At 41.8% G+C, this 576,716-nt stretch overlaps 10 protein-coding genes and 1 long non-coding RNA gene across 24 annotated transcripts in view; 6 read left to right on the top strand and 5 right to left on the bottom strand.

Annotated features, from left to right (window-relative positions):
* The window catches only part of LOC309389717 (aurora kinase B-B-like), a 17,440-nt gene extending 13,115 nt beyond the window's left edge, over window positions 1–4,325 (top strand). For 3 of the 4 annotated variants that reach the window (XM_081948398.1, XM_081948399.1, XM_081948400.1), the window contains exons 7-8: window positions 617–791; window positions 2,293–3,036. In XM_081948398.1, coding sequence (XP_081804524.1) covers window positions 617–791; window positions 2,293–2,466 — 349 coding nt within the window. In that variant the 3' untranslated portion in view covers window positions 2,467–3,036. Of the gene's footprint in view, window positions 1–616; window positions 792–2,292; window positions 3,037–4,199 lie in introns of those variants that run through there. The other variant, XM_081948401.1, reaches the window with a different exon arrangement.
* Window positions 4,326–9,222: 4,897 nt separating this feature from the next.
* Window positions 9,223–20,508, top strand: PRELID3B (PRELI domain containing 3B). Its single transcript, XM_081948404.1, has 6 exons — window positions 9,223–9,382; window positions 12,035–12,203; window positions 13,140–13,229; window positions 14,490–14,560; window positions 16,243–16,345; window positions 18,935–20,508. Exons 1-6 carry the CDS (start codon window positions 9,351–9,353, stop codon window positions 19,052–19,054), a joined length of 585 nt encoding a protein of 194 aa, XP_081804530.1. The 5' UTR covers window positions 9,223–9,350; the 3' UTR covers window positions 19,055–20,508.
* A 3,359-nt stretch (window positions 20,509–23,867) lies between these two features.
* Window positions 23,868–28,217, top strand: ATP5F1E (ATP synthase F1 subunit epsilon). The gene is made up of 3 exons (XM_081948405.1): window positions 23,868–24,025; window positions 26,281–26,409; window positions 28,088–28,217. Exons 1-2 carry the CDS (start codon window positions 23,997–23,999, stop codon window positions 26,402–26,404), a joined length of 153 nt encoding a protein of 50 aa, XP_081804531.1. The 5' UTR covers window positions 23,868–23,996; the 3' UTR covers window positions 26,405–26,409; window positions 28,088–28,217.
* Window positions 28,218–30,731: 2,514 nt separating this feature from the next.
* Window positions 30,732–47,617, bottom strand: TUBB1 (tubulin beta 1 class VI). 2 transcript variants are annotated; one of them, XM_081948386.1, is made up of 4 exons: window positions 47,228–47,617; window positions 41,368–41,476; window positions 37,809–37,919; window positions 30,732–34,016 (listed from the first exon to the last, which is right to left on the bottom strand). In XM_081948386.1, the coding sequence occupies exons 1-4, from the start codon at window positions 47,258–47,260 to the stop codon at window positions 32,941–32,943; spliced, it is 1,329 nt and encodes a 442-aa protein (XP_081804512.1). In that variant the 5' UTR covers window positions 47,261–47,617; the 3' UTR covers window positions 30,732–32,940. The 2 variants fall into 2 exon arrangements, with proteins under 2 accessions (XP_081804512.1, XP_081804511.1); XM_081948385.1 differs by lacking the exon at window positions 47,228–47,617 and adding an exon at window positions 45,915–46,775.
* An 8,394-nt stretch (window positions 47,618–56,011) lies between these two features.
* CTSZ (cathepsin Z) lies at window positions 56,012–94,618 on the top strand. 3 transcript variants are annotated; one of them, XM_081948395.1, is made up of 6 exons: window positions 56,012–56,280; window positions 63,259–63,422; window positions 68,304–68,483; window positions 70,422–70,572; window positions 73,005–73,167; window positions 74,081–74,374. In XM_081948395.1, the coding sequence occupies exons 1-6, from the start codon at window positions 56,111–56,113 to the stop codon at window positions 74,192–74,194; spliced, it is 942 nt and encodes a 313-aa protein (XP_081804521.1). In that variant the 5' UTR covers window positions 56,012–56,110; the 3' UTR covers window positions 74,195–74,374. The 3 variants fall into 3 exon arrangements, with proteins under 3 accessions (XP_081804521.1, XP_081804523.1, XP_081804522.1); XM_081948397.1 differs by lacking the exons at window positions 63,259–63,422; window positions 68,304–68,483; window positions 70,422–70,572; window positions 73,005–73,167; window positions 74,081–74,374 and adding exons at window positions 87,911–88,074; window positions 90,013–90,192; window positions 91,172–91,322; window positions 93,105–93,267; window positions 94,316–94,618 and having other exon boundaries at window positions 56,069–56,280; XM_081948396.1 differs by lacking the exons at window positions 56,012–56,280; window positions 63,259–63,422; window positions 68,304–68,483; ... (1 more) ...; window positions 73,005–73,167; window positions 74,081–74,374 and adding exons at window positions 84,875–85,218; window positions 87,911–88,074; window positions 90,013–90,192; ... (1 more) ...; window positions 93,105–93,267; window positions 94,316–94,618.
* Window positions 94,619–97,559: 2,941 nt separating this feature from the next.
* On the bottom strand, window positions 97,560–128,675 carry NELFCD (negative elongation factor complex member C/D). Of its 3 annotated transcripts, none has more exons than XM_081948378.1 (15): window positions 126,134–126,235; window positions 124,669–124,778; window positions 124,294–124,403; window positions 122,809–122,918; window positions 115,520–115,627; window positions 114,304–114,456; window positions 113,223–113,353; window positions 110,457–110,622; window positions 108,523–108,657; window positions 107,448–107,587; window positions 104,714–104,828; window positions 103,139–103,234; window positions 101,330–101,470; window positions 99,868–99,997; window positions 97,560–98,827 (listed from the first exon to the last, which is right to left on the bottom strand). In XM_081948378.1, exons 1-15 carry the CDS (start codon window positions 126,218–126,220, stop codon window positions 98,793–98,795), a joined length of 1,767 nt encoding a protein of 588 aa, XP_081804504.1. In that variant the 5' UTR covers window positions 126,221–126,235; the 3' UTR covers window positions 97,560–98,792. The 3 variants fall into 3 exon arrangements, with proteins under 3 accessions (XP_081804504.1, XP_081804505.1, XP_081804506.1); XM_081948379.1 differs by lacking the exon at window positions 126,134–126,235 and adding an exon at window positions 127,122–127,250 and having other exon boundaries at window positions 97,562–98,827; XM_081948380.1 differs by lacking the exon at window positions 126,134–126,235 and adding an exon at window positions 128,568–128,675 and having other exon boundaries at window positions 97,563–98,827.
* Window positions 128,676–139,064: 10,389 nt separating this feature from the next.
* GNAS (GNAS complex locus) lies at window positions 139,065–380,840 on the bottom strand. 4 transcript variants are annotated; one of them, XM_081948387.1, is made up of 13 exons: window positions 380,361–380,840; window positions 267,267–267,339; window positions 229,387–229,441; window positions 229,180–229,299; window positions 228,806–228,886; window positions 189,674–189,771; window positions 150,465–150,519; window positions 149,299–149,372; window positions 147,969–148,027; window positions 146,927–147,047; window positions 146,492–146,622; window positions 144,556–144,623; window positions 139,065–142,602 (listed from the first exon to the last, which is right to left on the bottom strand). In XM_081948387.1, the coding sequence occupies exons 1-13, from the start codon at window positions 380,569–380,571 to the stop codon at window positions 142,456–142,458; spliced, it is 1,293 nt and encodes a 430-aa protein (XP_081804513.1). In that variant the 5' UTR covers window positions 380,572–380,840; the 3' UTR covers window positions 139,065–142,455. The 4 variants fall into 4 exon arrangements, with proteins under 4 accessions (XP_081804513.1, XP_081804514.1, XP_081804515.1 ...); XM_081948388.1 differs by lacking the exon at window positions 380,361–380,840 and adding an exon at window positions 270,889–272,451; XM_081948389.1 differs by lacking the exon at window positions 228,806–228,886 and having other exon boundaries at window positions 380,361–380,838.
* A 47,678-nt stretch (window positions 380,841–428,518) lies between these two features.
* Window positions 428,519–462,391, top strand: LOC309389599 (piezo-type mechanosensitive ion channel component 2-like; the record flags this gene model as incomplete). Its single annotated transcript, XM_081948151.1, has 29 exons — window positions 428,519–428,602; window positions 429,066–429,242; window positions 429,722–429,865; window positions 430,344–430,544; window positions 431,342–431,546; window positions 431,725–431,826; window positions 433,456–433,621; window positions 434,152–434,395; window positions 435,247–435,343; window positions 438,634–438,705; window positions 439,274–439,389; window positions 440,219–440,348; window positions 440,608–440,679; window positions 441,880–442,046; window positions 442,651–442,817; window positions 445,966–446,086; window positions 447,009–447,165; window positions 448,251–448,377; window positions 449,432–449,579; window positions 451,151–451,362; window positions 452,925–453,083; window positions 453,466–453,613; window positions 454,266–454,451; window positions 455,570–455,662; window positions 458,211–458,380; window positions 458,973–459,089; window positions 459,464–459,543; window positions 460,432–460,660; window positions 461,938–462,391. 29 exons carry the CDS (start codon window positions 428,519–428,521, stop codon window positions 462,191–462,193), a joined length of 4,347 nt encoding a protein of 1,448 aa, XP_081804277.1. The 3' UTR covers window positions 462,194–462,391.
* Window positions 435,838–438,001, top strand: LOC309389084. Its single transcript, XR_014174893.1, has 3 exons — window positions 435,838–435,976; window positions 437,033–437,122; window positions 437,910–438,001. It is a non-coding gene; the product is annotated as an uncharacterized lncRNA (long non-coding RNA).
* Window positions 462,392–463,264: 873 nt separating the features above from the next.
* NPEPL1 (aminopeptidase like 1) lies at window positions 463,265–489,742 on the bottom strand. Its single transcript, XM_081947047.1, has 12 exons — window positions 489,512–489,742; window positions 486,435–486,620; window positions 484,042–484,212; window positions 481,322–481,411; window positions 479,416–479,497; window positions 478,639–478,781; window positions 477,219–477,296; window positions 471,587–471,687; window positions 470,710–470,833; window positions 468,875–469,051; window positions 467,973–468,083; window positions 463,265–464,623 (listed from the first exon to the last, which is right to left on the bottom strand). Exons 1-12 carry the CDS (start codon window positions 489,659–489,661, stop codon window positions 464,465–464,467), a joined length of 1,572 nt encoding a protein of 523 aa, XP_081803173.1. The 5' UTR covers window positions 489,662–489,742; the 3' UTR covers window positions 463,265–464,464.
* A 1,269-nt stretch (window positions 489,743–491,011) lies between these two features.
* Window positions 491,012–519,729, bottom strand: STX16 (syntaxin 16). 3 transcript variants are annotated; one of them, XM_081948391.1, is made up of 8 exons: window positions 519,341–519,729; window positions 511,126–511,233; window positions 502,285–502,425; window positions 499,108–499,270; window positions 498,923–499,014; window positions 498,011–498,154; window positions 496,431–496,511; window positions 491,012–494,992 (listed from the first exon to the last, which is right to left on the bottom strand). In XM_081948391.1, the coding sequence occupies exons 1-8, from the start codon at window positions 519,473–519,475 to the stop codon at window positions 494,888–494,890; spliced, it is 969 nt and encodes a 322-aa protein (XP_081804517.1). In that variant the 5' UTR covers window positions 519,476–519,729; the 3' UTR covers window positions 491,012–494,887. The 3 variants fall into 3 exon arrangements, with proteins under 3 accessions (XP_081804517.1, XP_081804518.1, XP_081804519.1); XM_081948392.1 differs by having other exon boundaries at window positions 519,395–519,729; XM_081948393.1 differs by lacking the exon at window positions 519,341–519,729 and adding an exon at window positions 514,694–514,846.
* Window positions 519,730–576,716: the final 56,987 nt, after the last annotated feature.

Raw genomic sequence — 576,716 nt, 5'->3', positions numbered from 1 at the left:
TTTTGAACTCCACTCTATCTGGCCTTAATCATTCTGCCTTTAAGGGAACAGACTCTGTGGGTGGAAAATAGTTAATTGATTTGTTCAAGCTGCTTGGCTCTGGTTCGCGGTGCCGTGCTATTTCGGTAGCATGCGGTATTAAAATGCCGTTAACCGGCCTGTAGGATAAAATGATTTTATTAATTAAAATGTTCTTGTCCAAATAGCTCCCCAGTCATGGCAAGGCTTCTAGAGCAGAGTTTCCAGAGATCAAGTGGCATTTATATGTGCAAAATACCTGTGCTACAGCAGTGTTTTTCAACCTTGACAACTTGAAGATGTCTGGACTTCAACTCCCAGAATTCCCCAGCCAGCATTCGCTGGCTGGGGAATTCTGGGACTTGAAGTCCAGATATCTTCAAGTTGCCAAGGTTGAAAAACACTGTGCTACAGTATTGCTAAACTTTGGCCTTTTCTGTGGGTAAAGAAATGACCAGTTATCTGGAATTTTTTCTTCAGGCTTCACCCAATCTCTGATTTCAATTGGATCTTACTAAATAGTGACTGAAAAGAAATCACAAATGTGGTTGTTTGAGCACTGTATTTTCCCCCCTTGTTTCTCTTTTTTTTTAAATAGGAGGACAACTCTATGCGGGACCCCAGATTACCTTGCTCCAGAAATGATAGAGGGGTGTCCCCATGATGAAAATGTTGATGTGTGGTGTGTTGGCATTCTTTGTTATGAGTGTCTTGCAGGATATGCACCTTTTGGAGCAACCACCCACAAGGAGACCTTCAGACGAATAAAGGAGGTGCGTTTTTTTCCAAACCAAAGGCCGGTAAGCGAGATAGTGCTTCCAACAGTAACTGGAAACATTTCATGGCCAGATGTTAGGTCTATGCAAGAATGTATGCCAAATTCAGACGATTGCATAGGAGAGGCCAGGAGGAATTCATACATACTTTGTTCTAGTCATATGACAAAAATCCCAGAAAGAATTTAAGAAACTTTACAAATAAGATGTTTTCACGACTAAATTAAATAACATCATCAGTGCTAGCGCTCAAAATGTTACCTCGTTTGGTCATGAAATGCCTGCAAGAAATAAGATGTTTTCACGACTAAATTAAAGAACACCATCAGTGCTAGCACTGAAAATGTTACCTCATTTGGTCATTAAACGCCTGCAAGAAATAAGATGTTTTCACGACTAAATTAAAGAACACCATCAGTGCTAGCACTCAAAATGTTACCTCGTTTAGTCATGAAACGCCTGCAAGAAATAAGATGTTTTCACGACTAAATTAAAGAACACCATCAGTGCTAGCACTCAAAATCTTACCTCGTTTGGTCATGAAACGCCTGCAAGAAAGTTACCAAACTCAGAGAGCACCAAGGGCCCCACTGTTCAACCCTGAGCTAAAAACATTCTCTTCTATTGGTTTACAATAATAGTGCCAAAAAATATTATCTAAAAAAGTTACACGTGGCTTGGTGCAATATCCCTTTTGTGGTCTTCAGCGAAGGTTGGATCAAAAATATAGACCCCCTTTTGCATTGATCAAGGCTGGTGGATTTAACAGGAAATGTGGCGATTATCTTACCCTATGAAACTTGCAAATGTGCCCTGGTTGAACTTAGAATAACTTTATTGCCACTTTGAAATAATATGCATACATTAACATGAAATGTTGTTGCATACAGCTCTCAAAGGGTCTCCAGCTCTAATATACTCTACATAAACATGACTAAATAAATAAATGCTAAATTATGCATTTATTCACATATATTATATGACACAGAGAAAAAACACAGTCTACTTTGGATGTATACATGTACATGGCGAGAGCAACAAATCTTGTGAGTTTACCAGACAGATGCCATAGGGAACAAAGCTGTTATAGAATCTGGTAGTTCTGCTAGAAATACTTCGAAACCTCCTCCCAACGGGGAGCAACTGAAACAGACCGTGAAGTGGGTGTGTGGAGTCTCTTAACAATGATTTGAGCTCTAAGCACATCGGACTTATAAGCAGTATCCTGGATGATAGGAAGCGAGCATCCACCAGTAGAGTGGCTATCAACATGCCACATAAAGCCTCATGTAGTCCTTAAACTGGTGGTTATTACACACTTTTGCCATACAATAAGCAGAAAAGGCTTGTACCAGGAGAAGCAACAAGTTTGTGCCAGTCAAGCAGAAAAAAAATAGATTAGTTGGAGAAGCAGGTAAATTGAGCTTGTGATCGAGTTAAACTGCACAATATAATTGCTTTCATAACAAAATCTAACTTTTTAAAAAATTACTTTAAGGTGAATTTCAAATTTCCTCTTTGGATATCAGAGGGAGCCAAGGATCTAATTGCTAAAGTCCTTAACCGTACACCTTCTATGAGACTTTCTCTGAAAGGAATAATGGAGCATCCGTGGGTTAAGACAAAGTCAAGAAGAATTTTCCCACCTATCTACAATGAAGTAGAAAAGTAAATGTTTATGATATCTCCCAAAGGCTCTTAGCTCATTTTCTTTGCAAATCTCTCTTGTATCCCTTTAGATGACTTGCTGCTTGTCGTAATAGACAGCTGTTGAATCACTATTGTAAATGTCTTTCTCACATTCTTATTTAAATGACTTCTTGCCACTAATGGTAATAGTATTGCGTGTTAACTAGATTTGTAAAGTGAGGGTACTAGTCATTAATATAATAAGGAAAACAAATGTATTCTGTTAAAAATAAAACTTGACTCACAAGGCCATAGCAATTGGTACAGATGGTATAGATATAGAAGTTATATTGCTCAGTTCATACATCTTTGAATAAGAGAACTGTTATTGACTGTTATCCCTTTGAAAATATAGGTAGTAGTAATATTCTGAAAAGTGTGAAGTAAACAGCAAGAAGAAACTACTAATCTTCGCAGGAAAAATATCTTTTTCTTTTGGATAGCCTTCTGCATCTGTCAGATCTGTGTAGGGATTAGAGCTTACCTTAAAAATAAAAGTGGTAAAATATCAAAGGCAATAATATTTATTATAATAAAAATAGTATTATATTTATTTGTTGGCTTCTCAAACTGAATTTATTTTTTTCCTCCATATTTTGAGGATGCTCAAATTATAAATACACCACATACTGTTTGACTTGAAAACTACATAATCAAGGAAAAATCTCTTAAACCACTATAGTTTCTACTTGGTATCTAATTCTGATTAATTATGGTTTACCAAATGTATTAAATCAAGCCATTATGTACCTTGTTTATTTGTAGTTACTTTGCTCAGGAAGCTCAGACTTTAATATTTATATGCATCACAATTTATGGTTTAGTATATTAACAGAATAACAGTGTTGGAAGAGACTTTGAAGGTCTTCTACTCCAACCCTCTGCTCAAGCACAATGGTTGTCAATGCTCTTCTTAAAAATATCTAGTATTAGAGCGTTCACACCTTCCGGAGACAAGTTGTTCCACCTGAAGATAATTGTTCTACCTGTCAGGAAATGTCTCCTTAGTTTTAGGTTGCTTCTCTCCTTCATGAGTTTCCACCCATTGCTTCTTGCCCTGTCTTCAGGTGGTTTGGAGAACAGCTTGACTCCCTCTTTTTTGTGGCCCCTGAGATATTGTAACAATGCTATCACTACAATACTTTACCCTGTTATTGTGTAAACCCAACTAGTTATAGCTTGTTAAATAAGGTACTGGTAAGCAAACCATTAATATTTCACAAATAAAAGCAAAACCTGTAACTAAAGCAGTTATAAGGAGTTTGGGATATATGTGAACATGGTTGGGGGGAAATGATGAGCATAGCTTCTAGAGTGCTTTCCCACCCTTTTACCAGCAGTGGGTAAATAGGAGGCACCTATATTAGTTTATTCTTCTATTGTTGTGTTTCTGCTTTCCCTTCTATTTGTGTCTTTTGCCTATGTGCACTGGGAAATATGAAGTAGGTTGAACATGCTCTATTCTGCAGCTGTGATCATTAAAAAAAGGGGGATGAGGTCCAGAATTTAGGAAATGTGTTAATGGGAACATTTCAAGTCTCTTCTCAATGGCATAGACTGCAGAATTCTTTTCAAGAATGTTTTTTTTTTCCTGCCTCCCCTGGCTTGTTCAGGGCCATTTTTTAAAATTTCAGCTGTCTTTTTATTGCCTTTCTTTTCACACAAGATTTGGTCCAATTTTGCTGTTTTTAAGAGACTTATTCTGCTTTTGGACAGATAAAGTCTCAGGTCCCTAGAGGCAATCTATTTCCAACATTCCGTTTGCTTGGAAAAAAACAAGTCTGATGTTCATGGGACCGAAACCCCTCAACAGAAGAACCTTACCTGACAAGCAAATATTTTGGCAAGGTATACAATTACAATACAAGGTATGGCGCCATGGTGGTGCAGTGGTTAGAGCGCAGTACTGCAGGCTACTTCTGCTGATCACCAACTGCCATCAGTTTGGCAGATCGAATCTCACCAGGCTCAAGGTTGACTCAGCCTTCCGTCCTTCCAAGGTGGGTAAAATGAGGACCCCAGATTGTTGGGGGGCAAGATGCTGACTCTCTAAACCGCTGTAAAGCACTTTGAAGTGGTATATAAATCTTAAGTGCTATTGCTGGTAGTAGTGCTCATCTACAGATTAGGATGGATAAGGCTTGGGGCATTTGGGACTCCTAAACCATCTCTTTGTGATGTGGACCCCATATCTCACAAAGCAAAAGGTTGGCAACCATGGGTTGTCATAGGTCAGGGGTGTCCAAACTTGGCAACTTTAAGACTTGTGGACTTCAACTCCCAGAATTCCCCAGCCAGCTGGGGAATTCTGGGAGTTGAAGTCCACTAGTCTTAAAGTTGCCAAGTTTGGACACCCCTGTCATAGGTCAATCCAGCTTCTTTCCCTTCTCACCCCTTTTCTCTAAAACAGTTATCTTGAGTTAATCTGCCATTACTTTCAGTTCTTCAAAATGTACCTTCCTTGAATAATTGGATCAAAATTTTGTTGAGCTGTATAATTTAGGTCTTACCGAAGAAGAATTAATTGCTCTGCTTCTGAAAAATTGGGTGTGCAAAGAAAGTTCCTCATTGATTTGCTTTAGCAGAGAACCTCTCCCAGAGACACAATAGTTCCTTTATCAAATCAGTCTTTATCATGTATAAACATCCCATTCCTTTGTGGGGGGAAAGCCAGGCTAAGATGATCCTATTAAAGTATGTTCTCTTGTACACCAAACTGATGTTGAAGAATATGTGAGTTAACTACTCTGTGAATAACACTGATACCAAATAGTTTACTCACAGAGAGAATAACTATTGTCCATCCAAAGTTCAAATCCAAGCAAAGGAATTACACAAAATATCAGCAGGTATAGAACATTTTATAAAAGGTAAAGGTTCCCCCTTGCACATACGTGCTAGTCGTTCCTGACTCTAGACGGCGGTGCTCATCTCCATTTCAAAGCCGAAGAGCCAGCTCTGTCCAAAGACGTCTCCGTGGTCATGTGGCCGGCATGACTAAGCACCCAAGGTGCACGGAACACTATTACCTTCCTATCAAAAGTAATCCCTATTTTTCTACTTGCATTTTTACATGCTTTCAAACCAGTGACGTGCAGTGAGGTTTATGGCTGGTGAGGCTGGTGACGTCATCAGGAAGGCAGGGAATGGGACCACGTGTGCTGGAGACTGAGGCTGCCTCAGCCTCCAGCACACATGATCCCATTCCCCGCCTTCCTGAGCGCGCTCCGCCAGCTCGTGCTCCGCGATCCCCAACAGCAGCTGCTTTTCAGTGCTTTTCTGAGCGTCTGGTGTTTAGGACATCCGGCTATCTACCTAAACGCCAGACGCACAGAAAAGCACTGAAAAGCACTTCGCCTCCAAGCCACTTTGTCTTGATGACGTCGCCGACGTCGCTGCTGGGCGCGGCCGGACGGAGGTAACCAGAGTGGCGTCGAGGGGTCCGGGCGGACGAAAGAGCGAGCGAGCAAGCGAGCGATGGAGGATCAGGCAGCCTGATCCTCAGTCGCTCGTCTGCCGGACTGCCTTGGCGCCACTCTGGCTACCTCCGTCCGTCCGCGCATGGCAGCTGCGACAACGTCCCCTGCTTCCCCTGACCGCACGTCCCTGTTTCAAACTGCTAGGTTGGCAGAAGCTGGAACAAGTAACAGGAGCTCACTCTGTTACGTGGCGTTAGGGAACCTCCGAACTGTCGACCTTTCTCATCGACAAGCTCAGTGTCTTAGCCACTGAGCCACCTTAGAACATCTCATGGCACATAAGAAATGTGACTTAACAGCAAAATTTAGATTTTGAATCTTTAGTTTCCTCGGATGCAATTGCATTAGTCTGCTTTAGTCAGATTGTGTTTCCTTTAAGAAGCAAGGTGAGCACATGTTTCTGAATAGTGATTGTAGCAACTCCTTAGTATTGCTCACAATGAAAAAAATACCTTCCTCCTAGGTGAGAAAAATATTCTGCTGTCTTTGGATATTCTGTTTCATTACTCAGCCTTGAAATTTGTTCACATGATTCCAGCATGCACAAGGTCTATATTTCTTTGGGATTGCTACTGCCTTGAGGCAGCAGAGATATTCTGTCATTATGCCAAGACGCAGCCCCATTTCCCCAATTTACAAGGCTCAAGTGATACCTTGGGTCAGGAAAAAAAAGCAAGCTTAATTGAAAAGAATGCTTTTGCGGCCCAATTTCGCTATGAGAACTCTCTGAGGAATGGTGCTCTATAAATCAAAACATTCAGAGGAAACCCAATTCCTCTGGGCAATTCCTCCAGAAACATTCCTCATCTCTAATCATCCCTAAAGCCATTAGCCTGCTACAACAAAAATATAAAACATGCGTATCAATGCATGCATATAATGTGTATATAAATGTGTGTACAATGTATGTATAAAAATGATCACAAATATATTAAAAATCAATGCTAAAAATTAAATATTATTAAAATGAAAATATATCAGCCTCAGGCATGGAGAGAGAGAGTATATCCACCTCAGGAATGCAGTCATCTGAATGTATGTCCAGTTTCCTGGGACCCCTAGGCATGATGATATTACCAGGTCTTGAGGATTTCCAGAACATTAGCAGAGATCACATAACTTTGAGTAGGGGAAGAATGTTCCATAAACCAGGTGCCTGAGTTTTGAGACAACACCGGGACTTGCCAAAATACATCTAGCAGATGTACTAGATAATATCACTTTTAAAAATGTTAATGGAGTCATGAAGCCTGAAATTCCTGGCCAGCACCTTGAATTGGACCAGGAAGCAAAGCAGCAAGCAACGTAGCTCAAAAAGCAGAAAGCTGAACTAAATCCTTGTGTCCTTTCCAATGCCACAATCTGACTGAGATTATTAAGGGAGTTACAGCCAACCCAGTTGGGATGCACCTAATTTGGAAAACCTGAAGAACTTTCCTGGAATTTTAGCCTTTATTATTAGCATTTTTAACATGGCAATCTGGACCTCTTTACTAATTTAAGTGAAACATTTTTTTCCTTCTTAGCCATTTCTTTTTAATATGCAAGAACTTGTTTTTTTAGCACTAAACAACAGAGACCATATTCTGAAAGTCCTTGAATATACTTGCAAGTTTTAAGAACCATGCATACCCAGCTAGAAAAGAGTAATGTAACTTGTGAATTTGCCACTTGTGGAATGTTATCTAGAACCAATGTTTTCTATTGTTCAAGCTTCAAATATAATCAGTGTGTTTTTATTATCTGAATCTTTGCTTTCTGATTATCACATGTACCAAAGGTACGTATCATTTGTTTCTGTATCCTTTGAGAAGTCTTCACTGCCTTCTACCCTAATAAATGCTTTTTGCTTTGCCCAAATTAATTGGCAATTCATATTTTCAGGTGAGTAAAAAAAGCCCTTTTGCAAAGGTAAAAGTGTCTCTCTAATTCAGGGACCATATTTATACAAGCCAAAGTCAAAGTTTGTGAGTTTTGAGGCAACAGATGCACCCAAGTTGGGAAAATCTGAAGAGTTTTACAGCTTTGCTCTAGGTTGCATGTTCAGGATAACCTTTTAAAAACAAAGCCAAATCCCATCCAACCTGCAAGTTAAAAAAAGCCGCCTTGGGATTCCAAACTATTTATTTGCCTTTAATTCATGTATATCACAGCATTATTGTGTCTGATTGATTTTAGTATATGGCATTTTGTGAGGTACTTGCTGCTCTCTGAGCTTGGTTTTCTTGCAGACGTTTCATTACCAAACTAGGCAACATCATCAACCCTAAGCTACAAATATTCTCTTCTATCAATACAGGTAGTTGTCAACTTATGACCACTATCGAACCCATCATTTATGTTGTTAAATGAGAATTAAGTGAGTGTTGCCCCATTTTAGGATCTATCTTGCTACTGTTATGCAAATCACTGCAGTTGTTAAGTTAGTAACAAGATTAAGTGAATCTGGTTTTCCCATTGGCGTTGTCAGAAACTTGCAAAAGTGATCAGACAAGCCCAGGACACTGCAACGGTAATAAATATGAACATTACCAAGTGTGTCTGAATTTTGATGACCATGGAGATACAGCAATAGTCCCAAATGTGAAAAACGATCATAAGTCTTTTTTTCCTCCGGTTCCATCATAACTCCAGTCACTAAACGAATGGTTGTGGCATTTTTATTTTGGGCTGCTGAAACAGTCGTCTTCTACAATTATTTAACCTGTACTTGAGATGCAATATAAAGTATGTATGTTTCTTGTCACCTCACCGAGGCTTTCAAGGCCACAAATGATGGAGATGTATTAATGGAACCGATGGGGAGGAAGTCCCAAAGGCGTTTTTTTTTCAAGAGGCAACTGGACTTTCTGATTTTTCTTTGAAGACGTTTCGCTTCTCATCCAAGAAGCTTCTTCAGCTCTGACAGCGTCTTCAAAGAAAAAACAGAAAGTCCAGTTGCCTCTTGAAAAAAGCACCTTTGGGATAACCATGAACTGGACGACTGAGAATCTCTATAGACGGGGAGGAAAGGACGCTGCGCATCTTCTCTCCCCACAACCCCAGGAGGCTCTCCCAAAGCATAAGCCAAGACTGTTATCTTTTCGCGCAGGCACAGCCGGGCGCCCCTCCCCAGAGGGCCGGGTGAAAAGAAAAAAAAGAAAAATGTTGATTTCAGTTCTGACGTCACCGGCCCTCAATAGCCAGCCGCCCTATCCGAGAGCTCCCTGAGCCTTTGGCCCCACCCACTCTCTTGCGGCCGCTCCTCGCGCCAACCGCGCAGGCGCCTTTGGGTTTCCGCCTGGCCCGGCTTCTTCGGCGACGCTTCCTCGCCGCGAGTTCCTAGTCGGTGTCGGCGGGCTGGCGAAGGCGGCGTCTTCCCAGAGGGTTGGGAGGAAGCATCGCCACGATGAAGATCTGGACCTCGGAGCACACCTTCGAGTGAGTGGACGAGGCCTCTGAGGAGCGGCGGTTGCTGGAGGGGGAGGACCGTCACCAGGGTAACGGAGGCTCCCATTCCCTCCCGGCGGGGGAAAGGGGAAGGCTCCGACGGTCCTTCGACCCCCGGGACGAGCCTCCTCCGTCTCCTGCGGCCGTCAGCCTCGGCAGCCCAATCATTCATCCATGTGTCTCTCGGCGCGGGAAAATCCTCCAGGGCTGACCTTGGCGGAGAAAGTGCGGGCGCCCCAACTCCTCCAGGCCGAGAGACTACAAGGCCCATCATCCTCCCAGGCCGAGTGACGGGGGTTCGCGGGTATCAAATGCCACCTGCATTGGCTTGGAGCCGTGCAGCTCTCGGCTCCTTTTCTTTCTCGAGGTCTCCCCTTGGGGATTTCGAAGAAAGGGGGGGAGGGGAAACACCGCACCTGTCTTTGGGGAGGCCGGGAAGGGCAACACCCCCCCCCGCCCCGCCTGAGCAAAACCTTCCCTGCGTCTCTTTCCCAAAGGTTGCTCCTTTTGGAGAGAGCAGTGCAAGGTAGTCCTCGACTTATGGCCGCAATTTCTGAGCCCAACATTTCTGTTGGCTAAGCTATATAAGCGATTCTGTTACTCTTGGTTAAGCGAATTTTTGCCCCACTTTATGACCTTCCTTGCTGCAGGGGTTGAAGTGAATCACGGTCGTTGCTAAGTGAGTAACACGGGTTAAGTGAACCTGGGTTCTTCCCCCCCCCCCATTACTTTGTCAGAAGGACTGCCAAAGGGGATCACATGATCTTTGGAACACTGCAACAGTCATAAATATGAGCCAAGCATCCGAATTTGGATCACGTGACTGTGGGGTTGCTGCAGTGGTTGTAAGTGTAAAAAAATGGTCATAAGCAGAGATATTCAACAGGTTCTGACCAGTTCTGGAGAACGGATAGCAGAAATTTTGAGTAGTTCAGAGAACCGGTAAATACCACCTCTGACTGGCCCCATCCCTATCCTCTGTCTCCCGAGTCTCAGGTGAAAGGGAGGAAATGGAGATTTTACAGTATCCTTCCCCTGCCACGCCCGCCAAGCCATGCCCACAGAACCAGTAGTAAAAAAAAAATGACTCCCACCACTGGTCATAAGGCACTTTTTCAGTGCCATTGTAACTTTGAACAATCACTAAATGAACTGTGGTAAGGACTATCTGTAGTTTCTCTTTCTTTCCCCCTGTCCTGGCCTTAAGGACAAATGGTAAAAGGAACAGTATGCTTGATTATAAATGCTGTGATTGGTAAAGGGAGGGGGGGAAGGAAAGGAGCAAAAGCAGAAGAGATGAGCTTGGCTGTTTTTCAGAAGCAGGAATTATATAGTACAAAGCCAGGATTTAGGTTTCAATTGTGTGTTTGTTTACAGCGTGATTGTGACAAAGCACTTATCCTGGGAAATTACAGTATTACCTTTTGTGTCTTGTGTGTGTGTAGGTAGGTGTAAAGGTTTGAAAGAATTCCTTTAGGCCATGCTAAAACTAACCCCTTGCCAGTGCTAGAATCCAAATTAAAGCATCTTGGCAAATGGCTCTGCTTGAGCATAACCTGCCATCCTCAGCAGGTGTCAAATTGTTCTTATGCAGCTTTTTCTAAACTTTCAACCAAAAACTTTCTTCCACTGTTAAGATCTTCATTCCCTGGCCAGCTATCTGGAGTAGTAAAGGACAGTCCTTAACTGTGGAACCCTTCAGGTATTTGAAAAGAGCTGTCGTTTTCCCAAAGTCTTTTCTTAAGATTAAACATTAATGCTTAATGTTTTACTCTTCCCCGTACCTTTTCCAGAAATTATATTGTTAAATTTACCAGCAACCCTTGGGCATTTACAATTGTTAAAAACATTTAAAAACAAAAATTACAAAACCCCTCATAAAAATGGCATAAGACAAAAGAACAATAATGGCAAAGAAAAAAAGCCCAGAAAGGAACAAGAAGAAAGGAGCATCTGTCAACCCCTGGGGAAAAAGCTAGGTCTTTAAGGCCCTTTAAAATACCAGTAGGTTGGGAATTGTTCAAATTTTGGCGAACCTCGTGTATATCTGGAAAACATGTACCTTGAGATCACGGTTGTCCAATTTTTTGGCGATCCTGGGCCACACTGAATAAAGAAGAATTGTTTTAGGCTGCTTATAAAACATATAGTTAATGTATGTGAATAAGAAACCTTTATTTTTAATATGTTTCATTATCTTGTGGGGCTGCATTACTAGCTCCCCAGGGCTGCACATGGCCCACAAATTGGACACGGTACTTTAGATCTGTCACTCTCTTAGTCCATAATCTACAGCAGACGTGTCAAAACACATGGCCTGAGCTAGGCTGCAGAATTGGCCCACGGGGCTGTCCCGGAGATGGTGAGGGACCGGCCCCTGCTGCCCTGGGCCTGGCCACACCCATCCAGTCGGCCACGACAACCAGGCCATGCCCACCCTGGCTCCCCCAAGGGCAAACAAACTCCTGATACAGCCCACAACAGTCTACAGCTTGTTGGCAGACTATCCTGGGGAGGGTTGATTGTTTTTTTAAAAATTGACCAATGAGGAACCCAAAACATACTAGTCGCTGGTTGCCCATCCATGCATCATGTAGCCTAATGAAAAGTTGCCATCCTTGTGTTTTTGTGTTTGCTTTATAGTCACCCATGGAAGACTGTTACTACAGCTGCTATGCAGAAATACCCCAATCCCATGAATACCAGCGTAGTTGGAGTTGATGTTTTGGACCGGCATGTAGATACTAATGGAAAATTACATAGCCACCGGCTGCTGAGTACAGAATGGGGAATGCCATCCATTGTAAAATCAGTAAGTGCCATACCAAGAATTAGGGCTTTCAACAATATTCTTTGAATGTATGTCATGTGACTTTGGTTTTACAAAATATAACATATAGTCCACAATTGTAGCATATTGCATTACATTTTCTTTAGAATTTCTGTTATTTAAGATAGGTTATGGAAATATCCACAAAAGGTAGATATTTCCATAACTGAGTGGTGTTCAGAATTTGAATAGGCCAAATTCTCACAGAAAGTTACTATTGCATATTCATTTAGGTTTTTTTTTATAATAAAGGTGACTAGTGCATTGGATTGTGCAACAGCTCCTTATAGCTGATGAATGAATCCATTATGCCTGTTACATCATAAACAACCGCATGTTACAGCAAGTTGAATTGTTTTATTGTTTCTTTTTTCCCTCAGATAACATCCCTTATTCTGTTTCGGATGGCATGAAAATTAGTTGGTCAAGTAATTTCAATTTTAGCAACACACTAAATATAAGGACAGTTTTTATACAAATGTCAATTTAAATGCAGAAAAGTTTTATAAATTGAGAAAGAAATGTTAGTTTGTAGATATTTTTTATTTTATATTTTTTATGCATTTATATCTATACTAGACAACTCACGACCCATTGAATCTTCCTTTCAGAAATTCTTCCATTGTGGGTACATACATATCTAGAGCATATCATAGTTGTAAATAGATGATTGAATTTTGTACAAGTATTAAGGGTTTGATTCACATACTTGGCTTGAAAGAGGTTCAATTAAGTCAGGGTAGAGAAGCAGGAAAATCCAATTTATATTTTAAAACAACCTTTATAGAAGGTGAACTCGGTGCAAAAATTCTGGATTGTTTCTTCTTTTATTTCATGCCCCTGAAAGAGCATAATGTAATTCAGTTTTTGTTGCTATGCTTATGTCACAATGCAGCTAATGCTATATTTATCTTCTAGCTTATTGGTGCTTGTAGAATGAGAACCTATGTTCAAGAGCACTCTGTAGTTGACCCAGTTGAGAAAATAATGGAGCTCAAGTCTATTAATGTAAGTATTACACAGATGAACTTAAACATTTCTAGTAGACTTACCGTATATACTTGAATATAAGCCGAATTTTTCAGCCCACTTTTTGGGCTGAAAAATCCACTTCGGCTTATACTCCAGTGAACCAAAAAAAAAAAATGTGGCTCTTTAAACATTTTAATGCGGCTCTTCTGTGTGCCGGGCGCCCGCTTCCCTCCCTCCTCTCGGGCTTCGGAGGGAAGCTTCTGCATAACCCCGGCGAGTGGCAAATCTCCCAGGCTGTAATTTGCCGAGCTGTACGCGCGCGCCTGTTTTCCACGGCGTGGAGCAGCGGCGAGATTCTGCGCGGCGAGCGATGATTCTGGGGGCCATCAGTGGGGGGGCAGGGTCTCCTCTCGCGTTCCTCATCTTCCCGGATGGCCCCTGGAATCATCGCTTGCCGCGCAGAATCTCGCCGCTGCTCCACGCCGTGGAAAACAGGCGCGTGCGCACAGCTCGGCAAATTAAAGCCTGGGAGACTTGTTGTCACTCGCCTTTGCAGAAGCTTCCCTCCGAAGCGTTCCGAGGGAGGGCTGTAAACTTCCCTCCGAAGTCTTGGGATGTTCTGAGGAGCCCCCCAAGGCAAAACGCCGCTGCCAGGTAGTTAAAAGTACGTCTCTGATTCGTCTCTGTCAGTCTCTCTCTGATTCCCTCTCTCTCTCCCTCTCTCTGTTCCTCTGTCTGTCTGTCTCACTCACACACACACACACACTTTTAGCAATTTTATTGTTATCTACCTGTATTTTTACTTTTGAAATTTACCGTGAGCTGCTGCATTTCCCAGCCTCGGCTTATACTCGAGTCAATAACTTTTTCCAGTTTTTTGGGGTAAAATTAGGGGTCTCGGCTTATACTCGAGTCGGCTTATACTCAAGTATATACGGTAATTCCTGTATGTCGTACTTCCAAGTATCTCTTCAGAGGTGGCAGAATACTAGAAAGATACTGTGTGCTTCTCCTTCTAAAAGCCTTAGAATTTCAGATTTTTCTCAGGAAGCATCTGTTTTGTATTTTATAAAATTGACCGTCTTTTCTAAAATGGTATCCTCCCAAGTTAAATGGATTACTTTATTTTCTATAGCTATAGATCATAATGCATTTGTGTATCATGTGGTCTTATGAGAAAGTACAATGAAATCTGTATCTGATGAAGCCAGTGTAATCTATGCTTATTGTGCTCTCACAACTTAATTGTGTTCACTGAATTTTTTAATGCTGAAGCTTACATTACATTTCTTGTAGATTTCATTTACCAATCTGGTGTCAGTAGATGAGAGACTAATTTATAAGCCACATCCTCAAGAGCCTGAAAAGTAAGTAATGTATTTTCAGAATTTTACTCTATTTTATTGTATGAAATATTTAGCAAATCACAGTAGATTGTTTAAAAATAATCAAAATACTGCTCAACATACTTGGGCCAATAATAAAAAATAATAAAAAACTAAATTCAACAGATATAATATGTGGAATTTAATTCAAACTTAAACAAATGTGAAATGCCACTTTACAACAGTAATAACCTATATGATATTTGTGAATACTGGAAAGGAATTTTGCCCCCAAATATGATTTTCACTGATACAAATAGTCCTTGACTTACAACTACAGTTGGGACCAGAATTTTGATCATAAGTCAAGGCATCCACTTGACTGCTTTGTTCACTAAGCAGAGTAGACGGATCATCAGAGGGTGAGGGAGATCCTGGCAGGCCATGCATTAGCTGGGGGTGTGCTACCGGCTGGTGCAAAGCTGCAACCATCCCAGCCCAACTATATATAACATTCTACTTAAATATGGTTAATTATGATTAATTTCCATATGTTTAATTTTTTTTCTTTTATGGTCGTATTAAAAACTATACATTTAGTTCATTTTGAGGGCCCCATGAACCTAAATAATGCTTTGAGGATTTATCTACGATCCTGAGACTTAGGTTGTATGCTTCTGTTGGGCTGGATATTTTGTGACTGAGGCCACATTTAACATTTGTGCAGATTGGGTCAGACACATTTCCAGAATTCAAAATAAGCAAGGATGCGTTTGGAGGATCGCTTGGTATTTCCCTTTCTTTTCCAATTGTGGCATGCCTAGCATATATATTGAGACAAATCCAGACATATAGTTGACTTAAGACCACAGTTAAGCCCACCCTTTCAGTTGTTAAGTGCGTTTTGCCCAATTTTACAACTTTTCCACAGTTGTTAAGTGATTCATTGCACCTGTTAAGTTAGTATCGCGGTTATTAAGTAAATCTTGCTTCCCTATTGATTGCTTTTCAAAAGATCGCAACAGGAGGTCACATGACCCCAGAATACTGCAACCATCGTAAGTTGCACCTGAATTTTGATTACATGACCATGTGGATGTTGCAATGGTTGTAGCAATAGCACTTAGACTTATATACTGCTTCATAGTGCTTTACAGCCCTCTCAACGGTTTACAGTCAACACATTGCCTCCAACAATCTTGGTCCTCATTTTACCACCCACAGAACGATGGAAGGCCAAGTCAACCTTGAGCTGGTCAGAATCAAACTCCTGGAAGTTGGCAGAATTAGCCTGCAATATTGCATTCTAACCACTGTGCCACCATGATTCTTGTAAGTTTGAAAAAGTCATAAATCACTTTTCAGTGCCATTGTGACTTCAAACAGTCATTAAACGAATGGTTATAAGTCAAGCACTACCTGTACTATATATTATTATGGCAGAAAACAGTACTCTTTTCAGTAATCTTTGTCAGAAGGAATTCCAAGATCCATCCACACAAATACAGAAATGCATACCCACATCTTATGGTTTAAAGCAATTCTGAGATTATTGATTGCCCACTCCCTACTAGCTTAGGGTATCTGTGACCACTCTATCCCTGTGAAAATTGATTGGTAGTTGTAATATGTAGAATTCTTTATACACATAGGAAAAACAAAAGTAGCTCCTGATTACTTTTTGAGAAATAAATTGATAAACTATTGTTATTTTTTCCCCACAGAACTATTTTGACTCAAGAAGCAATCATCTGTGTAAAAGGAGTTAGTCTCAGCAGTTACTTAGAAGGAGTAATGGAAAACACAATTTCTTCTAATGCCAAAAAAGTATGTATTGCCAACTTATTTTGACAAGACATGAGAGAAGAGTAGATACCGTATTTTTCGGAGTATAAGATGCACCTTTTTCCTTCAAAAAAGAGGGTGAAATTCTGGGTGTATCTTATACACTGTACACCATTTTTGGCCTCCCGAAACCCCGCCCCCTTTGCAAAAATGGCCATGCATAGCCTTTAGGAGGCTTCCAGAGTGCTCCTGGGGGCTAGGGAAGGCAAAAATGAGCAAAAACAGGCTGTTTTTGCTCATTTTTGCCCCCCAGCCCCCAGGAGCACTATACAAACCTCCTAAAGGCTATGCGTGCCCCTTTTTTGACAAAAAACAGACCGTTTTGGGGAGGTCTGCAGAGTGCAAAAACTTTTTTTTAAATTTGCCTCTTCAAAATCTTGGTGCATCTTACACTCCGGTATGTCTTATACTCTGAAAAATACGGTAAATTGGGATGGAATGAAAATATGAGATTATTAATGGCTGTGTTATATTTTATGAATATTACTTGCTTCAAGCTTAAGAATATCCTGAATGATTTCTTTGCTCTTCCATTTGTTAGTAGGGAAAATAAATAAAAGTAATTCACTTGTGGGATTAACACAGAATGTTTTCTCAAATGAAAGTAAACATACATGACTCTGGATAATCTTGCAGGACAATCTAGGTCAGTCATCGGGACCAGAGGTTTAATCTTTGAGCTTTTGGACTCGTGCTGGAGCTTATCCTCAGAGAACGTCTCTTTACCAGAATGTGATGAGACGGAAGTTCGAATGAGAGAGAAGTTCCCTGAGGATGGGCACAAGTCTGAAAGCTTGGAAGATTACACCTCTGATCCTGATGGCCAACACAGATTGGATCCTGCAACATATTTTTTTTTACTGTGAATCTGTTTCAATAATACATCACTTTTAGCCATTTAATCAATGTGGTTAAATGTGGATCTGGCTGGAAGGAGTGCCTTGGAAATGAAGGAACGGCCCGCAGTGCCTCTTCCAGCAAAAACGGAGCTTGGGGGTGGGCTGTGTGCGGCATTCCCCAGCTCCATTTTCGCTGGCAGAGGGTTGCAGCAGGCCACCTCAGCCGAAACGGAGCTTGGGAGCCCATTTTCGCTGATAGAGTGCTCTGGCCACCACAGGCACCCCCGATACAAGTGACGTTGAGCTGGCCATGCCCACCCTGGCCCGCCAAGGTCAAACACAACCCTGAGGCAGCCCTCAATGAAATCACGTTTGATACCCCTGATATAGATGATAAGCATATAACATGAGTATTATGAAAAATTACATTTAACCCCAATCATCTTAAGAAGTGTTGAGGTAGAAAACTGGATCTTTTCTTAATTCAAGCATTACAATCAAAATTAACAATGTCAGGGCAGAAACATTCTTGCAAAAGTAACAGAGATTCATCCGTACAGAATGTCAAGACATATAATAAACTTCCTAAATAATATTTTAGTAAATGAATGATGTTGAAAAGTGTGTTACTGAATTTTTAACCCAAATATTTACACTGTAAGAGCAGTCCTGGGCATTTTACAGCTTGTGGGCTACATCCAACCCATGAGTGGTCCCTGTCTGGACCACAGTGGTGGGTGCAGGCAGGGCGGCTACAACATGGATTGGGCAGTGGCAGCAGAGGACGGAGCAGAAGCCCTCCACAATCCCACTTTCTCATGTGGCTCTCTGGGAAAATTCCTTGCCCACTCTGTATAAGAGGCAACAGAACCTGAGAAGCTTTGGTGGCCTTATGGAATTTTTCACAACTTAGATTCTTCCTATTATATTATATATTTAAGCTACCTCTATTAAGTTTGAACAGCTAGATAGTCACATGTGATATCTTTCTTTTATTTTTGTCAGTTTTCCCAATCACCTTTAAAATTTACAAAGGGTAGCTTTTCCTTTGGGTTGATCTGTTTTTCCATAACTATGTGTTACTCTTTCATTTCTTTCTTCTGAGTCAAGGTATTCATGGTATTCACACCATGATTAAAATGTATCATGATAAAAACAAAAGGTAGCTGTCAATAGACAATATTAAATGCTTCCAAAAGGCTGAGCAAACAGAGCACTTTTTTTTAAAAAAATGCCCATCACAATTTATTCTGAATTCAACAGAGACTTTATACCAGCGGTGTCAAACTCTCATTAAGGGCCGCATCAAGGTTGTGTTTGACCTGGGGCGGGGAGACAGGGCCAGCTTAAAGACACTTGTATTGGGGTGCCCGTGGAGGCCCAAGCGTTCTGCCAGCATGTGGCCTTCCTGAGCTCCATTTTCATTGGCAGAGGGTTGCAGGAGGCTGTGGCATCCGAAAACGGAGTTCTGGAGCCTGTTTTTGCTGGTAGAAGTACCGCGAGCCAGTTCTTCACTGTTTCCAGGGCAGCCCCACAGACCAGATTTAAGTACCCCACGGGCCAAATCCAGCCCCACGGGCCTTGAGTTTGACCCCCTACTTTACACCCTTTAACCTAGCGGTTTTAAAATGTTAAAGTAATACCAATATATATGATCAGTCTCACTTCTGCAAATTACTTTGATCTCTGAGATACTTGGACTTGTTTCAATAAAGAATCTGTGTTTTCACAGGGACGTGAAGCATTGGAATGGGTAATCAGCAAACTTAATGCTGAAATAGAAGAATTCACTTCTTCAGCAAGAGGAAATATGAGATCTCCAATGGCAGCGGCATCCTTTGTGGATGAATAGTATAGAAGCTATACCAAGTTGTTAGGCCTGACAATTGGAAAGGAACACTTTCAAGCTTCCTCGAAGCTGGAAATATTTATTCTTATACCTATTTAAAAATAGATCTGTAGTTTAGATTTTTAAATTAAAATTTTGGAGAGAACGTGCCTAAATCTGTACATGAAGGTAACACGCATGGCTTTCTGTTGAATTGTACATTCCTTAAACTGGAATGCAGGCATTCAAGACAGTTCATGTGTTTGCAGAATATATTCTGAGCATAAATCTGTACATGAAGGTAACACGCATGGCTTTCTGTTGAATTGTACATTCCTTAAACTGGAATGCAGGCATTCAAGACAGTTCATATGTTTGCAGAATATATTCTGGGCACAAGATTTTGAGCAGATTGTTACAGGATTTGGCTTTGAAGAACAAATGCTATTACTTGAAATAGGATCTAAAGTGCTTTTTTATAGGCTGTTTTCATGAAAGGTACCATTTGCTAACCTGATAAGTTTGATATTTAACATTCATGTTTACAGAAGTTCCACCATTTAGAGAGTTTACAGAAAACTCTTCTGAATGTGGCAGAAATTGCATGCTATATAATTAGATATGAACTAAAAGTGCTTACAATTTCAGTTTTTCAACGTCTATTTTGGTAAGATGGTTAAATTGTTGAACAGTGCAACTTGTTGAACTTAATAATTTTGGTCCCACATTTTCTAAGAATCAGAAATTGTTTAATAACTACATTTATAGATAGAAATCACTCCTCCCTTTTAAAATGCATAATCATGATTTATGTACTCCGGACAACCGAAGTCTCTTAAATTGTACTTTGTTGTTTCTCTTTACACACACACACACACTATTTTATTCCTTGCTACCTATCCATACTGCCCTACCTACTATCTACAGAAGTCTAGGTACTTCAGAACAAATACATTTAAATTACGTAAGTAAAAGAATAGTTCCCTTCCAATATCAAAATATAGTCCTTTCTGCACAGGGGAGTATTTATATGAATTCAAAAACTGGAAAGCTCAAAAAGCTTTTATGTCTGTAATACAGGTACAATGTAAAATGTAAGTATATTTGATGAGCAGGACAGTAGTAGAACTCTGGTATCTGTCATAAATGACAAGATCTAATGAGTTCTAGACATATCTTAATCTCTGAATTCTGATTCCTTTAATACTTTCATCTGTGGTGTTTAGCATGGAATATTAATTTCTTAAGAATATCTGTAAATACTATAATATGGACCTGAAGCTAATTTTAAAAGTTAACATTTCAGTAGAAGGTACTGGTTCTACTGTGAGGTGAGGTGTGATTACAAACATTTACCGGTGCATTTAAATGTTAAATATTTTTCTATTGGGTTATGTTTTGTCTTTTTCATTTTTAAAAACTGCAAAAACATTTTATAGAGACAATGTTATTAAAAAGGTTAATGTTTGATACTCTAATCTCTGTTTTAATTCAGTAAGTCAAATACTCGTCCTTGAGTGATGAATGGCAGCAGCTCAGGTTGACCATGGTAAATGGGGAGAAGGTCTCATTGAGACAACAGAAACAAGCTGACTCCAAAGGGCGGGGGGAGATCTGTCTTGGCCAGAAGTCCTAATACATTTAAGAAAATCAGCAGCAGCCTTGGCCACTCTTTGCCGAAATTCTACATATATTCAGTGTCCTTTTTATTTTGAACTAGCTGATGACCTGACGTTGCCCAGGTTTGTATGTATCCCAATCCTGTAGAGCCCCCTTGTAGAGTACTGCAAAGCCGTTACCATGGCAACTCCACTGCTGTACTGTAGAAGCCATTTTAAGGCACAACAGGCTGTATCTTAACTACCTGAATCCAAAATGCACACTATCACTATCACTGTCAAAAGTACTGTGACTTGTCACTATAGATATAATTCAGTCCTTTTCATTTCAGCGGCCTAGGTGTTCCGGAGTTATGCTGGAACACACACAGACACATCCCGAGGGGTGTTAGGGATGTCTTACCACCACAGCATTTGTTTCCAGGGAGTAAGTAATCTGCGTACCACGTTTGGTTGAAATTGCTCGAGGCATTGCAGAGTTATGCTGGAACATATACACAGAGCCATTTATATATATATAGATTATGTATGTATGACTATTGCTTTTGTTTTTTCCCAATCAGCCCTTTTCTATTTTTTCCCCTAATCCACTGGCAGTATTAGGGACATTAAATGATAGGTCCACAACTGGCTGTCTACTCACATTCTGAGAATCTATATTAATGGCTCTGCATTGAGCATTCATTCATTTACTCATTCACTCTTTAAGTTTATATAGTCCCTCATCTCAGGTTTATGCCTCTGGGCAATTAACAATAGTTAAAAGCAACATAAACACACTAACCTCTAACAAATTAATAGTCGCACATTCTAATCCCTAGGCCTATTGATTAATTGGATTTATAGACCAATTTCATTTTGTGCAACCCAGGGCAGTATGCATAATGCTCCCTCCTGTTTACACCATCACAGTATCCCTGTAAGGCACTTTCATCTAAGAGAATGACAGAAATTTCAGTCTCAACTTAGATTACAGGTCTATAGCTATCTATAAAACTCCTAGTCCCCCAGTTTCTAGTCGACCACCTTAACCAAACTGGCTCTTAATTTGGAATTTGAAAAGGAATTTAATTTCAGTGTGAAGAAAATTGAGGGAAGAGGTGTATCAGTGTGCTATAGAGAAAATATTACCACAGAAACTAACACCAGAAATAATGAATATGAGTTCCAGGTACCTACATTTTATTTAAATAGGTAAAAATATTCTTACAGTAAGATCTGGACAATAGTGGAACAGTTTACCTATAATTGTGCATTTTCTACATCTGGAGTGACTGGATGTCCCGCCTTTTTGTTAATTTAATTTTCCTGAATCCTGCAGAGGTTTTCTGGTTCCATCCAGCTTTATAATTCAACAAGTGTATGATTTTCTTAAATCTGGAGGATACAGTAACTTTGGAGAAGTATCTTCTGCTACACAGAGAGGAGGTTTGACAGAATACCTTGTCAATCTAAATCAATGCTTCCCAAGTTTTTTTACTATCCAAAACCAATTATCAGAAAGCTTTTTTTACACAATGTAGGCAAAACACTTTTATTATTTAAATGGCAATTTTAAAAAGTCAGTTTTCCCATTATGAGTGGATAATGGGCTCCTGTACTGTTTTCCAAAGGGGGGAAAAACACTTTTACCCAATTTTGGATAATTTACCCAGGTTTGGGAAACACTCATAAGTCAAACAGAATGTTCAGGTATGGATATATCTACTAGGATCCCATATAATTATTCTATTGTCATGGGAAAAAAGGCAGCTCCACTGAAATGAAAAGCAGTGGAGATTGGAGATTGTTGTTTTTTTTTTAAAAAAAATGTAGGGATCACTGGTCTCCATCAAAACAAGCTGAGGGCCCTCGGTTTAGGTCAGTGAGAATTAGAGATAGTCCTCAACCTACGACCACAATTGACCCCAAAATTTATGTTGCTAAGTGAGAAATTTGTTGAGCGAGTTTTGCCCCATTGTGACTTTTCTTGCCAGTTATTAAGTGAATCACTGCAGTTGTTAAATTTGTAACACAGTTGTTAAGTGAATGTCCCTGGACACTGCAACCATCATAAATATGAACCAGTTACCAAGCATTCAAATCTAAATCACATGACCGTGGGGATGCTGCGATGGTCGTGTGAAAAATGATCATGTCAATTTTCAATGCCGTTGTAACTTTGAACGGTCACTAAACGAACTGTTGTAAGTGGAGGACTACTTGCATACAGAAACAGGAGAAATGTGCGAATCAGCACTGCACAATTAGTTACATAATGCAGTCCCAATTTTCCTGTCATCAGTGAGGAAAATACTACAATGGAACCCAATCTTGGGTTTGGCTGGGTAGCTGGGCCAGTCACTTCGGCTAACATTAGTTGGTTAAGGAAACATCTGCATGCAAACCAAGCCACCACAGGCACCAAGGACAATCTCATCCCAATTTCCCCACAGTGCTGGTGCTGCGAAAGAAATAGAAGAATGGAGGAATATTAGGACACATTCGCCATCCTTTATTTTTAAAAATAATTTTATTTTTTATTATTATTGATTAAAAAGCAATAAAGGCTAGATAGAAAAACTAAAAAAAAAAACCTCGCATTTTTCGAAAGGTGTTTTAAGAATATATGGGCATTTAATGATGCCCTCCCTTCTCTAGTGGTCCAACTCTCCTAGTAGAGCGTCAAGATCTGGTTCTGCCAGTTAGCATACGGCTCCTAAAGTAGTACGCAAAACCTGGGGGTGATTGGTGGGTTGAAGGCGCTTCCTCCGCCTCTTAAACTTTTTAACTTCGCTTTTAATCGCTTTTTAATTCTGTTTTCTACATCATCGAGGGATGCTTTTTTATTTCTAAACCGCCCAGCATCACTCAGATAAAGATGGGTGGTGTAGAAATTTGATTTGATTTTAATTAATTTGATTAATTAAAGATCTAAAACGTAAGAAAAATCATTACGACCCCAACAATAAGAAACGAAGCCGCCACCCCGACTACTCAGAATCTCCAAAAAATGCGGCGCAGCGTGTTACACCACGTGGGTGACATTCTTGCGATTCCTCCAGACTCAGGACAGGTTTCACGCTCATCAAACCACACAACCAATGATAATAGCTGTATCGTAGAAGGCCGAGCTTTGATTGGTTATCTCCGACGGATTAACTCCACCCCTAAGTAGAACGAGATGGATGGGAAATAAGCCCGTTCGTCGTACGGGGCATCGATAGGACGTGAGTTTTGATTGGTCAATTTGGTTTTCATTTCCGGGTCTTTCACCGCTTCCGGGTTAGACTCCGGCGAAGCAGCCTTCCGCTATTTGACTGGACGACCTTGCGGCGGGCGATTTCCTCGAGCAAGCAGCCGTCGCCATGTCTTACTGGAGGCAAGCTGGCCTCAGGTAGGTGGGTGGGCTGCTGAGGAGGGCAGCCCCGACCTCTGCACCCCCAGAATGCCACACCCCGCCCCAGGGTGGTCTTGTGAAGCCGCCGGTCTGCTGGTGTTCGGGCGCCTCAGATGAAGCTTCCCTAGTTCCTCTCCATCTTGCAAATTAAATCCTTTTACTGCAGAAAAGGAAGGGGGGGGGAACAATAAAATCTCATTCCCAAGCGAAGATTATTTGTCATCTCTCAAGGATGAGGACCCAGATTGTTGGGAGCAATAGGCTGACTCTGTAAACCGCTTAGGAAGGGCTGTAAAGCACTGTAAAGCGGTATATAAGTGCTATTGCTATCATCATCTCAGCCGTTGTCTATCCACCGCAGGATGAAGACCTCTTCCTCATGTTCCCAACCCATATGATCCTGAGCTTTCTTTTGCCAATTGGGCCGGCAATACTTGCTGATCTCATTTATCCATCTTGTTTTTGCCTCTCTTTCATGGATGCTTTTAATCAAGTGGGATCCATTCTAGACTGCCTTGGTTTAGTTTAGTTTATTGTCATTGCACCTCGTACAACGAAATTAAATGCCATCTTCAGTGTACGTCATATGTAAGAAAACTATATAAAAAAATAAAACAAAAGCACATCCTTCACATTCTATACAATTGTATTGAAAACCCCTGATACTGCATTATTACACTATATAGTTAGGATTCAATATAATTACTGCTCTGGGATAGAAGCTGTTTTTCAGGCTATTTGTCCTTGATTTTATTACCTTTGCCGTCTGCCAGATGGTAATAGTTCCAAAAAAGGGCGCCCAGGATGAGATGGATCTTTAAGAATGTTTTAAACTTTCTTAAGGCAGGGGGAGCTATAGAGCTCTTCCAAAGCAGGGAGAGGGCAACCAATGAGCCTCTGGGTAATGACTTTAACCTTCTGGAGCACCGTCTCATCTGCCACTGTGCCACTGGCAAAGCATAACACAGGTGCAGTAAGTTAAAATACTCTCTATAGTGTATCAGTAGAAGGTCTCCAGCAGTGTTTCATTCAGTTGTTTCCTGAAAAGTCTCAGGTAGTATAATCTCTGCTGGGTTCTTTTGACCAGTGCTGCAATGTGGTCCCCCTGTCAACAGTGCTTCTTGCTATTTCGATTTCATTCCTTTTGCTCTCTTGATGATATCATATACTTTTCGTTTGTTCTTTAATCCATGCGCAGGTCTTTCTGTCTTGTTTTGTAATGCCCATCATGTATCTTTCCATGGCTCTTTGCACCAATCATAGCTTTTACATCAATTGTGAACTTAGTGTTCGAGTGGAATAGGGTAGAATAGGTAGCATGCACTGATTGAAAACTTCTCCCTACAAGAATAGGGGGAGGGTGTTCTTGAAAATTATGCTTAGCTTGTTGAATGTCTACCAACCACATTTAACACACCATTCAATTTCAGAAGGTGTCTTTGTAGCTCTTCTGGGTCTTGTGAGAAGAGAACAACATCATTTGCAAATCTTAAGTGATTTAAATAGGCGCCATTGATTTTTATTCCATCTTTTGCCCATCTAGTTTGCGAAATACTTTTTCAAGGCAGGCTGAGAAAAAGAAAGCTGAGGTTGTATCAAGGGTATGAAAAATGGAAAATAACCCATGATTACCTGTAGACAGTTGTGAGGATAATCAGTAACATCTGAAGATGTGAAGGCCGCCAATTTAGAGGGCTTTAATGGGGTTGACATTTAGAGTACATATAGTTGTCAATGGCCACTTTTCAGTTTAAAATATCACCTTCAGATTGTGCCTCTGAATAAATTTGAAGTTACAACAGTGCTCAACAGGAAGACTTATGGCTGCTCCTTGAAGTTGTGGCAGTCGCAGCCTCCCCACAGTCACAGGATCATGATTGGAGCACTTGGCAACCTGCACACAGTTACAATGATTACAGCTTCCCACATTCACATCATCACCACTTGTGATCTTCACTGCCAGCTTCCAATAAGTCAAGTCAATGAGGAAACCAGCCACCACCTGATGTTGTGCTTAATGACTGCACATGATTCCTTAACCACAACCTGAACTGTCATTGTACACTGAAGGTCACATTTAATTTCGTTGTACAAGGTGCAATGACAATAAAGTAAACTAAACTAAATGTCTGAGCCACTATGGCCCAGCTTCCATTTTATTAGAGGCCCTGGTCTTTATAATGACTGTTCCAGGATGCTTTTCTAATTTTCCACAGTTGTTCACTTTTGATCCATATTTATTTTTCTTTCAGCTACATCCGCTACTCTCAGATCTGTGCAAAAGCAGTAAGAGAAGCCCTGAAACCTCAGTTTAAAGCAGAGGCAGAGAAAACAGCTGGAAGTCATGTAAAAATTACAAAACCCAAAAAGGAATGACACAAGTAAGTAAAGAGGTTTTAGAAATTTCTGTTTCCCTCAGAGCTACAATTTTACAGCATTAAACTGTATCATGTCTTATGTAATGCTGATTATCTATGCAGCCATAAAAATTGTGATTTAATTGACTATTGCTAATCATTTTTTGCTGAATCAAGAGACCATTCAAAGTTCTAGCAATAAATGTATTAGTATAATAGTTTAGGATTGCCTATATTTAACCTTGCGAGCTGTCTTTGTCCCATTACATTGCACCCAGGCAGGTAAAGAATTCCGACTGGTGGGGTATAGGAAGAGAGCCTTCTCTACTGTTGCCCCTGTCCTTTGGAACATTCTGCCCCCATTCCTGCTGGAGATGAGAGAGATTCCCACTTTCCCATCCTTTTGAAAATATTTATAGGCCTGACTGTGCTATCTGGCTTGGTGCTTACAGAGTGGCACATAACTGTGGGGCTGGGTAGTATTCTGAAGGCTGTCGCCCCCTGCCCAACTTTTACTTAACTTTTAATGTTAAACTTTAAACTAGTCTTGCCTTGATTTTATATTTTATATTCAATTTTTTATGTTTTGAACATTTTATTTGTACTCCACTCTCTGTGAGGGAGAAGGATGGTTTCTAAATGCAACAGATAGATGGATATGAGAGAGAGAGAGAGTATTGAGTGGATATGGTTGTAAGGAACAGAACTGTATGTAGAAACCGTTTTACTGGTTCTGCTGTTAGGATATTCCAGTGGATTTTGCCATCTCCGACAATGGCTAGGAGGATTGTGCTTTTCTTGTTCTGTATGCAACTGAAGTAGAAATTCCAGCATTCGAAATAGATGGCATGCTAAGATAGAGAGAAGCTGTATGCAGTTCTGCCTTATCCAACAGCTTTCCCCAATTCCTCATCCTAGATCTGTTTCTTTATTCAGCTTCATTATAGCAGTAGTTCCCCAGTGCAGAAAACAATGGGCATTTAAAGTGACTTCTGTGGTCAAAATTGCTACAGCAAAGACCACAAAGAAAGGTGCAGATTCATGGGCGTGTTTCAAAGATGTGGAAACAATTTCAGTGATTTTAGGTTCTAGCCCAGCGATGGCGAACCTTTTTTGGCTTGCGTGCCACAAGTGGGGGGCGCGCAGGGGGGGCATGTGTGGGCGTGCCGCACCCATAATGCAATGTGCTACCTCCCCAGTGCGTATGCGTTCACAATGCGCAACCCCCCCTTTTTTTTTACATGCTTTTTTCACCCTTCCCAGGCTCCAGAGGCTTTATAGGAGCCTGGGGAGGGCGAAAAGAGCCTCCCCCGCCCCCCCGGAGGCCCTTCAGAGGCTTCAGGGACTGTCCGGAGGCTTCCCTGAAGCCTTCGGAACACTTAAAACGACCCTCTGAGCAAACCGGAAGTGGTCGATTTAAGCGCTCTGAAGGCTTCAGGGAACCTTCCAGACGGTCCCTGAAGCCTTCGGAACGCTTAAAACGACCCTCTGAATGAACCGGAAGTCACGCGTGCCATAGGTTCGTCATCACTGTTCTAACCTTTTGCATATCAGCTCATTGATGCAATGGAATAATTTAATTGGATAATACTTAAAAAAATAGAGGGACTGGTACGGTGATATTAGTTTTCAAGCTGTCAATTTTAATCCACACTCTGTGCTGCTTTAAATTCTTACTGAATATTTTTACCTGTCTTTACAGAACCCATTTTCTGAAAGGAAAAATGACAACTCGTTGGTATGCTTATGGACAGCCGCTTCCCATTTTGTGAAACCACCATGTATATATATATAAATGAACCATGCCAATAAATGAAACTTAATGCAAATTATTTTAGTGGTTGTGTTTTATCAAGCAATAATGAAATTACTTTTCAAGGAATTAAGTTTTATTGGATTGTAGCTTATTAAAAAGTTGCTTTCAGTTTAATGCCTGTTTTGAATAACTGAACAAGGTCACTAGTTACAGAAGATGTTTGAGTCCTTTGTGGTAGAAAAAATATTATTGAAAATCAGCAGGAAATATTTGGTGAAAGGAAGATTCAGTGATCGCATAAAGGATCATGCTTGCTTGGAATTAAATTCCATTGATTAATTTATTACCAGGTATGTAGACAAAGGTGTGCAATCACATTTATTTAGGTAGCTTTAAAATTTGAAAAGCTGTACTTTAGCTTGGAAATAATAGTGATACTTAAAACAATTTAAGGATACAATGAGATCTTTATAAAAGAAAATGTATTGGTAATTTGACGTCATAAATAAGGTCTAAATGATGCTTTTTATGAGTGGATATGAACACATTGCAATCCTAACTAAATGTTTCAAAATTCCACTTTTTAGTAGGAAAGTGGCAGTATTAAAATTGATTGTGATGTAAGAAATGAGGTTTAAAATGGCTTAACATTAGCTGAGTGTTATTAGTATTTATCACATTGTTTTTCCCCATATTTTGTTTCCTGCAGAGCTTTGCAATAATGTCGATGTTGCCAAGAAAACTGCATTTAAGATAAAAACCATTTTAACTTATAACAACAAGTAGTTTTTCTATATTAACAGATCAGCTAACTTCCAAAGCTGTATTCAATGAGTTCATAATCCTTCACAAAGTTACTGCATCTTTGAGATGAGCGGCATAAAAATTAATAAATGAAAAATTTGGTAGAAAGCTAGTTTTAAATATTTTAAATATTCAGTTAGCATTGAAGCTTACTACATAGCCACTCTAAATATTCCACTGTGGTCAAATTGTATGTTTCAATGAATTCTCAAGAGAAGAGAAGTTGCCACCACTGTTACATGGCACAGAATTAAAATGCCCCCCCCCCTAAATTTTAATGCACGGTTCTTTTTTGCATGCAGTTTATAAATTCAATAGGTTAGTTGCACCATGGATCACCAACAGTAATCTGTGTGGGAGAGAAATCTGGTTTCCTTCCCAAATTCTGCAACTAGCCCAGGATTTACTTTTTGCAAAAGAAAATGTTGATAAATTTGAAACCTTTTGGAAAGAAATGGCTTGGATTGATGAAACAAAAAATGAACTCTTCAACACAACCACACAAGGAGCATTTGAAGAAAATAACACTATGCCAGTCATTAAGGTGATGATTCCTTAATATTTTATAGATTGGTTGAGGACTTAAAAAGAAGGAAAATTGGGAATGTTTGCACTTCTATAGTGATAACCTTTTCTGAGACCTTTGAAGAAATGGTGGAAAGATTTAATTTGTACAAACAAACATTGTAAACCACAAGGCACATTTTAATTCATAGAAATGGATACAAATTCTGTTTAATATCATTTTATTGGATTGTGTATAATACTTGCATTGCAACAGTAGCTTAAATAAAACCAAAATGATGCGAGTAAAATAAATGGCAGCTAAGAGAAGTATTTCTCCATTTTTCTGCTAGCAAAATCAGTTTGATACTATAGGAAAATAAATATTTTGTACGTTTATGGAGATTCTCATATTTTGTATAAACATTCAACAGAAATCTGCACAACACACTATCAGCAAACGTGCAAGATAAAAAGAAATGTATATTATGCTGGCAACATCTGATTTGTCTGGTAGAGGGGAGCTGGTTTAGTGCAATGTTTTTTTTAAAGCAGGGGTGTCAAACTCACATCATGGAGGCATCATGTAACGTGTCAGCCTTTTTTCCTCTGTGAAACGGTGTGGCCAGTGTGTAATGCATCTGGTCCGCGGGCCGGGAATTTGACAACCCTGGTTTGAAGTAATTATTGGATGCTACATGGGAAAAATATCTAAACCAGATGACCTCTATGATCTGGTCTCCAGGTTTTTGTTTCTATAATTTCTTGAGTCTCTAGCTTACCATAATTGGTACCTTTTTGAGATGTGTTAATTTCCAACGTCTTGCTGCCAGCATGTCATTTAGAACATATTAACATCAAGTTGATAAATGCAAACTTATTTCTACAAGGAATTACAAGAAAGTTCCCTTGAAAAATCTTTGGTAAAAAAAACTAGTAGAGTCCTATAGCAATTTCAAAGACCAATGGATTTATTATATAATATATTTCCTGTCCTAAAAATGAAATTTTGTTGTGTTAATTTCTCTTATCCTATTTTGTTATTTTTATATAACTCAATGCGGTGAACATACACTCCTTCTTCCTATTTTCCCCAAAGCAACAACAACCCTGTGAAGTGGGTTGGGCTAAGACAGGGGTGTCCAAACTTGGGAACTTTAAGACTTGTGGACTTCAACTCCCAGAATTCCCCAGCCAGCCATGCTGGCTGGGGAATTCTGGGAGTTGAAGTCCACAAGTCTTAAAGTTCCCAAGTTTGGACACCCCTGGCTAAGATAAAGCGACTAGCTCAAAGTCACCCAGCCTGCTTTTATGCCTAAAGTGGAACTAGAGTTCACATTTTCTAGCCTTTTTATTGATTTTCCTATATACAAATTCTATAGCTAATAATCTTGTAAATACATTTTTATAAGGAAAATATATACATATTATCATTTCAGGGCTTTTGCTCAAACCACTAAAACTCATTTTTACCCATACATAGTACACACCAACATGTGTATATACATATATACTAATATGAAGCATTCCATATATACTCATGCATACTTTACATAGAATATGTTCTGATACATTAAGTAGTACTTCCTCTTTTCCAGAATGTATGTATTCTTCTAAATGGCTGTATTTAATCTTTTAACTATGACTGAATTCTTAAAGCAAGTTTGGTTTAATGAATTTTGCAAGTGAATTAGTATAAAATAGGTAATTTAAAGTATCAACGCTGGCCCTGCTCTCCCACTGAACCTCTTAGCAATGGCATTGGTAGTGTTAGGTAGTTATCTTAATGCCATGTTGATATTTGGGAGTTAGTTACAACGAACTATAACTTACAGTACATTCAAAACACAAAAAGTATTCACATAATACATACAGATAGTCTGCATTTACAACCACAGTTGTCATTTGAACTTCCATAAATGAGATAGTTGGTAAGTGAGTGGTACTGAATTTTACAACCTTTTTGCTGCCATTAAGCAAATCACCAAGGTTGATAAGTGAATCCACCATTGATCACATGAGTGGAGGGAACTATAACAATCATAAGTGTGAGAACCAGTCATGTCATTTTTTTCAATGCTGCTGTAACTTTAGTCACTAAATGAATAGTTGTAAGTTGAGAACTACCTGTAATATGTTACATTAAAAAAGATAAAAATATAAAGGAGTCCCTGCGGATTTTACTCTGCTAGTCATTGCCAACTATTGGGAGGCGACGTTCATCTCCGTTTCAAGGCCATTGAGCCAGTGCTGTCCAAAGACATTTCCGTGGTCAGGTGGCCAGCATGATGTCACACTTACCTTCCCCCCAAAGTGGTACCTAATGGTCCACTCGCATTTGCATGCTTTCGAATTGCTAAGTTGGCAGGAGCTGGAGTGAGGATGGGTGCTCACCCCATCGCATGGAGCTCAGCTCTTGAACCTGGCCTGCCAGCTTTCCAACTGACAAGCCCAGCGTCTTAACCACTGAGCCACCGTGCCGCCTGATGTGTTACATTAATTGATTCAAAATGAAAATCCATCATTTTTAGACTCCTTAAATGACTGGGTAAATTAATAAGAACAGGATCTATCAATAGCTTTTAGCTATCATGGTTAAATAAAATCTCTTGTGTTCAAAGGCAAGTGATATGTTTGTAGATACGGGTAAGGGCTGTTGAACCCTTTGCGGAAGGTTGAGCTGGTGGGACTTTGGGCCATTCAAATTCATCCTGCAGCATCATTCTCATTTTCTTGTCTTATGTGGGAGAACTGATCCAGTGAAAGGAACGTCTGTCCCATTAACAGGTTCAAAAGTCCACATAAAAAGTAGGTCAGCTAAATGATTTTAAGGGGTAATAATTATTAATCTCTTGTTAACAGCTTAAGTTAGAGCTTATATTCATTAGGCTGCTCATCTTAAATCTGCAAAATCTCAAATATACTAGAAACACCAATGGGAACCGTAGTGGTCCTTCCCCATCATAAACTAAAGAAGCTGGCTGGTACATTCAAGTACAAGGTTCTTCAGTCAGTGTAGCTCTCTACCTTGGCAACTTTAAGTTGTGTGCATTGGCTGGGGAATTCTGGGAGCTTGAAGTCCACATATCGTAAAGTTGCCAAAGTTAAGACCTGTTGTTCTAGAGACATACATCAAAACCTATAAGTTGACCGATTACATTTTCTGCACTATCAATTTAGCATGTCATATGCTTAGCTTGGCTTCTTTGTTTGAAATACTACAGTGAAGGCACTGATTCAGAGGAAATACTTATTGCCTAAGGTGAAGCTCTTAAATCAAACACTAAGTCATTGGGTTAGTTCTGCAATGCATTTAAATTTTTAAGAAGTTAGCTAGAACTTAGCTTAATGCATAGCAATGGTTGTTCCTGCATTTGATTTCCGTTCCTTTCTAGAGAGAGTCCAGTCACCTTAAGTGGTAACAATCGGCATATTATATTAATAAAGTGTTGTTATTTTTGAAGACCGAACGTCAGTCATTGCCTTCCCATTTAAGCTGTTTCCTTTTCTTCCTCCCTGACTTCCTCCTCCACTTCCTCATATTCTTCTATATCAGCTTTCGCATCCTGATACTGCTGGTATTCAGCAACCAAGTCATTGGTGTTGCCTTCTGCCTCAGAAAATTCCATTTCATCCATCCCTTCACCCGTGTACCAGTGGAGAAATGCTTTTCTTTTGAACATGGCTGAGAATTGATCAGAGATGCGACTGAAGAGCTCCTGAATGGCCGTGTTATTGCCTATGAAGGTGGCAGACATTTTTAGCCCACGAGGAGGAATGTCACAAACAGCCACTTTAACGTTGTTGGGGATCCATTCCACAAAGTAACTGCTATTTTTAGTCTGCACAGCCAACAGCTCTTCATCCACCTCCTTTGTAGACATCTGGCCTCGGAAGATGCAGGCCACCGTCAAATACCGCCCGTGACGTGGGTCGCAAGCTGCCATCATATTCCGAGCGTCGAACATCTGTTGTGTAAGTTCTGGAACTGACAAAGCTCTGTATTGTTGACTGCCCCGGGCTGTTAATGGAGCAAAACCTGGCATAAAGAAGTGAAGTCTGGGGAAAGGCACCATGTTGACTGCCAACTTTCTCAAATCTGCATTGAGTTGGCCGGGGAAGCGAAATGAGGTCGTGACTCCACTCATGGTGAGGGACACCAAGTGGTTTAGATCTCCATAGCTTGGTGAGGGGAGCTTCAGCGTTCTGAAGCAGATGTCATACAGAGCTTCATTGTCAATGCAGAAGGTTTCGTCTGTGTTCTCTATCAGCTGGTGGATCGATAAAATGGCATTGTACGGTTCAACGACGGTGTCCGAAACTTTGGGTGAAGGCACTACGCTGAAAGTGTTCATGATCCTATCGGGATATTCTTCCTTGATCTTGTTAATCAGAAGTGTGCCCATTCCAGAGCCTGTCCCACCTCCGAGAGAATGGACAAGCTGGAAGCCCTGGAGGCAATCACAGCCTTCAGATTCATTCCTCACGATGTCCATCACATTTTCAATCAATTCGGCCCCTTCGGTATAATGACCCTTTGCCCAATTATTACCAGCACCTGAATTTCCTGTAAATATATAGTTATAAAGAAAGCTGGCTAAATGTCAATTGAATAATTAGCAGTTAATTTGAAAAGTTAATTATTCTACCCAAATTTTTTTAAAAAACACACCTTATCTCTAAAACAAGGCAGGACCTCAGCCAGTCTTCCTAAATGCTAGTAAGTTATTAACAGGTTGATGAAATACCCCTTGATATTTAGCAATAGCAATAGCACTTAGACTTACAGGTGAAACTCAAAAAATTAGAATATCGTGCAAAAGTTCATTTATTTCAGTAATGCAACTTAAAAGGTGAAACTAATATATGAGATAAGACTCATTACATGCAAAGCAAGATAGTTCAAGCCATGATTTGTCATAATTGTGATGATTATGGCTTACAGCTCATGAAAACCCCAAATCCACAATCTCAAAAAATTAGAATAGGACATGCAATCAATAAAACAAGGATTGTACGTAGAACAATATCGGACCTCTGAAAAGTAGAAGCATGCATATGTAAATACTTGGTTTGGGCCCCTTTTGCAGCAATTACTGCCTCAATGCGGCGTGGCATGGAAGCTATCAGCCTGTGGCACTGCTGAGATGTTATGAAAGACCAGGATGCTTCAATAGCGGCCTTCAGTTCTTCTGCATTGTTCTCATGTCTCTCATTTTTCTCTTGGCAATGCCCCATAGATTCTCTATGGAGTTCAGGTCAGGCAAGTTTGCTGGCCAATCAAGCACAGTAATCCCACAGTCATTGAACCAGGTTTTGGTGCTTTTGGCAGTCTGGGCAGTTGGAAAATGAAGTCAGCATCCCCATAAATCTCGTCTGCAGAAGGAAGCATGAAGTGCTCCAAAATCTCCTGGTAGACGGTTGCGTTGACCCTGGTCTTAATGAAGCAGAGTGGTCCAAAGTCCTGTTGCTCAGTAGTCCAAAGTCCTCTTTTCTGATGAGAGCAACTTTTGCCAAAAGCACCGAAAACTGGTTCAATGACCGTGGGATTACTGTGCTTGATTGGCCTCTCCATTCTTCCTCCATACTCTGGGTCCTTGGTTTCCAAATGAGATGCAAAAGTTGCTCTCATCGGAAAAGGACTTTGGACCACTGAGCAACAGGACTTTGGGCCACTGTGCTTCATTTAGACCAGGGTCAATGCAGCCGTCTACCAGGAGATTTTGGAGCACTTCATGCTTCCTTCTGCAGACGAGCTTTATGGGGATGCTGACTTCATTTTCCAGCTACTGAGTACATATGCATGCTTCTACTTTTCAGAGGTCCAATATTGAAGAGGGAGTCAAGCTATTCTCCAAGACACCTGAGGACAGAACACGAAGCAATGGGTGGAAACTAATCAAGGAGAGAAGCAACTTAGAACTGAGGAGAAACTTCCTGACAGTTAGAACAATTAATCCGTGGAACAGGAGTTGCCTCCAGAAGTTGTGAATGCCCCAACACTGGAAGTCTTTAAGAAGGTGTTGGATAGCCATTTGTCTGGAACGGTATAGGGTTTCCTGCCTAGGCAGGGGGTTGGACTAGAAGACCTCCAAGGTCCCTTCCAACTCTACTATTGTATTGTATTGTATTGTATTGTATTGTATTGTATTGTATTGTATTGTATTGTATTGTTCTACGTACAATCCTTGTTTTATTGATTGCATGTAATATTCTAATTTTCTGAGATGGTGGATTTGGGGTTTTCATGAGCTGTACGCCATAATCATCACAATTATGACAAATCAGGTCTTGAACTATCTTGCTTTGCATGTAACGAGTCTTATCTCATATCTTAGTTTCACCTTTTAAGTTGCATTACTGAAATAAATGAACTTTTGCACGATATTATAATTTTTCAAGTTTCACCTGTATATGCTGCTTCACAGTGCTTTACAGCCCTCTCTAAGTGGTTTACAGAGTCAGCATATTACCTCCAACAATCTGGGTTGTCATTTTACCCACCTTGGAAGGGTAGAAAGCTGAGTCAACCTTGAGCCAGTGAGACTCGAACTGTCGAACTGCTGGCAATCTGCAGTCAGCAAAAGTAGCCTGCAGTACTGCATTCTAACCACCGCTCATATTTAGGGAAGAAAATTTTATATCAAAACTGATATTTCTTATATATATATGAATATATATATATATGAAAAATAGCCGATGTTGGTTCGACTTAAACATTTTAAGCAGATTGGTAACTGCTATACGTATGAGGGTTTTGTTTTGTTTTGTAGAACTACCAGTTTCATATCTAAGGATTTTTTTAAAACAACTGTCATCTTTAATTATTTGCTTACAAATACCTGTAAAATTTTCAACCCCCCAGCTAACATAAAATTGTAAATTAATTAGAGAATGACTGAGGCAGCTATCTCCATGTAGGAGCAGTTGATTCTAAAATGTCAGCACTTTGCTTTGGCTCTTAAGGCACAGGGATTCTGAGAACCCCCAAATCCCACTCCTGGCTGGCCTCGCCCACCCCACCCCTCCCAGGAGTCCCCCACGTGGCTTGTTTTGGATGCAGGTAAGTGCAGGGCATACGCAGAGGCTCGGGGAGGGCGAAAAATGGGCCTATTGGAAGTTCTGGAAGGCCAGAAAAGGGCCCGTTTCCAGCCTCCAGAGGGCTTCCAGAGCCTGGGGAGGCCGTTTTCGCCCTCCCGGAGGCTCGAAAAAACCCTCCGGAGCCCGGGGAGGGCAGAAACTCCCCCTCTACCATGGTGCAGGAGGCTGACTAGGCCACGCCCACCCAGTAACCGGGAGAGAACTCCTTGCTAAAAATTTTGAAGCCCATCCCAGTCTCAAGATTGTTGAGGTTTGGGAGTTGAAAGTCCCATCCGATACGAATAATTCTTAGGGAATTGTGACAAGAAAGTGGAATTGTACTACCAATCTCTTATATGACCGTCAGTCTAATTGGGATTGCTGATATTTAGCAAAAGAGGAACTACTAATAAAGCTCTTCTGGAAAGTGTGCATGGTTTCAGGCTGCTTCAGTTGAAGTGTGTCAGCCGCAGAAGCGTCGGTGGATTTGCACAGAGGGTGTGAGATTCGCTGCAATTTCTGAAAGCGCTCGGCATTTTGGGGGGCAGAGATAGCAGGGAGCAGCAGCCTTTGCAGCCTTCCGTCGCCAAGTGACTTCTGAGAAGGAGACAGTGTGATCGAAAGAGGAAACAAGGCAAAGTTGAAGGGCTAACAACCAGGCCAAAGGCTAATCCGTATGGAGTGTCGCGACCGTCTATTTTGTTTGCTAATGTGCCCCTTAGAGCCTAAAATGGATTACGCAGAGCTAGATTTAATAACAAACCGGCAGGTGAGAAACTTCTGTGTCATCATCATTGCAACGGAAAATTGGTTAAAAACATTCTGTCCTAGATAGTGCTGTTGGCTTGGATGGACTTTAAACATTTCGGCTTATTTTCTTTTGAGAGCGGGGCATCAGAATTTCTTTTTCTTTTTTTTAAATGTGTGCCAGCTTGTTCACAGAAAAAAAAAAGCCGACAATAAAAGTTATCTTGCCTTGTAACAAGTGTTACAAAGGCAGGGAAAAAAGACTTGAGGAAACACTCCTCTTAAGATTAATGATCTGCTTTCATCTTTGAACATTTTACATAAGTCTCCTGTGATCTGTTTAAGCTTTCACTCTGTAAAGCATAAAGAACAGAATTAAGTTTCCCCTCATAAAAATTAGACAGTTAAGTGTTCTGAAGCTATGATTAAAGATACTGATATCTTAGTGAATCAAAAGGATGAATGTCAGCGAAGTTGCTTCTGCGAATATCAATTTCTTAACTCAGCCTTAGAAGTAACATCACATACATACCATGAACGTAGTTATCAGGCCGGAAGAGGGGACCTATTTTGCTTGACCGCACACTGTCCATTGTTCCAGGCTCCAAGTCTACCAGGATTGCACGAGGAACATACCTATGAGCTGCAGCACAAGAGATATGATAAATAATCACCTGTAGGCCTCACCTGAACATTTCCTAAGCCTGCAGAAGTCGTTTAAAACACTTCAGAAATGTTTTAAACCCTTGTAGGAAGTTAAAACCCACCCTTCTCCAAGAAAAATGAAATATCCTGGGAAATATTGAAAAGGCAGAATATTATAGTTCCCTGGATAAGAAATGGAGAATACATGTTTTAGGCAGGAAACGGACTCTTAATAGCCCCCACTTTTGTCAATGGGCCATTAAAAGGCCTGAGCCAGTCTATTCTACATAACAAAGATCTCCCCCTTCAGGCCCAGGGTGATGGGATTAAGGCATGATAGTATTAGCCCTTTACCCATCTCACCTGGGAAGAAGCAATGCTCAAGCAAACTTGGACTCAAAGCACAACCTAAAGTAGTTGTTTTCAACCTTCCCAATGTCGCGACCCTTTAATACAGTTCCTCATGTTGTGGTGACCCCCAACCATAAAATTGGTGTCTCGGTTCCTAAGACCATCGAAAATATGTGTTTTCCGATGATCTTATGCATCCCCTGTGAAAGGGTCGTTCGACCCCCAAAGGGGTCCCGACCCACAGGTTGAGAACCACTGACCTAAAGAGTTGCCCCTGCATGGCCCCATGGGAGTCTGACAACCAATCAGAATACAAGATCAAGAACGAAGGCCAGAGAGGGCATAAAGCCAGGAAGTTTCAGCATCTCCCTCTCTTTTTCTTCTTCACCCAACATCTGGAAGCATGTGATCTCGCTTTTCTGTTCAGGAGCTCAAGTCATGTGATCCTGTCTGCCATTAAACCATCTTTACAAGCAGCCTCCATGTTTCCAGTGTCTTTTCCTTTCGCTAAACCAGGCATGGACACATCCGGCCCGCAGGCTGCAAGTTTGACACCCCTTGGCTAGAGCACGGGTCATTTTGGAGGTTTCTCAGAATCTATGGGGACTCCAAGATGATTGTTAGCCAGAGACAATCAGTTCAAAATGGGGTTAGCCAGTAAACCCCCCAATATACCAGATCTATCTTAGGGTTACTCATCTGACGACCTTCCTAAAGAGGCCCAAGAATGGGCAGGGAATTAGAAATAGGCTAGTAATTAGAAATAGGCTTAGGAAAACTGTTGAAACACTGTCCACAATCTTCCTATCTATTACCAGTAAACAAATAAAAAGTGGAAGATAAAAAGAAAGTTAAAATATGCCGGTAAAGTCCTGGCATTGGGCAATAGTACAGGTAATCCACAACTTAGAACAGTTCATTTAAGGACCTAAAGTTACGATGACACTGAAAAAAGTGTCTTATGACTGTCTTCCACACTTACAACCATTGCAGCATCCCTACGGTCACATGATCAAAATTCAGATGCTTGGCAACTGATTCATATTTATGACGGCTGCATTGTCCCAGGGGTTATGTGATCCCCTTTTGCAATTTTCTGACAAGCAAAATCAATGGGGAAGCCAGATTCACTTAATAGCTGTGTTTGCTAGCTTAACAACCGCAGTGATTCGCTTAACAAGTATGGAAAGAAAGGTTGTAAAATGGGGCAACATTCCGTTAACAAATGTCTTGCTTAACAACAGAAATTTTGGTCATAAGTCAAGGACTCCTTGTACAGTGGTATCAAATGCCTATGCAATTTCCTGTACGTCCGCTAGATGGCAATATAATGAAAGCTATGAACACCTGAAAAATGTATAGGTTAAGTTGCTGAAATACATATAGGGCTTTTAAGGAAATCAACGCACACACCCCACACACAATCTGGCCGTAGAAGTCTATTCTGGAAGACAATATCAACTATCTTCAATGAGATTGATGATTTTAAAATGCTGCAGACTTTGCAATCATATCTTCTCCACCGTACAGGAAAGAAAAGAATTTGAACTCCAAAATGATTCATCTAATGCAGTGGTTCTCAACCTGTGGGTCGGGACCCCCTTGGGGGTCGAATGACCCTTTCACAGGGGTCGCCTAAGACCATCGGAAAACACATATTTTTGATGGCCTTAGGAACCGAGACACCAATTTTATGGTTGGGGGTCACCACAACATGAGGAACTATATTAAAGGGTCCCGGCATTGGGAAGGTTGAGAACCACCGATCTAATGTCTCTTGAGATAATATATTCAGCTGTGAAGTATCAAATGCACTACAATCCTAGAGCCCTGTTTCTCAACCTTGGTACCTTAAGAAGTGTGGACTTCAACTCCCAGATTTCTCCAGCCAGTAAAGTTGAACTGAGTTGAAGTTCACACTTCTTAAAGCTGCCAGGGCTGAGAATCACTGGGGGTTTCGTGGTTTCACTCAAAGGTAACAGGATAACAAAGCTGGAAGTGACCTTGGAAGTCTTCTACACTGACCTCCTGCTCAAGTAGCAGACCCTTTTCAGTACCGAGTGCCCAAACCGGAACATGCGTGCACCCTGGTGCGCCAGAAACCCGAAGACTAGCTGGCTGGTATGCATGTGGGCGCCGGCCAGCTAGTCTTCAGGTTTCCGGCCTGTGCATGCGCGCTGGCCATCTGATCTTCTCACGCACCGGAAACCCAAATACCAGCTAGCCAGAACGCACATGCCTGGGTTTCGGCTGCTTTGGGCTGTTTTTTGTGCTGTTTTCAAGCTGTTTTTGGAGGCGTTCTCAGTCGCTCTGGCACCCGCAAAGGCCAATTGAGCAGTACACATGTGCATGCAGAAAACCAGAAGAGCAGCTAGCAATGGCACACTTGCCAACAGATAGGGCTCTGCGTGCCACCTCTGGCACATGTGCCATAGGTTCGCCATCACGGCCTATATCATTCCAGACAAATGGCTGTCGAGTCTCTTCTTAAAAACCTCCAGGGATGAAGCATCCACAAACAGTTCTCACTGATAGGAAATTTCTCCTTAATTCTAGGTCGGATCTCTTTTAAATAAGCTTTCACCCATTGCTTCTTGCCTTGCCTTCTGGTAGTTGGAGAATAGGTTGACCTTTTCTCCTCTGCCTCAAATATTGGAAGCAATTAATAAAGGATAATAGGATGGTCACTCTTGCCTGAGTCGCAAATGATCTCTACAGCAGTGTTTTTCAAACTTGGCAAATTTTAAAATTTGTGGACTTCAACTCCCAGAATTCTCTGGCCAGTGGACCAGATTCGGCACATACTGTAGCTTGTGGTTTGCTAACCCCAGTGTGAGTGCAAATTAAGAATTTTTGACACTGCAGTTCTAATGCACAAAGCAGTTTCTACACAGGGAAAGTCCCATTTGACAGTTCTTAAAAGAAGTGGATTTCATGGCAGTGAAAGATGACAAAGCATTTTATTATTGTGTTATAATAATCCTGTTAAGACACCCTGGCGTAGAAATGATAGCAATAAGTAAGTGATAAACATGTTGTATTTTTAACCTCTGTAAATGCCTGCGTGAGGAAATTTTGTTTGTCCAGTTACTTACAGTAAGCTTCATTGAAATACACATTAAGTCTTTCCTGCTGCAATGGTGAATCACCGTGATAATTTCCCATGGTGTCAATCCCATGCTCTTCACTGATGACTTCCCAGAACTGAAAGAGGACAAAAAGACTCAAACAATAACAAGCATTTCACCTGGTTATTTATTTCTGTATTTATTGGCCTGGGGAAGTCATGAGAGGTTTGGATCACTGGCATTCTTGCAGGGGGTAGCACGTATGGAATTTGAATGAGCTATCTTCTTTCCTTGACTTCATACACACATGCATTAATTCCCCTCCCCCTCATCTTTAGTAGGAAATCAAGCTGATAAAAAAAACATCAGTTAAAAATAGTAATGTGAGTCAGATCAGGAAACAACAGCTCCCTCTGTCTGTAATCCTGAAACTGAAAATTGGTTATTTGCCATAAGTTAGTAGAGCGATTCTCTTGCCCTGTCAGGTGGATTTGGATTGGTTTGAGAAGTTGTGAACCTTTAAGATGTCTTCCAGCAGATCTCCATAGACTTCTAGATTCTCATTCATCCTAGTTTCTCTCCCCAATCTTCCCAAAGATTGTTTTTTTTTTCAAAAGGCAACTGGACCTTCTTTGTTTTTCCTTGAAGACATTTTGCTTCTCATTCAAGAAGTTTCTTCAGTTCTGACTGAATGGTGAAGAATGGAAGGATTTCTATTCCTTGGAGTCCACCTGTTTACCATACAGACCTTTCAGCTGTTTCAAGAGGATTCCACACCCATTTGCACAATTTTGGTGACCCTGAGGGCACAGATAAATCTCCAAGTGGCTTCAAGGACTCTCAGAAAGAGTGCTAATGACCAGATGACTGAAAGGAATATAAATCCTTCCATCTTTCACCATTCGGTCGGAACTGTACAAGTTTCTCCGATGAGCAGTGAAACATCTTCAAAGGAAAATAAAGGAAGTCCACTTACCTCTTGAAAAAGCACCTTTGGCACAACCAATCAATTCCTCCCACTGCAATCTTGTCACAGGTTATATGTAGGCAAAAACAGGGGGGGAGAGAGAGAAAAAGGAAGAAAGTAGATTTCATGGCATCCAGAACTGCCAGCGCAGGACAGAATAAGACCAAATCTGGCAAAAGAAAGGTCCAATTTTAAAATGGGCCAGATTTGGCCGAAGGCTGCAAACTCCAGAAAAATCCCCCACTGTTTTGGTCACGTGAACAGAGCATTTGCAGCCCACCCTGTGCCCCCATGTAGACAGACACAACTGCAGCATGATGGAAGAGCAGAAATTCACCTAAACCCAGAGATATAAAATTATTTCAAAGACAAAAAGAGAGGCGTGTCCTCCGTTCATGACGGAACGTTGGAAAGTACATTCCCAAAGCTGTGCTATGCACATTTTACCACCTTGCTTAATTTTCCTCCCTATTGCTGAACTCAATTTTTTGAACATCTTTCATGATCTTTGAATTGCACTGTATGCTATTCACTGATTACTATGTATTACTAATTCTTCACCCATTCTTTTCAACAAGGCTTGTAGTAAAAATCAAAAGCACAGTGACAACAATGAGGCAGACTTTTTACTAATCCAACATTGACTTGGAATAGACGTAGGGGTGGGCTGCTGGGGGTTCCCAGGGGTTCGGGAGAACCTCTAGTTAAGATTCTGTGCAGTTCGGAGAACCCCCCCCCCACCCAAATCCCACTCCTGGCTGGCCCTGCCCACCCTGCTCCTCCCCTCCCAGGAATCCCCACACAGTCCGTTTTGGATGCGAGGTGAATGCAGGACAAGCACAGAGGCTTGGGGAGGGCAAAAAACAGACCTACCGGAAGTTTGGGAAGACTGGAAATGGGCCCATTTCTGGCCTCCAGAGCCCGGGGAGGGCAGAAACACCCCTCCTTCATGGTGCAGGAGGCCGGCTAGGCCATGCCCACCATGCCACACCCACCCATCCACCGGTCAGACTCTGTGGCTTTGCAATTCTGGGAGTTGAAGTCCACAAGTCTAAAAAAATTTGAAACCCACCACTGGGTCAGTGCCTCACCAGCCATAAACCTCACTGCACGTCACTGGGTCAGAGAACCCCTTGCTAAAATTTTTGAAGCTCACCCATGAATAGAAGGCAATGTGTAGCATTGGATTCTCACCCCCACAACGTCTATCTTTGTCTCCCCTTTGAAATTCAGCCCCGCTTAGGCTTTATCTGGGACTGGAAGGGTGTAAATGCAAGAACGCCCACATTTTGGAACTGCAGGTTTTCCACACAGCTCTCGTCTTTAGTTTTGTAATAAAAAGAATACTTCAACAATTACAAATAGTCTCCAATTCAAAAAACTGTGTACATAAGTGTCATGCTGAATCAGACTATATTCTTCCACAGTCATTAGCAGACGCCTCCAAAGGAAAGCAGCGTGATAATTCGTTCCCCTTCTGAGTGGCTGGAATGTGCAATTCAAGAGTCATTTTATTTCCAGACGTTTTGCTCAGTTCTTATAAGCAGCTGTTTCCATCATCACTAAGGATACAGGTAGTCCTTCGCTTACAATAGTTCATTTAGTTCAAAGTTACAACAACATTGAAAAAAGTAAGTTATGACTACAACCCTTGCAGCAATCCCATGATCGTGTGATCAAAATTCAGATGCTGGGCAATTGGTTCATACTTATGACCGTTGCTGCGTCCCAAGGTCATTGAAAGTCAATGGGGAAGCCCAATTCACTTAACAACTGGGTTACTAGCTTATCAACCACAGTGATTCACTTAACAACTGTGGCAAGAAAGGTCATAAAATGTGCCCAAACTCACTTAAACGTCTCACTTCACAACAGAAAGTTGGGCTCAATTGTGGTTGTAAGTCGAGGACTACCTGTATTTATAACTGACGCATCAAGAAATAGTTACTATTGTCTATCAATTATGGTTAGAACAAAATTCTTCAGGATATGATCTACAGTATATCAGGCCTAGTTTTTGGCCAATTATTTTGGCAACTTCCTCGTTTCCAGGGTGCCTTACAGCAACCAAACGTATTTGCAAGTAAACAAAATATAGAACTTCTTTTGAACTTTCTTTCTTAACAATAAGAAAGGAATTCCATAATATTAATTTTAAAATACAATTTACTACCGTAACAAAGGAGTAATAACAATTTAAAAAGTGAGATTTACTGCTGAGTAAATGTTCACAGGACATTTTCCCTGCCTGGAGACTCCAAATGTCCAACTATAATAATTTCTTGGCAGGAAATGACCGGATCTAAAATCCAGACCATCATTTTAGTGGCTGATTAATGCTGTAATGCTATTCTTCTAATCTGAATTTATCCAGCCACATCTTTATGAGAACAGATTGGTAATGATTCCTTTGAAAAACTTAAGCACCACCAGAGCATTTTGTTCAAAGAATTTATTTTATTTAGCATATGACGTATGGTTCATCCAAAGAATGAACAAGCCTTTTAGAAGGTGAGGGAATATATCAGCATGATGGGAATTATGATATAGAATAGAATAGAATAGAACAGAACAGAACAGAATAGAATAGGAGAGTTGGAAGGAACCTTGGAGGTCTTCTAGTCCAACCCCCTGCCTGGGCAGGAAATCTTACATCACTTCAGACAAATGGATATCCAACATCTTCTTAAAAATTTCCAGTGTTAGAGTATTCACAACTTCTGGAGGCAAGTTGTTCCACTGATTAATTGTTCTAACTGTCAGGAAATTTCTCCTTGGTTCTAAGTTGCTTCTCTCCTTGCTTAATTTCCACCCATTGCTTCTTGTCCTGCCCTCAGGTGCTTTGGAGAATAGCTTGACTCCCTCTTCTTTGCGGCAACCCCTGGGATATTGGAACACTGCTGTCATGCCTCCTCTAGTCATTTAAAAAAAAATTAAACTAGACATAACCAGTTCCTGCAACCGTTCTTCAAATGTTTTAGTCTCCAGTCCCCTAATCATCTTGGTTGCTCTTCTCTGCACTCTTCCTAGAGTCTCCACATCTTTTTTATGTCGTGGCGACCAGAACTGAATGCAGTATCCCAACTGTGGCCTTACCAAGGCATTATAAAGTGGTATTAATGCTTCTAATGATCATTAAACTTACTTAGTCTTTGCCATTTTTATTAAATACACTACATTCTCACCGTGTTTGTATTAAGATGATTCTTTCACGCCAGCATTCATTTTCTTCTCTACTTGCACCACAATAGGTCTTTAAAGAAGGATTCAACAAATGAATGGGGTAAAAATAAAACCAATTGTCATGTTTATGTGCTACTCCTGTTTTCCAGAGGAAGTATGTTGCTGGAAGAAGTGACCTCCTTTTAAGTTGTGCAGGTTTCCTTGAGACATCTGGTATGAAACAGGATGTTGGTCTAAATGAATCATTATTTAACCTCACATTACCATCTCTTCTGACCGGTTGAAAACTTACCCTTTAGATTTTGCCTGTTGGCCAAATATAACAGCGTTTTCACCCGAAGTTGTTCAAACTTCCATCACACTCTGTGTGGTATAAACTTATACCTCATTAACTTTTGGTAGCAAAATGAAAGCAATGTCCTACCTTAGCACCGATCTGATTCCCGCACTGACCAATCTGGACATGCACAATTTCACGCATCTTGCCTAGATCCAGCAAGGTGGAGGTGAATTCCTCTTTTCCAGATGTTCTTTCTAAAGGGCTCACTCAGCCCCTGTAGCGTCAGCTATAACTACTCTTATCATCTGCCAAATGCGACTTCTAGAGCAAATGCAAGCAACAGCATCAACCCGGGAACATCTGGCACCTCCCACCGCTGACTACAAGAGCTCTTCTGATATGACACTTTCAAGAAAGCCCCAAAGAAGGAAAACTTCCCAATAATTCAGTGTCCCTTAATGAATGCACCTCCTATCCATGGAATCTTATGCCCAAGGACTCGGCCAGAGGTGGGTTCCTACCGGTTTGCACTGGTTCGGGCTAACCACTGATGGTAATTTGGCCTGGGTCGCAGAACCGGCAGTGACCCAGGCTGGCCACACCCATGAACTGGCTCCCCGGTCTCCACTGTCATTGCCGGCATGTTTTTTATTAGCATTTCATGGTTTTTGTGCATGTGCAGAACTATTTGCAGTGAACTGCACCCGTGCATGCAGCACGCATCATGGGGTGCACGTGTGAAGCGAACTGGTACCAATGCAGGTAGGAACCCACCCCTGGACTCAGTCCATCCAGCCCAAGGATTTGCATTGTCTTCTTGACCTCTGAAACATATATAGTATTTTGATATTTCTCTTTTTGTGAAATTCTGGCATTATGGCATGGTTCCTGGATAATCTCTAGCCTGGATTTACTGTTTTCTTCAGATTGACTATTTGAGAGTCTCCTTAACTCATAATTCTATCTTATTTCTCTTTTCTAAGTCAACTGGCCAAGGGAAGGCAAAGGTATAAAGATATAGATTAACAGAGTTGGAAGGGACCTTGTAAGTCATCTAGTCCAATTCTCCACCCAAGCAGGAGACCCTAAACCATTTCTGACAAATGGCAGTCCCGTCTCTTCCTGAAAGCTTCCAATGATAAAGTTCCCACAACTTCCAAAGGCAATTTATGTTCCATTGGTTGATTGTTCTCACTGTCAGGAAAATGCTCCTTACTTCTACCTACGTTGAATCCAGGAGTGGGTTCTGGCTGGCTTTACTGCCGGTTCGCTCATGCGCACGCAGGATGCATAGTTCAACTAAAATTGTTCTGTGCATGCGCAGAACTCAAAAACAAGATGGCGACTGTGACGACCAGGGAACTGGTTTCGGGGGGTGGCAGGCCTGGGTCGCTGCTGGTTCCAGTGACCCAGGCCGCCATACCACTACTGGTTCGGCCAAATCGGTAGGAACCCACCTCTGGTTGAATCTTTCCTTGTTCAGCTTCCATCCATTATTCCTTGTCTGGCCTTGAGGTGCCTTGGAATTCTTCCCATTTTGGATGTCCAATGATTTGTAGGCAAATCCATGAAGTTTTAGATTTGGGGAATCCTTGTAGTTTTCTCTTCTTCTGTTCTTGGATATGCATCAAATAGAGGCAAACTTTACTAGGGGAACTGTGAACTTCTTTGAAATTTTGGATACGTGTCTTGGAGGTTGTCACAAAATACCTGCCATGAAAGGACAGCTTGCCCACTCCCCAAGTGGCTGCCACCTTGATTGTGGCTAATCCTGAAGTAATCCTTCCCCAGGAATAAAATTTGTCTTGGCCACAAATTCCCTCATCTTCCCCTGATAGCTTATCTCTGTCTTCTTTTTCATGGCCTCCATAACAGTCTGTGCCTTTGCTGAGACCACATCATTCTGAAAACAAAAGCATTCTGTTCCCGGAGAAGCCATAGCAAAGCATGTTCCCCTATGATAGGGAGAGTTCTATTTATCTGTGAGCACCAGGCTTCCCAGCAGCGTGGGCCAAAGGCTGCAGTGATGCTGTGAGTGTGTTATCCTTCCTCAGCTGCAGAACGGGACCGTATTTGTTTAGGCTACAGCTTCATTAGAGGAAGGACTGCAAAATTCATTTTTAATTGTGCCACCGGAACTCCGGACAAATTCTGATAAGACAAATATAGAAATTATGAGCCCAGGGCTCATAACTTCTGAAGGAAAGATGTTCCATTGGTTGATTGCTCTCACTCAGAAAATTTATCCTTATTTCCACTGAATCTTTCCTGTTTAGTTTCCATCCATTATTCCTTGTCTGGCCTTCAGGTGCTTTGGAAAATAGAGGAGGCTTGACCCCTTCCTCTCTGTGACAACTGCTCAAATATTGAAAGACTGCTATTATGTCTCCCCTGATCCTTCTCTTTGCTAGACTAGCCACGCCCGGCTCCAGCAACCGTTCATCGTATGTTTTAGCCACCAGTTTCCTAATCATCTCGGTTGCTCTTCTCTGCACTCTTTCTAAAGTCTCAACGTATTTTAATAGTGTGGTGGTCAAAACTGGATGCATTATTCTAGATACGGTCTTACTAAGGCTTTCTAGAGTGGTATTAGTACCCCCCTTGATCTTGATTATACCTCCTAAATGAGTTACATTTACAATAATACAATAGTAGAGTTGGAAGGGACCTTGGAGGTCTTCTAGTCCAACCCCCTGCCTAGGCAGGAAACCCTATACCATTTCAGACAAATAGCTATCCAACATCTTCTTAAAGACTTCCAGTGTTGAGGCATTCACAACTTCTGGAGGCAATTTCTGTTCCACTGATTAATTGTTCTAACTGTCAGGAAGTTTCTCCTCAGTTCTAAGTTGCTTCTCTCCTTGATTAGTTTCCACCCATTACTTCTTGTTCTGCCCTCAGGTGCCTTGGAGAATAGTTTGACTCCCTCTTCTTTGTGGCAACCCCTGAGATATTGGAACACTGCTATCATGTCTCCCCTAGTCCTTCTTTCTCTTAAGATAAACATACCCAGTTCCTGCAACCGTTCCTCATATGTTTTAGTCTCCAGTCCCCTAATCATCTTTGTTGCTCTTCTCTGCACTCTTTCTAGAGTCTCCACATCTTTTTTACATCGTGGCGACCAAAACTGAATGCAGGATTTGAGGTTCTGAAGTTGGTTCTCTTGCATTGGTTGAGTGCGGTAGTTTAAAAACTGCCCATGTCGTAACTGCTCTCCTATCTCATCTATGCTGCATGCCCGATAACAATCACCCAGATCTTTGTTGGAAAATCCATGTAGGCAACAGCCCTCTGCTTCTTGTTCTAATCAATAGTTGCTCAGTGTAATATGATGCTCCGTCTGATGATGAAAGCTCCAATCATATTCAAACGAGAAAGACAGAGGTTAAGTATTTCCAGTAATGCCATTTGGGTAATCATAACTACCTTCTTCAGGTCAATTTGGTGCAGAGCCTAAAAAAGACAGTCATCTGTTTGTATTGTACAGGCAACTCTCAATTTATAAGGATTATCATTGGACTGACGTGGAATTTCAGTCCCTAAGCAATGCGATCATTAAACACGTCATACCATGACTGATTTCTGAATGTATTGCCAGGGTTGTTAACTGAATCACATAATCATTAAGTGAATCCCATGATCTTTCAACGAATCCATCTCCCTCGGTTGACTTTGCTTGTTGGGTGTTGGCTGGGAAGGCCACAGATTGTGCTGCTGCAATCATCATAAAACATGAGCTGCTTGCCAAGCACCTGAATCGCAATCACGTGGTCAGGATGGTAGTACAATGGACATAACTTTGAGGCTAGGGCATAAGTCACTTTTCTCAAGGCTGTCATAACTGGGTATGTTTAGCTTAAGAGAAAGAAGGACTAGGGGAGACATGATAGCAGTGTTCCAATATCTCAGGGGTTGCCACAAAGAAGAGGGAGTCAAGCTATTCCCCAAGCACCTGAGTCCAGAACAAGAAGCAATGGGTGGAAACTAATCAAGGAGAGAAGTAACTTAGAACTAAAGAGAAATTTCCTGACAGTTAGAACAATTAATCAGTGGAACAGCTTGCCTCCAGAAGTTGTGAATGCCCCAACACTGGAAGTCTTTAAGAAGATGTTGGATAGCCATTTGTCTGAAATGGTATAGGGTTTCCTGCCTAGGCAGGGGGTTGGACTAGAAGACCTCCAAGGTCCCTTCCAACTCTACTATTGTATTGTATTATAATTTTGAGCCACCATTAAGCAAGGACTGTCTGTATTGCTGCCTCTATGCTCTACTGTAATCATCAGCAGCAGCAGAGATGGGCGTGGTACAATCAAAACGATCGTGCAGGTGGTCCTTGATGTACGACCATAATTGAGCCCAAATTTTTGGTGCTAAGAGAAACATTTGTTAAGCGAATTTTGCCCTATTTTATGACCTCTCGTGCCAGAGCGGTTAAGTGAATCACTGCAGCTGTTACATTAGTAACACAGCTGTTAAGGGAAACGGGCTTCCCCATTGATTTTGCTTGTCAGAAGGTCACAAAAGGTGGATCACATGACCCCCGGGATATTGGAACCGTCATAAATATGAGTCAGTTGCCAAGCATCTGAATTTCGATCACGTGACTATGGGGATACTGCAAAGGCGTGAAAAAGGGCCATAAGTCCCTTTTTGTCAGTGGTGTTGTAACTTTGAACTGTTGTAAGTCGAGGATTACTTGTACATCAAAATTCTGCCCATTTTGATGTGTGTCACATAACACTCCCCCTATAACTTTGAACCCTCTTTTCCCAAAACCAGAAACCACCACTCCTAGTTCTTCAAGGAGAGGGAGGGGGGAGGGAAGGAGGAAGAGGGAAGGGGAGAGGGAGGGAGGGAGAGAGTGTTGGGGAGGGAGAGAGTGGGAGAGGGAGGGAGAGGAAGGGAGTGGGAGGGAGGGGAGAGAGAGATTTCTGGTGTCAAAGATATCTTCCTTCCTAACTTGCACATCAACTGTTCATAGTGGGTTGGTCCATTTTTTTTGCATACCTTCCAACACATTGTCCTTCTTATGTCTAGCAAGCAGTTATGGCAGTATTAAAAAGTTTGTTATATTGGTTAGCACCAAAACTGCCACTGGCTCATTTAATATACTGTATATTTAATAAACGGAAAACTTCCACTTCTACTACAACCAGCCCAGTCTTTCTCCTCATCTCCCTCCCCCATCCTATTTTTTTTTCTAAACTTGTTTATAAGGGAGCCTCTGCATACATGACACGTTCCTTTTAAAGAAGACTATTTTAGTCAAATCAGCTCTTCAGCTGTATCCAGAAACACACTACAGCTGGAACTCAAGTGAACTGCCCTTGGCCTTATCAACTGGCACCAGAGGGGCCAAGTCAAAAGACGAACATTAGCTCAACAGAAGAGATCTTGGGGTGGGGGGTGGGGTGGCGGCAGATTTAGAACTGTACTTTTTTTCAGAATTTCTGGCCCTTTCCAGAACGCAAAGCTAAATTCTGCTTTCAAAATCTATCTGGCCTGGGAAGAAAAAGGGAGTCATTTGGTAACAACTCCTACAAGCAAAGGAATTACAAATATTAGGAAACATTGTCTTTTTCTATGGATGATGTCCACAGGTGAGGAAAGTAGAGATAGGAAATGGTGAAAACCCCTCTCCTTTCTCACTCGCATTGCAATATCACACATATAACCAGAAGGCACAGAAAATGTAACATGGTGTACAGAGGTGGGTTCTTATCAGCCGAACTGGTAGTAACTTGGTGGCCTGGGTCGCTGGAACTAGCAGTGACCCAGGCCTGCCACTCCCCTGAACCGGTTCTCCTACGGCGGCGCCATCTTGATTTTCGGGTCTGCGCATGCGCAGAACAATTTTCATTGCAGAAATGTAATCCCCCCCTTTTTTTCAACATTTTGCGCATGCACAGACCTTTTTAGGTGTAAATGCACATGTGTGTGGAGCAAAGCGAGCGTGCAAGTGCAAAAAAAAATGTGCCCTTAACCGGTAGTAATGTCGTCAGGAACCCACCCCTGATGGTGTAACATGTAACATGAAATAGCTTTCATCTTTGTGACAAAAGCAGTGTGACCTTGTGGATGTTTTTTGCCCAAATTTCCCAGTTCATAACAGAATAGATTAGTTCAGGTTATGTTCTCACAATCACACCTCCAAGGAGCCCTGTTTACTACTGAATACACTAAGAGAGTAAAAGGATGGAAATGGAAATGGGCTGATCCCATAGCAAGAAGGAACTGATGGCAGGTGGACTAAGGCAGTGATAGAATGGATCCCACTTGATAAAAGCGTCCATGAAAAAGACCTAAAGCAAGGTGGATTCACAACATCAGCAAGTACCGGTGGGCCCAATTGGCAAAAGACAGCTCATGATGGTATGGGTTGGAATCATACGGAAGAGGCCTTCATCCGGCAGTGGACAGACAATGGCTAAAATGATGGTGTACGAAGAGTGTCTCCTTTAGATCATAGTCAACTCCTGACATGACCAGGCTCACATAGTTTTCTTCCCAGTGATATCAAAAATTCTTTCAAGACATTTCAATTTTCCTATCAAGGAAATAGCAATAGTACCAGGGCTGGTATTCACTTACCTTCCCTACTGGTTTGCAAATGTGAATGTGGACATACCACCTCCACACATGCGCAAAGCCTTCCACGCCTATGCTTTTGGCAAAAAAAATATATGGCTAAATGGGATGCCGTAGAGCCGGGGCAGGTGGGTGGGGCCACCCACAATTTCCGCTACTGATTCGAGCGAACTGGTCCAAATCGGTAGAATACCACCTCTGAATAGCACTTAGACTTATATACCGCTTTACAGTTCTCTCTAAGCACTTTAGAGTCAGCCTATGGCCCCCAACAACTTGGGCCCTCATTTTACCCACCTCAGAAGGATGGAAGGCGGAGTCAACCTTGAGCCTGGTGGGATTTGAACTGCCAAATTGCAGGCAGCCGGCGGGCAGCAGAAGTAGCCTGCAGTACTGCACTCTTAACAATGCACCACCAGGCAGTGACCTATTCAACCCTGCTTTACTTTAAATATTAGCCCAATCAGCTGTATACTGCAATCGCCCCCCCCCCCACACACACACTGAATAGATGGGATCCTAACTGGTAACCAGTACTGCTTCCAAAGTAATGGCATTGCTCAGGCCAATCAGGATAGCCCCTTCAATAATAAGTTCCTAAAATTCATCCAGAGCCGCTTTGGATAGAACTCAGAATGTGGCAACATTAAACAACAGGTTAGCATTAGCACTGGAAGAGGATTCTCACTCCAGGAAGCCCATTGGTTAAAAAAAAATGTAGTTTTCTCCAGCGTCTCCCCCCCCCCCCAGGCAGGATTAATTACATCCCACTTTGATCAACCAGCTGGAGGCTAAGGAGTTTCACAAAAAAACAGAACAAAGAGAATTTCTGGTGCAAAAAGTTATTCCGAAACTAGAGGGACTTGATTGATGCCTGAATGTGAGGAGGAGGAGATGAAAGAAGAAAGCAGTCTATGGCTTCCAATCTGTCCTGCGTAGGTTTCTAGTTCTCAGTGTACATGCTGGAAAAGAGTGTGCACGTGTCCTATGATCAATGTGGAAGATTCCCCTGTCAATCATTTTGCACATTAGGAGGCGGCTCTTCTTATCCTTTCTCTCAGATGGCAAACGCCTGGACCAGCCCCGTATCTGTCTAGTCTTCCGCTTTCAGCTGAGCCTCCAAAGTCCCTTCCAACTCTGTTACTCCGATTAGGGGCTGGAGAGACATATCCTACTAGCCAGCCCCTCCCTCCCTCCCTCCCTCCCTCCCTTTGCAGCAAGGGCCTGTCTCTGCCACAAAACCCAATGTTGCTAATCTCTTTTGCACCACAGAGGAACTTACAAAGGAGATCCTACAAGGTTCTGTGTAGCTCAGGGTAGAACTGTAAAGTCCTGGATGCTACCTGAGCTTTGTTGTTTACTTGAAGATATGTCATTAGCCAACTAGATACTGATGATGTTATCTAGTTGGGTAATGAAACTCTGCAGGCAAACAACCATCAGGAAACATGAAGGACTAAATGGGTGTTCTGACCTTGCCAAGAGCAGGAAGCAAACTCCTGGTCCCGACAAAAACCCTTTTTATTAATTTACTGTGAATTCTGCTCATTCGCATCCCGCAAAGTCTTTCAGGGGAGGATTTACAGTCACAGACCTTATCTGGATTGGAGAGCTGACAATCCGAGATCTGCAAAACCTGGCAAGGAGTCTCGGAGATTCACAAACAAATTAAGCAAACTAATTGTCTCCTGCAAACTCCACTCCCCTTTCGCTCCTCTTTTATTTCCTCTGGGAGGGGCCATTCATCATCTGGCCGTACTCCCAAGTTGACCCTTGTTCTTTAGCTGTTCCCTTCATCTGGCAACTCTGCGCATGAGCACACTGGGAACAAGCTCCAGCTGTTTGTCTGCCTCACTGATGTCTGACTCTGAAGGCAGCTGATAACTGGCATGGCTCTGACTCAGAGGTGGCATTCAGCAGGTTCTGACCAGTTCTGGAGAACCAGTAGCAGAAATTTTGAATAGTTGGGAGAACTGGCAAATCCCACTTCTGACTGGCCCTGCCCCCATCTATTCTCTGCCTCCCGAGTCCCAGCTGATCAGGAGGAAATGGGGATTTCGCAGTAACCTTCCCCTGCCACGCCCACCAAGCCACGCCCACCAAGCCATGCCCACACCTACCAAGCCACGCCCACAGGACCAGTAGTAAAAAAAATTGAATCCCACCACTGCCCGGGATATTGGAATTGTCATAAATGTGAGCCAGTTGCCAGCTGTCTGAATTTTAATCACAAGACTATGGGGATGCCGCAAGGGTCACAAGTGTGAGAAATGGTCCCAAATCACTTTTTTTCACCGCCGTTATAACTTTGAACAGTCACTAAATGAACTGTTGTAAGTCGAGAACCACCTACTAAGGATTTTGAAGGTTCTCGTGTTCCTCCAAAGATCCAGGCAATAAATATCACCTGAAAGATCAACTGCTGGGCAGAATCAGGGGAAAGAGGCAACGAGGCGTCTTCTTGTCTGCATCTGGGGATCACCTACAGCAGGGGTGTCCAAACTTGGGAACTTTAAGACTTGTGGACTTCAACTCCCAGAATTCTGGGAGTTGAAGTCCACAAGCCTTAAAGTTCCCAAGTTTGGACACCCCTGACCTACAGGAAAATGGTTGGGGATCCCTCGGCTCGCAGCAATCATGCTGAGTCAGAGAAGCTCTGTCCTGATCCTGTTTGGGTTATTTTCTGTTCTTTCCTAAAGAGCCAACAGATCCCCTTTCTCCAACCATTTCTCTGATCTTCTAGATCAGAAAGTGCCCAGCTGAGCCTCCCCAAGGGCTCTTCTGAATTTTTTAAATTTTATTTTAGTACAAATAAACAGTACATCTTCCATTAAGTACATTTTCCATTAAGCAGTGTGTCATCTGGGTACAAATGTTTGTGCAATAAGAGTTAACATTTAAAAATCATATTCATTATTTAATCTATTATTTAACCTATTCTTAGCTTAATACCAATATATTAAATATCTGATAATTTACATCCTCTTTTTAGATTGTTTAACTCTGTTATTTTCTATATTAATGGATAATAATTGAAGTACTAAAGAGATGTATAAATAATATAATGAGGATGATATAAACTTGATAAATGTGATAGCGATTATTAACAAGGTTAGTGTAATCTGGATCAATATAAAAGAAACTTAGTTAAATTTGTTCATATATCATAGAGAAATGTTTAGATAGAACAAGAAAGATATAGATGAAGGTAGAGATAAAAGAGGAGTTAGGCTTTTTTTAATATATATGTTTGAACAATATAATCAGGATTACTTAAATTTGAAAAATGTGATACTAATATTGTCACTTGTGTATTGGATTAATATGAATAATACCTAGAACCAACTCTGTTCACACACAATATAAATGTATAATTTGTGTGTGGGTGTATACATGTATGTATGTATATGTATATATGTACATGTATACATACATACATATATACACACACACATATACACACACACACCACTATTTTCTATATTTAGTCCTCCGCAAGGACTTTTCTGGAACGACACAGATCCCTCCCCACCCGGGACGCTGGGATCCCTTCCCGAGGCTCTGCTTTTCCGCGGTGCAAGTGAGCCGCGCGTGGGGAGGAAATCCAGCAAGTAGCCGCGCGTGGGTGAGCTGATGACTGCGTGCGCGCGTGCCGCTACTGTCATCCCCGCCCGGTCCCCGGTCTTCCCTTATAAGCAGCGGGCGGGCGGCTGTGGGAAATCGGCCTGGCTGAAACATCGCCAAAGGCCACCATGCCGACGCCTTGCCTGCCGCTAGCCGTCGCCCAGTGGCGGCTGCTGCAGCTTTTGCTGCTGCTGGGCGCCTGCGCCTCTCTCCCCGCCGCCGCCGCCGCCGCCGCTCTCCACTTCCAGGAAGGGCAGAGCTGTCATAAGCCTTTGCCGCGCAAGCTCCCCGGCCTCCGGTAAGGCAGCCCAGTCGCGATCCCGTCGTCCCAGCCCGGTTCGCTGTCGATTGCAATAGCGCGATGCCGGGGGCGCTGCAGCTGTGGGCGTCCCCGGGATGCAGCCGTTGGCGGGAACGCGGCGATGTTTGGGCACTCGGTTCTGGTCGATTCGGGCAAAAGGGCGCAAATGGGACGGGGCGCGCGGAGAGGAGGAGTAGCCCTCTCCTACAGGGAGGATGCTGGAGGGTTTGGATTAAGAGGTAGTCTCTCTGGTCCCGGAGGAACCACCCGTGTCCGAAACGGCATGGAGGTACTGCCGCTCCCGGGCTGACCATATAGGCATCTCGCTATTTCCCCCAGCTTTCCGGCTGCAATTTTATTTTGTTTTATTTATTATTTTATTTATTTTTATTTATTTTGTTTTGTTTATTTTATTTTGCTTATTTTGTTTATTTTATTTTATTATTTATTTTATTTTATTGTTTATTTATTTATTTTATTTTATTATTTATTTTATTATTTATTTGGTTTGTCAAACATGTACAAGATAACAGGGATAAGTCTAAACATGGACATGAACAAAGGAAATGAGTCCAAGTAAATGGGGACAGTAGGACAGGGATGGTAGGCATGCTGGGGCATTTATGCACGCCCCCTTACAAATGATGGAGCTGAGATTGAGATCTCCAAGGCGATCCCTTGTAATCCCCCCCCCCCTTAACCAGGTTAAGCGATGCAGTCACACATGACACTAAGCTCAGTTGCATGGGGGCTAGGTGGGTAGGTGTTTAACATGCTGGATGAACTCCGCCATTGTTTGCATCCGGGTGCTTCGTTTTGCGCAAGCGCGGAAACCCGAATCAAGCCTCTTGAGGGTGAATTCAGCTTTTGGGTCCAATAATCGTGGTTATTTGTAAGCAGAGGTGTGTTAAGAAACCTGTAGAAGGGGAAAACTGTTTGAGGGCAGCTGTGGAACGAATTTGAAAGCAGTTTGGCTCAGCTGGTTGAATGTAGATGCCAGAGTAAAGCAAGAGGCGTTGTGGAATTTGGTCTCCTCCAGGGTCCAATCAATCCAGCAGCATTTAGGATTTCAACCCAACCTTGGAAGGCTGCTGAATTTTTACTCAAGGGGAGCCAAGGAGGCTTCTTGAAAGACATGGGTGCTACATGAGCCTGGAAAACATGAAAGGCTGCTGGGGATGGGGAAAATACACTGAGGAAGAGGAGATTTGTAAATGAGGCTGGTTAAAAGTAAAGCAAAATAAAAAGATTAAAAATACTGGACTACGTTCGCAGGACTATAGGGTTTTTGTGGCACCTTAGAAACACTTTCCCATTCTGTTCTTGCAAGATGCCTTACAAATAATCTTCCTAGTTCAGAAATTCCTCGTTTAGCTATTGTCTCATTTAGTGACTGGTTGCAGTGATGAAAAAGTCATTTGGCAACCAATCCTCACATTTTGCCACTTTCAAGAGTCTGTACACCAGGGGTGTCCAAACTTGGCAACTTTAAGACTTGTGGACTTCAACTCCCAGAATTCTCCAGCCAGCTTGGACACCCCTGCTGTACACCAAAGGAAAGCGGAAGTCAGACCATAAGCACAATTGTGGTTTCACTTGGCAACTACTTCCCTTAACAACCTAGTTGTTGGCCCCAACTGTGGTTAGTAGAGCCCTGAGTCCTGGAATTTCCTCATGCAGCTACTTCTGTTGTCCTGCTGCTTCCCTGATGGGAAGGATTAAATGAAGACTAGTTATTTAGTTCCTTAGATATGATGTCCACACCTAATGATCAGCATCATTAAATACATTCAGAGGACAGTGTGGGTGTTTATGCTTGGGTTCATAAATTAATTTTGTGTGTCTCAGCATATCAGAACGAGTCCTTCTATAGGATATGTGTGAAATATCAAGGGATCCAACATAATGCATGTTCCCAAATACTTAACATTTGTCCCCTTTCATCATTGATTTCATCATTGAAAAATGATGGCTCATTGACACGGTGGCTCAGTGGCTAAGACACTGAGCTTGTTGATCAGAAAAGTCGGCAGTTCGGCGGTTCGAATCCCTAGTGGCGCATAACAGAGTGAGCTCCCATTACGTGTCCGAGTTTCTGCCAATCTAGCAGTTCGAAAGCATGTAAAAAACGCAAGTAAAAAAATAGGGACCACTTTTGGTGGGAAGGTAACAGTGTTCTGTGCGCCTTTGGCATTTAGTCCTGCCGGCCACATGATCATGGAGATGTCTTTGGACAGCACTGGCTCTTTGGCTAATTTTTATTATTATTAATGTGATGTATACTTAATTATTACCTCCTCCGTGTATGTATATGTATGTATATGTGTGTATCTGTATGTTTATATGTATGTATGTTTTTATTGTACGCCGCCCCGAGTCCTTTGCGGAGAGGGAGTGGCTAACAAATTAAATTATTATTATTATTATTATTATTATTATTATTATTATTATTATTATTATTATTATTATTATTATTACTACTACTACTACTACTACTACTACTACTATACGATTGTATCACAGCGGCCAGTTGATTCGCCGGATTTGGCATTGATTACTAGTCGGGCCCCACCCAGGGGCCTAGGACGTCGTAACGTATTTTCGTAATATACGTGCAGATCCAAGCAGTGCAGCTTTTTGCATTTGACTGATGGTGATTTTGTCAAGTTTTAACTGTTTTAAATATAATTCCAGTGCTTTTGGAATAGCACCCAGTGTGCCGATTACCACTGGAATTACCACTGCTGGTTTGTGCCATAATCGTTGGATTTCAATTTTTAAGTCCTGGTATTTCGCGACTTTTTCATGTTCCTTCTCCTCAACCCTGCTATCACCTGGTATTGCGATGTCTATGATTGTAACCTTCTTTTTCTCAACCAGTGTGATGTCTGGTGTGTTATGCGCTAGTACTTTGTCTGTTTGTATACGAAAATCCCACAGGATCTTGACTATCTGATTTTCGGTGACTTTTTCAGGCTTATGTTCCCACCAGTGTGTTGTTGTTTTAATATTATAATTTTTGCACAAATTCCAATGGATCATTTGTGCTACTGAATTGTGCCGCAATTTATAATCAGTCTGCGCGATTTTTTTACAGCAGCTGAGTATGTGGTCAACAGTTTCATCAACTTCTTTGCAGAGTCTGCATTTGGCATCATCAGAGGATTTTTCGATTTTGACCTTAATGGCATTTGTTCGGATAGCTTGTTCTTGCGCAGCCAGGATTAGTGACTCTGTTTCTTTCTTTAATGTACCTGTTGTTAACCATAACCAAGTTTTTTCACTGTCCACTTTATCTTTTATTTTTTCCAGAAATTGACCATGTAAGGCTTTGTTCTGCCAACTCTCCATTCTTGATTTTATCACATCTTTTCTGTATTCTTGTTTCGTCTGTTGGGCCTTCAGTAGATTTTTGTTCTTTACTTCGATTAATAGATGTTCTTGACTTTCTTTTAAATAATCAGCTAGTGCATGTTTTTCTTCTTCAACTATTTGCTTCACTTGTAATAATCCTCTGCCACCTGATTTTCGGGGCAGGTATAGTCTATCAGTGTCACCACGTGGATGTAAACTGTAGTGCATTGTCATTAGTTTCCTGGTTTTTCGGTCCAAAATGTCCAAATCAGCTTGTGTCCAGTTAACTATACCAGCTGTGTATCTTATAACTGGTATTGCCCAGGTATTTATGGCCTTGATTGTATTTCCACCATTTAATTTAGATTTCAAAATTTTCCTAACTCTGTTGGTGTACTCTCTCCTGACAATATTTTTTACTTGTCCATGTTTGATGTTATCCCACTGCAAAATGCCTAAGTATTTGTAGGCTTCATTTTCGTTGCATTTAATTAGTTGGCCATTGGGCATTTCAATTCCCTCACATGTAGTGATTTTGCCCCTTTTTATGGATACAGTGGCACATTTTTCCATGCCAAACTGCATTGAAATATCGGTGCTGAATACTCGGACTGTGTTTGTCAGTGATTGGATTTCTATTTCTGACTTTCCATAGAGTTTCAAATCATCCATATATAATAAATGTGAAATTTTTTCAGCTTCTTTGGCTGTTTGGTAGCCTAATTTCATTTTTTTTAAGATTACTGATAGTGGGATCATCGCGATGATGAAGAGAAGAGGTGAAAGTGAATCACCCTGGAAAATTCCTCGCTTGATATTAACCATTCCATAGTTCTCATTCCCTACTGCCAACTCAGTTCTCCATTGTTTCATCGCCTTTTCAGTGAAGGATGTAATATTTTTACTAATGCCAGTTGTTTCTAAGCATTTTATGATCCAACTATGTGGCAATGAGTCGAATGCTTTTTTATAATCAATCCAGACCATATTCAAGTTCGTTTTTCTTTTCTTACAATTTTCTAATATCATTTTATCAATTAGGAGCTGATCTTTTGTGCCCCTACTCCTTCTTTTGTTGCCTTTTTGCTCTACTGGCAAGATGTTGTTTGTTTCCAAATAATCCATAATGTTATCTGCAATAATGCCTGTGAGTAATTTAAAGGTTGTTGGCAAGCATGTTATTGGTCTGTAGTTTTCAGGTATTGTTCCTTTAGTTGCATCTTTCTGAATCAAGTATGTTTTTCCAGTTGTCAACCATTCATCAATTTGACCATTTTGTAAAATTTCATTCAGTTGCCTGGCCAACATTGCATGTAAACTGGTCAGATATTTGAGCCAGAAACCATGTAATTGGTCATTTCCAGGTGATGTCCAATTCTTTACTTTTTTTACTCGATTTTTGACCATCTCAGTTGTTATTTCTAATACTTGCATTTGTTTGTTACCAATGCTTTCCTCTAAGTCATGTATCCACTTTGCTTCCTTATTGTAGTCCTTTGCATTTCCCCACAATTCTTTCCAGAATTCAGCTGTGGCCTGCTTTTCTGGTTTTTGACTTTTGGTGCCACCATTCACATTAAGACTTTGATAAAAACGCCGTTGGTCTGATCGAAATTGTTTATTTTGTTTATACTGGATGATTCGTGCCTCATATCTTTCAATTTTTCTAGCTGTTGCTGTTATCTGCTGTTTTACAATCTCTACAGCTTCATTAATGTTTCTTGTATCCAATCTATATCTTCTCATTAGCTGATCTATGATTTTTCTGTTTTTAAGCCGTTGCTCATGCATGTTCTTTAAGTTGCTAGCATCTGCCCTTAATTTTTTGACTTTTTGTTCTAATCGGATTTTCCACTTTGGCTTTGATGCTTTTTCCATTGTGTGATTAGATACTTTGATTTTAATGCCTAGTTCATTAGTGACTATTACAGCTGCACTGTACATTAACTGATTTGTTTCCAAGATGGATCCCGATTCAATTGTTGAAAGCACTGCATTAACCATTTTCATGATAGGACCCAAAATTTTCTTAGGGACAGTTTTTAATGATGGTAAACGTTGCCTTTCCTCCCTAGCCAGAAAATGCTCCATGATCTTGTCCTTCAGTTCATTTTGTTTTTGAGTTGGTTCATCAGTTGGTTCAATGGTAACTAGTTCTGGTGGTAGTGTTTTTATTTCCTCTCCGGCAGCTTCCTCTGAGAGTTCTCCTATGATTTCTTTAGTTGTGTCATGAGTATCACTTATTTCCTCTTGTGATGATGTTGTTGTTTTTTTGCAATTTGCCTGAATTTCCTCAAGTTCAACTTCGCTAAACACTTTATTTCGTATAATAAATCGCCTTTGATCTGCTAGTCGTTGTCCACTAACATTTGAATCTGGATATTGTTGTTTCCATAAATCATACATTCGCTTTAAATAGCCTCTTTTTTTTGGCTCTGAGTTGTAATAACAGGCCATTATGGCACGATTTTCATCTGCACTATATTTCTGTCGTTTTGTTGGCTGGTCCACTTGTAGCCCACTTGTTGACGGATGCCCAGGGACCTCAACATCTGCCGCGGCCCTTGTTAACCCGCGCGACGACCGATGCGGTATAGAATTTTTATTCGTTTCTTTCACCATGTTGTATGGGTTGGCAAGTTTTTTTATGGGGCCAGGTTGCCAACCTGACCCCAACCCTCCTCCTTTCTCATCCGGGCTTGGGACCGGCAATGGCGGAGTTGTTGTTGTTGTTGTTGTTGTTGTTGTTGTTGTTGTTGTTGTTGTTATTATTATTATTATTATTATTATTATTATTATTATTATTATTATTATTATTATTTGGCTTTGAAACAGAGATGAGCACCGTCCCCTAGAGTCAGGAACGACTCTTGGGCAACCAGGGAATCTTCCACCAGGATTAAATAGCCTGCCTGATCTTGTTAAATCAAAGTGCCCTACGGACAAGTTCTATGGGGCTGCTTCCAGCTGGTGGATCACAGAGAAGAAGCAGACGCATTTGCTTAGAGCATAAACATTGGGGAGATCCTGGACCTTATGCTGAAGTTCTCAGAAGAAGCTGGCCACAAACTAAATTATCATTTAGATCACTTATCATACCTGGTCCTGGTAAAGATCCTGGTTGATGCCAGAAGATTCTGGCTTTCGAAAGGTCTAAAAAAGAATTGTTCACCCTGTGCCTGAAGGTTGAGGTGTCCTCACCATCACCACTGGCATAGGTGCAATCATAAGATGATGATAAAGTGTAATTTCATTATTGATAGTACATGGGGTGACCAGAGTTTCCTGTCTGTGCCTGCTGGCCCTATTTGACTCACATCGTTTCCTTTTTGATTTTTCACAAAACGCACACTTTTTGTTTGTGTCACATCTTGGTCTTTGATGCTTTTCTCTTTTGAGTAACTTCCCCATACATATTGTAACTTTTGGTTATTGGTTTGCATGTCTGGAAGAAAACAGAATCACGAGAAGCTTAGACACAATTGCCAGCTAAATGGAAAAATGAGTAAAATCTTCCAGCAACGGTAGAATGCGTTATTCACCTTTGCCACCACCACCCCTTCGGAAAAAAAGTATTAGTAGGTTCTCCCTTCTGACATTCTCAATCTTTCCTCTTAACAGAACCTATCCTCGTCCTCATGAATATTTGGATGTCTCAAATCTGCCCAAGAGTTGGGACTGGAGAAATAGAGATGGAGTCAATTATGCGAGCCCCACTCGAAACCAGCACATTCCCCAATACTGTGGATCCTGCTGGGCTCACGGCAGCACCAGTGCTCTGTCAGGTAAGGTGGTTGTTCTATGCTCTCCTTGTCTCCTCCTTTAAAAAGATACACCGTGCCTGAATATGGAGGCTCCCTTCCTGCCTTTTATAGTTTAACCTTAGTCAATAGTGCTTTTCTCTATGGGTTGGCTCTCAGGTTGACTTTTGTCAGGGTTTTCAAAGATCAAAACCACACGTGAAGTTCCAATTAAACTAATTTATCACTCAACATGCCTATGCACAAGAATCTACTCAACTAATAGCACTATGTTGGTGTAAGACAGTGCTTCTCAATTATTTTCTGTCATGCCCCCCCCCCAGGAAGAAGAAAACATTTCGCGCCCCCCGCACGACTGTAAATAGTATTTTCGCGCCCCCCCGCGCTCTAAGCTTTGGAAACTCTCGCCTTTCCTTACCACGGAGCCTTGGAAACTCTCCAGACAGAGACGCATCCTTGAAGCCCGGGTTTCGCTTCTCTCCGCCGGGGCCCCGCCTTACTCCCCACCCATTTAGCCGGCACTAGATCCGGTTCCTGTACGGCTCCAGTGGCCGATAAAGGTTCCAGGTCGGAGGCCTGATAAATGGGCGCCGCCGCTGGCCGCGGGAGGAGCAGTCGCCTTGTTGTGGCTGCCCGAGATGGATAGGCTTGAGTCGCAACTGTGAGAGACGCGGGCGGGCTCAGCGATCCTGACGGGCAAACGAGCCCCCCTTTACGGAGCCTTGCATCCCCCCTGGGGGGCGCGCCCCACTATTTGAGAAACACTGGTGTAAGATAAAGGTCAACGAAGTTGAAGAGAGGTTGGACTTAGTCTGTTAAATGATTATGTAGAGATTCTAATAGAGTTGCGGTGGCTCAGTGGCCAAGACGCTGAGCTTGTCGATCAGAAAGGTTGGCAGTTCGGTGGTTTGAATCCCTAGTGTTGCGTAACGGAGTGAGCTCCTGTTACTTGTCCCAGCTTCTGCCAACCTAGCAGTTCGAAAGCATGTAAAAAATGCAAGTAGAAAAATAGGAACCACCTTTGATGGGAAGGTAACAGCGTTCCGTGCACCTTCGGCATTTAGTCATGCCGGCCACATGATCACGGAGACGTCTTCGGGCAGCGCTGGCTCTTTGGCTTTGAAACAGAGATGAGCACCATCCCCTAGAATTGGGAACGACTAGCTCATATGTGCAAGGGCAACCTTTACCTTTTAGAGATTCTAAGGTGATTCCTCTTTCCACTCCCTTTTCTGCCATTCCTTCTCCAACATCTTTCTGTTCCATTAAGCCGCCCCCAATTTCTACCAGTTCTCCCGTTTCTATAACTTTTCCCCAAGCCTAGTCTGAAGAGCTGAAATTCTGTTTGATTCAAAGGTAACTAATGTAATCCGGGATAGGATTTATCAGTGCCTGTTACAAAGTAGGAACAGAGATATGAGCCTCAGTGGCGCAGTGGCGTGTAGTACTGCAGGCTACTTCTGCTGACTGCTGGCTGCCTGCAATTTGGCAGTTCAAATCCCACCAGGCTCAATGTTGACTCAGCCTTCCATCCTTCCAAGGTAGGTACTGTAAAAGGAGGACCCAAAATTGTTGGGGGTAATAGGCTTACTCTGTAAACTGCTTAGAGAAAGCTGTAAAGCACTGTAAAGCGGTATATAAGGCTGCTATATGCAGCATTTGGTCTATGGCCAGTTCCCACGATAACCACATACAGTTCCTTGTCCCACAGGGCTCCCCTTGTTTTCCAAGATGCTTTAAATTCCATGTTAAAGAAAAATTGGCCTACTGCAAAGCAACTTTCCTCCACTAGGGTGCCCTCCCAATGACTGGACTTCAAGAATTTGGAGAAACTCTGTTGATGCTGTGAAATTGTGCAAAGTGAACTCTGTACCTCTGTCGTCCCCCTGCCCAGAATGGGGCAACGGACCCGTGCCCCTCCTGGCTGGTACTGGCAGCCTGGGAGGTGACACGAGGCTGGCTCCTGGGCCTGGTGAACGCCTCATTGGGTGAGGGATACTTACCTACCGCCTTGAAAGAGGCGGTGGTGAGACCCTTGCTCAAGAGACCTTCGCTCGACCCAATGGAGCTAGCTAATTATCGTCCAGTCTCCAACCTCCCCTTCTTGGCGAAGGTTGTTGAGAATGTGGTGGCGCAGCAATTTCCACGACACCTAGACGAATCCGACTATCTAGACCCACGCCAGTCCGGCTTCCGACCCGGGCACAGCACTGAGACAGCCTTGGTCGCGTTGGTTGATGATCTCTGGAGGGCCAGAGATAGGGGTTGTTCCTCTATCCTGGTCCTATTAGACCTCTCGGCGGCTTTTGATACCATCGACCATGGTATCCTATTGCGCCGGTTGGAGGGGATGGGAGTCGGAGGCACCGTTTTGCGGTGGTTCGGCTCCTACCTCTCCGACCAGAAGCAATGTGTGTTGACAGGGGGGCAGAGGTCGTCCCTGAGGCCACTCACTTGTGGGGTGCCACAGGGGTCGGTCCTCTCGCCTCTCCTGTTCAACGCATATGTGAAGCCGCTGGGCGAGATCATCCGTGGTTTTGGGGTTGAGTACCATCTTTACGCTGATGATACTCAGCTGTATATTTCAACCCCAAACCACCCCAACGAGGCTGTCGAAGTGATGTCCCGGTGTTTGGAAGCCGTCGGGGTCTGGATGGGGGACAACAGACTCAAACTCAACCCCTCCAAGACTGAGTGGCTGTGGGTACCGGCGCCTCGGTTCAGCCAGCTGACCCCATCGCTGGCCATAGGGGGCGAACAGCTGTTCCCTGTGGAGCGGGCGCGCAATTTGGGCGTCCTCCTCGATGCCCGGCTGTCAATGGAGGACCATGTGGCAGCCGTGGCAAGGGGGGCGTTCCACCAGGTTCGCCTGGTGCGCCAATTGCACCCCCTACTGGACCGGAGTGCCCTGCGCACGGTCACTCATGCGCTGGTGACGTCTCGCCTGGACTACTGCAATGCTCTCTACATGGGGCTTCCCTTGGGACACATCCGGAGACTGCAGCTAGTTCAGAACGCAGCCGCGCGGGTTATTATGGGAAGTACTCGTTACTCCCACGTAACACCTCTCCTGCGCGAGCTGCACTGGCTACCTGTGGCCTTTCGGGTGCGTTTCAAGGTACTGATTACCATCTTTAAAGCGCTCCATGGCATAGGACCTAGGTATCTGCAGGATCGCATCCTACCACACACGTCCCTGCGACCTATCCGCTCACACAGAGAGGGGCTCCTCCTGGTGCCGTCTGCTAGGCAATGCCAGCGGGCGACACCTAGGAGTAGATCCTTCTCTGTGATGGGCCCAACCCTCTGGAATGACCTCCCCCCAGACATTCGAACTACCACCGACCTCCGTTCCTTCCGGCAAAAGCTAAAGACTCACCTATTTCAATCAGCTGGCCTGGCACTTTCTTAGTTTTACCTCCCGGGGATTTATTCATTTTAATTGGGTTTGGGGTTTTAATAAGCTTTTAATGTACTATATTTATTATTCTATATACAGTCTTGCAACCTCCTCCACCTACGTATTTAATTATTTAATTGTTTTATGTATGTATTTTATAACGCATTTTAGTGACTGTACACCGCCCCGAGTCCCTTTCGGGAGAAGGGGCGGTCTATAAATACGAATAATAAATAAATAAATAAATAAATAAATAAATAAATAAGGGTGCTCAAGATACAAGTAGTCCTCAACTTAAGTCATAATCGAGACCGGAATTATGGTTGTAACCCATGCCAGTTGGCAAGCGGTCATCAGTGACATTCTCAGTCATCCGGGTCACGGTTGTCCCAAAGGTGCTTTTTCAGGAGGCAACTGGACTTTCTTGTTTTTTTCTTTTGAAGACGTTTCACTTCTCATCCGAGAAGCTTCTTCAGCTCTGACAGGATAGTGGGGAAGGGAAGGATTTATATTCCTTGCAGACAGCTGGTAATTAGAGCAGGGGTGTCATACTCACACCATCACATTGTTGACACATGACATATCGCGACTTTTCCCCCTTCGCTAAAGTGGAGGTGGCCATGGCCAGCATGTGACTCATCTGGCCCCTGGGCCGCAAGGTTGACGAATTTGGTTGCAAGTGTGTGATTGAAGCCCTACCTCCTGTAAAAAAAATAAAAAATAAGGAGGGGGGGCTTCAATCAGGCAGGTGAATATTTGGTCCCTTCCTAGGCTTGTTATCATGGGAGTGGTCCCACAAAGGCCCCAACATTGTTCTCAGAAAGGAAAAGTACCCCAGGGGAGGAGGTCACTGGGATGATTATCTTTTAAGCCCACCTGGACATACCGTATTTTTCAGAGTATAAGACGCACCATTTCCCTCAAAAAAGAGGCTGAAATACAGCAGTTTTTGCTTCCCGAAACTCCGCTCCCTTCACCAAAATGGCCATGGATAGCTTTTAGGAGGCTTTCAAAGAGCTCCTGGGGGCTGGGGAGGGCAGAAATGAGCGAAAAACAGCCCATTTTTGCCCCCCTAGCAGCACTCTATAAGCTTCCTAAAGGCTATCCATGCCGTTTTTTGGACAAAAAACAGGCCCATTTTCATGGAAAACGGGCCATTTTTTGCTCGTTTGGGAGGGGGGCTCCCCCAAGAAGCACTCTATAAGTCTCCTGAAGGCTATTCATGCCCCTTTTTTGAAAAAGAAAATTGGGCCAATTTTCATGAAAAATGGACTGCTTTTGGGAGGTTTGCAGAGTGCAAAAACTATTTTTAAAAATTTTCCTCTTAAAAATCTTGGTGCATCTTATACTCTGAAAAATATGGTAGTTTCAAAGTCAAAATGGGCCCCTTATCCCCCAAAGGCTGGCTGCTCCCTTTTTCCCCAGAAGAAAGAACCCCACAAAGTCCAGAATGCTGAAGACCCCAAGTCATGCCGTACACCAAACATCTGCTTCTTTCCTCTCAGATCGCATCAACATCAAGAAGAAAGGCGCCTGGCCTTCTGCTTACCTCTCAATTCAGAACGTCATTGACTGCGCCCAGGCAGGGACCTGTCATGGTGGAGACCACATAGGTGTATGGGCGTATGCTCACCAGCATGGCATCCCTGATGAGACCTGCAACAACTACCAGGCAAAAGATCAAAGTGAGAGAATGGGGCAGCCCTGATCCTAACTCATTCCCACTGCAACTTGAAAATATGTTCACCTCTGCATCTCCATCCTTGGATTTCCATGTGTTAATGTGAAGTTCTGCAGATATGAATCGGCTCCAAGGGGGCCTTCATCTCCATCCCAGCCATAGAAGCTCTGGTGTAGCCTTCCTTTGCAAGGTGGTTAGAAAGAACAAGGGAGGCTTACATGATACCAAAGGTCTCCACGTTTTTAGATCTATCATAGCTACCAAGCTCTCTGACTCATGCCACTCTTGGAAGTATCTGTGGAATAGCTTTCTCCCACCCGTTTGATGTAGAGATTAAGGTGCTAGATTCGAAACCAGGACACCCTGAGTGCTAGACTTTCCTTAGGCCCGGAAATAGCTGGGTGACTTTAGGCCAGTCACTCTCAGCCCAACGCATCTAATGGGGTGGCTGTTGTTGGGAATATAGGAGGTAGGAGTATTGGGTATGCCTGGTGCCTCGGGATGCACAAAACAGGATATACATCTAACAAAAAGAAAAGGACTCAGGAAAACGATTAGAAATTTTAAGCAAATTTCCAGCCTAGGACATCTTGGGAGTCAAAAACAACTGGTGAAGATATATAGAGACCATTTCCATAGAGTGTTTAAGAAGATTATATTTTATTGTTTTCTTCAGATAGGACTCTCATCGCTATATATATTGAAATATATGTTTAAAGAAAACAAATATCTGCTGTGAACTCCATATAGGTGTCAGGAAGGGCATCTGGCCAGGAAATGTTCAGCTCAATTTGGTCACCCTGACTCCATACAAAATAAAGGGGATAAAAGGGTCATTAAAAGATATATACCGTATGTTTTGAAGCACAGGACGCATTCCCCCCTCCTCCTAAAAGTGGGTGAAAATCGTGGTGTATCTTAAACACTGAATTTTCCCGCCTACCCGCCAGCCTCTTTGGCCGTTTTTGGCCTCCGCGTGTCATGTTTTTGGCCTCCGTATGCTCCATTTTAGACCTGTTGTAGGCTGCAGGGATCACCATACCATATCGCAGCCAATCGCCACCTCCATGCATCACATTTTCGGCCTCCACGCATCACATTTTTGGCCTCCGCACACCCCATTTTTGGCTCCCAGTATCGCATTTTTGGCTGGTTCCAGGTGGTGGAGATGACCGCTGCCTAGAACCGGCCGAAAATGTGACACCTGGAGGCCAAAAATGCAACATACGGAGGCGGCGATTGGCAGTGATGTGCTTTAGACCCAGCAGCCTGGGTCTAAAATCAACCAATCAGCTGTTTGTGCTAAATCAGCCTGGGATAACGTGCTGAAGCTGACCAGGCTGTTTGCTATTTGCTGTGAGGATGCTAGCCAGATGAATATCGATGGATGCTGATAGGCAGAATTTTTTTTTCTTGTTTTCCTCCCCAAAAAAGATAGGTGCACCTTATAGTTCGGAGTGTCTTATACTCCAAAAAATATAGTGTGTGTGTGTGTGGTGTGTGTGTGTGTGTGTAGGTAGGTAGGTAGATAGATAGATATAGATAGATAGATGATAGATTTATTGATAGATAGATAGACAGACAGACAGACAGACAGATTGTATTCTTCCTAAGGCCAAGAGAGGTGACACCCAGCTGACTTTGTGCCTAAAGCAGGACTAGAACTCAAGATCTCCCACATTCTAGTCTAATGCCTTAACCCCGGCACCAAACGGGCCCTCGTCAGTTTTTCGCTTTTTACCTGAAACTATTTATTTGCTATATTTATATTTGCCACTTTAAATGTGGGAGGGCTGATTCCTTTTGAAGCCAAGTAGGAGGTGATTCCTGGATGAAAAAATCACTACCTCAGATACAACAAGCAGGACAGCATTTCATTGTTCTCGTCTTTGGGGGGGTGGAGGCAATTTTCTGGTGCCAAAGTTCTTTTTGGTTTTCACAGAGTGCAAGAAATTTAACCAATGTGGAACGTGTACCACCTTTGGGGAATGCCAGGTGATAAAAAATTACACCCTCTGGAAAGTGGGAGATTATGGAACTCTCAGCGGCCGAGAGAAAATGATGGCGGAAATCTATGCAAATGGACCCATCAGGTAACACAATGAAAGCTAAACTTCAAGGGCAGCGTTTCTCACGCCTTGACAAGTTTAAGATAAGATGGCTGAGGAATTCCGGGAGTTGAACTCCACACATCTTAAAGTTCAAGGTTGAAAAACAATGGTCTAGGACAGGGGTGTCCAGACTTGGGAAGCTTAAGACTTGTGGACTTCAACTCCCAGGATTCCCCAGCCAGCTGGCTGGGGAATCCTGGGAGTTGAAGTCCACAAGTCTTAAGCTTCCCAAGTCTGGACACCCCTGGTCTAGGACCTAGGTGATATGCAGAAGCCTGCGCATAATTGATTATTTCAGTTGATCTGATATAATTTTTTGTGTGGGATGCTTTTGGATAAGTGTTGATTGCTGGAGACTGCCTGGAATAGTCCCTACAGATTTCAGAAGTGGTTTGCCATCGCCTGCTCTCTGGGGCTGAGAGAGAGGGGCTGGCCCAAGGTCGCCCAGATGGCTTTCTGCCTAAGGTGAGTCACACGGAATATGGTCCTGTTTTGGTCAGTTTTTCAAGCGTTATCCTGCTAATAGAGGGAATCTTTTTATGTGTTTTCTTTCAAATATCCCAACAAGTTGGAAAGAATAAAACTATTGTAGAAGAAACCTTTTCTATGTTGTTGTCAAGAAAACTAAGGAGAGGTCCATATTGTTCTCCGGTGACAAACCCAACTTTTTCCCCTCTTCTTGCAAAAGATCCAGAATCCAGACTTCCCATGGCTAAGGATGGACTTAGTCAGTCTGATACCTTAGTTCAGTGATAGCTAATCTTTTCATCGCTGTGTGCTGAAAGTGCATGCATGCGCACACGACAGCATGCATGTGCACAGTGCACACCCATAATTCAATGCACCCACGCCCCCCACGCTTGACCCCTCCCCACGAATGCATGTGCGACCACCGTGTGGGTGCTTCATGCATGCACCTGCAACCCCCTGCATGCACCCTTCCCTGTGCATGCGTGTGTGCACTGCCCCTATGCGCCCCATGCATGTGCAGGTGACCCCCCACTCCCCTGCGCATGTACATACATCTCCCGCATGCACCCTGCCCCTCACGAATGCATAACAGAGACCCAAAAGCCAGCTGGTGTGCGCACATGCGTGGTGGAGCTGAGCTGGGGTGACGTGCCTGCAGAGAGGGCTCTGCGTGCCATAGGTTGGCCATCACAGCCTTAGTTGCTGCACTACACCTGCTCTCACTAAATCTGACCAAAATCAGTGTCAGCCTCTGTTTCGCTGTTTGCTTTCGGCTGCCATTAAAAGGGGCGGGGGGCTGGTATTTGGGAGGGGAAGTTTAAGTACAGGAGAGATTGTAAAAAGGGAGTTTTGGTCTCACCGTCTACTTCGCATGCTGGAGATTAGCGCTTGGTGTCGGTCAAGGCCAACCGTCCTGCATACCAACCTGATGATGGTCCTTGCAGATGGAACTCACATGACACCTAAGGGATTTGCAGATTGGACACTGGAATAAGGCTTACCGGGGGAGGGGGTTGGTCACACATTGATATTGGGGCTCCATTGACATTGGGGCTCCCCTTGAGGTGCACCCGGAGACTGCAGTTGGTCCAGAATGCAGCCGCGCGGGTAATTATGGGGAGATCGAGGTTCTCCCATATAACACTGCTCCTGCGCGAGCTGCACTGGCTTCCTGTGGCCTACCGGGTGCGCTTCAAGGTGTTAGTTACCATCTTCAAAGCGCTCCATGGCATAGGGCCTAGTTACCTGCGGGATCGTGTCCTGCCCCATACATCCCTGCGACCCATTCGCTCACACAGAGAGGGTCTCCTCCGGGTGCCGTCCTCTAGAGATTGTCAGAGGGCGGTGCCCAGGAGTAGGTCCTTCTCTGTGGCGGGCCCTACCCTTTGGAACGACCTCCCCCCAGACATTAGAACAACAACCGATCTCCGCTCCTTCCGCAGTAAACTGAAGACCCACCTGTTTCGGCTAGCCGGCCTGGCATAATTCGACAACTTTTCCACCCCTAGGTCATTTTTAATTGTCAATTTTAGTTTTTAAACTATTAATGTTATTTATTGTAATTATTTTTTTTTTTACCTCCTCTGTATGACACTGTGCTAACTGTTGCTTGTGTACGTCGCCCCGAGTCCCTGTGGGGAGAGGGGGCGACTAATAAGTTCAAATAAATAAATAAAATAAATAAATAAATATGTATGATTTCGCGCGCTTTTGCCTCAGATCTTGCTTTGCTTAGCTGCTGTCTTTTCATAACCAGTAAAAGTACTCTTAATTCTGCAAAACGGAGTTAAGTGGTTTCTTTCTTGGTTGCTGAGGGAGGCCGGCTCGACAATCAGGCTTTGTGGCTGGATAATGTTCTTGGTCTTCATGATGAGGTCTAAAGCTGCTCGTTTCGGTAGTTTCCATCCTGAAGGTTTCATTCTTGCCTTTTGGTTTTTATGCAGTTGTGGGATCATGGCCACTTCCAAACTGGATGCTTACACTGGAGGCCTGTATGAAGAATTCAGTATCTTGCCTATAATAAACCATATCGTCTCTGTTGCTGGTTGGGGGATAGAAAATGGAACAGAGTATTGGATTGTCCGGAACTCTTGGGGAGATCCCTGGGTAAGGAAGACATGACACATCAATCTATATTATTACTTTTTAAGGATTTAGCTGGGTGGATAAAGTTCCCTGTTTGGTACGGCAGGCTACGAGCGTTCCAGCTGTGAAACGTACCAACGTTATGTAGGGGTAGGGGTTTAGTTAAATCTTTATAGATAGTCCTCGATTTGCAACTATACATTTGGTGACCATTCAAAGTTACAATGGCAATAAAATTACGATCAATTTTCACACTTGTGGCCATCACAACATCCCCCGTGGTTGTGTGACGGACATTTGGGTGCTTGGCAAACATCATTTATTTACAATGGTTGCAGTTCACGTGATCATGTGACCTTCCCAGATAACGTCTGGCAAGCAGGGTCAATAGGAGAAACTGGATTCCCTTAATGACTGCATGATTCACTTAACAACTGCAGTGACTGGCTTATCGTAATAGATTTGTGGCGAAAAGGTTGTAGAATCAGAGTGACTCACTTAACAACAAATTCTGGTCCCAATTGCGGTTATAAGTCATGTTATTTCATTATTGTGGTTTAGGAAAAATTACTTCTTGATTAGATGTAATTTATATCTTGTACTCAACTGATCAGTGGTGCAGTGGTTAGAACGCAGTATTGCAAGCTACTTCTGCTGACTGCCGGCTGCTTGCAATTTGGCAGTTCAAATCTCACCAGGCTCAAGGTTGACTCAGCCTTCCATCCTTCCCAGGTGGGTAAAATGAGGACCCAGATTATTGAGGGAAATATGCTGACTCTGTAAACGCTTAGATAGGGCTGTAAAAGCTAAATGCTATTGCTATTGCTCTATTTTATGTTACACACAGCTCATGATTCAAAATATTTTTGGGGTGCTACCTTAGCACAAGAACTTAATGTTCTTACATGAATATGTGCGACTTTATGTCTTTCAGGGAGAACGTGGCTGGCTTCGGATTGTGACCAGCGCATATAAAGATGGAAAAGGAAAATATTACAACTTGGCTTTGGAAGAGGAATGTGCTTATGGAGACCCAATACTCCTTTGAATTTGCTTCTGCACTTTCTTTGACTGGGGCTTTTGGAGACTTTGATATAAAAGAAACTATCCTGCAAAATGAGCTCTTCTTAAGAAAGAAGCAGTGCTATTGAGTAGCATTTGCTGATGGAATATCACCACAATTCAAATTTTCTTTTCATTGATAAATAAAGGCTTCTCCTGTCCAGTTGTGTCAGATTCTAGGAAGAAGTGCTTGTCTCTGTTTCGGCTGTGGGTACCAGTGTTATCCAGAGACATTTTCTGTGGTCATGTGGCCAGAATGGCTATACACGAACGCGCACGGAGTGGTATTTTCCACTGAAGTGGTACCTATTTATCTACTCGCATTTCCATGCTTTCGAATTGCTAGGAGGGTAGGAGTTGGACCAAGTAACGGAAGCTCATCCCATCATGCAGTGCTTAGGTCTTGAACTGCCAACCTTCTGATTGACAAGCTTAGCATCTTAACTGCTAGGCTACCAATATCCACTCCGAAATGGACATCTGTTCATTGGGAGCACAGAAAATAAATGCCAGAAAATTTGCTTTCTTCTTGAAAGTATTTATGAGTCGTCATCTATGCTTTGGCAAAATGAGATTACATTTGATTCTGGGTCGAGTGTTTTATAAACTCAAAACAGCTGAATCACCTTTAAATTGATGCCTCTAAAATCTAGGGGATGGAGTTGGCAAATTAAAGAGTGGAGCCAAAAGGATGGGATTTATATTGACTTTCTCTTAATGGATGTTTTCCCCCTCTTTTCTATTACATAATTAGGGTTCTAGCGCCTACCTTTATATTATTTCTCAATAGAGGTAGAGATAGCATCCATGCATGGGTTGACATTGTCTGCCTTCGAATTGGACTGAGTCTGATTAAAATTAGTTAAGCCACGCCCTTGCTACTAGCCTTACCCAGCTTTTCGACTCAGTCCAGTTCGAAAAGAGGACAGTGTCATCGTTAGCTCCTTGTCTAATTAATATTACTAAACTAAATTGGAGATCAAATTCCACTTTTTTGACTCTCTTCGGCTGCCTGGATTGATAGGAAGTAAGCCAAATATTCCTGGGGCTGTCAGGTGGGCTGGAGCTGAAGGGCCTGTGCCCGTTGTTTGCCTGGTGGAAGCTCTGCTGCCCATTGATATCTGACAAGGTGGGAGCGAGCTTAGCGCTCTTTGTCTGGGCCTCCAAGAAAGGCTAGAGATAGATCCCCACTTCTCTCCAGGTCAGCTGAACTTGCGCCCTGTTTTAAAATGTCCCTGCAAGCTGCGGAGTTTTCTAACAGAATTGAGAAATGGAGTTGTATTTAGGAGAGCTGCTGTAAATTGAAGTTAACATTAGAGCACTATTTCTCAACCTTGGCAACTTTAAGATGTGTGGATTTCAACTCCCAGAATTCCATAGCCGGCATGCCAAGGTTGAGAAACATTGCTATGCAGTGGAAAGAAGAAAGGATTACATGAAAACAGAGATATCTCCTTCATCACTAGATTTCCAATCTAAGATTTAATCCCATATTCTGAAAACATTTCAGGAGTTGGATTTGTGCAACACTCTAATATAAATATGAGTTTGGAGTTGAACAGGGCGTCCCGCTGCATTCTGCTTTGACTGGGCCCCATTTGAAAAGTGCAACCAAATCCTGAGCACTGTTCTGACCTAGGCTTTCTTAAAAAGCATGAAGCAAAGTCTTGGTCCTGGCAAAACCTCGGTAAATAAAACCTCATTTTATTTACATGACTGTGGTTTCCTTTCATTCACAGTTAGCAAGGCTTGGCAAACAGTCTTTCAGAGGAATATTTATCAACACGAACCTTATCTCGCTTGGCGAGCTGCCAGATAACTAGTTTCCAAACACAGGGCAAGGCAACACTTGGCACAGAGTCTCTTATGGTCACAAACAGAACTTTCCACTCTTGAAACGACCGAAAGAACGAATTGTTTCCTGAAAAAGCCCACTCCCCATTTGCTCTTCTTTTGTTTCCTATGGAAGGGGCCAATCACCTCCAAAGTGTGGCTTTACTCCCAAGTCGACCCTGCTTTCTTAGTCATTTTTGTCTTCTGGAGCTCTGTGCATGCGCACACTGGGAACAGGTTCCAACTGTTCCTCTACTTCACTGCTATCTAGCCTCCGACACAGAGCCCTTGTCTGAGCTTTCCTCAGCCCCCAGGACTGGCCCATGTTCCTCCCCAAACTCCTCACTGTCCAACTCTCCTGCCAGCTCCACTGGCCTCCGGGACTATCAAGCTGGGATAGGCCTGAGTATTGAATTTTATGAGGGACACTAAGTGCAGAAGAAAAGACTAATGAAAAATATGCTGGCACTCTTCAGACATCTGAAGGGTTGACATATAGACGAACAAGGGGACTTATTCTCCAGTACTTGGACAGGAGTACCAGGACAGATAAGTTGAAAATACAGGGGAGTCAATTCATGTTTGATTGGTCAGTCACTTGTCCAGAATGGCACAGGTGGCACACAGCCATTTGTCATGGCATGCGAGGCGCTGCCCTGTCAGCTGGCCAGCGCACATGCACGCACTGGCCAGCTGATTTCTGCCTTTTTTAAAGCCATTTTTTGCCCTCCCCAGGCTCCAGAGGCTTTATAGGAGCCAGGGGAGGGCGAAAACAGCCTTTCCCACCCCTCCTGGAGGCCCTCCGGAGGCTTCAGGAGCTTCCCTGAAGCCTCCGGAGTGCAAAAAACTGGCCCTATGGGCAAACCGGAAGTTTGGGGAAATGACTTCTGGTTTGCTCGTAGGGTCGTTTTTCATCCTCCAGAGGCTTAACCCGGCCCTACGAGCAAACCAGAAGTCCATTCCTAAACTTCTGGTTTGCCCATAGGGCCGTTTTTTTGCACTCTGGAGGCTTCAGGGAAGCTCCTGAAGCCTCCAGAGGGCCTCGGGGGGGGGAGGCTGTTTTCACCCTCCCCAGAATCCTATAAAGCCTCTGGAGCCTGGGGAGGGTGAAAAAAGCATGCAAAAAATGGGGGAGAGCACCTGTCATGCGCGCATGTGCACTGGGGGGGGTCGCACATTGCACTATGGGTGCGGCGCACCCGCGCACGCCCCCCTGCGCTCCCCCCGCTCATGGCACACAAGCCAAAAAAGGTTCGCCATCGCTGGTATAGAGTCTCCTGCTTGAGCAGGATACAATACAATAGTAGAGTTGGAAGGGACCTTGGAGGTCTTCTAGTCCAACCCCCTGCCTAGGCAGGAAACCCTATACCGTTTCAGACAAATAGCTATCCAACATCTTCTTAAAGACTTCCAGTGTTTTAAAGAGTTGAGGTCCCATCCAACTCTGTTCTTAGGAGGAACTTTCTGATAGTGAGAGCTGACAATTAATGGAGCAGGAGAGCCCAGGAATTGTTCTGTTCCTCCTCACTGAAGTTCTCCAGATACCATTTCTTTTACACCAAGTTAAAGTTTAGGATGATACGCAACTCGGTACAGTACACAGAACAGTAGAATACCAAAGTAGACTATGGAACAGTCTCCTCTCCAAAATCCGGTGGGTTTTAATCCTCTTGGATTGGAAGTAGTGAATATATGGCTTTCCCCCAGAGGCCCTTGCCAGGATATTAGATGAATCCAGTACTGTCTTGGTATGGTTTGGGTCCTAGACCCCAAGGTTGTAAGTCATGACGGTAATAAAGCAGGGCAGCCACACGACTGATCCAATTTGATAACCCTTTTTTTGCAGCAGGCATTGTTCACGACATGTTTAGCCAAAACCCAAACGTATATGATGGTTTTTGGCAAACATGTCGTAAAATGCAGTCATATTTGTGGGATGCTAGTTGCTGACTACCCAAAATACAGTCACATGACTGTGGAGGCCAGCGGCCATCAAAAATTTATCCCTAGAGAAGTCCGTTGTAACTTCAAATAATTGCTAAGTGACCAGATGTGAGTTGAAGATTACCTGCCTGATTATTCCAATTCTTTTTTTAATATAGTTTTTAAAAAAGTATTATTTGTTGTTAGCCAGCCACAGTTCATATGTAAGATGGGTGGCCAAATAATATATACATATGAGAGATGCCCTACATCCGGGATGGCGAACCTATGGCACACATGCCACAGGTAGCACGCGGAGCCATTTGTCAGGGCACGCGAGGCCTTTTTTAAAGCCATTTATTGCCCTCCCCAGGCTCCAGAGGCTTTATAGGAGCCTGGGGAGCGTGAAAACAGCCTCCCCCGCCCCTCCGGGAAGCCTTCCGGAGGCTTCAGGAAAGCCCCTGAAGCCTCCGGAGTGCAAAAAACCGGCCCTATGGGCAAACCAGAAATTTGGGAACGGATTTACGGTTTGCTCGTAGGGTCAGTTTAAGCCCTCCGGAGCCTTCAGTAGGGGCCTATGGGGGGGCTGTTTTCACTCTCCTCAGGCTCCTATAAAGCCTCTGGACCCTGGGGAGGGTGAAAAAAGCATGCAAAAAATGGGGGGGGAGCACCTGTCATGCGCGCATGCACACGGTGTGTGTGTGTCTCGTGTTGCATTATGGGTGCAGCACGCCCGCACACAAACCCCCTGCGCTCCCCCCGCTAATGGCACACGAGCCAAAAAAGGTTCGGCATCGCTCCTCTACATTATACATTCTATGCCAGGGGTGTCAAACTCAAGGCCTGGGGGGGGGGGGCTGGATCTGGCCCATGGGACTGCCCTGGAAAGAGTGAAGGACTGGCCCATGGTGCTTATGCCAGTGAAAACAGAATTCGGGGGGGGGGGCGCATGATCCTCCCACCCCAAGTTCCATTTTCACTGACAGAGGATTGCAGGAGGCCGTCACAGCTGGAAACAGAGCTCACTATGACCGCGCACGGCCCACAAGCTCCGTTTTCTCTGGCAGAGGGTTGTAGGAGGCCGTCGTAGGCAGAAACTGAACTCAGGAGCCTGTTTTTGCTGGCAGAATGCTCGGGCCACCACTGACACCCATGATACGAGTGACATCAAGCTGGCCGCACCCAAACTGCCCATGACCCCCCCCTCCTGAGGTCAAACACAACCTGATGCGGCCCTCAATGAAATCGAGTTTGACACCCCTGGTCTATGCAAAATGTCATGGCATGAAGTTAAGACAGGTACATAGCAGCATATTATGCAGAACCTTGGAAGCCTCAGGCGCTTGTCAATTACTGTTCTCATCAACTCTCATGAACCTGACAGGAATGGGCTTTGTGCCTCGGAGACTGGAAACCTCTTGTAGAGTCACTTCACTCAGCACCTACAAGGATCTGCAGACTTATTTCATTCAACACTTGGCATGTTAGTTGTTTCTAAACTAAGGGCTATTACTATATTACTGGCTGCTTTAGCAAAGTCACGAGAATACTGCTTATTCAAGAGAAACAAGAGCTGATTATCTCCTAAAGCCAGGGTTGTTTTCTGTTCCTGTTTCTTTTGTTTTTTCCCCCCTGCCAGTATCTGAGAATGCAAATCCATTTAATGCAAATATTTCGCCAAGTTAAGAAAACTGTTACACAAGGAATAAGAAAGGAACAGTTTGGCTTTCTTTCAAGCTCAGACGTAGCACAGTAGGTACGATACAAGGATCCTATATCTTACTATCCTCAATAAAGGTTTTTAAAACTCCTTTCCTGCAACATCTGGATTGATGGTCTTTCAAAGTTTCTGCTGCTTTGAATTCCTGCCGCCTTCTCGTGTATTTTTTGGGCCAGGTGATTCATTTTTCATTCATTTTCATTTCACTTTTATTGTCTATTTATGGAAACACAATTTTCAAAGAAGTCATAAGGCCACTTCGTTTTGAATCTCAGCTGCTGTGGGCATTGGAAATCCCCATCAAATCACAGTTGGTATCTGCAAAGGCTATGATTAAAAAGAGGAAATCAAGCAAAACCAGTGATTTTTTTTAACTTCCTCATTTAAAAGTAAAAGCCAGACTGTAATATTACGAGGAACATATTTTTGCCAAAATAACACAGCTGCTAGAAATCATAAATCATACGCCCTGGTCATGAATTACTTCCTAGAAACCATAGTTTCAACCAGCTGGAGCCTGAAATAGAAGGAAACGGCTGCCTTGTGACTCATGAATCATATCTGAAAACAATCCGAAATCTATCTTTGTCAGGTAACAGTTGAGCCCAACTATTGCACTACAAAATAATGGGCACGATATGTTATGTTGCTCCATGCTGTCAAACTCTAAGTTCCGGACAAAACACTTGCAGGATTTAAGCAATTTTTAAAAGTCAGTATAAATCAGAGGTGGCATTCAGCTGGTTCGGACCAGTTCAGCCAAACTGGTAGTAGAAATCGCGGGTCCACCCCTCCACCCCTCCTCTATGCCATCCTATTTAGGCATGTTTTCAAGCTGCGTGCATGCATGTAAGCCCCACACACGAACAAAAGCGCATGTGTGAATGGCCGTGCGCATGCGTTGACGGGGCACGCATGCTCACATTTGCGAACCGGTAGGGAAAGTAAGTGAATACCACCCCTGGTTCAGATAGTCCCCAAATTACAACCATTTGTTTAGTGACCAAAGTTACGAAGGATCTGAAAAAAGTGACTTTAAACGCAAGACCATCATAACCCCTCCATAGTCCTATGATCAAATTTTGGACATTTGGCCACTGGCATGTATTTATAATAGTTGCAGCATCCTGGGGTTAGGTTGGGATTGCTATTTGTGACTTTCCCAGCCAGCACCCAACAAGCAAAGACAATGTGGAAAGTCAGATTCCTTTAATGACAGCATGATTCACTTAACAACAGCAGTGATTTGCTTAACAACCTTGGCAACTCGCTTACCAACAACCTTGTTTCGCAACGTTAATTCTGCTCCCAATTTTCGTAAGTCAAGGACTATGTTATGAACAGGCTAAACTTATTTATGCAGAGCAGATTTTGTCAAATATTTTGTGGCAGTTCAGCTGTAGCTCTCACATGCAGCGGAGGGGAAGACTATTTGTTTGAAATTTCTACATAGGTAGTCCTTGATTTACAACCATTCGTGTAGTGAATGTTGGAAGTTATAGCAGCACTGACTTATGACTGTTTTTTTTACATTTACAACCATTGCAGCACTCCTTGTGCTCATCATCAAAATTCAGATGCTTGGCAACTAGCTCATATTTATGGCGGTCACCGTATCCTGGAGCCACGTTTCCCCTTTGCGACCTTCTGACAAACAAAGTGAATGGAGAAATCAGATTCACTTAACAACTGAGTTATTAACAATTACAGTGATTCACTTAACAACTGTGGGAAGAAAGATAATAAAACGGGGAAAACTCACTTAACTTTCTCAGCCACAGCAATTTTGGTCTCAATTGTGGTCATAATTCAAGGACTACCCGTATACTGTAATGTGCCTATTAATAGTTTCTACCAAAGAATCTCCGGCCTTCAATTTTGCATATACCAGAGCTTCCTTGACTTTTTCCTCCATTATCCAAAACTGCTGATAAGAAAGCCTTATCAAACTTGGGAGACTCAAGATAAAGTCAAGTCCCTTCCTTTAGCACCTCAAAATTTTGCTAAACAAAATGGTCACAACTTGAGGGCGATCTGTATTAGAACATCACTGAAAGATTCTTAACAGGTAAAGGTTCCCTCACAGGTGCATGCTAGTAGTGCCCGACTCTAGGGGGCGGTGCTCATCTCTGTTTTGAGGCCGAAGAGCCAGCGCTGTCCAAAAACATCTCCGTGGTCATGTGACCGGCATGACTAAATGCTGAAGGCGCACAAAACGCTGTTACCTTCCCACCAAAGGTGATCCTTATTTTTCTACTTGCATTTATGTGCTTTCGAACTGCTAAGTTGTCAGAATCTGGGACAAGTAACAGGAGCTCACTCCATTACACGGCGCTAGGGATTCGAACTGCCAAACTGCCAACCTTTCTGATCGATGAGCTCCGTGTCTTAGCTACTGAGCCATTGCATCCCCGAAAGATCTTTATGTCATGTCAATAAATTTCCACTGGTAATTTCTTCAATTTTTGCTTTAATAAAAGTACTTCAGGAGATTTTTAATGTATTTTCCCACACAAGAAAATCTTCAGTCAGTCGGTCGGTTATTTAGAATATGGAAATTTTAAAAAAAGTTTTAATATTTTTTTAAATGTCCCTGTTATGATAGGTGAAAGGTTTGTGCATCCGTCCCTAAAGAAAAAACCACTTTTACACAATTTTGGATTATTTACCCAGGTTTGCAAACCACTGGCCTATTCTGTAGCCCGGGGGTCTCCAACCTTGGCAACTTTTAAGACTTGTGGACTTCAACTCCCAGAATTCCTCAGCGAGCAGCTGGCTGAGGAACTCTGGGAGTTGAAGTCCACAAGTCTTAAAGTTGCCAAGGTTGGAAACCCCTGTTGTGGCCTACAGGAGGCTAATCAAAAATTCCAGCCTGGGGTCACCACTATATCGATCTGCTTCAGCACTTCCGGTCACCTTCCCCAAGCCAGGTGGAGCGTTCCAAGTAAATGCCAGCAGCGCTCTGAAATAGAGCAACAAAGATGATTAGGGGACTGGAGACTAAAACATATGAAGAACAGTTGCAGGAACTGGGTATGTCTAGTTTAATAGAAAGAAGGACTAGGGGAGACATGATAGCATTGTTGCAATATCTCAGGGGTTGCCACAAAGAAGAGGGAGTCAAACTATTCTCCAAGGCACCTGAGTCCAGAAGAAAGAAGCAATGGGTGGAAACTAATCAAGGAGAGAAGCAACTTAGAACTGAGGAGAAATTTCCTGACAGTGAGAACAATTAATCAGTGGAACAGCTTGCCTCCAGAAGTTGTAAATGCTCCAACACTGGAAGTCTTTAAGAAGATGTTGGACAAACATTTGTCTGAAACGGTATAGGGTTTCCTGCCTAGGCAGGGGGTTGGACTAGAAGACCTCCAAGGTCCCTTCCAACTCTACTATTGTATTATTATTGTATTATATAGCTAGTCCTCAACTTGTGACCACAACTGAGCCCAGGATTTATGTTGCTAAGTGTGAAATCTGTAACACCCCTAACGAAAGAAGACTCCAAGGCTTGAGTTTCCTCAAAATTCCATTTTATTAGAGATGTCATATCAGCCCATCTGGGAAAACTGAAAGTTTCCGGGTTTTCCCCACCCAAATGAAAGTTGAGGTCCCTGCCCAGCACCCACATGTCCATCACATGGTCCAATCAGGCACCATCCAAAACTGGAGATGCCTCCCAGTCACACCATGGCAGCCGCAGGGCAAGATGTCCTTGACTCTCTTGAGAAAAGAATGTTATTTTGACTATATCTCATCCATACTCCATATAATCCTCCCTCCCATTTTCCCACGGCAGAAAATGTGGCAGGCCTGAAGGCCCAATGTAAAAGATGGCACAGGTTTTGCCCCATTTTACGACTTTTCTCCCCACATCTGTTAAGTGAATCACGGCAGTTGTTCAATGACTCTGGCTTCCCTGTGGACTTTGCTCCTCTCAATGTTGCCAAAGATGGTCATATACGACCCGGGGACATTGCAACGGTCATAAATAGGAGCCAGTTGCTGAGCGTCTAAATTTTGATCACATGACCAGATGCTTACCAAGCATCCAAATGTAAAACAGGTGGTTGTGGGGATGCTGCAACGATCGTAAGCGTGAGAAATGGTCCCAAGCAGGGGTGAAATTCAGCAGGTTCTGGAGAACCGATAGTGGATAACTTGAGTAGTTTGGAGAACCAGCAAATACCACCTCTGGCTGGCCCCAGAGTGGAGAGGGCAGTGCCGTACAGTCAGGGGAGGCAGAGCCTCACCGCTCTCATCATGAAAAGAAAAAAAATGCTCCCCTTTTCTCTTTCATCTCTTTCTTGCGCGTGCAAGCAAAATACCCCAGGATCACGGTGGAGGGGACAGCAACTCCTTCTGCTGCGCTGCGGAGAAGAGCGACAGGAAGGAGGGGAATGGGACCACGTATGCAGGAGGCTCCTCAGCGCCAGCCTCAGATCAGTGCAGCCGCGGTGCCCTTCATGTTGGCTCAGGAAGGAGGGGAATGGGACCATGTGTGCAGGGGAAGGGGACGGCGGCTCGCGCTGATCTGACGCTGGCGCTGAGGAGCCTCCTGCACACGTGGTCCCATTCCCCTCCTTCCTGAGCCAACAGGAAGGGGACGGCGGCTCGCGCTGATCTGAGGCTGGCGCTGAGGAGCACAGCGTGGCTCTTCTCCGCAGCACAGCAGAAGGAGTTGCTGTCCCCGCCACCGTGATCCTGGGGTATTTTGCTTGCACGCTTGCAAAGATCAAAGTTGTCACAGTCCTCCCTTCATGATGATCATTTGATGACGTCACCAGCCATAAACCTCACCGCACGTCACTGGGAGAGAGAACGGAGATTTTACAGTATCCTTCCCCTGCCAGGCCCACCAAGCCATGCCCACCAAATCGGTAGTAAAGAAAAAAATTGAATTTCACCACTGGTCCCAAGTTCTTTTTTGTTTCAGCGGCTTGTAACCTCGAACGGTCACTAAACGAACCGTTGTAAGTCGAGGACTGCCTGTACAGCAGAGCCGAAAGTATGCCCCCGGGGGGGGGACCGTTCCTCCCAGCTCCCTCCCTCTTGGCTGGGATCCGCGGCTGCCCAGTGGCCGCCGGCTCGTTCCAGCCTCCGAGTCACGAGGAGCCTCCTGATTGTTTCCTCTTTCGCAACCGCTTCCCGCTCTCGCAATGCCGGGCAAACCCGTCAGCCTGCCTACCTGCAGCGAGCCAAGGCGGGGCGGCTGCTCCCTTCTTCGTCCCGTCCCCCCACCCCCATGACGTCGCCGCCTCCAAGGGCCTTTGGCCACGACCTCGCCCCCTCTCTCTGCGCTAGCGCTCCAGCTCTAGGAGGACCCAAGTCCCGGCCGGCTCTGCGCGCTCCTTTCCCGGCGACCGTCTCCAGAGGCTGCGGCGGCCAACTGAGCCTCTGATCGCCATGGCTGGGCGCGACCTCTCCCCGCTCGCCCTCTGGCTCCTGCTGGTGGGCTGCCTGGACGCCGCCGGCCTCTACTTCCAAGCAGGGCAGAGCTGCTACAAGCCGCTGCCGCGCAACCTCCCCGGCGTCCGGTAAAAGCGGCGGCGGCGGCGCGCCATCCAATTCGCTCCAGTCCGGGATGCGTCGACGGGATAAGGCGGGCAGAGATTGGGTGCCCCGCGGTGGGGGGGGGGGGGGTTGAAGCTCGGCTGAGCTGATCGGAAGGGCTTTTTTTCTTGGATTGTCACTCGTGGTCCCAGAAGGGCCGCGAGAGCTGGGAAACAGCCTTCCCTCAATCAGAGCAAATGAATGCAGATTGGATTTAGAACTACAAAACTCAGCGTTCCCAGCCGGCCAGGCGTTGGGACGGGGATCTGGCACGGCTGGAGATTTGGGGGCAAGGGGAGGCAGGGTGAAACAGAATACCAGAGTTGGGAAAGGGACCTTGGAGGTCTTCTAGTCCAACCCCCTGCTTAGGCAGGAAACCCTACAGCACTTCAGACAAATGGCTATCCAACATCTTCTTAAAGACTTCCAGTGTTGGGGCATTCACAACTTCTGGAGGCAACTTCTGTTCCACTGATTAATTGTTCTAACTGTCAGGAAGTTTCTCCTTAGTTCTAAGTTGCTTCTCTCCTTGATGAGTTTCCACCCATTGCTTCTTGTCCTGCCCTCAGGGGCTTTGGAGAATAGCTTGATTCCCTCTTCTTTGTGGCAGGCCCTGGGTCAGAGTTGGATGAATCCATAACAGAAAGCAGCTTCTTATAAGTTGAAGTATAAAATAGCAGTTAAAAGTTTTATAGCTGTTAAGTTTACTAAGGGCATCTCTCCACCTCCAGTTTACAGTTCTCTCAACCGATCCTTGCTGTCAGCAAAACAAAAAACTATCCAGTTTGAAATCGGTTGTCTTGCCCCCTTGTTCCAGGTCAGTGCCCTCCAACTGATGGGGAACAACTGTATATATCTTGAGGCTGAGCCCTTGGCTGATGGCTAAATATGGAAGGAAACACTACTTCAATAGCTGTGCAGCCAAGGCTGACTCTCATTTGTGGTCTGGAAACTGCTGAAGTCAGCCTAATGGAGATACCCCAGAAAAAAGGTGTTAGCAGGGTCCATCTGTCTCTTGGGTAAGGACAGGGGGGCAATCAGCCTAAGCAGGATATAGAAAAGACCCTGAGATTTTAGACTAGCATCTGATCTTCAGGCATGGAGTATGTAACCTGGTTGCATTGTTTTGTCATTTGTTGATGATGAGCCCAAATTTTCTGCTGGAAAATTAAGTGAGTTTTGCCACGTTTCATGATCTTTCTTGGCACAGTTGCTAGGTCAACTGTTATTGTAAATCGAGTTGTTAAGTTTGTGAAGTGAATCTGGCTTTCCCATTGCTTGTTGGAAGGTCACAACAGGGGCTCACATGAGCCCAGGACCCTTCCACCATCATAAATATGAACCAGTTGCCAAGCATCTGACCATGAGGATGCTGCAATGGACATAATGTGAATGCCCCAACTCTGGAAGTCTTTAAGAAGATGTTGGATAGCCATTTGTCTGAAACGGTGTAGGGTTTCCTGTCTAGGCAGGGGGGTTGGACTAGAAGACCTCCAAGGTCCCTTCCAACTCTGCTACTGTATTATTGTATAAGTGTGAAAAGTCATGTTTTTCAGGGCCGGTGTAACTTCAGTCACTAAATGAATAAGTCGAGGACTCTCTAATAATTCATGAGAACAGAAATATAGAAGAGGGATTCCTAAGAAACTGCTAATTCATGGGAATCGTCAGAATGCAAACCAGCCACACCCTAGAATTCTCTATATGCTGGGTATTATGGGTCATATAATTCGAAACAGGGAGTGGGCCGGTTGGGAAGGTGACCCCTCTCGTTTCTATCCTTTTGCAAAGGTTGATAAGTTAAAATTTTGCTGTCCCGAGATGTTCCCCTCCCCCTTCTGGAGTTTTGCAAAACAGGCAGGAGAACAAAGTTCATCTGAGAACTTTAGAAAGTGGTTGAGGTCATCAGAATTCTGAGCAAGAAAGGCATCTCGTGATAAAGTCACTGCCTAAGTTATTTCACAAACAGTCAATGAATCAAATGAAGCGGGGAATTATATATGCTGTTCAGACTAGGATAGACTTGAATGACTTTTATGCAGAATTTGTTCAGCATAAAAATAACATATTTAAATATTGAACAAGATAATAATGAAAGATTATAATTTAACAAAAACATGTAGTCTTATTAGAATTATATAACCTCAAAAGTAAATGTGATGAATATTATTTTATTAGTATTAAAATGTGATTAGAAAGGGGATATTTTTAAAAATATAACAGTGGCATAACTAAGAATTAGAAAGGGGATAAACAATGGAAGATTATAATGCAATATAAATTTGTGTATTACTATTAGAACTATATAAGTCTGTTAAACACAACTAATATGATTATTAATATTTTGTTCGTAGTAAACGGTGTGATCGAATAATCAAAGAATGAAAGATAATGTGTATTATTACTAAAATTCTATAAGATTGTAATAAATATGAAGAATATTGTTTTATTTGTACTAAAATGTAAGACACTCTAGTGCCACACTGTTCACACAACGATATGTTTGTAAACATTTTTTTAAAAAAAGTCTAGAGCAGACTTGGTTAGAAATCAGAGCAAGCACTGAGAAATAAACCTCTTACTTTTGCTCACAGAAAGTTAACTTTCCTTATTAACCCCCCCCCCCAAAATGGAGTTGGTTCTCCCTTCTGACATTTTCATGTTTCCTCTTAACAGAACCTATCCTCGCCCGCATGAATATTTGGATATCTCTAAGCTGCCCAAGAGCTGGGACTGGAGAAGCAGAGATGGAGTCAATTATGCAAGCACCACTCGGAACCAGCACATTCCCCAATACTGTGGATCCTGCTGGGCTCACGGCAGCACCAGTGCCTTTGCAGGTAGGGAATGCCTACTGGTGATTCCTTCCTCCGAGAATGGAGAATCACAAGTCTTAAGGGAGAAAATGCATAGATTTTTTTTTTAAAAAAAAATCTTAGTCACTACACCTCACACCACAATCTGCCTTTCAAATCAAATTCGGTGTTTCCATTTGAAAGCGTGGTGTGCCTTTTGAGGTTGGGCAATACTGAGAGAGAGGTGGAGGATGATCTCATTGGTGTTATCTTTAAGTTAGTTGTGTAGTTTTCTGCCTCCTGACTGAAGGCAAAGTCTCTTTCAAGATGAGTTCAACTCCTGGTAATTTCACATTGTCTTCTTAGATAGCGCTGTGGTGGCGCTGTGGTTAAAATGCAGTATTGCAGTCTAATTCTGCTGACTGTCAGAAGTTCGATCCTGACTCAAGGTTGACTTAAGCCTTGCATCCTTTCAAGGTCAGCAAAATGAGGGCCCAGATTTTTGGGAGCAATGTGCTGATTCTGTTAATCATTTACAGAGGACTGTAAAGCATTGTGAAACGGTATAGAAGTCTAAGTGTTATTGCTATTGCTTTCTTGGTGGTGGCATGGAAGCCATTTGTTACTGTCATCCTTTGGGGATTTTTTTTTCAACCCTGCTTTAGCCTAAAGTCTTCTTCCGGATCTTAACTAAGTTGAACCTAACCAGGTCCAACACCGCTCAGTTTCTCGGCCCATGTTTTGCCCTATTAAAAGACAATGGACCATGGGAAATGGTTGCGGTAAAGACTGAATTGGCCAGAATGGTATTATTGAAGAGAAAAATGAAAGAACATTTGGGATTTAAAAGGGAAGGGATTTACATGGTCATTTTATGGAGAAAAAAAGCAGGTTTCTAGAATCCATTTTCAGATTTTTTTTATTGGAATGTAAGATCTGGTACAAAATATTGAGTGGCAGGTAGGGAAAAGGAAACAGATGATCATTTGTCTTCTGTATCACATAAATCAGATCTGGACAATATGCACTTCATGATTAGGTTTGAATTAAGTCATGGCTTGCTGTATTGTAGATTGCAAATAAATCACAATAAAAGTGGTTTAGGTTGGCCTGACATGGGAAACCACAAACTGCGGCTGAATTCAGAGAACACACCAAGCCACAGTCCAATCAAAGAAAAATATACAACGATGATGTTACCTAGTTGGCTAATAATAAAATGTTTGCAAGAAAACAGCCAAGCTGAGAGACCACTAAGGACCTCAAAGAAAAATATTTTACCTGAGCACATTGAACTCAGTCTGTGACTGAGAAGGGTTGTAGTTTCTGTTACTGTTGTGGCCCACCAGCAGAGATGATAGTGAAGAGGTTGGGGAGGAACATGGGTCAGTCCTGGAGGCTGAGGAAGCCTCGGACAAGGGCTCTGCATCAGAGGCAGAAGTGGGGCCAAGGCCGTCTGACAGTTCTCAGCTGCCTTCGGAGCTAGACAGCAGTGAGGCAGAGAAACAGCTGGAGCCTGTTCCCAGTGTGCGCATGCGCAGAGTTGCCAGAATAAAAGAACAGCTGAGCAATCAGGGTCAACTTGGGAGTAAAGCCACAGGTGGACAGTGAATGGCCCCTCCCATAGGAAATAAAAGAGAAGCGAAAGGGGAGTGGGCTTTTGCAGGAAACAATTTGTTCGTTTATTCGTTAGTTCGTTTCAGGAGTGTGTAGGTCTGTCCGTGAATCTCAGAGACTCTGTGCCAAGTCTTTCCTTGCACAGCACTGCGTTTGGAAAATATTTACATGGCAGCTTTCCAAACCAGATAAGGTCTGTGGTCATAAATTCCCCTTTGAAAGAGTGTTTTCCAGGCTTCTGCTGAATGTGAATGAGAGGAATTGACATCCGTTTAATAAAAGGGGTTTTGTTGGGAATCTGCTTCGTGCTTTTTGGGGAAGCCTAGGTTAGAATAGTTATTTTCAAGACTTATTTCTCCCTCTTAGATCGCATAAATATCAAGAAGAAAGGTGCCTGGCCCTCAGCGTATCTCTCTGTTCAAAACGTGATCGACTGTGCCAGTGCTGGATCTTGTGAAGGTGGGGACGACAGTGGCGTGTGGCAATATGCTCATGAACATGGCATCCCGGATGAAACATGCAACAATTATCAAGCTAAAGACCAAGGTGTGTATGATCAGAGTGCCAAAGTGTGTTTGAGGTGGGCTCCAAAAAAAGGGAAGGGGATTTCAAGCATCCACCATTTGTCTCGGCCTTGCAATGGATGCAAACGTTTACTAGCCTACACGCCTCATTTACCAACATGAACCTGTGATTGTAACTTCTAAGGAATGGTAATAATGACCACCCCAATTTGGCAAAAGTTGTAAATTTCACAATGTCTTCTCCAATGAGATATTCTGTCCTCCCTACCCACCCAACACATTAATGCAGCAGCGGTCTTAAAAGGCATTTGGGGGGAGAAAAACTATATTATTGATGTTGGAAAATGAAATTGATCAGCTGTGGTAACACATCCACAAAGGTTCAGCCCCACAGGCTGTTAGCTCCCAAATGCCCATGTTATTTAAATAAACCCCTTTCGGATTGCTTGGAGCTAGTTTGCATCCATCAAAGGTAGCCAGGCTGATGACAAAATTGGCCTTCAAGCGCATAAAACATTGAACTTACATTGAGCTGCTTCATAATGAGTTTAGAATGAATTCAGTTGCTTTTGCTCCCACTGCTCGTTTGACTGTCCCTCGTCATTGCGTTTCTCTCTTTAGGTAAGGAAACATCTCTGAAATGACAACCCAATGGGTCACGGATTGTCTAGTTACATCTAAACCTTTTTACGTCATAAAAAACTTATAATTGCTTTTATAAATTTGTTACTTCTCGAAATGACAGATATTTGACCAATGACCTTTTGTGATCCTTTGACAAGCGACGTCAATGCTAGATTGACTTAATTGGGTTACAAACTCAACAACCGCAGTGATTCACTTTGACAACTGTGGCAAGAACGGTCGTAAAATGGGACAAAATTCACTTAACAGCTGTCATCCTTAGCCGTCGAAATTTTGGCCTCTATTGTGGTCCTGTAATAGGCTACCTGGGAAAATTAACTGCTCTTTCCATTTATCTTGTGCAATTATTTTTGAAGACTGCAAGAAATTTAACCAATGTGGAACATGTACCACCTTCGGGGAATGCCACGTGATAAAAAATTACACCCTCTGGAAAGTGGGAGATTATGGATCTGTGAGCGGCCGAGAGAAAATGATGGCAGAAATCTATGCAAATGGACCCATCAGGTACAGGAGGAAGCACAAGTTTTAATGGCTCAGAACGATTCATGTGGCAAAGTTGAAGTGATGTGACTGAAGTAGATGTGGATAGCAGTGACGTGCGGTGAGGTTTATGGCTGGTGAGGCAGCAATTTTTTTAGACTTGTGGACTTCAACTCCCAGAATTCCACAGCCAGGCATGCTCAGTTCTGGTTTAAAGCGACAGCATTTGTTTTCCTTCTTTCTTTTTCTTTTTCTTCTCCCTTTCCCTCCTTCCTCCCTCTCTCCCTCCCTCCCCCCTCTCTCAAACACACACACGCGTACACACGCACACAGATGGGGCGACGGGAGCTGTGAGGGAGCGCCGTGCTTGGCGGAAGGGCTCCCGGGGCTCTGAGCGTCCACCTACTGCCACCCGCCTTTCGCTCTGCAGAGAAGACCGTGCCCTCGGCACCCGAGCCCTCCGGTCGGGGTCAACCAAGGCCGGTCCGGCTCAGGGGAGGCCGGCCACCACATGAAGTGTCCAGCCCGGCCTCCCTGCCGCCCTCCGCCCTGGGATTTGGCCACAGCACCGCCCGCCAGAGCTGAGCAGCATCCGGGGCGCGCTTGTCGGGCGAGGGCAGCACAGGTGGGGCATGGACGGAGCGGAAGAAGCATCTCCCCCCCCTGCCCGAAAGAACAAAGGGCAGTTCTGCTGCCGCCCAGGCAACCTGGCCGGCCTCTCTCGCGGCAGCTCTCCAGCGCCGAACCTGGGAGTCCCTGGAGGAGCTGGCGTGGGCTGCAAGCGCCGCAGGCTGGACTGGAGCCGGAGGTGACGCCCCTCCGGCCAGGTAAGAGGGGCTGCCCTCCCTGCCTCTCCTACCCCCTTCTCTCTCTCACTCAAACAAACTCTCTCTCAAACAAACACACACATACACAAACAAAGCTTCTCTGAAGAAGCCCCGCCCAAACAAGCGCCCTCTACTAGGAGGCAGGAGAAGGTGGAGTCTGGTAGTGCTGTCTGGAATTAATGTTTAGTGGGGGCTTAGATGGGATGGAATTTGTCCTATTTTGTCCTCTCCCCAAAAAACAGCATTAGGACTTTGAGGGAGTTCATGGACCATTATGTGAATGGCTGAGTGGTCTCTTGGGATGGGCTGAGGTAGAGCTTGTACCTCAACAGAAACGTACAAGTTCAAGTTCTCTCCTTATTAGTTGCGCAATTGTGTCCGACCCATCACGACCCCATAGACAACATTCCTCCAGGCCTTCCTGTCCTCTAGTATTCTCCGGAGTCCATTCAAGCTCACACCTACTGCTTCAGTGACTCCATCCAGCCACCTCATTCTCTGTCGTCCCCTTCTTCTTTTGCCCTCCATCTTTCCCAGCATGAGGCTCTTCTCCAGTGAGTCCTTCCTTCTCATTAGGTGGCCAAAGTACTTGAGTTTCATCTTCAGGTCTCTGGCCTTCTAAAGAGCAGTCAGGGTTGATCTCCTCTAAGACTGACTGGTTTGATTGCCTTGCAGTCCAAGGAGGAGTCTTCTCCAGCACCATAGTTCAAAGGCCTCAATTCTTTGACGCTCAGCCTTTTTTATGGTCCAACTTTCCCAGCCATACATTGCAACTGGGACAACCATAGCCTTGACTATACTCACAGCTAGGTGTATTCAAATCCATAATTGGTTCGCAGCAAGTGTCTCTGCACATCTGTTACTTGAGGCCACCTAGCTAATTTGGATACTAGTTGGGAATTTGTCACTTTTGTGATAACTGAACACATTTCAGCCTTGTTTATTTTGCTAACCTTCTAATTTCATGTAATTTAAACAGTTGTGGGATCATGGCTACCCCAGGCCTGGACAAATATACCGGAGGAATTTATAATGAATATAACTCTTCACCTTTCATTAACCACATTATCTCTGTTGCTGGTTGGGGTGTGGAAGACGGAATTGAATACTGGATTGTCCGCAATTCATGGGGCGAGCCGTGGGTAAGCAGAACCAAGATCTTTCTTTTAAGGAAAAAAAAACAACCTTTGAGGATTGTTAGAGTGGTATTTTTCACATCAGGGCAGAGGTGGTTTTCAATCTTTATAAACTGTACCATGCACCTGGTTGCCACCTATGGAGACCTGCAAACCTTTTCAGCAAATAGTAATTCTGAATGTGACAAAAGAGGGAAATGCTTAAATACATGCCAAGAAAGTCAAGGTACAGCAAATTAAAATGAAATTAAATCAGTATTTGATCTGGTCTCCATCCGGGCATGTTGGGGTGGGATCTCAGCACATCACTAAAACTCCAGCTTTTGACTCCTGAATGAAAAATGGCATAGAAACCAGCAGTGGGATTATAGATCGGTGCAGAAGTGGGTTGCTCCCGGTTTGGCCCGGATCGGGCGAACTGTTAGTAGTGGCGGCAGGAGGCTCCGCCCACCTGCCTGGACGCTTCTGCGCATACGCAGTAGTGTCACATGTGCACACGAGCGAACCAGTAGTAAAAAAAATGGAAACCCACCACTGGATAGGTGAGGAACAGGGTGTCTCCACAAGCAGGTGAGAGAGAGTGAGTGAGTGTGGGTGCATGCGTGTTATGGTTGTGCAAAAACTGAAGATGGCAGTTGTGACCACAAAACCCTTCCGTCGGAGCTGCTTTGATTAATTCCCAGGGCTGCCCATGAAACCAGAGAGATGAATCCTGCAGGACTCTTCTCCATGTTAGTTGCATTAAATGATTCCTTAAGAAACAAAGACGTTCTTCTGAATCTCACAAATGCCTTTTGATGGAAAATATCACATCAGGAACTGGGATTACTGGGCTGGGCTGGAATATAGGAACTTTTGTAGAGCCAGAGGATGGATCTGTTTAGGCCAATATTACCTCCTGAGTGGCAACCAATTCTCAGGACTCCTCTTTACTATGTTAAGCACTGAAACAAGCCCCATGAGAGATGGCAAGACCTTCTGTAAGATGAGAACGGGGGGGGGGGGGGGGTTGGGCCACAATGCTTTTGTGATGCGCCTACGTTTGTCATTCCAGGGTGAAAGAGGATGGCTGCGCATTGTGACGAGTGCATATAAAGGCGGGAGAGGAGCAGACTATAATCTGGCAGTTGAAGAACGGTGCACATACGGAGACCCCATCGTGCCATGAATTCTTTTGCGAGAACTTTTTCAGCTGTTTTTTTGTTTGTTTTTAAACTTTTGAAAAGGAAAATTGCCTTCTGCAGGAATTGGCTGGCCACATACGGACTGGTAATTAAACTGAGTTTCTTTTTTCTTTCATTAAAGATTTTGCACAAATTATCAAAATGGATTTAATGAATCTGCTGAGAAAACCTTGCACTGTTCGTTTTTTTCCAAATGGAAATGAGCTGCGATTTAACCAGGGTTCGGCCGGGATATGGGAGTAAGACTGTATCTATGTGCTCTTAGATGACCTCTGCTGGGAGTGAGATAGGGGCAGCATTCCATTCCCAAGGCATAGAAACAAAATCGTTTCTCGGCACCCTTCAATACCATCGATTATGGCATCCTTCTGGACTGGGGAGTGGCACTGTATTGGTCTCCACCTTCCTCTGGGGTCAATTCCAGTTGATTTGGGGGGAGGGGGAAGACGTAGCCTATGACCAGTGGTGGGTTATGACCGGTGCCTGCCGGGAGCACCGGGTATAGTTCCGGTACGGTGCTTTGGAGGATCCACCCATCCGCCCTCCTTACCGGTATTTGAGGTTTTCGGGGCTTCCGCGCACCTGTACGGCGCCTGCGTGATGGTCCGCTGAGCAGCTGGAGGGTCACGGGTGGTAAGTACACATGCACGTGCGGTGCACATTCATGTGGTGGACGCCCAGCCCCATTGCACAGTACCGGTTGCATTGGGATCCGGAACCCACCACTGCCCGTGACCCTTACTTTGTGAGTGCCCCAGGGCTCAGTTCTTTCCTCTCCTCAACGCATACATGAGGCTGCAGGATGAGTTTGTGGTTAGGTATCAAAATACAAGCTTTCTGTCTCCATTCTGGGCCCACCTGAACGATGCCATGGAGTTCTTGTCTTGGTGCTTGGAGGGTGTAAGCATCTGTATGGGGCACAATGGGCCAAATAAGACAAGAGTGGCTTCGATGACAAGGTTTTCCCACTAGTCCTGAATATGGCGCACTTGGGCTCATGGCTTCTGCTAGAAAAGCAGGTGGCAGCCATGGCCAGGAGGGCCTTTGCACACCGTAGGGTGATGTGCCTGTTGAGCCCGTGTCTGGATTGGGGGGCTTGGCTCGCAGTCACTGATGCCCTCATGACTTCTCTTCTGGACTACCACAATAAGCTCTACATGGGGCTGCCCTTGAAGAGCATTCTGAAGCTCCAGCTGGTAGAGAATGCAGCTGCATGGGGGGTAAAGGGTGTCAGATATTCAACACATGCAACACCACTGCTTTGCAAGTAACATTGGTTACTAATAAGTTTCCAAGCGCAATTCAAGGTACTGGTTATGACCTTTGAAGCCCTACATGGTTTGGGGCTGGGTTACCTTCGGGACCATCTTCTCCCAATCATTTCTACCCATCCAACTCAGTCAGGCAGGTTGGACATGTTGCAAGTCCCATTAGCCAAGGAATGTCACCTGGCAGAAAACCATGATAAGTGCCTTCTCTGCCCGCCAGAAGATTCTCCTTTCAGGTATCAGCATAACCCCCCCCCCCCCACAACCCTGTTGGCCTTTCACAACAGTTGGCCTTCACACAACTCTGAAATTGTGTGTCCAGGCTTGGAGACCAAGTGTGTAAAGGACCCCATTTCCTAGCTGTGTTAACATCCATCGTGGCAGTTTTACTTGGTGCAATATGTATTTTGTACTTTTAAATTATTTTAATGTTTTATGATGTATGCTACCCAGGCTTATATGATTAATCATATTAATTTTGTTCTAATCTAAACAAAGACTTCCAGTCACCCTTTTGTAAACTACTGAGCAGTCTTAATAAATCTATATAACCCAATATATCTGATATTTCAAGATTATAACAAAATATCTCATGACCATCATGGACATATATCAAATACAGCAGTTTCTATAGAGGCCAAGTGCTAAAGGCTGGATATTATACAAATAATCCTTGGCTTACCACCAACCTGAAAAAGTGGACTTACAGTATAACCTAGATCCAAAGTTCCAGAACATTTATGGCCATTTGCAGAGTCCCATGTTCATATGTCTGTGTTTTACAACAATTTTGCCAAAAAACCAGGAGCTTTCTTCCAATTTTCAGCAACACCACACCAATGGTGAACAATTGGTTTGCTTAATGACTGCTACAAAAATAAAAACCATTGTAAAATTGGGTCAGTCACATGACCAACTCATTTTACAATTATTACAACTTAGATCTGTAGTAGGCAGGCTTTATTATTGTTGTAACTTGAGGACTATATCGATAAATGCAATCCAGTTCTGGCCAAATATTTCCATGAACAATATAACACCCAAGGAGCATGGAGCACATGCTTCTCTCACCAAGGTACACTAGAGACGTCCCTAAAAGCTGGGTACTCTACTCAAAGGGTAGGGGCAGGACAAGAAGCAATGGATGGAAACTAATTAAGGAGAGAAGCAACCTAGAACTAAGGGGAAAAAATCCTGGCAGTCAGAACAATTAACCAAGATGCATTCCTGAGCATTCTCCATGGCTCAGTTAAATACCAAGGGTGCTTCAGAAGAAAGCTCCATGAATTATATTTCAATTTAATTTGCTGGTCATGCCCATCTTTATGTAGTGTTTAAAGAGCCCCAGTCCAAAATTGTAAGGTGTCAGAAGGGAGAAACCACTCTTTGTTCTGTTATTTACTTCATTTTTCCAGGTTGTGATATTTTTCTGATAGAAAACTAACAGACTTTTTTGAATAATTGAAATAATTAATCAGTGGAATAACTTGCCTCCAGAAGTTGTGAATGCTCCCACACTAGAAGGACAGCCATTTGTCTGAAATGGTATAGGATTTCCTGCCTGAGCAGGGGGTTGGACTAGAAGACCTCCAAGGTCCTTTGCAACTCTGTTATTCTATTCTGTTGTTTTATTTCTATTTTATTATTTCTATTTCTATTTCTATTTCTATTCTATTTCTTCTATTCTATTCCTCTACTCTACTCTGGAGGCGTTTGTTATGTGCATTTCCTCTTCTTCCTAAAGCTGAAAGGGACAGGCAGTTATCCAGCCAGCTTCTATGCCTAAAGCGGGACTAATGACCAATCCTTCCATCCCCAGCCCCCACCACCCAGCCAAATTGATGAAATTTCTTGGATGAAAAGTGAAGCATCTTCTTCAACGAAAAGAAGAAAAAATACAGTCCAGTTGCCTTTTGGAAAAAGCACCTTTGAGACAACGATGACCTGGACAACTAAGAATTTCCATTTGGTTAGGTTCATAAGACCCAGTAAATTTAGTAACATTATAGTTCAACATTTTTTCAGCCAATGTATGAAGAAAACATGTCCATTTCTTTATCCACTTCTTAAAAACTAGACAATCTTTTCAGTGTCATTGTTCTGCAAATTGAAGACTACATTCCACAGGCAAAACAATTATTACCCAAAAGAAAATTTATTAAAAATTACAGGCTGTCATACTTTTCACTCATCTGATATGTAGCAAGAAAACAGATCTGAAAAGTTATACATTACTGTATATGCTTTGCATTTAGAGAAACACAACAAATATATGTATTTCTGTCAAAGTAATGAAACTTACTGATAATGGTTAATATTTTAATATTTTCTCCTAAAAGAACAATACCTGTATTTCTTTGCTAGAATTCACAAACATCATTTCTGATGCACAAATGTTTTTTTTTAAAAAAGTTCAGAACTCAAATGCAACAGATGCTAAGCATAGGTCTGTTTCTCAACAATCATCCATGATGGTTGATTTATAAGCTACAATGTAATAAAGACATTGTAAGGAGGTTGATCCAGCCTAGGGATTCACCAAAGGATGGGATCTGTAGACCCAACATATATAAGGGTGCCCAGGTTGGAGAAGGCTTGTGAAAGGGCATTTTCAGATGGGGCATATCTGATAAATATTTTCACCAGATGTTTATAGGATTGTCAAGAATGAGAGCAAGTCTGAGAGATTAATACACTGCTTTTCCAATCTGCAAAACTGACTGGAAAACAGTCAGAGTAGAGAGAAATTATAAAACGATGTCAGCTCTACTTACGAGAAGAAACCAGTCATATACTAAACAATGAATTTCTTAAAAGAATATCATGGCTACCAAACTTCACTAGGTCATATATGTGGAGCAGGGAAACGACACCATCTTTTCAGTTCTTCTTCAAGAAGATCAAGGTTTGAAGTATTGATGCAATCTTTGCCGGTCATTGCTTTCTACACAAGTAAAATTGTCCAGTGTGAGTTCCTACTTAAACTGAAAACTATCAGCAAACCATTTGAATTTTCTTTATGCGAAACGAAATGGGCCCAGTCACCAGTGGCTTCTGGATGTGGAGTTTCTCCCTTACTTCAGCTGACCATGATGAAATTCGATTTGCAGTGAGCTTTAAAAAGAAGACAAACAAGACAGGTTGACTCGGAGTAGAATTTATGTGCCTACGTCTTTTGATTCAAATGGAAAGCAGGGTCTGATTGCATGCGTTCTTCAACACTTTAATCCATTCCTGTAAAATATTCCCCATTTGTCCAGAGTCACATAAAGTATAATATATCCCAATGTCTGTTAGAGTGGGCAGCTATAAATAAATTTGCCGCAAAGCTAAAATGGACGCGTTCACGGTTGCTATTGTATCTCACAAAAGTTTGATGAGATTTAAGTATTGTAGGCTGGCAAGTGATTTTGATTTCCAGGATTCCTGAGAGAGTCTTGGGGGATCCCCGGGGTGGTAGGACCACACTGTAAAAAAATTGTATCTTAGACCATAGACCAGGGGTCAGCAACCTTAAACACTCAAAGAACCACAAAGGTCTTAACCATAAGGCCCTCATTCAATTCTGGAGCTGACCGGAAGTCCGGTTCCCTCACCATAGAGTCCCCTCCTAGCACGGCGTCCTTTTTCCTCTACCTGTCCTAACCAAAAGCGCTATCAATTGTGGAGCCGACCGGAGACAGGGAGCCCCAGCAGAGGGATGAAAGGGCCACATGCGGCTCCAGAGCCGCATGTTTCTGACCCCTGCCATAGACTAAGACAGTTCTCCTACCACCTCAGCCTTGATTCAAGATCTTTACATGTCTTCAGGGGTCTCCACAATCAAAAGTCAAGATGGAAGCCACAAAAGTGTGATTGAAACTCCTTCCCTTTTTAATATGCATTGCATGCAGAGTTTAATTGCAGCATCACGGCCTCCGTCTTGGACTTTTCTTTTTTTTTCTTTTTACTGTGGAAAGGTGTTTTGTGCAGGTTTTCCTGCAGTCCAAATACCCTGAAAAAAGTGAGATTCATAGAAACGCCTGGCCTTTTCAGTGCTGAAAAAGCATTCTGCTCAGAGGTTCCTGAGGTAAATTCCTTGAGAGATGTGTCTGTTCATGAATGTAAACAGGTTGGAAAACTTGAAATAAAAATGCAGTGCTGGAAAGATTTACCTATAAACTCTGTCACTGGATCGTGTTCACCTTCTGTCTTAATGGTTCCTGCAATGCTGTCGTTTTCCAAAATGGGAAGAAAAAGCTGCACAAAGTCAGAGGTGTAGGGAGGAGCAATCACATCCAGTACCTATGAAATCAGGCAGCACAAAAGACTGTGAGCTTCATTGTGATTGTTGTTGCTTTGGGGGGGGGGGGAGTAATTTTATTTTAAAACATTTAGAAAATAAATTGCTACACCAAAGAAAACAAGATAATAATAATGATAAAAAAGAATAGTGAAGGGAGAACAAAATAGTAAATAAAATTTACAACGTTGCATTTCTTAAGTTTCGTAACACTGTGTTTTCTTGGTTTTTGGAGCCTGTCCTCAATCTTGCCAAACTCATTTTATTTATTTATTTGGAGAACTTATATGACTGCCTGCTCACTCTCACAATAAAATAAAAACTCACAATAAAATACAACCCCCCCCCCTCCTTCCCCAACTTGGGGTGGATTTAAAAATTGCAACAGACGCACAAAGGATCCCAATTACATCACAAGCAGCTTGTTGCCGGTATTGTTAAAATACCAAAACCCAAGAAAGGTAGTCTGAAATTCTTTTAAGACAGTGATGTCCAATCTTGGCAATTTTAAGACCTATGGACTTCTACTCCCAGAATTCCCCAGCAAGCATGATTGAACCTCTGGGAGTTGAAGGAACTCTGGGAGTTGAAGTTCACAAGTCTTAACATTGCCACGGTTGGACACCTCTGTTCTTTGGCAGTTTTCCTTTATTGTTCTCGTTTATAAACAGAAATCTTGCCAAACTAAAGCAACTGCTTGAATCATTGAAGATATACTCCAAAAGCCTTCCAACCAAACTATCTAAACCAGGGGTGTCCAAACTTGGGAACTTTAAGACTTGGGGAATTCTGGGAGTTGAAGTCCACAAGTCTTAAAGTTCCCAAGTTTGGACACCCTTGATCTAAACTTTGCTGCCTCTTGGTCCTCTTGAATGTAGCCCCTCCCTCCTGGGAATCTGGATTACATTTCACCACACCAGCGCAAATTACCATATTTCCCGGACTATCAGACGCACCGATGTATAAGACGAACCAAGATTTCAAAGAGGTAAGTAAGAAAAGAAAAGTTTTGCCTTCCCTGAGCCCATAGCAGCACTCTGCAGGCTTCAGCAGGGCTGGGGCAAGGCAAAAACGGGGGCATTTTTGCCTTGCCCCAGTCTTGCTGAAGCCTGCAGAGTGCTACTGGGGGCTGAGAAAAGGCCCGTTTTTCACAAAAATGGGATGCAGGGGTGGGGCTTTGGGAGGCCAAAAATGGCTGTATTCAGTGTATAAGACGCACCAACATTTCCACGCTGTTTTAGGGGGGGTAAAGATGCATCTTATAATCCGGAAAATACGGTAACCCATCTGAACAGCATTTTAAAAGTCTTTAAACTATCCAAATATTTACTGACCTCGGTCACAAAGTATCTGATCAGAGATATATCCGTGTCCAACTTCTCCAGGCATTTCCGGATATAGCTCACCACTGGCAGAACGTAGCCCCGACTCAACAAGTGAACCATTCTGTCCAGAAGAGTCTTCTTAAGTTCCAGCTGAGAAAGGAGAAAGTCCGTGAAAACGTATAGCGGTTTTTCTATTGTTACTGGAGAAAATATTATTCTCGTGCAATTTCTAGCATGCTTACATTAAGCAGAGGTGAAAAAATAAAACCTAGAATCTTATTCAGGAGAATTACCTCCTGGGATTTATTTTCTTGGCTCCATAACGAAATAGTTTTCTCCTCTGTTTAAGTGGAAACCAATACACTGCGACCAGGGACCAAAATGTTTGTAAAGTTTTTTTTGAGGATTATTTTAATAGAGTGATTTTGGAGTTTTAAGGGATAACGTAAGCCTTGCAGAGCCATTGCAAGCCCTTTAACTATCACACCCATTCTTTCCATCGGGAGGTTGATTGAGGGATGACTTTTGGATATTGAAACCAACCAAGTGAATTCATATCATATCGTCGTCATTATTACGAACATGTTTACTTCTCTTTTGTCATGTTTTCATCATAAGCTAAATAAATCATCATCATCATCATCATCATCATCACCACCACTACCACTAGGTATTTTGGCTCAACCTATCCTGGTGACTTTCTTCCCAAATTTAAAACAATATATGTGTTTTTTTATTTGATCAGAAGCAGGAGCAAAACAAGGTCTGTGTCACAGTGCCCTCTACTGATAAAGAAAATAGCTGCAGGGTTTGTTTTGCTAGTAAGGTTTGAAACCCAAAACACACAAGAGGAATAACAGAGTTGGAAGGGACCTTGGAGGTCTTCTAATCCAACCCACTGCTCAGGCAGGAAACCCTACACCACTTCAGACAAATGGTTGTCCAATCTCTTCTTAAAAACCTCCAGTGTTGGAGCACCCAGAACTTCTGGAGCCAAATTGTTGCGCTGATTAATTGTTTTAATTATTCAAAAAAGTATTATAGTTTTCTATTAGGAAAATATCACAACATGGAAAAATGAAGTAAGTAACAGAACAAAGAGTGGTTTCTCCCTTCTGACTCGCTACAATTTTGGACTGGAGCTCTTTAAACACTACATAAAGAAGGGCATGATCAGCAAATTCAATTGAAATATAATTTATGGAGCTTTCTTCTGAAGCACCCTTGGTATTTAACTGAGCCATGGAGAATGCTCAGGAATGCATCTTTCTTTATCAATATATAAGAACAAAGAAGCTTTTTAATGCATGATGATTTCCCTAGCCAATTCCACTAATTATAGACTTTCAAGTAAGATTGGAATTCACTTTTTTACATTGAATAAAAATAATTCTGAATTCTTTCTACAGATCCATTCAGTTATGGATCTTTCAAGAGTATGAACCCAAAGATTCCCTAATTTTTTCTCTCCTTGGGAATGATAATTTTACAAGCAGGCAAGCTACTTCAATTTAATAAAATAGTAGCAGTAGCTGTTGGACTTACATACCACTTCAGAGTGCTTTACAGCCCTCTCTAAGAGCCAGCCTATTGGCCCCAACAATCCAGGTTCTCATTTTACCAACTTCAGAAAGATGAGTAAATCTTGAGCCGGTTAGAATCGAACTGCCGAACTGCTGGCAGTCAGTAGTCAGCATAATTAGCCTGCAATATTGCATTCTAACCACTGCGCCAACCTGGCTCTTCAGCTAATCAGCTTCAGGATGCCCCATCAAAAGTCTCAACAGTCAAGAAGCCCATATTTTTTATTGTCATCACCTGTTCCATGACATCAAGCTGAGAATGCTCAGTCTCAAAAAGTTTGACCAGAAGTTGCAAGACTAGGGGATGAAGCAGTTGGTGGCAGGTGCTGATCTGCAGAGCAAAAAGCAAAACGTTAAGATCTGCATTTCTACTAATGTACAACCTTGATTATGAGACAACTATGACGAGGCCACAAGCCTTAAAATAGAGAATTCAGGTAGTGCTCGACTTACAACCAGATGTTTAGTGACCGTCTGAAGTTACAAAGGCATTGAAAAACGACTTGCGATCGTTTTTCATACTTATGACCACAGCATCCACGAGGTCATGTGATCAAAATTCGGACTCTTGACACGTGGCTCCTATTGGTGGCGGTTGCAATGTTCTGGGATCATGTGATCACCTTTTGTGACCTTCTGACAAGCAAAGTCAATGAGGAAGCCAGATTCACTTAGCAACAGTCACTAACTTAACAATTGCAGATATTCATTTAATAACTGTGACAAGAAAGGTTGTAAAATAGGGCAACGTTCACTTAAGAACTGCCTTGCTTAGCTACATTTTGGGTTCAATTCTTGCTGTAAGTTGAGGACTACCTGTACTCATTAAGAACTCTTGAATTCTTAAAATATAGAATACATACGATTGCCAGAGAACTCAAATTTAGAAATGTTATCAATCCAACTGGATGACCACTAAGGATTTATGCCCTCTGGCAAATACAAAAAATTGATCTTTAATCAGATGTATGTCACAGGATCAGACTGTGAAATATATTAGTATATTCAGTATATTAGTATAGTCAGAAAAATCTTTTGCAGACTGTATGAAAACAATTATGTCAATTAAAAAGACAGAGTAAAAGAGAATAACTTCTATATCATTTTTTTTTTCAAAATACAGTGAAACCTGATTGCTATTAAGTTTTTAAAAAAGAACCTTTCAAAGGTATGAATAAAGCTCTTGCAGTTGGATGTATTTTTCCTCCAAGAACAGCCTTGCAAACTGAAACCCTTGATGCAATAAAAATGGAACTTATTACTTAACAGATAGGGAATATTAAGCTACTTCCACTTGTTGCGTTTTTCCCCACCTATTTTTAGAACTGTGGCCTGAAAAATGTTTCGCTTCTCTTCAACAGGAAATAGTGATCACGTGACCCAGGGACGCTGCAACCGCTGAAACTGCATGCCAGTTGCCAAATGCCCAAATTTTGATCACATGGGTGTTGTGAAGCTGTGACAGTTCTAAGTGTCACTTTTCTCAGTCACCTTTGCAACCTTGAACAGTTGCTAAATGAATGGTTGCAACTCAGCTGATCCAAAATATTAGTAATGATAATAGTACAGCATACACCAGGGTCAGTAAACAGCAAAATAAACCAACAGTTAGTGAATTAACCTCCCAAGCTTCATTGGGGAAACAACCATTTCTTCAAAGTCTTACAAAATTTCCCAAAGGATTAGGGCCATCCAGGTCCCTGAGAGGAAACACTGTTCCAAAGGACTGCAAGGAGGTATTATCATGGCAAACATATCTGAAAGATAAAGCCAGGCTGATTGGTCACTCAGCAGAACTCAAAGACCTCACCTCATCCAACAGTGCCAAATGTACTGGAGTGTGATCTGTCTGAAGCTGGAAATATCGGGGTTCTGATACCGTCCAGTCAACCCATTTCAATACCCCCATGGCTACAACTGGAAACCTAAGGAGAATGGAAAGCAGAGCAAGACATGCCAAATTGAGGCAAATACTGTTAGAGTATTCATGACTGGGAGAGACATGGTAACAAGATCAGCCAATGAATAGGCATAGCAACTAAGTCAGCCAATGGGAGCTTAAACAGATCTGAGTCTGTGCTGAGAATCACAACTGAAACTGCTCTGAACTGTAAATTCCTCTCTGCTGTACTGCTGCTTGTAACATTTGGGGGACTAGTTCTCTTCCTTCCCCAGCCTTTTCAATAATTATTCCAGTCGCACACTCAATTTTCTTCTACAAAACTTGAGGATAAGAAACCTGCTCCCTTTATTATTGTCCCTGATTGCAAACCCAGATCAATGAGATTCTGAAAGAGTTACCCAGACGACCCTGCAGATTTCTCAGGCTTGCTCTCCACAAACACAGATTTCAAATCAGTTTAACTTTAAGCAGAAATTGCACACTTGTTTTGTTTGTTTTGTTTTGTTGGATTTATATGCCACCCTTCTCCCAAAGGACTCAGGGCGGCGTACAGCATTAAAAAACACATATTACAAAAGTTAAAGGAAAATTAGAAACAATCCAAAAAACAAACCCAATTAATGTAACACTAACATTTAAAAAATTAGATAAAATTAACAGACCAGGCCGGCTTGCTGGAAAAGCCAACTTTTTAGGGCGCGTCGGAAGGACCGGAGGTCGGGGATTATGCGAAGCTCTGGGGGCAGCTCATTCCAGAGGGAAGGCACTCCCACAGAGAAGGCTCTCCCCCTGGGGGTCGCTAGCCGAGACTGTTGGGCCGACGGCACCCTGAGGAAGCCAACTCTGTGGGATCGCACTGGACGGTGGGAGGCTACTGGTGGCAGTAGGTGGTCTCGCAGGTACCCTGGGCCTAAGCCATGGAGTGCTTTAAAGGTGATAATTAGTACCTTGAATCGCACCCGAAAAACAACCGGCAACCAGTGCAGGCCGCCTAAAAGGGGTGTAACATGGGAGCACCTAGGTACCCGCATGATAACCCGCGCGGCCGCATTCTGGACCAGCTGAAGCCTCCGGGTGTTCTTCAAGGGCAGCCCCATGTAGAGAGCGTTGCAGTAGTCCAGGCGAGAAAGGACGAGGGCATGAGTGACTGTGCATAGAGCATCCCGATCCAGGAAGGGGCGCAACTGATGTACCAGGCGAACCTGGTAAAAGGCCCCCCTGGTCACGTCCGTCAGGTGTTCTTCTAAACTAAGTCGCGTGTCCAGGACGACTCCCAGATTGCGGGCCCTCTCTGAGGGGGCTAAAATTTCTCCCCCTATCATCAAAGATGGAACAAGAATCACAAATCGGGATGACGGAAACCACAGCCACTCAGTCTTGGAGGGATTGAGCTTGAGCCTGTTCCTCCCCATCCAGATCCGCACAGCCTCCAGGCATCGGGACATCACGTGGAGGGCATCGTTTGGGTGGTTTGGGGTAGAGATGAAAAGTTGGGTATCATCAGCATATTGATGATACCGTACCCCAAAACCACGGATGATCTCGCCCAGCGGTGTCATATATATGTTGAACAGAAGGGGTGAGAGAACCGACCCCTGGGGCACCCCACAAGTGGCGCACCTCGGGGTTGATTCCTGCCCTCCAGTCAACACGAACTGCGACTGATCTGACAGGTAGGAGAACCACCGTAAAACGGTGCCCCCCACTCCCAACCCCCCGAGTCGTCGCAGTAGTATACCATGGTAGATGGTATCGAAAGTCGCCAAGAGGTCTAATAGGACCAGGACAGAGGAGCAGCCCCTGTCCCGGGCCCGCCAGAGATCAGCGACCAACGCAACCAATGCCGTCTCCGTGCTGTACCCGGGCCGGAAACCCGACTGAAACGGATCCAGGTAGACAGCTTCATTCAGGTACTGGGGAAGCTGACGTGCTACCACACTCTCACCAATCTTTGCTACAAAGCGAAGGTTTGAGACCGGACGATAGTTGGCTAAAGAAGCTGGGTGCAGGGAAGACTTCTTAAGGAGGGGCCTCACCACTGCCTCCTTCAAGGCGGTGGGAAAGAACCCCTCTCTCAATGAAGCATTGGTAATCGCCTGGAGCCAGCCTCGTGTCACCTCCTGGGAAGCCGAAACTAACCAAACGGGACACGGGTCCAGCACACAAGTGGCAGCACTGAGTCTCCCCATAATCCTGTCCATGCCCTCGGGGGTCCCAGGGTCAAACTCATTCCAGATTGTCTCCACAAGTTTCATTCCCGTTGACTCGCCCGAATCTACCCAGTCACAGTCCAAGCCTGTCCGGATCTGAGCGATTTTATCCTGCAGATACTGAACAAATTCTTCAGCCCTACCCTGCAAGGAGTCTTTCCCAGTTCCTTGGTTAAGTAAGGAACGGGTCACCCTAAACAGGGCGGCTGGGCAGTTATCTGCGGACGCGCTAAGAGCGGAAAATGTTGCCGTTTTGCTGCTTTTATCGCCACTAAGTAGGATTTAATATGAATTCTTACTAGTGTTTGATCAGATTCGGACCGGCTGACCCTCCAACCACTCTCTAGGCATCACTTCCTTAATATTCTGTGTAACGCAAACAGAATTTTGCATTTTTAACCAAAGAAACCATGTTCTAAGGCGAGGCTTACCTGATACACTGATAAAGGGTACTCAGCTCCGCAACAAGCTCCGAAGCACCTTTATTCTCATTGCAGCAAAGATTGTGAACTGTTTCAACTGCTTTTGAAGTTGACTTGAGCTCATCTTTATTGATGCTAACCCTCTTGTTCTAAGAAATGTTGAAATAAGGTGTAGGAGACAAAAGGACATTCCTGTTGAAACCTGAATTGTCACAGAACCGTTTAATATTTTTTTCTTAAAAGTATGTATTTTTCTGAGTTTACGACCACAATTGGGACATAATTTCTGTTGCTAAACAAAGCAGTTGTTAAGTAAGCCATACTAATTTTATGACCTTTCTGCCAGCATTGTTAAAGTGAATCACAAGGTTGATAAGTGAATCTGATTTCTCCCATGTGCTTTGCTTGTTTAAAATTGTTAAACATAGTCATCTATTTATTGGACTACCTATGATCTAGCTCAAAAACCTAGATTTCATTTCAATTTAAGGAAAACTTTTCCGATTGTAGAATTTGTGGAACAGTCTGACTATAGAAATTGTGGATTCTCCATCAAAAGGTTTGTAAGAAGAGGGTGGATAGCCAGCTCTCCTGGATGGTTTTCCTGGACATTGCAAAATGTTGGGCTATATGACCCTTAAGGTCCCTTCCAATGACATAATTCTATAAAATCCCTTGTATACAATACACCTATAAACAAGAATGCAGAATCTGTAGCATAAGTACGCCTTCCAATAGTCCTAGTGGTGAAAATGATGGGAATTGTAGTTTAGGAAAACAAGGAAAGGGAAATCAGAGTTTCTATTGTAATTCTTGCTAAAGTCCCAAACATCTATCATTATCACCCAACTTTCAGCTTGTTTGCATTTGTAGAAAAAGTGCAAGAAGAAGAAGAAAAGAATTAACACTACTTGAGTCAAACACCTCTTTTCAGTTAAAGAACATGAAAGCTATTTCTGTAAATTTGGAAGCCAAGCATACAGTTTTATTCTAAACAATGCAAGCACGTAAAGGAATCTAGTTATTATCCTGTTCCAAACCACCAATTTATTTCTAAACCATCATTCAGCCATCCCAAGTCTACCTTCTTCCATGTTTCCACCACGCTAGCTGCATAGGCCAAAATGTGGATATATTTGTGCTTATGGTCCTGATTGATTTTTGCTCCTGGCTTGAACAGCGACAGCATAAAGAGATCTAAAAAAGCGGGAACTCTAATCTGTAGGGAAATGAAACAAGAAACATATCAATGGCTTACGGAAAACCAGATTTTAAACTGATTACATCTCAAAATACTTTCATTTCCAAGAAGCTGAATTTTGGAACTAAGATAAAGTGTTACGTTTCCATTATGACTCTGGATACTTAAAAGACTATTCCTTCATTAAAAACATATAAAGTCAAATCAAATCAACTGACTGCCTTCAAAAGAAAAGAAAACCCCAAACTACTGAAACCTAAAAGTTTGTGTAGGCCAAGATACAGGTAGTTCTCGACTTATCATCACAACTGGGATTGGAATTCCTGTCACTAAGCAATATGGTTGCAAAGTGTGATGTCATATGACCATATCACTTAATACAGGTAGTCCTCAACTGATGACTTCAATTGAGCCCAACATTACTGTTGCTAAGGGAGATGTTTGTTAAATGAATTTTGCTGTTTTACGACCCAGCTGTGAAGTGGCTTTTCCCACTGAGTTTGCTTGTCAGAAAGTTGCAAAAGGTGATCACATGACCCCCCAGACACTGCAAACCATCATAACTGTGAGAAATTATGCAACAGCTGCCCAAATCATCCAAAAGAGGAATAAGGTGTCTACAGAAGTTGGTAACATTATCCGGTTACAAAACAAGATGACGATATATGTTGGTCCCCCTTAGCAGTAGCAATAGCACTTAAGACTTACGTATATACCGCTTTACAGTGCTTTACAGCCCTCTCTAAGCGGTTTACAGAGTCAGCACATTTCCCCCAACAATCTGGGTCCTTATTTTACCGACCTCGGAAGGATATAAGGCTGAGTCAACCTTGAGCCTGGTGAGACTCAAACTGCCAAACTGCTGGCAGCCGGCAGTCAGCAGAAGTAGCCTTGCAGTACTGCGTTTTAACCACTGTGCCACCACAGCTCTATGGCAATCACATGATCTTGGGATGCTGCAACCATTATGAATATATGCTGATTGCCAAGCACTTGCATTTTGGCAACAAAGGCTCATAAAGCTCTTCAGGAATGATGTCTTATGAAGAGCACATCCCATAAAATAAGTGCCAATAGATAAGTGGGGGATCACATTTTTCGGTACCTACAACACAGGAAGGAAGGTAAAATCTGCTAAAATCCAATAGGTGGAGGCTGCCTTTGTATGCACAAATGTTACAGGCACGTATGCCCTAACAGGGTGTCAATATATGAAAGGAAAAGGCCAAAGGATGCGTAAAAAAACTGGATGACTAAGGCCCTCCGGTAGCCAGAGACCCTTTGAAGCAATGGGTTGGACCAAGGAAAGAAAAATCACCTTGTCTGCTCTGGCCCAACAGGGCAGTATTGCACTCCTGACTTGAAAATTAGAGAGTGGAATACATCTGCAGATTTCATTTTGCATCTTGGATGGTTTGGGCATCTGAAATAAGGACGACCCATACATCTCCTTTGATTCTAATTCAAATTGCAATGACAATGACCATTCCTCAGACCAGCATTTCTCAACACTGACAACCGTTAAGAGTTAGATGCACTCCAACTCTCAGAATCCCCCCGTCTGCATAGTATACCAGAGTTGGCTGGGGAATTCTTGGGAGTTATAAAGTCCATCTATCTTAAAAATTGCTAAGACTGAGAAGATATTTCTCCCTGCTACCCAGCAGAAAAAAATAACTAACCTCAGAAATAAACATTTATACTCTGAGAGACTTTGAAACTGCTGCCGAACCGTATCTAAACTGCTTCTTAACTGAGAGTGAGAATGGGGAGCTTTGAAGAAGTCTATTTTTCCTCCAAGGGAGGTTGCTACTAACCAGTTCTACAGGAGGAGGATCCATGCTTGTGAACATCTTGAAGAGGACTGTGATGTCTGCTGGATTCAGAGCTCCTTTCGACAGCATGGCACCAAGGGCTTGGCAGGCACGGGGATAGGAAGCGGCAGTGCCCAATGCTAGAGTGATCTGACTGGCATCATGCCCTCTAAAGGAGATCAAGTAAGTACAAGAGACAAGCTTGCTTTAGGAAAGCTTCAGAAGAAGTTGTAACTGGTCACCAATAACAGTGGAGACCACCTAATGAGCAGTGTTTGGCATTTTATTAAGAAACAAACAGAATCAATTATGCTGTGTGGACAAAATGCAGAGGAGGTTCAATTGCTCACATGACCTCCCAACTATTATCATTAAATAGACCAGATTTATGCAGCATGTAACCTGTGTTCATCCGTCCATCCATCCATCCATCCATCCATCCATCCATCCATCCATCCATCCATCCATATACATTGCCCCAATATAAGAGACTGGATAATTTGACATTTAAATTTTGCAGAAACAAATAGATGATTGCCTACAATTTCCAAGCCAAAAGCCTGCTAAAACTGCAGTATTTTCAGTGTTCTTCGAAAAGTCCTAAGGAAAGGAGATAGGTAAACCTTTCAAGGCTGTGGGTTTTATAATCGGGGAGACGGGGAATTGCTATTAAAGTTTGCCTTCTGGTCCACACCATCTTACCTCCCATACACCTTAAGCAGATTCTCTCTAGATCAGTTTCTACGTCTTGGCAACTTTAAGATGTGTGGACTTCCAATTCCCAGAATTCTCCAGCCAACATACTAGATGGGGTGTTCTCTGAGTTGAATAAACATCTTAAGGTTGCCATAGATCAGTGGTTCTCAAATAGTGGGGCGCGCCCCCCAGGGGGGGCGCGAGGCTCCATAAAGGGGGGCGCGAAGGCTCCCTTTCCATCTGGGTGCAACGGCGGCGGCGAAGGCGGCAACGGCGGCAGCGAAGGCGGCAACGGCGGCAGCGAAGGCGGCAACGGCGGCAGCGAAGGCGGCAACGGCGGCGGTGGCAACGGCGGACTGGAGTTTCCCGCCAAGGTTGCCTGTCCGACCAGCCCCCGCTGGCTCCTGGCTGAGGGAGGAGCTGCCGCTCTGCCTTCTCCGAGCGGGATCCACGCCCTGCAATTGGCCGCGAGGGGAAGCGGAAGCAAAAGCTTTTGCTATCAAGTCTTTTGAAAATCTCCAGGAAGCACAAAAAATGGGTGAAAATGGCAGGTTTTGGCCAAAAAACGGGCCATTTTTGCCCATTAGTTGCCAGTAGAATTCTTCTGGGGGTGGGGGAGGTGAAAAATGGGATGCACAGATGCCCCAGGAGGCACAAAAAATGGGCCCCTTTTCACCCCCCCACCTTCAGAAGATGATAGAGAAAGAGAGAGCTAGTGAGAGGGAGGGAGGGAGAAGTGAGACAGAAAGATAGACAGAGAGAGAGACAGAGAGAGACAGAAGGAGAAAGAGGGACAGAAAGAGAGAGAGAGGAGAGAGAGACCGAGAAAGACAGAGAGACAGAGAAAGACAGAGAGAGAGAAGAGAGAGACAGAAAGAGAGAGTGAGACACAGAGAAAGAGACTGAGAGAGAGGAGACAGAGAGAGACAGAAAGAGACAGAGAGAGTGAGAGAGAGACAGAGAAAGAGAGAGAGAGAGAAAGAGAGAGGGAGACAGAAAGACAGACAGAAATAGAAGGAGAGACAGAAAGAGAAAGGCAGAGAGAGAGAGAGAGAGAGGGAGAGAGACAGAGGGAGAGACCATTTGGACTGTCTTTGCATCTGGGATGCATGGGTCTTTCCCACTGAGATGAGCAGGTGTTGTTTCTAGAAATCACTGCGTGCAGGAAATATATGTGTGTGTTTGTGTGTGTATACATGTGTCATTTCTTCAGTGTTATCACAGAAGTGAGTACACCACTTAACATTTTGTAAATATTTAAGTATACTTCAATATTTACAAAATGTTAAGGGGTGTACTCACTTCTGTGATACTCTATATATAAATATATGTATGTATATGTTCTAGCTGTGCTCCTTTATATCTTTTCTGCTACAGTTAATAAAGCTATTCTTTGTTGTAAATTGATCCACATTTCTTTCTTTTTTTATTCTCTTATACGTTAATAAGGATACAGTGTTATGCAGAGGTGTACTTATAACAATTTTATAGACAAATGATACTATTTACAGTCGCGCGGGGGGCGCGAAATGTTTTCTTCTTCCTAGGGGGGGCATGACAGAAAATAATTGAGAAGCACTGCCATAGATTAAGAAAGACTGTTCTAAATATCTGGACAACATGGGCAGAACCTCAATTAGAAAAGACAATTTAGAACAAGCAGGTCTTATAGTAAAGTTTTAGATGCTACTGCACCTAAGAGATGTGGAAGTATGGAAGAACTCGGAAAAAGCTCTATAAATTTGTATTTGTAAATTACCAATTCTAATGTAAATTGTACACTTAATAATATGCCAGGCATGGGTGCATACATAGGGGCACAAGCGATGTCATCTTGAAAGTACACAATCTGTGATATTTGCCATATTGATCTTATGGTGCACCTGATGTTGTTCTGATGACTTGTGTGCTTGCATAACATCTTGATATGATTTTCATACACTATTTAATTTTGGGATCATGCTTAGAATTGAATCAGGCATCCTTTTTTATAGACTAGAATTATCCTGAGAGAGACATGCAACCGAGAAGCGCCATAAATTAAACTGGAAAAGAAATGAAGCAAGATCTTACTTCTCATGAGCAAATCGCTGGACCTCTTGAGCGATTCTACGCACTGCAGATCCCCCTTGTTCTTCTTGTGCTAACATGGACATTATAGCTTGAGCAAAAAGATACGTGTGCTCACCATGGCACACCATTTTCTGCAAATACATTGTCACAGAACATTCAGAAACATGAAGGTGTCTAATATTATGGGGTAGCTATATTTTTCATTCTATAGAAGAACACATAAACACTACAAAACAGCTCAGAATTTTGTTTAAACCATATTTCATTTAAACATCTGCCAGTTTGAACTGAGGTAACAGAATGTGAGAAAACTGCCAGTTGGAATATAGTTCTTTGCAGGTTGGGAGGGGGAGTAGAACTCCTTAGCATCACAGCATGTTAATTACTGTATAAGAAATACTAATGATCTGTTGGTCATTTCAAAAAATTCTTTCTTAGTGAGCATGTAGAAGCCAAAGGAACATATGTGCCAAATTTCAAGTTTGTAGGCTTTACGGTTCTGGAGATTTCGTCATGAGTTAATGGCATTTGACATATATATATATTTGTATGTATGTATGTATGTATGTATGTATGTATGTATGTATGTATGTATGTATGTTGTATTTGTGCTGATAAATAAATAAAGGGAGACTATATAGATCTATTTCAAGCTATTTAGCTCTCATCAGCTAGCCATACCCTTACTGGGATTTGGCTAGCTGATGAGAGCTAAATAGCTTGAAATAGATCTATACTAGTCTCCCTTTATTTATCAGCACAAATACAACACATATAAGAAAGGCAACATTAAAAATATGGTTTTCTGCCTGGATGGTCCCCTGGAGTTGAGCCGAAAGACAGAAAGGGGAAGCAGTGAGCTCCCTCCCATATTTGGGCATACCAGGGGTTGTAACACTACATATATTTTATATATATAAAATAAGTTAGTAGTAGCTATGACATCATAGAACACTGACCTAGCCACAGGCCTGGAATGTTACCATTCCCTTGCACTTTTTCCACAGCAAGCATTTTTAAGAACTGGACATTTCCTAAAAAACCAACAACCACACAAAAAGAGATAAGGCTGCAAACTCACAGCAAACTCTGGTAGATTCTTCTCCAGATTTTCTTCTCCACCATCTAAGATAGTAGCTAGAGATGTCCGCAATACTCGAGAAAAAACTTCCAATTGCTGGCAAGCTGTTGATACACTGGTGATCTCCCCTTGGTATCCAGCATCAGAGATAAGCTGCAACCAAGCAAAAGGATTTCCAATTGAGACGGTAGCCGTTTTGCAATCCAAGAGGATTTCTTCATCACTATCACAAATACCATTAAGTATGTAGACTAGAACTGAAGGGGAAATGGCACCACTTCAGCACCTAGGGCATGAAAATCAAGAAATAAACACTGGAAAATATTATTTCTTCCTGGTTCAGCAGGAGGGGCAGGATTATAAGAATTAGAATTAGTAAAATAAGAGGGAGGAGGAGGAGGAGGAGGAGGAAATAAAGACACACTCAAATTGAATATAAGTCAGTCTACACAATTTTCTTGGCGGTATTGCAGAAGTGATTTGCCACTGTGTTTCTTTGGGGATTTTTTTTTTAAATCTGGAAATCCCAGATCTCTCAGCCGTGAACTAAGCAGATCCAATTCTGTATTAGAGCCATGGTTGGCTAGATCCTGCCACCAACTGCACGGAGGTCATATTTCAGAGCAAATATTATCTATTGGAAGCTAGAAATAGTTTGGCTCCTAAGAATTTCTCCAATCGTTAGATACATACATGAATGTACGCAGAAATTCTTGCAATACGACAACAGAGAAGCTCACGTTCCCCGTGGCAATCTTGTGTGCATCTTATTCTTTACTTTACTTTACTTTACTTCAAACTTTTATACCGCCCCCTCTCCCAAAAGGGACTCGGGGCGGTGTACAGTCAGATTAAAACACATAAATACATGGGAATAAATACAAACATAAATAAATACTAAATACTTAAAAGAGGAGGCTGTAAAAACTGTACCTAAAGTAAAGCAATTAAAACAATGTTTAAAATAACCCTTAAAAATACCCAATTAAAAATATCTGCCAGGAGGTAAGATAAGACTATAAATGGGCCAAGCCGGCTAAACGAAACAGGTGAGTCTTCAGTATTCAACTAAAAGCATGACAATATAATGCCCAAAAGACCAACTATGCAACTGTCTTCCTAACATGTTAGCCTCCCCGATCTACTTACAAATTTGCATGAAAAAACAGGAGAGAGCTGACAAGCTTTGCTAGTTGAATGAAAGAACTGTATTTACCTTGACAGTGAAGTTCAGCATGAGACAATCTGGATGAGCTTCAGCCAGCTTGTAAAAGAGGTCTCGCCATGTTGTGTGTGCTATCATTTGCTCAAGCCAGGCTGGAGTCTGTCAAAACCAAGAACAACAGACCAAGATGGGTCGGGCAGTCAGGAAAATCAACCCGTGCTTTTAGGATAGCTTTAAAAGTATCCAAAGAAAAACGCAAAATTGAAACAATAGCACTTAAGACTTACATACTGCTTCAGTGTTTCACAGCCCTCTCTAAGCTGTTTACAGAATCAGCCTATTGCCTCCAACAACCTGGGTCCTCATTTTACCCACCTCGGAAGGATGGAAGGCTGAGTCAACCTTGAACCGGGTGAGATTTGAACTGCCAAATTGCAGGCAGCTGGCAGACAGCAGAAGTAGCCTGCAATACTGGATTCTAACCACTGCGCCACCACAGCTCTATGGCGATCACATGATCTTGGGATGCTGCAACCATTATAAATATAAGCTGATTGCCAAGCAGCTCTTTACTCTCTCGAGAACTCTTTACTACTCAGTTTACAGAGTATTTACAAGCCAGCTAAGGGTAAGCCAGGTGACACACAGTCATGTCTTGGTCAAAGCAGATACAGTCACACAGTTTACTAAGGTTGGTGAATTTTAAACCTGGTTACTTTTTGGATGGCTTAGGTACATAGGATGTCACTTGCCCTCCCAAGGACACCTGTGACTCAGCAAAACTCAACCCACTTGGTGAGTACGTGCTTCAAAATACCGTGCGAAGCCCAAACATGGATTATTTCAGAGAGCAGATTAAAGCATGTGGTCAGAAGATAACTGGCGTGTAAGAAAAAAGAAGTAGATAAGGTGCAAATGGCAGTGTGTATCTCTTTTCTTTTAAGGACTAGACTAGTAAGGTACTGAATGCAACAGCTTCCAAGGTTTGCCAGCCCACGAAAGAGGCAGATGCATTTATATTCAATTGTATGCAAAAGCACAACTGATGTCAACATGGGAAAGTCTGAAAAAGCTGATCACACGTTATTCTTTTTTTTTTTTTTTGAGGGAAGGGGGGGCTGCTTGTCTTGAAAGAGATTGACCATTGTCTTACCTGAAGGGTCCTTTTCAGGGCGCTGCAACGGAGAGTCCAAAGAAGGGGTTAAACACAGCCAATCTGCCCAGAACTGAATTGAAACTTTAAGCCACGCCTCTGGTGCCGACTCTCCCCAGATTTATTCAATGAAGACGTGGAACAGTTGTGCGCTGAAACTTCAACTGGAAGTCTAATATGGAACAAGTCAAAAATAGTCCAACAACAATAACAGAAACAACAAACAACACTGTGACTTCACAAACACCAGCGGAGAATAGACCCCAGGGCGGGGTGGACTCTCCGTTGCAGCGCCCTGAAAAGGACCCTTCAGGTAAGACAATGGTCATTTTCCAGGGCGCTGCTCTGGAGAGTCCAAAGAAGGGACATGCCCAAGCTAACTGTCACTAGGGCGGGAAGGCTCAGCCATCAGGGTCGCTCCGCTGGTATGGATGCCCTGAAGAACACGCCTCCCAAAGGCCCCTTCCGCCGATGCAAAACTGTCCAGTTTGTAATTTCGGACAAATGGAGACAGAGAAGTCCAGGTGGCCGCCTTGCAGATCTCTTCAATCGGTGCCTGTGTAGACCAGGCAGCTGTGGTGGCGGTGCTTCTAGTCGAATGTGCTGTGATATTGCGAGGCACAGGAACGGACTGTAAAACGTGGGCAAGCGCAATGCAGGCTCGCAGCCATCCGCCGATGGTAGATGAAGAGACCTTCTTGCCTTGAGAAGCTGGTTGAAAGGAGACGAATAGAGATTCGGATTTCCGAAAACTGGCCGTGCGCTTGATGTATCTGCGAATAGTCCTGCGCACATCCAGCATGTGCCAGCGCTTTTCCCTCGGGTGCCGAGGATGCGGACAAAAATCCGGAAGGACCACCTCCTGCGCCCGATGAAACCAGGAATTGACCTTCGGAATGAAGGAAGGGTCCAGCCTCAGGATTACTCTGTCGTTACGAATGAGACACAAGTCCTCTCTGACTGACAAGGCAGCCAGTTCCGATATGCGACGAGCAGACGTGATAGCGACCAGAAAAACCGTCTTGAATGTGAGGTGTCTGAGACTGGCCGTCTTAATGGGCTCAAACGGGGGCCCGATGAGGGACCGCAACACTACACTGAGATCCCAAGATGGGTATCTGTGGACCACTGGGGGTCTCAGGTTGGTCGCTCCCCTGAGGAAACTGCGGATGGTCGGATTCCGGCCAAGAGATGCGTAGCCCTCAACTGAGAGGATGGTTGACAGGGCTGCTGCCTGGCGCCTCAGGGTGTTAGGTGCCAGGCCCTTGTCCAAACCTTCCTGCAGGAAGTCCAGGATGACAGGAACCGAAGCAAGGGGCGCAGGCGTACCATGAGCCGTGCACCAGCTGGCGAAGGATTTCCAAGTGGCGTCGTAGATGCGCGTCGTGGACTGCCGTCGTGACGCTTGGATGGTGCCAATCACCTTGTCTGACAACTTGCCTCTGCTTAGGAGATCCCTCTCAAGTGCCAGACGGCCAGCTGCAGCCACTGGGGTTCTGGATGTTGAAGGGCCCCCTGGCTGAGAGAGATGTCCTGTGGAGGAATCTGCCACGGTGGTGTGATCGAAAGACTCACCAAGTCTGCAAACCAGGTTCTCCTGGGCCAGTACGGTGCTACCAGCAGCACCTCCGCCTCCTCTGCTAGGATCTTCCTGATGACTCTGGGAAGAAGAGGTAGCGGGGGAAAAGCGTAAAGCAGACCTTTCGGCCACGGGCCGTGCAGCACGTTGACTCCTTCCGCCCTCGGGTCGTGGAACCTTGTGAAGAACCGCGGAAGATGCGCGTTGGCCACGGTGGCGAACAGGTCCACCAGCGGGAGGCCGAACCTCTGGGACAGTTGCTGGAACAGCATCGGATGTAGACGCCACTCCGAGTGGTCGACTGTGGATCTGCTCAGCCAGTCCGCCTGGGTGTTGCTCGTGCCCGAGATGTGCTCCGCCTGAAGAGAAAGGAGATACCTCTCCGCCCATCGACCCAAGAGCTCCGCCTCCTTCATCAGGGATCTGGAGCGCGTTCCCCCCTGTCGATTGATGTGCGCCTTGGTGGCGACATTGTCTGTCATGATGCGCACGTGGTGGCCCTGAACGGTGCTCTGGAAGCGCTTCAGCGCAAGCCTGACTGCCCTCAGCTCCAGCCAGTTGATGCTGTGAGCGGCTTCGGAAGGGGACCACCTGCCCTGTGCGAGCTGGTTGTGGCAGTGGGCCCCCCAACCGAACAGGCTGGCATCCGTTGTGATGGTGAGCCTGACTGGCTCCTTGAATGGCGACCCCTTTAACAGGGCCGGAGACAACCACCACTTAGAGAGCGACGTACCTCTGCTGGAACTGGAATCAGTCTTGTTGAGCTGCTTTCGTTTGTTCTTTGATATGGGAGCAGGAGCCACTGAAGGGGACGGGAGTGAAGTCTCGCCCAAGGCACGATTGACAGGCACGAGATCATCTTGCCGAGGAGCTGTGAGAGCTGAACCACCTTGACTAGACGTGACTGCTGCACCTGAACGACCATCTCCCGAAGGCTGGCCACCCTTTCCGGGGACAGGGATACCGTGCACGAGGTGGTGTCGATGACGGCCCCTAGATGCTTCAGTCTGGTCGTGGGAACGAGATGACTTTTTTCCAGGTTGATGGTGAACCCGTGGTCCTGGAGGTAATGGAGGCCCGCGTAAGAGAACCTCAGGAACTTGCGGTGGGCTTTGCGGATAGGGATGTGGAGGTAGGCCTCTTTGAGGTCTATGGACGTTAGTATATCGCCTGGCCTGATGCCCCCAAGATGGACTGGAGGGACTGCATCTTGAACCTGCGATATGTCACGTGGTGATTGAACCTCTTTAGATCTAATATCCCCCTCCACCCTCCTGAGTTTTTGGGGACCAGAAACAGGATGGAGTGAAACCCTCTTCCTTCCTGGCCTGCTGGGACAGGTTCTATGGCCCTGATCTCCTTGAGGTGTCTTATCTCCTGTTCCATGAGGGATCTTTTGACTAACCCTGAGGGAACTGGACACCGGATGAAGTGGCGGGGAGGGGGGGACCAGAATTCTAAAGTGAGACCCATGCGGACCGTTTGAAGAACCCACTGGTCCGGCGTGGTCTGCTCCCATTTGGCGTGGAACAACTGCAACCGCCCTCCTATGGGAGCTGACCTGTGATGGTCATTTATACCTCCTAAAGGGTCGGGAGCCGGAGCCCCCCCGAAATGGCCGCTTGGAGAAGGGCTGCTGGCGACCTCTGTCTCGAAAGGACTGACGGTCCTGAGACCGCTCACCCTGCTGGGGATACGCCCGATGATAGGGGGTGGAGCTGGTGGAGGGCTCATTGTTCCGAAAGGCCTGCCTCCTGTAAGAGCCAGGACCTTTACGATCAGGCTTTTTGGTGACTGATGGCATCACTTTCTTTTTGTCCTTGTTTTCCACAAGGACTGGATCAAGGACCTCACCAAACAGCTTGTCCCCTTTAAAGGGGGCAGTAACAAGCTTCCATTTGGAGCGCATATCCACATTCCAGTGCCTAAGCCACAGGAGGCGTCTGGAAGTAACATTAGACGCTAGGGCACGCGAGGCAAACTTAGCAGCATTCAGAGTGGCATCAGCAGCGTACTCTGTGGCTGCCATGATTTTATTGATATCCTGCCTGACTTTAACGTCCTTGGCAGGTATCTTCCTCAACAACTGCCTCAGCCACAGGAGAGCCGCCCTGGAGAAAAAGGAGGCTGAAGCGGAGGACTTAATGGTCCATGCAGCTGCCTGATGGGTCTTGTGACAAGCAGTTTCGGTTCTCTTGTTCTCAGCCTTGAGCCCCTCCAACAGGTCAGGAGGGAGCACAGAAGAGGAGGTAAGAGCCGCTACAGGGGGATCGATAGGAGGGAGCTTGAGCAGCTCCTCCAGGCTGGCATCCACCGTATATAGCTTCTTGTCATGGCTGCTGGGGGTAGCCATGGTAGCTGGCTGCGCCCACTGTCTTTGAACTAAATTGAGGAACATCTTGGGTACAGGAACTATTTCCTGGACCGAAATGGGTTCCTCAAAGAGATCCCCAGATAGATCATCAGGGTCTACAACCACCTGAGCTGGGGGGGGGGGACCCCATGTGAGTTGAGATCTTAGCCTTATCTAAAATGGTTTTGAAATTATCCAAATTAAATAAGCCTGAAAAGGCCGGCTTTTTGGCGGGGCTTGCCTCATCCCCAGAGAATTCAGCTTCCTGCCTAGGAAGAAATTCCTCTTCTTCCTCCCAGTCTGACTCATCAGAGGCCACTGAAGAATGCAGGGACGGAGGTGGAAGGCTAGGAGTCATCTCTCTGGAATCCTCCTGGGGTTGCAAATGGTGGGTCTTGCGAGTGCGCTTGCCACCTTTTCGCATGCCTGCCTCAATGCCCTGGGAAATGGCCCTGTTAATTATTTCCTGCATTTCAGTGGATAGGTTAGGCCCTTGGTCCTCAATGGGGCGAACCCTTTGAGTGGGCCCGGGGATCGGCTGTTGAGGGGCTAAGGGCCCCATTGGAGCTGGTCCCTCCTCCATATCAGAGGGACAGGCAAAGAGATCAGCCTGATCAGCCATGGAATGGCCTGGAGAAGTTGCCATGGCCAAGGAATCCCCTTCTTCTTCACTATCAGAAATGGGGCCTCCCTGGGCTGGAGGAATTTCCCTGGAGGGCTCCCCAGGAGACACCGAAAGGGAAGATTGGGCCTGCTGTTGGGCTTTGGAAAACTGTTTTTCTAAGGCCTTCTGTTGCCTTAATGCATCTTTGTCTAGGCCTGAGCCCTGCTTGGGGCCATGCCTGGAGTAAGGCTTATTCCCTCTAATGGCCTCCCTGGCAGCTTTCCCGGCCTGTCTTACAGGGGCTCTGGAAGAGACACCCTCAGAAGTCTCAGGGGCCTGATCTGCCATGGTAACAATCACTGGTTGGGGCAGTAGGGGGATGGGAAAACCACACTCACCACCTCCAGAAAGCCCACCGCAGCACGATGCTCCTGAGGAGACAGAGAAACTGCAAGGCCTGAAGTAGCTTGGAATCTTTTAGGCGCGAGCAGAATTCGCTCCCAGCGCCTGCAGGAGAGTAAGGGAGGCGACCCAGCAGGCCACGATCCCACGCCGCTATCACTTGCTTGGATTGGGGCCCAGGTCGCCGGTCACACCGGCCAAGTCTGACTCCACGCGGCTCCTGCAAAGAGCCAGGCACCAGGCAGCTGCGGCAAAAAACTTTTAAAAGTAAAGCCGGAAGATTGCGCAATCCAAAATGGCGGCCGGAACTCACCGGAGCTTTTGCGCGCCAAATTTAAAGAGGGAAGAAGCCAAAATGGCTGCCCTGGAAGCCCACGCAGCAATTTGACTTGCTAGAAGCACAAATTGCAACGGAGGGCTTCCAGTGGGAATCGGCCCCCAGTAGGGGTGCCCCAACAGCGCTGGCGTCGGCACTCCGACCCACACGCTTCCCCCAACAGCTGCCTGTGGCTTCTAGGAGCCAGAGCAAAGCCCCGGACTCCAGGAGAGCCGAAAGGGTGAGAAAAACCCAATTAAAAAGGGAAAAAAACAAACTTAAATTTAAACTCACCAGCCTGCTCTAAAAATCCTTAAATATGCTGTTTTAAAAAATTATTCTTCCTCTGGAGAGTCCAAGGAATCAATCTTAGAACTGGAGAAAATCTTAAAGCGTCTACTGGGCTAGCTGAATTGAAAAAATCTGGGGAGAGTCGGCACCGGAGGCGTGGCTTAAAGTTTCAATTCAGTTCTGGGCAGATTGGCTGTGTTTAACCCCTTCTTTGGACTCTCCAGAGCAGCGCCCTGGAAAAGGTGCTGTACAGGATCACTGTCAGTTTTACCCCATGGACAGGAATGAATCACTTTGAACAGCTCAGAAAACACCCAGGAACCAGAACTCGGTATATTTAATCTTATTTCTGCTGTCTTACTTTTTGCTACTTAAACCTCATCACATTTGCTTATTGGTATTTTTAGCTGCTATTTTTAATTTAAATTTAAATGTGAAATGTTTTTGCCAGCCGTCCTGGAAAAAAACCTCTGATTTGAAAAGTAAAACAACAGTTAAACAAATGAGAAATCTGTGTGTTTTGAGAACAAGTCTCCTCTCAAAACACAGCAAAAGTTTCTGAGTTATGTTCTTCTCTGAACTTGAGAGAGAGAAGGAAACTGTGCTGTTACCCCACTTGGCTGAATAAAGTTTTTAAGTTACCTCTCCCTCCTCTGTGAAAATGGAATCCGCTTTGCGTGGATCAAAGTGTTTAATCAGCAAACTTTTTAAGTGGTTTTCCACGGTTTCCTGGACGTGAATGGGTTCAGCGCCTGCAATAAGAGATACTCACTGTAGATTTCACATAGCAAAATCTTCAGAATTCTCACAATATTCTTTTGCGCAAAAGAGCATAGTCCAGGGGTGTCCAAACTTGGGAACTTTAAGACTTGTGGACTTCAACTCCCAGAATTCCCCAGCCAGCTGGCTGGGGAATTCTGGGAGTTGAAGTCCACAAGTCTTAAAGTTCCCAAGTTTGGACACCCCTGGCGTAGTCCTTTCATGCAATTCAACTTAATGCAATGAGCTTTAGAATATGCTGATTCTGAAAATAATTTGACTCAGCACCACTATTTCTAACATGATGTTTATAGAACATATTCAAATATTAGGTACAGATAGCCCTCGACATATGACCACAATTGAGCCCAACATTAATGTTGTTGAGCAATGCAGTTGTTAAGTGAGTCATACCTCATTTTACAACTTTTTTGTTGCCAGGGTTGTTAAGCACATCACTGAAGTTGTTAAGTTATTCCTGTGATCATTATGTGAATCGGGCTTCCCTCATTGATTTGCTTTGCCGACTGGGGTTGTCACAAATGCTGATCACATGACCCTGGGACAGTGCAACTGTCAGAAGTACATGCCTGTTGCCAAGCACCTGAATTTTGATCACGTGACCGAAGGGATGGGTAAGTGTGAGAAATGGCTATAAGCCCCCTTTTTGGTGCCGTTGTAACTTTGAACAGTCACTAAATGAATGACTGTAAGTCAAGGACTACCTGTGCTCATTTATATACAGACAATTTTGAATCATTGAGATGTGTAGTTGCTGCACCAAACACAGCTGAAAAAGACAGACAAATATAGATGGCGAACCTATGGCACGCGTGCCACAAGTGGCACGCAGAGTCATTTGTCAGGGCACGCGAGGCGCTGCCCTGTCAGCTGGCCAGTACGCATGCGTACTGGCCAGCTGATTTCACCCTTTTTAAAAGCCATTTTTCGCCCTCCCCAGGCTCCAGAGGCTTTATAGGAGCCTGGGGAGGGCGAAAAATGGCTTTTGGCTCGTCGCCCTCCCCAGGCTCCTATAAAGCCTCTGGAGCCTGGGGAGGGCGGAAAAAGCATGTAAAAATGGGGGGGGGGGGGAATCGCGCGTTGTGCCCGCATGCGCACTGGGGGTCGCACGTTGCATTATGAGTGCGGCACGCCCGCTCACGACCCCCCTGCACTTCCCCCCACTTGTGGCACGCGAGCCAAAAAAGGTTCGCCATCGCTGTTCTAGAGTGTCTGATACGAAGCTAAAACTGTAAACAGACAATCTCATGTTTTATCATTTGTGACATCCTATAACTGACTGGTTTGTATTTTTCAGCTGTGGGGGTCTTAGTGGGGAAAAAAAGCTGCAGCCCCAAAGTCAATTACCTGTTTGAATAAGCCATTCAGCCAAAAGATTCACTGTCTGAGCCACAGCAGTGTAATTCTCTGATAAGAGCTGAATCACATTCTCTGGAGAACCACCTGCTTGGAAGTACCTGTGAAAGGATGCACGATTCTCATTTAAGAAATTCTTAAGAGTTGCATTTCTCAATCCTGGCAGCTTTAAAATTTGTGGACTTCAACTCCCAGAATTCCCCAACCAGCAACCTGGGAATTGGTCTGCTCATTTTAAAGCTTCAGAGATGAAACACGGTCCCAGAAAATCAGATATTAGATCTCAAGGCAGTTGAGACCCTCAGCCAGTTATTGTACCCACAATCCCCCTTTCCAACCACAATGCCTGAATTAATATACACTTACCGTTTTAAAGTATTAAAAATGGAGGGCTCCATGATGTAATCTCGGGTGGAAAATTTGTGAAGGCATTCCTGCTGGACCTCAGCATCATCTTCCCCTCCATATTCATCATCCTGGTGGTTGTAAGAGTTAAAATTGTCAATATTATTTTCACTACCACTCTGGGTTTCTTTGGTGTGGCAACAGACAGCAACATTAGCCTAAGCATGGAGCTACATCATAATTGGGGTTCTGGAGTCTTAAAGAAAGATGCTAATGGCAGCCAGATTTATGTATCTTAAGATGCCTCAAGTTATGGTAGATGAGAGCAACTTGTAGTCTCAAGTTTTAGTTTTGGGATTTCCAGCTGAAATCATTGGGGAGGAACTGAAATGCCCAAGCTTCTCAACCATGGAACATCTTCCACTCATGTGAATCTGCAGACTTAAGAGGGCTCAGAAGAAAACACAATAGGAAGTCTGATCAACCAATCAGCATGCAGGACGCTCATTTCAGCACAACATGTGGTTGAGATTTGGGAGGTGTGCGCATCGGCCAATCTGCAACCACCTGCAACATAAAACCATCAACTCCTTCGCTGCGTAGATATGCATCAACGCCTCCATGCAGTTGTGGACAAGTTTAAATCAAGCTTTAGTTAACAGCTTACCAAAGACTGCTAACACACTAATCCACACACTATGGTGAGATTGTGAGAAGTCAAAGTGGCCGAAACAGTTGAGTTGACTCACAACCACAGTGGAGCTTGTGTCATGATAAAACGAGTCACCGTTGTGACTAATCCAATTTTATGACCTTTTTTTTTTTTGGGGTGGAATGCCATCGTCATTATGTGAACCAATTGTTGCTATGAGATGGCTTTGACAAAAAAAAACCAAAGTAAAATTTGTCACACAAACTTTTGGCAAAAATGTCCTACAATGTGGTCATGCGGCCATCCAAATAGAAACTCGTACCCTATTTATTGTTTGCTTAGGACGGTCCCTTCTGCAACTCTGAGTGGGATTCGGGTTTAAGTGAATTTACACAGGACCAAAATTTGAAATGAATTCATTTTTTTTTTTAAAAATGCCACACTTGGTGTAGCTGTTTCCACACAATTTCAGAGGACAACAGCCTGGCCAAAATAAGGCCCACCCAAGGCGATTCAATGCCCCCACCCACCCCCCACCAAGGCAGGAATTGTTGTAGGAAGTCTGGAGTGTTTTTAAAATATTTTTCCTTGGGTTAAAAAGAAAGCCAACTCGGGTGATTAATGTGGTCACTGGGAAATAGTTTTCTTTATCAACAAAAGGGGTTTGCTATTGTTTTAATTTCCCAGTCCAAACAATATTGCTGGAATTTTCTAGTTGTCTCTCATTTGCTCAGATTTGGCCTGTTTCCTTCTCCCCCCTCCCTTAAAAAAAAAAAAGATCAACCAACTTTATCTTCATGCTGCCACTTTCTGAGACACTCTCAGAAGACAAACCTTAAGGACCTTCTTGGGGAGTTGATTTTGGACAACCACCTCAGTTTGGGTTCTTCTGCTATAATTATAATTCCTAAAGGACCCCATGAGAAGACTCTTCTTTTGGCTTCAGTGAAAAAGGGGCGGCTTTGTATGAGAAAAGCAGCCTTATCATCACACTGCTGATTGCCCTTGACTTACCAGCACTACTAGGACCAGAGTTTCGGTTGCTAAAACAAGGTGGCTATTAAGTGAGCCATGCCCAAGTTTACGACTTTTCAGGCTACGGCCGTGAAGCAAATCTATTCTCCGCAATTAAATGCATTCCCACGATTGTTAAGCAAATCCAGCTTCCCCCCCTTGGTTTCGCTGCTGGAAAATCCATTGCTGCAAAAATACACACACACACAAACACACAAACGCGCGCGCGCCTAAGTACCGAAATACAAACGCGTGTTTGCAAGCGAACGTGCGCACAATATGCAAAACGTATAGTGTACGTGTGCATGTGTATACACTTACATACATACATACCTGCATGCATGCAAAATATATTCCGATGCGCACAATATGCCAAACGTATAGTATACGTGTGTGTGTATACAATCTCAACCTTACACGGGAAAAGACCCGAATACAACAAAACCAGCATACACACATACATACATACATACATACATATCTGCATGCATGCAAAGTATATTCCGATGCTACACTTGCAAGGGAGCGCGAGAAACATCGCAAAAGCACGTTTTGTTGCACCGGTTTCTTGCAACAAAAATGTCATTTTTCTGTACATTGCATCGGTGGCTACTAGATACCACAGCGGGGGGGGGGCGCTTGCCGGGGGTCTCTGGTAAAATCTGCCGGGGGGGGGGGTGAGAGGACCCGCTTCTCCTGCCCATCCCGCAGCCCGGCAAGAACGACCCCCGCGGCGGTTCCCGGGAGTGGGGGGACGGGACGGGACGCGGAGCCCTGAGGCGTTTCCGTTCGGCCACGTGTAGCTCACCGCTCCTCCGTCGGTGTCGTCGCCCCACTCCGCCGTGCCGGCCGCGAAAAACTCGGGCTCCTCCATGGGCTCCGCTGGCCTCCCGCTCAGGCAGCGGCACGGCCGCAGAGATGCGAAAAGGGTAGAGGTGTTCCTCTGTCGCGCGGCGTTGTTAAATGGGCGCTGCCAGGTGAAGCTTTTCCTGGGCGCCCCCCGTGGGGAAGGCGGTCCACCAGCGAGCTAAGCCGCCCCCGGAGAGGGGAGCAAAGGCCCTCGCCCCAAATGCGAATTGCTTCGCCCCAGTGTCTGTCTTCTCCTCCCTGATTCTGCGTGCTGAAGTATTCTGACCCTTTTGCTGGAAAGCTTTTCAATGCCAATTTTGCATTTCACCCCCAACTCCATCATAGCTGCTTGTAAGGCAGGGTTTCCCAATATTATTCCCGCAAGATGTTATGGACTTCAACTTCCAGAATCCCCCAGCCAGCCTGAGAAAGACTGCTTTAAATATATAGGGAGAAAGTGGTCATTTAGCCACATGAAACAAAAAAAAAACCCAAAACACCTTGTCTATTGGAGTGGTATATAAGTGCTATTGGTGGCATTTCAGAGTATAGTAACTGAAAGCCCAGCATATCCGCATGGAAGCAATGAAAACATTAAGTGTCTTGGACACCAGTTTTGTTCTTGGAGAGAGAATGATTCATAAAATTCATTATAGAATAATAGAGTTGGAAGGGACCTTGGAGGTCTTCTAGTCCAACCCCCTGCCTAGGCAGGAAACCCTATACCGTTTCAGACAGATGGCTATCCAACATCTTCTTAAAGACTTCCAGTGTTGGGGCATTCACAACTTCTGGAGGCAACTTCTGTTCCACTGATTAATTGTTCTCACTGTCAGGAAGTTTCTCCTCAGTTCTAAGTTGCTTCTCTCCTTGATTAGTTTCCACCCATTGCTATATATAGCAAGTTGAGAGTTGGCTCAAGACTGAAGCAGCTTCCCCAAATTTGTACTTTCTAAAAGTTCTGAAGTCAGATATAAGGATAAACATTTATACACAATATTTCACAGGAAATAAGACCAGAATTAGAAACAGCAAGAGCATCTCTCCAGATTACTAGCTATGTGGCTTCATAATCTTTACAAAAAGCTTTTATAAAAAAGCATAATCTTTTATAAAGCTTTATAATAAGCTTTATAAAAACCTGAATTTCTTTATTCAATTCGAAGTTGCTCCTAAAAATGCTTCTCTGTAGGAATCTGAAAAGCCTTAGCATTCTCAGAGAAAAGAGGAAGTCTTCTCTTAACTTATCTATCTCTATGAGAGCTAGTAGCCACCGCGGAGATTTCTGGGTAAAAGCGGTTCTCGACTGTTAGGCGGCTCAAAGCAAAGAGAGCGCTTCCGTTTATTCTAACCATATTTCCGGCACCAAAGACCCCGCTTCCGAATTGGTTGTGTTGATACATACGGGTATTCTCTTAGAGTTCGGCAGAGGTTAGCGACTCATTCACGCAGCCAAACTCACGATGTACAAAGGCAACCCATTTGAAACCCGAAGTTCATAAAACTTAGCCTTTCTGTGTCTCTTCGATACTTACGTGCTGCAAGCGGTGATTGGTGGACCGAAGAGAATGGGGCTGCTTCCACAAGGGACGGAATGACAAAGAAAGGACGTTTTTAAAGGAGCAGTGTGCCCGTTCCGTATTGCTGCAAAGGGGGTTAGCTGCGTGTAGATCTCCCACAGTACTTTGTCCGATCTGATGCTGGTAACCTGCAGCCAGCATATCATTCGTTGGGGAAGACGAATTAACATTGTAATGCTTCCATTCACTATGTCACAAGGACGCGCCTGGCCATGTGCAGAGTTCCAGTGACTTGGAACTGGGTGTTGTATTTGAGGAGGCTGTCTTAGTATTTTCAAAGCAGGCCTTAATTTTTATATTGCCTGATCAGAAAAATCCTTTATTTTATTTTTTAAAAAATACAATTATCAATTTTGGGATAAAATTATCAAAACCATATAATCCTGAAGCGCTTACATAAATGAGCTGCTATGCAGCCTTTGCTTAGGAAATGTTTCCTAACTGATACACAATGGTAGAGAGGTGCTGATGCAACCCAATCTCATGGTCACAGTCCAGCATGAGAGAGCTGAAATGCAACACACCTGGATTGTTTTAGGTTAGGGCAGGGGTTTCCAAACCTGGCAACTTTAAGACTTGTGGACTTCAACTCCCAGAATTCTGGGAGTTGAAGTCCACAAGTCTTAAAGTTGCCAAGTTTGGACACCCGTGGGTTAGGGGAAGCTACTTCAGTGTTTCAGGATGGGATAAAATGGTTCAGCCTGCTTGCTTAACATCTTTTGGCAATTCTGCATCCCTTCAATACTATTACAGTGAACTTCAGGAGGATGTCTCTGAAACAAAAGCCCTAAATCAGTGTTATCAACACAGCAACTTAAAAATGCATGGATTTCTGAATGCTTTCCTGCCCTTTTGTGTTAGCAGGAGTTAACACAAAAAGAGTCCTGGTAGATGAGGTGCCTAATCTAGCAGGGGTCCCAGCTAGTTCCATTTGGGAAGCAAGCACCGAGGGAAAGGAGGATCTTCAGCAGTTATTCTTGTCTTCCTTCAGTAACTGGCATTTCAAGGATAGAACTAGAGATTCTGGAGCTCAGCATTTCTATTCTTACATACTGGTACATTTCTTCAGTTCCATTGTAAAACCATCTAAATTACTGGCTATCACCGCATATGTTGGCCACAAGTATTTATGTATTTATTAATTTCAATTATGAGGCCACCCAACTCCATAGCACTGGGGCTGCTAATAATTTGCAGAAAAGCCATCACTGACACTTCCCTATCTCACAAAGTTTTAATGTGTTGGAAGAAATGTCGTTCTGGGTTCGGCTCCAAGTGGGGAAAAAGACACTGGAGACATGGAGGCTGCTTGGAAAGGTGGCTTATTGGTGGACAGGATCACATGGGTTGAGCTCCTGAACAGAAAAGTGAGATCACATGCTTCCAGATGTTGGGTGAAGAAGAAAAAGAAAGTGAGATGATGAAAATTCCTGGCTTTATGCCCTCTCTGGCCTTTGATCTTGAGCTTGTATTCTGATCGGTTGTCAGACTCCCATGGAGCCATGCAGGGGCAACTTTCTAGGCTGTGTTTTGAATCCAGGTTTGGTTGAGTTCTCAGATGCCATGTGGTGAGTTGGATAAAGGGCCAATATTATCATGCCTTAATCCCATCCCACTGGAGCTGAAGGGGAGAACTCTTTATTATGTAAAGGCAGCGGTTCTCAAATAGTGGGGCGTGCCCCCCTGGGGGGGCGCAAGGCTCTGTAAAGGGGGGCGCGAAGGCTCCCTTTCCATCTGGGTGCAACGGCGGCGAAGGCGTGGGCGAGGCATAATATATCCCGCCTGGAAGTGGCAGCACTTCGGACTGGATTTTCATTGGAGCCGCGGGCTGGAGCTGTGCAAGAAGCCTGCTCGGGCGGGGGTGGGAGGGAGGGAAGCAAGGGACCGCCCGTCTTCGCCACCGCGTAGCTCGCCTCCCCGCCAGCAGCTCCACTGCCAGCATTCCATCTGGAAGCGGAAGCGCAACAGCCGCTGTTGGGGAAGGGACAAAGGGGCGGTGGTCGCCCGATCTTGCCACCGCCACCCCTTCGCCCCTGGTAACGGCGACTGTTGTGCTGCTGCTTCCAGCTGGGATGCTGGAGGAGCTGCTGGCAGGGAGGGAGAGAAGAAGGGCAGAAGGGAGGTGGAAGGAAGGAAAGAAAAGCAGACACGCCGGAGGGAAAGAGGAAAGAAGGCAAGCAGGCAGGAAGGAGGCAGAAGGAAGGAGGGAAGAATGGAACTGGAAGGGAGGCAGGGAAGGAGGGAGGGAGAAAGGAAGGATAGGAGGATAGGGAAAGAGGAAAGAAGGCAGGCAGGCAGAAGGGAGGGAGGTGCAAGGAAGGAAGAAAGCATAGATAAGCAGGAGGGAAAGAAGGCAGGCAGGCAGGAGGAAAGAGGAAGGAGGGAACTGGAAGGGAGGCAGGGAAGGAGGGAGGGAGAAAGGAAGGATAGGAGGATAGGGAAAGAGGAAAGAAGGCAGGCAGGCAGAAGGGAGGGAGGTGCAAGGAAGGAAGAAAGCATAGATAAGCAGGAGGGAAAGAAGGCAGGCAGGCAGGAGGAAAGAGGAAGGAGGGAACTGGAAGGGAGGCAGGGAAGGAGGGAGGGAGAAAGGAAGGATAGGAGGATAGGGAAAGAGGAAAGAAGGCAGGCAGGCAGAAGGGAGGGAGGTGCAAGGAAGGAAGGAAGCATAGATAAGCAGGAGGGAAAGAAGGCAGGCAGGCAGGAGGAAAGAGGAAGGAGGGAACTGGAAGGGAGGCAGGGAAGGAAGGGAAGGAGGAAGGGAGGGTGGAAGGAAGGATAGACAAGTAAGAGGGAAAGAGGAAAGAAAGCATGTGACTACGGTGGGAGACGAGGAAAGACCGGTGTGCTATGTTATGCAGAGGTGTACTTATAACAATTTTATAGACAAATGATACTATTTACAGTCGCGCGGGGGGGGGGGCGCGAAATGTTTTCTTCTTCCTAGGGGGGGCATGACAGAAAATAATTGAGAAGCACTGTGTAAAGGGACTGACTTGGTCTTCTTAATGGCCCATTGACAAAGTGGGTGGGGGAAGGAAGCTACAGGGAGCTACTCTCAATTTAAAATATGTTTCTTCCTTTTCACATCCAGGAAAATATAATATTCTGCCTTTTCAATATTTCCTAGGATATTTCATTTTTCTGGGAGAGGGCTGGATGATGCCTTCCTACAAATGGATGGGACCTGGCATATGGTCACTCTAACTGACCTCACTGGATGGGCAGAAACATACAGAGACAGATGGTCCTTCAAGTAGGCAGACTCTAGGGCCATGATGGCATACCAATGGCACATATGCCCGAAGTAGCATGCAGAGCCATGTCGCCTGGCATGTGTGGCGTTGCCCATTCCTCTTCCGGGTTTCTGGCGTGCATGCACACGCGACAATCAGCTGGCCTTTTGTGTGTGGCAGTGCCAGAAACCGGAAGAGCTGGTCTTCCGTTTTCCAGTGAGAGCATGCATGCCTGCCAGCTGATCCTCACACATGCATGCGCGCCAGTAACCGGAAGACTAGCTGGCACGTCGGAAACCAGCAGCTCATTTTCCGGGCATGTGCATGCCCCCTGAGCAGCTCTTCTTCCGAGTTGTGTCCCAGATGAGCACGCGAAGCGCACATGCCTGTACGTGATCTCTTTTTGGCACTCAGTGCCAAAAAAGTTCGCCATCACTGCTTTAGGGCTTTGTAAATGATAATCAGCTTCTTGAATTGCCTTCAGAAGCCAACTGGCCTTCTGTGCTATTCACAAAACACCAGGCATATATGTCCATACTGTGACATGCTCATTACTGACACTCCACTGCCTTTCAGACCAGTAGTAGCTTCCAAATGGTCTTCAAAAGCAGCCCCATAAATAGATTTTCATAATACAACGATATTTTATATACTACAACAATACAATACAATACAATACAATAGTAGAGTTGGAAGGGACCTTGGAGGTCTTCTAGTCCAACCCCCTGCCTAGGCAGGAAACCCTATACCGTTTCAGACAAATAGCTATCCAACATCTTCTTAAAGACTTCCAGTGTTGGGGCATTCACAACTTCTGGAGGCAAGCTGTTCCACTGATTAATTGTTCTCACTGTCAGGAAATTTCTCCTCAGTTCTAAGTTGCTTCTCTCCTTGATTAGTTTCCACCCATTGCTTCTTGTTCTACCCTCAGGTGCTTTGGAGAATAGTTTGACTCCCTCTTCTTTGTGGCAACCTCTGAGATATTGGAATAATGCTATCATGTCTCCCCTAGTCCTTCTTTCTCTTAAGCTAAACATACCCAGTTCCTGCAACCGTTCTTCATATGTTTTAGTCTCCAGTCCCCTAATCATCTTTGTTGCTCTTCTCTGCACTCTTTCTAGAGTCTCCACATCTTTTTTACATATACAGCTATATATAACAGATTATATATAGCCTTTTCAAGTTTGAAAACATATTTGGAATTTTTAGAAAACACCGCCCAAGTTTAAAAATAGTATGAGATAGCTTTATTTAGAATGCAATGTATTTTTAAGGTAGCATTAATCTTATGAAAGTTTCTGAGCCATCTTTTTCATTAAATAAATGCTAATTGTGTTATTGTGCTAACTTGAAGAGCCAAAATACCAACGATAAAATAATGTCCATAATCATTCTATTACCCAAGTAAATAATTCCTGTTGCCTACAATTGGCTATAAAAGCAAATAAATAATAACAGGGATTGTGAAGCTTATCTTCAGTAAATCTAGTTATAAGCTAATCATATTTTGGGAAAATATTATTTCATTTAATGTTATTTTATTTAATATGCATGTTTGAACTTACTCTGCTCAGGATGTCCAATTGGACAAGTAATGTCCAATTTCACACAATTATTGATACTTTTTGTTGTAATGCATTGGCTTTTGCTTATTTCATTATGTTTCTTAATTTGATGTTACTAACTTCTATACGTGTTTTTTAAATTCTTTAAACACCTTTTTAAAGTAAAAAATGCAGTTTTTTTTAAAAAAATTCAGTCTGAAGAGCAACATGTTACGAGAATTGCTGTACAACACTCTGTAGAAGTGACAACTTGAGTACTGAAAAAGCATCAGTCAATATAATGGAGGATGCTTCGATGCTAACTGAGGGCTAATGTGTAAGCCAATACTTGAACTATGGAATTAAAATATTGGATTATCCAACTAGTATCCAGTGTAGTAATACATCCAAATTACAAATGTTTTGTTAAAGTTCCAATTTTTGACATCTAAATAATTGCTTACTCAATAACACATTCATTGCTAAGTCCTTCCTTGCATCTTCTTGGCAGTAGAGGATATATAGTTGAGCATATGGGAGATCTGTTTACTCTTGGAATACAGAGGGAGGAAGGGAGGGAGGGGAAGAGAGAGAGAGATTTCATTTGATCCTGTCCAACAGTAAAAGCCATCTTTTCAAGCAGTCTCCATGTTTCCAGTGTCTTTCTCCACACTTGGAACTGAACCCAGAAGGACACTTCTTCCAATATAGCTTTATGTGTTGAAATAGGCTAGTCTACTTAATGTCAAATTGGGGCTGCAGATTCTACCAGCGTCCATTAGTTGGTCTTAAGGTGGCCCAATAAGCCAAACATTCTAAGATGAGTAGTGACAAGAACCAACTAGAATTTAATCCTTTCAAGAGGGACAACTCAAACTGATAAGTCCTTTTTCTGTTCAAAAGGTTGCAAGATTCATAGGTATAATAAGCATAAGTGATATCAACCATCTTCAGTTTATCTTAATAGGTGAGATTTTAAAAAAACTTGGAATCTTCCTGCTGGAGACTTGAATATATTTATTAAGTGACACTGCCTGGAATTCAGCACAGTAAAAGAATGCTAGGAAATAAAGACTAATATCAAGGTAAAGGTTCCCCTTGCACATATGTGCTATTTATTCCCAACTCTAGGGGGCGGTGCTCATCTCCGTTTCAAAGTCGAAGAGCCAGCGCTTCCTGGTCATTTGGCCAGCAGGACTAAATGGTGAAGGCGCATGGAACGCTGTTACCTTCCTACCAAAGTGGTCCTTATTTTTCTACTTGCACTTTAAAGTGCTTTAGAACTGCTAGTTTGGCAGAAGCTGGGACAAGTCATGGGAGCTCACTCCGTTATGCAGCGCTAGGGGTTCGAACCACTGAACTGCCAACTTTTCTGATCGACAAGCTCAGTGTCTTAGCCACTGAGCCACCATATCTCTAATAAATACTAATAAAGTCCCTAATAAAGACTGCTAAATTCCACATAAACTCCACAGAATTTGTGGAGAACCCCAACTAAAGGTATGTTCAACCAATCGCAACTATCACTATTCAAAAAAAAAAAATCCTTTAAATTTTAAACAGGTCAAACCATCCAGAGCCTGTTAATGTTGCCCTGAATTACTTGCAATACACTTTCTGGAACTTGGTACATTTACAAGAAATCTAGGAGTTGATTGTATAAAAATCATCTCTGAATGTAAGCACAGCAATCTGAAGACAATAAAGCCACATCTACCACGCTAGGGTCACTGCCTACATTTGTTGGCATCACACAGGGTTAAATCCTGCCCTTTATACTGCAGAGGAAAGGTAGCTGTGCTTTTCTTGGGGTTATCTCTAACAGCTACTCTAGGTGTTTATAACGGACTTAATTTTTTCTCTGTATCTAACCTCAATCCTGATAGAAATTATGAAGCACCATTTTGCATGCATGTGTTTGCATATGTGTGTATGCCTATGAGTCAGTCTGTCTCCTGATGACTGCCTGGACAAATCTCTAGTTTTCTTGGCTGCGTTATTCAGACGTGGATTGCCATTGCCTCCTTCCTGGGGCTGAGAGAAAGTCACTGGCTTAAGGTCTCCCAGCTCGGCACAAACTGGCTCTTATTTTGAACATTACTTGTTGTATTATTTGATAAAATGCTTCAATCAACATCTGTTCAGTTCCTTCAGTTAAAGTCTTTGCTAATTGCTTCAAACATTTTTTGTAGGGCGAAGTTCAAGGTTTGTTGCATAGGTAATTTTTTTGGGGGGACAGGGTAGTAAACAGCAGAATTCAAGCCAAAGGCTGTAGATAGATATGCAAGTATAGGGACACAGATTGTTCTTTTAACGGAAGCCACCTTAAAATATTAGTCTAAATTTCTGAACATTAATAATAGAGCTTATTTCTCGGCTAAGTATGCTTTTCACTGTGTAATTGTGACTTGTACATTTAGCCAACAAAGTCTATTGCTGAATTCTCAATATCAGAATTATGCTGGAGTTATTGCTAGGCCTTTGTTCTGACCGAGGCTTCCCAAGAGTATGAAGCAAACCCCTTGTCCCAACAAAAAACCCTTTTATTAATTTACTGTGAATTCTGCTCAGTCACATCCATCTAAGTCTTTCAAGGGAGGATTTACAGTCAGAGACCTTATCTGGCTTGGAGAAATGCCAGGCCGACATCTGCAAAACTTGGCAAGGAGTCTCGGAGAGTCACAAACCAATTAAGTGAACTAATTCTCTCCTGCAAACTCCACTCCCCTTTTGCTCCTCTTTTTATTTCCTCTGGGAGGAACCATTTATCATCTACCTGTAGCCTTACTCCCAAGCCAACCCCAGTTCTTTAGCTGTTCTCTTCATCTGGGAACTCTGTGCATGCGGACACTGGGAACAGTCTCCAGCTGTTTGTCTGCCTCACTGATGTCTACCTCTGAAGGCAGCCGATAACTGGCACATGGTCCTGGCCTCCTCTCTGCCTCCGACACAGAGCCCTCATCAGAGGCTTCCTCAGACTCCAGGACTAGCCCATGTTCCTCCCCAACCTCCTCACTGTCCGAATCTGCTGCCAGCTCTGCTGGCGATCTACAACAGCGTAGCAGAGACCATCATTATTCAAATAGAAAGCAATGTGGCACCAACTATCTGGTTCTAGTATTTAGCTCATAAAAACACCAAAATATAATGTAATCTGCTTTTTACAAGGTCCTAACTGGCATGGATTCTAACAAATGAAGTGTGTGGTCAATGTATGCATGAGTTTGGCAAGAATCTAGAGAATGGGAATCTCACATGTTTTTCAAAAACAAAAGTTACCTTGGGAGGAAAAGTCAACATAGCATTGTTCTATTTCAGTGTTTCTCAACCTTGGCAGCTTGAAGATGGGTGAGCTTCAACTCTCATGCTGGCCGGGGAATTCTGGGAGTTGATGTCCACCCATTTCCAAGCTGCCAAGGTAGAGAAACTCTGCTCTATTCAATGATGATATCCCATTAGCAAACTGGTTGTCTAAAGAGATTTGTGAGACACCAACTTTGGGATCCTTTTAGTATCGGACTAATAATCTTTCTGGTGGAAGGCTATTAACCAAATTAATTGCTTCATTGTTTTTCCCCCGATTATTATTTTTTAAATTCTTTTGAACCACCAAGGAACAGAAAGGTATGTTATAATACATAGTGAGAATCCAATTTTTGTTCTTCGTTTACAATACGAGTTGTCTAAAAAACCAGACAACCTAAAATCGTCAGAAACGGCATTATATTTATACAGTTCTTGCAAGAAACCATAGATCGTACATTATCTACTTGAGACTGGCAAGGGACATGTTTTCGAAGCCATATATGTCAGGTTCAGAGAGTTCACGCAGATACATAGAATTGCTTTGATGGTATCAAAGCAATTGTATGTATTGATCATACAATTGAGCAATAACTCAATTGATTATCTTTGAAACAATAATCAAGGTTCTATCCAGTCTGTTTCTTTCTTCATTCACCCTGTGCATTTTTACAGCAAACAGAACAAGACCTAATCCATGCTGGTCTAAGGAACTATTCCCATCTTTACTGAACTCTCAAGAAAACATTTTTGTTGATTGAAAATAGTCAGGGGAATTTTTTGTAATAACACGACTGCTTATTTAATTGGTGGGATAATGCAAATTTTTTGATGTATTCAACTGCATTATAAACATCAATAAGTTTTGCACAATATGGGTATTAAATAATTTTAAGACTTCATTAAGGATTGTGTTGTGATAGGTTTTCCATAGTTAATTGGGTACAATAATATGAAAGAGGCAGAATAATTGAGTAGGTAGTGTCTTTGGAACTGATCCGGAGAGAACAGTGAGTTCTAATGAATCTTGGAGGTAGGAGCCGCTTCTCCACAATCTGGTCTTAAGCCATTCCAAAATACATGAGAATTTATTCTAGTGAGACAGAAAATATGTTGGAGGCGAGAAGGAGAATTAAAAAGGGTTATTATCGAGTATAAATAGTCCTTGATTTATGGAGCCCAAAATTTCTGTTGCTAAGTCAAACATTTGCTGAGTTTTGCCCCATTTTACAATTTTCCTTGCCACAGTTGTTAAGTGGCTCATTGCAGTTGTTATGTTTAAGATAATATGGTTGTAAAGTGAACCTGGCTTCCTCCTTGACTTTGCTTGTCATGTGGTTACACTTCAACCATCATAAATAGGAGTTGGTTGCCAGGAGTCTGAATTTTGATCACACGGCCATGGGGATGCGGCAACTATTGTGTGAAAAACGGTCATAGTTCACTTTTTTTCAGTGCCATTGTAATTTGAACAGTCACTAAACAAACTGTTACAAGTTGAGGACTACCTATATGACTCTTGCTTATTATGAACTGGGTGGCTTCTACAAAGTTTTGCATTCAACCTTTGTTTCATTCCTGGGATATTTATCTTAGTATAAAAAAGAACTTGAGAAATAGTACATTCCACTCTTGGAGGTGTGCAGTATTTTAACATCCATTTGTTACAAAGATCCGTTTTGAAAATATCTCTACAATTTATTATTATTTTTGTACAAAATATGTCAAATAGTCAGTCAATGTTGTAGGGGACTAGCATGGCATGTTATGTTTTAAATTCACTTGATTTACACACTTGCAAAACATGAAACAGCAGCAGCCTAAGTTCATCCAAAGAGCTCGGGGTGGGGGGAATCCTACCTATGTTGGAATCATTGCAGTAATGTAGCTGGGAAGAAATATTTTCATAATAGCACTGTTATTGATAATAAAGTCACACCCTGATACTTATATGCACGTAACCCTAAAAACCCACTTCAATTTTACTAGATTGTGGTATGGGGCATTGTGCATTTTAGGATGGGGACAAATACTTAGAAAATACCTTGGCTGTTAAAAACCAGAAATTCCTCGACCTGTGAAAACCAGTTTTCTCCCCAGTCATGGTAATTTACCTGAACCAAAAGTTCAAATAAATAAATAGGAAATTGAAATTGAAGGAAAAGATGAAGATTAGATGGAAATAGTTCAACTAACTCCAAAGTTAAGGCAATTAAATTAGAGACAGAAGAAAACACAGAACTAAATAGCAAGCACTGAAGCTTTATGGGATTTTTGTATTGAAAAGAAAAACAAAACAAGAAAAATGTTAAAAATAAGACTTGCGGTTACCAGGCCACCAAATTGCACAAACTCAGAGACGTGCTAACAGAGGCAGAAAGACACACACACACACACACACACACACACGCTTTCTTTCTAGACATGTGCAAACCAAACTGCTCCCTCCCACCCAACTTTTTTTTTAATCTGTCAAATGTTTCCACTCATATAAAGCTCCATAGGAAGTATATTTTAATGGGATTTGTGTAAGTGTGCATATGCACACACGCAGATATACTTTATTACATAAAACTTTTATCTATTCACCCAAAGTGTCCTTACTTTTAAAACATGAGGCAACATTTTGTTTTTCCTAGATCACACATTACATTCCTTGTAAATACTTCATTTAATTATTATTCATCTTCTTCTTCCCTTCCCTAGGATTTAGAGATTAATAAAATAATTTTGGCACTAAACTTAACAAGTTTTGGCTTTTGTTTAAAAAAAAATTAAGGCTCACATTTCATAGTCTGTGTATATGTGTCTAAGAGTGCATTTATAATACATATACATGTGTATACATACCAGCATTTCTCAACTTTGGCAATCTTTAAACTGTGCCGACTTCAACTTCCAGAATTCCTCAGCCAACTGGCTGAAGAATTCTGGGATTTGAAGTCCGCACAGCTTAAAGGTTGCCAAAGTTGAGAAACACTGATGTATCACCAAATAAAAATAAATTTGTAGGTCCGTCTTTGCCAGATTCCAAATGCTTGCAAGGCAGTACCTCTTCAAAATGTTTTACAATTACAATCTGATCTTTTAAATCCACTTAATAGCCGACACAGGCTGAGGTGCAAAGGCCCTGTGGCAGATACGCAGTCAACTGTTGCCAACTGTTCAACAGCTTCAGCTCCTACATCTGAGGAGACAAACACTGTGTCTTAAAATCTGACGTGGCTCATTGATCTTAGATTCTTGCAGTAGCAGAAACCAAAGAGGAAAACTCGGAAGCGATGTGCTCCTTCCTTTTGATTGCCCCCGTTACCCCAAATTTATGCATGGAGAGCCAATACCAAGAAGGATTCTGTAAAAGACATTGCAATTGTTCCTATCCTACCAGGGAGAAATATATCCTTGTATTGGCTAATGGCGCCAATCAACTAAAAACTGAATGATCACCACCATTTTATGTCTATTAAAAGTGAAAATCGATAAGGGAAATGCGTTTTCTCAATTTTCTCCAATGTGAAAAACCTGGAATATGTAGAGTCCTTGGATATCACAAAGACTCCTGCCACCAGCAGAAATTTGGGACACTAGACAGGTTCTGAAAGGGATGCCTTCCTAACAGGGAAGCTTAAGTGATGCCCTGCCAAAATAGAAGCACGTGTGTTAAAAGGCAAATTTAAAAAATAATCGCTGTATTAAGACCCCTGTTCCCCTACTTCAGGGGACAAGAAGTGGGCTTGAGGAAAGTAGGCTAACACTGTTCTAGACGTGTTATTATAGCTGTAATTTTAGACTTTGTACAAATTTGTACAGGTAGGTTTAGACACATGAAAAAAGTAATATGCTCACAAAGACATGAAACACCTAAGTATAAAATATAAAGCAGTGTAATAGTTACTAAAATTACATGCTGTCTTATTGCTACAGTGATTTTTGCTTTTTTTTAACTGTACCACATGTTGTCCTAAGCATATAATTTGCATAAATTATTCAAGTTTAAGAAAAAAAAATTCCACACGTCTCCACTTTAAGCTACTTATATAGTTAATATATAAAACAATGTTTTAAGTTATCTCTTTATTAAAAGAGAAGTAAAATGTCATTTGAAACTGAAATTCAGTGACCAGATTGAGGGGCAAGGTACATTTTTATCATTATGCCTGTTAAGAGGAGTTAGCGTTGGGTGGAAAATTCTTAGACCCAGCATGAAGACGGCCTCTAGGCCTGTGCAGTGCCTATAATATTTTAAGATTTTTTTTGTTCTGTTTTTATCTTTTTGCACAAAAAAATACTATGAATGACAAAGACTAACATTGATAATTTGTAGCAAAATTTGGTTTATGTAGAAACAAGCCATGTTTTGCATTTGGATAGAGATTTAAATGAATTAAAGCTAAAAATTAAAAAGCATGATGCTAAAACATCTGCTCGCTTGTTGTAGAACTCACTTTTAAAGTGGTTACGTTTGCACGATTTGTACTTTTTTTTAATATACTAAACAGTATTTTTTTTCCTCCTTTTATAAACCAGAAAAAAAAAAACCCTAAACTACAGATAAATTTTTCCCTACCTTGAGCGAATGCTGCTGAAAGGTTTGACAAAGCTGTACAGCGCAATCAAACATACTTACATCTTAGCTCATTGCACAGGTACAGCCATAATCAAGGCACAAAGATCTTCTACAAGTTATTTTTTTTTCAATAAAGTTGTACAAAATAATACATTTTACAGTCTGTACAAGAATAATAATCCAGCAGTAAAATAAAAACTAGGGGAGGTGGGAAAAAAAAAGAAGGCATGGAAGGAGGAGGAGAAGAGGAAATAGAAGATGGGGAAAGACAGGGAAACATATATATATATATATATATATATATTTAAAAAGAAAGGATCAACAGTGGACAAACTGAAAACAGTGTGTGGTTAAATCTTTCTGCAATCACAGGCTATAATGCAGTTCATTTTGCAACGTCCCTGATAGTCAGGACCACCATGGTTCAGCAACACTTTTCTGAAGGTAGCAGTTGGTTTTCTACTGTCTAGGTTTGCCGTAGAAATGTCAGTATTTCCACTCAAAGTCACATTCAGAGGCAAAAAAACCCCAAACCGAAGCGGCTGCCCTTAGAACTTGACACCTTCCTTACTTGAACGCAGTGAATGGATAGAGAGTTGAAATCATGGGATAAATTGATCATGCCCACAACAGAAATGATTATCTAAAGTTCTCCCTCCTCTTTTTGTGTGTGTGTGTGTGTGTGTTTGTTTGTTTTTTTTGTCTGCTTTTAAATGTTTAATTGAAATCCCAAATCCTCTCAGGTGCTTCACCCTTCGGCATTAATTCTTTTGTTTTGCATTGTTTGGGTTTTTGTTTTGTTAAGGGCCGTGTTAAAGAGGAAAACCTCACCCTGACCGCAGAAATAGCCTTTTTTTTTTCCGGGGACTATTTCCGACCATTCCAAGGGAGTGAAACGAGACAGAAAGGCTGCTCTTTGTCCAGCAAGGAAAAAAGACTGAGGGATGCAAATCAGAGAGAGAGAGAGAGAGACTGCAGCAGTTCTCTTCCACCTTATGCGGGCCAGGTTTTTTTTTCTTTTTAGTAAGGAACAAGGAGTCCAAAACAGAGGAAAAAGTGCGCTCCATCACAACAACTCATATTGGCGAAGATGCATCCTTTGAATAATGTCCCGACAGTCATTGAAAACCCTCCGAATGTTTTCCGTATCTACGGCGCAGGTGAAGTGAGGGTAGCAGTAATGCCGTCCATCTCCACTGGCTGTGCTGATTCTCTGGAAGAGCAGCAGACAGAAAAATCATGTCAGTTTTTCTAGCATATCATCCATTCCTCCTCCCCGCCGCACCTTCTCTAGACTCTTTTTCCCTAAGCTCTAAGAATCTGATATGCCTGGACAAATACAGATTGAATACAAATCCTCTGGAAAAACCGGCCAGCAAATTGGATGGAGAATTCGGTTTAAAAATATGTGGTTTTGTGGGCTAAATGCTGCTAACTAAAGGTAAAGGTAAAGGTTCCCTTCGTACATATGTGCTAGTCGTTCCCGACTCTAGGGGGCGGTGCTCATCTCTGTTACAAAGCTGAAGAGCCAGCGCTGTCCAAATATGTCGCCGTGGTCATGTGGTTAGCATGATTGAATGCCAAAGGTGCACGGAACGCTGTTACCTTCCTATCAAAGGTGGTCCCTGTTTTTCTACTTGCATTTTTCACATGCTTTTGAACAGCTAGGTTGGCAGAAGCTGAGACAAGTAACGGGAGCTCACTCCGTTACGTGGCACTAGGGATTTGAACCACTGAACTGCCGACCTTTCTAATTGACAAGCTCAGTAAGGTCAGCGTTTCAAATGCTAACTAGGCAGATACAAATCTAACTAGGTAGATACAAAAAAAGCGGTTCAGCTGCTAACTAGTTAGATACAAACTACACTTGTTCAAATCTATACTCTTCTGAATCTGAATGATTTAAAAAAAAACAATTAAAAACAGTATTGTTAAGGTGGTGGTTCAATGCTAATGAAGTACTACTAAATTCCATGAACGACTAAAGTCAAAAGGCTGTACAGGAAGTCCTCCACTTACAACAGTGTGTTTAGTGACCATTTGAAGTTACAACAGCACTGGGGAAAAAAAGTGACATAATTTTTCAGGCTTATGACTGTTGCAGCATCCCCATAGTCACATGATCAAAATTCAGACGCTTGGCAACTGACTCATATTTATGACCGCTGCAGTGTCCCAGGATCATGTGATCCCCCTTTGTGACCTTCTGACAAGCAAAGCAAATGGGAAGACCAATTCACCTTACAACCGTGTTACTAACCTAACAACCACAGTAATTCATTTAACAATTGTGACCGGAAAAGTCGTAAAATGGGGAAAATCTCACTGAACAGTTGTCTTGCTTAACTAAAGAAAATTTGGGCTCAATTGTGGTGTCCTTGCTTACCAACTGCCTTGTTTAGCAACTGTTTCAAGTCACAGTGGTTGGAAAACAAACAGCGCTGTGACCAGTCCTCAAATTTATGGCCATTGCAGCATCCCATGATCATGTGATCGCCATTTGCAAGTTTCACAACTGGCCTCCAACAAGCAGAATCAAGGGAGAATGCTGATGTTTTTATGAAGAGATTGGAACCATTTGTCTGAAATGGTATATAGTTTTTCTTGCCTGAACAACACATTTGTTCTGTATTCTCTAAATCAGGGATGTCAACCTTGCAGCCTGCGGGCCAAATGCACCACGGGCTGGCTCCGCCCCGCCCGGTTCAGCAAAGGGGAAAAAAGTCCCGATGTCACGTGACACTGCCGTGACCCCGCGAGTTTGACACCCCTGCTCTAAATGAAATCACAAGTTGTAGTCACACAATGCCTCACTTCATAAATGCAGGGATTCACTTAATGATGGAAGCAGTGATGTCATACGTTTGGCACTGTCACATGATTTTTGGGGGATTTTGTTTAACAATCACAATATTTAGCCTGGGAGTTGTTGCTCCCAATGGTGGTTGTCAAGTGAGGACTACCTTTAATGCCCCAAGTTAAAAGACTTGGTCACTCAAATCACATCTCAGAAATGTCCATCAAATGGCAATTCTGCTTTGCGCAGATACGGAGACGCTTCTCAAACAAAAAAAGTTAAATAGCACTAAATGTAGCTGACTGTAAAAGCAAGCAGAAGCAAGGTCATGTCTGATAAAAACAGGAACAGTAAAGAGATCCTACTTACAAGAAATTCATCTCTAATAAAATACTTGGCCCTTGTAACTCTAGGATCCTCGCCAAGTTCTGGTGCTGCTGCTCATTTAAAAAAAAGAAGTAAAGAACAAAAAAAAAGGTTATCTTGCAATAGGAATTACTTTTATTTTGATTCAAAGGAGGGATTAAAATAATAATAATAATAATAATAATAATAATAATAATAATAATAATAATAATAATCTTTTATTTCTAGACCGCACCCTTTCCTAAGCAGGACTCGGGGCGGTGTACAGTCATTATTAAAACCATATACAAATACATAGACATAGACGTAGACGGAGGAGGTAGAAAATATACTGTACAATATTTAGTTAAAATATAAATAAAATTAAAATTCCCTTAAAAAATTCCCAATAAAATGTTTGCCAGGAGGTGGAAGATGGAGCTATAAATCGGCTAAGCCAGCTAATTGGAACAGGTGGGTCTTGAGCTTCTGAAATATTTTAGTGCCAAAAAGCATAAGCATTGCAAAATACCTCTTTAAATATAGACTCATGTTGCATGAAGGGCTGCCTATTAGAAGAGTGGATCAGCTGGAATCTGCATTTTCATTATTATTATTATTATTATTGCACTCAAATGGCTTTAACAAAACACTAACAAGCATAAAGGGTAGGAGGTTATTGTTTTTACTCTTTGCATATTGGGATTTTATTTTTTGGAAGCCACCGAGTGTCACTATATATTCTTTAAATAAAAACAAATAAATCTCACTGAGACTCATTCATTTAAAATTAATGAAAATGTTTCAGATAAATAAGTGAAATTCAAACAACACATATATTATTTTACACTATTTTCTCCTATTTATTTTTTGATCTTAAGGAGATGTAAGGTGAACCATTGTTTGGGACAAGCCTGTTGAAAATTAGTAGATGCCTTAACTCAGGGGTCACCATTCCCCCGGGCTGTGGCCCACTACTGGGCACAGAGTTGTTCGAAACCAGGCCGCAGAAGTGGTGGGCGAGTGGATGCGTCCCCACTTGTGGGAGTAGCAGGCAGGCACATGCATGCTCCATTTGCGTGAGCGGCGGATGCGCATGTCTGGTGCTCATGGAAATAGAGCTGTGCATGCTTGCCTGCCACTCACAATGAAACCATCCCCTCTCCCCCCACTCCCGCCAATCTGCAAAGCCAGAAGGGTTGGAAACCTCTGCTGTAACTGTTTTGTCACTTAATTTTGGACCTGTGATCTGGGATATTCTGGAACCACAATTTAAGTGTTGGGGACTGTGTGTGACCTGCTTGCAGAGATCTCCGGTCTTCTGTTATAGAAAGAGAGATATAGTGAATAATCACTTCAGAAAGTGAACCAGTCTAGAAACTATAAAGGATCATAAAATGTTACTTTAAAAAATACAAAAAGAAAAGGATCTCATTGAATCAGAGACTTTTTTTTTTTTGCTCATACAAAGGATTTAGAAGTTTTCTGTTAACAGAAGGAATCCTCTTGGTTAAAATATTCTGCTCTGTTCTCAGAGAGGAAAAATATCCAGGTTTTGAAGCTACAGTACTTTGATTGGAAGGGTCTTCATTGTTTACCCTGAAAATTATGGACTGAATAATTTTTAACAGAAGCCTGTCACTGACAGTACTCCATCCTTGGATCAAACATTTGTCTGATTTATACTGCAAGCAGTTTGAGAGAAAGAGAACTGCATCAAACATAATATAATAACAATTAGTGATCACAAAAAAAGAGTAAAAAAATCATAAACAATTGTTCATTGTTTATAACAATTGTATATAACATTTATATATTGTTTATCACAATTTTTATACACAATTGTTATCACATAAAGATTAGGGCAGGAAAAACCAATCCCTTCTTTCTTTTCTCTCACTTTTTTCTTTTATAGTAACAGAGAAAAACATTTTTCAAATTGTACTATCAATTTTCTTACCATCTTCTGGGGTCGTGTAACGAGCAAATTCTGGAAAGTAATCTTCAATTTTCGATTTCTCTGCCATAACTTTAGCTGCTAGCAAATCTTGTTTGTTCAGGAAAAGAATAACTGAAATGGTCCGTAGCCACCTAGAGAAACAGACCCATATACCGTTAAAATGGCAATAAAACAATCAAGGTACAAAGGAACATAAAGCAATTTTTTAAAGACATTATATTAATTATTCAGAGCCGCTTGATAGTGAGAAGGGTGGCATCTAAATTTAATAAATATATGAATAATTTTTAACAAAAAAACCATACTTCACTGAAATAATGTGCATTCTCTTAGAATTTATATTAGCACAGGTTCGGTGTCTTACACAATACAGATAGAAATAAACATAAGCTAGCATTACGAATGACATGATTGGTCAAAACTAAAGAGACGGACCTGTTGTTCCAGATACTTTTGAAGAGGTTTAATGCTTCTTGAAGCCGGTTGGTCTGATTGTCTTCTCGTATAACCATGTTATAGCTACTGCTGGCTACCACAAATATTATAGCAGTTACATCTAAAAAACAAAAGCAAAGGAAAACATCCTTAATCAACACTCTTTGCCTTTGAATGCATTTTTTTTAATTCGGCTCCATAAAGAAAAATAGAAAATGGAAAAGCTTAGGGAAAAGGCGTTCAAATGTGAATAAATCACTTAGAGAAGAACAAGTTCAAAATAAGAAAAATAAGTAAGATAATGAGTGAGTGAGTAAAAATCAGCTAAAATGTAGCTCTAATGTGATTGAAGGGAAAAAAAAGATATTTTATAGGATACATACTGTAGGTCCAAAAATAAGTGAATAAAACATGCAGTTCTGTGTGTGTATGTGTGAGAGAGAGACAGACAGACAGAGAGAGGGAAGCAGTGGTGGGTTACGACCGGTACACCCCAGTATGGGCGTACCGGTGCCTGCCAGGAGCACCAGGTACCGTTCCGGTATGGTGCTCCGGAGGGCCCACCCGCCTGCCCGCACTCCTTACCAGCATTTGAGGTTTCCGCGCATATGTGCAGAGTGTATAGCACCTGCGCAACACTCTGCCAAGCAACTGGAGTGCCACAGGCGGCAAGTATGCATGCGCACGCTGTGCGCGTTCATGTGGTGGATGCCCGGTCCCGTTGCACCATACCGGTTGCACCGGGATCCAACACCCACCACTGGAGGGAAGGGTGTGTGTGAATATCCATTCCTCTTTTGTAATTTAATCACAAGTGATGGAACCTAAACAAAATTTATAAAGAAAGCTACATGCTGAAAAGAAGCATGTAGTGAGTTAAAGTGCTGAGCTGGTATGAAGACAACCTCAAAATGCCATATAGTATATATTTGGTATTCAGGTAATTGGAAAGCTGGACTTCCACATTAATATAATATACAGTTTATATTACATGGAAAACATTCATAGTCTATCACAGGTCTAACAGATTCCTAAATATTACCATTGAAACACTGGATCCATTTTCGACGTTCATCTCTTTGCCCACCAACATCAAACATACTGAAAAGAAAAAAAAGGGAGGGATTCAGAACCAGGGAAACAAGATTATTAAAGACAACCCCCCCCCCCCCCAAGCTGCAGGCTGCAAAAAAAATGCTATTAGAATTATGGAAAACAAGCACTGGCATTATTCAAATATATATTCCAAATGTCTTTCCAGCTTGCTCACTGAAGGTGTTCCCTCCAATAACTAATATTGTAAGCTAAAAATTGAAGTACATTATTTGGGTGAAATGTTTATTAGTTGCTGTTGTTATGAATTTGTATTATTTGAAAATTTGATACTTCCCAAAAAGCTAAAACTAATGTTCATCTTCTTCTTTTTAATTGTGTCTGATTTTCGGAGACTGCCGGGAAAAGTCTCCGCAGATTTTTGGGCAAGATTTTTTCAGAAGTGGTTTGCCATTGCCTCATTTCTAGGACTGAAAGAAAGTGACTGGCCCAAGGTCATCCAGTAGCTTTGTACCCAAGACAGGACTAGAACTCACAGTCTCCTGATTTCTAGCCTGAAACCTTAACCACTATATGAAACTGGCCCTCAAATCTAATTTAGGTAAAGGTTCCCTCGCACATATGTGCTAGTCGTTCCCGACTCTAGGGGGTGGTGCTCATCTCTGTTTCAAAGCCAGAGCCAGCGGTGTCCAAAGACGTTTCCGTGGTCATCTGGCTGGCATGACTCAATGCCAATGGCGCATGGAACACTGTTATCTTTCCATCAAAGGTGGTTCCTATTTTTTTACTTGCATTTTTATGTGCTTTCCAACTACTAGGTTGGCAGAAGCTGGGACAAGTAATGGGAGCTCACTCCGTTATACGGCGCTAGGGATTAGACCTTTGTGAACGACAAGCTCTGCGTCTTAGCCATTGAGCTATCGCGTCCCTTTTCAAAACTAACTTAGATGTCTATAAAAATAAAACAGGACAAAACTTTTAATTACCACAACATGGATATAGTTATATTAATTTTTCATGGACATGTTATTGGAACATTTTGTTTTCCTCCAAAATAGGTCAATATAAGCACAGAGGATGGGGGTAGGACTGAGTGTTAATTTATTTCTCAAATTAGACTGTCTGGATGCTGAAGTGCTTTATGTTATTCCAAATGTTGTCTGGCCATAAACCATTCCAGAAATATCGGAAAAACTCTGCCTGAATTGGCTTTTTCTCAAGTTGGATCACTATATTATGGAATATTTTGTACATTTCTACTATCACTGTTAGTGTAATGCCCAGTCTCAATTTAAGCACCTGCTATTAGTGACACTTACTGGAAATTTACTTTGTCGACTTGAAACTTGGTTTCAAATATTCCTGATGTCAGAACTCTGCATCTAAGAAGGTCCTAAAAAAAAAGAATAGTAAAAGTTTTTTCCCCTTAAAACAACATTCTATTTTTAAAGAAATACAAGCATTAGGGAATAATGGGTCAATGAAATAACAACTTTAGGTTCTTTGTAAAAAGTGTACGGTAATATAAAATTTATACCTCAGGTTTTTAATCTCATATTTTTTCTTCCCTTTCCTCCAATCCTACCTAGCAACACAAAGCCGCTTACCATAATAAATAAAATTTGTAAAGTTAAGAAACTGTTTAAAATATACTAACATCTTGGAAACAAAACAAAACAGCAACCCATAAGCTCAGAAAACCATGACACAAAGGAAAATGTGAAACCATGGAAAACAGACACATTTCTAAAACCTTCTCTCATTTTGATGTGGATTATAATTAGAGATAAAAACTTCTGAAAATTGTGGAGGAAAAGAAAAAGAAGTTCTGGAAAAATGAAATATAGGTAGTAGTTTATTTTTAATATCCTCTATGTTAAAAAAATATCTTTATTGTTTATAAAAGTTAATTGTATGTGTTTATAACAGTATGGTCCCATCGCCCCAATAAAATAAAAAAAGTATTTTTGAATAATGGTTATTCATTTATGGATTGGATTTTAATTTTTCACTCCCAAATAGACTCAAATGTAGCCTAATTTGAAAAAAAAGAAGCTTTTCTTCATTTTTTGCTTATTTAGAAGACATCACTGCACTCTGCTTTTAGTCCACCAACAACTTGAAAAGAGGTGACAACACTATGACTTGAGATATCTATTACATAAATATGGCGTTCTACCGGTAGGCATGACAACAATTTCTTCTGATTCTTCATCATATAGTCATATTCATGGACTTCTGAAAACTAAAAATTTTCCAGTACAGCACTGGGCTAAATGTCTATGCCCATGATGGTGAACCTATGGCACGCGTGCCACAAGTGGCATGCAGAGCCCTCTCTGCGGCCATGCGAGCCGTCGCCCCAGCTCAGCTCTACTCAGACTACTAACACGATGCTACTTTCAGGTTTTGAACTGAAGAAATCTACAGACAAAAATATTTTGAAGAAACGTAACTTCATTTTCTCAAACGACATTGTACTTACCTGGTCAGATGGTGTATATTCATTTTGCTTGACTATGTCAATCTTGTCTAGGAAACTAGAGGAAGAAAATATTTTCACTGATAAATTTACACAAGAACATAACTTTTTGTAATTTTAGAAAGAGTCCATATTGAAAAGCCCATGGCAGGACTACAACTCACAGTCCTCCAGTTTCTAGGTTATTGTAAAGAAGTAATTACATTTACTTTTGTAACCACGTCAATATAGCATAGCACAAAATGCAACGAAAACATAGCCCTGTGCTCTTAATCACTACAGGTAGTCCTCAACTTTTGACATAACTGAGACCAGAATTTCCACTGCTAAGCAAGCTGTGAATTGTGCTTGATTTTAAAAACTTTTTTTTGCCATGATTCTTAAATGAGTTACTGCAGTTAAGTGAATCATGCAGACATTAAGTGAATCTCGTCTCCTCCCACATTGACTTTGCTTGTCAGAAGCACAGACTGAGAATATCTCAAATGACTATCACATGACCCCGGAATGCTGCAACCATCATAAATACATGCACATTGCCAAGCACCCAAATGTCACCAGTTGTAAGTCACTTTGTTCGGTGCCATTGTAAATTTGAACTGTTGGTAAACAAGTGGTTGTAAGTCAACGACTACATCTACGTTGATCTGGCTCTCATTCTGATTACTGGAAGCCTGAAAAAACTGTTTATTCAGACTAATCTCTCTATATAAAAACAGCTCTCTGTGTGTGTCTATGTTCCAGCATAACTCTGGAACTCCTGGAGCAATTTCAACCAAACTTGGTACACAGTTGACTTACTCTCTGGGAAAAAAAATATTTTGGCAGTAAGACACCCTTAAAACCCCTCGGGGTGTGTGTTCTGTTAAGATACAGCCTGTTGTGCCTTAAAATGGCTTCTACTGTATTGTCATAAAATGGCTTCTACTGCACAGCACAGTGGAGTTGCCATGGTAACAGCTTCACAGTACTTCACAAGGGGGCTCCCTCTGTTAAGGGGGAAAATCCAACATTAGAAAGTACGTTTAGTCTGGACATTTTCCCCTTATAAATAAATACCCAGGCATCACCGGGTTATCAGCTAGTTCAAAATAACATTCAAGGATACTGCAAACCAAGCAGTACAAGGATGGTGCTCCTGGTTCATTCTATCAATTGATTCCATATTGAGTCACTCCAGAAGAAGATATTTTATCAAGAGCTGGGACCATTGTCCCAAATCTCATGGTTTTTTTAAACGATTTTTGAACTTTGAGCTTAAAGTGGTGATATTTGCATAAGAATACAGAGTAGGAAAAATGCAGGACAACAACAAATAAATCACCATTATTTATGCCAATTATTAGGTGTCTGCAATCCAGGTATCCATGTGTCTGCTTTGTCACCTGGCGTCTACTGTAATGACTGAAGAGATGCTTACAATTTTACACAGAGAGAATAAGTAATCTAATGGGCAAGATGCAGGACTTACACCATGAGCAATTTGAAGCAAAAAAAAGTAATATTTTGGTCATAGGGCATCCAATTATAAACAAATATCCTGTCAGCTCTTCATTAATCATGTTAATTTTTTTTCAGCTGCAGATTGCCTCAAAATACCGTAAATTTATTGCCCAGATTTGCTTTCTTGCGCGCTCTGGAGGTAGCAACTTCCTATCTATTAATACCAATGTAAATTAAAAGGAAGCTAATGGGGGTCTGTCCACCAACGGCATCCCCACCCCCCATTGAACTCTAGAGGAAATACACTGTTTTAGATTCCTCTTATGCATTTTGAAGTTCCATGCCATATTCGGTTTGGCTCCAGCATATCAGACTCAATGTGTAGCCAGAAGACATGAGTAATGAGTGAATTTTTAGTTTATGTGCAGTTCTCGGGGGCTACAAATCCTCCCTGAACTTTCAGGCACCGATGAAAGACAGCTGAACATAGTAGCTTCAGAAACAGGGAGGGAGAAAGGGAGGGAGGGAGGGAGAGAGAGAGAGAAAGAGAAAGATAGAGAGAGAGATCGGCATATGTATAAGAGGAATCTATGGAAAAATGAAGTTTCCAGAGTAGCTTCTTGGAACTGTACACAGCCTGAATAATATCTAGACTGTGTCACAACAGATACAGCAATTGTCTGAGTATAGAAATAGCACATTGGGGTTGGCAACAATTCATATATAGGTAGTCCTCTACTTATAACCGTTCTTTTAGTAATGTATGAAGTTACAACAGCACTGAAAAAAGTGACTCATGACAGATTTTCACCACTGCAACATCCCCATGTCACATGATCAATATTCAGACACTTGGCAACTGGCATGTATTTATGACGGTTGCAGTGTCCCAGAGTCATGTGATCACCTTTTGCAAACTTCTGACAACAAAGTCAACGGGGAAGGCAAGATTCACTTAACCAGCCTGTTACTAACTTAACAAGTGCAGCAATTCACTTAACAATTGTGGTAAGAAAAGTTGTAAAATGTGGCAAAACTCACTTAACAACTGTATTGCTTAGCAACGGAAATGTTGGGCTCAATTGTGGTCGCAGGTCGAGGACTACCAATAGAAAGACGGTGTCTCCCAGCCAAAAAAAAAAAAAGTTAAATGGCCAGCAACTCTCAAGATCGTTAAATTTTTAATCCTGGAAGATGCTGATACATGGATCATAGTGCAAAAAACAAGGTGCCTGCTGATTCTTTAGTTTTATGAGGTATCGTTGTTTTCTTCCTTTAATTTTTATCATATTTATACATAAAGGTATGAACCTAATAAATCTCACATTTGTCTTTCTATCCATCTATCCGGACATAAACAGTAAAAGAAGAAAAATAGAGATTTGTTGATCTATAAAACTTAACAATATATATATTTTTGTTAAAGTATTAAAAATGTAACAATGCAATAACAAATAATTGACTTCAATTATAATACTATAGGAACCATATGAGGCTTATTTTTAAAATTTCAGATTGAAATTGCAAGTGACTTCCGGTTTGCTCATAGGGTTAGTTTTTAGTACTCCGGAGGCTTCAGGGAAGGTCCCTGAAGCCTCCGGAGGGCCTCGGGAGGGGGGGGGCGAGGGAGGCTGTTTTCGCCCTCCCCAAGCTCCTATAAAGCCTTTGGAGCCTGGGGAGAGTGAAAAAAGCATGCAAAAAATCGGGGGGGGGGAGCGCCTCTCATGCACACATGTGGGTCCCGCATTGCATTATGGGTGCGGCACCCCCGCGCATGACCCCTCTGCACTCCCCCCCTTATGGCACGTGAGCCAAAAAAGGTTCGCCATCGCTGCCCTAGGGAATTCAGCAAAACCTCTTCTCATATGTCAGCCTGTAGAATGTTGCTACCTTAGCTTCAAAACAATACTTTGAATTTCTGGAATTTCTAAATGACTGTTCCTTCATAGTTACAAGCCCATCAGTTAACCAGCAAGATTTTTTTTTATCACCAGCATCTTGTACCAACAACGCCTTTATTCCTGAAATTCCTGATTTGAATGTCCTAGAAATCATGCCAAATTTGGGGGAACAAAGAGACTATATCTTGTTAGGATTCTCCAATAGGTTTCAATTCACTTGTTAATTTACAGTGAGGGGGGGGGAGGGAGGGAAAGAGAGGAAGAGAGGGAGGGAGATGGGAGAGAGAGAGAGAGAGAGAAGTTTAGATGTAACAGCAGGTGGCAGCACCTAGCCAACTTTTGCTGATGTCGAAAAATCAGAGCAGGGTTGGACTTGGATAGTGCATGGATGAGAGGACATCAAAAAATGCCAGAGGTGAACTCTATGCTTGGATGTAATAGAACTCATGAAGAGGGCAATAGAAGAAAGCCAGCCAGTTCCACGTTGCTTCAGGTGCTCGTACAATCAACCAGACTCACACCTGATCAAGGGCAAATTTGCTTCATAGAAACAGGATTTCTATGGGTGATTCCAAATTAAAACTACTCCTCAAATGTCATGATGTGACTTATACCTACAAAGATCAGAATAGTGCAAACCAGGGTATTTTCTATGACACTTAATGAAAGTTAAAGTTGGGCTTTGAAGAAGCAGAATAGGAAGAGCCCGGGCACTTTCTGAATGTTAGGGTTGGACAAGACACGCCGTGGATCAAACGAATCAACCCAGAATTCTCACTTGATCAGGTTCAAATCATTGTACATTACATGAAGGCTCTTGGAAAAGGCTCCAACGCTGGGAAAGGTGGAAGGAAAGAGAAGGGGAGGGGGGCAATATGCTGACTCTGTAAGCCGCTTAGAGAAAGCTGTAAAGCATCGTGAACCAGTATATAAGTTTAAGTGCTATTGCTATCAGCAGCAAGGTAGATAGACACAGTACAGTACCAGGGATGGGATCCTACCAGTTTAACAACTGGTTCACTGCCCGTGCAGTTTAGAGTAGACTTACCTTCCTGAATACTGCTTGGAAAGGAAAACAGCTGAGATGCGGCAATGCACTCTTCGCGCGACTCAGCTGAGAAGATAAAGGTAGGAAAAGTGCAGAGGTGGGCGGGCTGGCCCACTTGCTAGTGGGAGCAAACCAGTTCACTCCCAGCTGATCTTCGGAGCTATCGGTTCGTCTGAACCGGTCCAATCCCACCCGTTAGCAGTACTGATAAATGTCCCATTGGAAGACCAGGTTAGGATAGTTTGTCAAGGAGAAAATCAATCTATGCGGTTGCTAGAAGCCGAAAATGACTTGATGTCATAGTCAACCAATCAATCATTTAATCCAAGGGTGGGGAACGATGGGCTTTTATGGCTTGTGGACTTCAACTCCCAGAATTCCCCTGTCAGCCATGCTATCTAAGAGCGGGGGGAGGGGGGAACTATGGCCTTTTTATGATCTGTGGACTTCAACTTCTGGGAGTTAAAGTCCACAAGTCATAAAGGGGCCATTGTTTCCCACCTCTGATTCAATCAATCACTCAATCAATCAATCAAATCAATTGACAAATATTTCTAGGGAAGCTAAGTGGATAATTTTTAAGTAGAGAAGCAAAACTGGCAAACAGCAATGAACTCTGCTAAAATATGTCAAATATTACGGGCTTTGAACGGCTATGCTTGACTCATGCAATTTCAGCTTTGCTAAATTCAAACATAACAATCATTATTGGTCTGCTTTCTCACAAGACTGCATACTCAATATTTATTTCTAGCAATTGCCTAGAAATATTGGGGTTTTTTTGGGTTTTTTTTTTTTTGCTACTCATGCCAATGGGTTCGGATACACTGGCACAGTTAAGAGGACGTACAAGAAATTTCCAAATAGCGAAGTAGGAAAAAAAAAAAAGAGAGGCAAAACTGTTCTGCAGTTGTTTATGCAGACTATTTTTAGGCTTGTGATTTCCTTGAAAAACACCAGCTACTCAGGCCAGGCAGCAGAGCACGCCGTTGAATGTGGTCTCTTCCATGGCTACATGCACGCTAGGTAAAACAAGTCAGAATGCCATAAATATGCCTTCTTTCCCCCCCAAAAAACAAGCCCTGGCATTTCAACCTTTCTGCATTTAAAACTAAAACTTTCAGAGAGAAAAAAAACTTGTCCTTGTGAATAGTTACCAAGGAAGACCATTATTTGGCAAACAACACTGTATTTTCTTTTTAGAAAGATCTGGGGGAGAAGGAAGTGCAGGCTGTAAATATCAAACCATGCTTAAACAATAGAAACTGAATTTGGGGAGAGGGGGGAAATGGCGGGATAAAAAAAGAACAACCCCAGAAAAGGGCAAAAGAGAACGGAAGATTTCCAAGAACATCTATCCAGGTGCAATCTAGGGTGCTGAAGTGCAACTCTCAAATTGCAGAAAGTGTGTGTGCGTGTGCGCGCATACACACATCTGTGTCCCACTTAAAAAAATCCTTTTAAAGCATTATCAGAATCAGTTTCTAAGACGATTAGGGCCTCTCAATACTATCAAATCATCTTGGGGAAAATGTAAGGAAAAATGTTAATGTGTACCTTGATTATACAGGGTTAAAAAAAATCCTTTATATATACTTTTCTCTTTGCATATAATGCTGAAGGAGAGTTAGATCAGCACAATGCATCTTTTGTTTATTAGATAAACTGCTTTGATGTCAGTAAAGTTTTACATGTCATGTTACAATAGCCAGGAATTAAATCAGCTTGTAAATTTCATTTCACATTTTTCAACCACATTATCACCTGAAGTCAATTTTGTGGCCTATTATATTTCAGGGGCTTGTTTTCTCCAATTTCAAAGACCACCTTTTCTTATTGGATGGAAAAAAGCCAAAGAAGTATAAGTTTAGAAGAAACCTAGAAATATTTTAAATATGTTCAATTTAGAGTATAGAACTACTGTATACTTCTTTACCAAATTCCAGCTTTGAAACAATAAAAGACCTACTGGTTTTCTTCAGCAATAAGAGTTCTTATTTATAGGTTGTTATTTTTGAATCCTAACAACAATATATTATACTAGAAATTTTTTTAAATAGAATATTAATATTTGGATATTAGGAAGATTCACCAACATCCAATGAGAAAGGGTTTAAATAAACATTAAAGGAGAAGCTTCAAAAACGTTTAACTCTCTTGCCATCACCAACCTATATTTTTCCCAATGCTGGAAATATGAGGAAAAACAGAAGCCCAATTTTAACATGAATGTACTTTCATGTTAAGAAAAAAGAACAACCAACCAATTTGACAATCCTTTCAACAAAGTCATTTCAATGTTTAATATTTGTGCCGTAGCAAAACAGTAACAGACTCATAACATTTCTCAATACTTGTATGAAATTCTAGAAGATTATAAGTGTTGTATCTTATCAGATAACGGTGATTAGGGAGAAAAAAACTAGTTTGATTTCTGCTGATATTTGTCCTATGAATACAAACAAAATTATAAATCCTGGAATCCAAAGATGGAAGTCCAACTGCTGATTAGTCAGAAAGTAAAACTAAAATCCTTTGGAAACAAGAAATTCAGCTTTTACTTGACTCCTCCAGGGAAGTGCTACCAACTGTTTGAGGACACTGGTTCTCCTGTTAAATTGCTCTGTTGGGAAAGCTTTTTTTCTCCCCTAAAAACAAAATGCTGTTTTGCTAAAATTTAAAGTCATTTTACAATTCCTGCATTCTGGGATTATAGAGAACAATTCTTCAAATTACATCTCTTTTCTGAATTTGAAGAATGCTATCCAATCTCTCCATCTTCTTTTCTCAAGGTTAAGTATATTTAGTGCCCACTATTTGATCGTACCGTATTTTTTCCCCTACGTTACCCCTTTTTGAACTTACTCCAGTTGATTTGCAGATCCTGAACAATATGCTATTTTCTGTGGCTAATTGTTGTAGTAAATACTCTTTGTTTTTCCCCTCCAACGGGCAATTTTGAAGATGAGGGTCAGCACACCAAAGGGGAGGCAAAACTTGCCATTTCAGCTAAGAAGTGTGTATAGGTGTCATCAAGTCCACAAAAACATAACATTTAACATTTCTTCTCAAGTTTCTTATTTTCAAATCCCAATATCTAGACATACTGATTTTTAACTGTCGCAGAATATGCGGGAACGAAGTTTAGTCTGGGCCCCTCAGCTCACCTCACAAGGTTGCAAACAGGTGAGGCAAATAGGAAAGGAGGAAAAAGTATACTACTTTCGCCACCTTGAGTTATTCATAAGAAACAGTGAAGGTGGGTTTTTTCTTTTTTTTAAAAAAAGTTAAAAATAAAAATAAATAACAAGACAAAGGAGCTAACTTTAAAAGCACAAGGCAACTAACCTCTCTAAAAACCTTAGTCGAAATGTACTTAAAATAAGCTTGCTTTGCCTCAGTAAAGAAGGAAAAGCCGTGAAGAGATTAAAAGATTTTAAAATGTAAATTGGATGTAGCACGAACGCAACATGCATACATCCAAAAGCATTTGCCTCGACCGTAGCAAATCTCAAATCCTTAAAATGAAACCAAATGACTACGAATCAACTGGCTGCAGCTTTGCTTTTTGACCTCCTGTTCCAAACACATAATCTATTATCTCAACAACCCATGCACAGCCCTGTGAGGTAAGGGTACGCATTTATTTTATATTGCCATGTGCCGGCAGGCAGGAAAGCTAACGCTGAGTGCAGAATGATCAGCCGCATATTTTGAGCTGGAGGTGATTATTTGAACAGGAGATTTCCCGACTCAGTGTCCTAGACACACCCGCACTCTCACAAAATAGTCAACACAGTTTAAAATATTTAGAAAGATGGGAATACACTGTTAAACTGAAATAGCTGCCCAACTCTTTAAAAAAACCACAAATGAAGTTTATAGTAAATCATTGTAACTAGCTAAAATTATCCTCTATATTTAGAGTTCGGAGATGAATCACCTTCTGGTTCTTAATAAACTGGCACATGTAAGGAGAACATCACACACCAATTCTCAAACTCACTGGGGCCGCATTAAAGTATTTTTCGATTAAAAATCTAGCTGTTTTATATTTTATTTTAAAAACGGATTTACATGCAGCTTGGGAGTAAAAATCTAAAGCGCATTCTGAACGCTGTCTAAAAATGCAGTTGATGAAAAGTGAAACATTACGTGGGACTTGCAGGAATAAGGGGGAAAGTGGGTGCAATTTTTTTTAAAAAAAAAGCAGCTTTCACAAAGAAATTGGCTTTAATTACAGGGTCACAGGATAGCATTCCAACCACTTGGAGGCAGAGAGGCACTACTGCTCAAAATTTCGAGCAAATAGCAAGGCAACAGTGAAGTATGATTTTTCTATTTATTGGAAACCAATTTTTCTTCATTGTTTTGCAGTTCCTTAGGGAATGCATCAACTACATATTAGAAAGAGAGAGAGAAAAAACCAAGCTACTGAATGTGATGTTGGCCCTCTTATCGTAAAATGTAGGGTTAGGGATCAAGGTCAGGAGACGGGGAGGAAAGAATAAGACTGGGGGTGCGGAAGGAATCCTTCAACAAGAACACCAGGTTTTGCATAATTATGCTTTTCTTAAAAATTCAAAATTCAATGGGAGCGCTGGGAAAACAATTCAACCTGCTCTTTTAAATACATTTGGGGTGCAAACCAGAAAAAGCAAAGCAAGCAGCAGGCAGAAGAAAAAGAGGGCAACAAGAGAAAAAGAAAGTCTATTTAAAGACATGAGAAATGTCTTTCTTTTTTCTCTTCCAGCCTGTCTAAAGTTAGTCTGGCTTAGAAGATGCACCAACTTTCCCAATCAGTTTTACATTACAGCACAAGTCCAGAAATAGCTCCCAGCCGCCTTGGCCTCTAGCACGGTTGCCATGACAATGGAACCACAGTTCTATAAATAGATCATCAGCACCAAATCTTGTGAGGCACATCTGGAAAGGGGCCAGGCGAGTCCCAGCTTGACAAATAAAAATAGGCTCCGGCAGTTGGAAAGGTACAATGCATCTCTCCACTCCTAGACAAAGATAATCAGAGCTGGACGGAGAAAGAAACCCTGATTGCTTTTTAATGCAGGATCGGGTTTATAGTAGGGTTATAAAAACACGAAGGCTCCATTATTCACATAAAAGCTGCAGTTAGGCGTTTACATTCTTTGCTTTAAAGATTCCCCCCCCCACCTCTTTCCTTCCCTTCCCCCTCTTGCAGTCTGTGGCAAACCGTGTCATTTCGAGACTCGGAACAGTGCAATTTCTTCCCTATGGGGGAGGGTGTATGAACACACACACACACACACACACACAAAACCCGAGTTCCTCTTCTAGGTTTCAGTGACAGGTTTGCATTTCTGCAATCGAACGACTCCTTCCACGGAGAACCCGTTTTACAGAAAAAAAAACCTGTCATTTTTGCATAGAAAAAAACAAAGTTATTTATGATGTTAAAGTTATGATGTGGAATTCTTAAAAAAGGATATTAGTTTTACATTGTCCCTGCATATCCTACCAGCAAATTCAAACAACTTTAATACCTGATTTGACACACACACACACACACACACCCTCCCCCCAGGTGCTTTTTTCAAGAGGCAACTGGACTTTCTGGTTTTTCTTTGAAGACGTTTTGCTTCTCATCCAAGAAGGTTCTTTAGCCCTGGCTCTCCCATCTCTGCCTTTCTCTTGTTTCAATTAAAACCAGGACACCAATTAACTGCAACAAACCAGTTTCTAACCATGGTTTGTAAATCTGTCATGTTTCAATGAACCACTGTTAACAATGATGATAATTTAGGGTTCAGTCATCATTCTGGACTGTGATCATTCAAAAAGCAGAAACAGAAGGATTTTTTAAATCTCCTGTGGTCATCAGAGCACAGGAAAACAGGAAGTGCATGAAAGCAACATTTGCTAGTATAGCTCTTAAAATGTTTGATGTGTCACACATCACAGAAGCTCATTTTCATAATTGAATGCTAGACTCAAAAGTTCAATTCATTCATAATATTGGAGAAACATTCTACTCTTTAATCCAAGTTTTCTTTGGTCAACCAATTAAAAAAATACAATTTAGAAATCACTTTCAAATGCATCTATATCTATCATCTATCTATCTATCTATCTATCTATCATCTATCTATCTATCATCTATCTATCTATCTATCTATCTATCTATCTATCTATCTATCTATCTATCTATCATCTACCTACCTACCTACCTATCTATCTATCATTTAACCACTATACCCATTAATACTAAAACTAAATTGGTATAATTTTCAAGTTGGTCATCCTAAATAATCTCAACTCAACGTGGCTACACCCTGTTTCCCTGGAAATAAGCCCTCTCTGGATACTAATCCCAATCAGGCTTTTGAGTTAATGTGCTAAAATAAGCCCTCCCCTGAAAATAAGCCCTCCCTGAAAATATTGCAACACAGCAGCAGCCATGAGGTGACCACGCTCGCCGCCTCCTGCACCTCAAACATAATAAGACCTCCCCGAAAATAAGGCCAAGCGCTTATTTCGGGGGTCAAAAGAAAATAAGACCCTGCCTTATTTTTGCGGAAATACAGTAACTAAACCATTATACAAACTGATTTAATAGCCCAGGTTCAGTTATCTTTACAATTGAAATAGCCATAAAATTAGGTTCATAGTTCTATATACTGGTATGTTCTTCCAGCTACAGCAGTGAAATGATAACCTGAAAGAAAACAATAACTTTAAAAAATGAGGTAAACATAATTAGGACTGCAGATGAAATGAAACTAGAGGAAGGAAAGAAAGAAGGAAAGAAAGAAGGAAGGAAGGAAGGAAGGAAGGAAGGAAGGAAGGAAGGAAGGAAGGAAGGAAGGAAGGAAGGAAGGAAGGCTCCTTGAAAACACCAGAAAGGAATGAATGCAGGTGTTCTATACAAATCTCTCTATCAGCCTATAGGAATCCTGTAGATCCTTACATGGATATTTTCATTTCTAAAAATTGTAGATTTAAGTTTCCTTCAGTCAAACTTACATGAGAGTCTTCATAAGTTCTCACTCCCAACTACGTACAATTTTGGCAAAGGAACAATATATATTTCAACTTGCATATAATATCTTGAAAATTTTTACATTGTAACATACTGGTTATATATGCATTCAAAATTCCCATTTGTTTGTGCTGAAAAGAGCCTAACATATCCTTCGAAGGCTTTAAGGCCCTAAAATTGCTGCCAAGTTCCATTTAGAAAAAGAAGTATACAATCAGAAGCAACTTTTCAGTTAAAAACCTCTAGAGAAATCCCTATCCTACAAATAGATTCCTTAGTAGAATATATGCAAATGAAAAAGTATGCAAAAAACCCACCAACCTCTCAGCCTGTTCAGTGCTCATTGTCCAATCTAAATGACGCTTAAATTTAACCCTACGATAGCTATTATTTATGCACAGAACAAAACCTTCTGCTCCTCATGTCTAAATTATTCTTTTTTATCACCTTTCTACGATGAGCCTAATACTATTATGCATTTTAACAGCCTTACTTCTTCAACATTAGGTTTTTGCAATCTGTTCAAGCAACCACGTATTAACATAATAACCAACAAAAATATTTCACTAATTGCATCAGGAAAATGAGACAATACTGCATTAATACCAATAGTTGAATTCTGAAAAAAACTTTCCTAATGAAGAGACTAGCATCCCCCCCCCCCCCCCCACTAAATGCGGCATTCATAACTTTCTGAAAACTGGAGTCTTCAAAAGCAATTTGCCATATCCTGTTTCCAAAAGCAGGAAAGAAAACTTTTAGCCTATTAAAACCCAGCTAAGTGTACTTCTCTGAATTGAGGCTGCAGACAGCAAGAGGTGAAGAACTTTAGCAATTCCATTTTCTTTTGCAAAACAGCTTGACAGAACAAATGGAAAACCTTCTTCCAAGCTGACTTCAACAAAGGGAATATACAAGGTGCAAAGTGCCATTGAATTAACAGAAGCAGCTCCAAGAAAGCATTATACATGTACCTTATGTTATCTCTCTCTCTTCCCCCACCTTGTCTGCCAGTCGCTTACCTGTTGCCTAATGTAACCTGAATGCTGATCTTAAAATTTATCTCTCACATTTTCAGCAGGTTTCTTACTGTAAACGCTGCAATGCTCAATCCACCTAGGTGAGAATCTATCTCTGAAGCAATTGAGTAAGTAGTTTCATTGCTTTCTTAAGACTGTTTAGATTTCAGTAGCCTTGTTTCAATACTGTAACTATAATGGTTTCCATGTTCCATTAATTAAGGAGTTTGCTCAACAAAGGATTTTGAAAAGGAAAAATCAAAGATGCACTCCTTGAAAAAAAATGGTAAAAAATGCTACAACGACTAACTGAACCAGGTATATTGGATTTTGACAGCAAATAAAAAGATTCAAACAGGTCCCAGTTTTTAATTAAGGGGAGAAAGTGTTGAGGTTGTAAATTACAGATAAACTCAATACTCACACACAGTCTTGCATTTATCACTATGTGAATATAAAGAACTAATTTTTTTTAACAAAAAGATCAACTTGGAAAAAAGAGGAAACTATCTAACTCCAAGGTATATATTGATAATATTCTAAATCTATAAGGAATGTCATGTGTATTTTTACTCATAATTAGCCAGCATAGTAATAATATAAAATTGAAGATTAATCTTATGGGAGGTATTGCAAGGTTCAACTTCCCCATCTTAATCTGGAGACTCCTGGTTTCTGTGGACTTTACCATATAAAATGCTGGCTCTCTAAAAGTATTATTTACTCTATAACCTGGATGTATCCTACAAATAGATCATAACTGTCTAAATAAATAACATAAAATAAAATAACCTGTTTGCCAATTAAATCATTTTTAAACTGTACTAATATGTAAGAAAGCGCCAGTTCAGAAAATGTCATATTTGATTTATGAAAAATGAACCGACTCCTGAAGATTTATCATGATTTTTTTTACAGATATATTGTTGTCAGTATATTTATTAAGACATTGAAAAACTGCGAAGAATTGCTCAAGTCTGATCCTTTTGATGCAGTTTTTTCTTCAATTTAACAATCATATCAAAAAAACAAATTACAACTTAAATTCCAGGTGTTGAGCTACATTTCAAGTCAAAGCAAAATTCAACAAAGACAAATCCTTCATGACAAGATTTCTAATCCTTATCTGAGGTAACTGTTGTTTTATGTTGCTGGGATCAGAACGTTGGAAAGTTTGAAATATTATAAAATGCATTTATTTCTGCTCTCCTCAGAGATATGCCCTTGCTTTTTGTTTAAGAAATTGAAGAGTTTAATTTCTGCAACTAAAGTGTTCGCAAATAAATTTGTGTAATATGCTATATGATCTCAAACATAAAGTTAGTTTTCATTGAGCAAGTATGTCGGTGAAACAATTTAACTTCATGGAAACCCGAAACCAAATTCATGAATAACTGGAACTGGAACACAGTATATATATATAAATATTTTGGAAAATCAAATGGCGGTACATAATTTCATTTAGTTTTTATGATCCTTTTAGGGAACATTGTTTCACATACAATGAGAATCCTTCTATGTAAGTTCAAACATCTACAGAAGTCCTGGCCAGAAAACTTTCTATACTATCCAAAACAGATGTTATCTCAAGATACAGATTTGGCTCATAAATAGCTCTTCAGCAATCTTTCCTGAATAGCATTGGACCATTAATAGATGATTTAATCACAATTAATTTAATTAATTGTGAAGAATTTAGAGATAGCAATTTGCTTGGTAGCAAGGTACTAGCTTTCGTACCTAGCGACAGAACATATGATAAGGCTAGTAATCCATGGTAGGAGTTTGCAAGGAGAGGAGTCAGCAGCGTGTAATTACTGTTTAGAATGGAGGCAGCCATTTTAGAAAATATGTCCCAATAAAACTGCTGCAAGCCAGGATTAGTTCAGAGATATAGAAGGTCAAAATATGTCAGGACATAACATGGACTAACCCTCAATGATGTGTCACAAGAGGTAAAGATTCGTGGCTCACTTATTGTTAAATATTGCTGTAACTAGTTTCTAATGCACAGTGCATGTCACAGTGCGACCACAATTTGAAGATTTCCCTTTGTTTTGCACTACTATAATTAGAGGTGGCGGATTTTCCGGACTTAAATTCTAAAGAGCAACAGAGAGTCTGGTGTGAGAAGGGAATCAGCCAGTACGCAAACAATAAAATAACTGAGTGGAGAATAAAAGAGGCCAGTACAACATCTCTGTACTGTCATGTTTAACATGCAGACACGGTAGCAAGATACTACATTCTCCGCAATATCAGCATTTCAGTATTCATGATTGTATATGCATCACAATCTGACACAAAGAATTAAGACAAGCACTGAAGTCTGTACATTGAGCTGAAAAGGTTGGCAAGGCTTAGAGAGAAGTATGTACAGCCTGAATGCTTACTTCTGTCGGTAAGTGCATTTAAGCTTTTGGAATTGTGTTAACAAGTTCAACTGCTACTTCTCATTTTCATTGATGGCAGATGCCTTGGGTGATATTAAAAAGGCCAGGTAATGGAGATGCTTGCATACATTTTGGAATGTCACATGTTCCAGGGAAAAGTTCTATGCATCTCCAGATCTAATTCTCCATAAGAAGAAACTAAATGGAGATGCAAGCTTCTTCAACAGCCTGACCATTGTCGTGGCTTTTTTCTTTACTATGGAAGGGATGAATCAATATATCAAAATCTTTCCTGAGACAAACTGATTCAATTTTGTCAGGAGGTCTACTACCAATCTATGAAGAGAACCCTGAGGTAGGATGATATACAATAATGTCTATCTGTAAAACACAATAGCCCAATTGTTCTTGATATTTTTTAGATGTATGTAGGGCAGGGCCAAGTAGTAACATGTACATTGTGATACTGCCCATTCTGAGGATACAAGTTATGTCTTTGTCAGTCGCAAACCCTAATTTTTATAATGATGTAATGATGATTAATGACGCCTGCGGCTTCTACTGAATATTATGATTTTGCCCAAGGTAAATTCTCTCTTCTCTTTACTTCATGTTTGCACAAGAAGTTATACTGTGATATAGTCTACTATGTCATCCAACCCTGGAAACAAAAGGCAAAGTGGTTGGTCTCCACCAACAATCATCAGAATTTGTTCTGGATTCAGCATTACTATCGATAACCTATTATACTATCCAAATTCATGTATTTCCTGCAGAAAACAGTATGTAGGAGAACTGTGCAATAGAACTATTGCTGCCTTTGCTACATTAGTTTTGTTTTACATCATTGTGGGGGATTCTTTTCGGTTTCCCCTCTTCTGTGTATTGTTGTGTATTGTGTATCTTCTGTGTAATTGCTTCAATGGTGAGTAAGATATAATAAATATTTTTTCTGCTGCCTGTTTCTAGAACAAGCACTTACCTATCAACCATCAAAAACTTTCAATTGACTTCCTTCCTTCCCTCCTTCGAATTGGCAATAATACATATGGCTTACAACTGCTTTCATCCATTTATTTTCTAGTCAACTTTAGAACACCATCCAGTGCTTAGCCAGCTCTGACTCTGTGATCATTGGATATCAGAACCAGCACTCAATGTTACTTGAAGGTGTTTCGTTTCTCATCCAAGAAGCTTCTTCAATTCAGTCAGAACTGAAGAAGCTTCTTGGATGAGAAGTGAAATGCCTTCAGGGAAAAAACAAAGTCCAGTTGCCTTTTGAAAAAGCACCTTTTGGACTTGGAAGAATAAACCTTTGGTCTTGGTGACTGACTCAGATTGGACCCTATTAACATTGTACAGAAAATGCAACATGGATTCCCTATGTTTGCCTTCATGAACATTATCACAGGCGTCCACGGAATCCAGTGGTTTCATCAAATGACAAAACAAGCATTGTGAAGTTGCAACCTCAGCTCCATCTCTTACCTGTGTGACATACCATGATGCCTCTGTAAAAGGAAAGATGTTACGTGGAATTGGAATGTTCTTTCATCTTTTGCCTGCTCCTATGCTCATGCTCCATACCTGATATTAGGTATTTTTAACTGTAATTTTTTGTTCTTAGTTTTTGTCTAGCATGGTTGAAGGATCCACTTACCATATTTTTTGGAGTATAAGATGCATCTTAGTTTTTGGGGAAGAAAATAATAAGAAGAAAAAATCTGCCTCTACCTACCAGCATCTATGGTATTCAGCTGGCTAGCTTCCTGACTTGGAACACATGTTAACAAGATCAGTCAAAGAATGGGCATAGCAACTAAGTCAGCCAATGAGGGCTATTTGGACTCTGAAACTGTATTTGCCATATGAGCAACAAGGAGACAGGAAGGAGGCTGGCATAGCTGAGAACTGAAAGTGAAACTGCTTGTGTTTTACTTGTATTTACTGCTACCTTGGAAAATCTGTTTTTGATATTGTATTGTATGTTATTATTATTATTATTTTGAATCCTGTTGAATCAGTTACTTGTGTGTGCTTTCTGAATGTGATTGCTGCTGCAAACTCTGACCAGCCAGGTCAGCTTCAGCACTTATTGCAGCACTGATTTAGCACAGCTGATTGGCAGGTGGATGGACTGCCCGAATATCCCCAATCAGCTATTCCATGCTGCAGGGATTGCCACAGACCATCACTGCCTCTATGCCTCGCGTTTTTGGCCTCTGGTGGGGGTGGCTGGGGCTACATTCGGTGTATAAGAAACACCCACATTTTCACCCTCTTTTTTTGGGGGGGAAAAGGTGCATCTTATACTCCAAAAAATATGGTATTTCTGCACAATGCTCACCTTTGTCTTATATAACAGCTATTTGCTTTCTTGATCAGCCTTATTGCACCGCCTGAAGCTAACTGGGTTGAGCGAGCCCCTCAGACAGGACGTTAGGAATCTTGCTCCAAGTCCAACATCATAATTACTACACCACACTGGCTCTCTTTTCACTACTGTATGTAATTTTTTTCTATGGTTTTGTCAGCGATAATCTCTTTGTATTTTTGAGGAACAAAGAGGTTAGGCCCTGGGTGAGAGACCACCAGGAAATGCCAACCTGAAAGAATGCCATCCAGAAAAGCCTGAAACCTCTGTGCCAATCAGGTTAGTCACACATTTTTCTCGAGCAATCATAACAGCTGGAAACTTGCTTATACAATGTAAAATGAGCCAACTACAAAGGAATTTGTCAAATTGCTAAAGGCCAAAAACATTTCCAAGCAATCACCGGGAGCTGAGATCAATTCAAAAGAGCCCTTTTCGCATCAGTCATACTTTTACATTTTTCAAGTTATGTATGGACAACCAGCAGAAACTGGGAGTTTTGCTTATAAAGTAAGTGAGCAACTTAAAAAAAAATTTTTTTTCCCCAAGCCTCTGATATAAGCCTGGTCTCCTGTAATGAGATGTAGTATTTGGGGATCAACATCAAAACTATAGAAACTGACCCAAAATGCAGCAACAGATTTGCTGAATAGTGTCCCTCCTTACCTAGTCCTCTAGATAAGAACTACTAACTAGCTGGCATTGCTCCATCAGAAGCAACAGCGTACAGAAAGAGCCTCAAATTATTAGTATCTGGACAACACCCTGTCTATGGCCTACAACCAACTCAGCACAGACTAAAATCCAGGAAAAGCTTATTTAGGTCAATGGAAGAATTTGAAAGCGAATGGAAAGCTACCCAGAACCAACACTGGATGGAACCAATGGAGGAGCAGGCACCTGGGTTTGACGAAAGCTGATAAGTATGGAAATTGTTGAATAGACTGCACAGGAGTACAAAAAGATATAGAGATCCTCTGAACAAATGGGGCTATTTGGTGGCTTCCGTTCTTTGCGATTGTGGTGACCTGCAGACGACAACATGTATGTATGCCTGCCCTTTGTGTCCTGATCAATGAACACTCAAGGCCCTTGTGGCAGCACAACAGAACGTAATCAATATTGATAATTTCTGGGCAAGATCTGTTTAATTTGTACGTTTTTTAATCTTGCATTTTATATTTTAGTTTTTATGTCGTATACTACGCCCTATTTTTTCATTGTAATACTTCTGACACGAAGCATTATCCCTAATAATGCTTCGTGTCAGAATAATAATGATAATAAAATAATAAAAGATAATAAACTATATTATCCCTCAGGCTCATTTTAAGAAGTTCACAATGGTTTTTTTTTAAAGCCTGCCCATTCCATTTTCATTTGTGCCTTACTTATAGATCATCAACTGTTTTACATGTTTTCACCATGGAGAGATTTGCCATCAAGTCAATTTGTGTTCTTCCAGGCAAAACCACTATTATGGGATGGACTAAAGCTGAAACCACCCTCTCATCTCTCCCACCAATGTTAGGAGGGGTTTCAGAACATATTTATCTTCCCAGGTCAGCTAATGCTATTTTGATTTCATATTTATGTCTACTACCCTTTTGTGTTTAAACCTTTGTGAGTTCAAAATAGCTTTTTCACCTCCAAAACAGGCCAGTTTGAGCATTTCGGAAGTGTTATGGGGACTCTGCAAGCCACCTAAACCCATGAAAGCAGTGATTGGCAGATAAAATTTCTAAGTAAACCAAACAAGCTTTGGGAATTTTTAATTAAAGATGTAACTTGTTTGTTTATCCAAATTTGGAGAGGAGGGCAAGGGCAGGGAGAGATCTCATCATTATAAATTGCAACAACTACTACAGCAAATGTTTTTATCACCCAAATATTGCCTTTGAACCGTAGGGTTCACTGCTTTAAGAAAAGCAAGAAAGTTATTTAAGAACTAGTTAATTTCAGCTAATGTAAATTAACAGAACTTCTTCAAACCATTAAGACGCTTAAAGTATGAAATGGAAATATGCCTCCAGTTGCTAGAGTAACATACATAGAGTGCACTAGGGATGTTAAGTCTATTTTTGGTCTTTTTCTTTTACAAAGAAAACGGAAGCCTGACGAAAAATACATTTTAGCAGCAAATGTAATAGTCTGCATATTAAACTACTAAATATAGCAACTGTTTAGTCATCTTCAAAAATGGGAAGTGTAGTTAATGCAATTCTGAATATACTGCATACAGCACGTATTAGTTGCAGGAGATCTTTTCTCAGAATGTAATCAATCAATGGTGCTTATCAAAAAGCAGGTTGCAAGTCACTGAAGGAATTTTGCTTAATTTGCATGAAGACCATGATAAAATCCTGAGCAGCTGAGGACAAGGACACCTGCCAGAGTGTTTTCCCTACTGCAGGGATCATCAGAAACTAATGCCACCATTTGTATACTGTCATTTTGCAGACATTTGCAAATACAATAGTCCTCTGTTTTGTGGCACCCAGTCTCTGCAATGATCCTCCCCTCCTTCCCACAATCTATTTTGGTGCCTTCCCAGGTGTTGTGGAGCCCTGTCAGCTTTTTGCCTATCTTCCCTGTTATTTTGTTTACATTTTTATTTCTTTATATGTTATTTTAAATTCGCTGACTCTAGAAAGAGTGCAGAGAAGAGCAACAAAGATGATTAGGGGACTGGAGGCTAAAACATATAAAGAATGGTTGCAGGAACTGGGTAGGTCTAGTTTGATGAAAGGACTAGGGGTGACAGTGTTCCAATACCTAAGGCACAGGTGTCAAACTTCATTTCATTGACGGCCACATTAGGGTTGTGTTTGACCTTGGGGGATGACGGTGGGCGTGGCCAGCTCGACATCACTCGTGTCGGGGACACCTGTGGAGCCCAGAGCACTATGCTAGCGAAAACATTTTCACTCCATTTTGGCTGCGATAGCCTATTGCAACCCTCTGTCAGCACAAACAGAGCTCAGGGGGCCTGCCTGCGACCCTCCTGAACTCTGCTTTCGCTGATAGAGGTACCATAGGCCAGTCCTTCGCTGTTTCCAGGGCAGCCCCTTGGGCCACATTTAAGCGGGCCAGATGTGGCCCGCGGGCCTTGAGTTTAACACCCCTGATCTAAGGGGTTGCCACAAAGAAGGAGTCAACTTATTTCCCAAAGCACCTGAAGGCAGGACAAGAAGCAATGGATGAAACTAATCAAGGAGAGAAGCAACCTAAAGAGAAATTTCCTGACAATTAAGGCAATTAGTCAATGGAACAACTTGCCTCCTTAAGTTGTGGGTGCTCCAAAAGTGGGGTTTTTAAAGAAGAGATTGGACAACTCTTTGTCTCAAATTGTATAGGGGTTTCCTGCCTGAGCAGGGGGTTGGACTAGAAGACGTCCAAGGTCCCTTCCATCTCTGTTGTTCTGTTTGTCTTGTAATTTTGTCTTAATGCTTTGAAATATTTATGAAGGAATGTGATATAAATTCACATATAAAAGACAAGATTCAAACAGGCTAGGCTCTATTTTACATAAAGATGTTTTTATGAGTGTACAGGCAGGTAACAAAGACTACGCTAGATTTCTCTCTCTCCAACTGGTGCTTTCCACCTGTATAGGGACTTTTCTTAGCCAAGAAGGCAACAGAGGAGAAGCTGGCCAATGGAACACTGAAAAAACAGCTGGAACATTCTGTTCCAAAATATGCATTCCAAATTCCAGAGGGGTAGCTGTGTTTCTTCCTGCTACAAAACAAACTAAAAATATTTTCAAATCTTTAGCCAAGTTATTGCGGCACTTTTTTAATTGATTAGGTCAAGTTAGCTTTAGACTCCCCAACTTTGATTTCATAATATCTTTGCTAATCCTTAAGATATCATAGTGCTAAGTGAGTGTATAGAGTACTGTGATATATTACATAGGCAACATTTTTTAGAGGGTGAACTAGTCAGTTGTGACTCCCGCAAACCAATGTTCGGTTAATATTGCAGACAGCTACTTGTTCATAATTAAGGAGATGAAATGGAACATTTGATGGCGTTTTGCAATCCCATGCAAGAAATATAATTTGGATCATATTACACTGAAGAAGGAGGACAGATTTTTTTAAAAAACCAATCTCAGTAAGTAGTAAAGTAAAATTCACGAGTGTGTGCTTTTGTTTTTGTTATAGATGGAAAGATGTATGTTAACAAAATTGCCAACTACAGCTTCCCATTAACAACTGGGTACAATAGAGGTCTTATTCACCGCTAAACTGGCAAGAGTAACACAAATCTTCTTTACACAGGGTGGGGAATGCTCTATGTCTGAGGCTCTTTTGTGCAACTGGCAGACACTTAGAATTCTGAGAATTTAATCAGCTTTTTTTAAAAAAAAATCTTAATAAATTCAACTCTATTTTTAAAAAAGACTTCTGTTTTGCAATGAATGCGATACCATTCCACAATAAATAATAACAACTGGCCAACCTACTTTCACGAGTTTCTATTTATTATCACAAATATTGTTTCACAAGAAGTGAAAAACTCAATGGATATTATTGGATGACTGACTGGAACCAAATAGGGTTATGCAAAGGAAGTTCCTGCAAAATGCCTGCTACTCAATTGCTAAAAAGAAACGGCTTTTGCATCTTGCAGTCATATATCCTCACTGTTTCTACTATACACGTTGTCTTCGACTTACGCTCACAATTGAGCCCAACATTTCACAGTCATTTTTTAAAGTGGGTTTGAATAACTGCACAGTTGTTAAGTTAGTAAGACTAAGTCAGTGATGGGTTCTGGATCTCGTTCCAACCGGTACGGATGGAATGAGTCCGGTGGCATCCACATGGACGCGCGCAGCACGCGTGCACATGCGTCTTAGCGCCTCTGGGACGCTCCAGCTGTTCAGTGGAATGTCGCACAGGCGCTGTATGTGCCGTGCATGGAAGCGCCAAAGACTTAAAAGACCAGTAAGGAGCTCGGTTGGGCCCTCCGGAGCACCGTACCGAAACAGTATCCGGTGCTCCGGGCAGGCTCCAGTATGCCCGTATTGGGGCGTACCGCCTGCAACCCACCACTGGACTAAGTGAATCTGGCTTTGCCATTGTCAGAAAGTCACAAAAGGTCACTGACTCCAGGACACTGCAACTATCATAAATATGAGTTGTTTGCCAAGCATCCCAATTTTGATCCTCTCTGGCCACTGATGATGTTACCTAGTAACGAAACGTCTGCAAGAAAGCAAGGAAGCTCAGACAGTACCAAGGACCCCTCATTTCAACCCTGAGCTACCAATATTCTCCTTTATTGGCAAATGTTGATCGCGTGACCATGGGGATGCTGCAATGGTCCCAAGCGTGAAAAAACGTCATAAGTCACTTTTTTCAGTGCCACTGTAACTTTGAATGGTTACTCAATGAACTGTGGTAAAGCGAGGACTACCTCTACAGAGCAACACGGTCAATCAATTCAGTTCTTACGTAGGGATTTAAATTTGTATTTCAGAAAACAAACCTGTTTTAAGCAGATATTTTAATGCCGGTCCAAAAAGACCTAGCTTTGGAATTACATTCAAAATTTATGGGGCATAGGAGTTACACTCCCTAAGTCTTCCCGTCCTCTTTTTTCCCCTTAAAACAAGTCCTCTACATGACCCAGAAATGGTGCCTCTTTTTACTTTTTCTCCACACAACTATTGCCGCCTTACTAAAAATAGCCCTTGGTTGGCTTGCTGCTCGTTTACATAAGTAGTTTCAGGGCAGGGGGGCTTTTGCAATGGATACCAGGCCTTCAGAGGCCAAGAGAAACAAAATGCATTCATTGACAAGCACCTTCCAGATCCACATGCCAAAAAAAAGAGGCCTCAGTCATTCAGACCTCACAGTAGATTTTTGTGCCTTTTTTCCAGGGATCTGGGGCTAACTGAGAATTATGGCGTGTGCCCTTCTCTGCCTCAGTCTCTACAGCAACTCAGTAGAACAAAACTCCAGAAACTCACACGGAAGTCTCATGAGAGCTGAAATTCCTCAAAATAACTTCTGGAATTAATGGTGGCATTATACAAGTAGTCCTCGACTTACGTCCGTTCGTTTGGTGATTGTTGGAAGTCACGACAGCAATGGGGGAAAAAGTGACTCATAACCAGTTTTCACACTTGGCACCATCGCCAAGGTCACATGATCAAAACCTGGGCACCTGGCAAATGGCATGCGCTTATGACCAGTTGCGCTGACCCTGCAAAGTCCGTAGGAGAAGCCAGATTTGCTTAAGAACCACACGACTCACATAGCAAGCGCAATGATTTGCTTAACAACGGTGGCCAAAAGGTTGTAAAATGGGGCAAAATGTACTTAACAACTCCTTGGTTAGCACAGAGGTTTTGGGCTTAATTGTGGTCGTAACCTGAGGGCTACCTATATTAAAATATATGATATGACATGATATACAGTTTAAGTTAGACAAGATGGTACATTTTTGCAATCCTAGGTGGGAAGGACTCACTTTGCTTATGCTTAGTCACATGACATGCAATCTTGAAACTTTAGTCAAACATATTACACAATTGTTTTAAATGGTATACTTTACGCACAGAGTAGGTTTAAAACTCTTTGTGAAAAAAGTATTAGCTTGAGATCAGAGAAGTCCAGATTCAAGGTCTCTCTTGGCCATGGAGTTCACCGGGCGACTTGGGGGTCAGTCATTCTCTTACAACCCAACCAGGGGTGGGATTCAAATGGTTTTACTACCGGTTCTGTGGGCATGGCTTGATTGGTGCGGCAGGGAAAAGATATTGCAAAAATCGCTATTCCCTCCCCACCCTACTAACCTGCTTTCCAGCTCCGTCCTCCTGTGCAGGGCAACAGAAGAAGACTCAGCCGATCAGTGGGACTCCGATTAGCTGGGAATCGGAAGGCAGCAAATAGATGGGGTCAGAACCAACTAGAGGTGGTATTTGCCGGTCTCCGAACTATTCAAAATTTCCGCTACCGTTTCTCCAGAACTGGCTGAATACCTCTGAACCCAACCCTCACCATAGCAATATACTGTTAGTAAAAATTACACAACATTAGACTTCTTGTAAGGCGGGATATTACTCTATATAAATGCAGGTAGTCCTTGACTTATAAAAGTTCATTTGACGTTACAACGGGACTGAAAAAGTAAATTATTACCATTTTTCACACTTACGACCATTGCAGCATCTCTATGAACATGGGATCAAAATTCAGATGCCTGGCAACTGACTCATATTTATGAAGATTGCAGTGTCCTTGATTTACGTGATCACCTTTTGTGACCTTCTGACAAGCAAAGTCAATGGGGAAGTCACACTTACTTAACAACTAGGTTACTAACTCAATGACTACAATCATTCACTTAACAACTGTGGCAAGAAAGGTTGTAACATGGGACAAAATACACTTAACAAATGTCTCACTTAGCAACAAACGTTTTTGGGCTCACTTGTGATCGTAAGTCGAGAAAGACTGCAGGGCAATGGAGTTTGATAAAACATATTCCATGCCTGTTGTATAACTCAAGACTGGCTCAGAAGAATTGGGACAGGCACAGGGCAATTATGGAGAAGGAACTATAAACTGAGACCTGATGGAATATAACCTATAATCTGAAGGAAGAGCAGACTGAGGATATGACAGGACTTTTCAAGAACCCGAAGGAGTGTTACACAAGGCCTGAAGTAGTTGAGACTTGTTCTCTTTCATCTCAAAATGTAGAACACAGAATAACAAGCATGAGGTACGTAATGGTAAATGTTACTGTTACTGAAATGCCGTCGATATAATTTACTTGGACTTCAGCAAGGCATTTAACAAAGTAGACCATAACCTACTACTAGATAAAGTAGAAGAATGTGGGTTAGACAGCATCACCACCAGATGGATTTGTAACTGGCTGACCAACCGCACTCAACGTATAGTCCTCAATGGAACTGCATCTGCATAAATGGGATAAATAGGATAAATGGGAACTCATCAAATTTGAAGATGACACCAAGCTGGCAGGAATAGCCAACACTCCAGAAGATAGGCTTAAGATACAGAAGGATCTTGACAAACGTGAACATTGGGCACTATCTAACAAAATGAAATTCAATGGTGAAAAAAGTAAGGTTCTACATTTAGGCAAGAAAAACAGAATGTACAGTATAGGTCCGTGATGGCAAACCTATGGCACACGTGCCCCAGGTGGCACGCAGAGCCATTTGTCAGGGCACACGAGGCTTTGCCCTGTCAGCTGGCCAGCACATATGCGCGCACTGGCCAGCTAACTTCAGCCTTTTATTGAGGCCGTTTTTCGCCCACCGGAGGCTTCAGGGAAACTCTTGAGGCCTCGGGGGTCGGGGGGGAGGTTGTTTTCACTCTCCCCAGGCTGCTAGAAAGCCTCTAGAACCTGGGGAACGCGAAAAAACCGTGGCAAAAGCGGGGGGAGGGGGTTGCTGATTGTGTGCACGCACTGGGGGGTCGCATGCATAGCATAATGGGTGTTGCACACTGGCGCACAACCCCCCCCCCCTGTGCTCCCCCCGCTTTTGGCACGGCAACCAAAAAATGTTTGCCATCACTGGTATAGGTGGTACCTTGCTCAATAGTAGTAACTGTGAGAGGGATCTTGGAATCCTAGTGGACAACCATTTAAACATGAGCCAGCAGTGTGCAGCAGCTGCCAAAAAAGCCTACACAGTTCTAGGCTGCATAAACAGAGGGATAGAATCAAGATCACGTGAAGTGTTAATACCACTTTATAAGGCCTTGGTAAGGCCACACTTGGAATACTGCATTCAGTTTTGATCACCACGATGTAGAAAAGATGTGGAGACTCTAGAAAGAGTGCAGAGAAGAGCAACAAAGATGATTAGGAGACTGGAGACTAAAACATATGAAGAACAGTTGCAGGAACTGGGTATGTCTAGTTTAATGAAAAGAAGGACTAGGGGAGACATGATAGCAGTGTTCCAATATCTCAGGGGTTGCTACAAAGAAGAGGGAGTCAAGCAATTCTCCAAGGCAGCTGAGGGTAGAACAAGAATCAATGGGTGGAAACTAATCAAGGAGAGAAGCAACTTAGAACTGAGGAGAAATTTCCTGACAGTTAGAACAATTAATCAGTGGAACAGCTTGCCTCCAGAAGTTGTGAATGCCCCAACACGAAGTTTTTAAGAAGATGTTGGACAGCCATTTGTCTGAAATGGTATAGGGTTTCCTGCCTAGGCAGGGACTAGAAGACCTCCAAGGTACCTTCCAACTCTGCTATTGTATTGTATTGAAATTTCAGTAGAGGGCTAATACTCTAGAGCAGTGATGGCGAACCTTTTTTGGCTTGTGTGCCATAACTGGGGGGAGCGCAAGGGGGTAATGTGCAGGCGTGCCGCACCCATAATGCAATGCACGACCCCCCAGTGTGCATGCGCACACGACAGGTACTCCCCCCATTTTTTGCATGCTTTTTTTGCCCTCCCCAGGCTCCAGAGGCTTTATAGGAGTTTGGGGAGGGCGAAAACAGCCTCCCCCGCCACCCCCGGAAGCCCTCTGGAGGCTTGAGCGACCTTCAGGACGTTTCACTGAAGCCTCCGGAGCAGCAAAACGAACCTCCGAGCAAACCGGAAGTGACTCCGGTTTGCTCGGAGGGTCATTTTGACTGCTCCGAAGGCTTGAGAGACCTTTAGGACACTTCCCTGAAGCCTCCGGAGCAGTCAAAATGACCCTCCGAGCAAACCGGAAGTCCGTTCCCCAACCTCCGGTTTCCCCGTAGGGCCAGTTTTTTGCACTCCGGAGGCTTCAAGGAAGCTCATGAAGCCTCCGGAGGGCGAGGCTCTTTTCGCCCTCCCCAGGCTCCTATAAAGGCTCTGGAGCCTGGGGAGCTCGAAAAATGGCTTTAAAAAGGGGTGAACTCACGTTCACGTGCCCCTCGCGTGCCCTGACAAATGGCTGTGTGCCATAGGTTCCCCATCACTGCGCTAGGGAGAAAATGGCCTTTATTTTACAAAGGTAACGGCTGAATAGGTATTTTAATTTGGGATAGTGGCAAATATCTGTAGGTCGGGTATAGGATGAGGGTAGAGGTTCATTCTCCGAGCTTCTGGGTTGTTTTCTAAACGTTTTGTTCCCAGGCTAGGTAACATCTACAGCAGAGTTTAGAGTTAGACCCTCACCTGACGTGACCTCCCATTTCAAGACCTACTGACCACATGAAGCCCTTATAAGCAGAATAGACACTGACACTTCCTAAACTCTGCTGAAGATGTTTTCTAGCCTGTTTCCTAACAAAACGTTAGGAAACCAAGCCAGAAGCCCAGAGAACGAACCTCCACCCTCATTTTAATTTGGATTATGATACCACTCTCATCCACCTGTGTGTGTGTGTGTGTGTGTGTGTGTGTGTGTGTGTGTGGAATGGTGGACAAGGCAGCAAGTGACAAAATATGCATTAACAATATCACAATGCAAACTTCATCCTTTGCAAAATGTAAAGCCATGTAAATTCCTTCCTAGTTAAAATATTGATTTCTCATATACATAGCCATTTGTTTATTGACCATTCAAAGTTACAATGGCACTGAATAAGTGACATATTACCAGTCCTCATACTTACGATTGTAGCTGCATCCCCATGGTCATGTGGTCAAAATTTGGGTGCTTGGCAACCAGCGTGCATTTACAGTGGTTGCAATGTCCCAGAGTCATGTCATCGCCATTTGCAACCTTCCCAACTGGTTTTTGACAAGCAAAGTAAATTGAGGAAGCCTCATTCATTTAACAACTGTGAGATTCACTTACCAACTACAGTGATTTGCTTGGTAATTATAGCAAAAAAAAGCTTGTAAAATTGGGTGTGATTCACTTAACAGCAGCCTTGCTTAGCAATGGTAATCCTGGTCCCAATTGTGGTTGAAAATTAAGGGCCACCTTTATGAGTTTCCTGAATGGCTAATAAGTCTATCACCCATTTTGTATCCACAATAGCCAAACATTGTGCAAACTCTCTCACTGTTTAGTTGTTTCCCATGGTTATCAGCTTGGGAAGGGATTCCAAGTGTTATCCACTTACGGTATATAATCTGGTCTAAATCTGCCATCCACATTGCACGCAGCTTTGGACTGCTCATTCTTAGTGATGAATGAAAAACCGCAATTAAATTTTTATTTCAGTTATTCTGGTTCAGACTTTGAAGGATAATGTCTCCTTTTAATCATATGACTCATATCATGTACTGGAAGCCAAATAACTGGAGGGAAAATGGATGAGGCAGGTAAGCATTTCCATTAATAAGGACTTGGTAATTGAAGCATGGCATTTACATGGTGTCTGTCTGTCTGACTGTCTTCAGGAGTCAGGGTTGACTTCTGCACGGACAATTCCTTGCAGTTTTCTTGGCAAGGTTTTGAAAGTAGTTGGCCATTGTCTCTCTCCTAGGGCTGTGAGTGAATGACTGGCCTAAAGTCACCCAGATCCCTTCAAGCCTTAGGTGGGACTGGAATTCAAGAGTCTCTCAGTTTCAAGCCACTAAGCCAAACTGATAGAGCTTTAGCCAACCCTATTATGAATGATGATGTCCATCAGGATCAACCCAATCAGATCTCCTACATAGCAACAGGATAAAGAATAAGGCTGCTGGATAAAATTTTATATTTATAATTGTTTTACCCAAACATGCATTACCTAATTTTATATCATTTTTAACTTACTGCACTTGTGTATCAATGGTGAATTCCTACCAATTTGGACCTGTTCGGCCAAACCGGTAGTGGTTTGGAGGCCTGGGTTGCTGGAACCGGCAACGACCCAGGCCTGCCACACCCCCAAACCAGTTCCCCAGATGGCGCCGGCACTGCCGGCATCTTGTTTTTCAGATCTGCGCATGTGCAGAACAATTTTAATTGTACCGCATATGCGCATGCACATGAGCGAACCAGCAGTAGTAGAACCCACCCCTGCTATGTATGGTTTTGCCAACTGCACAGTGGCAGATAGGACAGTGCTCCAGAGGATTAACGTCATTGCCCAGAAAATCATGGATTGCCCTCTCCCCTCTTTGGAAGAGCTTTATAGCTCCTCCTGTCTTTAAAAAGTTTAAAACATTCTTAAAGATTCATCTCATCCTGGGCACCCTCTTTTGAACTATTACCATCTGGCAGACGGTACAGGATAATAAAAACAAGGACAAATAGCCTGAAAAACAGCTTCTATCCCAGAGCAGTAACTATACTGAATTCTACTGTACAGTGCAATATTAATTCAATATCAGGGGTTTTCAATTCAATTGTATAGAAAGTGAAGGATGTGTTTTTTGTGATTTTTTTTTAATGTGTAATGTGCACTGAAGATGGCATTTAATTTAGTTGTACGAGGTGCAATGACAATAAAGTAAACTACCGTGTTTCCCCCAAAATAAGAAAGCGTCTTATTTTCTTTTGACCCCCCAAATAAGCATTTGGCCTTATTTTCAGGGAGGTCTTATTATTTTTGAAGTGCAGGAGGTGGCCAGCGCGGTCATCTCATGGCTGCTGCTGTGTTGCAATATTTTCGGGGAGGGTTTATTTTCGGGGAAGGGTTTATTTCAGCGCATGCGTTCAAAAGTCCGATTAGGGTTATTATCCAAAGAGATCTTATTTTCGGGGAAACAGCGTAAAAAATTTTTTTGGACTGTTATCACAAAATGGCATATTTCAAAAATGTTAGGGATTGTAGTTTGAAATTAATAAATTGTCAGATTTGTAATCTTTAGGTTATCGGACTTTTGCAGATTATAAAATCAGTTTGAGCATACAGAATCACTTTTTTACACTACTGTTTTGAAGGAGTGGGAACAAAAATGAATAAACCCTCCACTGATGTACAACTTGGGTAAACCTCAGGTTTAAGATGGTTTGAATAAGGAAATTACTTGTATAAATCCATTAGCATTTGATTAAATTTAAGTGCCATTATTGTAAAGTTAAATCTCCTCTTCCAGTTGAGGGTCAGGGCAGATGACTTCATGAACACAAAAGGACAGGTTTTTTTTTTGCAACCATATCTAAGAATATAATACAATTTTTTCCCAGAGTATCTTACAATTCCCCAGTCTAGCATACAAGCCAAGAGTTTATGTGATGGCAGTTATATTCATAAAATTTTAGCAATCTACCTTATACTATTGGAGTACCTTTTTACAAGAAAACTAATATCTGAGAAATGAAAAAAGATTAAAAACAGTCAAATGCTCAGTCATAGGACTTGATCCAGTAATCAGTAATAAATCCTATCAGATGTATAAACTGAATGTTGTCACTAGACACACAAGGGCAGGGGGGTGGAGTGGAGGCACACTTTCAAGTGAATTACACAGGGTATTATTTGAAGAGCAAATCTGAAAGATCAAGATGTAGCCACTTGAATTTCACACCAGAAAGGTAGACGCTGACCAATCAAAATGAATACCTTAATGCCATAAAGTTATTTTCCCCACTTGATTAATCCTTTTACTCAGTATCTTGGCAAAGCTAATCAACTATCTGAACATGTCACACACTCACTTAGTCAAAACAGAGAATGTTGAAAATCTCCCTTAACTTACTATTTATAATTACAACATTCAATATTCTTCCAGTAAATAGAAAATAGTCCAAGAAGTATCTAACTTGTCGAGATTATTTGGAACTATCAACAACACATAGTCTCTCATTAATTTTAATCTATAAAAACATGAATAGGAAACAAAACAAAGAAGCCGCGCTTGCTGAAAGGAGAGTCAAATTTGTTCAACTAGGTTCCCCCCCACTCCCCATAAACCTAAAAAAGAAGCAGCACAATATGGTAGAGATGAAAAGAGCAAGTCAATGTAGTTCGTACTAGAGCTGAAATTTAATTTAACTGTTTTACACAAACTTGGGATTTTCAAACTTCCAACAATCCACATTTTTAAAAACATACTTTCTATTTCAGCGTATTTTAATATCCTGGTGGCAGTTGGCAGAGAGAATATTGGAACATGACCCTGATATTGCCTGTTAACTGAATTCTTCAGTAGAGGTAATCAGTGGCGCAATTCAGCCAGTTGTATCTGGTTTGGGTGAACTGGTGGCGGTGGGAGGCTCCGCCCACCCACCCAGACGTCATCACGTCCCATTTTTTATGCTCTGCGCGTGCGTGCTCACATTTGCGAACCAGTAGCGAATGTAAGTTCATTTCACCCCTGGAGGTAATCCTCGAGTTATAACAGGTAATTTAGTAGCTGTTCGAAGTTACAGCACCGAAAAAAGTGACCTAGGACCAGTTTTCAACATGGTCACATGATCAAAATTCGGACACTTGGCAACTGGCATGTATGTGTGACGGTTGCAGTGTCCCGGGATCATGTGATCACCTTTTGTGAGTTTCTGACAAGCAAAGTCAATGGGAAGCTAGATTCACTTAGGAACTTAACTTCAGATCTGCAGTGATTCACTTAACAACTATGACAAGAAAAGTGATAAAATGGGTCAAAACCACCTTAACAAATGTCTCACTTTTTGGGCTCAATTGTGGTTGAGGAATACTTGTACAAACAAAAGCAGAAAAGTACATTGAAACTCCATAATACATTTTGTCCATTACATTATGATACGGAGTGATATATCAATTTCCACTGTGTAATTCTACTTAAAAGGAAATAATACATGTACAATTCTAAATGTAAATTATTCAAAAGCAATGGGTAACAAATGCATACAGATAATCTTCACTTAATAATCACAACTGGGACCAACAATTCAGTTGTTGAGCAAAACTGTTTTTGAATGAAACCATGACTCTGTTTTTGGTTTTATTCCAGCTGTTCTTTGCTTTATAGACTTGCGAAGGTCAGAAATATGATGGTTGGTTGTAAAAAGTTACTTTTTCACCACTGGTGTAACTGTGAACAATTGCTAAATGAGGTAGTCACTAAATGAGGACTATCATTATTATATTAATCCAGATTAAACTGTCAACTTTTATACTGAATTGCAATACATTATAGCTCAATTAAAATAAATCAGAATTATTTTATTAAATCGAGCTCATTTTTTTCAATAGGTTTCTCATCTATCCTAGCATTAATTTTGATTCCAAAAATCTTAGCACCCTGGACTCAAACAAACATGATATTCTACATTATTTTATAAGGCCATCCATCTATAATAGGAAGCCAATAACGTACCAGAGTGTCTGTATCCTATTACAGTAAGTCTGCATCTTTTCCACTGGCCCAAAAAGAGGAAGCAGAAATGGCAATTGATCCTGATTACTTACACATTTTGTTTTTTTCAAATCACCTGGTTAAATATTTTTCAAATCATGATCAAAACAAACTAAATGCAACAAAGAGGAAAAAAATAAACCAGCAACCACAAAACGTGGGAGATGATTCATATAATATCCTATGATTGGTAATGGTGAACTTAATTCAATTGAGACAAAAAAGAAACATAGTGCTTCACAATTCTCATTTTTACAACACATGACTTTTCAAGAGCAGAGAAGCCGACTCATTTTTCGAATCCATTCCTCACTATCAGGAAGATAACTTGCCTTCCATTTATGTAAAATTATCCTCCTGACCCATGCCCAGACATGTTAGAGGCAAAGGTTATGAGGTGACATGCCCCGTGTTTTAGGACAGTAGTTCTCAATCTATTCTTCACCATGGACCCCCTTTAAATACTTTTTGTGACCATGGACCGTGGCCACAGATCACCGAGACTTAACTCAAGATTTACCTTATTTTTCAGACTGTAAGATGTTCATAAATATAAGCACCAAGATTTTTGGGAGCAAAACAAGAAAAAAAATCTGCCTCTGCCTTCCAGCATCCATCCGGTATTCATCTGGCCCGTTCACCACAGCCCATTTGCCGCCGCCGCCACTTGTTCGCTGTGGCTGCCGCAGCCAATTCTAAAACAGCCGCACCAACCCCCTCCCCACACCGCAATAGTCGTTGTATAAGATGCACAAACTTTTCCACCCATGTTTTGGGGGTGGGGTGGGAAGTGCGTCTTATACTCTGAAAAATACGGTAAATCATAATATTTCTTCAAGCCTTCACGACCCCCCCTCCCCGTGAGATCACAGTTCCCCAGAGGTCCGTGGACCACAAGTCGTGAATCACTGTTTTAGGAAGACATTAGGATCTGTAACTATAATATTTTCTTCCACAATTGTGATACAGATGACTTGAAGCCATCTGAATTAGAGCCTTCAAATTTTTAAAAATACCGCATGAAAAAAATCTAATGTCCAAACATTTTGAGATCCAAGAAACATGACTAATATTTTCTGATTAATTTCATTCTGAAATCATGAGAAATATGCTTAACAGTTCATTAGACATGTATCCACTGATTCTGTAAAATTGGATATTTCATTTCTTAATTTCATTCAGGGATATCGTGAATACAATCCTTACAAAACTGAATTGTTCTTTCCAAGCACTGTATCTATTAAGGATTCTAACATTATAAATGCTTTGGAAGCAACTAGATCAGGAATTGGTAACCATTTCCTGTATAGGAGAATCATGAAACTGCCTAAAAGAACCACCAAAATTTTCACGAACCAAAGAGACAAAGGATATCCTTGATGGACATTAAGGTATAAATTGATAGGTTGAGACAAATACATCTATAATAGTTCTAGTTGTTGGGTGAAAATAGCAAATTGAAATCGAGTGAACAAAAAAAATTCCTTTTTTCTTAGCATATACTTTCAATTTGAAGAGCTTTTCAATGTCCAATGAAATTAGAACAGTTAATTCCAATTTATCTGTTGCCACATCCCAAATATCAAGACAATTATTGCAGAAAGCTTGCTGGGTTTTTTTTTTTTAATAAATCAATTCTGAGATGGGTGGTTTATAGATGATATTACTTTTTGTAGCTTCCTGGCTAGCATTGCAGTTAGTATTTTTCTGTCCACATCAGTGAAAGTATTCGTCTATAACTTGCACTTTTAGTAGAATCCTTCTGTGCTGCGATATCATTGTACTGAAATAATTACAAAGGAAATACAGAGATTAAGTGGTTGATTATAGATCTCTAACAATCTATCTCTGTGCTTTACTTTAAAAATAAATTTACTTTTGCATCCCAGTTTCTTTTAAATTTCCCTGCATGATCAGTAAACCTGCGTGTGATTTGGAAGATTCTTAGTTTTTATTCTAGAGTGCATGCCTAACGTCGACAGATATAAAATGAATATACTTCTGGAAATTTAGTGCGCTCTATAGAAAGAAATATTGAAAGTGGCAAGGAAATTGCCTTTCAAGGAATTTTGCTTGCCATTTCTGATCTTCACAATAAGATTCGAAATGCTAAGTGGTGAGGTTGGCTTGTGGTTCAGTGGTTAAAGACTACTACATCACCTAAAGGACCACTTTTTCATTGAATAGGTTAGGTTAATATCTCTGGGTGTATCAGAAAGTAGCAACTCACCATGTGCCTTCATTGTGGGCAGGAGTAATAGCGGGAAACAATCAAACAACAAAAATCAATGCAAAGTTACAGGAAAAAAAACCCATTCAGAACATCTATCATGAAAACACTGTTGAAGGGGATAGGATTGAATATTTGCTTAAAAAAAACCCGTGTGTATTTATTACAAGGGTCATTTAAAGGAGATAATTACACAAGAACCAGTTTGGGACAATTAGGTGTCAATGGGTGCGAACATTTATGGACTGCAGAGGAGTCATGCAAATAACAGGCAACACAAAGGACACAATAATGTTGGTGTATCTCTGCCACCTCCTGTGATTCTCTACTATTTGCTGTCTTCAGCTCTCTTCTAATGACAACACAAAACCAACTATTTTACAAATATGTGATTTCTAGAGTTCTCAATGGCTGCCCGGCCCCTTCTAAAGCTAAGCAAGGATTTTTTGTAACTATGAAGTGCAGGCAATCTAACCTGACTCTCTGCTTTCCTCCTAAACTCTTCCTTTGAAATGGCAGACAGCAAGAAAACACGTAGAGGCATTCTTGCAGGAAACACCATGAACAGAAACTCTCTCACGCTACTTCCAGCCCTTCCTGAAGTCGAAGGGGTGTGAAACAGCTTGCGAAAGGCTTCCCTCGCCCTATTTCCTTTTCCACCCTGGTAAAAGTCCAGGAGGAAATGTTAACTGGAGGATACATAGAGCAAATCTTTAGCGGAATGAGGGCACGAGCAAACGTGCGTATGCACATGTGTGTGTGCGTGCACACGCACACACACACGTACACACAAGCCCTTCCACCTTGATTTTGTGGAGGAAGATGGAAGAGCTTGTATTACTGTAATAAAACTGTCATGTTGAATGCTTGGTTTTTTTATTTAAGATTGCTCTGCCTTCTTATGCATATTAGAGCGGTAGAAAATATACGACCCAGCTACTGTAATTAGGCCAAAATAATAGATATAATGATAATAGAAAAATAATGTGAAGAATAATATAAAGTAAAACAAGTTCTAAATCAAAATCACAGAATATGTTTATCCTGTACCCTTTTAGGAGAGATTTGGATATTTGAAAAGTAACTACTAATAATGGCATGATGAAGCTACCTTACTTCTTCCAACTGACTTTCAATACATCAAGGAAACATTTGCCAGATGGTATACATTTCAAGCAAATATTTTGCAGTGATATGCTGTTAGAAGAGGTGTTTCTTTAACTTTATTTTTCCATTATGCCCCTTTGCCAGAATCTCATTCACACTGATAAGAATCTCACTTCCCAAGTATTACCATTACAATAAAATCATTTTCTATTTAATACTAAATATGGAGAAATTACTTGGTATAAAACGAAAAGTCAATTATTCTGATTCTAGATGGTAATAGTGAGACCACACGTTTACTTTTTTCCTTTCCTTTTTATAGAATCACCTGAAAATCTGTTGAGAGACAAAACACATTGACACTTCCCTCCTAGCTTTCATTAATCTTGCAAAGTAAAATGCACTGGGACATCTCTGGCTCAGGATCACAGGTATTTTTTTTTCCTTCCAGCTCCAGTGAAAGTAACCAGTTTGGTAACCTTAGTTAAGGGAAGGGAAATTGCTTTTTTCCCCCTCCCCTCGAGCTGTTCACTTCTGCATAAGTAAGCAGGAAGTACAGGATCAAGCAATCGTTCTTCTAAAAAGGGGGTGGTGATGAACTAAATTTCCCAGAAGCAGAAAAGTTCAGCAGTATTTTGAAAGTGACCGGTTTTCTATTCTAACAGACTAGACAGATTGAGAAAAAAAAATCTAATGAAAACAAGTATAAATTCATGTGAGATGGAAGACAGGCAGTCTTTGCCTTAAAAAGTCCAATATTACAAATGGAGAATTCATAAAAAGAGCTAAAAGAAGATAGTATGGATATTAAAGTAGCGAGGTTATGCCCAATAATTTCTTGCTAATGAAATTCTTTTTTCGTTCTTTCACAGTTTGAAAAGTAGGTACTTTATCATACACTACGTTGTATGATATAACCCACTCTACTGTTCATGGAGAAAAGGAAACTGCATAGCAATAGCACTTAGACTTGTATACTGCTTCATAGTGTTTTACGTCCCTCTTTAAGCAGTTTACAACGGCAGCATATTGCCCCTAACAATCTCGGTTCCCATTTTACCACCTTGGAAGGATGGAAGCCTCAGTCAACCTTGAGCCGGTCAGGATCGAACTGCTGGCAGTCAGCAAAATTAGCCTGCAATACTGTATTCTAATCACTGCGCCACCACAGCTCTAAATCACTGTATCTTTTATCTGCTGTGAGATCAACATCAACAAAATTGACTTCAATCAGGAATTCCAGCAAAGAACTTTGGAATAAAGATGGAAGTCACACCATGGATCCTATTATTAAGTAGGATGGAAATGTATTCTGAGATCCTTTCCTGAAATTCTTGAGTTAGTCAGCCGATCACCCCGTAGCAAAGTAATCTGTAGGCTTCAAAGAAAGAGCCAGCAGAGGATACTCTCTACGATTTTAACCAAGCATTATTATACCATGGGAGTGTACAAAGGTTATACAAGCACATTCTCAACTTGATCTACTTATTTTAAAGTTTCTAAAACTATCTGCTAATTCATAAGGGACTCCAGGCAATAACAAACAAACAGTATTGCAACAATGAAAATAAAACCACCAACATAAAACTGAGAAGCACGGCTGTTTAACTAGTAATCAATGCATATAATTTAACTGTCCAAGGTGATAAAAACACTTTAGCCTAGCAAATATAGATTTATTGCTGGTCATACATTCTTCAAAAAGTCATCTGAGGATACATCCACACTGCAATCATGGATACATATACAAAATATTGTAGTATTTTAAGTTGCACATATAAAGAGATGCAGAGCTTGGGTGAGAAATTTCTAAAATAACAATCAATGAAATAATGCTCCCTGTAAAATAGTAATTCTCATCAACATGTTTTAATACATTGTGGAGAGATCTTGCTCTTTTATTATTATTTTTATTTTATAAAGAGGACTAAGCTGCTGTATAAAGTAATTTACTTTTTCTAAAGCCTTTGCAACAACAAGAGTGACAAATCGGCACAATCCAATTATGACCTCTTGGCTGGCCAGAAGATGGCAACTGAGAGCAAACTACACAGTAACTGTTCACTTGCTGTATTCTTCCAATGTATTTTTTAGAATATTTTTTAACATCTCGCCTTTATTATTATTTATAAATAACTGAAGGCACTGAACATGCCAAAACTTCTTCCTCTCCCTATTTTCTCCACAACAATCTTGTGAGGTGGGTTGAGCTGAGTAAGAATGCCTGGCCCAAAGTCACCCAGCTGGCTTTCGTGGGCAGACTGTAACTCAGTTTCCTGGTTTCTAGTCTGATACCTTCACCACTGGATCAAAATTGATCTCTACCAATCTCTAAGGGTTTTAATCTTGTAGACCAATCTAGAAAAGCTTTATTTGGTAAGATACCTTTTTAAAAAGTTATCTTACCAAATAAATACAGCCTGATTTAGCTGCAAAACAATTCCCTGTGTATCAACGTCACAGATACGGCTGAGAAAGCAAGTAGACTTTTTCTTCTATTTAGACGTTTTACAGCTAATCAAGCTATAAGTTACATATAGCAAAGCCTTGTAATGGCTCTGTTTGAAAATGATAGGGTGTTGTGGCAGGAGTAGGTTGCTACTGACATTACTGCCGGTTCAGTGCAAAAAAACACTTTGCTCCGCGTGCGTGCGCGTTTACACCAAAAAAGTTATGTGCATGCGCAGATCATTAGAAAAGGGAAAACAAATGACGTTTCTGCAATGGAGATTGTTCTGCGCATGTGCAGAACCAAAAACCAAGATGGCGCCACCGACAATAGAACCGGTTCGGGTGTGTGGGCGGCCAAGTTACTACCTATTCGGCCGAACCGGTAGGAACCCACCTCTGCATTGTGGATTAATTTTCAAAGGTAATCCAAGAAGAAACAAAAGAAGAGAGGTAGGAATACTAGCACATATCATTTGAGCCTGTTCCAACAAATGAAGGCTGTGCTAATTTGTAATAAGATATATAACGTGATTCACATTTGCACATAATATTTAACTTATTTTGGTGGCAGAGTTAATGGCAGATTTATGTTAATTAAAAGGACTCATTAGTTTGTGATTTTCTCCTAGACTAGTCCAACCTTAGCGGTGCTATAAAGTAGACTTTTCTTATATATCAACACAATGAATGTTTTCTCTAACACTGCAATTATACATTTGAAATTGTTGATTTTCTGTGAAGTTCCCACTGCATATTATCCTCAAAATGTCAAAAATATTCGAATTAAATGCTGCAGTATAAAGTTACAACAATATCAGATTAACTCAGCAAACTTACTATTTATGAGTATGTGGCTCAAGTTTAACTATTTAGATTAGGGATGGGGAAACTATGGCCCCCTTATGATCTGTGGACTTCAACTCCCAGAATTCCTGAGCTATTATATCAGCAGTAACACAGAATCTTTCCACTGTTTTCTTCTTCTAATATATCAGTAAAATTAATTGTAAGAAAAGCTGTACTTACTACTGAGCACAGTCAATCAATTGATATTCATTAGATCTTTCATAGCATGCTTTCACACCTTCATCTTGCCAAAGTGTTTTTGTATGTTCATAGAATTCCTGAAAGCAAAAGAAGAAGAAAAGGAACACATAAAATGCAATATGCAACCACCGATAAAATAAAATACTAAATGGCAAAGTTTCAAGTTATTTTCAAATGGGTTTCTACATTAACCAAATGTATCGCCATTGATTTAGCTGATAGTTGATAAATAGTAATAAATATTTATGAAATATGTTTTAAAAGCTCCTTTTACTTAGGCAAAATTTCTATATTCTAATTCAATATTTGAACTAAGTCACTTTTGGCAATTACGGTATGCTGTATTTGTTCAACTTTAGCAATTTACTTTGTGCCTTCATATAAGCTTCCTACAAGATACAATGCAAAGTAAAACTTAGAGTAATCGGACATAGAAGAGAAGCATTATTTGTTTTTCTGTCATTCCATGCTCAATGACTTGTGATATTAAAGTGTTGGGATTTCAAGAATTTTCAAATAAATTTCAAAAATGTAGAAATCTTCATTTCCTTTTTTTAAAAGTATGAATACTAGAACCTTAAATAATGTTCACTGAAGCTATTACATTAGTCTTTCTCCCTATACTCATAGATTAATAAATTTATTTTCCTCACTCAGAGGAAATAACAACCCCACTCATGAGGACACAGCAAGCTGCTAACTCAGAACCAAATATGTATTTTTTCAAATTATTAAGTCTATTGTATGTTTAACAGATCTTTTTTAAAAATACTTTTTAAAAGTATGTTGCAACTATCAAAGTAGTTAAGAAAGTTCCAAAGAGCATTTCTTAAACACCGTTCACTTGTATTGACTTGTTTTGGAATCTATTTTAAATTACTGAAGTAAAGTACTGGAAATTCAGGTTCAACACACACACGCACAAACACACACACAACTAAACAAAGCCCAGAGTTCTCTGGCAAAGACTACAATAATAAAATACAGTGAAGTTATGTGAACTTTCTAACACCTTCAACCCAATATTCATACAACAAAGAATTCAAGAAAGAAAATGTTATCTGTGCCAAATCAGGCAATTCCCCATTACCAGCACTTCCTATATTCTCATGATGCCTTAGTGCAGTTTTTTAAAAAACTTTAAGATGTGTGAACTTCAACTCCCAGAATTCCCCAGCCAGTAGGAGTTGAAGTCCACACATCTTAAAATTGCTGAGTTTGAAAAACATTGCAGTCACATGAGATGTGCAAACAGTGGTAAATGAGGGGCTGTTTGCCGAGGGCTCAGAATGTAATCATGCAACCGCAGGGGGAGATGGACATAGGAATTTTGAATCTGGGTCATTTTGGGGGATCTATCCTAATTTTGAACAATTCTGCTCCTTCTATGGGACATGACTTCTCTTCAGATATATGAAGGCAGAGATCATGTTTCTTTACCTTTTTCCTTTCTGCACGCCGAACACACCAAATATTTCCAATTATTCCCCCTAAGGTTTTCTTTCCAGTTTTTTTATCTTGGTTCTTCTCCTCTGATTCTACTCCACGTTAATATATTTTTGAAAATGCAATGGCCAAAACTAGGTGCAATGTTCTAGGTTGGTCTGATCAATGGAGAACAGGGAATTGTTTCTTTTGATCTTGGAGCTGTTATTGCTGGTGATGAAGTCTAGTTTCCTTTTGGTGAAGCTGCATTAACACTATTGGTTGATGTTCAACAGTTGATCCAACCAAACATCCCAGATTCTTTCTGCATTTACTGCTCCCTAATATTCCCCCCCTATAATTATGCCTTTTGGTTTTTTAAAATCAATTGCATTTATCTTTCCACTTATCTCTAATGCATATTCATCTTGCCCATTGCCCCGGCCCACTTTTTTATCACCCTTTTTACTATGATCTCATGGGAGATGGTGTTGAAAGCTTTTCTGAAATCGCAGTATACAATGCCCACTATATTCCATAGTTAACTGAATTGGTCACTCTATCAGAAAAACGAATCAGGATGCTTTGGCAGATCTTCTTTCCAATAAACCCATGCCGGCCTCTGCCAAGCAATGCATTCTTTCCCAAATGCTTACAAATTGACTATTTTATAATCTGTTTTTGCCTGGTACTGATACCAAGACAATCAGTGTAGAAGTTGGCCAGGACCCTTTTGAAGATAAGAGATGTTTGCCCTTTTCTAATTCTATGGCAGTGCACTTGTCCTTCTGGATTTCTCAACCATTACTGAAGGGGCTCCGAGATGACATCCACAATGTAGCAGCAATCAATTCATGAAAATATAGTTAGGGTAACCTAAGTATATTACATGAAATGATTGCTGTTGCATCGAAGACCCTTGAAGGATCAGTATAGAGTTTAATATTGCTGCAAAGGATGCGTTTCACAAAATACTTATTTATTGATATCCCTCAAACAAACAACTCAAGGCGGTGAATATATCCAGCACATGTTCTTCCTCCTATTATCCTTACAACAACAACCACCTTGTGAGGTGGATTGGGCTGAAAGAGAGTGAATTGGCCCCAAGTCACCCACCTGGCTTTCATGGCTAAGGTGGGACTTGAACTCACGGTCTCCTTCTTTTTAGCCCAGTGCCTTAACCACTAGACCAGGGGCCAGCAACCTGGAGCTCCATGTGGCTCTTTCATCCCTCTGCGGCGGCTCCCTGTTGCTCAAAATACGTGTCACAACCACCAATGTGCAACATTCACCAGCACACAATTTACTGAGCTTTTCGACCCCCAGTAGGCCAACCATGGATAAATCCAAGAAAAGAAAAGTTTCAGAGGAAAACAGAATGTTTAATTCAAATACATGTGTTAGTTTTGTGGCCACTCAGGAAATTGTCAGGCACTGGAAGGATTTTGAAGCTCCCGGTGTTTTCTTTTCTGTGGGAAATGGGTCCAAATGGCTCTTTGAGTGTTTAAGGTTGCCGACTCCTGCACTAGACCAAGCTGGCTCTCCTAATAGCTCTCTCAAGAGAGCTAATGACAGATGACTGCAAAGAATATAAATCCTTACATTCTCCACCAGTCAGTTAGAAATGAAGAAGCTTCTTGGATGAGAAGCGAAATGTTTTCAAAGGAAAAGTCAAAGAAGTCCATTTGCCTTTTGGAAAAGCAGTTTTAGGACATTGTTGTCTTCATATTCTTACCTTTTGTCTTTTGCACCCTTTGGTAACCTGAGTTCATTCAGTGTGATCCTAGATTATCCCTAAATTGACTAACTTTTCTCTTTTTAATTCTGACATCTATCCTTTCTGTTTTCAGATATTCACTAAGTTTCTGGTGCGGTAATATTGCTTTTTCCTCCTTCTGTTTTTTCTTTTATCTGTGAATTATACAATTATTTCTAATACGTTTTTAGTATCTTTTAGAAATGCTCACCTATTTTGAGCTCCTTTTCCCGTTTGTGTCTTGATAAAGAATTTTATGCATCATTGCTTTGAATAAATTAAAATCCACTTCCTCTATATTGAACTATTTTCGATTTTAGTTTCCCTTAAAATCAAGATTTCCAGTATTTCACTGTCACCTTGTTGTTTCTTCCATTTATTAACCAAGTCCCCTTACTAATTGCTACCATCTGAAGGAGACAATTACCAGAAGCAAAACTCAGGAAATTTCTGGATGGATTGTGTTTAGCTTTTTATCTCCTATCAGATATTGGGATAATTAATATCCTGATAGCAGCATCTCTTTGGAGCATCCAGAAACAATTTGCTTCTGGAAAAATATCTCTCTTCTATTTCCTTGATTGGGGAAGTAGCAGTAGATTCAAACAGGGGATTTAATGCATTTGAGTTTGATGTGCTATTGATGTGTAATGTGGTTTCACGCAATGCTTTCTCCTTTGTTACTCAATTCCAAGTAATTAAAGCACAAAAACAAAACAAAAATGAAACTGTTTGAATGCTCCACAGGAGGAATCTTTCCTTGATGACATTTTATTGGGAATCAATTACTTAACTGACTAAGCAGAAATCAGAAGTTTGAAATCAGAACCATAGCCAAAATACTTGATCAATGACAATACCATTTTGCTTGATGTTGTTAATCTGAACTATAACCCAGCAACTGTTATGCTATCTTTTTAATGTGGTTATTAACTTTCCACGTGGGATGGAAAAAGAAACTAAGTCCACTCTTTGAACTTATTGACTGAGATTTCAAAACAAGGACCTACAATCAATACTAACGTTTACTGGATTATAGACAAGTGCCTAACAAATGAACCACATGAGTTAGCCGTCCATTCTGCAGTCTTTCACTCCAAATTAAAATCCAATGCAAATCAATTTAAACATAGTTTGGGCATTACTTATCCTGATATATGTTATGGTTTAACCTTAAGTGACAAATTAGATAAGGTGTATCTAATTTTCTTGGTAGGAATTGGCTTTTATTCCATGAAAGTACAATTTAAATAAATGTCCCAGTAGCATGAGATGATTGCTTGTATATTGCCACAAAAGAGGAAATCCACCCCAAAGGAACAAGAAAAAAACAAACAATTTGTATCAAATGTATGGTATGTGAATGTAGGCATATAGAATAACACATAACAATATCTACTTTTAATTAAACAGAAATAAACCTCATTATGTGATCTATGTGCCGGCTTAATTGTCTATCAATTAACTGCTAATAAGGTAAAGGTTCCCCTTGCACATACGTGCTTGTCGTTCCTGATTCTAGGGGGCGGTGCTCATCTCCGTTTTAAAGCCGAAGAGCCAGCGCTGTCTAAAAACGTCTCCGTGTTCATGTGGGCGGCATGACTAAACACCAAAGGTGCACGGAATGCTGTTACCTTCCTACCAAAGTGGTCTTTATTTTTCGACTTGCATTTTTTACATGCTTTCGAACTGCTAGGTTAGAAGAAGCTGGGACAAGTAATGGGAGCTCACTCCGTTACACAGCACTAGGGATTCGAACTGCCGACCTTTCTGATTGACAAGCTCAGTGTCTTAGCCACTGAGCCACTGCGCCCCTTTAACTGCTAATAGACAACTACAAAACCTCCATCTCACTTTGAGCAGGCCTTGAAGAAAGACCATCTTTGGTCAGAGAACAGACCTCAGAGAATGGGCGATGCTCTCAAAATTGTTCCACTTCTTTCAAGCAAAGAGAATACAGGTTAGTCTTCAACTTTTGACCATTCATTTAGCGACTATTATAGTGGCACTGAAAAAGTGACACAATGAGTCCTCACATTTATGGGCATCGCAGCATCCCCATGGTCATGCGATCAAACTTTGGCTGTTTGGCAACTGACCCGTACTTACAAGGTTGGCATCATTCCCCGGGTCAGATGATCACCATCTGGGACTGACTAGCGAAGTCAGTGGGGGAAAGCCAAATTTGCTTAACCGCCACATAATTCACCTAACAACTGCACTGATTTGCTTAATGAGCATGGCAGAAAAGGTCGTAAAAATGGGGGTGACTTACTTAACAGCCACCTTGCTTAGAAGTTCTGGTTGCAATTGTAATCGTTAAGTTGAGGACTTCCTGTATGCTGCCATGCTATGATGAGATATATTACATGAGGCTCCTCACCCAAATGCACATGGTTTCTCGTTTAGATCCTCACCTAAAACTTCGTTCCCTACCCCACAGCAAACAGAAAATATTGTACACTTGTACGAACGTGGCGCAGCAAGATGAGGAGAATTCAAGACAGTGGTGGGATATGACTGGTACAGGCATACTGGTGCCTGTTGTGAGCACCAGGTACCGTTCCGACACGGTGCTCCGGAGGGCCCACCCGCCCTACCTCTATTTGAGCCGATCGGGCCATTTGCGGACAGGCATGGGCCAGATCCAGCCCCCGGACCTTGAGTTTGACACCCCTGCTCTAATGTTTACAATTCAGCAAAAAAGGATCTGAAGTCAAATTTCTGGATTTCATTTTGACTGAGGACCAGTTAGGGAACAGGTGAACAGAAACTTCTGTGTATAACATCGTTTATGGAAAGCTGAAGCAACATTTCTGATACACCCAGCTCTGCCAGTAGTTCATAGTTCTTACAGGCTTCCAAGCTCTTCAGCAAAATAATGAGGAAGTTGTAGAAACTTCCTTGTTCCTCCTGTATGCTGAAAAAAAAGGCAAAATTGCTTAGGGATATGAGGAAAGCAGCAACAGCAACCGAGAGGCCTAGAACGAGAGTCTCTAGCAAATTGTTGCAACATGCCCCGTCCAGAGGTATCACCTCTTCAAGAAGCACTTCATAGATATTTATGACAGCTATGCAGCCGTAATTCTACTTTTATCTCTGCAAAAATATACTGTGGGGTGGTATGAAAATTAACAGCAGCTTATATTTGACAGTGTCTACAAACGTCTTGGAAAGAAAAATATGGTTTATGCGCCTCTGAGGGAAGAAATTTATTTTTGCAACATGGCATTCATGAAATGGACCTTTTGGGGCGATAATGCCAAAGACAAGATGCTGGACTGTTCTTCAAAGTGTCCTTACAGACAAACCTCTAAGGCAGGAGTGTCAAACTCAAGACCTTGGGGTTGGATTCGGCCCACAAGGTGCTTAGATCTGGCCCACGGGGCTGCCCTGGAAGCAGCCAACGACCGCCCCGTGTTGCTTCTGCCAGCAAAAATGGAACTCACTGGGCTGCCCACGGCCCTCTCGAGCTCCATTTTCACTGGCAGAGGGTTGCAGGAGGCCATCACAGCAGGAAACAGAGATCGTGAGAGCTGCACACAGCCTCCTGAGCTCCATTTTTGCTGGCTGGCAGAGGGTAGCAGGAGGGCGTTTTCACTGGCAGAGCGCTCGTCCGCCCACAGGCGCCTCCGGCACAAATGATGTTGAACTGGCCACACCCACCCAAGCTCTCCAAAGTCAAACCCAACCCTGATGCGGCCCTCAATGAAATCGAATTTGACACCCCTGCTCTATGGAGTTTCAAATATAAATTGAAAATGCTGATGGCAAATCAAAAAGAAATTGAAAGGGTTTGGAAGGAGCTTTCTTCAAGGCCACTGGTCTTGTCAAATACTCCTATAAACTCCAGAACAGCATTTCTAACTCTTTCCAGCTTCTGGGTATGCGAACGTCAATTCCCAGAATTCTTATCAACAGCTCTGTTAGCTATGGAATTCTGGGGTTTGACGTCCACAAAGTTGGGAAACAATGCTCTAGAAAATCTAAATGAGCCTAATACATTACATTGGCACAATCCTTGAATGTGGAATCTGAAACCATGATGAAGAACAAGCTGTTCTAATAAACCATGAGAAATCAATTAGAAGTCAAAAAAATAATAAAACAAAACAAAAACGGCAAGATTAGACAAAACTCAGGATATAACTAAATTTTCAGCCAGTGACCAAAGGGGGAAAAACATGAGACGGTTAAATAGATTTCAGAGGGCAAGAAAAACCATGTTCTGGGACCTATAAATTAAAAGTAGACAACTTTTCCCCCTGGTTCTAAACCGCCAGAAGTTTAAAAACAGTGATTGGCCATGCAAAACGCTTCTGCATATTTCAATACGCTGAATTTAAAACTGTCTAATCCAGAGAAGTACAGGTAATCCTTGATTTATGACCATAATTGAACCCAACATTTCCGCTGCTAAGCAAGACAGTTAAGTGAGTTTTGCCCCATTTTATGACTTTTCTTGCCACAGTTGATAAGTGAATAACTGAATCAGGTTTCCCCACTGACTTTGCTTGTCAGAAGGTTGCAAAAGGGGATCACATGACTCCAGGACACTGCAGCCGTCATAAATACATGCCAGTTGCCAATTGTCCAAATTTTGACCACGTAACCACAGGGAGTCTACAACGGCCGTAAATATGAAAAAGGGTTGTAAGTCGCTTCCCCCCCCCCAGTGCTGTTGTAATTTTAAACAGTCACTGAATGAATAGGTGTAAGTTGAGGGCTACCTATCTTGAAGGGGCCTAAAGATGCTTATTTTCCTTGTTTCCACTTTCTAACTCCCCATTTAGATGATCAAGCAGTCATTCTCAGTAACAGAAATAAATATGAGTGTCTCATGAGTTTTGTAAAATGATGAATTCAGTAAAAAAAGAAAGAAACTCAAATAGATTTTTCAGTTTTAAGGAAGCAACACATTCCACCTTGGAGATAAATGACAGATCTTGTACAGAATTAGGTAAAGCATCAGATGCCTTTCCTTATCAAAGCACTTGTCACATTAAAAACAAGTATTCCTAAAATCTATGACACAAAGCACAATGTAGAAAACACTGAATACTATAGTAACATGTTTCAAAATGTGTGTATTTTGGAAGAAAAAGCCTTAAAATGGATACTTTCTGAGCAGATATAATAATGGCTGCTTGGGGTTGTCTACACACAACGCAATGACTTTTCTAATCTGATGATTCTCTGCAATGCTGTTCAAGAACAACTCTCTGACAAAACCTTTTGTTGCTCAAGGCACACAATAGCAGCCTTAAAGATCCAGCTCACCCTGATTTCAGGACACTTGCTAAAATGAATGCCAGAAAAGGAAGAACCATCTTCCTGTTAATTGCTGCCTTATATATTACTAGCCACGCCAACACCCAAGTGGCAGTTGGAACAGAATTCTTTTCAGATGGGGAGGGGGAGTAGAACGTCTAACTTCTTAGCATCAGATCGTGTTAATAATATTAAAAATACTAATGATCTGATGGTCATTTTGAAAAATCCCTTCTTAGAGAGCACCTAGAAGCCAAGAGGAACAGAGGCATGCAGAGGGTTTGGGAGGCCTGTAGAATGCTCCTGGGGGCTAGGAAGGGCAAAAATAAGCAAAAATGGTCCTTTTCCCATGAAAATGGGCCCATTTTATGCAAAAAGCGAGGCATGTAGAGAGTTTGGAAGGCCTGTAGAGTGCTCCTGAGGGCTAGGGAGGGCAAAAACGAGCAAAAAAGCCCCCCCTTTTGCAAATATAGGGTGTACAGAGAGTTTGGAAGGCCTGCACAATGTTCCTGGGGGCTTGGGAAGGCAAAAATACCCCATTTTGTGCAAAACAGGCCCATTTTCACTCGTTTTTGCCCTGCCCAGTCCTCAGGAGCACTCTACAGGCCTCCCAAACCCTCTCCACACCCCATATTTACAAAACACAGGTCCATTTTTCACTCGTTTTTGCCCTCTCCAGCCCCCAGGAGCATTTTGCAGGCCTCCCAAGCCTCTGCGCATCCATTTTTGCAAAAAATGGAATGCGCGGGGGCGGGGTCTCGGGCAGCCAAAAATGCTGTATTCAGTGTATAAGATACACCCAGATTTTCAACCTCTTTTTTGGGGGGAAAAGTTGCATCTTGTACTCCAAAAAATATGGTATATAGATTAATTGCCATTACATCGTTTTCCACTCCTATTTGACCACACCGACAGATGTTCTCCATGGTATCCATTCTTAAACTCATTGGATTGAATTGAGCAGAATGATTATGACTTTGCACTGGAAATATATACACTAACACATCTTGCATCTCATGACTAGAGTCCCAATTTAGGCAACTGGGTACCTAGTTCAGGTTTGGGTACTGAATATATGAAGAAAAGAGTGAAAACCCCAAGGGCCTTAATATTTATTTTGGTTTAGGATTTAAGCCATAATTTAGAACAGCTTCATTTCAGCAATGTTGTTATTTCATCTACTTTTAGAACATGCCCTGAACATTTTTCTTGTGCATTCAAAATTTTATAGACTTCAAATTGCCTTGATTCAATAATCTTTCTAGCCTAGCAGATGTAGGTTTATAGTAAACCAAAGATAACGTTTTCTGGGAATCTGTGATGCTTGCAATATTTCAAACTTGACTCTAAATAACTTTTAAGGGCATTACCCCAGTATACTTCTATTATTCCGGCAAACAATTCTGCATAGGATTGCAACTGAGAAAATCTTATTCATATATAGGCATATTTTAAATTATTTGGTTTGGGGAAAAGAAAAAAAGATGTTTTAAGTGCTAACCCAATCCTTCCCCAAGTTATTATTGATCCATTGGACAATACGTCTCCTTTATTACTGTTCCTTTCTTGTATAGATGGTATCAAAACAACTTAAAACATTTTAAATTAATTATTCTGGTACTAAAGGTGCTTTTTCAAGAGGCAACTGAATTTTCTCGTTTTTCTTTGAAGAAGTTTCACTTCTCATCCAAGAAGCTTCTTCAGCTGTGAAGAAGCTTCTTGGATGAGAAGCAAAACTTCTTCAGAGAAAAATCAGAAAGTCCCGTCAGGAATTCTCCACTATCCTGTCAGAGCGGAGGAAGCTTCTTGGATGGAAAGTGAAATGTCTTCAAAAGAAAAAACAAGGAAGTCAAGTTGCCTCCTGAAAAAGCACTTTTAAGACAATCATGACTGGATGACTGAGACGTTTAGCTAAGCAAAGGAAAACTGAACTATAACAGCAGATCTTACTTTATTAGGTTATAGTTCTAAACCTCACATTGATCAAAATAACTCAACATAATCACTCAATGAATAAGGAAGAAATGATGAACACTTGTTATAGAAAGTAACTGGACAGCTTAAGGATTTCTTTGGTTAACCTTAGTCAAGTTTCATTGTATATATTCTTACTTAGGGTTCTCCAGGCTTAGGAAGATCAATATTGAATTTAAAATCAAATTTGGGGAGATATTTTACTTCACATTCCAGTGAGGTTTCCATAGCTCAACAGTTCAGAAATTGGAATTACTCTGCAGTATCTGTAGTCTTTATAGTCTTCCTGGTATTCAAATCAACACACTGATGGAAGTAAATAGTTCTAGGCTGCATCAACAGAGGGATAGAATCAAGATCACGTGAAGTGTTAATACCACTTTATAATGCCTTGGTAAGGCCCCACTTGGAATACTGCATTCAGTTCTGGTCGCCACAATGTAAAAAAGATGTGGAGACTCTAGAAAGAGTGCAGAGAAGAGCAACAAAGATGATTAGGGGACTGGAGACTAAAACATATGAAGAACGGTTGCAGGAACTAGGTATGTCTAGCTTAAGAGAAAGAAGGACCAGGGGAGACATGATAGCAGCGTTCCAATATCTCAGGGGCTGCCACAAAGAAGAGGGAGTCAAACTATTCTCCAAGGCACCTGAGGGTAGAACAAGAAGCAATGGGTGGAAACTAATCAAGGAGAGAAGCAACTTAGAACTGAGGAGAAATTTCCTGACAGTTAGAACAATTAATCAGTGGAACAGCTTGCCTCCAGAAGTTGTGAATGCCCCAACACTGGAAGTCTTTAAGAAGATGTTGGATAGCTATTTGTCTGAAACGGTATAGGGTTTCCTGCCTAGGCAGGGGGTTGGACTAGAAGACCTCCAAGGTCCCTTCCAACTCTACTATTGTATTGTATTGTATTAAATACAATCAACCATCCAGTCTAGTGCCTAATTCAAACCATACAGAAGGTTGACTAGGCAGAAATAGGCAGAACAAACAGAATGGAGATAACACCATTCTCCACTGATACTTACCAAAAAGCAGCCTATCACAAAACAAGGTCTCGTTATCCACCATACAATCCCTCAGTATTTAAATTTCCCACAACTCTAAGCATATTACTGCAGATATGAATACTCTACTTGGAGAACTTTCCACCTTTCATATTGATTTATGTGTTCTGCTGGTGAGAACAGATACACTCTACTTTCTGGTGAGTATGGGAGTAGAAGATATTCATTCATTCGCTTGTTTGTTTGTATTTAATATTTCTTAACCATTTCTTTCAAAGAGAGGCTCTAAGAACAGTGATGGCTAACCTTTTCTGGAGCGAGTGCCCAAAGTGTGCACCCAAACTCCCAAAATGCAATGCACGCATGCACATGTGGCCCCCCGCCCCCTGCACATCCATAGCAGAGGCCCAATGACAAATTGGCCAGTGGGAGGTGCACGCGCAGTGGAATTAAATTGGGGCGATAGCTCGCATGCCCTCAGAGAGGGCGCTGAGTGCCACCTGTGGCATGCGTGCCATAGGTTCGCCATCTGGGTTCTTAAGCAGTATTAAACTAAATATTGTTAAATATGAAGTTAAAGTAATGCTAAATGAAAATCAAGGTTCAGCCAGTCATTTGTGCAATAACTGCAAGCAGGAAATAGGACAAAATAAATCAATTGAGAAACTCCTGAAGGGGAAAAAGAAAAAAATACCAAAGAAAGAAAGATGAAAGATAATGTCCATGTTTGGAATAAGGTCATATTAATACCAGCATGAAGACAACGGAGGTGTTACAGAAACACAGGCAGGAAAATAGTCCTGCTTCTGTTGAAACAGCAGTCACACTGCAGGATCTTTTAGATTTTCCAAAAGTCACAAATAATAAGGACAACCTGTACATGTCAAGCCACAGGCATGATGGAGTCATTCGGACTTAGCCAAAAAATAACCGTTCACCTAGTGGCTACTGATGTTAAGCAAGAATTATCTCGTGGAGATGAAGGAGGGAAAGATTTCTTTTGCCTGGGAATCATTTTTCTCTTCTAGAATAACACTGTGCAATGACCCCTGATACGTTCTGGCAGCGAGGCCAGCCAATGTTGTGGGTGTACTGCAGCAGGAGCTGCTGGCCGTATTGTGGACAACACCTGCAGGAGTCTCAATTACAAAATAATGCTGTTTCAGTGCTAGGAAAAATACAGTGTATTTCCAACAGCATTTCTCCAAAGGAAGGTCTCCTGATACAAAGCAATGGCTCTGCATTTATTATGCTATAAACAGACTCTAGAAAAGAGGCACTCGGAATAGACATAGGCAACACTGTAAAATAAAAACAGAAAGCAGACTTGGCATTTTGAGAGCTTGTTGTTTACCGGTGGCAGTTTAAGATAGCAATGGTGCTTTTTTTAAGCTTGCGCGCGCACACACACACACACACACAATACTGAAAGGTGTGTGCACAGAAGTTACACAACACTGCTGTTAAACAAGAGATCCAATTTCGTTAGGACAAAGTTCAGGGCCCCATGAAACTGTTTTTTACAACAGTAATGTTAAATAGGTCATTGCCTAGTAAACCTTACAAATAAAGGTCAGAATTAGGCTATATTCTGAAAAGACCTGTCTTTCTCACATACGCCTCTTCGTTTTTTCCTAAAGCCAAGTGTGACACCTAAACCTCAGTTGCAAACCTTTCTTATATAAATGTAGCTGTTACATTTACTCTCTACTGAGATTAGCAATTCAATTATATTTCACTTGGAGCGCAAGATATACCTGCTGAGGTCACAGCCACAACACAGCAAGATCTTGGAAAGATGCTTTTAATATCAACAGAGGATAATATTTGTAGCTGAGGGTTGAACTGTAGGGTCCTTGGTGCTCTCTGAGCTTACTTATTTTCCTGTGAATGTTTCATTACCCAACTAGATAACATTATCAGTGCCAATGATGCATTGAAGAAGTTACCTAATTGGGTAATGGATTGTCTGCAAGAAAACAACTAAGTTCAGAGAACATCAATCAGCAACATTTTTATTATTGGTTGGCCAGCTAATGGCTAAAAAACCACTACCTGTCACTCTACCTCTTTTTCTCCTCAAAAACTATTTATTACTTCCTACCAGCTCAATAATGTTTGCAGTAGAATGGCCAGAAGTATCATTAATAAATAAATAATAAATACCATAGAGCATTTTTTTCTAGCATGGCGAGTTGGAACTATTTCTTTCTTTGGCCATATTTGGAGCCCTTGATTCTATTTTTTTTTAAACTGGAAGAAATATACTGGCAATTCTCTGGACTTTTCCAAATGCTGTGATTTTCTTGCAGTGAGAACACGTTAACCAAATTGTATTTTTTAAGACAGAATTTGCAAGGTTTTTTTTTAAAGGCAAAATTGGGGGTGGGGGGGTATGCTTCGCTTCTGAGTATGTACTGCAGAGTGGAATTTAGAATTAATGAGGGAAATACAAAAATGTGGGTGTGTCAGAACAAAAAGGGCTCAATTTAATTTAAAACCAAATGATAATTTGCTGCTGCTGGTGGTGGTAATGCTCTCGGTTTTGTTCTGTTGCATTTTCAACATTACTGCAACTTCCGGAGAGGATTTGGAGGTTTTGAGTACTGACTGCACCTTGGATTTATGCACCCCTGCTCTAAGACACAGTTTTGCTTATGTTTGTTTATGATGTTTATGGTTTGTTCAACAAGCCACCATTGGCTGGTTATATAGACTGCACTAAGGTAAAACCAAACAGACCACATTATGGTTTAGCCGCACAGGGACGTCAAACTTGATTTCATTGAGGACCGCATCAGGGTTGTGTTTGACCTCGAGGGGCTGGGGTGGGTGTGGCCAGGGTCAGCATGGCCAGCTCGACGTCACTCATGTCGGGGGCATCTGTGGTGGCCTGAGCCCTCTGCCAGCAAAAACTGCCTCTTTGAGCTCCATTTCGGTGATGGCCTCCTGCAACCCTCTGCCAGCGAATACAGCTCTGTTTTCGCTGGCAGAGGCACTCTGGGCCAGTCCTTCTCTGTTTCCAGGGTGGCCCTGCGGGCAGATCTAAGCACCTTGTGGGCCACATCCGGCCCCCGGGCCTTGAGTTTGACACCGCTGGTTTAGCCTAATGGATAAACACAATCCCTGTAAGCTTAATTTCTATCCCAAAATTTCTGTCTCGTGAAACTATAAAGGGATGAGAGAGGTACTTGAATTCACACAAGACAAAAAGAAATGTTGTGCTTCCTGCTGCATTCTACTCCTTGTCCATCTCTCTAAACTGCTGAAGCTGCTCCTAAGAAGTATGTATCAACAGGAAGGAGCTTACCTATTTTTCAGAATATAAAATGCACCTTTTTCTCTCAAAAAAGAGGCTGAAAAACTGGGTGCGTCTTGCACACTGAATACAGCATTTTTTGCTTCCTGAAACCCTGCCCCCTTCACCAAAATGGCCGTGCATAGCCTTTAGGAGGCTTATAAAGTGCTCCTGGGGGCTGGGTATGGCAGAAATGAGTGAAAAACAAGCTGTTTTTGCACCCCCATCCCCTAGGAACACTTTATAAGCCTCCTAAAGGCTATGCAAGCCCTTTTTTTGCACAAAGTGGTCCATTTTTCATGAAAATGGGCCTGTTTTATGTCCAAAAAAAAGGGCGGCTTGTAGAGTGCTCCTTAGGGCTGGGGGAGGCAAAAAACGGGCGAAAAAACTGCCATTTTTAGAAAATCTGCAGAGTGCAAAAACTTGTGTGTCTTATACTCTGAAAAATGCGGTATCTGTGCAATTAGAACCTAGTTGTCCATCTTTTTTGCTTGCTGGGGTCCCATTAAGTCAGGGGTGTCCAAACTTGGCAACTTTAAGACTTGTGGACTTCAACTCCCAGAATTCCCAGCTGGCTGGGGAATTCTGGGAGTTGAAGTCCACAAGTCTTAAAGTTGCCAAGTTTGGACACCCCTGCACTAAGTGAAGAGGAATTGTATTGGGCCTCATATAAAATATATAATATAATGTATATAAATAAATTCCTGTACTTTTTAAATATTTTATATTGTCTTGTGGGAGCCCTAGCTGTCTAGAGTCACTTGCAACCCTGTGGTTAGCAGGTTGCACAGGCCTGCACTAGAGCAGGGGTTCCCAATCTTGGCAACTTTAAGCCGGGTGGACTTCAACGCCCAGAATTCCCCAGCCAGCTTTCCCCAAAATTTTGGGAGTTGAAGTCCGCCCAGCTTCAAGTTGCCATGGTTGGAGACCCCCGCACTAGAGAATTAATGCCTATGATGGTGGAGACTCTGAAGCCACCAACCTCTGTTGGAGGCAGATCATCATCTTCATCTCTCTTTCTCTTAATCTTTTTTCATATGATTTGGACCCGTGTAAGGAGAAGGGGGAGGAACATGGTGGCCCAGTGGCTAAAGCGCTGAGCTTGTTGATCAGAAAGGTCGGCAGTTCAAATTCCTACCGCCGGGTAATGGAGTGAGCTCATGTTACTTGTTCCAGCTTCCGCCAACCTAGCAGTTCGGAAGCATGTAAAAATGCAAGTAGAAAAATAGGAATCACCTTTGGTGGGAAGGTAACCTTTGGCATTTAGTCATGTCGGTCACATGACCATGGAGACATCTTTGGGCAGCATTGGCTCTTTGGCTTTGAAATGAAGATGAGCACTGCCCCCTAGAGTCGGGAACGACTCACACATATGTGTGAGGGGAACCTTTACCTTAACGAGAAGGGGAGGTGATTCATCTATCTCAAATGTAGTACAAGGAAGTGACCCTTCTATATTCATATTTCAGTATTGCTGCATGTAACTATGGTACCTCATATTAATTATGACTGAAAACTTGCAGGCCTGATGTTATCATAAAGGAAATAAACATTCCTCAGAACAAATACATTTTATCTGTACCCTGGTACACAGCCAGGCTGGAAAACAAAGCACTTGTGACAAGTCAAAAGACCTGCTACCATTTTTCAGAATCAGAAAAATGGTACAAATATTCTTATAAAGACTCTTGTGTCAAGATTCAAACCCAGTTTTTCATTTATTGGCACAGTACACATTCAACATAACTTCAGTTACTACTGTTTTATACTATATACATTCTAATAAATGCTATATTTGTCCAGAATGTATTGGCTCAAGCAGTACAAGTGCAAGCATTAAATTGGCACAGGAATTTCTGTTGCTAAGTAATGTGGTCATAAAACGTGTTATCAAGTCATCACATCACTTGGCAATAACAACCTCTGAAGTCCTCACTGCTATACAGTACAGGCAGTTCTTGCCTTATGACAATTGAGCCCAAAATTTCTGTTGTTAAGTGACACATTTGTTAAGTGAGCTATACTTCATTTTATGAAATTTTTGCCACACTTTGTTAAGTGGATCACTGCAGTTGATAAGTTAGTAACCTGGTTGTGAGGTGAATCTGGCTTCCTCATTGACTCTGCTTGTCAGGTCGTCGCAAAAGGTGATCACATGACCCTGGGACACAGCAACGGTCATAGGTATGAAATGAGGATGCTGCAAAGGTCTTTTCTGTGAAAAATGGTCATAAGTCACTTTTTTTATTGCTGTTGTAACTTTGAACGGTCACTAAATGAACTGTTGCAAGTGGAGGACTACCTGTAGTTAAATGAGGATCATGGTTTGTTAAATGAGTACCATATTTTTCGGAGTATAAGACGCACCTTCCCCCCCCCCCCCCCCAAAAAAGAGGCTGGAAATCAGGGTGCGTCTTATACACTGAATACACCATTTTTTTGCCTCCCGAAGCCCCACCCCTTCACCAAAATGGCCGTGCATAGCTTGTGGGAGGCTTTCAGAGAGCTCCTGAGAGCTGGGAAGGGCAGAAATGAGCAAAAAACTGGCCATTGTTTGCTCAATTTTGCCTCCAGCCCCCAGGAGCACTCTATAAGCCTCCCTAAGGCTATGCATGCAATCTTGACAAAAAACAGGCCCGTTTTTGTAAAAAATGGGCCATTTTTTGCTCATTTTGGGGGGGGCATCCCCCAGGAGTACTCTGCAAGCCCCCACAAGGCTATTCATGCCTTTTTAAAAAACGGGTTGATGAGTGATAGATGAGAATTACATTGATCAAGTGCTGTGCCAGCAGAAATAAATTCTTAGGTACTGCAGATTGTCAGCGATTTCCTTCTCCAGCACATGGATAAATACCACCTGGAAACATCTACCTACCTACCTACTCTCTCCCTCTCCCCCTACCTACTGTATTTCTCTCCCTCTTTTTCTCTCTCCCTCTACCTACCTACCTACCTACCTACCTACCTACCTACCTACCTACCTACCTACCTAACTACTCTCTCTTTCTCCCTACCTACCTATTGTATTTCTCTGTCTTTCTCTCTCTCTCTATCCCTCTATCTACCTTATACTCTGAAAAATATGGTACCAGTCATGACTTATTGCCAGCTCCCAACAACTGAGGTCAGTGGGGAAGCCAGCAGGAAGTTGCAAGTTCCAGGTGGTTTACAAGTAGCAATAGCACTTAGCAGTAGCACTTAGACTTATATACGGTTTCACAGTGCTTTACAGCCCTCTCTAAACAGAGTCAACCTATTGTCCCCAACAATCTGGATCCTCATTTTACCCACCTCAGAAGGATGGAAGGCTGAGTCAACCTTGAGCCTGATGAGATTCGATTCCACTCTAACCACTGCACCATTGCGGTTCAGTAGCAAGGCTTGTGGTCGCTTCTACTGGGTGGGAGGACGTGTGTGAGTGGAGGGGGCACAATGCAAATGCAGAGCTTGGGAAGGGGGCTGCTGCCATGTGGAACATATCATCTTGAAGGTGCTTAGAAGCAAACCACACAGGCTTTATATGTGGAAACCAGTGTTCTGAATTCACCTGGTAACCCACTGGAAGCCACATTAGAGTCTGCAACACAGAAGCCCCTACCCACCATCAAATGGGTTGCTACATTCTGCGCCAGGTGTAGTTTCCAGATGGTCTCCAAAAGAAGTATGCATAAAGCACACTGAAGTGTCTTAAGTGAACCAAGGCATTTTAGGTATAAACAGGGTTGTCAGGAATTACAGAAAATCCCAGTGGATGGGGCCCTGCAGTAAATCCATAAAGTAGAGAAATGAATTTATTTAACACTATTGTAGCGTCTTATTTAAAAAGTATCTTACCTTCCTCTTAGATAACATTAAAAGAGAGAGAGAGAGAAATAGATTCTGGAGAGGCAGGTTGCACTCAAGCCATACGAGAGAAACAGGTATTTTTCTATGCCCCTGCTCTAAATCTAGATAAATCAATTTTAAATTAGATATCATGTATTTAAATGACCTTAAATCTTAAATGGGAGGTGAAAAAGAGAGAAGAAGAAACTTGGAACCAACTTTCAGTCATTTAGTTAAGAACAAAAAGCATTGTGTGGTTGCAATAAATTCTATTAATGCGACGAGTGAAACAGAAATAGAAAAAAGGTTCAACTCGTGTCACTTTCAAATTTTTAGAAATCCTGAAGGTTTCTCCAAACTCGCCTACTTGCATTTGTTTCTCGAGAACTATTCTAAGCATGCATTGCTCACAGAACAGTTTGTATAAAAAGGACAAAGTACATATGCAATTTAGGAGGCAGGAATTGGGGGAGGGGGAGAAACATAGAGGAGAAACAAGGCAATAGAGAGGGCAGGGTCTCATGTGCTTTCTATTTCTTAATGAAATTTTGACCCTCACTTGTACAATGAGCATAGAATGAAAAGAAGTATGTCATAACCATTCCCCGATTTTATGAGGACTTATAGTAAGTAATAATTTAGTTATCCAAATTTAACCGAATTGGAAGGGACTTTGAAGGTCTTCTAGAACAGCCTCCTGCAAGAGACCTTATAACAGTGATGGCTAACCCTTTTCTCCTTGTGTGCCGAGATCTCGTGTGTGCATGTGACAGCGCACGTGCCTGCCCACATCCATAATGCAATGCGCTCCGCCGCCTGTGCATGCGCGCAGGACCCCCCACGCTCCCTCTGCCACCCGTGCATGTGTACAACCCACCCTGCACTCCCCCCATGCATGCACACAACACCCACGCCCCATTCTGGGCCTACACTATAGCCTCCTGGGACCCAAAACAGTGTGCAGGCAGAGTGCCACACACACCCCGTGCTCCCCCACACCCGCACATGCGTGTGCGGTCCTCCATGCCCCCTCACATGCATGCACATCTCCCACATGTGCAGCAGAGATCTGAAAATCAGCTGGCCGGGGGGAGGCACATGCACATGCGTGGTGGAACGGAGCTGGGTGACAGCTTGCGTGCCTGCAGAGAGCTCCGCGTGCCACCTGTGGCACACGTACCATAGGTTCACCATCACAGTGTTATACCATTCAAGACAAATGGCTGTAGAGTCTCTTCTTAAAAACCTCCATTCTTGGAGCACCCATAAATTTTGGAGGCAAACTCTTCCAACTGGTGGATTGTTCTAAATGTCAAGAAATTTCTCCATAGTCCTAGGTTGCTTCTCTCTTTGTTCAGTTTCCATCCATTGTTTCTTGTCCTGCTTTCAGGTGCTTTGGAAAATATTTTGCCCCTCTCTTCTGTGTGGAAGCCCCTCAAATATTGGAACACTGCTATCATGTCACTTGTCGCCCTTCTTTTCTCTAGACCAGACATACCCAACTCCTCCCATCGTTCTCCAGGTTTTAGCCTTCAGCCCTCCCGATCATCTCTGTCGCTCTTCTCTGCACTCTTTCCAGAGTCTCAACATCTTTTTTATATTGTGGTGACCAAAATTGGATGCAGTATTCTAAGCGTGGTCTTCCCAAGGCATTATACACCGGTAGTATAATTTCTAATGATCATGATTCTATCCTTCTGTTAATGCATTTTAGGATTTAAGTTCTAAATTTGCTTCTATTTGAAAAGTTCTAAATTTCTTAAGTTCATCATAGATTTGTTTTTTCAGAATGAAAATGAAGCCAAGCTTATTGGTGTGTATTTTCATGTGCCCTCAGTTGACGAGTATCTAATCATAACATAAATACAACTAGCAATCACCTTTCTTACATTACACAGTTCCAATTGTTTTCTACAAATAGCCATTTTATTGCTCTTCTTACAACATCTCTCCAAATGTTTCACATATACTTAAGATGCATTTTATGGATTATTACGCTCTTTCAAATGGTTTTTGACATGGTGGTGCAATGCCCACAAATGAATAGCAGTAGCAATGTGATCGATAAAATAGGTTAATGCAGCGTGACAATCTAACCATTTCTATTCCTGTCAGTGCTTCAAAAAGGAGAATTGGACTACAACTGAACATGGGGTGCAACTCTGCTTTAATGGACCTCTATAACAAGGAATAATCTGCTTTCTACTAATGTTCCTCTCCTCAAGTTGTTCTGGAAATTAAGGGACCCTATGAAGCATGAGACTATGCAGTTAATGCAATCTACTTGTTGAGGCTAATCTGAATTATTTGAGGCTAATCTGAATTTCAGCCAATCAAACTACACTATAAACACGGTCCTCAACTTACATTCATTTGTTTCGTGACCATTCAAATTTATTATAGCACTGAAAAAAGTGACTTATGACCAGCCCTTCCACCTAACATCGTAGCATCACCACTGTCACATGAACAAAATTTGGGTGTTTGGCATCCGGCATGTATTTATGGCAGCCGTAGCATCCTGGGGTCGTGTGATGGCCATTATATAGCCTTCCCAAGGAGGCTTCTGTCAAGCAGAGTTAATGGGGGAAGCAGGAATTGCTTAACAATTGCATTTTTCACTTAACTGCAGTGATTCGTTTAACAATCACGGCAAAAAAACCCCACCCCATAAAATTAGGTGCAACTTATTTAACAACTGCCTTGTTTAATTTTTATCCTGACTGTGGTCATAAGTTGAGGACTACATATATGCCATATACAATTTGGAATTTAAACTTCTGTGATGTTTGACTATGAAGCTCATAGCAAGACAATTAAGGGGTTGAAGAAATATTAATAAAATGGAATACATAGTGTTAGTTTTATAAATCTCAGACTAGCTACCAGCTTTTTCTTTTTTTTTGAGACTGGGTGAGAAAATATGTTTTCTATAGTATCCATAAAAATCTGCACTATCCCCAACTATTGTTTATATTTTTCCTTTCTCAATCACAAATTCATCAATTTGAACACAAATTCATCCATTTGGAAGTGCAAAGAAGAACAATTTATTCTTCACTTTCCTATAACTAACAGGGTTTTCAGAGTGTGTGACAATCCATGGGACTTCCAATAATTATGCACACATTTCAACTTTCAACACTGGAAGTTGGAACTTTAATTAATATTGTAAATGACTTGTTCTAGGCTCAGTTTCTGTTCCAGGAAAAGCACATTAAATGACACTAGATTTAATGGTAAATTTACTGAGGAGCAATTAAGGTTATGAGCTGTGAATCGGAAATCACAATTCAAAGTTCACCTTAGCAGTGAAACAGGTGGCCTCACATCAAACTATTAGTTCACCTTAAAACAACAGAATCTCATGGAATCTTGTAGTTAAAAACATCCTGAAAGTTTACATGTTTGGGAAATTCTGGGTATTGGAAGTCCACAAATCTTAAAAGTTGCCAAGTTTGGGGACCCTTGGCTTAAGGTAAAGCACAATTGGGCTTTTATTCAAACTGTACTGTGAGATTGGGATTTCCGCATGAATTGTTGATAGGTTTCTGGTTGGTGGGTGGGTGCAAGAGTGCTATATTTCACCAATGGAGAGAATGAGGATCTAACACTATTTTGTCCAATTGGGAGGTAGAAGGTAGAAGCCAATAGATCTGAGCACCCTACAGGACTACCTGTTCCAAGCAGAATTGGCCCAACCCACTTGGTCTTGTAGGAAGAAGTTGCTAACAATCTCACACATAAAGGGGACCGAGATTAGAAAATACCAAAAATATGGGTAGTGCTTATGATTTGGAATGAATGCCAATGGAGATCAGGATTGCCACCTCACTAATGGCCTTAGGAAAATGCTGAACGTGTAGTCATTCTACAGCAGGGGTCCCCAACCCCTGGGCCTTGGCCAGAGGGTATTCAGCTGGTTCGGACCGGTTTTTGAGGCGGGGCACATGCGCAGAAGGCACGCTCGAGAGCAAAGAGCATGTGCGGAAGTGAGCGTGTGTGCCTGTGAAGCGAGTGCATGCAGGGTGAACTGGTGGTAACAAAATGTGAAACCCACCGCTGGTTGTGGCCTACTACTGGGCTATTTGGAACTGGGCCATGAAAGTGGCAAGTAAGCGCAGGCATGCGTGCATGCCTGTCTCGCACAAATGTCGCTGTGCGTGCATACGTGCTAGCCTCCCACTCACATGGAACCATCCCCACCCCCCACCAGGCCGCAAAGCCAGAAAAGTTAGGAAACTCTGTTCTTCAGGATGTTCTTTTAACTAAGCATTGGGACAATCTTTATTTCTTTAGTCTTGCTTTATCATTTCTTCGTTTTTCTGTTTTGTTTGTGTAAAGAGTTTTATGATGTTACTGCTGTTTTCAATTGTACTGTGGATCTTTTAACATGGACTATATAATATACTTTTTCTTAGCAACCGAGAGTTGCCAGACTGCGTTGGGCAAATGTTTAACAAATAAATAAAAGTCACAGCACTCAGGCAAAACAATTCTTAAAAATCAAGATTTGTTTAGAGGCAACAATAAAGAGAGTCAAGAAAAAAGGTAGAATAAATAAGGGGATTAAGGAACATGAGAGAAAGTACAATTTTAATTGCGGCTCATTTCAGCGGTGAAACCATATTTAAGATTCAGACCTATATACTTTGTGTGTTTATACAAATAGGAAAATGGGGAATACATAAAAATCACAAAAAACAGGTTTTTTTTAAAAAAAAAATTCCCTTTCTCCATTTAATCTCCATTCCAGCAAAAAAAAAAAAAAAAATCCCATCATATTCAGCAAAATAGATTGTACTTTTGGGGGATTACGATTTTGCATGCATTTTCTCTCTCTCTCTTTAAAACAGCATAATGGGTCTAACAATGCTGAGAGAAGTGTTTAATGGAGTTGTGATGTTAATAGCATCTCCACCTTCTCTTCCCTCTGAACACTTATCTGAAGCCTTTAAATATAGCCAGTGCCCCGGTCTCCAACTCTAGAGATTGCTGTTACTAGCCAAACAATCTGGATGATTCAACACAAATGGTGAGGCTACACATCCAGTTTTGCAGGTGCTGTCATATTTATTTAAGCAGCTAAAAGAGAGGCTTTTTTTAGAAACAGGAAGTATATTCAGTGAGACAGCCAACCCACGACTGCATAAAAAAGCGACAGATTTACACAGTCTCTCTAAATTTCAAACAGGCTGGCATTTCATTTCTCCAGGAAAAGACAAGGCAGCACTTCCTTAAGTCTAGTTCTCCCTCTGTGTGTTATAATCAAAGAACAGTCAAAGCAAATCTATTCTACAAAGCACAAACTTGTGTTGTAATAATACACACAAACTGTATTACAGTTGTTGCACATTACATATTACTTACTAGGTTCAGATTAATAAAAAAAATAGAATACGGTTCAAAAGCAGCAAACATCTGTATAAAACAAGTGAAAAATAAAATAATGTAAGCTTCTAAAATATTGTTGATTTCAACGAGTGTCAAGCAACTTCTTAGTGGATTAATTTTTACTAATGTTTGCAATGCTATATAAACAGTGGAACTTGAGCTACATATATTTTCTTCTACTGCAATGTAAACACCCAATCAAATACTCAAATTATAAAAAGCTTCCATTAAAAAAAAAAACATTCAGGTTCTGTATCTAAAGCTTGTAATAAAACATAAGACAGGGTTAACACAAAACAAACAGAACAAAACACCCATTAAAAACAGTCAACAAAGATTAAAAAAATTCTTTAGATGGCCTAAGAGAATCAAAAGTAGTTTAACAGATGCTGAAAAACAACATTGGGGGGGGGGGAGTTTCACAAGGAAGAGCTCATAACAAAATTTTCCTTGTTATTGCTGTCTTAATATTTAATGGAGAAAGCTAAGGAACAATGGCAAATGTATGTATTTAAAACATATAAATACATACATTTATTTAAAACATGCCTGACTCTTCAGCTGAAAAGAATCATAAAGACAACTTTGGATGCATTAAAACAAAAAAGACAATTCCAAAAGAATTATGATTTTAAAGATTTTAAAACTTTAGTATGAGATACAAATTCCTTTCAATAACCAGTATGCTGCCTACAAATTTTATAAGGCATTTAATTGACAGCAAATGGAATTATTTTAATAATGTTGCAATATTTTCAACAGAGAAAAAGAGAGGGGAGGCAAAACAAAGAAAAGAAGAAAGGAAGAGAAAGAAAGAGAAAGGAAGGAAGAAAAGGAAGGAAGGAAGGAAGGAAGGAAGGAAGGAAGGAAGGAAGGAAGGAAGGAAGGAAGGAAGGAAGGAAGACCAACCTCATTTATCTGGGGAATTTTTTCTCTAAGTATTTAAATTAAAACTAGTAAAAGGCAAAAAACAAAAAAACCACATAGAAATTACTAGATAAAAGTAGTTCTCCCATAACACATTATCTACCAATATTTTCAAGCAGCAGATAATGCCGTGAGACCCAAAGATCTCTGAAGGAGTATTTGAGTTCATTCCTTAAGGAAGTGAAAGTCACAGGAACCAGCTAAAAGCAAAAGCAAAACTGAGAATAGGAACAGAAAATAAACATGTTAAGTCTTAGAGGGAGGCAGCGTTTAGTGAGGCTTAACATACGCAGAAGTAATCTATTTAGATAAAATTAGTAGAAACAATTATGAAATTCAGACTGGATTTTGTAACGTCCCTCCAGATTATAAATGTTCATAAAGTCAGACTAGAACTGGCGTCCCTGATATACAGCATTTTAAAAAAAATTCCAGGGAAAGGTTTATGAGGTTGTCAATTCTAACAAAACATTTTGTAATAAGCAGTACTTTCGTATTCTGCTGAATGTGGTGGCCTCATCAAAAGAAAAACCATAAAAAACAGCTGAGTACCTTAATTTCAAGAACCAGTACTTCCTGTGAACTTCTTTTTAAGGAATACTAAACGTCTTTTTTGTTTATTTTTGGTCTTTACTCCCCCACCCTTTAAAAATATGTTTTTAAAAAGAGAGTCATAACATGCCTATAAGGTGATATAGAAGGCAAGCTGTAAGGGCACATATGCAGACCATAATTGATTGCCCTGGTCATCTTATTCCATTCACAAATGGTTCAATAATTTGGCAGATGAGAAGAGAAAGTAATCAGAAATGTGACTTGCGACATTTTGAATCACGTAAAGTAAGTAACCATACACAAACAAAAAGAAGCTAATTATGAAGCTAATATTTAACAGAGAAAGAAGTTTGCATATAAAAATATAGGGGATGCTTATTTATTTATTTATTTCGTCAAGCATGTATTAGATAACACGTGTGTGTGTGTGTGTGTGTGTGTGTGTGTGTGTGCAAACATGATTTTGGATAGATGAAATGGATATGAATAAAAAGGAACATTAGGACAGGGACGGAAGGCATGTTGATGCGCTTATGCACGGCCCTTACAGACCTCTTAGGAATGGGGTGAGGCTGACAGTAGACAGTTTAAGGTTAAAGTTATATAAAATTTATAGATAGATCAATAGAATAAAGAGCTTATCATTTCACTGTAATCCTGAGAGTAAACTGTCATTTTGAGCCCCTAGATGATCCTCACGTAACTCTTAACTTACTGGGAAAGCAGTTTGACTGTCATGGGTTTAGATTTATTTCATGTTTGTCCGAATTACTGTTTATAATGTTCTTTTTTTCCCCTATAAGTTCAGAGTGGAAATAATTTCAATTTTATTCTGTTGTGGTGGGATGTCACTTCAACTATAGGTTACAAGAATGGACACCGCATTTTAAGACACCATCAAGTGAACTGATTTGGAGGAAGGCAAGATACTGTCTGACGGCAAGAAACTGAAGTAGCAGAGAGGTTTAGATATGAGAACACTAAGGGACGATGTAACAGTATTCCTAAACGACAGAAGAAAGTCAAGATTTATTTCCTTTCCTTCCCAAGTGCAGATTAATGAAGTTATGTTATAGAAAGGCAGATTTCAATGGAATATTAATAAAAACTTCCTGGCCAGCAGAGTATCTGGTTAACCAGAGAATACTGCAGGCTCCCTTTCACTATATGTATTCAAGCAGAGGTTAAAGTATTGTGAAGACTTTTATTTGATCTTTGCCTAAAAAAATAAAATCTTCCAACTCTGTGACACTGAGAGTATCCCAGGAGAAGTAGTGATGGCCAAAGACCATACTATGCAGGAACTGATCTCTTGTCACCTGTTCCAAGTACCAAAGTCGCAGTGCCGTACTATATAGTTAAGAGTGGGCTTCAAAATTTTTAGCAAGGGGTTCTCTGCCCGGTTGCTGGGTGGGCGTGGCCGTGGCCTAATTGGCCTTCTACACCACGGTGTATGTGTGTGTGGCATTTTTGCCTTCCCCAGGCTCCCGAGCTTTTCTCAAGCCTCCGGAAGGGTGAAAACGGTAACCTTCTGAAAAGCAAAGTCAATGGGGAAGCCACACTTACTTAACTATTGTGCTACTAACATGCGGATTCATTCAGTCAGAAGCAATGGGTGGAAACTAATCAAGGAGAGAAGCAACTTAGAACTGAGGAGAAATTTCCTGACAATTAGAACAATTAATCAGTGGAACAGCTTACCTCCAGAAGTTGTGAATGCCCCAACACTGGAAGTCTTTAAGAAGAAGTTGGATAGCCATCTGTCTGAAACGGTATAGGGTTTCCTGCCTAGGCAGGGGGTTGGACTAGAAGACCTCCAAGGTCCCTTCCAACTCTACTATTGTATTGTATTTAACAACTGTTTTGCTTATCAACATAAATTTGGGGCTCAATTGTGATCATTAGTCAAGGACCACCTGTACGCTAATAATGGAATAATTTGCTTACAAGATCAGGGAATTTTATTCTTTGGGATACAAAGAAAGTTTAGACAAGCATCTATTTGAACCTGTGGAATAAATTCCTTTGCGCCAGTTCTGCTGTTGAAATTCAAAAGCATATTCCTGCAATGTACATAGCACATTCATTTTTTAGAAGCAGTTTGGGTTGTTCAATTACTATTTATATTTCCATGTAAAGAATTTAATTATTAGAAATAATAGCAGAGATTGAAAAGCAAATGTGAAATTCTTCAAAGCATTCCTTTTTTATCCTCTTTTTTTATTTATCGACATCTACAGAAATAGACATACATGCAAAAATAAATGTAAAGTAAATGCAAAAGTAGAAGTAAAGAAAATTAATCTTTTCTAATTAATGAGGAAAAATCATTTCTCATTTATAGTTCATGCCAGGAATAACCCTAACTCTGAAAATATATATATATATGCTAAGGATGAAAAGAATGGATTCTTTCTTCTCTTATCAAGAACATATAAAATTCCATCTTTCTTTCCAAAGTTTTCCCATTTTATCTACATCTTTCAATGTTCTGTGAGCTTGAGAGGTTATGACTGTCAAATTCTACCTGGTGAAATTAGTAAATTTTAACTGAGAAAGGTAAAGTATTTAATGCATCCCATGAGTTCATAGGCAACTGGAACTTCCAAGTTGTACATTTTCTCATTTTAAATCTGAGAAACCATTTGCTAAACAGAAATGGATTCTTAAACTTTCTGATTGAAGAAGAAAATCTCGTGCGTCCATTTTGCTCACTGTGTCATTCTCTACAGCAGCAAAAGTCGCCATAAAAGCTGACTAATAATCAAAGTGGGATAGTTGTTGTAGTTGTTTGAAGTTCAATTTGATAGAAATTACTCCATCAAAGGAAGAAGATAAATTTACTGAGACTTGATACAAGGATCACAATGAACAATTATTTGGTTTAAAATGGTTTGGATAAGTCATTAATGAAATTTTCATCTTATGTTAAGCCATAAACTATGATGACCAATCAGAATGTGTACATTTAGGCAAAAATTATGTTCAAGGAACCCGGAATACATCTTTCCGTTTTCATTTAAATTTTAGCATATTGCTAAACATGTTGATAACAAAAGCAGATATAAAGCAAATGAAAGCAAATTCACCAAGTTATCTTTCCTAAGTAAATTCACCCAGGAATTTTTCTGCTTTATACAGGTAGTCCTCGACTTACAACAGTTCATTTAATGACCATTCAAAGTTACAACAGCACTGAAAAATGTGACAAGACCATTTTTCACACTTACGACCTTTGTAGCATACCATGCGATCAAAATGTATATGCTTGGCAACTGACTCATACTTATGACCGTTGTAATAAGGTCATGTAATCACCTTTTGAGACCTTCTGACAAGCAAAATCAATGGGGAAGCCAGATTCACTTAACAACCATATTACTAACAGATCAACTGCAGTGGTTCACTTAACAACTGTGGGAAGAAAGATTGTAAAATGGAGCAATACTCACTTAACAAATGTCTCACTTAACAACAAAAATTTTGGGCTCAATTGTTCATATGTCAAAGACTACCTACACCAGTGATGGCGAACCTATGGCACATGTGCCACTGGTGGCAGGCAGAGCCATTTGTCAGGGCATGTGCGCGCTGGCCAGCTGAGTTCATCTTTTTAAAGCCATTTTTCGCCCTCCCCAGGCTCCAGAGGCTTTATAGGAGCCTGAGGAGGGCAAAAAGAGCCTCACACACACACACCCCGCCCGAGGCCCTCTGGAGGCTTCATGAGCTTCCCTGAAGTCTCCGGAGTGCAAAAAACCTGCCCTTCGGGGACGGACTTCCTGTTTGCTCAGAGGGTCGTTTTGAGCGCTCCGAAGGCTTCAGGAAAGCCTCTTGAAGGTCCCTGAAGCCTTCGGAGCGCTTAAAATGACCCTCCGAGCAAACCGGAAGTGACCTCCGGTTTGCTCAGAGGGTCGTTTTGACTGCTTTGGAGACTTCAGGGAAGCCTCCCGAAGGTCCCTGAAGCCTTTGGAGGGCTTCCGGGGGGCAGGGGAGGCTGTTTTCACCCTCCCCATGCTTCTATAAAGCCTCTGGAGCCTGGGGCGGGCGAAAAAAGCATGCAAAAATGGGGGGTCGCACCTGTAGTGCGCACATGCGCACTGGGGGGTTGTGCATTGCATTATGGGTGCGGCACGCCTGCACACGACCCCCCTGCGCTCCCCCCACTTATGGCACGCGAGCCAAAAAAGGTTCCCTGACCTATACTTTTTTCCAGAAAATGGACAGGGAACCTAATTATAGAACAATTGTATATATGTTTATTTATCACAAATGCTGCAACCTACACCAACTAATTGAATAGCAAGTCTCATGTGATGTGAAATACCTCTCAGCTGAGCTTCAAAAGATTGTAGAGTATGACCAATGTGACTAATTTAAGTTTAATCAAGCTTGATTCGAAAAATATCGGTGCTGTTCATTAGATTAGAAAGTTCTTAAAACGACTTGGAAAAGGGCTGGGAAGCTTTATAGCACTATGGTGTTATACTGTGGAAACTTCATGATTATGTCAATGTAAGTTGCCAGGAGCTGAGCTCAAAATTAGAGTGATATTATTTTTACTTGATTTCTGAAATAATAAGTGTTGGATTCCTTCATTCATATTCTTATCACATCCAAGTTTTCTATAAAGTCAATCAAGTCCCATAATTCTGTAGTCAAGGTATTGCATATCAAGTAGGTTCATTTAAATAATAATAATCCAATATTATTATCCAAAAAGATCTCATTTATGTTCCTTTCTTAAATTGGTATTCATAAATAACACAAACCACTAAATTTATATGACAGTCAAAGGAAATTTGCATTGAAAATTTAATTGTATAAAGTGAACCAATTGTTTCAGTTCATAAACTGGGTTTGGGACATACAGAATCCTTTACCGGTAGAGCAAATAGCCGCTATGTAGAAGCATTGAAAGAGAGCTCAGTTCAAAGTTTTTTTCCTTCCTTCGTCCTCCATCCACCCACAAGCTTTGGCATTTCATTTTAGACAGTGCTAGCATTTTAAAAAACTTCTGATACTCATTCAGCAGTTATATAGCAAATATATATTCTAGCTAAGAAACAATAAAACATTACCGTTTTCTACAGAAATTAATGTACAATAAAGTTACTTTACTAAGAAGTTCATTAAAGTTTCATACTTGTTTCATAATTGAATACTGAATATTAACAGCACTTACAGTATTTCAAAGACAAAGTCATAAAAGAAGCCTCATTATTTATTCTTTGGGTCTGTATTAAAACCATTAAACACATTTTACAAAAGTTTAAAATGCGCCAAAATTTATTTTCTGGGGAGAGCCAACCTTTTTATTTATTTAGAAATTTTTAAAGCGGACTTCGAGGGGAAAATCTCCAAAACTGATTTTAAGAAGCAGCTTGATGCAAACATACATAATTCCCACAGAATCCCACATAGTGTTATACTAATAATATCACAGTAAACATGGCACAATAAATTTGCCAATGAAATGTATTCTTTCTGTCATAAAAAAGGCTCAGAAGTAATCCAAGAATTGGGAATATACTGATTCTGCTCTCATTTAATCTTTGGTTTATTCCCCTTGAGACTTAAATTGTTAAAGTTTAAAGATAATTAAGCATGAGGATGTATGGGATAGAAAGATGTTTCAATATTATTCATCTAATCCTTTGTTCCCAGGCTTAACTTGTATGTTGTGATAAAAAAAAGTCACTTTATTTTACAAACTTAATATGCCACAATTTCTATTCAAAAGACATTGTATACAAAATTAAACTTTCAGGGCAAGAAAATTACCTACATTTCTGTTAAAAAGGATTTATTTGATTTTCTGAGCTTTGGCTAATGTTACCCAAACGTCATGAGTCTATAAAAAGAGTCTGAATAAAACAAATAACACCTACATTTTGTGTTGCTACATGTATGCAAGATCATTCAACATGTGCTCATGTTAAAAAGATGTTCCCCTGAAATTCAATAATTGATTGTACCAATACACCAAGGGTTGTATCAACCAACCCTTCTTGCAATTTGTAATCAATCTTTCATAAGCCTTTGTAGGAATTTCGCCTTATTCTTTCGTGGCAAAAGCTTTTAACTCCATAAAATTTTAGGGTTTTCTAACTCATTTCTGCTAACTATCACAACATTTTAATTGGGTTCAGGACTGAAGTTTCACAATTACAAAACATTGGGCTTTTCCTCGTGTTTGAATGTTTGGAATCACTGTCCTGTTGGCACCACCCTTTTGTGGTATCTATCTGCTGATGGACAGATGGCCTGTACAAAGGAAAAGTCATGCCCTACTTCAATGATAGCAAGTCAAGCACATCCTAAGGCAGAAAAGTATCTCCAGACTATCTCCAACAACACAATCTCCATGCTTGACAGCTAGCTTTTTAAAATTTCATTATGAAATGTTTGGTTTCTGCTAGATGTAACAACATCCATGTAGTCTCAAATGAAGAGAATAACAGAATAACAGAGTTTGAAAAGACTTTGGAGGTCTTCTAGTCCAACCCCCTGCTCCAGTAGGAGATCCTATACTATTCCAGACAAATGGCTGTCCAATCTTTTTTTTAAAGCCTCCAGTGATGCAGCACCCCACATATGCTGTGTAGGAATTTTGGCTTATTCTTTCTGAAGTCAAACCGTTCTACTGGTTTATTGTTTTCACTGTCCGGAAATTCCTTAGTTCTAGGTTGCTTCTCTCCTTGATTAGTTTCCATCCATTGCTTCTTGTCCTGCCTTCAGGTGCTTTGGAAAATAAGTAGACTCCCTCTTTGTGGCAGCCCCTCAAATATTGGAACACTGCTATCATGTCTCCCCTAGTCCTTCTTTTCATTAGACTAGATATATTCTTATTGATCAGGGGTGGCGAACTATGACCCTTTTATGACTTTTGGACTTCGACTCCCAGAATTTCTGAGCCATTCCACGCTGGCTCAGGAATTCTGGGAGTTGGAACCCACAAGTCATAAAGGAGCCATAGTTTCCCACCTCTGCTATAGATAAAGGAGTTTTATCCCTCTGTCTGTAGAATATTCCTCCAGGAGTCTAGACTTGAGATGAGCATTAATGCACTACATAGGGAGCAAAAGATTTCTCTCTGTTATTCTCTCAAGAATAGTATTTGTATTCAGTACTTTTTTACTGACAGAGCAGGATTATTAATCTTAGCTAAGGCGAAAGAGGTCTGCAGCTTCTTGGTTCTGAGGTTCTCTTCTGACTTCTTGGTTGAAGTCCGCTCTCAGACTGCTTCTTTCTGATTCATAGATCAATACTACAAAATCTAAGAAGCCCCCCCCCTCCCAAAATTTATAATGATTTCCCCGCTTTTTAGTCCTTTGTAGTCAGGTTTGGCTCCTGGCAACCATTGGACAAGTTCCTGCAGTTTCCTTGCAACATTTTAATGTTTTCTCTTGCCTTCTTCTTCTTAGGGATGTGAGAGAAGGACTGGCCCAAGGTCTCCCAGCTGGCTTTGTGCCTAAGATGGACTAGAACTCACAGTCTCCTGGTTTGTGGCCTGATACATTAACCACTATGCCTTTTTCAAGAGGCAACTGGATTTTTTTCCTTGGAAACATTTCATTTCTCATTGAAGAAGTTTCTTCAGAAACGAAGAAGGTTCTTGGATGAGAAGCAAAATGTCTTCAAGGAAAACCAAACAAAGAGCAGTTGCCTCTTGGAAAAGCACCTTTGGGACAATCATGACCTGGATGACTGAGAATCTCCATAGACAATACCAGTATTATTCACTAAGGAAGTAGACACATTTCCTTCCCTATTCCCATATCTTCCTTCTACTTTTTCCCTTGGAAAACATAAAGATAGTCCTCAATGATCCGTGGCACTGATTTTATAACAATTTTCATCTTCCCTTCCTAGCAATGATTCATCAATATTTCATCTTTTTCTTCATTATTCTTTAAAAGCTATGCATTTTCAGTACATTTTTCATTAGGGGAAAACCTGTAAAAGCAGCACCCACTTCCTGAGAAAGTTCTTTTTTTAATTCATGTTTTTCCCTCTGTCTTTTTATAGCAAATTTGGTTTTGCTGAGTCTCTTTAGACACAAATGGCTACTGGTGGTTTAAAAAAAAAACTTGAACAGGAAGCAATGATTACAAAAAAGGGATGTTACTGTCATCTATTAAGCACCTAAATTCCTTATTTTTACTTGGCAAGGTACAGCTAATACAAAATCTAACCCATTCAACTTAGGAAGTGTAGTAAACCATTACCAAATGTGCTCATTCTTTAACCATCTCACATTAACAAACACCATTCCTTCAAACAGAAGGTCACGTTAAACACTGTGCCCATGGCGGGTACAAATATGGTCAGCTCATCCTTTTAAGCTCTAAGTAATATAAGCCACATCCTCACTTGAACTCCTGCATCACAGTGTACACACACAATTTAACGCTTAGCTTTCTTTTCTGAGATGTCAAAGTTGCAAATCTGCCTATTTTGGCTTTAGCATTTTGATAATACTGCATGAGCCTTATGTGTTGTATTGGCCAATGACCGAAATAAACAAATGTTTTCTTTAATTCATAACTTTAGTACCGTAAAGCTACCATTTAAACTAAGATGACTTCAACAGAGGTATCTAATGATAATTTTGTGCCTGTGTAGTGCTGTTGGCGTTTTTCTTAAATATCACCGGCACACACAATTCGTAACGAGTAGGAGGCTGCTGTGTGTGTTTTACAGTACTGCATCAATTAATTTAACTAGTCAAAAGGTTAACTTTAGAGAGAGGAAGGTGGATTTTCATGCCACAAACTTCTGGAAGCATGGTTTTTTCCCCTTGTTTTTCAAAGGCACACCTGATGATTCAGCCAATGCATTCAGTGATTTTTTCTCCTTTAATATATGCATTGAGATATGTGAAACACCCATCAACTTCCTCGCTTCTTCAGAGCCACCATTAACAGTGAGAGAAAAGCCCTGTGCCTCCCCCCCGACATTAGAACCACTTCTGACCTCCGCTCCTTCCGGCAAAAATTGAAGACTCACCTGTTCCGATTAGCAGGCCTGGCATAATTACAACTGTCCCTCCTGGCAAATGTATTATTATCTGGTTATTTTAGGGTTTTTTAATCTGTTGTGTCTGTTTTAGGGATTTTAAAAAATTTATATTTATTCAGCTTTGTACAGTTCTTTTAATTGCATTTTAACCTCCTCCAAACTGTACATATTTAATTTTTATTGTATTTTTGTGATATTCTCTATGGACTGTACACCGCCCCGAGTCCCTTCTGGGAGAGGGGGCGGTCTAGAAGCACAAATAAATTGAAATTGAAATTGAATTTATTAACCTATCTAATGCATGAAAGAAACTGTGCCAAAAGTCTGCTTCAACACCCTGGGAAGGGAGGGAAGAAAGATAGGAGCTAATCTATGGTAACAGTTCCCTGAAGAATCATGCCCACTTGGTTACTTCACTAAGACTGCCATAGAGTCTCAGTCTATGAATCTCCTGGTTTAGACTTGGAACATTTATTATTAACAAAGGAGAAGATCTCTCCAGGCTAGGAGGAACTGGATTTATTCCTGGGTTTTTAATCACAAAAATTCTTCTTTCCCTAAAGGTCACCTAATGCTCCTTGAGCCAGAGTGGTATAGTGGTTAAAGACCTACCGCGTAACGGAGTGAGCTCCCGTTACTTGTCCCAGCTTCTGCCAACCTAGCAGTTCAAAACCATGTAAAAATGCAAGTAGAAAAATAGGAACCACCTTTGGTGGGAAGGTAAAAGCGTTCTGTGTGACTTCGGCGTTTAGTCATGCCAGCCACATGACCACGAAGACGTCTTTGGACAGCTCGGCTCTTCGGCTTTGAAACAGAGATGAGCACCACCCCCTAGAGTCGGGAACGACTAGCACATATGTGCGAGGGGAACTTTTACCTTTACTTAGGAACATTCAGAAAGGATCAAATCATCCTCATTCCAGATATCCATAGAGTGACTTTTGGCCAGCTATTCTTTCTCAGCCCAACTTACCTCACCTTATTTGGGTTTTTTTATTGTGAAAAAACAAACAAACTGAAATTTCATGTCAAATAAACATACTATACTACACTGCAAATCACCCTCCCTCCCATAAAAAAACCCCTTCCCTCCAGTTCTCCAACCTGCCTTTGTTAATGTAAAAAGGGAAACAACATAGCCCACATAAGGTATCTAATGTTCTAAGCAGACAGACAGACAGACAGACAGACAGAAATTTATGATTTTGCCTTCAGCTTCCTAGTAGAGAGGAATGAGAGAAAAATCCCAAAAGAATAAAACAGTCATTCCAAACGACAATTACTTTGAAATTAGTATGTTAATGTGATAAACTTTCAGTATAATTTATCACACTAAATGAAAGTCAACAATTCAATGCCCATAGTCACTTGTCAACCCACCAAAGAGACCGTGAGTTCAAATCCTGCTTTAACCATGGGTCAGTCACTTTTCTCAGGCCAACCTACATTACAAAGTTGTTGTTGTGTGGAAATTAAGAGACAGTAGCTGTTTTGGATGCATTTGCTGCCTTGACTTATTTGTAAAAATAATAAAGGAGGGATACAAATATAATACAATAAAAGAAACAAATAAATCTGGCCTCCATCCAATTGCTGAGATCACATGACACCCAAGACTAGAAAAAATGGATCCTTGTTGCCCAAAGCCAATATCACAACTATGGTTAGTAGCTTTTACTTTTTGCAGATAATAGTTTTATTAAAATGGATGGTTTACCTGATATTTACATCTTCATAGTCAAATAAACAAATAAAATAAAAAACACCACAGCTACCATTGAGCCTTTTTTTTCCAAACAAGCAGCACCCAGACTCCAGTTTCGTGCCCACTGTTCATTTCCCTCATGCATGAGATGAAAGGTATAAAGTTGCCAAGCCAGTTCTACAGGCTGAAGGAACTATGATCAGTTCAAGTCATAACTGCATATTATTACTCCTTCGCTACACAATCTCACAAGTATATCACATAAGAAAGCAAAAGGGCATCATAAAACATGTCTACAGATTACTGAAATGGAGAGAATGTCTAGGTGGCCCACAGATAGATCAGGTATGCTTGGTGGCTTTGTGTGAGCCAAGTATTAACACTCATGAAAAAAACATCAATGTTAAAGTTAAATTGCCTCTGTATTTCTTAGGCTGAGACACTGAGGCCACAGTAACTCATTTCCCTAGTCCTGTGCTCTAAAAAAGAAGAAAAAAATAGGCTCAAGTACCAAACCAACAGGTTTACAAAATTGCTCTTTGAGATCAAAGAGAAGTATACAAATAGGAACTTGAATCAGCAATTAACACAAAAACAAGTCTACAGATGCCCTAGGAAACAATAGCTTGCAATAAGACAACTGAGCTGAATACGCTACAGAAAACTTGTGATACGTGCTATTTTTTAAGAAAACGGAGTATTGTAAATTTTCAACTTCACCACAAAATTGGACGTGTCCAGCTGCTTGCACATACTTCACAATGCACCAGAGAAAGCTGCTCTCCATTGTTTACAGTATTCAGGAGGGGAAATTTGTATAAACTAAGATTATAAAGTCTACAATTTTCTCAGAGGACTCTTCATTTCAATGTTTCTGCCCAGGAGGTTAGGAGTATAGGGATATTCCAGGGTATGACATTGCTTTACATATAATTAATACCAAAGGTGTTTTTTTTTCTTCCATTACCAAAGGAATACAACATTTAAATGAGCTCAGGTGAGACTCTATGCATCAGGAAGACACATCTCAGAGGAGAAAACCTGATGCAATGAGCAGGCTGCCTCTGTAGCCGTATAATCTTCTGCGGAGACTAGCAACAGCACTATAGAAATGACATTTGATGCCCCAAATATTCCTCACATAGTTTTCTCTCCCAACTCCTATGCTGCAGTAAACAACCTAATGTACCAGACAGTTTTGCTTCACAATCAAAAGAACTGGGGAGTGGAAGCACCTGATCTGACCTGACTTCATAGAAATACTTCTCTATTATGTGTGCACAAGGAGCTTACTTACAAGTTTTCTTTAAAAAAAAAAAGCTCTGCAGTGAAATATAAATGCATATCAACATCCATAGCAATTCCGGTTGATAGCCAACAGAGAAGGGAATCCACAATTCAGCAACAGAATAGCTTTCAGCATTCACATGAGCCTTGGTTGTATTTCCTGGTAAGATTTATTCATAGTATGCAAATTGCTGACAATCAATGCACCTGGTATTGTGTGTGCATGTCTATATCCAATGTAGAGAGGGAGGAGGTTAATTCATTGTAACCTAGAAATCTGTAGTGCCAAAGAACCTACTCATTAATCCTCAACTACTGGAAGATTATTAACCATGACTTCCTCTGAAGCCTTGACTAGTTGGAAACTTCTAGACTCTTCCTCCCTCCTTCCCTTTCTCTCTCCCTCCCTCTCCCATAGACTCTTGTTAGCAAGTAAGACAATGGCCATTTCTAAGTCAGAAATGCTTCAAGATGGCCCAAAATGACTAATCTTTGCACCTTTCCCCCATCTAGATGTGTAAGAAAATTTTCTGTCAAATACATTATACTGGCTGCTAACTGGAAACAAATGCAGGCCAAAAACTCTGATAACCAGGAGCTGACACTGGTGACAGGTGTGAAATAAGGGAGTTCCATTCATAAAGTCATTTCTATCAGTGAAACCAACATCAACAAAATTATCTTTCAGAGCTACAAGAATCAGGAAATGCTTTTTTATAGTGACTCAGCAGGTTTAACAAAAGTAAAAAAAAAAAAATAGCAGGCAGGGAACTGACACATGGGCCACTGTTGAGAATTTTGTTTTATTTGAGACAGGCCCTGGATGCATTTAAAAAGCTATAGAAACAATACTAAAATCTGTCTTGGATCCTAAAAAAAAACCTCTGAATTTAGTATTGGGCCCATACCAGAAACGTTTTTTTTTTATCAAGGACCAACTGAATAGGAGGAGGTGATGATAGCAATGAAAATCAAACTTTAAATTGAATTATAAGTAAGGTAAAGGTTCTCCTTGCACATGCGTGCTAGTCGTTCCCGACTCTAGGGGGCACTGCTCATCTCCATTTCAAAGCCGAAGAGCCAGGGCTGTCCAAAGATGTCTCCGTGGTCATGTAACCAGCATGACTAAACACCGAAGGCGCACGGAGCGCTGTTACCTTCCCACCAAATTGATCCCGATTTTTCTACTTGCGTTTTTTACGTGCTTTCGAACTGCTAGGTTGGCAGAAGCTGGGACAAGTAATGGGAATTCACTTCGTTATGCGGCACTCAGGATTCAAACCGCTGAACTGCCGACCTTCTGCTCGATAAGCTTAGCGTTTTAGCCAGTGAGCCACCGCATCCCTCAAAAACTGAATTATATTATACTGATAATGTTTATTTGGATTGGTGGGCCCATGGGCCTAAAGCCTCGCTGAGATGATCCATATAAATGTAAGCATTCAACCACATGTAACTTGTATGTTGAACTCAAAGTCCATAGTAACAGAATCCTGATGGATGGGTAACTAAATTTTGCCTGAAACTAAGATTAGAGCTTTTCTTGTGAGAATTTGTAATTTACATTGTACAGATGGCTTGTTCACATGCTTGTGCATGTACACAAAAGGCACAGGTATCTAAGGGTCATAGAAAGACTAATGGTAAACATGAAAATACCTCCTCCATTTTCATCACTTCAAATCGGGACTGCTTCAATTTCTTTGGAAAACATGCACATCCACTGGAGAGTGTACACATCTGTATCATTCAACCCATAGTTCATGCAGAAAAATCCAAAGAAGAATCAAAGGTCAGGTTCTAGATTCACATCTGTAGATCAATACTTGGATACCAATCAATGTATGCAAGTTGGAAACATCAGAAAATCCAACAAATTACTTTCTGTTTTTCAAAATACCCACAGGCATAAAAGAGACAAAAGCTTAAATATTAATCGAATATCATTTCTGTTTTTCAAAATACCCACAGGCATAAAGAGACAAAAGCTTAAATATTAATCGAATATCATTTCAATAAAAGTACATACTTACCAGTGGGAAGTCAAAATCTATCTGATTTGCTAAGTTTAATATATAATCAATTCGAAACTGATTCTCTGCATTAGCTAGTTCAACTGGTGGTGCCAAGTTTCCCATCGCTGTTACTATCGTCTGTGGAGAAAATGATTTCAAGCATGTTACCAGAATGCTACAGTTTAAAACAATTTAGTCAAAACAAGGAACAGCTGGTAGACTTACCTCTATAGCTTCTTTAATATTATTTTTAATATCTTGGATTTTCATTTTTTTCTCCCTGTAATCAAGAAACAAAGAAAAAATTAAATATATAAGAATGTTCCTTTGTTCAGGGTGGCCTGGGAAAGTCTCCTTCCTTTCCATCTGCTTTTTATTTGAAATCAACATTTAAAATAAAAGAGAAATCTGCTGGGTTTAGTACATCATGAAATATCCAGTCACAGAATGCCCACTTTAAAGAAAGGGAAAGGAAAATAACTACTATTTCTATTATTTAATCAATGTTTACAAGGCCAGGTGGTATTACTGAGAGCCAGTTTAGTCTAATGCAGTGTTTCTCAAACTTGGCGACTTTAAGTCCTTTAAGCATAGCTGGCTGGGGAATTCTGGGAGTTGAAGTCCACAGGACTTAAAGTCGCCAAGTTTGAGAAACACTGGTCTAATGGTTAGGGCACCAGGCTATAAACTAGGAGACTCTGAATTTTAGTCCCACCTTAGGCTGGAAAGCCAACTGGGTGACTTTGAGCCAATCACCAGGAGATGGTGAGTTCTAGTACCATCTTAAGCATGAAAGCTGGCTGGGTGACCTCTAGCCAGTCACACACACACACTCTCTCTCTGGTTTGTTTTTGTGGGAAAATAGGAGAAGGAAGGAGTATTGAGTTATTTATAAGTATAAAAGCGGTATAAAAATAAATAAATGCAATTGAAAACAAAAGCTGATATACTAAATTCCTTTCCCATCAAGTACTTTTAATGGATTTTGAACAAGATACTTAAGTGATGGCAGTCATAAAAATAAGATGCCACAAGAATACTTATGTCCCTATTTTCACCTGGTTACCATAGTAGGCCTATGGCGAGTTCAGTAAATAGACTCTTTTTATAGCAATGAATATATAATACAATACAATACAATAGTAGAGTTGGAAGGGACCTTGGAGGTCTTCTAGTCCAACCCCCTGCCTAGCAGGAAACCCTATACCATTTCAGACAGATGGCAATCCAACTTCTTCTTAAAGACTTCCAGTGTTGGTGCATTCACAACTTCTGGAGGCAAGCTGTTCCACTGATTAATTGTTCTAACTGTCAGGAAATTTCTCCTCAGTTCTAAGTTGCTTCTCTCCTTGATTAGTTTCCACCCATTGCTTCTTGTTCTACCCTCAGGTGCCTTGGAGAATAGTTTGATTCCCTCTTCTTTGTGGCAACCCCTGAGATATTGGAACACTGCTATCATGTCTCCCCTAGTCCTTCTTTCTCTTAAGCTAAACATACCCAGTTCCTGCAACCGTAATCTTAATTTGTATTTTGTAATATTCCCTATGAGTACTTTTTCCATGACAATTGCATGCTACATCTCTTACAGAGTGAGGTACGTCATGACTTTGACTAATAACTTACTTTCAAGTGCAATTTACTAACGGTTCAAGGACTTACAAAATACAATAAATGCCTTGCTTGACTGAAGTTCTCAGCATTAAAGCCATTTGCTGACTTCAGCAATATGCAAAAATAAAATTCTATTCATAAGGATTGCTAGATTTTAAAACATTTTTCTCAATAATAAAAAAGAGCTATTACAGAAACCACAAGGCCAGAACAGTATATTTTTAAAAGCTGTCAACAAGCACAGAACCTCTTCTGCATTATTTTATGAGCTACTATAAAGATATTTCAGATACTGTTTAATATTAGATATTTGTCTGCTTGTGAGAAAAAAGCTTTGTCAGTACTGGAATTCCAAATCTTACCCATTTGCTAACAGGTTTTTTGAGTAAGTTAATTAAAAAAAAATCTGTCCTTTAATCAGATAAATATAAGGGTTCTTTTAGAACAAGGGTTTCAAACTTGATTTCATTGAGGACTGCATCAGGGTTGTTTGACCTTGGGTGGCAGGGGTGGGTGTGGCCAGGGTGGCCACCTTGACGTCACTTGTGCCAGGGGCACCTGTGGTGGCTTGAATGCTCTGCCAGTGAAAATGGGCTCCCGAGCTCAGTATTCGGCTGGCATGGCCTCCTGCAACCCTCTGCCAGCGAAAATGGAGCTTGGGAATGCTACCTATGGCCCTTGCTAGCTCCATTTTTGGCTGGAATGGCTTCCTGCAACCCTCTGCCTGCGAAAATGGACCTCGGGAAGGCTGCACGCAGCCATCCCGAGCTCAAGTTTTGCTGGCAGAGGCACTGTGGGACAGTCCTTTGCTGTTTCCAGGGCAGCCCTGCAAACCAAAACTAAGCATCCCACAGGACGGGTCTGGCCACCAAGCCTTGAGTTTGACACCTCTATTTTAGAACAACAATACAGAAAGTTCTTCTTCCCCCTTTTTTTGAAAGGAATGAAGCAACATTAGCAAAAAAAGGAAAAAAAGAAGAGAAGACGGGTGCTTAAACTTTCTTTTCTTATAATACTGTAAGGGAGAATTTGAAGCTAATTCCAATTATTTCTAGACAGAATTATGTTTAAACAAAATTTTAAATGCAAATGAATGATTTTATTTTGATGAAGTCACCCATGCTATAAAATTAAGTCCTACTTATATCATGCTTCAACCCAACAAGTTCTAGACTAAAAATTCTTAGAAGCTATTTTATGACCAGCCAGGTTTATCCCAACAGTGATCAAATTCTTATTTTGACTTTCAGAGGAGCTTTTGGGGGAAGGTCACTGAAGCCCATTTGAGCCACCAAAGGAGGGGGGAAAACCACCCTATTACTGTTTACAGATTTTAATTTTTTTTAAAAGGTGAAAGATTACGGTAGTAATGTTGCCTAAAAATTCAATAATTGGGATTAATATGAAGTTTATTTTCAGAGCTTTCCATCCAGAAAAAAATCAAAATTCTCTGATATCTTACATTAAAGATTTTGATATACAAAATTGGACTATTATAATCAAAGCCAACTATATAGCTAAAAAAGGAGAAATTAAATGTGTAAAACATGACTAATTAAGAAATGAACCTACATGAACTGAATTATGTTCTATTTACCTATAAATTACTATTGTTGAGTAATCAGATTTTCTACCTTTTAAATTATTTGAATTGCTTTGATTTAACATCAATCCATTCTAATCTACTCATATTAAATCCACTCAAGTCCAAAACCGAAATGTCAAGGGTGATTGTAGATTATTATTATTATTATTATTATTATTATTATTATTATTATTATTATTATTATTATTATTATTATTATTATTATTATTATTATTATTATTATTATTATTATTATTATTATACGATTGTATCACAGCGACCAGTTGTTTCGCCGGATTTGGCATTGATTACTAGTCGGGCCCCACCCAGGGGCCTAGGATGTCGTAACGTATTTTCGTAATATACTTGCAGATTCAAGCAGTGCAGCTTTTTGCATTTGACTGATGGTGATTTTGTCAAGTTTTAACTGTTTTAAATGTAATTTAAATTATTTTTATTTATTATTTATTATTATTATACTTGCTAAATTAATTCACTGGCCATTGTGTGATTTACCTGTATCCCGAAAGTCATGGGAACATAAAGTGGAAAAGGTTATCGAAAATGAGAAGGTGAAGATCTTGTGGGACTTTTGAATACCAACGGATCATCATTTGGAACACAACACGCCAGATATCACAGTTGTGGAGGGCCGAAGCGTACAGTTTATTGATATCGCGGTGCCAGAGTCGAAGAAAAAGAACTGGAAAAACCCGAAAGTGTGATTATGGGTGAAACATGTAACAGTGATACCCAATGTCATTGGGGCACTTGGTACCATGTCCAAGAATTTTGCAAAATGCATCAAGAAATTGCGGCTTCCTGCAATAACACCAGCGGAATTGCAAAAAACTGCAGTACTCAGAACATTGTATATTTTAAGAAAATATTTGGTTGATACCTAGAATGCTGGCAGCAACCCATATATCAACTATTATACCAGTCAATGGTATTTGTGATGCATTTTTGAATGTTCACTTGACTGAGTTTCATGTTTAATGAATAGAAGAAAACAACAACAACAATAATAATAAGTCTACACCAATATGGTTGAGCTAAAATCAAGAGTGAAAATGTTCCTTACACTCAAAAAAACTGCCTATTGCATCGTAGCTGGCCTTATGCAGAAATGATAATTTTGCCCAACAGATATGAATTAACTGTATTATATATACTATTTATTTTTAAAATTCATCTTGTCATGGAAGGAAAAACTAATGGACAATGGAAACATTCTATCAATAATTAAATGAAGAAGAAATATGACCGAGATTTATAAAATGATGTCTTAAATGTATAGGGTATTTTTCTTCCTTTTTCATATTAGAATCAGGAAACTAGTATGAGATGCAATGGAACTAAATGTCCAGGACAATCAAAACTACCATTTTGATGTAAACAGTGTTCAAAAAGACCAATAATAGGTTTTTAGCCAATACTTCCATATTATCCAGCTTATGTTTAAGTAAAAATAGAAAAATAAGATGTATCTCTAGTTCTCACAGAAAAGCAGAAAAATTATTCAATATGTTACAGTACACTCAGAAATGCTGGCCAGTTTTCAGTGATGTGGTCAATAACTCCAAAATTCTCAGAAAGTAATTTAAGAAGATTTCTCTTGATTCAGTTCTCTTGTTGAACTTTCACCCCTCAGTTTCCAAACATCCCTTTATTTATAACACTATTCTTTAGTTTGTAACTGCAAAACTGCCACCTCATTTCCCTAAAGTAATAATGGGTTGCTATCAAAAGTGTTCCTAGCCCGTCATCTAGAAGTTTATCTTTGGAAATTCAAATCCTAATCTTCACAACATTGTGGAAGTTTATCATATAAGCAATATGGACACAGTAGAACATTGTATGGGATATTTCATAATCTGAGTTTATGGACATTTGCAGAGAAGGATGGGAGAACAGCAACCTCTTTGTCTGAATGCAAACAATTTTCAATCTTCAGGAGATGTGCCTTTTAAACATAACTACCTCACATGTATTCTAAACATGTGCAGCATTCAAGGGGGAAAAAAGGACTGGAAAAGGGATAACAATGAGTATTTAAAGCCACCCTCACTGGGATTAACTATTATTTGAGAGAAATAGCATTTGAGTATTTAGATAATGATAATTGCTTCCAATCCTCAGTAGCACACTATTAGGGAATCTACTAGGGTTAATTCCCATAGGGATCAATTCAACGGGAAAAAGTATAAGTGAAATGATTGAAAGCTTCTTATCCACTTCCCTCCCATACAGTTTCTTACCTAAAATTCAAATCCCCACGCATCAACTGCATTAAAGTCTCTATAAATTATTGAGGTGGCTTCATGGATGCAATTATATTGCATTTTTTGGCTATAGCCGTGATGTTGAACCTCTGGCATGCGCGCCAGAGATGGCACGCAGAGCCCTCTCTGTGGGCGTGGAAGCCGTCACCCCAGCTCAGCCAGCTGGTTGTTGGTTTTTTGCTATGTGCATGCACGCCGGCCAGCTGGTTGTCGGGTTTCTGGCGCTCTGGCACATCTGCACCTTCCGGTTTGGGCAGTCTGTGTCTAAAAGGTTTGCCATCATTGGGATGTAGCATGGTTATGTTTTGGCTATAGTATAGTACATTTATCTGTTTCCCAACCTAGCCAAGCGTTCTGGAGTTCTTTGGTGGTCTTTCATCCAAATACTAACCAGCTTAGATTGATTTATTTAGACAGCATGCAATGTCAGGGAAACTAAACATGCTAGACACAATGCAATCCTGACAGCCTAAATTGCTAGTGTGTTCTGTTCAGCATTTGCATGCCTATCCTTGATGCACCGCAGGCAGCAAATCATCTTGCACCAGCTGACTAGGGACACTTGGGTTACTGATTCTTACTCGGCTAATTTCCCCTCATATTGTGTTGCCTCGCTTCCAGCCAGATCCAGCCCCGGATTCCACTCTTCGCGCACACTAATGCAACTAGGGTTTTTTCCCACCAAAGTGGTACCCATTTATCTACTCGCAATATTGGATGTTTTAAAACAGCTGGATGGGCAGGAACGATGGGAGCTCACTGTTTCCCAGGCTCGATCCGCTGGAATGCAGACCATTCATGGTCAGCCGTTCCAGGTCATTAAGCTACTGTTGCTCCCTACTAGCTTAGCTACTCAACCCAGATATGACTAATTATGTGTTTATCCTGGCCTTCCCCAGGGAACTTAAGGTGACTTACATGTGGAGCTCCCTTCTTCAGAACCCAAATCTTTTGTGGTTTGACTCCTAAAGCTTCTTGGAATAGATGACATGCAAGTCAAATAAAAAAATAATAAATCATTTCAATGTTCACAATAACATGATTGCTCCTGACATGACACTTTTATGAAACAGCAACACCGCCAAAAATTGCAAATAGACAAGAGGGGGGGGGGGAAATCCCTTTCTTTCGTTGCTGTTGCAATTGTTTCAAGATTTATATTCCCTATCAAATACATCCCGAGGACTTAAAATATAATACCCCAAACAAAATAAACATACATTAAAATAAGCTGAAGACATCAGTTCTACCAAAGTAATAGCCAAGAGGCATAGAAAAAAAAGTTCCTCATTTATCACTAGAAAATTATCTGGGGGTAACTCTGGAAAAACAGTGAAAGCCAAGGCAGTCCAATGGAAAAGGCCTCCGTCCAAGTTGCCAGATGCTTCACCTCTAATAAAAGAACCTCATGCCTTTGGCCTCTTACCATGAAGAGAGCCAGAATAACCGTTCATGAAGTACTGAAATGTGTTCTTTTATGCGCAGTTGCTCTTAGTAGACTAACTGTTCTGTTCCAAATTGTATTATTTTCCCGAAATACCTTCAGAGGCAGCATCGTATAAAAAGCATGACAATTCGATTCCATTTCCAGTATAATATTCACTGCTGGTGCCAAAAGAACAAAAAAAAAGTACTGTCAACAGTGACCAATTTCAATCTTCACTATAACTTTCGGAAGAAAAGTTCATCACATCCCTGTTCAGGAAACGTTCTGAACAAAATTCAGTGAACAAACCATAAACCATGAGGTTACTAATGAAATAGTATCTGGACATATCTGTGTACGTCTAAAAAAAACTACGACAGCATTTTATTGGAATCATTACTGGCATTTTGAAGAACAATACTATAACAGCCCTGGTGACGCAGTAATTAAAGTATAGTACTGCAGGCAACTCTGCCCACATCATGGAGTTCAATCCTGATGGGGCTTAAGGTTGACTCAGCTTTCCAAGATTGGTAAAATGAGGACCCAGATTGTTGGGGACAATATGTTGACATTGTAAACTGCCCAGTGTGTGCTTTAAAGCATTATGGGGCAGTATATCAAGACTAAAAGCTATTGCTATTGCTACAAAATATATCGCGAAGCTCCATCCATTCTCCCTAATTTCAAATGGTTCAAGCTATATACAAGTAATCGATTTACGACCATAATTCAGACCAAAATTTCTGTTGCTAAGTGAAATATTTGTTTAATGAATGTTCTCCCATTTTACGAATTTTCTTGACACAGATTTCAAGTGACTCGCTGCAGTTGTTAAGTTAATAACATGGTTATTAAGTGAATATGGCTTCCCCATTGTCAGAAAGTTGCAAAATCCCGGGAAACTGCAACCGTCATAAATATGAGTCAGTTACCAAGCATCTGAATTTTGATCACATGACCATGGGGAATGCTTCAGCAGTTGTATGAAAAAAATGCTTGAGTCATTTTTTTCAGTGCCATTGTAACTTTGAACGGTCACTAAACAAACTGTTGTAAATTGAGGACTACCTGTTCTCAATATGTAAACCCACTGCTTCTCCTCCACAGCTTCTTCTGGAAACCACATCCTTATGAGAAAAGTTTATTTAAAAAAAAAAAGGTTAACAGAATACCCCAGCTGTGACAACTAATTGTTCTACCTTGATTCCTGCAGAAATTCGAGGTCACTATATAATATTTCCACTTAATTTTCCAGTTAAGATATGATGGTTACAGTATGACGTATAAAAGGTTGCCTGAAGCATTCTACTAGCAAGGTTATGCCTCTTGAGCAATGTTCAAGGTAACTGTTTGACTTAATTTCATATTTATTACTGAATGCTCACTATCAAAACAGAAAAGGGGAAAAAAACCCAGCAGGCTAAAACATTTAACTCCAGGCCATCCATCTTAATAGCTGCTCATTAATATTAAGAAAATTGCTAAAACTCATTGCGCAACTCACAATGCCTCAATAACTTACTGATTTTTAAATGGACATTTTTGTTAGGGTTCTTTTAAAAATTATTACACCAAACCTATCCGAGAATAAACAAAAACAGTGGGTGTTATTAAGCGTTTGCATCCATCTTGTTCCAAAATGATTTCAGGCAGCTTACAACATAAAAACATTAAAATTGTCAAATATAAAAATCCTCAGTAAAATCCAGCAGTGGGCTGCTGTGTGGTTGTGTGGGTTCGGGCAAACCTTTAGCTTTGATCGCTGGCTGGGCCCACCCACCCGCTATCCATTTATAGGTAACTTTCTGGCTCGTTCCCTCTGCCCTTACTGCCAGCTGAGTTTTGCGCTGCTCCTGCTTTACTCACCAGAGCTGCCTGAGTTGATTAGCTACTTCTTTGAAGCTCCGTTTCATTCCCAAAGGGGCGCGAAGTGTGAGCGAAGCTGGTGCACGCATGTGCTCACAACCAGCGAACCGCTTGTGAACGTAAGTGCAGCCCACCTCTGATAAAATCACAATACAAATCATGGACACAAGGGGCTAGCTCCAGTGGTGGGTTCCTACCGATTCGGCAGAACGGGTAGTGATTTGGCAGCCTGGATCACTAGAACTGGTAGCGACCCAGGCCTGTCACGCCCCTGAACCAGTTCCCCTGGCGGCGCCATCTTGTTTTTCACTTCTGCGCATGTGCAGAACAATTTCAATTGCACAATTTTTAAATTTTTTTAAACATTTTGCTCATGCGCAGACCTATTTATGGGCAATTGCGCACGTGCCAAACAGGTAGTAATGACAGCAGCAACCCACCCCAGTTAGCTCTTACTTAATTAACCAGCTCCACTTTGAAGCTCCCTCATTGGGGCCGCAAGTCATCTGGTAGAACCTGACCTTAAGGGTCTTCTGGCAAGTCAGAAGGATGAGGGTAAGATGTACCAAAGGGCAGGAGGGCAGAGAAGGCTCCTTTTCTTGTCCTCCTTTCTCTTTGAAAAGAAAAGCCCATCACAAAGCCAAGCTGTAAACTTCATCCTATGAGAGAATAAAATTCTAGTAAGAACAGGCTGACTACCTACTCTGGGATCAAGTGACTTACCCACTTCCTAACCCTCTGTTTGATTTATGGATCAGTTAATTATCTTACATCCGGTGGCATAACTGATGGCAGGCATCTCTTTGGAATTATTTCGCATCTCGGCTGCTTTAGATGAAAAGAAGAAACATTTTTGGTATCACCAAAAAATTGATGGCACTTCGCCTTAAATTTTCAAGCTCCACGGAATCATGAAAGGAGGCCATAATTATATTAAATGACATTCTGACCAACGTAAAATCATCAAAGAACTATGAGCATGTATATCCAAAGTTTCACATTATTTTACTTTAAGTTCAGTTAGTAAAGAGGGAAGTTCCGCAGATATAAAAAAATACACAAACCACATAATCACATTCCTATTTCTTCTGGCAAAGTTCATTATATAGATCATTACAGAAAATAATACTGTTCTTTGCTTTAAAAAAAAAGTAAATAACCTACTTAGCAATCACATGACCACTTTTTGTCTTTCTCTATTAAAAAAAGGATGATATACTGTAACTATTAACATAAATATAAGCATTTTTGTATAGTATCTTCAGAATGATAGATTTTCCTCATATTTATAGTCTTGACTTCATTAGTTGTGACGAAAACAAAGCAAAGACCGAAGCAAAGATGACAAGATACAATAAATGCGGACATGAAAAATGCCCAGTTACACTCAGATGTTGTGTTTGATCGCACAAAAGAGGGCGCTTGTTGGTCCAAAAAGCAGACCTATGGGAAAACCGCTAGGATGAGGATAACACAATCTTGACTCCCTAGAAATAGTTATTAAACACTAAGAGATTAAATAAGTAAAATGTTAATTTCCATTAGATAGAGATTTGAGCTGATCTGATTCTGAAATCTGTTCTGCATGCAGTTTTAATAAGAAATAGAAATAAATGAACTTAATGGGACAACATCAAATTACATGTCCTTCAGCAACCAATGACAAAATCAATCATACTGAATTTTTGATATTGTAGTTCAAACATAACAGTAGCTTTATTCATATGTATAAGTCCTTGGCCAGGACTGAAGCAAAATTACTGCTGGTGCTGCTGTACTAGCAGCACATATACATGAAGGCTTCATACATATTTAACATAAAATGCAGGTTCTACCCAAGATGTCATAATTAGGAAGGCATATCCAAGGTTGATGGTTGGGTGAATCAAAGTATTAGATAGCAAAAGCTCAAGAACCAAGATGATTCTTTCATCAATATGCAGAAAACAATTAATAGTTGATTTAGATTTATGTCTGATGGACGTGGTGGCTCAATGGCTAAGACGCTGAGCTTGTCAATCAGAAAGGTCGGTGGTTCGAACCCCTAGTGCCGCGTAATGGAGTGAGCTCCCGTTACTTGTCCCAGCTTTTGCCAACCTAGCAATTTGAAAGCAAGAAAAATAAGAACCACTTTGGTAGGAAGGTAACAGCGTTCCGTGCGCCTTCGGCATTTAGTCATGCTGGCCACATGACCACGGAGACATCTTCGGACAACGCTGGCTCTTTGAAACAGAGATGAGCACCACCCCCTGGAGTTGAGAACAACTAGCCCATATGTGTGAGGGGAACCTTTACTTTTTAGATTTATGTCTAACCTACTTAGACAAAGAAAAGTGATATGGAATAAACACACTGCAGAAACCAAAGTTAAGATCAGTAAGAAGGAAAAAAATGATTCCATCACTGGGATGAGAGAAGTGTTCATTTATATGCCACTCACCTCCAGCTGTGCAACCCAGTTCCTAATATGCCACAGACCAGTACCGGTCCGCGGCCCAGGGATTGGGGACTCCAGATGTAGGAGACAACAACAACAATGGAAATGATCTAAAGTTTTACCATCCATAACTAAAAAACCTGAAAGATTGTAGGCTTGGAGCCTGAAACCCTAACCAGCCAACCAAATGAAGGCAAGTAGCAGAAATGGGGAGGGGAAAATCAATAAAACTAGTCAGCTGTAAAACTAGTCAGCTGTAAAAAAAAGTATGATTTTAATATTATTCTTTGCATTTAAAAACAGCGGTAAGTCAAGGAGAAGGAAATCTAACCAACAGATCTTTAGCTGTATAAGTAAAAAGCTCTTTTATGGAAGTCTGAAAGTGAACTAATTCTCATTGAGGAAAGAAAATTATAGAAAAAAGTAAATATTTATCATAACTAAATGGAACAGCCTCCCAGGATTGGAGAATAAAAAAAGGATTGAAAATTTATTACCTTTCAACAAATGGTACCAACACAATATGCAACAACATTAAAGCAGCAAAAAGGGCGAAGGTACCTACCTGATACGCCTCTTCTCATAGTGGGGGAGGAGTATCCAGGATAGGTTGACCTTGTCCTCTCATTGATTGGGTTGAGTCAGATAAGCTCTTTAGGCCACGCCCTGGTCACCAGGTACCACCCAGTTATCAGCGAAGAACCTTATCTGACTCGCTGTGTCATCCACTCCAGACTTTATCTTAGTTTCAACCTTTATTTATTTCTTCAACAGAACAGCTCAACCATCAAACATAACGCTCATGTTACATAACCCTATCAGGGAGGGGCTGGATACTCCTCCCCCACTATGAGAAGAGGCGTATATCAGGTAAGTACCAACGCCCTTTCTCCATAGTGAGGGGAGGAGTATCCAGGATGGGACGTACCAAAGCTTATACGTCCCTAGGGAGGGTTACCCATGTTAAGAGCTAGCACAAACCGTATGCCTGGTGAGGCATCACCTCCGCCCTGTGCACAGCCTGCAACACCCTATGCCCGAATGAAGCCTCTGCAGAGGCAAAGGAGTCCACTTTGTAGTTCCTCATGAATGGTGAGGGGGAAGATCACGTAGCTGCTCTACAGATCTCTGTCAATGAGGCCTGGGTGGCCCAGGCTGTTGAGGTGGCCGTGCTTCATGTGGAATGTGCTGTAATAGAGCTCGGTGTTTGCAGACCCCCTGCTTGGTAGGTGGTAACAATACAGGCTCGTAACCACCTGCCTATGGTGGTGGAGTCACCTTGTTCCCCAGGGATCCCGGCTGGAAAGAGACAAACAGGGCTTCAGACTTCCTGTTCGGCTGGGTTCTTCTGAGGTAAATCCTCAGAGCCCTCCTTACATCTAGGGTGTGCCACTTCCTCTCCAACGGGTGAGAGGGGTCCGGGCAGAAATTGGGCAATATCAATTCCTGCGAGCAATGGAAGCAGGAGCACACCTTAAGGATGAACGAGGAGTCCAACCTTAGTACCACTCTGTCCTGGTGGAACAGGGGGATCCTTCAGGGCCTGTTCACCGAGAGAGATTGGAGATCGGTAAACCAAGGGCTCCAGGGCCAGTGTGGGGCAATCACCACCACCTCCGCCCCCTCCCGCAGGATTTTCTGTATTACCTTGGGAATCAGGGGTAATGGTGGATAGGCATAGAGGAGCTCCTGGGGCCATAGGCATCGGAGATCGTCTACCCCCTCCGCCCCCCATGTCTGATACCTGGAATAAAACCTCGGGAGCTGGGCGTTGAGAGGAGTGGGGAATAGGTCGACTTCCGGGCGTCCGAAGTGCCTTGCCACTTCCTTGAATATCACCGGCTGCAGCCTCCACTCTAAATTGTCCACCTTGGTCCGGCTGAGCCAGTCAGCTCTGATGTTGTCCACCCCCACTATATGTTCCACAGTCAATGACAGAAGGTTCTTTCGGCCCACTGCCCCAGTCGTTTGGCCTCCTTCATGAGGGCCTTCGATCTGGTCCCCCCCCCACCATCTGTTTATATGAGCCTTGGTGGTGATGTTGTCTGTGAGGACTAAGATGTGGTTGCCCCTGACAAGGTGACGAAATTGAAGGAGGGCCCGGCGGACTGCCCTGAGCTCCAGCCAGTTTATGTTGTGAGTGAGTTCCGCCAGGCTTGCGTCCGTTGTTACCGTCACCCTGTCTGGCATTCTGAAGATCTCGCCCTTGGAGATTACCGGTATATGCAGGTAGGCCTCTGTGAGGTCTATGGAGGTGAGAAAATCTCCCTGCCTAATCCCTTCCAGGATGGAATGCATCTTAAACCTCCGATAGCGGATGAAACGGTTCAGGCGTTTCAAGTCAAGAATCGCTCTCCAGCTGCCCGAGGCCTTAGGAATTACAAAGAGAATGGAGTAATACCCCTGGCCTTGCTGCTCTAGAGGCACTGGCTGGATGGCCCTGATGTCCAACAGATGTTGAATGGCCTCCTGCATCAGCAACCTCCGGGTCGGGTTGCTTGAGACAGGGCAGCTCCGAAAAAAACTCGGGGGGTTGGAGAGGAACTTGAGTGAGAGACCATACCGAATGGTGTTCTGGACCCACTTGTCAGAGGAGGTTAAGTCCCAGCGGTCGGTGAAGTACGCCAAGCGCCCCCCAATGGGAAGTGAGCTAGGTCTAGGTCTAGTTCTTGCAGAAGGAGCACCCGCCGTCTCCTCCTCCGCCCCCTCGAAAGGGCCTCTTCGGCTGCCTGCCCCTCTGCTGTCTATCTGGGTATCTCTGCCTGGAAGAAAAACCTCCCTGGTACTGCCTGGGGCCCGAGTACCCAAACTCCGACTCCCTGAAGGAATCCTGACCACGGAAGGAGGACCTGAAATCCTGCCCCCGGGAGTTGGGGCATCTAGGGTATGGCGCCGCCCTGAAGTTGGACTTCTTGTGAATGGTGGGGAGCACCTTCCACTTGTCCTTGTTCTCTACCAGGAATGGGTCAAGGGCTGCTCCAAAGAGGGATTCTCCCGTGAAGGGGGGAGATGCCAGGCGCCATTTGTGGCGTACTTCCGCTTGCCACTGCTTCAGCCAAAGCAGCCTGTGAGATGCCACAGATGAGGTGATCGCCCTGGAGGCAAACCTGGCTGCAGCTAAGGTGGCATCTGAGGAGAATTGGGTGGCGGCCACCATCTTGTTGATGTCTTGGTGAGCCCTGTCATCCGAAATGGGGATTCGCTGCTGCATGTCTTGCAGCCACAGCAGAGAAGAGTGGTTAAAGAAGGAGGAGGCGGTGGTGGCTGCTCTCACTGCTCAGGCCGCTGCTTGATGCGTCCTCTGTAAGGTGAGGTCAGCTTTTTTGTCTTCCGCCTTCAGGGCATCCTCTGGTTCCCCTGGCATGTTAGTAGGCGTATGCAGGGCCATGACAGGCGCGTCAATGGTGGGTTGCGAAAGCACCTGGGCCATGTCCCTGTCCATGTTGAAGAAAGTCTTGTCCATGGAAGTGGACATGGGGCCTGCCATGGGAGAGGCCCATTGCCGCTTGATCATGTCTAGGAAAGACTTGGGTGTGGGCACCGGGTCTGCCTCGATGGCCTGCTCCTCGAAAATGTTTTCTCCTGAAAACCCCTGGGCTTGTACTGTGGCTTCTGTTGGCCTGTTGCCAAGCTTGGCAGATGTCTTGGCCTTGAACAGAAGGGATTTGTACAAAGAGGGCTGGAACAATCTGGAGAAGGTAGGTTTGGGAGGAGGCATGCCTTCGTCCTCAGAGAGTCTATCCTCTCTGATTTCGCCCTCTTCGGAATCCGAATCACTGTCCCCCTGGGAGGAGGCAGGTGATTCTGGAAAATCTTCCTCCTGAGTCTCTAGCCCTTCCAAGACCCTTGGCACGGGGGCTGCCTGGGTCTGCATCTGTGGCTGCTGAAAGGTTGCTGCCATGCACTGCTGGAAGGCCCACATCATCATATCCTGGAAGTTGGGCATCCCTGATGTGGGTGGTATTCCTGCCCCTGTGCCAGCAGGTGTGGACGGGAAGGGCTGTGGCGAGGGTCCTGCTGCTATGGGGCATGGGGGTGATTGCCTTCCTTGTGCAGCCTCCCAGATGCCCAAAGTATCAAAGGGAATCCTCATCTGTGGGGAGGTTCCCCATTTGCAGTCCTGCCAGGAGAAAGAATCACTGGAAATCCTTCCCCAGGTTCCTGGCTAGTGGTAGCCCTCTTGCTGCTGGCCTTGTAGCAAATGCACTCCAAGGCTCGGTGCCTCCGCCTTTCGTATTTGGAGCCAGACTTTGGGGGCTTGCCTCTTTGGCCCCCTTGGAGGAGACGTGCTTTCTTTTTGCCTTGCCTCCTCCTCTTCCCTTAGCAGCCTCTGTAGCAGCCTCTGATCTGGTTAGCTCTGCTCCTCCGGTGGGGCTGCTGGGCTGGAGGCTTGAGCCCTGCCGGCATCCTCTGCTGGGCACTGCCATCTTGGATCACGTGGTTCCAAAATGGCCGCCCGCTCCAAATTCAAAAAGTTCATCTCCCTGAGAACACGTGGAAGCGGCTTGTGCCTTTGGGGCTGCTGCATGGCTTCCGTTGCTGCTGGAGAGCTCTCTCTCTCGCTTCCTCTGCTCTCTTCCGAGCTTTGTGAGCTCCTGTGGGCCACTATTTCTTTCTGGCACTCTCAGGCAGGCACGGGCGCTCCGCTGTGTTTAGAAACACTGTGGTTCACCGCTCGACCCCCTGGGTGGGAGTGGCAAAACACTCCCGCTGAGCCTCTCCGATGTGACTGCCTTCCCGGGGCTTCCAGGGGAGCGTCCACTCGCCTGCAGCCTCAATTAGTGCCCTAGGTCTCTCTTTATGACCTGGGCTGCGCATTGCCCTGAAGCATGCTCTCTCTCTCTTCCCAGCCAGGGAATCAGCCAAGAGCCAGTTATTCACTCAGGGAGGGAGGCAGCGAATGCAATCAAGTAAACAGTGAGTTGAGGGGCTGAGTCGATAACTGGGTGGTACCTGGTGACCAAGGCGTGGCCCAAAGAGCTTATCTGACTCAGCCCAATCAATGTGAGGATAAGGTCAACCCATCCTGGATACTGTGGAGAAACACATCGACTCATTAAAATGATATTAAAGTAGGATTAAAACATCTACGTTTTGAAAAAACACGTCTCAAAACTTTAGATGACAAGATTAAAAAGAATTATTTTGATGAACACGTCATTTTTAAGTAAGAGAAAGGGGATTAAAATATGAAGTCCTTTATACTTAAGATGACAAATTTGAAGTAATAATGAATATCTGAAGAGTGGTACAAAGGTTAAAAAATGAGTATCAGGAAAGGGGCAAGGGCATCAGGAAAATATTCTTCAGAATTGCAAAAATTACAAGAATCAAAACTACAAATAGAGCAAACTGTAGCATTATTTTTACTCACATTATTTGCAGGGAAAGTTGGTATATGCTTAATTGGTGGCCTTGGTCTGGAAGCTCAGCTCTTACTTTTAGATACTTTATTGCTTAATATTACTTTTGATTATAATTTTCACTTCCTTGTTTTTTGACAGGAAGACTTCTCTTTCTACAGCCATCACAAAGCAACACTTCAGACAAAAGGCTCTTAATTTAAAATATAACCTTTTATTTTTTAAAAAAAAATGAGTCTGGGAAAGGAAAAACTTACAATATTTTAGAGACGTGACTAAAGAGACTATTCACTGTCTTCACAAGTGACTGTACCATTATTTGCGTGTCTTGGGAGTCTGAAAGGATGCATCAGAGATAGGTAATTGTTTTCTGGAGCCTTGACAACAGACAGGACTAAGCAAAATGGCCTATATAATAGGACACCAGAGAATACAGCAAGTGAGAGATAGTTAATTTTATCAAAAGGTGGTTAATGTATCTGCTTATGATCTCATTGCAAATTTCAAAACTTGAATACCTTGGGCAGGGACTGCTTAGGAATCCCTTTTGCTTCTAAATAATTACTACATCTCCCCCTCCCCCCCAAATGCAATTGCTTGTTGGACACACGATAAGAATTGTGCCAGGGTATCTGTCACATACCACATACTAATTATATAAGAAGCAGTCAGAGTTGCAAAGGCCTAAAATACTTCCTTTCTTTTTTACGACTCCAATAGGTTGCATGCACACATTAGGTCAGGGGTGTCCAAACTTGGGAACTTTAAGACTTGTGGACTTCAATTCCCAGAATTCCCCAGCCAGGCTGGCTGGGGAATTCTGGGAGTTGAAGTCCACAAGTCTTAAAGTTCCCAAGTTTGGTCACCCCTGCATTAGGTGGACAGGAATCCAGATTGCTAGAAACACACAGCTCAACTCCACTCAAGTCAAAGAAATACAAATTTAACTTCTTCTCCATAGGGGGAAAAAAAAATGCCACCAAATCCTCGGTTTTAGTTTCTATTCAAACTGCTATTTCAGATGGCTTGTAAATGTCTAGTAAGGAAATGCAGACGAACACAAATTTAAAAATAAAGGTTTGTGTTTTGTTCATGGTGAAAGAAGTACAGATTGTGCTCGATTTACAACAGTTGGTTCAGTGACCATTCAAAGTTACAATGGCACTGGAAAAAGAAACTTATGACCATTCTTCATACTTATGACCGTTGCAACACTCCCAAGGTCACATGCTCAACATTCAGATGCCTGGCAACTGACTCATATTGATGACTGTTGCTATGTCCCAGGGTCATGTGATCACCTTTTGTAACTTTGTGACAAGCAAAGTCAATGGGCAAGCCAGATTCATTTAACAGATGTGTTACTAATTTAACAACTGCACAGATTGACTTAACAACTGTGGCAAGCAAGATCGTAAAATGGGGCAAAACTCACTCAAACGAATGTCTCACTTAGTAACAGAAATTTTGGGCTCAATTTGGTCAAGGACTACCTTTATGTGGACACAGTGAAAATTATTTTCCAAAAAAGATGAAGCCACCATGGATTTCACCCCATCCTGTCACAACAAGGTCGAAGAAGATGGGAAGGGCCCTACAATGCAAGATTTGTAGCAAAAGTTCCCAAATATTCGCCTTTCATGGCACTGCTGGTGTCTTAGTGATTTTTTTTTTCATGGTACCACTTACCATGTTCCCAAACGGTGAGTTGTAGTGCCCTGGGGACAATTTTGTTTATTAAATCGTAAAATTTCCCATGGTGTTCTTGTGAGTTTGCTGTGGCACTCTGGGCTGCCACGGCACACAATTAGGAAACTGTGGTTCTACAGCTTTCCAATCCCTCCTTCCAATGAGAAGTTTACCACGTTTACATTGCAAATAATAACACAAAGAAACCAGACTGATTCTTTAAAAGGTGTCTTTCAACAAAAATGGCATAGTGATAGGAAACAGGTGGAAGAGCACACATTGTACCAGTGTCCTGATACTCGGCTAAACCACCTGCACAGATAAGATGCTAATAATTTAGATTATATCCCTCACTAGCAATTCACATTGAGGTACATACATGGCTTTCCTCATTTTATTCTGCCCACCCCTTTGGGATAAATTAGGCTGATAGAATTATTTGTCCATAGCGGCGCCTCCCTCTCCCCCCTTACTCCACAGTCAGGTGGAGTGCTGAACCCAACACTGTCCAGTTTCAGTCCAACAATATAAACATGATTTGGTGTTCTTATTTTGCAAAAAATTGGGTTCACAGAGAGAAGCCATGGAGATTATCTTGATCCACTAGCTTAGTTTTGAGTTCAGTTTTTTTTCAACCCAGAGCATTTCTTTTCTTGTTTTTGAGCGGTGTATCTGAGATGACAGGAACTGGACCACGGGTGTCAAAACTGGTGGCCCGTGGGCCAGATGTGTCACATGCAGGCTATGCCCACCCCAGCCCCGCAAATGGGGAAAACGTCACGAAACGTCATGTGACGGCAATGTGATGCCGTGAGTTTGACACGCATGATCTAGAGTCACTGCTCCAGTCTACAAGCTCTTATCTCTATGTAAATTTGTCAACTGGGAATCCTATTTCCACATCATCCCAAAATGAGTCTTATTCCGTGAAAATCATGAGACATTAGCTTTGCTATTTTTGATGGATGAATCAACATCGCTTAAACTTTTTTTAAAAGTGCACATTAAATTCTACCAGGCAACCATGAGACACAGCTAAAATCCCTCTGTTTAATAGCAGTAAATTCTGGGACAACATAAACCTAGACAATAAAGCCAAAAAAATCCAGCCCTTTCCAACCAGTCCTTAGTGGCTGCTGCTTGAATGGCAACATAAGGGGAGAGAAGATGTAGAGTGTTCGTAGCCAGTTCCAAAAGCGATGTTCTTTTTTTAAAAAATTACTGCCGCTCTCACAGAGAGGGACTTCTCCGGGTGCCGTCCACTAAACAATGCCAGGGGGCGACACCCAGGAGTAGGGTCTTTTCTGTGATGGGCCCAGCCCTTTGGAATGACCTCCCCCTCGACATTAGGATTACCACCGACCTCCGCTCCTTCCGTTCAAAACTCAAGACCCACCTTTTTCAACTATCTGGCCTGGCTCAACCATAATTCCATCGTATTCCTCCTGACAGTCGTTTTAAATCAGTAATTTTAAACTGGGGTGTTTTAATTCCTAATCTCATTATTATTATTTTATGTATTGTAATGGTTGCTACCTCCTCCGTGTAATGTAATATATATATATATGTGCTTTTATTTATTGTACGCCGCCCCGAGTCCCTTGTGGAAAGGGAGCGGCTAACAAATCAAATAAATAAATAAATAAATAAATAAATAAATATTGTTAATTATGCAGAACATCTGTGGGTACCCCATGTTATAGAACAACATAGGCAACAGAGTGGCATTTGTCCTGAGGACCTTACATTTTATAGTTAGGTGGTGGCTGGAGGCAGAAGAAGAGAAAGGATAACCAGTAACAAAATGAAGAGAGAAAGTGAAATAAAAAGGTACTAAGATTAATAGTGAGAAAGCATCACAATCTAAGTATGCTTCTTTTTTACTTAGTGATGAAAAGGTCACTCAAAAGTGTTATGTATCAAACATTCCAACTGAAAATAGGGGTTTTCAAATGGGACTTGTGACACACAAGTGTGTCCTTGAAATGTCATTTTATTCTCAGTTACACTTAAACCCAAATAGTACCAACAGTCAGGAGGTGCTTTTATTACATCCTTCGAGACACAACATTTCTGAGTTAGCACAAGACAGCAAAAAATCTAATATAAAACCGGAGCCACATTTCTTGAAATTATACTATTCAAAGGATCGGAAACTAGGCAAATCAGCATTCATTTAAGTCAGGGGTGTCCAAACTTCCCCAGCATGGCTGGCTGGGGAATTCTGGGAGTTGAAGTCCACAAGTCTTAAAGTTCCCAAGTTTGGACACCCCTGATTTAAGCAAAAGGAATCAGTGAATGTTTAAAGAGCACCTCCTCCTAACTCCCATTCACGCTACAGATTCCAGATCTTTCTTTCCCCTTCCAAGGCTTGGATTCCGCAGGTAATCAGATCTCCTGCCTGTCTGCTCAGATACCTAGGATACAGGGGTGGTATTTAGCCTGTTCGGACTGGTTTGAGAGAACTGGTAGTTCCATTGACCACATGCCCTGGTCTGTCCTAGGTTAGCAAACTTAAGGTATCAAGTCTGAGTAAACAACTTCCAGTGTTGGGGCATTCACAACTTCTGGAGGCAAGTTGTTCCATAGAACAATTAATCAGTGGAACAGCTTGCCTCCAGAAGTTGTGAATGCCCCAACACTGGAAGTCTTTAAGAAGATGTTGGATAGCCATTTGTCTGGAACGGTATAGGGTTTCCTGCCTAGGCAGGGGGTTGGACTAGAAGACCTCCAAGGTCCCTTCCAACTCTGCTATTGTATTGTATTGTATTGCATTGTATTGTATTGCATTGTATTGTATTGTAAACAAACTTGCCAAGAGAATTATTTCCAAGTTTTAAAATAATGCCATCACTCTGTTAAACAAATAATTCCCTCACCCCTGTCAAATGATTCACTAAGGCTGCATTACTATCATTATTAATCTTCTCATCGTTCCTATCACCCATCTCTTCCCACTTATGACTGCAGAACTGCAACTTTGTTGCTTGTATCCTTACGATTTATGATATTGATTGTTTCCTGATTGCTTATTTGTACCCTATGGCTTTCATTAGGTGTTATACCTTATGATTCTTGACGAATGTATCTTGTCTTTTTATGTACACTGAAAGCCAAAGACAAATTCCTTGTGTGTCCAATCATACTTGGCCAATAAAGAATTCTATTCTATTTAACATGGTTTAGAATAATTAAAGAAAACAGAAAGAGTGAAATGACTCGAAGACCTAGACCATTTTTTTAATTTTTTTTGAAATTAAAGGAGTTTTTAATACAGGAAACAGCAAACAAACAGACATCAGAGAAAAGAAACAGGAACTAACTCTGTATCATTATTATGGGAAAAGCTGTTGCATTTATAATAAACATCTGCTGTAAAAAGAAAACAAGTGCAAGCAAGATACTAGGCACACTTTGTGGGCTATGCATATGAAGCTTTTACTTTTGCACCAATCTAAAATTACAGAGATAATTAGGCATCCATCTCATTTTTTCTCTCTCACACAAGCTCTTGTGGAGACTTACTGTGGTTGAGTATTCTTCCTGTAGTTGGTCAATGAGAACCATTAGATCAATTAGTCCACTCATCTTAAAAGTTGTCAAGGTTGAGAAACTAATTCAGACTATAACAATAATGTTGCCCCCTCCCCCCAATCCTACAACAGAGAGTGCAAGATCTGTGTTGCTGTGTATTATAGGTAGAACTGTACCATATATGGGATTAATATATCTTGGGTTGCACCCATCCAAGAAAGGAACTGAGTTACTTGGCATTAAATTCACAGATTTTCTTGATAAACATTTAAACTGAAGAGCGGGGACAGAGAATTAATAGATACAGAACATCTCTGTCCCCAGCAAACTAAAATTCATAGGGTTATAAATGCATGTAACATAGATGTGTGTGTGGGTAAGATTATCACTCCTGCTGTCAAGCAAAACCAAGCATGTAATAGTGATTGTCATACCATGTGCATGAATCACACAAGTGGCAAGAAAATAGGGGCAGTCAGGCATAATACAGGTTATGTAGACAGTAAACACAAGGTCAATCAAAATGGACTCAAATGTCTATATACCAATGCACAGAGCATGAGGAATAAACAGGGAGAATTAGAAATTCAAGTAAAAGAGGGCAGATATGATATTATTGCCATTACAGAAACTTGGTGGGATGAAACTGACAAATGGAACATACAGCTAGAAGGATTTAAATTATTTAAAAGAAATAGACCAAATAAAAGAGGAGGTGGAGTTGCACTATATATAAGAAATAACTATGTCTCTACAGAAATAGAGCACAACAATAATGAGAACTATCTTGAATGCATTTGGGTCAATATTAAAGGTTGTGGGGGAAATGACATTGCCATAGGTCTATACTACAGGCCACCCAACCAAGCAGAGGAAGAAGATGAACTCTTTGCTAGTCAGCTAACTAAGGTATGTAGGAAGCACACCACAATAGTAATGGGAGATTTTAACTACCCTGACATCAACTGGGAAACAAACTCTGCACCAAGTGGAAGATCCAACAGGTTCCTAACAAACCTAGCAGACAACTTTGTTTTCCAAAAAGTAGAGAAGGAAACAAGGGGATCAGCCATACTGGACTTAATTCTCACTAACAGAGAGGAAATGATAGAAGGTGTTGAAGTCATAGGAACCCTGGGGGCAAGTGACCATGCAATATTGGAATTCAACATTATCCAAACACAAGTAGTAGAACAAAGTCAAACTAGAGTCTTGGACTTTAAGAAAGCTAATTTCAATAAACTTAGAGAGAGCTTGGGAAAAATTCCATGGATGAGAATCCTCGAGGGGAAAACAACTCAAGAAGCTTGGGAAATTTTGAAAAATGAGATTAGAAAAGCCCAGTCTAACACAATACCAATGAAGAAGAAAAACAACAGCTCCCAAAAGAAACCAGCATGGCTGCATAAACAACTATCTGACAAACTGAAAGACAAAAAAAGTAAGTATAAAAAGTGGAAGGAGGGGGACATAACTAAGGCAGAATATCAGCAAATAGCCCGAGCCTGTAAAGATGAAGTGAGGAAAGCTAAGGCTCACAATGAAGAAAGGCTTGCCACAAAAGTAAAAATTAACAAAAAAAGCTTCTTCCAACATGTTAAAAACAAGAAAAAAGTTAAGGAAACAATTGGTCCATTGCTAGGAGAAAGTGGCAAGAAGGTGACAAGCAACAGGGAGAAAGCAGAACTATTTAACTCATGTTTTGCATCTGTCTTTACACAAAGGGATAAAACAGTCCAACCTATCAAAAGCAGCACCACAAAATTAGGAACACAAATTGAAATAGGGAAGAAAATGGTAAGTGAGCACCTGTCTACCCTAGATGAGTTCAAATCACCAGGACCGGATGGATTACACCCCAGAGTTCTGAAGGAACTAGCAGACGAGATCTCAGAACCACTGAATTATATCTTTCAGAGATCCTGGAACACCGGGGAACTACCAGAGGACTGGAAAAGAGCTGATGTGGTTCCCATCTTCAAAAAAGGGAAAAAATTAGATCCAGGAAACTACAGACCTATCAGCCTAACCTCAATACCAGGAAAGATTCTGGAAAAAATAATCAAGCAACGAATTTGCGAACACCTAGAAGCAAACAAAGTAATAGCCAAAAGCCAACATGGATTTGTCAAAAACAGATCATGCCAGACTAATCTTATTGCATTCTTTGATAATGTGACAAAATTAGTGGACCAGAGGAATGCCGTTGATATAGTTTACTTGGACTTCAGTAAGGCTTTTGATAAGGTAGACCATAACCTACTACTAGATAAAGTAGAAGAATGTGGGTTAGACAGCATCACCACCAGATGGATTGGTAACTGGCTGACCAACCGCACTCAACGTGTAGTTCTCAATGGAACTGCATCTACATGGAGGGAAGTATGCAGTGGAGTACCCCAAGGCTCTGTTTTAGGCCCAGTACTCTTCAACATCTTCATCAATGATTTGGATGAGGGAATAAATGGGGAACTCATCAAATTTGCAGATGATACCAAGCTGGCAGGAATAGCCAACACTCCAGAAGATAGGCTTAAGATACAGAAGGATCTTGACAAACTTGAACATTGGGCACTATCTAATAAAATGAAATTCAATGGTGAAAAGAGTAAGGTTCTACATTTAGGCAACAAAAACGGAATGCACAGGTACAGTATAGGGGATACCTTACTCAGTAGTAGTAACTGTGAAAGGGATCTTGGAGTCCTAGTGGACAACCATTTAAATATGAGCCAGCAGTGTGCAGCAGCTGCCAAAAAAGCCAACACAGTTCTAGGCTGCATCAACAGAGGGATAGAATCAAGATCACGTGAAGTGTTAATACCACTTTATAATGCCTTGGTAAGGCCACACTTGGAATACTGCATTCAGTTCTGGTCGCCACGATGTAAAAAAGATGTGGAGACTCTAGAAAGAGTGCAGAGAAGAGCAACAAAGATGATTAGGGGACTGGAGACTAAAACATATGAAGAACGGTTGCAGGAACTGGGTATGTTTAGCTTAAGAGAAAGAAGGACTAGGGGAGACATGATAGCATTATTCCAATATCTCAGAGGTTGCCACAAAGAAGAGGGAGTCAAACTATTCTCCAAAGCACCTGAGGGTAGAACAAGAAGCAATGGGTGGAAACTAATCAAGGAGAGAAGCAACTTAGAACTGAGGAGAAATTTCCTGACAGTGAGAACAATTAATCAGTGGAACAGCTTGCCTCCAGAAGTTGTGAATGCCCCAACACTGGAAGTCTTTAAGAAGATGTTGGATAGCTATTTGTCTGAAACGGTATAGGGTTTCCTGCCTAGGCAGGGGGTTGGACTAGAAGACCTCCAAGGTCCCTTCCAACTCTACTATTGTATTGTATTGTATTGTATTGTAATAATTCTTCACCTGGTCTCAGGAGAATCCAGGTTGAAATCTTCCACATATATATCTGCACAAAAAACATCAGCTATATTTAACAATCTAGCATGAGAATGTGCTTCAGCAAAATAACTAAATCCACTTGGACAAAAAAAACCATTCAGAAATGTTTAGCTGGCTTTAAAATGGAATGCAAAACCAGAATTAGCCACCGAAAACTTATCAGGAATCTGTGTCTTATTGCATCTGATGAAACAAACTGCAAATATAAAAAACATATCCTTTTTGATGAAATGTATTAGTCTGAAAAAGCATTACCCGACTCCTGGTTTATGTCCTATGAGTACCTTAGCATAGGAGTTAAGGGGTGTTTTAATTATGCAGCACAGTAAGATCCTATACTAACTAGCACCCAGTTCCTCAAAGATTGTGTTCACACACAACACAGTCATTCCTTGATCAGACTCTGAGATTTAGTCTTTATTATAGGCAGTCCTCGACTTACACCAAAGTCGTAGTTATAACTTCCCTGAAAAAGTGACTTATGACCGTTTTTCACATTTACAATTGTTGCAGCATCCCCATAGTCACGTGATCAAAATTTGGATGCCTGGCAACTTGTTCATACTTTTGACCATTGCAGTGTCCCCAAATCATGTGTTCCCCCTTTGTTACCTTTTAACAATCAAAGTCAATGGAAAAACCAGATTCACTTAACAACTGGGTTTCTGACTTAATGGCTGCGGTGATTCACTGTTGCAAGAAAGATCGCAAAATGGGGCAAAACTCACTTAATTACTGTCCCACTCAGCAACATAAATTTTGGGCTCAATTGTAGTCGTAAGTTTGAGGACCACTTGTGTTATGACATTCCTCTACTAATACAAGGTTTAAAACAAAGCCAAAATACAGTACTTCCAAATCAATTCAGTAGAATTAGCTCGCAATTTAACAGCACCATAATAAACAGCTCTTTTAACACTAAAATAATCAACGAAGCAAAAATGTATTTAAAGCAGCACCCTTGGACAGCACGGAGTGTATACATCCATCCATAGTAATTTAAAACATGTGTTCACTTAGAACTGATGAAAGACTGAATGAGATACTTCACAGTGGAAGTAATGGAGATTTGTTTTCAAAAATTCAGGATTTACTTTAAAGAAGGTATTTTTTAAAAGGTTGGTTTAGACCAAAAGAAAAGAGAACAATCTTATTCTGTGAGTCAGACTTTTCAACTCTGGTTCAAATTTATTTATTTATTAAATTTCTACACCACCCATCCCATTTAAACTCTTAAGTGGTTTACAAACAACACAAAACATGATAAAACACAGTTAAAAACAGGTATTTAAAAACAAGGTTAAAAGTTACAATTTAAAATAACAGAATAATGGAAGGGAACTTAATGTCTTCTAGTACAACCTCCTGCTCAAGCAGAAAACCTTATACAGGTAGTCCTCAACTTATTTGAAACTTATTTAAAAACAAGGTTAAAAGTTACAATTTAAAATAACAGAATAATGGAAGGGAACTTAATGTCTTCTAGTACAACCTCCTGCTCAAGCAGAAAACCTTATACAGGTAGTCCTCAACTTATTTGAAACTTATTTAAAAACAAGGTTAAAAGTTACAATTTAAAATAACAGAATAATGGAAGGGAACTTAATGTCTTCTAGTACAACCTCCTGCTCAAGCAGAAAACCTTATACAGGTAGTCCTCAACTTATTTGAAACTTATTTAAAAACAAGGTTAAAAGTTACAATTTAAAATAACAGAATAATGGAAGGGAACTTAATGTCTTCTAGTACAACCTCCTGCTCAAGCAGAAAACCTTATACAGGTAGTCCTCAACTTATTTGAGCCCAAAATTTATGTTGCTAAGTGAGAAATTAGTTAAGTGAGTTTTGCCCCATCTTATAACTTTTCTTGCCACGTTTGTTAAGTGAATCATTGAAGTTGTTAAATTAGTATCATGGCTGTTAAGTGAATCTGGTTTCCACATTGACTTTGCTTGTCAGAAGGTCGCAAAAGGGAATCATATGACTCTGGGATTGTCAGAAATGTGAGTCACTTGTTAAGCCTCTGAATGTAAATCAGGTGACCATGGGGATGCTGCAATGGTCATAAGTGTGAAAAATGGTCGTAAGTCACTTTTTTCAGCTGTAACATTGCAACATTGAATGGTCACTAAAACTGTTGGAAGTTGAGGACTAATTGTACTATTTCAGGCAAATGGTTCTCCAGTCTCTTCTTAAAAGTGACTATCAATGTTAAAAAAAATCAAGAAAGCTAAAAGTAGAGCAACATGGGGTGGGGGGAAGTTAGGGAATTGCAAGTTATAAGCGGATAGCTTGTTAATTAGTTAGATGCCTTGTGTGAATTTCTCAGCATTTCAGCTTTAACACCAGTTTCATAAAAAAATGTCATCTTGAAAAGCTCAAAGTCCAAGCACAGTTCCTCCAAGTAATCTCAGAGACCAATTGTAGTAAAATCTTATTCATATCTATCACCACTTCCTAAACATCCTTGATTAGGCATTGCTTTTTCCAGCCGAAATTCCAAAAAGTCTACAATTCCAATTCTACTGGAAGAAAACAGCTTCCAATGGCTATTTCTGTTTACTATTATTTCCACAGTGGTGCTGGTCCTTGCAATTATACAGGTAGTCCTCAACTTACAACCACCACTGGGACCAGAACTTATCTTGCTAAGCATTAACCATCCAATTTTTACCACCTTTTTGTCATGGTTGATAAGCAAATCACCGTGGTTAAGTGAATCATGTGGTTGTTAAGCAAATCCAACTTCTCTCATTGACTTTGCTTGTTGGAAATAGGCTGGGAAGGTTCAATTATGTGACCCTGGGATGCTGCAAACATCATAAACACATGTTGATTGCCAAGCACCCAAATTTTAATCACCTGACCAAAAGGATGATGCAATGGTTGTATGTGCAAGAACCAACTGTATTTTTTTTCAACATTGCTATAACTTCAAATGGTCACTAAATGAATGGTCATAAACTAGGACTACCTATAATAGCTATTTCAATAAATCTTAAGAGATAGGATGATTTTTTAATGAGACTGGCAAACTTTAGTAAACTCTAAATCTCAGACCCAAAGTTCTAGTCCTGACTTAGGTACAAAGCCAGCTGGGTGACCTTGACCAGTCACTTTCTCACAGCCCTAAGAAGGAAGCAATGGCTTATCAGGAAGTCTGCAGAGACTCTGCTGCCTTCAGATTTATTTTCATGTTATGAGTTGAATTATATCATTTAAAAATCATCACATAAAGAACCAACTGGTTTGATTGCATGCAACCCATTTACCTTTCAAATGTTACTAAGATGAAATGTCACGATAGATTTTTCTTCGTCTGCAAGTTCTATATCAATTAAACATGGAATTTTCAAAATAAAACTACGTATTCTGTAATTTTTCAAATCCTACTACCTGTCCCTATTGCCTATGTAATTCAAGTATCTATGAATTTTTCCTTCCATACTGACAAGGACAGTTAGGTCTGATAAATTCTGCATTCAGTGATACTGAATGTCTGAAGATGGCAAAATAAAATGTACAAATGTGATAATAAATTTATTTCTATATTGCTTCAGCAAATATATACTCCCTGGATGCCAGCATCTTGCTTTTAAGTTTCTTGAAAGAGAATCATCATCTAACAAGTTTACAAACAAATAAATGATTGGGTCATAGGAAAACTGGAAAAGCAAAGAAACTGACTTGTTAAGCCTATACTTGCATGTATTTACACCTTTTTTGGGTGGGATGTGTATATGGAGGGGAGGAATCTACTGGCCAGCCCACCAATCATGCAACATGATAAACTTAGCAAATATCTCTCCATTCACCCTGCCAACATAAGTTGTAGTTGGGTGTGAAATGCCAAGTTTTCTGTTAAAAAAACAGCTGCAAGCAATTAAAATGTAACCCTCAAATCCATGCATTTTGATCAATTCAAGCCCTTGCAAACTACAGGACAAGTAAACTATAAAAGGGAGGAATTATTCAACTTTCCCAAGTTCAAACTGGTATTTTAGAATACATAAATGTAATCTACAGTCCAAGGGAGAGTGGAAAAGGTGACAAAACTCGGATACACCTGCATCCTTAAAACAGTCTTCACTCTTTTCTGGTGTAATAGTCCAAATGCTGGTTTCCTCAAATTTTATAAAGATTCTTTTCCATCTTCTTGGTGGAATAGATTGCAAAGAGAGTTTCCATAAAAAGGCAAACCAGAGACAAGGGTCATATTTGTAGGCTAAGAGAGATAATTTCTTCTATCCTGATGTAATATATAAGGCATATGTAAGAAAATACAAAATAGATAGGGACCTCTTGGATGGATGGGGGTATACATTGCCCTGAGCTCCTGCAGAAAAAGAGGGATACAAATCTAATTAGATTGTAAATCTTGTTAAATAACGACCATAATTTCTACAGCTATAGGATGCCCTTGGAATTATTATAGACATGGGTTTTTTAGGTGCTACTTATACAAGTGTAGTACAAGCCATGTTGGAACAGCAATTTGCTGGAAGACTTAAAAATGAAAGTGCCTACTAAGTGAGTTATGAAATGCTATTAATTTAGGCCTTCAACATATCTGGCCCAGGAACAGATGCCTTTACTGTTTATTTTACTGTTGTTACCTTTACTGAAGTCTCAGATTTTCTACTACTGCTTGATTTGAAACAAAATAATTCAGATGAAATTCTATCTTTCCCAATAAATTTGGGGGCTTTAATAAATCGAGTAAGTTCCCTGATTACATCTTGCAAAGCTAAACCTTAAAATGAAACCATGCTGTCTTATGTTACCTTAATGACCAAATATTCTTCATATACGTTAAGAATAGCATAAATAATGTTATGAATTGAGAAGAATACACGAGCACAGTGAAGCCAATTCCCCGAGATTTAACCCTATCCAAGAAAAAAACATTTCCTAAATTGCTAGAACAATTCTTTAACCTACTTCCTGATTGAAGATTTAAAGCCAGGCAGCTGAAGTAGCAACCTGCTTCCTTTTAAATGTACTCCAAATGTTTTGGAGTACAACACCCACAAGCTCCATCAAACATGAGCTGAGACCAGAGGTTCAGAATGGAACACAAATCATTTAGAGCCGCGGTTCTCAACCTGTGGATCGCGACTCCTTTGAGGGTCGAATGACCCTTTCATAGGGGTCGCCTAAGACCATCAGAAAATACATATTTTGGAAAAAATACGGAAAACATAAAATAATTTTATGGTTGGGGATCATCACAACATGAGGAAGTGTATTAAAGGGTCGCGGCATTAGGAAGGTTGAGATCCACTGATTTAGAGTCTCTTAGGCTGATTTAACCACAGAAAGGCCAAAGTTTTTTACTGGAACCAGTTTGGGGCCTTCAACTTTGAAAGGGACACAGTGGCTAAGACGCAGAGCTTGTCGACCAGAAAGGTCGGCAGTTTGAATCCCTAGCACCTTGTACCGGAGTGAGCTCCCATTACTTGTCCCAGCTTCTGCCAACCGAGCAATTCGAAAACACGTAAAAATGCAAGTAGAAAAATAGGGGCCACTTTGGTGGGAAGGTAACAGTGTCAGTCATGTCAATGGCTGAACTATCAAGTATTTCTACCCCAAGTGCCATTAGATCTGATAGGTATTACAGGAAACCTCATGAAATATTACTGTTATTATTAACATCCATCCGTCTATAATTCTATTTTGCTGATTCAGCTCTGCTTTTTTATTTTTTAATGCTCTTTCATTCATTATATAATGGTTTCAGGTAATGATGGTTACTATTTTATTGGACTGTTGCAGTGGTGGGTTACGACCGGTACACGATGGTACGGGCGTACCGGTGCCTGCTGGGAGCACCATATACCGTTCTGGTACGGTGCTCTGGAGGACCCGCCCACCCACCCGCCTGCACTCCTTACCGGTATATGAAGTTTTCGGGGCTTCTGCACAGGCGCACGGAGCACACAGCACCTGTGTGACACCCCACCGAGCAGCTGGAGCGTCACGAAGGCGTCACAGGCGGTAAGTACGCATGTGTGCGCTGCGAGCATGTATGTGGTGGGCACCTGGCCCCATTGCACTGTACCGGTTGCAACGGGATCTGGAACCCACCACCGGACTGTTGCATGCTGCCCAGTCACTCTCCATGAGATGGGTGTCCATACATAATATAGGGGGGGGGGAGGATGATGACAAAGAAACAAGCAAAATGATGGGTATGGGGTATGGTTTTCTGAAGGACCACATGCTTCTGGTCTTTCCGGGAGATTGGGTAGAGGGTGTGCTTGAGAGGTGATATTCTGCCAGTTCGGACCGGTTCACCCAAACCAGTAGTGGAAATCGCAGGTGGCCCTGCCCACCCGCCCCGGCTCTATGCCATCCCATTTAGGCACTTTTTTAGCTAAAGCACATGTGCAGAAGGCTGAGTGCATGCACAGATGAGGCGCGTGTGAGTGAAGCAAATGCACACGTGCGCTCACATTTAAGAACTGGTAGGGAAGGTTAAGTGAATACCACCCCTGGTGTGCTTCATGTCCGATCAATTAAGCAGTGCCATATAATGCAGAGTTCCCCAATCTTTCCGGGTTTGTGGATTGGCAGGACGACAAAATGATTTTGGGCAAGCACGCATGCGTGCCATTCACACAAATGGAACAAGGGTACACGTGTTTGGCTGCCGCTCGTGCAAGTGGGGATGCATACGCATGTTCACCCACCATTTTCGCAGCCCAGTTCCAAACAGCTCAAGGCCCAATAATGAGCCACAGCCTGGGGGTTGGGGACCCCTGGTATAGCGGGATTCTGGAACCTGCCTTCTCTATAGTAGCACAAGTCCCTTGGAAGGATATTCTGCTCCTGAGATTGGGTGACTCTCACCTTGATGATGTTCAGGAAGCAATTCAAGATATGGCTCTGAATTCCCAGGCTTTTGATAGGGTGATGATTGGGCCCTTGTTGGACAGTTTCTCTGTTCATTCGCTGTTCATGACTTTTTAAATTTTTCTTACTTTTTCAATTATAAACTGCCTTGAGTCATTTAAAATGTATGATAAAATAAATTAATAAATATGAGGGCAAGGTTCAGATCGACTAAGGAAAATTCTGCAGCCCCCACAGAGATAATACAGTTTGGAAAGTTGACACATCACACTCGCCTCGTGAAAAAATATATTTCATGTTTTCTACTGCTAGCTATTGAAAGAAAAGAGTGCTGTCCCTTAATAAGAACAGATTCTGGGTTGGGTTTTAATGAATTTCTTTTTAAAATAAGGCAAATATAATGGTGGCACTTCATGTAATTTAGTGTTCAATTTTATAAACAAACAACCTTTCATTCCTTCTCCCCATTTTTCAAACTGTTTGGATTGCATCTCACAGAATCCATCTCTTTATAAAAGCTAGTACAACAGCAAAATAAAGCATTTTTATTCACTTCCTGGCACTCCTTGCAAAAATGTGCCCCAGAAATTTGGGAAGTATGGGAAGCTTTATACAATAGCATAGGAAGAGAATTTGTTTATGGGGTTTTTTTAAACCATGTTTACCGTTTACTTCAAAACCATACTGTATTAAGAGTGTTTCCAGAAGCTTCATAAAGGATTAAACATACAAGATTTTGGGCAACTATTCCTACTTTTTATAAAATATAAAATGCCGTTAAACCTATTTCTATTAAGCATTATTTTATTAATTTCTACCCTTCAGGGCCAGTCTTCACGGAACATCTTAGTATACAAATATCGAGGCCAGTATCATAATGGTGTGGACAAGCGAGAATAAAAACACCATTACATAAACAGAAATAGGCCAGAAATAAAATTAATACAACTCTTGATACAATCAAATTGTCTATGGGATCTTCGTAATAACTACAAAAGGTAGAATCTATAACCTTTATGAGAGCCACTGCTGAAAAAGCCTTTACTAAAGTAGAAAATGATCAAATTAGCGTTTGGACAATTTCTATTGTAGTAACGTCCATAAAAATTAATTGGTGTAAACTAGAAGTCAGTTTCCTACTTTCAACTGATGCTGAATTTTAGCATGACAAGGAAAACTGAAAGAGATAAAAACACCAAACACCTTTTCCTGGGTTCCTTGCATTGTACACACCCCACTAGACCTGCACAAATATCCATTTGATTGATGACATTTTGTGAATAAAATGGTAATCTATCACCCGTGAAGAGGCTTGGAGTTTTCAAATTAACATACTCAATTGTAGAGACATAAGAAATGATAAGAGCTGGTGAAATCATAACCAGCACATATCGTATGTAACAAACAAAGATTCACAGTTCTTAAACTCTGAATGCTAAAATCACACTGGTAGTTAGATTTATGTAGTACATGTTATTCTGAGGTCTAGCTCTTTGAGGTGCCTGCTCTTAATCCTGGAAACTTGGTTTGGCAGAGTGGTGAACAGCATCAGAGAGACCAAGGTCCAAATTCAGCCTCAGGGCCAGAAGCTTTTTCTGGGTGATTTTGGGTGTGTCCACCCCACCCTTATTGCAATCTACCTTATAGATTTGTTGTGGGGAAAAAGGGAAGATAGAACATTACCCTGTTTCCCTGAAAATAAGACCTCCCTGGATAATAAGCCCAATCGTGCTTTTGAGCACATGCACTAAAATAAGCCCTCCCCTGAAAATAAGCCCTCCCTGAAAATATTGCAACATAGCAGCTGCTGCCATGAGGTGACCATGCTTGCCGCCTCCTGCACCTCAAAAATAATTTGACCTCCCTGAAAATAAGGCCAAGCGCTTATTTCAGGGGTCAAAAGAAACACATTAATTATTTGAAAAAGTGCAAAATGCTATGAAACAAGGAGGGTTTTATGTACATTATCTAGTCAAAGTCTAGTTACAAATATTAAGCTTGCTTAATATCTAATTCTTTGGAAAACAAGGAAAACTGATGCTAAAATGCGTTACCTTTAAATACACTATATTGCCAAAAGTATTCGCTCACAACTGAGTCTGATTATGTGGATGGGTGAGCGAATACTTTTGGCAATATAGTGTACATTGGCAAAAGCAGATACCTTTTTGGAATATAACACATAAACTAGGAGTCAGCATATTGCTCCCAACAATCTGGATCCTCATTTTACTGGCCTTGGAAGGATGGAAGGCTGAGTCAACCTTGAGGGGGTCAGAATCGAACTCCTGGCAGTTAGAAGAATTAGCATGCAATACTGCATTCTAACCACTGCAACAGCGCAGTAAATAAAAACTAAAACCACATACTAGATACATATCTTTTTTCTAAAGGGAAAGCTACATTAATTCAAGGTCATCTTTTTGAAATGATGTAACACTATGATGGAATATCAGCCAAACTATAGTTAATGAGCCTTGGTGGTGCAGTGGTTAGAGTGCAGTACTGCAGGCTACTCTACTGCCTGCCGGCTGCCTGCAACTTGACAATTCAAATCTCACCAGGCTCAAGGTTGACTCAGCCTTCCATCCTTCCGAGGTCGGTAAAATGAGGACCCAGGTTGTTGGGGGCAATAGGCTGACTCTGTAAACCACTTAGAGAGGGCTGAAAAGCACTGTAAAGCAGTATATAAGTCTTAAGTGCTATTACTACTATCGTATCTGAAGCATCATATGGATCACTGAGACCTATGCAGCCTTTACACAGATGACTTATCAATAATAATGCCAAATCTAATCATCCAAACTTTAAACATCTGGCTGATTGTGCAGCGAACCACAATAATATGAATAATAAAATGTTAAAATAAAATAAATTAAAAATAAAAAGTGTGGATAATCAATGTGGCAATACCAGAGGATAATAGAATAAAAGACAACAAATTGGAGAACAACATAAAATATTGAGATCCCAAAAATTGAAACATTATAGCATAAACCAGTGTTTCTCAAACTTGGCGACTTTAAGTCCTGTGGACTTCAACTCCCAGAATTCCCCAGCCAGCTATGCTGGCTGGGGGATTCTGGGAGTTGAAGTCCACAGGACTTAAAGTCGCCAAGTTTGAGAAACACTGGCATAAACCAATTGTGGTGATTCCAATGGCACACTGAGTCCAGAACAAAAACATCTTGGCTGGCAGTTAGAAAACCTACACATTGACAAAATTTCCATCTGTCAAATTAGAAAAGGCCACCTGCTTGATCCACATGTATACGAAATGGACGGCAAGCAAATTTAATAAATAAATACTATGTCAATATATTACAACATCCTGGGTTCCTGGCAAGAACTCAGTGCTTGTGAAGGCCAACACGAGTTAAAAACCTCGCAGCTGTGATTTCACATTGTGTATATAATAATAATTTATGAAATCTGCATACAATCAAATAAATTATAATAAAACCAATAAAGATAAAAAAAATAACAAGGGAGAGAGAGAGAGAGAGAAGCGAGGGGCTCCCTTTTCAAAAGGTTGAGAAGAGCCAAGCCAGGGGTTAACAACCCGCAGCTCTGGAGCTGCATGTGGCAACCTGCGGCTCCCTGTCGCCGGTTGATAAAAGGATGCTGCACTAGGAGACTCTATGGCAGGGGTGTCCAAACTTGGGAACTTTAAGACTTGTGGACTTCAACTCCCAGAATTCCCCAGCCAGCCACGCTGGCTGGGGAATTCTGGGAGTTGAAGTCCACAAGTCTTAAAGTTCCCAAGTTTGGACACCCCTGCTCTATGGCAAGGGAACCAGACTTCCGGTTGGCAGAGGAAAAAGGATGCAGCACCAGGAGACTCCATGGCAAGGGAACCGGACTTCCAGTTGGCAGAGGAAAAAGGATACAGCACTAGGAGGAGACTATATGGTGGGGGAACCAGACTTCCGGTTGGCTCCAGAATTGAATGGGGGGCTTCCAGTAAGGACCTTCCTCGCTCTTTGACTGTTTAAGTTGCCGACCCCTGAGCCAAGCCATCCATAGTTTGTTAGGAGCAACAAAAACAACACTTTCCAAACTAGCAAAGATTAAGCATGCTAAAACTCAGTTAGGACACTAAAGTATGATATAGGTCACACCTTCTTTGAAAAATACAGAAGGCCAAAATGTAAAAAAAAATGATCATAAAAGTCAAGCAACTTCTCCCCAGGGGAAAAACAAAACAGAAACCATTATTACTTGTTGGTTTGGAGAATCTAAGAGGTTTTATAATATATCCAGTGGGGGAGGGGGAAACACTTCTTCGTGACTCAAAATTGCAATAAATTTGTTCAGCCACAATTAGTTATCTCTCAACACAACCTCCTAGCTTGCAACGTTTTCAGGAGAAACTGAATGAACTCAAAGGTAAATCCTTTGCCATAATTAGCCCCGCCATGAAAACAGAACTGCCATGGTCGCAGAAACAACATATTGCTGAACACACTTGAGAGGAAAGTGAGGAAAAAAATGCCAAGAAAGTCTGCAACTCCTGGAAGTTTCTTGCTGAGACAGACAGAATCAAAACATAGTCCTTCTGGCCTGGTAAGCAGGGAACTTCCTATGATGTAACAGAAGTGAACTTAACGAGGAGTACTGGGATCTTAATGAGGAGTAACTGAGATCTTAAATGCATCATTTTATTTAGCTACTGTATTTGTGGGATTTCTGATATTTGATCCCCAACGGTGGAGCTTCTTCTTCTACTGTTCCCCCCCCCCTCCCCAAGTGCCTTTGAATCAGCTTTAACTCCTGGCAATTGCCTGGATAAGCCATGCAATTTCCTTGGCAACATTTTTGGAATTGATTAGCCGTTGCCATCTTCCCAGAGTTGAGAGAGAATGAATGGCGTAAAGTAACCCAGCGGGCTACCTGCCTAAGGCTGAACTAGAACTCAAGATTTCCTGGTTTCCGACATGAAGCCTTTACCTCCTACATGCCATTGTAACTAGTGGCGGCAGTGGGAGGCTCCGCCTACTGGCCCGGATGCTTCTGCGTGGGCGCACACGAGTGAACCGGTAATAAAATAAATTGCAACCCACCACTGATTGTAACAAACTGCTTTTGTATGTCTCCTTCCTCTTCATTATTTTCAATTTTAAAGTTCTCTGCATTCACCCCCATAAACAAAATCAGAAAAAAGCTTTGGTTGTTCAAAATTACTGGAGCAGAGAGCTGGATTATGATGCATGTTACCAACAAAAGGTTTTGGGGACAGCCTATGGAAAAGAAATGATGAGGGAATAATCTGAAGGAAAAATTGATCTTTGAACAGATACTTTGAAGAAATGACTTAGAAGCATAGATTTTTTTCTATAAAACATGTACTTCCAACCCAGAATACTAATTAAAAGAGCATTCATTTGCATAGATCCTTTCATACAAAGTTTGTTTCTAATCCCATTTCTGCATAAATGCCCAATGAAATGTTTCAAAGTATCTAACGTTAATGGCTTGGTTGCAATGTAACATTTACATGCTTTTTTTTTAAAGCTTGACATTTAAATGTTGACTATATCTTTACACTTCATAGCATGTGGCCCATCAGACCAATAGACAATATCAAAGTGTTTTACCCATCTATGGAAAACAAAATGCAAAGTACAGTTTGCTATCTAAAACAGCACACTACCACAAGAAAAATTTCCTGAAGTACAGTAAATCTTAATGTTGTATAATCAAGTATCTGGCGTTTACTTCATGTTTACTCTTCTTTGCAAAGAAAGCACTGAGAACAACACAAAATAATGAGCGCTAGCAAAAGCTGGCATGTCAGCCGCAATGAGGAAGAAATGGCAGCCAAAACTTTGCCTTCATAAAAGCTGACAAGCGAACCTTTGATGAAGTTGGCTAATGACAGTTTCCTTAAACGCATTTCTGAAATCCAATCTCCATGTCCTGGATTAAATGAAACATGGGGGAAAGAGGGATGAGGAACCCACAAAACAATTCCCTAAATGAAACGACACCTGCACCTTTCAAGGAATGTAACCAGAATCGAGATACTTACTCTGCATTAAATCCATTGACGTGCAAGATCCGCATTTGCTTGACAATTGTGCTTTTACCAGATTCACCAGCACCTAGAAAGCAAAAAACAAATCCATTTCAGAAAATAATAGAAGAAACCCAGGAGGATGTGTGTGACTGTACTTGTTCAACAAGCAATATTCCCCCCAAATCTGAACGATGCAATCCAAACTTGAAAACTGAAAGGAAAAAAAAAAGTAATTGCCACTGGAAACTGCAACTGTAACTAAAAATAAATGCCAAGCTAAAGTCATGTGTGAGAGTGGAAGAATGTTTCACTACCCATTTTTTTCCAGGGTCTTTATTGAAACAGGCGCAATGTAGAAGAACTCCAATACCTTAAGAGAAAAACGGTAAACCACCTAATGCTTATTACCATTTCCAACCCATGTTAAGTAGCAAGACCAAATTGCTGCAGTCCATTCTGAGCAAAACACTTGCTAGCTTGGTCTAGAGATCCTTCGTGGCTTCTTCCACCTATGCCACAGACAGTCAAATGCACCAAACATCGAAAACACACATTTCCCTAGCTTTCCCTTCACTTCACTGTTGCGTAAAAGTTTCCTTCTGTGCTGTATCTCCCATCTGCCCTCAAAAACAAAACAAAAAAACAAAAAAAACCAGTCTCCCCATTGACTTCACATATTCTGCATGATTTTAAACTGCCTAGCCAGCCGATATCCTTGGTTGTGCTCCCTTATCCTTTCTCCTTCTCCACCACTTGAAACAAGCTTTCTCCAAATCTGCCCCCACTCAGCCAGCCCAGGGGATGGTTTCAGCCACAAAATCTGACGGCCATTGGTTTGCACTGTTTTTATACAGGAGCACAAGACTTGCTTGACTAACGCAGACCCACAGATACCTCAATTCATTTTCTAAGATAGCTTCTCACCAGCCCGAGGGGGAATAAAGGATACACTGCTTAAAGAGGGCATTGCTCATGAAAGCACTGTAGTATCTGTGGTGCCAAGCTTTCTCACTCACTCGCAGCACAATCCTCCATTTTGAGTCTCATACACAAAACTAAATTTTAGCAGCTATATATCAAAGGCTATTTGGTTGCAGGAGGCTCCCAATTTTGTCCTTCTCTTTCTCTGTCTTTATCTGCCCTGCCATTCTGGCCCCCGATTACCATAGCATACTGCTAATGTTTTCAGCCTTCTTCAAATCCAACCATTAAACGCAGCGAGACCAAAATATTAAATTTTCACTCCCTTTCCCTTTCATTTCTCATCAATACTGGTGAAAATCAAATTCCCCATTCCTCACAGCCAGACAAATAATTGCATCAAGTCTTTGCCAGTCACAGAGTTGTAATATGTCTTTCCTACCAAGCAATAAGAGAGCTGATCAAAAGCAAGGGTGTTTTCCCACACCTTCCGCCTAACTATATATAAGTCTTATCATACTAGGCACTTACAAATTAAAACCAATCTCTACTGAAGCAATGGCACATTTAAATGAAAACATTAATTCCAAGGTTGTTAATATTGATCTATGAAAGACCAAAATGGACGGTGTCAATTTTTCTCATATAAAACATTTGTCATTAATATGTCAATTAAATGTTTCTTCAGTTGAGAAACTACATTAAATATCCTAAAGTATATAAGGCCTTATAAATAAGATTGGACAAAGCTTCCACCCCATTTAATTATTCTTAATATATTCATAATATGCTGGAATACTTGAAATGACCTGCATTGGGCTGTTTTATAGCATTTACAATAGCAAAGGTTTCTTGCTGTTAACTGATTTGTGGAATCATAAAACTACTACTGTGTGTATGATGATACATTTAGGCCCAGCCAAACATAAAAGGAAGACATGTTCTAACTATGAAGAATCTGACATTTTCTCTCAGCACTTTACTGATCATTGGAGTTTCAAGAACATATTAAACTGACTGCTATCTCAGCCTAAAACATATGTATATCAAAGTAAATCCAATGATTTAAAATGTTTTAATATCTAGTATTATATGTATTCTTAAGATTGTAACCCTAGCAATAAGAGTTGTCTGTAATATGTATGTGTAAGGTCAACTATTTCATTCCAACTTAAGTTAAACAGGATCTCGACAAATCATTTATCATAGGAAACATTCTGTTATTCTTCGAATTGGTTTTTAGTCCTCCTCCAAATCAACAATGTAAAACTCACAGACCTCATTTTTCTTATTTTCCTCCTCCCTAAAATCAGTCTATTCAGAAGGAATATTCTACTAGCAAGCACTATCATATTTAGGTAAATACATGTTAGGAAACAGTACTATTCACTTTATTTTTACTCGGGATCTTCAGATGAAACTGTAGAAAGGGAAGGCCTGTGGGAAAATATATCTAAATAGCCCAGTCTGTGATATTGGGATCGACATATGCTAAAACTCCAACTCTTTGAACAAAAAGACTTATATCCAGTCCTATTTTCAACAAAAGTATCAAAGAGAAGAATGCAACTTAATCCCAGTATTTAAAATTTAATTAAGGATTAGGTTTTTTTTAGCCCACTCCCTTTCCCCTATATCTCCAAAGAAATACCTGTATTTTTTTCTCTCCACCTGACCAATATACTGCAAAAAATTCAAGAGACTTCCTGCAAGGATTCAATGTGCCATCATCATCAGACAGCAGAGCGAGTCCTGATTCTCCTTATATCCTCTGTTTCCACCTACTATATTTACTTCAGTTCCCACCAACGGCCTGTGGCATCAAGTACCTTAACGGAAGTGCCGAATATTCTGTTGCATCCCCAAAGCCAATCACGTCAGTATCAATCGGAATATTTTCTTTACCTGAAAGTGACTTTTCTCTTCAACAGTTCAGTGAAGAGGGGCAACACTTCACCCACCCTTATCACCCCGGCACAAGCAAATGACAAGCAACGGAAGCAGAAGGGCAGAGGTAGAATGAAGCAATTTTTTTATTTATTAACCAACTTTTGGGGGCAAAAAAAAAAAATCCCAAACCAAAAAGACCAAGGGCAGTCAAAGGAGAAGGATAGGGGTCTTATGGGGGGGACGACGACAAAAAGGAGTGTTATTAAAATAATAACATTATCATCATCATCATGTGTCATCTGTGGAATTTTCTGGCAAGGAAATGACCAGGCCACCCCCTTCCACCTTAAGCCCACAAAAAAGGATAATTTTAAAAGAGAGGAGAAAGACCCCCTCCTGACCTCGCCTGGAGATCTTCCTAGTCCCTTCCCTGACACTTCTGCTCCCCCAAGGGGGTTTAGTCCAAGCTGCAAGATGGGGAAACCATCAGGGAGGGCCAAGGCCTACTTCCTTCCGACCACCAACCCCAGCCCCTTCGCATTCCCCCCCCCCTCCTCTTGGCATCTCGGTCGCTTCTTACACCGGGGATGTCAAGCCGGGGCTGCCAGCCTGGGAAAAGGGCAGAAAGCAAAACCCCTCCCGCCCTGTCCTCTTCCTGGCACAGGGCCCGCTTCATTGGAGGCGGCGGGCGAGACAGCCAAGCAGGGCCCCACCTCTCCTGCCCAGTCCCCGCCACCCAGCCCACCCGTCGTCGTTCCCCCGGGCCCCTAGGAGAAGGGGGGCTCTCCCCTCTCTTCCCGCCCCCGACGCCCGCGCGCCTTACCCAGCAAGAGGAGCCTGTGCGTGGCCCTATAGACCTGTTTGTCCTTCTGCAGCTGCTTCTCGATCTTCTTGTTGGCCTCTCGCTGCGCCTTTTCCTCGTTGCGCTGATCCTCAGTCTTGCTGTTCCCTAAACAGCCCATCTTGGGGTGGGGTGCAATGGAGGGGGAGGGGGGGAAAGGGGGTAAGGAGGGGAAGCAGGAAGCGATCGGGGGTGGCGGGCGAGGCGGCGGCGAGTCTCCTTGCCCCCCGTTCAATATTATTCTTTCACGCACAGCTGTCGCTACCCAAAGACATGGAGAACTCGGAGCCTACAACGGGGTGGGGGCCGGGAAAAGGGGGGGGAGAGCGATGACTTTGCTACTGCTCAAGCCGGGCCTTCACCTCCTTCTCCCCTAACACCGCCGCCAGATCCGCTCGCAATGCAGATTCCCCCCCCAATAAAAAAAAAAAGCGCGCACACACAAACACAAAAAGGGGGGGAGGCAATTAGGGAGGGGGGGGTAGGGAACGTCGGGAGGTCGGCAGCCACCCGAAGGGGGAAGGATCACGGGTTAAAAATTGGCTTCCCTTTTCCTCCTTCTTCCCCCCCCACCAAACCCCGCAGGGAGAGCCACCGCCAAATCTGGGTGGGTTTTTCTTTAAATATCTCCAGCTTCCACGCCACCTCCGCCGGTGGGGGTGGTGGGGAACAGAATAAAAGCCAAATTGTCTTTTTTCTTCTTCTTCTTCACTTTACATATAATCCTTCAGGATCGAGGCGACGGCAGCAGCAAGCTCCAGAAAGCCGGAGGAGGGCAGGAGGAGGGGGGGGGGAGACCCTCCCAACTCCGGGCACCGAAGCTCTAGCAACGTCTCTCTCTTCTTTGGCTGGCCCCTTTTCTCTCTTTTTTTGGTGGGGGGGCTAAAAATTGCCCCTTTTCTCTCCGTCTCCTCCTCCGCCTCGCGGCTCCCCCTTCCAAAGCGCCTCTTGCAAAGTGGGTGAAGCGCCCGAAAAGGGTCACCGCTAACCTTTCCGCTGCGTCGGGCAAAGCAAAAGAAGGCGAGTCCCTTCTGCGTTCCGGGCTGGGCTGGGTAGATTTTCCTCCTCCTCTCCAGCCTGCGGTGCGGCGGCGGCTGTGCGTCTTCCTGCCCTTAATGGTGGTTTGTACAAATCCAAGGCCCTCTCCGCCTTTCTCCTTCTCCTCCTCGCCCTTTTGCTTATTCACATTCGGCTTCCCGGCGGCTCGATCGGCTCTCGCCTCTCCGGCAAATGCGGGGAGACGAGGGGTAAAGGGGACGGGAGGGGGGAGGAGGAGGAGGAGGAAAGAGGCAGCAGAGAGGAAAACGCAGTGTGGATCTCCTCCCCCAAAACAAAAATAACTCTCCTATGGGGGAGCTTCCCTTCCGCGCCCCCCCCCGCTCCCTATTTAATTTGCCTTCCTCTTCCCTGCATTTCCCCCGCCGAGGGGGGGCCGATTTTAATATTAAAAGCAAGCGAGGCAAGGGAGCGCGAGCGAGGCAGTGACGGGGTGGGGCAACCTCGGCTCAGAGTGAACCATGGGAACTCAATCATTCACATGATACCCAAACGTCAGGAGTTAACTGACTAGAGGCGCCCTCTTCAAACGCCCTCGGGGAAAGACGGAAGGGGGGGGGACGGACGGGCGGTGGCTGCACGTGTTGCGTTGCCCGCTCCCTCCTAGCTTCACCCGCCCAGGTGTGTGTGTCTGTTAAGGTGAGGGGGGGTTATTCCTATTAAGACAAGGATGGGAGGGGGACATCCCTCTTTCATTTGTTTCTTTGCTTTCGGGAAACGCTTGCAGTTTCGCTTCCGAGCGTAACTTTCCTCAGACCGATGCAGGACTGGGGGGGGGGGGGAGATAGGCTCGGGGCGCAAAAGGCGTCCTCGTTCCTTTCTCTACCGCCCGCCCCCCCCCCCGAAAATGGAGGTGCCCAGATGGACCCCACCCGAAGGAGAAATCCTGGGGCTTGTTGGAAAACCTTGAGGGGAATGAAGGAGGCGGCGGGGAAATGGGGAGAGGCTGGGAGCAAACGCCGCGGATCCTGGCAATTAAGGCAGACGAGGAGCAGTCCTTAAAGGGGGGGGGGGGTTAGGGACCCTGGCTGGGAAGGGAAGACCTGCCCGTCCTGTAACCTGACTGGAGAGGGGGAAGCAGCGAGAGCCAAAAGCCTGGGAGGTGAGGTGAGGGGGGGGGAGGTGAAAGATGCGCTAATTCTGGGGGAAGAACGAAGATAGGCTCCATTTTAGGCTGATTGCGTTGCGATCGTGTCTGAATCGATCCAGTATAACTCTTATTCCAACCATATACCTGACACACTGGTTTCTTCCCCAACCCCTCCCCCCCCATCACTTTAACCTTAGACTGTCTACCGTCGACCTCACCCTATTCCTAAGAGGTCTTTAAAGGGCGTGCATAAGCGCACCAGCGCGCCTACCTTCCCTGTCCTAATATTCCCTTGCATTCGTATTCATTTCATGTATTCATAATCATGTCTATACTTTATATCTGTTATCTAATTCATGCTTGACAAATAAAATAAAAAAATATATAAATATAAATTACGATCCTGTCTGCATTAACCCCAAGGGGAATAAGCCTGTTCCTTTGCGTCCTTCGAGACTAAGCAGCGTCTGAATCGTGTTAATTTAATTACGTGCCTTCGTGTTGGATACACAGGATCTTCCCTCCCGTTTGCAAGTATTTTGTTGGATTTATATTCTGCCTGCCCTCCCAACAATTCAAGGCAAGGTTTTATGGTATTTTTTTTACCGATCAATCAATTTATAGGCGGCTTCAATCACAACTGCAAATCTATGCGTTTACGGAATATTAGATAATTGGGATTAAGTCAAGAAGAGTCAGAAAAATAAAATAGTTAGAATCCATAATACAGGAATTAAAAAACAACAACACCTGCTATACAAAAGTGTAAATGGAAAGTCGGGTCATAAACCATCCTGCTTCTGGATGCACCCCCCCCCCCAATCCAAATCTTCAAGATATTTGAAAACAGGTGATGGTTAAGTTATGGTTTATTGAATGAGTTTTGGTTAACACAGCCTACTAAACCCAACTGAACAAACTACTTTAGAATTTAGTTCAGGCATGCTCCTAGTTATATTAAAATCAGTCATACTGCTTTTTGTTAAAAAAATATTTAATATTTTAAAAAGCTGTTTCCTCATATTGTTAAACCACTGGGAACAGAAAATCCTTGGTGATCAATTAGATTTGGAAATATCTCAGTAGAATCAAACTGTTTTGTTGTCTATGCTTTGCTTCAAGCAGATTAAGGCCTCTTCTGATGCTATTTCATAGCTTATCTAACTTTTACCTCAATTCAAAACCCTTCATTCTTCCCAGATTCTTTGTCTCATATCCAGACCCATTCAATACCGAGTTAAGGTCGAGTGCAATTGAGCTTCATCCCAGGTGAATAAAAAAAAAATTACATTAAAAAAAGTTAGGTCAACAATTAGAACTAGTTCTAAAATTCAGCTCAAGTCGTGGATAATGGAATTATATTAGACAAGAGAAGCATAAAGTCAGATGATCACAAACCCAACTTGTTCTCAGTTTATGAGACTATTTCAAAAGCAACTGCAGGTAATCCTTGACCACAATGGAGCCCAAATTTTCTATTGCTAAGTGAGACATTTGTTAAGTGAATTTTACCCTATTTCATGACTTCTTGCCACAGTTGTTAAATGAATAATTGAAGTTCTTAAATTAGTAACACTGTTGTAAAGTGAATCTGGCTTCCCCATTTACTTTGCTTGTCAGAAGGTTACAAAAGGGAATCCTGGGACACTGCAGCAGTCACAAATATGAGCCAGTTGCCGAGTGTCTGAATATTAATCACATGATCATGGGGATGCTACAATGATCCTGTGTGAAAAATGGTGATGTCACTTTTCAGGGCCGTTGTAACTTTGATCACTAAATGAACTGTGGTAAGTCAAGGACTACTTGTACATATATCCCAGGCTGCAAAGGTGATAAAAAGGGCAGCCAAAATTAATTGAAGGAAAAACGAAACCAGAGAAGAGTATGATATAACTTTCATTCTGTGATGTAAGAATCCTGTATTTTAGCAGCAATGGTCAGATTTGGGGTTTTGCGAAAAATGTGAGAAATGCTGCCACAAAATGGCTCTCGTGGGGAAAATGTCCATTTAAAAAAATGGCTGTTCTGAGCACTGCAAAATATCAGGTTTAGAATAATGAAATATATGACTATTGATAGTAAGAGCTTTAAAATATTATGGAGTAAACTTTTTGTTATTTTTTTTAATAAGTCATTTTAGTTACCAAGCAAAGAATTTAATCCTTTTTGAATTACATATATATATTTCCCTATTAGATATAGAACCCTAGAAAGAAGATTGTTGAATTCATTGGAAACAGTAGCTACAGTGTTATTAAAACTAAGTGAATTACCAAGGAAGTCCAATATAATCACATTTGACCTAAAATGTAACCAAATTTGGATATACTAGCCTCTTAAAAGATAAAGGAGTGGATCTTATTTTCTGAGATGATAAAGGAATTCCTTAAATGATAAAGAAATGGACCTTAAATGAGGGGGGGAGAAGCATAAGTACACATAGTACATGGTAGAGAGGGAAAATTGTTAATGATGTTAAAATAATACTAACCTATCAATCAGAACTGGAAACCACAAAGAAGAATAACTTTGAAGAGTTAAAAAATATACAAACAATCTTAAGTTATTTATGTCACTTTTCAGAGAATGTAGAATGACTTTTTCTGCCTGGAGTAGCATTTTGAAAAATAGAGCTTGAGGAACCGAAGCAAATCATGGTGAAAAGTGATAAAAGTTTTTAGAACTTCTTGGAAAACTGAAAGTAAATCAGAGTCCAGATGGTTGCCATCCAAGACTTCTGAGCAGAAATACTTCTCCAAGATCGGCCTCTGCATTAGAGGACTAGAAAGGAATCTGGTGCTTCTAAAAAACTGCCCTGGCTAGCTTAAAAACCTGTTCTGAGCAATTATTGAAGATAAAATAAACATTCTTGCTGAAGAATGAGTATGGCTTCCTCCAAGTGACATCTTCGTTCATTGATGATATATACATGATATATATTTAGAATGTCTATATACCAGTGGATAAAGATGAAATGACAGGTATGTTTTGTCTCGACAGAGTCACGCTAAAAACAAACTTTTAGCAGTCATGAGGTGAGAAAGGAATGCACATTATAGATTGGTAGACTTGATTAAAGACTAGTAAGCAAAGAATAGAAATAGATAGGGATATTAAGAGAGGGGCCTCCATCTTTTGAGGACATGTTTTGGGAGCAACGTTGGGAGTTGGAATGAAATCTATGATAGCCCAATTTATTGATCACATCAGATTACTGAAACAAATAACCATAATTGAGGATGTACCTTGTTGGATATAATGCCAAAATAGAAACCATTGTTTTCTATAAAACATAGCAAGTTAGGTCACATATATTTAGGGGAATCATGCTGCTGTAGAATAAATGTTATATCCTATAAAATGTTAAAGCTCCTTAAGATTTAAATGCAGGGAACTAGTTTGAATACTGGTATGGGAAGATGTATTTGTAGAGAAGGAAACTTGGCAAGGTACACTTTGAAATATATACTGACAACTGATTCATTGTTAGGAAAATGGTTGCTGTAACATGCGATGGCATTGAATATTGGGCTAGCTGTCAGATCGGAATTAACTTTGTGTTGAAATTATCATGACAGTTTTTGCACCTGTCCCAGGTGCAGAACAAAACTGCTCCAGTAATTCTCTATGCTTGAATTTTCTGATGTTGAATAAAGGCGCGTAATTAAGCAGTACAAAATTTCAGAAGATATTTTAACACGGATGTGGGTACACCCTTTGTATATGAGGTTACAATCATGGTGATATTTTTCTGAAATCCAATTGATACTCGGAAAACTGCAGGGCCATACAGATAGTCCTCGAACTTACAACAGTTCATTTAGTGACCAATTCATAAGTTACAACAGCACTGAAAAAAGTTCCTTATGACCATTTTTCACACAGCTGTTGCAGGATCCGCTTGGTGATGTGATCAAAATTCAGAAGCTTGGCAACTGACTCATATTTAGGACGGTTGCAGTATCCCGGGGGTCATGTGATCACCTTTGGCGACTTTCTGACAAGCAAAGTCAATGGGAAAGTCAGATTCACTTAACCACCATGTTACTAACTTAACAACTGCAGTGATTCACTTAATAAATTGTGGCAAGAAAGGTGGTAAAATGGGGAAAGACTCAACAAACGTCTCACTTAGCAACAGAAATTTTGAACTGAATTGTGGTCGTAAGTTGAGGACTACCTGCACCTGCTGTGTTTACATCTTCAGCCTAAAATATGCCTTGTAAACAGAAGAAATAAATGGTGCCAAAAGATCCATGTGTATTTTTTTTTTGTCTACATACGAGCATAGAGGCTTGTTCTGATCTGGTATTTTTAAAATCAATTTGGAAAAATGAGATTTTGGATAAGTCTGTCTCTATCATTCTCCATTTACAGAATTATCCATTTTTTAATCAGTTTCACCAGCCAATATTTGAGGGCCATCTTAATTCCTTCCAAGCACTTTCCATCTCTTCTTCTCTCATTTTTAAGTTTTTTTAATTTTTATTTTTACAAACATTTCAATGTGTGAAAAGTGGCACCTGGATGTCTAACATTCTAATACAAATAAAACTAATAGCATTAGTCATAGTTATTACTTTCAACAAACTTATATATTTCTAATAGTAATACAATTTATATAAAGTTACAATATGTCATTATTCGATTATTCCACGTTTTCTCTTATTATTGCTTTTATTCTATTATATAAAAGTGTATACACTAATATTCGTCTTTTCTCTTATTTCTATCTCTTATTCTAACTTTTAAACATGTCATCCTTTATTAAAAAATGTTTTCTTTCTATCCGACCTAACTTCTAATCATGTCACCTATAAAAAAATAATAGAAAGGATTATTCTCAATTTCACCATGCCAATTTCCCACAACTCAATAGATTTGCTGACTGTACCAGATAGATTCTGATTGTGTTGCCATTTTGAAACTACAAGAGCTAGTATTTGTATTTTTAATGTTTTAAATTGGGCTCCTGATTGGATGGCCTTATTATTCTTAATTATGCATGCATGAAGTTGGGGGGGGGGGGCGCGGGGGTGTAAAAAAAACCACAGAGAAAAGCTGTTCAAGCCAAGGAGGGATGTGAGTGGAGTTAGGGACACACACACAAACATATTTTTGGAAGAAAAACAGATTTGGACCCATTAAGCATTCCATGAAAAAAATTAACCTCTTTTAGAAGTATATCCAATGACAGTCTAAAAAAGGACTTATTCAGCAATACCAAATTACACATTATACCGGAACACAGGTAAGTCCTTGACTTATAACCACAATCAGGACTCTTTTGCTAAGCAAGGCAGTTAAGGGAATTTATACCTTTTTAATGAATCACTATAGTTGTTAAGTGAATCCTGCGGTCCATTAAACGAAACCAGCTTCCCCCATTCATTTTGCTTGCTGGAAGCCAGCTGGAAAGGTTGGAAATGGCAATCAAGTCCCCACCTCACCCCGGATGCTGCAATGGTTGTAAATACCTGCCACTTATCAAGCAGTTGAATTTTGATCATGTGACCATGGAGATGCTGCAATGGTTATAAGTGCGAGGACCAGTTGTACGTCATGTAAGCCAATGGTACAACAGTATCATTGTAACTTTGAATGGTTGTAAGCTAGTCCACCATTTAATGAAAATGAAAAAAAAGTATCAGTTTATATGCATGAACAATAAAACAATATTTTAACCCCAAAGGATCAAAACATTTTGATTATTTTCTGATTTTAAGCATCAGTGTATGGGTGCAGTAAATCCATCTTGTAAGGCTGTGGGTAGAAAGAGGCTGAAACTTGGGCTAAGTCTTCTTTCTGGATTATCTCAATTTAAAGATTTATTCTGACTTTTGACAAGCACGAATTTTTTAAAAATGGCTCCAGTAGAACCCTACAGGGCGATAGCTCTATCGTTGCTTTTAGTCTCCTGTATAATAATATTTTTTTCCTTCCCTAACCTCATTTGCTCAAAGTTAGCTAGGAAATCAGACACCTAGCTTGTTGAAACACACATGTTAAAATTTACTCCATGTAAATAGAGGAGCATTAGTTCGAGAAAAAACAATGCAACTATTTTTACATTGGGAACTGCTTTTTGTCAAAATAAAACAGGTCCAGTGAGTTACGGTGATACATCCCAGATGTGGACCTGTCACTATGTCTAGCTTTGGAGTTAGCAAAATAGATGCTAAAATGTTATTTTAGGAACAGCTCTCCCTCATCTTTTTTTTAGGATAACATTAACTAGAATATATATGTGTGCCAGGATTTGACAGAGCTCATATTAGATTATGTATATGTATGCTGGCATCCGTATGTGAATGCTCAATGAGCCAAGATTAATTTTGCCAGTTTCTAAAAAGGGAAGAGATGCACAACTGAAATTTTGACAGCCATTTAAATGAGGCTCAGTACATTTCACCACTCTGCTTCTGAAAATAAGAGACTCAGAATTAATCTGGGCCATTCAATGCCCATCAAATTTGGGGGCCTGACAGCAAGATAATTTATTTTGTGTCAACATTGAAAGAGTAAAGATGCAAATCTTTCAAGGAAAAAAATGTATTAGTCCATAGTATATAACCAGATCGGTGGTGAAATTCAATTTTTTTTACTACCGGTTCTGTGGACGTGGCAGAGGAAGGATACTGAAAAATCCACGTTCCCTTCCCACTCCTGGGGGAAGGATATTGCAAAATCTCCATTCTCTCCCCACTCTGGGGCCAGCCAGAGATGGTATTTGCTGGTTCTCTGAACTGCTCAAAGTTTCTGCTACCGGTTCTCCAGAACCTGTGAGAACCTGTTGAATTTCACCCCTGAACCAGGTATATTACTTTGCAGGTATAATAAAAGTAGGCAGGGTAATTAATAACTGGGCAACATTCTTTAGCCAGTTTTACCAAAGCTGCACAATAATGTATCAAATGCAAGTCACAGACCATGGGGATGTGGATGGATGGGGGATACAGTATTCCAAAGAAGAAAATCATCCTTTCGGTGGTGTTCCAACCTACTAGCCAAACTTCAGTCTGGTCTTGACCCAGAGGTATATGAGGAAGAATTAAGAATAAAGAACCCACGATGTTCAACATAACTGGAGAATCTGTTATCCCAGAGTAGCAGCCCTTTGACCAGCTGAAAATTATGAATGGAAACACCTTGTGAGATTCCAAAAGGGCAAGACAAGGTTCTCTGCTATCTCCAATTTGGTTCATTTTAGTTCTTAAAGTACAAAATAGAGACAAGATGAGAGAAATTAAGGGCGTTAGGAGTGAGAAAGAAACTTGAGAGCATTTGTGAATGATTGGTACTAGCTTTAGAAATCCATTAGAGGCATTAATGAGAAAAGATACTTTGGCATGTGAGGTTTTAAGATTAATAATCGCAAGACAAAACATATTAAACTGGAAAATTAAATACAACTTATGGAGGAAACTGGCTTTAAGATTGAGAAAAACGTAAAACACTTGGGAATTACTATGACAAATATGAACTGCATGTTCTTTCAAAATATGTTGAGTCATGGAATGAAATTAAGATGGGAGAAATTAAAATGGTCATTCCTGGGCAATCAACATCTGCAATAAAATTATTCCTCCCCCCCCCAGACTCATGCTTCTGTTCTTTACAATACCTATTTTGACAATTGATACCCCATTTATACAATGGCAAAAAGATTTATCTAAATTTATATGGCAAGGTAAAACTTCATGAGTTAAATACAGAGTGTTACAAGATGCCAGGAACAATTTGAAATTGTAATTTGCTGCTTGTTGTTTGGTCTGGATGAAAGAATGGATCTCACTGAGTAACAAGAGACTTTTACAGTTAGAGGATCACAGCCTGAAGTTTTGATGGCATGGATATTTATGGTACGATGAAACTAAACTTAAAGTAGATTTTAAAAAATGCATTAGACATGTCATATTAATAATACGGAATACAGGTTGTCCTCAACTTATGATTTGTAGTTTAACGATCACTTGAAGTTACAACAGATTTAAACTTTATGACTCATCCTTGAAGTTGCAACAGCTGCCCCCCCCCTCAGTCACATGATCACATTTCAGGTGCTTGATATCTGGCTCACTTTTACAAATGGATTATAGCGTTCCATGATCACATGACCATGATTTGTGATTACTTTTTTGCTGCTTTCCAGCAGAAAAAGGCAAAAAGTGCCCTTTAGTTATGCTGAGTTCTATAACAACCATATGGTTCATTTAAAAACCATGTAATTCACAGTGATTCACTTTATGGTGGTTTAAGATTGGTCATGTGGTGTCTCAACTCACAACTGCAGCTTATGACCAAAGTTCTGAATGGTCCTAAGCCAATAGCCATAGCTCTTAGATTTATATACCGCTTCACAGTGCTTTACAGCCCTCTCTAAGTGGTTTACAGAGTCAGCATATTGCCCCTAACAATCTGGGTCTTCATTTTACCAAAAAGAATGGAAGGCTGAGCCAACCTTGAGCCGGTAAGAATCGAACTCCTGGCAGTGGAAGGCAGAGTTAGCCTGCAATACTGCATTCTAACCACTGCGCCACCAGGGTTCAGGTAGTCAAGGATTACCTGTAGAAATAAAACCAGGCTGTACTAAAGACACCTTTGTGGATCTCAGCTCAAGAAGCATATCATGGAAGCAAAACTATAGATAAGGACAAATGGTTGATGTATCAGGAATTATTGGAAAACCATCAAGGGGAATTTAAAATTAAACCAAGAGACAATTAATAGCAGAAGTTTATCTTTGTCAGTGGTTTTCCCATTTACAGTTATCAAATTCAAACTGGACAAAAGAATATGATATATAGCAAAGTTAAGGCAGAATTAGAAGTGTAGTTCTGCATTGATACTAAACATGTAATCATTAAATGTATAAACTTTTCTTGAAATCACAAATAGAGGAAGAAAGATTAAACAATATATGACAAAATGGGTTAAGAATTTTGGTTATAATATAAAGATGGCCCAGTGGGAAAATATGTGGTGAAAAACTTTGAATTTACCTTGCGTCTTAAAAGAGAATTGTTATAAAATGCTTCATTAATATATATGAACCCAGAGAAATTATCTAGTATGTATAAAGAAACTTCAAATATATGGTATGTTGCAAATATGAACAACATATTTTATCATGCTTGGTGTCAAGACATGTAAATAAACCTAAAAACAGGTCTACATTTATTGATGACTGAAAACCTATGGAGTGTTTGCATAAAAATGAAAAAAATGAACATGATTTACAACTTTGAAGATTAGTCAGGATAGATTATAGAAGAATTTTATGATATCAATTTAGAGAAATATGTTATACCTGTACGGTAGTCATAACTCTTGTGAAAAATATTGGAAGCCCCTTCTCTACCTTTTTTTTCTTTCTTATATTTTTCTTTCTTATATTTTTCTTCAACTTTTTTCCTTTCACTTTTTTCTTATTTTAGCTTGTATCAATCTTTATCCTCGTTTAAAAGTTTCAATAAAACTCATACCGAAAAAACTAACTGGAAGAATGTCTTTCTTACGCCAAACTAGGTTCCATATATGGTCATTGGGATTGCGGCAAGCTAATAATAGCATAAATAAGTAAATAAATAAGGACTTTTTTGTCTTGACCTTCAATATTTACTCTTTAGTCGGGGGGGGGGGGTGTCCAACCTTGGCAACTTTAAGACCAGTGGACTTCAACTCCCAGAATTCCCTAGCCAGCCATGGTCTTAAAAGAAAACAGGTCTTAAAAGTTGCCAAGATTTAGTCTGCTTTAGTCCCTGTAATTAAAGAGATATCAGACAAGGCAAGAATCTTTATTTCCTCCTGGATGTACGTAACAACACCTATTGCATTTTCACCCACAACAACCTTGTGGGGTAGATTGGGGACAAGGTCAATTTTTATTACTATATTTTGACATATACAGAGAATGAAAGTAAATTTTCCCAATGATTAAAAAAAAAACCCACAAAGAGACGGTGCAGTAGAGGTGCTGTGATTTCTACCAACTTGAAAATCCCACGGTTCTTATTTATTTACTTTAAAAAAAAATTCTGTCTGAAAATAGCTAATGAAAATATATAAATTCCATAAAGCCTGTATGAAAAAGAAGCTCAAAACATGTAGCATGCAAATTTCCTGGCAAATACAGCATACACACGCACACAGAGATTTAGTAGGAATATGTGCACAAGTATAGACATATATCATATTCCGGTGTGCTCACTAGTTAGATCTTTATAATTTACCTTTCAGTATCACTATTATTTTTGTTTAATCTGTTGGCTATTTCAGATTAAAGCTTATTATGAACTTTCCACTAACTACTGCTGGGCTGTTAGAGAGGACTGCACTTTTTAATCCCTTTGTGGGTTACTATGTTTGATAATGCTTACCTTGTGTTTTTGAAGGACTGTTTTCATTACTTCATTCCGCACAGATGCTAGTCTCCCAAGGAGACTCTTCAACTTTCTGCCAGTTGAAACCAGTGTGTGCCCAAAGGCTCTTCTCCTCAAATAGCAAAATTCAGCTCTAAAATTTGCAGGCATAGAACCCAAGTTCCAACTACTAATCAAATTCTGAAGAACTTAATTTTCCCAATGGTTTTCAATAGCTTATATGAACCCAATCCAACTGACTATTCCTGGCATATCTAACAGTGATAATATGGGAGAAGCAATAGGTAACTTGGAGCCTTTCTGACATTTAAGACCACAACCCTCCTTAATTCTAGCCAACATCAAGCTGAGATACAATTTGATTTTATTTAGGCTTAATACATTTTGCTCCAGCCATTTGGTAGATCATGCCTTAATTCAATGTAGGAACCCAGCTAGCTATAAAGTAAATATAGTATTAATATTATTTGCAATTTAATTTGTTTAAATTTTAGGTTAGTTTTACATCTGTTCTACCATTTAGAATGAGGGGCTGTTTTGAAAATAAGAAAGAATACATGAGCTATTTTAGGCCAGGTCCAATTATACCTAAACTGGCAGGACAGACCTTGTTTCATTTTGTTCCCAATAAGTATGGACTGCAGTTTAGCATAATTTTTTTAAAAGTATACACAGTCACTGAACTGTCAATTAAGTGAGCTAAAAGACCACACAATTAATTCACCAGTCCTACTTTAAGGTGAAGGAAGCATGCTGAACAACAACCTATGTGTGAACCCATTGTAAACATACCTATTTTAGAGGAAGGGGCAGATTTTCTCCAAATAATATAGATGAGTTACTGGTAAATGCTGAATTCCTTCCTTAATTGACTGCAACATATTTGCATTCTAGGTTTCAATCCAAGAAGTGATTAGCATCGTGGGACTCAACATTCAATGAAATTCTGTCTGCATTCATGTAACCCACTCAATAAACATGTGGAGGTTTTGTTTTGTGTGAAGCCACCTAATTGTGGCTTTAAACCATGGCTTATGTAAATGCAGCTAAATTAAGATTTGAACCCAGTTCCTAGCTGCTAACCCAATGACTTCCCCATTCTATTTTAAAGAACCCTTTGGATTTTTTTTTTCTCAAATTGGCATATTTCTTTCAACTACTACATATTATGTTTGATATAATTTCTAGATTAGTCCAAAATACCAAGTTCAGACAGCAACAATATGAAACCTTTCCTCTAAGGATGGGATTTGCTGAAATCCTAATCTGAGTAACATGTTAACATTTTGTTAATTTACCTCCGTGTGTCTCTCTTTGGACTCAGATTAAGCTGGAAAAAGATACAAATTGGTTAAATTCTGTTTTTCCATGAATTTGTTTTTGTTCCTTTTTCCAAGCCACTAGGATAGGGCAGAATAACATTTAGAATTTTAAAATTGCATCATTTATATATAATGCTTATGGAAGGACAGTTTTAAATGATCTTGAGCTTGCAGAGAAGTGAAAAATATGTGTGGTACTTGATTATCCACATTCTCATAACAATGATTTATTGAAAAGATAATGTTCTTTTCAAAAAAGGAAAAAAGAGAAAATTACAACAAAAGATCCAGACTTGAACAATGTTAATTCTGCAACCAATCCTGTAACATTTTAGCTGGCAATAACCCTCTCAGCTTCAGAGGACTTTCTTCTGGGATGAGTTTCTATAAAACTGCAAGCATAGTTTTCATCCCATCCAACACAGAAATGTAATAGAAATCTAAAAGCACTTGTGCAATGATATTATATTTTTCAGCTGTTTGGGGATATAAAAACAGACTTTTTAAGACAATGTCACAAACATAAAGCAGAAGCCTGATAATATTTCAGCAACTAGTACAAATGTAAAAAAATAAAAACTTCACAGCTAGAGTCAGAGACAAACTATAGACTTTATATACATGTATATGAGTGTAAAATAGAGAAAAAACAGAATTCCTACATCAGTCTAATCACTTCCGTGCATTTGGTAAGTTTCAGTTCATAAAAGCTTATTCCTTTTAATAATAAAATGTGTTGTTCTCAAAAGATACTACCTCCTCCGCCTCCTCCTGATTTTTAGTTACTTTGGACCTATGCAACTCTCTTCTCACATTGTTTAAGAGTAACTATTACTGTACTGTTTCTCTTTTTATAATGCATGACGACAACGACGACAAGAAGGGCATAGAAGTTGAGAACTGAGAGCTGCATTTGATTTCCAGATCCCTCAAACATGACAGAAGATAACGATTGATAGCCATGTACATGACAGTTGGACAGCATCTCCACCAGATGGATTCGTAACTGGCTGACCAACCGCATTCAACGTGTAGTCCTCAATGGAACAGCATCTTCATGGAAGTATGCAGTGGAGTACCCCAAGGCTCTGTTTTGGGCCCAGTACTCTTCAACATCTTCATCAATGATTTGGATGAGGGAATAAATGGGGAACTCATCAAATTTGCAGATGACACCAAGCTGGCAGGAATAGCCAACATTCCAGAAGATAGGCTAAAGATACAGAAGGATCTTGATAAATGTGAATATTGGGCACTATCTAATAAAATGAAATTCGAAGGTGAAAAGAGTAAGTTTCTACATTTAGGCAACAAAAACGAAATGCACAGGTACACTATAGGTGGCATCTTGCTCAACAGTAGTAACTGTGAAAGGGATCTTGGAGTCCTAGTCGACAACCATTTAAACATGAGCCAGCAGTGTGCAGCAGCTGCCAAAAAAGCCAACACAGTTCTAGGCTGCATAAATAGAGGGATAGAATCAAGATCACGTGAAGTGTTAATACCACTTTATAATGGCTTGGTAAGGCCACACTTGGAATACTGCATTCAGTTTTGGTCACCACAATGTAGAAAAGATGTGGAGACTCTAGAAACAGTGCAGAGAAGAGCAACAAAGATGACTAGGGGACTGGAGACTAAAACATATAAAGAACAGTTGCAGGAACTGGGTATGTCTAGTTTAATAGAAAGAAGAACTAGGGGAGACATGATAGCAGTGTTCCAATATCTCAGGGGTTGCCACAAAGAAGTGGGAGTCAAACTATTCTCCAAGGCACCTGAGGGTAGAACAAGAAGCAATGGGTGGAAACTAATCAAGGAGAGAAGCAATTTAGGACTGAGGAGAAATTTCCTGACAGTTAGAACAATTAATCAGTGGAACAGCTTGCCTCCAGAAGTTGTGAATGCCCCAACATTGGAAGTCTTTAAGAAGATGTTGGATAGCCATTTGTCTGAAACAGTATAGGGTTTCCTGCCTAGGCAGGGGGTTGGACTAGAAAACCTCCAAGGTCCCTTCCAACTCTGCTATTGTATTGTATTATTGATAGAAGATGCTCAGTTCATTATAAACTGAATGTAAATGCAGATTAAATAAAATGCCTTTTTTGATCCAGTTACCTTTTTGCATCCTAATCATGATCTTCATAAACAAAACATGGACTTGGCCAAGAAGAAGTTGTACATCCTGAACCGAATCATGTATGCAGTGACCATGTTTTTTATATTTTAGACAAAACTGCAGCTCTCAGTTCTCAATTTCTAGGCCCTTCTTGTTGTCATCGTCATGCATTATAAAAAGAGAAAAAGTAGCAGTAATAGTTACTCTTAAACAATGTGAGAAGAGAGTTACAAAATGTAATCATTGTATGAGTAGACTTCCCTCAATAGAAAGAACTTCTAAAAAGACTTTTCACTAAATTAAAAAAACAACAACATAGGGGATCAAAGCATGAGATTACCCCTTTCTCCAACATCGCAAAACACTTTGACAAGAAATGAATGTGGTAAAGAATTTTTCTGGATCTTTTCTAGTCTTGTATTTTCTAACACTTTAATGCCATTGAGAAGTTTTCCAGATATAACTCTCTTGAACAATCTTGGCTGCAATATAACGATTTTATGTTCTTTCACCCCTTTCAAGCAAACTTGTTCAGTAACCAATAGATTTTACAAAAGCGTATGGGAAAAAAAAGGAGGGGGAACCCTATATAAAACATCTGTTCTCTCTGCAGTTTTTTAATTGTGAAGCAATCACCTTTATTGAATTTTAAGATTATTCAGACATTTCTTTTCCTGATGTCCCTTTGGATTATTTTCTTTTCGAGTAATTAAACCATCTCCTCTATGCATTTTTTTTAAAAAAACAACAACTATGTTCCTGCCTCTGCAGAGAACACAAAACACGCCAGCTTCGAAAGCTAAAAATAGACTGTTCCATTCGGAATGCAAACTATTCAGTCTTCAAAACTATTTATACAGTGCGCGAATTAATTGCAGATGGTCAATTTGTACAGCAAGGTTCCTGAAGCCGATACAATAGCGCTGCTCCCTTTTCCTAACTGAGGGCAGGTAAAAATGCTTTAGGTGTGGGTTATTATAAGGTACAATGCAGTTTATTTAAACCTCTTTCTGGTGGGGGCATTCATTTTGTAAAATAACCATTTGCTTTGGCGCACCCTCACAAAAGAGATTCTGTGATGCATTCTTTTTCCTGCTCTGTGTTATGCTGTTGTGCTTCTTTGTAGGGAAAGCAGAAAGAAAGCTACGCATAAAACCCAGGAATTACAGTATTCTGAATTATACTTTTAACATTATTTTCCAACAACTTCTAGAACTAAAAGTTTAACAGCTTACCAAGCAAATGTAAAATATTTTAAAAGTAGCCAGTCCTCTTTATGTCTAAACAAAAATGCTGGTGATGAAAGCTCTTTGATCTACCTCTCTGTATCAATGCAATCCTATCAGGGCACCTTTTGGTCTGCAGATATTAAAACAGGAACAAGATAAGATTTGTGAGGGCTGAGGTAAAACGGGAGGCAAGGTTTTTGGTTTCTAATATGGTTGTTTGATAAACAATAACTTCATCTGCAAAATATTTTTCAAGCTTAAACCTTAAGAAACTTTACTTTTGCAGTCAATAAAAAGAACTCAGAAAGGAGATAGGAGAAAATGTTAACAGTGTTCACCTTCTTAATTCATCAATAGGCAGGTACTTCCTATTCTGCTTTTAGCACAATAATTATAAATATATGTTGCCTTAAATCATAGATAAGGTGTAATGCAGTCATTTGGACATAGCTCACAAGGGAAAATTTAACTCTGTTAAATGTATTGCAGGCAGAGATGGATGCTAACTACATTGTTTGGCCCTGACGTTACCAAGGCCTAACAGGATTAGATTTTGATACCAATAAAGATTCTCTCAATTACGTATTTTTAATGGGTCTAGTTTGCCATTGCATAAATTGAATCCAAGGTGAACTAGCTTATCTACCACTAAATTCTGAACTAAACCTATACAATACAGTTTTCAGAAAGCTTCACAATGTCCTGCACGCCACATTGAAGTTAACAAAGAATACCTAATTTTCTCTGTATTGCATGCTATTCTTTTAATTTCCACATTTTGATGAATCTTTGTTTACCAGATATGATAGCCAGAGTGGATAGAATAGTTGAGTTCATAGTTACCCCACAGCAAGCTATGATTGCTTTTCATTATCGTTTCTAGAGCAGTAGTTTGACGAAACTATTGCACTAGCCTAAAATGAAGTAGCAGATCACATTTTGGGTTAAGTGGATGCACAAAACCCAGTCAGGATATAGAGTCTAATAATTTGTATCACATTAAAACTGCATAGACAGAAGGGTTTAGATTGTTCTACTGCCGGAGTGGCAGAGAAGATGCTGTTTTTCCCTCCTGGGTTCAAAAGCAAAATTGAACTAGCAAAATTTAGAATAGAATAACAGAGTTGGAAGGGACCTTGGAGGTCTTCTAGTCCAACCTCCTACTTAGGCAGGAAACCCTACATCACTTCAGACAAATGATTATCCAACATCTTCTTTAAAACTTCAGGTGTTGGAGCTTCTGGAGGCAAGTTGTTCCACTGATTAATTGTTCCAACTGTCAGGAAATGTCTCCTTAGTTCTAGTTTGCTTCTCTCCTTGATTAGTTTCCAGGTGCTTTGGAGAATAGTTTTACTCTCTCTTCTTTGTGGCAGCCCCTGAGATATTGGGACACTGCTATCATGTCTCCCCTAGTCCTTCTTTTCATTAAACTAGACATACCCAGTTCCTGCAACCGTTCTTCATACGTTTTAGCCTCTAGTCCCCTAATCCTCTTTGTTTATTACAATTATTTTAGTTCAATCCTAAAAATGGATCAGTAATAGAATCGAGGCAGTCAAATTTCTTGTATGTGTTCCACATTGGGCACACTGGATACCTGACCTTGGCTCAGCTTCTCTGGGTCCCCATTGTTTTCCTAGCTGGTTTCAAGAGTTGTGTAATGGTTTAAGTATTGGCAGTCTAACGGAACAATTCCTTCAGGTTGCCCAGGTACCAAGCATAATTAAAATTATTCAAAATTAAATTAAAAACAAACTAAGGTTACAGCCTTTTCAGGGGTGCCATCAACCTTTGTGGAATTTTTTTCCCTTCTGGAGTGCTTTTGGGCTTACCAGAGAAACTGAAGATCATTCCTGAACATTAGCCTTCCCTTTTTAATGGACTCTTTTAGAATAACTATTGTGTGTAAATAAAACAATTTTGCCTCAAAAATTAAAAAAAAAGAGTTTTCTCAACATTTACTATTTGTTTTTCTTATTTTCAGTTGTTGGCTTTACTATTTAAATCAGTGATATACACCATCAGGAGTTGATTCCATGGGACACTATGGATAGAAATGCAATAATAAATAAATAAAAATTCTCCATTACCCTTGAAAGTAGAAGGCTAGTTAGGGGCTATTGTGGAAGCAAATTTTTTTAGTGTCACTGTTGTTGTTTGCCTCCTGAGATAATTCTTTATCTGTGCTTAGTCCTTTTCCAGTCTTGTGGAAGGGAGACATATCATTAATCCACATTTCACTTATTTTAGCCACGGTATTGTCTCTCAAAATGAAATTCTGCTTATTTGATATCAATTGTATGGCACATAATGATAATGATATTTCAAATATTCAGAAACCTGAAAGTCAATCTAGTGTTATTAGATTATGTCAGAAAATCATTTTTGACCATATACAATTGCAAAAGAATACAAAATTAGGACAAACAAAAGAATAATTTAGGCCTTATTTCTTGCCGCTAGTTCTTGATGCTTTTTTAAAAAAATGCATTTCTGATTTCACTGGGAACTGCTGTTTATTTCCAAATGTTGTAACAAACACCAGCCTCTCAAAACTTCTTTTTTAGGGGTGGTGTGAGGGTGAATGACAACCAACCAATGGAATAAAGAGTGCTTGTCCACAGCAGAATTTAGTAACATTAAGTTTCATTTTGTACCAGAAACTCTACAATATAGTTTCCAGGGAATTCAGATAATGCCAAGAAGAAACCAAATACTCTGGGGAGGGGGCACAGCCCTACCCCATCAAATCCCAGTGTGATTGTGACTGTATAATATTTGCATTTCATAAACTGCACATTGGTAGATATTTTGAGGCACATTGTGGTTCGGACAGAAGGATTTTTTTTAAAAATGGGGGAGGGTGAGATTTTGGATAGTCCTTGATAAAGAGGCTGATATTAAAATAAGAAATGTTCTCTGGAAACAACTGTTGCCCATGTTTTTGAAATAATTATTACCCTATTGTTGTTTTAGGCATCATAATAACCTTTCCTATTACAGTATTTCAGTATTTTTATGAGCCATTTATCACCATATGTTCAATTCCTGTCACCACAGCCTTAAGCATAGTGTCCGAGTTCCATTCCAGTCTGCTTTTTTTTCAATTAATAAATCCCCTTTAAATTCTATTACAGCTCGCAAGGAGAGGAAAAAAAAGGTTTGTTTTCCTGCCACTGAAATATTCTTTTCTCTAAGTTAATAACGCAGATGGCATGAATTATGTTTTCCTCTTCCAAATGAACGGGATTTTGAACACAAAGGCATTTGCAGCGGTAACAAAGTTGCTGATTGTGCCGTGTGATATATAGAATAATATGTCCACTTTTTATTGCAACAATATTCCCTGCCAGGGACCCTTTAAATCAGATGGAAAAAATTTGAAATGAAACACTGTAATTAGGATTATCAACTGATTAATTTTTGGCCCAGTGACCTTGTATTTCAAGTATCAAGTATTAACCAATTGTGCTTTTCTTGCAAAGGCGAAAGTGGTGAATTTATAACATGCAGCCTGAGCAGTATAAATTTGGTTATGCTGCAAATTCAAGATGGGCCTCACAAATGAAACGTCAGTTGCTTAATATGATAAGTTGCATCTCCTAAAATTTAGAGCCTTAGAATTGTGGGTTTTTTTTTTTTAAATGAAGTTGCAAAGTAGCATATTGAAGAGAATATAGCCTTTATTTATGCATGATTTTTCATCTTTAGGTGGATGGAGATGGCATCAAAGAGTGTGATGTCAGCAAAGCTCCAGTAATGGACTTTACCCCCATGTCACTTTGCCATCTCTGGCTCCCAATTAAAGCAAATTAGTTCTGGAGGAACAAGGAAAGTTAACATCCCAGGTGCTTGCTCTCATTCCATTCCCCTTCACTGCGAAGTGGTACTACTGTATTTGGGCATAAAGTGGAAGGACAATGAGAAAACAGTGCACAAGGCACGCATGGGCCTTTCAGGAGAATGTCTTTTTTCACACACCCCTTAGTTTTTGCTAACACTGATGAGTTGTGGGTGTGTATCTCTTAAAAGATTTCCTTTTCCACATTGACTTTTTAATGTCCAGAATTGCCTCTTCAACCTGGTTCTTGCATTGCACTAAGCCAGGACTGTCAAACTCCCAGCCCATGGCCTGGATGCATCATGCGCTGGCCACATCCACGCCCAGTTTAGCGAAGGGGAAAAAAGCCCTGATATGTCACGTAGCGATACTGTGATGTATGTTTGACAACCCTGCACTAAGCCAATGCTTAATCTTAATGCTTAGTCCCTTTTTGGGAGAGGGGGTGGTTTAAAAATCTAAGAAATAAATAAAATAAATAAAAATAATCTATTATAATTGGCTGGGCTCAGCTGTTATGCTAAATCATAAACCATGATTTAGAAATCACAACTGTGGGTTCCATACAGCACAGGGAATCATAGCCTTGTTCAATTTTTAGTTTGGAGTACTAGTAAACTCAACAATGCCAATGTTTACATCAAAATACTTTTTGGCTTAATAGCCATTGGCGGATTGGTTGACATGCCATACCTATGCAAACTGTGGCTTGCATATTAATTCTAGGCAGCAAACCTGGCTTGAGGAAGACACAAAGAACTGCTCCAGAAGCCATTTCTTCACAATTAACTTCTAGCATCTTTATAGTACAATATCATCCAGCCATCTCCTTAACAAGGATAAAACCTATACACGGATTTTGTCATAGTGATGATTTGATGAACCTATAAATCACTAGTGGTGAAACAACTGGCATTAAACAAGTTACGGTTGAGTTATGAAAATTTGTGTGGGCTAAAATAGAACCAGATTATTATTATTATTATTTTTAAAAGCTTAGTAGATGTACACCTATAGAAAGGCAGGAAGGTGGGGACGACTTCCGGTATCCGAAGGCGACGGACGCGCGCGTCCGCTGTTCATTTTTCGGTGGGCTCCCCTTAAGCCTAGGGGGAGCACAGGGTGCCTTGGAGGGGCGCCCTGCCGTAGGGGTGGCTTGCTGGGACCTCCTGGAATGGCGCCGGCCGCGGGGGGGGGGGTGTCTCCAGCTTTGCCCCAGGAGCCAGAAGGCATGGGGGGTGCGCGGAATGCCACCGCGCACCTTCGCCGAACGGAGCCTGGAAGAAAACGATCAATTTGAAAGAAACAGCTGAAGTGCAGTGAGGTGGGAAGTCTCCCCAAGTCTTTTACTGTTTTACTCAATTGATGAACTGCAGTTTTCTTAGAACTTTGTTTCAACCCTTGGAAGAGTTAAGATTGGAGGGGGGGATTTCCCCCCCCTCGGAAAAGTGGCACTTGCAAAATCTCTCCCTCTCACAGGAGAGAGAGAGAGAGTTAAAAACTTACTTTCACTTCCCCTAAACAATGGAAAAATAATTTTTGACCACAATTGCGAGAGAAAGGATGGTTGGACTGACTCTTCTCTAAACTATGTATGGGAACTTTGGACTTGTTGTTTCCTGACCACCTGTAAAGGCTGAGCCAAGATGGCCAACTTCCTCCTTCTTCTTCATCTTTATGAACGAGATTCCTTCCTTGCAAGATTTTATGGCTCTGAACTAGTCTCCACCCCAGAGATCTCCAGGAGCCTCCCTAAATACGCTTTTCCCTTGGATTTGGAATATTTTGATTTAGCTAATTGATCTGGTGTTGCACTAGAAGATTTATTCTCCTTTGGATTTGCCTGCCCTGTGATCTCTACCAGCTGTGCTCTTCCACAGACGCCATTTCTTTGTACAGACTTATAACTATCTCTGAGCTTCATGATGGGTCCCAAAAAATTACCGCCTGGCAAGGCCTCTTCGGCCCCAACATCTTCTACGTCTAGTCCGATTACTCATCAGTCACAATTGGGGTCTTTTTTACAACCTAAAGCCCCCGAAGAGAGTTCAAAGGACTTATCTATTCACCAGATGCTTCAATCTCTCTTAAAGGGACAGGACGAACTGAAAAAACAACTGACAGACCTAAATGATCAGCTCAGAGAAACGCAACAACAAGCCACACGAAATTAACAGAGAATAGGTGTACTGGAGGAGGGTGCGGTTGGGATGAGGGAGGCAGTTAGAACAATCCAAAGGGGGAGCATAGAATTTGAAAACCACATGATAAAAATGGAATTTGAAAGGATGTCTTTTTTCCTTAGGTTTCAAAATTTGCCAGAAATTGAGAACAAAGATCTTAAGGAGATTATGACCACAATATTAACAGAATAATCAATAGAGATAAACAACAACTCTGGTGGGATATTGACCTGATTTATAGGATTAACTCAGCATATGCAAGAACACACAATGTCCCAAGGGAAGTTCATGTTAAATTTCTCAGAAAGACTACAAGAGATGAGATTCTACGAGCTCAAAGGGGGGGACCACTAAAATATAAAGATAAAGAAATAACCATTCTTAAACAGATTCCAAAGAAAGTAAGAGATAAGAGGAAGAAATATTCCTCTTTAGCAAAAATATTATATAATAAAGGGGTCTGGTTTAGGTGGTTATTACCAGAAGGCATGCTGATTTTCTGGGAGGGCAGCAGAATTAGAATCAACACAGTTGTGGAGGCGGAGGCTTTCACTAAAAAACATAATGCTCTCCTAGATGAAATTGGGGATGTTACACAAGAGATGAAGGAGGGAGGGGCTGAGGCTCTGCCAGTAGACGTGGGGGAGGATGGAACAACCAGAAGACTCAGGTCACAAAAGTGATTTGAAACATTATTGCAATTGTTGTTATAATGTACCTTTACGGAAGTGATACAAAAAAACGATTGAAATATATTGAGGACTTAGTGTTAAATTCAAAACTGCTAATATCTATTCAAATGTTGATGTTTTTCTATTTTCTTCTTTATTGTAAAAGTTGCGAGATTTGGGGGGACTGCTTTCCCCCGCACGATGTAGCTGTCAAAATTTCTATACCCTTTTTAACCCTTTTTCCCTGAAAAAAATTGTAAAAACCAATAAAACTTGTTATATATATAAAAAAAAAGAAAGGCAGGAAGGTGGACTTGAAGCAAATATTCAGAAACTATAGCCTAAGCAAAAAGGACAGAAACATTTCTTAAGTCCTGGGAACAGAGATAGTACAGGTAATCCTCAACTTACAACCAGAATTAAGCCCAAAAGTTCTGGTGTTAAGTGAGATATTTGTTAAGTGTTAATTTGCCCCATTTTACGAACTTTCTTGCCACAGTTGTTAAGTGAATCATTGCAGCTCTTCAGTTAGTAACACATTTGTTAAGTGAATTGGGTTTCTCTGTTGACTCTGCTTGTCAGAAGGTCGTAAAAGGTAATCACATGACCCCAGGACACCGCAACTGTCATAAATATGAGTCAGTTTCCAAGCTTCTGAATTTTGACGTGAGCATGGGGTGTATGCTGTAAAGGTCATAACTATGAAAACGATCATAGGTCGCTTTTTTCAGTGCCATTGTAACTTTCAATGGTCGCTAAACAAGCTAAGTGATATTTGCAACCATTGCAAATTAAACAAATTGTTGTACATTGAGGACTCCCTGTATCAAGAAGAGACCCAGGCTGGCCGTTCACTGGGACATAAGAAGAAAAGAAGGAAAAGCACCATCCAGATTTGCAAAATTGTACCATTATAGCCTATCTCCATAATGGCGAACCTATGGCAAGCATGCCACAGGTGGCATGCAAAGCCCTCTCTGCGGGCATGTGAGCTGTTACCTCAGCTCAGCTCCACTGCGCATGTGTGTGTGCCTCCCGCTAGCCAGCTGATTTTCAGGTCTCTGCCAGGCATCGCGGTGGATCATATGTGCATGTGCAGCAGGTTGTGCGTGCATGGGCGGGGTTTGGGGTCATGTGTACACGTGTGGGGGAGGGCATGGGGGGTACGGCCTATTTTTGGTCTCAGGTGGCTGCAGGCCCAAAATAGGGCGCAAGGGGGTGCACTGTGTCCCCCGTGACCTGCTTTTGTTCCCAGGGGGTCGCAGGGAGGCCTGTTAGGCCCAAAATGGGACACGGGGGGGGGTTGTGAGCATGCGAGGGGGGGATGCACACACATGCTCAGGAGGTGGGGCAGGCAGGTGTCACATGCACATTGCATTATGGGTGCTGTCACATGTGCGCCCTTTCAGCACGCAATGACAAAAGGGTTGGTTAGCCATGACTGGCCTATCTAGTATTTTTGCGGACTTGATTTTTAAGACTGGTCTGTCTCATGAGGCTGACAATACTACCATCGCCAGAGCTTTGGGGATAGTCTTTAGTTTGAAGCAACTGATAGTTGTTATTTTTGTATTTCATTTTTTTTTACTGGAAAAGATACAGATGCAGCCTGGAGAAGAAAGACACCTTCAGTTAATACTAAAAACAGACATCCTAGTTACAACCTGAAATTTTTAGACTCCTATTCCCCATGAAATTTCTTTGGCTCATGTGCTGATCTTTTCTGGAAGGCCTTGAAGACCTGGCTGTTCTCCCAGGCCTTGAGTTGGGGTAGATAGGGCCTCCTTGATGGATGAGTTTTTATACATGCCCTATATTGATTGATTGAGTAATATATTGGTTACTTACATGGTATTGAGCTTACCCAATGAAATAAATAAATAATAAAAATTTCCACCAACATGGTCCTTGCCACCAGTGGTGCTAACTGTTGCGGATGGGGGAAACACAGAGCACATATTATTGCCTACCTCTTCCATACAAAATGAATAGTTGGAAAAGAAAGTACTCAAAATACTATAATAGTGATATTAGTGACGGTGTAAGTAGAGATTTTTTTAGTGTTGCAACCATCTTTTTGTGCACTCTATGATAATTGCGGAAGAATTACCTCCAGGCCTGCATAGCTGTTCTTCAAAGTGATGCCATAATTCGGGAACCCACCTATCCAGAGTTTATGTATTCTATTTATTTTGAATTTATTGTAAGTTGATTTAAAATAAAGAATACTTAAGGAGATCTGAGATGGATATGAATTAATTTGAGAACTTATTTGGAATGATTTAAATGGGAAATTAATTTGCTTCCCTTCAGAAGAGAAGAATTGTATTCATTGTTTTTAAACATTCTTGTAGCTTGAAAATTTAGCACATGAATATGCAATTAGTCTATGAAAGTATTTTTTTCATTGTTATATATAGAACGTTGGTCTTACCTGAACATTTTTTTCGGGAGAGTGGAGGGAGGGGTCACTGAAGGGTTATTACAGCCTGATTGGTCCATTTGACTGAGAGAAAACTTCTTAGCCTTCGGCTTCTCCCGTTGGCTCCCAGTTTCCGCGATGTCACGGTCAGCGTCTGCATGATGTAAGAAGACAAGGGAAAGCCGCCCAGGGCCACCCGATCCTACCCCTCCCGGACCCTGTCTATCTACCTAGGGCGGGAAAGTGACCCCTCCCTCCACTCTCCCGAAAAAAACGTTCAGGTAAGACCAACGTTCTTTTTCCAGTAGAGTGGAGGGAGGGGTCACTGAAGGGACATACCCACGCTACGTCCCAGGGAGGGGAGACTGGGTCCCAGGGGGAGGATCGGCCGCCACCCGCTGGAGAACCCTCCGCCCAAAGGACGCCTCAGCCGAGGCATAAGAGTCCAGGCGGTAGTGTTTTATGAAAGGAGTAGGGGAGGCCCAGGTGGCCGCGCGACAGATGTCCTCAAAAGGTGCCCTTGTGGCCCAGGCCGCTGAGGAGGCCGCACTACGAGTGGAGTGAGCCGTGATCCCCGAGGGGGGGGATTTTCCCGAGGCTCCGTAAGCCTCAACAATGGCCAACCTGATCCACCTCCCAATAGTTGAAGACGAGACCTTTTTACCTAATGAGCTCGGGTGAAACGAGACAAAAAGCGCCTCGGTCCTACGAATGCCCTCCGTCCGTTGTAGATAAATACGGAGGGCCCTGCGTACATCCAACCGATGCCACGCCTGCTCTCTCTCCCTCGTTGGATTGGGGCAAAAATTCGGAAGGACAATTTCCTGAGCCCTATGAAACAGGGTGTTAACCTTCGGGATGAACGAAGGATCCAGGCGCAGAACCACCCTGTCCTGGTGAATCGTACAAAGGTCACTTCACACCGAAAGGGCCCCCAATTCAGAAATACGCCTGGCCGATGTAATGGCCACTAAAAATACTACCTTCAGCGAGAGGAGGCGCATGTGGACCGACCTGAGCGGCTCAAAGGGAGAACCCATCAGCGCCTTCAGGACGAGGGTAAGATCCCAGGTAGGGAACCTATGAACGGGAGGCGGGCGGATGTTGGCCGCCCCTTTAAGGAATCTCTTCACCAGAGGGGAACGAGAGAGGGTAGAGGAGCCCTCTCCTCCCAATATAGTGGAAAGGGCCGCTACTTGTCGCCTAAGCGTATTATGGGACAACCCGTCCTGTAATCCTTTTTGGAGAAACTCTAAAACGTCCGGAACCGTGGCCCTAGCCGGATCCACCCCCCCTGGGGCTACACCACTTCGCGAAGGCTGACCAGGTGGCGTTATAGATTCTAATTGTGGACGGTCTCCTAGCTGCCTCTAAGGTAGCTATAACCCCTGATGACAGCTTCCTCCCCTTCAGTAATCCCCTTTCAAGAGCCACGTGGTCAGATGCAGCCACTGCGGCGCTGGGTGAACTAAGACCCCCTGACACAGGACTACCTCTTCTGGCGGAATCCTCCAGGGATCTGTGACCGAGAGCTGGACCAGGTCCGCGAACCATGGTCTCCGCGGCCAATATGGGGCTAGTAGGATGACGTAAGCCCTCTCTGTGACTACCTTCCGAATGGTTCTGGGAATGAGGGGAAGGGGGGGGAAAGCGTAGAGGAGACCCGGAGGCCACCGGGTTCTGAGGGCATCCGCTCCTTCTGCTGCTGGAGTCTTGAATCTGGTGAAAAATCTCGGCAGCTGTGCGTTGCCGGGGGAGGCAAACAGGTCCACAAGGGGGTTGCCGAATTTGAGGCAAATCTTCCGAAACAACTCTGGGTCCAGCTGCCACTCGCCGTTGTCCAGAGTCGCCCGGCTCAACCAGTCTGCCTGGTGGTTGGACTCCCCCGAAATATGTTCTGCCATAATGGAGGCCAAGTGTCTCTCCGCCCATAGGCCTAATGTCTGCGCCTCCCGCCACAGGGCTCGGGAGTGAGTCCCCCCTTGCCGGCTGACATGAGCTTTCGTCGCTACATTGTCCGTAAGCAGGAGGACGTGTCGCCCCTGCAGCTGGCGGTGGAAAGTCCGGAGGGCCAGTCTCGCGGCCTTGAGTTCGAGCCAATTTATATTGTGTCTGAGGTCCGAGGCAGTCCAACGTCCCTGGGCCATGTCGGACCCCATCACGGCCCCCCATCCGTAAAGGCTCGCGTCCGTCGTGACTTGTACTCTCTCCGGCTCCCAAATAGGGGCCCCCTGTCGCAATGCTGGGGACATCCACCACTTGAGCGAGCATCTCACTTCTGGCGTTAAGCGAAGCGGTCGTAGAGAGTTGCTCAACATTCTCCTTTGGGCTGGTATCAAGGCCCACTGGAGGGGACGCAGATGCAGACGGGCCCAGGGGACTATCCCTATACAGGATACCATCTTCCCCAGGAGTCGGGACAAGGTCAGGGTGGAAACGGACCTTTTTGTCCTGATGGACGTGATCAATTGTGTCAGACTGGTCAGGCGGTCTGGAGACAGACGAACCCTCCCTGACTCGGAATCTATTACCGTCCCTAGATGCAGAATCTGTCTGGATGGGGATAGATGACTCTTTGGAAAGTTTACTGAGAAACCTAGTGTCTGGAGCCATTGGATGGTCAGCTGGAGGTCTGCTTTGGCCCTGGGGAGAGACCCTGCCTGCACTAGGACGTCGTCCAGGTAACACTGGAGTCTGACCGGGATGGATCTCAGGTATGCAGCCAGGGCCGCCAGGACCTTGGTGAACGTCCGAGGGGCCGAGGCCAGGCCGAATGGAAGGGCCCGGTACTGGTAATGCTGGCCTTTGTGGGAGAATCTCAGGAATTGACAGTGAGCCCGGAAAATGGGGATATGAAGATAGGCCTCCGTCAGATCTACTGAGGCCATGAAATCCCCCTTTCGAATGCCCTGCAGGATTGACTTTAGGGAGGCCATCTTGAAGCGCCTGTAAACTAGATACTGATTCAGGCGCTTCAGGTCGAGGATCGCCCTCCAACCCCCCGAGGTCTTCGGGACTACAAAGAGATTTGAATAGTAGCCCCGCCCCCTCTCCGGCTCCGGAACGACCTCCACTGCTCTGATTTCCAGAAGGTGTGAGACGGCGAGGTCCATGAGACGACGACGTTCCGGATCCCGGGATGGGGAGAATGTTCTGAAGCGACTCGGAGGGTAGGAGAGGAACTCTAGTCTTAGGCCGTGGCGAATAGTCGCGCGGACCCACCCGTCTGATGTGATCTGGTCCCACTTGTCCGCATACAGAGTCAGACGGCCGCCTATAGGATGACTCGGGTTCGAGTCATTTCCCTCTGCGGAAGGGACGGCTGCCCCCCCCCCCGCAAAAGGGCCGTTTGGATTGGGACTGGTACCTGTGGCGGTCCTGAAAGCTCTGCCTGTTATACTGCCTATCCTGTCTGTACTGCTGAAAACGGGGCTCCTGCTCCCTGTCATAAGTCCTGAAGGAAGGCCTGCGATACGGGTGACTACGTGTGTCGGTCTTCTTGGTGGAGGTGGGCATCACCTTTTTCTTGTCTTTATTCTCCACCAAGATCGGGTCTAGAGCAGATCCAAAGAGATTGGGACCCGCAAAGGGGGCAGCTATTAGTCCCATTTGGCTTTATTATCGATCTGCCAATTTCTAAGCCAAAGGAGCCGGCGAGCGGCCACAGAAGTAGCTAAGGCGCTGGAGCCGAATTGCATCGCATCCAGGGTTGCGTCGGCCGAATACTGGCAGGCCGCCATAATTTTAGTTAAATCCTGATGGATGCGATCATCCTGGATCGGGATACGATCCTGGAGTTGGCGGAGCCACATAACGGTCGTGCGATTAAAATGCGAGGCGGCAGCCGCCGCCCGCATTGCCCATGCGGAAGCCTTGTAATTTTTCCGCAGGGTGAGCTCCGCCCTTTTATCCTCCGGCTTAAGCTTATCTGCGGCATCCCCCGAGACCACTGGGGAAGATGAGACCAGGGCAGCTATCGGTTGATCTATGGCCGGTAGTTGGATGGCCTGTAGGAAGGTCTTTTCCATGTTATAAGCCCGCCTGTCATTGCTGCCAGGGGGGGAAAAATTTGAAGGCCTAGCCCACTGACTGGTGGCTACCTCCAAGAACAGAGGGGGAGCAGGGATCTCCTCTTTATTAGTGGCCGTGTTTGAAAACATCACCATGTCCGGATCCCTGGGCGGGGGCACTGTGGGATCCCCTGTGCCCACCTTGGTGGTTCTCCTAGCCTTCTTCAGTAGGGGCTTAAACATGGCCTGGATGAATAAGTTGGAAGAGGTGGGCTGATCAGTGGCCGCATCCTCTTCCTCAGAGAAACCCCAGTCGTCCTGACGACGGGCCTCCTCCCTAGAGGAGACCTCGCTCATGAGGGAAGGAGAAGAAGTTCTAGACCTGGCCCTGCTGAAAGGAGTAATCCTACTATGCCGGGAAGGTCTGTCCCTTTGAGCTATTCCCTTGGAAATGGCTGCAGAGATTAATCTTTTAAGATTTTCAGGGAGGTGTTCTAGATCCTCCTCGTCCCATTCAGAATCATAGTCATGGGGGATCGAATCCCTGTGAGACCTCCTACCCCGGGAGGGGCCTGCAGAGGGGCCCTCTAATGGGTCATTTCTATCCAAGCCCCCTGTCCCAGGGGAAGCTGGGGGTTGGGGCGAAGCCCCCCGTCCTTCACTCCTAACTGATCTGGATGAAGAGGAAGAGGGAGAAGAAGGGCTGAACCCCCTGTTGACAGAAGGGGAATGACCAGGGGCCTCTGACCTGGGGGATCTGGATCTAGGTCTGGGATCCCTGGCCTTCTTCTTCTCTGCCCTCTCAATGGCTTTTTCAATAGCTCTGGAACGCCTAAGCTCGTCCCTTTGCAGAGCCCTGGAGGGTCTATCCTCAGCAGTAAGCCTAGAAGCCCGAGGCCTGGCTGGGGCTGTGGGGCCTGACTTCTCTTCTGGAGCCTGAGCGGTCGCGGTTTGAGCGTTTTCAGAACGCGCTGCCATCGCCCCACTCACGTGTTCAGATGAAGGTGCTTGTTAAGTTGAGTGGAAGTCTTTGTAGCCTCTGAGCCCGGCGCTGGTGTGGGAACGCTCAGCTTGGGCCTGTAGTGCCCCTTCGTTGAGGCCCGTGAGTCAGGGCCCGCCACGTGTCCAAAATGGCCGCCGGCTTGATTTGCGGCCGTTTCTTCTTCAGGCGGCCGCTAAAATGGCGCGCGCGCCGCCGCTTGCCTCCCCGGCCGTCCAGGCGGCCAATCGACCCAACAATTAGGAACGCAGCTCTGTGTGGATCGCCGCCGGTCTTCACGCCCGGCAAGAGCCGCTGGCGCTCTGGTCTTGTGCTCGCGCCGCCGCCGAGAGCACCGCCGACTTGGGAGAGGCGACGCGGCCGAGTTAGGGGCTTGCTGGTCTTCACGCGCGGCAAAAAGGGCCGCCGGCGCTGCGGCTTGAAGCAATGGGTCGTCGGGGGAGGAGTTGGAAGCTGTGAACCCCCCCGGCACGCCCGAGACTCCAGGAATCAGCCGGGGGAAGAAAAGGCCCAGAATGGAAAATAGTTATGCGAGGAGATTGCTCTAAGCGGCTCTCCCTGCTTATTTGGGACAGAGGAAAATGTCCCTCTGGGCACAGCTCCTTCTACTCTATAATTTCTTTTAATTTGAAATATCCAATTGTCCAAATACTGCTCAATATAGTACTCACAATCACTGGGAACCAAACTATAGTCTGAGGACCTTCTTGACTGAGAGGAAACTGGGAGCCAACGGGAGAAGCCGAAGGCTAAGAAGTTTTCTCTCAGTCAAATGGACCAATCAGGCTGTAATAACCCTTCAGTGACCCCTCCCTCCACTCTACTGGAAAACTTTGTTGGCAAGATATTAAATGACAATTCTAGGGAAAGAGTAAGTGCAAGCAGTTGATAAAATATTACATGACATTAGGAGGAATGATTATAAATAACTCAAAGTGGGCTTGTAAATTATGTTAATATTAAACCTGGATAGCATTATTGGTAAACCACGGTTAAACCACTAACCACTAGGAAAATAATAATAAGAGCATCTCCTACTTGGAAACTATGATTGGCAGAAATTTGATAATAGATTTCTAAAGTGAATGTACTATATCAGTGATGGCGAACCTATGGCACGCGTGCCACAGGTGGCATGTGGAGCCATTTGTCAGGGCACGCGAGGCACTGCCCTGTCAGCTGCCCAGTGCACATGCGTGCGCTGGCCAGCTGAGTTCACCATTGATTTAAGCCATGATTTACTAACCACAATGGTTGGGTTGGCAAAACAAGCGAAGCCTCATTTTGGTTCAGTAATCCTAAATTTTAGTACTACATGTCTGAGGAAGCTCCTTGGTGATTAAAGTGCTTTGCAGCTGATCAGTTTGCTTTATTACAATCATTACTATTATTTAACACAAATATACAAGGTTGACTCAGCCTTCCAAGGTCAGTAACATGAGGACCCATATTGTTGGGGGCAATACCCTGACTCTATAGAGAAGGCTATAAAGCACTGTTAAGTGCTATTACTGTTAATTACAAGCAAGACAACTGATGCCCTACTATAATCAGAGGTAGTATTCTGCCAGTTTGTACCAATTCACTCAAACCAGTAGTGGAAATTGCGGGTGGCTCCGCCTATGGAAGCGATGGCAAACCTTTTTTGGCTCGTGTGCCATAAATGGGGGGAGCGCAGGGGGGTCGTGTGTGGGTGTGCCGCACCCATAATGCAATGCATGCGCGCACTACAGGTGCGACCCCCCACTTTTTGCATGTTTTTTTGCCCTCCCCAGGCTGCGGAGGCTTTATAAGAGCCTGGGGAGGGCGAAAACAGCCTCCCCCGCCTCCCCTGGAAGCCCTCCAGAGGCTTCAGGGACCTTCAGGACGCTTCCCTGAAGCCTCTGGAGCAGTCAAAACGAAGCTCTGAGCAAACCGGAAGTCCGTTCCCGAACTTCTGGTTTGCCCCTAGGGCCAGTTTTTTGTGCTCCGGAGGCTTCAGGGAAACTCATGAAGACTCCAGAGGGCCTTCGGGGGAGCAGAGGAGGCTCTTTTCGCCCTCCCCAGGCTCCTATAAAACCTCTGGAGCCTGGGGAGGGCGAAAAATGGCTTTAAAAAAGGCTAAACTCAGCTGGCCAGCGCGCACATGCGTGCTGGCCAGCTGACAGGGCAGTGCCTCGCGTGCCCTGACAAATGGCTCCGCGTGCCACCTGTTACACGTGTGCCATAGGTTCGCCATCACTGCTCTATGGCATCCCATTTAGGCACTTTTTTTGGCCAAAGCACATGTGCAGGAGGCTGAGCGCATGCACTGATGCACAGGCTCATATTTGCGAACCGGTAGGGAAGGTAAGTGAATACCACCCCTGACTATGATGTTATGCTGAAGAAAAGGAATTCTATCAGTGTTTCAGCTTAAAAAATGCTTAACGTCATAGGTATAGAATGTAACAAAAACAGCTTCTTGGGCAACTTGGCAATGGAGTTTATAAGTAAGCAAAAAAAAAAAGGGGGGGGGAAATGTAGCATATCAAAAGCACATTGTGATGGCTTGGATTCCAATGTGGGGTTGAACAACAAAAATGTCCTGAAATTGAAGGAGCTGTTCTCATCCCTCTCTGGGACTAACCTTGGAAATTTCAGCATAGAAAGCCAAGCAACATTTCTTCTCCAACCTAAATCGTAGGACTATTGAGACAGGGCTCAATTTGTTCGCCAGCAGGCACAGATAAATTTGGAAGATTTTTGCAACCTCTACTGGAAACAATTAATCAGATGCCCTGTAACCAAGGGACTGAGCTTTGATAGACTCCCAAAGAATCTCTCTTCCTCAGAGAGTTCATTTCATAGGAGAAAAAACAGCTTTACAAGAAGGTGGGGCAATACTTTCCTGAATCCAGGGTAAAATCTGGGTACGTGTTATACACTGAACACAGCATTTTTGGCCTCCTGAAACCCCACCCCCTTTGCAAATACGGCCATGCATAGCCTTTAGGAGGCTTCCAGAGTGCTCCTGGGGGCTGGGAAGGCAGAAATGAGCAGAAAACAGGCCATTTTTTTGCACGTTTTGCCCTCTTCCAGCCCCCAGGAGCACTCTACAAGCCTCTTAAAGGCTATGTATGCCCTTTTTTGATAAAAAATGGGACAGTTTTTGCAAAAAACAGATTGTTTTTGGGAGGTCTGCAGAGTGCAAAAACTTTTTTTAAATTTGCCTCTTCAAAATCTTGGTGCGCCTTATACTCCGGTGTGTCTTACGCTCAGAAAAGTACGGGTAAGTTAAGAACCAACTGTAGAGACCCAGAGCAAACTGAAAGTATTTTCAAAAAAAGATAGAACTGCTTGGCCAATATGTCACACGTTTAAATGATGCTGCCTTCTCCCATTCCAAACTGGTAAGAAGGATACTCGGATTTAGAGTGTACAAAAACCAAGAGAGCTGAAAATCTAACAGTTTGGCATACCTAAAGAAGTGAAGATCTTTATTGAGTGCATTTCTTTTTTCTGGCATTTTTAATTGCCAATCATTTTTAATCCCAAATGCACAACACAACAGCGGTGTTTCCAACACATTAAAATATATACAGCATCTCATTTAATGAGAACACAGGATTCAAGTTAAAAGATATTCTCCTCCCAAACAATAGAACTAACTCTGCCTTAAACCACAAAAAATTAGTTAATCTTTGTACTTAAGGGGATTTGAATGTGTCAGAATAACCTTCAACGTAAAATTTTGTATTGTAGGAGTCATGGGAAAAGTTTGGGCAGGACAACACATTCTGACAACTGCCAAACTGCCTTTGGAAGAAGTATATGCATGCTTTCTGGGTGCATTTTTTTTCCCTGTGCATATATTCTATACTACTTGTTCTACCATGAAAGGGGAAAAATAAATAAAAATAAATAACACACACATACATACAACCAGAAATTCCTTGCAGATCTCTACTGAATTAATATTATCTTTTCTAAATGAAAGCAGGAATCAGAATGCCCAAAGACAGGTCTATCATTGTTTTAGGAGAAAGGACCATTATCCCCATCCCAACCCATTTCCATAGATATCCATTTATAGATATTGATATCAGTGAGAGAAAGGGATAGCTATATATTGGGAATTTAAACCTGTTCACCTCACAAACTCATATTATACCTAAACTTCTTTGATGAAGAGCAGGAAAACTTCATCCCAAAAGCAGAATGTCTGAGTTTTGTTCACAACTTAAATATTTCTGTTCAGTTCTGATACCCAGGACATTTACAGTATGTAATCTTGCCATATTGCCTGAAGGCCAGACAAGGAATAATGGATGGAAACTGACCACGGAGAGATTTAACCTAGAAATAAAGAGGAATTTTCTGACAGTGAGAACAATCAACCAATGGAACAGCTTTGCCTTCGGAAGCTGTGGGGGCTTCATCACTTGAGAATTTCAAGAAGAGATTGGACTGCCATATTTTGTCAGAAATGGTGTAGGGTCTCCTGCTTGAGCGGGGTGGGTGGGTGGACTAGATGACCTATAAGGTCCCTTCCAACTCTGTTAAGCTGTCAATTGATGGTTTCTCTGTATCCTATTGTTCAGGTGACTCTGAGGATATAGATAAATCCCCAAGGACTCTCAGAGAGCAAATGGCTGCCTCTCAGAGTTGCTAATGACCAGATGACTGCAAAGAATATAAATCCTTCCATTCCCCCACCCCCCATTCAGTCAGAACTGAAGAAGCTTCCTGGATGAGAAGTAAAATATTTTCAAGGAAAAGAAAAAAAAACCCAAGAAAGTCCAATTGCCATTTGGAAAAGCACCTTTGAGGTCCCTCAGACAGGATTCTATCTATCAGCTTGACATTTCATGTGGTTATTTTAAACGCCAAATTGTAGCTTAGTTCTGCTTAAACTCAAAAGTGGAGAGAAGGAATGAGGAAAAGGAAGAGGAAGAAAAATAAAACCCAGACTGTATCATTACAGCACTGGCAAAATTCATAGCTTTCCTGCCATAGGAGAGTTAACATTTTGCATAATATGAGATTGTTAAGTAATCAGCCCTGACATTTCCGTCTCTCTCCTTCACTGTAATAGCTAATTTTCTTATGAATTTCCCTCCAGCTCTTGCATTGGGTTCAGTAGCTCTTGGCGTAAACGAGTAGTTACTTCTGTAGTTCCCATTACTCACTCTTTGAAGACATTCAAAGTCAAACTTTGAGGGAGTCAAACTATTCTCCAAGGCACCTGAGGGTAGAACAAGAAACAATGGGTGGAAACTAATCAAGGAGAGAAGCAACTTAGAACTGAGGAGAAATTTCCTGACAATTAGAACAATTAATCAGTGGAACAGCTTGCCTCCAGAAGTTGTGAATGCCCCAACACTGGAAGTCTTTAAGATGTTGGATAGCTATTTGTCTGAAACGGTATAGGGTTTCCTGCCTAGGCAGAGGGTTGGACTAGAAGACCTTCAAGGTCCCTTCCAACTCTACTATTGTATTGTATTGTATTGTATTGTATTGTATTGTATTGTATTCCCTCCACCCATGCCCTAATGAAGGCACTGGCTTTCTCACCCTCTACTAATACAGGTTGTCCTCGAGTTACGACCATAATTGAGCTAAGTGAAACATTTGTTCAGGGAGTTTGCCCTATCTTACAACTTTTCTTGCCACAGTTGTTAAGTGAATCGTTGCATTTGTTAAGTTAGTAACACGGTTGTTAAGTGAATCTGGATTCCCCATTGACTTTGCTTTTCAGAAGGTCGCAAACGCTGATCACATGACTCCAGGGCACTACAACCGTCATAAATACGAATCAGTTGCCAACCATCTGCATTGTGATCGTGTGACTACAGGGATGCTGCCACGGCCTTAAGTGTGAAAAAGGGTCATAAGTCACTTTTCTCAGAGCTGCTGTAATTTTGAACGGTCAATAAATGAATTATTGTAAGTTGAGGAATCCCTTTAGTTCTCTCCCCCACTTACAAGGAAGGCACACACAGGTACAATGCATTCCTCTCCACAAAACCTCTGGATGAACTTTGTAGAGCAGGGGTCGCCAACCTTTCAGACCTCAGGGACCAACTAAATTCATCATTTTAAATCCCATGGACCACTAATACGAATTTAGAAAAAAAGATAAATAGTATTTAGTGCAATATAAAAATGCAAATATTTTTTCTACGGACCACCAAAATTTTATCGTGGACCACCAGTGATCCACAGACCACTGGTTGGTGACCGCTGTTGTAGAGCAAAAGAGCTTGGAGTGCAAGGAGACAGACTCCAGGGACAAAAATGGATCTTGGGGGCACACATAGGGGAAAAGGACCCTGAAAGAACTAGGTTCTCTTAGGTTTACTTTGAATCAGAGGTGGGTTGCTACCTATTTGGTCTAGTTCGGCCGAATAGGTAGTAACTCCGGCGGACACGTGACTGTACTGGTTCTATGATACAATACAATACAATACAATACAATACAATACAATACAATACAATACAATAGCAGAGTTGGAAGGGACCTTGGAGGTCTTCTAGTCCAACCCCTTGCCTAGGCAGGAAACCCTATATCATTTCAGACAGATGGCTATCCAACATCTTCCAGTGTTGGGGCTTTCACAACTTCTGGAGGCAAGCTGTTCCACTGATTGATTGTTCTAACTGTCAGAAAATTTCTCCTCAGTTCTACGTTGCTTCTCTCCTTGATTAGTTTCCACCCATTGCTTCTTGTTCTACCCTCAGGTGCCTTGGAGAATAGTTTGACTCTTTTCTTTGTGGCAATCCCTGAGATATTGGAACACTGCTATCGTGTCTCCCCTAGTCCTTCTTTTCATGAAACTAAACTGATCGGCGGCGCCATCTTGATTTACTGTTTTGCACATGCGCAGAACAATCTTCATTGAAAAAATGTAATTTTTATTCCTTTTTTACTCTTGTGTGCATGCGCAGATCATTTTAAGTGAAAATGCGCATGCATGCAATTTTTTTTTTACTACTGAACCAATAGTAATGGTGGCCAGAACCCACCCTGCTTTCAATATATGCCAAAACCAGCATATCAGGGAATTGCAATAGTCCAGCTGTGCAGCAAAAAACCTTGCTAAAGATCAAGGCATGTATTTGCTTCCTCTTCCCCTTTACTCTTTCATTTCACTATCAACCAAGGGCAACTGGCTACGGGAATTGCCATTTGAATTTCATCCAGGGTCCAATGTGGTATCTCTCCACAACCTGGCAGGAAATTAAGAAGTTCTTCTAGACTCAGCAGCCTTGGGTTGAGAAGTCCTATCAAAAATGGGGGAGACTGATGAAAAGCCCCCTGCAGAGGAGCTCCCGAGCTTCTCTCCAGGGTTCCTTAATGGAATGTCAAAGATCAAGCTTTCCTGAACTAACTAACTAACTAACTAACTAACTAACTAACTAAATAAATAAATAAATAAATAAATAACAGGTTATGTTTCCAACACTAAGGGAATTCTCAGACTGCGTTACACTGAGCTGTAATGTCTATGATTTGTATAGATCCAGCCATTAGGGGGTCAAAATGGCAGTGTTTTTTAAACTTGGCAATTTTAAGAAGTGTGGACTTCAACTCCTAGAATTCCTCAGCCAGCATGGGGCCAGCATTCTGGGAAATAAAGTCCGTGCACCTTAAACTTGCCAAGTGCAAAACAAAAACAAAACAAACAAGCAAAAACTGGTTTTTGTTTTACCTTGTCATGTGAATCCATCTAACTATGGTTAAAACATATGGTTAATTTTCAGACATGGAGACTGGCCAAAATAATTATTATATAATACTAGAAGGCGATACATTTGATTTGCAGCAATAGAAATCTGTCATTTATCAACATTTGAATTAGATTATTGTTTTCAACAGAGAGAAGGACGATTTTTGAGCAATATGATCATTTTTCTCAACTTCTGTTTATAGCACAAGCAGGCCATTTTACTTTTTTTATTATTACCATCATGATTCATTTGGAAGCTACGTACCTTCTTTTCCTAATGTTGTAGTATATATCTTTATTTTTTGCTTTATTAATCTGTTTTTTGAAAAGCTTTGTTTGAGCATAAATGCATTACAATATATGGATTTAGTCAGGACTTCTCAGCTAAACTTTTATCAAAGGATTGTTGTGAAGATAAAAATAAGCAGGGCATGTTTTATGAATGGAAAAACAAGTTTCAGTTTAATACCTTCTATTTCACAACATAACTGTAAAGTAATACATTTTTTTGAAATCCAATTCATGCCATTCTGGCCTATTGACATGAGAGCTGGGAGATTCAAATAGAAACTAAGGTATTTATTTATTCAATTTTCATAGCGAACAGTTATAAAACAATTAAAACATGATTTTAAAAAATAAGTACAAATTTCAGCCAGAGATATTATAATCTGTTGGTGTCAGCATAACCAAGAAATGGAGTCCTTCATACACTTGAGACCCCAGGACTGGGCATGTAGCCAAGATTGTGTCCATCCTAATCTCAGGAAGGAAGGCATTCCAGAGAGCAGGTGCTATAGCAAAAAAGACATACCTCCTGGTCTCCGCCAGTTGACAGAACATAGAACAGTGATGGCAAAACTTTTTGGCACTGAGTGCTGAAAAGGGAGCATGGGCACGCTTCATGTGGCACCGAGTGCCGAAAAGAGAGCACTTTGCGTGTGCTTTGCACACATTTGTCTGGGCCGCGACCAGGGAGAGGAGCTGGCCAGGGGGCATGTGCACACCAGAAAATGTACTTCCGGTTTCAACGCGCATGCAGCAAGTCTTCGTCTTACTGCTATGCATGCACATGTGCCGATCAACTCTTCCAGTTTCCGGCATTGCCGCATGCACAAAGGCCAGCTGATTGTCATTTGCCTGAAACGGTATAGGGATTCCTGCCTAGGCAGGGGGGTTGGACTAGAAGGCATCCAAGGTCCCTTCCAACTCTACTATTGTATTGTATTGTATTGTATTGTTGCATGTGCATGCGCAGCAGAAACCCGGAAGAGGAACAGACAACACCGTGCATGCCAAGCAACATGGCTCCACGTGCCAGTTTGGGCACATGTGCCATAGGTTCACCATCAGAGACCTAGAACATGCTCATCCTGGCAGGATAGGTAGAAATATCTGGAAGAATATTCTCCCTTAAGTGACCCTCAGAATCTTTAATAGGCCAGTGAACAACTGAAAAGTCAATGCGCACAATAAATAAAGAACTAAATCAGAGAGTGGTGAGGAGGATGGCTGAAAAGATTATTGGACACAGCATAAAAGCAGTGCTTGACCATTGTCCGCAGTATTGTTAAGGATTCTACCCATCTTCTCTATGACCATTTTTTTTGTTACCTTCTGGGAGAAGGCTTTGTGGTATTCGAAGCAGAACACCTAGATTCTGTAATAGCTTTGTATCATATAGTATCAACCTTATGAACTTTGTAAACTTTTTTCCGCTATATATTCAAAATGAACTGTGAGATAGGTATGTGTGTGTGTGAGAGAGAGAGAGAGAGAGAGAATTTGGACAATCTGGCATTTTTAGCTGCTGCTACTGTTACTTTATTATTGATTTTTTTTAAAGCCATTTATCGGAATTTCAGTTTATATACCACTTTATAATGCCTTGGTAAGGCCACACTTGGAATACTGCATTCAGTTCTGGTCGCCACGATGTAAAAAAGATGTGGAGACTCTAGAAAGAGTGCAGAGAAGAGCAACAAAGATGATTAGGGGACTGGAGACTAAAACATATGAAGAACGGTTGCAGGAACTAGGTATGTCTAGCTTAAGAGAAAGAAGGACTAGGGGAGACATGATAGCAGTGTTCCAATATCTCAGGGGTTGCCACAAAGAAGAGGGAGTCAAACTATTCTCCAAGGCACCTGAGGGTAGAACAAGAAGTAATGGGTGGAAACTAATCAAGGAGAGAAGGAACTTAGAACTGAGGAGAAACTTCCTGACAGTTAGAACAATTAATCAGTGGAACAGCTTGCCTCCAGAAGTTGTGAATGCCCCAACACTGGAAGTCTTTAAGAAGATGTTGGATAGCCATCTGTCTGAAACGGTATAGGGTTTCCTGCCTAGGCAGGGGGTTGGACTAGAAGACCTCCAAGGTCCCTTCCAACTCTACTATTGTATTGTATAATGTGTACCATTGTGTATACAGAAAAATGACAATAAAGTTTATTCTGTTCCGTTCCATTCGAAAAATATGCATTTATGACTTGTGGCACAATTCGGTTGAGCCAAATGGTGCTCAGACTGAACAGTTTCTCTTTCTCTGGCGGTGGATTCCATAAGAGGCAGATGCATTCTTTGGGGAATGCCAGCTGGAGAACCAAGTTATACGATTCGTAAAGGAAAGACGTATCTTCTGTTCCTGCACCACTTTTGCTGCTGAACTATTCAGCCAACTTCCCATCAAAGGACTGTTTTTACTGTAGCCCCAAATCAATGCGTAAACACCAGGAAAGGCCACTAAGAGCACCACAAGGTACTTCTCAACACTTCTGGCTCAGAGACCAAGCGGGCGCCTGCAGGCCAACGACAGCAAATTGAGCGTATTAAACTCTTTTTTAAAACAATAAAAAGCGGCAATGGTAGGTTCTTGTAGGATTTGCTTGAAACCCCTTCGCCTTTCTGAGAGAGGACTCTGCCAAGAAAAGATTCTCCCGTTGTCCCTGGCTAGAGGAGCAGAAATCATGGAGGAGCAAAGAAAGATAACAGGATGGAAATCTTCTATAGAAACAAAAATATTAGCTCCATTATACATATCCAGTTCCACAAAGTACCTTAAGTATGAAAGCAAAATAAAGAGGAAGGAAAAAAACTAGAGGAAGAAAAAACTCAGTAAAAATATTGACATGTGATTCCATAACAATAATCAGATTTTTAAAAGCAGAGTTATGGGTGCTGATTAGCCTGACCAATGACTCAGACTTGAAAGGCATATTGACAAGCCCATAGTATTTGGTAATAAAGAACCATAGAGCTTGAAGTGGCTATTTAAGCTAAATCCATACGTATTTCAAATTAAAGCATCCCAAACACATATTCTGGTTGGGTTAATTGGTGATTTATTCAATGGGAGCTATGATGGCCAAAGAAGATTACAGATAGTCCTTGACTTATCACCGGTCGCTTAACAATCTTTCAAAGTTACGACAAACCTTTCAAAGTTACGACAAGTAAACCAGAGGTACTTATGATCCATTTCAAAGTTACGATGGCTGCCCTGACCCTCAATGATCACGTGTTCAACACTTGGCAACACGCCCAGCTTTATGGCCATTTGCAGAATCTTGTGGCCACACGACCATGGTTTGTGACTTTTTTTTTTTGCCATTGTTTCCATTGTTTATTTCTGGTTTCAGCAAAAAACACCCATTGACCCAAAAAAAGGATTTACTTAATGACTGCTGCATTTGCTTGATTTGTTTGTTTAATAACTGCTGCAAAACATGTTGAAAACTTGGGCCCAACCATGTGGTGCCCTGACTTATGACTGCAATGACTTATTACCATACTTCCAGGCTCAGTAGTCAGGGGCTACATGCACTGATGATCAGAGGAGAATGGCTTCCCCCTATTGCCAGCCATAATAAGGCTGATAATGAATCAGCCTAGATTAGAAGATGCTTCTCCTAAAGTTGACAAGCCCATAGTTTTCATTTCCAACCACCAATTCTGTCCTCCCCTGCTTCATTACTTTTGTCTATAAACATTCTAATGTTTTTACTGACGCCAGTTGTTTCTAAATATTTTATGGTTGAAATATGTGATAATAAATCAAACACCTTTTTATAAACAATCCAGACCATAGGTAAATTGGTTTTCACATTTTGCAATTCTTCAAAATTATTTTATCAATTTGAAGCTGATTATTACGTACCTCTGCTTTTCATTTTATTTATTTTTCTGTTCTACTGAAGGACATTATTTTCTTCTAAATAATCTTGGATGTTGCCTGCCATTATGCCTGTGATTAATTTAAACATTATAGGCAACCATGTTACTGAACTATAGTTTCCGGGTGTCCTTTTCGCTGGTTTTTTTTTTTAAATCAGATATTGCCAGTTATTAAGCAGTCACTGATGTTTCTTTTATGCAATACTTCATTAAGCTGTTTAGCTATAATTGGATGTAAGTTAGTCAGATATTTGAGCCAAAACCCATGCGATTAATCATTTCCAGGAGATGTCCCCTTTTTAATCTTCAATTTTTAACCATTTCTGCAGTTATTATTACCATATTTTTCAGAGTATAAGATGCACCCTTTTCCCTTAAAAAAGAGGCTGAAAATCTTGATGCGTCTTATACACTGAATACAGCATTTTCTGCCTCCCGAAACCTCGCCCCTTCACCAAAACGGCCAGGCATAGCCTCTAGGAAAAAAAACGATCTACTTGCGGGATCGTATCCTGCCCCATACATCCCTGCGACCAATTCGCTCGCACAGAGAGGGACTCCTCCAGGTGCCGTCCACCAGACAATGTCGGGGGGCGGCGTCTAGGAGTAGAGCCTTCTCTGTTGCGGGCCCAGCCCTGTGGAATGACCTTCCCCCGGATATTAGGACTACCTCTGACCTCCGCGCCTTCCGGATAAAGCTCAAGACGCACCTATTTCAAGTAGCTGGCCTGGCTCAACCATAGTTCGTTCACACTGCTCCTGACGGGTTTTTTTTTTTTTTTTGTAATAAAATTTTTATTGGTTTTTCAAAATTTATAGGGAAAAGGGTAAATGGACAGGTATACAAATTTTGGCAGTTGCAAAGTGTGTGAGGCCCCCCTCCCTCCATACCCATAGCGTACATTTATATATAATGCATTAGTATATAATTGATTATAATCAGCATATTAGTTCTATTATTAAATTCAATCAAATTAAACATTACAATATAAAATCCAAATATAATTCCATTTTCACTTTCGGTCAATTTATAATAATATGATTTTCATATTTATTTCTGTGATCTGAGTCTTCTTGCTATTGCCCCATCTCCCTCCACTGGCAGAGCTCTGGCCCCTCCCGTGTCCTGCGTGTCCGTTGTAGTGTCTGGTGGTTTCTCTAGGAGTGTTTTATTTTTTTCCATAAAGGCCTGCGCCTCTATGGGTGAATTAATTCTGATTCTTGTCTCCTCCCAGAATATCAGCATACCTTCAGGCATCAACCATCTAAACCACACCCCTTTCTGGTATAATTTATTCGCTAATTGCGAATAATTTTTTCTTTTTTCTCTAATCTTCTTAGGGATCTGCTTCAGAATGGTTATCTCCATATCATGATATGTCAATGCTTGCCCCCTTTGTACACCCAGAATTTCATCTCTTGTGGTTTTTCTAAGGAATTTAATGTGAACCTCCCTGGGTACATTGTGTGTTCTAGCATAAGCTGAGTTCACTCTATAAACCAGATCTATATCCCACCCCATCTGTTGTTTTTCTTTGTGTGTATAGTCAGCCAGAATGTTTGTCATGATGTCCCTTATATTTTCCCCATCTTCTTCTATAACATTTTGAAATCTAAGATAATAGGACATTCTCTCAAATTCTAATTTCATCTGTTGGATGTCAAGATCTTTGTTCCCTTTCTGCACAGCTTCCACCCCCCCCCTCACCTCCTCCACCCCCCCTTCCACAAGATTCAGTCTTTGTGAGTTCTTATATATTTGGGCTTGATTTTCTTTAATTTCATCTTTCATTTCCCTTAACTGTTTCTTGATTTCCTCCTGGCCCTGTAGAATTTGTTGAAGCATTTGTTGAAAGTCCATCTCTGTAGTCTTATGTTGCATCAGTTCTGTTATCTTTGACTGTGTGGCTGGACTGGATGTTGCGGATGTTGGAGCAGAAGTAGCAAAGCCAGGTTTTCCAGGAGGGGGTCTTTTAGATGCCATCCTTTATAACGTTAAAAGTTCAGTCCAAATATGAAGTAAGCAGTTAGAAAAGAAGGGTAGCCAGGTGAATCCGGGAGCAGAATAACCAGGCAGAAGAGAATCTCTCCAATAAGTCTGGCAATAGATAGAAAATTTCCCCTAGAAGGTTAAAAAAATACCAATCCACAAGAGGTTCCTCTGGGAGACACGGAGACAAAGACCGGAAGCCTGAATTTTAAAGGTGGAGTCAGGTTTCAGAGTTCATAAAGACAACGGAAGTGTGCCATCTTGCCCTGCCAGTTTTGGGCACAGAGGCGTAACAAAGTTTTAAAAAGTTCCAAAAGTCCTCAAATCATTGTAATATGTAAAATTAAATTGAAAAGAAAATCATCTCAGCCTAAGTGAGGCTTCATTCGTTGGCTCTCCCCCCTCCTCCTTCCCCGGGGGCTGAGAGCAAAATTGTTTCTTGCCGCTTGTCCAAGGGGGGGGGGGGAAACCCCCCTCCCTCCAGCCGCACCTCCAAAATGCTCCGAAAGTTATTTTAAAGTTTTAAAAGCTGAATCAAATCTTCATGCAAAGTAAGGGATGAAGAGAGAGGCAACCTCACCGCACCGCAGCTGCTTCCTTCAATTGTAGCATTCTCCAGTCGGCTTGTAGCGAGGCGCGAGGCGTGGAAACGCGATGCGCCCTCCGAGCTTGCTCCCCGGTGCCTTGGGCGCGCGAGAGAGCTCCCGCCGGCTGCCGCCGCTGCAGGAGACCTCCGCGATGCCGCCCCTCCGGCAGGACCCCTCTGCGGGGTGTCCTGTGCCCCCCAAGGAGTGGGGAAGCCCACCGGGGAGCCGGAGCGGGCAAAGAGCTGCCCGTCGCCGCCGCCGCCGGAACCGGGTTTTTTAATTTTTGTGACTTTTAGACTTTTATTAGGGGATTTTAAACTATGTTTTAACTGTCTTTTCTTATCTTCATACCTCCTCCATGTACGCGTGTTCGTTTATTCTGTGTGTGTATTGTCCATATCGTTTTTTATGTGTTTTATTGTACGCCGCCCCGAGTCCTTCGGGAGAGGGTGCGGCTAAGAAATAAATTATTATTATTATTATTATTATTATTATTATTATTATTATTATTATTATTATTATTATTATTATTATAGGAAGCTTTTAGAGAGCTCCTGGGGGCTGGGGAGGGCAGAAATGAGCAAAAAACAGCCTGTTTCTTGCTCAATTTTACCCCCCCCCCCAGCCCCAGGAGCACTCTATAAGCTTCCTAAAGGCTATCCATACCCTTTTTTTTTTTTTTACAAAAAATGGGCCTGTTTTAGCAAAAAAGGGCCGTTTTTTGCTTGTTTTTGTCCCCCCCACCCTCCCAGGAGCACTCTGCAAGCCCCCTAAAGGCTATTCATGCCTTTTTTTGGGGGGGGGGGGAAACAGGGTTGCAGAGTGCAAAAACTTTTTTTAAATTTGCCTCTTCAAAACCTTGGTGCGTCTTATACTCTGGTGCATCTTATACTCCAAAAATACGGTATTTCTTCAATTACATTTTTTACTGAACTCATCTTCAAATTCTTTTATCCATCCAGCATTTTTATGATAGCCTTTTTGAGTTTCCCATACATCTTTCCAAAAGTAGATGGTTTTCTTTTTGTTTGGTTTTCCATTTTCAGAATTCCCATTGCCATGTATACTTTGGTAAAATTGGCTCTGGCCTGATTGAAATAGCTGATTTTGCTTAACTTGGAGATTCATGCCTCACAGGCATTCAATTTTCCCTGCTATTGCTATTATTTGTTGCTTTATGATTTCCAAAGCTTCTTCAACTTTTCTGCCAGTATTTTTTTTATTAGTCTTGTCTTGATCCTTACATTTTTCCATTTTTGCTCTTTTATGTTCTTTAAATTACTCACATCTGAACTTAATTTCTTTATCTTGGCCTCCCAATCTGATCTTCCACGTTGGGATAGAATATGATTTTACTTTTGGTTTTCTAATTTTGATACTAAGTTCTTTTTGTAATCACTATAGCCAAGCTAATCATACTGTAGGCAAGCTGATCGTATTGTAGGCAAATTGATCAGTCTGTTCGATAAATGTTATTTTAATCCTTGCAAGCACCTTATTTGAATCCTTTATTACAGAGCCAGGGCTATTTTGGGGCACTACTTGCAATATTGTCAATCTTTGTCTTTCTACTGGTAATTCTTCCCATGCCATAATTTTCTGTTTTAATTCTTGCGAGGGGTCAGTTCATGGGTTGTTTCAGTACTGGTCTATACTGGCTCTGTTGCTATTACTTATTTTAAATTGTCATTTTTGTAGTTCGCATCAGCTTTTTCCATTATATTTGCATTTGTTTTTTATCCGAGTTTCTTCTACTGTTCTGTTCTTCTATTGTTTTTGGCTCTTCCATTTTCACATTTTTTTTGAATCTCTTCCAGTTCTACATTCCTGAATACGTTACTTCTGGTAATGAACTTCCTTTGGTCAGCTAATTGTGATTCAATGACATTTGAATCTGGATTTAAAAAAATCTGCAATTTAAAAATTAACTTTAAGTAGCGCCGCTGTGTTGGTTCTGATTCATGATAGCAGGGCATAATGGTGCAATTTTCAAATAGACTATACTTTTGTCTTGTCTGTGGTTGCAGTTCTTCTCGTAATCCTACAAGGCTAAACCCTGATTGCCCAGCCATAGCTTCTGAATCCCCATATCCATTTGTCAACAGATGCCTAGGAACTCTAACATTTGATATGCTCCCTGTTGACCTGGGCAAAGACTGGTCTGGTATATGATTCTTTTTTCTGTGGGTTTTTTTTTGGCCATATTAAATGGGTTATTATTGTTATGGTTGGTTGCACAATCAGCCAGATGTTTAGACTAAGCTCCTCCAGCCATTTTCATCAGGAGATTAGAACTGCCCTCTTATTTAGTAAACAAACATGGTATATCAATTCAATTCAAGCAATTCAGTTCACTTGCTCATAAAAACAATGAAAACCCCACCAATTCATTTAAAAAAAAGCTTTTTGATATATCTGTGTTGGAAGAAATGTCCTTCTGGGTTCGGCTTCAAGTGGGGAAAAAGACACTGGAGACATGGAGGCTGCTTGGAAAGATGGTTTTAATGGTGGACAGGACCACATGGCTTGAGTCCTGAACAGAAAAGGTGATCACATGCTTCAATGTTGGTGGAGAAGAGAAGAGAAGGGAAGAGAAGAGAAGAGCAGCAGCGTGAAGAAGCGCTTGCAGAGCTTTTTATAATCTGTTCAGCCCCACCTATCTGTTTCCTGTTCCTGTGTAAGAAATGTATTCTGATTGGTTGCCAGACTCCCATGGGCCCATGCAAGGGCAACCCTCTAGGCTGAGTTTTGAATCCAGGTTTGGTTGAGTTGTCAGATGCCATGTGGTCAGTTGAGTAAAAGGCAATATTATCCTGTCTTAATCCCATCACTCTGGAGTTGAAGAGGAGAACTCTTTATTATGTAAAGTGGACTAGCTTGGCCTTCTTAATGGCCCATTGACAAAGTGGGGATGGGCAGGAAGCTGCCGGAATTTACTTTGTGTTTAAAATGTGTTTCTCCCTTTTTTCACATCCAGGGAAATATTCTGCCTTTTCAATATTTCCTAGGATATTTCATTTTTCTGGGAGAGGGCTGGGTGATAACTTCCTACATTTGTTAAGATCCTGCATTGTAGGACTTACTTTCTTTTTTCTTAACTGTCACCTTTCTCTCATGAAATTCTCTGGATAGCTCTGTGACCCTTTATATACAAACCGTATGATTAAAATTTAGTTCAAAGCAGCTCATGAAAACGACATTCGGAACAAATGAAAACCAAGATGTTCATGGCTCAGTCTGAACCTGCCATGCCGTGCCAGACTTCTAATTCTACTGGTTTCAGCTCAACATTACTCATAGAATCAAAGAATGGCCCGTACCAAATGACAAAATTCCCTGTACCTTTTTTGTTTTTGTTTTAATTTCCACTGAATCAGAAGGTTTAGCGAGCAGAATGTGAAGTGTTTTTGTCTTTACAGCTTGCCAAAACATGTCAGGTCTTGATTTAAGCCAATTTTGAGAATGTTGTCTCAAATCTTTCCCAAACAAGGTTAGGTGAGCAGATTGTCTGATAGGAATAGGAAAGCAACATGGGTTTCCTGCAGCCTCAGTAATCTTGCTTGTAGGCTGCTCATTTCCTGTGTGAGAAATCACAGTTTGGGAGCAAGGTTGTTAAAAGATAAAAACTTGATTCCTCCCCAACAATCCTATTAACTATTGTTGCCTTCTTGCCGTCTTTGGCAGAAAGCTGAGAATATAGGTCTATGTTCTAAGTTATTTGTGAACTCCTCTCTGTTAGAAAAGAGGGCAGGAATTGGCAATGTTAAAATTGCCAATTATGTAGGAGGTCCTCCCTCCCACAACTTTTAACTCACCACCCCCAAACCATACCACTGTGAACATACAAACTAAGGGAACTCCCATATTTTTCATCAGGTGGAAAAAGAGAAGGGATGAAAAGGCTAGTATTGGATCCCAAAGGGGAAACCTAAACAAAACCTCCAAGGTTATTAACAGTTTTCAACAGATCAATGTGAAAATTAATTTGGCATCTGGTGTTCATATACGGGTAATCTGAGATGTATGTAGAGGATTTCTTCACTAACAGGTTTCCTCTAGGTCAGGGGTCTCCAACCTTGGCAACTTTAAGCCTGGAAGACTTCAACTCCCAGAATTCCCCTGGGAGGGGAGGCAAAGATGGCTGGGGAATTCTGGGAGGTGAAGTCCACCAGGCGTAAAGTTGCCAAGGTTGGAAACCCCTGCTCTAGGTGCACTAGACTAAAATATTCATAATTCTCCATTCTCGACACTCTGGACGGGAGGATGCTGAATCAAGAAAATCAGCCCTGACCCTCATCTGACATTTTCTGAGCTATCTCCAAATTTTCCTTCTCAAATAACTCAGCCTCCAACATCCTCAGCCAGTTTATAAAGCAAATGTAACTATTTTCTCCCATTCTCAGGAATTTTCCACACTGTAGCCTTTACTGTAACCTTCGACTGCTTGTCTCCTGTGCAATAATTGGCTGGAGATAAAGCCACTTAAGACACCCATTTCCAGATGTCAGCCTCCTCCATGCTGGCCATGGGAATGTCCAAGCGTTCTGTCCAAAATGCAGTTAAAGGTGACCCCGATTGACAGATTTTCCACTTCTTTTACCCTGCTGTCCATGCCAGAAACCAAGTGCCAACCAGGGAGGCTGGTGAGAAAAGGACAGATTTTACAGTTCTTTTAGTCATTTGGGCTAGAAGGGAAAGCTTGGCAGACTTGGTCCCAGGTAAGAGAAAAGATGCAGCATTTCACCCTTCTGTTACCGAACCTTTAAAAAATAAAATCCCTCCAAAGATCCAGTCTTTCATCACTAGTACAAAATAGCTATCAAAGAGAGAACCTGGGGATGATGGGCGCGCCAGAACATACATAGCCTATGGGAACAGAGCAGAGGTGGCATTCACTTACCTTCCCTACCGGTCCGCAAATGTGAGCGCATGCGCAGTGCTTGCGCATTACATCGGGGTGAGTGGCCGAGCCTCCCACAGTCGCCACTACATGTTTGCCCGAATCGGAGAGAACTGGCTGAATAGTACCTCTGGAACAGAGGCATTTGCATAAGATGGGATGAAGGGCAAAAGATTGAGTCAAACTGCCCTGCTCTTTTTGGAAAGGAAAGGAAAACAATCTTTTTGACACTGAGCAAAAAATATTGGATGGAAGCTCACCATCCCACCTTCCTAGAGGCAGGCTAAGGATGGCATCATCTGTTCTTGCCCTCTTGAAACGATAGGCAAGAATAACAAAACACACAGGTATAGAAAAGGTGGTATGTGGCTCAACAGCAACAACTAAGAGTCCTTGGAGTTCTAGTGGATAATCCTATGAGCCCGCAGTGTTCTGCAGCTGCCAAAAAAGCCAACGTAGTCCTGGGCTGCATAGCATCAAAGTCACATGAAGTATGAGCACTGCTTTGTACTACACTAGAAAGACCACACTTGGAATACTGCATCCAGTTTTGGTCACCAATGTCAGGGAATAGCGCAGCTGGTGTCCAAATGAGTCAGCTTGTAGTTTTATATAACAATAACACTTAGACTTATATACTGCTTCACAGCGCTTTTACAGCCCTCTGTAAGAGGTTTACAGTGGTTAGAATGCAGTACTGCAGGCTGCTTCTGCTGGTCCCCGGCTTCCAGCAATTTGGCAGATCGAATCTCACCAGGCTCAAGGTTGACTCAGCCTTCCATCCTTCCGAGGTGGGTAAAAATAAGGACTCGAATTGTTGGGGGCAAGAGGCTGACTCTGCAAGCTGCTTAGAGAGAGCTGCAAAGCACTATGAAGCGGTATATAAATCTAGGAGCTATTGCTATTACATAGTCAGCGTTTTGCCCTCAGCAATCTGTGTCCTCATCTTACCGACCTCAGAAGGATGGAAGGCTGAGTCAACCTTGAGCCAGTGAGAATCAAAGAAGTATCCTGCAATAATTGCATTCTAACCACTGTGACACTGTGGCTCTTACGTTTATATAAATAAATATATTTACAGCAAAAAAGATAGTCAGGCATGTCACTACATCATGAGGTAAATCGTTAGGTAAATTACACAAGAGTATACAGAGCACAAAGAAGTAAAAGGCGGGGCAAAAAAGGGAAACACCCTCTTTATACCCAGCAGCCAATCATAACGTAGATAGCCTCATGCAGGAACCTGTACTCTCCAACCAATCAACCAGAACTGTGTGTTCTGGTCCACCGTATACTTTACTGTTCCAGCTATTAAATTAAATGCCTTAACATCCTGCAGTAGAACACTTGGGATACTGCATCCAATTTTGGTCACCATGATACAAAAAAGATGTTGAGACTCTAGAAAGAGTGCAGAGGAGAGCAACAAAGATGATTAGGGGACTGGAGGTTAAAACATACGATAATAAGGTTGCAGGAATTGGGTATGTCTAGTCCAGTGTTTCTCAAACTTGGCGACTTTAAGTCCTGTGGACTTCAACTCCCAGAATCCCCCAGCCAGCATAGCTGGCTGGGGGATTCTGGGAGTTGAAGTCCACAGGACTTAAAGTCGCCAAGTTTGAGAAACACTGGTCTAGTCTAACAAAGATAAGGACTAGGAGTGACATGATAGCAGTATTCCAATATTTCGGGCTGTTGCAGAGAAGGAGGACTGTCAATCTCTTCTCCAAAATACTTGAAAGACAAGAAGCAATGGATGGAAACTAATCAAAGAGAGATCCAACCTAGAATTATGGAGAAATTTCCTGACAGTGAGAACAACGAATGGAATGGCTTGTCTCCAGAAGTTGTGGGTGCTCCATCATTAGAGATTTTAAAGAATAAATTGAACATTTGTCCGAATCATGGGGCCTCCTGCTTGATCAGAGGATTGGAGTAGAAGACCTCCCAAGGTCCGTTCCAACACTGTTGTTCTGTATTCTGCATTCTATTTTGCATACTTGGGCATCAAAGAAGTATGGATAAACTATAGGTCATAAAGAACTGTGCTTAGAAATAATTAAGGCTGTGCAAATTTGATTCACAAAGCAGGGAATGGAATGCAAACATAGCACCTACACTGGATTTGCCATTCTTTAAAGCAGCAGTGTCATTCCCGGGGACTATGTTTCATGTGCTGCAAAGTATTTTTTTTTAAATTATTTTCAAAGCATTGCACAATCCTACTTAGGATTTCTCTCCTGGCAGCAATGCTACTGAATTCCATCTAGTGCGGCTTCTATTACTGCTTTTATTACAGTAAATCTTATTAATAAAACCCACAAAGACATCCAATGTAATTCAGATGTTGCTGATTTACACTTTCCAGCATTCATCACCACTTATCCAACTGTCTGAAGCTGCTGGAAGTTAAAATCCAACCATTTTTTGGGTGACCTACATAACGGGACAGGTTATCCCTATTCTGTGCAACTTTACTCATAAAATCAATATGCGGGAGAAAAGCTCCATTTTCAGTAAAGTCAAATTTGCAAAAGATATAAAATCATGTGAGAATCTGTGTAACCTACTAGCCAATTGAATGTGATTATTAGTGACGGCCATTTGAGTTTCAGTTGGAAAGGAAAATGGAGGAGAAGGCAAAATAAAATAATTACAGCTTCTACAGCTTGTTATCTGAAAAAAGATACTCTAATTTCTCTTTAAATCGCATAAATCTTTTGCCTTTTATTTAGAGGGAAGTTTTGATGAATATATTTATTCTTCCAGCACCCACCCTAGATGCTGGATGAGAAATAATCATGCCTTTTATTGCATGATTTTCTGGAGCAATTACCACAACCTTTTGCTAAAGGTTGAATCAGATAATTGTACTGTAGGAGTGAAACTGGTACTCGTGATGTAGTCCTTGCTTAGTGACTGTTCAAAGTTTCAAGGGCACCAAAGAAAGTGAGTTACAACCAATTCTCACACTTACCACCCCATGGTCACATGATCAAATTTTGGTTGCTTGGCAACCAGCATCTATTTACAAGGATTACAGCATTGCAGGAGTCATGTGATTCCCTTTGTGATCTTCCCAGCTGGTCTCTAATAAGCAGAGTCAATGGGGCAAATCAGATTTGCTTAATCACCATGTGCTTCACTTGTTTAACCATTGTGGCAAAAATGTCATAAAATCAGGAGTGACTCACTTAATAACTGCCTTGCTTAGCAACCAAAATTGGGATCCCAAGTTGTATTCAGGTACAACCTTTTATTTGGCGACAGAATTTTTGCAGTTACTCATTTGTAAATAAGTCTTCCCCAATCTGGTCCTCTGCAAATGTGTTCAAGTTCCCAAATTCTCAAGAATTCTGGGTATTGAAGTCCAACATATTTAGAATCCCCAAACTGAGTTTATTCATTTAATTTTTTTATATGATTTATATAACCAGAGTTACCACACAGGTAACTCAAATAACTCTGGTTTCCTGCCTAAGCATGGGGTTGGACTAGAAGACCTCCAAGGTCCCCTCCAACTCTGTTATTCTATAAGCAAATTTTGTACAAGCAGGAAAATCACAACATACAACCACCAATGGCCATGAATAAAACACCCCACTCATCTAACTTCCTGATCCAAATCCCTGGAGAAACATCCTGATCTTCGGTGTGTCACAAAAGACTAACAGGATTAGGGCTATTTGATTCTCCAGATGGGACAGCGTTTCCAAGGGCATTATAGATCAGTAAGGATTGGCAGAATAATTTAATATTTTAATTCATATGATCAAAGTATTAAAAATATAAACACTAGGGAATTATTGATTAGTTAGACATTTTTTACTTTTCTCTACAGTTAAGAAAATGAAAAACAACATAATATATGGAAAGATGCAGTGAAGAGTTGAGAAAAAAAATACATGAACTCAGAGACTTTTGGAGAAAGATAATAAAATATTGACTTCGAAGTACTAAAAAACAAGTCTGGGTTTTGCTTTACAACCAGGCTTACTTTCAGTGTTTTTTAACATTTTGTTCCATTATGTTTTCCAACTAATCTCTGCAAACATAAAAAGGCTAAGAATTTAATAAAAGTCTGCAATGAAAGCTGGCCTCTGCCTGATCCTAATTCTTGCATTTGCTGTCTGTGTCTCACTGCTGTTACAGCTAACCAAAAGAAAGAACGTTTTTAGTAACAGTCTTGCTAAGGACAATCTCAGTATGTTCTTTCTGCTACCATGGCTTTTGTTTTGTTTTCAAACTTTTAAAAAGTAAACATTTACAACAAATTCAGGATGCAACCCAAGAATCTATTTTCAATAGTGGAATATTTAGAAAAAGAAACAGCTCTGAGGCTTTGTAGAAGGAATGCCTTGCCTCACTCAGTATGGATTCATACCTCACACTAAGCCATAAGGTGTTTGTTTTGTGTGAATTCAGTCAGTTACAGTTTGTAGATGGTCATACAGAATTTGCATCTCTGTGGTTTATTAGTTACGCTCTTGTTAAACAGTTGATAGCTTATCGTGCTATGCGAAAGACTGGCTTTCAATCTTCAACAAAGGCAATACCAATCTGCCTCCTGCAACAGCATAGCAAGTCTGAATTCACAGTCAGGGTGAATCAGAATTTTGGGGCAGAAGTCCAGGGTTCCCCATATTGGAATAAGGAAAGATCCTCAAACACAGCAGAGCTTAATGTTCTGGATCCGTTTAAATCCCTGGGAATTGTTTCTTCCAACTAATAAAGCTCTTACCAACTTCAGTCGGCCTTTTCTAAATATATCTACATCTTTATCCAATCCATTGCTTTTTAAAGAAGGAACCTCAGTAGGAACATTTAACCCAGTGGTATGATTCAACCAGTTCGCTGAGCATACGCTTTAACCCACTGGTTAAAACAAAGCTACAAAACTTTTCTTCTACTGCAGCTGAGGCGTGCCAAAACAGCTGAGGCACAGTAATTGGCTCTGCCGCGCCTATCAGCTGGGCTCAAAAACAAGGAAATATAGGTGAGTATAGCCCAGGGGTGGAGGGGGGGCACCTGAAGGTCAGAGCGATCCGGTTTGCTCTCAGCTGATCTTTGGAGCTACCAGTATGTCTGAACTGGGCCGAACCGGTAGAATCCCACCTCTGATTTAACCTAGTCTTAAGTTACCTATCCATATCTCTGCCTTGATAGATCACTTCCCCATAGGTCTGACTTACACTTTCATTTTCTTTGATTATTAATTATATGCCATCAAATCATTGTCAGCTGTTAGTAATCTCCAGGACAATCTGTCCCTAACCTGCTCCTTCAGCTGTTGCCTGTACACTCATCATTACTATAAACTGTGTCCATCCACCTTCCTGCTGGTCATCAACTTCTCTCTCCTTGCAACATTTCCCAGCATTAGAGCCTTCTCCAGAGAACCAGATCTTCACGCAATGTGCATAAAGTAGGATAAATTGAGTCTGGTCAGTTGTGTGTTAGTCAGAACTCTGGGCTGATTTGTTCAATGATTTCCTTGGCTGTCCACAGTATTCTCAGGTGTTTTTTTCCAGCAGCAACGTTCCCAAGGGACAAAACATTTCACATCTTGGTATTTAAGAGTCTAACTTCCATAGAGTGTAAGGAATACCACGGCTTGCCTGATTCTGATCTTTGTAGGTATAGATACATCACAGCAGGGGTGTCAAACTCACATCCTCAAGGCAGCATCACGTGACGTATTGGGACTTTCCCCCCTTCGCTAAACCGGGCGTGGGCGTGGCCTGCGTGTGATGCATCCGGGCCGCGAGTTTGACAGCCCTGCATTACAAGCCTTTGAACAGCATTTTCAAGGCTGTCATGTCTGCTCCGCCGAGTGCTATTCAGCAGCATGTTTCTTGACTGCTTGCTCTTTTACTGTTGATGGTAAGAATTAAGATTAGGAATGGAATTCCCTATGTCTTATGTCCTCAATCATCACTCACTTGAGGCTACAAACAGGGCTTTCCTAACATGTCTAGTTCACACAAGATGTGAAACTCTAAACCAGAATTAACAAAATGCTATTTGTGCATTTACTAGGTGTGCTGCAACAAATGAATTATATTGCAGCTTAATATGAGCTCCTAGTTCTTGCCATTTATTACACTTAAAGAGCACAATTTGCCTCTATCACAAACACCATCATAAGAGCCTCCATTTGTAGGGCTATCTCTCTTGAAATATTTGTACCCATCATACCAGGTCCAACAGGAAAGGCATGCCCTGGGCCCCAACAACTAATGGTTGTTGACTAGCAGGACCAAGAAAGCAGCCGTTTTGGGTTGCAGAACCAACCTGTTAGAACACGGTGCCCTTGAGCTTTGACATGCTCTGATCTTGCCAGCCTTTCAGAAAGCTTCCAAGACTTGGCTGTACTCCCCAGTGTGGGAGCCAGGAGGTTAGCTTGAGTTTATGAGACGTTGTGATTTTTTATTGTTAGCATTGGAGAGCCATGGTGGCGCAGTGGTTATAATGCAGTATTGCAGGCTAACTCTGCTGACTGCCAGCAGTTTGATTCTCACCCATTCGAAGTTGACTCAGCCTTCCATCCTTCCAAGGTTGATAAAACGAGGACCCAGATTGTTGGGGGAAATACAGATAGTCCTTGACTTACGACCACAACTGTGCCTCAAGTTTCCGTTGCTAAGTGAGATATCTGTTAAATGAGTTTTACCCTATTTTATGACCTCTCTTGCCACAGCTGTTAAGTGAGTCACTTAGCAAGGATGGTTGTTAAGTGAATCTGGCTTCTCCATTGACTTTTGCTTGTCAAAAAGTCAGAAAAGGTGATCACATGACCCTGGAACACTGCAATCGTCATAAATATGAGACAGTTGCCAAGCGTCTCAATTTTAATCACATGACCATGAGGATGCTGCGATGGCTGTAAATGTGATGAACGGTCATAAGTCACTTTTTTCAGTGCTGTTGTAACTTTGAATGTAAGTCGAGGACTACCTGTAGGCTGACTCTGTAAACCGCTTAGAGAGGGTTGTAAAGCACTGTGAAGAGGTATATAAGTCTAAGTGCTATTGCTATTGGCCATTTAGGTAGAGATAGATGCAGACATTGGAGATTTGGGCCTAACCTATTGTTGTTTATTATTGTAGATGTCGTTTTTTCATTAGCCACCCAGAGTTGCTATGGTGAGACAGGTAGCCACACAAATTAAATAAATAAACACATCATGAAAGTATAGAGGCAACCTCTATCAGGTTTCCCATCCAGTTGCTGAGAGGCCCAGAGGTGGTATTCAGCAGGTCCTGACCAGTTATGGAGAACCAGTAGCGGAAATTTTGAGTAGTTCGGAGAACCGGTAAATACCACCTTTGACTGGCCCCGCCCCCATCTATTCTCTGCCTCCCAAGTCCCAGTTGATCGGGAGGAAATGGGGATTTTGCAGTCATCTTCCCCTAGAGTGGGAAGGGAATGGAGATGTTAACAGTATCCTTTCCCTGCCATACCCACCAAGCCACGCCCACCAAGCCACACCATGCCCACCAAGCCACACCCACAGAACCGGTAGTAAAAAAAATTTGAATCCCACCACTGGAGAGCCCCCTAAGATGTGAGAAGCTTCTGCCAATTTGAAGATGGATGGCTCAATAGTGGGGAAAATGTCCTTCTTTTCTCCCTACAACAGAGCAGTTTAATTAATTGTTTTACATGAAATCTAATTTAGATTACTAAATGATGTATTTTAAAATGGAGGGACATTTTGAAGAATGATCTTTATTCATCAAATTTACATATTACTGGCAGAACTCAGCAGCCAGGTTTATAAAACAAATATCTATAAGTTTCACTAAATGAACGGTTATGTACAGACATTGAGAAATGTAATACCAACACTTACAAACAGGAGAGAGAGAATCTGAAATATTTTAGCATATGTTCTAATTTCACAAACCAAGTTATCACTCATAATTAGAATACTTTTTTCTCTTCTTCATTCCTTCATTTAAACATCTGCATTATTTGTCTCAAAACTACAAAGCAGTGAATAATTTTTCCTAATAACTTTTCTTGTTCTTTATAATGTGCAAAAGAATCCTTTGTGTGTTTCTCAGAAATTAAGTCTCATGCAGTTCATCCAAATTTATTCAACAATAAGTATGTCACAAACGCTGTCTTAATGAACATTCCTGTCAGCCCAAATATTACATACTAATCTCATCATTATTTGTTACGTTTTTATTTGGAAACAGCATTTTACAAGAATTGCATGTTTCGTCTCTCTCTCCTATTCAAACTGAAATATTTTTCATTGGTTAAATTTCCTAATAAAGGCAGGAAAGTTAAGATTCTACGAGACCTTAGTGGATATTGCTTTCTTGGTGAAAATTGTCAATAAAGGAGTTAAGTCTGAAAATAATCCATAAATGGAAACTAATATGAAGCATATGCATATGCATGCAATGTGTTTGTTATAAACACCCAGTTGACAATTCAATTTATTAATACGGGAGTATTTTTATTCCAACTTTCTCTTACTAAAACAGTTAATATTATTAAATACTAAAGAAATATTGAAAAAAATGGAGTTAATAGATTCTCTGATTTTGATAGCTCTGTCAGAAACTGATTAGTTTTCATATATAGCTGCTAGTTAGAGAAAAAGCAAACGCAAAAACTCAACAGAGTTTATTTTAGTTATTTGGTACATTTGCTCATTAGAGTGTTTCTTTTTCAACATCAATTTTTGGTCAGACATAGATTTATTAATTTGTGAGTCATGGAGCAGGATATCCGTAATATAATCACATATCTTACCTAGAACCCTACATGGGAAAGGCCATAATTGAATTCTTTGAACTATTCTTCAGAAAATTCACTGGAAAACCCAGCGAAATAAAACGTATTGCCAATAAACAGGGTAGCATATGCCTGAAGTATATTTAGAATATTACTTTTCTTAACTTTCCATTACTTTATCAGCATCTGAAATAAAGGAGAAAAAAAATCAGAGCAAATTGTATTTTGAAAATACAAGAAGTGTTTCTAGGACAAACCTGGTACATATTATCATTTTAAAATCTGCTAGTGATTAAATGCACAGAATGTTTTTCAGTAGTCCAGCAAATAATCAAGTACGTACATTATATTTGAATTAATTGTTAAATAATCAGATTTTAGGTGTTTCCTGGATTTATAGACTGGGAATAAAAAAAAAATCGATAACCTTATTTTTTGGGGTATAAGATGCACCAAGATTTTGAAGAGGCAATTTTTTAAAAAAAAAGTTTTTGCACTCTGCAGACCTCCCAAGAACGGCCAGTTTTTCATGAAAATGGGCCCATTTTTTGTCAAAAAAATGGCATGCATAGCCTTTAGGAGGCTTATAGAGTGCTCCTGAGGGCTGGGGGGGGGGGGCAAAAATGAGCAAAAAATACCCTGGTTTTTACCTCATTTCTCCCCTCCCCAGCCCCCAGGAGCACTCTGAAAGCCTCCTAAAGGCTATGCGTGGCCATTTTGGTGAAGGGGGCAGGGTTTCGGGAAGCTGTATTCAGTGTATAAGACGCACCCAGATTTTCAGCCTCTTTTTTGAGAGAAGAATAGAAGAAAAATACGGTATTTCTTTGTCTTATATGCTCAAAGTTTAGAGCAGGGTTGTCAAACTCAAGGTCCGTGGGCTGGATCCGGCTTGCAGGTTGCTGGAAGTTTCAGCCTGCGATGTGTTTGCCAGGAGGGCTGCACAAACCTCCCCAGAGCTCCGTTTTTGCTGGCAGAGAGTTGCAGGAAGCCGTCACTGCCGAAAATGGAGCTCAGGAGCCCATTTTCACTGGCAGAGTGCTCGGGCCACAAGCGTCCCCCAACACGAGTGATGTGAAGCTGGCCACACTCACCCTGGTCACACCCATCCCATCCCCTCTGAGGTCAAACAGCACCCTGATGTGGCCCTCAATGAAATTGAGTTTGACACCCCTGGTCTACAGACTTATATGTTTCTATAATACCAATACTATTTTCTTCTTTCTTCCCCTCAAAATGTATAACTCAGATTCAACAAAATGCATTTCTGCATTCTGACAGAATATTTCCCTCCTCCTGCAGACAGGAATGTTTTCTATTTTCTATGCAATTAAATGATTATAGGCTTTACTTGTATAACATATAATTTTTTTAAAAAGATCTATGGAAAAAAGTGTGGGAATGTACAATTTATCTTAAAAAGTAAAAATAAAAAATGCTTCTACTAAAAACATTAAGCTCTTTAAATATTGACACTTGTTGTTCCATCTTTCTATCTCAAACTGCACAACTGGGCATGGAAACTTGGAAAGAAGGTGGCTTAAGATCAGATTTTAGAAATGCGATTATAGCTTTTAAGCTATCAATGTTATATCTTTGTACTGGAAATGTTTTAGAGAGGAAAGAGGAAATGATAAATCACTTTTAATTAATCAATTTATTTCATTCCAATCCACCCAAACCACAGAACTATAAAAAATAGTAGAAGATTCCTTGAAATATGTTGTCTTGCGTCTGGAAATTATCAACACTCCCATTTTGTTGACTATTATATCATACCAGGAAAAAAAATAATCTTATTACATGGAAGGCTTAGATATAAAATAACTGAAACATTCCACAAATGATTAATATGTGATATTTTTTTAAAAAAAAATGTTGTACATTACGAGAGACAGGAGAAGTTTGGCACGCTTGATGTTCCCCAAAATTTTATCCTAATCAACTAGTATGAAAATCCGCCAAATTTGCTAGCACAGTATCAAAATTGTTCATATGCTTCCAGAATAGAGATGTTTGAAAGTTGAGTCTATGCTCGAGATGTTCCTATAGTACATTTCTAAGAGATTTTTTTGGGGGGGGGTGGTCCCCAAACTTTAACAATGCTTCTGTTCTTAAATCCTTAAAGAGCCAGTGCAGAATTGATACTGTCTGTCTGTCAGCCTCATTTCTGCACCAATTTGCCTCACTCATCTAAATCAAAATAAACCCTATTGTCTTGTTGGAAGAAATGTCCTTCTGGGTTCGGCTCCAAGTGGGGAAAAAGACTGGAGATATGGAGGCTGCTTGGAAAGATGGTTTAATGGTGGACAGGACCACATGGCTTAAGTCCTGAACAGAAAAGGCGATCACATGCTTCAATGTTGGTGAAGAAGAAGAGAAGGGAGGGCTGAGTTGCTGAGACCCTGGTTTTATGCCCTCTCTGGCCTTTGATCTTGAGCTTGTATTCTGATTGGTTGTCAGACTCCCAGGGGGCCATGCAGGGGCAACTCCCTAGGCTACGTTTTGAATCCAGGTTTGGTTGAGTTCTCAGATGCCATGTGGGGAGTTGGGTAAAAGGCCAATATTATCCTGCCTTAATCCCATCCCCCTGGAGCTGAAGGGGAGAACTCTTTATTATGTAAAGGGACTGGCTTGGACATCTTAATGGCCCATTGACAAAGGGGATGGGCAGGAAGCTGCAGGGAGCTATTCTCTCTTTAAACCATGTTTCTCCATTTTCACATCCAGGGAAATATTCTGCCTCTTCAATATTTGCTAGGATATTTCATTTTTCTAGGAGAGGGCTGGGTGATAACTTCCTACAGTCTTAAACTGGACAAAGGGGAGATTTGGAGGGCAGCGGGAGAATCAGTCATATCTCCCCAAATCTTTGCAAACGGCCCTCCCTAAATTAACGACAGGATTTTTTACTCAGATTTCTTGATAACCCCCTTTTACCCACACACTTTCCCTACCATGTTTCCTCCACATCCATAACTTTTTAAAAATTATCAATTTAAAACTCCTCTATCCACCTCGGTGGTCTATTTGTACACCTTCAAAATTGACCAGAAACCCCCCTGCATAAGGTAACAATACCAAAGATTTGGTTGTATTGCTGGTGTTTCCCATTTCCCTCAACACTTTACAAATTGGAGGAGGAAAATAATATTCCAAGCTGGCCTTGACCTCCCCTCCCTCCCAAAACTTACCATATTTAACAATTAAATAACAATTACCATATACAGATTTCAAAGAATCAGTGAAAGTAGAAAAATCAGTACATAACGTAGGGAGGGGGAGAGAAAGAGAGAAGAAAGAGAGGAGGAAAGAAAACAGAAGTTCCTATAAAGAAAAAATCAGTACATAAAGGGAGGGGGAGAGAAATCAAGAAAAATCAGTACATAACGTAGGGAGGGGGAGAGAAAGAGAGAAGAAAGAGAGGAGGAAAGAAAACAGAAGTTGAGAGGGGGAGAGAAAGAGAGAAGAAAGAGAGGAGGAAAGAAAACAGAAGTTCCTATAAAGTTCCACCAGACATTTTCAACAACTTCTATTTTTAATAGAGCTGCTGCTATTTTTAGACAAGGCTGCTGAACCTTCACCTCATCCTGGCAACAAGTAATTTCTCCCCACAGTTGCCCCAGGCAGCCCTTGCCTCCTCCTCCTTCTTCCCCTCCCCCCCTCCATGTTTCTCTTGGCTCCAAACACACCTCATTTTTCACATGGCAGGTTCTCCTGTTCCAGCCCCACCCCAGCTTACCTTTTTCTTTACACACACAGGCCTGTGTGCACATACACACTCACAGTCAGTCATAGGCTAAATTTTCCTTTCCTTTCCTTTTCCCTTCAAAAACTATTATTTCAGGCAAAAAAGGCAAGTCTGACATTTGAACAGCGTGCTAAAAAGCTCCACCACCCCAAATTAGTGGGTGGGAAGGGGATCAAAACTAAAGTTGGTTTGTATTTAATAACAATATAATCTTCTTGTGGTGTATATATTGTTTCCTTTTTTGCCACATCATAAATGATAAGTTGGCGAGAAAGAAGCCCTCCAGGGACCACAGGCGATCTGGGGTGATAAACCTTTTCCAGACTCTTTTGGGGAGGGTCTTTAATGCTTAAAATTCCCAGTTATAGCAATGTTTCTCAACCTTGGGAATACTAAGGCGCATGGACTTTAATTCTCACAATTCTCCAGCCAGCGCGCTTCAGTTCAGCAGCCGCACACTGAGAATACGAACATCATGCTATTCAAAAAGTAGCTTGTAGCTCCATGATATGCTTTAGTTCAGGGGTGTCCAAACTTGGGAACTTTAAGACTTGTGGACTTCAACTCCCAGAATTCCCCAGCCAGCTGGGGAATTCTGGGAGTTGAAGTCCACAAGTCTTAAAGTTCCCAAGTTTGGACACCCCTGCTTTAGTTTGATGAATGCTGCTTTTATCATTTGAATTTTATAGTTTTGGCTCTCATGTTAGTGTTGTGTTCATCACAATTTAGCATTCGGCCCTTCTAGCTGAGAATGCAGAGAGTTGTAGTCTCATTTGTTTCTCAAGCTTAGCAACTTTTAAGATGTCTGGACTTCAATTCTGACAATTCCTCAGCCAGCAGGGAATTCTGGGAGTTGAAGTCCACGCATCTTAAAATTTCCATAGTTGAGAAACACTGCTCTACTCTATGGATTTCAGTTCAAGCTTCCCCTTCAACAGCCACTGTGAACCCGTTTCAAATCCTATGACCTTATTTGTTTCCTGGACTGGAGAAGAAAGTCTCCTTTCATTATGAAAAAGACCTCTGGATCAAATTTAATATCGTAAAACCTGGTGAGAATTCAGGCAACATCAAAGGGGGAGCCAACATATTGACCTTCAGCCAATGATCTCTTTGAACAGCCACTTCTCCATAGTGAGGGAGGAGTATCCAGGATGGGTTGACCTCGTTCTCTCATTGATTGAACTGAGTTCAATAAGCTTCTTTAAGCCACGCCCCTATTGCCAGGTATCCACCAGTTATCGACTCAGTTCCTCAATTGAACCGTTGTGTCATCCTGTGTTCCGGCAACCTTGCTATCACGATTAATGCAAGCCCGGCTCAATCCGTTTGTGTGAGTACCTGACTAGCCTAAGAAGCCCAACAGGGCAATGAGGCTCAGCATGCTACGCCTGTGGGTCTCCCCCTTTAAGGAAAAGGGCAGCGAGCAAGGGGAAGCCCTGATCCGGCGCAGGAGTGCTCCGCCGCTCCCCTCACGGGTCAAGTGATGAACTGCGGCGTTTTTAAATGCTGCGGAGTGCCCGCACTTGGCTGCAACAGCTGGAGAGGAAGCAACGGCCAGAGGAGCTCTCAGCAAGCCGCTGAGAGCAAGCAGGAAGCACAGGCTAGAGAGGAAGGCGCGCGGCAGCTCTCTGCAGCACAAGCTGCTTTTCAAACCCCCGATCGGAAGGGCCATTTGTATTTGCCGTGCAGCTCCGTTTTGGAAGGGGGGGTCGTCGGCCCCCAGAGTTTTTACAAAAGTAATGGCGGCATTGGCAGTGCACCTTAAGCAGGTACCCGTTTGAATACAATGCTACCTAGATAATCTGTTATTACAGTCATCCTCAGTTAAGGGGGTCTTATGGGACTTAGACATCACCATGTCAGCCCTGAGAGACCATGGATTATCAGTTAATCTGGCCAAAAGCCATCTACATCCCACCCCGAGGCTGAATCACCTAGGAGCCCTTATGGACACAGAGTCAGGCATAGTCTCCCTGTCACCTGAGAGACAGCACAACCTTAGGGAGCTGGCCTCCCAGGTATCCAGGCAACGTAGGGTGCCCTTAGCTACATTGTCCAGGTTGCTAGATACTATGTTGTCCACCATTGGCATTGTCCCCTGGGCAAGTCTGCACACCACAGACCTTCAATGGTTCCTTTTACCATTCCAGCGCAGACGCCTGAGCTGTTCCTAGATCAAGGTCCTCCTTCCAGCAGAAGTATCCCGCTTCCTAATATGGTGGATGTCCCCTGCATTAGCCAATGGGGAATTCTTCAGAACTCCAGACCGGATGACAGTCACAACAGATGCCAGCCTATTCGGATGGAGGGCCCAACTGGGGTCTCAGATGGCGCAGGGCCAACGGAGCCAGACGGAACTGACTCACAACATAAAGTGGTTAGAACTCAGAGAGGTCAGCCTGGCCCTCAAACAATTCCGGCACTCAGTCAAGGGCAGTCACTCAGTCAAGGGCAGTTCTCACGGACATAACCACCAAAGCGCATATAAACAGGCAGGGCGGGACCAGATCCAAACCCCTCATGCTGGAGGCCAAAAGACTGGGGCTTTGGGCCGAAAGGAACCTGCTGTCGATAACCGCGGAGCATATAGCGGGGGTGGACAACATCAGGGCCGACTGGCTCAGCCGGGCCGAGGTGGACAACTCGGAGTGGCAGCTGCAGCCAGTCATCTTCAGGAAATTGTGGACCGCTTCGGGCGCCTGGAGGTTGACCTATTCACCACCCCTCTCAATGCTCAGCTCCCGAGGTTTTATTGCTGATACCCATCGCAGAACGCGGAGGGAGTGGACGACATCCTCTGCCCATGGCCCCGGGGGCTCCTTTATGCCTTCCTACCCTTGCCATTGATTCCCAGGGTCATTCAGAAGATTCTGCGGGAGGGGGCAGAGGTAGTGATGATTGCCCCACATCGGTGGAGAGGCCCTGGAGAATCCCTCAGGAAAGGATCTCCCTCAACCAGGGGTCGCTGGAACACCCAGAACCTCAATGGCTCCAGCTGACCGCTTGGCACTTGAACGGAGCATCCTGAGGGAGGGAAACTTCTCCCCCAGGGTCATATAGACCATCCAGGTGGCACGCAGGCCGTTCACGGAACACATCTACAACTCCACGTGATGCTCCTTTTGCACATGGTGCGCCACCAGGAACCAGGATCCAGTTCGAGCCACAGTCCCCTAGGTCCTGGACTTTCTTCAAGGGGGCCTCGACAGAGGGTTGGCTCCTAACACCATCAGGAGACAGGTATCTGCAATTTCGTCGGTACTTCTGTGCGGTAGGTCTCAGACACTGACTCACCACTGCATGGTCAGGCGGTTCCTCAAGGGGGCTTTTAACCTAAACCACCCATGGTACACAGGTACCCTTCCTGGGACTAGCACAGGGTGCTGGACGTCCTAACAGGTCCACCCTTTGAACCGCTTCGTACAGTATCCTTCAAGTTCTTGACGCTCAAGGTGGCCTTCTTGGTGGCCATTACCTCAGCCAGGCGGATATCTGAGCTACAGGCATTGTCCACCAGGGAAGATCTATGTGTGTTCCAGCAGGACAGAGTGGTCCTTCTGTTAGACCCCTCCTTCATACCCAAGGTGTGCTCCTGTTTCCATCGGTCACAAGAACTGATACTGCTGAACTTTTGTCCGGACCCTTCTCACCCGTTAGAGAGGAAGTGACATACCTTGGATGTGAGGAGGGCCCTGAGGATCTACCTCAAGAGGACTCGACCGATCAGGAAGTCAGAAGCCCTGTTCGTCTCTTTCCAGCCTGGGTCCTTGGGGAACAAGGTGACATCTACCACTATAGGTAGATGGCTACGGGCCTGTATTGCTACGGCTTACCAAGCACAGAAGCTGCAGACACCGGGGTCGATTACTGCACACTCCACACAAAGCACGGCCACTTCAGTGGCCTGGGCCACGCAGGCCTCCTTGACAGAGATCTGTAGGGCAGCTACATGGACTTCCCCCTCACCCTTCATGAGGAACTATAAGCTGGACTCCTTTGCCTCTGTGGAGACGTCATTCGGACGTAGGGTATTACAGTCTGTTCACGGGGTGGGGGAAACAGCTCACCAAGCATAAGATCGTGCATTTACATCATGTGGGAACTATTCCTAGGGACGTTGAGCTTTGGTACATCCCATCCTGGATACTCCTCCCCTTACTATGGAGAAAGGACGTTGGTACTTACCTGATACTCCTATTCTCATAGTGGGGAAGGAGTATCTAGCCCCTCCCTGATATTGTCATGTTGTTGGGATAATTCGCGGTTGTGAACCTGTTCTGTTAAAGTTTAAATAAAGTTTTTGTTAGAATTATGACAAGGCTTTGAGTGGATGACACATCGAGTCTGATAGAGTTCTTTGTCGAAACTGGGGAATACCTGGCGGTAGGGGCGTGGCTTAAAGAGCTTATCAGACTCAGTTCAATCAATGAGAGATCGAGGTCAACCCATCCTGGATACTCCTCCCCCACTATGAGAATAGGTGTATCAAGTTAGTACCAACGCCCTTTTCTAATCCGAGATCAAAAGAGTGGGCTTTTAAGTCAATCTGATAAACCAATGTTTTACACTTAAGCCAGCCTTAGTTGAGCCAGAGCCTCCAGGTTTTTTGGAATTTACTAAGTAAAAAAGCTGGTTTGAACAAAAATGCAAAAGCAAACGTGTGTTCATTTGCACACTCCTAAGGGGAAGCAATTGTGCAACAATGGCAGCTTTGGCACAACTGATTAAGTAGTACTCTCCGCTGGTGCTCCTAAGACAGGGGTGTCCAAACTTGGCAACTTTAAGACTTGTGGACTTCAACTCCCAGAATTCCCCAGCCAGCAGAGCTGGCTGGGGAATTCTGGGAGTTGAAGCCCACAAGTCTTAAAGTTGCCAAGTTTGGACACCCCTGTCCTAAGAAATATAAAACGTGGTTAGTCTTTGAACCTGAATGAAAACTATCAGGAGATCCCAGGGCTGTATGCCAGACCAGGAAGTAAGAGTCAGAAGAAGGGAATGGCCGATTTATTTCAAATGATCCCACAAGTCAGGTTTGACTTAATAAAGAGATCTGACTTACGATCAGGATTCATACCAACAGCAGAAAAGGGAAAAAAAAGGGGGGGGGAAATATTTCCCCCTAGGAATGTACAAATGAACAGACTTCTTTTCCCTTTTTTGTTGCTAGTGTTGAATGCGTGTTTTTGTTTTGTTTTTGTTTTTCTGTTTTACTTTTTGTAATAAAATAACTATTTAAAAAAAGGATCCACACCCACAGAACACAAGGGCCTAACCATGCGTGCCTAATGTTATTGTGATAGCTAGTTCCAAGCTGATACTTCTTTTCTGCTCCTCCACTTCTTTGTTCTTCCTTGTCGTTTCTATCCTAGCCTTTCCTTCCTTTTCTCTCCCACTCCTCCTGCACTCTTCGCACTGGGCTCTCCCTTCCCCAGCACAAGGAATTTGGCAAGACTACTTTCTCAAAAGAGTCTATGAAACACACACACACACTCCTTTCCTCCCTGCATAATCCAGGCTGCCTTTTGAGAATGGGACTTTGCCCTCTGCACTACTTCCCCATCTGATCACCCAACAAGCCTCTTTTAACTCCAGCTTTCATTCTCCCCTCCGAAACACCCTCGTGCCAAGAAGAAGAAAGGGAGAAAGAAAAAAGAGGGAATAAAGCAAACAAACGCTGCTGTTGCTACGTTTGCACTTTATACCCTTTTATATTTACAAGCCTCTCTTAAGCTAAAAATAGCAACGCGTGATCCATTTATAACTGGCCAGACGTGCCCTGGATCTGCTGGGGAAGAAGAGGCGTGGTTTGTAGTCCTTCTACCTGAGCTCATATGAATTTAAAGGAGCCGTCTTTTATTAACACAGTCTGGATCTAAATTTGCTTCTGCAACGTCTCTTCCATTGGACTTGAGTTTTAAACTAGGTAAAATTCACAGCTCCTTCCTGGATTGTGTACCATAGTGTCTACAGATGGGTATCCCTTGCTGCAAAACCATCACAGAATTGTGTGCACTTTAGAAGAGCAAATTGAATAGATGTGCTGATCTTTAAAGGGCCCCAAGTTTCTTTTTCAGTCTATATCAGAATCTCAAATACATTGGAAAACACATTTTGCTTTCAGTAGTTCTCTTACTCTCTATCAAAGTGCTCCTCCAATCCACGTTCCAAGAACAAATGTATCTTTACATCCCAAACTCCTCAAGCTCATGAAGTAACCAGCCTGCTTGGTAATTTAGTTCTTACATTTATATTTATCTTATGTGTAATGCAGTTACTGCATTGGGAAGTTTGTGAGTTTGACTGATTGGAGCAGCATGTAAGCCCCAGGAATGAACGAACGAATGAATGAGTGAGTGAATCAATGAATGAATAAATGCTATACCTCTATTCCTTGCCCCCTAGTTACAGGTCTTAGCTGATCAAGCCAAGCCACAGTTTCATGAATAAACCACAATTGGCTAGATTTGGATAACATGCAATTCTAAACCTTGCTTCTACAAACCGTAACAGCTTCATCCAGAATCCAGTGCCTCGAGCATTACAGGATTTGCGAATTGAGCTGCATAGTTAAATGTCTACCCAAGCTTTGCAACTCCAGAATCCAGGCCAAGGGAATCTCTTCTCTACAGAAAAGAGCTCTTGTTTGCACAAGGTCTCATGTTAATACTCCTGGCAGCATTTCTGCATGAAAATAGGCTTTATTATTAAACTTTACTGGGATTGTGGCTGATCTATGAGCTCTGTCAGAGCTACAAACTCTGATCTCAGACTTCTCATCTGGACAAAGAACCACTCATCTAGGCATTGGCCCCAAACAGACAGATTTACGGGACTTTGCTCATCATCTTATTCATGTTGCCAGTGGGTGAAATAAGAATTCCCTTGTGGGGGTGGGTGGGTATCAATTTATTTATTCCATCTTTAAAGCACTGGGTTTCTTTGGCTCTTGGCAGAGGCATTGCATTTATATGCTCACAAAATAATGCTATGATCACGGAGAGTAAATAAACCAGAAAATCAAGGGTCAACATAGCATGTTCAAGGGGCTTTGTGACAAATGCAACATCAATGCAGACCTGGCTTATAGCAGTAGCAATAGCATTTAGGCCTATATACCGCTCCATGGCTCTTTAGAGCACTATCTGGGCTATTTACAATGTACCATATTTTTCGGACTAAAAGACACACCGGCATATAAGACGCACCAAGATTTCGAAGAGGTAAGTAAGAAAAAAAAGTGTTTGTCTTCCCCGGCCCCCAGGAGCCCTCCGCAGGTTTCAGCAGGGCTGGGGGAAGGCAAAAACACCATTTTTGCAGAAAATGGGCGGAAAATGGGCCATTTTTCACAAAAACAGAGGCGTTTTTGCCTTCTACCACCCTGCTGAAGCCTGCAGAGTGCTGCTGGGAGCTGGGGATAGGCAAAAATGCTGTTTTTGTGAAAAATGGCCCATTTTGTGCAAAAATAGGATGCGGAGGGCAGGGCTTCGGGAGGCCAAAAATGGCTGTATTCAGTGTATAAAATGCACCAACATTTCCACGCTTTTAGGGAGGGAGGTGCGTCTTATACACCGAAAAATACAGTACCGTATTTATCGGCGTATAACATGCACTTTTCCCCCAAAAAAATAGGGGGCAAATGATGTATGCGTGTTATACGCCGATATACGCCAGGCGATATACGCCAGGTGCACAGAAAAGGATCGCGGAGCGCTTCGCCCCAAAAGCAGCCGTTTAGATAGATAGCCGGATGTTTTAAACGCCAGGCGCACAGAAAAGCAGCTGCTGTTGGGGCGAAGTGCTCCGCGATCCTTTTCTGTGCGCCTGGCGTTTAGATAGATAGCCGGATGTTTTAAACGCCAGGCGCACAGAAAAGCAGCTGCTGTTGGGGCGAAGCGCTCCGCGATCCTTTTCTGTGCGCCTGGCGTTTAGATAGATAGCCGGATGTTTTAAACGCCAGGCGCACAGAAAAGGATCGCGGAGCGCTTCGCCCCAAAAGCAGCTGCTTTTCTGTGCGCCTGGCGTTTTAAACATCCGGCTATCTATCTAAACACCAGGCGCACAGAAAAGGATCACGGAGCGCTACTCAGCGGGGTGTGGGCGAGAGGAGGAGAGAATGGATGAGCCGTCTCTCCTCTCCCAGACACCCGACTAAAACACTTTCTTTCGCCCGCGGAAGAGCTCGGGCGGGCGAAAGGAAGCGCTTTAGACAGCGGGGTGTGGGTGAGAGGAGGAGAGAATGGATGAGCCGTCTCTCCTCTCCCCGGACTCCCGACTAAAAGTTAATAAAAAAAAGGAAGGAGGGAAGGATGGAACTGGAAGGGAGGCAGGGAAGGAGGGAGGGAGAAAGGAAGGATAGGAGGATAGGGAAAGAGGAAAGAAGGCAGGCAGGCAGAAGGGAGGGAGGTGCAAGGAAGGAAGGAAGCATAGATAAGCAGGAGGGAAAGAAGGCAGGCAGGCAGGAGGAAAGAGGAAGGAGGGAACTGGAAGGGGGGCAGGAAGGAAGGGAAGGAGGAAGGGAGGGTGGAAGATAGTAGCAGTGAAAGCAGCAGTGTTCATAGTTGCTTTTACTGTCCTTTTACATTATTTACCTTATAAGTGGTAATAATATTAATAAAAAAAAAGTTCTGAGCTACCCTTATTTTGCTTCAAAGTTCTTTATTTGAAATTTAAATTTTTTTCCTGAAATTTCCCTCTTAAAATGAAGGTGCGTGTTATACACCTGTGCATGTTATACGCCGATAAATACGGTAAGTATTATTTGTATATTTCCCCCAGCAATCTGGGTCCTCATTTTACCGACCTCAGAAGGATGGAAATCTGAGTCAACCTTGAACTCCATCAGGATCAAACTCCAGGCTGTGGGCAGAGGTTGCCAGCAATACCGCACTTTAACCACTGCACCACCTGGGCTCTTAAGAAGCTTCTTATGCCCCTTGAGATGCACCCGAAGGCTGCAGCTGGTCCAGAATGCAGCCGCGTGGGCAATTATGGGGAGTACTAGGTACTCCCATATAACACCGCTCCTGCGCAAGCTGCACTGGCTACCTGTGGCTTTTCGGGTGCATTTCAAGGTGTTGATTATCACCTTTAAAGCGCTCCATGGCTCAGGACCTAGTTACCTGCGGGATCGCATCCTCCCCCACACATCCCTGCGACCAATTCGCTCTCACAGAGAGGGACTCCTCCGGGTACCATCCACTAAGCAATGCCGGCGGGCGGTGCCCAGAAATAGGGCCTTCTCTGTGACGGGCCCAACCCTCTGGAACGACCTCCCCCCCCGATATTAGAATCATTGCTGATCTCCGCTCCTTCCGTAAGAAACTCAAGACCCACCTGTTCCAATTAGCTGGCCTGGCCCAATCACAATCATAATCATAACTTATTCCCCGACCTTCCTGGCCGGGATTTTAAATTTTAAATTTTGGGGTATTTTAATTGGTTTTAATTATTAGCTTATTTCAGGATCATTGTACAGACTTTTTGTTTAATTTGTTTTTCTGTGATTGTGTACTTTTGTTGTCTATAGAGTATTTTATTCCTGTCTGTACACCGCTCCGAGTCCCCTCGGGGAGAGGGGGCGGTTTATAAATCGAATAAATGAAATGAATGAAAATGACACCCCCTCTAGGTGCCTGATATAAAACTGAGAGGGGGCTATAATTCCCTTCCAAGATTCCAGAGCAAACCTGAATGTTGAGCTCACTGTTATGGTGCAATACATCAGCATTTTTGAATCAATGTGGCTTTCCAATATGGCCCACAAAATACACGATCAAATGTGTACAAAAAGATTTTTCTAACCATGTTGAAATATAGTCTTGTCCTGGTCACACGCTGGTCACATCCTGAAACGTGGAGTTTCTCTAGCCAGGATTTTTTTTTTAATGAAAGGCATTACAAAGTAGAAATCCAGATCAAAGATCAGTGAGCAGCAAAATACCCAGAGCTTCTCATGTCAAATTATGATGCCTAGTGAAGATAAAGTCTCAGGTCCCAGATGTTTAAATTCTCTTAAATCAGGGGTGTCCAAACTTGGCAACTTTAAGACTTGTGGACTTCAACTCCCAGAATTCCCCAGCCAGCAGAGCTGGCTGGGGAATTCTGGGAGTTGAAGTCCACAAGTCTTAAAGTTGCCAAGTTTGGACACCCCTGTCTTAAATCCTAAATCTGTTGAAATATCAGGTGCAAACCCTCTATTCCAGTTGGTTCAGAGGTGGGCTGCTGCCAGTTTGGACCAGTTCATCCGTACCAGTAGTTCCGATCACTGGCTGGGCCCGCCCACTTTCCCAAATGCTATCCCGTCCTATATATATCTCTCTCTGGTTCACTCTCCCTCCTCATGCAGTCCAGTTGTTTTCCGTGCCTTGCTCACTCTACTCACCACAGCTGCCTGAGAAGGTGTGTTGGAAGCTGCGCACATGAAATCGCCATGTGTTGGAAGGTGCGCAGAACTGCAGAAGGCCCGCACTCACGTTTTTGGTTCTGCACTAGGCAAACTGGTTGTTAAATTATCTTAAGCCCACCTCTGAGTTGGTTGCAGAGCTTTCTTCTCTTTCTACTCTACTCCAGGGGTCTCCAACCTTGGCAACGTTTAAGACCTGTGGACTTCAACTTCCAGAAGTCCGGAATTCTGGAGATTGAAGTCCACAAGTCTGAAAGTTGCCAAGGTTGGAGACCCCAGCTCTAGTCCTCAAGTCCTGATTGATGCAGTCCAGAATATGTTGTAGCCAGGATCATTCTTTCCTGCCAAGCCCCAGGTACACCAGGCCAAGTCTATACATCCACCCCCGATGAGATTATTAAGGAACATCTGCACATCCATGGGCCATCCATGGATTTATCGACAGCAGCTTCATATCAGTTCTGCTGAATCCTTCTCTCCAAGAGTGGAGTCTTCCAGAAAAAAACCCTGAAAAGCAGCCTTTTTAGGCAGTAGACCAGGAAGAGTGGCACCTGGGTCCAAATCTTCACTCACGCCTCTTCTGTTTTTGCTGCTGTTATGCAATGCCTCCTCCCAGTGACACATGGTAGGGTGGCAAATCATTGCAGAAATCTCACAATCTCTCAGTGTGATAAATATTTACTTATTAGATTTTTCTCCATTGTTATTTTATGGAATATTTATGCAGGAGGAGGAAATTATTGTTGCCAAGTGAGACATTTGTTAAGTGTGTTTTGCCCCATTTTTGGTCTGTTCTTGCCCTATTTGTTAAGTGAATCACTGCAGGTGTTAAATTAGTAACATGGTTGTTAAGTGAACCAGGCTTCCCCATTCATTTTGCTTGTCAGAAGGTTGCAAAAGGGGATCGCATGATCTCGGGGCACTGCAATGGTCATAAATATGGGTCAGTTGTCAAGCATCCGAATATAAATAATGTGACCATGGTGCTGCAATGTCATAAGTATGAAAAATAGTCGTAAGTCACTTTTTTCAGTGCCGTTATACGGTCACTAAGCAAACTGTTGTAAGTCGAGGACTACCTGTACACATCTCCTTCTTCTCGTATTCATATATAGATGCAGATTGGTCCTCTGTACACAATTATATTAAAATGAGTCTTCAGAAGTGCAAAGATAGTGTTTCTCTTCCACTCTCATAACTGACCACAAAAATGGTGCAAGAATTTCTACTGTGTGAAATGCTCCCAAAAACTTCTTAAGCAAACAGGTTTAAGGAAGGACTATTCTGCCAATCCAACACATGAGGCCGCTGTTGAGTCAGTTTTCATTCCATCCAAAGAATCCAAATTTGGGTTTTAAGCAAAAATAAAAAAAAATCAGTAACTCAAATCTTGCAAGCTATTGGCTTGTTTTTTTGCACAGCATCCCTATGATTCTAAACAAGAAACAGAACTGAAAACAAAACAAAAAACAACAACCCTGGTTTAACTCCACATTCTAATCTAAAATACTTGCAAGGAAAAATGATGGCAAACTAAAGGAAATGGAAAAAAGAACATTTTCCAGAAAACGGCTTTTGTAAAATTAAACTTTCACAACTTCCCTGTTTTCTCTTATGTCTGAAATATGTGTAAAAACCCGGATATAAAGACCGGGAGGGGGAATTCTTGAAAATACTGATAGTGACGTGGTATGTTTACAGTATGATTTTCTATTTGGAAATATCTGGGTTTTTTTTCTCCAGCACTGAAGTGAATTCAAATTCAGATGTTAAATGGGAATTCTGGATAAGATTTTCCTAATTGATTAGGTCTATTCACCTGATGTGCAAGCCCAGGGGTCAACAAACTTAAACACTCAAAGAGCCATTTGGACCCGTTTCGCACAGAAAACACAAGGAGCCACAAAGGTCCTAATTGGAAGCCCCCTGTTGAATTCTGGAGCTGACGGGAAGTTCAGTTCCCCCACCATAGTCTCCTCCTAGCGCGGCGTACTTTTTCCTCTACCTGTCATACCCAGCGGTGTCCAAACTTGGGAACTTTAAGACTTGTGGACTTCAACTCCCAGAATTCCCCAGCCAGCTGGCTGGGGAATTCTGGGAGTTGAAGTCCACAAGTCTTAAAGTTCCCAAGTTTGGACACTCCTATCATAACCGAAAGCCCTATCAATTGTGGAGACAACTGGAAAACCCTCCCCTTGCCATAGAGTCTTCTCCTGGTGCACTATGCTTCTTCCCCCCCCCCCTCCCCGCCACCACCAGAAGCTCCTCTCAAAATTGTGGGGCTGACCGGTGACGGAGCCACAGCAGAGGGAGGAAACAGCCACATGCGGCTCCAGAGCCGCAGTTTGCTGACCCCTGTGCTAGCCCATAGTTTATTCACATTCATCCAGTTCTGAGTGTGAACTTTAACAAATTGCGGGGCTTCACTGAACTGAGTTACAAACTAACCACAACAGCTGAGCTTCCATGACAAATCAGTTTTAACCTGGCGTGTAGTGCAAATCCTCCCGTTCATTTGCACTGGAGATTGAAAAGTGAGCAGGAGTCAGTTTACCTCTGGTGACCACAGTCCTTGAAAATGTCCACATTAAGCCAGCTTTGGTGCTAATGGGAAACAGATATAATACAATACAATAGCAGAGTTGGAAGGGACCTTGGAGGTCTTCTAGTCCAACCCCCTGCCTAGGCAGGAAACCCTATACCGTTTCAGACAAATGGCTATCCAACATCTTCTTAAAGACTTCCAGTGTTGGGGCATTCACAACTTCTGGAGGCAATTTCTGTTCCACTGATTAATTGTTCTAACTGTCAGGAAATTTCTCCTCAGTTCTAAGTTGCTTCTCTCCTTGATTAGTTTCCACCCATTGCTTCTTGTTCTACCCTCAGGTGCCTTGGAGAATAGTTTGACTCCCTCTTCTTTGTGGCAACCCCTGAGATATTGGAACACTGCTATCATGTCTCCCCTAGTCCTTCTTTTCATTCAGCTAGACATACCCAGTTCCTGCAACTGTTCTTCATATGTTTTAGTCTCCAGTCCCCTAATCCTCTTTGTTGCTCTTCTCTGCACTCTTTCTAGAGTCTCCACCTCTTTTCTACATCATGGTGACCAGAACTGAATGCAGGATTCAAAGTGTGGCCTTACCAAGGCAATGTTCCGTTAGACTGCCAATACTTAAACCATTACACAACTCTTGAAACCAGCTAGGAAAACAATGGGGACCCAGAGAAGCTGGCCAGGGTCAGGTATCCAGTGTGCCCAATGAGGAACACATACAAGAAACTTGACTGCCTCGATTCTATTACTGATCCATTTTTAGGATTGAACTAAAATAATTGTAATAAACAAAGAGGATTAGGGGACTGGAGGCTAAAACTTATGAAGAACGGTTGCAGGAACTGGGTATGTCTACTTTAATGAAAAGAAGGAGTAGGGGAGACATGATAGCAGTGTTCCAAAATCTCAGGGGTTGCCACAAAGAAGAGCGAGTCAAACTATTTTCCAAGACACCTGAGGGTAGAACAAGAAGCAATGGGTGGAAACTAATCAAGGAGAGAAGCAACTTAGAACTGAGGACAAACTTCCTGACAGTTAGAACAATTAATCAGTGGAACAGAAATTGCCTCCAGAAGTTGTGAATGCCCCAACACTGGAAGTCTTTAAGAAGATGTTGGATAGCCATCTGTCTGAAACGGTATAGGGTTTCCTGCCTAGGCAGGGGGTTGGACTAGAAGACCTCCAAGGTCCCTTCGAACTCTATTATTCTGTTCTGTTTCTGTTACACCAATAAGGGGCAGAAGGGAAAACGTATGACAGAAATAGATGTGAGTACATTCATTTGTATTTATCTGTTTGTTTGTTTATGTTGTCATGTTTATGTTTCAGGCGGAGACCCTTTGAGAGCTTGAATCTACCATGCACAAGGTTTTTCTTCCATCTCTTGTAGGTCCTTATAATTTCTGGTGTCCACAAGAAGGCAGATGTCCCTCATTTTCCAATACTATATGGAAGTGCAAAGGAGAAGGCAAATTCTTTCTTAAGCTGACTGAAAAATCTACATTTTTTCTTCCAGACAGAGAAATTAACCATGGGATGACTTTAGAGCCAGAACCAAATTATGATTAAGACATTTCTTACTAGAATTAACTTATCTTCTAGGTATGGATGTCCACATTAAATCTGGTTGATGCTTTGGTTGAATTAAACACACCAAGTCATTATCTCCACTGGGGGAAATCATGGAATTTGCAAGAGGAAAACGGATTTCTTAATTCACCTTTGGGAAACTTCAAATGTGTGAAGAACCTCATGTTAATACAATGCTTTGTTTTCCACGTATTATTTTCCTCATTCGTAGTATGGAGCTGAATAATCCTATCGAGAGAAGCCAATGCAACCCGTTCTGCACAATTTAAGAGGCACAAGTTATTGATTTGTCAAAGCTGTAAACAATTTTAGGTCATAATTCTTGAATGGCAATAGATTGCATATCATCTGGAGTGGTTTCTACCCAAGCAACTTTAAAAGGTTCTTATTTTAATTGCTTTATAAATGTAAAACCTCAGCCAGATTGCTCATTTGCCCTTGGCGAATGTCTCCAAAGGTTTGTATAAATGCATTATCCATGACAGACTCCAAGACATTTTACATCTCTGATGTGGGGAAACACCCCAGAGTGAAAACATTGTATTCTAGCTGTAGCTTATTTAAACAGTCTTTCTCATCCTCCCATAAACTATCCTATTTTTTTAAATAAAAGTTTTACAAAGCATGCAAAAATTAACATTAAATAAACAATATACCAATAATAAATAAAATAAATAAGCTAATTCAAAATAAACATTAAAACTAACATACGAACTAACACTAAATAAACTATCTTAATCAATTGAAAATGCTCAGTCCCTCATCAATCTACACTCCCCAGAATTCTTTGTAAGATAGAAAAAGCCACCATTTTTCGGCAATATAATTTCAATGTTCAGCTTTTCATGTAGAGGGAAAGCTCAGAAATCCCCATGAAAACTCGAAAAAAGATGGGTGGATCATATACTACTGGAAAGATACTACCGAAACCACAATCAGATTAGGTTGTCTCTGAGCATGATATTTCATCTAAGCCAGGAGTGTCCAAACTTGGGAACTTTAGGACTTGTGGACTTCAACTCCCAGAATTCCCCAGCCATGCTGGCTGGGAAATTCTGGGAGTTGAAGTCCACAAGTCCTAAAGTTCCCAAGTTTGGACACCCCTGATCTAAGCCAACCATGTAATGAGGATACTTCATTTGTGATGGTGATTCATGGGAACTAAAGTCAATTCCTTGATTTTAGATTAAAAATTGTCCGGATTGATTCAGACTATTTTTATTATTTTCAACATCTGGAGGCTATAAAAATGACTATGCTTTCGTGTTTGTATGTAGAACTAGTACAGGACCTATAATTTGTCCTTTCTGGACAATAACTTAAGATAAGAGAATTGAAAGCGAATCAGCAGTATGAGAAGTTTTATATAAAAACGTTTTACTCTTTATACTGTTTCCATCTTCCCTTAAAACATTAACAGAATCCACAACAGACTGAGAATCAGTGTCTCCGCTAGATAATTGATGATCGTGCTGAAACTAAATTAATCAATCAGAATAGCAAACAGGGGAAATCCCTTCCTCAACGCCCCCCATAAGTTACCCAGACCTAATCCACATATCAAAGGATAAGGCCTGCAAACATAAACAGAATCAATTAAATTAGATCTCCCAGAGCAGTGGTCGGCAAGCCGCGGCTCGCGAGCCACATGCGGCTCTTTACACCCTTTAATGCAGCTCTTCTGTGTGCCGGGCGCCCGCTTCCCTCCCTCCCTCCTCTCGGGCGGCCGCCCCAAAAGTCAGGACTCTGCAGCTAGCCTCTGTAATTGCGCCTATGTTTTCCATGGCGTGGAGCAGCAGCCAGCGATGATTCTGGAGGCCATCAGTGGGGGGGCAGGGTCCCCCCTCGCGTTCCTCATCTTCCCGGATGGCCCCCGGAATCATCGCTCGCCGCGCAGAATCTCGTGGAAAACAGGCGCGCGCGCACAGCTCAGAAAATTACAGCCTCGGAGACTTTGTAACGGCGGGAACTTGTTGTCACTCGCCCGGGCTTTTGCAGAAGCTTCCCTCCGAAGCGTTCCGAGGGAGGAAGGGCCAGTTGGGAAAGGGGCTTTGCTCCTGCTCCGGGCTGTAAGCTTCCCTCCGAAGTCTTGGGATGTTCTGAGGAGCCCCCCAAGGCAAAACGCCACTGCCAGGTAGTTAAAACTACCTCTCTGATTCTGTCAGACTCTGTCAGTCTCTCTCTGATTCCCTCTCTCACTCCCTCTCTCTGTCTGTCTGTCTTTCTGTCTGTCTCACTCACACACACACACACACACACACACACACACACACACTGTGGTCACCTTGTTGAGTGTTCCAATCACATTTGAAACACTCAACAACTGGCCTGCATTTATGGTATTTTGCAGCATTCTGCAGCTGCAAAATACCATAAATGCAGGCCAGTTGTTGAGTGTTTCAAATGTGATTGGAACACTCAACAAGGTGACCACAGTGTATGTGTGTGTGTGAGTGAGACAGACAGACAGAGAGAGGAACAGAGAGAGGGAGTGAGGGAGGGAATCAGAGAGAGACTGACACACACACACACACACACACACACACAGAGGGGGAGGGAGGGAGAAAAAGATAGACAGACAGAGAGAGAGACACACACACACAGAGTGAGTGATTAAGTGAATGAATGAGTGAGAGACAGACACACCCACATACACAGAGTGACAGAGAGAGAGGAAGGGAGGGGAGAGAGACAGAGGGAGAGACAGACACACACACACACACAGAGTGAGTGAGAGACAGACAGACAGACACACACAAACACACACACACACAGAGTGACAGAGATGGGGGAAGGAGGAGAGAGAGAGACAAAGATACACACAGAGAGAGACAGACAGATAGACACCCAGAGAAAATGACAGAGGGAGACAGAGAGGGAGGGAGGGAGAGAGAGACAGAGCCAGAGAGAGAGAGAGAGAGAGAGAAAGAAAAAGAAAAGAAAGAAAGAAAGTGGGAGGGAGAGATGAAATTAAAAACAACAACATACAAACCTGACTTACTCAAACTATCCAAGGAAATGCAAGGCCAATGTTCACATTAGTGGTTGTGACTTTGTCAGTCATTGTCAGGATGTAATTTTGTCTACATTGTAAGGCAAATTTTACGGAATTTAACATTATCGATAAATAATATCGTTCTAAAGTTTTTGTTTTATTAGTTGTGTTATTTGTATCCTCCCGAGCTATGTGGATACTTGCATGCAGAATATTCTCAATAAAAACTTATTGAAACTAAAAACAGTGTACCATCCTATGTATTTTCGGTTTTAAAAATGTGGCTCTCAAAATAAATTTCAATCGTGGTTTTGGCGAGATTTGGCTCAGTTGAAAAAAAAGGTTGCCCATCACTGTCCCAGAGGAACTGCATGTCAACAAGAATAAACCTACACACACACACACACACACACACACAGTGTCATCCTAGAATGAGATGGACAAGCTCCCCCAAAATGTTTTGTTTTAGGAATAAATATTTCTTCTTTCCTCACAGGTGTCTGGATCTCATTTTTATTTATTCTTGCGCAGCCCTGAGTTGGAACCTCAAATTATTCTTCTGACAGTAGTGACTAAGCACTGACTAGTAATTTTTAGTCTCATAGCTCAAGCCCATGTGTCCGTCTTTTCCCCAAAAAAGGAGATAGATTATGTTCCCCTCCTGTGCCCATCAGGTGATACATTAGCATTTCAGCTTATTATGACACCAGGATTTCAAGGAGAAAGTAAAACTATCCCTTCCAATAGAAGAATAAACTGGATCTTCAGAGATTTCTGAAACAGGAAAAGCTCCTTATAAATCGAAGTTTCTCAATCCATGAGTAAATCAAAATGTCTTACAATTGCCAGTCACGACCTCATTCCCAAACCCAAGCTACACCTTCAACTGATACCATTCACTCACACATCAACACAAACTCTGTTTTCATCAAGGAATTTTTCTAACGAGGCCAATTTGATTTTTATTACAGAACAATCAGGTTCATAGCCCAACTTTAAAAGTTTATCTGGCTTTCATAACCTATATTTTGAAACTGCACTGGTGAAAATCTAATAAAGTTGAGTTGAACTTTTGATGATCTCTCACAATAACCTATTTATTTTTATTTATATATAAAATGTATTGGCCAATTTCTTAATATAATTGCCTATATTTTGTAATCACATAAGATTATTTCCTTTCTTTACAAAATTAATAGGGGATATATAGTAATTTACTTCCACTAGAAGATTATTCTTGAAAAAAAATCATTAGCAAATGCTTGGTTGCAAAAGCCAACAAGTTAAAATATATTTTACAAACTGGGATTTTCAGAAGGGGAAAAGTTTCTTCACATGGAAAGATTTCAGGAAAGATTTTGAAGGATTGTAGCATACTGCTCTACAAAAAAGATGCAGAGAAGATTCAGAAAAGAATAGTCTGGCTAACCTAATATCAATTCTGGGCAAATCAGTAGAGATATCATTTTTTAAAAAAAGAAATAAAGCATCCAGAAGAATAAGATTTGCAAAAGGAAAATCAAGATCGTTTTTCCAACATAATCTTACAGCTAGTCTGGGAATGGTGGGATTTTCTAAGGGAGATTATTTCACTTTCTCTGAGAAATGAGACACGACAGCTTAATTTATGACCACAATTGAGCCCAAAATTTCTACTTGTAAGCAAGAAAGTTGTTAAGTGAATTTTGCCCACAACTATGGAGTCCAACATGATGTTGCCTAGTTTGATAATGAAAGATCTGCAAGAAAATAACCAAACTCAGCAAGCACCAAGGACCCAGTGGTGGGTTCCGGATCCCGTTCCAACCGATACGTCTTTGCGCCTCCGCGAGCCTCCGCGATGCTCCAGATACTCAGTAGAGTGTCGCGCAGGCGCTGTACATGCCTTGAGTGTGCGCAGAAGACTTAAAAGACCGGTAAGGAGCTCGGGTGTGCGGGTGGGCCCTCTGGAGCACTGTACCAGAACAGTATCCGGTGCTCTGGGCTGGCTCCAGTACACCCGTACCGGGGCGTACCGCCTGCAACCCACCATTGCAAGGACCCCATAATACAACCCTGAGTTATATTCTCTTCTACTATTATAATCATAGGTCATAAGTTGTAAAATAGGTCAGTTATGCGACCAACCTGATTTTACCACCTGTTTTTTTTTTGGTGGTTGTTAAGCGAATCTGCACAGTTGTTAAGCAAACCCATTGTTTGCTACAGTGTGATTTTGTCGAGAACAGACGTTAAGTACTAGTTTTCAGCAAAGCCATTGTAAAACACAGTCACGTGACCACAGGACACTGCAAAAACAGCTATAAATGTGGCCATGTTGCCAAGGGCTCAATGTATGATCATGTGACCATGAGCGAGCAGGATGGTTAGAATTTTGGATCTGGGTCATAAGTCCCCCATTTCAAGTCTATTATAACTTCAAACAGGTTGTAAGTTGAAAACTACCTACAGTAGTTGCTTAGTCAGGGTGTCCAGGAGGTATAGTCCCAGAAATGAAGATGGCGGCCACAATGGCACGACGGAAGCTCTATCGATTGCTTGTGAGCATATGAAACTTCACTGTGGCAGCCATCTTCAGTTTTTTGGACCACATCCTGTGGACATCCTATACTAGGGGTGTCCAAACTTGGCAACTTTAAGACTTGTGGACTTCAACTCCCAGCTGGCTGGGGAATTCTGGGAGTTGAAGTCCGCAAGTCTTAAAGTTGCCAAGTTTGGACACCCCTGTCCTATACTCATTCCTGCTTTAAAGGCTCTTAGTTCCAAATTCAACAGATTCCTTTCAGAGTTCTAACCAAAACCCCACTTCAGTAAACTATATTTTTTGTGTGTGGCTTTCTGTTGTTTCTATTAGGTTTTTATTTATTTATTATGGTGCTATTACTGAATTAATGACTTTCTGATGCTACTAGGCTTATGTTTTGTGGTTTGGATACAGCTGGGATGAGTTCTGCTGAAAACAGCCCCAAAGCATTAACAAGAATGAATGAATAAATGATAATAAATACTAATGGTACCCAATCAATAAATCATTGTGACATAAACATTTGTGAATTTGTATCTGGCACAATGGGCTTTAATGCACTAAATTTATGTCATCATAAATGTGTTAATAACCGTGCCACAAGAATCCTTATGATTGTGAGCAATTGCACCATCTCTTTGGAATTGCTTAGGTTCTGCTTTAGCTGTTTCCAAGCTGGTGCCTTTCTAAATGTTTTGGATTACAATTTCTCTCAACCGAATGTCATCAGCTTCAAGGAGATGGCCCCGTTTTAATTTTAAAAAGGAAGCCAGAGTTGAAAACACTGCAGTCATGGAGACCCAGATTCAAGCCCACTCCAGCCATGGAAACTTCATGAGTGACTTTGGGACAATCCATCTCTCTCTGAGCACTAGCATACCATCAGGACTGATGTTGTAAGGATAAAAAGAAAGCAATATCAGCTTAAATTGCCTTGAGCTCCTGAAGAAAATGACCATTGGCTTACCTGAAGGGTCCTTTTCTGTACACCGCGGGAGAGTCCAAGCAATGGGTTAATTCAGTCTGCTTGCCCTTAGGACTGAGGAACTATTTTTCCTTTAGCCACACCTCCTCCTGGTGTGATCAATCCCCCAGAATTCTTAGAAGGAGTCAGTTCGTGCGGACGGAGCGAAGCGTCCAAGATGATGTACTGTTGACACGAAGAACCCGAATCCCGACCTTGAGAGCCAGGGTGGGTTGGACTCTCCCGCGGTGTACAGAAAAGGACCCTTCAGGTAAGCCAATGGTCATTTTCCTGTACACCGCTTGGAGAGTCCAAGCAATGGGACATACCCAAGTTATTGTCCATCTGGGTGGGCAGAAGAAGGCTCCCGGGATTCGGTCTCTGACACAACCGCCTGGAGCACACGCCTGCCGAAGGACGCCTCAGCCGAGGCGAAAATGTCCAATTTATAGTGTCGCACAAAAGGAGAAGGAGAGGACCACGTAGCGGCCCTACAGATGTCCAGGATCGAGGCCTGGGTGGCCCAGGCCGCGGAGGTAGCAGCACTTCGTGTGGAGTGTGCGGTGATGCCGTGCGGAACGGCTTTGGATTGACTTTCATAGGCTGTCGCAATGCAGGCACGAAGCCACCTGCCAATCGTGGAGGAAGAGACCTTCTTCCCTAGGGAACCAGGCTGGAAGGAGAGGAAAAGAGCCTCTGACTTCCTGAACTCCGCAGTACGAGCAATGTAAACCTTCAGGGCCCTCCTGACATCAAGATTGTGCCAAGAGCGCTCTCTGGGATGCGACGGATGAGGACAAAAATTTGGCAACACAATGTCTTGCGCTCTATGGAACCATGAGTTTACTTTGGGGGTAAAGGTCGGGTCCAACCTCAAAATGACCCTGTCAGGGTGGATGACGCACAGGTCCTGGCGAACAGAAAGAGCCGCCAGTTCCGAAATCCGGCGAGGTGACGTGATGGCAATCAAGAAGGCCGTCTTCAGCGTCAGGAATCGAAGAGAAGTAGTGCGTAGAGGTTCGAATGGAGGGCCGGAGAGGGCCCGCAGGACCACGGACAGCTGCCAAGTGGGGTAGCGATGAACGGTGGGAGGGCGAAGGTTGGAGGCGCCCTTGAGGAAGAGGCGCACCTTCGGGATTTTGCTGAGAGGCAAAAGATGGTCGCCCGACCAGACGGTGGACAAGGCCGCCACTTGGCGTCGAAGGGTGTTCGGGGCCAGGCCCTTGTTGAGTCCCGCTTGAAGAAAGTCAAGGACTCTGGAAACAGGCGCGGTCGTCGGCTCGATGAGCAGCTCCTCACACCACTTTGCGAAGGCGGCCCAGGACGCATCATAAATCCTGGTGGTTGAAGGGCGTCTCGCCGCCTGAATGGTGTTCACTACCTCCTCTGACAGGCATTGGCCTTTCAGTTGGTCCCCCTCAAGTGCCAGACGGCCAACTGGAGCCACTGGGGCTCTGGATGAACCACGGCCCCCTGGCTGAGGGAGATCTGGTCTGGAGGGATGCGCCACGGAGGAGACACCGACAGGTGGACAAGGTCGGCGAACCACGACCTGCGGGGCCAGTGCGGGGCCACGAGGAGGACTTCCGCTCCCTCTGCGATGACTTTGGAGATGAATTGAGGAAGGAGAGGCAGGGGAGGGAAGGCATACAGTAGCTCGCGGGGCCACTTGCAACGCAGTGCATCTGTCCCCTCCGCCCCCGGGGTGAAGAACCAGGAGTAGAAGCGGTCGAGCTGCTTGTTGTCCCTGGACGCAAACAGGTCTACGGTCGGATTTCCGAATCTGTCGGACATCTGGTGGAACAGGCGAGGGTCCAGTTTCCACTCCGCAGGATCTATGGTTGTCCTGCTCAACCAGTCTGCCTGTGTGTTGTCTACTCCGGAGATGTGATCGGAGCGGAGAGATTCCAGATGGCGCTCCGCCCAGCGGCCCAGGGACTCCACCTCTCTCATCAGTGCTCTGGATCTGGTGCCGCCCTGGCGGTTGATGTGGGCCTTGGTGGCCACATTGTCCGTCATCAGAAGTACATGTTGACGATGAATGGACCAGCTGAAATGGCGCAGGGCCAGGCGAGCAGCTCTCAGTTCCAGCAGGTTGATGCTGTAGCTGGTTTCCACTTGGGACCACTTGCCCTGGACAACCAGGGAACCCATGTGGGCTCCCCAGCCGGAGAGGCTGGCGTCTGTGGTGATGATTAACCTCTCGGGCTCCTTGAATAGGTGGCCCTTGAGGATGGCCGGAGACACCCACCAGCGGAGAGACCTCTTCACTTCCGGCGTAACTCGAATCGGCCTGGGAGAGTTGCTCCTGGATGCCCTCTGGTGCGGCAGCAGCAGCCACTGAAGCGCCCTGGAATGCAGGCGGGCCCACGGCACGATGGAAATGCAGGAGATCATTTTTCCCAGCAGCTGCGACAGAAGGACCACTGGAGCCTGCCTCAAGCTCATCACCTTGTGGGTCATGGACCTTAGACTGGCCAACCTGTCGTGGGAGAGGAAAACCCTGCACAAGTTGGTATCTATCACCGCCCCCAGGTGTACAAGTCTGTTTGTTGGAGTGAGATGGCTCTTCTCTAGGTTTAGAGTGAAGCCGTGATTTTTGAGGGATCTCATAGTGATTTGGAGATCCCGCAATGCCTGCTGCCTGGACGACGACTGGATAAGGATGTCGTCCAGGTAGCACTGGAGCCTTATGGGCCTGCGTCTTAGCTGGGCCGCCAATACCGCCAGCACTTTGGTGAACGTCCGAGGAGCGGACGAGGCCGAATGGGAGAGCTTTGTACTGGAAGTGGCGACCTGCATAATAGAAGCGCAGGAACTTTCTGTGCTGAGGACGGATGGGAATGTGGAGGTATGCCTCTTTGAGATCTATAGATGTGAGTAGATCTCCCTGTCGAATCCCCGCCAGAATGGTCTGCAGTGACTGCATCTTGAACCTCCGGTAGGCGATGTGCCTGTTGAGGTTCTTGAGGTCCAAGATGGCTCTCCACCCCCCTGAGTTCTTTGGCACCAGGAAGAGGATGGAGTAAAACCCCCTCCCCTCTTTGCCTTGGGGAACTGGTTCCACGGCCCTGATGTCTAGGAGATGTCTGACTTCCTGGTCCATACGCTCCCTCTTTTGGGGGCAGGATGGGACTGGGCACCGGATGAAAGTCCGGGGGGGAGGGACAGGAACTCCAGGGAGAGGCCTTCCCTGACTATCTGCAGAACCCAAGCGTCCTCGGTTGTCTGGGCCCAATGGGAGGCAAACAGCTGGAGGCGACTGTTAGGTACTGGTGCGATTAAGCACTAGCAATGAACCCCAGGTCGAGGTTATAACAGAGCAACCCTGTAAAGTATACGCAGCGTGCGATAGATAAAGCAACCACACTTGAATAACGGATAGTAAAGTAACAAAATAAACTTTACTTTTTGAAGAATATAGCAAAATCCATAAACACAGCCAAAAAGTCATACACAGAAAAAAACAGTCCAATACTACCAAGATAACTTGGATACAAGTAGCAAATAACTTACACACAGTAAGTAGTAGCAACAGTAGTAACAGTTAGACAGCAGTTATCATACATCAATCAAGAGAGAGAGAGAGAGCAACAACATCAACTGCAATTTAAATGCTGTAATCTACTAATTAGCAGAGCTCCTCTCTTAAAGATACATAACATGCCTTGTGCAATATATTGTCTACCCAACTTGTTGGTTACACCCTAACATTCTCCCCTTTGGGTAGATCAATATATCCACTCACAATGTAAGATGATAACCTTCACATGATGAGGTATGTTTCACTGAACTTTGTGCCTTAGTGAAGTTGTCTGCTAAATTGTCTTCAGTTGAACAATATTCCAACTTTATCAGGCCATCCTTAATGCTTTGTCGAACATTAAGATACCTCAAATCAGTATACTTCGATCTCGTCTTAATAGCTAAACTAGTCGCCATTTTTATTGCTGCCTGATTATCTTCATAAACAGTAAAAGGTTCATTGATACTTAATCCCATATCTATAAGCAACTGCTTATAATATATCAGCTCAGTACATGTCAACGACAAACATGAAAACTCAGCTTCCATTGTGGATAAGCTTATGTGTTTCTGTCGTATCGACTTCCATCCAATCAGTACACCACCTAGCATAAAGGCTATGCCGGAAGTTGACTTCCTATTATCTATAGCAGCTGCAAAATTCGCATCAGCATAAACAGTCAAAACTAAATCCCTATTCGGTTCTAAATATAATGCATAGTGGATAGTTTTCTTCAAATAACGCAGCACACGCTTTGCTGCTTACCAATGCCTCTCTGAAGGACTATCATTGAATCTAGCCAGTTGGTTCACACTAAATGATATATCTGGTCTAGACCAATTACTTAGGTACATTAGGCTACCTATCAAAGATTGATAGATTCCCTTATCAAAACCAGTACCCTCAGTAACCTCAGGTTTAAACTCCAATGCCATACAGTCTTACATAGCTCCATGCTATATTTCTTAAGTAAATGATTAATTTTACCAGCCTGCGACAGCTTAAAACCTTTACAGGTTCTAACCACGTCTAAGCCCAGATAATGCTTAATTTCACCCAAATTCCGGATTTAAAATTTACTCTCTAATTGTGAAACAATGTCAATAGCTTCCTGCTCAGACCTAGTAATAATAGCTATATCGTCCGTGAACAAAAGCAACAACGAGATCAAACCATTTTTCACCCGTCTAAATAAACAAGGATCAGCCAAACCTGGAATAAATCCCATAGCTTTTAGTTCATTTACTATGCATCTGTTCCACTCAAAACCGGACTGTTTTAAACCATAAAGGCTCTTTTTAAGTCTCCAACAACCAGTCTGGCCATTAGAATCCACACCTGGTGGCATCTTCATATAAATGGTATGCTGCAATGGAGCATGCAGATACGCTGTTTCAACATCAATATGGGTAACATTACACCGATACTTAGCAGCCCACACCAATGCTGCCCTCAACGTAGAGGCTTTCAAGCTCGGAGCAAAAACCTCATCGTAATCCCTCTCAGTTTGGGAAAACCCTTGAGCAACTAAATGAGCCTTATAAATGGCATTGCCAGCAGCATCGTTTTTAATTTTAAACACCCATCTACAGCCAATTGCACTCTCCCCTGAAGGGAGCCTAGCTTCTTCATAAACCTTCAATTCCTGTAAGGATTTCAACTCCTTCTCCATAGCTGTTTTCCACAATTTCTTTTCCTTTTCAGGATACAGCCTTAACTCTGCAAAACTAGAAGGTTCTATGCTAACTTGCAATACTACACTGGCTTGGTATCTGTCGGGTGGATGCCTGTCCCTAGTAGACCTCCTAGGCAATACAGGACTTACAGAATCATCCTGTTCCACCTCACGAGTAGATTCTACATCTACATCTTCCTCCCTTTTCAGAGTAATAGACGGACCATCCTGATTCTCTAACTGCTCATTTGGTGTATCATGATTAACCAAACGATCAACATCTATATCATCACAAACCTTGTGAAACTCTTGTTCTAGCTTCTCCCAACCAACATGTTCTGAAAATTTAGCACTAGCACTGTGCATAATTCTCCGAGTTCCAGGTTCCCAGAACCTAAACGATCTATGATTGGAATTGTACCCAACAAAAACCATCTTCCTAGCTCTGCTTTGATCCTTCCGTCTAGTCTGTGAGGGAATATGCACCCAAGCAGGGACACCAAATGTGTGTAAATAACTCAAATCAGGCTTCCTACCATGCCAAAGAGTATAAGGAATCTTACCTGTAGTTGAGTTAACTACTATGTTCAGAATATGGTTTGCACACATTATAGCCTCACCCCAAAGCTTTTCTGACAAACCAGAATCAACCAGCATAGTTCTGGTCATTGCCTGCAATGATTGACCACGTCTTTCAATAAATGAATTATATTCTGGCCTGTAGGGGGCAGAACGCCTATGTTCTATACCAGCATTCTCCAACATTGATGTAAACCTATGATTAGTGAATTCAGACCCATTATCAGTGACTAGGCAAAGTACTTTTTTATCCATCTTACGTTCAACAAACTTTAACCATTTAGTAAAATGTTGGAAAGTTTCTGCCTTTGATTTCATTACATAACAGAAACCATACCTAGAATCATGGTCCATAATGCTGAGTATATAGCAGGCACCTCCTAAGCTAGGTTTCTTAGGGCCAATTAGGTCTGCAAACACTACATCCAGTGGTTTAGATGTCTTGAATCCTTGAAACCGGTTTGCAGGGGTAACCTTACTTTTAGCCTGGTTACAGGCATTACAGTTAAGATATTTTGAACAAGGTTTCAAATTGATTCCATTAGATAGAATAACAGTTTGACGTACCATTTTAAAATTTACATGGCCTAAACGTCTATGAAGTAGATGTATACAGTTATCATGGGGCTGTTTATTCTTATAACCAGGTTCAGAACTCGCAATATTTAAAGAGTTCTCATGTAGAATAAATAAATTATTCTCCAAATTGGCAATAACACTATTACCTTCCTTTTCAATAATGCATCTATCATTCTTAAATGTTACTGTAAACCCACATTTCACAAGGTCTTTTACAGAAAATAGGTTAAATTTCATTTTAGGTACATATAACATTTCCAATTTTTCATTAATACATGGACAATACGCTGTACCTTCACCTGAAGCCTTAATTTTCCAACCATTTGCTAAGGAAATGTGCTGTTTGCTAGCCTTCATAGTAACAAACCTTTCTTTAACCTTAGTTATAGAATGGGATGCTCCACTGTCAACCACCCAGAAACTATGGTTTACAGCCTTATCTACCTTAGCTACAGTTACATTAACATTGTTGCTTTTTCTTTTACTATTAGCAACACTCCTTTTCTTGCTATTTTTACAGTTCTTAGCAATATGCCCCTTACCACCACAAGAATAACATTTCTTAACAAAATTTACAGTTGAAAACTGTGTTTCTTCTTGTGATTGATTGTCTCTGAACTGAACTCTATCCTCTCTTCGTCTGGACTCTTCAAGCAATCTCCCGGTAACCTCAGATAATGTCAGTTCATCTCGTGAAAGAACTTCCAATGAGGAAACAAAAGAGTCGTAGCTTTCATCAAGCGATGATAGAATAATATACACCTGTTGAAGCTCAGAAAAAATTAACTCTTTTTCTTGCAAATCCTGCAAAGTTTTCTTCATGAAGTCTAAATGAGCCAACATATCACCACCTTTTTGCAAACGGGCTCTAAACAGTTTCCGTGTGAGATGAATATGAGCACCCACACTGTCCCGAACATAAATTCTCCGCAATGTGTTCCAACACCTAGCAGCAGACTCTTCGCCACGAATATGGACCAGTTGCTGGTCATTCAGTGTTAGTCCAATAATGCAGAGAGCTCTCTCATTGTCCCTGTTAAACTGCGCAATCTTCTTCGCATCCTCATTATCAGCAGGATCCCAATCTGTAACATCTGGTGGGTTCTGAACCACAAACCACAGTCCTTCTTTACGCAGAAGTAGGGAACACTTCAAGGACCAGGAAACATAGTTGGTTCCATCAAACCGGGTAATCATGGAGAGTGCAGCAGACTGTTCTTGTGCCATATTCACAAAAATAAACTATCCAAAAAGTGGTGCTTAAAAAAAAAAAAAATTATGGTTAAGGCAGGGCGTCTGGGCCCATAACCAATGTTAGGTACTGGTGCGATTAAGCACTAGCAATGAACCCCAGGTCGAGGTTATAACAGAGCAACCCTGTAAAGTATACGCAGCGTGCGATAGATAAAGCAACCACACTTGAATAACGGATAGTAAAGTAACAAAATAAACTTTACTTTTTGAAGAATATAGCAAAATCCATAAACACAGCAAAAAGTCATACACAGAAAAAAACAGTCCAATACTACCAAGATAACTTGGATACAAGTAGCAAATAACTTACACACAGTAAGTAGTAGCAACAGTAGTAACAGTTAGACAGCAGTTATCATACATCAATCAAGAGAGAGAGAGAGAGCAACAACATCAACTGCAATTTAAATGCTGTAATCTACTAATTAGCAGAGCTCCTCTCTTAAAGATACATAACATGCCTTGTGCAATATATTGTCTACCCAACTTGTTGGTTACACCCTAACAGCGACCCCCGATGGGCGCCGAGCCCGGGCAGTCACTTTGACTTACGGAACGGCCTGTTGGAGGCCCCACCGCGGTTATACTTGCGGAAGCCGAACTGCTGCCTGCCTCTGTCCCGAAAGGGCGCCCTGTCCTGGGACCTGTCGCCCTGCTGACCGAAGGACCTATTGGAGGGAGAGAAGGAAGAGGCAGAAGTGGAAGGCTCGGAGGCACGAAAGGACTGCCTCCTAGAATAGGGAGCGGTCTTACGTTCCTGCTTCTTGTTTAGAGAAGGGAGGATCTTCCTCTTGTCCTTGGACTCGATGAGGAGAGGATCCAGGGACTCGCCAAATAATTTGGACCCTTTAAGGGGGGCGGAAGCCAGTTTCCACTTGTTTTTCTGGTCCGCTTGCCAATGTCGGAGCCAGATCAGCCGGTGAGAAGTGATATTAGAGCCGAGTGCCCTGGAGGCGAATTTAGTGGCATTAAGGGATGCGTCAGCGGCATATTGGGAGGCCGCGATTATTTTAGACACGTCCTGGTGGAGGCGGACGTCTCCCGCTGGGAGCTTGGTTAGGAGCTCGTGCAGCCAGATCACAGAAGCCCTATTAAAAAAGGAGGCGGATGAAGAGGCCCTGATGGCCCAGGCAGCCGCCAGGTGGGTCTTGTGGCACGCCTTTTCCGCCTTCTTGTCCTCCGCCTTAAGGCCTTCCAGAAGGTCGGCCGGTAGGGAGGAGTTGGAGGTGAGTGCAGCGATGGGCGGGTCGACAGTGGGAAGGGCCAGAAGGTCCTCCAGCACTGGCTCCATAGTATAAAGCTTCCTATCTACCCCACTGGGAGAGGACTGCGTGGCTGGTTGAGCCCACTGGCGCTGGATTAGGTCGAGAAACAGCCCCGGGACCGGAACCAGCTCTTGTTGGGGTGCTGGGACATCAAACATGACCGCATTGGGATTAGCCGGAGTGGCATCCGCCGCCGGCGCGGCCGGTTTGGGCTTGATCCCCACCCTGGTGGCAGCCTTGACCTTGTGAAGGACAGATTTGAAAAGGCTGGGCTTGAACAGACCCGCAAAGGCGGGCGCTTCAGGGGGAAGGTCCTCGTCGTCCGAGAGACCTAGCACCTCCGGGTCAGGGTCCTCAATGGCAGAGGCCTCGCTGACCACCGAGGATTCCAGGGAAGGATGGCGAGCACGCTTGCTCGGAGGGGGAGCTGCCTGATCGGGTTTGGGACCCCTAGGGGCCACTGCAGTGGGACTCTTAAATTTCATGGCCTCCGTGATGCCCTTGGCAATGGCACGGGCCATTAGTTCCTGCATGCGGGGAGATAACTCCTCAGAGTCAGAATCAGGATCCAAGCCCTCCTCTAGGGGGGGTGAAGCCTCACCCTGCATGTCATCTATACTAGCATCCCCAGGGGGAGGGGCCTGCTCACAGGCCCAAGAGGGTGCCGGGGAAGCCGGCTCTGCAAATGACCTATTTGGGGATAGGTCCTGGGACTCCACCTCCTCGGCGAGGACCATCTGGAGATCTTCCCGGGAGGGAGGGATTCCTGAGAGGGACTGCTCCCTGTCTGCCTGGCGTCTGGCCTTCTCAAACTGCTTGTCAAGGGCCCGCTGGCGCCTTTCAGCATCCTTGGCCTCAGCCACAGAAGGGGTTCTGGAACGCTGTTTCCCAGAGCTACCCCCACCACTCTTGCCCGCACCCCCACTCCCCGATGAGGAGGAACCCTTGCTAGGGGCCTGAGAGAGGCTCGGCCTAGTATCTTGGGAATCAGTGGGACTGGGCAGGTCCATAGTCAATGACCACACAAGATGGAGCAAGGCTATGACAAGGCAGAAGTTAGAGAGAGAGACTGGTTGCTGCAAGGGGAACAAAACAAAAAGATTTGTCAAAATTGTCATATGCACAGTAATTGAGTCAATACGTATGAAAACATCCCATGCTTAATACCAGTCAGAGGCCCAGGGGTAGGATTGGGGCCTGCACCGAGGCGCAAGGCTCCGCAGGAGAAGCAGGGAGGAGAATGACTAGAAAAAGCTTTGGCCTGCGCTTACTTAGGCCTCCTCCCTGAGCTGGTATAATGACCGTTGGTATGGCCCAGGAACCAGCACCGCTCGCAAAAATAGGCAAAAGACGAAGGTGGCGATCCCAGCCTGAGAAACCCTTGCTAGGCCCTGCCACCTCCAGCGGTCTCCTGATAACGAGGCTGATGCAAAATGGCGGCCATGGCTGGGCGCGCTTTTTTTCACGCCTAAAATGGCCGCCGCAACAGCGTGAGGCTAAGGGAGAGCGAGGAGCGAACGCGCCTCGAATGGCGACGATCGCCCACTCCTCCCTGCGGCAGAGGTCCTCTAGCAGGCCGGGGAACGAAAAAACTTCGTCTAAAACAACAAACGAGGGGCCTGGGGACGTAGGAACCTCGCCGCTGCAGCCGCGCCGTTTTAAACGACAAGCGGCAGGCCTCCTAAGCCGTCCCATAAGGATCGGCTGAGGGGCACCCCCCACCACCTTCCAGCTTACCTCCTGGCCTTCAAACGTAGATTCTGCTGGAGAAAAACGCAGCGATGAGAAGAAAAACGTCTCCAAAGTTGGGGAAATGTTAGGAAAGAGAAATAAAACGCAAATAGAGAGTCCAAGCCAAAAAAGGATTAATTCAGCTCAGAGCTCTAGCTAATTACGTCCAAACGGGCTGACTGAGGAAGAATTCTGGGGGATTGAGCACACCAGGAGGAGGTGTGGCTAAAGGAAAAATAGTTCCTCAGTCCTAAGGGCAAGCAGACTGAATTAACCCATTGCTTGGACTCTCCAAGCGGTGTACAGGAAAAGGCACGTGTAAAAACACTTATTTGCTGATTTGTTTATATTCTTATTTTTGCACGAGAACGTACAGGAGAGTACACAGGGTGTCCTCCCAGGGATGGGCTTCAAAAATTTCAGCAACTACAGCAGGGGGGTAGTTTTCGCCTTCCTCAGGCTCCGGAGGCTTTCCCTCCATTTCCCCCTTCCCTGAGCCTCCGTACAGACTCTGCGCTTACCTCGCATCCAAAACGGGCCGCATGGAGACTCCTGGAAGGGGAGGGGTGGGAGGGACAGGGAGGAGTAGGTGGGGTCAGCCAGAGCTGGAATTTGGAAGTTCTCTTAGCGGGCCCTAATATTAGCTACGTGTTCTCCCAAACGCGGGAGCTGTCCTCCTATTTTTCTTTATAGTATGTGAAACAGATTTGGTTGAGAGAAAGTTAACTGCAGGGAATAGTATGTACTAAACAGTGGTGGGTTGCAGGCAGTATGCCCCAGTACGCCTGAGCTCGTTACCTGTCCTTTAAGCCTTTGGCGCTTCTGCGCACACGCATGGTGCCTGCACAACACTCCGCCAAGCAGCTGGAGCATTGCGGAGGCTTGCAGAAGGGTTGCAGGCAAGTACGATGCATGTGCCTGCGCGCCACACATGTCCATTTGGATGACGCCAGGGCCGTTCCAACCATACTGGTTGGAACGGAATCCAGACCCCATCACTGGTACTAAAATAGTATATAATTTTCTCCATAAACATTAAGCAAAGCTGAGAAAAAACAGTTTGGGGCATTGAGTCCCATACTTGACACATGCATCTTCAGAAAAGAACAGCCTATTTCCCCCAAATAAAATTGAGAACTGAAGTATATGGAATAATGTGGCATTCTGCCTAAATACAAAAATGTGCAATTGAGTTACACCATCTTATTCTAAACGTAGCCTTTATTTACAAGGGTTGCAGGCAAGTATGAGCTGTGATAGTTTCAAGAGCCTTTGCTCCTTCCCTCCCCAAAAAGCAATTTTACGGTCCCCCAAATCCTGGGTGTGCATCCTGAGCTCCAAGTGCAGAATGTTCCTTCAATAAAGAGAGATTTATTTTAGGAACCCAGCAATGTAAAACTTTTATGCTGCCTCTCTCGGAATTCCTTGCCCTCTTCAAAAGCTGCCTGTAGGAAGACTGCGCAGAATCCATGAAGTGGTGTAATTTAAGAAATGTGTGGCTAATTGATTCTGGGAGCCCTCTGGTTCCAGCTGAGTGTTGAGCTACAGAATAAATCTCTATATGTGTTAGAAATGGGTATAGGAGGGAACGGTGTAGAAAATTACTTGTCCCTTTGTATTAATGAGAATGATCAGTGCAAGATAATTGGTTTTATTGCATGTAATGCCACCTAGGATATTGGTAGTAAAAAAAAATGAATGGCAAATTTCACATAGATAGGCAGGGTTTCAAACTTACTGAGGTCTGACTGAATTTCTGTTGTTCTTCCTTGGAATTATGAGTTGACCAAATAACCATCTGATCTATCAAGCAATATGTGGCAGCAAAACCTTAGGAGTTTTGTATCTTCTGGCGGCCATCTGGTAGTCATCTATATTTATACAGTAGATAAATGCTGCTGAAGACCTGGAGTTTGCTGCAGGGATTAATATAGTAACAACACAACATTAGGAGTGGAAGAGAATCCTAGCTGATGATACCCAATCTCAACTACAGATTGACTGGGAAATTTATTTATTTAAAACATCCAACACTGGAAGTTTTTAAGAAGATGTTGGATAACCAATTGTCTGAAGTGGTGTAGGGTTCCCTTCCTAGGCAGGGGGTTGGACTAGAGGACCTCCAAGGTCCCTTCCAACTCCTATTCTATTCTATTTATATAACTGCCCACCTTAAGACAACTCTGGGGATCTTACAACCAATAAAACAATATAAAACCAACAGCAATAAAGCAAAACAGAAAAACCTGGCACCACAACCACACTTTTCTGATGCACCCACATTCTTGTCCCACCCTAGCCTCAACCTAGCCCAACATCTGGGAAAGAAACAAGTTTTAAGTACTCTCTGGAAGGATAGAAGGGTGGGGGCTTGTTGGATCTCAGAGACATGGGATAGGAGCTACAGTGGAAAAGGCGCACTTCTAAGGAGCCACAAGATGGCACTGTTTAAGGCAGAGATAGGTAACTATGGCCCCTTTACGACCTGTGGACTTTCAACTCCCAGAATTCCTGAGCCAGGAATAGGAATGGGGGGGTGGTGGGAGTGGGCTCACCCTATCAGCTCCGGTGGGACAGACATATGTACTCAGTTACAATGGCACTGAAAAGAGTGACTTATAATCAGTCCTCGCACAGACAACTGTTGCAGCATCCCCATGGTCACATGTTCAAAATTTGGGTGCTTGGCAGCCAGCATGTATTTATCACAATCTCAGTGTCAGCCTCTGCTTTGCTTACTTGCTATCGGCTGCCATAGAAACGGGGAGGGTGGGGGCATAGTATTTGGGATGGGAATAAATGGTACAGGAGGAGACATGGAAAAGGGAGTTTTCTTCTCACCATCTTCTGCGCATGCTAGTGGCCGATGTTTGGGCCTGGTCAAGGCCAACCGTCCTGCATACCAACATGATGATGCTTATTGGAGATGCATCCCACATGACGCCTAAGGGAATTGGACATTGGGATGGGGTCATTGGAGGGAGTGGGCTGGGTTATCATTTGACATGTACTTGTTCGTGCCTTTCTGACTCAGATCTTGCTTTACTTTCGCTGCTATCTTTTCATAACCAGTAAATTTCAACAACATATGAAGTTAGGAGTTTCTTTCTTGGTTATTGATGGAGGCACGACGGACGGGCAGTATCCCAGGGTCATGTGAATGCCATCTGACCCCTTCCCAGTTGGCTTCTGACAAAGATATTGGGGGCAGCCAAACTTTCTTAATGACTGCATGATTCACTTAACAACTGCAATTGTGATTCACTTAACAACTATGGCAAAAAAGATCATAAAATTGGGCATGACCTACTTAAAAACTGCCTTGCTTAGCAACATAAATTCTGTTCTCAATTGTGATAGTAATTTGAGGACTACCTGAACCGTTGGGTGGCTTTATACGTTTCTAAAACCAATCCATTAATCATCAGCCAATGGGAAGGAATTCCCAACCCCAAAAAGCCACAGTATAAAAGCCACACTCAATTGCATTACAGGTGTCACATAGAGTATGGGCAAGCAAATTTCAAGGCTTTGGACTCCGGAGATCAGGGTTTCCCAAACCTTTTCTTTCATTACCCAAAACTGCTTATCAGAAATGACCCTGTTATAATTGGATAATAGATTCCTGTGTCCTTATCGGAAGAAACCTTTGTCCAATTTTCGGTCGATTGACAGACTGCTTGTTCAGCCAATAAAGGAGAATATTTGTAGATAGTGGATGAAATGAGAGGTCCTGCTGCTCTGAGCTTGTTCAGCATTTTGACCACTAGGTGGCAGTAGCTACAAAAAGCCAGTGTTCCAGTCCTCCTTACAGCCAGAAGGGGACTATTGAATGGAAGAAGGGGGTCAGGGACTAGATTCAAGAAGAAAGTGGAAACCAAATGCAGCCACAATGCCTTAAGTTGTTCTTGGGCAGTCTCTGCTGCACTAAGATGCTGAGATACAGGCGGAGGCACCAAGACAGGTGCTCTGGAAACAGTCGGCAATCCTTGTGCTGAGACAAGGAAGCAGATCTATGTCCCTATTGGCAATTGCCTGGAAAATGTCTGGAGATCTTCACAGAAGAAAGGTGTGATATAATGGCACAAATAAATGGATCATTCCTAATTCTGAAGGAAAGGAAGGGAAGTTTAGTTCCTGGCATGGATTACAAGATTAAAAGACATAATTTAGTTATTTGGGGATGCTAGCGTAGCCTGTACAGACATCCTGTTTTCCTCCGTAAGTTCTTGATAAATACTACATGTTATAATATAGAGAAAAGAAGGAAGTGAACTTACTCTTTATTCATGGGGCATTCAAATTGTTATGATAGTATACACTTCAATATATTTTACTAATGGAGGGGAGGGTGTGTACTAAAAAACAAAGATAGCCCCTCCATTCCAGTAATGCACTGCCTAGACATGGGTTCCAAGAAGCATGGGTTGCCCCTGAAGGACAAAACAATAAGGGAGCTTGTGAGAGACTGTAAAGAATAGGAGAAGAAAATGGACTTAAATGATTAAAATGAGCCCCATAAATGGCAATTTAATCCAGATAGTAATAAATTTGAAAAACCGGAAAGCATTTGATAGATAATCCTTGACTTACAACAATTCATTTAGTGACCGTTCAAAGTTAACAACACTGGGAAAAAATGATATGACCTTTGCAGCATACCCATGGTCATGTGATCAAAACTTGAGTACCTAGCCACTGAGTCTGACGGTTGCAGTGTCCCCAGGGTCATGTGATCAAGCAAAGCCAATGAGGAAGCTAGATTCACTTAAGCACCGTCTTACTGATTGAACCACTGCAAGGATTCACTTGGTAATTGTGGCCAGAGAGGTCATAAAATTGAGCAAAACTCACTTAACAAATGTCTCGCTCAGCAACAGAAATTTTGGGCTCTGTTGTTGTCATAAGCTGAGGAGTACTTGTATACTGTTCCAAGAGTCTTCACAGGCATTACCAATGTGTACACCTTTGGTGACTGCTGGAAATTCATAGTTCAGCTAGCACAGGGGTGTCCAAACTTGAGAACTTTAAGACTTGTGGACTTCAACTCCCAGAATTCCCCAGCCAGCCATGCTGGCTGGGGAATTCTGGGAATTGAAGTCCACAAGTCTTAAAGTTCTCAAGTTTGGACACCCCCGAGCTAGCAGAACTGGTCACTATATATTCCTCTCTTCTCTCTCTCCCGAGTCTCCTTTTCATATCCAGGTAGTCAAGGACCTTGGAGGACTCATCTCTAATGATCTAAGTGCCAGAGCCAACTGTAAAAACATTGCCAAAAAGGCATTAAGAGTTGTTGAACTAATCTTGCGTAACTTCTTCTCTGGTAATATTGTACTGCTAACTAGAGCATACAAAACATTTGCTAGACCAGTTCTCCAATACAGCTCTTCTGTCTGGAAGCCGTACTACATATTGGACATTAATACAACTGAGCGAGTCCAGAGATATTTACAATAATACAATACAATAGTAGAGTTGGAAGGGACCTTGGAGGTCTTCTAGTCCAACCCCCTGCCTAGGCAGGAAACCCTATACCGTTTCAGACAAATAGCTATCCAACATCTTCTTAAAGACTTCCAGTGTTGGGGCATTCACAATATTTCACAAGAAGAGTCCTCCACTCCTCTGCTCACAACAGAATCCCTTATGCCACCAGGCGTGAAATGTTGGGCTTAGACAACTTAGAACTACGTCTCCTTTGGTCTGACCTAAGCGTAATACATAAAAGTATCTGCTACAACGTCCTACCTGTCAATGACTACTTCAGTTTCAACTACAACAATACACGAGCACACAATAGATACAAACAAGGTAAACCGCTCCAAACTCGATTGCAGAAAATACGACTTCAGCAACAGAGTGGTCAATGCCTGGAATGCTCTACCTGACTCTGTTGTTACATCCTCAAACCCCCAAAACTTTAACCTTAGACTGTCTACTGTTGACCTCACCCCATTCCTAAGAGGTCTGTAAGTGGAGTGCATAAGCGCACCAAAGTGTCTACCGTCCCTGCCCTAACAACCCCATTTATTTGTATCCATTTCATGTATCCATAATCTTGTATGTATTTATATCTATTATCTTACACACACTTGACAAAATAAATAAAAAATAAAAAGTGACTCGGTGATGAAAAAGTAACCTTATAAGCAATCCTTGCATTGAACAGTCATTTGGGGTACTGAACTCAGGGACTACCAAAGGAGAGGTCCATGAACTCCTTCCCTTATTCTAACACAGAGAAATGATTGCTTTATGAATTCATGAGCATTAGAAGGAGGCCTACAAAATTACCAATTACCAGTTCCACAACACTGTCTCTCCCTTTCAAGCGACCACTTAAGAGTCTCAACATCTTTTTTATATTGCGGCATTCAAAACTGGATGCAATATTCCAAGTGGGGTCACTTGAAATACAGAATTCCAAGTCACCACACTTGGAATATTGCATCCAGTTTTGGTCACCATGATATAGAAAAGAAGCTGAGACTCTAGAAAGAGTGCAGAGAAGAAGAACAAAGATGATTAGGGGACTGGAAGCTAAAACATAGGAAGAACGGTTGCTGAAATTGAGTATGTCTAGTCTTATGAAAAAAAGAGCTAGGGGGAGACATGGTAGCAGTGTCCCAAAATCTCAGGGGCTGCCACAAATAAGAGGGAGTCAAGCTATTCTCCAAGGCACCTGAAGTCAGGACTAGAAGCAATGGGTGGAAACTAATCAAGGAGAGAAGCAACATAGAACTAAGGAGAAATTTCCAGACAGAACAATTAATGAAACCGCTTGCCTTCACAAATGTCTATCGGTGGAGGTTTATAAGAAATTGGACAACCATCTGTCTGAAATTGTATAGGGTCTCCTGTTTGAGCATGGGATTGGACTAGAAGACCTCCAGGGTCCTTCCACCTCTGTTATTCTGTTAATAGTTGTCTTTTTTGGATTGAACGGAAGGATTTTTTCTGCGTTTGCACAAATAAATCCCTCCCTCCCCCCATCTCCCAGTTCTTTCTTTCTTTTGGAGTCACAGTTAACCCATCCTTAAGCACCTTACAACAGAGAGATTCACCACTTATTATTTACAATGTTTTTTTTAAAAAAAATCTTGCATCAACATAAGGCTATAATACATTCAAAAGGGAAGACTTCATTTCCAATATCCAATCTTCTGAGTTATAACCCCCTTCCTCTTTCTTTTCTTAAAATTAAAGCCAGTAAGAAGCTTTGGCTTCTTGCTGAGAGCCTTTCTAGAATACAATAGTTCTTTTGAAAGGCATTATCAAGCAAGTCAACATTTAAGACATGTGCCCTATATAATTTCCAGGAGAATCGGTGCTAAAGTATGTTCAGAGGGCAATGAAAGAGAAGTGCCTTTTGTGATTTTCAGCTAGGTGAAAAAAGGTGTTCTTCGGACAAGGAAGTTTACATAATATTTCTAACTACATATGGCTGAATACATAACAAGTTACATTGCCTTCCTCTACCATAGTAACACCCTATATATGGAGAAGTACATTAAGCCATTTTCTTGACCCCAAACTGTTGAATGAATCAATAGTCCTAGTTTTTGACAATCAGAATGCTCGAAAGACGAACACTGAACATCATGTATTAGGGAAGTCCTCTTTCAAGTTGTCTTTAAATTTTTATTACAATGTCTATCTAATTTGTGTCCATTTTCATGTTCTTACATATCAACATTATTTTTCTGGAAATAATTCCAATAAAGGGATGTAAAATCTCCAAAGAATAGATGTATCAATGTGTTACTATTAAGGCAGCAATTTTGTACCCACTTAGAAGAATCAGGTCTGTTAGGAATGTAAGCTAACAGTTGGGTTAGCAATATATAAACCAGGATGGTAGTACTGTTTCTTTAAGTACTGCTGTAATGTGATTGGTTGCAGTTACCTCAAGCAGCCATAAGAGGGAGCCAGAATGACTGTTAGCTCTCTGTTAGAAGCTGATCGGTGGATGTATGTGAGTTACTGTGTTTTTGCTACTGTTAGCCTAAACCAGTGCTTCTCAAATAGTGGGGCGGGCCCCCCAGGGGGGGCGCGAGGCTCCGTAAAGGGGGGCTCAGCTCAAATTATTTTATATATTTTTGTTTTGCAGGTTAAAGTTTTTTTTAATATTGTGTTCCTTTAAATCCTGTGCTCCTTTAAATCTTTTCTGCTACAGTTAATAAAGCTATTCTTTGTTGTAAATTGATCCACATTTCTTTCTTTTTTTATTCTCTTATACGTTAATAAGGATACAGTGTTATGCAGAGGTGTACTTATAACAATTTTATAGACAAATGATACTATTTACAGTCGCGCGGGGGGCGCGAAATGTTTTCTTCTTCCTAGGGGGGGCATGACAGAAAATAATTGAGAAGCACTGGCCTAAACTGATTATTTGATACTGGACTGTGTTCGAAGGATCATTCCTTAACTGAGAACATTGATAACTGACTGACTGAACCGTGTATGACTTGGACTGTAAATTGAACTCTGAATACCTCTACATTTCCACATAGTAAACTAATATATTCGGTGTCCCTGTATGCTGGTTTGTGTGTGTGTTCTTCCATACCACTCTCATTACGCTTCTCTGCACACTCGCTCTCCTAACGGGGAGCTTACTTACTTAACAAGGTCCACTGTACTTATTTCTGAGCAGAAATACATTGGATACAGTGGCATCGGTCAAAAATAAAATTATTAAATGTTAACCTTTACTAAGAGAGTAAATAGCAGTGAAATAGGTCTAAATATTCTCCTGCATCCAAGATCATCTAAAGCTGCAATCTGACCACTATCTCAACAAACATACCCAAAAGGATATAGGCTCATCAACAACAAAGATGATAAGGGATCTGGAGGCTAAATCATTGTGGGAACTAGGTGTATCTAGTCTAATAAAGAAAATGACCAGGTGTGATACGAAACCAGTCTTTCAATACTTGAGCAACTGTCACAGAGAAGATGGGATCAACCTCTTCTCCAAAGCACTTACAGAGAGATCCAAACTAGAACTAAGGAGAGGTTTCCTGATAATGAGAAGAATTACCGTATTTTTCAGAATATAAGACGCAGCAAGGTTTTGAAGAGGAAAATTTTAAAAAAAGTTGCACTCTGCAAACCTCCCAAAAATGGCTGATTTTTCGTGAAAGCGTGCCCATTTTTTTTAAGGAGGCATGAATAGCCCTTAGGAGGCTTGTAGAGTGCTCCTAGGGGTTGGGGGGGGTCAAAAACGAGCAAAAAAGAGCCCCGTTTTTTGTCAAAATAGCCCTTAGGAAGCTTATAGAGTGCTGCTGGGGGCTGGGGGGGGCAAAATGGGCCATTTTCCACACATTTCTGCCCTCCCCAGCCCCCAGGAACTCTCTGAAAGCCTTCTAAAAGCTATGCACAGCCATTTGGGTGAAGGGGGTGGAGTTTCAGGAGGCAAAAAAAGGCTGTATTCAGTGTATAAGACGCACCCAAATTTTCAGCCTCTTTTTTAAGGGAAAAGGGTGCGTCTTATACTCTGAAAAATATGGTATTAAATGGAAGGCTTAGCTCTGGAAGTGGTGTGTGCTCCATCATTGGAGATTTTCAAGAACAAACCAGACTGCCATTTGTCCAGAATGGTACAAGATTACTTACTTGAGCAGGAGGTTGGACTAGAAGACCTCCAAAGTCCTTCCAACCCTATTATTCTATGTTCTACAGTGTAAAGTAAGCGAAGAGAATTGTTTACATTGACAAAAGTAATTGAATCGTCTGCTTTTGGGGTACAGCTTTAGAAGGGTAGTAATTATAAAAAGAATTCTAAACAAACAGTTACATACTAATGTAATATTATTGTAATTATTATTAACATATTAATACATTTAAAAAAAATATGGTACAGATACATTGTTTTATTGATTGTTGTTTGCTGCCCAGAGCAGAGTCAACTATAAATTTGTTTAATAATAAATAAATAAATAAATGTCTATTTCTAAAAAATTCTAATGAAGAGAATGAACAGCTAATCTGTTCTTACAAACAGTTTAGGAACAGGTCATGAAGGATGAATGCTACAGCAGGAGATGGCGAGTTCTAGTCCTGCCTTAGTCATGAAAGCCAGCTGAGTGATCTTGGGCCAGTCACTCTCTCAGTTCAACTCACCTCACAGGGTTGTTGTTCTGGAGAAAATAGGAGGAGGAAGGCATATTAAATATGTTCGCTGTTTTGAGCTTTTTGTAAAAATAATAAATGCAGGATACAAATAAATAAAATAAACTCCTAGTTTTGGTCCTAAAAACCTCTACAGTCCAAGTCAACTTAGCGAATTGGTTATGTTGGAAAGCATAGTCATCCTCTAAAGCAGGGGTGTCCAAACTTGGGAACTTTAAGACTTGTGGACTTCAACTCTCAGAATTCCCCAGCCAGCAGAGCTCTGCTGGCTGGGGAATTCTGGGAGTTGAAGTCCACAAGTCTTAAAGTTCCCAAGTTTGGACACCCCTGCTCTAAAGCCATGGCAGAGTTAGCAACCTTTTTAGATAACACAACAAAAATCTTTTGCAGTAGTTCTTCTAATCTAAGCTATTAGCAGAATGGCAAAAGAGAGATGATACAAACAACGTAAGTAAATAACTGACATATATTCTCCACCCACTTTTTTAAATCAATGAAGACAAATAGAAGAATTAAACAAATTGGAAAAAATAGGCCCTTCCATTTCCCTGGGGCCTCTTGATTGGAACTTTATGGAGGGGTGTGTGTGTGTGTGTCATTAAGTATTCAGGACAGGTGGGAACACAAACAACATTTACTTGGAAATGGTTGATTTTTCCAAGTTTCAGCTGCCTTGTCTGAAAGGCTTGGTGCCAAACCACAAGAGAGGAACTGGTCCAGCAGATTGCAAAACATGCCTGAACTGAAAATAAACAAGAAATGTTCCATGATCACATGAGAAGCCTACATCAAAGCTGTCACGTTCGTCACCTTTGTCCATCGTGGAAGCCAACATGTCAACATTTAGCTAAAATAAAGTTCTTTCCCTTTGAAGGAAAAAGAAAGATACTGGTGAAGAAAGTGGTTTCTGCATGCAGGAGAAGACAAACAGCATCACTTCCTAGTTCTTCTGCATGAAATACACACAGACACACAGACACACATGAGAGGAATTGTATGTTTTATGTTTGGATTAGTACACCTGGTGATATAAGTTGTAGGAAAAGCTCATATAGGCCACTATTGTCTACTAGGGCTTTGGGTTTGATTTCAAAAGGTAAAGTCTTTTACACCTGCCACATTATCTCAGGAAAATACATAACCTCACAATGCTTGTGGGGAAAGTGGCTGTTTTAAAGAGTCATAGATGGATGCGACTTGTTATGTATTACACTACATTTGTGTCACCATGTTTTTTACAGAAACCCAAGGGCTGCCCAGAAGTATTGTCTATAACGACTGGCCACAATTCTACAAAACTACCTAGTCTTTCTTGGACATACCAGAAGCTGAACATGGAATCTTTTATGTGTGTTGCATGGGCTTAAAATGTGACATATTCCTCTGTGTTTCACTTCTGACTGAGATATGAGCTACTAGAAACTTTGGATAGCGAATGAAGTGGTATCTGCCCAGTTACCTTTAGGAACACATGAAATTACTAGAAGGAACACTGAGGTTATATACATCAGTATTATCTATATCAGAAATGACATAATACATCAGTATTATCTATATCAGAGATGACATACCTCCATTTTGAGTCACATGTCCTGGTTGTTCTGGATATTTTTATCTCTTAGTTGTTATCATCAGATTTATCTTGATTCTATTTTGCTGCACATCCCTAAATATTGTTCCATCTCTATAAAACACACCACTGCAGCTCTTGGATATTTATTGTCTGGCTGTGTTGATCATCACCTATTTTAGCCGTATTTGTTTATTCAGTAGATTGTTTATATTTCTGCATTATATTTCTATGTAGTTTTATTGATTTTACATTAGCTTGTTTGTACTGTGGAATGATATTTTTCTTGGGCTGTCTATGACTGTAATAAAGCATTTTCTCTCTCTCACTACACACACACACACACACACACACCTTACATAAGGTGTGTGTGTGTGTGTGTTTGTAGGAAGTATTTTTTCAGCAGCATCAGGGATGTGGGTGGATCAAAAAGTGGCATCATAATTCAAGCCCTGCCCCTTTTTGGTCTGTCAGATCACATCCATGCTTAACAGGAGTGGAGCTTAGGGTGGAAAGCTGCAGTGGTTACATGTGGGACTGGCCCAGGGGTGGGTTCCTGCCAGTTCTAACCTCTTCTATAGAAAAGGTTCCACAAATCTACAGTGCCATTTAGAACCGGTTCCAGCTCCCTCCCCCCGCCCATACACACATCATCAAGATGAACAGCGAGAGGAGGAATTCTGGGAGTTGAAGTCCACAAGTCTTAAAGCTGTCAAGTTTGAACACCCCTGGGGTTTTTTTTTTTTGTAAAGGGTTAGGGGCGCAAGGGTCTTGTAACTTGACAGCTTTAAGACTTGCGTGCTTCAAATGCCAGAGTTTCTGAGCCAACATTTTGGTTGCTAAGTAAGAGCGTTGTTAAGTGAGTTTCACCACCTTTTACAAGTTGGCCACTCCCACCCAGTCACATGGCTGGCAAGCCACTCCCACCCAGTCACATGGCCAGCAAGCCACTCCCACAAAGCAGGCCACACCTACAGAAGAGGTTCTAAAAATTTTTGAAACCCACCACTGGACTGGCCTCACGACACGACTTCCACCATTTTGTCTTTTTGGATCTTTCCTCTCCCGATGAACGTCACTGCTCAATTTTATGCACTACCGCAAGTACCAATAGATATGAATATTTATGTGGTTGAGGGATGGACTGTGAAGTCCGACTTACTTGCACTGAAGCTACTACTGTATGTACCTGGTTGGATACTGAAATATCGAAGCGCACAGCCAGGCTCAAAAAGCACCAAGGACACTAACAGTTCAACCCTCAACTACGCATACTGATTTCTGCTGGACAAATCAAATCTTATCAGCAAAGACTAGAAGAATGCCAGACTGCCCTGAATAGGCCTTCCATAATTACTGTAATCCAGGGGTGTCCAAACTTGGGAACTTTAAGACTTGTGGACTTCAACTCCCAGAATTCCCCAGCCAGCTGGCTGGGGAATTCTGGGAGTTGAAGTCCACAAGTCTTAAAGTTCCCAAGTTTGGACACCCCTGCTGTAATCAATTCTTCGCCAGATCCTCCTGATCAGTAAAGAAGGAAGGGAACAGGGTAAAGAGGGTGTAAAACCCCTCTCCTGGATTTAATTTACATTTTAATTTAAGACAAACTTTACACGAATTCAAGCTTTAAATCAATTAAAGTTTTAAGATCAATTATTAAAATATTTTCACAAGAAGCGGTTCAACCATCTGGAAGAAGCGACCGCCAGCACACATCGGGGTTCTCCGGGGATTTGAAGAGGAGAAAACTTTTCTCCCTCCGAGGTTTTGATTTATTAAATTTGCGCCCCGCCCAATGATCTCGGGCGACTCAGATCGCACTCGATTCAAGCCGCGTTCATCCCCATGCCGGCTGCAAATGGAAAAGCCACCGGCCGCAGCCCTTCCTGGGACTAGATTTGAAGCGCTCTCCAGAGGAACCCTAACAAGTCGCCCCTCCCCGTACCCTTTTCACAATAAATCCGTTGCACCTTCCCCAACCCGGCGGTGCCCCAGGGGAAGCGTCCCAGGGTAATTCCTCTCTTCCCGGCTACTTGGTCCTCAAGGCGGATTGGCTGCGCTCATCACCCTCGGTTTTTTCAAGCGCTAATCTGGGTGATTTAGTGGGTGTAGCGGGAGAAAGTCGTGTTGCAACGACAGCATAATTTATGGCTCCCAAACTTTCGGACATGAACAATTCTCCCTTTTCTGCAATGTCTTTGCAAAAACGTCTTGGGGTGCGCGTTGAGGGAGAGATTTAGTTAGTTCAGGGGTGTCCAAACTTGGGAACTTTAAGACTTGTGGACTTCAACTCCCAGAATCTTCTGTGAGTTGAAGTCCACAAGTCTTAAAGTTCCCAAGTTTGGACACCCCTGAGTTAGTTTGTTTGTGTTGGGGGGGGGGGGCTGCACCAAGGGAAGCTCATTCAATTTCATTGTATACATGCTGTGCATTGACAACAAAGGCTTGATTTAGTTAGCTAGCTAGCTAGCCAGCCAGCCAGGCAAATACTGTAGAGGCGGAGAGGAACGATAACGCTGGTAATATAAATATGGATCCCACAAAAGGCAAACGCTGGGAAACTTCCCTTTCCACAGCGACGGTCCTGTTTTCTGTGGCACCGTAGAGGAGGAGGGAAGGGAGGAGCAGCAGCAAACCGAATTGCAAAGCAAAGAAAGGCGGGAAGAAAAACACAAGGCAAACAGGTGGCGCCCCTTGGGACGTGGAGAGCTGCGGCCGTCGTCGTCCCTACCAGAGTGGCTGAGGGGGGGGGGGGATAGGCGTCCCAAGCCAACAGGCCAGGAGGGCGCCAGGATAGGGGGATGGTGGCATGGTGAGAGACGGAGAAAGCGACGGAATACCAGACAGAAGCAAGGCGCCTCCCTTCGACGGCTCTGGCGCCCAGTTGCCGCAGCACCACACACGCCTCCCCGCACGGCTCGCTCCCTCTCACCTAGCAAAAGCAGCCTGTGCGTCTGCTTGTACTCCCTCTTCTCGGCTTTGAGGCACTTGTCGATGCTTTGGCTGCGCTTCCGATCGGCTTTTTCCTTGATTTTGCTGCTCTCCTTCTTGGCGGCTTGCAGCTCCGCCGCGTCCCCGCCTGCGGGATAGGCAGAGATGGGCAGGTGGTCTCCCCCGGAGCGGAGGCTATAGCACATCCCCATGCTGCCGAGAAAGCGGGGGGGGCGTATAGAAAGGCACGCTCGCTTTTCTACACGCGTTTGTTATTCGCTCCGCACGTGCCAGGCGGACTTGGGGAATCTCTGCCGGCTCTCCCTTGGGCGACGTTCAAAGTGGCGGCCCCCGAGAACCTCCATAGACTTTCAGAGCGGTGGAAACTTTTCCTCCGAACTCAGCGACGTGTTTTGCCTGGGTCCTCTTTGGCTCCTATTTCCCCTTTTTCAAATTAGTTTCCCTCTTTTGCTTTATGAATGTATGCGTGCTTCTGTCTATTTCTCTCTTTCAGTCTGTTTGTGTGTGTGTTTTGTTTTTTTAAATTTGGGTGTGTGCAAAACACGTGACTGAGCCGAATTTACCGTATTCTCCAGAAATCGAAGAGCGAAAAACTACTTCCTACCGCGGCGCTGCCTTTGCTTCCTCCTTTATGTTTATTTACATGTTTAAGCGCTGCTGCTTCGTATTTTCCCGTCTTTTTCTTTCCGATCTACTCCAAAGACTTCGTTGCTGCATTTTGGAAAGGGACAAGAGCGCGCGCTACAATCTTAAAGTATAATTTGGGAAGAGAGACTTGTTGAAAGAAATATATGTACATAGTTGGGCACCAACCAGTCTGGCTTAAGGACCAGGTTATCTTTTTGATTTCAATAAGACAACCATAGTTAATCTCTCAGGTAAAACTTTTTACCTAATGTATACCAAATAGGTGAAGAAAAGTTTCATTGTTCTTCCAGCCATAAATAGCAATAGCATTTAGACTTATATACCACTTCACAGTGCATTCTCTAAGCGGTTTACAGAGTCAGCATGTTGCCCCCGACAATCTGGGTCTTAAATGATACCTCTATAATAATAGTCTATACAAAAAAATTATTTGTGCCCTTTAAGATTTGCCTTTAAAAGACCATTCCTCTGATCTTTGAGGGTGTCATATGGATTGAAGATTTGGATATTGTTTTAGAAAGATTTCTAAAGAATCTTTCCTTAAATTCCAGACAATTGGAAAATAAGTTTTTTAATGAAATAATTTTTTGACCCACCCCAACAACTTATTTTTTGTTAATATAAGCAGTTAAAGTTATTATTGCATTGAAATTCACACTTAGAATGAGCAGTACACGAAACTTTAATTCTTGTTGACTTCAATTATGTACTTTTCTTAGTATTAATGGAGAAATTGTATGCAATTGCCTTTCTTCAGGAAATCTTTTTCAATTGCAGGGTCTAGCCAATACATCTGAGATTCCTCTATCCATGTTGTAGCTCACATGTTTACCTTCTGCCAGTCTGCCACGATCACATATTCCGCTCTTCAACTACACTTTCTTCCTAGTGAGACCGCATCTTTTCCTATTCACGATGAGATGAATGGCAAACAAATTTAATAAACCAATAAAATAAATAGTCTGCACTTCTCAATATGATAACAGAGAACTTTGCACTACATCTAAGTGATTTTTAGGTATTCTTTCTGTTCCAGTGAGTCTCCAATTTGGCTTAATTCCATGATAAGTAATAGACAGAGAAAAAATGCTAACAGCATTTGAGGAGTGGTCTCCTAGAAATTTGATGTAGAAGCAGTGAGCCTGGACTCACTATTGCTGGGATCTCTATGCTATGAGAGCTATACTTGGAGTAGAAATGTGTAAATTAAATACACATCATAGGTATATATATAATAGGTTCCACCAATCCAAAGGAACCAAATGTGTAAAATATCTTCACTCTTCCAACATTTGGAAGATGGGAGTATTAAAGGCAAACTGATAAGTTTAGAAATGTAAAAGAGAGTAATATAATCCTATCAAAGGCAATTTATTTATTATTATTCATATTTATAAAGGCAATATAAACACTGCAAGCTGGATCTATAAGAACTCTCTAAGACAATAAACATAATACAGTACTTTGGTATAGTAATAACTGATACCACAGAAAATAATATCAGTTCCATAGAAAAAGTTTAATGGATAGCCCCCTCTGTGGTTGTAGCATATGTGTATCATATACTATGATTACACAGATGTAAAAGTGACATCCTCACAAGAAGAACTACAGAGCTCAAGCAGATGATTTTACAGACACTTATTAATAGCACATTTTCTTTCCTCTTTTTTGAGTTTTAGAAAGTACCAGAAGAAGAATTGCCTTGTAATTTGTGATCAGACAATTTGCCAAGAAATGATGCAACAGGAACAATGCAACACATTGTTCATCATGTAAAGAAAAAATAACTTAATAATGTAAAGGGGGAAGCCAAAAAGATAGAGAAAATACTTTCTATCCGTATAAATCCAAAAGCATTCTGTTAACAGGCTCCTTTTCTGGGTAAATTTGTGCAGTTTTATGGCTTGGGCTGTAATCCCAAAGTCATTTTTTGGGACTACATCCCTCAGTTGAATACAATTGTAGTTGATATAGATCCCAAGATGGAATTGGTGAATTGCATATATAAGAATGTGTTGTACAATTTGTGCAGGATAAGCATGGGTTGGATGCAAGCACAATTTCAGATACACTTAATTCAATTTGTCTTATTCCCAAGGGAATGTGATTCTCATATTACATGATGTGACTTACTAGGAACTGTGAAAGAACACTAAATCTGGTAAAAAAAATTGCGAATCATGGTAATGTAATCATAGGACACTGCAAACAGCTGTAAAGGTGAGCTGGTTGCCAAGTGTCCAAAAATGTCCAGCTACATTCTTAGTAACAATTTTGTAATTCTTTGCAAAGCTCTTCTACTGAGATTGGTCTCAGATATCCTTTACCCAGCTGCAGACCTTTGCTTTTTCACTTCATTATGAAGTACTCTTAGTGTCACCCTTATCCTTTCAACGTTATCAGCAAAGGTTATATACCAAGGATTTGTGTTGCTGCCAATATACTTTGGATCACCACAAACCATACACAAACATGCTAACATTAAGGTGATGATTCCTCAGGAAGGATAGAATAGGAAACAAAAGAGTGTCCCATCTATTGTTCTCCATAAAGGAAGATGCTTCATCTCATGTACCTTACTATATTTTTGTCAGCACCTTTATTTTTTGTTCCATTTTAAAATTATACCTTTCAATCTATAGCAATTGCATCCTAAGTGCTTACTTCTCAATCTGACTTACAAGTTTCCATTATCAAGAATGCTTTCTACCAAAACATTGCTGCCAAGGCAGTTATTTCCATGTTAACCATCTTCCTGACAAGACACAGAGTACTCTTTGGAGCCGTCTTGTGAGATAAGAGAAAATGAGATTGACTCTAATAAATATAATGAATAATTTCAAATCAGGTCATTGAAGAATTCTGGGAATCAGATGATCTAATGGGTTCCGTTGGTTAAACAGACTGGAAATATAAATAATAAGAAAGATGAACAGCTTGCTGGAAATGAGATCTGGTGAAATGAGATGAAAGGATTGTTAGGGCTACACCTTTGAAAGAGGTGCAACCGTGCAAAGCAGACAAAATCTGTTGAAAAATATTTCAACTGCTGCATCTTTTGCAAATTTGGCTGCCACTGAAACTGCTGCCTTCATTTTAGGAAAAATGAATAGGCTTGGCAGAACTGAGGCAGGTAACAAGATAAGATGGTTAGGTGGGATCAAAGAGATTACAAGGAATCTCCTTGAAAGAACCAGGGAGCCTTACCAGTGACAAGTTGACATGGTGTGCATTTTCTAAGTCTCAGCTTTAGACAGTGGTGTCTAACAAATCCATCTAGCCCAGTGGAACTGGCTGCGGAATTCCGGGAGTTGAAATTCATATATCTTAAAAGTTCCCAAAGTTGAGAAACACTTATCTCGCCTCGGTATTTAGCCCATATTTATCTACCATGCAGCCTGTTTAAAAGACCTCTGTCTGAGAACTTTTCTGCCTACTGTAGGAATTAATGCCTAAGATACAGCCTTGTTTAGGAGTACAGTGCAGGTACTATTTTGAATTTTTCCTCTTAAGAAGCTTGTGATTTCCTTTTTATTCAACCAAAATTTTGAGGAATTGTTGTTGTTGTTTTAATGGGAGATCTGAGACGAATCAATCTTTTCAGATGAAGGTTCTTACCTAAGCCATCCATGAAGCTTGCCCTGCCCTGTCCAGATGATAAATTGTTCAGAATTGCATTTACTTTGCAGTTTACAATGTAGTACCAATGCTGTGGCTATTAACTGCTCCTTCTATTTTAGAGTGCAGGTTAATTGCCACTACGCTATTCAGCATGGAAGCTTTTATCCTATTTTATTTAACGTTATGTATTGTTTTCCCTGCATTAGCTGGAAGAATGTGTTGGAGAAATTTACTGCGTGGTTATATTTTATTTATTCCTAAAATCACTTTTAAAGTGACAGATAGAGCCTTCAGAATGGGGTTGGAGCAGAGAGCTCCATTATTGAGCAAATGATAGATATGCCTTGGAGGTCAGGCAGGGCAAGAAAGGGCAATCAAAATGTCTTGTTTCTTTTTTGGGCCTTTGGTAGCCATACCAGAAACTCACTGAGTCTTTACAGAATGTCACATCAGTTATGGGGAAAATTCTGACTATCCAGAATCTGACTTGAGAGAATGATACCTTGCCAATTGGTATCCAGTTTTGGTATGGCAACAACCCCAGAGTTGATTTTTGCTTTTCAGGCTCTCCATTCAGCAATCTGCAAGCTCCACAGCTGCACTTTTTATACAGAATTTGGATTCTGTTGGCGTTTATTGTAATACTTTGAAGTATTGGGGTCAGAGGAGGAAGTTTTTTTTTTTTATCTCCATGATTACACTGGAAATCTATATTGTTTTCTTTCAGTTTTTAATTGTGAGCCACCCAGTATTGCTGTGGAAACAGGCAGCCTCAAAACTGAAATAAATAAATAAATTATGTTACCAACTATAAATATTACTATATTTATATTTGTGCATCTTAAATTTCTACACTTCTTTTCCTATCTTCTTTAAACATTCTGTCAAGTTGTACCAGTTACCGTATTTTTCGGAGTATAAGATGCACCGCAATATAAGACACATCAAGATTTTGAAGAAGCAAATTTAAAAAAAAGTTTTTGCACTCTGCAGACCTGCCAAAAACGGCCCCTTTTTGTCAAAAAAAGGGCTTGCTTAGCCTTTAGGAGGCTTGTAGAGTGCTCCTGAGGGCTGGAGGGCAAAAAACTGGCTGTTTTTTGCTCATTTTTGGACTCCTCAGCCCCCAGGAGCACAATGGAAGCCTCCTAAAGGCTATGCACGGCCATTTTTGCAAAGGGGATGGGGTTTCAGGAAGCCAAAAATGCTGTAGTCAGTGTATAAGATGCACCCAGATTTTCAGCTCTTTTTTGAGGTAAAAAGGTGCATCTTATACTCCGAAAAATACAGGTAATTGATTTGTTCTGGTTTCCTAAATCCATTTATGCGAATGCTGAAATAATTCATTTTCAAATACATTCTTTTCAATTTCATACTCTTTGTTATATCATATATTTGCTGCAAATCATTTGGGTTCTCTGCCAATTAATACATCTCTGACATGACTTCAAGCTTTCCTTATATATTTGTTTAAAATATATTAATACATTAAACAATCAACGATCTAATCTTTGTCTTATTTCCATTCAGATATCCTTTCCCCCATTGTATATTTGTGGGGTTAATTGGTTATTCAGTAGTTGGCAAACCACATTGATTAATCAGTCAAAGTCCACATTCCTTCCTCTTAATCCTTTTGCTTACAATGGAATTTACACGTAGACATCACATTCCATGCAGCAAAATATTAACTACTAGAGAGTCACGTATCTATATCATGAGGTGTCCATGTGGTGTCCATGAGGAAAGCATGCATCTGTAAACCAATCAATAGTTGCCAAGTGGATTTTCCGTCCAATGAGCTTTTACTATTCTGAGAAGTTTGACAATAAAAGGGAGCCCTGAACAATGCTCTGGGTAGGTGCCCTTCCCATCAGGGTGCCTTCCATCGGGTGGCCTTCCCAGCACAACCTTACTCCTGTCTGCATCTGCTTTTTCTACATCACCAACATATATTGGCCTTTTTGCATTCAACAACACAACTTAATCTTTGTACAAAACTTTTTATAATTCAACCCTTTTCATTTTATCAAATGCTTTTATTTGTAATAACGTACATTTTTTCAATCAATAAACTTTCTAATATGTATTTGTCTATGATTTCAGAAAAATAAAAATTTGGTTTGCACCAATCTTTCTAAATTTTACTAATGCTACCTTACATATCCTTTCAGTTAGAATTCTGACAAACGAGATACACTTTAACTAATTCCTTTTTAAAAAAAACATTTTCACAGTATTTCTGACATCAATTTTCTCTTAAATTATGGTCAGATCAAAAGATCTCCATGTGAGCTGCTAGATAAGTTTGCCAAACGTTTTGCTAATAAATTGCTGCCTAGAAACCTGAAAATAAGATGGTTTATAAACTGTAGTAAATAGATCAATTACCAAGGAATATCCAGTGTATAGTATAGTCTTTATTGTCATTGTACAAAATAAATACAAAATTGGTTGTATGCTTCATATATTCAGTAAATACTTAATTCAAATCTATTTTGCTTAAATCGTATGTTCAGTAATATTGATGTTAATGGAATCTTTTTATAGGGTTCAAAATAAATATTTTATTTAGAGTTTTTGTAAGAATGAATTAAACCTAGGAGTCTCAGTTTATGATTCGGAATGTGAACAAACGTGATTTGGAATTGGATGTTCTTAATTGTATTAAGATTAGACAGGTAAATGAGATTTTTAATATCTAAAGTCCCTTTGGGGAGAGGGGGCGGTCTATAAATTCAATAAAATAAATAAATAAATAAAGGTATTTCATACTGAAATTTTAGTAAAGGAAGAAAGTATAAAGTACAGTATATGTAACTACTGAAATAATTGCACAACCATTTGGTACTACTGTAGTGGATTACTTGAATATGAAAAGGAACCAAATAAAAAGAACTTGGGAAAAGGAAATAGATCAATAATGATCCAACAGCCAGGTTTCTGAGTACCTGTTTGACAGCAAAGAAGAAATAGGATTAAAGTGCAGAGTCAGAGAAGTGGAGCCAAATGGATCAATATTTCCCATTTTATATAACATGAAGATTAATGGAGATTTACCCATTTTCATTTTACATTTTGTAAAAAATTAATACAGAGTAATTGATCAGTAAACGGGCTATTTGGAGTGAGGTTTTAAAAGGTGTAGGGAATTCATATTTACAATGAAATGTACAGTGGAAAGAGGTTGGGTCGTCTGAAGTTATATATTCCAGCCAAGTTCATAAGACAAGCCATTCATGCTGTACACTGCTTTTGTTGATATCTCCTGATCTGCAACTTTATGCTAAACAAACCAAATCATGGAAAATTGTTTAATCTGTGGATTAGTTTTCAAAATAGGACTACCACTATTCTTAATAGCAGGTAAGACATTTCCATTTATATTTATATTGTATTAAGGTCATCGGGAAAATAAGATCGTGCATTTATGTATTGTTAAGGTCATAGGGAAAATAAATTTGTGCATATTAGCATAGAGTTAGGAAAATAATGAAACAGCTTCACTTTCAAATACAGAGAACAGATTTTCTTATTTCTCTTATGCTAATGTGCAGGTTTACATTTGTTTTGTAGGAATCAGCAAAATTGCCTTGAGTCCTAGATTCTACAAATTCTGTTTCTTGATTCAATATGAAACTATAGTTATGATTGACCTGGTTTGAAATTATTTCTTACAATTTTATTATTTCATATTTATTAGAATGAATATAGATCAAGGAGATAAAAACTAGCTTCTAATAGTTTCAAGGTTATTTTATCATAGCTGAAACTGAAGAATTCAATTTTGTTGAAAATATTAAGTGTTCTACATATGTAGATGAAATGGAGAAAATGATTGAAGAAGGGAATTAGACCTAATCATACGAGGATGGATAAGAATTGCTTGCTTTCTTAGGCTTAACATTATTTATTTACATAACAATATGCTATCTATCATGTAAAGCAACCCCAGGGGTGGTTTTGAAGGCACATCATATTAACTGCAATAGAAAATAGAAAAGAAATACAGCATGCACCAAGCAAAGCAGATATCTCACAAACCATGCTCTGTAGCTGTGAAATATTTAGTACCGGTATCAGTGAAAGAAGAAAACAAAATTGATGGTGCTGTTGGAATGCTTGCCCCACAGGAACAGCTGGCTGGGAATTCTGTATATTTTTTCAGTTTTAACATTTACAAACTTCTATATTTTCATTAAAATGTAAAATTGTTGTCTTGTTTTGATAAGAAGAAACAGGTACAAAACATTCCTCAAATCAAGGAATTCATTTAAAGAAGGGTGGATACAGCTTTTAGTTGAGTTTATTTGGCTAAACTAGTAAGTGTAAGCTATTTAATTTGGTTAATGCTAGTTGGGAACTGCGAGGTTTAAAGCTTAAACCTTCCTAGGAAGAAACAATGGTGAATCACTTCTATATTCTTACCAAGAAATCTACATGGCGTGCAATCATCAGAATCAACCTCAACTTGGAGAAAATTTTACCTTAATAATAATAATAATAATAATAATAATAATAATAATAATAATAATAATAATAATAATAATAATAATAATAATAATAATAATAATAATAATAATAATAATAATAATAATAATAATAATTTATTTACAGTCACAGACCAAAACACAAGTACTACAAAGAGACATAAGAGAATTGATCATAACATCATAGCAATCAGTCACCAGAAGGTTAACTAAGAAAAGTTACAGCGTTCTCCTCTAATGGTTACAATTCTTAAGAAAAATTTGGAAACCAGAGAGGTGATGTATGAGGAGCCATCTCCAAGGCAATATACAAACAAATTACAGCCATTAGGTCTAGAAGGGATGATTTCAAGAAGAGACAGTAACTTGGATCTGTCTGTGTTATACATGGGACAAAATAGAAGGACGTGCTCCACAGTTTCAACCTCGGCTCTGTCACAAGGGCATAGCCGCTCGTTAATCGGGAGCCTCTTAAAACGACCATCCAAAAGTGCTGAGGGCAAGACATTAAAGCGAGCTAGGGAAAAAGCTCTTATATACTTAGGAATGGTTAAAGTATAAAAATAGGAAGCCATCCTCAATCCATAATTATTAAGTTGGTTAAAAGTCAGGGGGGAGCAAGTTTTGTTGGCTCTGGTTCATAGATATTGTAAATCAATATCCACAAGCCGTTGGATTACCCTAAATTGGGTGTCCTTAAGGCCGTAGCTTCCCAAGGCATCCTCCGTAAAACCTAGCAGATGTAGTTTCTTCAGCAGCTCTTTCTCCCAGTGAGAAATATGGGAGTCCGCAAACGCCAGGGGGAGGTAGCTGCCAGGAACTGCCAGAAAAAGCACCCAAACCCACCATTTAAAGGTGTTAATCCAGGCCATACATTCCACCGATCGAATGTCCAGTTCCAGGTACATCGAGACAAAACCAACACAAGGGAGAAGATCCAGAAGTTTTCTAAGAAAAGCCGCCTGGGTTCTTTCAATGCAATCCTTGAAGCCCCGTATCCATATGGGAATACAGTAAAGAGTTTGAGCCAACGTTTTGGCATTGTAAACATGTAGGGCAGAAGGAATGAACTGGCCACGCTGGGTATAAAAGAATCTTAAAATCTGCTGGTGACTACAGGAGGCCGAGTTAAGCACCTGGGTTCGGTGTCTGGTCCAGGCACCGGTGTTCTGAAATTGAATACCTAAATACTTAAAATGTAAAACCTGCTTGACAGCATTGCCACTGATATCCCAGTTATACAATTTCCGGGCTCTAGTAAACACTAATACTTTTGATTTATCATAATTAATAACCAAATGGTTTTCAACACAGTAAGACCCAAATGCAGAAAGTAATCTTTTCAGTCCTGGTTTTGTCAATGAAAGGAGAACCACATCATCAGCATAAAGAAGAAGCAGGATCTTTGTAGTTGTCAGCTTCGGAGCGTGGGACTCAATATGTCCAATGTAACTGGCCAGGTCAGATAAAAATATATTAAACAGAAGAGGAGCCAGAATACATTCCTGCCTTACTCCATTCTTAATCGGGATAGGATTAGAGAGTTCTCCCTGCAGACTACACCTGACCTGGCTGGAGGTCTGATTGTACAAGGATCTAATTAAGAACAACAAACGTCTGTCGATGGAACTTTTAAGCAGTTTTGACCACAACAGACCCCTAGGGACTGAGTCAAATGCTGACTTTAGGTCGATAAAAGCAGTGAAGAGTTTGCACCTGGTATAGTAGTATATTTGTTGACCAGGTGCGCTAGGACAAAGCAGTGATCCAGTGTGGCACAACCCGCTTTAAACCCAATTTGTTCAGCACCAATAATATTGGATTCCTCAGCCCAAGAGAGGAGTCTGCGATGGAGATATTTAGCGTACAATTTCCCAATAATGGAGAGCAGGCTTATGGGGCAATAGTCAGCTGGGTTATTTCTATTTCCTCGTTTAAAGACTGGCACAATAATTGCTGAGCTCCAGGAGGTAGATATCCTGCCGGAGGAATTCATATACGTAAAGAGTCTTGCCAAAAGAGGAATCCACCATACAGGATTTAGCAGGTCAGGGGAATAGCATCAGGACCAGGAGCTTTGCCTGACTTGAGTTCGGAGATAATCTCGGTGATCTCAGCATGAGTCACAGGTTGCCAGTCAGGGGCTACAGGAGACAGCCGTGGGTCAGGCACAGTCGAGCTTGCTGACGCCTGGTAAATTGCCAGGAAATGGTTTTCCCAATCTCTGTTAGAGATACAGCAGAGAGGGGTTTCTGATGGCCCGGCAAAGAGCTGGCAGCAATTTGCCAAAATAGTCGGGCGTCCTGCTGGATGGAGAGGAGAAGTAGATCCCACTCCTCTCTCTCTTTAGCTTTCTTTTTCTTAGCAATTAATCCTTTGTAGTCCCGCTTCAGGTGGTAGTAGTCCTCTGGTGGATATTTGTCCCCTCGGTTGTGGTAGAGCAGGTAAACCCGTTTGATCTGGTTCCTAAGCATCAGACAATCTTTGTCAAACCAAGTATTACTTTGGGATTGATATGGACCACTCGGCCCACAGACAGCTCCAAGCTCCCTTTGGACACTGTTAATTAGTGATTCAAAGGCCAAGACTATCTCCGAGCCACTACTTGCTAGTACCTGATTATATAAGTTGAGACACTCCGGAGATGATAAAAAGGAGTGAAACTTTGTTTCAGTATTGGGAGACCATTTGATCCTTCTTGTGTACAAGGCCACATAGGGATCTAATATCTGAGGGCCCCTAGGGAGATGTATATTTGAAAGGAGCTCAATAATTGTAACCAGGGGGTAATGGTCTCTCTCCGTAAGGCAGTCCATGTAAAACGCACGGACTGCCTCTCTTAAGGGTTGAAATACCAGCACAAAATCAATAACACTACTCCCATGTAAAGAACTAAAAGTAAATTCGCCAGCCAGATCACCTAGGGTACACCTATTGAGGATTATCTTGTTGTGTTGGGCTGCTAGAAGGGCTAACTGAATGCCAGCAAAATTTGTTAATTCATCCTTAGAATGTCTGGCTGAAGTCAGGTGACCTATGGCCTGGAGGGTTTCTTGGGGTTAGAGAGACTCTATCGCTGGGGGGACTTGAGCTCCCAAACGGGCGTTACATACAAAATTTTACCTTTTATAACCAAATCGTCAGGCTTTCAAGATTGCTAAAAAATAGTGATTTGCCTGAGTGCAATTGCATGCATGTTTATTTGTGAGGAAGTCCAACTAAATTCAGTGGAATATCCCATCTTTTTATGCAAAAAGAAAAAAAAATGCAGCCAGCATTTAAAAATACAATGGGCTTAGTCGCAAGTCTAGGATTAAAGCAAAAAAGTTTAGAAGAAGAACTACAGCATGGTGAAAAGCCATGTTTTAAATGAAAAAAGTGTCACAACACAGGTAGATAAACTATGGGTGTGTATGTGTGCTAAAGAACACATGTGGTCTGTTGAGAGTCACACTAAAAAGTGAGCAATATAAAAAGGAAGATGGAAAGGAGTATGGCAGAAACAAAAGAAAGGCATGTTAAAATTTAATTAAAATCATGAATAAATAAAATAATCTTCAGAAGTGGAAGATGTGTTTGTAAGCATTATTAGACAAGGTACACTTTCATGTATATTTTATATAACTTAAAGTTTAATTACTGTATATGTAAAATCAATATATTTACACTGGATATACACTTTTTAAATCTTTCCTACTATTGTTAGATAACCAGAGATGGTTTCAGAGACATTTATCACTGAATTGGCTATGTCAGCAGAGAGAAATCTGGGTGAAATCATTTGCATTTCAGAGAAAATGAACAGCTAGCTAATAATGTAAAGTATTTTGGAGCAAGCAAACATATGCTAAAAAAACAAATATTCAACTATGCATCTTAACTACCTATACTTTGTATTCACTAAGTGATACATTATTAGTGTTATAGTAAAATTACACAAATTTAGAATAATATTTGGCTATTTCCCCAGCTATAGGTTTCAGATACAATGGGCTATCTGTCGTCTACCTCATCTTCCTGTTAATTCTCCCTCTGTGTCCCAGACCAAATGATATTACAATGCAAGGTAGGCAACCATCCACCAAATTTTAATTTGTTTTTTGATGACCTCCAGGTAGGTATGGATTACAGTTTCCATGTTTTACAATCAATATTGACAAAGCCAAATGCCTACAGAATTCTGGGAATAATAGCCTCAGCCCATTGAGGGTGCCATGTTGACTATAGCATGTTGAACTACACCTCATGTTAATTATAGTGTATAATTTATTAAACTAGTAGTTCTTTAGTACTTTAACCACTAGACTAAATTATACCATATATAATTTAGTCAATTTAGTCTAGTGGTAGAAACAGGATGCTGTGAGTTCTAGTCCCACCTTAGCCAGGAAAGCCAGCTGGGTGACTTTGGGCCAGTCACTTTCTCTTAGCCCAACTCACCTGACAAGAACTGGAAGAGGAAGGAATTTAATGTTCATTGTCTTGAGTTATTTATAAAAAAAAAGACGGTATGGAAATAAATAAATAAAATATTGGATAAGTGAAATAAACTAACTAGACTCTGCATCTTTTATGGTCTCTGATCTGCAATTATTGCTTTTGCTCAGAACATTTCCCACAAAACCTTCTAAATAACAATATTCTTTGGATCATATTTAAGAACCACAGCACTATTTCAACACTGGTCTGAAAATATGTGACTAATTTCATTTATCTACGTACACTTGACTTTAATTGGCTAGATATCCCTTTATACAATACAATACAATACAATAGTAGAGTTGGAAGGGACCTTGGAGGTCTTCTAGTCCAACCCCCTGCCTAGGCAGGAAACCCTATACCGTTTCAGACAGATGGCTATCCAAACCTTCTTAAAGACTTCCAGTGTTGGGGCATTCACAACTTCTGGAGGCAAGCTGTTCCAACTGATTAATTGTTCTAACTGTCAGGAAATTTCTCCTCAGTTCTAAGTTGCTTCTCTCCTTGATTAGTTTCCACCCATTGCTTCTTGTTCTACCTCAGGTGCCTTGGAGAATAGTTTGACTCCCTCTTCTTTGTGGCAACCCCTGAGATATTGGAACACTGCTATCATGTCTCCCCTAGTCCTTCTTTCTCTTAAGCTAAACATACCCAGTTCCTGCAACCGTTCTTCATATGTTTTAGTCTCCAGTCCCCTAATCATCTTTGTTGCTCTTCTCTGCACTCTTTCTAGACCAGAACTGAATGCAGTATTCCAAGTGTGGCCTTACCAAGGCATTATAAAGTGGTATTAACACTTCACGTGATCTTGATTCTGTCCCTCTATTTCAAGATGATTGATTATGATAAATTAATTATGATTAATTCCATTCTGGAAAGCAGATATTTATTCTCTCATAAATAGTAGCATCATGATTTAGAAAGCAACTTTTTAAATTTTAACATTTTGCTCCTTTGTTGCATTTAAAAAAACAAAACAATGGGATTGTGTTATGTGTGATAGAAATGTTTTAATAATGTTTCTGTTTCTGTTTTTCAGGGTGCACCGGGCACTTGCTTAGGACCATCAGTTATACCAGCTTCATTTTCCTTATGTTACAAGTGTCTTTTCAAATTGCTTTCTACTACTTACCACCTAATGGTACAGATCAGTTCAAAATTTCATGGCAATAATTTATTCTAGGGGTAAAAAACATTACAACTAGAGATCAGACTTGGAATAACTTATCAGTGATATTTTGGCCCAGACTAAATTAACTGGCTACTTAACCAGGAGTTTGTGTTCTGTCAAAACACCGTCAATTAGAGCTGACGAAAATATTTGTCAAACGAAAACTCAAATAAAAGTTTAAAAAATAATTCTAACTAATGTAGAGTAAGAAACAGAAAAGAAAAAAAAAAGTCAAAGAAAAAGTTAAAAATTCCAGAAAAAAAAAGAAAAGAAAAAGAAAAAAAAAGATACAAAGAAGTAGATTCCTAACTTCTTTACAGCAATCATAGTAGAATTCTGGCTAGCCGTTTTGAATTTCTCAAGTTTTAAACATTACCTCAGAATGGTTTGTTCTGAGATGGTTTGAAATTTGAGAAATTCAAAATGGCTTCTACATTATTGCTGAATGGTAGAGAAAAAGAAATAGGGTATAAAGTATATTTTAGTATGGAAAGACTTGGTTTATGAATGGTTTAGTAAGCTATAGTGTTACGTTCTTTGAAGAGAGGGTAGTGAATCTAGAAAGTACTTATAGTTACAAAATAACAATGTCTAGTTTCATGCAAATTTAACTTTAAACCTGAATTATTGGGAAATTGTTTCTTTATGTTTAGAATTTTTTTCCTTTTCTGGAATCTTCCAAAAATGTTATAAAATGCTCAAGTTAATTTGTTCAAAAGCAGACACAAATATTTTTAAAAGTGTCATTTGGGGATAAAAATATTTTCTGGTTTTGGTGATATGAGGCCATTTGAAATTTATCAGAAATAGCTTATTAGAAATATTTGTCATCATTCATAGGGTTCAAGCCAAGCATGACTTGGACAGTGACATGTCCCTCATGGTTATATAAATTGATTTTAATTTGAATTAGAACAACATTGTTTTTACATTTGTTTTGCACTTATTTCCTTGCCAATTTCAAAATTCTAAAACATTCATATGAAGGACTGCAAATGTTTCATTTTAAAAGTTTTTGCCAATAACACAATCTATGTGTTAGGCACCCCCCCCCACACACACACAAACACACCCCAGTTCCACCAAGATATACATGTTTTAATATAAACAATACATTAAAATATTGAGAAATGGAATATAATGGCTGTTTCCAAACCAATGGTTTTTCTTTCCACAGTTTTTTTGGGGGAGGAAGTGCTGTCACATTTTGGTATTGTACGGTAAGATTTTAATTCAATTGCTTGATTTTATTGTTGGGGTGGGAGAAGGTAGGGTATCCACAGAGCATAGTTGAAAAAAAGTCAAAATAGAAGCCATCATAGTACAACTGAAACTCTGCCCATTTTTTAATGTGTGCCACAGAGCTTTGATTGCACCATCCGGGGCAATAACTGGAGACTTTGAATAAATATTTTATTATTTCTATATATTTAGAAATGATTTAATATTTTGATAAATATAGGTAAATATCAGTAATGGCAGACAAGCCTTCTTGTCTCATTGCTAACCAGGTTCCAAAGTTTCTGTAAAGTTACAAGGGAAACTCAATGCTGCTGTCTTTTTGACAGCCAGAGTTGATGGATCCGGCGGCTTGTTCCTTCTTGGGAAAACTTATTTAAATGTATGCTGCATCTGCTTCCATTTTGAGTCACTGGCATTTTTGACACACCAATTGCTTTTCACGCTCTGGCATAGTTTGTGACCTTCTGGGACGGGGACCCTCAGCCTATTCATTGGGGTCTGTTTGTAGCAGCTTCACTGGTGCAGGCTGTTTTTTAGTGACCCATCTTAGGTTATTCCATCTTCATTATGGAAAGCTCTAAAGGACACGTCCACTTTGCACCACTCTGGGATTGGCTCCAACCTTAATTGATCTTATGATCCTTTCTGTTTTGGAGAAAATGAATCAATACATTAAGGACTCTTCTCTGGTATTTTGTAGGTAGTATTTTCCTTTGAATCTCTTTTGATTGCAGACCTGGCCAGCAGTCTGTTGTCCTCATAATAGGAACTCTCACCTCACCATATATCTTGGCTCCCAGGTTCAAGCCAAGGATTCCTCTCTTTATCCTTCCTCCATCAGAGATTCAACAACCTGTTCCTTACCAGAAAATATCCCCTTTTCCCCAAACCAGCCATCAGAGCAATTTGCAATAATCGCCACAGCTTTGGGGATATGCACCCAGTTGCAAATACAAGTATTGAAAAGAAAGGAAGGGAAGATATGCGCTCACATTTTTATTTTCTTTGTGTGTGGCATGAAAGTAGAGGAGACTTTTGTTATATGGTAGATGGGGCAGGAGATTAATTCTGTGGTGTTCTTTGCACTTCCCTCTTGGAAACTGAAGGATAAGAAATCAGCAAAAAAACTAACAGACATTAAACGGATGCTTGTAAACTGTGCTGTGAATGTTTGGGAGGATAAAACATTGGTGGCATGCTCTTATTTCTTAAATCCATTATCATTTGGTACCCTCCAGTATGGTGAAGTCACCTGTCAGTAGTGCAAACACCATTTTATTATAACTGCCTACTAGATTTGGTTTTCAAATTTTCAGCAGACTTGTAGATGGCAGCAAATAATTTGTTTTCTGTATGTCTCTGCTGCCATCCAATGGTTAACAGATTTCTGTATTGATAGCCTTAATCATGGAAAATAAAGTTTAAATTGGATAGCCTTAATTATTGGGATTAAAGTTTAATACATAATAATTGCATTGGATAGCCTTAATTATTGGGATTAAAGTAATCCCAATAATAATAATTGCATTGGATAGCCTTAATTATTGGGATTAAAGTTTAATACATAATAATTCACCTGCTGAAGAAGATTTATCTATAAAGTGCAGGTTAAGAGGGTAAATGAATACAGAAATGACAACTTCAACTGCGATACGAAGTAAGCAGCTGGTGCATGTATCTCTTTTCTCGGTGAATAACCTGGACCTAAATCCTACTGATATGAGTAGAATTTATTTCCAGACATGTGGATTCGACATGCAGTTGGAGGGTGTTAGATACTCTCCAGCTTTCTGAGCTCCAGGGATTAAGGAAAAGCTTGTTGCTTTGCCTAAATCAGAATCTGATCCATTGTAAACGGAGCAAAAATAAAGAGGTTTCTCCTACTAGACTGAAAACCTTAGCTTTATTAAACACTAACATTCCATGTACTCTGCAGGTTTAGCAGGCTTGATGCTGGAAACATCATACATCTTTTGGCTCCTGACATTGGAATGTTTCTTTTTGGTCTGACTCTCATGCTGCTTTGCCGTAAGACAGTGAAACTCAACAACTGGGAAAGTGAGCCTCCATCTAGAGATCAAGATCAGTTTTCTTCGGATGAGGAAGAAGACAAAAAAGAGACGGTAGAGATACTGCATGTGTTGCATTTCTTGATGTAACAGAGTGAAGATTAGAAAAAGAAAAGGAGAGGTCTTCCTTTATTCTTTATAATAGAAACACACAGTGACTCAATTTTCATAACATTCTGAAACTCAAACTAGCAACCACTTTTTAGCCTTGTACCTTGTGTTATTTTAAAGTGTGTTATTTGTTTTTATTTCAATGTCTGTCTGTCAGACATCAAAATATCTGGTCACAATTATGTAGTCAAAGCCCTTCCCTCTTCTTATATGCATTACATTTATACACAAATATGTCATGCAAACCCGGAGAACTGAGTTAGTTTCATAAAATGTTTGTGCAAATGTAACTGTAAAGTATAAATAACATGAATCAAAATCTCAATCTCAAGTGTAGTATAGTTGGTTAGTTTTTAGCTCAGACTTTTGCATTCAACCCAACCATAATAGTTTATGGCTCAGTCAATTTTTGTTTATTCACTGAACCACGATGACAGAAATTGAGTCTTATCATACTTCAAAGTCCAAGAAATGGGGACATAATCAGTTAATTAATTAGAAATGGAAATAATTCATCAAATGAGTTATTTGGTTTGAAATTCAAATTTAAACTACCTAATAATCTGTGTGTAATCCTTATAATTATATAGCAATAATTGTGTACAAATGTTTGATTTGGACTCATTAGCCTTATGTGATACATATCTATTCAGAAATAAATCTGACTTCAGAGGAGCTGAAGCAAAGTATAAACATAACTACAGCCTAAAAATACTTTTTAAAAAGACCACATTAAAAAGAAGAAGAAGCTTGCATCTCCTAGCTAGATCTCAGGTAAACATGTACTCATTGAAAGAATATCTATGCTAGATATACGTATCTAATTTCTCATATTCCTTCCAAAAGTAGATAGACTTTTTCACATTTATCAGATGAGAAAATATTTTTTTGTTTTTCCTATTTTTTAAAAAATATGACAACACAGCTATTTTGAGTACAACAGAACCCTAACCATTTTATTGATAGCGTGTCAGGCTTTAAGAAGATAAAATGATTCATCAACATCCCCCCTCCTATTGGATTTGTTTAACAATAGCAATAGCACTTATACATATACCACTTTACAGTGCTTTACAGCCCTCTGTAAGTGATTTACAGAGCCAGCATATTGCCCCCAACAATTTGGGTCCTCATTTTACCCACCTCGGAAGGATAGAAGGCTGAGTCAACCTTGAGCCTGGTGAGATTTGAACTGCCAAATTGCAGGCAACCGGCAGTCAGCAGAAGTAGCCTGCAGTACTGCACTCTAACCACTGTGCCACCACAGTTTATGTGCCTTATTTGGAGAAACAACGATTCTCCAAAGTTGGTGGAGACAGCGGTCATGCATGGGTTAACTTAGTCAGTAACCAATAGAACTGAGTCTACCAAAGTGATGTCATCACCTCTGAGGAGCATGCTCCCGCTTTTTTAGACTCAGTTCGATTGGAACTGGCTGTGCTAATCGCTTTCTCCTTAACTAATATTTAATAATTGACTATTCTAATTGGATTTAATTGACTTTTACTCAAAGAACAAAATTTCATCTAAATTGGAAACAGAAAATAAGCTTCTACTGGACGTTTGGAGGCAGGACTATCAATAGCCCTGGGTGCCTGGAGAGGCATTGCCAGGGCTTCTTTGAGGCTTTTGCCTCCGAATTCGCCTACGGGCTTCTGAGGCTCCCTGGCTAACAGCGCAGTTTTGCAATAGCTGTTGGAAGCTCCGCTTAGCGCTGCCACCTCTGCTACCTTCCCCTGGCTCTTCCTTGCCTCCAGCGCCGCTGACCACCGCCGCCACCGCCACCTCCAGAAGCCGTCGGACGCTGCAGGGAGCCTCTAAAAGCTGTGAAAATCCACCGCTGCCGCTGGGAAGTGCTGCCGCTGCCGCCTCACCTTACCCCCGTTCCTCCGCGCTCTCATGCCGCTGAACCACCGCAGCTTCACCCTTGGCTCTGTAGCTTTGCCGCAGGGCCTCAGACGCCCACGCGCACTTTGCGGCCTCAGCTACCTTGTGGCGCCGGCCCATAGTCTCTGTAGCCTCAGTGGCCATCTTGTTTGGTCGCGATAATCGTCTGGGGGCCATTTTAAGTGTCTTCAAGAGCCTTGAGTACAGGCTATGGCCTCCTCTCTTAATCCTGAGCCTCAACTGCCTCCAGTCTCATTGGGTCCTGCTCCCACCACCGAACCCCCTTCATCTCAGGCCCACAGGCGCAGAGCTGCTCCTGAAGATACCCCCACTGAGCCCCCTTCCAGGAACCCCAGGCCTAATCAGGGGGGCATAGATAATCCATCCCCTCAGGAAGATGACAGGGCCTCTCAGGTCCCTACAAAGAAGGCCAGGGCCAAGACCAAACCCCCTGAATCTCGCATATTCCAGGCTCAGAGGCCTGTTCACTCCAGTCCCCCTCCTGACTTATCTTCAGATTCGGAGGATGACCTCTCCCCTGTGGCTTCCATTCTCCAGCCCGAGGATGCCAGGGGCACTGATGATTTGGCCAACAGTGGGGATGATTCGGATTGTGGCAGGAGCATTACCCCTGATGAGGATCCCCTCTACCAGGAAGATATTTCTCCCCCTCCCCACCGCCTCCATTTTTACTCACTGGGCATAGCTGATGTGATCTCTGAGGCCATCGAATGGGGCATAGCTGCTGCTCTTAAACACAGGTCTTCTAATGGTTCTACTTCTCGCAGGTCTGCTTCTTCCTCTAGCTCCAGGCGCAGAAATGGCGATCTCTCAGCTTCATCTTCGCACGAGCTACCCAGCACTTCCAGTCAACCGTCGGTTTACGGGGAAGAGGAACGCCCTGCAAGAGACTCAGATCTCTTGGAAGATGAGGGACTTCCTCCCGACCCACCTCCTTTTGTCGGTTTATTTAAACCTGTTGTTTTTCGATCTCTCCTTTTTAAGGCCAAAAAGATCGTGGGCATTCCTTCTTCCAAGATGGCTCAGGGTACGGGGGCAGACAAGAATAACACCACTGATCCTCTCTTCATCCAGCCTATGGTAGAAAAGGAGGTGATTCCCTCACCCAGACTCTTCATAGATGTTGTCCAGAATCAATGGGCTTCACCAGGTACAGGTCCCCTCCCCAATACCTTGGACAAGCACCTGTATAATGTTGCTCCTGACCTTGCCAAGGCTTTGGAGGTACCTTCTATTGACTTACCTATAATTGACCTTTCCTCTTCTAACGCAGCCTCAGCAGCTCCTGAGGAGGCTCTTCGACCTGAAGACAAGAGGATAGAACAAACTCTGGTCAAGGGTCACCAGGCCTCAGCTTGGGCCATTAGAGCGGGTACCTCTGCTTCTTTCTTTAGTCGCTCTGCTCTTTTATGGCTGAGACAACTTCAAGCTCGCCTTCCAGCCCGAGATTCTAGGGCTCGCAGGGACTTTAACAAAATTAAAGTGGCCCTAGAATACACAGTAGATGCCTCCTTGGACGCGGCCCGTTTTGCGTCCAAAGCTATTGCATCCTCCATCTCCACCCGCCAGCTCCTTTGGCTGAAACAATGGCAGGCAGAAGCGCGTGCCAAGTGGAGGCTTGCCTCCTCTCCCTATTCTTCCTCCCTTCTCTTTGGTCCTCCATTAGAGCCCCTGCTGGTAGAGTCCAAGGATAAGCGGAAGGTTCTACAACCAGCCACAAAAAAGCAGGAAGGTTGGAACCAGTCTTTTTATCACAGGCAGCCCTTTTGTGGCCAGGATGGGGGTGCCTCCAACTCCCGTCCACAACAGCAGGCACCACCCAGAGAGGCCCCCTCCTTCTCTAACAGATCAGGCAGAAACAACCAGAGATTCCAGCCCAGAAAGCCTTTCAGGGACAATTCCAATTGTTCCTTTAAGAGGCAGAAGTGACTGCCTGGAGGATCTCCCAATAGGGGAGCGTCTGGTGGCCTTTCACGGATTGTTGGGATGACATCACCAACGACGCGTGGGTCAAGTCCACAATCAGATTCGGCCTTCTCCTGGACTTGCAATCCAGCCCTCTGAACCACTTTGTCACATGCCCGATCTCCAGGGACCTTCAAAGAAGGCTCCTGGTAGAGCAGGCCGTTCATCATCTGATCCAGATTCGGGCCATTCAACCTGTGCCTCCAGGCCTGGTGGGATGAGGGTTTTATTCTCATCTTTTTATCGTGCCAAAGTCTTCGGGGGGCTGGAGAGCAATCCTTGATCTCAAAATTTTAAATCAATTCATCAGATACAGGAGATTCAAAATGCACTCTCTCCTATCAATTCTGGAGAGTGTGCGCAGACATGATCTCCTAACATCAGTGGACCTCACAGAGGCTTACCTCCACGTTCCCATTCACAGGTGACACAGACAGTTCCTCTGTTTTGTCCATGCGGGCCGCCACTTCCAATATCGGGCCCTTCCCTTGGGGCTGTCGTCGGCCGTGAGGGTTTTCACGAAACTTCTGTTTGTTCTTTTGTTACCTGGATGACATCCTTTTGTTGTCCAGGTCACGCAACCAGGCCCTCAGGACACCCTTCAAGTGCTGCAGGAGGTGGGGTTCTCCATCAATTGGGAGAAGAGTCACTTCGTTCCCACCTCTTGCCTGGTGCACTTGAGAGCCCTCATCGATTCCTCTCAGGGGAAGGTCTTCCTGTCTCAGGACTGCCAGAGCAGTCTCAGGGATTTAAACAAGGAGGTGCGAAGGAGACAGCGGGTCCCTCTTCTCCAGCTGTCTCAACTGCTGGGGAAGATGGTCTCCTGCTTCTCCATTGTCCCTTGGGCACAGCTTCACAGCTGCTGCCTTCAGTGGTTTCTTCTACCATTCCAGAAGACCATCAGCAGCTGCTCCCTAGTGAAGGTCAGCTTGACTCCAGAGGTTCTGCAATCTCTGGACTGGTGGATCTCCCCGGCCATAGCTCAGGGCTCCCTCTTCAGGGAACCTCCGCATCTTGTAGTTACGACGGACGCGAGTTTGACAGGTTGGGGAGCTCACCTGGGGGATCAGGTAGCTCAGGGTCTCTGGTCCGATTCCGACCTATCCCACAGTATGAATTGGCTAGAATTGAGGGCCATTCATCTGGCCCTCCTTCATTTCCAAACCTCTCTTCAAAACACACATGTGCTAATTCGGACAGACAACGCTACGGCCAAGGTGCATGTCAACCGCCGGGTGGGACGAGAGCAGTATCTCTCATGAAATCTGCCTTCCGCCTAGGAACCTGGGCAGAAGCCAACCTTCTCTTTCTCCATGCCGAACACTTCTCTGGGTCCGACAATACCAGGACAGACTGGTTGAGCCGCACAACGATTGATCCGGCAGAGTGGAGCCTGAATTGTCGCATTTTCCACCAGCTGTCATCCAGATACGGGACTCCGACTCTGGATCTCTTTGCAACGGCATCTAACAAACAGCTGCCCAGGTACCTGTCTCACTACACAACACCAGGCGCGGAAGTGACGGACGCACTACGGTGCAGGTGGCCTCACAGTCTCCTGTACACCTTCCTTCCCTTCCCCCTGATACAGAGGGTGATTCAGAAAATGATAGAGGAAGAGGCTGAGCTCATTCTAATTGCTCCCCATTGGCCACGTCGACCATGGTACGCAGACCTGGTCAATCTTTCCCTGGAACCTCAGTGGCTTCTCCCAATGATACTGTCCCTCCTTCATCAGGCTCCGTTCACCATCCCAACCTGTGCTAGCTCCGCTTAACCGCTTGGAGGCTGAGCGGGCGGTCTTCAGGGCGGCTATACCTTTCCGAGAGAGTAGTCCAAACTCTTTAGGCTTCCCACTGCCCAGCCACTAATAGAATCTATGAATCTATATGGCAGACCTTCGTGGCTTGGTGCCTGTCTCCAGGGGAGGACCCTCCGAAAGCTTCGGTATCCCAACTATTTGAATTCTTGCAACAGGGGCTTGATAAGGGACTCCCCCCGAACACCTTACGGCGGCAGGTGTCTGCTCTTTCCTCAGTTCTCTCACTTCACCGGGACGAACCCCTCTCCTTGCACCCTCACGTCCGCAGGTTCCTTAAGGGGGCTTCTAATCTCTGTCCTCCTGTCATACACCGATTTCCCTCCTGGGATCTGACCAAAGTCCTTGACTTTCTCACTGACCCACCCTTCAAACCTCTCAAGTCGGCCTCCTTGCATCACCTCATGCTTAAAACTTCCTTTCTGGTGGCCATAACATCTGCACGGAGGGTTTTAGAACCGGCGGCTCTTTCCATCGGGCTGACTTGTGTGTGTTCCACCCAGACCATGTGGTCCTTCGCATCGACCCCACCTTTGTCCCGAAAGTGAATTCAGCATTTCATTGCTCTCTGGATCTCACTCTTTCAAATTTCTGTCCTGCTCCATCTCACAGTCTGGAGTGCAAATGGCACAAACTAGACGTCAGGCGTGCTCTTAAGATCTACATCGCCAAGACAGCAGTCTTCAGTTGCAGTGAAGCTCTCTTCGTATCTTTCCACCCTACCAACAAAGGGCTGAAAGCTTCTCCATCCATGATTGGCCGATGCATCAGGTCTGCCATTGCACAAACTTACATCATGCATCATCTCACTCCTCCATCCAACATTACGGCACATTCCATGCGCAGCGCGGCTATGTCAGCGGCGTGGGCGCGGCAGGCCTCAGTGGAAGAGATCTGCAAGGCAGCTACCTGGACTAATTCTAATTCATTTATACAACATTACAAGGTGGATCGGTATGCATCGGTGGATGCGGTCTTCGGATGGCGAGTCCTCCTACAAGTTCTTCCTTCTTCCAGTTCCTAGACTAGTCTCATTTCCTCCTGGGGACACGCCAGCTTTGGTACGTCCCATGCATGACCGCTGTCTCCACCAACTTTGGAGAATGGGGAGTTGGTTCTTACCTGATACGCCCCTTCTCTGGGCAGGTAGAGACAGCAGTATCCCCACCCTTTGGGGTCCTGGCCTACTTCGCAAGGGGAGATCTGGGAGCATGTTGTGAATTCACAGGACGGAAAGCGATTGTTCACCGCACAGCAGTCTACTTATCTCCTTCATCAAGAAAAGCGGGAGCATGCTCCTCAGAGGCGATGACATCACTTTGGTAGACTCAGTTCTATTGGTTACTGACTGAGTTAACCCATGCATGACCGCTGTCTCCACCTGCCCAGAGAAGGGGCGTATCAGGTAAGAGCCAACACCCCATTTCTTACACAGAATTGTAACAGAATCTCTGGCCCTCCTGTTGTCTGATGGTTTTGCTGCTTGTGTTGAGTACTGATTCTTGATCAATATATTGTATTCCATTTCTGCAGGAATCTGAAGCAGAAACTGAAGATACTGTGGACACAGACATTGGTTGTCTGTTTGAAAAGGATCATTTAAGATGCAGCCATTCAGGTTTCCTTCTGAAATTCACTTTGTTCCTAACAGGCTTGGAGATTCTTTGTGAAGACACACTTAGAACTGCTGGCAAAGTCTTCATTATGCTTCTATTAGGCTCAACAGGTACAGGTTACTTCACATATTTGTGGGACAGTGGGTTAGGTTAGGCACAATTTAGTGCCCCCCACAAGAGGAAAGAAAAAGGAAGGTGATCTCTGACATTTTAAAATCTGCATTGGGGTATTTGTATGACAAGACACTACATATTATACCAAATGGAGAACAGGTATCTCCTGGTGTGTTTCAGTTAGTAATGATCCCCCTTTGTCCACATGAAGAAGTTATAAATGGCAAAATTGGCCCCATAGTAGCAGTAACTTGGAAGTGTTAGCTAGACTAGCTTTTGCTTTTCACCTGTGTCTTACCCACACCGACCACATTGTTACACACTTCTCATTTTGATTAGGGGCAGCAGCTCTCCATAACAGCCCCAATTTCTCATGTGGCTCATGTGGCCTTTGAGGAAAATTACAGTAATTGCCTACCCCTGCTCTTACAGAAAGTCCTTGATTAACAACCTTAACTGGGACTACCGACCCATTGCTAAGTGCCTGGTTGCTAAATGAAAAATCACATGAACCTGATGGGCATATGATGTCAGTTCCTATATCATGAACTGTTAAATGAGACTTTATGTGACCATGACTTGCAGTTTGATTTCTAAATTCTCCATTAATTCTGCTTGTCAGAAACTGGCTGTGAAGAATATAAATGGCAATCACAAGGCCATATACATGTATACATCCAAAGTAGACTGTTGTTTCTCTGTGTTATATAATATATGTGGGCAAGGGTGTGTTCCGGCAGCCACAAGCTACTGCCGGTTGGCTTGTGGTCGCGCAGAGTGCACACGCTTGGCACGCTTGATGTGTGCTACACGCGCACGCACAGTACTATAAAAAATGCTTCTGTGCACGTGCAGAAGCCAAAAACAAAATGAACCGGTTTGAGGGCATTCCTGGATTTTTTTTTAAAAAGAAAACAACAATCTTTAGCTTCTCATCCAAGAAGCTTTTTCAGTTCTTCAGATGTTTCTTGGATGAGAAGTGAAAAGTTTTCAAAGAAAAAAAAACCCCAAGAAATTCCAGTTGCCTCTTGGAAAACACTGGGACAACCATGACTTGATTAAGAATCTCCATTGACAATGGATGTAAATGTGAGAATTAATCATAAAGTTGTTTTTTTTAACACCATTGTAACTTTGAATGGTCATTAAATGAGACTATTGGTATATGAGGATTGCCTGTATTCCATTTTATTTTATTTTATTATTTTTTAATTTTATTTTACTTATTACATTCAGAGAGCTTTTATTTCTATGGAAAAATTTCTATGTTCTTAATTTTGTGATGGTTCTCCAATGGTATAAACTGAACCTTATAACCAAGAAAATCATATTTCCTTATCCCTAGGTATAATTCTGCCTTCTGCATGCTCAGCAGTCTATTTCTTTACCTTCCTGGCTTTGTGCACCTGGTGGTCCTGCAATTGTCCAATCAGCCCAGTTCTCTTCAATAGTTTGTGTGTTTTTCTTGCAATATTTTCCGTGGGACACATCATTGTGCTTTACTTGTACCAACTGCCATACTTCCAAGACCTTATTCCTTCAGAACTCATTTATGTCAGGTAAAAACAAATCTCACAGATGAGAAAACATGAAGATGAAACCACAATATACTGTGGTTATTTTATTTACATTTGATTATCTCAGTCATTTTGGGTATTACTTTTGTTAGAAGGTGATAATACCTTGTATTCTCCATATCACTCACTTCAAGTCCTAGTTGTAGTTTGCCTCTGGAAAAAAATGACTTGAGTTGAAGAAGTACAGAGCACACAACATACAAAATAATTCTGAAATTTTTATTTTGTTTATTTTATCGTTATTTCTGTTTATTTTTAGAATTAGGAAAATTAAAATGAGAAGAAAAATAAAGTCAGGTGCTTTGAGATCCTTATCCTAGGAAAAGCTACCAGTTCTCAATGCTTCCTATGTACATGTGCATCTAAATTACTTGCAGAATCATTCTAAGTACTGTAATAGTTAAGATTATAGCTTTGCTCATTCATATTTATGTACTTGCAAATTATTATTTGAAGTGATTCTACTCAGAGGAAAATATTATACATATTTCACGGAATTATGAAACAGAACAGATATTACAACTTGCATGCACTCTTCAGATGTGTTCAAAATATACTTGACAGGGAATTTTGGAAAAATCAAGTCCACCAGATACACCTAAAAGCAGAAGCCTGAAATAGATTGAGGCAGTATAATTTGCAGATTTGGGGAAGTTTCCTTTTTAAAATTGTGTTTTATTTGAGGTTGAGGTATATACATTTATTCCTGAGAGCAGGAACCTAATCTGAGGAATGATTAGCTAGGCAGGTGTAGTAATTATAATATAAAGTTGTTTAGTTCTATAATTATAACAGAAAATATAGTAGAATGTTAAAGTTTGAAGATGGCTCTGAAAATAGTATTTGGCAACCATTATGGCAGAGGTGTCCAACTTGGGAACTTTAAGACTTGTGGACTTCAACTCCCAGAATTCCCCAGCCAGCCATGAAGTCCACAAGTCTTAAAGTTCCCAAGTTTGGACACCCCTGCATTATGGTAACACCAGCTTAGCCTGGGTAGGGAGGATGAAGTGAGAAAGAAACTCAAGATTGCCCTGTTTTTTATTTTCTTGGGCATCACTTGGAAGAGGGGGAGGGAGAGACAACCTGGCAGGTTTTCAAGATTAAAGCTATTCTTTTCAAGTCTATCAGAACTCTATTTTTTTATTACAAGATACAATAAGAGAACTCTAACACCCTAACACAATTTCCTTTACACATCCTCTTTTATGCAAGAGAATCAAAGATAGGCAATTTTGAGTTTCTTCTGCCTCCCTCTTCCCTTCTCAGGCTAAGCTCTTGTTTATGCAACACCTTTTCAATCACTTGTTCAAGGGCATCTCTGTTCTTTTTCTACATACTGCATACATGGGGCAAAGCCTAACATCTACATTGCTATAACCTACCAGGAAGAGAGTCCAAGGACTTGTGTTCTATTTTTGTATGCCTGGGAAGAAAGATAGAACAAATTGAGTCAGATTAATAATCTCTGAGAAAAAGACAATATAGAATGATGAGCAAAGAAGACAAGGAAAAAATCCTTAACCCCCTATCAACATGATACGTGTGATCAGATGGTTAGGATTAAATTAGGTGTTGAGGAATTAATTCCCTTGAATCAACTCCTCCATCATGTATGAATTTGAGTTTTTAAATTCTGTTTTATTTTAAATCTTTGTAAAAAATAAATTGGACTATCAAAAAGAAAAGAAAAAAAGATAATATATTGCATACCGGTTCCAAAGAACATTTTGTGACTTTCTCCTTTTGCTACTATCCAGAACTGCAATCCTTTATTCTGTGCATTATGCCTATTAGAAAGCAAATATGTTTTAACTATGTTGGAAGTAAACACGCCATATAGCTTGGCTTGTATGAAATGGTAGTAAAAAAATTCTGTGTTATGATTTATTGTTGTACTATTGCGTTGACCTATTAAGAAAAGTGAATTGCTGCTGCTGCTATGTTAGTGGACTAATACATTGTGGCACTATTGTATTTCATTTTTATAAAAAAAAATAATCTCTGCAGTTTTTCTTCTACTTTCTTTTTCTCTAGGGTCTTCGGCATAGTGCCCCTTATTAAGACAAACATTACAGCACCTTGGAAACTACACATTCATCCTCACCTAAACTGGCCAGTGGCTTTGAATCCTTTTTTCCTTCTTTCCCTGTATTATTTATTGGTCCGAATGTTGCAGCAATGGGCATTGCCTGCTAAGGTATGGTGTATATTGAGTATGAATAAGTGAAACCTTTGAGATTTCCCCTCAGGAACATAGAATGATCTCATTTGGCTTATATTCCTGTTCTACTTGCATTTGACTGCTCATATTTTTATAAGTCTCCTTTTCAAGTATTAAATCCCCCATTACTGTACCATTTGAGAAAAAGTCCAACTAGCCACTATGTATATGTGTATGCTTGTATTTCGTGAGATTTTGATGAGACCCTTTAAATAAGGTTAACCGTTAATATGTCTGTTGAACTGATTTGAAAGATATGTAACTTGATCCTATAAATATATAGCAGTGATGGCGAACCTATGGCACGTGTGCCACAGGTGGCAAGCGGAGCCATTTGTCAGGGCACGTGGTGTGCTGCCGATAGCTGGCCAGCGTGCATGTGCGCGCTGGCCAGCTGAGGCTCCAGAGGCTTTATAAGAGCCTGGGGAGGGTGAAAAGAGCTTCCCTGAAGCCTCCGAGGCTCAAAAAACCGGCCCTATGGGCAGACCAGAAGTTTGGGAATGGACTTCCTGTTTGCTCGGAGGGTCATTTTGACTGCTCTGGATGCTTTAGGGAAGCTTCCTGAAGGTCCCTGAAGCCTTCGGAGCGCTTAAAACGACCCTCCGAGCAAACCGGAAGTGACTTCCTGTTTGCTCGGAGGGTCGTCTTGACTGTTTCGGAGGCTTCAGGGAAGCCTCCTGAAGGTCCCTGAAGCCTCCGGAGGGCTTCCGGGGTGGCGGGGGAGGCTGTTTTTGCCCTCCCCATGCTCCTATAAAGCCTCTGGAACCTGGGGGGGGTGAAAAAAGCATGCAAAAATGGGGGGTCGCGCCTGTAGTGCGTGTATGCGCACTGGGGGGGTCGCGCATTGCATTATGGGTGCGGCACACCTGCAAACAACCCCCCTGTGCTCCCCCCACTTATGCCACATGAGCCAAAAAAGGTTTGCCATCGCTGATATATAGGGTTGTTCTAAGGAATGTATTATTAGTAGAACTTTGTCAAGATTTCAGATTTTTCTGGGTTGATCCTCAAAATTAGCTGTTCCTCAAAAATTAAGAATCTGAGTCTTAGCAGCCAATTTTTTTTCCTGAAAATGATAAGATCAATACAATTCCCTGTTTCAACTCTCAAACACATTTGCACTAAGCAGCAAGATTGTTGATTAGGAACAATACGAATAGTCCTCACTTTTTAAGGATCCTGATTGGGGACTGGCAACTCCATTTCTAAGGAAAGTGGTTGTTAAGTAAAACATCATCTGACTGCTCCGCCTAATGATGCCAGCTTCAACAGATCTTGTTGCTGTTGTTAAGCGAATCCCACGTGGTCATTAGATGAGGACAAACCATTGTTTTTGCAAGGCAGAGATGCCTCCCCCCCCCATTTGTCTTTTGGCCACTCACCTACACTGCTGCTACTACTGCCACCATTGCCAGCCCTTGTAGGCTAGTGTACCTGCTGCTACTACTGATACAAAACAACACAATCCTTCCCACTTCCATGGATGCCATGGTTGCCATACTATTAATTAATTAATTAATTAATTAATTAATTAATTAATTTGATTTCTAGACCGCCCCCTCTCCCCGAAGGGATTCGCCATTGCCTCCATTATCAGCCACTCCCGCTACCCACTGCCCATTGCTGTGCCTGCTGTGGGCAGTGAGCAGCAGGTGATGGGGATAATTGTGGATGCCAGGCAGTGGTAGGGATGGTAGCACTGGTGGGTGCAGGGATCAATGCCAGACTAACAACCTGGCAGAAACAATATTCCAGTCAAGGCACCACCAAGGAGAAAACCACACTCCTACCAGGCAAGCTATATCCATAAACAGATAGCAAGCCCCACATCCATTCACACTAGTTGGGCAAGGAGACATCTGCAAGCGAACAGCTTAGAGACCACTAAGGACTTTATATTTTAACCTTGAGCTAAAGATGTTCTCTTCTTTTGGGAAGATATTTCTTCTGTTTCAGTTACAAGATTTTTTTAAAAATATTTGATATGCACACATACATGCACACACACACACACACACACACACACAATCATGTACATACCTACTACAGTACAAGCATATTTAACTCAGTCTTCTGCTCAAAGTACACATGAGATGATGCAAAATAGAAGTAAAACATAATCCCTGTTAGCTACAGCAGTTATATTAAATAACTATGGATAAGCTAAATAATTTATTATGACAGTCGGGTGAATAAACTGCGTGTTCTATTAAGCACAATATAGGTTTCAGTTTTTTTCTCATATTGTTTCTAGTTTGCAATCTTGCTAGTTAATCAAATCACAATTGCAATGCCTGTATTGATCCTAAATTCTATAATCAACCTTTAAAACAAGATCTATTCTAACTGTATGAGATCTCATTTAAGGAGCAAAGGATGCACACAAGGAAAAGGAATTATTTGGCTAATATCAAGTATCAGGCTTTTAGCTGAGAGAAAAATGGCTGAAATAAAGGGCTGTGAGAAGATAGTCCTAGCTACTGAGACGATACTATATTCTTTACTTTAAGATACCTCCTGTTTCTTAAAGAGATTACTTCCCCTGCTATAAAATGGTTACAGATCCAGGTTTAAACATATGGCTCAGGTTGGGTATAAACCATGTACATAAAAATAGCATGTTTTATTGTTTTCATTATGGCTTTCCTCCATTTAAATCAATGCATCATTTAGAGATCCAAAGAAGAAGTTATTCAACTTCATTCTGAAGACTATGTAGAAATTAAAATGCATTCTGTGCGTCAGGTGAGAATGGATGCCAATGGCAAGGTGAAATGCTACCGGTATTAAAAATTCTGGAGTGGTTATAATCCTTGTCAATGAAATCACTTAGCAATAACCCAGGAAGTTCAGGCAAATGATTTCTTGATGTAAGACTATTTTGGAATCCTTGGAGTGAGAGAAATAAATAGAAAAACACACTCTCTGTCCCTTTATTGCTGCCTTCTAAAGATAAACCTTCAGGTGTGCATAAGAAAAAAAAATACAATTTGAAGTGAAGACTGAGAAAATGAAAAAAAAAGAGGGTCCACTGGATTTTGATTTATTCTTATGTATTGGGAATAGTGTTTGTGTGGATGGTTTGCTATTTGTTTCCACTTATGCTCAAGTTGTACATATATCTTGTTCTTTTCAATAACCCCAAATCTCTAGTTTATCTTCCCAAGATAGCCCATAAAAGTTCTTACTGTAGCATGCTTGTATCATAGATTAGGCATAAGAGGCACAGTGGTAAGAACCTATGAAACTTTTGGAACCTAACAAAAATGTGGTAGTGGGAATCAAAATTAATAGTGCCCTTGGACAAAAGAAAAGCTGCAGCAGTGTTTTTACCTTGAGTATGATACCTCTGTAAACCCTGCCTCTTTGAATAAAATAAAAACACTTCTATTGTTTGTCTAGGTGGTTTCTCTTTCAAGTGAAATTCCACAGGAATGCCTCCTTTTGCAATATCAGAATCATAACAGTTGCAGTATGGATGGCTATATAAATCACAGTATTTCTCTATCAGGTATGCTATCTATAGCACATCGCATGTTGCATATTGAGTGCCAGGTCATTCTGTTTGCCCTAAGGAATACTGTACAGAGAAATAGTTACCATACTGCTGCATAGAGCATCTACACTAACAACAGAGAAATGCCTATCATTTTAACAGAATAGCAAAATAACAGTGCTGGAAGGGACCTTGGAGGTCTTCTAGTCCAACTTCCTGCTTAAGCAGGAGACTCTATACCATTCCAGACAAGTGGTTGTCCAGTGTCTGTTTAAAAGTTTCCAGTGATGGAGCACTCACAACTTCTGAAGGCAAACGGTGCTTTGGAAAACAGGTTGACCCCTCTATTTTGTGTCAGTTCCTGTAGTATTGCAATACTGCTATCATGTCATCCCCTAAACCTTTTCACTAGACTAGACGTACCCAATTCCTGCAACCATTCTTTAAAAGCTAACATTTAAATATTAAAAAGATTTTATTTTTATTAAATATTTAACATTTAAATAATTGGAAATTTATTTCATAGTAAACAAACAAACAAACAAACAAACATGTTGTAATATTACATTTAATATGAAAGATGTAATTTTTTAAAAATCTAACATTGTTGCATAAACTTCAGGATGCTTGTAATTTTAAAGCAGAACCAAATGCAAAATGTAAAATGCAGAAAGCATGGTCAGATTATTTTTCTGTCAGTTTTTCCACTCAACTACCATTAGTTTTGCATATAATTATTGCAAAAAATATTGCAGATTTTTCCCCCTGCATGCTATTGTCTTCTCAATATCTGTGTATTAATGTTTTGAACAAAATGCTAATGTATCACTGCCAATTAATGATAATACTTGTTGCATTTGGTGACATGAACTTGAATCCATAAATAAGTGTGTTTAGGTGTTAAGACCATGTCAGATTCATGACAAAAGGGCCAGGGATAATCCCAGGTGTGTCCAAATAAGTCTATAAGGAAGTCTGTCTAGCCCAGATACTGCTTCTAATCAGGGTCTTTAATCCTGAATCATATGGTATGATTCAACATAAGGCAACCTCTTAATCTCCTGAGAGTAAATTACATTAAATCTATTATTCTTGAAGGAGGCTGTAGCTCTTTGTTATTATCAGAAAATGTGGAGATTGACCACATATTTTTATTCAGGTTTATGCCCTGCAGGAGTGTTGCACCATAATTTCAATCAAACTCAGCATGTCATGTTTCATCAGACCATCCATAGTGATCAATATGGGTCATTTATAAGGGAGATTTATAAAGAAATAAGTAAGAGGGCCTTTACCCTTGCGAGTCAGTTGGTTTTACCTTTCAAATACCTACTCCTAAGACTCCTTTTAAGTATTTGTTACTCAGTTTCAATGTAACAATAGTTTGCTGGAAATAGAAGTCAGAATTGGAGGAATGAACATGTATAACAGAGAAGTAAAACACTGAATAAGAAAATGCTCATATATAATTAATGCTTGTTGCTCATTTCCTTCCTTCCTCCTTCCCTTTTTTTTTTTGAATTTTTCAAAGGTTTCAAGGACACTGAAATAAAATAAATTGAAAAAAGACTTCAAGAAACCTGGATGTTACTTGTAATCTGTCATTTTTTTCAAATTTAATATTTTTTGCAGAGCACACAATATATTCTGAAACTTCCCAAGAAGTTAATGAAAAATGTAACATGGAAAAAAAATCTAGTACATTCTTAGCATTGGCACAATTCATTACAAATCAGAGCTATGTCATTGCATTGATTACTATGATGGTAAGAACATCCTTTTGTGGTCTTTTAAGAGCTGTTACCAAGTAGCTGTTCAGCATCAATACAATAATACAATACAATAGTAGAGTTGGAAGGGACCTTGGAGGCCTTCTAGTCCAACCCCCTGCCTAGGCAGGAAACCCTATACCATTTCAGACAAATAGCTATCCAACATCTTCTTAAAGACTTCCAGTGTTGGGGCATTCACAACTTCTGGAGCAACTAGGCATCCCTGCACTGCTGTTTTATAGAACCTGTTGTCTTCCAAATGACCAGGAGCATTTCCAAGTTGGCTGTGTGCCTTCCTATTAAATCACATTTTCTAAGTCATCTGAACAGGGATTTGGGGAATTATAAATTTGCATATCGGGATGGCACCAAGTTGGGGAAGCATTTTGAAATTATCTACTTTGAACTTGGTTCTGCTCACCCTGTTCACAGTCTTATGATGTTGTGCTTTCCACTTCTCCATTTTAGGGCTCATGTCTTAAATCAAAATTATACCCATAATGATATTTATGTGATCATTCTGAAATTATATTTAGGTATATTTTTGTATAAAGTTGTTAAGATTGAATGTATGGCTTAATTCATAAAATAGGGTTAATTAACTATTGAATTCATCCACATTCAAGATTTGCACAATATACTAAACATAAACTAACCAAACGTGGTAAGTTTGCACATGTTAAACTACAAAAGGTGAACATTAGGGAAGTACATTCTACAAGTGCATCTGGTAGGTTGCAGGAATGGTTACAGGAATGGTTAAGAGTGTTCTGTGAATATAGTCAATTAAGACAGAATAATATTTGCATATTCCACAGACAGATAGGACAACCAATAGAGAGGTGATGAATCGTATAAAGCTAGAAACATTACTAGAAGCCAAAACCACAAGGCTATGCCTGATTTACTTTGGTCAAATCATGCGTGCAAATTCATTGGAGAAGTCAATGATGCTAGGAAATGGTTAGTGGATCAAAAAGAAGAGGCAATCAAAAAACTCGATGGCTTGATACCATCAAAACGGATACAAAGATGAATGTTCAACAACTAAAAGAAGCTGTGCTTGATAGGGTAACATGGAGAACATTTGCCTATAAAGTTGCCAGAAGTCAGACATGATTGAATGTTGCAGAATGAAATGAATATGAGAAATGTGTCTTGTTATATGCTGGCTATATTTTTACAGTCCTATTATCCATATTGGTCTATGAAGCTACTATCTTATCAAATCTGTGTGGTTAAAATACATAATTGCCATGTATTCCTTCATAGGTTTGGAGTATCACCTACAATAGCTGGCTAACTTTTGTTCTGCTAATTTGGTCATGTATAATTTGGATGGTACATGACCGTCATCTCTATGCCTTGCGCAGTTTACCATTTCTTGTCACCTATGGAAATGTACTGGTGATTCTTAATTTTATTGTGGGTCTGAATCTTTCACAAGAGGAATTATTTCCAGGAGTTGCAACTTCATTACTTATTGACTTAGATTTGAAACCTTATTCTGTTCCCTGTATCCATCTAGGAGCCAAGGTAAGCATATACTTGCTAAAATGAACAGCTACTTTGGTCTAGTGGTTAAGGCATCATGCTAGAAGCTGGGAAAGTATGGGTTCCAGTCCTGCCTTAGGCATGAAAACCAGTTGGGTGATCTTGGGCTAGTAACTTTCACTCAGCCCAACATACCTCACAGTTTGTTGCTGTGGGGAAAATAGGAGATGGAAGGACTATTATATATTTTCACCATTTTGAGTTGTTTATAAAAAATAATAAAGACAGGATATAAACAAACAAATAAGCCATAAATAAATTGCTATTGCCCTTGTGATCAGTAGGAGTTTTAGGGTACTGAAGAGATAGTAAAATTGAAGCCACACTTCCAGTGCTGGCTAGTTCTCATATACATATTCCTCATTAAAATATCTATGTGGTTCTATTGCAGATTTTATATCAGTTAACTTTCTGGTTATTGTTGAAGCAGTATGTGATGCAAAAACAGAAGCAAAAAGAGGAGGAATTTCTCAAAGAAGTTATAGTACATCAAACTGGTAAGAACATTTAATATTGGGTACAGTTATTCTGATCCTTTGCCCCTTTCTTTAAAATGGATTTTAAAATTCTTCATTCAGTCTAGGAATGGTGGCAGAGAAGCTAATTTAGGAAATAGTCCTAAATTACACAAAGACAGATTCTATCTAATGGTTAGGGGGAAAAAACCTACTTCATTGCAGGAGCAGTTTGAACCTATTTAGGGGTTTTCTAAGATGTGTTCAGGTTGAATCTAAGTAGCCATAAATAATGAATTCTTTAATTTGATTTTTTTTGTTGGCTGTAGAATTCTGAGAGTTCGTCCACTCTCAGTTGCCAAAGTTGAGAAACACTGTTCCAAGGCTCATAAAATATGTTTTTCTATTGACTTTGGTCTTGCTTCACCACATCTTGTGGTGGGTAGTGTACTTCAGTCTCTACTACAACTTCACTATGTCAGGAAAGAAATACAGCAACCCTATTTGTGAACTTAATCCTAATCTTTCTACTCTATTTCACAGCCTTCATTTTAAAAAAAGGATTCATTTCCCTGTTTAAATCTAAGTGAGTTGAGCACCAAACTCTGCTCCACCCCCACCTGCTCCCAATTTCTGGGTTCAAGAAATCCATTATTCTCTCCACCATTTCCTTGCACTGAAAACATATATGTGTGTGTGCCCATGGATGCATGCTAACCATTTTTTTCTTTCTATTGACTGAGGTCAAAATTATTTTTATTATTATGGAAGCCAGGGACACTCAGGGCTGGTGGTGGCTGTGTTTCAGTCTCATTTTTTTGTACTCTACTATTGGTGAGTGAGAGGGAAAACAAGTTGATGCATATGGTTTGGAACCACTACGCATGGGGATGATTGATGCTGTATTCAAACTGGTTGGAAAGGGAGTGAAAATTGTACACTGAGAATGCATGATTCTATTAGAATGAACAATGATAATATGCATTGTAGGAGAGGAGATTGATGCTACATACATTATGCTTTGTATACATAGAAATGTTCAATGAAGCATAGGCATTAGATGTAGAATATTTCATTCTTAAGAAAAAAGAGGTGACCAGGGACGTGCTGTCAGGGGAGGCAGGGGAGGCAGAGCCTCACCGCTCTCATCATGAAAAAAAATGGAAAAGGGAAAAGGCACTGAGGAGCCTCGGGGAATGGGACTGTGCGAGCCGCGGTCCCCTTCATGTTGACTCAGGAAGGTGGGGAATGGGACCACGTGTGCAGGACAGAGGGAGGTGCAGGAGGCTCCTCTAGCCTCAGCCTCCCTCCTGCACACATGGTTCCATTCCCCACCTTCTGTCGGGTTCTGACGCCGGAGCTCATGTTCCAGGGCGAATGCGCATGCATGAGCGACTCCCTTCCTCGCACTGAGCAACGGCAGGTTTACGGGAAGTTGCTCGCGAAAGCAGAAAGTGCGACTGACTTTTCAGACCGTCAGCTACCGTTTCCCTGCCAGCTCGGTCGCGAAAGGACCCTGGAAACCGAGTCGTGTGCGGCGCCTTGTTAAGAATTCCCGGCCTTCATGATGACGTCACCAACCTCACCAGCCATAAACCTCACCGCACGTCACTGGAGGTGACATATATGCATATATAGGTAGCATTACAATAGAGGTGGGGGGGGAGAGTGGGTATTTTGTGCTTATTCCAAGCTCAGTCTTATCTAAAGCTGTTCAGTAGGAAATCCTGTGGAATCCAATGACACTTGCTACTAAATAAGCATACTCTGGATTGTACCATAACTAGTTAGTCAAATGCAATAACATTTATACTAAAAAAACATTCTGGTCCATTAAATATTGATGATGCTCCTGATTGAATGTACACTTCCTGTTGCAGAAATGGACACACCGCAAAATCTGTTTGTGGAAATATTTAAGAGGATCCTAGTAAAATACTGGATTTACTTCTGTTGCATCATGTTCTTTATTATCAGCTTCAATGGCAAAGTGGTCCTGTATAAAATTATTTACATTATCCTTTTTCTGTTCTGTGTGGCTCTATATCAGGTAAGCAGATCTGGAATTTGAGACTTCTGCTTGATTTCTAATTTCTTAAAGGCAAAGAAAGCACTGGCAAATCAAATCTGTTAGTTTGCAGTTGTTGTTGTTTTGATGCTTTATCTTTGAAATGTTAATCTTTTTCTATTTCTACATTAATTTGCAATTTGTGTAGAAGTTTGCAGAAAAATACATTTCCATGTCCTTGTATATTTTTCCCAAAGGCTTATAACAGTCAATAATCTTGTGTCACATTCCAGATGCTATTTTGTTTGCAAAAGTGCCTTAGAAATTTCAAAGTGCCAACATTAAAGATATTTTCAAATAAGTTCATTACTTGGTTTCAAAAATGCATGCATCTGATAGATTCATATTAAATTACAATAAATAAACCCCTTATTCCTTATAGCCTAGTCATGTTATTTTAATTCACATATGGGAAAAACTGTCTATGCCTTTAAAAGCAGCTATGGTTACTGAGAATTTTCTTTTTTAAAATTTCTGAGGATTGCACAAGAAGTTGAAATTTCTCAATAAAGAAAATAATTGCAGACACACTACATTTATCTATAGATACATTTTGATATAGATATAAAGACAAATGGACTTTGAAAACTTTGTAGCTCAGTTTTATTTGTTGTGACTCTTTCTACTATAAGCCTTCTAGTAGATTATTTGATTATATTCAATACTAAGGCTACAAAATTAAATTTGTTGGTTCTAGATTCATTATGAAGGATGGCGACGAGTCCTGAAGGGATTTTGGCTATTAAGTGTCTCCTATTCGATGATAGTCCTCATTGCTTTATATACTTACCAGTTTGAGATGATTTCTGCATTTTTCCTAAAAACTTTGGAAATATCAGAGGAAACGTAAGAACTTTAATTTAAGATTCTATATTGCTATTGTGTTTTGAGATTAGATTGGGTTTTTTAATCCCACCTTTATTACTTTATAAATACTCATGCTGGTGAACATATCTAATGCTCCTTTCTCCCCACAACTTGGTGAGGTGAGGTGAGAGAGAAAGAATAACTGACCCAAGATCACTTAACTCGCTTTCATGCCTAAGGCAGAACTAGAACTCATCGTCTTCTGGTTTCTAGGTTAGCACCTTATCCACTACACCAAACTGGATTTCATAGATATATGCATGTATGGTGGGCCCTGTTAGGTTACACAGTGTCAGGTAAGAATTGCTTACTGAGATTAATAATAAGACTATGGGAAATTTTAACTACAGTCCCAATATGTTTTTTTGCTATTATTTAGTGAGGCAATTCAAAGAGCTAAAAATAAAGTAACTGCTCAATTTATGATTGTTACAGCAGGGCTGGCTATATCACAACATTGGAAAAACCCAGAAGCTCCATTACTAGACATCTGGTATGAAAAAATATGGGGAAATGTCAGTAATGGAAAAACTTTGGGGTGTTGGACTGTATCAGAAAAATTACTTTTGTTTCAGTTGGAGGAAAACTAATCCTTTTGGCGACGTATAATGGGCTAATTTCCCCTTTTTTGTTTACCTCACTATATACAAAAGTTGTTTTTGGCATATTGGCTTGTTTTTTTACATCTTGTAAAAATATCTATTGCTTTTTAAATCAATGAGGTTGAAATATGCCTCTAGTATTCCTTGGAATTTTTAAATGGAGGACTAACCAGGCCCATCACTGCTTGCCCAGAGAAGGGTATCTGAAGGAATTTAACTTTCTGTAATAGGAAACATTCTGCCTCCAGCTGGCTAAGCCAGTCTTGATGCCTTTTCATAATAGGGTTAAATATTTAGATAAATTACTTGGCCCAGTTGTTAGGTTCAACCCATCAACACATTGTCCCATGAGATGACATTTCTTCTTCTTTAGGGAAAAGTGTTCTTTAGAGAGCTATATCAGATTATTACCTATAAGTTCTCTCAAAGTTTTTCCCTGCAAAGACCTATGTGTTACTCATTTAGAATATTATTTATAGAAATAACTTTCTATGTTCACCCTATTTACCTGCTAAGTACAGAGCTGTAGATAGGAATATTTAAAAATGAGCTAGATTGAGGCCTGATGGGTAGTCAAGGTGGCCACAGGTGTACAAATTCACACTCCTATTGTGCCGAAATATGTTTATTTGAGGAAAGGATAGAGAATGCCCCCTTTCTCCGAATAACTGGCTAGGTTCATCATTCTTTTAAATTAATAATTATACATATATTGACATGTTTAAATACCTGTAACGTGAAAGAATTCTTTTCCTCCTTTTCATCAGCTGACTCTGCATATATTTTTGTCTTTTTATTTGGCAGATTAAAAGATTTAGGCCTTGAGCGATTCAGCACAAAGGAACTTTTTACAAAGATTCTATTACCCTGTGCCTTTCTTCTGGTTTGTATCGTTCAACTGCACTATTTCCATAAAGATTTCCTGAATATCACAGATCTGACCAATATTTCTGTGAATCCATCTTCTTCATCTGACAGGTATTATGTGCAGACTACTATATTTAATGTATATAATAGAAAAGACGTTGATGTGTGTGTGTGTGAGTGAGAGAGAGAGAGAGAGAACAAGAGAGAGAAGAAGAAAAAGGAAAAGAAAGAAATGGAGAAAGGAAAAGAGAAAGAGAAGGGAAAAAAATAAAAAGACGAAGAGGCAAAGACAGAGAGAAAGTCCTCTTTAGAAATGAATACAGGTGAAACTCGAAAAATTAGAATATCGTGCAAAAGTTCGTTTATTTCAGTAATGCAACTTAAAAGGTGAAACTAATATATGAGATAAGATTCATTACATGCAAGGCAAGATAGTTCAAGCCGTGATTTGTCATAATTGTGATGATTATGGCTTACAGCTCATGAAAACCCCAAATCCACCATCTCAGAAAATTAAAATATTACATGCAATCAATAAAACAAGGATTGGACATAGAACAATATCGGACCTCTGAAAAGTATAAGCATGCATATGTACTCAGTACTTGGTTTGGGCCCCTTTTGCAGCAATTACTGCCTCAATGCGGTGTGGCATGGAAGCTATCAGCCTGTGGCACTGCTGAAGTGTTATGGAAGACCAGAATGCTTCAATAGCGGCCTTCAGCTCTTCTGCATTGTTCGGTCTCATGTCTCTCATCTTTCTCTTGGCAATACCCCATAGATTCTCTATGGGGTTCAGGTCAGGCGAGTTTGCTGACCAATCAAGCACAGTAATCCAGCAGTCATTGAACCAGGTTTTGGTGCTTTTGGCAGTGTGGGCAGTTGGAAAATGGAGTCAGCATCCCCATAAATCTCGTCTGCAGAAGGAAGGATGAAGTGCTCCAAAATCTCCTGGTAGACGGCTGCGGTGTCTTAATGAAGCACAGTGGTCCAAAGTCCTCTTTTCTGATGAGAACAACTTTTGCATCTCATTTGGAAACCAAGGACCCAGAGTATGGAGAAAGAATGGAGAGGCCAATCAAGCACAGTAATTCCACGGTCATTGAACCAGTTTTTGGTGCTTTTCGCAAAAGTTGCTCTCATCAGAAAAGAGGACTTTGGACTACTGAGCAACAGGACTTTGGACCACTGACCTTCTGCAATGCCATGCCACATTGAGGCAGTAATTGCTGCAAAAGGGGCCCAAACCAAGTACTGAGTACATATGCATTCTTATACGTTTCAGAGGTCTGATATTGTTCTATGTCCAATTCTTGTTTTATTGATTGCATGTAATATTGTAATTTTCTGAGATGGTGGATTTGGGGTTTTCATGAGCTGTAAGCCATAATCATCACAATTATGACAAATCACGACTTGAACTATCTTGCTTTGCATGTAATGAGTCTTATCTCATATATTAGTTTCACCTTTTAAGTTGCATTACTGAAATAAATGAACTTTTGCATGATATTCTAATTTTTCGAGGTTCACCTGTATGTTTTAAGTATATGTGTTCTTAGTAATGAATCTATGTATACACACAACTTCCATTTTGAATGGCTTGTTGGGTCATCAAGCTAGTAACTGTTCTTTTGTTCTGCAGAGAACAAGGCAGATGATTTTGGCTTCATATTTCCTGTATTTTATATGGAATTTCTTAGGGACAGAATTTCTTGCAAATAAATAGTCCCAAAGTTGGCCCTCAGGACAAGTGCTCATTAGATAGCAATAGTAATAGCAATAGCACTTAGACTTATATGCTACTTTATAGCATTTTACATCGCTCTCTAAGCGGTTTACAGAGTCAGCATATTCCCCCTGATAATCAGGGTCCTCATTTTACCAGCTTCAGATGGATGGAAGGTGAGTCAACCTTGAGCCAGTAAGGATCAAACTCCTGGCAGTGAGCTGAATTGCCTGAAATACTGCATTCTAACCATAGCCCCACCATGGCTCCTAGACCTCCTTTGTTCTTTAAGAGATGTCACTGGGTTGTTAAAATGGCACTGTTATGGATTGGCCCAAAATTTGAGATCCAGCGTAGTAGTTAAAGTGTTACATTTGGAATGGGGAAACCCAGATTCTACTCCACCTCCTTGGACATTCAAGTCATAACTTTAGGCCATTCATTTTATCTCAATCCAACCTAACTCATAGGTGGTGGTTGTTATGGGAAAATAAGTACATGTAAAATAAAAATACTAAATAATTCTCATCTATCTCTTCCTCTTTTTGATATGGCTCCTCCTCGGTTATTTGTCTTGCTTCAACACATTCCCCCACCTGGTTTTTATTCTCCTGATCCTATTTAGGGTTTTGCTTAAATGTATAATTGCTTGAAAATGAAAGGTGTTAGGGCCATGCATGCTGTCTCCAACCTCAGTGTCTTCTCATATCATTCATTCTCTGGAATATAAAGTTCTACACACATTCAGCAAAAAGTTATCACAATTTTCTGTCCCACCATAAATTTGGCTTTCTTAGAGTCCACGAGTGTGAAGACAAGCAGCACCTGCAATGCAACTATCTTAATTGTTATTATTCTTCATTTCTAATTGGTTGTTAGAACTCCTGTGTGAAGTACTGGTTTTTATTACATCAGCTTTTCTTCAGCCTGCTTCTTTCTCTGGGCCTGTTGTGCTTCATTTCCTACAAATTTCATGATGAGAGTTTTTAGCCAAATTATTCATTGATCTACCTGGGAAGTTAAGAGTCAAGTTGGGTCTCCTTCAAACCTAGCTGGTCCGCATGATTTATATGAACATATGCCTGCAATTTTCTTGGTATGATAATGAAATGGTTTACCAGTGTCTTCTGGATTTTTTAAAACTTGCAATCTGGCTCACTGACTTGGAAGGTCTCCCATTTTGAGTTTCCATCCACAAATTAGCTTCCTAGATCAATTGAGGTTTATCAGATGCTGCTGTCTGTTGAAGCAGATTATCAAATATGGGAGGGCTGTAGAATATGGAAAGTGAAACCAGGAGAATTTTCTCTTTAAGGGATCAAATATTTTTTGTGTTATGATACTGGCTTTCAGTAATTGGAATTGAATAGGTGCTGAGATTTATGTTTTGTTTCTCCCCAGTGATAAGCAAATGGAAATGCTTGTGTGTCTTCTGGCTAATAAGTGAGTTGGCTTTATTTCTTGAAACTTTCTCTTGCAAATGACATTGTCTAGAAAAAAAAGTACAATTTCATGTAGCATGTTTTTATGTTCCATATGCAACTTCTTCTAAACTATTTTGAAGTGTTCGGTAAGACTGTGTAAAAATGGTTAATAAATAAATAAGAAAATAAATGTTCCCAGATAGATCTGAGTTTGTGATATTAACTCTTGTTTGCATTGTCATTTGTGTCTCTGACCCCCATAGGCAGGCTTCTACTTTAGCTATGCATACTTAACAGATACTAGCTATACAAATCTTTTTTTTAAAAAAAAATTCCACAAGGATGTGTATGTCAGGGGAAGATTTCACCCTGAACTAATGAGGTCTGGAATCGACGGCTTTTCCAAACAGCATATCCTCAAGAAGCAAAAAGTAAAATAAAACCTGAGAACATGTTCTAATTAAAAACAAGCTTTAATACAAAAATAACAAAATAGAAATAAAACAAATCTATCTAATTGTTACATTTTGGCAGAAGCAGTTTGTCTCCCAGCTTCCTGGCAGACGAACAAAGATCAAAAGGAAAGAAGTCTCTGGAATGTGTGATGTATTATAAACATGTTAAGCATGCGCAATAAATCATTGCTGATAAAGGCCTATGACCTGCGCAATAACTCTTTCAGCTCGGCTAGCAAACAATTTAACGCAGTGACAGTGCATACATACTGTACGTGTGAAGAGTCAGCCTGAAGCAGCCTTTGAGGCAGCTGTGTAAGACTGAAAAAACGATGCAGCTACTTTAATGCTTTGAAGAGGTGCTTTTTACATGCAGTCCTTTGTGCTGTGAAATACTTTTGTTGAAGGATGGCACACCCTTGCCAGTTATTGATCAAGCAGAAAGCTATAAAGAAAGAAAGCTAAAGTTAAGAGATGATTAACTTGTAGAGTTAAAGTACCTTTAAAACCCAGATAAAATGAAATATTGCTATGAATATGAAATCACAGTCAATAATTATTGCTCATGGGAATGTCCCGTTCCAGGAAATGATGTATGTCTGAATATTGTTAGGATACTGAGTGTTGCGATCATAAATAGATTTCCTTGAAGTAAGTTAGCTTGAATTCAAACACCCTTACTTCTATGTATATGTGTAAATACTTGCACTATAAGTTCCTGCTAAAGCAACTGTGGCTCATTGAAATGTCACTGATGCCCTTAACTGGCATTTCAGTTAGATGTTTCTGATAGCAATTGGGAAAGACTTTGTCTAAAGTTCAAATTTGGGAAATTTCTGAACTGGCAATGTCACTTGTTTTTTTTTAATCTTTTCAGGGTTAAAGAAACACTCCAAAAACTGCAAAGTAGGTGAGATTGAAGTGCATAGAATATTAAATGTTTGAATCTGCTTAACCTTTGAAGCCTATGCTGGTCAGGTGGACAGATTTTATTAGAAAAAAGTTACTTAGATTCTGAACCATTCAATACTGTAAAAGTAGCGCCATGAATTTTGCTTTGGAGTATGTATAAAGGTTAATAAAAAAGAACTAAGTTAGATACAGTTAAGTCTTGATTATTAGGGGGGAGATGTTATGATGCAGGATATAGTTAAATAAAGGAGGGATAATGATAACAACGTATATACAGGTATGGGTACAACATAAGGAAACTGGATGTAAATTGTAAACAGTGATTTGGAAAGAAGGAGAACTTTGTTATTAAATATTATGTATGTTTAGCTAGAATAGGCTATAAGGTTTCAGTGTTATTGGAGGATTTTAGAAATAGTAAATGAAATGCCAGTATGTGGTTATGTATTAAATCTTGGTATATTTTATGATGAAGGACTTTTAAACAATTATAGTCAAATGAAAATGGAGGTATGATGATGGTAGCATGTATAAATATCTGAGTTAAAATACTTGAGTTAATATGAATTATGTTTGTTGACTGTGGAAGAGATGCACGAAAGCCTTTTTGTAACCAACTGATACACTTTCTACATTATTTAAAGAAGGATGTGTTGTGTTTGTTTTTAAAAAAATAAATAAAAAAAATATTTTAAAAAAAGACTGTCCTATGCAGAATGAGTTTAAAAGAATGATATGCAACCTGACTCCCAGAAACTCTGGGTATTTTAACATTTAAAAAAAATGTTTTAAAAGAGACAAAAATATAAGAAACTGCAAGAAAAAATGGGAACAAGAAAAAGGAAAAGGAGTCACAGAGTGCTGAGTGAAAAGCCATGTCTTCAAGGCCTTTCTAAATGCCAGAAGAGTCAAGGCCACTTGAATCTAAGGGGGAATCTTATTTACAGAGGGCTGAGGCTGCAACAGAGAAATCCAATGTCCTGAAAGATGCGTTATTTAATCAATAGATTCTGGAGCATGTCAGCTCTGCCAGATTGGATCAGCTGGGCAGATATAATGGGAGGCAGGTGGTTCCTCAAGCATCCTGGCTCTATGCCATGAAGGGCTTTATAGGTAGTGACCAGCATGCCCATAACTGCCTGTGCTGCTGCATTCTGAATTACTGGTAGCTGAAGATTCTGGGTGGTTTTTTAGGGCAGTGCCATGTAACAGTCTAACATTCCTTTTCTTTTGCTTTTCTTAAAATATTCCTGGAAAATATTTACTTGTCAGAGTTTATTGTCTCTCTCATTATCTGTAAAACATCACTAGATGAGCAGCATGTAAATTTGATTTAAAAAAAAACAAATAAAGAAAAATAACTTTTAAAAATTACCTGAATGACCTAAGATGTATCTTGCTTCATTAGCCATGCAATGGTTAGACTGGTTAGCTATTCTTTCTAATGTATTTTAAACAGACTGGCTCCTGAGTCATTACAACAGTCTTTTCCAGACGGGCTGGACAAGTCTGAGAATACTACAGAAAACGGTAAGGCGGAAAAGTGAACTCTTCTATTGAAAATATAGAAAGCAGTGGCTTGCTTTATTCTAATAAATTTGGCATTCATTTTGTAAATGTAATATTTTGTCTCCCAATCCCAGTACAAAACAACATGGCAAGGGGGTTTGTTATTTGTAGGTTTGAGGAACAAAATTCATCTGTGGGATGAATTTTCCCACTGATGAATTTCTGGCAGATATTCTTGGGAGTAGGTGCAGATCACAGCATCACACTTTGAATCAATGTTTCTCAACTTGGCAACTTTAAGGTATGTGGATTTCAATTCCCAGAATTCCCTAACAAGCCAATGTTGAATAAATTCATATGCAAATTCAACCCAGTTTAATAGTTATACTTCTATTAAGGACTTTACTAAAGGGGAAACAAAATTGGTTTTGTATATGGTCACAGCAGCTAGGTTGTTGATTGCGCAACATTGGAAAAAATATTTTTTACCGACAATTGATCAATGGATTCAGAAGGTGGCGGGGTTCGCCGAAATGGCAAAAATTTCAGCTTTCTTAAAAGCTCAGAAGCAGGAGAATTATACACAGGAATGGGTAAAATGGATTGATTACATACAGAATAAATACCAGACTAGGAGGTATTATGTAGCCTTTAGGTAAGAATGTTTAGACTGATAGATGATCAGAGTAAATAATACATGGGATGCTTGGAATTGTTAGAGTGGTGTATAGCGGAAGTAATGAAATATTGTTATTTTAAGAGAAATTTATATTATGATTTATATATGTTTAATTAACTTAGAAGATGGGATTAATGGGCTATTGTTACTTTAAGAGAAACTTATATTATGATTGTTGGGAGGTGAGGGGGTACAATATGTGAATGAGTAATCTATTTTAAGACGGGGGGAGGGGAGGGGGTAAAGTATTTGGTATAATATTTGAATGAGAAATTTTTGGGGGGGTGGGGGGAGGGGAGGGGGCATAGTATCTGTATGAGATTTACATTGTATGGTGGCGGGGTTCAAAGGGGGAAAATTTGTTTGTATAAAACTTTTTCAATAAAAATAGTTATACTTCTATTCACATACTTGCAAATTTTCAAAAAGAATTACCAGTATTTTCACCAAACTAATATTTTTTTGGTGGTCACAGCAGTAATTCTATCATATTTCTCTCTGCCATATTATTTGTTTATCCCTTCATTGAGAAACTTTTAAAATGCAAACCTTTGGAAAAATCCCAGGTCCTTTTTTATTTTGCTTTTTTAAAAAATCAATTATTTTTCCTTCTAGGGGTAAAGAGGAATAAATGGGCAGAGGAGATGGAAAATTTGGCAGTTTGTTTTCTGAAGATCATAGCAATAGCTCAGGATATGCAGGTGTTTGCATGGAGATTTCTGGAGCTGCACATCCTTAAGATTGTGTCCACTTGCACTATCTGGATTACACTTCAAGAGGTTAGTAAATAACTATCTCATCCGGGAAATAGTCCAAAGAATTAAAGTAGGAATTCAGTCAAGAAAGCAAAACAAAATAAATCTTGATATAAATATTGAAGAAAAGAATACTTTGTTAATATTTAGTACAAAATTGTATTATTAATAAATTAATAATCCAAAATGTTATTTATGTATGTTATGGGTTCTTCAAGTTACAAAGACTCTAAAGTTTAGTTGTGATTATAAATATAGTGTGTTTCTTCATCAACATCTTGATCTTTATATTGTGTATTGTGCCTAGTTACAGATGCATGAAAAACCAAACTATTACTATGGCTAAGATTGGGGGTAAACTTTCCAACCTGGATTAGATCATCTGCTTCATTTGATTAAGACTGAAGCACAAGACTGAAAACAATTTGTTTGCAAATATGATTCCTGTTGCTTTTTACTTTCTTTGCTTGTCTCCAATTTTCTGTAGGTGTGTTTGATGAACTACATTTTCTTTATTGTGTGGGCATTTGCTATTCCTTATTCCAAATTTCGTCCCTATGCCTCAAGAATCTGTACATTTTGGTCTTGTGTAATGGTCATCTGTAAAATGTTATACCAGCTGAAATTTATCAAGCCCTGGAATTATTCCTCAAACTGCACTCAGGTCAGTGTGCTAATGGGATGAGGATCCAAATTCCTCAACCATTTTTTGTACTTCCTTGAAGATGTTCCAGCTCCCTTAATCAGATACAGAACATTTTGCCCATTCCTGATGATTAACTTAACGTTCTACAATTTGGTAGCTTCAAGATATTTTGGAATTGCGACCCCAAAATTTCCAAGTGGCATGACTTACAGATAGTATGGATTAGAAGTGGGGAGGTTTGAAGAGAATAAATAAATGAGTGTATTTTTCTGAAATAAAATCCCCACCTTTTTTTCCTTTGCCGGCTTTTTTTCTTTAAAAATGAAAACAAGAAGTACAATTGTATATTGTAGAGTCATTTGGCCAATGAGCTACCATATAAATTAAACATGAAGTGATATACTTTTGAAAACAGAAGTGTTTGGCTAATAGGATGTCATATAAATTGAATAAATGAAGAATGAATGAGTGAGTGAATAAAATGTCCATCTCTTCAGGAACTGTATTTGAACATGACTTACCATTCTATCAATGTTGATGAGTTTTTGGAGAAATCATCTTTGTACATGGCACCAATTGACCCAGCACTCTGGATTGGAGGACTGATGAAGTGCAGTGACAATATTCTTCTTTCTCTAAAGGTAGAATTCTATTTAGCCACTAATATTATGTTAAGCAAGAGAATATTACAAAATGTATCTTTTTGCTTATAAGACAGAGACTGTGAGATTAGTTCTTCTAATGGAAAAACTGATGTTCGTCTAATAATATCAGATAAACTTTGTAATATCACCTTAAAATTAGGAGCAAGACTGATTCAAGACATTAGGCTATTTAAAACCGATGGTCTGTTAGATGTTCAGAAGCAGACCTAAATCATACTTTAGTACAAGTACTTGATTTCCATTCATTCACCACCAGGAGGATCATAGGAAAGATAGTTCTGTCTTCCATCAAAAGAGAATGATTCGTGAATAATGGCCATCATAAATAAATATATACCAGTAGTTGTCTCAGTAGGGTGAGCTATTGGAGAGGAAAAACATAGATGCTTTAGGTAGGCAGGGTACTTGGGAACTGAACTTTCTTATGAAGGATGTATTTTCCTATATTTCTTAGAACCATCTTACCATCCTGATTCTAATGGCTTTAGAAGCAACAGTATATCGCCACCAATATTTTTACTGGACTCAGAACCAACTATTACCACCTGTCACAGGTAGCCTTTTTAATAATATTGCCCGGCAGAACTTGGATGAAGGGCTACTCAACTGCATCAAATACTTTCTCAACTATAGTTTTTACAAATTTGGACTGGAGGTGAGATAATGTTGGTAAGAAAGGACCATAGCTTCTTGGTATTGGGAAATGAGACAGGCAGCTTAGAAGACAAAATATGTTTGGTTTCAAGTGGGAAATAATCTGATATGGCACTAGAGAGCCAAGTGTTGTGGCAAGGTGATGCTTTCTGACACCTGGTTCACATTGTGGACCACTTCACTTTATAGTTTTGGGAATTCCAAGATAAATCCGTCTGTCTTCCCTACAAACATATAGCTAAGAGACCATATTCTTTCTGTCCAATGCTTTCAAATGTTTTGAGACTGATATCCATAATTCTTCAGCCATATTAGATTACAAAAAATTCTCCTGTGAGCATGTTAATTGGGGAATCTGGAAGTTGTAGTCATAACAGACCTCAAAGTTACTGGATTGAGAAATACTGGAGTCACCTATATTGGGTTGTACAGGTGGCAAATTGCTGTCATTGGTATATCAATGTTGCACTTTGCCCTGCTTGTATATAATAATATACATTTAATGAAGTATTGTACATTTGGCTGACTATAGAAGGCAAAACACAAATTAATAGCCATAAATGCCCATAGTGAAACATTGGTTTGCTTAACAACCACAGTGTTTGCTTAAACATCACAAGAAACATTGTGACGTACCAGTTATATAATAATCACAATATATGATCACAATGGGCAGACTCATTATATGTTGAGAATTACCTGTATGTGATTACAGATTCAGTTCTTGAGCTCAATGTTAAGTCCCTTCAACCTGGAGCCATTGTGATGTTACCTCAGCTGCCTCTTCTCCTTTTTCAGATATGCTTTGTGGCGGCAGTTAATGTGATTGGGAAACGCATGGACCTCTATGCACTTATCCATGCCAGTTGGCTGACTTACCTGTTGAGCTATCGTCAGAGGAAAGCAATAGCCCAAATCTGGCCCAAATACTGTTTCTTCCTTGCCAGCATTGTGGCCTTTCAGTATTTGCTTTGTATTGGTCTCCCACCTGCTTTGTGCCAAGGTGAATGCAGCATTGTGTGGGGAAGCAGAGATATATCATGTGGAGGGTAATAGCAATAATTGAGCAGAGGACTGGCTTTGTGTTCAGCATCTCCCTTTGCATCAAACTTGTCTGGACAACAAATTTATAAATTAGTTTAAGACGTTTTGTGTAATGCAGTTGATCTTTTTGCTGGCAGATTATCCATGGAGAAGTTCCCACTGGTTGTTCCCTTCAAATCTGATTAAGTGGCTTTATTTGCCTGATTTTGCTGAAAGACCCAATACTAATTTTCTCCTGTGTAAGTATAATTTGGAAAGGGTAATATTTGCTTAATGAGGAAATGTAACTTATTTTTAGGCCAATATAATTCTGGACTGGATCTTGGAGGTAACAGTGATATTGACATGACATACCTAAGGTTCTCCCAGAATTGCTTGATGAGATGGATGGCAATAGAAAATTAATAAATAAATTACAGCTAAATACTCTATACACATTGCACTTGGGAAACATGTGGACAAAATGGGCAATGTTATCTAGCTCAGTATTATATGTAGAATAGGCAGTAAGGGCACTCATATCGGAAAGATTACTATATTGAGAATCCAAGGAATATGGGTATCTTAGTCCAAAGCAGTGGTGGGTTGCAGGTGGTACGCCCCAGTATGGGTGTACCAGAGCTAGCCCAGAGCACCGGATACCATTCCGGTATGGTACTCCGGTGGGTCCATTCACCCGCCTGAGCTCCTTACAGGTGTTTAAAGGCTTCTGTGCTTCCGCGCAGGTGCATGGCACATACAGCCCCTGCGCGACGCTCCACAGAGCAGCTGGAGCGTTGCGGAACGTCGCGGAGGTGCTAAGACGTATGAGCACACTGCGGGCCTCCATGAGGATGTACCACCTGTACCAGTTGGAACAGGATTTGAAACCCACCACTGGTCCAAAGTATTTGTGGAGCACTAAATATCTATTCCTGATTTATATGCCCATAATTCTTTAAGATTTCAGACCTGGGATTTTTCTTGTCCAGTCTGTATGAAGGTCCTGTTTTTTCCAGAAAGCAATGACTTTTGTCCTTTTAATTTAGGCTGCATATATGACTGTGGACTTGCTCTTCATGTTCTGCAGCTCTTGCAGATTCCTGTAAAGCCTTCTTCATCTTACTTCTATCTGGTTACCCCTGACTGCAATCTGCCGAGAAACAGCAGTGCAATTTCTTACTGTTAAAAATAAAATAAAAATAGTCACAAATGAAATCAAATATATGTATCTTGCATTAGAAATAATATTTAATTTTTTAAAGACTTAGCAAACACCCTGATAAAGGAATTTTCCCACTTCTAACCGATTGTGCCCACTCTGGAGATCCTATTCCGTAATTACAATTCTTTGCTAAATTCTTTTCAGTTTTTTAAAAATAATCTGTTTCCAAAAGATTGCCCACCCTACAGTTCAAACCAATTTCACCTTAACAAAATTCCACACTATTGTGGCAAAAAATAGGAAAGGGTATTTGATAATGAGTTACCCTACAAATATCACTGTATATTGAATTCCATGTAGAACACATCTTCTAGCTTTTTAGTGCGCCAGTTTGTTTATATCTTCTCAGCTAGTGAATCTTTGTAAAAATAGTTTTGTTTCTTCTGGCTAACTTGTACAACTCAAGCAGCTGATAGCAGTGAAAACAGCAGAGCTGCCTCTAAGATTCATTGTTGCAGTTTTGCTGCATTGCTGCATTGCTTTTTTAGTGTTATGGAGCATGGCCCTTTTTGTAATTGATAGCAAAATGACATTTTTATATGGCTGTTTATTTAAACACAGATGCTAAAAGGCGCCTTGGAGAAATATGTTATGGTAAGAAGGCAAAATTGAAACCATCTTCCAGATTTTTTTTAAAAAAATTGTCTTTCCTTCCTTATGGTAGATGATTTCCTTCTTCTGCTTTTTGCTTCCTTCCAATGGCAAGTTTTTGAAGATGAGGATCAACCTGTAGTCAGGCTGCAAGCTGGAGATAACTCAGAGATCAATCAAGATTTGGGCCCAGCAGGTCTCAGTGAATTTAGTCGGGTACCAAACTTTATCCATTGCAGGTAAGAAATAAAGGAAAACATGTTTGGGGTTTCTCTAAGAAGCAGACCAACTTCACAATATACTGTCCTCTAGATATGTAGGATTAAAGCCGTCATAATTCCTAGCTGGTACAACTATAGAAATTTGGGACTGCTTCTTAATATAATGTGGAATTTTTTCATGTACTGATAGCAGTTGTGCTTTCCGAATTCTCCACCCCCAACAGCAGTGCCATGTCAAGGTATATGGTGGCCACACATTAAATGATGGTGCCACCACCTGTTAATGCACAGGTTTTCATTTTTTTGAATAATTTTGAAGAAGTGGCAGCATTGGTGATCCTAAATTTTGAGACCTTATGTCAATGTCTACTTGGCCTTAACCTGACTCTACTCAAAAGGCCATAGTTATAAACAAAACGGCTTTATACAGTGGGTGAGTTCAATCAGCACATTCTGTAGAACCTATAGCCAATTCTGTCTTTGATTTCCCTTGTTACTATACAATCTAGTTTCTATTAATTCTATTCTCATGATTTTCTTCTGAACAGATCTTATTTGGATCTGATCAAAGTGCTTATATTCAAATACCTCTTCTGGATTGCCCTTTGCCTAATTTTTGTGACTGCAACAGCCAGAATCAACATCTTCTGTGTAGGCTACTTGGTTGCCTGCTTCTACTTTATGCACTTTGGACAAAGCCTTCATCTGAAGCCCCGCAGAGACATTCTTAGACCATGGGACTACTTGATTGCCTACACTACTTTGGTTATAACAGTAAAGAATCTTCTTGCTGTATGTAGTGGGTTAATGTTTGTGATCAGCTGGGTGAGGCTGGGCAAAACTATTTGTTGTAAACTGCCTCAGAAAAAGAGATAAGCTACATTTCTTTCTAACAGTTCTTTAATTTGATGGAAGAATATTTGTTTATTTGTTTTGAAATGGTCTTTCAAAAGAAAAAAGAGTGCTGGTGAATTTCTCATGTTTTTGCATATCTTTTTAGATATGAAGTAGATATGGAGGTCCCGTTTTTTGGCATATAAATTGATTTTCAGAGATCTGCAACCTCCATAGTTTCTTATATTTAAATCTTAAAGGAATTTGATTTGATCCCAAGGACATTTTCTTAAGAAATTTCTCCCATTGGGCATCTTTGAAATTGAGAAGTTAGGATGGCTAAGGACGCTTGAGAATGATGGAAAGTTATGCAGTAGAAAACAACAGAGATGGAAATTCCAAATTAACTAGGCTTCAAAATACCAAGAAGAGAAAATTAAAGGAAATTCTCAAGCATTCTAAGGTAGAAAAGGAGAAGTTTAAGTCTCTTTTTAGGGGTAGTGTGAGAAATGTCAATATATTGACAGCGACTTAAGAAGTATAGTTTGGAAGCACTGTTGAGGCAGAGGCAATTTAAATGCAATACATTGTAATTTTCATTGGGAAAGACATGTCAGACATTGCTTATAATTCTTAAAGGGATGCAATACAACTGGTTGCAGAGGTTGAAATTACGCGGCTTCCAACATGCTTTTTCAAAATCTAAAGGAGAAATACATGATAGGTGGTTATTCATGATAACTGATAAAACATCTGGAGTCCTAATCCCTGCTAAATTATTCAATTTCCTCCCTTCTCGTTTTCTACAGGTTGGAGCATGTGCATACCTTAATAAATTACAAATAAATTATTGTTGGCTAATTCAGATCTTTGCTATGTATTGCACAATACCAGGATATGAAGTAGGTAAGTGGGAAGAGAGTCTTTATATTATAAGGAATCCCAAATGTTCCTTAAAGAAAATTATGGATCTTTACTTCCCGAGTACGTGTGTTTTAAGTTGTAAGACTAGGAGTGGAGAGATTCAAGTTCTTGTCCTCTCTTGGGCACAAAAGCCAAATGAGTGACTTTGGGACATTTCTCTCAGCCTGGGACTAGAAACAGAGGTGGGTTCTTACGGTTCACACTGGTTCAGTGGAACCGGTAATGGAAATGGCAATTGGGTCGCTGAACCAGTAGGGACGGCATGCTTGCCAAGCCCCTGAACCGGTTCCCCGGTTGCCGTGACATACATACATACATACATACATACATACATACATACATACGCCTCTAGTGACATATACACATACAAGTGGGAAGATTAGAGAAAGAAAATAATAATAATTAAAAACCTTTCTGCCAGTTTCAGTCCTGAAATCTTCTATTCTGCACAGATCCACCTAATAATGAGATATGTGAATTGCCCAAGGATGAAGCAGGAATCCTGTGGGATGCAGTATGTTTCACAGTCTTACTGATTCAGAGAAGAGTTTTTATGAGCTACTATTATCTCTATATTGTGACTGATCTCAAGACTACAGCTTTCTTAGCCTCCAGGTATTTATCAACATTACTTGAATTTACAACAATATTGCATTTGATTATTGGAAGTGGAGATGGAAACAAGGCTAAGAATGGATGATTAACTGATGTAACTAACCTCTAAGCAGAACTGACATGAACAAAGTGGGATATTGGCATCTAGTGCCCTGAAAATTTTAACATTGCCTTAGAGATATTATCTGTTTCCCAGTTTAAGCTTTTCTTACTAGAGAAACTGGTGACTATGTCATTCTAATCACATGACATATCACATGCATAAAAGGAACTATCTCCTTTATGATCCTTAGAAAATAATATTCTGATGTTTTGGAGAATTTAAGTTTTTATACATGCAGTTGTCTAATAAATTGCTTATTATTAATGGATTCTGATTTTTTTAATTGGTTGGCATACATATGTACATAAATGGCTTGATTTATAATTTTTCTCTGTTTGAAGTATTCTTAATTAAATTTTAAAATTGCTTTTTCAACCTGATGATTTTTACATTTACTGGAATGGCAATGTCTAAAATTCTCAGTAATTGCAGGGATTTTCATAGTTTGTGTTAGTTTTTATGTTATCTTTAAAAATCTTAATATTATACAAATAATTAATTGTAGGGAATTTCAGTTTATGTTGCCTGAAAATTCTTGGAATTTCAACCTCACATATTTGAAGGATCCAGCCTAAGAACATAAGAGTTCTGATCTTCAGTTGATTCCCAAACAGCAAAGACTGAGCATGTTTATTGGCTATTGTTGATTATTGTTGGAAGGGGGAAAAAAGCCACATGGTACAGACAATGGAAAGGAATAGGTGCATTTGATGCTTTAAAACTTTGTTGCAGATTCCTCTGCTGTTAGCGATATTAATTACATGGTTCCTTTGCATATACATCTGACTGAATATTATCAATACAGCAGTCTGTGAGCTTCATGGATTTCCTACAAAGGCAGCTTGCTGGCTACCATTCTAATGCAGAAAAAAAAGTAATGGTGGATAAATTAGATCCTTGATCTACTAAGGCACAATTTTGGAAATATTGTTCCAACTTGTTTTTCAAAACAGGGCAGCTGAGATGTTTGAGTTGACGCGGAAAAAAAGGGTGACTTTTCGGATGGAAGAAAATAGAAAATCAATGGAAATCATGAAAAAGCAGTAAGTTTCTTCAATTCAGTTGCACTATCAAAAAAAAAATACCTAGGAAATATGACAAATCTATTTTAGTTTGAGGTGCTCAGTTGGGAAAGGTGGTAAAGATAGATCTTCAGCTTAATGGCAGAAGTTTCAGTTTAGTATGTCAATATCTTTAATGTTATCCAGGTAGGCTGGATAGCTTTCAATCAGATTGTTCTTTGTGACCACACGTATTGAATAAATATTTTGTCTTTCTTTCCTAAATTTTGTTTCTGTGGCAGCTTTTTGTTCAGCTGTAGCATATACTGTAGTTATCATATACAATATATTCATGAGATAAAGTCTGTGAAATTTGAGACAATTTACAAATAAAAAAATATATTTATTATTGTCTTCAGTAGTCCAAAGAAGTCTGCAAGTTTAAATCCATATCATAACAATAATAAATACTTACATCTAGTGTGAGTTAAACCCCCCCCCCCCAGTCTTCTCAGTGAAAGGATTTTGATATATGTAAAGATGCTAAATGGAAATCATGATCCTTGATAGCACTCACCTGCAAATATGGAAGTGTGGTCCATATTATTGGTAAAAGAAATAAGCTTAAATTTCAGACATCTTGTACTTTAGGCTGCATTGGAAGAATACATGCTCAATTCTGCACAGGCAAGCAAGAGAAGCCCACAAAAGAAAGGAGAGAAATCTTAATACTAGCATAATTAGCATAAAAATCTCAGTTATATTGGTATAAAAGCATACTTGACTTTCTTTGGAGGCAGGAAATCATGTTCTTTTGTGATTTTTTTAGGATGGACCTGATTAAACCAAAATTTAAAAACCAAAGCTCCTGCAAAGTACTAGAAACAGAGTCTGATCAGAAATTGGATGAGGAGGATCCAGGTAAAAACCCTCATTTTTTTCATAAAATATCTAAGCCTTATTGCTTAGAAAATTTTGAATATTCCAAACCTTTTGCAACCTTCTGACAAGCAAAGTCAATGGAGAAATCAGATCCACTTAACAACCGAGTTATTAACTTAACAATTGTGTTGATTCATTTAACAATCATGGCAAGAAAAATCATAAAATGAGGCAAAACTCACTTAACAAATGTCTCACTTAGCAACATAAAGGAAAATATCTTTAATGTCACCCATGTTGACTGGAAAGCTTTCAATCAGATTGTTCTTTGTGACCAGAAGTATTGGATAGATATTTTATCTTTCTTTCCTAAATTTCTGTTTATCTTGAAAAGAAATGACACTAAAATTACATGGCTATTTTGGTAATGATGGCACTCTCAAATTCTCCTGTTGCTGCTATGACTGTATTAGCCACAATGTTTGTGTGACAATGTCATTTGCGCAAATGTCATCACTTACCCCCTGACCCTATGGATGCCCATGCTTAGTCATGAAGTCTGGGGATTCTGGGAACTTCAACATATCTGGAGAGTGACAGGTTCGGCAAAGTTTCTCTATTTTTTTCTTAAGGCACTTTTTACTGAGTAATTCTTTTTGTCTTTTCTACAGGAGATGGTACCAGCAAGATGGAAAAAGAGAATAAAAAGAATTGGTGGCAGCCATGGGTGACACATAATTCAGGTACATTACCTGTGTTTACTAATAAAAGGTCTATTTACTTGGTGTCCCCTTTGAAGAGAATTGGTTTGTTTGATGTTTATGCTACAAAATGATTATTGCTAGGCTTGAAAAGCATGAACAATGAGTTAAATCAGTTGCTTAAAACATTTTGGTGCATTACAAAGATGTATTTGATTCAATAGTCCAACTTTCAAAAAATTGTAATGCAAAGGACTTACAAAAAATAGGTGTCATCTTCAGGTACTGCATTTAGCTCTCTTTTATGCAAGTACAGTAGCTTAACAGTGAAATGTTTGGCTAAACAATTACAGTTTTCCCTAATTTTCTTCTGATGGGTTGAGCTACAATTGGCTTGAATAGAGGGGAGCTGAAATTAATTCCATCTGCAGGACACCAGGTTAGATAAAAAGCTGTTTTAATTGGTTTTCCTATTTGTAAGTAAGCAATGTGGCAATGGAACTGCAATCTTTTGAGGAGCAGAAAACTTGATTGAAAAATCTGAGTTTTATCCATGTGGCACGCAATTCCATAAGAGCTTTCTAATATCTGGATTTCCTGTCAATTTCAGTGGTTCGAAGTGGGAGCTATTGCCTTTTTGATACAGATAGTGAAGATGAAGAAGAAGAACACGAACACTCTGAAAAGAGCAAAAAAGAATTATTTAAAAAGAAAACAGCATGGCAGGTGTGTCCAATTTTTGAAGGGGAAAAAACTGTGCCAGGGAAGTGACTGAGAGCTAATGGAAATGGCATATAGGCATCTAGTTATTTTTAAATTGTAGGCAAAAACTATTCAGTTTTTGTGGGAATACAATTCTGTACCCTTGACTTGCAACCATTCCTTTAGCAACCAATCAAAGTTACAATGGCACTGAAAAACATGACTTACATCCGATCCTCGCATTTACAACCATTGCAGCATTCCCATGGTCATGTGATCAAAATTTGCACTGGGTGAACTGCAGTGGTGGGTTGCCATTTTTTTTACTACTAGTCTGAGTGCGTTTGTGTGTGCTTGCACATACACACACAATGCTTCTGTGCACAGCATTGCACAGAAGCAAAGCGGGAGGCTCTGCCCAGCCGTCCCCACTACTACAGGTTCACCCAACCTGGGCTGAACCAGGAGCAACCCACCTCTGGTGCACTGCAACCCAAATTAACAGTATTGCAATGTCATCTGATGGCCATTTGCAAACTTCCAGCTGACCTCTGACAAGCAAAGTCAATGGGGAAGTCAGGTTCACTTAACTGTGAATCTTAACAACTGCAGCGATTCATGTAACAATTGCCTCATGTTAATAGATGACCTCTCCTAATGGCTTCAGCAGTGGTTAAACTGGGAAGACGAACTAGATGTATTTTCTTTCAATACATCAATTGTATTCTATGTTTTGACTGTTTTACAAAACCCACCATTTTGTTTAAAGGCAGCTAGAAATTCAGTAGGACATAATTTAATATGTTCTACCCCAGGTTAGCCATTGCTCAATAAGATTCTGTCCTCTTTGCAGCTTGCATATGAAGCCTGGATGAGCAATGCAAAATCAGCTCTAAATATGAGAGCGCAAGATGAAATTAGAAGTCAAAGAAATAAAAAGAAGGAGGAACGGAAAAACGAGCAATTACCAGGGGTTGAAAGAGGTAGGAGTCCTTTTTACACATGCTGTTATTTTCACTAGATTATATCATGATTGGTTAGAAGTGGAAAATACTATATTTTAAATCATCCTCCACCTCTTATTAATATATTTTGGAAACTTTTTCACAAAAATAAATTTATATTCTTGTTGATGGAAAGGTGGAAACCTCAATATACAACTTCATCAAGGGCATTGGCCTGAGTCATAATCCTAGGATGCTGTTCTGATTTTTTTATTTTTGTTTTGTTTTGTGTGTTTAGCTAATGTCAGTTTGGAATCCTCTGATGAAAATATAGAGATACTGGCTTCTGAAGAGGACTTGGATAAGTCAGGTAATTAATTCCATTGTACAGAAATCATTAGCATACAGATTAATGAGTCAATCATCTATCTCTCATGTAGGTCACAGGTGAGTAACCATCAGGGCTAATTCAGATTTCCAGTCTTGGAATGGTGGCAAGAAGCCATGCCATCAAAGGTGACGGGGCATGAATCCACCAATGAGGATCTGTGCTAATTGCAGTTGAGACAGGACACCTGGCCATTATTCTGTATAAATTGGGATTTCTTAAGATGTTTTCATTTCCAGTTTATGCATGGGAGGCAAGCAGCCAAAGGCTACAGTGTACAAATGTCCTGCAAATTAAATTTTAATGGGTTTAATTCCATGATAGTGATGGTGGTGACATTTCTATGATGCTTTGAAGGGACAGATTCTACATTAAATTTTGAGTCAATAGGCTCCAGCTTACCATATCTACCAAGAATAATCATGATTTTCTATTTCATTATTATTCCATGTAGCTCCAACTTTATTATCTTGTTAATATTATATTGCAAGGAATAATGGTTTTGGAATTTTAACTGTTCAAGCAGGTGTAATAAAATTTTCCATGGAGATATGGAGATATCCACGGATATCACACTAAGTGCATTTTTTCACTTTAATCTTTTCACTATCAATCTTTAATAATTGATAGCAATTATTAAAATCATAAGGGAGGTATTTAACTCTTTCTTCTCCTGGTGAAATCACAGTGACAGTTTTAGAGTATTTTCCCCCCAAATAAGTATTAACTTCAGAGAAAAGGTTTTCTTAAGGAATGTAGCAGGATACACAGATAAATTTCTCTCTCTGTGTAGCTCCACCAGATTAATTAATACTATTTGCATTTTGAAGAAAAAGATACATTTGATATCACTTATAAAATAACTTTCAAATAGACATATAACTGAAAGTATACCAATGCCAATGAATGTATGGTATCTGTTAGAGGACAAATAAAACAGATTATAACATGAATGTACAAAATACAGAATAAAATGCAGACAGATGCTGTCACTGTTAGAGATTGAAACATTCTCTATAGGTGTATGAGTATTCCTGAGAGCAAATTAGTGAAGCAGTTTTTATAACTATAATATGAGGGTTACACTCCAAGCTTTGCAGATTCCTAAAGGGTCTTTAGAATTGGAATGATGTTGGGCTCTCAGTTTTTCTCATAGTAAGATGCTTGTTCTCTTCACAACAGAAAGTATTATGCAAAGAATAATCAACATTATTGCGCTTATCTCCATCTTGATGCGTGCATTGATGGATGGTATTATAGAAGCCCTTAATTCCCTCGTTAAAGATAATTTGGACATTGCTGATGCATTGAGATTCGAAAAATATATTCTTTGGCAACAGATGAACAAGGTAAGATTTCTGGATTTTGAAGTACTGTAGTTTACATTCTGTTTATAGAGGCTTTGTGTTTTAGTTGCAATTTTAATTTAAGAAACTGGATTTGAATTTTATTATGTTTACTGGGCTTAGTTGTATTGTTGCTGGTTGATGTCAGCTCATGGTGACTTTGACAATAGTTGTCCTGAATTGCACTTGGTGTCCAGTCAGATGGCCAATCATTGCTGGAGTGACTGCTTTCAGACTGCTAGAGTGAATTCAGCAAGTATAAATGTAGAATTCATGGGACATTGTGGTACTATGGTTGGAATATATGGTGTTGTACAATTTATTATGTTTTTACTATCAGGAATAAGATAGGCAGCCGTATGCATTTCTCAATGTATATTGTAGGCAATGCTAGTTAGCAATGACTAACTGCTAATTTGTAGTAAAGGCAGTGTAATGTGTTGTGGAGCTTTTCTCTTCACTGTGACGTTCTGCATTTCATGTAACATGCCAATTCCAGATAATACTATTTTCTTTTGAACTTTTATGGACCAAAGCAACCCCATTTAATTCTCCTTTACTGCTCTCCTTCCACCCAATTAACTGTGCTCTGGATTATTTTCTAAAGGGAGATGAGGTTTCAGCAGATATGGTTCTACAACATTACAGATTTGAGAATAATCAGCCAGTTTATGGAGAATATAAAGCCAAAGTAATAGGAACTGAGGAAAGCCAAGGCAAGGTATCTGAATCTCCACCGACTGAGAATACTGAGCCTTTATCTGTGCAACTCAGGTAAGAAGTAATTGCTTGTCACAAGGTGGAAACCTCCAGTATTTTTTCTTCAGGTTTTTGTAACCGATCATGTAGATTTATATATATATTTGAATCTGTAGTATCTCTTTTGCCCATTAAAAACCAATGGAACATAGCCACAAAGACATTATCTCAGCTTTTATCTTTGACCCTTTAAAGCAGTATCTGTCAACCTCAGCAACTTTAAGATGTGTGGACTTTCAACTCCCAGAATTCCATAAACAGCATGCTACTTGACAATTCTGGGAGTTCACACATCTTAAAGTTGCCAAGGTTGAGGAATGCTGTCTTTAAAGCAAAGAGTGCTGGCAGTCTTCACACTGCAGGTGCATATTGCTTCTACCAACATATAAAGGGTGTATGCAAAAAAAATCCTTTTGACAGAAAAGGAGCATGCAGACACAGACAGCTGTGGTGCACCAAAATTACATCAAAATGATGAAATGCACTGTGATGTCATGGTGCACTTCCATCCATTGCATATTTACATCCATTGTACATGTTGATGCAAGCAGAAACATTGCAATATGACACTATGTTTCATCACAGAGATTTTTCTTGGCTCTTCCACCAAGCACTAGGATAGGGAGAAGTCAGATTTGGAAGGTAGCAGCTTTGGCTGCATAATAGAAGTGGTTTTGATGCCAGTTTTTTTCTTTCTGTTTTATTATTTGTTTGTTTTTGCTTTTATTGTCGTCCCCCCCCCTCCCCCCGTCCCCTTATATAATGGTTCAGAACTGTGCTTTTAGAATGGGCAGCCAAAAGAGTGAGGATTTCTACACTGGGCAGGTCACAACTAGATGATTTCCAAACACATTGGACAGTGAGAGGTTGACTAGATGATCTCAAATATCCCTTACAAAGCTATGATTTTTTGATGTGATTCCCACACAGAGCCACCTGTGCACACTGAGAAGGACCCATTTCCCCATTTTTTGGTGCTTTGCTTTTTTTAGATTTTTCAACTTGGCTTTGAACAAAGAGGCTAAAAGAAGGTTAAGTCACCTGTTACCCATGGATCAAATATGTGGTCTCTCCCAGCCTAACTATACTGGGTAGTAAAACAGAAATTTTTAATGGTGAGATCTTTACTTTGGAGACCAAATATGGAATTTCTGAGCAAAGAAATATTGTCTCCTGTCATTCTAACAGAGGACTCAAATGCCCGAAGTTATCAAGAAGCTTGTTTCCCCTGATTTTTGTTTGCACAAATTCTTGATGGTTAAAATAGTTCAGAAGTGAAGGATAATGAATTGTTTTTAACAGCTCTTTGGAAGAAGAGCCATTGTGAAAATGCCTCTCAGTCTTGGAGCTAATAAAAGACTTCTGGACAATTTTTTATGTCTTTGGAAATCAGGAAATCCAGTGAAACTGACAAAGATGTAATGGGGAGTGAGAAGATAGAAGGGGGAAATGAAAAAGAAGCCCTCTCCCAAAGATTCACTCTGATCACTTCCTGTGCAGAACCTGCCGTTCTTTCCATCTCTCCATCAGAAATTCAAGAGTGTGCAGATTCCTTGTTCACTAGAAGTCCAAAAGCCAACAAGCCATTAGATGAAATATCTCCTATGATGAAAACCACTGAGCTGGTGCTTAACAGGCAAGGCATATCTCATTATGCTTTTATTAAAACTGCCTTCCGACCTTACTTTCCTTTTTAATGGCATGAATTCAAGATTGCAAAATCCTTAGGTCCACAATATTTCAGTGAGTGCCTCTTGTTCACTGTTCTGACCTAACCCAGATCAGACATCTCAAAGCTCCATTGTGTTCTCCAACATACAGGGTGAAATGCCGAGATTCACAATTCCATATTTGGATGACTTCAGCTGTGGAAGGCTGACCTAGTACCTTAGGTGGGGAAAAATGAAAGAGATGTTCATGATGAACTGTATCAAAAGTTCAGGATATCACTTATTCTATAATATATTAATGCTGGTACCGTATATATTATTTTAGTTACAATTATTAATTGTGAGCTGGTTTGTTTTAGTGGTTAAGGACTCAACTAGAAACAGGAGACGGTGAGTTGTCCTGTCTTAGCCATGAAAGCTGTCTGGATGACTCTTTCTCAGCCCATAATGTCAGCCTCATGCAACAAAGTCGTTGGTTAATTCTTGTCACAACCAATGGATTAATATTTACTTGTTCCAAAAATAGAACCCTGCACCTAAGGGAAAATGCTAAGAAGGGGAAATAAGTTACCGTAGTTAATGACATTTCTTTTGTGCTTTTTCCTTAAATATGGTCTAGCATTCTTCATGACAATGAGCTGGAACAGTCAGATAAATTTTACCAGTGCCTTCCTTGCCTCTTGAAGTTGGGAGTTGCTTTGTACCATGTTATGATCTCTACATCAGAAATGCTTTGTTATTTTGTTATCATTGTCAACCACATGGTTTCTGCTTCCATTCTTACTTTGGTTCTCTCCATCTTGATATTCCTGTGGCCTATGTTGTCCTCTCCAAGGCCTACCAAATTTTTCTGGATGACAGCAATCATTTACACTGAGGTAAGTGTTCAGTAGTTGCTGCATTTAGTTGCTGTACTCTTCTCTGTATATCATTTTCACTCCCCTTTGAGCTTTACTGAAATAAAAAAAAACGGGAAGCCTATCTGGGAATCTTAGTCTCTGACTTGGAAGCAACTACTGGCCACATTGGAAACAAAGAAAACTACAACAGAACATAGTACAAGGTCTCAGGCAAAAAGGAGGAAAACAAAACTTCTTGTTAGCATCTTCTAACACAGGCCTTTGAATAAATGGTGATTTGTATCTGGAATATATGTCCTGATAATTATCCTGGAAAGACACATGGATAAGAGTGAAAAACACTGATTTCAGCTGAATCCTACAAGATAAATTTTAATATTGTTTCACAGTTTCTATTGACTTTCTCCTTTGAAAAGATGATCATTAAATAAGCAGGAGAAAAATATGAAGCCTGTGTCGTAGAACAGAACACTACCCCTTTAGCATTGCTCACTGTTTTAGAAATCTTGAAGAATTGTCATTTTATAATAATAATACATCTACATATGTTTCCTTCTTCTGCCAGATAATGATTGTGATCAAATGTATTTCCCAATTTGGATTCTTTCCTTGGTCTTCTAAGCTATATTGCAGTATCAGTGGAGAAGCACCATTTGCCTTGCCAAATATAATTGGGATTGAAAAGAAAGATGGATATGCACAGTATGATCTGGTGCAACTCCTAGCCTTGTTCTTGCACAGGTACATCTTGAAGGTACTGCAAACTATCCTTAATAGGAAAAAAAAGACCTTAATCTGCCTTTTCAAGCATGGATTTTTTTAACATGTCGTACAGCGGATGTCTATGATAACATCAGAAGAGTCCTATAAATCCTAAACCTATCTAGTCCAGTAACTTCTCTCTACAGTGATTTTGATCACCTTTGGTATCTGGTCACTTTTCTGTAGTGATCAACCATGTCCCACCAGAAGAACATTGATGCAATGTAGAGAGTGACACTCATGTTTTCTAGCAGATGGAAATGTCATTGCAAATATATTTCCTTTGCAGCTAATATAGAACTATCACACCCATTGGCAGCCTTATGCTCCATTAATTTCTTTAACTTCTCAGCTTCTGGAAACAAATAATTCTATAGTTTGGACAAACATTTTGTAACAGAACATTTCTTTTGGTTTCTCCTGAGTAGCCAGTCGTTTTGTACTATCATTGAGAAAGAGAGATGTCCCTTGCTCTGGATATTCTTCATACTGTGTATAATTCCTTACACCTTTCTTTCTTTTCCCAATTATTTTCTTTTTTCAACTAAAATCTCCCAAGCTGTAATTTTTAATACAAAACTCCTCCAGCTATATGACTGAAGTTTCCCTAATTCTACAATAGACTTGTCCTAGAGCAAATGAAGCAGTCAGTGTTATGGTCATAATATTTGAAGGAACATCTCTTCAAATGTTTATCTCTCCTAAAGCATCAAACTGAGTTCCCTCAAATACCGAAATTTGGGTGGTTACTTGACAGCCACTTTCTTCATGAAAGGTCCAATTATTTTTCCTGCTCTGTGCTCTGACATGTATGGGAATTATGCATGTACAGACCCAGCATTCTCTTTCACTTCTTTTAAATGTGGTTTTAAGATTCGCACATGCAATAACTTTCACTTTGCTTTGTCCCACAGTGTCAAGGTCTCTGGGATTCTAAAATACTAGATCCTAAACAAAAGGACATGGCCAAGAAATCTAAGAAGAAAGGTTGCAAAGGTCATTTGAAGGAGCATCAGTCTAGCTCAGAAGGATGGCATCTCTCTAGGAACATTTTTAAGAGGGCTAAAAGAGGTAGATAAATGCAAATATGTGTACAAAATATGTTTACTATGAGAAGAGGAGAGGAAGAGAAAAGGATAATTCTGTCTCTCTAATAAATAAAAGTCAAAAATATACTAATAAAACAAGAGCTGGAGAATTGAACATTTTATTGACGGAGTGGAAGAAGCTAACAGCAACTTCCTACTCAGTCAAAATGAATATAATTCTATAACCAAAAGCCTAGTTATATTTTAGCACCTGATATATGTCCTTGATTTAAATTCACTCTAAGATCTGACAGAAATATAAAGTAATAGCCTGCCTTCACCTTGGCAGTTTCCTGCCTGTGATCTCTGCTCTTTTGTTCTGTGAGGATCATAAAACCCACTGATGATCCTAGCATGCCTCTCAAAGGAAGATGGCCCATTAAAGAAAGGTCTCTCTGGCATTGAGGAAGGAAATAATTTGAAGTGATCTTTTCAAATGTCATTTGCATTTGTTGTTATCCTATCTTAGGGTGAGCAACTATAGGCTTGGAATCCCCTTTTGTGGTTCTAGAAATTTCTCCAACTAAACTACAGTGCCATTCCTGAAAATGGGCAATGTGATTTCCCATCATTTTGAGATGACAAATGTAGCATAAACTGTAACATCAACTCAATCTGTTTGAGAAACAAAAGTACCCCCTATCTTAGAAATTAAAAAAAGGGTTGTCTCTTTTTTAATCACTCTGTCCGCTGTGTTCCTCAACTTCCCCCAAATGGCCTCCCCCTATCCTAAAGCTGCTCACTTTCACTGTTATTGCTGTGGTTTGGTTTATGTTGAGAAGTTTCACATTTCTTTAAACCTCTTTTGCAATCAAAAGGTGAAAGCTTGATCCCTCTGTGTTCATTAGATTCTTTTGTTGCCATTTGGGAGGGGGGATTCTCCCACACAGGAATTTACACAGGGGCACTTCTTTTAATGTTTCAGAAGACATGATTGGACTGAAGATCCATTGTTACATGCTTAGGAATGGAACCTGATCAAAAGTCAGGGAGCATTTTACAAAAATTCTCCTGTCATATGAAAGCTTCTTAGATAGCATAATGACTGTTTCCCTTTCCTTTTGACAGATACATCTCTGAAAGAAGCCCCGAAGACATGCAGCTTTTTCAGGAAACCTCCCTCTGGCAAGAAGAGACATTCTAAAGAAACAATAGACCAGAAGATACTTAAGTCAAAAAAGTTGTTGATTAAAATGTAAATGGAGGGTTTCCTTTTATTTTTAAAGAACCTCTAAAACAGTATTTCCTGACCTTCACAATTTTAAGATGGGTAGACTTCAACTTCCCTCAGCTGGGGAATTCTAGGAGTTGAAATCCGCCCATCTTAAAGTTGAGAAACACCAACCTAAAGAAAGTAAGGTGTTGCAACCTGAGCTGAGTTGTAAGTAGGGAAGGAGATGGCAGGAACAGTAGACACAAAACTTAGATTGCCTGATGATCATGCCTGAAAAATGATGCTGCTACATAGAATTCTACAAGGAAGAAACATGCTACATCTGCTTTTGACTATAAAATGGTCAAGATCTTTGAGATTTTGTTTAGTTGACTTGATGATGCAAAAAACATAGCTCTGAGAGAAGATCCGGGGTCAGAATGATGCAAGGAGTACTGCACTGTTGTACTTAAGTCCTGCATGTTTTGTATATATGTGTCACAATACAATGCATGGACAAAAGGAGCAGAGTTTAATCACAACAGTGTGATACTCATTTTGTCATGCCTCTGTGATCATGGCTTTATGAATAGACATATCAGTCAATTGCTAAGAACCAGACTCAACCTCAACCTCACCCACACCCTGCCCTTCAAGTTAGCCATACTAAGACTGGATGAAGTCTTTGTCATAAAGATAGATGATGTAAAATAGAATAACATCCTGTGGTTTGCTTTCATTTATGATTACAATAACTGTCTTTTCATGGTTATCTGAGTTGAGAAGTCCTAGAACGAAATCAGATATTTCAGCTTGATATCTGACCCAACCAGTGAATAATGTGCATCAGACTACTGTGTGTGGGAAAGAACAGACAGAGACGGGGGTATCTAACTCTAGAAATAGGAGGTCCTGAGAAGAATGTCCACATTTACACCACTCTTTGGGTCTACAAACTCACATCAACTAGCTAGCTTGTGTGTTTTCTGCAGTGTCTGCTATCACTTTTTTTCTTGAACTTTAAGCAAGGACTTTATCTTAACAAATATGACTCTACTTTGCACTTTGACGGATCTAGATAAACTCTTACCCCCAGCGTGCTTTGGATTTATCGGCCTATCAAGCAGTTCTTCTATGACATCATTTATCCTGAGAGCAGCCCAGTCCGTGATATCTATGTTTTCATCTTCATTGCTGATGTGATCAATTTTATTATTACCATCTTTGGATATGGGGCATTTGGGGTAAGTAGCAATGTGTGTTGCTGAAATTTTAACAGAAAGGGTTTGTAGAGTATGTTTTGGTGGGTGTGAAAGAAAGTTTTTTTTTTTTTCAGAATTTCAAACAGATCTGCTAATGCTTCCCTCAGTGATGAAGAGGAAATACTCATGTGCTTATGATGTGCTCAAAAGCTATTACTATTTTGCTATTACTTCAAAAGTTCCAAATCCATGAATGCATTTCAATTTCAAGTTTTTCAGTCCAGAACAATTTCAAGTTCAATGAAATCAATGCTCTAATAAAACTATCTTTAGATATTTTTGCTGCAAGAATATGTGACTTTTTGTGAATGTATGAATGATAAAGACTCAAGTTGGGTAGTAATGTGAGTTTTCGATTATTGCACCTAGATTTAAATCCCCACTTAATTGTCAAGTTCACTAGGTGACCTTGAGCTAAGATCTGTTAGCTCATGGAGTCATTGTGACCTTAATAGAGAAGGGGAGAGGAGAGGAGAGAAGGGGAGGGGAGGGGAGGGGAGAGGAGAGGAGAGAAAGACAATACTAGAAGAGACTACAGACTGAAGAGGATTGGACTCAGATGCTTTAAAGCAAAAGGTAAATCTGAAGATGATGAGGCATATTTGGAATTGAGTCTATGGAACATAGGATCAATGTGGCTTCTATATGACAATGAAAATTAGAGAAAATACTGGTTAAATAAACTTATGAAGCTAGATTTGAAAATAAAATGCAAATCTTTGCTTTTAAAACTTTAAATGATTTTAAAGACAGTCTAAAGTGTGGGACCATTATAACTGTGAACATTTTGATCTATTATTTTTATAGTTATTGATACTAATACATATGTCTCATACTATTCCTTTGGAATAAACAGCACTAAGCAAAGTGAGGAAACACTATATAAAAAGTTATAGGCAAAAGAAATAGAAAAAAGAAGAGGAGATTTAACTTAATGTAGTTTTATTTGGCATTATTATTATGATGTTTGGTCGTATATGTTTAGCTAAATGTTTAGACTCAATTTGGTATTTTCATCCACCAACGGAGTCCCCTTCCCAAGGACCTGGGATAGGCAGAGATGGTTGTTATTGATGTTAAGGGTTTCTATCAGTGCCAATGGTATTCAAATGGTCTTTCACATACAATACAATACAATAGTAGAGTTGGAAGGGACCTTGGAGGTCTTCTAGTCCAACCCCCTGCCTAGGCAGGAAACCCTATACCGTTTCAGACAAATGGCTATCCAACATCTTCTTAAAGACTTCCAGTGTTGGGGCATTCACAACTTCTGGAGGCAAGCTGTTCCACTGATTGATTGTTCTAACTGTCAGGAAATTTCTCCTCAGTTCTAAGTTGCTTCTCTCCTTGATTAGTTTCTACCCATTGCTTCTTGTTCTACCCTCAGGTGCCTTGGAGAATAGTTTGGCTCCCTCTTCTTTGTGGCAACCCCTGAGATATTGGAACAATGCTATCAAGTCTCCCCTAGTTTTATATTTTATCTATTGCTATTGTCGTTTGCTTTCTTTTGTCACTGTGCTATTATTATTATTATTTTTTCTAACATATTCCAGAGGCATTCAGAGGACGATATAGCAGAATCCCTCTTGGAAGATGAAGTCCCTGGACCTTGGCTTGCGATACTCTTGATACAGTTTGGCACCATGATCATTGATAGGGCACTCTACTTAAGAAAGAACACGTTTGGGAAGTGTGTTTTCCAAATGATCTTGGTCTTTGGCGTCCATATTTGGATATGTTTCATTTTGCCACAAGTAACACAAAGGTATGGCAACATCCAGGAGGGAACTGGGAGTTGCTTCCTGAAAAGTTCTTTTGGGGCTCAATTCAAAAGGGAGATATATATAAATTCAGTGGGTGGAATGACCTTTATTCTATGTGTGTCTTTTCTATGTGCTTCGAGGTATTACTCAAGGATAACCAAGTCTTCTCAGGTTGAGTACCATATTTTGTGTTAATTTGATGTGGTAGGCTGTACAAAAAGTAACAGGTAGGAAAAAGACCCTTTACAAAGCTGAATTATAATGAAAGTGTTCCTTATAGGAACATGAAACTTAAATGAACAGATGTAATGGTTTCAAATTATTAAGAAATGAAAAAAAATACCAAAAAGGTGCTACCAAATTTCAGAAGCAATGAAAGAAGGAATTCTGGGGATTACTCAAAACTATTTAGGTACTGTACATGGCCTATGGTTTACCTAGATCTGTTCTAGATCCATGTTGGTGATTGCACCCACATTGTGGAATGTATCTTCAGTCACTGTTGAGGGTAATTTGGCTTTTCATAATTTATTGCTTTCATTATGATTTTAAAGATTGTTTGAAGAATGTATTGTTCTTTAGAGTGAGAGTGTTAAATACTATTTTAGATATCAATGATTCAGTTTAGTGTCTTTAGTTCCTTTCAGGCATAAAGTATAAATATTATTGCATTTGAAATGAAAAAAAGACAAGAGTTTTAGTAGTATATAGGTAACTAGTAAGATTACATTCCAAGTGTGTATTTGATACGTTTCTTCTTCTACCACATTAAATGAATGCAAATTGGTGAAATTGTTTGTGATCTTTGGAGGACCCACCTAAAGTTTTTGATAGCCACGTATCCGTGGAACTTGAGTTTATGGTACTTGTGCTGAAGAAAGTATACCCAAATCCAAGCAGTAGAACTAAATATTTGTACTTGGGGATTGTTATGTTTGTTTGCTTGCTTGTTTATTTATTTATTGTGCGTGGTTATATTAGTATATCCATGAACAATTCTCCAGGAGAAAAAAAAGTCTTATGTTCATAGCCATTCTAATGCTTCATAGAATCTGCCCTCAATTCATTCATTAACTGGTGAATATAAGGTACAGAATTATCTGCATGTAATTCATGTCCCTAATCAAGCTGTAACCATTTACTTTATATAGCCTTCGGTTGTTATTAAGGGAATAAAGAAAAGGATTTAATTCTTCTTCTCTTTTCTCTCTTCTGTGCATCCATAGCTGGTCTGTAGGGTATGCATCTATCAAAATTTGTAAGATGGCAAGCACAGTGTGGCAATAATAGCCCTGCCCTCTTGGTCCATGCATCTATTTAACTCACCTGTACAAAAGTGGCAGAGCTTCATTTTGATGTTGTGCCTGCCATCCTGCAGATTTTGAACTCTTCCCCTGTGAATACATAATGCAACTCTTGTGTAATTAATGACAATTCTATCTGTTCCCTTCACAAGACTGTACATAGACACTAAATTGAATAATAGCCAAGAACTAAGAAAATTTTATGGTATATATAGTTAGAAAAAGTGGGAGATCAGATTGATTTTTCTGTTCCTTTGCAGGAGATTTAACAGGAATAGATTGGCTCAGCTGTGGTATTTGGTCAAGTGCATTTATTTTTGTTTGTCCGCATATCAGATCAAATGTGGCTACCCAAATCGGACCACGGGCCACTTTTTAACCAAGAATTACAACTATATAAACCTCCACTTATTTCAAGGGTAAGTAGTAATTTCATGACAAGACATAAACATGTCTACACCTAGAAGAAGTTGGCCGAAGGGAGATTGGAACTAAATGGAAGGTTTTGGATTCTCATACTAATAAACTAACTTCAACAGCAAAAATATTCTTCTTTGGCTCAAACTATTCTATTTTTTTGATTTGTAATTATTTGAAAGAAGAATTACAAACATCTGTGTCAGGATATTATTGGTATCCAGATTAAAGATTGATAGTTCTCTGTAGATTTTTCTTTATTCAAAGGAAAGACTTTGAATAAACTTCTAAAAATTAATTTATCAAATGTTTTATGTTTGAAATGCTTATTACAAAATGCCAGTCACCAATATCAATTTGCCTTTTTTATTCTCTCATGGATAGATTCCGCATACTACCTTTCTTGATTGAGCTGAAGGCTACTATGGACTGGGTCTGGACTGATTCCACACTCAGCCTGTCCAGTTGGATCTGCCTAGAGGATATTTATGCAAATATTTTCATTCTAAAATGTCAGAGAGAGTGTGAAAAAGTGAGTGGTATTTTTTTCTGGATCTTGCTAACTCTCTTCATGCAGGTGACACAGGATAAACCTGCTGGGAACTTTGGAAATTGTAGTGTAAAACCTCTACAATGTGGCAGGTTGAGTGGGCGGGGGAGTCTGAGATGGTCTCTAGTCGACCTCTGAAATGATTGGTTTTTATTAACCATATTACAATAAACATTGTATTTAAGATTTCCAACTTCTGTGATGATCTCCTTTTTGCTCATATCTGAATATTCACAAATGGAAATATGGCCACAACATGTAGTTTTTGGAAACGCTGATATGGAAACACTGAGATGATTGTACATTTGTCAGATAAATCATAAAGGGATTTTGAGACATTTGGTACTGGGAAAATTGTATTGTACCTACAAAAATATGCTTTCCTTGGTTGCTGCTTGATACATATCATTTACATGTCTGCCATGTGGACTTTTTCCTCCTTCACTAAACCGGGCACGGGCATGGCTAGTGCATCACGCATCTGGCCAGTGGGCTGCGCGTTTGACAGCCCTGACTTAGAGAATGCTGTAAATCACTATGAAGTGGTATATAAGTCTAATTGCTATTGTTATTATTTCAGTATGTATGTGGAGTAACCAAACTCTTTGTCAATTAACTCCTCTTTCCCTTCCAGAAATATCCCCAACCTCCTGGGCAGAAGAAGAAACCAATTATGAAATATGGGATGGGTGGCTTCACTATCTTCTTACTTGTCTTCATTGTATGGTTTCCACTTCTTCTTATGTCATTGAAATCTGTGGCAGGTGTCACCAACCAGCCTCTGGATGTTTCTGTCAAAATTACCATCAGTGGTTATGAGGTAACAGAGGGGACAGTTGAGAAGAGAATATTTAAGCCTTTTACAAGTAGCTCCATTTCCATTGCGCAATTTAAATCAATTAAAAGGGGAAGGGAGCTACGCGTCTGTGGTTAAGCAGATTCTTGCCTGCAAAAGATTTTATTTATTACATTAATAAGACCTCATTCAGTCTTCATTATCTCTATTAGAAAGAATTACAGAGTTAGTAATGTGGTAGGTTTTTCTTCCTGATCAGAATAGATCATCTTTCCCCAACTTGTGGGGAAACTCTAGAAAGAGTGCAGAGAAGAGCAACAAAGATGATTAGGGGACAGGAGACTAAAACATATGAAGAATGGTTGCAGGAACTGGGTATGTTTAGCTTAAGAGAAAGAAGGACTAGGGGAGACATGATAGCATTGTTCCAATATCTCAGGGGTTGCCACAAAGAAGAGGGAGTCAAACTATTCTCCAAGGCACCTGAGGGTAGAACAAGAAGCAATGGGTGGAAACTAATCAAGGAGAGAAGCAACTTAGAACTGAGGAGAAATTTCCTGACAGTTAGAACAATTAATCAGTGGAACAGCTTGCCTCCAGAAGTTGTGAATGCCCCAACACTGGAAGTCTTTAAGAAGATATTGGATAGCCATTTGTCTGAAATGGTATAGGGTTTCCTGCCTAGGCAGGGGGTTGGACTAGAAGACCTCCAAGGTCCCTTCCAACTCTACTATTGTATTGTATTGTATTGTATTAACTTACTGCCCTCCAAATTTGTGACTCCATCCTGGAAACTGCAATTCAGCACATCTGAAAATTATAGGCTAAGAATGGGTGGGTGAGGTGGTCAGCTGGATGGGTGGTCAGCTGAAGACTTTAGATGTCTGATAGAAGCCATGATGACATCACAGGTGTCACGATATCATCGCATAAATAACACAAGTTGTGTAATTTGGAAAATGATGCTGTGGAACACCCCCCACCCCTGCTAATGCATTGTTTGGAGATGAATCCAAACAGTTGCATTGCTGTATTATCACAGGGCTAATATAAGCCAACCTAAGAGAGTTAATACAGTGAGTTACATTTCTAGCACAGCAAAAGTTTGTAATATAGTCTTTGTTTTTTTTGTTTTTTTCTAGTCCTTGTTCACTATGAGTGCTCAGCAACAAAATCTGGTTCCTTTTACTTATGCAGCATATAATCAATTCACTGCTCAATATGCTCTCTATCCTGTAAGTACATATGCACCTTTGTATATACACAATACATGTACTTCTGTATACATACACAAGGACATTCTCACAATGTGAACCACAGGAATCATGTTTCCCCGGCATTTTTCTTCCATTTGCCTCACAAAACACATTGCAAGTTTCAAGGAAATTTATCTAATTTCTATGGTCACCCATCTCAACCAAGTGACTCTAGGTAGCTTACAGTTCTAAAACAATAAAGCACTTAAAACCAATAGAAACAATCCAAAACTAAATATATACAGTATATATTAAAGTGTATGTAAAATGGCTTTGTTACTTCATTTTTGAGAAAAATACATTCTGCATCCCATTTTATTGTTAATTTCATATTATTCCTGGTTTTAATCCTGGCCCTAGAAAACAGTTCTTGTCCAAGGCCTTGGTGAGTTCTGATTTAAATTCAGTTGAAACCTTAAAACAACAGTTATAGAAAAGAAGATATAAGCGAATCAGTTCAACAAACTAAATCAACTCTCTTATGGAGAGTTGTCCATATTACAGCTTTAGAAGCAGGGACAATTGTACATGTTATTATTAGTTACTGGGAACACAGTTCCCAACTTAGTTTACTTTCCCTTTTTCAGTTACCAGCTGCTTTTGTAATGAAAAGCAGGAGCTGTTTGATCTCTTCCCCTCCTTTGGATTCAGTGTAAATTTTGTTAGTTACCAGATACCTGGAAGAAATTTCCCAGGTTGACTGCAGCCTATTTCTTATGCTATCACTTTTTCATGATGAAATAGAAAGCAAGACATATTGGGGGAGTGGTATCCTGTTATGTGGTGAAAAGAGTAAGGTTCTACCTTTAGGCAACAAAAACGGAATGCACAGGTACAGTATAGATGATACCTTGCTCAGTAGTAGTAACCGTGAAAGGGATCTTGGAGTCCTAGTGGACAACCATTTAAATATGAGCCATCCGTGTGCAGCAGCTGCCAAAAAAGCCAACACAATTCTAGGCTGCATCAACAGAGGGATAGAATCAAGATCATGTGAAGTGTTAATACCACTTTATAATGCCTTGGTAAGGCCACACTTGGAATACTGCATTCAGTTCTGGTCACCACGATGTAAAAAAGATGTGGAGACTATAGAAAAAGTGCAGAGAAGAGCAACAAAGATGATTAGGGGACTGGAGACTAAAACATATGAAGAACGGTTGCAGGAACTGGGTATGTTTAGCTTAAGAGAAAGAAGGAGTAGGGGAGACATGATAGCAGTTTCCCAATATCTCAGGGATTGCCACAAAGAAGAGGGAGTCAAACTATTCTCCAAGGCACCTGAGGGTAGAACAAGAAGCAATGGGTAGAAACTAATCAAGGAGAGAAGCAACTTAGAACTGAGGAGAAATTTCCTGACAGTTAGAACAATTAATCAGTGGAACAGCTTGCCTCCAGAAGCTGTGAATGCCCCAACACTGGAAGTCTTTAAGAAGATGTTGGATAGCCATCTGTCTGAAACAGTATAGGGTTTCCTGCCTAGGCAGGGGGTTGGACTAGAAGACCTCCAAGGTCCCTCCCGACTCTACTATTATTGTATTGCATTGTATTGTATTGTATTATTGTATTGTATTGTATTGTTAACTGCATTCAAACTAGCTCTGCTGGCTCCACGCCATGCCACCAATAAATGATTACGACTTAACTTTACACTTAACCAGCCCACAAAATTCCAGAAAATGTAACAATTGGCTCTCACAATTCAGCACACCACAGGATTGGGACTGCTCACATGATTCTGAGCTCTCTTGGAATATTCTTGATATTTTAAAAAAATTCAAACTACTAATAAAATGGTATAATCATAGTAAGATCTGAACACCAGGATTGAAAAATTAGGGTATATACCAGTTGTGGTGGTACTGGTGGTTATTGGCACCAGTCGAAAAAATATTGGATGGTACTTTGAAAATCTACACATTGATAAAATTTCCATCTGACAATTACAAAAGACAATTACTGCTTGGATCTGCATATATATTAACCAATACTCTATGACAGCTTAGGTTCTTGGGAACTCAATGCTTATGAAGGCTTTACCAGCTAAAAAACTGGCAACTGTTATTTCACATTGTTTTATATATAATAATCAGCTTACATCCTGTGATGATAACTTTAAAATATCATCAAACAACATTTGCCTATCTGAGGTCCTTGGGAAGGACTCATAGGTGGATAAAATGCCAAGTTCAGGGTAAGCATTTGATTGACTGTGCAACCAGCCATAATAATAGCTGAGAGTGAGATGAGTGGTACCTAAATTAGATAGATAGATGATAGATAGATGATAAATAGATAAATAGGAGAGGGAGGGAGGGAGAGTGAGAAGGAGAGGGAGAGAGTCCTTTAAAGCAAGTTTGGTACACTACCATATGTTAGAATTGCAAATTTTGAGTTGGCTAGAAACCCTAAGTTTTGCAATTCCAATATGTTTGGAAGATCTTAGGATGGAAATGACTTTATTGTGAAGTGTGATTTTTATATAGTACTTTTAAAACTCTTTTCCAATTTATTTTATTTTTCCTAGTCTGCCTCATACTTTATAGATCGCTATAGCCCAGAGGACATTGTAGTTGCTAAAATAAAAGGCAATGCCAGCCTGCTTTGGAGCATCAGTCCAGGGAATCGGAAAGCTATGATCGCAGAGCTCTCCAATTCCTCTGCAGTGTATGTCAACTTCCACTGGACTCTTACCAGGTAAAAGAAAAACAAAGAAATGTATTATATGCATATATTGAAGCAAGCTAGTCCCTAGTTATTGCATTAATTTCCTTCCATTGTGGTCTGGTTTCCATATTATATTAGGTCCTTTTAAAACCATAGATGGCCTGGTTCCCCTATAACACTAAACAATGACAAGCAAATTCAGAAGCATCTCTGCACTTTTCTAAAAAGGATGAAACCAGCACGTTGCTATTGCAACTTATGACCTGCCTCTTTGTGAACATTGTGTGTGCAATGTGCTGACCTATGTAGAAGAGATGGGCTTTGCATTATATTCATTTAATGCTGCTTCCATCATTTGTCTGCTCTTGACCTTAGCTTCAAACATCTTGATGTGGTTTCCCAAATTCCACTGAGGCCAAAGCAATCATATTTTGATGGACCATTAGGTGTAAATCAGACTTGTCACCCTCCTCTAAGGCAAATATTCCTTTCCAAAAAGAGGCACCCTTCCTAAATCCCTATTTGTTGAGCTTTCACAAATATGTACAGATGCATTGTACCTTCCCCAAGTGGCTTCTGTGATGTCAGTTTAAGATTTTTGCTCATTTCCTTATAAAATCAGGAATGCTTCTCTTGTGACGAATACTGAAGCATCTGGCGTACGTACTGTGCGATATGGAGAGAAGGAAATAAGGGATCAAATCGTTCACATGCTCTCTGGGACTCGGACTGAACCAATGTAGGTAGTATTTTTTCTTCTAGTCTCTATGTACAAGTCTACTCTGGCCAATAACAAGTAATGTCTGCAACAAGTCAAGGTGGTGATGCAATTGCATGATTAAATAATGCAATGTCATTGTTAGACTTTTGGGGGAAGACTATTTTGGTATTTCCATTGCTAAGGCTAGGGAGAAATGCTTGTGGGGTTTCAGATTCAAGTTTGCAATTGTTTTTCTGGCTCTAGGCACAATGTTTATTGATCTGGATGGAGGAGATATGATATTTTTGTTCCATTTTAGGCAGTACAATATGTAGACTGGATGAATGCGTTTTAAAAATTAGCATTGGTTTGGAAGCTTGTAAAAATAACAATTCTTTTCCCCCCCTCTCAAGTGTACTTCCTGGTGTTCTACCAAAATATCTTAGAGCAACTAATGGGGCAGATGCTAAAACAGCAAACAGCTTGAAAGTTGGTAAGTTTGATGGTTGGCAGGTTAAAATGTGCTGTCTACTTTGAGGCATTGCTTATAATCCTATTTCTAAAGCGATGTTACGCAACAGACAAATTTTATGACTATTGCTTGGCTGAGTTTTCTGCTGGGAGAAGATACAAGGCCTTTTTTATATTTAAAACCAAATACATGTACACACCCATCATGGCTAGCTAGTTCCTATGTCTTGAAAAAAATATTCTCTTTTAAAGTGGATTTTTAACCTTGTTTTGCTGCTATTTCACATCACAATGAGCTATAATAGTTTGCTTGGATTGGATAGAGGTTATTGCCATGCATGAAAATCATAGCCAATGTTTAACATCTCATGTGAACTAGATCACTCTGGCTTAATTAACAAACCATGGTTAAAACAAATTATAATTGAATAGGGTGGATGAGCCCAGTTGCAGTGGACTACATTTTTTCCTGTGTTTTGAAGCATTTGGAAATAATTGCACACAAATAGGGGAATGGCAGAATGCTCTACAGTTTTGACTGTAGAATCAGAAAATAGAAGATGTGAGCGTGCAAACCATTTTTAACTGTTCATACGTAATATTAAATCTTCATTTTCAGTCGAGTAAGTTATAATGCCCTAAAAACCCTAATAAATGGTTTCACATATTCATATAAAACAAAACAAAATAGACTCGATTATAGCTTAGCATTATACACAGCCTAAATCAGTGTTTTTCAAATTTGGCAACTAAGATACGTTGACTTTAACTCCCAGAATTCCCCAGCCAGAACCCAGGTCTTTGCTCCCTGTCTTATTACAAGACGTAAATAGAATTAAGATCAGCACAGGCATGTGTTGTGTTATAAGGAAGAAAGTGCGGGAAGCAGAGACTAACTTGTTTTCAACAGTTCATTCCCAGAAGTTAGAAGACATTGATGCAATGGCCTTCTTCAGAAATATAACCATAGAGCTGCAGCGTTTGCCAGCCAAGGAGTCTTCAAGTCATGTTTCTGAATGGTGGATTGTCAAAGAGCAGAAGCCTCTCTGTTTGGATAACAGATGCAGCAAGAACATGGAGATTATAATTTGTAACGATAAAGTTAGTCCTTCTGGTCTGGGATTCGTCACTTCATATGGGTAAGGATAATATAGCATCCTGCTCTGGTTCCCTGGTCATCCATTGACAGAATTGGAGTTAAATGAACCTGAAGGCCACTAAATTTTGGAAGTTGTCCTAGAGATTTAGAGTTTCCTTGGTAGTTGTTATAGCCCACATTTTACAATGTTTTTGAGGTAGTTCTATCGATGGTTGATGCAAACATGCAAAAGAGGTTGGCAACTTTCTCAGAAACTAGTGAGAACATCAAAAACAAATCTCATTATACCACCAATCTTATCTCCAATGTTTCATTTATTCACAATTTGCTGCAGCATGCAAACCTTAGAACTGACCTAAATTTCCCCACTATGTACAATTTCAAGAAAGGAAGCAGGAGTGGTCAGCCTTTTTAATGAGTATTGTTATTTTTATATTGTATTTTACACCAAACTGCTAGCTATCCTGTGATTAAAAAACAAGGGTTAACTTTAAATAATAAAAAATCTCTTAAAGCCTTAGAATAGCTTTACTCCAGAATAAAATCTTCTGGGAAAATCCTGTTTAGCAATTTACTGAATATAGCTTTTACTTATATTCACTAATAGGAAGCACTACAGGAGTGGTTTCATCCTATACTGGAACTCATCAGACATAAACAGCCAGATTTTATTCTGTGAGGTTTTAATACTCTACCAGGAATTGAACTCATGGACTATTCCATTTTAAGATTTTATACAGCAACCATCCAACGTTGCAGGAAGAGATGCAGTCTGTCAGAATGGTATATAAAATCCATGATCCCTTGAGCTTCTGAACTGATATGGGTGTTACATTATGTCATGTCTCTATATATAAGACTTCTGATTAGTTCCAATACAGCATGAAATAGGTGACATTGCCTCCTGGCATCCTATAGTATCTACATTTTATAAAAATAAGAACATTTCTCCAAGGGGAAGTTAAAATCATGTAAACATGAGAACATGACCTAATGTAATATCCATGTGTTTTTACTTTGAGAGCTTAAGGAAGATGAACTGCATATATTATTTTGATATGGTTGTTGTTAACTGGCAGATTCAACGCTTGGATACTTCACCAGGGTTAAGGTTTTCACTTACCAAGTAAACTCAGTAATTCAAAGGCAGGGTGCACATACAAATATACAAATTTGGGAACATATGAGAAACAGTTTGGGCTACAGCGACCTGCCTTGGAAGATAAGTTCAGGGGGCCAGAAACAGGAAAATGCATTTCAAACCTTACACTACTCACTCTGGAAATAACCTTGGCTCTTCTTTTCCCCAAACACCAGCATTGCCGGTCTCTATATGTCGTTTGTTTTGGTTATTGGGAAATTCATCCGAGAGTATTTCAATGGCCTCTCGCGTTCCATCATGTTCGAAGAGCTGCCCAATGTGGACCGCATCCTGAAACTGTGCACAGAAATCTTCCTGGCCAGAGAGGCTGGAGAATTGGAGGTAGAAGAGCAGCTTTTTGCTAAACTCATCTTTCTGTACCGATCACCTGAAACGATGATCAAATGGACCAGAGAACGCAAGGAAAAATAAAAAAGCAACATGGATGGGAGATTACCCCTAAGGAACTCTACAAAAAACGGGGCCTGTACTTGGGAATTGGGCATCACTCCACAGGACATCAAGGCTATATTGTTTTGGTGTATTGGATATTTATTGTACATGTACTGCATTAGGGAGGTGTGCAACTACATGTGAGATTTAATATCCAGGGTGTGATATGCAGTTTTATATTTACAATGCTGAACAGTGATTTAGGCCAGGGAAAATCCTCAGTGAGTGGAAAATGTTTCTATGATTCCCCCTCCCCCCTTTAATTGTATGCGGTCTGGTTTTAAATTACCAATTCAGTTCAACAGGGCAGTAAAATTAGCAATGAATTAGGAATTACGTCTTTAATTTGTCAAATAATTGTGGCATGAACAAAATGAAATGTTACATAGGCATACAAATAAAATACAGTTTTGTATCCTGGGACTTTCTGTGTTCTCTCTTGCCCACTAAGATTCCCAGATCGTCATGTCCATGTTTAGTGGTAGATATTCCCATATGGTGGTAGAACATAGAATAATGATTTTGCTCTAGGAAAACAAGAGTCTGCCTGAAGGTTAAAAAGTTTTCTAAATAGTGACAGCACTTTAATAATGGAACCAATTATCTATAAAGATAATAACTCCCTTACGCTGGATATATTCAAGCAGAGACTGAACTTCTGTCATAGGTGCTATGATTCTTGCAGTGGATACCTAATTGGATACTCATTAATACTAAGGTTTTAATGTTAGTAATGGGTTAAAAGACAGAGCGACCTTCCTAGCATGGTCCTACTTTAGGCCTTTGACACAAAAGGTAAAGTAAAAATGCATTAGATCCAGCCAATCCAGCCCTTTGTTTCCAGAAAGGATTGGCTTTTCTTGGAACTACCATGGTCCCAATTGCTCTCATGACCTATTCATGAGATATTAACTGCTCCAGCTGCATCTAGCTGCCTTCCATCAATATAGCAATCTGTGTGTCTTCCATAAATTTCTCTAACATCTTTGGAACACCTTCAGGGATTAGCAGAAAAAATGCATTGTAAATCTGATTTAAAAACCCAAACAATGTTGAAATAAGAGAAGCTTTATTCTGGCGTGGTTACCTCCCACAAGGTCTTTAATTCTAAACACTAATGTAATTCATCAGCACAAGCATGTTAAGAACTTCATGGAGATGTGCACTGGGTCACACTGATAGAAGAATCATGCAAGAAAGGCAAGTGGGGGAGAATTTTGTTTAAAGCCTATCTTTAAAGAAAGAGATTAAGGCCTCCATTAATGTCATGGGATACAGCAGAGCCCAAAGTGATCTTATCCCAAGACTGCCATCTTACAACTTCAGCAGATGTTGGGCTTCACATTTCCCAGTGTGATGCAAGGCAAGAGTCATTGTTCCTTCCAAATTTTCCCTCTTTAATTCCTGCTCACCTACCTGCAGGGGACAAAAAAGCAGGTTGAGTTGTCCAAGAACAGGACAGAAGGGAAACGGAGTCCAGAGGCAGAATGGCTGGAAACAGAGTGCCTTTAACCATGAAGTATGGACTTGGTTGCAACTTTAAGATGGGTGGACTTTAACTCCTAGAACTCTCCAGCCAGCCAGGTTGAAGTCTACACATTTTAAAGGTGCCCAGATTGAGAAACACTGGCCTAGACCAGGGGTGTCCAAACTTGGGAACTTTAAAACTTGTGGACTTCAACTCCCAGAATTCCCCAGCCAGCATGGCTGGCTGGGGAATTCTGGGAGTTGAAGTCCACAAGTCTTAAAGTTCCCAAGTTTGGACACCCCTGGTCTAGACTGTATGGTGACAACTATGTGGTGTTTCCCCCTCTACTGTATACATTTTGAAAGACAAGGGGGGCTAAGGAAGCCCTGACAAGAGTGAGAATCCAGGAAACTAACTCAAAAAACTCTATAGGAAGTAAGAAGTCAAGCAGTTGTAATTAATAGGCTCAGATAGTTTTTGAAAGGGAAGAGATGAGAAACACTTCTAGGCCCCCCTCAACAAGGGCCGGGAGCTGCAAAGCTGTTACACAGTCGCAAAAAACCCCTAGAAAATAATGCAAACCATTCTTAGAAACCAGTAGGACTGGACTTTTCATTGTCAGGGAACACCAGAATACAAGCCACCACAACTTTTGTGTCTATTTTCTTTTACACTTTAAATGGCCATTTCTGACACATGCTATTTTAGGATTTAGGAAATTTGATCAGTGCAAAGTGAGGTAATTCTGGCATGCCAGCTCCAAAATAGGGGGAGGAGGGGAATTAAACCAAGCGCCGTCTCTTGCAATCTCTCCCCATGTCGTCTTCTAAGGGGTCACCGCTGCAGCCCAATGGTGAGACCATATTCAGCAGAGGGTCTTCAGAGGCACGGCCAAAGAGTGACAGCAACAAAGCCACACCGTAGCCAGTGGCTCTTTCTCCCTAGAGGCAAACAAAAAGGCATATTCAGATGGCTAGCCTTTGAGCCCAAACACACACACACACACACACACAAACACTAAGAGAAAGCTCTGAAAGCGGATGCCAAATGTCCATTCGCACAAGTGGCTTGTTTGGGATTGGCTCTGGCTATTGTGTGAACCAAAACCACTTGGGTTTATTCAGTAAGTTCCAGTTATCCAAATGTAGCATAAAGTTTGCACACATGAATCTAGAGTTACATTTTTCAAAAAAAGAAAATACAATGAAGCACATCTGTAGGCATCCCTTTTGTGACTGAACATAAGAAGGCATTTTTTTTAAAAAAAACTTGTGATATTTAGGTTTACAATTTGAAGAACATTCAGGCTACGTAATAATAATAATAATAATAATAATAATAATAATAATAATAATAATAATAATAATAATAATAATAATAATGATAATAATAATAATAATAGTAATAATAATAATAGTAATAATAATAATTTTATTTGATTAGCCACAACCCTCTCCCGAAGGACTCGGGGCGGCGTACAATCAAAACGGATAAAAATACACATAAGACAAACATATATACAAAAAGAACAGAGACATATACATATGTGCATGGAGGAGAGTTGACTTATAAGTGAAAGACAATTAAAAACACAATTTAAAATCCCCTTAAATAAAATTACTAAATTAAAAAACCCATCAGGAGCGTTACGAAGTTATGGTTGAGCCAGGCCAGCTATTTGGAAAAGGTGGGTCTTGAGCTTGACACGGAAGGAGCGGAGGTCAGTAGTGGTCCTAATATCCGGGGGGAGGTCATTCCACAGGGCTGGGCCCGCCACAGAGAAGGCTCTGCTCCTAGGCGCCGCCCCATGGCACTGTCTGGTGGACGGCACCTGGAGAAGTCCCTCTCTGTGCGAGCGGATGGGTCGTAGGGATGTGTGGGGAAGAATACGATCCCGCAGGTAACTAGGTCCTGAGCCATGGAGCGCTTTAAAGATCGTAATCAAGACCTTGAAACGCACTCGATAGACCACAGGAAGCCAGTGCAGCTCGCGCAGGAGAGGTGTCACATGGGAGTACTTAGTACTCCCCATAATCACCCGCGCGGCCGCATTCTGGACCAACTGCAGTCTCCGAGTGCATTTCAAGGGAAGCCCCATGTAGAGAGCGTAGATTATGTCCTTTACATTTTTAAGAGGAAAAGTGTAATTCATACTATCAGATGGTTGACAGCCAACTTGGTATAGTGTTAAGGCACCAAACTAGGAAATGATAAGTTCTAGTCCCGCCTTAGGCACAAGACCAGCTGGATGACCTTGGGCCAGTCACTCTCTCTCAGCCATTGGAAGAACCAACAGCAAGTGCCACTTTCGAAAATTGCCAAGTAAATTGAAGGGATTTATTCAGGCAGTCAATAGGGATTGAAGCTGACTTGAAGTTACTACCACACCCAAAATAATCATAATAATCATAATAATCATAATAATCATAATCATCATAATCATCATAATCATCATAATCATCATAATCATCATAATCATCATAATCATCATAATATCTCAAAACATCTGGAGCATCGCTTGAACACCATTGGCATTGGCAACATCAGTTTGCAAAAGGCAGCTTTTTCTTGGAACAGATTACATCATTTAACAACATGAAACAACATTTGCTATCCCAGGTCCTAGGGAAGGACTCGATAGATGGATAAAAATGCCAAATCCAGTCTAAACAGCTGGCTGACTATATAATCAACCATAAGACAGATAATAGTTTGAAGAATTTTTCTATCTAGCTCAACCTATACAAATTTGCTTGTTTTGCATCACAAACAAAAAGACAGAAGAAACTTTAGAGAAAAGGATTCAAGGAAAAGAGGTAAAAATCAACCACCTGCTTATCAAAAGAATTAAAATGCAGAAAGCAACTGTAACATCCACAATATTCCATTGTAGTCCGTCCCCCCCCCCCCCCTTATTGTAACTTGGACTATTATTAGGAATCATCACTGAAGAACAAACTATTGATTAAATTCTTCCTAAAACTAATATAAAGAAACCCTACACATAGCTCCCAGGAAGAATATTTTATAATATTTTGAAGGAATACGGCATGAGTGAGTTTGCCGAACCTTTAAAAGACATTCATGTGAATCCCAGGGAAAACCTGAAGGCTTTAAAGATTGATATAGGGCAGGGGTGTCCAAACTTGGCAACTTTAAGACTTGTGGACTTCAACTCCCAGAATTCCCCAGCCAGCCATGCTGGCTGGGGAATTCTGGGAGTTGAAGTCCACAAGTCTTAAAGTTGCCAAGTTTGGACACCCCTGATATAGGGAGTCCTTGTCTTAAAGCATTCGTTCAGCAACCATTTGAAATTGTTAAAAGCACTAAAAAGTGATTTACAACCAGACTTTGCACTTACGACCAACATCCCCACAGTCACGTGATCATAATTCAGGCATCTGACAACCAGAATGTATTTATGAAAGTTGTGGTGTCCCAGAATCATGTGATCACCATTTGCAAGCTTCCCAGCCGGGTTCTCACAAGCAAAGTCAATTGGGGAAGCCAGATTTGCTTAATGACATGATTCATTTAACCCTTCAGTGACTTGTTTAACAACCATGGCAAAAAAAAAGGTTGTAAAATCGGGCAGAACTCACATGACTATCGCCTTGCTTAGCAATGGAAATTTGGTTCCCAATTGCGGTTGTACATCCAGGATAATCTTTATCACATTCCAAAAGTATTTCTTTAAGCAATGGATTATTCCCAACACTTGATTCAAGTGAGAAGCCTACAATTACTGCCAGTTATGACTTGAATGTACGGCTTTTTAGTTTCCAGATAACCGTCAATGACAGTCATAGATGCAACCTACTCAGTGGTGAAATTCAAAAAATTTTAACTACCGGTTCTGTGGGCGTGGCTTGGTGGGCGTGGCAGGGGAAGGATACTGCAAAATCTCCATTCCCTCCCCACTCTGGGGCCAGCTAGAAGTGTTATTTACCAGTTCTCCGAACTACTAATTTCCGCTACTGGTTCTCCAGAACCTGTCAGAACCTGCTGAATTTCACGCCTGAACCTACTCCAGCAATCTAACCCAGAACCATGAAATCACATAGCGAGATTGTATGTATTAATTAATTAGTTAAAAAGAATAGAAAAAAGAAATGGATAAACTGTTACAGTGGGCAAAACATTAAGAGGAAAAAAACCTGCTGTGTTTTATCATAATTGAAAGCAACAAACATTTTACGTAGCAGGAAAAAGGACATAAATAACTGGGACAAAACTCCAGAGAGAAAGCCATGCAGCACACAGAGCATTAAGAAAATCCTCTTTACTCACCGCATGGACGGGAGCTGCAATGTCTATGTGGACCCAAACACCAGGCCAATCAAAACCAATGTGTGAAGCAATAAAAAGTCCAGCACAGGAGCTGGGAGAGTTATCTCGATCCTGAAGAAAAACACAACACAGGGGAGTTGCCTTTAGTTCATTTCAGTCTGCTTTAGAACAGCAGTCCCCAACTTTTACGGCATGGCCGGGGGGGGGGGGGAAGGGGGACCGGGCCACGTGAGTGTGGCAGGCAAGTTGAGCTGTGCATGCATGTGCACTGGCCTGCCGCTTGTGTGGCCTGGTTGCAAATAGGCCATGGTCCAGTAGTGGGCTGTGGCCTGGGGACCCCCTGCTTTAGAACACCAAATTTAAAACCGAGACAAGGGGGTCTGCAGAGATGAATAAATGATACTCATTTACTGGGTGATGTTACCAGGCAGATGCAGTGACTTGCTCACTGGGATTAGAGAACAGGATTGTGCAACATCAACATTTGCAGGATGACGACATCATTTTGCCATCTCTGCAAAATGCGACAGTTTGCTATGGTTTCTAGCACAGGTGCACAGAAGAATCCCGTTTTCGGTGTCTGTTTCCTTTCAAAACCCTTCAGGCAGTGTAGTTGGAGATCTGGAATCTTTTTTTCAAGAGAAAGAGATTTTCAAATCTCTCACTTCCCTGCCTTTTTCCTGGTTGACCTTATACATAAAATAATCTGATTTTGAGGAGCTGTTAGCCCACACTAATAGAAGGATTAACAAAGTCATTTGCAAAGCTAACCGTCTGAAAAAAAAAAACACCAAACCATGCTGTAAAAAAAACCCAGAGGGCAGAAAACAGCCTGGCAGCTGACATGTGGCAAGGATTATAAATTGATAAATTATAAGTCATTATAAATCAAGCAAACCTACTGCCACTGAGTTCTTCATGTCGGCTACAGCTGAGGTAAATTCACTAAAATGGAGCTCTGGGCAATAAACGAGGGGGTGAACCAAATCACCACAGTTTCTGCCTGCTTTGATACAGGCCTGTTCCCACTCTTCGTTATTGGTGAGGACAGCCGCGTGGTACTTCCCCGTGGCGATTCCCTAGAAGGGGTATAAGGGCAAAATGTAAAAGCAGAAGATATCTGAGTGTGTTTCAGCACGATGCCCCCCACCCACCAGGGTTAAGAGTTCCTCCTTTTTCTGATGCTGAAAATGTGATGGAGAGACAGAATGTATCCCTGAATCTTCTGCAAACTGTAAAGAACTCAGGACTCTTACACTGAATGGATGCTGTAAGTCAATCAGGGTGTTCCTAAACTATTGGGGACTTAGGAAACATGGGATCAGATCTTTGCTTCCTGGGAGTTGTTGGGAGTTAAGCAATAGCACCTAGACTTATATACTGCTCCACAGTGGCTTACAGCCTCTCTAAGCAGTTTACAGAGTCAGCATATTGCCCCTAACAATTTGGGTCCTCATTTCGCCCACCTTGGAAGGCTGAGTCAACCTTGAGGTGGTGAGAATCGAACTCCTGACACTGAGCATTGAGTTCATGCAGTAAGTACTGCTTTCTAACCACTGGCTTTTATATCCTATGTTAAAGAACTAAAATAAATAAGCAGCATATAAATACATAGGTACATAAATATATATATTTAATGAACTACTCTTAATGTTGAGAGATGCTCTCCTGTTTCTTCACTAAACTACTGTACAGGTAATCCTCAATTTAAAAGGTAAAGGTTCCCCTCACACATATGTGCTAGTCGTTCCTGACTCTAGAGGGCGGTGCTCATCTCCTTTTCAAAGCCGAAGAGCCAGCGCTGTCCGAAGACGTCTCCGTGGTCATGTGTCCGACATGACTAAACGCTGAAGGCGCACGGAACGCTGTTACCTTCCCACCAAAGTGGTCCCTATTTTTCTACTTGCATTTTTACTTGCTTTCGAACTGCTAGTTTGGCAGAAGTTGGGACAAGTAATGGGAGCTCACTCCGTTACACGGCACTAGGGATTCGAATCACTGAACTGCCAACCTTTCTGATCAACATTAGCCACCACATCCCTCTGATCCTCAACGTATAACTGCTCATTTAGCGATTATTCAAAGTTAGAATGGAGCTCAAGAAAGTGATTTAAGACCAGCCCTTGCACTTATAACTGCTGCAGTGCCTGTGATCAGATGATTGCCATTTGCAACTGTCCCAGCTGGCTTCCAACAAGTAAAGTCAATGGGGAAGCCAGCAGGGAAGATTGCAAATTACGATCACACAATGTCTCACTTAACAACTGCAGGGATTCACTTAACGAATGAGACAAAAATTACATCTAACTGGGAGTGTGGTCACATGGTGCCTCACTTAATGACCACACTGCTTTACGATGAATTTTCCAGTCCCAATTGTGGTTGTAAATTGAGGACTGTTAGTAAGCACACAGTGTTATTCTGAATGATAGAATATGAATTATTACTTACAGTGCAAAATATGCAACTAACAGTTTCCCCTGGCTTCCTCCTGCCGTTATTCTCTTGACATTAACCCTTGGCAACCTGATCAATGACAACTTTTTTTGAATTTGTGGAAGAACCTTAGCTTCAAGCTCTGGTGAGTCTCTCGGGATGTTGGTTCTATCCTTCTTCCCCTCAGAAGAGCTTCGCACCATCTCCCTTGGGTGAGGTGTCAAAAGGATTCCCCACCCCACCCCCAAGCTTAAAGCAGAATGGAGGCAAACAAGGATGTTTATGTGTTCACCAACTGTACCTGAGCACCTGTGAGAGTGGCCATGTCAAGAATGATGTCAGCCCCAAGGTCTTTGCAAGCGTAGCAGACGCCGTCGGCAAGTACCAGACGCCCCTCGGCATCGGTATTGTTGATTTCCACAGTTCTTGGAAAGAGGCAAAAGGGGGATAACGGTTCATTGATACACAACCATCACCCAATGTAGTGTTAACTTTCCTACACTAATTTCATAGGCCTCCTTTCTTGTAGTAAGCAGTGTTTCTAATAGAGTAGCGACAGTATATTTATTTATGAGATTTAGAGGTCACTTTACCCGAGTATTATTCTGGGCAGCTTTACATTAAAAATAGAAAACAGATTAAAAAGAAGAAAATCCCATGCACCTGGGCAAAGGCACCCCCTCAGGCAAATACATCATCAACAGGGCTTTGCAAACATCCTACCCTAAGCTTGGGAGAACAGTGAAGTTGTTAAAGATTTTCAGAACATTATTAGGGTGGCAAAAAAGTGGTGAGTGGCCTAGAGGTGGAGTTCTCGTCTCATAATCAGGAGGCTGTGAGTTCAATCCTAGGTAGAGAAATATATTTCTCTCTTTGGGTACAATGAGAATATATCTCATTGAGGACCTCCATTGAGAGGCATTGATGGTATTGTTTGATTCAAGGGAGGACGTGGGCTCCTTCAATTATTTGTCGAAGTAGAAGCCAACTAGTAAAGGATTAATGTGAAAAAAAAATATTCCCAGTCCTTCCTCCCTCCTTCCTTTATCCTGTTTTTCAACCCTGGTGAATTCGGAAGGAACCTAAAACAAAATGAAATCATCACAAAATGAAAAATAGAAAGCAGATGGAAAATTTATTTAATGAAGCAGCAGAGACGGTGAGCGGATTAAACTTACTTTCCCGAGTAAAGAACATGAATGTCATCAGGCCTTGTTGCATTTGGTCCAACAGAATTCTCAGCCAGGCAAAACACAGCATGAAGATTGTCTTTAAAGCCCTGTTATAGGAAGAAAAAGGAGACATCAAATGATGGATGAGCGACTTCAACCAGCACCTCTCTAGGAGACACAGATCCCTCTGTTACGTTTCTTTGGTCTTCATTTTTGCTCCTTTTAAAATTTGTTGCTTATCCACTTCACAACAGCTTTTGGGAACGTAAGGCATATAAATAAAGAAATGTAAAATGTCCATGTACCACAACTAAACTGTAGATATAACCTGAGCATTTTGCAGTATCACGAGCCGAAGTCATGCAAAAATGCTAGATAACACCTTATACAAACAGTCATACACATGCATGCACAAATATGCTGCTCTCCAACTTACACATTCAAATCCTTCACCAACTACACAATCTGTTTCTATTGCTCCCCTCTGGGAGGAGGTTTCGAAGTATTTCTAACAGGACTACCAGATTCTGTAACAGCTTTGTTCACTATATATCCGTGATGGCGAACCTATGGCACGCATGCCTGAAGTAGCACAGGAAGCCATGCCGCCTGGCATACGTGGCCTTGCCTGCTTGTCTTCCGGGTTTCTGGCATGCACGTGCGTGCAACGATCAGCTATCCTTTGCATGTGCTGCAGTGCCAAAAACTGAGGTGCGCATGCATGCCGGCCAGCTGATTGTCGGGTGTGCATACGCTCCAGAACCTAGAAGTTCAGCTTTTCTGGAGCGCGATCCTTTTGTGCGCGTGGCGGTGCCAAAAACCGGCCTGTGCATTCGCCGGCCAGCTGATCGTCGTGCATGCATGCACGCTAGCACCTGAAGTTCATTTTTTTGGGGAGTGCGGCCCCGATGAATGCGCCCGCACATGTGATGTTTCGGTGCCAAAAAGGTTCGCTATCACTACTATATACCATCCGTCTGCTAAACTCACAATATTTGTTTTTTCTCGCCATGTATGCGTATACATCCGAATTGGACTGTGTTGTTTCTTTGGGTCATGTGTTGTGGCCCAGCAGGATCCGATTGAGCTGCTGATGCACTCGGATAGCGAGGAACCATATGAGTCTGCCCTGGATGATGTGGAGGACCCTGTGCAGGGTTCAGATTCAGAGCAGGGACCAGAGAGGCTGGTTGGCCACCAGGAGGTGCCTGAGGCATGGAGCAGTGGGGAGGATCAAAGGCAGTTTGTCCCTGATGCTAGATTGAGAAGGGCTGACAAACGGAAGCAGCAACTCTGTAGGCAGACTCACAGATGATTAAGCACAGGTGGTTGTGGATTGGCCACTCCCAAGAGAGATTATAGGTGAGGCGTTGGGAGGGGACATTTGCAGGAAACAAGCGTTCAAATTAGTAGTTAAGAAAATCTATCTGTTTATTCTAGCTGTGTCTATTCGTTTGAATTATCTGGGTTGCTGCAGAGCTACTCTATTGAACAAGAGTTGTCTGGGCCTTCAGCCAAAGGATTCGTTTTCTCAGTAATTAAACAGTGGCAAATAGCCAAGCCTGTGTTCTGGTTTATTCACAGGCATGGGGGGACGGAGTCAGAACAGTCATGTGTGTGAGTATGTGGGTATATTAACAATTTTTTGTCATGTTAATGTAATATATATTGGAGGTGGTTATCCTTTGAGAGCTGTATGCAATTAAATCTCGTTTTAATGTAAGCTGTTGGTGTACAGTTAAAATGACAATAAAGTTATTCTATTCTATTCTATTCTATTCTATTCTTACAACATTCATGTTAAGATTAAAAATTATAGGCAAAAATAACCTACTACCAAAACAATAGTAGAAATTAATAGAAACAAAAGTTAAATATAACAGAGCTTAGATAACAAAAGTTAAGATGGAATTGTTATCAAAAAAGTCACTGTTTTTTTTTAAAAAAGCTGAATCTACTGAATTTGGTTAATTTGAAACACATCCCTTTATCTTCCCCCTTTAAAAAAAAACCCTGAAAGCATCTCTCTTACGTTTTCACTTGGCTTGATTTGGAGCGATCTAAATAATTAACCTTCACTTGAGGAGGTTCACTTGGGGCTGATAACAAAGCTTTTGATACAACTTCTTTTTCTAACAGAGATGCTGCTTAAAGCAATTGCACAGGGAAATGCTAATTTAACATTTAAGTTGTCTTCCGACCAATTTTCTTGGGTGGCCTAGTGTTCATTAAATTACTGCAGAGAATGTGTTTACAGATCTGGATCCCCAGATCCCCAGGCAGTTGGGGTAAAGGACAAAGAGCATCAAGAGTTGCCAGCAAGCTTAACAGCAAAAGGATTTAGAGTGAAATTTCTTCCGTATTTCTTTTTGGAAGAAAAAGTCTTTAATAAGACTTAGAGTATTCCAATGTTTGTGTTTTCACTGTCTATTCCATCTATCTTCCATATCTGGGTAATAAGTAAAAATCACGTAGCATTCTATTTTATTCAATGACCAGCAACAAATAGGAAAACTGGAAAATTCTGAATCGTTTGATGCAAGAATATTGATTCTAGTCCTATCTGGAGAATAAGGAAAAAGAAATGAAGGCAGCTGGCAATAAAATGTTTTGCAGCTTTAAAATGGTCAAACTTGACCAAGTGTAAAATATTTGGCCCTACATCTTTATGACTTGTTTGGTTTTAGATGCAAGGGATTTAATTTCTGAAGTCAACATTTGTACAGAAATCCCAGGAAGGTCAAATCTAGCAAAGAGAATAACCCCACTTTCATACATTCCTAAGCTGCGGCAGAATGAAGAAGATAGAAGATGGGCTCTATGGGAGGGGTATCAAACTCAACGCCCAAGGGCCAGATCCGGCCCACAGGGTGCTCAGATCTGGCCTACAGGGCCGCCCTGGAAACAGCAAAGGACTGGCCCACGGTGCCTCTGCCAGCGAAAACGGGATCCCGAGTTCCGTTTTTGGCTGGGGGGCCTCCTGTAACCCTCTGCCAGTGAAAACAGAGCTTGGAAGGGCCGCCCTCTCTTTCACTGGCAGAGGGTTGCAGGAGGCCATCGTAGCCAAAAATGGAGCTCGGGATCCCATTATTGCCAACAGAGCGCTTGGGCCACCACAGGCACCCGACATGAGTGACGTTGAGCTGACCACGTCCCCCAGCCATGCCCCTCCCCCAAGGTCAAACACAACCCTGATGCGGCCCTCAATGAAATCTAGTTTGACACCCCTGCTCTATGGAAGAGAAGGAGCTTACTAGAGAGGCATGTGCCTTGTTGAAATCCCAAATTCAATCCCTTGGGTTTCCATGTAGGGTTGGAGAAAACAATCTTGTCTAAATCTGATAGCACGGCTCCTGACAACTGACGGGCTTGGTCCTAAAGATAAACTGAGATCAAGAGAAGGGAGCAGCTGGTGGCTTCCTTCCAACTTCGTATGTTGTTCCCAGGGGTTCCCAGCAGGGCCAGAAGTCAACAGAGTGATTTGTTGAATTTGACTTCAACCGAAGAACACATACACATAGCCAAGCTGAGAGCACAGTGATAATGAAAACAGCCGTTGCAAATCTTGAACATGCCTCTGTTTGAATTCTAGGGGAAATGGAACCAAAATAATGAGCAAATCATAATTTGATGTATCTACCAGATTAGACTTCCTTACTCAGCACTTCAAATATGCTTTTTAGTTCATACTTCTATACTGCATCACACAAGACTGGTCATTCTCACAGCTCAACCGGAAGTGTCAGGCTGAAGATAAGGAAGTTTTCATTTTTTAGAGGGGGGGGAAATTAAGGCTTCTCTGTTGCCAAGTTGAAGTTTTGAAATGTAGAACTTTGGAAGATCTCCTTTTTCTTCTTTTATAGACTTACTGATTGCCAGGTATGCACATACGTTACTGAATGGATGCTATCTTTTTGATGACGTTACTTTAATTGCTGTGTTATTGTCATCTGGCTGAATTTGTGCATATACTGTACATATATATGTATTGTACTAATGTACATTTAACTTGATTTTTTAGCCTGACTTTCTTTGTAAGCCGTTCCAGATGCCTCGTGTGGGGAAAAAAGCACCCATGCACATAGTATTTACAATTCTAATAAAATCAAATAAAATATGTACAGAACTTTTCAAATTATGTAGATTGCTCCAATGATGTCCCAACTATATCACAAGCATTTCAAAGTTAATGTGAAAGATATCCTATATTGGAACACTACTTGCAAAGTTCATTTAGAACTGTGAATATATTTATAGACTTGAATGTGATTTGAAAAATTGTGTGCACGCATTCATATACACAGGACTTGATTACCCATATTACCTCTAGCAAAAGAAATTCCTTTATAATTTGAGGAAAGGGAATTATAGGCAGTCATCAATTTGCAGCCAAAATGGAGCGTGACCTTTAACTTTTAAGTTTTAACTCATTAAGCAAACATGCCTAGTTTAATGAAAAGAAGGACTAGGGGAGACATGCTAGCAGCGTTCCAATATCTCAGGGCTTGCCAAAAAGAAGAGGGAGTCAAACTATTCTCCAAAGCACCTGAGGGCAGGACAAGAAGCAATGGGTGGAAACTAATCTAGGAGAGAAGCAACTTAGAACTAAAATTAATACCACTTTATAATGCCTTGGTAAGGCCACACTTGGGATACTGCATTCAGTTTTGGCCGCTACTAAGTAAAAAAAGATGTGGAGACTCTAGAAAGAGTGCAGAGAAGAGCAACAAAGAGGATTAGGGGCCTGCAGGCTAAAACATATGAAGAACGGTTGCAGGAACTGGTATGTCTAGTTTAATGAAAAGAAGGACCAGGGGAGACATGATAGCAGTATTCCAATATCTCAGGGGTTGCCACAAAGAAGAGGGAGTCAAACTATTCTCCAAAGCACCTGAAGGCAGGACAAGAAGCAATGGGTGGAGCCTAATCACAGAGAGAAGCAACTTAGAACTGAAAAGAAATTTCCTGATAGTTAGAACTATTAATCAGTGGAACAGCTTGCCTCCAGAAGTTGTGAATGCTCCAACACTGGACGTTTTTAAGAAGATGTTGGATAACCATTTATCTGAAATGGTATAGGGTTTCATGCCTAAGCAGGGGGTTAGACTAGAAGACCTCCAAGGTCCCTTCCAACTCTGTTATTCTATTCTATTCTATTCTATTCTATTCTATTTAATCACAGTTATTAAGCAAAACTCATTCTTTGCTATGGGGTCTTTTTGCTGAAAAGTGGAAATAAATGTTGCTTTTTGGCAAAAATGTTGTAAACCGTGCTCATGTGATCATAGGAAGCTGCAAATAGCTGTAAATGCAGGCCGTTGCTGAGTGCCCGAAATGTGGTCTTGTGACCGTGTGGTGGGGGGAGGGCACCTTACAACTTCAGGATCAGATCATAAGTACTTTTTTGGGGTGGGGTGGGGTTTCCATTGTCACTAAGAACTACCTGTAAGAGTGGAACCATGAAATCCCAAAGTCTGGTAAGATTCACAGAAAGTACATTTATAACCTAAAAAAAGCCCCTCTCCGAAGCAGATAGGCGATTAAGAAACACGAAGTATAACTAAATAAATCTCACTATAGCTTAACCATAGATAGTTAATACCAAACAATCTTCAGTGATCTGCAGGATTGCACTTACTTGTTTCACAGTGGCCTTGAAGGCACCCAGAATAGCAGCTGCCCCACCACAATCTCGTTTCATTCCAGGCATTGTTGTCTAGCGAAATAAAAGCAGAAATGCAGGCATTTATCTCAAAGCCAGGGAGGGCAAAGTATCCCAGCTGCATGTCCTTCCTCTCAAAAGCGAAGTGCAACAAGTCCAGTGAAACTTCCTCCAACTCAAGGTAACAGATGTGATCTAAAGACAACATTTCCATCTCTTCATTCCATACTTATCTTTGCCTCTCCTTCCTTGTTAAACTTTAGTCTGAAATGGGAAGGGCAGGGGTGAAATGCTACCAGTTCAGACCGGTTTGTCTGAACCGGTAGCAAAAATGCCACCGGCTCACCCGAACCAGTAGTAAAAATGGTAACTGTTTGCCCAAACAGGTAGTAAAAATGCTACCGGTTTGCCTGAATTGGTAGTAAAAATGCTACCAGTCCACCAAAACCAGTAGTAAAAATGCTACCAGTCCGCCCAAACCAGTAGTAAAAATGCTACCAGTCCGCCCGAACCAGTAGTAAAAATGCTACCAGTTCACGCGAACTGGTAGTAAAAATGCCACTGGCTCACCCAAACCAGTAGTAAAAATGCTAACTGTTTGCCCAAACAGGTAGTAAAAATGCTACCGGTTTGCCTGAATTGGTAGTAAAAATGCTACCAGTCTGCCCAAACCAGTAGTAAAAATGCTACCAGTTCACGCGAACTGGTAGTAAAAATGCCACCGGCTCACCCAAACCAGTAGTAAAAATGCCACCGGTTCACCCGAACCAGTAGTAAAAAAGCTACCGGTTTGCCCGAACAGGTAGTAAAAAAGCTACCGGTTTGCCCGAACAGGTAGCAAAAATGCTACCTGTTTGCCTGAATTGGTAGTAAAAATGCAACCGGTTCGCCCGAACTGGTAGTAAAAATGCCACCGGTTCGCCCGAACCAATAGTAAAAATGCTACCGGTTTGTCAGAACCGGTAGTAAAAAAATGCTACCAGTTTGGGCAAATCGGTATTTCCGATGATCAGCTTTGACACACAATTTATATTAGTTAGAATCATCGGATTTCCTGCTTTCTAGCTAATTTAAATTGTGTGTCAGAGCTGATTGTCAGAAATCGAAGGTCCTGCACATGCGTGGAGGTGGTGCATGCACTCACATTTGCAAATGGCTAGCGAAGGTAAGTTGATTTCACCCCTGGGCAAGGGTATGTATAAATGCTAATTTGTGATGCTGCTGCATATTTGACCAACTAATTTACTAATGCCAGTTAGTCATCAGTTATGCCTTCAGTTCAGATGTCAAGGCATAGATGTGAGTAAGGGAAAGGAGAACATTTCTTGGAGTCCATTTAACTCATGGATATTAGAATAACCTGCCAGGTCCTCCCAGGAACGGACTCTGAACCTACCTTTCCTTTGATGCTGAGTCCTCCAGTGTCATAGACAATGCCCTTTCCAACCCAGGCAATAGTCTGCGTGGCTCCTTCTGGGGTATGACTGAGCACAGCTAGTGCGGGTGGGTGAACGGCTGCTTTCCCAACCCCATAGATGCCTGGAGAAGAAGGAAGACACTAAGAAATTATTCTCTCTCTCTTTTTGTCCCTCATCAGTTATGTGGTTCATTTTGCAACCATTTTGCTGAAAGCAATTTCAGTCACTACACAAGGACTATCTGTACTTTAAGCACAATATCGTCATCCTGCGTAAGGGATGGATAGAGGAACCTCTACAACCCATGGCAGGAGCTCAAACAGTTGCACAAAGCCTGTAACATCTTTGAGGTCCTCCCATGCGCCTCACTTTCCTACTTCGAAAGTTTGTTCTACAAGCCTTGAATTTCTGAATAGCATCTGACAAAGTTTAAGGATTATGTCTAGAACAATGACCAATGAAGTCTTATTATTATTATTATTTTTTTGCAAGATCCAAATCATTAGAGGATTTTGAAGAAGCGGGATAAACAGCATTGATGCTTTTGAAATGTTGTGCTGAAGACTTTTGAGAATCCCATGGTAGTTAGGAAAACAAACAAATGGGATCACTGAACAAATCAATCCACTGGAGTTCATCCAGCGCAGCAAACTCTTAAGAAATCTAGTGCCATCTGGGAAAGTCTGAGTTAAACAGTTGTCTCAGGTATAGGAGAGGAGAAAGAAATAAAAATAAACGATACTGCTTTGACTGACCTCCAAATCCTTTCTCCTTTAGTTCTTCATTTTGAAAAATAGTTGGCACAATCCCCAAATCTTTTCCTACTTTTCTGATTTCCTTCCAAAAGAATAAAGTGAAAGAAGGCATCACTTGATCACTTAATGATCAATCACTTTCAACAATGTTGAAAACAAAAAAACACACTTAAAAGTCCAACATTTAAGCTATGTCATTGCAACTCCCTGGCCTTACATACCCAATTCCCCAGGGTCCTTACCGTGTTTCCCCGAAAATACGACAGGGTCTTATTTTCTTTTTACCTACAAAATATGGCTTGGGCTTTATTATGGGGGGAAGGGTTTATTGTTTTGGGGTTGCCGGGCGGCTACTCTCTTGCGAGGGGGCTCCCGAAGAGCCCGGCACAGCCTCATGGGCAAATGGCTGTGTTGCTCTGTTGCAGCAATGCAACAAAACAGCCATGAAGTGACCACGCTCACAAGCAGCCACCCGGCAAATCCCCTTTGCAGCCGGACACAGCGCCGTTCACTAACCTAGGGGTATCCCCAAGCCGCGGGAGCGCCTGTTTGCCGCAGCCCAGCTCCCGCGGCTTGGCGCCTTCCAAATGTCAGTAAATGGCGCTCTGCACGGCTGGAGAGGGGGGTTGCACGAGCAGCTGTTCCACTCTTGCTCACCTACCTCCCAGCCTCAGGATGCATGGCCCAGCTCTCATTACGGAGACAGGGCACCTCCACCATGGAAAAAGCCAGGGTGGGATGGCGGTGGTGGTGGAGGTGCCCTGGCTCCGTAATGAGAGCTGGGCCATGCATCCTGAGGCTGGGAGGTGGGTGAGCGAGAGCGCAACAGTCGCTCGCGCAACCCCCCTCTCCAGCCTTGCAGAGTGCCATTCACTGGCACTTGGAAGGCGCAAAGCCGTGGGAGCTGGGCGGCGGCGAACAGGTGCTCACGCGGCTTGGCAATACTCCTAGGTCAGTGAATGGCGCTGTGCCTGGCTGCAAAGGGGGTTTGACGGGTGACTGCTTGTGAGCGTGGTCGCTTCATGGCTGTTCTGTTGCACTGCTGCGACAGCGCAACACAGCCATTTGCCCATGAGGCTGCGCCCGGCTCTTTGGGAGCCCGCTCGCAAGAGAGCTGGCGCCTGGCAACCCCCCTCTTCAGCTGGGCACAGCGCTGCTCACCAACCTAGCGCTATCCTGAAGGCGCCAAGCAACGCGATCACCTTTGCCTCCCCCCAGGTTCCCACGGCTTGGCACGTTCGGCATACTGCTAGGTTGGTGAGCGGCACTCTGCCTGGCCGGAGGTGGGGGGGTTGTCTAGGGGGCTTATATGCGGGGGGGGGGCTTATATATTTGCCCACTAGAAAAATGTGGCATGGCTGTATTATGAGGACATGTCGTATTTTCGGGGAAACACGGTATTACAGAGCTTCTTTGGCAGAAAGGCAGAGTTTTCTCACCTGAGAGAAGCTTTTTCCTTCTACCTCATTTACTGTCTACTCCCTATATTTCTCTCATAGATATCATTTTGTTGCAAAGCCACAGGAATGGCTTTATACAGAAATCTGGTTAACTAAAGTTCAACACTAAACTGGCGCCAGATAAGGATCAACCAAATTCAGGCAAGGATGGACCATTTGTGGCAATGTAACGATTCTAAGCTCATGACACGTTTAACTCCACCCCCTAAACTCTGCCTGCTCTTCTCCTATAATCAGGCCAAGGAAGAGACTAACTTAATCCTTCCGCTTCATAAAACTCTGCTTGTAACTGTGCATTATTTCAGGATAAAATGATAAGTAAAAACCATCACCCTTTTGAGCAACCCTTGGGAAAACAAGAGTTTTGCTAAAACAAAAATGAATCCTAGATAGGATTTCTCAAATTCACTGGAAAAAAATAGCAACGTTTGAAAGGCATCACCAACCTCCAGGAACTTGTCAGTGTTCATTTCATTGCAAGGGGTGTCAACGATTCGAGCTGCCAGTCTAACCCCTTCTGTAGCACTTTCTAGACACTGAAAAAGGATAAAAGAAATAACAAAGGATGCCTGTGTTGGCGGAGTTTTGTTTCACCCAGAGTGCGCATTTTACTGCCCATAGACTTTTTAATGTATTACATTTATTCAAGAATCATGAATGACCTAGCATTAAGGATTTTGGGCTAGCCAATTTTAACACAGCAGGGATGGTAGATGTAAGACTTAGTAATAATGAAGGATTAGATCCATAAGAGAGGCTGGTGGCATGAAGCCTCTCAACCTAAACTAAAGCAAGTCTTTAGTTTTGTTGGGAGTAGCACAATCAGCCATTGCCTCCTTCAAGGATGCTGACTTCCTGGTCTAGCTGCAGATTTGTATCTTCCTTGTGGTCTCCCATGCTTGTATGAATGGGACATGAATATTCAACGTTTGGCCCAGAAGCGGGTTCCTATTGGTTCAGACTGGTTCAGCTGAGTAGGTGGTAACTCGGCCTGCCACGCCCCTGAACCGGTTGTCTCAGCAGCGCCATAGGTGCCGCCATCTTGCTTTTTTGCTCCTGTGCATGTGCAGAAGAATTTTTTTAGTACTGGGCGTTCCTGAGAGAATCGGCAGTAGCAGCAGTTGGAAACCATCCCTGGTTTGACCAAGCTCTGTCATCCTGTATATATACTTAGAAAGGAATGATTAAAAAAATCCCGTAGTATTCCTCAACACTCTGGCCACCAAACAATGTTAAATTGTGTTAAAAACACCAAGAATCAGTTAAGGTGTGGAGAAATATGCATTATCTTGGCCTTATTTTATAGTAACTTCATAGGAATTCCATCAAAGAAATCAGTCAACATTCCCAATTATCCCCATTCAGAAAATATATTTATGCCCAATTCAATTATATATTGTGGCGACCAGAACTGAATGCAGTATTCCAAGCGTGGCCTTACCAAGGCATTATAAAGTGGTATTAACACTTCACATGATCTTGATTCTATCCCTCTGTTGATGCAGCCTAGAAGCCAACACAGTTCTAGGCTGCATAAATAGAGGGATAGAATCAAGATCACGTGAAGTGTTAATACCACTTTATAATGCCTTGGTAAGGCCACGCTTGGAATACTGCATTCAGTTCTGGTCGCCACGATGTAGAAAAGATGTGGGGACTCTAGAAAGAGTGCAGAGAAGAGCAACAAAGATGATTAGGGGATTGGAGACTAAAACATATGAAGAACGGTTGCAGGAACTGGGTATGTTTAGCTTAAGAGAAAGAAGGACTAGGGGAGACATGATAGCAGTGTTCCAATATCTCAGGGGCTGCCACAAAGAAGAGGGAGTCAAACTATTCTCCAAAGCACCTGAGGGTAGAACAAGAAGCAATGGGTGGAAACTAATCAAGGAGAGAAGCAACTTAGAACTGAGGAGAAATTTCCTGACAGTTAGAACAATGAATCAGTGGAACAGCTTGCCTCCAGAAGTTGTGAATGCCCCTACACTGGAAGTCTTTAAGAAGATGTTGGATAGCCATCTGTCTGAAACAGTATAGGGTTTCCTGCCTAGGCAGGGGGTTGGACTAGAAGACCTCCAAGGTCCCTTCCAACTCTACTATTGTATTGTATTGTATTAATTACAGCCTTTCCCAACCAGCTCCTCTCTAGATGTGATCAACAAGAATATCCAGTTCTCATTCATTACGAGGAAAAGTTGGAGATAATGAATCTTATCATCCAACGTGCCTGCAGGGTATCTATTCAGGAAGGGTGAACTTCTAGATGTAGGATGTTATATTCAAAACAGCTTGTTGATGGTCATCCTTGCGACCCCTGATATGCTTGGTAGTCTTTGTGCACATTTTAATTTCACTGTTGATTGTTTAATGGTAGGTTGGACCATTCCCTGGTGGGAGAGATCAGCACAGCTGGTCCTCACTTAACGATCACTAGTTCAGAGATTGAACTTCAGACAGCGCTGAACAAGTGGTAGTCATGACCAGTGGTGGGTTGCTCTTACCGTCGCTACCGGTACGCTGATCGCGGTTTGTCCGTGCACGAGCCAGACGTGCGCTGCGCATGGGCAATCCACCACCCAGCTGCTTGTTGTTATGCGCACAGGGACCGCACGCTGTGCGCACGTGCGTAGCGTGCCTTTTGGCATAAAAACAGGGGGGCAGGCGGGCGGGCCAAACGAGCCACCGTACTGGTACACTCTCTGCTGCTCCCAGCCGCTACAGGTACAGCCGTACCGGGCTGTACCCGCCGCAACGCACCACTGGTCATGACTGAACTTCCACGTTCCACCTGACACAGAGCCTCCCCCGTCATGCGACTGGCTGCAGGCCTGACAGTAGCTTGGATTTCTGACCCTTGATTGTGTCCTACGATCATGTGATCCCGATTTGAGATTTTCCCCGCCAGCTTCCTAGTAGCAAAGCCAATGGGGAAGCTGGAAGGACGTCGGACATTACAGTCATGTGACTTCACTCACGGTGATTTGCTTTATAACGGCAACCGGGCAGTGCCGAAACTGCTGACGCCAAGTGGCACAGTCCCTTGATGTGCTTCACAACCGCATTGCTTTGTGATGGAAATTCTGGTTCAATTACTGTAGTTAAGTGAGGATTAGCTGTAAATAATTTGTTTGTAATCTGAAGACTTCTCTGGAAAATGTCAACTTACTTTCAGCATCTCAACCTCTACTGGGCCGTTGTTCTGCCCAATTAAGAAAAACTCCACAACCACAGTCTTCTTCTCTGTACGTCTAGATGAACTGGAGCGAAGGGTGAAGAGTGGGAAGGCCCGAGATATGGCACAAGCTGAAGCAAAGACCTCTGAGCGCTCACACACCATCTGAAATAACCAACACTGATTTTTTTTAAAAAAGAAAAAGTACGTTGAACAAGCTTTTATGGAGATAAAAGGAGTTTAATCTATGTTTTTCAAACTTCCCCCCTGGAAACACAGAATCCAACAAGAACCTAGTGATGTTTTGCGAGAGACAAAGAAAAACCAAAATATTAGTTTTCTAACATGATAGCAATGGTTTTGTTTTTTTTAACCCGGGCAGATTTAAGAAGTGTGAACTCCCAGAATTCTCCAGCCAACATATCTGGGTAGGGAATTCTCAGAGCTGGAATCCACGTATCTTGGAAGTTGCTCTGGTAGAAAAACACTATGCTGGAGCTTTGCCTGTTGGTCAGCAATTCTGAGGATTAAAAAAAAAGAATCAATGGGTTCTGTAGCCTGAAAAAACTTCACAATCCCTTCTGTCATCTTACGTACTTATACTTGGGAAAATTGCAGCCTTCAGAGTAATTTTCATCAATGGCTTTTGGGCTACAATGATGCTGGAGACAATTATTTTGTTCCATTTCTGTTCTGTGTCCTTAGACTACAGAAAGCAGGTTAAAAGATTGAAATAAGCAAAGCATTATACGGGTGGCTAATTTCCTGGAAGAATGATAATTGTTTTGTTGTCGTGTAGGGATACGGTAGCTCCATGGCTAAGACGCTGAGCTTGTCAATCAGATAGATAGGTGGTTTGGCGGTTTGAATCCCAAGTGCTGCATAATGGAGTGAGCTTCCATTGCTTGTCCCAGCTTCTGTCAACGTAGCAGTTCGAAAGCAAGTAAAAATGCAAGTAGAAAAATAGGGACCACTTTGATGGGAAAGCAACAGCGTTCCATGCGCCTTTGGCGTTTAGTCATGCAGGCCACATGACCATGGACAGCGCTGGCTCTTCGGCTTTGAAAAGGAGATGAGCACCCCCCCTAGAGTCGAGAACAACTAGCACCGTGATGGCGAACCTATGGCACGCGTGCCACAAGTGGCACGCGGAGCCATTTGTCAGGGCACGCGAGGCGCTGCCCTGTCAGCTGGCCAGCGCGCATGCGCGCGCTGGCCAGCTGAGTTCACCTTTTTAAAAGCTATTTTTCGCCTTCCCCAGGCTCCAGAGGCTTTATAGGAGCCTGGGGAGGGCGAAAAGAGCCTCCCCCGCCCCCCTGGAGGCTTCAGGGACCGTCCCTGAAGCCTTCGGAACGCTTAAAACCACCCTCCGAGCAAACCGGAAGTGACTTCCGGTTTGCTCGGAGGGTGGTTTTAAGCGCTCCGAAGGCTTCAGGGACCGTCCGAGGCTTCCCTGATGCCTTCGGAGCGCTTAAAATGACCCTCCGAGCAACCCGGAAGTCACTTCCGGTTTGCTCGGAGGGTGGTTTTAAGCGTTCCGAAGGCTTCAGGGACTGTCCGAGGCTTCCCTGATGCCTTCGGAGCGCTTAAAATGACCCTCCGAGCAACCCGGAAGTCACTTCCGGTTTGCTCGGAGGGTGGTTTTAAGCACTCCGAAGGCTTCAGGGAAGCCTCTGGACAGTCCCTGAAGCCTCCGGAGGGCCTCCGGGGGGTCGGGGGAAGCTCTTTTAGCCCTCCCTAGGCTCCTATAAAGCCCCTGGAGCATGGGGAGGGCAATAAAAACATGTAAAAATGGGGGGGGTCGCGCATTTTGTGCGCATGCGCACTGGGGGGTCGCGTGTTGCATTATGGGTGCGGCAAACCCGCACTCGACCCCCCTGCGCTCCCCCCACTTGTGGCACGGGAGCCAAAAAAGGTTCGCCATCACTGAACTAGCACATATGTCCGAAGACGTCTCCGTGGTCATGTGGCCGGCATGATAAATGCCCAAGGCGCATGGAATGCTGTTACCTTCCCACCAAAGAGGGTCCCCATTTTTCCACTTGCATTTTTAACATGCTTTCGAACTGCTAGTTGGCAGAAGCTGGGACAAGTAACGGGAGCTCACTCTGTTATGCGGCGCAAGGGATTCGAACCGCCGACCTTTCTGATCGACAAGCTCGGCGTCTTGGCCACTGAGCCCTATACCTTTGCTTTAGAGATCTGCAAAGATGATCAATGCAAGGACTGGTCACAAGGTGACTTTTTAAAAAATTACCGTCATAACTGAGAACAATCACGAAACGAGGCCGCCCCACCCTCCCCCCAAAAAAATTGCAGGTTGGCATTTAAGAAAAACCAGTTTCCCCCTTCCCACTTTCAGTGTTTCCTCTCCTGTCTTCACTTACAAGGATGCATCTCTTGGTTCCTCCAGGCAAGCACGTCCGAATAACCCGTGTCAGGAACTGAGCAGCAGACGGGCTGTTGTGTCGACTCACACGGGAAGGTAAAGCAGCTACTGTGGCATGGTTCAGGTAGAGGGGGCAGCTGTCGGTGGGGTTGGGGTTCAAAGTATTTAATGCCGCCTGCCATATCTGAGAACAGAGGGGGGAAATGTCAGGTCTTCTGCAGGCAACTGCTCTTCAAGCAGAACCTTCAATCCAGGGATCCCTCTCCCCCTATTAATACAATTATTACAATTACAATAGCAGAGTTGGAAGGGACCTTGGAGGTCTTCTAGTCCAACCCCCTGCCTAGGCAGGAAACCCTACACCACCTCACACAAATGGCTATCCAACATCTTCTTAAAGACTTCCAGTGTTGGGGCATTCACAACTTCTGGAGGCAAGCTGTTCCACTGATTAATTGTTCTAACTGTCAGGAAATTTCTCCTCAGTTCTAAGTTGCTTCTCTCCTTGATTAGTTTCCACCCATTGCTTCTTGTTCTACTCTCAGGTACCTTGGAGAATAGTTTGACTCCCTCTTCTTTGTGGCAACCTCTGAGATATTGGAACACTGGTATCATGTCTCCCCTAGTCCTTATTTTCATTAAACTAGACATACCCAGTTCCTGCAACTGTTCTTCATATGTTTTAGTCTGCAGTCCCCTAATCATCTTTGTTGCTCTTCTCTGCACTCTTTCTAGAGTCTCTACATCTTTTCTACATCGTGGTGACCAGAACTGAATGCAGTATTTCAAGTGTGGCCTTACAAGGCATTATAAAGTTGTATTAACACTTCACGTGATCTTGATTCTATCCCTCTGTTGATGCAGCCTAGAATTGTGTTGGCTTTTTGGCAGCTGCTGCACACTGCTGGCTCATCTTTAAATGGTTGCCCACTAGGACTACAAGATCCCTCTCACAGTTACTACTATTGAGCTATTAATAGTTCCCCATAAGAATTGGGGGCCTATTTAAAGAATTCCCAAGAAGGGGGTTGTTTCAAAAAAGGCAAATAGAAAGCTGCTGTTGCTGTTATTATTATTAAAATCAAATTTGTACACCACCAGGATCCCAGAGGCTTTAGCCCAGATTCAGAACAAGTCTCCAATCATGGGGAGGTCCAGCTGTTGAAAAGTAAATAAAAATAGCTGGTAAAAGTCATTAAAAGGGATGGTGTCCCTTAATGCAACTGTTGGCACACACACCTTCACAACACGCTTCTCAAGTGTGTGAGATGCTTTGTCAGTATTGCTCAACTGGGAGAATACATGCTGATTAATCAAAAGAGAAACTGCACCTCTCCCCTGGCTCAGCAGAGCAAATTGTGGCTTATGTGACACTCTGCCTATGTAATGCTTGTGTCTGATACCTTGAGACAAAATTGGAAAGAGTAGGTTAAGAGTTATTGAACTACGGTAACTTAAATGGGCTAATTTAAAGAGTGCTGGGATCCAGGATTTCCGTGGGGATGAAAATTGGGAAAGTTTCAGTGCCAACATGCTTTCTGACTACTCTCCCCAGAAGCCTTGCATAGCACAAGGGAGGATGGAAGGGGTGTATTTCCCACCTTTTTCCTGCCCCTCTCTCAGTAGTGGGATTCAGCCAGTTCACACCACTTCAGGAGAACAGGTTGTTAACTTTCTGAGCAGTTTCACATGGATGGACTTCAACTCAGAAAGTTCCCCAGCCAGCATGATCTAAGGCAGGGGTGTCCAAACTTGGGAACTTTAAGACTTGTGGACTTCAACTCCCAGAATTCTGGGAGTTGAAGTCCACAAGTCTTAAAGTTCCCAAGTTTGGACACCCCTGATCTAAGGCTCCATTCACAGAACATCTTACATTACATTTATTTTGCTTCACCATATGGATTCAAACACCATCGGCTGAACTCACAAAACACCTTTAAACCACAGACAACTCTTTACAAGGCACAAAGATTAGGTTTACCCAACACTTCAAAGTGTTTTGGCCCAGCCTAAATCTGTGACTTCACATAGCATTACCAAAGCAATAAGTCTATCTGAAGGCCATTGTATATCTCTCTTAGGAAGATATGAAAAAAGAGGCAGGCAAACATCTGAAATCCTTTGTGATTAGGGGGGGAGGGGGGGATAAGGCCCAGGCAGCAGATTGCCACAAGGTTAGCAGTTTCAAAATCCATTTAATTTGGAATCTGCACTAACAGCAATGAAGACCAGATCCTCCCCACCTGAATCAAAAGCACCAACACTCCCACACACACCCCGCTCTCCATCTTGCAAAGCTCTCCATGGGGGCAGACGGCTGCAACTCTCCCCAGGCAGAAAGCTGTTTCTAACAAGGGAAGTGAGTATCTGAATTCCTCGGTGGTCTCCGAGCTTGGTGGGGTTTGCTTGCAGACATTTCCTTACCTGACTAGGTAACATCATCCTTGCTAGCCATCCACACTGGAAATGCGCAGAAGAGATTGGACAAGCCTTCATCCAAAATAAACAGAGCCAATGACTAGGTGGCTCAGTGGCTGAGACACTGAGCTTGTCGATCAAAAAAGATCGGCAGTTCAAACCCCTAGTACAGGTCTCCTGCCTGAGGGGGGGGGTTGGACTAGATGACCTCCAAGGTCCCTCCCAACTCTGTTCCTGTTAAACTGAAATGGTATAGGCTTTCCTGCCTGAGCAGGGGGCTGAACTAGATGACCTCCAAGGTCCCTTTTCCAACTCTTGTTCGCTCTATTCTAGTTTAGTTCGGATAATGAAACCTCTGCAAGCAAACCACCCAACTTGGGCAGCCCCGAAGGAACTCCGCCCAGAGCAGGGCGCCGGGGATTCAACCCGACCGCCGCGGCTGGAGCGGTTGGCGGCTCAGCCTAGGCCCGTCTGGCAAGAGAAGAGGCGAGGGGAAGGCCACCCGGCTCGAGGCCAGCAGGGCCGCGGCTGCAAGAACAACGCGCGCGCGGGGAGGGGGAGCCTGGGGGGCATCGCCCCTTCCAAAAGGGCGAAGGGGCGTCGGGCAGGCGAGCCCGCTGAAGGAGGCGAGGCGATGCCCTCCTGACTCCGCCTTACCTCTTCGGTCACCCTGGGCTGCAGCTTGCCCCGCAGGTGAGCCCACGGCAGCCGGTGGAGGTTCTGCAGCTGACCCAGCACCAGCACCGGGCGGCTTTGCGGGTCCGCCTCGCCAGCGCTGGCCTGGAACTCCAGCCGCACGCTCGCCATCTTCCTGCCCGCGGCGCGGCGGCGGCTCCTCCCAGGCAGGTGCCGCGCTTGCCTCCCGCGGCCGGCAGAAGAAGGACAGCGCGGAAGGAGGAGCCGGGTTTCCACGAGTCGAAAGAGGCCATCCCCATACGCCACCGGTTAGGGTCAGGGAGGCTGTTTCCTGGGAGGCCCGGCTAGATTTAACTGAAAATTCCCAGGTAGGAGAAGCAGCAGGCTTCCTCGGGCAAGCTTCAGAGGAAGGTTTCAGAATGGAGCTGGATGGGGCCTTGGAGGTCTTCTAGTCCAGCCCCCCTGCTCAAGCAGATCCTATACAGCAGCACAGTGACGCCTCCCACCCTCCTTACGTTGTCCACGGGGAAAATGTGTGCTCCAAGGTTGGATCCTAATTGAAATCTAGCGAGCCTGTCACAGGGCGTAGGACAAAACTGAACTGATGGAGTCTTTCCAATTTTCCAACAGTGAGAACAGTCAACCCATGGAACAGAAGTTGCCTTCAGAAGTTGTGGGAGCTTCCATCACTGGAAGCTTTCAAGAAGAAAGCTACCTGGGTCATCCTACTGTCAATGACAACTTCAGCTTCAAATGCATTATTGCACCAGCACACAATACACACACACTCAAGGTAAAGAACTCCAAACTTGATTGCAGAAAATAGGACTTCAGCAACAGTGGTCAACGCCTGGAACGCTCTACCTGACTCTGTTGTAACATCTTCAAACCCGCATAATTTTAATCTTAAACTACCTACTGTTGACCTCACCCTATTCCTAAGAGGTCAGTGCACCAGCATGCCTAATGCCCTTGTCCTATTTGTACTCATTTCCTGTGTTTTTATTTATGTTTATTCCTATTCCTGTTATCTTGTACATGAGTGACATAATAAATATCGGTAACTAACTAACAAACTAAATAAGAGACTAGACTCCGTTTGTCAGAAATGGTGTAGGGTCTCCTGCTTGGGCAGGGGGTTGGACTAGAAGACCTCCAAGGTCCCTTCCAACTCTGTTAATCTGTTAAAATAAGGAAAGGGGAGGAATGAGCCCAGTAGTACATCCAGAGTTGGAAGGGACCTTGGAGGTCTTTTAGTCCAACCTCCTGCTCAGACAGCGAACCCTATTTCAGATAAATGATTGTCCAGTCTCTTCCAGTGTTGGGAGTGCCCACAACTTCTGGAGGCAAGTTGTTCCACTGGATTTTTATGCTAAACAAATTACAACCCCTTGGATTATTGTTAAACCAATTAATAGAAGAAAACACTAGATTTGAATGGGCCAGTGGTGCTCTCCAAAGGCTAAGTTGTCCTCCTCCTATGACGGGTTTTAATGGGGGGAGATGGAAAAAGAAGTCAGCTTCTAGTTAGAGTTGAATAGTTTATTTGTACATTACAAATTGTCCACAGAAATGGATGAAAATAGACTGTACATTGTTGGGTAAAAACAGAGATCCCTTCCATTACATACACCATAAATACATTTGATTTGAAAGCAAATCCATCATTGCTTGAAACCACCGTTGGCCCAACGTGAGTCCCTACCCAATGTATCCAGCTGATGATATCTCATTCAGGACGATTCTCCTTTATTGGGTGTATTAAGAGCCTTCATTCTGCGCCCAACCAAGGTTTGGAGTTTTGCTGAAAGGCAGCAATACACAAAGCGGTGGGGCTGAACCTCTATGGCAGACTGTAGATGTCCTTTGTAGCTTTAAATCCTGTTTAATCCCAAATACATTCAACCTGAAGCAGGCTGAAGGGAAGATCTTCTGGAACACACCACAAGCATCATTCAACAGTGAACGGTCACAAGAAAGTCAGTTACCTACATCGCTTTTCCATTCTCAGTTCAAATCAGGCTGTAACAACCAGTTCTTTGGGTAAGAGGGTGCTACTACTTCGTAGCTTTGGTTTCCCAGTTTTGCAAATTTATTTAGGAAATAAAAAGGCTCACCAAGAATAATATTGCCTGAGAGACAAAGCATCCTGCAGTTTTTCTGGAAACCGAGTCTATTAGAGGACTGCTTGGTTGGGGGAGTTGATACAGAAAAACTAGCCCAGTAAATTTTATGCAACAAATCTACCAAAACAGAAAAAAGCACCAAATCAGGCAGACAAGAATGATCAAATCTTTGGCCATTCTTTTGTAAATTGCTAACTTATCTCTTGCCTGACCTTTTTCGGTCCAGTTAAACTACAAGCCAGTTTAGTTTTTCACTTAATGGGTCAAAGAATCTTCAGCATAGAAACCCCCCCCCCCTATTTAACTATTGAGTTTTAAATAAATAATTTTAAATAAACTTTAAAAAAATAGTCTTCCCAAAGTACAGTGATGCTACATGAAACCATGACCAATGACCACAAGGAATTTCTAAATCGCAAAACCCACCCCTTGGAATGTACATATCTTACACTGATTTATTCTCATGATTTAAGATTTTTTTAAAAAAGGCTTTAAATCTGTGGATTGGGAATAATTCCAAAAATATATTGCAAAAGACAGAAATACAAATAAAACTTCAAAACGGCATTCATAAATAACCTTAGTGGCAATAATGTGCCACCAAATTGTATTAGCCAACATACGGTTAGGGAGGTGATATGAAAATGAACAACTTTTCCTCTTGCAAGAGAGAATTTTTTCCTGCAGTGATTTTTTTTTAGCAGCAAAATACCTTTTTCTTCCAAACTTCCAGCTTGTTCTATCCATCATCCTCTTTAGAGAACACATTTCTCTCTTGGCTCAATCTTTTCTCATGATTCCCTATTTCCTGATCCTCTTCTGGAGAGGAAGGGGGGGGGGGAGGAAGTAAAATCTGTTTCTGCATCCAGTTAATCCAGTCTTAGTTAAACACACCGTGATACACAGATTGCAACAATTATACATGCGTGCATATTTTCAGAGCTAAGCAGGGGGATCTCTGAGCTGTAGGCCACACTTGGAAGTCCAGAAATCATCCAGAGAAAAGGCAAGGATAAACCATTTCCATATACTTTTGAAGAGAAGTGACAGCCGAGTATCCACAGTGCACTCAAGGATCAAGCTTGACTTCAAGGACATAGACATTGACATGCATCAATTTAGTCTGGAGCCAAGGTGGCCTTTCCCAAATCATGCCACTGGTTTTAAGTATGTGTTTATAAATATTTTCTCTTGTTACTAAACCTAATAAAATTGATTAAAGATGCTGATGGTCAGCGTAAATGGCAGGAGGAGGTTAAACCTGGCCTGCTGAAATTTGTTATCTTGAGCAAATCATGGAAAAACTTAAAGTCAACCAATGTTCAACTTTTCCTTGTTTTGAAAGGAAAGAAGTCCAGTGTGTAATCGGTATTCTACTTTAGGTAACAGAATAATACTTACAGTAAATATAAGTGGCCTTTGTTATCCAGTTGGAAAATACAGACCAGACTCTGGCAACCATCACTCGTGGCACATTTTTGTCTATTTTGTGCATGCCTAAGGAGCAAATGGATTTTTGTACGTGCATAAAGTGCAGTATGTTTATTTTCCATATTTCTCATGCTGTCTGGTATTCACTGTTCTTTGGCTGGGCCAGACCTTGTTCAAATCACAAATCTACCTGTACAATTGATAGCTGCTGCAGATGCTAACATAAAGAGACTGAATTCCATTCTTCCTGGAAGCAATGGACCACTGCATTGGAAGGGCATAAAGTAAGCCTTCTGTAGAGGTTCTGTAAATAGGAGATGAATCAAAATAGCTGAGCAGAGTTCACCAAGAGCATTTCTTCACCTTCTCACTGACAGAATCACAGCAGCAGCTAAACACAATTATCTTGTGGCAATCCTCTTTTACATCAAAGAGGTTTCAACTACAGGCGTTGGATTTTTCCTTTATCTAGCAAGCAGAATCCCAGGTGGGACCATGATTTCTGTTTTTCTGTCATCAGATACAAGAAATCTGAATGATGCAAAGAGCTGGATGAAAGGAAGAAAACAAGGTGTAACAAGTAACACAGGCAGCATTGCAATTATTCCATGATCAAATGGATAAGAATCTAAGGCAGTTTTTAAAAAGTTGGCAACTGGTGTTGCTAATTCACAGCAAAACGAGATGCAAAGTACAACTTTTAAATTCTTCAGTACAGAATGCTTAAAAAAAAGGATCGAACACCAAGGGCCCCAAACAGCACAGCAATTTTAAGTTACAGTTAAAAGATAAGATTTTTTAAAATCAGGAAAACTATCTTTTTCAGCAGAACCACCTACAATGTTAAGAGAAACAAGAAATACAGATGCAGAGCAACATTTGCTCTGAACAGGATTCCAAATTCTCCTGAAATCTCACAGCTGAGAACAAAAGTGATTTTATTTAAAGGTAAGTTCCTGATGCTGCCATTAGTGCAAATTAAACTGTGTGAATGCACCATTGCCCTTTTCCATTCTCGCTCTGAAAAATAATAAAATGAAATATGTAACTGCTGCTGTATATTATTAACAGATTCAGTTTGGGAAGGAAGATTCAGAAAGTGGGATCAGAGAAACACCCTTTCAGTTCAATAATAGTGGGAAGAGGTGGAAATAATCAAAACACATTCTTGATTATTTAAAACTTTAAAAAATAATCTTAAAACAATAATACTCTCTATGGTTAGAGTATTATTGATAACGCCAGCCACCACTTTTGGAATAAAAATGAAATTAGAAATCTTTTTTTATTTCTGTGAACCCATACTAATATTAACTTGGGAGGGGAAGATGGTAAAGAGAAAATATTGTATCTTTAAGGCATTTTTTTTAAAAAATCTCTAACTTCATAGTTTTGGGAATGATGTCCACATCATAATTTGGACAGTTTACCCTAAAATTAACCGTGGGTTAAGTCATGGTAGAAAGCACATTATTATTCCTGTTTAGTAAAAGCACTTTCCGAAATGTTTAAATCATTTTAAAAAAATGTTTTCTAGCATTCTAATAGCCTGGGTGAACAAAATGCCTGATTTGGTAGCTTTTCTCAGAAATTCTGACATTTCTGCACATTTCTGATTTTTTACAAATCACTGCCTTCCATATTCACTGAACATGTAAAACAGGGGTTTTCCGTTATGAACATTGCACAGACTTTGCACCATTAGATCCCCATACATTCATCCAACAGGTAGCTTTCAAGAGCAGAGGCTCAACCATTCCTGCCAGGAACAAAAACGGGAGAAACACAACACACAAAAATTTGTTGCTACCTCTCAGACAAACACAGAGAGAAAGGAAGCCTAGCGAAATTTTACAGCAATAAGGACAATGATAAGGATAATAACTATGACAAACAAAATTAAAATGATGAGCATCTTCCGATTCTTCTTTTGATAATGCTCGGCCTGCAGATACAGAAAAGAGGACTTTAACACAGATTTTTCACCGGAGATAGCAGAAAATAAATTACTCTAAATAAGGAATAATGAGCAGAGAGCTACAGTAGTGACCTGGGAGAAACTAAGCAGAGATGATGACTACAATATGCACAAAAATGTGCTTTAACTTGGAAAAGACAGAAAAAAAATAAAGAATTGCCTTCATTCCCTATATGAGAGGGAGGGAAGCGAAAAAGTCTTTAGGCCCGTGATGGCGAACCTGTGGCATGCGTGCCAGAGGTGGCATGCAGAGCCCTCTCTGCTGACATGCCTGCTGTTGACCCAGGTCAGATCTCCGTGGTGTTTCTTTTGTGAGCTGCTGTTTCCCTGCAAACGACAAAACAGACGCTCACGAAAGAAAAAGATCTTACCTCTTGTCACGCTGCCAGTGTTGGGATGCCCTGCCTCCCACCAGCCAGCTGGTCTTTGGGTCTCTGCTGCGCATCTGTGCATGCCTGCACATACCCACACACATGCATCTTTCAGTTTGGGCATGCACATAGTTTGGGCACTCAGTGTGTAAAAGTTTCGCCATCCCTGCTTTAGGCTTTCAAGGTTATGTTACCACAGTTTCTATCTGTAAATATTCTATCTAATCAAACTGGTGAAGTCAGTTTTCTGGTATGGCCTGCCTGAAAGTCTTTTTAAAAAAAGCCCGATAGCATTTTCTCTTCACTCCTCTTATATCCCAAGGAGTAAGGACAGAAGCAATTTGAGTTTATTTCTAATGTTTCCTTTGTTTTCTGAACATTTCCTTTTTTGTTCTTCTTGTTGTTTTCTGGACTTTGTTTTGTGGACACTAGATTATCATTTTCATTTATTTTTCATTAGGTAAACTGTCATAGGAAGTTTGGTACAGAGCAGATTCTAAATACATCAGTGATGTTTCCCTTTCTGGCATAAAGTACATGCGGTGTAAGTCTTAGTAACTGTTTTATATCCCGCAAATAAGATAAGGAATTATCTTAATACTCATAGAACTCAACTCAAAGGTCAACTCAACCTTTACACCTAGTCTATTTTACAGTTCTGTGGATAAAAAGAAATGGGTAGACTACCCATGTACCAACTGCAAAGAAATTTGTGGGAGAACTGCACAGAGGAATAATCAGGAAAGCGTAATCACATTCCCATACAATCACTAAATGCTAGATATTAAGATATCTAGGATAGGAGCCATTTGTCGAATTTCCTTAATTTTAGTTAGCTGCCATTCGTGTCCTTTTAACTTCTAAAACTTTTAGAACTTTTAAGTTCTAAAAATAGAACTTCTATTGTTCTAAAACAATAGGTATGGAAAGAGACAACGTTATGTCTCATATGTCTGGAATTGTAATAACAAGCTCAACAGTATGAAATAGTGGCATTCAGAGCAAGACATCAAAAAAAACCATTATCTGCTTACTTTATGTAGTTGTTTCAATCCTTCTTCTGTTTTTATGCATGAGTGTTCAACATTGTAGTCAATCCTATCCAGTATGGTACCCTGAAGAAAAAATATGCATCAGTTCTGTAGGCTGCAATGCTGGTCTGTGATCATAATGAAGGTTGATTGATGGAAATGCAATATATATTAAGATAGGCTCAAGTTATAGGATGTTTTCTATTAATATAAATTGGCTAATGCTGGAAAACCAGCATATGAAAATAAAACATGTATAAAAATAAGTGGAATATTTGGTGAACCCTTCCTCTTCACCTCTAACAATGTATGTGTCTGTGCATGTATATTTACACACTCTCTCTCTCTTCAATATAGAAATATTGAATATTGTATATTTCAGTATAGAAACAGATTGAGGAATCAAAGGCAGATGTCTTCCTTCTTGTATGTACACATACAATATGACTAACAATCGCAATTATGCCCGAAATTTCTGTGGCTAAGTGAGATAGTTGTTAAATAATTTTTGCTCTATGTCACAACCTTTCTGATGATCCAAATGACTCCTTCCTACTCTAGTATTGATCTGTCTGTCTGTCTATCTAATTTATTGATCACCCATTTTATCACAAGGTAACTCTGGGCAGTTGTCAATATTTAAAAAGATAAACTTTTACAAAACCCAAATAATATAAAAAGATAAATACTCAACCCTAACTAAAAGATGGGGAGAGAGGGAATAGGACCAGCAGGGTGGGTGGTGGGAGTTGGGATCTGTTATTAGTCTGCCAGCCACCCCCAGTGTGAAGCTTCCCTATTGGAACCCCAAGCCGCCTGGCAAAGTCAGGTCTTTTCAGGTGTTGCTGAAGGTCAGGAGAGTCGGAGCCGACCTCAGTCCAAGTGGCAAGATGTTCCAGGGGCCAGGTGCAATGGCAGAGAAGGCTTTTCTCCTGGACCCCCACTAGCCAGAATACTTGGGCAATGGGGCCTGCAGGATGCCTCTTCTGCTGGCAATCAAAGTGGGATGAAGTCCTGCAAGTAGCCTGGACCTACGTCCTTGTTCAAGGTGATTAGCAACACCCGGAACTGCACCTGGAAGCAAACCAGCAGCCAGTGCAGCTCATGGAACAATGGTGTTACATGGGCCATTCTTGGGGCCCCCAAAACTGTCCACACTGCTACACTCTGCGCCTGCTATAGCCTCTAAACGCATAGGACTTCCATCAGTATGGTTTGCAAGTGTATTCACAGAGTTGGTACAAAGGTACAGACAAGATACTTTGCAAAACTCAGGATTTCTGACAATCCTGTTTGAATCATTCCTAATCAAGCAAACAGAAATATAAAGTAAAATGATTAATTTTAATTAGGTTAGGACTGTTTTAGAATCACCCTCAATTGGTAAGCCAAAGTAAAAGGATTAGCTCTAATAGACCATTTTTTCAATGATGCTACTTCAAAATGGTTAGGTCCAATCCACTTTATTTTTTAAATTATGTTTACATCCTGCTTTTCTTCAGGTGAACTCCAGGAAGACATATCATGTTCTAAAACAAGATCTTATAAGATGCAAATAGCATTGATATCAAAGAACCACTTACCTGTTCAACTACCATTGCTCCTAAATCCCTGAAAATTTCATTAAGATCAGTAATGGACTGTATGATTTGTCGAATTTCTCGTTCCCGCTCTTCCACCAACGTAGTGTTTTGTTCCACTAATACTAACTGATCATCTGTAAAACCCTTATGAAAATAAAAACAAAAATGTCAGACTAAATATCGTACCATTCAAAATGCATTAAAAAAAAACCCAAAAGGTTTTCAAACCAAACAGCTTCCCATTCAACTATAATATCCTATAATATCTTCCTGTATTTTCCCCCTCTGCAATCTCTTTAATCTTTCTCTTGAAAGTTCTCTTTTAAAAAGATAAGCACGATAATTGTGGCATAATTCTGAGCCCAGCTGCCCCCTTTGAGAGTTCCAATGAATCAGTTTATAACCAAGCGTCTAAAAATCCAGCAGCAACCCAATTTTTCCTAGCAACTAGCAGATATCCTAGGGACCATTTTTTTTTATCATCAGCAGGTAGTCAGCCTTAAGGCAGAGGATAATATGGGATTCTCAGCTTAATTCTAAAGCCCTCCTGCAAGAGTGATTTATCATTTCCCTTGCAGCCTGCTAGGCAATCAGAAATAGAGAAAAAAATATCAGAAAGGAAACGAGAGAGAGAGAGAGAGAGAGACAGAGAGAGAAAGAGAGAGAGAGAGAGAGAGAAAGGGGGTGGGTGGGTGTAGCAGTACTTTTGATTCTTTGGCATGCCAGCAAATAGCATGTAGTTTTCAAAAGTTTGTCTCTTTTGAGAAATGTGCATCTTAATACAAAAGAGACTCGCTCAACTTTAATTGATGCATGCAATCATTGCTTTCAAGTTTTTCATAGCAGGAAAATGAACACCAGACGCGTTGTACTTTTACATAAAAATAATCCAGTTGACAATTTGGTACCTACTCTGTCGTACAGTGTCATATCCTCCCCATCATCCATGAGAGAGACCGAGGTGTCAAAGAAATGTTTGGATCTTTCTTCTCGATTTTTCATGCCTATAAGAACAAGAAGATTATTGTCACTAAGAATTCTCAGCCACAGTGGGAAGGTGCCCTGTTCTAAAAGGCCGCAAATTGTCCATGGCTTACGTTTGAGATAGTCAGACTGCCCGTGCCTAAAGCTTGTGGAGAGGTCCTGCAGAGACTGAGCTAAAGAACACACAACGTTCTTCAGAAGCTGGCATTCTTGGTCCGTACAGCTTCGCGACTTGCTGTGCAAACCCTGGACTGCCCTGTGACACCTGTGAAATAGCTGGGGAAGAGAGAGAGAGAGAGAGAGAGAGAGAGAGAGAGAGAGAGAGAGAGAGAGAGAGAGAGAGAGAGAAGACAAATCGTTTTTATAGAGAAACAGGAGCAAGCATTCCTGGTTCAGTTAACAACAACTGTTCTGACCGAGGCTTCCCAAGAGCATGCAGCAAACTCCTTGTCCCGACAAAAAAACCCTTTTATTAATTTACTGTGAATTCTGCTCATTCACATCCAGCAAAGTCTTTTGATGGAAGCTTTACAGTCAGAGACCTTATCTGGCTTGGAGAGCTGACAGGCCAATATCTGGAAAACTTGGCAAGGAGTCTGAGAGAATCACAAACCAATTAAGCGAACTAATTGTCTCCTGCAAACTCTACTCCCCCTGTGCTCCTCTTTTATTTCCTCTGGGAGGGGCCATTCATCGTCCACCTGTATCTTTACTCCCAAGTCGACCCCTCTTCTTTAGCTGTTCCCTTCGTCTGGCAACTCTGTTCATGCTCACACTGGGAACAGGCTCCAGCTGTTTGTCTGCCTCACTGATGTCTGATTCTGAAGGCAGCTGATAATTGGTATACAGCTCTGGCCCCCTCTCTCCCTCCGACACAGAGCCTTCATCAGAGCTTTCCCCAGACTCTAGGACTGGCCCATGTTCCTCCCCAACCTCCTCACTGTCCGAATCTACTGCCAGCTCTGCTGGCCCCTGGTGGGCCACAACAACAAATGCCTAAGAAACTATTTATTTAAACTGAAATAAAGTTATCCTCTAGAGCTGTAGCTACATTCAAGTATGTCTTAAAAGCTTAATTGAATCTCACAGTAATTTCTTGTACTGAGTTTCTGGCGATTTACAGTGTGCGGAGAATAACTGTAGCCAACAGAAGGGGAGAATACATGTACCTCAGAGTTGAGAATATACATATAGCTTATCGCAGTAACTGAAGCTATTGGTAATATTTATTTCCTCAATAAAAAGTAAAAGGAGCTGTTGACCTTTATGAAAAAAAAAAACCAAAAATGAAATTCAGACTGAGGTATAATAAGGAACCTACGTAGAGTTAGTCAGGCTCTTTTGAAAGTTTCAAAATAGTGCAGGAAGCAGATTCCATTCAATAATCTTATCCTCAAAGGGAAGAATGGAGAGTGGATGACAATTGTCCAGAATCACAGGGTCCACCAATGGCCTCTTGAAGAGCTGGTATGCCATTACCTCTTTCAAAACCCGGGAAACAACTTCAAAGTCAAAGATCAACTCCCAGGAAGATTTGACCAATCAGGAGGGACCTGGATCTAGCAAACAGGTAGCTGAAGAATTCTGTCCATTTCCTCCTGTGTCACGGTCTCAATCTTGCCCCAGATAACTCTGCAAGACTCCAGTTATATTGAAAGGACCTGCCCACTGGATTTCAACTGGGAGGAGATCTGAGTGACTTTATCTGCCAGGAAGATACTGTAGCAAAGCTAATCTTCAATATAAGGGTTCAATATAAGTTGTTAGGTCTTATTTCTCCCCCCCCCTCCCGTAGAACATGAGCCATCTTGAACAGTGAGGGATCACACCAGCAAGCCAAAAAAGCAATAAGGAAGTTTGCTTTTTTCTTCTGTATCTTGCCATCTGGGGTAGAGTTCCCCTCCGTTTAATTCCTCTTTCCGTATTCCACTCTTTCCATTTTCAGAGACAAACCAATCACCATAAATATCAGCAAATTTAATTTCTTTAAATTCATTTTCCTCTTCGATTTTTAGGATTTTAACCACCACTTTTTCCACTTGATAAAACATCTCCAACTTCTTCATCATATTTTGCTGTTAGATGCTCTAAGTCTTCCAATTTCTTCTCTATCTTCTCATATGTGTTTGATAATTTCTGTATTTCTGAGAATATCTTGTGCAGACTTACAAGTTTCTTTCTACTGTTGAAATTGTGCCATTATCTCCAGCTAACAAACACTGCTGCTCTAGCTTGGAAGGTTGGTGATCAGGGGTGGGATTGAAAAGTTTTAGCAACTGATTCTCTGTTCGATTGCTGGGTGGGTGTGGCCATCGGGGGACGTGACCTCCGGAAACTTCTGGTAGGCCTGTTTTTTGCCCTCCCAGAGCCTCCACATGGGCCCTGCACTTACCCAGCATGATGAATGAGCCGTGTGGAGACTCCTGGGATGGGCGGGACGGGCAGGGCCAGCCGCTCCTTGCAACATATGCAAGTTAGCATCTGGTTCACCTGAATTGGGGCGAACTGGCTGAATCCTACCCCTGATATCCACTAAAATCAGATCATGCCACATTTGTCCCAAGTAAAAAATTCAGATGTAATGTGCAACCTCCAATTTGTGCTGGGCTGTCAATGACCCGGAATTAGTCCAGGGTTGCTCTGGAGTGACGAACTTCATGGCTTGAGAAATCCCAGACTCCTTGTCACATGGTGGGAAACTGAAATCCCTAAGGACAAGTGACCATGGTATCTCCAACACCAGCCCAGCAAAGGAGTCCAAGAAATCAGGTAGATTTAGTGTTAGAGGGTTTCTAACCAAATTCTATTATCTTTGCTGGCAGAGAGCGTTTGATTTCTTTCCAGGAAGGTCTTATTTTCAGGGAAACGGGGTATTTAAATTACCCGGATGTGCAGTTGCAACAGCTGAACAATGAAATCTATAAAATCTTAAGTACTGTTTTATTAAAATCAGGTGCCCATTGTTTAAAATGGTAATAACAATATTTTTTTCTATTACCATCAATCTACACAAATGCGTTTTGGTTGGAATTCTTAACTGCAGATGTTTAACACCTTTGCATTTTTCTTCTTAAAATTATTTTAAGTATAAATTATACTTAACATTATTTTAAGTGTTCATATATCAGTATAATATTGCCATTTTTAATGTTTCTGTTTGTTTAAGATATCAATTGACTTCTGACTGCTGGATTTTTCCCTTTATCCAAGGGGACATTCGGGCAACTTACTCACATATCTGCACTTGGTAAAGACCCAATTCTATTTTGAAAAGAGAAGCGCGGTGGCACCTGTGTAATTTCTTGAGTGGTTATTTCTATTGCGTGCTCTTCTTCGCTGCTATCATCCAAAGTTGGTCTGTTTAAATGCTTGTCATGCAGACTGGCAAGTTCTTTCATCTTCTGTTTTATCCTGGATATTTCATATTGAATCTTAAAACAAAATTTGAAAAAAAATAAGGGCAAAATTAGAAACTTAAGTGAAGAAAGCATTCCAGACAATAGTAAATTAAAAAAAACACACACATATATTTAAAAAAATACATATTGGCTTTTTATAGAAAAATGCTATTCCATTTCAGCCATATACACACAAGTGTGTGTGTGTGTGTGGGGGGGGAGCCAGCATATTTTGAGTTCAGATCACTTCCAAAATGGTTGATCTCTCACCGTCTTGACCAAGGAACTGAATTCCGTCAAAACTAGACCGATGAAATACAGATTGTTCTCGACTTACAACTATTCATTTAGTGACTATTTGAAGTTACAATGGTTGTCAACCCTGAAGTTGACCTGACTAAGGCCATTTTGAGACTTCAGAGCTGTCACATCAGGGAAGAGGGAGGGGGAAATAGAGATAGTTGAGGTGTTGTAGCCAAGACAAAATGCTTTCTCATGGGAACCAAGGATATTCCTGCAGGTGCTGGGAAGGAGGGAACTGGAGACACTTAGCAACAGGACAGCATCCTGATTGGACCACGTGACTCATTGTTTTGAGAAAGTGACAAACTTTCACCTTTAATCAGGTAAAAACCACGGGATATATTCTGAATCATTTTTCACCAGCTTGTGCCAATATGACATATCCAACAAATATATTCTTTTTTAAAAAAATATTTTTTTTAAATTTTCAAAACAAACACAACACATCCTTCTTTACATACTGTAGAAAGTGTATCAGTTGGTTACAAAAAGGCTTTTGTGCATCTCTTCCACAGTCAACAAACGTAATTCATATTAACTCAAGTATTTTAACTCAGATATTTATACATGTTACCAGTGGTGGGTTTCTACCGGATCGCACCGGATCGTGCGAACCGGTTGAAGAATGAACCCGGAAGTAATTTCCGGCCCCGCCCCCTTGGCGTTTTTTTTTGCATCGGGGCTGACTCCCCGCCGCCACTGCTGTTCCTTGTCTTCTGGCCCGTTTCCCAACTGGCCTTTCCTCGCTTGGAGGGCTTTGGAGGGAAGCTTCTGCAGAAGCCTGGGTGAGTGACAACAAGTTCCCGCCTTTACGAAGTCTCGGAGGCTGTAATTTTCTGAGCTGTGCGCGCGCGCCTGTTTTCCACGGCGTGGAGCAGCAGCGAGGCTCTGCGAGGCCGGCAATGACTCAGGATGCCATCCGGGAAGACGAGGAACGCGAGGGGGGACCGTTGACGGCCTCCGCAATCATCGCTCGCCTCGCAGAGCCTCGCTGCTGCTCCACGCCGTGGAAAACAGGCGCGCGCGCACAGCTCAGAAAATTACAGCCTCCGAGGCTCAGAACGCTTCGGAGGGAAGCTTCTGCATAAGCCCGGCCGAGTGACAACAAGTTCCCACCGTTACGAAGTCTCGGAGGCTGTAATTTTCTGAGCTGTGCGTGCGCGCCTGTTTTCCACGGCGTGGAGCAGCAGCGAGGTTCTGCGAGGCCGGCAATGACTCAGGATGCCATCCGGGGAGACGAGGAACGCGAGGGGGGACCGTTGACGGCCTCCGCAATCATCGCTCGCCTCGCAGAGCCTCGCTGCTGCTCCACGCCGTGGAAAACAGGCGCGCGCGCACAGCTCAGAAAATTACAGCCTCCGAGGCTCAGAACGCTTCGGAGGGAAGCTTCTGCAGAAGCCCGGGTGAGTGACAACAAGTTCCCGCCGTTACGAAGTCTCGGAGGCTGTAATTTTCTGAGCTGTGCGCGCGCGCCTGTTTTCCACGGCGTGGAGCAGCAACGAGGCTCTGCGAGGCGAGCGATGATTGCGGAGGCCGTCAACGGTCCCCCCCTCACGTTCCTCGTCTTCCCGGATGGCATTTGGAGTGATTGCCGGCCACACAAACCTCGCTGCTGCTCCACGCCGTGGAAAACAGGCGCGCGCGCACAGCTCAGAAAATTACAGCCTCCGAGGCTCAGAACGCTTCGGAGGGAAGCTTCTGCAGAAGCCCGGGTGAGTGACAACAAGTTCCCGCCGTTACGAAGTCTCGGAGGCTGTAATTTTCTGAGCTGTGCGCGCGCGCCTGTTTTCCACGGCGTGGAGCAGCAACGAGGCTCTGCGAGGCGAGCGATGATTGCGGAGGCCGTCAACGGTCCCCCCCTCACGTTCCTCGTCTTCCCGGATGGCATTTGGAGTGATTGCCGGCCACACAAACCTCGCTGCTGCTCCACGCCGTGGAAAACAGGCGCGCGCGCACAGCTCAGAAAATTACAGCCTCCGAGGCTCAGAACGCTTCGGAGGGAAGCTTCTGCAGAAGCCCGGGTGAGTGACAACAAGTTCCCGCCGTTACGAAGTCTCGGAGGCTGTAATTTTCTGAGCTGTGCGCGCGCGCCTGTTTTCCACGGCGTGGAGCAGCAACGAGGCTCTGCGAGGCGAGCGATGATTGCGGAGGCCGTCAACGGTCCCCCCCTCACGTTCCTCGTCTTCCCGGATGGCATTTGGAGTGATTGCCGGCCACACAAACCTCGCTGCTGCTCCACGCCGTGGAAAAAAAGCGGGCGCGCACAGCTCAGAAAATTACAGCCTCCGAGGCTTCGTAACGGTGGGAACTTGTTGTCACTCGGCCGGGCTTATGCAGAAGCTTCCCTCCAAAGCCCTCCAAGCGAGGAAAGGCCAGTTGGAAAAGGGGCTTTGCTCCTGCTCCGGGCTGGAGGCTTCCCTCCGAAGTCTTAGGATGTTCTGAAGAGCCCCCCAAGGAAAAACGCCGCTGCCAGGTAGTTAAAAGTACCTCTCTGATTCTGTCAGACTCTGTCAGTCTCTCTCTGCTTCCCTCTCTCACTCCCTCTCTGTTCCTCTCTCTCTCTGTCTGTCTGTCTCACTCACACACACACACTGTGGTCACCTTGTTGAGTGTTCCAATCACATTTGAAACACTCAACAACTGGCTTGCATTTATGGTATTTTGCAGCATTCTGCAGTCATAGGACCAAAATATATGGTTAAAAGCATATATTTTGGTCCTATGACTGCAGAATGCTGCAAAATACCATAAATGCAAGCCAGTTGTTGAGTGTTTCAAATGTGATTGGAACACTCAACAAGGTGACCACAGTGTGTGTGTGTGAGTGAGACAGACAGACAGACAGAGAGAGGGAGTGAGGGAGGGAATCAGAGAGACTGACAGACACACACACACACACACACACACAGAGACAGAGAGGGGGAGGGAGGGAGAGAAAGATAGAGAGAGGCACACAGAGTGAGTGATTAAGTGAATGAGTGAGAGACAGACACACCCACATACACAGAGTGACAGAGAGAGAGGAAGGGAGGGGAGAGAGACAGAGGGAGAGACAGAGACAGACACACACACACACACAGAGTGAGTGAGAGACAGACAGACACACACACACAGAGTGACAGAGATGGGGGAAGGAGGAGAGAGAGACAGAGATACAGAGAGAGAGACAGACAGATAGACACCCAGAGAAAATGACAGAGGGAGACAGAGAGGGAGAGAGGGAGAGAGAGAGAAAGAGCCAGAGAGAGAGAGAAAAAGAAAAAGAAAAAAAGAAAGTGGGAGAGAGAGATGAAAGAAAGAAAGAAAAAGAACTTATGACCACAATTGAGCCCAAAATTTTGGTTGCTAAGCAAGAGCATCGTTAAGTGAGTTTCACCACATTTTCCAAGTTAGCCATGCCCACCTGGTCACATGACTGCCAAGCCACTCCCACCAGGTCACATGGCCGGCAAGCCACTCCCACAAAGGAGGCCACACCCACAGAGTAGGTTCCAAAAAAATTTGAAACCCACCACTGCATGTTACCATCATCATACCTCCATTTTCATTTGACTATAATTGTTTAAACGTCCTTCATCATAAAATATACCAAGATTTAATACATAACCACATACTGGCATTTCATTTACTATTTCTAAAATCCTCCAATTACACTTAGTCCTTATGTCCTATTTCAGCTAAACATCCATAATATTTAATAACAAAGTTTTCTAATCCTCCTTTCCAAATCACTGTTTACAATTTACATCCAGTTTCCTTATGTTGTACCCATACCTATATATACATTGTTATCATTAACCCTCCTTTATTTAACTATATCCTGTATCATAACATTTTCCCCCTAATAATCAAGACTTAACTGTATCTAACTTAGTTCTTTTTTATTAACCTTTATATATAATCCAAAAGGATTTCTAATCTTCCTTTCATGGGTACCATTCAATATTCATATCCAATTATTACTTATCATAACACTACACATTGTATACATTATCATCATTATCAATTATTTGTTTAACTATATCTATTGTCACTAAATTTCACTAAGTTTAACTAGTTTTAAATTATACTCTTCCATCTATCAACCTGTATCTTTCCAGTAGCAAAACAGTCTCATATCTTCTGCCATTTGTGGTGTCAGTCCTCTAATCATCTCCTTAATCAACTTTGTATGGACTCCTCTTAGCAACTCCTTGCTAGTAAAATCTCTCATGTAATTTCGATGCCCTTTTTCTGTTTCCTTAATCAGCTTATATTTGATTGTCGGTAGTATTATCAATGATATTGCTAATAAAATTTCTCTCTTTAAATCCATACATTCTTTTGTTTTTTCTTCTTCTGTATCTTGCCATCTGGGGTAGAGTTCCCCTCCGTTTAATTCCTCTTTCCGTATTCCACTCTTTCCATTTTCAGAGACAAACCAATCACCATAAATATCAGCAAATTTAACTTCTTTATATTCATTTTCCTCTTCGATTTTTAGGATTTTAACCACTACTTTTCCACTTGATAAACATCTCCAACTTCTTCATCATATTTTGCTGTTAGATGCTCTAAGTCTTCCAACTTCTTCTCTATCCTCTCATATGTGTTTGATAATTTCTGTATTTCTGAGAATATCTTGTGCAGACTTACAAGTTTCTTTCTACTGTTGAAATTGTGCCATTATCTCCAGCTAACAAACACTGCTGCTCTAGCTTGGAGGTTAACAAGATTAAGCATAGATTCACAATGTTTTATTTTCACTTTTCTCTGGTTAAAGATATACTTCAAAGGGACATCTGTATGCTTTTCTTCTTATCACTCTCTATAAACAAGCAGTGTGACCTTGGAGTGCCAAGCCAGGATAATCAGTGAGAAAAGTAAGTGTGTTTTGTTTCCAATACACAAACCTCCAGCCTCCCAGTGTTATTGTTGCAATCTTCTTTGTTACTTTTTGTATCTTTTTTGTATTTCAAGTTAAAAAAAAAGTCCAATTCTTGAATGAGTTAGAACACCCACAGTAATGAAAAAGGAGAATTTTAGTCCATAGGTTACAAAGAATAATAAAAGAAAAAAAGAAGAAAACTTAATCCATTCGTTTTAAAAGGCTTGCATAAATTCCATCCATGAAGATAGCATTTAAAAAGTAAGATAACCCACTGTCCAAAACCATTCCAAACTTAATTCTGCCGCTTATTTCTTGGTTTTGGTTTTGCAAAATTTTTAGGAAGAAGGGTAATGGGTAAGGTTACAAATTATGACAGCTACATTATGCAGGAAATGGCACTCCTCTCGGTTCTCATAACTTTCACTTGTTAATACATTAGGTAATTACTACTTAACAATTTTTTGACAGCATATTTTTACCTTATATCTTCCAATAATTTCAATCTATTTTATATCCAACAGAAAAAAAATTCCCTGTATCAGCAATTGCATTATTTTTCTAACTCACTTTTGTGATCTAAGTTTTCTCGATGTTGCCTCTTCCCCCCCCCCCCCACCAGCAAGGCTCCGGCACCTCCCGTGTCTTGTGTGTCTTGTGTAGTGTCATCAGCTTTATCCAGGAGAGCTTTGTTTTTTTCCATGAAGGCCTCCACCTCCATAGTTGTATTAATTCTGATTCTACTGCCCTCCCAGAATACCAGCATGCCTTCTGGCAGCAGCCACCGGAACTAAACCCCTTTCTCGAATAGTTTCTTCGCTAAGAGCGAATATTTTTTTCTAACTTTCTTTGGGATTTGTTTCAGGATGACTATCTCTCTATCCTTGTATTTTAACATTTGCCCCCTTTGTGCACTCAGAATCTCATCTCTTGTAGTCTTTCTAAGAAATTTAATGTGAACCTCTCTTGGAACATTGTGTGTTCTAGCATAAGCTGAATTAACTCTATAGACCAGGTCAATATCCCATCCCAACTGCTGTCTGTCTTTTTTGATATATTCAGCGAGTAAGTTTGTCATAATCTCCCTCAAATCTTCATCATCAGTCTCAATTACATTTTGAAATCTAAGGAAAAAAGACATCCTTTCAAATTCCATTTTTATCTGATGGTTCTCAAGTCCTTGATTTCCTCTCTGGACCCCCCTCACCTCCCCCCTCATCTCAGCCGTCCCCTCCTCCAAAAGTTCCAGTCTCTGTGAGTTTTGAGCCGTTCAGTTTTGGTTCTCTCTGAGCTGTTCATTCATTTCTTTCAGTTGGTTTTTTAAGTCCTCCTGCCCCTTTAAGAGCTTTTGAAGCAACTGGTGAGTTAGGTCCTCCTCAGGGGCTTTGGGTTGTAGTAGAGATGTTAATGTCTGTTGTCCACTGGGGCTGGACGTTGAGGATGTTGGAGCAGAGCCAGCAAAGCCTGGTTTCCCAGGTGGGGGTCTTTTCGGTGCCATTTTAGTAAAGAGAAACTCAGAGGTGTCTGTGTCCATAGGATGAAATGGCAACTATGAAAAGGGGATAGTCAAGAGAGATCATGAGGCAGGCAGACCAGACAATAATAGGGACCTTTTCTATAGTTCAAATCCAGACAATAAAATCCATTATTCCAAGTCCGGGGTACAGTATCTCAAGAGATATTTCTGGGTGTCATGGAGACAAAGACAAAATGCCAGCAATTTCTATGGGTGGAGTCAAATTTCAAAGTGCATAAAGACAGCGGAAGTGTGCCATCTTGCCTTGCCAGCACGGGTCAGAAGGCAACAAACCAAAAGTTTACAAAGTTTTCAAAAAGAACAGATCATCACTTCTCTTTCACAATTGCAGCAGGGTATTCATCTGCTTGCTTGCTATGAGTGTGATTTCATTCTAAAGCTCTCCCCCTCCTCCTCCAAGGGCAGAGAGCAGTCCAAAGCCGCTTTTCCAAGGGGGGGGGGGAAATCTCCCTCCCTCCAATCGCACTTCCCAGGAACAGATTGAAAATCTTTAAGAAGCTGTCAATCCTTCATTAAACAATCAGAGAGGGAATCGGGGAGCGTTTCCATCTCACCACATTGCAGCTGCAGCCTTCAGATCGTCAAATTTGTCCAGCAGCCTCGAAGCGAAAGCGCACGGAAGCATGGAAGCTCCTCAAGCACCCCCTTTCGCCTCCTGGCACCTAGGGCAATGCCAGGAGCCCCCCTGCGGCCGCCGCCGATACAGAGGACCCCTAGCTAGCCGCCCCCTCGGCAGGGCGCCCCTACAAGGCTCCCTGTGCCCCCCGATCGAGGGGGCCCCACCAAGAGCGCACAGGACGAGCGAAACACACCCGCCGCTCTCAGCAGCCGGAACCGGAAGTCCCCGCCTCTTATTTCTTCTGTTCTCCAATTTGAATTAATTTTAAGTTTTTTATAGGCAGTCCCTTTTAAAACGGTAAAAATTCCTCACCAGCTGGAAACACTTTCTCTTTCCGTATCTTTCCGTTTTGGAGCCGCCCCGACTTCATCAGCCTAATGGCTGGATTTTTTGTCACCGGCGTGAAGAATTTCTCTTGGATCGATCAGGGATTTTGCGATGTCCCTGAGATCAGCAAGACATATTCTTCCTGTTCACCGTCTCTGCAGGACGATTTAGGTCCGTCTGGACCACCCAGCAGCAAAAGTATCGACGTCGATCTCAGAACATTGAGATCGCACGTTGTCTCGTTGCGACATTGGCTCCTCCTCTCCCAATAAATCTATTCTTTGAGGAACATGCCTGTCTCAGAATTTTGTTTGCTATGGGAATGTTACTTGGAACCCTGACATTGGCACTAAAAAAGGTTACTTATCACCATTTTGCACACTTAATTATCATTGCAGCATCCCCACGGTCACATGATCAAAATTTGGATGCTTGGCAACTGGCATTTATTTATGATGGCTGCAGTGTCCCAGGAGCATGTGATCAGCTTTTGCGACCATCTGACACAAGCAAAATCAATGAGCAAACCAGATTCATTTAATAACCATGTTACTAACTTAACAACTGCAGGGATTCACTTAACAACTTTACCAAGAAAGGTCATATAATGGAGGGAAATGTAACGTCAACAAGATATAATCCAGCTATTTCCTTAGGCATCTTATTTCCTTCAACCTTATGAATTTCCCCTTCCAGCTAATGCTAGCAACTTGAACCTTTGCAAATCAAATAGCTTTCCCCCGTCAAACCCCTCTTCCTTTATAAATGGGAGAATACCATATATTCCCATATTATGCCCCCATCCCTCTCTCTCTTAAAACCTAAAATATTGTAATATATTCTAAAGAATTGTACAAAATGGTAATAAAAGCAAATTTACATTTGTCTATTTCATGGAGTTGATTAGGTGGGTATTCCTATTAAATGTTTTTAGACCTGTAACTCTTAAACACCACTTTTTAATTTTACATTCTTCCCTGAACATCGGAAGATAAACATTAAGTAAACAAAATATTGCCAGTTTTTACTACTGCTTTTCCAGAATGTATGCATATGTGATCACTTTCTTTATATACTTACTTCTTCGATACCATCAATCCACTTGGGAGACAACCTCTTAGATACACAGATAGCTGCTTCAGGATCTAAACTGATACCCGATACCAGTGCCATGCGATCATCTGCAAGCTGGAGAAAAATAGATGAAAGGCATTTTGTCTGTTGTGAATCAAAATGACACAGCTTCCAGATTCAGAAGAAAATAACTTGAACATTTAGGACTCAAAGCTCATGATCTTCTGATTCTTTGCAACTCTTTTGAGATTTCTTGGACACTAACTAAGGTTTTCTGGTGAGAAATCTGGTTATTTAGTTATTTATATCCCACCTTTTTTATTTTGACAAATAACTCAAGGCAAACAAACATATCCAATGTAGCTTCCTCCACCTATTTTCTCCCCCAACAACTCTGTGTGGTGGGTGTGACTGAGAGAGAGTGACTGGCAAAGGTCACCCAGCTGGCTTAGGTGGCTAAGGAAGGATTAGAATTCACAGTCTCCCAGTTTCTAGTCTGGTGCTTTTACCACTAGACCAGGGATGGAGAACCTTTTTGGCACTGAGTGCCCAAAGCGCATGTGCGCACGTGCATACCCAAAATGCAACACACACACACATACTGCCCCCATGCATGCACCCCCCTCCCTCCTGTGCATGAGCGGGAGAGACCCGAAGTCCAGCTGGCTGGTGGGAGGTGCGCACATGTGCGCAGCGAAGCTGAGCTGGGGCAACAGTGCACATGCCCACAGAAAGGGCTCTGCATGCCACCTGTGGCCCGTGTGCCATAGATTCGCCAGCACTGTACTAGACCAAACTGACACTGTAACTGCAATGAGAGACAAGGGGTGAAGTCTGACCATTGTTAGATTACTCCGTTTTAATTTTAATTTGCAAAGGAGAGCTGAATGCATTTCTTGAGATAATCATGTAGGACAATTACAAGAACCCACAAACTTGGCCAACATACTTGCAAACACACACTTATCTAGGGCCGTCTCTTCAGAACTCTGCAATTTACAGGGGTTCTATGGCAGAAAATCACACACAACCTGATGTGCAAAGTTCTCTCAGGTTTAAGCCATTGGCTTAAGACAGGGGTGTCCAAACTTGGGAACTTTAAGACTTGTGGACTTCAACTCCCAGAATTCCCCAGCCAGCATGGCTGGCTGGGGAATTCTGGGAGTTGAAGTCCACAAGTCTTAAAGTTCCCAAGTTTGGACACCCCTGCCTTAGATCATGCTGGCTGGGGAACTTTCTGAGTTGAAGTCCATCCATGTGAAACTGCTCAGAAAGTTAACAACCTGTTCTCCTGAAGTGGTGTGAACTGGCTGAATCCCACTACTGAGAGAGGGGCAGGAAAAAGGTGGGAAATACACCCCTTCCATCCTCCCTTGTGCTATGCAAGGCTTCTGGGGAGAGTAGTCAGAAAGCATGTTGGCACTGAAACTTTCCCAATTTTCATCCCCACGGAAATCCTGGATCCCAGCACTCTTTAAATTAGCCCATTTAAGTTACCGTAGTTCAATAACTCTTAACCTACTCTTGCCAATGTCAAGGTATCAGACACAAAGACTTTTAGCATTACATAGGCAGAGTGTCACATAAGCCACAATTTGCTCTGCTGAGCCAGGGGAGAGGTGCAGTTTCTCTTTTGATTAATCAGCATGTATTCTCCCAGTTGAGCAATACTGACAAAGCATCTCACACACTTGAGAAGCGTGTTGTGAAGGTGTGTGTGCCAACAGTTGCATTAAGGGACACTATCCCTTTTAATGACTTTTACCAGCTCTTTTTATTTACTTACATGCTGGCTGGGGAATTCTGGGAGTTGAAGTCCACAAGTCTTAAAAGTTCCCAAGTTTGGACACCCCTGGCTTAAGATAAAGGTTGTGGCTCTGTACATGATACCTAAAATATTTCAATTTATGACTCATTCATACCGTCCGACAAACAAATTCCCAGGCCAAGCTTCATTTCAAACACACCGTATATAAATGCGGAATTTTACTTAAAACAGAAGCCAAGTTTGAAAAAAGTAAATCTAGTTAGGCTATTAAAGCAGATGCACAATGAAAAAGAAGGGCTTGAAGAATTTGAAGAAATTAGGGAGTATGAAATTATTTCAGCTTTTGTTATTTTCTAGATTACTTTCCAAATATACATGTGCTTTTTATGCAATTGAAGTAAGGTTAATACATGACAAATGATTTTGGGCTGAGCTGGTAACTATTAAAAGAACAACTTTATTTTACTATTTTCTTTTCAAAGACCAAAGAACATTTTATGTCCCAGCTTAGCTGTCTATCCATTTTCAACACATCAAAAAGATCTTTGAAGGTAGGTTATAAATACCTCCATCCTGGCTTAAACCAAGATTGAGTTTGGAGCAAATTCCGTATTTGATATAACCTTCTTCGCCTTTGGAATGATGGGGTTTTAAAAAGCGCACTTCTAGTAGACTGGGTTTACACGTTGGACTAAGCCAAAATGTGGTTTGGCAAAGCACGTTGAAAGAATCCAGCCAGTATAATTAGCAAACCGTTACGTTTCAGCACGTTGGGCAAAACCATCCTAGTAGAATTTATTTAACAAGTCATGGTTTAATAAATAACAACTTAGTTGGATGTGCAGAGTAAGTCACAGAGAGTGAATGAAACCGAAACCCAAAGAGCATAGTGGGAAAAAACAGGACAGAGGGAGTTGGTTTGGGGGATCCATTCCAAATGAATCTTATCGATCTGAGAATTTAGCTAGCCCTGGATCCCGGTCTACATTGGCACTGTTCTTCCACTTAACATCCAGGCAAGTAGCTGCTTGCTGCCTTTCACAATAGGACCCATGAAAGGGTATTGTTTCTTCAGGAAGCTATATAAAAATCTACGGTTGGCTTTATAATTAAAGGAAGCGCTAGGCTTGATATATTAAAATTATTTATAGTTTACAATCTCTTTTGTTCAGACCACGTTAGCTCCTGGTTTGAGAAAATGTTACACTAAAGGAATTCTTAAAGCAATCCACCATATTAGACAGGGTGGCTCATCTACAGTGCCAGCTCCGTTTTTAAAACTGGCCCTCGTGTCTTCCTATATTTAAGTTTAAAAACCTACCTGCACAGTCAAACTCTACATTTCATTCATTTCCAAGTAAACATGCCAGTTAAGACATTTTTGGTATTCTTAGGTTTTTAGTCCTTTCTAGAAAAAGGAAATGGCAATTATGCTGAAGCTAAAGCTAATAAAATGTGTTTCTATACATCCAGAGCTTTAAAAGCTAATGTAAAAGGGAAATTTTGTGGGGCCCACATTACTAGCCGCCAGGGCTGCATGCAATCTGTGGGCCATAGATTGGATACACCTGGTTTAAACAGTACTATTTTAAATCCTGGCCACTTCAATATCCATGCATATTACAGTAAGTGAGGGAATGAAGTAAACCAGAGACAAAATCCAGATGACTATTTGCAAGTCAGTCTTCTGGTTTCCCTTTGGAAAACCCCTAGGAGGAATAACCCTAAATTAAATGCCTTGCCAGAAGAAGGCAACTTTGAATGATATTTTATTTGGAAGAACAGATTAGACAAACAGCACAATACCTCATCCAGCTCCTGAGATGGTTTGGTGATCACATCAGCCCATCCATATAGAGACAGCAAAAAATTTTAAGAGAGGGAAACAAAAAGAACAGGACAGAGCACAGGGTACAGTCAGTTGAAGGAATGCAAGTATTTTATTGATCAACATTGGCAGATTATCACAGAAAACAAAACAGTCTTTAAAGCAGTATCAGATTTCAAGTGGATTTCACATTCGGCCTGCTGCACATTGTATTTTTCCTTTCAATATATTTCTAACCATGTTCTTGATCTGTAAAGAAAATGCACATTTTAGGAGCTTTACATTACAAACTTTTTAAAAAGTTCGTTAAGGAAATAAAAAGAAAACCAAGGCAGACTCTCACAAACAGTATAAATTGCTTCATATGATGGTGGATCCAGAACTTTCTACTTAACCTAGCCGTTAAAAGAAATCATTCAAGCCAAACTTGTTCACCGAATCCTAGTTTAGAGGATCTGATTCCAACTTAATTCAGTTACACGATACCTGAAAATAACACAACTATATATTTACCAAACTGATATGCTGCCCATCATGCCAAAGCGATACTAGGGTGGCTTAAAGATAAAGGCAAAGGTTCCCTTTACACATATGTGCTAGTCGTTCCCGACTCTAGGGGGCGATGCTCATCTCCGTTTCAAAACCAAAGAGCCAGGGTTGTCCAAAGACATCTCCTTGGTCATGTGGCCAGCATGACTAGATGATGAAAGCGCACGGAACTCTTGTTACCTTCTCACCGAAGGTGGTTCCCATTTTTCTACTTGCATTTTACATGCTTTCGAACTGCTGGGTTGGCAGAAGCTGGGACAAGTAACAAGAGCTCACTCTTATGCGGTGCTAGGGATTTGAACCGCCGCGACCTTTCTGATCGACAGGCTCATTGTCTTAGCCACAGAGCCACTGCGCCCCTTTACGGTGGCTTACAAATATTCAATTAAAATGCACCATAGACATTAAAACAATAAACAGGGGATCTTAAACTTAAGATTTAAACTCTGTAGCCATGAAATATCTAAAAGGAGTCAATTGGCTTATGTACGTATGACATTTTAATAAAACAGGAAAAAAGTCAGAGATTACATGCAGATCATTCATTAAAGAAAGTCTGTCTGGGCAACATTCATTAACCAATCTCTACATTGGATTAGTTTCAGAATCAAGTGTGGCCAAGTTGAAGCCAAAAGAATTCTCAGTCAACGCTTTTCCTGTTTTTAAGAAGAAGGCGTCTCTACACAGAGAATTGCACTAATGGATTTCTCAATTAGCAGGACTGGATGAATTCTTGAGGGTACTTGCTGTCCAGCCATAACTTCCATCCCTAATTTAGTCTTATGTTTTTTGCCTGTTTTAGACAAATGGAGCTCCAGTTATCCTTTCTAGCAGGTCAAAAAAAGGGAACGAGAAATAAGGCACAACATGTAGAGGTGATGTAACTGGGGGGGGGGGGGGGGAGGAACTAGGCCAGTTTAAAAAGTAAAAAGAAAGCACATGACAGATACAATTTCTTCATGCAGATGGAAATGGATGTCATACTAAGGACTTCTGATGTAGACTTAATCTGCTCTTCATTAGTGCTGGAACAACGGTTTATTTTAGAGGTCTCCAAACTTGGCAACTTTGAGACTTGTGGAGTTGAACTCCCAGAATCATTCAGCCAACTGACTGGCTGAAGAATTCTGGGAGTTGAACTCCACAAGTCTCAAAATTGCCAAGTTTGGGGACCCCTGGTTTATATTGTTGTCCATCCTTCTTTCTATTAACAATGTAGTTCATTCCAATAATTTCTGCTACCAAGAATGCTGCTCTATTCTGCAGAGATACCTGTCTGTCTTTCTTTAAGACCAATATGCCCGTTGGCTTAAAGTCCTTTTGTTTCAGTGCTGCAAAGGTCTATAAATGTAATCTATCAGGATTATTCAGCTATTTCTTCAAGCAACTGGATGGCTTCAACTGCCTCCCTTTGATCACACACCCACAGTCCACGTCAAAAGGCAATCTGGCATGCCTTTTACATTAAGCTGATTATTATTTTATAGTCTTCTTTAACTGATTATACTCTTCTCTAGCATTTCGAAACTGCTGAGAACTCCATGGTGACTTTGTACAGCATTTTCAGTCATTTCCACATCATCACTTTGAGGAATAATTTTGGAAATACTACAAGACCAAAATAGCAACAACTATTCTGAATGCACACTGCAGGAATCAGCCCCCCACCCTCCCGAGGAGGGAGGGCTGGATAATGGATCTACTTAAACCTCTCAGATTTTCATACTGCCAGCTAAAAGTCAGTCAATTGAAAAATTGATATATATCCTGCCAGTTAACTGCCCGGGAGGAAAGTAGTGGGTTATTTTATTAAAATTGCAGTTGTAAACTCAGGCTTGGTCCCATGAGTGCCTCAGCTTATGACTGTCGTGACTTATGATGGAAATTCTGGGCTCCATTAAGGTCGTAAGTGGAGAACCATTTGTATTCAGCTGATACTGCCTCTATTAGCAGATCCATTGTATATAAAGAATGAGGAAGAAACATTCCTGTAGTTTAGAGTTTTCCAAAGTGGTCAATATCAACCCCAAAAGCTGATGTTGGCTGATGTTATTCATAGTAAAGGTAAAAAGAGGTATGGTATTTATTAAATTTTTAAATATGTTTGCGGGGAGTGTCAATAAATCTGAAACTTCATGGAGGGGTCAATGAGCTGAAGAATTTGAGAACTCCCTTTTTAGTCTAATTCAAAAACATCTGAAGATAAATTAGGTAATTTTCTAACAATCTGTAGCCTGTACCTCAGCCATAAATTACTTTCCTACATCCAATCTCAGGAAAAATGTGGTTCTATCAGCACTATAACAATAGAACCATATGAACTACTGCTAACTTTGCACCATCAACTTTCTGTGTTTAATACTAGATAAAAGCTTTTGGGAGGGTATTCGAAATATATTGTGCTATTACTACTCTGAAACTCCCCATTATGGACTCTAAGTAGTTGTGCCCAGTAACAAGGTATTCCAACTTTAAAAGAAATCTCCTGACCTCAACACATTCTATTTTGATATTGAAACAGGCCATTTCGTACCGCCAAGAGGCTTTTTCAAGGGCACTCCATTGGCTAAAGATGGCATGAGAAAGTACAGGGCTACATTCATTTTAACATCCCCTTTATGTCTACCTGTATAATTATAAAAGGCATTTCAACCACCACGAAATACAGTCTAGGTAGGTCGACCCAAATATTTCCAATCATAGTGACAAGTATTCACTAGTTTTATTTTTTAGTGCACCTCTGAGGTTATGGCATAAAATGCTTGGTTTTTTGAAAGAAAAAAAACCTGAGTTTTTCTGAGTTTGTTCAAGCGAAAAGAAAAATTAATATCAGATATCTTTGCCAGGTTGACTGGGAAATCATAAGAAAAAGAAATCAGCCAGGCAAGTCTATTTCAACTCTCACAGTTTCTAAGCTATGTCAATATCTGACCACAAGCACTTTCAGTTGATGGGATGAAAAAGGATCTATCGTTTTGCATTATAAAATAATTATTATACATGCACTATTGATTAGAAAATGGAGAAGAAATAAATATTCCCTCTTCCAAAAAACCAACAACAACCAAAAAACACCCAACCTAACAAAATGAATTAAATATTGGGGAATTTAATTCCCAGGCAATAAAGACATCTATTTCTGGTCCCTTTGTTATTATCCTTAGCTGGTTAAAAATCAAAACTGACCACATCTATACAGAGCATGTTTTTGACAACAAATGTATAGAATGATCCACTTTTAGAAAAAAAGCCTAGCATTAGCTTTATTATGGAATCGCAGAGTACAATATTAAACCATAAAAAGTTAACTAGTGTCCTGTTGGATTGGCTCCCTGACCCATGTAAATTTAAGTCTTCTGAGGAGCGGGGAGGGCGCATCCATCTGCTTAAGGAAGCCCTCTGGTCTCCCAGTAGACGGTCTTCAATATGCTGGCATAACACAGCCACTGATCCCAGTAACATCCATGAATCAGTCCAACCTCCTTTGATCAGACTAAGCCAAACTGGTAGCCCGCACTATGAAAATAAGAGCTTTGCTGGATCAGACCCATCTAAATCCAGCATTCTGTGTCACACAACAGTTGAGCAGGTGCGCTTATAGTAAGTCCACATTCTACTGCGGTTCCCCGAAAATAAGACACTTATTTTCTTTTGACCCCCGAACTAAGCGCCTGGCCTTATTTTCGGGGAGGCTTTATTATTTTTGAGGTGCGGCGAGCGTGGTCACCTCATGGCTGCTGATGTGTTGCAATATTTTCAGGGGAGGGCTTATTTTAGTGCATGTGCTCCAAAACCCGATTGGGCTTATTATTCGAGGAGGACTTATTTTCAGGGAAACAGGGTACTGAGGGCTGCCTAGCATAAAAGACAGGCAAATATATCAGAGAAACCTGTTAGGCGAACCAGATCTCATAGATTGGGAGAAAAGCAGAGAGGATTCAGACCAGGGGGGAAAAGGGGGGGCACAGGGGGACCCCCCAGAAAGAAAGAAAGACATGCTGGCTATCTTTTAAGCGGGTTGGCACACACAAACAAGCGGTATCATGTGGGATACAGTAGGATGAAGGGAGACTCACCGCAGCAGCCATGCTACGTGAAGTCAGAGGACTGGAGGAGCTGTAACTACTCACTTGCTCGGCCAGCAGCTGCCGGCTTTGGATGGCGTTGTTCCGCAACAACAAGTACGCGTCTGTTAAACGCCGGGTGGCCATGCCTGAAAGTTTCCTACAGGTCCTTCTAGGACCCCCCCCCCCCTTAGAGCCTGCAGGAGCCCCGCTCAGGCTTAACCCCAAAGGATCCCACCACCAGGGCAGCTTCCCGGCGGGACCCGGTTCTTAAAACGGCGCCCGGTATTCTGGAACGGCCGCTGCAAAGGGCTTCCCGCGGGGGCTTTCCCTGCAAGGGTTCCCCATGCGGTTCTTCAGCCCCTCCCTGCCCGGAGGCCGAAGCTCTTTCCAAGGAAGCGCCTAAGGGAAACCGCGCCCCTCCACCCACCCAGACGCCCCCGGGAGTCTCCCCGTGTTAGTCTCCACGCAAGCAGCCTCCACCCCCCCACCGCCTCCAAGGAGAGCCCTGCAAGGTTTCCTGCGGGCGGCGCTGCGGCTGCTCTTCTTCCTCCTCCTCCTCCTCCTCCTCCCCGCCGCTGGCAGGGCACGGAAGGGAACCAGCCCCGACTCCCTCCGGCGTGTGCCCTAGTCTTGCTCGCCCGCCCACCCTGACTGCAATCACGGCCCCGGCTCGGCTCACTTCCGCCTTGTCCGGCGCTCAAATCCTTCCCCGGCTGGCCCCGAAAGAGGCGTGAAACTAAAAGTTCCGGAGAAAGGAGAAGGTGGAGCAGCGGGACAAAGAGGTGCGGCGCTTTGGGGGCCGACCCTCTAGCGCTGGCTCCCGTTCGACGCGATAAGGTTCGGTGCTATTGCGTGCGTGGCCTGAAGGAAGCTGAAGTTAAAAGGAGGAGGAGAAAGTGGAGAGAGGCCGGTTAAGGAGAGTATTTCTCAATCTCAGCAATGTTGAGATGGGGAGATTTCAGTTAAGATTAGCCACCGGTTCAGAACTGCCTGTTTTGCCTGCCTCGCTGAATTCACGCAGCTCGCTAGACTAGGCTAAGTAGAATCGATTTTAATTTACGTAAGTAACTAATTAAATCCAAGTAACCACTGATTAAAAGTAATGGCCTGAAAAATAAGGTATCCCATTTATGAAATTAATTGACCCGTCCCCCTGTAAATATTAATCATGCATTCTGCCCATCCTCCTAGCAGAAATCGAGGAAAGAAAGAGGGTAACTGGAGGCCTGTAAGAAGAGACGGGACAGCTTACTTGTCTCAAACTGCATAAAGTCTCCTGCTTGAGCAGGGGGTTGGACTAGAAGACCTCCCAAGGTCCCTTCCAGCTCTATTCCGATTAATTTAAATGTGAGAACGCAGCCGGAGTCTTAGCATGTTGTAGGAGCCAGACCACCGTCTTAATCCATAATTTATTTGGCATAGCACTTTAGGTATGCAATTGCAGTTTGTAAAGCTGGGCTTGTGTGTTGTGTGGATTCGGCTGCTGGGTGGAATGTACCAGTGGTGGATTCTGGCTCCCGTTGCAACCGGTATGCTGCAACGGGGCTGGGTGTCCACCATGTGCATGCGCGCAGCAAGCGCATGCGTACCCATCGCCTGTGACGCTCCAGCTGCCCTCCAGAGCACCGTACCAGAATGGTACCTGATGCTCCCAGCAGGCCTATATGGGCACGGAAGGTTTTGCCACATGTCAGGCAGACGTGTGGGCACCAGTGTTGCAGTGTTTGGAGCTCTGGCTTTGTGGAGTGTTTGCTTCTCTTGTGCCATAGTTGTTCTTCTGTCCCCAGGTGTCTGGCAGCCTTGGTGGATCAACGTGCGCCATGTCGATCGATCTTATGCCAGGGTTTCCCAGGAGGTGGTCGATGTCCAGGGACTTGAAGGAGGCTTTCAATGTGTCTTTGTATCACTGTCCCCGATTTGTGTGATCACTTTCCTTGAGACAGCTCACCATAGAGGAGTCGTTTAGGTATGTTATGATCCTTGCCACATGGCCTGCCCAGTGTTGTTGTGGCCTGCCAGTGGCAGGCAGAGCTAGCAGCAGATTTGGGCAGTGAGGAGGTTGGGGAGGAACATGGGCCAGTCCTGGAGTCTGACGAAGGCTCTGAAGAGGGCTCTGTGTCAGAGGCAGAGAGGGGGCCAGAGCCGTATGCCAGTTATCAGCTGTCTTCAGAGTCAGACATCAGTGAGGCAGACGAACAGATGGAGCCTCTTCCCAGTGTGTGCATGTGCACAGTTGCCAGACAAAGGGAACAGCTAAAGAACAGGGATCAACTTGGGAGTAAGGCGACAGGTGGACGATGAATGGCCCCTCCCATAGGAAATAAAAGAGGAGCGAAAGGGGAGTGGAGTTTGCAGGAGACAATTAGTTCGCTTAATTGGTTTGTGACTCTCCGAGACTCCTTGCCAAGTTTTCCAGATATCAGCCTGTCATCTGTCCAAGCCAGATAAGGTCTCTAACTCTAAATCTTCCATCGAAAGACTTTGCTGGATGTGAATGAGCAGAATTCACAGTAAATTAATAAATTTTGTCGGGACAAGGAGTTTGCTTCAGGCTCTTGGGAAGACTCGGTCAGAACAAACATTTCTGAACTTTCATCAGAAGGGTGTGAACTGATGGCAGGCCTGCTCTGGAGAGGACTTCTGGGTCTGGCACCTTCTCTTGCCACCACATCCTCAGAATTCTATGGAGGCAGGTCGTGTGGAAGTGGTTGAATTGCCTGGCATGCCTCCTGTATACAGTCGAAGTCTCACTGGCATACATCAGGGTAGTTTCGTGTTCATTCGTGCTTCATTCATTTATGTTCGTTACTTTCTAGGCAGAGAGGCGTTGATACTTCTAAATTTATTGGCAGCCAATTCCATTCAAGTCTTTTACAGTATTGGTTAATTATTAGAAAGTTACTATTATACTATTACGTATTTTTCGGAGTATAAGGCACACTTTTTTCCCTTAAAAAACGGTGAACATCTGAGTGCATCTTATACAGTAAATACAGCATCTTTTTGCCTCCCAAAACGCCTCCCCCTTTGCAAAAATGGCTGTGCATAGCCCTTAGGAGGCTTCCAGAGTGCTCCTGAGGGCTGGGGAGAGCAAAAATGAGAGATAAACGGGCCGTTTTTTGCTCGTTCCCGCCAGCCCCCAGGAGCACTCTATAAGCATCCTAAAGGCTATGCATGCCGATATTTGGACAAAAAATGGGCCCACTTTCGTGAAAAATGGGCCATTTTTGGGAGGTCTGCAGAGCGCAAAAACTTTTTTTAAAAAAATTTGCCTCTTCAAAATCTCTCGTGCATCTTATACTCCAAAAATACGGTATATCCTCTGTTCTTCTCGAGCACTTGTCAAAAAAAAAAAGCACATCTGATTTTTCCGGTGAAAGATCTTACAACTCTTGTTTTGTTCTTTTTAGATGCAGCTTGAAAAGACAGTAGATGGAGCTAATGCATAATGAAAATATAGAATTTACCACTTTGTTTCTAATATTTTCCAAAATTAGATGTACTTAGAAGAAGGCTGCATAAACTCACAGGATTGATACAGGATTTATTTCATGTTTTGCTATCTCTACCCCAAAGTTCATTTAAAACAAAGTTTTGGCCTTTCTTTAGTTGTTCCAACAAACAGAGGTAATTCTCAACATGCGCCTGGTCGCTTAGCAACTGTTTGAATTTACTACAGACATCTCCAGAGCTGCCTACGACATGATTTCGAAGTTCTGATTGCTGCCTCTCCCAAGATTGCATTTTTGGTGCTTGGCAGCTAGGTTGCATTTTTTAAAAATGTCCTTTATTTGTTTATTAAATTTTTATGCCGCCCATCTCCCCGTAAGGTAAAGCCACTTGCAGAATCCTGCAGTCATATGACTGCCATTTACCACATCGTTGCTGGAAACTGGCATTTATTTCCAGCATCTGGCAAATATCGCCCAATGATTACAATGGGTTTGCTTAATAACACTGCATTCATTATGAGCCATGGTGGTGCAGTGGTTAAAATGCAATACTGCAGGCTACTTCTGCTGACTGCCGGCTATTGGTTCTTCTCTTGGTTCTCTCCTTGGTTAGTTTCCATCCATTGCTTCTTTTGCTCTGTCTTCAGGTGCTTTGGAGAATACGTTGACTCCCCCATCTTCTGTGTGGCAGCCCCTCATATATAGGAACACTGCTATTTTGTCACCCCAGTCCTTCTTTTTATGAAACGAGGCATACCCAGTTCCTGCAATTCTTCTTCATATGTTTTAGTCTCCAGTCCCCTAATCATCTTTGTTGCTCTTCTCTGCACTCTTTCTAGAGTCTCAACTTTTTTTAAATATTGTGGCGACCAAAACTGGATGCAGTATTCCAAGTGGGGCCTTACCAAGGCCTTATAAAGTAGTATTAACACCTCACATGATCTTGATTCTATCCCTCTTTTTAGGCAGCCTCCAACTGTGTCGGCTTTTTTGGCAGCTGCAGCACACGGCTGGCTGATATTTAAGTGATTGTCCATTAGGACTCCAAGATCCCTCTCATATTACTACTATTGAGCCAGGTGCCACCTATTCTTTAACTGTGCATTTGGTTTTTCTTGCCTTTAACTTTAAGTTAACTTTAAGTTAAGGCAGACTTCATAAGATGATTGTAACAAAATTAATTGGCTGGCAGGCAAAATCCCATCCACACCCATTGCTTGCAGCATGAACAAGGGACAATGGTTATTTCCAGCATAGTGCTGCATCTAAAAAACATTTTCCCATTAACAGCAAAACAGCTCTCCCTGTAGTACACAATCAGACTCATTTAGTTTTCCCGAAATGATCCCAAGATCCTGATAGCAAATCAGAGCCCTAGAATTTCCTGCCCACAATTCAAAATTTTTATAATCATTCTTTTTTTAAAAAAACTTCTCCATTTTTCTTCCTTTGCATGCTAGAACTCCACAACAAATAAATAAAGTGTGATCTTCCTCCCCGCGAGTTATCTATGCCAGTGGATAGCACATTTTTGGGTACATGTAAGAAACATCACCTTAGATTCCTGTGTTTTCTCTATTTGTGTTTGGAGTTTTTGACCCAGTAATATTTTTTCATGATAATGCCCAGCTCCTTTTCCAATATTCTTGCATCTGAATGTTCCTCATCGTTAGGAGAATGGAGCAAGTTGATTGATAAAGAAGTGCTTGTGCTAATAAGAATATTCCAGTAATAATATTTTAAAAGATTTGGTACTTCCCATTGTGAGCAGCAGGGGGCGTGCAAGAATGGCGTTTGTGGGCTGGCTAGACTCTTCCTTGATCAATATATTCTGTACTCCATTGTGTCCTTTGCCTGGTGCAGCCCAAATTTTCCTGCCTCTGCCTTGCATTTAAATTTTATTTTCTGTAAGAATTCATTTGCACCAATCATTTTAACACTAAAGAGTGGACAGGTTGTAGAGATATGAATTGTTTTTAAAAGAAAAAGGAAGTCTATGCCGTTCAATAAATAACAATCATTTATGTCTGGGATTATCCAGACACTCTGCAACTTCCAAATATATCACAGCTACAGGGCATTGTGAGGCTAGGAGGCGCGTGAGTGACAGCGGAACAGCCACTCGCGCAACCCCCCTCTCCAGCCGTGCAGAGTGCCATTCAGTGCCATTTCGAAGGCACCAAGCCGCGGGAGCTGGGTGGCGGCGAACAGGCGCTTACGCAGCTTGCTGATAACCCTAGGTCAGTGAATGGCGCTGTGCCTGGCTGGAAAGGGGGTTTGCCAGGTGGCTGCTCCTGAGTGTGGTTGCTTCATGGCTGTTGTGCTGCACTGCTTGCGACACGCAACACAGCCGTTCGCCCATGAGGCTCTGCCTGGCTCTTTGGGAGCCCACTCGCAAGAGAGCAGCCGCCCGGCAAACCCAAAACAATAAACCCTCCTCTCATAATAAGGCCCAAGCCATATTTTGTGTGTAAAAAGAAAATAAGACCCTTTCGTATTTTCGGGGAAACACGGTAATAAATATTATTAAAAGGCATAAGCTTTTGTAAGCTGCAACTTGCTTGATGAGATGCAAACTCACAAAAGCTTATGCCTTTTTAATAAAGTAAGAAAGATTGCTGTGAGACTTCTGATTTTTAAACTAACACAACTCTCCTCTTACAATGGAGGACCTCTTTAGCTTCCTAAAGGACTTGAGGTGCAGATGTTCTTCCTTGGGCAATGAGTGCAACTGTCCACTAAGGGGTCTAGGGCAACTTGCCACAACCAACCTGGCACAACTAACTCGCCATGGCCAACTGGCCCCGGCCAAATTGCCACAGCCAATTCACCATGGCCAACTCGTCACAGCCAACTCTCCGCAGCCAACCCACCATGGCCAACTCCCTGCAGCCAACCCACCATGGCCTACTCCCTGCAGCCAACCCACCATGGCCAACTCACCACTGCCAACTTATCATGGTCAACTCCCTGCAGCCAACCCACCATGGCCAACCCACCACTGCCAACTTACCATGGTCAACTCCCTGCAGCCAACCCACCATGGCAAACCCACCACTGCCAACTTACCATGGTCAATTCCCTGCAGCCAACCCACCATGGCCAACCCACCACTGCCAACTTACCTTGGTCAACTCCCTGCAGCCAACCCACCATGGCCAACCCACCACTGCCAACTTACCATGGTCAACTCCCTGTAGCCAACCCACCACTGCCAACTTACCATGGTCAGCTCCCTGCAGCCAACCCACCATGGCCAACCCACCACTGCCAACTTACCATGGTCAATTCCCTGCAGCCAACCCACCATGGCCAACTCACCACTGCCAACTTACCTGGTCAACTCCCTGCAACCAACCCACCATGGCCAACCCACCACTGCCAACTTACCATGGTCACCTCCCAGCAGCCAACTCGCCATGGTCAACTTGCTGTGGGACAAGAGTTACACTTATACTGAAGAAATGATGGAGGGACGAAACGAAATGTGAATGAGAATTTTTTTTAAAAATAATTACATTGAATTGTTGAATTATCCCTCAATCGGTTGTCCCACAGTGAGTTTGCCATGGCAAGTTGCTCCATTCCACCACTAGGCCCATCATCCCAGTTCTGTTCATCTTTCTTTGTGTTCTCTGCACATCTGGAAGAATAAGTGAAGAGGATTAATGTATTGGCAGAAGGCAGCATTGGATTCATCCCTCTTTCCCATCTCTGCAGATCCAGCATTCCACATGTCTGGAGGCAGCTTTGCACAAACGTGTAGCTGAAAGGAAAGAAAGTTCAAAAGTAAATTGTGTTTGCTTTTGCTTGTTTGTCAAATTCATTAGATGCCTCATTCATTGAAGCAACTCTAGACAGTCTACACAATAATAAACTATTAAGACAGAAGGACACTTAACAACAGCACTCAAATATTTTCTGCGTTTAGGGGAACCAGATTGTCTCTGTGTGCCTTTCTTTTAAGAGCCTTGTTAAATCTGAATAAAGCCTGAATGACAAAGGAATTCCGTCTGAAGAATACCAAAGTACCCAATCTTTCTTTAAAAAGCAGTTTGCACTTTGTAGAAAGAGATTTTGAAGAACTCGGGAGCAAACTTCAGCTCCCAAAGCGAAACAGAAGAGGACAGGATGGCGAGAGCAAGTCTGATTCATTTTCCTTTTATTCAGTACATTTTGTACTTTGGATGAACTCCCTGAATACTTGGGCACGTGGACTCGTTAAAAGCCTTTGGAAATGAAGAAAGCTTCAGCTTCTGAAATGATTGCAAAGAGAGTCCAGCAGTAGGGATGGGGCCTTCAAAGCCACCACCTGCTTTTCTTCAGCGTTATAGCGGATGAGGAATATTTATGTCCATGAAGCCCTGTTGCTTTTTTTTGCAAGTGAGGAAGGTTTTGATTTGCTGCAAATAAGAGAAATGCAAGGATGCAGATGCTGCTCTGATTATTGCTCATTGCTTCGTTCAAAAGCAAGTTTTACAGGGCTTCATTCTGGTCAACATTTTTTAATTGAATTATAAAGTATTAAAAAATTAAAAAAGGAAATAGAAAAGCAGTGGGGGGGGGGAGGAAAGGAAAGGAGAAGTGAGGAAAGATAAGACAAAGAAGCATTGACTTCCTTCATCAGATCAGATTAACAGAGTTGGAAGGGACCTTATAGGTCATCTAGTCCAACCCCCCCCTGCTCAAGCAGGTGACCCTACACCATTTCTGACAAATGGCAGTCCAATTTCTTCTTGAAAGTCTCAAGTGATGAAGCCCCCACAACTTCTGGCAACTTCTGTTTCATTGGTTGATTGTTCTCACTGTCAGAAAGTTCCTGCTTATTTCTAGGTTGAATCTCTCCGTGGTCAGTTTCCATCCATTATTCCTTGTCTTGCCTTCAGGTGCTTTGGACAATAGCTTGACTCCTTCTACTCTATGGTAGCCCCTCAAATATTGGAAGACTGCTATCCTGTCTCCCCTGGTCCTTCTCTTCACTAGACTAGCCATGCCCAGTTCCTGTAACCCATTCTTCATATGTTTTAGTCTCCAGTCCCCTAATCATCCTGGTTGCTCTTCTTGCACTTTTTCTAGAGTCTCAACATCTCTTTTATAGTGTGACCAAAACTGGATGCAGTACTCTAGGTGTGATCTTGCTAGGGCTTTATAGAGAGGTATCAGTACTTCACTTGATCTTGATTCTCTCTGTTACAGTAAAATAAGGCATTGACATCAAATCACAACCTTTTGCTTTCTCATAATATCAGTAAGCCATTTCTATAAAGATCTATCAGTCTAATTGGTAAATCCCAAAGTCTAATTTTCATTCTTTTCCACATCAGGCCCGAAGTTCAGAAGCGATCTCCATGTGGAAACAGAAATACTTATGTCCTTTTCTTTGAATACAAAATAGTCAATTTCGCCATTTCAGCCAACTCCATCAGCTTCTGCCGCCATTCGTCCATGGTAGGAATCGAAGGGGGTTCGTTCTGAAAGTGTGAAGCAGCTGGAGTAAATTCTCTGCAATCCCAGCAGTTGTAATATCTTAATGGACAGGAATTTGCTTATTTGGACCACCACTTCCATCACTGAATGGAAGATGTTAGCTAAGAAGATTAAAGATGAGGGGGGGGGGAATAAATTCCATTCTGTCTTATACAATTTAGGAGTTTGGGATTGCTGTGTGAAGATGCTTGCTCACAGGTTCCAGTCCAAATCTTTCTTTTTTTTTGGCATGGATAATGAATCATTAGAGTTTTTCTTCCATAAAATCCTTTTTGCAGAGTCAATGCCAAACACTTTTACCAGATATTTATGTTATAGTGTTCTGAGGGAGAGAGAAAGAAGAATATAATTGTCATGAATGTCTTCTTGTTGTTTTAACACCTTAATGCTATGGACTTTCAGAGGGGGGAAAAATGACGAAGTGTGAAGATGGTGCCAGTGAAAAATGGAGCCAACAACCACAGAAAAGAACAAAGAGTAGGTGACTACAATGGTGCTTCGAATTTCTCCAGGCAGAGGGAGCCGGAGATCACCCACAAGTGCTCCAGACAGTTGCTTCTCACAAAGAAACCAAAAGACAACAGTTTCCAGTGGGTTTTGAGCACTGGGAGATAATGGATGAGCCATATTGGTGCAGTGGTTAGAATGCGGTATTGCAGGCTGCAGTTTGGCAGTTCGATTCCCATCGACGCAAGGTTGCCTGAGCTTTCCATCCTTTCGAGGTCAGTAAAATGTGGACCCAGATTGTTGGGGGCAATATGTCGACTCTATAAACCGCTTAGAGAGGGCTGTAAAGCACTGTGAAGCGGTTTATAAGTCTTAGTGCTATTGCTATCTTGCTCAAGCAAGGATTGGTATCTTTAAAAGGACACTAAGTTCACATGCTTTGTTTTCTAATCACATTAGGAATTTGTTTGTTAACTACTTTTCAGCTTTTGGAGATCTTTGGATCAACAAGTCTGAAAAAAAAACAGTTGGGTCTGATTTCAGTTTATTTATTTATTTATTTATTATTCATTCAGTCCTTAATGAAAGAAAAATTTGCAAGCTTAATAATTTTGTAAAAATTGATATAAACAGCAGAAAGCTGATTAAGACTTATATTTTAGAAAGTTATAAATGGATTAAGGATCTAGATAGTATAAAATAAGATTTTGGAATTAATTATGAAGAAATCTTCCCACGGGAAAATGGACTTGGTTTGATTTTTTTTCTAAAATATAATAATCTAATCCATTAAATTTATTTTATTTATTAAATTTATTTATTTATTAAATTTGTTAGCCGCTCCCTCTCCACCAAGGGACTCGGGGCAGCGTACAATAAATAAACACACATATTATAAAATTACACATTGTACGGAGGAGGTATAAAACACAATACAATCATTATAATAACATAGAAATATTAAAATAAGTTAAGATTAAAACCCCAATGGAAATTACAAGTTTAAAAATTGCCAGGAGGAATAAAATGAAGCTATGGTTGAGCCAGGCCTGCTAGTTGAAAAAGGTGGGTCTTGAGTTTTGAACGGAAGGAGCGGAGGTCGGTGGTAATCCTAATATCCGGGGGGAGGTCATTCCAGAGGGCTGGGCCCATCACAGAGAAGGCCCTACTCCTGGGCGCCGCTCCTGGGCGCAAATTAAAAAAATTGGACACTACAGGAAACTAAAGATTTTAATTAAAGGAGAAAAATACATAAACCCAATTAACAGCTATAGAATAACACAAAATATTGTAACATTGGAAATACTGAAGGACACTTTTTTGAAAAACGGAATGAGAAGTTAAGATCATCAATGTCAATAGTGATGTTTGCTTCTATGGGTAGACTGTGTTCAAAATATGTTTTGGAAGAAAAGGAACACATTTTAACTGACAAGATGGACCCAGAGTTGAAACTGAAAGTGAATCTACAAATGAAAGCTACAAGAATGACATAGAAAAATATGTCTCATTGGACATATTAAAAAAATAAGTCAATGTTTAAAAATTTTAAAGGGAATTACAAATAAAAAAACAGAGTGACTTGGATAATTCTTATTGGATTTGCAAAAGAGGTTTGTTAAAGTTTGTATAAATCTTGTGAGAAGAGGCAAAAAAAAGAGAGGAAAATAATCAAATTCTATTGACATTACTTGAATGGACCAAAGTGTGTTAGAAGTCAAAGGAGGGATATAAAATTGGTTTATTTGATCAAGGTTAAAATGGATACATTGTTATTTCTGACTCTTAAATGACTCCTGCTAACACCAAGACTGAAATGATGATGTTTTAAGGATTTGCTTATGGATAAGATAAGGGATATCTGATGAAGAGATAATTGGTGTAAATTAAGGGACGGAAAGTTGCTAAAATTGTTTGCACTTTTGATGAACATTGGGAGTCCTCCCTCCTCTCCCTCTCTCTCTCTCTCTCTCTCTCTCTCTCTCTCTCTCTCTCTCCATTTTTCCCCTTTGCATTTTTTGCAAAACTAAAGGCTTACTGTTACAATTATTATCTTTAATAAAATTATTTAAAAACAGTGCTGTGAAAACTATTATTTTGTTCCTAATGAATACTTCTTCCCTTTTTGCAAGTTACCACTATGCAAATGAAGCCCCAGTTTATCTCAAATGATTAAGAAGCTGTGTAATGTTATTGGAGGTTTAAATTCAGCAGCAGCTCTTATAAAGGATGGGTTCCTGAGCATGTACAGAATGCTAAAAGAACACCCACTAATTAAGTAGCAGAAGATCCCATTAAAAAGAAAAATGTTCATCAAATAGCCATTCACGGATGCAGAGTATACTCTATTCCAGCTGTCAATCAATGCTAGCATACATTCCATAGGTTTGAGTTCAAAGTTAAGTACTATTAAGAAATGCACGAAACAGAATGCCACATTTCTACCCAAGCTACATTTTAAAAGGTGGGAAGCGTACAAGAGAAAGAAAGAAAAAAACATTTTCTTTGTTCCTTAAACACAGAGACTGGTTTAACTAACAGTGATCAAAACATACTCCTCCATCAAAGCAGAAATGAACCTATTTCCCCTCTTTTTGGTCACACTTTTAAAAAGTGGACAAGGGTAGATTTTTCCAGAAAATTAATTGATTTATCTAACAGTACTGATTTATGTAGTTGATGCAGCATCTCTATTCAGCCAGACTCTTGGCAGTTTGCAGAGACTAATAAAACGTGAAACATCCAAAATGCATAATAAGAATGCATTTTCTTAATTAACATTGGCATAAAAAGAATATAAGTCACAATGGTCCATAGGTACTTCTCAGAGGCTTTTTATTTTTGTGGAAAATCAGGACTTGTATCAGCTTCCTGGAAAACGGTAAGGCTAAGTGGGAGGCCTCACCAAGACTGGTGGGGATCTTTAGGAGGTGCTCCCTGGTCCTCCAAATTCTCTGCCCTCTAAACTGGGTAGGCAAAATCTATCCAGAAAGGTAGATCAACTTTGGAAAAAGTGTTTTCTGTTTCGGTGACGTCACATTTTTTTGCATTTTCTCGCTCTCAACATCAATCCAGCCTTACGTCTTGAGAGGGGCATCATTTTACCACTGAAAATGAGAGGAACAACTAAGTGATGCATTTCCTAGTCTTTTGCTCTTCTACCTCTTATAGGAATATGTGATTTAAAAGCCACAGAACCCGTTTTTCAAGATTTTTCATTGCCTTTCTCCTTCAACCTCAGAAAGGAGGAAAGGTTTTCAAGCAAAAAAAAAAAGAAAGTTGTTCAGTTTACCTTTTGTTTTGTGTTATTGTACTCTTTTTTGCATTGTGTTTATGCAGTTAGGAATCCATACACAACTTTGTATTTATTTTAAAACTGCGTTCCTGCAGTTGTGCATTTGACACATACTGAACGAACATTATATACCATCATAATAATGCAGGTAGTCCTTGACTTATGATCACAATTGAGCCCAAAATTTATGTTGCTAAGTAAAGCATATGTTAATTTTCTGAATTTTCTCTCTTTTTGCTCTTTCAACATCAATCCTTACATCTTGGGAGGTAAATCATTTTAACACTGAAAATGAGAGGAACATTATTTCTCTGCTTTTGAAAGTAAAGTAGTCCTCAACGTGTGACCACAATGGAGCCCATAATTTGTGTTGCTAAGCGAGAAATTCATTAAGTGAGTTTTGTCCCATTTGACGACTTTTCTTGTCACTGCTATTAAGTGAATCATTGCCTTAGTGAATCTAATAACCCAGTTGTTAAGTGAATCTGGCTTCCCTTTTGACTTTGCTTGTCAGAGGGTTTCAACAGGAGATCACAAAACCCCGGGACACAGCAAGCATCATAAACATGAGTCACTTGTCAAACATCGAAATGTAAATCACCTGACCGTGAGGATGCTGCAACAATCACGTGTGAAAAATGGTTGTAAGTCACTTTTTTCAGTGTTGTTGTATCTTTGAACGATCACTAAATGGACTGTTGTAAGTCGAGGACTACCTGCCATAGGCTGTGACTTATGGAACGTTTTCATGCCATCAACAAAAGGAATGCACTGATTTGTGTGGCACTAAGTTACGTTATATTTTTTTAATTTTTTATTTATTTGCCAACAAGTACTAGGAAACAAGTATGAAAACACATGAAAAAATGGCACAAATAAATGGATATAAATAAGCAAAACATAGCCATAAACACATACAAACAGTACATATAAATGGGGACAGTAGGACAGGGACGGTAGACACGCTGGTGCGCTTATGCACGCCCCCTTAGGGACCTCTTAAGAAACACGTAAGGTCCACGATAGACAGCTTAAGGTAAAAGGTTTCGGGGTTAGAGGATCAGGTTGGGTGTTCTACACATTTACTATTCTATTGCTGAAATCGGTTTTTCCTGCAATCAAGATTAGAGCGGATTACATTTAGTTTGAATCTATTGATAGCCCTTGCGTTATTGCAGTTGAAGAAAAGTACCGTATTTCCAGAGTATAAGACACACCTTTTTCCCTCAAAAAAGAGGCTGAAAATCTGGGTGCGCCTTATACACCGAATACAGCATTTTTTGCCTTCCGAAACCCCACCTCCTTCACCAAAATGGCTGTGTAAAGCCTGTAGAAGACTTTCAGACAGCTCCTGGGGGCTGGGGAAGGCAGAAATGAGTGAAAAATGGGCCGTTGTTTGCTCAATTTTACCCCTGCAGCCTCCAGGAGCACTCTATAAGCCGCCTAAAAGTTATGCAATTTTTTTTTACAAAAAACAAGGCCCGTTTTTGTGAAAAATGGGCTGTTTTTTCCTCGTTTTGGGGGGGGCACCCCCTAGGAGCACTCTGCAAGCCCCTTAAAAGCTATTCATGCCTTTTTGGGGAGAAAAAAACGATCCTGTTTTCGCAAAAAACGGGCCGTTTTTGGGAGGTTTGCAGAGTACAAAAACCTTTTTTAAAAAAATTTGCCTCTTCAAAACCTTGGTGCGTCTTATACTCTGGTGCGTCTTATACTCCGAAAAATACAGTAGTCATTAACTGGTAGGATGCTATAGCAGATTATCTTGTGCACTAAGCTCAGGTCGGAACGTAGAACATATTTCAAGGTTATCCAGGCCTAAAATTTCAAGCCTGGTGGTATATGGAATTTTATTACAAGCAGAGGAGTTGAGTCATCTTCTTGTAAAATATCTCTGACCCTCTCTAATGTTTTGATGTCCGAAATGCAGTGTGGGTAATTGTGCTAGTACTCACACGTTCCTTGGCATGTGCCTATGAAAAGCCACTGCTTTTGGAAAACAGACCTCCTAGCAATGATTCAGGTCCTACGTTACGTTAGCCAACTCTGGTTAATGACCTTGGATGACCTTCAAATATGCATAGTTGTGGCCACTGCATACAAGGGAGGGCAGATTTGCATGACCAGATTGGAGAGCTGAAAAAAATTCTCTGGAAAAAGGCAATTCTAAAAGAAAGAAGAAGGAGACCCCCACAGTTTTGTATTTTTGCTAAAAAGAGGAAACAGGCTGGACATCTCAGTGGAGTCCTGAGAACTCAAGAGCAACAAAGATGATTAGGGGTGAAGAACGGTTGCATGAACTGAGTATGTCTGGTTTAATGAAAAGAAGGACTAGGGGAGACATGATAGCATTGTTCCAATATCTCAGAGGTTGCCACAAAGAAGAGGGAGTCAAACTATTCTCCAAGGCACCTGAGGGTAGGACAAGAAGCAATGGGTGGAAACTAATCAAGAAGAGAAGCAATTTAGAACTGAGGAGAAACTTCCTGACAGTTAGAACAATTAATCAGTGGAACAGCTTGCCTCCAGAAGTTATGAATCCCCCAACACTGGAAGTCTTTAAGAAGATGTTGAATAACCATTTGTCTAAACGGTATAGGGTTTCCTGTCAAGGCAGGAAGTTGGACTAGAAGATCTCCAAGGTCCCATCCAACTCTACTATTGTATTGCATGGTATTATTGCAAGAGACGCTTCACTTTTTAAACCACAATTACATTGTCAAGCACGCCTGTGAAAGAACAATAGTGGTATTGTTTGCACTCGCCTTTCTCCTCTAAAGCTTTTAATTGCACGTTCGAGATTAAGCTTCCGATCTTTTTCGCAGCCAACAATTGTTACGTGACGCCTCTGTGCAACATAAATAGAAGCCACCTCTCCTTTTGATCAGTAGGCGCAGGGGATGCTGTGCGATCACACATCCGGATTCCTCCAGTTTGCCTAATTTACTTAGCACCTGGGAAGTGAAATGTTGTGATGGATTTCTTGGCAGAGTTGCGACTGGAGAGGCTTCCCCAGAGGTGTGGTTGCTGATTAGGAATGCTACTTACTTGGCTTTTCTCTTGAGGACAATCCCTCCATGCATGATTTAAGGCAGGGGTGTCAAACCTGATTTCAATGAGGGCTGCATCAGGGTTGTGTTTAACCTTGAGGGGCCAAGTGGGTGTGGCCGAAGTGGGCATGGCCAGCTCAACGTCCCGCAACCGTTGGCTGCGACGCTCTCCTGCAGCCCTCTGCCAGCGAAAATGGAGCTCCATTTTCACTGGCAGAGGCCCTGCAGGCCGGTTCTTCAGTGTTTCCAGGAAGGCCCTGGGGGTCAGATCTAAATACCCTGCGCGCTGCATCTGGCCCGCGGGCCTTGAGTTTGACACCTCTGATTTTACCCATTTAAACATGCCACGATCAGGAGCTGTTTCCAAGAACATTAGATGCAGAGCCCCTGAAACAGAAGTGTCTTTCTACATGGCATTTTAACAATTGATTTTTAAAAAAACACTTTTTATGATATTTGTGCATATCTCCCTCTTGAAATAATAATGCAAGACTCCATCTTTGTGTAACGGATGGAAGAGCAATGGCTGTAGTAGTGCAGTGTACCATTAGTACTTATATACTGCTTCACACTGCTTTACAGCCCTCTCTAAGTGGTTTACAGAGTCAGCATATTGCCCCCAACAAGCTGCGTCCTCATTTTACCATCCTCAGAAGCAGTGACGTGCGATGAGGTTTATGGCTGGTGAGGCTGGTGATGTCATCAGCGCGAGCCGCGGTCCTCTTCATGTTTACTCAGGAAGGCGGGGAATGGGACCACGTGTGCAGGAGGCTGAGGCTGCTAGAGGAGCCTCCTGCACATGTGGTCCCATTCCCGGAGCACGTGTGCAGAAGGCTCCTCAGCGCCTTTTCCCTTTCCCCCCCCTTTTTTAATTTTCATGATGAGAGCGGTGAGGCTCTGCCTCCCCTGCCTCCCCTGCCTCCCCTGACCGCACGTCCCTGCCAGAAGGATGAAAGGCTGAAAGGCTGAGTCAACTGAGTCAACCTTGAGCCCCTTGAGATTCAAACTGCCATACTGCTGGCAACTGGCAGTCAGCAGAAGTAGCCTGCAGTACTGCATTCTAACCACTGCGCCACCATAGCTCTACATTTATCTACTTGCACTTTCATGGTTTAGAACTGCTAAGTTGGCAGGAGCTAAGCAAAGACAGGTGCTCACCCGTTGAGCAATGCTTGGGTTTCGAACCTGGGCTGTCAGCTTTCGGACAAAGCCCAGCATCTTAACCACTGAGCCATCACATCATTATTGAAAAGACGTATGTGAAAATGTAAGAAGAAATGCAAGATAAAGTACAGTAAAAAGAAAAAAAACCAGTATTGATCTACTTGTTGCAACAATGCCCTGCTGTGCAATGCCTAGAAGGGCATTTCAGCGGGTGTATTTTCTGCTTTGCTTTTGGCATTGCATCGCATGCCCAGGAAATGTGTGAAACATTAAGCATTTCATAGCTTTGACATCCCATTTTTGGCATTCTATACCCTTCCAGGCATTCTGTAAAATGCCTAATTTCACACTCTGACGGTAACCTATACACTAGGCTCATCCAGCAGCGCTTAAATCACTGCTTGTTAATAAGCTACATTTGGCTGGGTTCTCCCATTGTCCTACGCCATACAATAAAACGATTTTTCTCGCCATTTCCCAGCAACTCATAAAACTATTACTCTCCTCCAGGGGATGGGAAAAGATGATCTTTCCCAATTCCCATTTGCAGATAATGTCACACTAAAGCAGCCAAAGCTCTAATGCTGCTCCATCGTCCCTCACCTCGTAAGTTAAATGACAGGAGAGAGTGCAATCAAGAGTGACCATTTTGCCTGGCCAAAGTTTCTCTTCTCTCCCAGCTCCCAGCCAAGTCATTAGCAGCAAGACAATATAACTAATTTCTGCTCACAAAGAGTTGGGCAGCTTCTTTGTGGCCTGAAGTTCTCTCAGCCCAGCTCAGAACATTTTGGACCAAGGAGCCAGGGGACAATCAAATGCTGCTTCTTCGCTTGACAAAGAAAGAGGCGAGAGAGAAAAAAATTGGGTGCTTCTAGAAGGCATGTGACAACTCCAAAAATTCCTACATGATTCAGTCTCCAAATCTTTCCTTTTTTGCAACCCTTAAACAATCACAAATTGAACAGGTAGTCCTCAACTTACCACAGTTCATTTAATGACCGTTCAAAGTTACAACAAAGTGACTTACGACCATTTTTCACACTCGTGATTGTCTTGCAGGATCCTCACGGTCAAATGATTTACATTCGGATGTTTGACAACTGACTCACATTTATGACGCTTGCCGTGTCCCGGGGTAATGTGATCCCCTGCTGAAACCCACTGACAAGCAAAGTCAATGGGGAAACCAGATTCATTTAACAATGATGTATCTAATTTAACAATTGCAGTGATTCACTTAACGAATGTGACAAGAAAAGTCGTCAAATGGGGCAAAACTCACTTAACACATTTCTTGCTTAGCAACATAAATTATGGGCTCCATTGTGTCATACGTTGAGGACTAGTTTATTTTCAAAAGCAGAGAAATAATGTTCCTCTCATTTTCAGTGTTAAAATGATGTACCTCCCAAGACGTAAGGATTGATGTTGAGAGAGCAAAAAGAGAGAAAAATGCAGAAAATTAACATATGCTTCACTTAGCAACATAAATTTTCGGCTCAATTGTGATCATAAGTCAAGGACTACCTGAATTATTATGATGATATATAATGTTCGTTCAGTACGTGTCAAATGCACAACTGCAGGAATGCAGTTTTAAAATAAATAAAAAGTTGTGTATGGATTCCTAACTGCATGAAAACAAAGCAAGAAAGAGTACAATGACACAAAACAAAAGGTAAACCGAACAACTTTCATTTTTTTTTGCTTGCAAACCTTTCCTCCTTTCTGAGGTTGAAGGAGAAAGGCAGTGAAAAATCTTGAAAACCCGGTTCTGTGGTTTTAAAATCACATATTCCTATAAGAGGTAGAAGAGCAAAAGACTGGGAAATACACCACTCAGTTGCACATAGAAACCTCAATTCCTGGATGCCAGTTGGGAGAGTGTGGAGTGAGAGAATAGAATCATAAAAATACCCCAGGAAGAAAAATAACTTCATATTGAAAAAGGAATTGTATAGGGAGATCAGTTTGGAGAGAGAACTGCTTGGTACACAAGTAAACCATAAATAATAATAAACCATTATTAAAGTAACCTAGAAATAAGGAAGAACTTTCTGACAGTGAGAACAATCAACCAATGGAACAGCTTTGCCTTCGGAAGTTGTGGGAGCTTCATCACTTGAGACTTTCAAGAAGAGATTGGACTACCATTTGTCAGAAATGGTGTAGGGTCTTCTGCTTGAGTGGGGGGTTGGACTAGATGACCTATAAGTTGCCTTCCAAGTCTGTTAAACTGTTTATTTATTTATTTATTTATTTATTTATTTATTAGCGCTTATATACCGCCCCCTCTCCCGAAAGGGACTCGGGGCGGTGTACAGTCCATCTCAGAAATACATCATGAATAACTATAAAATTTAGATAATTAAAATTATTAAGTAGATAGATAAATAAATAAATAAGAGGAGGATAAAAAGATATACAGAACTGTACTGCTAAGTAAATAATTTAAAATGTAAAAATTTAAAACCCCAACAGATATCCTATAAAATTAAATTTAAAAGAACAATCCCCCTAAAAAACCAGTAAGAAATATGTATGCCAGGAGGTAGACGTTATCATTATGCCAGGCCAGCCAGTCGGAACAGGTGTGTCTTCAATTTCTGTCGGAAGGAGCGGAAGTCGGTGGTGGTTCTAATGTCGGGGGGAAGGTCATTCCAGAGGGTTGGGCCCATCACAGAGAAGGCCCTACTCCTTGGTGTCGCCCGTTGGCATTGCCTAGTGGACGGCACTAGGAGAAGCCCCTCCCTCTGAGAGCGAATTGGCCGCAGGGATGTGTGTGGGAGGATGCGATCCCGCAGGTAGCTAGGCCCTGTGCCATGGAGCGCTTTAAAGATGGTGGTCAGAACCTTGAAACGCACCCGAAAAACCACAGGCAGCCAGTGCAGCTCGTGCAGGAGCGGTGTTACGTGGGAGTACCTGGTACTCCCCATGACTGCCCCCGCGGCTGCGTTCTGGCCTAGCTGCAGTCTTCGGGCGCGTCCCAAGGGAAGCCCCATGTTAAAGAAGTCCCTGCAGATTTTACGCTGCTAGTTGTTGCCGTCTCTAGGGGGCGATGCTCACCTCTGCTTCAAGGCCATTGAGCCCAGTGCTGTCAAAAAACACCTCCGTGGTCACATGGCCAGCATGATGTCACGGAGTGCTGTTACCTTCCCACCGAAGTCCAACTTCTTCTATTGACTTTGCTTGTTGGAAGCTGCAAATCACGATCATATGACCACAAGGATGTTTGCCACAGTCATAACTTCAAGGACGGGTTGTAAATAGGTTTTTTTCAATGTAACTTCATAACTTTGAATTGTCATTAAACAAACATTCTCAAAGTGAAGACTATCGGTGTTAAATAAATGGAGAATTGAACAGTCTTACTCACCCACAGGGATGCAGGGCTTTATTTTATAAGAAAGAACGAAAGAAAGAAAGAAAGAAAGAAAGAAAGAAGGAAGGAAGGAAGGAAGGAAGGAAGGAAGGAAGAAGAAGAAGAAAGAAAGAAAGAAAGAAAGAAAGAAAGAAAGAAAGAAGAAAGAAAGAGGGAGGGAGGGAGGGAGGAAGGAAGGAAGGAAGGAAGGAAGGAGGAAGGAGGAAGGAAGGAAGGAAGAAAGAAAGAAAGAAAGAAAGAAGAAAGAAAGAAAGAAGAAAGAAAGAAAGAAAGAAAGAAAGAAAGAAAGAAGAAAGAAAGAAAGAGAAAGAGAAAAAGAATGCAAATGATCAACTGTCTACAAAGAGTATCAGGGGTGGGATTCAGCCCGTTCAGACTGTTTTAGGCAAACCAGATGCTAACTTTACATCTGGTTTGCCAAATCCATAGTTGAAAGGACTGGCTGGCCCTGCCCACCCTGCCCCACCCTTCCCAGGAGTCTCCACATGTCCCGTTTTGGATACCAGGTAAGTATAGAGCCCCTGTGGAGGCTCTGGGAGGGTGAAAAACGGGCTTCCCGGAGGTTCCGGAAGTCTGGAAACTCCCCGGAGCCCGGGGGAGGCTCTTTTGCCCTCCCGGAGACTCAAGGAAAGCCTCCAGAGCCTAGGGAGGGTGAAAACAACGACGGTCCCCCGCCGTGGTGCAGGAAACTGAGTAGGTTACACCCACCATGGTCACACCCACCCAGCAACCAGGCAGAGAACTGGTGGCCCCCGGGGGAGACTCTTTTGCCCTCCCTGCTTCCATTTCTCACCACCCAGTCAGAGCTGAAGAAGCTTCTTGGATGAGAAGCGAAACCTTTTCAAAGAAAAACCAGAAAGTCCAGTTGCCTCTCGAAAAAAGCACCTTTGGGACAAGTATGACTTGGATGATGACAGAGAATTTCCATAGATGTATTTTAAGAAAAACAAAAAAATTGACCCAAATGTGAAGAGATTTTTTCCTTTCCTCTCTCTCTCTTCTGTTTGTCTCTCCCTGGTTAATGTTAAAATATTAAAACGTGCCTTCCTACGCCTCTTCTCCATTAGAGCAGAAGGAATGGCTCTTCCACTTGGCTCAGTCTCCCACAGCTTTCACCCTCATGATCCAGATGGCTCCATTCACTGTGGACGTTTTGACCTCTTCCACAACTCTCCTTACGTGGCTCTCGAGCAGTTTGGATTTAATTTCTGGGTCCTTTGAAGAGTTGAAATCAGGTTGGTATGCAGCAGATGGCTTTGGAAGTTGGCTAAAACAGAATGAAGAATATCTGGAGAATGATGGGGCTTGCAATATCTTGGCTTATTAGCCCAGATGAATATATTATTATTGTTGTTGCTGCTGCTGCTGTTGTTGTTGTTGTTGTTGTTGTTATTATTATTATTATTATTATTATTATTATTATTATTATTATTATTATTATTATTATATTTTGGGAGATTCTGCTAAATTGCCAAATGTTCTATGCTTTTATGATGACAGCTGTCAAGATTCTTTTGATTATGGTGGTGGACAAACCTGAAAAATAAATAAACTGAGACTTAGCAATGGCTCAGCCCTATCATTGGCTACATGAAGGATGAAATGTGTATCTGTTGATAACATTCTTTAACAGAGATGGGGAACTGCTGGTACCAATGAGAGCTTCCATCCAAGGGATTAACTTCTTTGCAACAAGAGAGATAAATTATACATGCTATATAATTCCTCTGTCTGATGCTCCTTAGATGAGGTACTATAATGGTCACGGCTAACCTTTTTGTCGCCGCGTGCCAAAATTGCTTGAACGTGCTTGATAGCGTATCACACACCCATAATGCAATGCACACATGACACACACAACTCCCCTCATGCATATGTGCACGACCCCCTCCATGTCCTCTCTGAAGCCTCTTGGAGTCAACAATGGAGCTGGGGGGGGATTCCACCCCCCCCATGATCCACCCACCTCCCACGCATGCACGTGTGACTCCCCTGTGCATGCACATGTGTCTCCAGCATGCGCCCCGCTCCCCGCGCATGCAGAGCAGAGGTGGGTTGCTGCCAGTTTGGCCCAGGTCGGACCAACCGGTAGTAGCGGCAGTGGGAGACTCTGCCCACTCACCTGGACGATTCTGCGCATGCGCGAGAACGCCCCCGAACCAGTAGTAGAAAAATTGGCAACCCACCTCTCCAGCAGAGAAAATCAGCTGGTGGGAGGACCGTGGGCGTGTGCGGTGGAGCTGAGCTGGGGGATGGCTCGCGTGCCATTGGTTTGCCATCATGGCACTATAACTTCCAGGTTTCCAGAAGGGTGCTGGCTGGGGATTCTGGAAACTGAAATCCCAACAAGTCGTGGGGGACACTTCCTCGAAAAGCTGAGGCAGCCCCAAATTCATCCCATCCTATGAAATGAGACAGAAGATGATGGAGAGGACATGTTCCTCTGAAAAACTATACATAAATTGGGCTGAAAATAGTGATTAACCCAACCACACACACACACACAAAAAAAATCCATACAGATTTTAACTTGGGTCTCCCTAATACTTGATCAACACCTTATAACCATAATTTTATACTATAAACTGCAGAAGGGTGACACGATAGCAGTCTTCCAATATCTCAGGGGTTGCCACAAAGAAGAGGGGGACAACCTATTCTCCAAAGCCCCTGAAGGCAGAACAAGAAGCAATGGATGGAAACTAAGCAATAAGAGAAGCAACCCAGAACTAAGGAGAGATTTCATGACAATGAGAACAACTAACCAGTGGAATGGCTTGCATTCAGAAATTGTGGATGCTCCCAAACTGGAGGTTTTAAAGAAGAGAGTGGGAAACCATTTGTCCAAAATGGCTTAGGACCACGATGGCAAATCTATGGCACGCGTGCCAGAAGTGGCACGCAGAGCGATCTCTCCAGGCATGCGAGAGATGTTGCCTGTTGCTCTTCCGGGTTCCGGGAGAGCCGGAAAGCAGAAGAACAGCTGCCCAGGGCACACAAGTGCACCAGGAAGATGATTTTATGGTTTCCGGCGCGTGCATGCGCACCGACCAGCTGATCTTCTGATTTCCAGCACACACACACACACACACACACACACACACCCCTTGTAAAATATGACTGCAAGATGCTATAAACACCCATAAATGCAGCAATGCTGCTGAGCTTCTGGTTTGATCACATGACTGGGGTGGGGGCTCAGCCATTAGAATTTCGAACCAGGGTTGTAAGTCTCCTTTTTCAGGTTGTGACCAGTCATAAGTCGAGGACTACATACTTCCTGTTTCTCAATATACAGGCATAAATCCTTATTTGATGGACTCAAAATGGGCAAAAAAAATATTTCATTCCAAACTCAGCTGCCAACATCAAGAAGTAATCATACTTCTGTACAGGTGGTCCTCGAGTTACGACCACAACTGAGCCCAAAATTTCTGCTGTTAAGTGAGACATTTGTTAAGTGACTTTTGACACATTGTACGACCTTTCTCGCCAGAGTTCTGCAAGCTGATAAGTTAGTAACCCGGTTGTTAAATGAATCTGGCATCCCCATTGATTTTGATTGTCAAAAGGTCGCAAAAGGGGACCACATGATCTTGGGATGCCGCAATGGTCATAAGTACGAGTCAGTTGCCAAGCATCTAAATTTTGCTCACCTGATCATGTGGCTGCTACAGAGGTTGCAACTGTGAAAAATGGCTATAAGTCACTTTTTTCAGTGCGGTTGTAACTTTGAACGGTCACTAAATGAGATGTAAGTCAAGGATTGCAGGTAGCCTTACACTGACTCCTTAGAAAAAAAACATAACAGCACAAAAGAAATAAGTCTTTGTTTCCTTGGCAGATTTGTTTGCTTTAAAAAACAACAACATCTGAAATCTGCTAGTGACTCCTTCTCCCTCAAGTTAACAGAGCCTACAAAAAATAAAATATATTTCCATTCTCATTAGGATTGGATTGCTTACCTTTTCACTGGACTCTACGTTCCGGATTTTTGTTATGGAAAGTGCCATCAATTAGGTTTTCAATCAGTCAATGAGCAGAAGTGGCTATTGGCCAAATACACCTCATTTATCCTCCCTGGGTGATAAAATTTCCCCACGTCTCTTGTGAGCAGCGGTTGGATGCTCTCGCTTGGCTGGTTTGCGATAGCAGCTGGCCAAGGTTGCCTGGTGTGTGTCAAAGAGTGTTCACCCATCGCCTTTATGACAGTTTATGACAGATGAAGGCAACTGTGGACTGCCATGGCTGAGTGTGATGATAATAGCAAGGACCAGAAGTGAATCAGAATCAGAATAGAGCTGGAAGGGACCTGGGAGGTCTTCTAGTCCAACCCCCTGCTCAAGCAGGAGATCCTATACAAATGACTGTCCAGTTTCTTCTTAAAAGCCTCCAGTGATGGAGCATCCAGAACTTCTGAAGGCAAGCTGTTCCACTGGTTAATTGTTCACACTGTTAGGAAGTTTCTCCTTAATTCCAGGTTGCTTCTCTCCCTGATTAGTTTCCATTCATAATTTCTTGTCCTGCCCTTTGGTGCTTTGGAAAATAAATTGATCCCCTCCTCTTTGTGGCAGCCCCTCAAATATTGGAATACTGCTATCATGTCCTCTTTTGTCCTTCTTTTCTCTAGACCAGGGGTGGGCAACTCGCAGCTCTGAAGCTGCATGTGGCCCTTTCATCCTTCTGTTACTGCTCCCTGTTGCTGGTTGGTTCCACAATTGATAGGACTTTCGGTTAGGACAGGTAGAGGAAAAAGGACACTGCACTAGGAGGAGACACTATGGTGAGGGACCCGGACTTATGGTTGGCTCAAGAATTGAATGGGGGGCTTCTAGTTAGGACCTTTGTGGCTCTGAGTGTTTAAGGTTGCTGGCCCCTGCTCTAGACTAGCCAAACCCAAATCCTGCAACCGTTCTTCATATGCTTTGGTTTCCAGGTCTTTGATCATCTTAGTTGCCCTTCTTTAACACTTTTTCCAAACTCTCAACATCTTTTTCAGAACGCGGTAACCAAAAATGGGCATCCCATCTCATGTGGCTCCTTTTGCTGCAAGGACAAAAAAAAGTCCTCAATATCTCCAAAACCTCTTTGAAGAGATTGAGAGCAGAGGAAGCAGAGTGTGATCATTGAAGAAGTCACACGTTTTACTTTAGGCAAGGGCTTAATGCAGGGGTGTCCAAACTTGGGGACTTTAAGACTTGTGGACTTCAACTCCCAGAATTCCCTAGCCAGTCACGTGGCTGGGGAATTCTGGGAGTTGAAGTCCACAAGTCTTAAAGTCCCCAAGTTTGGACACCCCTGGCTTAATGGAAGGGTGGCAGGTAGTAAGTCAAACTGCCAGCATTGAAGTTTGCACGGATGTCTCATCAATAGCTTAGGACCTGTAATAATCTGGATTAAACATATAAATAAAATCTCCTTTGAACTCAGTTGGACTCTTGGTGATCTCCTGGGCCGATATATGTAATTTTGTTGGCAACGGTGCGGGGGTGATTTGCCATGCTGGAATGTTTCTTTCCACTTCCCAGTCTAGTCCATAGTCTGGGAATGTTTGGGTGTCAATCATCCAAGAACTAACCTACTTGGCTTTCTGAGGCTGCTGCCATTTTGCATTACGCACAACAGGAGCGCAAGAAATTGCTGTCTTGCGCCATTTCTTTTTCAGTCTTTCCAGATGGTAGGATGGGTGCCAGAAATATTGACTTTCTGTTTTTTTTTTTCAACCTGGGGCACTGGAGGGTCTAAGGAGCACAAGGGATGCTTTAAAACTTGCAGATCTTTAAACCGCTTATCAAAACTCCCGATGTGTCATAATATGGGGTGAGATGGTGGTATTCGTCCATATTATATACAGGAGTTCCACTGTTATCAAGTCAGACTTCAAAATATCTTCTATGGCAGTGTTTCTCAACCTTGGAAACTTGAAGATGTCCGGACTTCAACTCCCAGAATTCTGGAAGTTAAAGTCCAGACATCTTCAAGTTTCCAAGGTTGAGAAACACTGTTCTATGGAATCTCCAAAGCCTCACAAGATTTTGACAGATTTAGCCTTTTGAATTTTTGAATAGTTTTTATCATAAATCTAAAGGCAGATGGTGCCTTTAGATGTCCTGGATCTTTCCTAAAGTTAAAATGAAAAGATTTCTTTTAAAAAGTGCAGTGTAAATAAAGCAAAAAAGAGAGGGTAATGACTTGGTGGTATGAAATGAAGAACCACTGTGGCTTCTGAAAATTCTTCTCGCAAAGCAAGCAGCCAAGATTGTTTGCCTTTCTGAAATGCACTAAAATTAATGGAAAATGAAGATGGAGACCCTCTGAAGACCAAACCCAAACCACCAGCCATTACCTTCAGTAGTACAGATAGTCCTCGACTTACAACAGTTTGTTTAGTGACCATTTGAAGTTACAACGGCGCTGAAAAAAGTGACTTATGACCGCTTTTCACACTTTACGACCATTGCAGCATCCTCCTGGTCGTGTGATCAAAATTCAGACTCTTGGAAACTTGACTCATACTTACGACGGTTGCAATATCCTGGGGTCACTTGTTCACCAGTTGTGACCTGCTGACAAGCAAAGTCAATGGGGAAGCCCGATTCCCTGAACAGCCGCCTTCCTAATTCAACAAATGCAGTGATCCACCTAACAGTTGTGGCAAGAAAGGTCATCAAATGGGGCAAATGTCTCACTTAGCAACAGAAATGTTGGGCTCCATTGTGGCTGTAAAGTCAAGGCCTACCTGTACTACAATAACATGGCTCGCTAGTGACTACAACAAAAAGAAAAATATAAGGTAAAGGTTTCCCTCACACATATGTACTAGTCGTTCCCGACTCTAGGGGGCGGTGCTCATCTTCGTTTCTCAGCCAAAGAGCCAGTGCTGTCCAAAGACGTCTCTGTGGTCATGCGGCTGGCATGATTAAATGCTGAAGGCGCACAGAACACTGTTACCTTCCCAACAAAGGTGGTTCCTATTTTTCTACTTGCATTTTTACATGCTTTTGACCTGCTAGGTTGGCAGAAGCTGGGACAAGTAACGGGAGCTCACTCCTTTACGCGGCGCTAGGGATTTAAACCGCCGAACTGCCAACCTTTCTGACCGACAAGCTCAGTGACCTAGCCACTGAGCCACCGCATCCCTCTAAAAAGACAAAAATAGGGAGGAAAAAGAAAGAAAAAGAAAGCGATAACAGCCCTTTGAAGAACGAAGCTCTGTATTGTGTTACTTGCTCCTATCTTGCTAAGAAAAAAACCCCCACTTATTTATTCATGGGCCTGGAAGCTATGTCTAGATGGGCTTAAATCATCCCCCATCTCCTAATAGCATTTATACTTTCACTTAATAACGAGGGTTATCGGGTTGTTTGGAAATCGCAACCTACAACGGTTGGGCTGCATTATCTTCAGACGCCGGAGATTAATTGCTTGGATTTTCGGAGCAATCTGCAAAACCCACTGGCGCTCATTCAAGGCTTAGAGATTCCAGCTGCCTTTGCAAACTGTTTTCACCTCAATGCCTCCTACTATATAGTACAGTAGGGAGGAAAAGCAGATGGCGGGTGATTGATAACAATGCTACGGCCATGCAGAGGATTTCTGTTGACATCACAAGGGGAAATGAAAGCAGCTTGAACAGCTTATAACACTCTACCTCCTCCCCGGTTTCTTCTTTCCTATGATTTAGCTGCCATTTGCCATCTCTAATTTGTGCTGGGCTCCCACTTAGTCCCCCGCCTCCAATTCCAACCTCCTTTCAGAGAAACAAACAGGGAGGAAGACCTCCCCCCCCTTCAAGTCCATTGTACTCAGAGTGTCTGTTTGCATTTTGATGTAAGCTGTGGCCTAGCATCCCCGCCACCCAAACAAGCCTGAGATGACTCATCAGCCCGAACGATGCAAGCCCCCCCCCCGTGTGTCCCCTTTCGTTTCCGTTCATCCTTCCCAATGTGACATCAGTGAAATGAGATTTGGGCCAAACCTCTGGAGCCACGGCCACCGCGGTTTGGGGGGAAGGCAATAAGCGTGACAAATGGTTAAGAGAAAATCCTTATTGCACTATAATTGCTCCTCCTTATTCTGACATCAGGTGGACTGGGAGTAGATCTGCAGTAAGATTTGGCTAAAGGGCTGGACTTATTTTTTCCATCCGTCTTTAGCCAAAAGAAATTGTAAACTCTATCATGGAAAAATCAAAAAGTTTTAGAATTTGCTTGGCCAGGTTCACGCATGTACACACTGCTTCATAGTATAGAAATAGCAAATCGATAGAATCTGTGTGGTTTGTCAGGGTGCTGTTGAAATCACCTGGTATGTTTACTGGAACAGATCAAAGGGAGAGTCTCCCTAAGCCTCTATCTTCTTCTGATGTAAAGAATGGGAGAAGCACGTCCAAGCAACTCCAGCTAAGCACAGCTAATGGTGGAGGATAGCCACTATGGAAGGGCTCTTCCTTAACAATCATCTTAGTCCAGGAGTCTCAAACTCGATTTCATTGAGGGCCGCATTAGGGTTGTGTTTGACCTCGGGGGGGGGGGCATGGGCGTGGCCAGGGGTGTGGCCAGCTTGTCATCACTTGTGTTGGGGGCGCCTGTGGTGGCCTGAGAACTCTGCCAGAAAAACCAGGTGCTTGAGCTCTGTTTTCAGCTGCAGTGGTCTCCTGTATCATCTGCCAGCCAAAACAGAGCACCGTTTTCGCTGGCTCTGAGGGCCAGTCCTTCGCTGTTTCCAGGTCGGCCCCAGCTCTAAGCACCCCGGGGGCTGGATCCAGCCCCCAGGCCTCGAGTTTGACACCCCTGTCTTAGTCTTTTCTAATCCTCGAACCCTAATCTATTCTTTGAATGTTCGAATTGGTAGAGAAAAATGCCTACAAAAATTATGCTGCCCCAATGGCAAAGCTCTCATCTGCCAAGGCTGGTAAATAATGTTGTCCTTATACTTTTGATGTGGACCAAATGAAGAAAACTGATTGGTTGATTCCTTAAATTCATTCCTCAGTTTTCCACCAAAGCATCAGCTGTACAGCAGGAGAAGAAGGGACCGGTTGCTCCTTTTAATATATATTAGACAACTCATGACCGTTTGGGTCATCCTTTCAGAGTTGCTTCCAATTGGATCCTTGCTAAAGTTAGGAGAGATGGACATGTTGCTACTCCTGTGGCATCACCCAGTGTTTTCAGCAACATTGATGCCTTCAAAATGGGAACATAGGATATCCAGAGGAGTAGGGTGGGACCAGTGGTGGGTTTCAAATTTTTTTAGAACCTCTTCTGTAGGTGTGGCCTGCTTTGTGGGAGTGGCTTGCTGGCCATGTGACTGGGTGGGAGTAGCTTGCTGGCCATGTGACTGGGTGGGAGTGGCTTGGCAGCCATGTGACTGGGTGGGTGTGGCCAACTTGTAAAATGTGGCGAAACTCACTTAACAATGCTCTTGCTTAGCAACCAAAATGTTGGCTCAGAAACTCTGACATTTGAAGCACGCAAGTCTTAAAGCTGTCAAGTTACAAAACCCTTGCACTCCTAACCCTTTAGGGAAAAAAACCCCAGGGGTGTTCAAACTTGATAGCTTTAAGACTTATGGATTTCAAATCCCAGAATTCCTCCTCCAGTCATGTTGGCTCAGGAACTCTGGCATTGAAGTGTGCAAGTCTTGCACCCCTAACCCTTTAGAAAAAAAACCCCAGGGGTGTTCAAACTTGATAGCTTTAAGACTTATGGATTTCAAATCGCAGAATTCCTCCTCCAGTCATGTTGGCTCAGGAACTCTGGCATTGAAGTGTGCAAGTCTTGCACCCCTAACCCTTTAGAAAAAAAAACCCAGGGGTGTTCAAACTTGACAGCTTTAAGACTTGTGGACTTCAACTCCCAGAATTCCTCCTCTCGCTCTTCATCTTGATGATGTGTGGACGGGAGGGGGGAGGGAGGTGGAATCGGTTCTAAACGGCACTGTAGATTTGTGGAACCTCTTCTATAGAAGAGGTTAGAACTGGCAGGAACCCATCCCTGGGTGGGACCATCCCTGATCTCCAGCAACCAAAGAAAAGGGGAGTCTATGCTCATCATCAGAGTAGGTAAAAAAAAGATAAAAGACTCCCTGAGGATTTTACTCCACTAATCGTTGCTGATTAAAGGGAGTGGTGCTCATCTCTGTTTCAAGGCCATTGAGCCAGTGCTGTCCGAAGACATTTCCACGATCATGTAGCCAGCACGACATCACAGAGTGCTATTACCTTCCCATTTATCCACTCGCATTTGCATACTTTCGAACTGCTAGGTTGGCAGGAATTAGGCTAAGGATGGGAGCTCCCCCTATTGCATGACTCATGGGTCTTGAAGCTGGGTTGCTGACTTTCCAGCTGACAAGCCCAGCATTTCAACCGCTGAGCCAGATGTGGGTTGCTGCTGGCATTACTGCCGGTTCGGTGTGTGCGCACATGCACAGTTGCCCATAAATACGTCTGTGCATGCGCAGAACATTATAAAAGGGGGGGGGGGAAATCCATGCTTCGCCAACTGGGGAACCCACCTCTGCGCTGAGCCACCGCCCCACCCTACCCCATCAGAAGGAGATGCAGTTGAAAAATGAAATAGGAAAGGGAAGGACTAAGATGTAGTGTCTAATGTATTTGACCAATACCAAAGTGATTCTGTTTCTAATATATCTGTAGCCACAGATGGAGATCAATAAGTAATTACAAAATAGTTATTGAATTTTAACAACTACTATAAATATACGTAGATGAACAGGGACCACCATTATTCCAGCCAGCCCTTTCTGGAGGTATTTGAGTCATAATTAATGTAGATCCATGTTGAGTTTAAAGATTTTAAGTGAAATACAGGGAACACTCTTAAACCCATTAACATTTATTCTGTTGGGCAAAAGAGCTTTTACATCTTTTGTATATGTTTTTATTCTTGTATACCTCAAAAGCTTATTAAAATGTTTAAAGCTGTTAAGATACAATTACCTCAATTTTTTTTAATGGTTTAATTATGAAGGTGATTTAATGTATTATTTTAGTCAGGTTTCGAGCCATTGAATTGTGCAATCGGTTATTGGATTACAGCTCCCATTGCATTTGTTGTAAACAATGGGAAATGTATTTTCATACCTATAAAAGTTGGAGAAAGTACGTTAGCTGTTGTGCTGTGGTGGGAGTATGCTGTTTTTTCACTGCAACAGATCAAAATGGCGGTACCCTAAAAATAAATTTGTGTGGTGGTACATATCTGATTTACTGATAAATTAGTACGCTGGATTTCCAAATTCTGAATTTGCCAAGTATTGCATGGGCCAATTTCCACAAAAAGTCTATAATTTTCTTACTCCCTTTCTTTTCCTGGAAACCTTTACAAATTGGCACACATATTTTAAAACACTGCATAAAAATATTACTCATGTAAAATCAAGTCAACGCAACTTAAGAACAATAGAAAATTTATGAGCAGCAAATCATCTTAAGTTGAGCTCAGTTTTAAGGAACGGCCTTGTTGAACAAATCCCATTCACCCACCCCGGTTTCCAGAAAAGCTGGTTTCATATTCAATCCACGTTAGGAATCTGCACATCTAATATGGACATAAAGATCTGGGTTAATTAAAAAAGACAGAGAAAGAAACTCTTCCCCATCTGTTGAGGAAAATCATATTTTATGCATTTGCAGGCATGCATATTCCAATTTATTTCAAAACTTTTCATCCGTATGAAAAGCAGCATTGTTAGTTTTCAGAAAAGTGTTGTGACAATGCGCCTAATTTTGCCAAAATGCCTTGTGTTACAAATACTGCCACAAAGGTTAGAACTCTTATTGGTCAGGGGAAAATATCTGATTTCTTTTATTGGCTAGAAATTAGTGTTCCATTTCACTGATTTTATTTAAAACCAAACCAAAACAAAATTAAAGATCTGAATTCATTTTAACTGCCAACTACTACAGCCTAACACCAGGATGTAGTTTTTGTTGTTCCTTTAAAAAAGTGTCTTCAAGCACATTGGATTCAGTGTTGAATTAAAGTAAATTTACTCCACATTATTATTTTTAAAAGGAAATTTTCCCAGTGCAGACTTGTTAGGTTTATATCTCACTTTTTCTTCAAGAGCTCAAAGTGACCGTTTTATACTCTTTGAGGCAGGTTGAGTGGAGTAAAAAGAGAAGACTAGCCCAAAATCACCCATTGACCTTCAGTGGCTGAGGTTGGTCTTTAATATTGATCTTAGTCCTGGTCCATTGCTTTAAACCGCTGTACCATATTTTTTCCAGTGCATCCTCAGCTTTTAAAAATGTAATTACCCTGCTTTGTACATAGCATTCAAAGACACATGCTATTTTTCTCATATAGGCTTTATATACTGAAGGGAGAGAGGGAAGGAAGGAAGGAGATGGGAATGAGAAGGAGGGAGGCATGGAAGGAGGGAGGGAGAGAGGAGGGGGCAGAGCAGAAAGGAAGGAAGGAGATGGGAATGAAAAAGGGAGGCACGGAAGGAGGGAGGGAAAGAAGGAAGGAAGGAAGGAAGGAAGGAGGGAGATGGGAATGAGAAGGAGAGGGCACGGAAGGAGGGAGAGAGGGAAGGATTGAAGGAAGGAGAATGAGGAAGGAGATGGGAATGAGAAGGAGGGGGCACAGAAGGAGGGAGGGAGGGAAGGATTGAAGGAAGGAGAGGGAGGAAGGAGATGGGAATGAGAAGGAGGGGGCACAGAAGGAGGGAGAGAGGGAAGGATTAAAGGAAGGAGAGGGAGGAAGGAGAGGGAGGAAGGAGATGGGAATGAGAAGGAGGTGGGCACAGAAGGAAGGAGGGAGGGAAGGATTGAAGGAAGGAGAGGGAGGAAGGAGATGGGAATGAGAAGGAGGGGGCACGGAAGGAGGGAGGGAGGGAAGGATTGAAGGAAGGAGAGGGAGAGAAAGAAAGAAGAGCAAAGGAAAGGCTAGGTGGTGGAAACATCCCATTGCTACAATGATTTGGAAGGTCCCTGACCCAACAACATCAGTGTTTATTGTCCTTATTATATCATCTTAGCACAGTGTGGTTTTCTCCTCTTTCACCGAGACCACCCAGAAGCCAGAAAGGGTTGGACTGGATTGACAAAATGGAGCTAGCAGTCAAGAGCCTTTTGCATGCTGTTCAAGAATAATATGGCAAAGGAAGGAAGCCAAAGGAAGACCACAGAGAGTTGAAGTACATTTCCCACTCATGCCAAAATAAAAACTGTCCTAGCTTGTAGCATGAATTAAGTCTCCACGTGTTGGGAACCGTTCCCAGAAGAGTACCATCTTTGCAGGATTTCCACCCTACCTAGCCCACAGGTCCAGCTGGGTACCTGGGACATGGAAGATTACTGTCATCAGAAGAGATAGAAGAAATGGCCCCTAACGGAAAACACAGAAATGAACCCAGGGTTGCAATGGAGACGTGAGTTTGGGTTTCTACCTCAGAGATTCCTTATCATTATTAACACAAGACTTAGGAGGGAGAGTCAAACAGTGACCAATGGACTGTTGTTCTTTCTCAAGGAAGAGATTTGGATATTATGTCCACATCTGATTTCAATGAAGGAAAAGCACCATTTAATGAGACCTAGATATAGGGGGAGAAATGCTTAATTATAATGGGCATTTGTGTGTGTCTGCACCAGTGGTGGGATTCGAATTTTTTTACAATCAGTTCTGTGGCTTGGTGGGCATGGCATGGCTTGGTGGGCGTGGCAGGGGAAGGGGAAGGATACTGTAAAATCTTCATTCCCTCCCCACTCCAGAGGAAGGTTACTGCAAAATTCCCATTTCCTCACGATCAGCTGGGACTCAGGAGGAAAAGAATAGATGGGGGCAGACTTGTCAGAGGTGGTATTTACCAGTTCTCCAGAACTGGTAAAAACCTGCTGAATACCACCTCTGGTCTGCACCAATGTGCAGTAGAGGCCATTCTTGAGAGCTGCATAAAGTGAAGCTTTTCCCAGCAAGGTAGACAAGACTCAACTAAGCAGGACATAACAATCCAATAATTTATGATAAGTAATTTTATTTATTCATATTTTATTTATTTATATTTTATTTTTAAGTAGTTTTATTCTTTTATAACAGTATATTAACTTTTTTTTTTGCAATAGAATAATAGAATTGCAAGGTCCCTTCTAATTCTTTTATTCTATTGTAAAAAAAAAAAACCAGTAAGAGGCTGTTAAAAAAGAATTCCAGCAATTGCTGTTTATCAAGTACTAGCCAATAACCTGTGGTTGTCTGGGTAATTATTTATAGGGGAAAAATGTCTGGACCAAATGTAATTTCTAATGTTGGATTTCCCCCCTTACCAGAGGGAGCCCACTTGTGGAGTACTGTGAAGCTGTTACCATGGCAACTCCACTGCTCTGTGCAGTAGAATCCATTTTACAGCAGTACAGTAGAAGCCATTTTAAGGCACAGACTGTATCTTAACATAACACCCCCCCCACCCGAGGGATTTTAGGGGTATCTTACTCCCACAGTATTTGCTTCCAGAGAGTAAGTCATCCGTGTACCAAGTTTGGTTGAAATTGCTCGAGGCGTTCCAGAGTTATGATGGAACACACAAACACATATTTAAATATATAGATGAAACCTGTTTACAATGAAATTAATATTTGGATTCCTGTACCTCTTTCTGCTCCTGAAGTTATGCAACAGACCGGGTGACACTCTGCTTTGGATAGCTGGTCTGGTTTGCATCTGTCTCTTGTTTTGGTAACAGACAAATCTGATATTGAGTTGTTTTCTGCTGATGATGATGTTAAGAATTAATTCTCAGAAGTATATATATATTGGATTTGTCAACCGCTCCCTCTCCCCAAGGGGATTCAGGGCGGTGTACAGACAGAATAAAAACATTATATACAACAATTACAAAATCCCATAAAAACAAATTAAACACAAGTCTGTACAATAGTGCAAAAATTAATTAGTGATTAAAACCAAATTAAAATACCCCAAAATTTAAAATAACCGGCCAGGAAAGTCAAGGGATTAGATCATAATTGTGGTTGGGTCAGGCCTGCTAATTGGAACAGGTGGGTCTTGAGTTTCTTACGGAAGGAGCGGAGATCAGTAATGGTTCTAATGTCAGGGGGGAGGTCGTTCCAGAGGGTCGGGCCCATCACAGAGAAGGCCCTACTCCTGGGCGTCGCCTGCCGGCATTGTTTGGCGGACGGCACCCGGAGGAGTCCCTCTCTGTGAGAGCGAATTGGTCGCAGGGATGTATGGGGTAGGATGCGATCCCGCAGATAACTAGGTCCTGAGCCATGGAGCGCTTTAAAGGTGAGAATCAACACCTTGAAACGCACCCGAAAAGCCACAGGTAGCCAGTGCAGCTTGCGCAGGAGAGGTGTTACATGGGAGTACCTAGTACTCCCCATAATTGCCCGCGCGGCCGCATTCTGGACCAGCTGCAGCCTTCGGGTGCATCTCAAGGGGAGCCCCATGTAGAGAGCATTGCAGTAATCCAGACGGGACGTCACCAGGGCGTGAGTGACTGTGCGAAGGGCGCCCCGGTCCAGTAGGGGGTGCAATTGGTGCACCAGGCGAACCTGGTGGAACGCCCCCCTAGCCACGGCCGTCACGTGGTCATCCAGCGACAGCCGCGTGTCTAGGAGGACGCCCAAATTGTGTGCCCGGTCCACGGGGGGGGGAGTTGCTCACCCCCAATGGCCAGAGATGGAGCCCAGTGGCTGAACCGGGGCGCCGGTAACCACAGCCACTCCGTCTTGGAAGGGTTGAGCTTGAGTCTGTTGTCGCCCATCCAGACCCGTACGGCCTCGAGGCACCAGGACATCACCTCGACGGCTTCGTTGGGGTGGTTCGGGGTGGAGATGTATAACTGAGTATCATCAGCATACAGATGATACTCAACCCCGAAACCACGAATGATCTCGCCCAGCAGCTTCATGTATGTGTTGAACAGGAGAGGTGAGAGGACCGAACCCTGTGGCACCCCACAAGTGAGTGGCCTCAGGGTCGACCTCTGCTCCCCTGCCAACACACATTGCGTCCGTCCGGAAAGGTAGGAGGAGAACCACTGCAGCACGGTGCCCCTCACCCCTAATCCCTCCAGCCGATGCAACAGGATACCATGGTCGATGGTATCGAAAGCCGCTGAGAGATCTAATAGGACTAGGATGGAGGAACAACCCCCATCCTTAGCCCTCCAGAGATCATCCACCAACGCGACCAAAGCCGTCTCCGTGCTGTGACTGGGCCGGAAACCAGACTGACGCGGGTCTAGATAGTCAATTTCCTCCAGGTGACGAGGGAACTGTTGCGCCACCACACTCTCTACAACTTTCGCTAGAAAGGGAAGGTTGGAGACGGGACGATAATTGGCAAGCTCTGATGGGTCCAGGAAAGGCTTCTTAAGTAGGGGCCTCACCACCGCCTCTTTCAAGACAGCTGGCAAGGACCCCTCACTCAATGAAGCGTTCACTAGTCCCAGGAGCCAGCCTCGTGTAACCTCCCAGGCTGCCAGTATAAGCCAGGAGGGACACGGGTCCAGTAAACATGTGGTGGCCCTCAGTCGCCCGCATAACCTGTCCATATCCTTGGCGGCAACAGAGTCAAACTCCTCCCAGAATGGTCCCTCAAGACTCACCTCTGACGTCACCCCTGGATCACTGAGGGAGACCCATTCGCTCCGGATTTGAGCGATTTTATCCTGCAGATATTCCCCAAATTCCTCTGCTCTACCCTGTAGAGGGGCTTCCCGCGGCCTCTGTGAAAGGAAGGAGTGGGTCACCCGAAACAGGGTGGCAGGGCGGTTTTCTGCGGATGCAATAAGAGTGGCACAATACTGACGTTTGGCCACCCTTAATGCCACAAGGTAAGTCCGTAAGTAGGCTCTTACCTGTGTTCGGTCAGATTCAGAGCGTGAGGATCTCCATCTGCTCTCTAGGCGTCTCTTGTGGCGCTTCATCACCCTTAGCTCCTCGGTAAACCAAGGGGCCAGGGTGGTTCGCTGCCACCGGAGAGGCCGCAAAGGCGCAGCCCGGTCCAAGGCCCCGGCCGCCGCACTATCCCATTGTGGCCACCAGGTCCTCCGTCCGGGAGCGGGTCAGGGCTACAGGAAATGGCCCAAGCTCCATCTGGAACCTAAGTGGTTCCATCAGTCGCCTGGGGCGGAACCATCTAGGACCTTCTGGTTCCGCCTCCCCGCGATGGGGGGGTAGAGCCTGGGAAGTCGAGCCGGAGAAGCGAGTGATCTGACCATGACAGGGGTGTAATAACTAAATCCCCTATTCCCAGATCACTCATCCACTAGCCAGAGACAAAAATAAGGTCCAGCGTGTGTCCTCCCTCGTGTGTGGGGCCCTGAATTATTTGGGTCAGGTCCATGGCTGTCATGGAAGCCATGAACTCCCGAGCCGCCTCGGATGACTCGCCCGTCGACGGCAGGTTGAAATCCCCCATAACTAACAGCTTGGGAGTTTCAACCGCCATCTCTGCGATCATCTCGAGGAGCTCTGGCAGGGCTGCTGATGCATAGCAAGGAGCCAAGTATACAATCAGCAAGCCCAACTGACTCCCTGGGCCCCATCTCACACCAAGAGACTCACACCCGGATACCTGTGGTACAGTGAACTCTCTCGGTTCTAGACTCTCCTGTAAAATTACCGCTACCCCACCACCCCTACCCCGGGCCCGAGGCTGATGGAGTGCACGGTATCCTGGTGGGCACATTTCCACGAGGGGTGAGCCCCCCTTGTGGCCCAACCAGGTCTCCGTAATCCCTGCAAGGTCCGGCTCCCCCTCCAAAATCAGATCATAGATGAGGGGGGCCTTATTAACAACGGACCTTGCGTTGCACAGCATCAGCCCCAGGCCCTGGCTCTGTGAGTCCTGGCCACCTAGAATGCGGGGGTTGGTAAAAATGACCGGGCGTGTCCAACAGCCACGGTCTCCCAACCGACTACAGAATCTTCGTCTGTCCTCGCACCCACCCTTCCCTACGACCGTTGGAATTTTAAAAGGGCCCTCTGAAGGAATGTCGTTCTCCTTCCCCTCCCCCATTCCGCTCACTTCCTTCTCGATCCCACCTGTTTGCCTGGCCCTACCCCTGTTCCTGGCCTGGTTAACCCTCCCCCCCCCACCCTAGAACCCCCTAAAAGCGTTAAAAACATTTAAATAAAACCCCCCTGAGCCTCCGTTTCCTCCACCTCTCTGGATTAATGAATCCATCATCAAGGTGGGCCCTCGAAAGGGCGGAGGGCCATGCCTGCGAGAGGGGGGACTCCCGCAGCAGGATCAGGTCTGACCTCGGATACGTGGTAGCTTATAGTCTCAACAGGGCCTGAGGTCGTTCTGGGTGCTGCTGATGTTAGGCTTATATATCTTTGGAACCAAATAGGTTAACAGCCAGGGCTAAAAACGAGTAGAGATGGATAAGTGCTCATAGTCCACAGTCCACAGTCTTAGATGGGGGATATTAAACTGATGAAATAGTCGCTAAATGGGGCTGGCAGGTGGTCCGTGGGGGGGGATCAGCGACTCCCAGCCGTCGTTCCAACCCCAGCACCGCTCCAGCCAGTTTAAGATCTTTCCTTTGGCGGTTCAAGCCTAGCCCAGCTTTCGCATGGCCTTCGCTAGGCCTCCAGTACGTTCGGGGCTCGCGGTAAGGCGGGGATCCGATGTTTGGCGTCCCCCGCCGCCATTGCCACTCGGGATGCCACCACCACCTCCCTCCGCCGTCCCTCGCTCGGGTCACCATCGCTTCCCTCGTTCGGGCTATCGCTGCCCACAAACCTCGGGTCGTCGCTGCTCAAAGATCACCAGCTCTAGCTCCATTGATGCCTGTGACTTCCCGGAACACGCCAATGCGCCAGCGCGCCCGCCGCCATTTCCCCGGCTCTCCGCAGGCGTTCATACGGAGGCCTCCTCCATCGGCTGAACGACAGGCACCTTCTGCTCACTTGCCCTGGCTGACCGACCACCCTGGGAGACCTCTTGTGTCTTAGAATGTGCTAGGGTGGTCATCTGGTAGGTTCCTGGTCCTCAAGATCGAGAAGAGGACCGGCAGCATCCCAGCCCCGTCAAAAGGAGCCCCGTAAAAATACGGAGCTCAGAGGCTGACCGCCATTCCTCCAGGAGGCTCCTCCCACTATTCATCAATAGTGATGTCATTCTAGCTTCTTGGAAAGTTAGCGTCAATTCTTCACTTTCTGCTATGATGGTGCAGTGGGTTTGAATGCAGTATTGCAGGCTAACTCTACCCACTGCCAGGAGTTCAATTCTGACCAGAGGCTCCTCAGAGGAATGCCTGAACATTGCCAAACTCAGTAGCAGTAGCATCTACCGTATTTTCAGGCATATAAAATGACTTTTTAACCCCAAAAAATTATTTCAAAAATCAGGGTTTATCTTATACGCCGGGTATAAGAAAGGTCATACCAAAAAACCAAACCAAAAGAAAAGGCAACACCGCTAAGCAAAAAGCTGCGCCGCCACCAGCGCAGACGCCGGCCTTTCAATCAATAACCTCGGCGCTCCTCACCTGGGCACATGGATTGATGAGCGCTGGAATGGCTTAGTAAGGTCTGGCTGGCGATCTGGAGGAGGAAGGCGCTGAGCTCAAACTACAAAAGCCTGGCAGTGTGGAGGCCTTCAGCCGGCTCATGGGCGCTTGAAAGTAGCAGATCGTCTTATACACCCAGTCGCCTTATATGGCGGAATATACGGTAATGGAAATTCATAGACCAAGGAAGAAGTAATAATGGTTGGGGGGTATTTAATCTACATATTTGGCCACTATTCATACCTCTTGGTATATGACCCTGCCTCAAAGAAATACTTGTAGAAAGAGAGGTCAACTGCACATTCCTCTCAATCCTCTTGCTCATCATACCTTGCTCAGTAGTAGTAACTGTGAAAGGGATCTTGGAGTCCTAGTGGACAACTATTTAAATATGAGGCAGCAGTGTGCAGCAGCTGCCAAAAAAAGCCAACACAGTTCTAGGCTGCATAAAAGAGGGATAGAATCAAGATCACGTGAAGTGTTAATACCACTTTATAATACCTTGGTAAGGCCACACTTGGAATACTGCATTCAGTTCTGGTTGCCACGATGTAAAAAAGAAGTTGAGACTCTAGAAAGAGTGCAGAGAAGAGCAACCAAGATGATTAGGGGACTGGAGACTAAAACATATGAAACGAATTAAGGAGAGAAGCAACTTAGAACTGAGGAGAAATTTCCTGACAGTTAGAACAATTAATCAGTGGAACAGATTGCCTCCAGGGGCTGTGAATGCCCCAACACTGGAAGTCTTTAAGAAGCTGTTGGATAGCCATCTGTCTGAAACGGTATAGGGTTTCCTGCCTAGGCAGGGGGTTGGACTAGAAGACCTCCAAGGTCCCTTCCAACTCTACTATTGTATTATTATTGTGTTATCTTGTGCTACAAGTCTCACCTTAGCCATGAGAATTTTATTTCCTTCAAATAACCATGAAAGCTATCTCTTTTTTTTCAGCCTGAATGACATTGTTTTTTTTTTTAAAAATGGACAAATTGTCAGCATGTAGTTATCTGGGCTGTGTTCTATTTTCCTCAAAGAAAGAAAGCAGACACTGGCAACTATCAGCCAAGAAATAAAGGAATAAGAGAGTGATAAAGTTGATGTAGCATCTCAGCCAAGAGTACAAACCAATAGATTCCACAAAGCAAGAATATAAATACACTAGCTGCTAGTATTTCCTGGCTGGAAACAGCAGAGGTTAATCTTGTACTTTTCACTTCCAGCATATTTTACCACTGTGACAAAGGTCTTTTCCATGTACAAGACTATCTCTCTACCAATAGTCTTCAAGTCAGTTTTAACTCTTGGTGACTGCATCAAGAAGTTCATGTTGTTGCTCTCATTTCTGACCTGGTGTCTTTGACCACAACCCTACTTTTATAGACTGTGGTACCAGTTCTTTAAACATTTCAGAGATAATTATATTCATAAGATCTGTAGAGATTCTCAGTCATCCAGGTCATAGTTGCCCCAAAGGTGCTTTTTCAGGAGGCAATTTTCTTGTTGTTGTTTTTTTCTTTTCAAGCTGTTTTGCTTCTCATCCAAGAAGCTTCTTCAACTTCAGGATAGTAGGGAATGGAAGCATTCCTTGAAGACAGCTGGTCATTTGCATCCTTTTGCATCCTGGATGACAGAGAATCTCTACAGACTTTTAGCTATACAATTTGGGATGAACTCCCTTTGAATGGTGCGGCAGTAGGAATGGATTTCCAGAGGTATAGATTGCAGATTACAGGAACCAGGAGTACTTCTCAGGTGACCCCCGAGGACACAAATAAACCTCCAAGTGCTTCAATAGCCCTCTAAAAGGTTGCAAATGTCTGCAAGGAATATAAATGTTCTCAAAAATAAAAAACAAGAAAGTCCAGTTGCCTCCTGAAAAAAAAGCACCTTTGGGATATTCATAAGATCCCATCACAAATTTTCCAATGGGTTGGACATAGACCAAACCATGAAGTACATTGTCCTCCCATAAAAGACAGCTTCCGATTCTGAAAAGCAGAAATTATGTCACATGAAAATCACACTTCTGAGACTGGTAACACAGTTGTGTTAGTACCAGGCAAAATCACATGGGATATGCACGTCAGTGGAGAAACTTCAGAACATTTCATACTGTTGTTTTGGACAAAGAGCTGGTTCTCCATTTGTTTGTTGCCCTTGGGCTATTAATGAATCGCATGACTCATAAAAGAAACTTGGATATGCCCCTAGGGTGCTCAGTTGCAAGCAGGAGAATTTTACATTGAATTAATTGAGATCTGGGTAACAACTCTGCAACCCCATGAGCTAATATATCAGATTTGCTACTTGGACACGAAATGCTAGAACTGCGCGTCAATGGCACTTCATTACATTTTCCAGTGTAGAATGTAGTTATCTAGCTTCCCCCAGGCTTTTTAAATAATCAGAGTTACATTTAAATATAATATTCCATTTTAATAGTGAATGTTTTCTTTAAATCTATTTTAGAGATACGGAATAATTAAAGTGACCTGTGTAATACTGGAGATTTTCCACTGAGCCGAGATTAGATGATTTATAAAGTTCCTTCCAAATGATCTACGAGTCTAAGATTTTATTAGTTAATCAAATAAAAGTACTGTGAAAAGAGTGTATTTTAATAAAGCAGTTGAATGCATAATTTAAGGAAGATGTTAGTGTCTGTAAATTAAATGGCCACTTAAGTTATTCTTTCAAAGTTTGCTTAAATATATTGGGTGTACAGCTTGCAGATTAATCACACTGTTCATTTCGTACTAGCCCCCCTCCCCTCTCTTTTTTTAAAAGCTGGCTGGTTAGAAATCCTCATTTCAAATGGCAATTAATTACTTAGAATGGAGGGTAAATCCTTGTAGGCTGGACCCTTTTCTCTTTTGTCATCAGTGCCAAGATTGATGTTCCTTCCTGTTCTCAGCCTAAACTGTTTGCAAAGATCAGCAGCAACAGATGGCAGATGCCAAAAAAAAAAAAAAGATACTGGGAAGGCAGCCCTTGGTGCTCTGCTATTTAGGGTCTTTCCATCAGGAAGAATAAAAAGGCATAGGTGGGCTACTTATTATGTCAATTTGGTTTCCTCTCAATTCCTCATTTCACATCTTAAAAATCAATATGAAACCAGCAGGCATTACAATTTCCCAATCCATCTTGATTCCACCTTTCCACCTGGGTCTCTCTCTAATTACCCCTAATCATGGTACAAGGCTGAGCGCCAAAGAATTGAGGCTTTTGAACTATGGTGCTTGAGAAGACTCCTGCGAGTCCCTTGGACTGCAAGGCGATCAAACAGATCAGTCCTAGAGGAGATCAACCCTGACTGCTCTTTAGAAGGCCAGATCCTGAAGAAGAAACTCAAATATTTGGGGCACCTAATGAGAAGGAAGGACTCACCGGAGAAGAGCCTAAGGCTGTAGGTATGCTGGTTTTGTTGTATTCGGGTCTTTTCCCATGAAGGATTGAGATTGTCTTGGCAACGTTTTGGCAAAATTTCACTTGCCATCTTCAGGCTGCTGTCTTTGGCTTAAAATGCGATCGGAGCTGCCATCTTTCTGTAAATCTTGGTGAGAGGGGATGGGGTGCTGGCTTTGTTTCAGTAAGTGGAATGATTGGTTGTGTGGTTGTATCATGATTGATAGATTGGTGCTGATTGGTGCTGGCTGTGTGTGCATTGTTGTTTTGTATTGTAACGGCCTGGGTGGCGGGTGGTGTTCGTTTGTTGACTAGGCCTGGTTTCCAGATGTTTGGTACCAAACATGTATGTATGTATGTATGTATGTATGTATGTATGTATGTATGTATTTGTGTTATAACCCCTGGTATGCCCAAATATGGGAGTGAGCTCACTACTCCCTCTTTCTGTCCTTCGGCTCATTACAGAGGACCATCCAGGCAGAAAACCATATTTTTATTTTTAATGTTGCCTTTTTATATTTGTGTTGTATTTGTGCTGATAAATAAATAAAGGGAGACTAGTATAGATCTATTTCAAGCTATTTAGCTCTCATCAGCTAGCCACACCCTGTTTTCTGCCTGGATGGTCCTCTGTAATGAGCCGAAGGACAGAAAGAGGGAGTAGTGAGCTCCCTCCCATATTTGGGCATACCAGGGGTTGTAACACAAATACATACCTATTTCCCTGGCCTAGCTGATAAGGAAGAGAGCCTGTGGCTTAGTGGCAATTACATCGGCCTAATATGCAATACAGCCCTGGTTCGATTCCCAGTAAGGGTATGGCTAGCTGATGAGAGCTAAATAGCTTGAAATAGATCTATACTAGTCTCCCTTTATTTATTTATCAGCACAAATACCACACACACACACACACACACACACACACAATTTTCCCTTACACTTGCATTTCCAACAAACATTCAAAACACCCTTATGAATCTTTCATAATTTACCAGTTATATTCCATCTCTCATTTGCTATTTGCTAAATTCAATACATGCAATTCCTATTCTAATCTGATAGGTTTTTTTTTAAAGTATACCCTAAAATCTGTGCATATGCTTATTTTTTCAAGCATTCACATACCTGTCAGCTGTTTTTCCTAATTGTTTTTGCATCCTTTCCTCCAGTAAAAAGGCATTCCTGCGCCTTATTTGTATAAATCTATGCACTTTTTTTTGGCAGACTTTGTAATATAACCTTATATTAAATTATTATATTGGCAAACTGCAGTGTGCAATTCAGAGAAATGAGCCTGAAACATAAAAACTGATGACAAAGCAGTGATGATTGGTGAAACATTCCTCAATGCATCACTTCCGGGCTCTCCTTTTAAAGCCAAAATTCTCCTTTGGATGAAAGGTGTCTTGTGCCTCTTGTTTTCCAGCAAGAGAGGCTGATTCCCAGCAAGCACCACTTAGCACCGATTGCAGTTCCCAGCCAATTATTCTACAAAAGTCTGAATAAGAAACACATCACTTCTACTTGCAAACTGACTTGGCTCACTTGCCTAAGAGAACATGCTGTGCAGGTCAGGGGCATTTCTGCTGGGATTACTGCCGATTTGGTGCGCGTGCGTGCGTATTTGCCTATAAATAGATCTGCGCATGCACAGAATATTTTAAAAGGTCAAAAAAAGATGTCGCGGCGACTGGGGAACCGGTTCGCAGGTGTGGCGAGCATGCCGCCCTACCGGTTCAAAGGCTCAGTCACTATTTCCCTTACCGGTTCCACCAAACCTGTGCGAACCTTTTGAAACCTACCTCTGGTGCAGGTGTATCTGTGGGGAGGGGGATCAAAAAGTAAGACGGCAACTGCATTTATGAAACCGAAGTCTCACCTCTTGAAAATGGGCAGAAGGAATAACCATAAGGAGCAGAAGGAAGAACAGCAACTAAGGTAACACTCAGATAACATAGATTTGAGTCCATGGCAGACAAGTGATCTGTGCAAGCATCTTAGGCAAGACTCTCGCTTGTTCTTACAAAAAGGAAGGGAAGAAGGAAGGAAGGAAGGAAGGAAGGAAGGAAGGAAGGAAGGAAGGAAGGAAGGAAGGAAGGAAGGAATTGCAATAGCACTTAGACATATACTACTTCATAGAGCTTTACAGCATCCTCTAAGCAATTTACAGAGTCTGCATATTATCCCCAACAATCTCTGTCCTCATTTTACCGATGTCAGAAACCTTGAGCCAGTGAGGATCGAACTCCTGGCAGTGAACTGAATTAGCCTGCAATACTGTATTCTAACCAGTGCACCACCATGGCCATGAAGGTGTCAAGGTTCCAAAAAACACCCCCAATGAAGTAAAACTCTGAGGCTTGAGTTTCCTCAAAGTTCCACTTTATTAGAGATGTCATGTTGGCACATCTGGGAAAACCTGAATCTGAAAGCTTCCAGGTTTTCCCATCCAGTTGAATGTTCAAGATCCTGCCCCAACACCCACAAGTTCATCACATGGTCCAAACTTCCACTGCCACGAAGACAGATTCCACCCATCCAGTTCCGGCCAGGTGCAGAGACAAATGACGACCTTGACTTTCTAAGAAGGATGTTGTTATGGCTACATATCACCCAACTTCATATAATCCCCCTTTCCATTTTCCCACAGTGGAAAGTGCGGCAGGCCTGAAGTCCAAAAAGAAATGATGGCTTGCAGGCAAGACGGAAGGAAGGAGGGAAGGAAGGAAGGACGGACATATTCAGACTTGTTAAGATTCTGTTACTATAACCTTATAGTAGAAGTAGCATTAGTATTCATAACTTTGCTTTCCTAGCCTGGTTTACCTTGAAAGCTTTTTGGGCAGCAAAGATAAAAAGCAGGTGAGGCTCTGAATGCCACTTACATCTTGACTTTTTGGAGTTCCTCAAAGTCTCTTGGTAGTGTATCTAGACTCTTTTGTCCTCCATCCCTAGATAAAGGCATAATTTCAAGTATGCGCTGGACTTTAGGGGTATCTGAAACAGGAGGGAGCTGTCTCTGTTCATTGAGGCAGTAACCGCAACCCTTTTCCGATTTCCAGTTTCAGCTGCTTGACTTTCTTGGCAAGGGTAGTTGAGCAAACAACTCTGCAGTCAGGGATCTAAGACTGGCTGTGGACAAATTCTATGTGGTTTGGACAGATTAGATATCTTCGCTGCCAAAAGGAATGTTCATTATAGGAGGGATTAATGATGAAATAAAATAAACATCCAAGATTGAGCCCGAGACGTTTTTGCTTCATTATCTGAATGGGTTGCTTCCAATCAAGGAAGCAGGCGATGCTGGTTATCCTTTTAAAATAAGAAAATGTTCCACGGAGAACTCCATCCCATAATATCATGCACACAGCGAAAGGAGAAATAAGCCAGACTCTGGCTACCCTCAGAGAATACGTCGTATTTCAGCCCCATTTATTTCCTTTGAAGCATTCAGGCCTTTCAAAGAACAAACAGGAAGGATTAATAGACTACTCCAGTTTTTTCTCAACACTGGACCATTTTAAGATGGGTGGACTTCAACTCCCAGAATTCCCCAGTCCACCCATCTTAAAATGACCCAGGTTGTGAAACACCGGACTATTCCATTTACTGTTCACAAAATGGCGGATGTAGGCATAGCCAAACTGGCCAGTCTCTGCCACTTCTTCTGGTCTCCTCAGCCAGGGGTTCCATGACAGGCTGTGATAAACACAATCAATAATGTTGCACTTAAACCAGACGGAACTTCCATTGTATTCTTGTGACAACCATCTTGACTTTTTTTTATCATAGTCTATGCACACCTTGTCTCCAGAATCTGTGAGGATTCCAGCTATGTTAAGATCATACCTAGAAAACTGCATTCAGTTTTGGTCACCACGCTATAAAAAAAGATGTTGAGACTCTAGAAAAAGTGCAGAGAAGAGCAACCAAGAGGGTTAGGGGATTGGAGTCTAAAACAAACAATGGATGGTTGCAGAAACTGGGCTAGTCTAATGAAGAGAAGGACCAGAGGAGGCATGATAGCAGTCATTCAATATTTGAAGGGCTGCTGCAGAGAGGAAAGGGTCAAGCTATTTTCCAAAGCACCTGAAGGCCAGACAAGGAATAATGGATGGAAACTGCACAAGAAGAGATTCAACCTGGGAATAAGGAAAAATTTTCTGACAGGGAGAGCAATACAATAATACAATAGTAGAGTTGGAAGGGACCTTGGAGGTCTTCTAGTCCAACCCCCTGCCTAGGCAGGAAACCCTATACCGTTTCAGAAAAATAGCTATCCAACATCTTCTTAAAGACTTCCAGTGTTGGGGCATTCACAACTTCTGGAGGCAAGCTGTGCCACTGATCAATTGTTCTAGCTGTCAGGAAGTTTCTCCTCAGTTCTAAGTTGCTTCTCTCCTTGATTAGTTTCCACCCATTGCTTCCTATTCTGCCCTCATGTGCCTTGGAGAATAGTTTGACTCCCTCTTCTTTGTGGCAACCCCTGAGATATTGGAACAATGCTATCATGTCTCCCCTAGTCCTTCTTTCTGTTAAGCTAAACATACCCAGTTCCTGCAACCGTTCTTCAATCAAGCAATGGAATAGAAGTTCCCTTCGAAGTTGTGGGGGATTCATCACTGGAAGCTTTCAAGAAGAGACTGGACTGCCATCTGTCAGAAATGGTGTAGGGTCTCCTGCTTGGGTGGGTGGGGGTTGGGCTAGATGACCTACAAGGTCCCTTCCAGCTCTGTTAACCTAGTCTAAAAATCTAATCTAATCTTAGTTTTGCTTTCTTCCAAACAACAACAAAAATTGGTGCAACCACTCACTGTTTTTCATTTCCAGTGCAGTTTGGAGAGCTTGAAAGCATTATCAGAAAGAAAGAAAATGCTGCCTTTAACATTTGTGCTCTGTTTGCAGCATGCTGGATTCCCATTAAATCTGTGTAATTAAAAGAACCTTAAAATCCAAGGGGGCAGGAAAGCTGGCAGGCATTTGAGTAGCTTTCAGGAGAACATTTGGTATCTGTGGTATAAATCTAAGTGTGAAGCCAGTCATATTTTATAGCAAAATGGCAAAGAGGTCCTTAGAATACACAATTAAAAAATCCATTAAGAAGCATTCACCATCTAATCAATAATGAACAACAGTGACTGAATGAAATTCCCACGGTTTGTAACAAATTGCTGTCAAAATAAAAGCTGAGGGAGCAGTTTTGAGGTCTGCACTTTAGGTAAATGCACGTGTGAGTACACACAACCATATCTGTAAGGTATCCCCGGAGCACAGGTGTATGCAGCTTCATTCTAAAATAGGTTTATTGAAAGAATCAATATTTCCTCCCACATAAATATGATTTGCACCTTGCTGTATGAATACAGCATGCCAGTTTAAATAGGCCAGTTTTAGAATAGAATAGAAGAACAGAGTTGGAAGGGATCTTTGAGGTCTTCTAATCCAACCCCCTGCTTAGGCAGAATCTCTTCTTAAAAACCTCCAGTGTTGGAGCATTCACAACTTCTGGAGGCAAGTTGTTCCATTGATTAATTGTTCTGTCAGGAAAATTTTCCTTAGTTCTAAGTTGCTTCTCTCCTTGATTAGTTTCCACCCATTGCTTCTTGTACTGCTTTCAGGTGCTTTGGAGAATAGTTTGACTCCCTCTTCTTTGTGGCAACCCCTGGGATATTGGAACACTGCTATCATGTCTTCCCTATCTTTCTATTAAACTAGACATACCCAGTCCCTGTAACTGTTCTTTATATGTTTTAGCCTCTATGGTGGAACAGTGGTTAGTACAGTACTGCAGGCTACTTCTGCTGACTCCCAGCTGCCTGCAATTTGGCAGTTCAAATCCCACCAGGCTTAAGGTTGACTCAGCCTTCCATCCTTCCGAGGTGGGTAAAATGAGGATCCAGATTGTTGGGGCAATATGCTGACTCTGTAAACCGCTTAGAGAGGGTTGTAAAGCGGTATATAAGTCTAAGTGCTATTGCTATTGTTCCTCCCTGCACACTTTCTTTCTTTTGCTGAGTTGTTTTTTAAAAAGAGCAGCTGCTGCTTCAGTTTTGAATGCACACCAGGGGTGGGTTGCTGCCGGTTTTACTACTGGTTTGCAACCTGCACGCATGTGGACTGTTCAATGTAAATTGTTCTTTGTGCATGCACAGAACGTGAGTGACGTCGAGTTGGCCATGCCCACCCAGTCACATGACCACCTTGCCACCCAGCCGGTCATTAGGCAGATTATATTAGTGGTCCACTCCACGGGATTTAAAATTCTGAATTTAGTGGTCCCTGGGATACAAAAGGTTGGTGACCCCTGATCTAGTTGATCACTAAATCACTAAAAAAAACATTTAATACCTTACATTGAATCATATTGTGAAAAATGGGACCATCGGGCATTTTAGAAACAAACACCCTCTGAACAATCCTCATAAGTTCTGCTTAGATGAAATTCCCCTTGGATGTCTGTTAAGAGAGACTACACACTTACACGTGCAAATGTGATTTTGTTGGTTTCACAATTGTTGGTTTTCATGCCCTCAGCACCTTGCATGGATTATAAAACAGTTTAATGCAAAAAGATTGCTCTGCTTTAGATATTTGCACTGCACAGGTAGGTGACTTTTTTGGGGGAGAATGACATCATTTGAGTGAGGCTTAAAATGTGTGCCCATATGGTGACTTGCGCTGCTCTCTGAATACATGCCTTGGTCTACATATGGAATAATTCACTTGTTTTTTTTCAACCTGAGTCTTACTGCATATGGGCATTGGGGAAGGTTGCTATAAATATATTTTAGCATCAGAAACACCAGAATTTAGTACTCCCTCAGGCATGGCACTATTTATAGCGTGCATCACAGTCAAACTCTGCACTGACATCCTTCTGCCCAATTCCAAACATCTGCTACTGACTCCCACTATTTGACTCCCAGATGTGTTCAAGGTAGGGGGGGGTGCAGTTCCCATCCAAAGCGGTAGGACCTGCTGGGGTAAATAAGTTTGAAGAGAGCTGATAAAATGAATTGTGGTTGAGGGGTGTGATGGTTCCAGTACACTCAGCTTAAGCTGTCTAACATCTTAAAATCTACTTCAAGTCAAAACCCTATAAAACATAGAATAATAGAGTTGGAAGGGACCCTGGAGGTCTTCTAGTCCAACCCTCCTGCTTGAGCAGGAGACCCAATACCATTTCAGACCAAGGGCTGACCAGTCTCTTTACTGCAGAGATTGGAGCACCGACAACTTCTGGAGGCAATCTGTTCCATTGGTTAATTGTTCTCACCATTAGGAAATTTCTCCGAAGTTCTAGGTTGCTTCTCTCCTAGATTAGTTTCCATCCATTGTTTCTTGCCTTGCCTTCTGGTGCTTTGGAAAACAGTTTGACCCCTTCACCTTTGTAGGAGCCCCTCAAACATTGGAACAGTGCTATACTTGCTAGACACGGACATGAATGTAATTTACTTGGGAATACGGGTGGTCTTTGACTTATGACCACAGTTGAAGTCAAAATTTATGTTGGTAAACAAGGAAATTATTGAGTGAGTTGTGTTCATTTTATGACTTATTTTGCCATTGTTTAAGCAAATCATGTGGTCATTAAGCAAATCTGGCTTCTCCCATTGACTTTGTTTGTTAGAAGCCGGCTGAGAAAGTTACAAACGATGATCAGATGAAACCCCCGGGACAATTCCAGCTCCCAAGTGCTTGAATTTTGATCATGTGACTGTAGGGATGCTACAACAGTCGCTAAGTGTGCAAACTAGTCATAGGTCCCTTTTTAAGCGCCATTATAACTTCGAATGGTCATTACATGAATTATAGGTAGTTGAGGACTACCAATAATACAGAAATTGTCATTTTCTTCTAGAATGCTTGTGTTTTTATTTCCCAGACTAGGCTACAGTCGTGACAATTTATGATGGTCACCATCTAAGCATTAGTCGCCCACCCAGCCACATGACCACCAAGCCACACCCACCCAGTCACACGACCACACAGCCACACCCACCCAGCCACATGACCACACACCCACACCCACACAGCCACACCCACACACCCACACGACCACTCAGCCACACCCACCCAGTCACATGACCACCAAGTCACACCCACCCAGTCACATGACCACCCAGCCATGCCCACCCAGTCACATGGCTGGCAAGCCACTCCCACCCAGTCACATGGCCACCCAGCCATGCCCACCCAGTCACATGGCTGGCAAGCCACTCCCACCAGGTCACATGGCCACCCAGCCATGCCCACCCAGACACATGGCTGGCAAGCCATTCCCACCCGGTCACATGGCCGCCCAGCCATGCCCACCCAGACACATGGCTGGCAAGCCATTCCCACCCGGTCACATGGCCGGCAAGCCACTTCCATAAAGCAGGCCACACCTACAGAAGAGGTTCTTAATTTTTTTGAAACCCACCATTGAATCAGTAGCACTGAAACAGTCAAGAGGGCCCCTTTCTCTCACTCCCCTGCCCAACATTTTTGTCTAAAGCATTTATTTTGACTTCTTTGATCCACATCTAGCCAATCCTATTTTTTGAGTAGCGTCCACCATGTCGGGATTCAAATATACCTTGATACAAACACGCTCCGATAACAATTCTTCCTTGGTATAAGGATCAATGCTTTGGCATTCCGAAATTCCTTTTTCAAATCTTGGCCATGGCAGGCAGGTAGCTCTACTATTCCTGTTCTTCAGAATACCAGAGTTGGAAGGGACCTTGGAGGTCTTCTAGACCAACCACCTGTTCAAGCAGGAAACTCTATACCATGTCAGACAAATGGCTGTCCAATCTGTTCTTGAAAACCTCCAGTGATGGAATACCCACAAATTCTGGAGGCAAGTTTTTTGACTTATTAATTGTTCTCACAATCAGAAATTCCTCCTTAGTTCTAGATTGGATCTCTCCTTGGTAAGTTTCCATCCATTGATTGTTGTCCTGCCTTCAGGTGCTTTGGAGAATAGGTTGACTCCCTCTTCTTTTTAGCAGCCCCTTAAATATTGGAAGACTGCTGTCATGTCAGCCCCTAAATCTTCTCTTCATTTACTAGACATACCCAGTTCCTGCAACTGTCCAATCTCCTGTTGCCTCCAAACGGGCGTCTCCTTGGTGATCTAGCTGCAGAATGGCCCCGAAACATAATTTATGGAAGTTGCAGCCTTTTACCTATATGTCAGGCCCAGTGTTGAAATCCTGGAGCCTTTTCTCCTGTACTTTTGAGTCAACAACAGAGACTGGATTGTCCCCCCACCCCACCCCCAACCAGATGTGGTATTCAGCTGGTTCGAATTGGTTCTGGCAAACCTGTAGCGGACATTTTGAGTAATTCGGACAACCGGCAAATACCACCTCTGGTGCCCCCCACTCTCTGTTCCCAATTCTATATTCCCTTGTTTTTGTTTTTTTTAGCTTAGCTGATTTGCATGATAGAGTGGATTGTCGCGCCTCAGCTGCGCTAAACTCTTATTGTTGCAAGCCACATTGAGTTTTTTAGAATAAAAAATTACAGGTTAAGAATAAATTCAACTTAATACTATGTGTGTCTCTGTCTGTATAGAAACACACTAATTTGCATCTTAATTATTCAGCCATTTTGGCTTCATTTCATTAAGGAAAATTCCAGGGACATCCTGTTTTTCTATTCTTGGTGGTGATTTATGAGATATAAAAGGAGAATCTCTCTATTTTTGATCCAGAATTCCAACACGGGCAAATCAAGAAAGAGAGAGGAGGGAAATAGAGGCAGGCAAATCGCCAGCCCTTCAGTTACACATGCTTGCACATAATTAAAACTGCTCCTTCTTTACGGGAGTCCATTAATCATTGATAGTACACATTGGAGAGCTATTCTCTTTGGTTTCATCAAAATGCCTTGTTCCCCTGTGGCGCAAAGATACTCTGTCTTTAGGGCAGCATGCTGACTGGGGAATCCTGGGAGTTGAAGTCCACTTATCTTAAAGCTGCTGGGGTTAAAAAACACTGATATAGAGGCATTGCACTGTAGGTTTGTAATGCTCTGTCTGTTTTTCCAACATTGTTTTTCCAGCAACAAAGATAAAAGTTGCTATGCATTTTCTTTGATATGCTGCAACTATCTGACTTGGCAAAATACCATGCAGACTGGGCCAATTAATACTACCATTCCGAACTAAAGAAAAGAGGCTTTTAAGCACCTCGTAATATGTACAGAAAATTAAGCATCAGACAGAGAGGAAGGGGAGCAAAAGAGATTAAAATAACAAAGTGTATTATTGTAGCTTTCTTGTTCCCCCATCCTCAATGCTTTCTGGAGCAATCTGGACAATTTAAATTTCCCACAGTGATATGTTTTAAGTTTTTAAAACAACAGGAACTTTTAGCTAGGCAAGTAGCCTTGTTTTGTTTTTCTTTTCTTCTTTTTTAAGAAACGTATCAGCGAAGCTAAATTGTTTATTAAAGAGACAAGGGGAAGCAGAAGAGAGGGCAGAAGTTATCTCTGTAGGCAGGATCCAACTCACTGGAGGCCAGTGAAAGCCAACCATGTCATCACCCAGGTATTTCTTTGGACTAGGAGTGACATGATAGCAGTGTTCCAATGTCTCAGGGGCTGCCACAAAGAAGAGGGAGTCAATCTATATTCTCCAAAGCACCTGAGGGTAGGACATGAAGCAATGAGTGGAAACTAATCAAGGAGAGAAGCAACCTAGAACTAAGAAGAAATTTCCTGACAGTGAGAACAATTAATCAGTGGAACAACCTGCCTCCAGAAGTTGTAAATGTAAATGGAAGTTTTTAAGAAGAGATTGGACAACCATTTATCTGAAATGGTATAGGATGATGGCTAACCTTTTTGTCACCGCGTGCCAAAAGAGCCCACACGCACACCCACACCCATAATGCCATGCACATGCGACCTCCCTCTGTTCCCCCGCCCATGGGCTCGCGACTCTCCCCCTTGTGCCCTGTTTTGAGCCTAGTAGGCCTCCCTGCATCCTCCTGGGACCAAAAACGGGCCTCAGGGGGGCACCGCAACCTGCGCTCCCCATGCCCCAGTGCATCCATATATCCCTCCCCACGCCCCCGCGCATGTGTGTGTGTCTCCCACGTGCGCCCTACCCTTGCGCATGCTCGGCAGAGACCCAAAAATCAGCTGGCCGATGGGAGGAGCACACCCATGCGCGGTGGAGCTGGGATGACAGCTCGCGTGCCCACAGAGAGGTGGCTTTGCATGCCACCTGTGGCATCCTTGTCATAGGTTCGCCATCATGGGTATAGGGTTTCCTGTCTGAGCAGGGGGTTGGGCTAGAAGACCTCCAAGGTCCCTTCCAACTCTATTATTCTATTTGATTCTTTTATGTAATCCTTTTGTCACCTGCCAATCATCTCAGCAGGATGCTCATATATCAGTGGTGGGTTCCGGATCCTGTAGCAACCGGTACAGGGCCACCGGGCCGGGAGTCCACCACATGTGCGCAGCACACACAGAGTACTTATCGCCCGCGATGCTCAGCGACACCTCCGTGACACCTCCCTGACACTCTGCAACGCCTCCGTGACGCTCCAGCTGCTCGGTGGAGTGTCGTGTAGGCGCCGTACACTCCATGTGCATGCATGGAAGCCCCAAATAGCTTAAACACAGGTAAGGAGCGCGGGTGGGTCTCCGGAGCATTGTACCGGAAAGTGCCTGGTGCTCCCAGAAGGCGTACCAGTCGTATTCCCCCACTGTCATATATGCCTTGAAACGAACTGGGCCCATTTACAGAGGAATTAAATAATTCTCTCTCTCTTTTTGCTCCGTTGGCTCTATCTGCAACAACACACTCTTAGGGTGTGTCAGGGCATTCAAAGGGAGTGAGGCATGGTAGACACACAATGTTCTTGGCCACTCTTTTTGACAACTGCCTTGTAGCCCAGAGCTATGCCTATTTACCTGGAATTTAATGGAGGAGGGGGATTGCTCTTTTTAATAAATGCATATAAGAAATGCTGCCATGCAGTACAATTCTGTCCCTGCTTGCACAGAAGTTAATCTCATTGAGTTAGGTGGGGTTTAGTCCAAGATAAGCATGAACATGTAGGAAGCTTAAGTTCAAACCCAGACATCAACTTCCCATATAATCAAAAGTCACCTCGTCCAGTAGCTCATTACTGTACATGATAAAAAATGTTCATGGTCTGTTCTATTTCAGACCGTGAGCCAAGAATGTAGGATTAACTGCTTTCCCCTTTCCCTTACCCAGAGAAGATTAGCATTCTACGGTGTTTCTCAACCTTGGTGACTTTAAGACACGTGGGCTTCAACTTTACAAAAGAGATGTTGAGACTTTGGAAAAAGTGCAAAGAAGAGCAACTAAGATGATTAAAGGCCTGGGGACCACAACATATGAGGAATATGAACAGTTGCAGGATTTGGGTTTGGCTAATCTAGAGAAAAGAGGGATGGGTATGATATCAGTATTCCAGTATTTAAGAGGCTGCCACAAAAAGAGGGGGTCAATTTATTTTCCAAAGCACCGGACAGTAGGACAAGAAACAATGAATGGAAACTAATCAAGGAGAGGAGCAACCTGGAATTAAGGAGAATACAATAATAATACAATAGTAGAGTTGAAAGGGACCTTGGAGGTCTTCTAGTCCAACCCCCTGCCTAGACAGGAAACCCTATACCGTTCCAGACAAATGGCTATCCAACATCTTCTTAAAGACTTCCAGTGTTGGGGCATTCACAACTTCTGGAGGCAAGCTGTTCCACTGATTAATTGTTCTAACTGTCAGGAAGATTCTCCTCAGTTCTAAGTTGCTTCTCTCCTTGATTAGTTTCCACCCATTGCTTCTTGTTCTGTCCACAGGTGTCTTGGAGAATAGCTTGACTCCCTCTTCTTTGTGGCAACCCCTGAGATATTGGAACACTGCTATCATGTCTCCCCTAGTCCTTCTTTCTCTTAAGCTAGACATACCTAGTTCCTGCAACCGTTCTTCATATGAAACTTCCTAACAGGGAGGACAATTAACCAGTGGAACAGCTTGCCCTCCGAAGTTGTAGAGATTTTTAAGAGACTGGACAGTCATTTGTCTGAAATGGAATAGGACAGGGGTGTCAAAATGGTAGCCCGCAGGCCGGATCACACGCACCCCAATTCCGTGAAGGGGAAAAACATCGCAAAACGTTATGTGATGGCAATGTGACGCAGTGAGTTTGACATTTGATACCCATAGTATAGGACAGCGATGGCGAACCTTTTTTGACTCACGTGCCACAAGTGGTGGGACCGCAGGGGGGTCGTGTGCAGGCATGCCGCACCCATAATGCAATGCGCGACCCCCCCCAGTGCGCAGGCGTGCACAACAGGAGTGACCCCCGCACTTTACATGCTTTTTTCACCCTCCCTAGGCTCCAGAGGCTTTATAGGAGCCTAGGGAGGGAGAAAAGAGCCGCCCCCCCGAGGCCCTCCAGAGGCTTCAGAGACCATCCAGAGGCTTTTCTGAAGCCTTCGGAACGCTTAAAATGACCCTCCGAGCAAACCAGAAGTGACTTCCGGTTTGCTCGGAGGGTTGTTTTAAGTGTTCCGAAGGCTTCAGGGACCCTCCGGAGGCTTCCCTGATGCCTTCGGAGCGCTCAAAACGACCCTCCGCATGCACGCTGGCCAGCTGACAGGGCAGCACCTCGCGTGCCATAGGTTCGCCGTCACTGGTATAGGATCTCTTGCTTGAGCAGGGGGCTGAACTAGAAGACCTCCAAGGTCCCTTTCAACTCTATTCCGATTGATTGAACTCCCAGAATGTCCCCGCCAGTGATACTATGCTGGTTGGGGAGTTCTGGGAGTTGAAGTCCAAGTGTCTTAAAGTCACACAGGCTGAGGAATATCTGGGTACTGTATTAAGAGCATGGTAGAACTTCTTCCAGATATTCTTGCTTTGTATCTGAAGGGAGGTGTTTGGCCCAACCAGCTGATGTCCACGTATTATTGGTTACAATTCCCATCATCCTTGACAGTATGACATTAGTTGTGGATGATGGGAATTATAGTTTGGCACATTTGGAAATCACCAAAGATTTGGAAGGATGTAATTGGGAACATTTAATGCTTAATTTTTCCAGTCTGAAGTTGAAATCAATAACAGCTGAAGGAGATTTTTTTTTCTCCTTTGAAGTGCTTGTTTAGAATAAGAACCTTTGGCTGGGATTATG

This window comes from Natrix helvetica (assembly GCF_964273705.1).
Source record: "Natrix helvetica genome assembly, chromosome: 3".
Classification (NCBI taxonomy): domain Eukaryota; kingdom Metazoa; phylum Chordata; class Lepidosauria; order Squamata; family Natricidae; genus Natrix; species Natrix helvetica.
This window is presented reverse-complemented; position numbering and strand designations above follow the sequence as displayed.

Bases quoted from the DNA above. Each gene is read 5' to 3' on its own strand.
- NELFCD (XM_081948378.1), bottom strand. From the start codon at position 126,220: ATGGGGTCCTTTAGGAATTATAATTATAGCAGAAGAACCCAAACTGAG. The intron at 107,588-108,522 runs GTAGACTTGGGA...AACATTTCTTAG, and splicing joins TGGTGGAAACATGGAAGAAG to AACAAGAGGGTTAGCATCAA. The intron at 98,828-99,867 runs GTAAATCTTTCC...TTCTTTTTAAAG, and splicing joins TCCAGTGACAGAGTTTATAG to CTCACTGCAAATCGAATTTC.
- CTSZ (XM_081948397.1), top strand. From the start codon at position 56,111: ATGCCGACGCCTTGCCTGCCGCTAGCCGTCGCCCAGTGGCGGCTGCTG. The intron at 56,281-87,910 runs GTAAGGCAGCCC...TCCTCTTAACAG, and splicing joins CGCAAGCTCCCCGGCCTCCG to AACCTATCCTCGCCCGCATG. The intron at 88,075-90,012 runs GTAGGGAATGCC...TCTCCCTCTTAG, and splicing joins CAGCACCAGTGCCTTTGCAG to ATCGCATAAATATCAAGAAG.
- ATP5F1E (XM_081948405.1), top strand. From the start codon at position 23,997: ATGTCTTACTGGAGGCAAGCTGGCCTCAG. The intron at 24,026-26,280 runs GTAGGTGGGTGG...TTTTTCTTTCAG, and splicing joins TGGAGGCAAGCTGGCCTCAG to CTACATCCGCTACTCTCAGA.
- STX16 (XM_081948391.1), bottom strand. From the start codon at position 519,475: ATGGCCACCCGGCGTTTAACAGACGCGTACTTGTTGTTGCGGAACAAC. The intron at 498,155-498,922 runs GTAGGTACCAAA...TATTTTCATAAG, and splicing joins ATATGACACTGTACGACAGA to GGTTTTACAGATGATCAGTT. The intron at 496,512-498,010 runs GTAAGTGGTTCT...TTTTTTCTTCAG, and splicing joins GAGCAATGGTAGTTGAACAG to GGTACCATACTGGATAGGAT.
- NPEPL1 (XM_081947047.1), bottom strand. From the start codon at position 489,661: ATGGCGAGCGTGCGGCTGGAGTTCCAGGCCAGCGCTGGCGAGGCGGAC. The intron at 478,782-479,415 runs GTCAGTCAAAGC...CTTCTTCTCCAG, and splicing joins AAAGGAGAAAGGATTTGGAG to GCATCTATGGGGTTGGGAAA. The intron at 469,052-470,709 runs GTACAGTTGGTG...TACCCCTTCTAG, and splicing joins CCACTCTCACAGGTGCTCAG to GGAATCGCCACGGGGAAGTA.
- TUBB1 (XM_081948385.1), bottom strand. From the start codon at position 45,971: ATGCGTGAAATTGTGCATGTCCAGATTGGTCAGTGCGGGAATCAGATC. The intron at 37,920-41,367 runs GTAAGTAACTGG...CTTGTGCTGCAG, and splicing joins GTATTTCAATGAAGCTTACT to CTCATAGGTATGTTCCTCGT. The intron at 34,017-37,808 runs GTATGTATGTGA...ATATATTTACAG, and splicing joins GCCTGATAACTACGTTCATG to GAAATTCAGGTGCTGGTAAT.
- PRELID3B (XM_081948404.1), top strand. From the start codon at position 9,351: ATGAAGATCTGGACCTCGGAGCACACCTTCGA. The intron at 12,204-13,139 runs GTAAGTGCCATA...TTTATCTTCTAG, and splicing joins TGCCATCCATTGTAAAATCA to CTTATTGGTGCTTGTAGAAT. The intron at 16,346-18,934 runs GTATGTATTGCC...GTGTTTTCACAG, and splicing joins TTTCTTCTAATGCCAAAAAA to GGACGTGAAGCATTGGAATG.
- GNAS (XM_081948387.1), bottom strand. From the start codon at position 380,571: ATGGGGATGTGCTATAGCCTCCGCTCCGGGGGAGACCACCTGCCCATC. The intron at 229,300-229,386 runs GTAAGTCTACCA...TTTTCTCCACAG, and splicing joins ATATTAAAGAAGCTATAGAG to ACGATAGTAACAGCGATGGG. The intron at 189,772-228,805 runs GTATTTTCATGT...TTTTGCTTTCAG, and splicing joins AAGTGATGAAAATGGAGGAG to GAATTCTATGAACATACAAA.